The 576,716-nt window shown below is 37.2% G+C and overlaps 1 protein-coding gene and 1 pseudogene across 3 annotated transcripts; both read left to right on the top strand.

Annotated features, from left to right (window-relative positions):
• The first annotated feature begins 193,429 nt into the window (after nt 1–193,429).
• LOC149190150 (serine carboxypeptidase-like) lies at nt 193,430–480,564 on the top strand. 2 transcript variants are annotated; one of them, XM_089412047.1, is made up of 9 exons: nt 193,430–193,893; nt 197,131–197,302; nt 199,226–199,345; nt 199,828–199,971; nt 200,215–200,365; nt 201,187–201,275; nt 201,417–201,675; nt 201,840–201,973; nt 480,400–480,564. In XM_089412047.1, the coding sequence occupies exons 1-9, from the start codon at nt 193,595–193,597 to the stop codon at nt 480,547–480,549; spliced, it is 1,518 nt and encodes a 505-aa protein (XP_089268173.1). In that variant the 5' UTR covers nt 193,430–193,594; the 3' UTR covers nt 480,550–480,564. The 2 variants fall into 2 exon arrangements, with proteins under 2 accessions (XP_089268173.1, XP_089268172.1); XM_089412046.1 differs by lacking the exon at nt 480,400–480,564 and adding an exon at nt 202,060–202,413 and having other exon boundaries at nt 193,432–193,893.
• LOC149190151 (serine carboxypeptidase-like) lies at nt 472,869–480,331 on the top strand (annotated as a pseudogene). Its single transcript, XR_016256033.1, has 8 exons — nt 472,869–473,454; nt 475,681–475,852; nt 477,794–477,913; nt 478,170–478,313; nt 478,551–478,701; nt 479,506–479,594; nt 479,744–480,002; nt 480,180–480,331. The product of XR_016256033.1 is annotated as a serine carboxypeptidase-like (transcript).
• Nucleotides 480,565–576,716: the final 96,152 nt, after the last annotated feature.

Genomic DNA, 576,716 nt, shown 5'->3' with positions numbered 1-576,716 from the left:
GAACCTAGGACATCGAACCAAAGGCTTAACATCCGGGCCACGGGCCCACAAACCTAACCACGAGACCTTCAAAATACAAACAAATACCTGGAGCATCCGATCCGTCTTCGAAGATCTGACAGATGAGGCTCATATCGGAGCAAAAAAAGGCATATTCTTTGATTCTAAAAATGGATCTGATGAGGAAATAGAAACAAAACTAAATGGATTTCGGGTCCGAATGGGGGAATAAACTTTGAGCATGTAATCCGCCCGAAATCCACCGATTCCAACCTAGAAGCTAAACATGAACGGAAGATAACATTGTATTCGGACCCAAAATCAAATACCGCCATAATTTAGGTCTAGTTCAGGTCCGATATGCAAGGTAACCACCTTGCAAGTTGCCTTGTGAAATCCCTAGGATTGTCGCGAATCTGATTAACTGCAAGTATGTTAAAACAGCACCTAGCAAAGCTAAAGATTTGGTAGAGAATTCAGTTTTCATTAAGAGTTCAGGGTGCAAATTGACTTTCGCCCGATAACTCTGGGGATGACGAGTTTTGGTTGCAAGTTCCCTCCCACAGCCCCGATAACCATGCACTGCTTCACCATAAAAGATCAAACTTCCCCTGATACCTTTAGTCAACATACTATTAGTTTCCCCTGCTTTGATAGAGCTCCCTATTCGCATTCGCCTGTCTGAGACACTCTTCCCTCAATCTGCCTTGGGTATCTCTATCCAATCATAAATTTATTGCTCTTGCTCCAGCGCACACCCTCACTTGCAAGTAAGTCTGCTACTTTTTTGGCAGTACGACGCACATGAGTAAAACTTATGGTTCTCATGTTCTGCAGGTGAGAATGAATCCTTTGATATACTTGCAGAAGCCGCCAATGTTTCGAGACTTTATCTGGAGCAGAACCATAGCAAATTCTCTTAACCGAATTAATAATAAATTCGGAATCAGCTTCAATAATGGTATTCTGAAGATTTGAGTTCTTCAAGATTTCTAGACTTTGCTAAAGGGCCATAAGCTCTACCATGTTTTTAGTGGCTTAAAACAAATGGCTATGAAAGAGGGTTTTTATGTTACCATTTTCATCTCTTATTACTCCTCCATACCCCTCCATACCCAGGTTTCCTTTAGAGGCCCCATCAATATTTCATTTTAAGAACCCCTGAGGCGGAGGCTACCAAAAATCCTTATCATAAATTATATGACTTACATTCCTGTTTTTTCCCTGTGGGGTAAGCCCTTGAAGATCCAACTGCAGAAGAATCTGTACATCCTTATCTTGAGGTTTATCTTCAGGGGGGTTTTTAATGAGGGTTCCTACTATCTCCTTGAGTTGTCTTGATATCTGAGCCATGATGTTCTAGGGAGAACCTTTCCCGTTCTTGAATATTCTATTTTTGCATTCTTTCCAGACATCCCATATTAAAAAGCCTGGAACTAGTGCCCAAACTTTGTTGATTATTTCATTGTCAGAGAAATTTCTCCTCCAGTTCTTTAGAGTGCCAGTAATGCTACCCAAGTCCCTATCTGTTTTCCTGAATATTGAAGCTACTCCATCCCAGAAGGTGGAAGTGAATGGGCAGATGTTGAGTAGGTGATCCATGGTTTCTTCTTGTGATTCACATAGTTTGCATCTGGATGGACCATATACCCCTCTTTTCCTAAGATTCTCCCAGGTTAAAAAAAAAATTATGCTGCACTAACCACGTGAACAGTTTGATTTTCATCCAACTTTGGTTTTGCCATAGGCTCTTCCATACCCCATAAGGGTTTGGGAAGTCAAGTCCTAGGGCTATACGCTTGGCCTCTTTGAGGTTAAAGTTACCTTCATTGTTATTGCCCCATCTCAGCTGGTCTGAATCTGCTGAAGTCAAAATCTTTCTTTGTTCCAGGATGTCCAATAAAGCTTTTGCTTGTGCTTTTAACAGGGAGTCCTCACTGTAAACCAAGGTCTTCCATGATCTCCATTTGTCTTCCCTTCTTTCCAAATCGCAGAAGCCTTTTACCCTATGTAACCCCTTGTTGTCAGTGTCGTTCTTGAGATTGGCGAACTCTTGTTTTAACAGTTTAGGCTCCTATTGCCAGTTATCTTCTCAGAACCAAGCAAGGTTTCCATCTCTGATTTCCCAAAAACTATGTTTCTGCACAATGGCTCTATTTTCCCAAGCTTTGTTCCATATGTGGGAGCCTTTGATGAGCCCAGACATTCTAATGTGGTCCATGTCTTGCCAATTGATTGCATATTTCTGTTTCTAAATTTGTGCCCAAGGGGAAGTTGAATCTTTTAGCCATCTCCACCATAGCTTAGCCCCCAGAACTTTGTTTAGCATTTCAGGATTGTCCAGCCCCAAACCACCATGGGTCTTGGGTTTACAAATCTTTTCCCAGGCCACCAAGGCCCATTTTTTTTTCTTCCCCTTTGCCCCAAAGAAAGTCTCTTTGGATATTTCTACATTGCTGCATGACTCCTTTAGGAGCTGGAAGGTCTAAAAAGATAAAAATGGGTATATTTTGTAGGACAACTTTTGTGAGCACTAGCCTTCCTGCTAAGTTCAAACACCTATTAGTCCATTTCCTAATTTTTTCTTGTCGCTTATTAGTCACCGGTTCCCAGACTGTCTTGCTCAGAGGTTTGTCTGTTAGCGGTACTCCCAAATATTTGGATGGTAAGAAATCTCTTTGAAAGGATAAAATTATAGATATATTTCTCTGAATAGCAATGTCAGTGGTAAAAAATAAAATCTTTGATTTGGTAAGGATTACCTCGGTTCCTGCAGCCATTTCAAAGACTTTCAGGATTTGTTTGTAGGCTAGAGCTTCCTTCACCGTAGGTATGCCCTGCAGCATGGTATCATCCACAAATTGTTGATGGGTTAAAGCATCTCCATTCATGGTGAGTTTGAGACCTTGGATTTTTCCTTCTGCTTTGGCTGAATTGATAGCTTTGCCAAGCCCTTCCATCATGAGAATAAAGAGGAAGGGTGAGAGTGGATCCCCTTGTCTGAGACCTCTTGAAGGGTTAAAGGGTTTGGATGGTGAGCCATTTACCAATATCAAAAAACTCGAGGTCTTTACAAGGGCCATGACTCATCGTACCCAATTATGGTCAAAGCCATAAGCTATAAGAACTCTTCTGATGTAAGTCCAACTTAGCTTATCATAAGCCTTTTCTAGGTCAAGTTGCATGATCATACCTACCTGCCTCTTGCTTTTAAGTGAGTGAACCACCTCGTGAGATTGAATGATGTTGTCGAGAATTTGTTTGCCTTCCACATACCCAGTTTGTTCCACAGAAACAAGAGTCGGAAGAAGGGGCTTAAGCCTGTTGGCTATTATTTTGGAAATAATTTTGTACACCACATTGCATAATGCTATTGGTCTGAATCTGTCTGATGTCATTGCATTATCCTGCTTGGGGATCAAGGATATGAAATAGGTATTGAGGGCCTTCAATACAGTTCTGTTTTTCCTTGAATCCTCCACCACGTCAAGAATATCCTGCTTGACAATTCCCCAACATGCTTTGAAGAAGTCAACATTGAAACCATCTAGACCTAGCGCCTTCCCATTTTGCATCTCTTTGATAACTTCACTGACCTCTTCTTCATTCACAAACCTGTTTACATTGTAATTATCTTCCTTTGTCACAAGCTTCGGAATGTGCTTTATTATGTCCTTGATGAACTGTGATCTATCTAAGAGAGGCTCCTCAGCAATGCCTTGGAAATTTTGAACCAGTGTTGCTTCTATTTCTTTGTGGGTATTGAGTTGCTTTCCTTGAGCATCTTTGATGATTGAGATCTTGTTATGAGACCTATGATCCATGGTGGATTTGTGAAAAAACCTTGTGTTCCTTTCTCCTTCTTTTAACCATCGTACCCTTGATTTCTGTTTCCCGAAAATCTCCTCTTGCGCGCATAATTATTCCCATTCCTATTGGAGGTGTTCTACTTGTTTCTTTCTCCCCTCGTTGAAGCCATCTGTAATGAGGATCTGGTTGATCTCATGTAGCTTCCGTTCAACAACTTTTTTTGTTTCAAAAATGTTGCCAAATTCATTCTTATTCCAATCTTTAAGCTTGTGTTTGATATGTTTCAATCTTTTATGTAGGAGGAACATTTTAGTGCCCTGAACATGCATATCCTCTATCCACCATTTTTCAATATTGCTGATAAAGTCTAGATGGGTGAGCCAAATGTTTTCAAACCTGAAAGGTCTGTTTCTTGGAGTTCCTATAAAGGACGCTTCAAGTTGAACAGGCCAATGATCTGAGCCACCAAAAGGAAGTATCCTTACTGACAGGTCAAGGCCTGTAAGGATAAGGTCCTCCGAGATTATAAATCTGTCGAGTTTTGAAGCCACCTGGGACTCACCTCCCCTTTTATTATTCCAGGTAAAGATTCCATTACTTGTTTCTGTGTCTACTAGCCTCATATTGTTTATAAAATTTTGAAATTCTATGGAATCTCTGCCTAGTGATCTAGTTCCACCTTTTTTTTCTGAAAGGGATCTGATCATATTAAAGTCCCCTCCCAAAATCCAGGGAATGCCCGACTGTCTGTTTCTTAGATCCTCAAGTGAGGTAAGAAGCCTAAGTTTGTCCTCAGGCTTCTGTGGACCATAAACATTTGTGATCAAATAAACTTCCTTGTCCCCCAAAGGTTGAATAACCATTGAGAGGTAGTTTCTTGATGCTTCAGCATCAAGGACTCCTATTTTCAGAGGGTTCCAAAGTGTAAGAATTCCTCCTGCTGTTTTATCTGCTTTAACTTCTAGATATTCATATTTAATCAACCATTTTCTGTGTATTTCTCTTATTTTTCCAATTGAACATTTTGTTTCCTGGATGAAAATCATGTCTGGTTTTTCCTCTTTCATTCTATTGCTGAGATTTCTTTGTTTCTTTTTATTTCCTAGACCCCTGATATTCCATGTTGTGAGCTTCATTGAGAAAGATTTGTAAATGAGTAACTAGTTAGGTCTTTCATCTTACCTGAGTCAATCATGAGTTTTCCACACTCTAGTAGCAGCTCATTCTGTTTTTTCCTGCCTCTTTTCCTGCTTGGGTTCCTAGGAGCTAATCCTGGTGCTGCCTTCATTGTTTTCACTCCTTCATTGTTCTGACTCTCGTGGCTTCTTTTGACTCCCAAACCTTTCACCTGGGTTCTCCATAGGAATAGTTGTTACACCCTATTGAACTCCTCTTATGGTAGCAAATCTATTCCTTTGGTGGTTCCTTGCTCCAAAAACTTTTCCAGATCTAGATGCTCCCTTTCAAGAATATCTTGTATTTCATGGTCCTCTGTTCCCACCTCTCTATGGGTCTTCTCTTTGTCCCTATCCAGTTCCATAGTGTTCAACAGACCCTCTTGTTGTTGGTTTTTTTCTTGTGTGTCCTCCATGCTGTCTTCCTTATCCTTCTCTATAGGGATGTCCTCTAGAGTCTGGTTTGCTTTATCTTGCTCCTCTTCTTCTTCTAATACCTTTTACCTATTTTGATTCAGCTACTTTTCCTCATTGGGTTTTTTTTGGTACCTTCTCATTCCTTTACCTTTGTTTCCCACTTTGTTAAAGATTTCATTATCTTTCCCTGAGGTAGCTTTAGTTTTGTTTTCCATTCTGTTGAGGGGGGAATCTCTAAATAGATGCCCATGTTCATGACATTTTCGGCATCTGAAGGGGACATGCTCATAGTCCACCACTTGCACCCATTCTTCATCAAAAAATTCCAGAATTACTTCATCCGGTAGAGCTCCAAAGAGGTCCATTTCTACACATATATGGGCAAAGGAGGTATACTTCCTCCGCATAGTGGCCTCTGATATTTTAACAAAATGCCCTAGTTTATTTCCTATTGCTTTTAATGATTTTGGCTGCCAATAATCCAGTGGTAGGGAGTAGAGCCTAACCCACACCGGGACCGATGTGAATGATTCACGCTCTAGGACAAAATTCATTACCCAAGGCCGCATATAGAGGCCTGCAGCTGCATAGAAGTATGGCCCTCCTTCAAACACCCTATCTTTATCCTCAATGTTTGTAAAAACTACAGTGAAGAAACCCTTGGATCCAAGGTGCAGATCTATATCCCCCTTAGGTTTCCAATGATTCTTCATCCATGCCTGTAAAGCCTTCTCCGTAGGCCATAACCTGATGAATTTACAAATTACTGCATAGTTCGCCATGTGTTCCCGATGCGCTTATATAGTTGGATCACTTAACACCACTCGGGGTATGATGGTTTTTTTAGGCTTACAAGGTCCAGTCCACTTTTTGGTATTAGCATTCTGATTCTCTCCTTCTATTTGCTTTCCTTTACTAGCTCCTTCCTGCGTATTTTCCTGCCCCTGAGTGCCTCTGTTTTCCTGTTTCCTTTCTCTTGAAACCTCGTCTTCAGCCTCCAAAGGTTTCTTGAATCTGTTAGATACTGCTTGACTATAGGAGGGAGTGGAACTCCCTCCCTCTCACCTCTCCATGGTGCCCAACACTGCTCTTCTGCCTCAAACCCTAGCTCTTCTCTCTGCTTCCCCAGCCACATTCATCAAGTGTTAATTTCTAGTGTTTCATGCATATATGTTTACCCATTAGTCATTTCTCTGGCTAAGCCAACATTCTTTCACTTAATTCTATTATAAAATTTGTTGGCACTATCATGTTGGCAAATGGAATTAAGTATGTATGTTGTCATTCATGAGGTGTGTTTCTTGTTTAGTTAGAGTTGGAGACTAGGCTAGAGACAAAGGGAGATTTATAGCTTTGAAGCCATTTTTGCCTCAAAAAATCTACTCAGTTTCTCTTGGAAATGGAAGCGATCGATAGGGCTCAGAAGGACCTTTCCAATGGTGTGTGGTGCTCTGAAATGGACCTCCTAGATCAAAATTTATGGCTAATCAAATTCGATATGTCAAATGGTCAAATAGTGCATGGTTCTGAGCCTCAAGATTCCTTAGAAACCGTATTTTTGTCAATGATTCTTTGTTAAACAACCATGTGCCTCACACCGTAATCAACATACAGTTGGCTACATATAAGCTTAGGAAAAATGGTGCCTTTGGTTCTATCATGCCTTTAATTCCCCCTTTCGATACCTTAAGGGAATATTTATAGAGTTAATTAATCCAGCCCTTTTTTTTAAGTTAACGAAATTGGGATACGTATTAACGTGCTTGAAAATATGAGTGGTCAATTTATATCTTTGTGATATCAACAATGAAGGGCGCACATTGCAATTATTCATGATAAAGAATTAACTTTATTTGAAAGCATGATGAGTGTAAATTCTGGTCAACTTTCTCATCCTGCTATCGTTAGATGTGTAGTAGTTTTCTAGGTGCTCCTCATCACATTCCAGCATGCACAGGAGTTAAGGGCAAAATCAACACCTAATGAATCATGACCGTGGAAATGAATTTTATCAGATGGCCCTCATTTCATATTAGGTATGGACATGCGTGACAGTTAACCATCCCGCCGACCCAATATCATCTTATTCATGTGATCCTTGTTCATCAACGATTGTCAAGATCCTACTTATGTAGAGTTTAATCATCCATCCATGTCTGATCAGTGGTGCGCATGTCCTTGGGAAATGTTCCACCAATCAAAGCACGACAACTGTTGCATGCATTAATTAATTATGTAACCATGATTTAACCTTAATGCTTCCAACTTGCACAATTCATTCATTTTTTCCATATTTTCTTCTGCATGCTGCTCTGGGGACCTGTTAATGGCAAAAGCTAACCTCTAAGAGGTTATAGTACATAGAATTACCTTCTATTGACCTAGTAAGTTACTCGCACTTACTCTGCTTCGTTGCGCTAATAATTTAGTCACATTAATCAATAATGTCTGAGTCTATGAGTAAAGAAGCTCTAGTAAATGAGCTAGATGGGGTTCAAGATACTAGAGTCTGTATTACTAATATCCTTACTCTTAAAAATACTTTGACTCATTCTACTAGCGTATCAGAGGAAGATAGATGTATTTTGAACTTCAGAATCTTAGGTGCCATCCTTCCTTCTATTCATTTCGACCCCTGTTGGGGAAATTATATGAATGATATATCGCCACAATATTAAATTATCAACCAGGGATTCATAATCAGTAGAGATGATACACTATATGTGATGATAATAGATAAGTTCCTATGCCTTATGAGTATAGCCTAGATAGAAAGCATTAAAAAACAATACTAACTTCCTCACACAATTTGAAAGTAAAACTCAAAAATAAAATCTTAACAAGATTGTGAGCTAAATGCTCTTGCTCAGGTAACAAGTCTATCCATTTACAAGCTGATGAAACAGAAATATGGATCTAACTTTGTTTTCCTGTAGCAACTAATCTCAGTCACTATAATAGAATCAATTCACTACATTCAAACATTAAACAAAGCAACCAGAACTAGTCCTGAAAGAAACTCTACATTCTAGTACAGGAAATGTATGACAAGAATTTTGACTAACAACACATGTAGGTGAATGGTGAGATCTCTGATCTTAGCTTATCTATTATTCAAAATATAAATCAACAATTAAATGTGCAACCTAAGAAATAAAGTTTGCATTCATAAAACTAATGAATTGTCACTCAAAAATTACTTACATGAAACAAGACTGAAATCACATCAAATACTTAACCCTACATAAACAAAACTATATGCATAATAACTATAATAATAACTTGCCTTGATGGCTTTGGTGGGCCCTTGCCGTGCTACCAAGGAGAGCTTGAAGAAATTATAGAACTAAGAAATCTACTAACACATCGAATTCACCAATTGTTGCTCATATTTTTTATTTCAAAAGAAAATATTACAGAATCAAGTCTCCAGCATAACAATAAAGTTAAAACTCTATCTCCAACTAGTTGCAACTATTTGTCTCACTCTGTCTTACTTACTGTCTCTCTCTTACTAGATAACTCCTATCATCTACGAGCCTTCTCTTATAGATAAATGGTTGTTACATTTAATGCTAAAAGATAAGATCAAATCACTATAAAAAAATACAAATCACTTTCTTTACATGTTTGGCTTCATCCTCATGAAATGCAGTGCATGAGTGTTGAAGCATATCACCCCAATTTGCTGTAACAAGATGATGCATTTGACCAACAATTTCCTCGACCTCATCGAAGATAGTTTGCTCAACCACCAAACCTGGAAAGTAGGGTTTGGTACTGGAATAATACAGTCAATGCAGGTGGTACCAGAATAACACAGTCAATGCAGGTGGTACCGGATTAACATAGGTGTTGGATCACAGTTACGAGATGAACATAGGCGTCAGATTGCTAATGTTGGTTCCATATCACTATGGTTGGTGCCGGATGAGTGCAGGTGTTGGACCACTATTGTTGGTGCCAGATGAGCATAGGTACATGGGTGAACACGGGTAAGCAGGAACATGGGTAACTGTTGTCGGGTAGGTGATAGGAAAACGCATGGGTATCGAATGAGAACACAAGTGCTAGATTGATAACGTTGGTACCAAATAATTAGGAGCGCCAGTACTCGACCAATAATGCTGGTTCCAAATGAGTAGGAGCACAAGTACCAGATCAATACATTGGAACCAAATGAGTAGGAGCATGGTCTAACATCTATGTGAGCCAATCCAATTAATTAGAGAGTATAAATAATCAATAATTATATTTCTACTAGAAGAAAGCATAAAAATCACGCTTTGAAATATAAATTAGCTCATAGATACATAAGGACAGTAAAAGGTATATTCTAGAAGAAGATAGACAAGTAGTACACATTTTTGAGTTGAAATTGGTCAAAAATAGAGGACAATATAAGGTATTATATAAGGCATCAAAAAGGAAAATCAAAATTCCCCTATGCCCAAGTCATTGCATGTCCTCATTCAAAAAGTATTGAACCATTCCTCAAAATTTCAAAAATGGAGTCCTCTTGCATGAATATTAGTTGTATGGATCTAATATTTTCACACCTGAAACTTCTTCCTTGATTTCCCTTTTAATGACACTGGTATAGTGTATGAGGCGAAGAACCTTCTTCAGCTTAGTGGAGGCCTTATTGTACTCCTATTGTAACCTCTGGTTGTTCTCTTTTAACTGCTCATTTTCTTTCTTGACGTGTTCATCCAACAAATTATATTCTTTCATCTCTTACCTTATTTTCTCATTTTTCTTCTGAAGTTTTTCAATTTTGATGATCATATGTTTTCTAATTAAAGAAGTAGAAAGTCCAACTGTTTCCTTCTTTGCAAGTTTTCTCTTAGATTTAACCTCGCTTCTCAATCCTTTCAAAGTCTCTGTAACTAATTCCTAATTTTCATTAAGTGGTTCATCTTGTGCATGTTCCTTTTCAGATGAGGCAAAGACATCTATTGGAGGTTTTGGAAGAGAAGGAGTATGAGTGGTGATTGGTTGTTTTTCCATGCTCCTAGTAGTTTGACTTGGAGGTGTTGATGACTCACCATATTTGATAGCAGGAGTAAGGATGCTATCCTGAAACAATCTTCTCTTCTTCCCTTTTGTCTATGACATGGACTCTATGACCTCTTCTTTCTATGCTTGTTTCTCCTTTTTCTTAGAATTTTGTGCCCTGTCACCCTTTTCACTGGTTTTAGGCTTATCCACCTTTTTAACACTTATTACAGGAGTCTCTTCCTGAGGTAACTTAACAACTACCTTTGAAGTAATGCCTGTGAGCTCTCCTTTATCACTATTAGTTGGCTTTTTCTTCTTCATCTTCTCACTGGTTGATATTTTACTTGGAGTGGGTGAGTCGAGAGGGGGTCTCTTACCCTTTGATGGTCGCTTTACTATTTGTGTAGGAGTTTCCTCCTCTTCTACTGTTTTACCCTTGTCCAACTTATTAACAGACCTTGATGGAGTAGGGCTATCAATGCCTTCTTTGGACTTCGACTTCCTATGTTTCTTCTTACTACTCTCTTACCTGTTGTCTAGGTCCTTACTACTATCCCTTGCAATGCTTTCCTCTATGTGCTTGGAACCTTCTCCTTGAGAAAAATGTTGTGAGAGGAATGTCTTCAAATTTCTACCCTGCTTCTTTATCTCATGAGTAACTAACAATTTTATCAACCCATGATGGTAGATGTTGGTTTCAACCTTTTTAGAGGTTGATTTAACTCCTCTTGCCATCTTTTTTCAACTCATCCAGAGGAAGTACGCAAAATTTATTTGAGGTCCTCCTTCAAAATGTAACATAAGCCTTAGGTGGTAAATAAAGGTGTCTGCATACCTTCCTTCATAAGTTAGGAACTTTTGTAAGTTGTTGAGAATTAGCCTATATTCTACTTTGACCCAATTCATAGGGATGCCTTTAGTCCAATCGGGGTTCAAGTGTTCAGCGGTCACAAACTTTTGACAGAGCTTCTTGTTAATGCTTGTACCCTTGAAATATTTTTCCCCTGCGGTTGGTAATCGCATGGTCTCTGCTATGGTAGCCTCTGTGATTTTTAATTGCAGATCTCGTAGGTGAATATTCTCACCATCATAATTTTGTGTGAAGGCGCGATAAACACCATCATGGTACACTTTGAACTTCTTAAGGAACATAATCCAACCGGCTTGCTCGAACTTCTCCTTGCACAACCGATATTCTTCTGTCTCTTGATAAAATTGGAACACTGGTTTGTGCCATCTACTCCCATGACAGCTTTAAGAGTGGGTCTCCAACTCAAGAAGGGTTTAGTACTAGAGTTGACCGAGTACCGGAGATGATAACAGAGTACCAGAACTGATGACACAGGTTACTGGAAATGGTGTTAACATGGTACCAGAAATGGTATTATAGAGTATCGGAAGTGATATTACAGAGTATCGGAAATGGTTGATAGAGTGCCAGATGAATCAATGGGGTCTCAAGAAATGAGGGTCGAAGGTTAAGCAAAAGGGAAATGATTCTCATCTGGATGGCGAAGCCATATAGAGGAGCATTTATAATTCGAAAGGGAATGGAAATGATCACATTGTTTCCAAAATTACTAGGCGAGCTCATATGTGATGATGGCAATATGTTTTATGCGGCGCTGATTTAGAAACCATTCTCGTTGATGATATCACACTTCATCCAAATAAATTTTTAAACATGATGAATAAAATGTGGTAGAGAACAGTAGTATGGGACGTTTTGGAAATCATTCATTGTTATCATTCAAATTTATGGTTATGAAATGGTGGTAACATCATTGTTTAACCAACCCACAGAGGATTGATTTTAGAATTCATTTTCTCACATTATGTTTGGCATTCATTCAATCACACCCATAATAATCCCATTTAATCATATTAAAAAGGTATTTTTTTCTTGGAACAACTGGGGAATGAAGGTAAGTACTTTAGGATTAGGATAGGGGATTAACAAAAAGTCTTATGAGGATAATTATATATTCATCACATGATTTATATGAACCTTAACAGCATAAAATAAAATATTGATCTCATACCTGCATTACTAGATCACACATAAATATTTTCAGTACTAGATGAAAAGTATTTTGTAGTTGTGGATGCACACAGGAAACTGCTTTCCAGTACCAAATGAACATAGTTTTGCAGTACCATATGCACACAAGAAACTGATTTCTGGTACCGCATGAACACATGCGACTGCCTTCTAGTACCATATGAAATTTTAATAATATGCCCTTACGCATAGTCTTCAAATTGGAATCCTGTAGGCTGCTCCTTGTAACATGTTCTGAAGGTCAAGATGGAGTAGCTGATAGTGATTATTAATGCAGCATGTGAATTTGTTTTGCTGGAAGGATCACATTAGAAAAACTACAAACAACACACTGGTACAGGAACTTTGAAATTACAGTGGAAGTGTTAGAAAATGAGGCAAAATAATTCAATGGTCTGGCTCCAAGCTTTGTAACAAGAAGGTATTCTATTGCTAGAAAACCTCCTCTTTTTGGAACCAAACTAACCACTGCTCTTGTTTCCACTTCCATTTTATTGACAAATAAACCTAAATACTATTATTCTATGGATTTTTCTCCAACCCGGGTCAGTTAATGCTCGCCGGTATTTTCAATTTTTAGGAGTCTGAAAAACTTAAAGAAAAATCCATTTCACTTACACATGGATTTTTCTCGAGTCCGGGCTAGTTCATGCTCGCCAGTGTTTTCAAGTTTAAGGAGTCTAAAAAACTTAAATAAAACTCCATAGGTTCCTTTTCCATAAATAATTCACTAGGGTTGGTTAAAGGAATAAACTTACACTTGGTAAATGTCCTTTATTGTCTATCTACAAGGAAGAAAACACAGTTAGTAATACCAAAATCATTATCCAACAACACACCTATATAAATATATGTACAAAATCAAATTAAATTATACAGGAAACTTACAGTGGTGGATCAGCAAGAGGAGAACTCCCCTTCGTAACCAACTGTATTTCAAAATTTTGAAGAACATGTTTTGTGAATTTCTCTTTAGATAGTGGCATATGATAAACTTTCAATCGATGTCCATTCACAATAAAGGAAGTTTGATCTGCATCGATATTTTTTACCATTTTCATAGATTGAGTCTACCTCACGAGGTCCAAGCCACCGTGTTGACAACTTTCCTTTGAAATCCTTAAATCTTTTGTCATACAGCAGATCCAAGTCACCTGGTTGAAAAAAAAAAATTAATAAAATTATCATGCCATTTGGTTATTTGATCTTGAGCAAGCATCGTACTTTGAAGAGCATCTTGTCTAATCTCATCCAATGCATTCAATTCCATTAACTTTTGTTTCTGTGCCTCATATAAATCCATTCCCAACTGCATGGAAATTATGAAGATTTTAACTTGGAATTCTATAGGAAGCAAGACCTATTTTCCGTAAACCAACTCAGATGGAGAATGTCATGTTGTGTTTCTCCATGTTGTCCTATAGGCCCTCAAAGCTTCTGGTAACCTATCAGCTCAATATTTATGATGCAGTTGTAATGTATTGGTGAGAGTGGCCTCGATTACTTTATTGGTAGACTTTGCCTATCCATTTGCCTCGGGGTGGTAACGTGTAGATTTTCGATATCTGGTTTTATACTTCTCTGTAATAGCTTTGACCAATTTGGAAGTGAATTGAGTGCCTTGATAAGTTACTATTTCCCTTGGTACACCAAAACAGGTAAATATCTCTTCAAATAAAAATTTAGGAACAGATTGTTCATTAGTAGAATATAGTGATTTAGCCTCTACCCATTTGGTTACATAATATGTACATAACAGAATATATTTCTTCATTTTGGACATAGAAGAAATTGGTTCTACAAAATCTAATGCCCATTTATCAAAAGGTTTGATGACTACTTGTGCTTGAAGAGGGATTTCATCTGTTGGGATAGGTTTCCCCATCCTTTGACAATCATCACAGCTAGCCACATATTTCTTTGCATCCTTGAAAATGGTGGTCCAGTAATACCCAGATTGTAATACTTTATATGCAGTTCTTTTATCGGCGGAATGTCCACCACTTGGCTCATTATGGAAGGATTTTAGATTGTCTTGCATTTCATCTTTTCATACACATCTTCTAATCACTAGATCAGGTCTAGTATGGTATAAACAAATCCTCATGCCACATATATTTAGCAGTAAGTTGTATGATTCTTTGTTTTTCCCTTGAAGACAAATTTTGTGGCAGCTTTCATATAACTAGGTAATTAGCTACATCTGCATACCAAGGAGTATAGGTAGAAATAGAAAATAAATTTCCATCTGGAAAATCATCAGTAATTGGTGCATTGTCACTTGTATGAACAAGTCTAGATAGAAAATCAGCGACAATATTATCTTTTCTTGGTCTATCAATAATAGTAATATTAAAGTCTCGCAGTAGTAACAACCATCTAGTAACACAGTCATTGGTGATAGGTTTATTCATTAAAAATATGATATTTGAATGGTTCGTATGTAAAAAAACTCCATACCTAGCTATATAATGTCTAAATTTATTAATGGCATGAACCATGGATCCCCTTCATATCAGAGAAATCCCATGCAAAAGCACCACATTATCTTTTAATCATTTGCATCAATTTTTCTTGTTGCTCTACTTCTAGACTAGAATTAACATATAGACACTTCCTAGGGTTAATTTCAACAACATGGACAGAGGACTCTTTACCTTCACCTATTTCTATTATGGCAGACAATTTGAAGGTAGAGGGATGACATGCTTCCTGAAATTCAGAACTGAAAATGTGCTCATATTCTTGAAAGGATTGTGGAAAATCAATACATCATGGTGTGGTTAAGAACAAGTTCAAAACTTGATCTTCAGTTTGTTCTTGAAGACCTTTAGACTAATCAATTTTTAACAATGTTTCAGTACATTCCTCCTCTCCATATGGATTCTCTATCCATAAGGGGATTGTTGTAGTAGGCTAGGCAGGAGGAAATAAGGTATTTTTTTTATTTTGATGTCTATTGGAAATGGTCATCTCTCTAGTCCTACATCCAATGAAGGCATCAGTAGTGGCTAGCCAAGGTCGGACCAATACTACTAGATGTCTAGGTTTGTTGTATGGATCACAATATTCCCAGGAAGCTAGTACAGTTGTTATGTCATCCAGGCTTCCTGTAGGTTTAAGGATGGATTTTTCTGCTAACTCCACTACTGTTTTAGTTGGCCTCAAGCCTTCTAACTACAACTTTTGCATAATATCCACAGTCATTACATTTATTGTTGATCCTAGATCAACAAGAGTGTTTGGTAAAGATATACCATTAATTTGTATGGCCACTACTAGATTCCCAGGATCAGTGTATTTGGAAGGCATATCTGACATGGTTTTTGACAATTGGCAAACTACTTTTATAATGGGGGGTCTTTCCTTTTTCTTCCTAGATTTTTAATGCAAATATCCCTTACAATCTTGGCATAGATAGGAGTATATTTGATGGCTTGAAGAAAGGGTATCTTTACACATATATTTTTCATTTCAACCTTTAAATCATATCCTAGAGATACCTTAGGCTTATTGACAAGAAATCTCTCTAGATAGGGTGGTTGGGTAACCTCCTGAGATTATTTAGGTTGTATGGTAGAACTGATGGATGATGAGGGAGGATTTTCCTCTTCATCGGGAGGAGAATCTTCCTCTTGGCTATGTATGTCCTTGTCTTCAGGAGGTGATTCTATTAGCTGTTCTTCTTGAATAATCACTGCGGGTCCTATTTTATTTAATACCTTCCTAGATCTTAGTCGAATTTAACTTATTGGAACTGAAGTGATAGTGTAGGTAGGGAAGGTTTGCAGCTCCATATTCTATACAGGTTGAGTTGACCTATTATTAGGGTTTGGAATGGGTTGTGCAGGTAATTCAGTAATTCGAGGAGGATTAGGGTTTGGTGGCATTTGTTGTTGATTCGAATGCATGGACAGAGCAAGTTTATGTGGACTTGAATTCATAGGTAGTTTTTGTTGACTTGGATTTATGGGAAGATAAGGTTGTTGTGAACTTGAGTTCATAGGAAGTTGTTGTTGAGGAAATGAAGATAATAGAGGTGGGTTAAACCCTGACAATAACTGAGAAATATTTGGAGGATATTGTGTGTAGATTGGGTAATAATTTTTTTGGTATGGTTGTGGAGGAATATTCCCATAGGGAGTCCCCCTCCAACCTTGTTTCCAAGCATGTCCTTGTGCTAGTTGAGGCCCCCATTGGGAGTAAGGCATTTGAGGGGCCCACTGTGGTTGTGTAAACTACATGGAAGGATCCTAGAACATGGAGAGGTTTTGTTGCCTCCATGGTCTCCTAGGGGGATAAGGTGGATATTTTGGTTTTGTTCTCCCTTTTTAAATGGCTTGAAACCCAGGTAATGAAGGGCATTCATTAGTTGGGTGTTTATCCATGCAAAATCCATAGACCTTTATGGAATTAAAAGGCCATTCTTTTTTAGGATGCTTCTTCCTACAATGAGGGCAAAATATAGCTAAAGAAATGGTTTCCTCTTCTTGTTTCCTCTTACTATTGAGGGTATCTAGCTGGTAACTAATTATTCTAAGGATATTATTTTTAATATTTTCCAATAGATTCCCAAACTCTATTATGGTTACACCACTTGTAGTGGGTTTGCCAACTCGACTTGTAAGTTATCTTGGGCTTTTCACAACTTTAGCTTGACTATAGAAGTACTTCTTGTGGTATTCAACAATTGAAACAAATGGTTTTTGATAAACAACGCCAGAAATCATGAGATTAAGTACTTCCATGCAGTCATCCCATAGTCCTCTTAGAAAGATGGTTATAATTGTGGCTTGGTCAAGGGAAACTTGCTTCGTTTTTTGGTAGTTGTAAAGGAACCTTTCTAGGTAGCCCTATAGGATTTTTTCTTCAGTCTATTGCATTTTAAATATGTCATTCATAGCATCCCTAGGTCTATAGTAATCCTGGTATTTCTAAAGAAAGGTTACTTTCATTTCATCCCAAGATGTAATATTGTGTTCCCCTAGACTCATGAACCATCTTAATGTTGTTTTTTTAAGGTGGCTGGAAAAAGCTTTAACTTTTGAGCATTATATGTATAATTATAACTTCTACACGGTATATAAAATTCGAATAAAAATGAATCAGGATCTTCAGATGACATACCATTGAAGTGAGGTAATGTTGACAAAGGAATTTTCTTCATAGTGGCATTCCTAGTAATGTCAAGAATTGGAAATCCAAACATTTATGGCTCATTGTTTCATTGTTTTCTAGATTGTCTGCTCTTCCTTCTCCTACCATTATTTCTTCCCACAACTTAGAATTTTTGCAAGTAGGATATGCCTCTCTTTCAGGAGATAATGGTTCAGACACTGGGTTCTCTGCAATGTTCCAAGGTACTATCTCGAATGTAGTCTAAAATCCTTATGCCACTATCTTTGTTTCTACTCCAAGTTGCTTTACTGATGTCTCCTCTTCTATTTCCACCAAACTTTTCTCCTCTAGAGGTTTCCTTGCATAGAGATTAGTAGAATTAGTTTGATTAACAATTTTGGGACCATATAGGTTTTCTTGTATTGTTGATGAAGCAAACCTACCTTTCCTATCTATAATTATTCTCATGAAATGAAAACATCAAACTTTTAACTACTTACCAAAAGAGAGGACAACTTAACTTTGGACAAACCCCACTATAGTGGATGTGTGGCTCTTCACTCACGTCTTACTGTCTTCTCTCTACCCTTAGGTTGTCCTCAATTTTACTCAAAATCCATAAAAAAAAATAGATCATTACCTATTACCGTTCACAGCTCCTCGACAATGGTGCCAAAAATATTGGGGCAATTATATGAATGATATATCGCCACAATATTAAATTATCAACCAGGGATTCGTAATCAATAGAGTTTATAAACTATATGTGTTGATAACAGATAAGTTACTATGTTTGATGAGTATAGCCTAGATAGAAAGCATTCAAAAACGAATACTAATTTCCTCACACAATTTGAAAGTAAAACTCATAAAAAAAATCTTAACAAGACCGTGAGCTAAATTCTCTTGCTCAGGTAACAAGTCTATCCATTTACAAGCTCATGAAACAAAAACATGGATCTAACTGTGTTTTCTTGTAGAAAATGATCTCAATCACTATACTGGAATCAATTCACTGCATTCAAAAATTAAACAAAGTAACTAGAATTAGTCCTGAAAGAAACTCTACTTTCTAGTACAGGAAATGTATGACAAGAGTCTTCACTAATAGCACATGTAGGTGAATGGTGAGATCGTTGATCTTAGCTTCATTGTTCTTCAAAATAGAAATTAAAAATTAAATGTGCATCGTAAGAAATAAAGTTTGCATTCATAAAACTAATGAATTGTCACTCAAAAATTACTTACATGAAACAAGACTGAAATCACATCAAATACTTAACACTACATAAAAAAAAAAAAACTATATGCATAATAACTATAATAAGAACTTGCCTTGATGGCTTTGGTGGGTCCTTGCCGAGCTACCAAGGAAAGTTTGAAGAACTTACAGAACTAAGAAATCTACTAACACATTGAATTCATCAATTGATGCTCATATTATTGATTTCAAAAGAAAATATTATAGAATCAAGTCTCCAGCATAACAATAAAGTTAAAACTCTGCGTCCAACTAGTTGCAACTATTTGTCTCACTCTGTCTTACTTACTGTCTCTCTCTTACTAGCTAACTCCTATCATCTACGGGCCTTCTCTTATAGAGAAATGGTCGTTACATTCAATGTTAAAAGATAAGATCAAATCACTGTGAAAACATACAAAACACTTTCTTTTACATGTTTGGCTTCATCCTCATGACACGCAGTGCATGAGTGATGAAGCATATAATCTTGATTTTTTGTAAGAAAATGATGTATTTGACCAAAAATTTCGTCAGCCTCATTGAAGACAGTTCGCTCAACTATCGAACCTAGAACGTAGGGCCTAGTACCAGAATAATACAGTCAATGCAAGTGGTATCAGATTAAGACATGTGTTGGATCGTAGGTACCAGATGAACAAAAGTGTTGGATTGTTGTTTTTGATGACGGATCACTATGGTTGGTGTCAGATGAGCACATGTGATGGACTATTGTTGTTGGTGCTAGATGAGCACATGTGATGGACTATTGTTGTTGGTGCTAGATGAGCACAGGTACGCGGGTGAACACGGCTAAGCAGGAACATGGGTAGCTATTTTTGGGTAGTTGATAGGAAAATGCACAGGTACTCGATGATAACATGAGTACCAGACGAGAACACGAGTACCAGATTGATAATGTTGGTACCAGATAAGTAGGAGCGCTAGTACTAGACTGATAATGCTAGTACATAATGAGTAGGAGTACGAGTACCGGATCCATACACGGGTCCCAGATGAGTATGAACACGGTCTAAACATCTATGTGAGCCAATGCAATTAATTAGAGAGTATAAAGTATCAATAATTCTATTTCTACTACAAGAAAACACAAAAATCACACTTTGAAATATAAATTACCTCATATATACATAAGGAGGCTAAAATTTATATTCTAGAAGAAGATAGGAAAGTAATACATAGGTTTGAGGTGAAATTGGTTAAAAATAGAGGACAATATAAGTTATTATAGAAATCAAAAAGGAGACTCAACAAACCCGATTTTATTCAATTTCTTGCTAGGCATTACGACCTGGAACAACAAGTATTTTTCTTCCAGTCTAGTTGAAGAGTCTTCCTGAAATTAGAAGAAGAAACGATGGCCAAGATGTTAGGTATTCCTACTCAAGGAATCGACATAACTGAAAAAGGGTTAGACCAAGAATTCATTACTTGGGAAGAGGATGATAAACTAGAATTTATGAAAACATTGCTAGGGGATCCTAGTCCTGAGCTTAAATTGCAATTTCCTATAGCGACTCAATCCTTGAAACCCTTCTTTCAAACCCTTACTTCTATTTCTTCTATTATTTTCAGACTAGTGGATGATGCCAAAATGGATGTGTCTATCCCTTTAGCCATACAGTTCCTCACCCTCCACTCAGACCGTCAGAGAATATTTTTTCCAAATTATATGACTCGAGCACTTATAGTCAACCTATCTACTACCATCCCGTTTAGCTCCTGTCGACATTGTACCTATTTAATTCACTTGGTTCTCTTTAATTACCCTAACTATTTCCTTTCTACTAAGCTCCTCATGAGTATTACTGATATTGATAATAAAGAGAAGGAAATTTATAAATGGTCTGACGTAATTTATCCTCAGCGTATTCCTCACTCTCATTCTCAATATATGGATTGCTTTTCTTATCATTTGAAGATTAAAATAATAGAATCAACGATAGATAGAATCTCAAAAGAACAAAGGAAATTATTGAGAGTTACTAAAGAGAAGAGTATAGGAAGATGATTTCTATACCCTAATTTTATTGTGCTTCGTGTATACGATTTTGAAAAGCAACCCTTTCAGCTACCCAAGTATGTCTCGCCTTTATTATTTGCTTACAAATTTCATAGGAAAAAAAAATTGTAAACGAGTTGCATTTGTTTCTAAAAGGAAAGGAGCATTATTTAATTATCCATATGCAATCTCACCTCTAATTTCCAAGAATAAAAATTCTATAGATATCTTGGAAAAGGAAATTTTTTCTTTCAAATTCATGCAGGATAGTAGCTGGCATTATGATCCTTTAGGGATCATCTCAACATTCAAGAAACAGGTAGGGTTGTCAACCTATTCTCATGAGAGCAGACCTGAAGAAGAAAAGGTGGTGAATGTTTTGATATATATGGATGATATCACAGAGACGGTGCCACTTGCACCTACATAAATTGAGAAAACAACTAACGTCACTCCCGACCATATTGAAAAACAGATGCAGGTAGTCAATGTAGTCCATGTTGCTCTAGCCACTATCATGAAGAGAAAAGCAGAAGATACAACCTCGTCATATATGTCATGGCGGGTAAAGAAAAGAGAACATGACATTGACATCGAGGTATTTGAACAAGAGGCACAGTAGTTGAATAAATATATGCAACAAGTTTTCAATGATATTAGGTCGAATGATTCAGGGGCGCAAGCCCTTGATACTAAACATGTTTTTATTGAGGGGAACAAGTAATAGAGATTGGTTTGGAGTTGATTGTATTATCAAAGCAATCTCAGTTAGAAAATATTCCAACATTTAAAGGGGCATATTATACAGGTGGATCCCGATTTATTCCTACCACTAACTTCGAAGCGAATATTTTGAATCTCACAGTGTTTCAGCTAGGAATGGGGGACAACCAATAGGCGTTGGGATATTAGACTTCTTTCCTGGCTATTAACTTGGGAAGGTGTATGATATGGATGTTATCGATATTCATTAACATACGAGTGAAATCATCGCACATAGATTGTTGGATGCAAATTCAGGAAACAGAAGAATGCATGCTATGTTTGAGAAGGTTTATGATCAGCTGCATGTAGAACATGTGGCCTTGAAAAAAAAAAAAAAACCCGGATAAAGGAAATAGAAGAGATAATAATTTGACAGTCTGATCAGTCTAAACACATTGGGCCCATCAAGAAGTTGCTGGAAGGAAAGGAAAAGAAGATAAAAGCATTGCAAACTATTTTAAAAATTCTTGATCATGACCCTCATGTTTTGATTCAGGAATTTGAAAGAAAGGAATAGGTTGAAGCCCATATCCAAGAGATGGAAATGGCCTTGTGATTCAATGAGGAAGAACACCAAGATACTCCGTGACAAATGGAACTGCTAAGAAACTAACCCCGCAAAAAAGAAGAGCAACATCTTAAGTTGTTGACAGAATATAAAGCCTTAGTAGATCAAGCTCTTAATTCTTCTCAAACATCTGAAACCAAGGATGTTAGAAAATTATATATTACGGAGCAATGGAACACATATAATATTGCAGAAATATAAACACAGAAAACGCACAAAACAAGAGAGACACAGATATATGTGGTTCACCCAGTTAGGGCTACGTCCACCCCAAACAGCCAGTCCTTCCTTTCTATTATCCAGCAAAATGAAGAGATACAACCTACAGCAAAACCGCTGTAATATCCTCTGTTTTCTCTCACAGTCTCACCTCTATGTTTCTCGCTCTCCGAATACACATCTATATCACAGCCTCAAATACAATGCCCTCATATAAAGAGAGGGGTTGCCTTCTAGGGCAAAAAACCCTAAACTAAACATAAGTTCTATCGTCAGATCATCCGCCTAATGAACGGCCCAGATTGACTAGAAATTACTATACTTTTACAAGGCAATTTTACAGCTGTTTTTAGCTTCGGGGGCGCTGCCCCCGAAACCCCCCGCCAAGGGGGGGCTCCCAAAAGTCGCTGCCGCCCCCCCTGGACCCCCCACGGCAGCGATTATTTTACGGGCGGCGTTGCCGCCCCCATTTCGAACTGGGGTCCAATATGCCGGTACTATAGAAGATAATCAGGCTCCACACCCAACAATCTCCCACTTGGAGACTGATTGTAGCAACTCCACCGCTGCTCTATTTGCTGGACAATGACTCCTCTTTGGACCTGGCTGTTTCTCATCTTCATCGTCATCCTTGAAGACCAACTGAAACTGAGCATATTCTCAGTTTCTCCCTGGTTACAACTTTTGTTAGCATATCTGCAGGGTTCTGGCTAGTGTGTATCTTTTCCAGCTTCAACTCTCCATCTTCCAACATTGATCGTATGAAATGGTACTTGAGCTGTATGTGTTTTGTCCTGGAATGAAATGCTGAGTTCTTTGCAAGATGAATGGCACTTTGACTATCACTGTATAATGTGCCCATATCATGCTCCTTACCCAATTCACCCATAAACCTTTGTAACCAAATCATTTCTTTACTAGCCTCTGTAGCAGCAACATACTCTGCTTCTGTTGTTGAAAGTGCAACAACACTTTGGATTTTTGAAACCCAACTGACAGCTGTTCCTCCGACAGTAAATACATATCCTGTAGTGCTCCTCCTGTTATCTCTGTCACCTGCCATATCTGCATCAACATATCCTTGTAGGGATATGTTTGAACCACCAAAGCATAATGCCTGATTTGTGGTACCTCTCAAATATCTGAGAATCCATTTCACTGCCATCCAATGTTCCTTTCCTGGATTGTTCATGTACCTGCTTACAACTCCCACTGCATGTGCAATATCAGGCCTTGTGCAGACCATTGCATACATTAAACTTCCAACTGCTGATGCATATGGAACTTTAGACATATAATCCATGTCTTCTTGGGTCTTTGGGCACATTTCTTTGCTAAGTTTGAAATGGCTAGCAAAAGGTGTACTAACTAGTTTTGCATTTTTCATGTTAAATCTTTTCAACACCTTTTGTATGTACTCATTCTGAGACAATGTTAATTTTCTATTTTTCCTGTCTCTAGTTATTCTCATACCAAGGATTTGTTTTGCAGCACCCAAATCCTTCATTGCAAATGAATTTGCCAATTTTCTTTTGAGCACATTTATTTCCTGCATGTTAGATCCTGCAACAAGCATGTCATCTACATACAATAACAATATAATATAGCTGCCATCATTTTGCTTTTTCAGATAAACACAATGATCAGAGTGACATCTAGTATAACCTTGTTCAGACATAAACTTGTCAAATTTTAGATACCACTGCCTTGGAGCCTGTTTTAAACCATACAAGCTCTTCTTCAACCTGCACACAAGTTTCTCCTTCCCTTTCACCTCATATCCTTGTGGCTGCTGCATATATATCTCTTCCTCCAAATCCCCATGGAGAAAGGCTGTCTTTACATCTAACTGCTCAAGATGCAAATTTTCAGCTGCTACAAGACTTAAAATAGTTCTGATTGAAGTCATTTTAACAACAGCAAAAAATATTTCATCAAAATCAATACCTTTCTTCTGTGCAAACCCCTTCACCACAAGTCTAGCTTTGTACCTTTTCTTTCCTCCATCTTCTTCCTTCAGCCTGTAAACCCATTTATTCTTCAATGTAGTTTTTCCTACAGGCAACCTGACTAAATCCTAAGTCTGGTTATGCATTAAGGAGTCCATCTCTTCTTCCATGGCTACCTCCCACTTCTTCTTGCTTTCAACCTGCATTGCTTCTTCATAACATTCAGGTTCACCGGAATCAGTCAACAATAAATAATATAATGAAGGAGAGTATCGTTCAGGAGGTCTACTTGTCCTGGTAGATCTTCTAACACCACTTTCAGGTGTTTGGGGTGCCTGTTGTTGTTGTGATGGTTGCTGTTGTTGTGGTTGTTGATTATTATTATTTTCAGGCACCTTTACTTTTTCAGTAATTTCATCAAGAACTGCGTATTCCTTGTTTTCTTTTTCTTGTTTCTTTTCCTGCAACTGATTCTTATACAAGACCTTTTCATTGAATATTACATCTCTGCTCCTAATGATTTTGTGATTTTCATAATCATATAAGCGATAACCAAAATCATTAACACCATATCCAATAAAGGTACATTTCTTTGACTTTGCCTCAAGCTTTGTTCTATTTTCTTTATCAATATGGACAAAGGCCTCACAACCAAAAGGTTTTAAAATAGAGTAGTTTACCTTTTTCCCTGTCCATGCTTCCTCTGGAACACCACCATCCAAGGAACTTGAAGGTCCTCTGTTTATTAAATAAACAGCAGTATCTACAGCATCTGCCCAAAACTGTAAAGGCAATCCTGCATGCAATCTCATGCACCTTGCATGCTCCATGATTGTTCTGTTCATCCTTTCTGACACACCATTTTCTTGTGGTGTTCTTGGAACTGTCTTCTCTCTGCGAATTCCATGCTCTGAACAGTACCTATCAAACTCTTTGCTGCAATATTCACCTCCATTGTCTGATCTAAGACACTTCAATTTCTTTCCTGTCTCAATCTCAACCAAACCTTTCCATTTCTTGAAAGTATCAAATACATCAGATTTATTCTTAATACAATAAATCCAAGTTTTTCTAGTTGCATCATCAATAAAAGTAACATAATAACGAGAGCCACCGAGAGATGATACCTGAGCAGGTCCCCATACGTCTGTATGCACAAGCTCTAATTTTTCGTTCTTCTTTTCTTTCCCAACTCTGAGAAATCTAACTCTCTTCTGTTTTCCATAAATGCAGTTCTCACAGAAGTCCAAATCAACATTCTTCAAACCCGGCAACAAATTCCTTGAGTGAAGAATCTTCATCCCCTTTTCACTCATGTGTCCGAGCCTATGATGCCATAATGCTGCATCTGCTCCTCTGGAAGTTAAAGCATTAACAGAGTTAGAAATACCATTGCATAAATACAATGTACCAACCTTTTCGCCTTTTGCTATTACCAGGGCTCCTTTAGTGACCTTCCAAGCTTTATCTGTGAAAGTTGTCACACAACCTTCACCGCCTAACTGCCCTGTTGAAATCAGATTTTTCTTTAGATCTGGAACATGCCTTACCTCCTTTAACAGCCATTGGTTTCCATTCTGCTGTTTTACAAGAACCTTTCCCATTCCAACGATTTTACAGGGTTTATCATCACCTAGAAGAACTTGTCCAAAATCTCCTTGAACATAGTCATGAAAGTATTTCTTATCAGGTGTGGCATGGAATGAAGCCCCTGAATCTACCACCCAGGAATCAGTAATATTTTCGAAAGAAAGAATCAAAGCATCTTGTAACACCTCACCTGTCACATTTGCTTCATGATTGTTTTCTTGCTGTACATCTCCTTCTTTTCCCTTCCGAGATCTACAGTCTTTCTTTAGGTGTCCTTTCTTTCCACATTTCCAGCACACTATCCCCGATCTGGACTTGGATCTGCCTTTCCTTGATTTACTGCGATATCCTGAGCTCTTTCCTCTTTCCATTTTTCCTCCTCTAGACTCTGCACTCAAAGCATTTCCCGATGTCTCACCGGAGCTTTTCCGTCGCATTTCCTCGCTAAGGATAGCACCGACAACATCATCAAACTTTAAAGTACTAGATCCAGAAACGGAGTTACTAATGGCCATTACCAAACCATTCCAACTTTCTGGTAATGAGCACAAGAATAACAGAGCTCTAACTTCATCATCAAAGTTTACCCCTACAGAACTTAACTGACTTGTGACTGTATTAAAATCATTTAAATGGTTTGCAACAGATCCACCTTCCGACATATTCATATTAAATAACCGTTTCATAAGAAATACCTTGTTTGAGGCCGAGGGTTTTTCATATAGTTTCGACAACGTCTGCATCAAACCCTCTGTCGTGGTTTCCTTCGAAATGTTGAAGGCGACTGACGCAGCAAGGCACAACCGTATTGTTCCGAGTGCCTTTCTATCAAGAAGGTTCCATTCTTCGTCTTTCATACCCGTCGGCATCTTTGTTTTTCCGCCCAATGGTAGGTATAGATCTTTCTGATACAGATAATCTTCCATCTGCATCTTCCACAGCGAGAAGTTTTGGCCGTTAAATTTCTCGACCCTAAACTTACCATCTTCCGCCATTGCTCCCACTCGAACCAGGAACCCTTCTTTCCTGCGAGTTTATTAGCCAAATAGACCTTCGGCTCTGATACCAGTTGTTAGAAAATTATATATTACAGAGCAATGGAACACATATAATATTGCAGAAATATAAACACAGAAAACGCACAAAACAAGAGAGACACAGATATACGTGGTTCACCCAGTTAGGGCTACGTCCACCCCAAACAGCCAGTCCTTCCTTTCTATTATCCAGCAAAATGAAGAGATACAACCTACAGCAAAACCGCTGTAATATCCTCTGTTTTCTCTCACAGTCTCACCTCTATGTTTCTCGCTCTTCGAATACACATCTATATCACAGCCTCAAATACAATGCCCTCATATAAAGAGAGGGGTTGCCTTCTAGGGCAAAAAACCCTAAACTAAACATAAGTTCTACCGTCAGATCATCCGCCTAATGAACGGCCCAGATGGACCCCCCACGACAGCGATTATTTTACGGGCGGCGTTGCCGCCCCCATTTCGAACTGGGGTCCAATATGCCGGTACTATAGAAGATAATCAGGCTCCACACCCAACAAAGGAGTCCCAACTACTTAACTTTAAAATAACACGGTTGAAACAATAGTTGGAACTTGCCCAATTTGAAATGAAAGAAGCTGAGTATAGACCAGAAAATTTGGTAGATCGAAAAAACAAAGAAATTGAAAAAATTCAAGTTGCACTAAGGGAATCACATGGTGAAATGAATACCCTCTTGGAAGTGATTAAACTTACCCACATAGGTAAACAATTATTGATTCAGGAAAAGGGGGAAACATGGAGGGAAATTGGAAAAAATATCTCTACTGTCCGAACTTACATTAGGATCCTTTCATATTCTGAAAAAAGGTATTATGAAAAGTGCAAACTTGGAAGCAAAGAATACAGTCTGGGCTCTTGATGTGACATTAAAATACATTGACACACTCATTGATCTTATCAATACTTGGAGGATGATACCTTGAAAGAAATGGATTTTCCTACTAGAGATCAATGTATTTATTCTCTCTATATTTTAAAAAAAGGGTGTGCTTCCATGCAAGTAATGTGGGAGGAATTCGATAAGGCCACTAAAGAGATAGACACCTTTAGAGTAGATTGGAATTACCTCAGCAGGTTTTGTGTGCCCTAATTTTTAGGAAAAGATATCTGGGTAATATCTCAATAATAATTATGTAATAAACTGCAAAGTATAGAGCAAAACTTTGGTTGCTTAACTATACAAGGTGAAGAGGCGATTTCAGCGACTACAGTCATTAACAGCCTTAGCATGTATTATTCCATCTTGGTTGGAATTAACAAAATTATACAAAGCCTTCCCAAAGCCCTCTATCATATTAAATCATGGTTGGTGATGGTTATATCAAATTATAAAAATGTACCTTAGTTGGAAGCAACACAATTGGATAAAATGGTTAAATTAAGGAATCATTTGAAATGAAGTCTCGTTATGGAATAGGCCTCCTCAACGACTCAAGTTATTCAACCAATGCAATCTATAACGGAGCAGCCCAAAGACTGGAGTGAAATTCCTTTAATTACAACTCAATCACTAGCAACCAAGATGCATGAGGCCCACGCTCTTTCCTCTACATGCACAATAAAGAAAATCAAAACTCCAAAGCCACAAAGGCGACATGACGCATGCGATTTTAATTTAAGAGTTATTTTATTTTAGATTTGAATTTGTTACACTTGAGATAGTTATTTGATTAGTTATATTTTGAAACTAAGTGTTTAAGGCCTCGTTTCCCGTACAAGGGGGGTGATTGACATAAGTGATACTTTTGATTTGTGAAACTACTTGTACATGTTACACAGTCTTTTAATACATTTATGTAATTTTTCCTTGATGTTTTACATGAATTTTGTTGTATTCTTGTGAGTGTAAGTAACAATCACAGAAATCTGAATATGAGTCTTGTGTAGGTTTTAACCCGGTACAGAAATTACCTGCAGATGAATTCTAAAATACAAAAAAATAAACAATGCGAGAGCATAACACATAAAACAGATATACACAGAGATTTTCCCACTGAATCCCAAAACCAGGACTACCAGCTTTATTTTTAATTATGTTCCTTTCAATGTTACAATACATATTTATACATGCTGAAGCATCCAATGCCATGGACCGAAAACCATCGCGTCCATTACCATGGACCGAAAAAACATGTGCAAAAATCATGCACAAAACCATAGGTGGGTCTGCCCAACCTAAGTAAGGGTCCAAAACTAAAATTTTCCATGGCATTGCCCCAGACCCCATAAAGTGGGGTTACAGGTGCCCTTCAAACCCCCTGTTAACTACGTGGAAAGAATATAACACAACCCAACATTCTCCCACTTGTTGTTTTCTTTCCACAGGGGGCCACAAGAGAGCTTAGTCATTTTCCCAGCCCTGAAATGCCCATTGTCTCTCTACACCAAGAGAACTTCTCAAAGCTTACAGATTTTGTCAATGCATCTACAGTATTCTTAAAAGTGTCCACCTTTACCAGCAACACCTTTTTGTCTTCTATCATATCCCTCACAAAGTGATAGTAAACATCAATGTGCTTTGTCTTTGAATGATATGCAGGGTTCTTTGCCAAGAAAATTACACTTTGGCTATCACAGTCTATCCTTATAACTTCCTGTACTAACCCCATACTTGAACACAATCTCTACAACCAAACTGCTTCCTTGCTTGCATGAATGGCTGCCATGTATTCTGCCTCTGTAGTTGATAGTGCCACTACAGATTGTTTATTACTCATCCAACTGACTGCACCTCCAAATAGGTTAAACACATACCCACTTGTAGATCTTCTCTGATCCAGATCTCCAACCCAGTCTGCATCAACAAAGCCACGAATATCCAACACTTTGTCCAATCCTGGTCTTCCTTGGTAGCATAGACCATAATCACTAGTGCCACGCAAATACCTGAAAACCCGCTTCACTGTTGTCCAATGCTCCTTTCCTAGTTTTGACATAAACCTGCTCAATACTCCCACTGCATGTGCAATGTCTGGTCTAGTACAGACCATTGCATACATCAGGCTACTGACTGCACTTGCATATGGAACACGGGACATGTCCTCTTCCTCTTCTTGTGTCTTGGGACATTGTTCAACAGATAACCTCACACCTACAAGAATAGGAACCTTCACCGGTTTACTATCTTGCATATTAAACCTCTACAGTATTGTCTCAACATACTTCCTCTGGTTTAACCAGAGCTTCCTCTTTGCCCAATCTCTTTTAACTTCCATGCCCAAAATATAGTTTGCAGCACCAAGATCTTTCATGTCGAATTTGGAGGACAATTAGGTCTTCAAATCTCGGATAATTTCTTTGTCATTTCCAACCAGCAACATATCATCCACATACAAGACCACATAAATAACACAGTCATCAATTAATTTAAAATACATACATTGATCTGCTTTGCTTCTAGTGAAGCCAAGTCCCCGTATAAATGTATCAAATTTCTGATACCACATCCTTAGTGACTGTTTTAACCCATATAGAGACTTCTTTAACTTGCATACCAGTTCTTTCTTACCCTTCGCTGCAAAGCCTTCAGGTTGCTTCATGTAGATTTCCTCTTCCAGATCCCCGTGAAGAAATGTTGTCTTCACATCCATCTGTTCTACCTCAAAATCAAAAGCAGCAGCAACAGATAAAAGTAATCTAATAGAAGTTTCCTTGGCAATGGGAGAAAAAATATCACCAAAATCAATTCCTAGCACCTGGGAATAACCTTTTGCTACCAACCGAGCTTCATATTTCTCCACTTTTCCTTTTACATTTGTCTTCTTTTTGAACACCCATTTGCTGCCAATGGGTTTCCTTCCAGCCGACAACTCCACCAGATCCTAAGCCTCATTTTTGTGGAAAGATGCCATTTCATCAACCATGGCCTCTTTCCAGAGCTTTCCATCCTTTGAATCTACTGCTTCCTTCACAGTTCTGGGATCATCGTCAATAATAGATAAAGAAAAATTTGAACAGAAAGCAGATGGACTATACCTTTCAGGCTGCCTTCTTTCTCGAACTGATCTTCTCATAGCGGGAGTTTGTGGCTCTTCATCTTCTGGTTCCTCCTCTATTGTAGAGTCTGATTCTTCCTCCTTTAGCTCAAACTCTATCTTCTCAGGTTCCTTTCATTGGACTTCATGTTTAATAACATCTTTCACCTCTCTGAACACCACATCTAGGCTGTACACAACCCTCTCGTGTGACTAGGTTCCAAATCTTATAACACTTTAAACCATCCTTATACCCAATAAAGATGCACTTTTCAAATTTACTATCCAACTTGGTTCGTTTCTCCTTTGGAACATGCACATATGCATCACATCCAAATACCCTCAGATGTGAAACAGAGGGTTTCTTACTAGTCCATACCTCTTGTGGAGTCTTATCCTCCAACACTGATGAAGGTGACCTATTGACCAGGTTACATGCAGTATCCACCGCCTCTGCCCAAAATTCCTGTCCTAACCCAGCACCACTGAGCATGCTTCTTGCCCTTTCCATCAACGTCTTATTCATTCTTTCTGCAACTCCATTTTGCTGAGGTGTATATGGACTAGTATTCTGTCGTGCTATACCACACTTCTTACAGAATTCTTCAAATTCCTTACTGCAAAACTCTCCACCATTATCTGTCCTCAGCACCTTTATCTTCTTCTCTGTCTGGTTTTCCACCAGAGCCTTAAATTCTTTAAACTTGTCAAAGACTTTAGATTTCTTCTTAAGGAAATATATCCATGTATTCCTTGAGAAGTCATCTATAAATGATACATAGTACACAGACTTACCTATTGATGGAACCTTCACAAGTCCAAACACATCATTGTGCACAAGTTCTAATATCTGTTTCGCCCTCTTACTACCAGAGGGGAAACTCACCCGATTCTGCTTCCCATATACACAATTTTCATAGAAATCAAAATCCAGAGAGCTATTACTCATACCTTCTACCATACCTTTACCATGAAGTATCCAAAGGCCCTTTTCTCCAATATGTCCAAGCCTTTGATGCCACAGCATGGTCTTCTCTCCAGAGACCACTAGATTTTCTGCTCCACTTTCAGGAACCACAGAACTATTGCACCCATCAATAACAGTGCTACCTTGCAGCTTGTACAGAGTTCCAATCTGAACTCCTTGCATCAATACCAGTGCTCCCCAAACCATCTTGCAGGTATCCTTCTCAAACACTGTTTTTACACCTGAATCATCCAGGTTACTTACAGAAATCAGATTTCTAGCCAATGCAGGAATATGTAGAACACCCGGAAGTGTTCTAACCCTTCCACCTTGCAACTTCAACTTTAATTTTCCGCGACCAATGATTCTAGCCTTCCTGTCATCCCCTAAGAAGACATCACCACCATCATATTTCTCATACTTGTAGAACCACTCTCTATGGGGAGTGAAGTGAAAGGATGCACCTGAGTCAATCAACCATGCCTCATGATCTACATGTGTACTTGAAGAAGCCAAGTACACATCCCCACCTTCATCTGAGGTGGTTTTCACCTCTGCAGAAGGAGCCTCATTAGATCCCTTTCCTTTTTCAGGAGCTTTAGATTTACAGTCCCTTTTGTAGTGCCCTTCCTTTCCACATTTCTAGCACACCACCTTTACAGGTTTTCCTAGAGATTTAGATCTCCCTTTAGATTTAGATCTCCCACTCGATGACTTATTTTTGTTTCTGTTCTGGGTCCGCCCTCGTACAGACAAGGCATCACCATTTTGGCTCTCCATATTTTTCTGTCTCATCTCCTCCGTCAGCAAGGATGAGACTATTTCATCAAAATGCAAGGCAGTTGCATTGCTACCTATTGCAATAACCATACTATCCCACGAATCTGGTAGAGAACACAACAAATTGATGCACTTATCTTCATCTGAAATTTTAATATCAACAAATGCTAATTGACTTACCACAGTATTAAATGCATTCAAATGCTCTGTCACCGAGTCTCCATCTTTCATCCTTAGGTTATACAGCTTTTTCCGCAGGAACAGTTTATTCACCAGAGACTTAGATTGGTACAAAGTCCCTAACTTGTCCCACAAAGCCTTCGCCGTAGCTTCCCCTGATACATTCAGCAATACTGAATTTGAGACACACAATCGTATTGTGCTCTTTGCCTTCTGATCCAACTTCTTCCATTCTTCATCAGACACTCCCGTTGGTTTAGTACCCAGATCTACCGTGATCCACTGGTCTTTATCCACCAACAGATCCTCCATCTTGAGTTTCCACAACTCAAAACTCTGACCATTAAATTTCTCGATCTCTATCTTTCCACGACTCGCCATCTTCTTTCACCACCAGAATCAATCTCACAAATCTCCCACTGAACAGGGTCTACCACAGGCCCGAGCGAAACCCCTCAGCAACAAAGGCGTCCCCTTGAAGCCAAAACTACTCTAATACCAAATGTAGGTTTTAACCATGTACAGAAATTACCTGCATACGAATTCTAAAACACAGAAAAATAAAAAAATGCGAGAGCATAACACATAAAACACATATACACAGATATTTTCTCACTGGATCCCAAAACTGGGACTACCAGCTTGATTTTTCATTATGTTCCTTTCAATGTTACAATACATATTTATACATGCCGAAGCATCCAATACCATGGACCGAAAACCATCGCGTCCAATACCATGGACCGAAAACCATCACATCCAATACCATGGACCAAAAAAACATGTGCTAAAATCATGCACAAAACCATAGGTGGGTCCGCCCAACCTAACATAGGGTCCAAAACCAAAATTTTCTGCGGCGCTACCCCAGACCCCATAAATTGGGGTTACGGGTGCCCTTCAAACCCCCTTTTAACTACGTGGAAAGAATATAACACAACCCAACATCTTGTTCTTGTTTAGAGACTATTCGGTTTAGTTGTTCGTATTCGGATTTTATATTATCAATCTGGATGATTGAATGAATAACATTTTTGTCATTCATTTTAGTAGCTTGCCTCTTAACTTATGGAAATTATTGTGTCACCTTTATGATTTTTATAGTGTTACCTGATGTGTTTATCAACATATCATGGAGTTTACATTTCAAATTCTGTAAATTTCCATTTTATCACTGCAAATTGTGTTTTGATATTTAATATGAACATGGTTGTCATGGGACAGTTGGGATGGAAGGTAGGAAGATACTTGTACATTTCTCAATGATATTTTATCATTTTTGAATGATTCTGCATCTTATACCTTTGATATTTTTTCTTTTTCCAGTTTTCTTTCAACTTGTTATAATATTTTGACGTGTATTTGTTAGTTTCACATTTTTCATATGGGTTAAAGCTTTTAGAAAGTATTACTGTTATAAATTTCTCTTCTGTTGACACCATTAAAAACCACTACCAAGAAGAAAATTATCAATAACTGATCTTATTATCTTTGCCTATTGAAAATTGTATAATTAGTATCAGGGTTACCACTTGTGGTGCACTGGAGGTCAGCTTGTAGCACCTAGAGCGACAGGGCTTTTAAGTCCTCATTGAATGAGTATTCAAGCTGTTCATATGTGGGGACGATTTGAGCACCAACAGGTTCCACAAGGGCACATCACCCTAATGATATTACCCTAGGAGTTCTCAGGTAGGATCATATTTAAAGACCTGGGTGTTAGCATTATGGCTAGTGTGTTGGCCTTTATATGAACCTGCAATGTGATCTTGTCACTCTATGCCAACCTAGACCATACCACACTCTTGTTTATTGGAAGTAGAGTTGTAGGAGGATGCAGAAGAATCTAAAAATATAGGGTCTTATTGTGATATCTTGATACTTGTGGAGGAATTTTAACAGGTTCTAGAGATGCTTACAGAGGAAGCTAAATAGGTTAAACAATTGTTGAAGAAATTTGACAAAGTACTAGATAGAGGATCATGGTAACGCAACTGAAGTAGAAAAATTATGTTATAATGTGCCCTAGAGAGAAACACACTTTTGTTATCACACACTTCCCGAGACTAAAGGCTACATTACAATTTGTAGGTAAAGAAAATGTAAGATACTAAGGAAAAACCATTGAATTTCTCATGGATTTCAAATGTGCAACATATATTTTACCCCGTCATCAACAAATCCTTTGCTTTGGTCATGGTAATCTTAGGGAAGAAAATATATACATGGGAAAGGATTTTGATTATTCTATGTGCACATTCTTCATGATTTACAGTTTGGAACAAGCAATTCCACCAGAGTGCAAAGAGTAGGATGAGATCTCACTGCTTCATGAGAGATCTGAAGGAAAATTGGTCAGAGTTCTTCAACGGATTGGTTTGTTATTTTATACGTGAGATAATTTGTGTACAGTGGTGAGATAAAATTGTAACAACCCTAGTGAAAATTCCATGTAATAAAAGTTAAAAACAATAACCACAATTGATGGGACACTTATTCCAAGCTGAATGTTGGGAAAAACATCTTGGTGTGGGTGTTCATTTGGTTGTTTATGGCTAAGGAAATTGGAAAAGGTAATGGCTAATGCTTTGGAAAGGTAAAATGGAATTTCTGGCACATTTATTTATGAAAATAATGGAAATTAGGAGAAAAGGGGGGTGAAAGGGAACATGTTGCATGTGAAGAGGAAAATGAAGGAAATTAATGGAAAATGAAGAAATTAGAGGCCTCGTTCATAAAAAGGTTTATGCAGATCAGTTGGTAACATTTTATCAGTTCAGTTTTGGAGCTCTCTCATTCACTCTCTCTCTCACACTCTTGGACACTTAGAGTTTTCTTTGAGAAATTTGGCATTGGATCAAGAAAGGAAAAGAAGGCAAGAGGAAGCAAAGATCAAGCCTGGAAAGGCAGGATCAAGTAGCTACAACAGGATTCATTGTAGGTATCGACTTGCATGTGTGTTTTCCTTGCTAGATTTGGCATGCATGGTATTGCATGTGGTTCTTTTTTTGTTATGGCATGGGTTTTTCCAGGTGTAACAATGTTTTCAGCCTAGCCTATCCATTTCCAGAAAATCATGGTGTGATGGGGTTCTCATGTTTTGTTTGAGCTGGATTGTCGTATGGATTCGACGTTGAGTGTGGTGGATCTCCAAATGATAGAGCACATGGCCTAGTGGTCCCTAAACCAGACTATGGATCACAGTAAAGCCACTAGCCCAGTGACCCCTGAGCCAGACTGTGGGTTGAGGTAAATCCCAGATTGTGTTGCCTCGGTGGGCCTAGGAATCCTTGCAGGTGAATAACAGGATGTATGGTAAATCCAAGAAGTGGGTTGCTCTCTATTGGGCCTAGTAATTTTGGGTTTCGGATATACAATAAAGCTCGGAGAGTGTGATCCAAAATGGATCTCGAATAGACTCCTAAGTCTAAAGTGTTCCTCACAGAGGAAAATGAAAGTCCAAGGATTCTCTTGGAAATAGTCCCATTGCGTAGATATTTTCATTATGAATCTACTACAATTGGAATGGGCTAAAATGGACTTCGGATGAATAAGTTATCACAAAAAGAATTTTGCATTTGTCCTTTGAAAAGAAGGCAGATTCTTATATAAATGGGACTTAAGGGAAAATATGTTTTTAAACACAAAAACCCTTAGAACCCATCACATCGCATTCCTTTATTGCAAAGCAACAAACTAAGGTTGAAGGACTTAAAACAGGCGCAAAGGCCTTCAGCGGACCCAACGGATTTATAAATCAAACAAGTGAACCTTTTGAGTTCCAAAAAGAAGGGCAGTAAGCAGTATTTCGGGCGGGCTCCGAGTAGTAAGCGGTATTGGACGGGCTCTGCCCGAATCCATACATTGACTGACGCGTGGCATGGCGAAGGAGAGAGGAAACCGCTTTTTTGGGTGGTTAATCCCCGTGTAAGTTATGCGCCCGAAATGAACTGTCAGCCGTCGGATTAGAGGTCATGGATCAATGGTCAGGATCTGATCGATGGATCGGCGATCGACGTGACCAAAGGGAAGACCTCGGGGGCTGTTGCGACAGCGAAATGCGATATGCCGATGTTCTGATGGGTCGATAGCGATAGCGCCGATAGAGCGATTGGCGATATCGGCGATCAGCGATCGGTGAATCCTCGATACCATGGCCAATGCACATTGCGATTGTGACTTGCGATATGCTAATAAAGAGGTGGACCCGATAAGAATTATGGATGTGATTTCATAAATTTTTAAATCCGGATTTTCGGATTTTCTGTGTATTATCCGAGTTTTGGGTTTTTTTTCCATTACGCCATGCAATAGCGATAAGGGATATTTGGACGAACCCGATAGGTTTATAGGGCCAATTCCATAATATTTGAAGTCCGGGCTAAAGGCCCATGATGTGTTTTGTGTGTGTTTCCTGTGTATTCCATTATTTAGATATTTCGGCTAGAGGAAGGTAAAACGACCGGTTTTTCCTACTTGCCTATTCTTTTCCATTTGTAAACGGATTCTTGTGAGGAAATAGTTGGGTTCTTCAATGACGGAGCACTGTAATCGATGCATGATAAAAACACAGAGAGCACAAGTGCTGAAGGTAGCTGAAGGTTGCCGAGGGAGCTGGAGGACTGAAAAAGGTCGCTGGAAGGTTGCTGAGAGTCGCTTGGAGGTCAAGCGAACTACAGAGGCATGCAAAGGCCGAGAGAAGCTCAGAGAGAGCCAAAGCTAGAGCCAGAGAGCCAGAGCCAGAGCTAAGAGCTCGAGCGAGAGCCAAGAGCGAGAGCTAGAGAGCTCACAACAGACTTCTAAGAGCCATGGAGCCGTAGTGAAGCTACAGAACAACAAAGGGTCGAAATGATCAGTTGTTGCTGGTGTCTAGAGTGTGCTGAAGATAGAAGAAGGCATTCCAGAGACAGTTAAGAGGATTCTGAGGGAGTTGGTGCAAGCTAGAGCAAGATCGCTCAGAGCGCTGATTGAAGGAGTCAAGTCCAGAGAAGCCTAGATCTGTCTGCAGAGTGAGGACAACCAGAGGGGTAAGATGGCATTCTAAGCCCATAGGTTTAGTGTAAACCAATGGAGTTGAGCATGGAGCTTGTAAAATAATTTAAGCCATAATCCCAAAGAGCCTAGTTGAGTTGACTAGAGCTCAAGGAGATGTAGCCCAAGAGTTTTGGGTGAACTCCATATTATATTGCTGTTATGTGTGATTGCTTGTTGCTGCATTGTATTTGCTGCTTTATTTGTTGTTATATGTTTTATATCAGTTTAAGCAAATAAACTTAAAACACATAAACAGTTTAAAACCAAACACAATCATACACCTATTTCAAGCACTTTTTAATTCCGCAATTGGTTAATCATAAGGTCTTGGGAATATTTAAGCTTTGGAAGTGGGAAAGGCTCTTGTAAGCTTGACAAGGAGCCTATAGGGCCCCATTTTCAGATCAGGTGGTATCAGAGCCTGAGATTTATTAACCTCACCTTCATGAAGGTGATATCAAAGTTGATTATACTAGAGCAAGTGGTATCAGATCAGAATGCTTGATTGAGAGAGCAAAGATTTCTTGTCTAAAAGGTGTTTAAACAGTCAGAGGTTGATTGTATGCTTGTTTGCAGACTGACTATTGTTTGAGTTTGCAGAGGTGAAGGAAAATCTATTGATAGCTCAGGCCAGGAGAGGACAAAAAGGAAGAAGGGCTGAAGGCATTCTTCTTATCCCAAAGGAACTCAAGGCAATCCTTGAAGCACAAGAGGTTTGTTGCAAAAGGTTGATGAATAAGCTCTTTATTAATCTTGTTTGAAGTTCTTTTGTTCATTGGCATAATGACAACTTCTACAAGTGAGTCCTCAAATTCTTCTTTCTTCACAAGATTCTTTGATGAAGACAAGAAGAAAGACTTGTTCACCATGATGGATATGGTGAGAGAAATGTATGAGGATGGAAGGAAGAGTAGCATATTTAGAGAGCAGTTGAATTCCGTGCAGGAAGAGAAGCAGTTTCTTTCTGACAAATTGCAGGAAATGTAGAGCCAACTTAATATTGCAAATATGAACCTGAAAAGGATGCATGAGTTGGAGACCCAACTCTTTGTTTCCAAAGAAGCCTTAGTCAAGTATCAGCTTGAAGAAGAGGTAAATAGTTCCTGTTTGTCTTCAAATTCTTCTAAGAATGCTTATATTGGTTCTTTTGAAAAACATACCAGAGGCATAGGTTCCAAGCTAATGTCCAAGATGGGCTATGAAGGAAAAGGCTTGGGTAAACATGCACAAGGTATTGTTGAGCCAATAATGGTTGAGGAAAGGCCTAAGTATTTGGGTCTTGGCTATGGACAGTCTTATGGAGAGAGTTCCAAAGCTGCCATGAAGGCCATTGAAACAGTTCCAAGAAGGAGTTTCATTTCAGGTCTTCTACCTCAAGAGTGTGAAGATTGTATTCAGGAGGAATGCAATAGCTTGAAACATCATTTGTAGGATGCAAGTGTTCAGAATCACACACTTGAACCAGAAAGTTGTGGAAACTCTAGCAGCCTTGAAGAGATTGATGGTGTTCCAAAGGGAGCCACTCCTTCATTTGATTCACCTCCTCATGAAGGCAATAAAGGTGAAAGAGAAAGGTATAAATCTGGTTCTAACCATATTCCTTTTGATTATGTTCAGCATGATAAATTTCCATATAAGTATGGGAAAAGAATTACTTGTTCCTTTTGTGGTTTGGATAGCCATAATGTTTCTAGATGTTGGAAGAGAATGGCCACATACATGAAACTTTTGAAGGAAAGGAAGCAAGAAGCTAAAGGTCCATTGGACAAGGCAAATCATGTTGTCAAGAGGATGCACATGTGTTGCACTTATTGCCATAAGCAAGGGCATCTTGCTGAAAGATGTTGGACTCTGAATCCAACAATGCTTCCACAAAAGCTGAAGAAAGTGGAAAGAGAAGATGGCAGAAATGGAAAGGAAGTTTCCATGATTGATGTGTTTTAGGATGATTCACATGTTGATGCTGATGTGCAGACAAAAGTAGCACCTTTGAAATGGATTGGTAAGAAACGGTTAGAGTTCTTATTCAATTAATATTGCATGTCTTTTGGCATCTATTTGCATTTCTTTGTTAATGGAATGCAAGTTGCAAGTTTTACCAAGAAGGTGAATAGAAAAGTTGAGTAGGAGACTCACTTTATTGTTGCAACATTATATTTCATTTCAGCGTCGAAAGTACAATGTGCTTAAGCGAAAGTTGAAGGATGAAATGCATGCATAAGCTTGATGTGCATGAACACAAGGATGTTGATGGTGTCCTTGTATTTGAACATGTATGTGTAATTAACTTGCAGGGTTGATTGCTTTGGCATGCATGTAGTGCAATATTGACTTGAGAAAAGTTGATTTGGTCTCCAAGATGGAGGTAATGATGAAGTGTTTCATCTTTTGAAAAGAATCCTTGAGATCTTTTCCTACATGCTTGACTTGAAGTGTCATTTGTTTTAAAGGCATGTTTTGTGGGCTTGTTATCTAGTCCATCATTTGTATGCGGATGTAAGACATGGAGGTGTTCACAAGATGTGAAAATCTGTTTATTTTGTTGAAGCAGGAGTTTAGGCCATCCAATTGTTGTATGTATTTCTGTTGTTGTTAACAGTTGTTGTCGACAGCTTTTCAAATAGGTACAAATGAAAATATTGTGAAGCAGATGTAACTTCACATTTGTTTGAGCCACCTTGGATCAATGATCAAGGCAGAGAAGTTCAAACTACCTTCTGTGACCATCTCAGCAGGAGTTTTGCATGAAGTCAAGGAGGAAAACAGTTCCTCCCAAGAGGACCAACACATCCAGGAAGGAGAGTGGTCAGAGACCTTGGTTCAGAGGCACTATGTAGATGCAAGTGTAGGGAGGCTGAAAGAAGAGGGTGTTGTTACTCTCATTTACTGTTCAGATCAGTATGTCAGCCTTTTGGAGACCAAAAGTTCTTTTAGTGGGAAGGCGTGATCCAAATGGGATCTTGGATAGACTCCTAAGTTTAAAGTGTTCCTCACAGAGGAAAATGAAAGTCCAAGGATGCTCTTGGAAATAGTCCCATTGCGTAGATATTTTCATTCTGAATCTACTGCAATTTGAATGGGCTAAAATGGACTTCGGATGAAGAAGTTATCGAAAAAAGAAGTTTGCCTTTATCCTTTGAAAAGGAGGCAGATTCTTATATAAATGGGACTTAAGGGAAAATGTGTTTTTAAACATAAAAACCCTTAGAACCCATTGCATCACATTCCTTTATTGCATCGCAATAAACTAAGGCTGAAGGACTTAAAACAAGCGCAAAGGTCTCAGCGGACCCGACGAATTTATAAATCAAACAAGTGAACCTTTTGAGTTCCAAAAAGAAGGGCAATAAGCGGTATTTCAGGCGGCCTCCGAGCAGTAAGAGGTATTAGATGGGCTCCACCCGAATCCATACATTTACTGACGCATGGCATGAAGGAGGAAAGAGGAAACCGCTTTTTCGAGCAGTTAATCCCCGTGTAAGTTATGCGCCTGAAATGCACTATCAGTCATCGGATTAGAGGTCGCAGATCAATGGTCAGGATCTGATCAGCGATCGGCGATTGGCATGACCAAAGGGAAGACCCCCGGAGCCATTGTGAGAATGATATGCAATATGTCAATGTTCTGATGGGCCGATAGCGATAGCGAAAATAGAGCAATTAGCGATATCGGCGATCGGTGATCGGCAAACCCCCAATACCAGGGCCAATGCACATTGCGATTGTGAATTGCGATATGCCGATAAAGAGGTGGACCCGATAAGAATTATGGACATGATTTCATAAATTTTGAAATCTTACTTTTTGGATTTTCTGTGTATTATCTGCGTATTGGGTTTTTTTGGCCATTACACCATGCGATAGTAATAAACGATATTTGGACAGACCCGATAGGTTTATAGGCTCGATTCCATAATATTTGAAGTCCGGGCTAAAGGACCATGATGTGTTTTGCGTGCGTTTCCTGTGTATTCTATTATTTGGCTATTTCAGCTAGAGGAAGGCAAAATGACCGGGTTTTCCTACCCGCCTGTTCTTTTCCATTTGTAAACAAATTCCTGTGAGGAAACATTGAGGTTCTTCAATGATGGAGGACTGTAACCGATGCATGATAAAAACACAGAGAGCACAAGTGCTGAAGGTAGTTGAAGGTTGCCGAGGGAGCTAGAGGACTGAAAAAGGTCGTTGGAAGGTTGTTGATAGTCGCTTGGAGGTCAAGCGAACTACAGAGGCACGCAGAGGCTGTGAGAAGCCCAAAGAGAGCCAGAGCCAGAGCCAGAGCTAGAGAGCTCACAACAGACTTCTAAGAGCCATGGAGCCATAGTGAAGCTGCAGAACAGCAAAGGGTCGAAATAATCAGTTGTTGCTGGTGTCCAGAGTGTGCTGAAGATAGAAGAAGGCATTCTAGAGACAGTTAACAGGATTCTGAGGGAGTTGGTGCAAGCTAGAGCAAGATCGCTCAGAGCGCTAATTGAAGGAGTCAAGTCCAGAGAAGCCTAGATCTGTCTGCAGAGTGAGGACAACCAGAGGGGTAAGATGGCATTCTAAGCCCATAGGTTCAATGTAAACTAATGGAGTTGAGTGTTGATCTTTTAAAAGAATTTAAGCCATAATCCCAGAGAGCCTAGTTAAGTTGACTAGATCTCAAGGAGACGTAGCGCAAGTGTTTTGTGTGAACTCCATATTATATTGCTTTTCTATGTGATTGCTTGTTGCTGCATTGTATTTGCTTCTTTATTTGCTGTTATATGTTTTATATCATTTCAAGCAAATAAACTTAAAACACATAAACAGTTTAAAACCAAACACAAGCATACACCTATTTCAAGCACTTTTTAATTCCGCAATTGGTTAATCATAAGGTCTTGGGAATATTTAAGCTTTGGAAGTGGGAGAGGTTCTTGTAAGCTTGAAAAGAAGCCTATAGTGCCCCATTTTCAGATCAGAGTGGGTCTCGGTTTACGGCCTAGTGATCCAGGTTTGGATTACAGTAAAGCCTGAGAGACTAGGAGACATGAAAATTCCTCACAGTGTAGGTGGAGAAATCCAGTGGCATCCATGCTTGTTTGGCCTAGTGATCAGGTGGAGATCATGGTAAAGCCTGCTATAATGTGTTCATTGTGTTGACCTAATGATCGAGGATGGATTACGGTAAAACCTGATTTCTATTGATGTGGGTGAGGTGGTTTAGCCTCGGTATGCCCTAGTTGGTTCTTTGGTTTGAGTCCCACATTCATGCTTGGAATATGGCATGGGGGTGAATGGTTGAAGAGAGATTTTGCTCAGCCATTCTATTGTTGGGTGGAATGTGGTTGTCCCATCTCTCGTTGGTTTATTACATTCATTAATGAGAAATTCATGCCCTTGATTTTCATGTGTAAATGTACTAATGTATATGTGGATTTTATGGCTGATATACTTGTGATATTTATGTCCCTATTATGCTGGTTATATCTATGTTTTATGACATCAGCTATGTATGGATCTCAACATTTTTTTAAATGAATGGATAATGTATCTATGGCCTAATAGATGATAATGCAACAAATGACATGAGGGAAAATGGTTCATAGAGATTCTCATATAAGTATGAGATCCCTACACTTAATTATGTTGTTTACACCTGTAGGTTACATGTTGATGATATGTTTGATGAATGATCCAGGTGGGTATTGGTGGCCACCTGCCAAGTCCACCTGGACCCCCACCATTGTCTTTCTCAGCATTTTCAGTTTCCTTAATTGTAGCACAACTTACTATTTTTAGCAGTTTTTCGGGTCCTGAACTTCCAGAGCCGTTTTGAGGCCCTAAACGACGTTTTTTGGGAAATCTACCGCCAGCGATTTTTCTGATAAAAATCATCTTTTCCGTCGTAGTCCTCGGAGAGATCTTTCCAACGGGCTATCATGCACGTCAAACGGAGATAGTATGACCAATTCGCGACCCCGGGAAGTTGATGTACCAACTTACCCAAAAACGGGGCCCACAATTTAGCGTTTCATCTTCTAGGGTTAGGTTTTGGAATGTGAAGGGTTTTCTATTGTTTCTCAACAATAAATAGGCCTCCGAGCCTCATTGTAAGACAGTTCAGAGGCATGTAGCCATCACATCTCTTCTCAGAGATAAGCTACCATCGCCCTAGCTAGTTTATTTCCATTTCTGTTGTAAGCATATTTGAGTATTTTTCCATTAATGAAATGAAGTATTATTTCCGCTGCATCTTTGTGTATATGGTTATCTCTGTAATTTGTTGCGTTCCTGTTTAAATCCGGATCAGTGGTATCAGAGCGGTCTGCTTTTTCTCTGTTTTTCTTTGCATGTCCCCAACAAGGTCGGGATATAAGGAGTTAGGGCTTGAACTGGTTGAACCTTTGCAAGACCAGCCTCGCAAATCCCGACGGCCTCCCATGGCGGACGAGAAGAAAGACGAGGGGGCAGGATATCCCATCAAAATCTTGCTCGAAGAAGCCCTCGAGCGACAACGGAACGCGATGATGGACAGTTTTGCCCAGATCCTTCAGCGGCTACCGAGAAGCAACGCATCGGCTTCCAGCAGCTACTCTGGAAACGCCACACCCTTTAAGGTACAAGTTAATTTTGAAATCCCCATATTCGAAGGTCAGATAGACGCAGATGCCGTAGATAAATGGTTAAATCTGCTAGAGGGTTATTTTTCTGTTCATGAATTTTCGAGTCGGGAAAAGATTGTTTTTGCTCTCCTCAAAGCAGCCCCCCACGTCAAGGACTGGTGGGAAACCTACTGCGAGCAGAAGGATGAAAGTATTGGCTCACTATTTTCAGCCGCACCCACCTGGGATTCGTTCTGGGATGCTATCAAGGAGCAGTACTACCCTGTCGGGAGCTATGAGGATGAATACATAAAGTGGACCACGCTGCGGCAGGGAAGGGACCAAGACGTGTCGGAGTTCACCAATCTTTTCCATACCCTTCGCACAAAGTTGGGTATCAAGGATTCGGAGCAACATTTGATACTCAAATACCGTGGCTGCCTGCACAAGTACATCCAGGAAGAAATACAATTCCTAAACATCCCCTCGCTCGGCGCAGCATACCGGTATGCCGTCAAGGTCGAGCAGAAGTTTAAACAAAAGAAGCGAGACTTTGGATCTGCGAATCCAAAGCAGGGGAAAGGTGCCCCTAAACCACAGAACAAAGGACAAAGCCAAGGTGGGACAGCCCAAGACAACCAGCCGAAGCTGCAAGCAAAGAACAGCGCCGCGAAGCCGAGAAAGGACACTGGAAAATGGTGCGAGTTCCATAAGAGCTCCACTCACAACACAAGTGAGTGTCGGGCCAAGCAGTCACTGGTGGCTGAGCTAAAGGTTTCAGAATCAGATGCATGTTCCGACTCTGAGTCAGAACCCGATAAGGGGTATGAAAAAGGGAAGCAGATCATTGATGCGGACCCCAGCGCCACTGTTGCTACCGCAAAGATCCAGAAAAATGAACCCGAAGATCCAGAGGAGGAGGAGCGTCTCTTCCACTCCCAGATGTGGGTAAAGGGCTCCCCGATACAGTTCATTGTTGATAGCGGGAGTCAAAAGAACCTCATTTCGGCAGAGGTCGTGAAGCGGTTGGGCTTACCGACCACAGCACATCCACAACCATACACCATTGGGTGGCTTCACCAAGGACGAGATCTTCGCGTGAGCCAGCAGTGTCGCCTTCCATACAACATCAAGCCCTTCACGGATGAGGTATTGTGTGACATTGCTCCCCTTGAAGTTTGTGATGTATTACTAGGACAACCATACTTGTGGAAGCGACATGCTGTGTATGAATCAAGGCCCCGTGCTGTTATTATTACATTGGGAAATAAGTTGTTCAGGATACCAGAGGTAGCACCACCTGCCGCCATCTCTTTGATTACTGCAAAACAATGCAGTAAGATCATTTCCAAAACCAGGAAATTTGTTTTCCTGATGATACGCCCTCAAGGAAAGAAGAAGACAGTGGCCGCGGCCTCCAAACGGGGCCCCTCTGCACGACAACTACAGATGGACAAGATTGTGGAGGAGTACGAGGACATCTTCACCTCCCCGGCAGGGGTTCCTCTGCACTGTCAAGTCAAGCACTCCATCGATCTGACCCCAGGTGCGCCGCTACCCAATGGACCAATTTATCGGCGCTCCGTTCTGGAGAACGATGAAATCAAGAGGCAGATTCAGGAGCTCCTGCAGAAAGGTCACATCCGTCCGAGTTCATCGCCCTGTGGGAGCCCGATCGTGTTGGTACAGAAGAAGGATGGGACGTGGAGACTCTGTATTGACTATCGGGCGCTGAACAAGATCACTGTCCGTAATAGGTACCCGATCCCACGGATTGATGACCTCCTAGACCAACTAAAGGGGGCGAAATATTTCAGCAAGATCGATCTGAAGTCAGGATATCACCAGGTACCAATCGAACCCTCAGATGTGTGGAAGACTGCCTTCAAATCCAAGGAGGGCCTCTTCGAATGGTTGGTCATGCCTTTCGGATTGACGAATGCTCCTGCAACCTTTATGAGGCTAATGGATGACATCTTGCGGCCATTCACCAACTCCTTTGTAGTAGTATACTTGGATGACATTCTGATCTTCAGCCAGAGTTGGGAAGAGCACCTCCACCACATCCGACAGGTTCTCCAAACACTGCGGCAACACAAGCTATGTGCCAATTTGGAGAAATGCACTTTTGGCATGACCGAGGTTCAGTATCTGGGATACATCATTGATGAACAGGGGGTGCATGTCGATCCAGCCAAGGTCCAAGTCATTCGGGATTGGCCCTCTCCAACCACTCTAACAGAGCTCCGCAGCTTTCTAGGTCTTGCCAACTTCTACCGCAGGTTTGTGTTGGGGTTTCTCATATTTCTTGGCCCTTGAGTCAAGTCACCAAGGGCGGGGCGAAAGCAAAATTCTTTTGGTCTGAATCTCAACAGAAGGCATTCAGGGAGTTGAAGGATCGCCTCTGCACGGCACCAGTGCTCGCGTTACCAGATTTACAACAACCATTTGAGGTCGAGACAGATGCCTCTGACTATGCTATTGGGGCAGTCCTTACTCAACATGGACATCCAGTGGCATATCACAGTGAAACACTTTCAGACACAGTCCGAAAGTACCCCACTTATGATAAAGAGATGTATTCCATTGTACAGGCCTGCCGACAATGGAAGCATTACATTTTGGGGAAGGAAACGGTCATCCACACAGACCACCGACCTCTGCAGTTCATACAGACCCAAGGGAAATTGCAAAATGATCGCCATCAGAAGTGGTCTACATACCTGCAACAGTTTCACTTGAATATCAAGTATAAAAAGGGCAGCACCAATAATGTTGCAGATTGCCTCAGTCGACCACCGATCATGGCGCTAACCACCGTGCTCAACTCTTGCGGGCACGAGACTTCTGATTGGCCACTTCTCTACAAAAGCGACCCAGAATTCGGCCACACATACCAGACACTCTTGGAGGGTCGGCAGGTTGCAGATTTTCACCTCCAGGATGCCCTATTATGCCACCTCGGTCACCTTTGTGTTCCTTCAAGCGAGCGTGCCAAGATGATTTGGGAAGCACACTACAGTCGGGCTGCTGGGCATTTCGGGGTCGAGAAAACAGTGGCAGTACTGCAAAATTATTTCTATTGGCCGAATCTTCGACAGGATGTTGGGAAGTACATCCGATCATGTACTGCCTGTGCCATTGCCAAACCGACCATTAAGAAGCAAGGCCTCTACACCCCGTTGCCTACCCCTAGTCGACCTTGGGAATCCATCTCCATGGATTACATGTCAGGCCTTCCTTCCACTAAGCATGGAAATGACTGTGTTTTTGTGGTCGTCGACAGGTTCTCAAAGATGGCCATTATGATGGCCTGCAAGAAGAATATCACAGCAGAAGCCACTGCTAAACTCTTCTTTGAACGAGTGTGGGTGCACTTTGGGATCCCACAGTCTATCATCTCAGATCGGGACAGTCGGTTTCTCAGCACATTTTGGTCCAGTCTCTGGTCAATGATGGACACCAAACTCACGAAGTCCACAGCCTTCCATCCTCAAACTGATGGCCAGACAGAGGTTGTCAATAGGATGATTGTGCACATTCTGCGCATGTATAACTCAAAGCATCCACGCACATGGGACGAGAGCCTCCCCTATGTTCAGCATAGCTACAACCGAGCTCTTCACAGCTCCACTGGCCATAGCCCTTTTCAGGTGGGTTTGGGATTCCAGCCACTATGCCCCATTGATGTGGCCATGCCACTTGCAGCTACTCACATGAATTCAGCTCATGTCCAGTCCGAAACAGATAAGGCCACCAGCTTCATTGAGCGCATCCAACATATTCGCCAGCAGGTCCATGAAATTCTTGAGAAATCAAATGCCAAGTACAAGCAGCGACATGATCAACATCGGGTGCCACACAAGTTTCAGGTGGGCGACAAAGTCTGGTTGCATTTGCAAAAGGAACGCCTTACTGGAGCCTATCGGAAATTGAGACCACTCCGATATGGTCCTTACACCATTACTAAGGCTATGGGAGACAATGCATTTGAGCTCAGCATTCCCCCATTCCTTGGCCTGCACCCAGTGTTCAATGTGGACCGCCTTCGGCCATACTTTCCACCATTGCTAGACACATCCGACATTGCAGAACAGCTCAAACCCACAGAATTAAATCCAGATTGCATGGAACAAGCTGCAACTGATCGGATCATGGACACACAGATCAAGAACACTCGCCAACAGAATATCCAACTGTATCGAGTTGTCAAAGCAGGCCAACTCCTTCAGCAGGGCAAGTGGCTCACCAGGGAACAAGTTCAGCAGAAGTTTCCTCATCTCATGGAGGATCTCAATGCAATGGGGACCATTGCTTCCTAAGGGGGGAGGAATGATCCAGGTGGGTATTGGTGGCCACCTGCCAAGTCCACCTGGACCCCCACCATTGTCTTTCTCAGCATTTTCAGTTTCCTTAATTGTAGCACAACTTACTATTTTTAGCAGTTTTTCGGGTCCTGAACTTCCAGAGCCGTTTTGAGGCCCTAAACGACGTTTTTTTGGGAAATCTACCCCCAGCGATTTTTTTGATAAAAATCGTCTTTTCCGTCGTAGTCCTCGGAGAGATCTTTCCAACGGGCTATCATGCACGTCAAACGGAGATAGTATGACCAATTCGCGACCCCGGGAAGTTGATGTACCAACTTACCCAAAAACGGGGCCCACAATTTAGCGTTTCATCTTCTAGGGTTAGGTTTTGGAATGTGAAGGGTTTTCTATTGTTTCTCAACAATAAATAGGCCTCCGAGCCTCATTGTAAGACAGTTCAGAGGCATGTAGCCATCACATCTCTTCTCAGAGATAAGCTACCATCGCCCTAGCTAGTTTATTTCCATTTCTGTTGTAAGCATATTTGAGTATTTTTCCATTAATGAAATGAAGTATTATTTCCGCTGCATCTTTGTGTATATGGTTATCTCTGTAATTTGTTGCGTTCCTATTTAAATCCGGATCAATGAAATGCCTCACATGGCTAGTAGGGGTTTAGTTAAGGTCTTGTTCAACTTATTGATTTTGCATCATTATTTACCTATTCTTTTACTGTTCCTGAGTTATTATTCCATTCTGGGTAGTGACCTGGGCTCTGGGCCTGAAGTGGCTCAAATCTCGGATTCCCTAGCATAGCACTGACAAATTGAGTCTCTGTTTGCTGGAAGGAAAGCCTATGAGGGCGAATTTAGGTTTCTAGATTCTCTTTTTCCTATAGCATGGGAGCAACTGAGGCCTAAGATGTCCAGAACATCAATGGGACCCAGGGACAAGATGTTTGAGTGGATGACATGTTTCTTTAGGGTTCTGTTGTTTAAGTGGATAGGTTGGTTGATGTGTTTCATTGATTCCACTTCCCTAAGGTCGCATAGGAGGTCGAATCCAATCATAGTAGCCTCTCGTCTCATGTTTAACTCGATTGGTTGGTTACTTGGGTAGATGTGTGAGGAGGGTGTTACAAGAATAAAGCATTGAGAAATATGAAGATCTAATGGTTTGATTTATGTGCACTAAATACAGCTAAAATCAAATCATGAGAGAGCCTAGTGAAGGTTTGAAGGTTTTGACATATTGTTTCACTTCAGATTTGGCTATGAGATTGTAGAGATAGGATGCATTTAAACCAAGTATATGAGATCAAGTTGATGTATGGAAATAGATTTAAACAAAGAGGTAATGTGAGGTAGAGCTTCTGTTCACACTTGTTTATTGGAAAAACTATGAACACTGACCCATGAATTTTAGGATTGTCCTAAAGTGCTAAGCATCTGATTGCAAAAGGTTTAGAAGGTAATGTAGCATGATCTACCAGTGTAAATGTGTTTCTTGGTGATGTAATTGCACCCCTGACAAAGTTTTTGTGCTTGAAATCAAAGATAGAGGTTGTATTCATAGTTAACGACAGAGATAGTTTTGATGTATGAATTTAGGCTTCTATGATCCATATTATGAAAAGTAAGAAAACTTTCAGTAAAAATCACATCATAAGAGTTTTGTCAACACGTTTCGAACCATCTAGTGTGGTTCATTGTCAAGACAAGATGAAGAACAAGATCATGGCATCAAGTTAAATAGATGAAGAGAAAACAAATTAGTCGTTATAACATAATGGTTAGATTTGACTAAATAAATAATATTTTAATGTAAAGATATAAATGTTAGAATATAATTGTTAATATTGAATTAAGGAAGTGTAGACATAAATGAAGTTTTTCCTGGAATCTATATAGTGTTATGCTTTGCTATGAAATCGTGTAAGTATATGGATGTTTAGTTAAGAAACCATGTTAAAAGTAGGCATTATTATTATTATTAAATTTCTAATTTGTTAGTGATTTGTAAAATTATTAATCTTTTGGTCACCCCACGATCATACTTATAAGCTTGATTTTTTGTACCCATAAAGTTTGGAACCGACCAACTTCACACAATACCTTAACAAAAATACTATATCGTTAAACATTTTATATACCATAGTATGATCAAGTATGATAAAATGTTATAATATAATTGAACAATTTAAGTATTTCATAAATTTTATTATTTTTATCAATTTGAATGGAACCAATAAACTTTATGGTTGATGGTTCTATTTAGTGCTACCTTCGCCCTCATTTGTCTTGCTACCATCATGGGATCCCTGTTGATTTGGGGTAGCATCGGATGCGCTCTAGCCACAAAAATTGGTGGAGAGGCTAAGACAGAAGATCTCCAATACCCAGAAAGGGTTTGGGAAGATTGTAAACAGTTTGGGAGATATTAAAATAATTAATATTTTTAATGGAGTCCCTAAGTCTAAACTTAGGGAAAATAAAATATTAATGTGAATTAATATAAAAATGTGTTAGAATGGTCCAAATGTCATGGATCAAGCCAGATCTAATCTTAGCCGTTGATTAGGGACTTAATCTCGGCCGTTGATTTGTCAACGAGAAAAGTATAAGAGGAGGCTTGAGGGTCACTTGGAGAACACACCAAGAGATCAAGATTTCAACTTTATGGGGCTGGGTTTGCTGAGAAAGTTGAGAGAGTGATCAAAGTTGCAGCTAAGGGGTAGTGAATACAGAAGCAGAGAGTCAGAGATAGCACCGGGAGGATCAACATAGCACCCGGAACTGCCGGGAACTGCTGGAGCAATCGGGAAAGCTGACGCAGAGGGTAGAAGCCAGAACTACCGAAACAGTCGGGAAAGCTGACGTAGAGGGCAGAAGTTGGAACTGTCAGGAAAGTTGACGTTGAGGGTAGAAGCCGGAACTACTGGGAATAGCCAGAACTGTCGGGAACTGCTGGAACAGCCGGGAAAGCTGACTCAGAGGGTAGAAGAGGCTAATGCAGTCCCTAGAGGCTGACGGTGGGGTTTTTCGTGGGGAAAATTGGTGCTGAGGAGCTGCCTGAGTGTTTATCTGGGGTTTCAGTCGGAGCATCTGTCTCCGAAGGAGAGGTACTATTGCTGAGATTTTTCTCTATTGGGTGAGCTGGATTCGGCACCCAGATTGTATTCTGAAACTGCTTAATAAATCAAACCCTCAGATAGCTGCACGGTTTTCCCGCATTGGGTTTTTCCAAGGAAATTAGTCCAAAAATAATGGTGTCATTTGTGTGCTTGTTTCTGTTTCCTTTAGTTGATGATCTGTAATGTGTTGAGCATGTACTTGTGTTTATTTTCAGTATTTACATGGTAAATAAATTGTTAATTAATCAGAACAAGTAGGAAGGAATAAATCAGAAAGTACATGGAGGTTTTCTAACTGTTAGACTTAAAAACTTCAACATGGTATCAGAGCATGGTTATAGATCACAAGAGAACTAAGGAAATCAACCGAGCAAAGCAACAACAACATAAAACAGTTGTCCCGAGTGACAGAAGTTGTTCCTAGCAGAGAAGCAGCAAGGAAGAGGTGATGCAGTGCCTGTGTCATCAAGTTCGAGCCAAGAAGAGGCAGCGCAGAGGCTAAGGGAGGAAAAGACAGGCTCACGCAGAGGCTAGGAGGGTTGACACAGTGGGCTGAGGAAGTTGATTTTCTGGTGCCAGGATTGCGCAGAGCCTAGGAGCTCTAACCTTCAGGTTGCTGGGGTTTAAGAGGCTGTGGGTAAGTTGCATAGTGGAGCTGGTGGGGTACTGTAGTTAGAATAGTACCTAACAGGGCAAAGCCAAGGTAGAGAGAGTTGTTGCCGAGGCGAATTTCTAGCCAAGGAATCCAGATCAGTGTTGCTATTGCACAGACGATCGGAGAGGGGCAACTTGACGTTGGTAGAAGGATTTCCAGGTGGGAAATTAGGACTCAGAGGGAGTCCAAAAGAGAAATTCCATACAAGAAGTAGAGAGACTTAGCAGGAGTCGAACCGAGAAATTCCAGACGGGAAGTGGAGAGACTCAGCAGGGGTCGAATCGAGAACTTGTAGACAAGAAGTAGAGAGACTCAGCAGGAGTCAAACCGAGAACTTCCAGACGGAAAGTGGAGAGACTCAGCAAGAGTCGAACTGAGAACTTCCAGACGAGAAGTAGAGAGACTCAGCAGGATTCGAACCGAGAACTTCCAGACGGGATGTAGAGAGACTCATCAGGAATCGAACCGAGAACTTCCAGATAGGAAGTAGAGAGACTCGAAGCAGTCAACAAGAAGAGCAGAGAGATGGCCATGAATGGGCTGAAGGATCAGGACAGGTTGGATGAGGCATCCAACTTTTTCATCTGGAAGGCCAGGATCCTTTCTATTCTATGTTCCATGAGTGCACACACACCACTTGAGCAGAAGTGGGGAGACATCAAGCTGTAATTAGATGGACTGCAGGCGATGAGGGGCAGGATCCTCGGGTACCCAACGTCTTAGATTAGACCTTGCTATGGGAGCCCCAAAGGGGAGTAGTAGTACTGGTGATTTCAGTAGAGACGGATGTGGATGGAGCGATAGAGGGAGCTACAATGCAGGGTTCCTAGGACAGTGTAAAGCTAGTAGGATACAACAGTGCGAGAGGCACAGGAGTGTTGCACCAGTGCAGGATGACACAGAGAGGTGTGCAACAATGAGAGATGAATGGAGTTGTTGCATCAACGCAGAGGTCAGAGAGGGAAAACTTGCTAGTGACAAAGGGAGCTTCATCATCAGGAGTGTTTTTAGCCTGACAATGATGTCAGAGTTGGGAGATCAGTTACTTACTTCTCTATAGCTGAGTTGTTGTGCAGCAGTTAGCAGTGGTTGTGCTAGGGGCAGCATGATGAGAGGGGTTGCAGTGCAGATGAAGAGTGGGAGTGACAGGGCCATGGGCAGCAACACAGATGTAGAGGGAGTTGCAGTACGGATGCAACAGTGGCAGTAGCAGGGCCATGGGTAGCAATACATGATGCAACACTACAGAGGATGTTGGGTAGCAGGCCTAAAATCAACATAGGAGCCGATGTCGGATGATCAGAGTGATGCTTAGTGAGGAGTATTATTAGAGCATAATCCTTACTAAGATGGAGTGTTGATTTGGGGTAGCATCGGATGTGCTCTAGCCACGAAAATTGGTGGAGAGGCTAAGGCACATGAGATCTCCAATACCTAGAAAGAGTTTGGGCAGATTCTAAATAGTTTGGGAGATATTAAAATAATTAATATTTTTAATGGAGTCCCTAAGTCTAAACTTATGGAAAATAAAATATTAATGTGAATTAATATAAAATTGTGTTAGAAGGGTCCAAAAGTCATGGATCAAGCCATATCTGATCTTAGCCATTGATTAGGGACTTAATCTCAGCCGTTGATTTGTCAACGAGAAAAGTATAAGAGGAGGCTTAAGGGTCACTTGGAGAACACACCAAGAGATCAAGATTTCGACTTTCTGGGGCTGGGTTTGTTGAGAAAGTTGAGAGAGTGATCAGAGTTGCAACTAAGGGGCAGTGAATACATAAGCAGGGAGGTAGAGATAGCACTAGGAGGATCATTGCAACAGCTGGAACTGACAGAACATCCGGGAAAGATAATGCAAAGGGAAAAAGCCGGAACTACCGGGAACATCTGGAACTGCTGGAACAGTCAGGAAAGCTGACGCAGAGGGCAGAAATCGGAACTGTCGAAACTGCCGAAATTGCCAGGAAATCTGACCCAAAGGGAAGAAGCTGGAACTACCGGGAATATTCGAAACTGCCGGGAAAGCTGACACAAAGGGCAGAATTCGGAACTATCGGGAACAGCGGAAACTGTCAGGAACTGAAAGAACTACTGGGAAAGCTGATGCAGAGGGTAGAAGCCGGAACTGTCGGGAACATCCGGAACTACTAGGAACTGCCATAACTCCCGGGAAAGCTGACGTAGAGGGAAGAAGAGGGCTAACGCAGTCCCTAGAGGCTGACGCTGGAGTTTTTCATGAGGCAGATTGGAGCTGAGGAGCTACCGTAGTGTTTATCCAGTTTCAGCCAGAGCATCTGTCTCCGAAGGAGAGGTACTATTGCTGATATTTTTCTCTGTTGGGTGAGCCGGATTTGGCACCCAAATTGTATTCTGAAACTACTTAATAAATCAAACCCTTAGATAGCTGCACTGGTTTTCCTGCTGATTGTGTTTTTCCTGGGACATTAGTCCAAATATAGCAGTGTCATTTGTGTGCTCGTTTCTGTTTCCTTCAGTTGATAATCTGTAATGTGTTGAGCATGTACTTGTGTTTATTTTTAGTATTTACATGGTAAATAACTTGTTAATTAATCAGAACAAGTAGGAAAGAATAAATCAGAAAGTACATGGAGGGTTTCTAACTGTTAGACATAGAAACTTCAACAATCCCCTACTTTCGGGGTTGTGTTTTCTATGGTTTGCATTGCATCAGTCACAATTTCTTCTAGGCTCTTCACCCTGATTTTCTAATGGCCCATTTTGAGGTTTGATGTTTGAGGTACCTGGGTGGCCTCTGCCTAATTTTAAGGTATATTGTAGGTGGTCCTTTCTGAGGCTTCGTGATTTTGCATTGCCTTTGTTTCTTGGGCTTGCTTATGGGCTCACTACCTTCTTTGGGGGTTTTTGGCCCTTGTATTTTTTGCACCCATTTGGGTTATTCAGGGGGCCTGCGTGCCCTGTTTTTCGGTTTCCCTTATGGAGCCTAAGGTTTGTGTATGTGGTCCCTAGGTTTTTCATATTAGGCTAAAATGTTTAGCCTTTAACAACTTGATCAGGGTATAATATGATATTTACAATGTATCTTTGATCTGAATATGAATAGAAAAATATATTATTTTATTTTATTTTAAGTGAAAACCATTAATAAAACATGAAAAAGGTATATAACATTTTTTACACAATATTAAGTAAATGTTTTTTTTATCATTTATTATAAGGTGAAAGTCAAATACTCCATAAATAATAAGAGAAATAAATTTAGATGGTTTAATATTATTTTATTTTTATAAATATAAAAAAATAAAATACTCCATAGTTAATAAGATTAATAAATTTAAATTGTTTAATAATTTTATTTTAATAATTATAAAAAGAAAAGTGTTCATCTCAATATTTATTAAATATTTTATATTTTGTTTGTTTATTAAAAATTAAAATTATTATCATTTAAAGTGGAAAAATTAATTATAATTTGGTTGGGTTACTATTTTCACATATGGGTTTATAAACTAGTGGCTTATAAGGATACATATTTATATATTTTCTATAGTAATTTTGGTGTTTAGCTAATCAAAAGAGTTTATAAATCTTATTCATATTAAAATTAAAATTAAAACTTGATTTCAGAGTATATCATATTTATAAGAAAGCTAATATCTATGTCATAAATACAATTTCTTTGAATAAGATCATGTTGGGTTGAACCACATTTGAACCTTGAATGTCATTATTTACATAATATTTCATAAAATATATCACCAATTGAGTCACCCCCTATACTCCATAATAACATATAACCTTAATCCCATACATAGGCTAGAATATTTTATAATTTACAATAAAATTCCATTTCCCATTTTTTTCCATAATTAATATAAGAAAATAATTATATTAGGAAAATTTCTCTTTAAATATTTTAGTAGAAAACTTTATGGGTATAAATTAGTATAAATATATATTAACTAAAGAGATCAAATTCCTTAGAGTGCAAACGTTTCTTCAAGTTTTTTTCAATTAAGAAAATTGCTTAGAGAAATTGATTCATCTTCAGTTATGGTAAAGTTAGAGTTAAGGTATATAAAATATTTAATCTCAAATATTCAAATGGAAATTGCGCTTTGGTCTATAGCGGCTAGGGGTTGACCATAACTTCCTATGCACCTTCTCCCTTAGTGTCTCATCTGCTACCAAGCCCAGCCATGGTGCCCCTCCATTTAGCGATAGTCCTCTCTATTATAGTTTCTTTCAGTTCCCTTCACCTTCGCAACTTTCGATAGGCTTGAACCTCCTTATGGCACGCCTCCCTTGCTATGTTGTAAAATCATCTTGTGTCTCACAATTATTTGTTGGCTTCTGATAAAATCATTGGCTTTGATGGAATTGTCTCATTCAAGAATGTTGTGCTTCAACAATCTTCTTATAATCTTCCTCTATTTTGGTGCATGAAGTTCCCTCTATTTCCATTCCCATTGGCTCAGGGATTCATGAGGAGTAAAATTTCCTTACATTTGGTAGTTTTTCTTATCGTTTATTTGGGTTTTAGATGTGTCTTGTAGATCTTCAAACTTAGTTAGAAAAAAATTGGTTACTGGTGATCAAGCAAGAAGTTTTCATCCACCATTGTACAATGGTTTGTTTTTTTGTTGTTGTTAAGTTTGATAAGGTTAAAGACATGGATATGATCTTGAACTCAGATCCACGATTTTGGGGCAATGCTAGTCTATTCCTAAAACCTTGGTCTCCCTCCTTGGATGCATTTATAGAAGTCTTTTCCTATGCAACTATTTGAGTGCAACTTCCAAATCATCAACTGCTACAAATATGGGGTTTTCTCTCTCTTTATGCCATTAGATCCACTTTATTAAAGTTAATTATTTTCTCACATGAAACTCAATGTAGAAGAATTGCTACTTATACCACAATATGTGTGGAAATGGATCTCAGTATTGGGCTCCAAACTAAAATTAATTTGGTTTGAAAATATTCTTCTTGGAATAAAAAGATAGATTATAAGCATGTCTTTTTGTGGTGTAGGGCATGTTTTAATATAAGACATGTAGTTGTTTGTTGTTCATAAGGGTTAAAGAACCATAAAAATAAGCCGTGAAAATCAACTAGGTAGGTAGTCTCCAATGAGGATCGTTAGTTAGTTCTTTGAGATAAATCTCCTCTAGCTTCTCCTCCATCTCTAGTGACTCCAAGTTCTCAAGAAAAGAAATAAGTTTAGGTATCTCAAATTTCACTAGAAACATATTTGGTCCCACAAAACTTGGGCCATGAATCCCATGGTAAGTCAATCCCTTGGATAATAGAAGTTGGGAAGATCAAGGTAATGAAGCTAAATCTTAAGAACAAGAAGAACCTCAACACAAGATAGTCTAGGTTTGAACAAACCAGGGAGCACTCCACCTATTTTAATAATAGAATCCTAATGAATTTTCATAAGAAGTCACATCCAAAAACCAAATTAATCATGTATTGTTTTTGTTTATTATTATGTAACCACTTTGTGAGAATATATTCATATAAGAAATGTTGGAATTTAAGACTTTTAAGTATTTTTCAATGTCAAACTCTCACAAAATTAGAAAGGCAATTAGATCAATGTGAGATGCATTTCTATTCACATGATGTACATATATTTACATCATCCTAACCCTTGGTTTCATATTTTGTTATGTAAAAAAATAGTTAGTTATAGTTTATTAGGCAAAGGGCATGATCTTTGTTCACCAAGAGGCACCTAAGGCGGTATATAGCTAGGGCCTCTCACAAAAATGTAATCATCTATCAATTATTAATAAAATATTTTATCTTGGTTGTTATTAGCTAAATTGGTGTGCTCCATCTGGTATCGGAAAGGTCGATTCTCCCTGGAATTTTTGGCCTGTCCCCTTTTTATTCGGTTTCCTTCACTCATTCAACTCCATTGTTCCACACCCTATCCTTCTGTCATGCAACTGTGCAACTGCGTAAGTCTTCCCATCACCCTATTGTTCTGCCATCTCCATTAGATCACCCACAGGTCCCCGAAGTGTTGCCTGCACGTTCCGCTGTCCACCGTCCTCTGCACATGTCATTCCATTGTACGCCTCCTCTGCACACCCGTCCGCAGTCTTCTTCAGGCCACCCCAAACGCTTCGACGTTTGACCCGTCTCTTCCCACAACATATTAACTTATATAAACCACCGGAGTTTAATGCATATATTATATCATTTTATTTATAATTGTATATATATATCTATATATATATATATATATATATATATATATATATAGAGATATATATATATATATATATATATATATATATATATATATATATATATATATATATATATATATATATATATATATATATATATACATACATACATACATAGTATATAGTTTAAAAATTATATGTTATATAATTAATTTAAAAAAAAATGTTAATTAATTTAAAAGTTGGCGGACAAATATACACCCCCACAAACTCGTTCAATGTCGTCAATGTTAATGGCTAATTTCGGTAAGAAATTGATTGACTTGGAGAATAGGATTGCTAGCCACTCCGATGATTTCAACAAAAAATTATTCGATCTCAAGAGTAAGTTTATCGGGCATTCCAACGATATCAAGAAGCTTCAGGATACGACAAATCGGATAGAACTACAGCTTGGGCAGAACCAAATCCAATCCGAAATGAATCATAATCAGACATTAGCATTGTTGAACACCTTGTGTGGAAAGCCGAAGGTTACACCTGAACAACTATTCCAAGATGATGGAGGTAATCAAGAGCACAATTCATCAAATTCAACAAAGTCAGCAGATTCTCACGAAAAAGTAGAATCTCCAAAAAAATCAGCCACGCCCCATCAAGGAAATAGTAACGCGACTTTTTCAAATAAGCAACTCTGGGATACATTCACCAATCAACACCCTCTTTTCGCTCCACCGTTAGCAACATATCAGTGAAAGGCAAAAGTCGAGATGCCTAAATTTGATGGGAACGAAAAATGCAGCGTTGTGTGGTTGAATAAAGCAGAAGAATAGTTCGAGACTTATGACATCGACAATGATGATGAAAAGATTAGGCACGCTTCCATGAAAATGGAAGGAGAAGCATATAATTGGTATATGTGGTGGAAAAAGTTGACAATCGCCATCAGTTGGAGAAAATTTAAGATGCAATCTTTAAAATATTCCAAGGTGTAAGGGAAGAAGAGTTCTTTTCAACACTCATCAAATTACGACAAAAAGGAAGTGTGGATGAGTACACTCGAGAATAAGAGGCCTTACTAACACGAGTACCTGGGTTATCAAAATCTCGTCTAATTCAATCATACATCTTCGGACTTAAAACTCATCTACAAGTAGAACTTGAGCTTCATGACATTATGTCAATAGAAGTAGCAAGAGAAAAAGCAAAAACTATTGAAAATAAATTTGAACAGATACTGTGGTCAAAACCAGAAAAAGTATATTCGAGACGAAGAATGCCCCAGTCTGTGGATTCAAATAATACAATATATGTTCCACCACATCGTCGTGAAGGTGAAAAATCTAATGTGGAAATACAAAGGATAAAATAAGGCAAATGCAAACGCTGTGGCGAGAAGTGGGACCCTAAACATAGGTGTGATAAAGGAAAAGAATCAAAGAACCTATATAACTGTGAAGCAACTAATGATTCAAACAGTGAGGATTCTGACATAGAAGAAACAGAAGATGCCCCAGAATTAGATGACAGAAGTATTCCATAAGTGTCACTATCAGCTATGACAGGTATATCACAACCTCAGACTCTAAAGTTGAAAGAACATATAAATAATAACAATGCAATGGTTCTCATCGACTCTGGTGGCACCCACAATTTTTTAGATGCAACCGTGGCAAAGAGACTCAACATTTTATCATTTCCCTTACCGAACATGAAGGTGATGGTAGATGACAGCAAGAAGATTGAAAACGTAGGGAAATTCCATAAGGTCAAATTGCAAATTCAAGACTTTAATTTAGAATCTTTGTTCTTCACTGTACCATTAGGTGGAGTACATGTCGTCTTAGGTATCCAATGGCTACGAACTCTAGGCACTTATGTTGTCAACCATCAAGTACAATTCATAAGATTTAACTAGGGAGGGAAGAGGTACAAATTACATTGATTCCAAGCGCCAGAGAATCAAATTGTATCGTCATCTTAGATGATGAAGATGATTCAAAAAGGAGCACCCACTTATGTAGTACAATGTCACCAATTAGAAATGTTATCTGCAAATACGATCAGTGAAGAGTCACCAGAGGTAGAAGATCTAATTCAGAAGCATGAAAAGGTATTTCAAGACTTGCTTATGAAAATGCCTCCTAACAGGGAAATTGAGCATACAATATAAGTCAAAGCAGGGTCAGACCCCGTCAACATCAAGCCATATTGATATCCACATCACCAAAAGACGGAAATTGAGAGATTAATCCAAGAACTTTTAAAGTGTCGGATCATCTCAAAAAGTAAAATTCAGTATGCTACTCCAGTGGTATTGGTAAGGAAGAAGGATGGTTCATTCAGGCTATGCATTGACTATAGAGGATTAAACAAAATAACGATTAAAAAAAAATTCCCAATCACCTTTATCGATGAAATGTTGGATGAGCTACATGGCACAAAATACTTCTCAAAATTGGATATAAGGTCAGGCTATTACCAAATCAGAATCAGGTTGGAAGACATACCAAAAACGGCATTCCGAACACATGAAGGTCACTATGAATTTAAAGTAATGCCATTTGGGTTAACCAATGCACCAGTAATGTTCCAAGCGACTATGAACGAATTATTTCATCCATATCTTAGGAAGTTTGTATTAGTATTCCTTGATGATATTTTAATTTACAGTGAAACTTGGAAGGAGCACTTACAACATCTGGATAAAGTTCTTACACAGCTAAAAGAGCATCAGTTCTATGCAAAAAAATCCAAATGCACCTTTGGAAAGAAAGAAGTAGAATACCTCGTGTTAGAGCCTAGATTGACCTCAGGCTGAAGGGAGGCAATCCTAGGATAACCACAAACCACGCTTAACCTAGTAGCTAGCCCTACCAGGTCGGGAGAGGGCTCTCTCCTTGTCAATCTCAGTAAAGATGACTGCAATTACATCTTGAGATGACTGAATTGAATATAGATTTTAGGCTAGGTATATTAGCTCTAGGGTTTTTTTGGATTTGTTTTTGGTCAAAATAGCAAGAGAAAGGATGATTTGGACTACGGAATCGACGTTAGTTTCTGCCGGAAAACCTGGGGCAAATTAAGTGCCATGTTCAGCCAAGTGAAGATTGTAAATGTGAGAAGTATAAGGGAGAAAGCTCGCTGCCCTGTAGGCATCAAAAAAATGATGAATCTGCAATAGCAACTTTAGATGAAAGAGAATCACGAGGTTGCTCAATAGAGCATCTAGCCAAGGATGAATTCCGTTAAGACAACCATTACAACTAACAGCAAAATCATCATGAAAGGAGCATCATTATGGATGATTTCCTAACATATCACTTAGATAATGCTATAACAAGGCAGAAAAAAACATAATGTGTAAATGAATTACAGGAAAAACATACTAAACATTAGCACCGTGATGAATCCCAGATCCAAAGGGCGAAAGACTGCTTTATTAAAATGATATTCAGGAAAAAATTTACACAAAGCCAAGACAACCTCTCTGCTACCAAATTCAAACCTATACACTATGAAATTCATAAAATATATACATTTTCTCATCCCTATACTAAGGGAATTGATCTCAACCGTCTTCTTCAAAATAGAATCAGTTACATTAAACTTGGACTGAATTTCTGAAAATAGGTGTTGAAGATGAACTCGTATCTCCTAAAACATAGCACCTGTTACAAAAATGAAAGAGGTTTTTGTAGATAAGGTCATGCTGGAGAAAAACCGCTGTCAAATTTTGGAAATTCGTTTCCAGTTGCTCGTAATCTATGCCACAAAATCATCTCTAAAACAGAAAATCATTAAAAATTTAAATCTGTGAAAATGAGTTGTAAAGATCTAGTCACATATCCAAATTCACGACACCTGTGAATAAACTGAAAGAGGTTTTTTTTATATGGCTCGTGGTTAACAAAAACCTCTTTGGGTTTCTCAAAATTACTTTCCATCTGTTGTAAAATGGCACCATAATAAAATGACTAAAACAGTAAAATAACTGCAAAATTTGTTTTGTTTTAATGTAGGCTTCAAATATCACTTCATATCTCCCACATAGTAATACCTATGCATAAAATGAAGGATTTTTTTGTTATTTGGTATGTGATGGACAAAATCTTCTTCCACTTTTGTAAAATTCCTGTCCAAACTGATTTTTTTGTAAACTTGTCCCTGTGTGCAGCAACTAACCTCAAAACATGCATAACCAAGAATCAATCATTCATTTCGGTCATATCTTCTAATCCGGGAGCCGGTTATGGGAGTGTGATATACTGTTGGAAAGCTCTTTCCGAGTTGCTCTAGATTAACACACCTGTGACATGTTTTGTGTTGAATATCATGTGCAAAACATCTAACCAAAACCAAAAATAGTAAGAGCTCATGTTGATCCCTGGTGACAGGCTGTGAAGACTGGAACTAACATCGGCCTTATTGGGGATGGAAGCGCCTTGGAGGTGTCAAAAACACCGTAGACCAAGTGCCTCATCCATTGGGAAATATGGTCAAACAACTGCAAACCCAAAACAACTCATACCAATCCAAAAACATATACATACTGCAACCTGTACATAAACAAATACCAAAAACTGAAATGCTGCCTCAGGCAGCTTATTTATGTACAAATCTAACCTACTTTGCTACAAAATTGATAGATCAAGTAACGTTGTAATGCCAGATCAACCAATCAAGTAACTGTGACAAGGATGCTGCTTGGAAGTGCTCGAACCAGGACACAATTGGAAATGCTGACAGCCATCCATGCACAAACTGAATTTGGCTGTGTGAAAGACAATTTGACTTATCATTCAAACTGAAAAAAATATTCCATATATGCGACAATAGGATCAAAGAAACTAGACTCTGTTTGCTACCGTAACTCCTCAACGCATACCTCCAACTGCAAACTGTTAATGCAAACATCCACGGGCAGCTCTATTGTTTCTTGTTTTGAAGGAGGGAGAGTTTCCAAGAACTTTTTGGGATCTCGGAATTCATATGATTGGATCTGATCATTTAAATACTGAATCTCCTTCTCAAATTTTTCAACAACTAACTCAAAGAAACCAGTTTTAGCTTTAGGAGGAAACTTCAGAGATCTCAAACATTGAAGCACGGTAATGAAAAATACTTCATCAATTTCAATATCCACTAACTGATCTCTAACTTCTTTTAAAACTTCACAAAACACAGGGTTTGCCACATACCCTACCATTTTATTTTAGTGCATGAACGGATCAGTGAGTGTTGGAATCTCTGGATTGAGTTGGAGTCACCAGGTGAATGTTTCAGCCTTCATATGTGTCTGACTGCTGTCCACCATCAGCAACCAGATCTGCAACTTGAATGATCTTTCCCGGAGAAGATCTGTCACCTCTTTCCGAGTATGGTCACCACTATGTTAGAGCCTAGATTGACCTCAGGCTGAAGGGAGGCAATCCTAGGATAACCACAAACCACGCTTAACCTGGTAGCTAGCCCTACTAGGTCAGGAGAGGGCTCTCTCCTTGTCAATCTTAGTAAAGATGACTGCAATTACAGCTTGAGATGACTTAATTAAATATAGATTTTAGGCTAGGTATAGTAGCTCTAGGGTTTTTTTGGATTTGTTTTGGGTCGAAACAACAAGAGAAAGGATGATTTGGACTATGGAATCGATGTCAGTTTCTGCCAGCAAACCTGGGGCAAATTAAGTGCCATGTTCAGCCAAGTGAAGATTGTAAATGTGAGAAGTATAAGGGAGAAAGCCCGCTGCCCTGCAGGCATTAGACAAAGGATGAATCTGCAACAACAACTTTAGATGAAAGAGAATCACGAGGTTGCTCAACAGAGCATCTAGCCAAGGATGAATTCTGCTAAGACAACCATTACAACTAACAGCAAAATCATCATGAAAGGAGCATCATTATGGATGAATTCCTAACATATCACTTAGATAATGCTGTAACAAGGCAGAAAAAAACATAATGTGTAAATGAATTACAGGAAAAACATACTAAACATCAGCACCGTGATGAATCCCAGATCCAAAGGGCGAAAGACTGCTTTATTAAAATGATATTCAGGAAAAATTTTACACAAAGACAAGACAGCCTCTCTGCTACCAAATTCGAACCTCTACACTATGAAATTCATAAAATATATACATTTTCTCATCCCTGTACTAAGGGAATTGAGCTCAACCATCTTCTTCAAAATAGAATCAGTTACATTAAACTTGGACCGAATTTCTGAAAATAGGTGTTGAAGATGAACTCGTATCTCCTAAACCATAGAACCTGTTACAAAACTGAAAGAGTTTTTGTATATAACTTCATGATGGAGAAAAACCTCTTTCAAATTTGGAAAATTCGTTTCCAGTTGCTCGCAATCTGTGCCACAAAATCATCTCTAAAACAAAAAATCATTAAAAATTTAAATATGTGAAAATGAGCTATAAAGATCTAGTCACATATCAAGATTCACGACACCTGTGCATAAAATGAAAGATATTTTGGTTATATGGCTTGTGGTTAACAAAAACCTCTTTGGGTTTCTCAAAATTACTTTCCATCTGTTGTAAAATGGCACCGTACTAAAATGACTAAAACAGTAAAATAACTGCAAAATTTGTTTTGTTTTAATGTAGGCTTCAAATATCACTTCATATCTCCCACATAGTAATACCTGTGCATAAACTGAAGGAGGTTTTTTTTATTTGGTATGTGATGGACAAAAGCCTCTTCCACTTTTGTAAAATTCCTGTCCAAACTGATTTTGTTGTAAACTTGTCCCTGTGTGCAGCAACTGACCTCAAAACATGCATAACCAAGAATCAATCATTCATTTCGATCATATCTTCTAATCCGGGAGCCAGTTATGGGAGTGTGATATACCATTGGAAAGCTCTTTCCGAGCTGCTCCTGATGAACACACTTGTGACATGTTTTGTGCTGAATATCATGTGCAAAACATCTAACCAAAACCAAAAATAGTAAGAGCTCATGTTGATCCCTGGTGACAGGCTGCGAAGACTGGAACTAACACCTCGGACACATTATATCCCATGAAGGCGTAAAAGTGGACCCTAATAAAATCAAAGCTATAAAGGGATGGACCAAACCAGTTAATGTATCCAAGCTAAGAGGGTTCTTAGGATTGACTGGATATTACCGAAGGTTTATTAAAAACTATGCACATATAACTACACCTCTGAGAAACGTTTTAAAGAAAAATTCATTTCTATGGGATGAGGAAGCAGGAAGGTGTTTTGAAGAACTGAAGGAAGTTATGTCTAATGCTCTATTATTGGCAACTCTAGATTTCTCTAAACCATTTATCATTGAGTGTGATGCTTCCGGATTTGGTATAGGCACGGTGTTAATGCAAGAAGGGCATCCAATAGCTTTTGAAAGCAGCAAGCTCAATAAAAGAGAATGTCTCAAGTCCACATACAACAAGGAAATGCTCGCTATTATGCACACACTGGCTAAGTGGAGACAATATATTTTGGGAAGTAAGTTCTCCATTCGAACAGACCATAACAGTCTCCAGCACCTCCTTCAACAAAAAACACTTTCCGAAAAACAACAAAAATGGATTGAAAAATTTGTCACCTTTGACATGGAAATACTACATAAAAGGGGAAAAGACAATAGTAGCATATGCCCTATCTAAGAAAGATGAAGAACCAACACTACTTCTAGTCTCGGTTGTTGTTCCAGAATGATTTGATGAGATTCGAAGTGAGTATGCCAAGGATCCAGAAATAACTGCGATAATCAATAACCTTTCAAACAACTCAAAATTTGAATGGAAGAATGATATTCTATGGTACAAAGGAAGAATCCATCTGAATGCAAACTCCAAGTTTAAATCCAAGATACTCAAGGAGTCACATGATTCATCGTCAGCAGGACATGTAGGATTCTTTAAAACTTACTACAATGCACGTCAATCATTCTTTGTCATGGTAACTAGGACTTCCCAGGAGGTCACAAATCCCAGATTGCCTTTGGCTCAAGCGCACTTAACTATGGGGTTTTCTCCACAATAAATCCCACTTAGCCCTCCTGGGAAGTCTCAGTTACTGGGTGCAAGCCCCAAAAGTGATGATTGACGCTATGTGATTCATTTCACTAGTTTCAATCCAAATTCTTCACCCGTGTGAGCATCAACCGATGCAATGAGTGTTGAGTGGACTATTCAAAAATCATGAGAAATTAGTCAGTTACGATTACCTCTCATGGAAATGGTCATAAATGAATGACTTACTTAACACAGTGGAATCCCAAAAAATGATATCTAAATCCAAAATGTGTTGTAATACTCGATAAAGACAAACACTGTCCCCTGATGTAATGAGTGTTAAGTGGACTATTAAAAAATCATGACAAATGAGTGCTAAGTAGACTATTAAAATATCATGAGAAATTAGTCAATTACCACTACCTCTCATGGAAATGGTCATAGATGGATGACTTACTTAACATAGTTGAATCCCAAAAAATGATATTGATACTCAGCGGGCAGCGGGCTATGGGAGGTTAGCCTGCAAGGATGTCTTGTAGGCTAACCTCCCAACTCTGCACAGTTTTGGCCAGTAGCCTCCCACAACCTGCTGCCATCCTCCTCGAAGATTCTAAGTAGTTTTCACTGCCAGTCTCCCCCTGCTCCCTACACTATCTCCTTCGAAAAATTGCACAGATCTGCCCTCCGGCTGAGCCAAATCCCACAGATAGTCACCACTGATCCGGAATGCCCATCTCAGCCTCTCAATGACCTCTGTGAAATTTTCATTGGCAGTTCTCGGAGCCTACATCCCAGCTTGAAATGTGCTTTGTGAAGTTTTAGAGCCTTGTTCTCTCTCCCGATCACCTGCACCTGAAAGCGAAAGATAATGCATCATGGTAGACTAGGAGATTTCTGGATTTGATGTCGTCTCGTCATGAGTGATTGTAGATATAGGTACATGGATGAGACATGGCGCAGCCACGAACAGGATGAACATGGAGCGCATGCAAGGATACTTGTTCGCAAACGGATGAACACATGCAACATGCCAAGTACAAGTGAAGTAGAGACATGCATGTGCAACTTCAAGCGAACACCTAGACCATCGAATATTCTGCACACCTTGCAATGTGGAGGTGAAGCTATGATACACCAAGAGCACTCCATCACTCAACAGCACTATAGCTCGTCGTGGACACCAGCAGCAACATGAACATACCAGCTCTGTCATGTCAAGTCATGTCATGAGTCATCTCAGCGACATCACTACTATGGGACATACTGTTGTAATCAATGTAATGTAACGTGGAAGTCCAAGAGACCCACATGTAAAGTTGAAGAGTCATGTAAGTCAAACAGTGATGAGGGAAGTCGAAGAGTCACAAGGGTTAGTTTAATCCTTGGCTATATATACCCCTCATTTGTATATCCAAAAGACTTTTTCACCTTGGCTCCTCCCACATAGCCTTGAGAGTCTGTAGTCTTTTCTTTGAGGAGTGGGTAGTGGCTCCAATGCCCCGCTATCAGGGTTAGGGATGTAATGGTGTACCAATGTGTCTTGTAATTTTCGCTTAATTCATAAGCCTGATAACAGGCCAACACGTTTTCACACATGTATTGTATTTGCTTGTAAGACTATTCTTTGGACATTTGTAATGCATGTTGCTTTAACCTGTATTAAGACAGTTGAACTATTTTAGTTGTTCTAATACATATGCTTACAAAAATGTGTTGTATAAGTTGTTAACGCTGTGTTGCCCATGTGGGCTATCTCGTCAGACACTTGACAAAACCTCTTATAAATTTATTGTAATGACCGTCACACTCATGTGCACTATTCCGCCAAGTGTTGTACGTGTTATCCATTTAATGTGTGTTTGTGACTGCTGCATCCATGTGGACTACTTTACTGGAAGTTGTGCATGTCTTGTTGTGTTGTGTGTCTCTAACAGAGTTGGCACTATTCCCTTTCGACTTGAGACTCACTCCCACCCTATCCCTCTACGGTGAAAGAACCTTGACACAAGTAACACTAAGCACTCACTAGGCACGCAAATCTAGTTGTTCGAAGACAAAGCAAACCACTCTAATGTGCTGCCAAGCAAGAGATAATGCAAACTTTTAAGATAATGGCAACTGATCCATCATATCGGATGAGACTCCTACACCAAATGGCGTGAGGTCTAGTTGGGACTTCATACCGGGGAGATCCCTTGAATGTTGACGGGTCCAACACCGTCAACATTTATGGCGCTAAAAGGAGGGCCACTAGTTGTTTATGGCTGAATGTCCTCTCACCCCCACTAATCAATCATCTGGTCAAGGCAATAACTCATACTCCCTCTCACCTACACACAACTCTGAAGTTGGTTACTCCTAACCTCCAAGACGTGAACACATAATTTCATATCAGCACCTCCGCTCTATCCGTCCCATCACCCATCAATTTGCAAAAGCATTCAGATTGATCCCAGGAATACAAGATCTTCCATACACATCAAGAAAGCCAAAGACCACTCCCACAGGAGTTGTTGTATCATCGGTGGAAGAAGCAGTTCTTGCCACACTCGAAGGTTTGGCAGAAGCTGTTGAGAACAGAGAGGAACCTCCGGTCTTCCAATAGGGAGAACAAGACACCCTCGTGATCTTGGGCTTAGATTCTGGTACAGGAGGCGAAGGGGAAGGCAGCGGAGGAGGTGGAGGTGGAGACGAACCAACATACTCAAAGCCAAAACCATCAGATTCTGAAGAAGAGGAGGAGGACAAAGAAGAAGAAGACATGGCTGACCAAAACTTGGAATGGATGACTCAAGGACCATTGGCTCTCCCGGGTGCTTTGCACAGGATGCCAAAGTGTTCAGAGAGAATTCTCACAAAGTATGACCCTCATAGCACAGTGAAGGCAGAGGATCACTTAGACAAATTCTACCTACAACTGCAAACACTTGAGGTAAGATACAACAACTTTGCATGCAGATTGTTTCTGTGTAGTTTGGATGGTCACGCAGCAATATGGTATCACAAAATTCTTGTCAAATCCATCCATAACTGGATCATGTTCAAACAAATGTTTTTGGAAAAATTTGTTGATGACAAGACCCCGACCATGTTGCTCAAAGAGTTGGGCAGTCTGAAGATGGAGTCGAAAGAAAAGGTAAAATATTTCAATCAGAGGTTTTTGCGCATATTGAACAAGTTTGCAGTGGACACGAAACCTCATGACTCCATCACTTCGACTACTACACGTCCGCACTGCCAACTAATATTGTGCAATTCGTTAAGTGAGCTGTGAAACCAACATTATTAGAAAATTGCGAAGAGGCAATCACTGTAGAGAAGGAACTGTGTGTGATTGGAGTCATCAAGGATGATGAACCTGCAAAAGACTCTAGATATGCGAGCAGGAAGCCCCCGGCTACGGCGAGCAAGGGTAAGGACAAGGAAGCAAGTGACATTGCAACCCTTACTCGTCTTTTCAAGAACTTGACAACATAAGTGTATGCGCTGAAACAACAAACGATCAACACATCTGCAAACAACCGACCTCCCAAACAATAGAAAGGAAGCATGTCATCAGGCAACAACTGCTTCCCAGCTAAAAATGCACAGAGCTCCATCTAAGTGTTCCAGATATAATAGTGCACCAATGATGAATTTTTATTATTCCATAGAGACGATGACCCGGAAGGGTCTTGTTCAGATTGGAAATGAGTTGCAGGCTCAGTATGCGACCATATGCTAAATGTAGTGAGCAGTAAGTAGTTCCAGCTGAGAGACACGAACGATGATGAAGATGTTGCACCTAATGAGGCACCCAGCACAGGGTAGGTAATTAATATCTATTAGTTCTCGCAAGTAGCATAGAAAATGAACACCGAGAAGCAACCCCAAAATAAAAAATGGTCGATACAATCTTAGAAGTCAAGGGGCTCCCCCTACATTTGGGGAAATGCGAGAAAATCTTGAACTGTTGAGGAAGGTTGATCCACCAGCCGTCCAAAAGCAGAAAACACAAAGCAAGCCTGAGAAGATAGCAATAGACAAGAGTACGTCCATGAGCAACAAACTGCAGAACACTCTGCCGAACAATACAAACTCCTGTCTGACCCTGGACATCTCGTTGATTCTACCTGCTCTCGATTATAACATTGTGGAAGACATGAAGAAAACTCATGCAAACATCAGTTTGTTTGAGTTGGCTAAGATTCAAAGTTAGTGGTATATTCTGCTACGTGCACTGGGGCAAACATCTACAAACAATGCAACCTCTACTAGCAAGGGAGAAAGCACATCTCTCGGTTCACTCACAACTGTGCTCAACACACTCTGGATGGAAGAAGAAAACTCTGTTTGCCCTCCATTCTTGCTTTCATTTGAAATGTTCAACTGCAATGTTCACAACTGTTTAGTTGATTCTAACGCATCAGCCAACGTCATGCCACTCTCCATCACCAAGAAGATCAATGTGTTATGGAGCAAGACATCTGCGTAGATCATCCAACTTGATCGAACATGTGTACCAACCATTGGTGAACTTCGAGATGTGATCATCCGACTATCTCATGATAGTCGAGATCACCAGTGCATAAACATTGTTGTTGTGGACATACTAGAAGCATATGGCTTACGACTCAGCAGAGACTGGTCTAACAAGTTGAATGGGTACTTTGCTACAGACTGGTCACACTTGTGGCTTCCATATCAATGCAAAAGAAATGAAATCTGGGTGTTATCCAAGAGATACATGAGTCATAACATCACTCCCATCAATGGTGAGAATAAACCGTTGGCCTTCGCAGAGCTCATGTTCGGCAACTGCCTCTTGGAAACAACGTTGGGGTGTTATCTTGCACAACTAGCTCCAACCCCACCAATCATGCAGTTGGGTTTCCTTCCTTACCCAATTAATGGAAATGAAACTTGTACAGCACATTGTAACACTAGTAGCAGTAGCAGTAGTACAAGCGCGTTGAACGGTCTATGCACAGATGAGTTGTGGACCATGTACTTTGATGGATAAAGACAAAGGATGGCTCTGGAGTTGGGTGTACCTTAATTGACCCAAAACACATAAAACATTTGATCTCGAGCTGCTTGGAGTTCAATTGCATGAACAACATTGTTGAATACAAAGCACTCATATTGGGCTTGCAAAAGGCCATTAGCCTCAACGTTGCTAGACTCAAAGTGATAGGTGATGCAAAAATTGTGGTATGACAGGTAGGTAACACCATACACTGATTATCACCTCATCTCAAAAATTACTAGCAATAGGTATCGCGACTAATCTCTAAATTCCAAGCATTCAATATCGTTGTTGTGCCAAGAACGCGTAATGCAGATGTCAATGCCTCAGCAAACGTAGTTGTTAGCCGCTTAGGGATAGATTTACTATTGAAATTTTGTATAAGCCTTCTATCCCTGATAACATAACTAATCTATGTGTTTTTGACGATGATCAACAGATACTGCACTTCATGGACATCATTGATGCCTTCAAGGATGCAGCAGCTGATGAAGATGAGCATGAGCAGTCCCTGCAAGCTGCAGCTGATGACAAGAAATGAAACCTCATCCCCAAGGGCATGGTTTCTCTCAAAAAGTTCTACGACTTGCAGAATGGCTTTCAAGGGTCAAGAAACAGCAAAACCCACATTTCCACCATGATGAACAAATAGATCAATTTGGGAACACACCACAATCTGAAGTTCGTTAGTCTCGGTACATGCTGCACACCGCAGGAGTGGCAAGTTTTTGTCTGCTTGTTCAAACAGCACTGGGATGTGTCCGCATGGGCATATGATGGTCTGAGTACATATGACATGTGAATAATCCAACACGTGATTCCAATCAAAGAAGGGGTCAAGCCATTGCAGCAAAAACTGAGGAAAGTACATCCGTCACTTGAACCCCTTATACAGAAAGAACTGACTAAGTTGTTGGATGCTCGGATCACTTACAGAGTTCGTTATTTTACATGGGTTTCTAATTTAAGTTATGTATGTAATAAATCCGGGGGAATCTGCTTATGCATTGATTTCTGAAACTTGAACCGCTCCTAGAACAAAAACAACTACCCCGTTCCATCATTGGAACCTATGTTACACGCAGTATCTGGAGCAAGAATGTTGTCTTTTCTTAATGATCTTTCAGGATACAACCAAGTTCCGGTAGCGGAACTTGATAATTTAACATTGGTCCATGAGAAGCTTGGCCCACACATGTACCATCTGTGATCACTTGATGGGAGGACTGACAACCTTCCTGTCAATGACCAAGATCTCAAACGCTATTTTCAGTAAGCCAGGGCTGCATCCCGGGCCACGTACATAGTCTGTTTACTGTTGGTTGTCTTTTTTCTTTGATTACAATTTTTGTTTTGTTTCATTTTCTTAGTACCATGCTATTTTTGGTTTTGTAAATAAGTGTTGCCCTTTACTAAGTTCTAGCTTTTGAATGAGTATGTGGTTGAGATCTAAAGAGTCTTGTGACACTGTAGCACTTAGCCAGTCCTGCGTCCGTCTTCTCTGTGCTTGGTTATAACCTCTGGTCGATGAAGTCTTGACAGAAAATATGAGCCATCTACAAGGAATCTTGGGTCCAACCATGAACCTGTGTCCACACTGGGAAACCCCATGCATGTACTCAGCCTTCTGCTCTGTGTGTTCAAGCTTATCCAACTAGTAGAAACAGAGAAGGGGGAAATCTAAACGAGCAAACCTATGTCAGAGGTCTTACATGCTTCTATGAAGGAACAACCTCTTCTGCTCTCAACAAGTCGGGATCCCTCTTCCACCCCAAAAATAAATAAGTTCCTTTGCATAATCCTCTTAAAAAATACAAAGGTGAAAGAAGAGAAAGGCTTCCTGCGGAGAGAGGTGAAGCATGCAACTCCACCGGGGTACTGACCAGGCTCACTGGCAGTGGAGCAATGCATGTGTTCCTATGTGACTCCACCAGGGTACTGTCCAGGCCTGCTGGTAGCGGAGCAACACTAGAGATGAAAACTTATACTTTGAAAAAATTTAACTCGCGAGCCAAACTACCCTTCCTAATTTCAAAACACTGTGATCAAGCTGAAACTTGTTGTTGTGTTTGACTAAGTTGGCAAAAGGTGAACCATGTTTGTCCATGGGGTAAGTGGGGAAGCCGAAGTAACCCGCACAACGATTCAATACTCCCTGAAAGACCAAGGCCCTGTGTTGTCAATGGACCAAAACAAAGAAGCTAGAATTCAACCAGTGTGTCGCCAAGTGTTGTATGACTGCAACACCCTCCAAAATTTTGGCCTGCATCCAATTTCAAAGCCTTCCTTGGGTTTTTCCTTAATGTTTGCAAGCACTCGGGCTCATCCCATGAGCTCGTGTTGAGTCTTTTCACCCTCCTCGCTTGACCATTCATCGGACATCTTTTAGCATGTTGGTCACAATGTCATGCTTGCAGCCATGTTCTGGATATGCACAAAGTCCCTCTTCATGTGTACAAATTGTATTCGCTATGTAAGCATCTGTCGCACTCACACACGAAGTTGTATGCATTGTCATGCAAGTGTTGTCGCGGTCGTTCAACGATTTATCATAAGTGTCGCACTTGTCGCTCGCACCTATCGGTCGATCACATTGAGTGTCTGTTGTCTTGATGGTTCGATGTGTCTTGTCATCAAGTCGTGTTGAGTGTGTTTTCGTAAGGTCATGCATGTATGAAGTCACTCGTTCACACACTTAGTCATTTTTCCGAAACTCTGTCGACCGGACCACCCTCCAATAGCAAGACCTTCACTGAGATGCATTGTGCAATATCAAATCTCAATGATCATGTATTGCTACCCAGAATTGCGCAGATCTTGAGGCTTCCCCCTAGGCAGTCTGCATTACGCAATCCTAGAGTCGACCCGACTGACTGTCACCTAGAACAATGCAAAAGTTTCTTAGCAAGCCATCTCAAACTTCGTTGCCCGCAAGAAAAGCCATCAAGCCTCTAGCTGGTCAACCAGAGAGTTTGATCAGGCAGTGACCCCAGGCCTCCAAAAAATTGCACAGAAGCTGCCAAGCATTCTCACTTCCGCTGACTGAAGAAATTGTGCAAACATGCTAGACAGACACCTGCTGCCTATCATTGCACTACCCTAAAAAATTGTGTAGTTTTGTCAGGCAGTCACCCTATCAACTGACCTGTTGCTCCTCCTAAAAACTGCGTAGTTTTCATGGAATGTCTCGGAGCTTCCAAGCATCCCGCTTAGCACAGAAACTACGCAAGGATGTCCTACTGGCTAGCCTCCCAAATCTGTGCAGTTTTGGCCAACATCCTCTTGTAGCCACTGCTAACCTCCCCACAGAATCTGCGTAGTTTTCACTACCAGTCTCCCCCTACTGCCTGCACTGTCTCCCTGGGAAAATTGTGTAGATATTCCCTCCAACCAAGCCAGATCCCACAGATAGTCACCACTAATCCGGACTACCCAGCTCAGCCTCCCAGTGACCTTTGCGCAATTTTCATTGGCAGTGCCCAGAGCCCGTATCCCAGCTTGAAATGTGCTCTGCGTAGTTTCAGAGCCTTGTCCTCTCTCCCAGTCACCTACACCTGAAAGCGAAAGATAATGCATCATGGTAGACTAGGAGATTTCTGGATTTGATGTCGTCTCGTCATGAGTGATTGCAGATACAGGTACATGGACGGGACACGACGCAACGATGAACAGGATGAACATGGAGCGCATGTAAGGAGACTTTTTCGCGAACAAATGAACACATGGAGCATGCCAAGTACAAGCAAAGGAGAGACATGCACGTGTAACATCAAGTGAACACCAAGACCATCGAAGATTCCCCACACTTTGCCATGCGGAGGTCAAGTTATGATACATTAAGAGTGCATCCATCACTCAACAACACTACAGCTCGACATGGACACCACTAGCAGCATGAACATACCAACTGTATCGTGTCGAGACATTGCATGAGTCATCTCGGCCACATCACTGTTGTGGGCCATACTATTGTAATCAATGAAATGTAACATGGAAGTCCAAGAGACCCACATGTAAAGATGAAGAGTCATGTAAAGTGTTAGGTCCCTATACTACTAGTGTAACCCCTTATTGTTATTAGTGCAACCCCTTTATTGTATTATTGTGCCCATATAGTCCCCATGTTGTTATTATTATGCCCCATAGAAGCCCACTATTGTTATTGTTGTGCCCCTACAATATTATTGTTATGTAGGCTCTGATTGTATTGGGACCTCTTAGACTCCTATATATAGAAAGGAGGTTTTGTCATTTGTATCATCCAAGAATTGTTCATTTGTGTAATGTAAAGGAAGTTTCCCCCTCGAAGAGGCTGATTTTTAAGTCGTTGATCTATATTTTTTATCTTTTTGTGAGCTAGTTTCATAACATTTGGTATCAGAGCTTTGGATTCTAGGGTTTCACTGCTCCAAACAGGTCATCATGGAATTTTCACTATAACTTTTCGCTACAAAGTTTCAGAAGCGAAAAAAAAAACCCATTTAAGCCGAAATCGTTCTAAACTTCGAGTATGAATTTTAGATCTTGTTTCCTTATATTTTCGGAGATATGATCTGAGGAAGTTAGGGTTTTTGCAAGCTCTAGAATTCCATCTCAAACAGGTCATCGTGGAATTTTCGCTATAATTTTGTTTCTACGAAGGTTTAGACTCTGAAATTAAAACCCATTTGAGTTGAAATCTTGGTGAAACTCGGGCCCAAATTTCAGATCTTGTTTCACTATATGTTCGGAGATATGGTCCAAGACATTTAGGGTTTTTGCAGGCTCCCGAATTACATCACAACCAAGTGACCTTGGGAAAATCATCATAAATTTCTCGCTGAGCATCAGATTTAAATTTCGTAAGAAGTTACAGAAAGATGACAGACTGTAATTCTCTGTGTACCGTTTTTAGGTCCGAAGGTCGAAATAGTGACACGTGGCACTTTGTATAAGTTTGCTCTACTGAAAAAGTATATAATCAGGTCATCTTGGGAGATTGGGCATAACTCTTTCTTGGAGAATCCAAATTTGATCAACATTGTGGCATTGGAAGGAGGATGCAAAGGGCTATCACAATTCGTAATTATAGACTTGGAGATCCGAACTTTCAGAGATACAACAGATTCAAGATCGAGATCCTAAAAGCAAGAAAAAAAATGATTGGAATCAAGAAAATAGAAACACATGGTAATCAAAATTAGATGGATTATTTGAAGAATGTGATTGAAGCTAAGATAAATAGTTTTATCTATGCCATGGAAGCTGATATTGATGGTATGGAAGCATATTGGAAGAAAGGAATGGAAGATTTGAAGAAAGACATGGAAGGTTTGAAGGAAGGTGGGACAAAGCTGCTACAAGAAAGGCCTCCTAATGGTGAAAAGGTAGTAGAGGAAACTCATGATGAGAACAAAAGTAATGTTAATCATGATTTCATAGAATCTAATGTTGGATTGAAGACCCAACATATTCCAAAGATAGATATGAGGAAGTTTGATGGCAAGGATCCCGTAACATGGATACTACAGATGGAGAAATATTTTGATCTACATAATGTGCAAAACACACAAAAGGTACGTATTGCATCTTTATATTTAGAACCGAATCAGTTTGTATGGTATAGAGGGATTTGTTCTCGTAAACAACTTGTCACTTGGTCAATTTTCACAGAGGAAATGATAGCACATTATGAGGATACAAAGAGAAACACCTTCTTTAGCCAATTGATAAATCTCAAACAAAAGGGTTCAATGACATAGCACATTGAGGACTTCCAAAAATTGAATATAAGGGTAAATGATATTCTAGAGAAGCATAGGATTGAAGTCTTCATAGGGACTTTAAATGATAACATCCAACATGAGGTTCACCTTTGGGAACCTGATTCATTGGAGAAGGCATACAGGTTGGCAAGAAAAATTGAAAGCAAAATTATGGCAACAAGGAAGCCTACCACTCATAACTATAAATATGGAACTGTTGTTGCTCCTAGCCTTTCACCACCTACAAGGTTGACACCAAAACAATTGGAAGAAAAAAGAGCAAAAGGGATTTGTTACAATTGTGATATAAAATACACTAAAGGTCATAAGTGTGCTGAGAATAAATTAATTTACATAGATGGGGAAGAGGAGCAAGAAAAGGAACAAGAAACGTCAAAAGAAGAGGATATACACCAGGAACCAATCCCAAAGAAAGAAGAAATGAATCTGACCATATCTTGTAATGCATTGACAGGAATTACCACTCCTCAAACTCTCAAGATAGAAGGGCATATCAAGAAGAAAATGTAATAATGTTGATTGATTCGGGTAGTACCCATAATTTTATTCATTGTAAGATAGCCAAGGAATTGAATTTCTTCCTATATCCAGCACCAAAGTGTCAAGTAATGGTTGCAAATGGAGGAACCATAAATTTCTCTGGAAAGTGCCATAATATCAAGCTATCCATGGGATAATATGTCTTGAATAGTACAATGCTTTCCATTCCAATGGGTGGTGCAGATGTTGTACTAGGAGTCCAATGGCTACAATCTTTGGGTACGATAGCTTTTAATTTTCAAGAAATTTTATTGAATTTTTTTGGGGAAGGAAAGGAATTTGAATTAACGGGTATCGCAAGGAAACCGGGAAAGATAATCAACTCTAACAGCATGAAAAATATTCTAAAGAAAGAACAAAGGGGCATAATTTCACAATTATGTTCACTAGAGGTTCCCACATCGAAATCATATATTTCTCCAGATCTCCAAAATGTTTTGGACAATCATTCCAAGATATTTGAGACTCCCAAATGCCTCCCACCTATTCATGATCATGATCATGCTATGCATTTGATTCCAGGAAGTGTTCCCCCCAACATCAGGCCTTACAGATATCCATATGCCCAAAAGAGTGAAATTGAGCGTATGGTTGCAGAAATGCTAAAGATTGGTATAATTCAACCTAGTCAAAGTTATTTCTCTGTTGCAGTGGTATTGGTACAAAAGAAGGATGGATCATGGCGCATGTGTCCAGATTATAGGGAGCTCAACAAGATTACTAGTAAAGATAAATTTCCCATTCTTATCATTGATGAATTATTAGATGAATTAGATGGAGCAATTTACTTTACCAAGTCGGATATTCATTCAGGATATAATCAAATCAGAATGAAGTCTGAAGACATTCTAAAAACAACATTTATAACTAATGAGGGTCATTATGAATTTTTGGTCATGCCTTTTGGCCTTACCAATGCACCTTCTACATTTCAAGGTTTAATGAATTCCATTTTCAAACCCTTTCTTAGAAAATTTGTGTTTGTATTTTTTGATGATATACTAATCTACAACATGTCTTGGAAGGATCATGTTCAACATGTTGACAGGGTGCACAAACTATTGGAGGAGAAACAATTATATGCAAAAAGTTCCAAATGTTTCTTTGGAGTACAAAAGGTGGAATATTTGGGTACTCAGTTAGCTCATAGCACATCCTATCATCCTCAATCTGATGGGAAAACTGAGATAGTGAACAAATGTCTGGAATGATATCTTCATTTCTTTGTATCTAATAAACAGACATAATGGGTCAAGTGGTTACCTCTGGTTGAATGGTGGTATAACACTTCCTTCCATACTGTAGCAAAAATGACCCCATTTATGGCACTTTATGGATATCATCCACCGTCCATCACATCATCTTTAAAACAAAATTCTAAGGTTCAAGGAGTGGAAGATCACATCGAGCATCAACAACATGTTCTCAAACACTTAAAGGATAACCTCACATTGGTGCAAAATAGAATGAAACAACAGGCAGATCAACATCACAGTGAAAGAAGTTTTGATGTAGGTGACTGGGTATTTCTACGACTACAACCATACAAAAAATGTTCCTCAATAAAGCTAAGAAGGATAATAAATTATCACCAAAGTATTATGGTCCGTACAAGGTGTTACAAAAGATTGGTACTATGGCATACAAATTGGAGCTTCCTGCATCTTCCCGAGTGCACCTAGTTTTCCATGTTTCATGCTTAAAGAAGGTTATAGGTAAGAAGGTTCCAGTTCAACAATATTGCCATAACTTGACGAGCAAGGAAAAATCATATTGGAATCGAAAGTAGTCACAAAAATAAGAGATCGACAGCTATGAAATCGATCAATTTTTAGAGTATCTCATCAAGTGGAAGAACTTACCCGTTGAAGATTCCACATGGGAGTATGAGAATTTTGTACTGAAGCATCTAGAACTACTCAAGCGTTGAGGACAACACTTTTGAAGGAGAGGGGCATGTTAGGTCCCTATACTACTAGTGTAACCCCTTATTTTTATTAGTGCAATCCTTTTATTGTATTATTGTGCCCATATAGTCCCCAAGTTGTTATTATTATGCCCCATAGAAGCCCACTATTGTTATTGTTGTGCCTCTAAAAATATTATTGTTATGTAGGCTCTGATTGTATTGGGACCCCTTAGACTCCTATATATAGAAAGGTGGTCTTGTCATTTGTATCATCCAAGAATTGTTCATTTGTGTAATGTAAAGGAGGTTGCCCCCTCGAAGAGGATGATTTTTAAGTTGTTGATCTATATTTCTATCTTTTTGTGAGTTGGTTTCATAAAGTTGAAGATTCATGTAAGTCAAACAGTCACGAGGGAAGTCGAACAGTCACAAGTGTCAGTTTCACCCTTGGCTATATATACCCCTCATTTTTACATGCAAAAGACTTTCACCTTGGCTCTTCCCACATAGCCTTGAGAGTCTGTAGTCTTTTCTTTGAGGAGCGATCAGTGGCTCCAACGCCCCGCTATCAGGGTTAGTGATGTAATGGTGTATCCATGTGTCTTGGAACTTTCGCTTAATTCAGAAACCTGATAACAATCCAACATGTTTTCACACATGTATTGTATTTGTTTGTAAGACTATTCTTTTGACACTTGTAATGCATGTTGCTTTAACCTGTATTAAGACAATTGAATTATTTCAGTTGTTCTAATACATATGCTTATGAAAATGTGTTGTATAATTTGCTAACACAATCTTGCTCGTGTGGGCTATCCCACCGGACACTCGACAAAACCATTCTCATAAATTTGTTATAACGATCATTGCACTCGTGTGGACTATTACGTCGGGTGTTGTACGTGTTATCCGTTCACTGTGTTTGTGACTGTTGCATCCGTGTGGACTACTTCACTGGAAGCTACGCATGTCCTACTATGTTGTGTCTCTAACAGAGTTAGGACTATTCCCTTTCGACTTGAGACTCACTCCCACCCTCTCGCTCTGCGGTGAAAGAATCTTGACACAAGTAACGCTAAGCACTCACCAGACATGCAAACCTCGTTGTTCGAAGACAAAGCGAACCACCCTCATGTGCTGACAAGCAAGAGCTAAGGAAAACTTTTAAGATAATGGAAACCGGGCCATCATACCAGATGGGACTCCTACACCAAACGATGTGAGGTCTAGTTGGGACTTCATACCGGGGAGATCCCCTAAATGTCGGCGGGTCCAACACCGTGAAGAGAACCAAAATTATTGCTAGCATGTTCTCATTTTCTCTATGTTATTTCCTCTTATTCCATTTGAGTTACATTAAATTTGTTTCATTGTTAGAACTGATATTTTTCTTTGCGAATTGAACCAGGTATCGCTCAATGTAACCTTAGCTTGTGCTCAAATGATTTCTATGGTTTCTTGTGCTTCTGTGACATCACCAAAGAAATGCAAGAGCTTTGTAATGCTTAGTTAACTAATTTAATGTTGAACAAAACCTTGTGAGGAGCTTCCAACTTTGATGATGATAATGAAGCCGATACGATGAAGGGTACATGGATTGTCGAAGACAACATGCAACTTATTGGTATTATAAATTTAATTGGAGAAGGAGGAGATTTCTCACCATAGTAGCTGGTATGTAATATTTTTTAAGGTGTTAACAATATTACCTTCTGCAGGGGATGTTTCCAGTCAAACATTTGCAAAAATATGTCAATCTAAGTTATAGTATGGTGGGCATTTCAACTACGAGAAGCATGGTGGGTCGTGTGTTGGAGTGTGGCATAAATCTCATCGTTTCGTGTTTGCTATCTGTGAAAGGTTTCATGGGAAAACCCCTGCGCAACTTTGACAATTTTCCCTTGATATTGGGGTCTTCCTCTTTCCATCGTTTATTATTCCTGTGAATGTTTTTGTTATCTCAGAATTCTTTCCAAGATCCAGAGTGCCCCCCAATGTAGTGGTTCTCGTGACTTTAGTAGTGGCTCCCCTGGTGTTTGGTCAATTTAGTGTGTCCTAAATTGCTATATAAATTGTCAAACTGGGAGTCGTAAACTGCTGAAGTGAAGTGCACTGTATATGCAAGATAACCGATTTCCTAATTCTTTGTCGTTTGTGATTTTTTTGGTTTGTTTTGGGTTTATCTTTTGTTGATTCCCTAATGTGAGATGTCAAAGCAAAAAGTCAAATATGGATATAAGTATTCAAGGCAGTGGTGACCTCTACAATGATTTCCAAACTTCAAAGTTCTCAAAAAGGTTTCAAAACTTGAAATGATGAAATCAATCACTAAGAGAAAATAAAAATGTACCAAACAGTGAGCTAGTGACAATGAAGCCTAGTATCCTTGCTGCTGTATAAAAAGAAAAAAACTGAACTTAAAGCAATTCAAAAACTGTAAGTAAAGTAAACTAGATCATACTACTTCAACTCATATTCTGACCCCTCACCAGTAGTCTCGCTCTGGCTATAGGAGGTAATCATAGACAAATTGAGTAATCTGATATCTAAATTGCATAAAATGAAACTAAGATCAAACTACGCATTCATACTTCAATCCCTCACCAGTAGTCTCGCTCTGGCTATAGGAGGTAACTGAAAATGACATGAGTAATCTAATCACTAACTTGCAGAAAAATAAACTAAATCATATCACTTCAACTCATATTCTGACCCCTCACCAGTAGTCTCGCTCTGGCTATAGGAGGCAATCATAAACAAATTGAGTAATCTGATTTCTAACTTGCATAAAAGTAAATGAACAAAACAAAACTGAAAGAAATAACAATGCTAGAATTAAAACTCAGAAAATAAATCAGCAGAAGGACAAGATGATTTCATGTCATTAGTCATTAAAAATCTATGTAAAATTGCTCGAGCTGTCTACAAGAACCTGAAAGAAAAACACTGATCAGTTAACAATCATGAGAAAGCATAAAAGAAAGTATGGACAGCAGTTAACATGAATATCAGAAATAGTGTAATATATACAAGCAAACGATTATGAAAACAGTAACATAATAGAGAAAAGCAAGAAACTATACAGTAGTTACAGAGCCTTGGTGTACAGGGGCCCTCTGCAACCTCGGCCAATCAGCAATCAGTCACAAAATGGAACTTAAGAACACTGTCTTCTCATATATTAAAATGCAGTCATAAGATAAAGATAGAGCACAGCACAGTGGGCTTGTAAAACAGTCAAAATTACATATATCCAGCTAGCTAACAAGCGTATGATAACGCGTTATTTATAACTAAGGATGTTATAACTACTTCCTAAATTCTGCGCTACTAAACAAACACGTGAATAACCACGTCCGGAGATCTAGCAATATGGTAGCCGTGATAATTAAATCCAAGGAGTGGTGGTTGTTGGATTTAGGTTCACGGAACAGTCCACAGGTGTTAGCACACCTCTTAAGATTGAGGAATTTGCCACACAAGTCTTCACGTGGTGAAAAACAGAGTCCTGCCACCGCAAAACTCTTAGCTTGACCACCGCTTTGACTATCCTTGACCATGGCCTTTTGTGAGTGATTCAGATGAACCAAGGGGACACGTTCCATGTACACATCATTTGCAGCTTGCCCATGTGGCCGGATTCTCCAGTAGACACCTGTATCATAGACTTCAACAAAATGGTTGCGGAAAGTTGAGTTGGCTGTAGAAATTGACAAGATTTCGCAGCTGACTGAGCAAACATCTAAATCAAACAGCAGTCACAAGACATAGTTAGGAAACCATTTTATAAGCTCTTTTTAGACTAGTATGCAATGATTTGACAGCTTGATGGTTCAAGTAACTGAAAAAGAAGGCTAAAAAGGTGTATAGGGAAGATGCAGGTTTGGGACTCAACATACCCCCACTGTGAAGGTGTTGCATGTCCTCATGCAACCAAAATTTTAGTCATTCCCCTTTAGTCCATATGTTCTGAAGCCTCTGCTAGTCTTTTCTTTCTTGGTGCTACCACCATCCTGGGTTTCCTTATCAAACATCTGAATTTGAGATTGATTAATTCCCTGCTCAAATTTCTGCACCTTTTTCTTTAGTTTCTTGTTCTTCTTCTGCCATAGACCCAAATGTAGCATAGTATTATCATGAATTATTTTGTCCACTTTGCTATGCTCCTTTAGTGCTTCATTTTCTTGTTTAATATGCCTGTTTAGAACCTCTAACTCAAACACTTCTTGTTTTAAGGATTGGACTTGTGCATCTTGTGTCATGTGGGGCAGAGTGGACGATGTGCTCGGGCCTGCAGCTGTCTTTTCTAAATATTCGAGGTAATCATACACCTCCTGCTGACTTGGATCTATTTCGGTTGTTTTTCTTGGACTGACTTCAAAGTCTTGTTGAGGAGGAGGACGGCTTTCTAATTCCGGCCGAGAGGGACTTACATCAACATCTAGAGGACTAGTTTCAACATTTAGCTGAGAATGAGGTGGACTACGGCCAGCTGGAGGTTTCTTGGGTGTTCCCCACCCAAGTCGATGAAGTGGGGTCTTTTAACTTGTGTTTTTCCCCCTTTTCCTCTAAGCCTACTGCTTCTTCTTAAATACTATGGGCTAGTACTCCCTTCTTCCATGCTTTGTTTTCCTTTTTCCTTCTTCTTGGCTGTAGCAGCTTGTTTTTGAAGATGCACTAGTCTCTCAGACAATGTTTGATAGTCTTCCTCTATAGATGGCTCTGGTGATTGGTAGACTTCTTCTATGTTTCTTTTGCCTTTCAATTTTCTCTGTTTTCTGTCCTTAGTTCTTTCCTCCTTTTCTTTTTGACCAACTTCTTTAGTTTTGATAATAGGAGAGTCTTGGATTATGGCACTCTTTTCTTTTCTCCTACTCCTTCTCGGTGTCTTTGGTGTACTGCTTTCAGGTGCCTCAGATGGCTCTTGAAAGTAATTTCTTACTAAGAACCGTTCCCAGGTATCTTTGTTTTTCTTCAGTTGGTCTTCAATGAGAATCCTTACAAGTCCATGATGATATAAATGAGGTTCTATATTTCCTATGTTCTTTTGGACTATGGTACTCATCTTTTTCAAACTCAGCAGTAAGAAATAAGGCAAATTAAGAGTTTGAATCTCTAAGAAGTTCATCAATAACCTAGCATGATACATGTACATTGCTCCAAAGCATCCTTCGCAAGTGATAAACTTTTGGATGATTAACAGTAAGCTGGCCCATTCTTCTTTCAATGCATGAACAGGAATTCCTTTTGTAAATACAGTAACGTCCATACCTGGGTTCCGTAACATGATTCTCCATGCCTGCTCGTCCACATTTTTTTTTTTAAACAAACGCTCACCTTCCCGGGGCAAGTCTGTGGCAGCTGCTACTGATGCTTCAGTGACCGTGAGCTTTAAGTCTCCAATTTCCACCATCTGGCCATCGAAAGACCGTGCAAAGGCTTTCGTTACCTCCTTATTATGGCCCTTAAATTTTTGAATGAAGCGTAGCCATTTTTCTTTCTTCAACAAATCTTTTACTTGGGGGTAACCTTCTAAATACTTAGGTCCTTCCGGTTCTGCCCTTAGTAATCATCCCATCCTTTCCTCTGTTTTGAAATTCAACTGCGTGTGAGGGTTTAGCAGAGGTAAGATGGCTAGGTTGCAGGGTTTATGGCAAAAACGCAGTGGCTGCAATTGGAAGATGGATAACAGGGAACGGAAGTGTTCAGGAACTACAAGCGGAAACAAAGGATGAGCAGCCGAGGTGAGTTCACAAAATGAAGTGCAGACATATGTGAATGAGGTGGCTTTAACAGAATGGCAGAGTAGTGGAGTGAGATCGGAATTTTGAATTGAACGGCTGCGTACGAGAGGTTACACATTTATGGAATGGCTGCGGAAAATGTGGTGGAGAGGAGCCGTAATGAGATAGGTCACATCTCATGATTGCAAGTGGAGTATGAAGGTGCAGTCATCTACGAGTTAAACCCGAAATTTAATCATGTGACCATTAGGGAATAAATGCATGGTTTATGGAATAATGTCGTGGAATGGTAATGGGTAATGGAGCTATCGTGATAATCATTGCACATAGTTGAGCTTTAAGGTTTAATAACTATGTAGAATTGTGCCTTTAATTGCTATTTGAAAGAAATTTTTGCACATACCTTGGAATCCTTGTCATTTGTTGTCTATTAGCCTTTACTCAACTGTTCCTTGTTGGTGTCTGTAGATGCTCCATGTTTTCATAGCATATGCTCAGTCACACCTGCATTTTTATGATTATTGTACTGACATTTTGACTGTAAATTTGAAAAACAGAGTGGTAGCTGCGGAAACTGCTTCTGGCTGCGGAAACTGATTCCAGCTGCGGAAACTGACACAGCACCCACTTGGCTGAACAAAGATAGTTAGACAATAACTAACTGAATGGAAATGGTCATGAAAGAGACATTTATTGATGAAATGGAATGAAATGGATGAGATGGAGTGAGATGAAGTGGAGTGGAGTGAAATGAAAATGAAATGGAAATGGAGTGGAATGGCAATGAAGTGAAGTGAAGATGGAAAAAGAAGGAGAAAGATCTTTTTTTTGGAAAATATAGAGTGTCAGGTGTCCCTGATTTTCACTCTACATTTTCTGTATAAGACTGCTAATCAGTGATTGGTTTTCAGGCTTATACAAATTTTTATTTTTATTTTTTATTTTTTTTTTAACAGAAAGGAACAAAAGTTAGGCTGGTGGGGAAGAAGGATTCTTCTTCACCAGCCTTATTGCAGAATTTTCTTGAAACATTTTGACAAATTCCTCTTTTGAGAGTGGCTTATGATAAATTTTCAATCTGTAGCCATTCACAATAAGAGGAGTCTGGAATTCATCAATGGTCTTGATTCTTACCGCTCTATTGCTAAAGACTTTGTCAATCTCATATGGCCCAAGCCAATGGGTCTGAAATTTACCATTGAAGTCTTTAAACTTGGAATCAAATAGTAATGCCCAATCTCCCTCTTGAAACTTTTTCTCTTTGATGTATCTTTCATGCCACTTATCTCTTTGATGTTGAACTAGATCAGTTCTTAGGATTGCCTCTTGTCTGATCTCATCTAGCTCATTCAGCTGCTCCATTCTATGCTTTTGGGCTTCTGATAGATCCATCCCCAACTGAACTGCCATCTTGAAAGTTTTGACTTGAAACTCAATGGGGAGCAGGACTTCTTTCCCATAAACAAGTTCATAGGGAGAATGTCCTGTTGTGTTCCTCCATGTAGTTCTGTAGGCCCATAAGGCTTCAGGAAGCCTTTCTGCCCAATCTCTTCTGTGTAGATGAACAGTTTTGGTGATGATGCTCTCAATAACTTTGTTTGTAGACTCCACTTGGCCATTTTCTTGCGGATGGTAAGGAGTAGATTTTCTGTGCTTGATTTTGTATTCCTCCATCAGCTTCTCCATCATGTTGGATGTAAATTTTCTTCCCTGATCTGTCACAATTTCTCTTGAGACACCAAAGAGAGTAAAAATATACTCATAAAGAAAAGTAACAACTAAATTTTCAGTAGCAGAAAGTAATGCTTTGGCTTCTACCCATTTAGTGACATAATCAGTGCATACCAATATATACTTCTTCTGTTTAGATGGTGGATTAATGGGTCCAATGAAATCTAAAGCCCATTTTTCAAAGGGTTCGATGAGTACCTGTGGTTGTAATGGCATTTCATTTGAAAGAGTTGGTTTCCCTACTCTTTGGCAGTTGTCACACCTTCTGACATATTCTTTTGTATCTTTGAAGAGGGAAGGCCAATAATATCCTAAAGAAAGGATTTTATAGGCCGTCCTTTTGTCAGCAAAGTGTCCACCGCATGGTTCATCATGACATGCCTTAAGGATGTCAGGCATTTCATCTTCCCGAACACATCTTCTGATCACATAATCTGGCCCTGTTTTAAACAATTCGTTAGAAATCCATGAATATTTTGAACTCTCTTGAATAATTCTTCTTTTTTCGCTGGGAAATAGATGTGGAGGTAGCTTCCCTGTAACCAAATAGTTAGCAATATCTGCATACCAAGGAGTCTTAGTAGTTACTGCAAATAAATATTCATCTGGAAACTTATCCTCTACAGGAAAATCTTCGTTAGTATTTTGGATCCTAGACAATAAATCAGCTACTGTATTTTGTTTCCCTGGTCTATCCAACACAGTAATATTGAATTCTTGTAAAAGTAAGAGCCATCTTGTAACTCTGCCATTAGTAACAGGTTTGTTCATTAGATATCTAATTGCAGAATGATCAGTATGGACAAAAGTTTCATAACCTATTATATAATGTCTAAACTTATTGATTGCATGAACAACAGGTAAGAACTCTTTTTCAGTTACAGTATAGTTCAACTCAGTGGGAGTCAAATTTTTACTGGTATAGTAAATGGCATAAGGAACTAAATCCTTTTGACCCAACACAGCTCCTAGAGCTGTATCTGAAGCATCTGTAGAAATATGGAAAGGAAGTTTCCAATTTGGTCCTCTCAAAATGGGTGCTTCAGATATTCTTGCTTTCAAAGTTTCAAATGCTGATTGACAATCAGGATCCCATTTGAATTCACAGTCTTTTGTAAGTAATTTGAAGAGTGGAGATGCTATTTTGGTGAAGTTTTCTATAAATCTTCTATAGTACCCAGTAAATCCCAGAAAACTTCTAACATCTTTTTGACAATTTGGAATAGGCAACTTGGAGATGACTTCAACTTTTGATCTATCAACTTTAATCCCATCCCCTGAAATATGATGTCCCAAAACAATACCTTCAGTAAACATCATAAAGCATTTTTCATGACTCAATGAAAGGTTTGTTTCTTTACACCTTATAAGGACCTTTTCCAAATTCTCTAATGCCTCTTCAAATGAATCACCATAAACTGTAAAATCATCCATATAAACCTCTACACAATCATGGATTAGATTAGAGAAGATTCCTAGTACTGCCCTTTGAAATGTTGCGGGTGCATTACATAATCCAAAAGGAAGCACTCGGTAAGAAAAAGTTCCCCATGGACAGGTAAATGTGGTCTTATCTTGATCTTCAGGTGCTACCTAAATTTGATTATAGCCACTAAAGCCATCCAAAAAGGAAAAGTACTTTTTTCCTGCTAAAGTATCTAATACCTAATCAATAAAGGGTAAAGGAAAGTGATCCTTCAAAGTTGCTTTGTTCAATTCCCTGTAATCAATGCATACCCTCCATTTACCATTCTTTTTAGGTACTATAACCAAAGGAGAAACCCATCGACTATCTTAAATTGGATAAATGAAGTTTACATTGAGTAGTTTTTGGAGCTCTTCTTTCACTATCTCCCTAAGATTTGGATTCATCCTTCTCTGAGGTTGTCTGATTGGTCTACTATTTTCCTCGATGTAGATGTGATGAATACAAGTCTTAGGGTCAATACATTTCATATCAGTATACTCCCATGCAAATGCAGTAGAATGTTTTTGCAAGATTTTGGTTAACTCTCCCTGTTGTGATTTTTCCAAGTTTCTGTTGATATTCAATGTTTTACCTGGAAAGATCTCAATAGCGGAACTACCAAACTCTTCCATAGAGTAAAGAGACGTTTGTCTAGATGATAAATACTCAATGTCAGAATCTAACTGAAATTGTGTGTGGTCATATTCTGAAGATGTTTCAAAATTTTCTAATGTGTTCAGAATTTGACTATCTTCACTGATTTTAGAAATGGTAAAGACAGGTTGTATAGTGTCCTCATCATCGAACCATTCCTTATCTCCTACTTCTGTGATTGCTTTTGCTGGAGGATACATATTGAATTTCTTTGTCGAATTACCATCAGAAATATACATATCCCCAGATCTACAACTGATAAAAGCATCAGTTGTGGCTAGCCAAGGTCTTCCTAAAATAAGTGGGTGCCCTCCTAGATTACTCTTGGGAGTTAAAATCATGAAATCTACTCGATATTCCCAAGAATCTAAGGAGACCGAAATGTCTTCTAATACACCATCTGGTTTGATAATTGATCGATCTGCAAGTTGCAGTAAAGTGGGTGTAAAAATAAGATTAGGAAGTTTTAGTTGTTCCATAGTCTATCTACTCATAATGTTGATAGCAGCCCCTAAATCAATCAAAGTATTTGGAATTTCTACCCCATTGATATGTGTTTTGACAATTGGACTACCGGGATCTACATACTTCTACATGGTAATTTTTCCCATCATGATATCTGCAATTTTTCCTACCAGGTGGATTCTTCTTGTATCTCTTGGTTTCCTTCCTGGTCTTTTGAGACTCAACTCCTTTATTGTTTTTGCTAGAATAGGAATTTCTCTAATGGCTTGTAACAAGGGAATCTTGATACAGACATTCTTTAATTCATCTATAAAATCATAGTCAGGCAACAAGATTTGTTTTTCCACCCCTTTGTTAATTTGTAATCTTTCAGGAAAAGGAGGTGTAGATGAAGATGCAGGTTGCTCAACTATAGGAGTTGTGGGGGTTTACTCTTTTTCTTTTTCTTTTTGAGTGCTTTGGTTTTGAATAGATGCTTCAGAACCTTTATTGGCTTCAAGAGAATCTTCCTCAGAAATGCTTTGCTTTTGAGCATCTATAGAAGGCTTGTCTAAAACTCTACCAGATCTGAGTTGTACATCGTTGAGAGGAACAATCATATAAGTAGGAAATTGTTGTCCTTCTATCATGTAAGCATTTTGAGGGTTTTTATTATTGGGGTTTGGCAATGGCTAGGAAGGTAGTTGATTTGTCTTCTGTTGGAATGGAAGCAAGAGTTGGGAATTTGGATTTTGTTGAGAAGGTTGTTGTTGTTGTGGAAATGGTAATGAAAGTTGTGGATTTTGATTTGGAAGTTGTGGAGCTTGTTGATTTTGAAAAGATGGAGGATATTGATAGAATTGAGAAAATATCCCATAAGTATTTTGCATACCTTGTACCCATGATTGAAATGGATTTTGAGGTTGGGACCAAGGTTGTTGCCAAGGATTCTAATTTGGTGGGGGTTGAAAGTTCATAGGGTTGTTAAACCCTTGATTTTGTTGCCCCTGCCAAGGTCTCCTTGAAACAAAACAGAGAGACTCAATTGAATTTGGATCTTCTTGAAAGACAGCTTTGAGCCCAGGAATTGAAGGACAATCCTTGGTCTCATGGTTTTCTGAACAAATCACACATGTTTCTACAACTTTTGCATCCAAGGGACATTCCCTTAGAGCATGTTTCTTCCTACATTTCGGACAAAATATGGCCAAAGCTTCAGCTTCTACTTTCTGCTTGTTTTGTATCTTGAGGGTGTCTAGTTGCTCACTAAGACCTCCTAAAATATCAGTTTTGAACTCATCAAGCATGTTGCCAATCTCAGCCCTACTTACTGATCCAGTTGCAGATTTGTTTGCTCTAATGAGAGAAGGATCTCTAGGCCCTTTCCCAGTTTTAGATTTTCCCCTTGAGAGATGGACACATAGCTCTGCTATATCATGAAGTGGAAGTTGAGATATATCTCCTTTTCCCATCATGTTCAAAATATCTATCCATTCATCTCTAATGGCTTTTAATAGAAGGGCTTTCAAGGTTTCCTCATCTAAGTTATTCATTTTTGCTCTTTTCAGATTGTATTGAAATCTTTCAAGTAAATCCTCCAAGTTTTCATCTTCTTTTTGCACCATTTTGAATACCTCATCCTTGTGATTGGTGGGCATACAATAGTCCAGGTATCTATCCAAAAATGTTTGTTTCATATCATTCCAAGTCCTAATGGATTGAGTGACTAATCCCATGAACCATTTTAAAGCAGCTCCCTTCAATGTTGAAGGAAACAATTTGAGTTTTTGAGAGTCTTCCATATAATCATAAGTTCGACACACAACTTCAAACTCAAATAGAAATGTTTCAGGATCCTCACTTCGCAACCCATGAAAGTTTGGGAGGACAGAAGGTGAGATGTTTTTCATTGTTGTTCGAGATTCCTCATCAACTATAGGAAATCCAAATGAGTTATCTCCATCCCTATTTCCCCCATTGTTACCTCTACCTCCTCCATTGTTTCCTCCTCCTCCTCTACCTCTACCTCTACCTCCTCCAAATCCGTTTACTACTTCCTCTGTCATGATAGTTTCCTCAGAGACTTCAGAATCCTCTGGTTCTTCTACTAATGGAAAACGAGGAGGAATTTCTCCTTCTTCCTCTTCAGGTGATTCTACTTCCTCAATTACAATGTGTTTTCCTGTAGAAGTAAAGAAAGGGTCTTTTCCTAACTCAAATTCGGTGGATAGTGTGGGAGAGTCTCCTAATTCAGCTACTGCCTCTTGAATTCCAGGAATCCTAAGGCTAGGAGTGTGAGTTGGAGATGATGGAGGTGTTTCTTGTCCATTCCTTGAAGTAGATGGAGTTGTAAAAATTGAACTCTTGGCCCTAGCTAAAAATCTTCCCCTAGAATCTCTTGCTCTATGCATGTCATTTTTTTTATTTTTTCTTCAAGTCGGGCTAATAATTCTCTTTCTGATCTTCCAGGTCACTCTAGGTGCAAGAAGAGAGCATACTTAAGAAATTACTGAACCAATAACTCTCTTTTCTGGTCCTCCAGATCACACTAGGTGCAAGAGGAGAACATACTTTGAGAAGTTATCAATTTTTACCTTCCTTGAAATTTTCTTGTTTTTTTTTTTTTTTTTAATTGGCTACCTAGTTTCACTTCCCCGGAAAAGGTGCCAAAATGTTTAGTCAATTTAGTGTGTCCTAAATTGCTATATAAATTGTCAATTCGAGAGTCGTAAACTGCTGAAGTGAAGTGCACTATATATGCAAGATAACCGATTTCCTAATTCTTTGTCGTTTGTGATTTTTTGGTTTGTTTTGGGTTTATCTTTTGTTGATTCCCTAATGTGAGATGTCAAAGCAAAAAGTCAAATATGGATATAAGTATTCAAGGCAGTGGTGACCTCTACAATGATTTCCAAACTTCAAAGTTCTCAAAAAGGTTTCAAAACTTGCAATGATGAAATCAATTACTAAGAGAAAATAAAAATGTACCAAACAGTGAGCTAGTGAAAATGAAGCCCAGTATCCTTGCTGCTATATAAAAAGAAAAAAATTGAACTTAAAGCAATTCAAAAACTGTAAGTAAAGTAAACTAGATCATACTACTTCAACTCATATTCTGACCCCTCACCAGTAGTATCGCTCTGGCTATAGGAGGTAATCATAGACAAATTGAGTAATCTGATATCTAAATTGCATAAAATGAAACTAAGACCAAACTACGCATTCATATTTCAATCCCTCACCAGTAGTCTCGCTCTGGCTATAGGAGGTAACTGAAAATGACATGAGTAATCTAATCACTAACTTTCAGAAAAATAAACTAAATCATATCACTTCAACTCATATTCTGACCCCTCACCAGTAGTCTCGCTCTAGCTATAGGAGGCAATCATAAACAAATTGAGTAATCTGATTTCTAACTTGCATAAAAGTAAATGAACAAAACAAAACTGAAAGAAATAACAATGCTGGAATTAAAACTCAGAAAATAAATCAGCAGAAGGACAAGATGATTTCATGTCATTAGTCATTAAAAATCTATGTAAAATTGCCCGGGCTATCTACAAGAACCTGAAAGAAAAACACTGATCAGTTAACAGTCATTAGAAAGCATAAAAGAAAGTATGGACAGCAGTTAACATGAATATTAGAAATAGTGTAATATATACAAGCAAATGATTATGAAAACAGTAACATAATAGAGAAAAGCAAGAAACTATACAGTAGTTACAGAGCCTTGGTGTACAGGGGCCCTCTGCAACCTCGGCCAATCAACAATCAGTCACAAAATGGAACTTAAGAACACTGTCTTCTCATATATTAAAATGCAGTCATAAGATAAAGATAGAGCACGGCACAATGGGCTCGTAAAACAGTCAAAATTACATATATCCAGCTAGCTAACAAGCGTATGATAACGCGTTATTTATAACTAAGGATGCTATAACTACTTCCTAAATTTTGCGCTGCTAAACAAACACGTGAATAACCACGTTCGGAGATCTAGCAATATGGTAGTCGTGACAATTAAATCCAAGGAGTGGTGGCTGTTGGATTTGGGTTCACGAAACAGTCCACAGGTGTTAGCACACCTCCTAAGATTGAGGAATTTGCCACGGAAGTCTTCACGTGGTGAAAAACAGAGTCCTACTACTGCAAAACTCTTAGCTTGACCATCGCTTTGACTATCCTTGACCATGGCCTTTTGTGAGTGATTCGGCTGAACCAAGGGGACACATTCCATGTATACATCATTTGCATCTTGCCCATGTGGCTGGATTCTCCAGTAGACACCTGTAACATAGACTTCAACAAAATGGCTGCGGAAAGTTGAGTTGGCTGCGGAAACTGACAAGATTCCGCAGCTGACTGAGCAAAAATCTAAATCAAACAGCAGTCACAAGATATAGTTAGGAAACCATTTTATAAGCTCTTTTTAGACTAGTATGCAATGATTTGACAGCTTGATGGTTCAAGTAATTGAAAAAGAAGGCTAAAAAGGTGTATAGGGAAGATGCAGGTTTGGGACTCAACACCTGGAATATCTGGTTGCTAGTGCTTCCGCCACTATAGTAGCACAAACTCCGTATCTGATTCAGGAGCCATTAAAACCCTAACCTTGAAATTACATTGTATTTTTCATTTAAACCTGCACGGTGCTTAGTTCAAATGACATGATGATGGTAAGAACATGGGAGTTACAAAGGAGGAGGCTAGCAATTTTAGCTGCCCCGGGAGCATAGGCCTTGCTCTTCCATTCCCTTTTGCTACTACCAGGAGAAGTTGGATTGATGATCGAATTCGTATGGATAAAACTTACACAATATTTTGTTATTAAAATGGGGAAGGAAGGGTAGTTTCTATCAGCAGATGTAGCTATGCCAACTTGACTCGTGACAGTTTGATGTTAGGGAGAAAGCTTAATGTGAGCAGATTGTGAATTTTTCAATCATGAAAAACCAAAAGAAGAGGATCTTTAACGTAGAAGAGCCAAATACACAAGTCACTTTTATCTTTTTAGTATGATGAAAGACATAATCAAATTCAGAACCTATTGTTGTTTTCTGTTTTGGACATGTTTTTATTTTTCTTTTTTAAATTATATTTTGACATTTAGTTTTAGGAAAATTACTATTCAAATAAAATTGAACTCCTGGGTGTTTATCAGTAAAACTTGTTAGCATCAGCGTATCTTCACATTACAGTTATAGGTCAACCTTTCCTTCTCATGGGCACTATCCAATTTGAATAGTCTTTTGTTGAGATATACTATTTTGCAGGTCTTCTTGCTCTCCTGTAACTTAAAATTAGACGCAAGATTTGTGAATAAATACAATGGGACCCATATCTTGGATAGAGCATTGGTGTAGCTTAAGGCTATATAATTTTTTTTTCCTTGAGGTGACACCATGATAAAATAGACATTTATGGATATTTTTTTCTTGTTTGACTATTCTCATATGTTTGGTATGGGTTATGAGCATGCATTTAATAGTGGGCTCTGTTTTTGGCTAGATGATCTTCTCAAATCTTCTATTTCTTTGGTGTATCTTTGCACCTTTAAGGACAACTGCTAGTTTTAAGTTGAGTTTCCCCCTTGTCTAAGGCACTTCTTCCCTCACGAAGGATAATTTTGTCGTTAACAAAATATGATATTAAATTTAAAGTCCCCATTGATAAGAAACGAAAAGCATCAAACTTTGGAGGTCTTTTCTATTTTTTCCAAAAGTTCCTCCCAAACAGGGAAAATAGGAAGGAAAGTGATGTCAACTTTGGAATTAAATAAATTCATTGTAATGAACAACAAACTACTTTCCGTTATGTACAAGAATGGATGTGTCATATGTCTTATTTATGGTATAAGTTTTGACATTGCAAGTATGCAATCAATTCTATTTAGATTGGCAATCAATCAATTGATGACTCTTTTTTTCATGCTATGATGGTTTCTATTTTGTACAAGTTTGGCTATGTCCTACTTCTGGGTTAGGTTGCCAACTACAATATGCAACCAGTTCCATTTGCGAGTGGAATTAAGTCATTTGATGGCTGATTGTTTCAAGCTTTGATGCATGAATTTAGACATAGGAACCCTTTTAATAGATATGATTTTCAAGAAGTCACTAAATTGGGTTAATTAGCTCATTCTCTAACTACAAAATAAAAACTATATGCATCAAATAATCAAAACTATACATAGTTGGCATTGTTCGTTGACACTATTCATAGCGGTCTATTCAATTCTTAGAATGGAGCTATATGTTTACCTTTATTTAGGTGAGGTCAATTTTACTTAATATAGTATATGTCTATGTTCGTTGAAACTTTTTTAGGAAAAAATTCTTACCAATTCTTCTATGAAACAAGTTCATTTATTCTTTGAAGAGATTTACTTAATTCTGAAATAGGCTCATTTCTTCAGTGAAGAGGTTCACTTCATTCTTAGTTCCTTGTTGCACTCCACTACGCCTAGCAAAACACAAAAGCTTGGGGTTGTGAAAGGAACACCAACCCCTTAAAGAAGCGAAATCAATGAGCAGAAGAAAACATTGAAGCAGTGGTGAGCAGAAGCAAATGGTGAAGTTGTAGTGAGAAAAAGAAAATGATGTATTAGATAAGTGAAGTGGTGGTGATTATATAGGTGAAACAATGGATTAGACTTTGTTGAATCCAAAGTTTGTAAATGGAAAATAACATCATGTATTATAAACCAAAGTTTTTGAACAAGAAATAACATATGTGAATAACCTAAGTTTGCTAATGGAAAATAACTTATCATGAATTATAAACCAAAACATTTCACAAAGAAAATAACATCATACATTATAACCCAAATTTTGCAAATGGAAAGTAATATCTGGATGCATGAAGCTTCCAATAAGACCTAAAACCTTATTGACTAATAGGAATTGATATAATAGGTTTTATTTATACTATAGGAATTGATAGAATAAATTTTATTTATACTGTATAAATTCAAAATATTGTTTTCCTATGTTAAACACCAGATAATGAAAAAAAATTAGTCAAACAACATAATAATATGTTCATTAATGATCATATCTATTGCTATAATCCATTCATAACCTCGACAAGGACTAATGCAAGTGTGATGCCAAATAAAAGTGGCAATTGAAATATAAATGAATTTATTTAAGCATAGAGCACATTTGGTTAGGTTGACCATGAAATAGGGATTTCTCGAAGGGGACCACTATTCCTACACATAATTTTATATCTCATGTAAGTAGTGGGGAACCTTGATAAGGAAGAAATTTTTATTAATACAAATATCACTAAAACTTGGTAGTTTGGAGTTAAGGACATTACTTTGTACATACAAAGTTTATGGAGCATTTTTTTATGTTTATTTTTTTTGTTTTTTGTTTTTAAACAAAGTGGGAAAACCCAACATAAGATAATGGTCAATTGGTGTGGATATGCCATTTCTGAACGTTATCTACAATATTGATTGACACATCATGTTACTAGGGGAAAGTCAAGGGTTTCTTCTTCATAAAATTCCATTGGTAGCAAGCATAGGAGAATCCAAACCGAAGGGGTTGTGAAATTTTCCTTGTTAGGGCATAATATTTTTGTCTAGAATCGAAGATATAGCCTTTCCAAATTGAAAAGATATGGTCCTTCATCGAAGACCCAAGTGTAATCTTAGAATTTGGAAAAAACCACTATCAAGAATTATTTGGCCCCAACCTCCAAATCTATCTAGCCCTTTGGTTTCCATTTATTCTAGATCCAAATGATAAGAGCTTTCTTTGTTGGCAAAAATCCCAAGAAATTTATGATGAGGGTATGGTCCTGCATGTATTGAATACATTGTTCTATCTTCTTGGATTTGATCTCAAATTTGGATTCTTCAGATGCCTTTCGTAAGAATTGACCTAATTTGCGAACCTACCATGCAGCTCTACTCGACGGATCCATAGTTGAGCTTAGAATCAACCTTCCTTGAAATATTGCTCCATCATGCGTTTGTTGGATTCCTCTCGCATTGAGTCTGTCTCCAAATCAAGAATCCCTAGAGGCTATGATATATTCCTTCCTATGGGTAGACTGCTTCTAAAGGAACCTGCTCAGGTACCGATTGGTTAGATTCTTCTTTACTGCTCACAACTCTTGCACTTGACTACATACCATTCTTGCTATATACTTCATTATGTTTGTGCTTCAATATAGACCATCCTCACTCTTCTTGCAATTCAAACATTGATATGTAAATTTTCGTGGATATTTCAGTGGACAGTTCATTACAGCATAACTGATAAAACTATATTTAAAAATATGAAATTTACACTATTAGGACTTTATTTCTCCTTATATTTTTGGATTTGTAGATTATTGTTAATTTCATATGCATGCAAATTAAGATTATACATAAAATAAAGAACAATAAAATAAAAACTCAGAAACCATGGTTTGACACAAGATATGCCCTGGGAAACCCTTTCAGGAGAAAAACCCAACTGGAAGGTGAGACCACATTGCTCTCTTTCTCTGAATAGAAAATGGCAGCGAGTACAAAGAAGTATGGCCTGCGAAATGTGGGGTACTACAGTGCATAAATCGTCTCCCTGTGCTTTATCTCATACCCATCTTAGTTATTTTTCTCATCTATGGAACAAATACACTCGAAAAGAATGGAACCCCTTTTCCTCCTAGTGGTCCGGTTATAACACAACCTCACAACCTACTAGTGGTTAGGTTTGACTACCTCAACTCTTAACCAGAGCTATAATATGGAATCTTCTAGAGTATTCTTCATCATAATCACATGAGTAGCCCTTTTTCCATAAATAATGGATGCTGACATGGAATCCTCTCAAGTTATGGTGGTGAAAACAAGGTCACTTTCTAAGTCGCATAACTTTTGCATACATACTCCAATCGAGGTGATTCGTCTTTGTTGGAAAGGTCCTTGTGTGTAGAATATGAAAAAATGAGGTGGTGCTAAAGTGGAAAAGTTTTACCCCCAAAAAATGTCGTTTGATGCCTCACAATGCTTCTAGAATGTTTAAAACCCTAATTTGTCAAACTGGGTCCTATTGGTAAAAATGGTCCTGTGAGCTGATTCCTCCACTTTTTCCACTCTAAAACCATCGAGATAAATGAAAATAATATAATTATATAATCCAGATAAAACACTTTTGATAATCCTCATTATTCCACCTCTTCTGTCTCAAACTCAAACTTCAACTCATTACCTCAGTACATCACTTGCTACTCTCTACTCTCTCAATTTACAAACTTCCTCATACATCCTCAATTTAGCTAGGTTGGCATTTTTACCAATGGATCCTAGATTTGTGCGTACAAAATGATCCTTTTTATCCCTTCAATCCAACCTCGTTTAAACATTTTTACCAAGTGTTCTTGCAAACAATATTTATTATTCTTTTGGATTTATGTTGGGGCCACCAATGTTTCTTGTTCTTGTTCTTTTTCTTCATATACTTGTGAAATATGGTCTTTCTAATATGCTTGATGAATTATGAACAAGTTTTGAAGTTGTCAACGGGCCCAAGTATTTTAGTTAGGTAAATCCTTGAAAATGGCTAAATGGATCCTTTTGTAGTGGCCTGATAACCCAGTCTTTTGAAAGTTCTTGATGAGTTGTTTAAAGTAGAATTGATGACATATGTGTGTATGCATGTGTGTTTCCTTAAGAAGGGATTGATGGAAATTATTTTACCATTAGATTGATTGTTTAGAATGGCCCAATAGGTTAACAAATAAAAAAGAGTCAATGGCTCAATGTGATCCTTAGGATGAGCATGTGCATATTTTGCATGAGTTATTAGGGTTTCATTTGAATAGGGTCATATATGTTATATTTTAAAGAGGGCTAATGTCTCAATGATTACATATTTCAAACTAGACCAAGGAAGGAGAAAAGTAGGACTATCTCTTCCTCCATAATGATATAGAGGGGGATGAGTAGCACAAAACCTTGGTGTTCACTATTCAAGCAAGCTAGAAGGGCTCCTTCACAAAGAATAATAGCTTTCCTTGAGTGGAGAAGGAATAGAGACATCAACTTTTAGAGAAGAACAACATATGGATGTGGGGGCAATGAGAGAGACGAATAAGGTCATATATAATAGGAGAAAACTCCAAGATTAGAATACTAAAGCCAGGGATAAATGAGAGATAATGTTAGGATGAATTAGGGAAAGTAATATGTGACTAGTGGAGATGTTGGAGGAATGGCTAAGGATATATTGTATTTGTAGTATACAACATGCATCATTCAAGACAAATTCTCTAGATTGGTCACAAGGAAATGGTAGATGATCCCATTAAATATCAATAGGGTAACACAAAAGAAAATAGTCATATTAAACCTTAGCTCACAACCCAAAGTTCTTGTAAGGATGAACACTAATTGAATGATAGAATGATAATTGTGTAAACGACACTACAATCTCAATTTATATATGAATCTACCTCATATGACAAATTCCACTTCAAGAATCTATTTCCCCACCACTTGGATATTTGTTCCCCTTACTTGGGAAATTTAGGATAAATTATATGTGAATCATCATCTATGTTTCCCACCCATGGAGTCAATACCCCCCATCTCTCTTGTCTAACTTGGTCTTGTAGCAATAATGTGCTTTTTGATTAATATTTGTGTGATTACATATTACATTTTCTAAGCTCATTGACCTTTCATCATAGAGGTTCTCAAACCCAAAATCACAAAAACACTCTAGCCTCAAAACTTATATACATAGGCTTATTAGCGTAAAACAAATATATACATGAGTACGTAGGCCCAAAATATCTAGACTCGCTAGCCTATTCATAATATGTATAACTAAATTGGAGGTATTACTGGGGTTATTACATATAATAAACTTTTCACATGGTTCCAATCACAAATATACAAGAATTTTCACCATTAGGCTCAAATTACTTAGATTTATATACTTTATTTTGCATTGTGTTCCCTATATCCATGAGTTACTAAAGAACCTTCCATCTCTTATGCACATTCAAAACCAAGGCCATTCCATTCATTTTTTCAACCAAAAAGTTAAAGGAGACCTTCTCACAACATCGTTGTTGACATAGGATTAGAGGATTAGAAACTATTGAGTTAAAAGGTACATTTTCATAAGCACATAATCCTTTATACCTCTGTACCATCATCAAGGTACATTATCTTCTAGTCTTAATTTGTTGGAGAAAAATGGGGTTTTTATTTGTACGACCATTCCAAGGAATTTGAAATAGTGTGATGCATGTATCCTTAGTAAGCACAACAAGAAGCCATTTCATAATTATACTTTGAGAGCACATAGAAAGCTAGAGTTGGTACACTCTAAATTTTATGATCCCATGCATGTTCCCTCTACCTTTAGTAATAGATATATCAAGACTTTTATTGATGACCATGCCAAGATATTTTGGGTTTATTTGTTGAAGGAAAAATCTCAAGAATTTGAAGCATTCAATAATTTCATGTATGGATTGAAAATGAACCTCAATCTCATACTTGCACTCTTCATATTGATAACAGAGGGGAATATACTTCATACGAGTTTGAAATCTATATTCATAAACATGGGATTGAGAATCAACCCAATTTTCCACACAATGCTTAGTAAAATGTTCTAGTGGAAAGAATGAATAGGGCACTTTTGAACATGGTACACTCAATGTTATTTTTCAAGAACATGAAGCTCATATTTTTGGCTAATGAATTTCTACGTGCAGTGTATGTGAAAAAAAAATGTCCATATCATGCTTTGGGAAACAAGACTCCATATGAAACACACTAAGGCCACATTCCTTTGTTCAGACAACCTAAGGTTTTTGGTTCCACCGATTATATTAATTTCTAAGGAAAAATGAAATAAACTTGATAGAAGGTGTCTAAAGTGCATATCCATGGGATACTCAAATACTACCAAGTCATATAATCTTTACACTCATCAAGTCTATTCTAGAAGATCTGGACCTCATCAAGTCTATTCTAGAACATAAGCGACAATGGGAGACCGTGAACCTTGGGGAGCTTCTTAACATCTACACTGCCAACGTTCTATGGCAAATTATGTTGAGCAACCGTGTGTTGAATTTCCAGGGGTTGGAAGCAAGAAAGTTCAGGGCATAGATGGTTTTGCCGGAAGCTGTGGAATCCTAATAAAAAAGGTCTCGCCTTGCCACTAGGACATTTCACAGTGTCGTGCGGAGGGGAATGTAATGGGAGCTTTCGGCCATTCATTAATGTAGTATCATTACTTGAGATGGAAGGAGTAATTGAGTTGAGGGTACTTTCATGAAGGTGAAATTCGCGTAGAATATGGAGACTCGAGAGAGTGTGGCCATCAAATTTCTCGACAAAGGTATCACACTTTAGGAATATAATGGTGGACTATGTAATTCCTTCTACTCTATTTTTTCAGGACAAAATGATTGACCAAATTTTATTTACTGTACAGTTCTCAACAATTGGTTCTTTGCATTCATTTATATATTTGTGCGGTTGATAGTTTGCATATTCTTTTGGAAATGCCGCTTAAGATAACTTATAGCTGTTCTTTGGTTCTTTGAATCCATTTTGTATAGTTGTTCAGTTGATAGTTTGCACTTTTTTGAGAAATGTTGCTTATAGCAACTTACAGCTATTCTTCTGTTCTTAGAATCCATTTTGTATGTTTCTTCGGTTGATGGTTTGCATTTTTCTTTGGAAATGCTGCTTATAATAACTAATTGTTCTTCGGTTAAGCTGTTGAACGATTGGGGGGATTTTGTTGCAACCAAAATCATCCAGAATTTGCACCAAGCCTCATGCTCATCCACTTGGTTGGGGGGTTGTTTGATCCTGCTTCTCTGCATTTTTGAGTCCATGGGTGTGAGCTCCAGCTCTAAGCACCACGCCTATAGTTTGAATAACCTCAAAATTTTCCAATATTGGTTGGGTTATATTTCATATATGACTATATTTCTGGATATTTGCATTTCAGAAACACATATGCGAACAAGAAAAGTGGGCAGGATTCCAAATTAACTCTGGCATACTGCGCCATGTGAAAGCAGTGTGTTTGAAAGGAGTAAGTTCCACTCGAAAATTTGCTTTGTTAAAGCTCTGGTTGGGATTCCATCCATGGAGGATACAACTTACATTCGGTAGTGAGGGAATCTGTTGGTAAAGCTATGTACAATCGTGTTTATAGGAATCTTGCCAAGCATGTGGGCATTCAAATGAATATAAAGCTAATTCCCAGTCAACCTTTTTCTTTTTCTAATCCCACTACAGTACTTGCGCTGAAATTATACGCGAGTCCAATAATAAAGGCCATGTCTGTCAAATTCTGGACTCAATCCCGTAAAGTTTGCGCTTATTTGATCAAAATGTTCAAACCCTAGCCTCTTCATCTGCATCTGGCATTTAAATTAACGGAGTTGGAAAATAGCTCCACGGTTCGATGAATTAACGGAGATGGAAAATAGCTCCACGGTTCGATGAATTATTGTATTTTAGTGGCGTGAATTTTATAGCGTAGTACTCTCAGCAGAAAATGCGTATACTCAACGTGTTAAGGCCACTCCATGTGTTTATCTTGTTATATTGATGAGAAAAATATAATATTTCATTTTTTTCCTTTACACATCATCAAAGATTCAAATTTCATGAAATTTTTTGTGTCACCCCAATTTCGGTCAAGATTAACATGCCAGTAAAAAAGATATTTATATTTATTGAAATAAAATTGCTTCGTAATTTAGTAAGACTTATGCCTTTCTTGGATTCTAACCAAGTTTGAAGTGGGCTACCTATATTTTTTTTAAGTTCACTGGGCACTTTGTCTAATGGACTTTTTTCCGTGACGAAGTGTCAATATCTTTACACCAAAGGTGTTTCTTTTCGAAACTGTTCAATATCTTTACGCCAAAGGTGTTCCTTTTTGAAATTGTTTAAGGCCGACTTTCGTCTACTCTTTTGTTTTGCAAACAGCTGTCATTACTTGAAAATAATGGAAAAAGTGGTTACATGCTTTAGATTGTTTTATTTAGGTGCTCGATCCTATTTTCTAGGGGTTTGTTTGATCTCCCTAACGAAAATGTAATCACATAAATATGTGTAATCTTATTTGATTAATTAATGAATGTATAACAATGCTCCTTGGCAACCTCCAAGTGCAACTTGTCTCACCTGTGAGTTGTGTGGTTCATTCCTAAATTTCGTCTTCCATATTTTTTTAATTTGGTATCGGAGCGCAAGGCTCGTCTTGGGAATAGGGATTGGTGAGGCTACGAGTCATCCTTGGAGAATCTGTTTGTGAGAGTGAGAAGACCCTTGCCAACAGTGAGCAAGAGTGTGTAGGCTAGTGTTGAAGGAGGGCTAAAGTTGAAGGCAAGACATATTAGTCTGTTGCGTTGAATTGTGTGCATTCTGTGAAGGGTTCGTAGAAGAGCCAAGTTGGGGACTTGTTAGGTGAAGAGGAGACGAGATCAGACATGCGCACCCTCAATCAACGATACAGTGCACAAATTTGGAAGTTTGCGCAACCTCTATTAAGGAAAAGTGAGCAGATATGTGCAACTTCTATTAAGGAAAAGTGAGCAGATCTGTGTGACCATTATTAAGAAAAACTGAGTAGATTGCACAACTTCTAATAAGGAAAAGTGAGTAGATCTATGCAGCGTCTATTAAGGAAAAGTGCGCAGATCCCAATTTACTTAAGAAATTTTGCTCTTGTGCATTGTGTTTGTGGTAAGATTGTGCGGAATTTAAAGATTGACTAAGCTTCATTTGTTTTTGTTTGAAGCTGTTGAGCCTCCCTCTAGATTTAATTTGAGTGGAGCATGGAGCCCCAACTAAGCCGTTGATTTGTCGAGCATGACAATTTTGACAAGGGATTTGTGGAGCTACTTGTGGTGTTCGTGAAGTGTGGAACAAGAAGCAAGGCACTATTGGAAATTGGGATTTTTGTCAAGATGACTATTCCACTTACAGAGACCTACCTAAATGAAGCTAATAAATAGGACGGATCCAATTATGTTAATTGGAAATTCAAGTTGCAGACTTGGATGGAAGAATATGTTGTATGGATGGTCACAAAGGCAGAAGAAGCAAAACCTAGTGCTATTGGAGGTGTGAAAACTGCATCGATCCAAGATTGGGAGAAGCAAGAGAATAAAGCTAAGGTACTGTTACGAATGTATGTGAAAGATAATATAATTCCTCACATTCGTGACTGTAATATTTCCAATGAAACCTAAACTACACTTAAGGATCTGCATGAGACCAAAAATACAAATCGTGTCCTCTTCCTGAAAAGTAAGCTCCTTTATATTAAAATGGAAGAAAATGAATCTGTTAGTGCTTTTGTTTCAAGAATCAAAGACTTGAAAGATACGCCGGGAGACATAGGAGAGTAAATACCTAGTACTGATCTTGTGACAATCACTTTAAATGGAATGCCAGAAGAATTTCAAATGTTTATTATAGGTCTTGCAGCAAGGGAGAAAGATCCCACTTTTGAGGAATTGATAGGTATATTGATGCAAGAAGAAGAGAGGCACAGGAATTTGAAGCCTCAGAATCCATACTTAGCACTTGTGGCAAAGAAGAAATTCTTCAAAGGAAAACAGGGAGAAGGAAGTAAAGGTGGAAGTCCATTTCAAAGAAGGCCATCTCCAAAGCCAAATCAAGGTATGTCACCTACTAGAAATGATTCTCAAATTAAATGTTTTTTATTGTGGTAGAAGTGGGCATCTTTCCAGATATTGTTACAAGAATAAAGTGATGAAGCGAGGCATAAACACAAAAAACACATAGGATATTTTGCAGGAGAAGTACTAAATTATGATATTAAGAATCTTAAGTTGTTTATGTCTAATGTTGCATTGTTTTCTGAAACTAATGATGTTGATGCGTGGTTTGTGGATTTTGGAGCTTCAATCCACATGACATGCAATAAGGATTGGTATGAGAATTTCAAGGAAATAAGTAACGTTGGAAACATTTATCTTGGAGATGATCTTGTTGAAAAAACACAACAAGAAATTCTCAATTTGATTTTGTCTTAATTAAATTGGGAAAATTCATAATTCCACATCAATAGATAACTTGGATGAGTTAACTGAGGTGACATGGTTGTTGTCACTCAGTTAGCTTAGTTAATTCGAGTTAGGGGCATGAAGTTTAGTTGTATGTAGTGATTCCTAAATTTTAGGAGCCTAGGTTGAGTTAATTTCAGTTGTAATCAGTTAAACTAGTTCTAACTGTTAATAGAACTAGTTGGTGGTCAATTAAGTAGTGGGACATCAGTCTAACTCAAAGATCATCTAGTTAATTGATCAATTAGTTAATAATTAGCTCATGCATGCAAAGAATTCGAGTTTCCTAGTTGTGGTGGAGTTTCCAAGGCAGTTAACCAACAGTTGTAAACTAGTTGAGTGTACAGGTGTTGCATGAGGTCAGATGGACCATCCTTGGAAATTGCACAAGGAAATAGGGGCTCAAGTAGTGGCAAAAATTGACTAAGTCTAGGCCAGAGCCTCTGAGTGTGAAAAGTGATAGGTTATTCACTTGTAGGTTGTGCTCAGTTGATCAAAGCAATTGTAATACATCTCTATTCATCAAATTAATGCAAGCAAACATTGAGGTTTATAGTAGATTGCTTTCCTTCGGAAAAATATTGTGTGCATGTGTGTTATTTCTCATTGCATGTTTGTGATCAATGTTCTAAATTGTGAATTGAATTCTACAGAGTAGTAGAGTAGGTTTGTGTCTTGTTATTTTGATTAAAAATTCATGAGCAATTGCAAATTTACATCATAATTTCTACATGGTATCAGAGAAGGATTCACATTAGAGCAGGAATTTCGAAGTTATTCTCGGGAGGATTGATTTTGCAGTTCAATGTAGCAAGATCTCTTCAGATTTGGGAAGATGACCTTCAATGGGCTGAGACTAGAGTATGCCTTGGAAGGAAGCTCTAAGTTCATTGCATGGAAGGATCGCATGGAAGCGGTGACTGGATGACAACAAAGATTTGGGCATGGTCCATTGAGGTGTTCTCATGGATCATTACCTTGTTACAGGGGCCCACAATATTCATTAGCAAGAGGATCAGTGCCAGTTAGATATTGAGGAGTGTAGAGGAGTATTGACAACAGAGTAGGAGGCTCAATAGTAGAGTCAACAACATCACAATTTTCCCAGTAAATAGTTGTAGGCACAGTTGATTCACTGTCATTTTTGTTTTGTTTTTTTTGGGTGCTTCTCAGTTACAGTAGCAACAACAACAACGGGAGGTGTTTCATGCAGTACATTCCATAGGCGCATGATAGGGGAAGTTGATAATCCCTTTCTTGTTGAGTAGGAGTGTTGAAAAGATGCAACAATAAATTTTCAATTTTATTTTGCCTTAATTAAATTGGGAAAATTCGAAATTCCACATCAACAAACAACTTGGATGAGTTAAATGAGGTGACATGGTTTTTTTCGCTCAGTTAGCTTAGTTAATTCGAGTTCGGGGCTTGAAGTTCTGTTGTATGTAGTGATTCCTAAATTTTAGGAGCCTAGGTTGAATTAATTTTAGTTGTAATCAGTTAACCTAGTTCTAACTATTAATTAAACTAATTGGTAGTCAGTTAAGTAGTGGGACAACAATCTAACTCAGAGATCATCTAGTTAACTGATCAATCAACTAATAATTAGCTCATGCATGCAAAGAATTCGAGTTTCCCAGTTATGGTGGAGTTTCCAAGGCAGTTAACCAAGAATTGTAAACTAGTTGAGTGTATAGGTGTTGCATGAGGTCAGGTGGACCATCCTTGGGAATTGCGTAATGAATTAGAGGAATTTCCTATTTAATATGAGCTCAATTATTCAGGAATTGCGCAAGGAAATATAGGCTCAAGTAGAGGGAAAAATTGACCAAGTCTAGGTCAGAGCCTTTGAGTGTTCAGAGAGATAGGCTATTCACTTGCAGGTTGTGCTTAGTTGAGAAAAGTAATTGTAATACATTTCTATTCATCAGATTAATGCAAGCAAGCATTGGGGTTTTTAGCAAATTTCTTTCCCCTGGAAAAATATTGTGTGCATGTGTGTTATTTCTCATTGCATGTTTGTGATTGATGTTCTAAATTGTGAATTGAATTTCGCAGAGCAGTAGACTAGGTTTGTGTCTTGTGATTTTGATTAAAAATTCATGAGCAGTTGCAAATCTACATCATAATTTCTATAGATCGTGCACATCAAATCAAGGTATATGGATATATTCTAGTGACTCTACCAAATGGTAGAGTGAGACGCATCCACAAGGTTATGTATGTGCCCGAGATTAAGAAAAAATTGATCTCTATGTCTGCAATCACAGATCATAACCTTAAAGTTGAATTATTCAAAACACTAGTTCTAACTGTTAATTGAATTAATTGGTGGTTAGTTAAGTAGTGGGACATCAATATAACTTACAGATCATCTAGTTGACTAATCAATCAACTAATAGTTAGCTCACACATGCAAAGAATTTGAGTTGCCTAGTTGTAGTGGAGTTTCCAAGGCAGTTAACCAAAAATTGTAAACTAGTTGAGTGTATAGGTGTTGCATGAGGTCAGGTGGACCATCCTTGGGAATTGTGCAATGAATTAGAGGAATTTCCTATTTAATATGAGCTCAATTATTCAGGAATTGCCCAAGGAAATATAGGCTCATGCAGAGGAAAAAATTGACTAAGTCTAGGACAGAGCCTCTGAGTGTGCAGAGAGATAGGTTATTCACTTGCAGGTTGTGCTTAGATGAGTAAAGTAATTGTAATGCATCTCTATTCATCAAATTAATGCAAGCAAGCATTGGGGTTTTTAGCAAACTGGTTTCCCTTCGGAAAATACTGTGTGCATGTGTGTTATTTTTCATTGCATGTTTGTGATTGATGTTCTAAATTGTGAATTGAATTTCGCAGAGAAGTAGAGTAGGTTTGTGTATTGTGATTTTGATTAAAATTTCATGAGCAGTTGCAAATCTACATCATAATTTCTACAGATCGTGCACATCATATCAAGGGATATGGACATATTCCAGTGACTCTACCAAATGTTAGTGTCAGACACATTCACAATGTTATGTATGTGCCTCAGATTAAGAAACGATTGATCTTTGTGTCCATAATCACAAATCAGAATCTTAAAGTTGAATTATTCAAAACACATTGCATAGTAAAAGACTTGCTGGATCACTGCAAACCATTTGCTTCAGGAGTCAGAGTTGGAGGCCTATACAAACTTGATGTCACCAACAAGAGTCATTAAGCATTGACTTTTACAATTGTGTCAACTGAAATTCTTTGGCACCAGAGGTATGGTCACATCAATTTCATGATCTATTATTGCTGCAGAAACAAAGAATGGTTGAAAGACTCCCTGTGTTGAAGAATGAATATGTTGCTTGTGAGGGTTTTGCTTTAGGAAAAATGCACTGAGATAAATTCCCTCATAATCTTGATAGGAGTAGAAGAGATGTATCAGAACTTATGCATTTTTATGTTTGTGGACCCATGCAGACTAGATCTCTAGGAGGAGCTTATTATTTTTTATTGTTTATTGATGATTGCACAAAGTATACTTAGGTGTACTTCCTTAGGAAAAAGAGTGATGTTTTCGAGTATTTCAAATAATTCAAAAACATGGTAGAGAAGCAAACAAGAAAGTTCATAAAAATCCTCCATTCAGATTGAGGGGGAAAATATAGGTTAGGGAACTTTATCAATTACTGCAAGGATCATCGAATAGTGCAGCGATTTACAGTACCCTACACTCCAGAGTAGAACGATGTTGGAGAAAGGAAAAATAGAACGTTTGTGGAGTGTGCTCAGAGTATGATTAAAGGTAAGAATATCTCAAATGATTTTTTGGCAAAGGCCATTAGTACTGATGTTTATTTAAAGAACATAAGTCCAACAATGTATCTTGATCTCAAGACCCCATTCGAAGCCTTGTTTGGTTTTAAAGCAGCAGTTCATCATTTGATGGTATTTTGGTGTAAGGCCTTTGCACATATTCCGAAGGAGAATAGAAGGAAACTTGATGCTAAAGCTATCAAATGTATGTTTGTAGGATACTGTTCATAATTTAAAGCATATAAAATGTTTGATCAATCTACTCACAAAGTATTTGCGAGTAGAGATGTAATTTTTCATGAGCAGGTAGATGAAGACAACAAAGACAACATCTATGAAAGGTGGCACATACTTCCTGAATTTGAAGATATTACAAAAGAAGCTTAAAACAGAGAGCAACATAAGTTTGAAGAAGAATCCAATGATATGGACACCACCAGCAGTCAGAGTTCACACATAGGTGGAGAATGACCTTTAGAGAATAGGGATGGAGACAACAAATTGCCAATGAGATCTACTCGTTAAATTCACCTACCTAAAAGGTACAAGGACTATGCCTTGATGAGTAGTGTTTTAAATGTCATAGAACCCATGATTTTTAATGAAGCTAATGAACATGAAGAGTGGAGAAAAGCAATGAAGGAAGAATATGACTTTATAATTAAAAACAAAACTTGGGAATTTGATGAATTTCCTAAAGATAAAGAGTGCATAGGATGAAAATGGTTGCACAAACCTAAATTTGATGTAGATGGAAATATAGATAAATATAAATCTAGATTGGTGGCAAAACGGTACTCATAAAAAGACGGCATTGATCATGCAAAAAAAATTGCACCTATAGCTAAACTAAATACTATTGTTAATTGCATTAGCTACAAAGTACCATTGAAATTTGCACCAACTAGATGTAAAATCTGCTTTTTTGAATGGTGATATAAAGGAGGAGGTGTATTTGACACAACTTGAAGGGTTTGTGAAAAAGGGGCATAAACATTTAGTTTGCAGATTAAAGAAAACTTTGTATGGGTTGAAGCAGGCACGTAGGTCGTGGTACGAAAATATGGATTCCTTCTTTCTTCAACAGGGTTTTATGAGGACTCAAAGTGATCCAAATATGTATACCAAATTTGATTCAAATGGGCATGTTGTATTGATTTCTTTGTATGTTGATGATTTAATTATCACATGAAATTCAGTTAAATTAATTGATGAAATTAAACTGAAAATGTCACAAGTATTTGAGATGAAATACCTTGGTGAGCTACATTACTGTTTAGGTTTTGAAGTGTGGAAAAATGTTGCCCAGACTTTTGTTTCCTAGGTTAATTATGTCAGAGAATTGCTTAAGAAGTTTAAAATGGATGAGTGTAAAGCTGCTTTTGTTCCAATGCAACAGAATGTGAAACTTCATTTTGATGATGGCTCAAAGGAGGTTGATGGTACAATTTATAAACAACTAGTGGGAAGCTTGAATTATCTTACTACAACTAGACCTGATTTAACATACTCTGTTAGTGTGTTAAGTCAGTTTATGGCAAGACCTCGAGAAAGCCATTGGAAAGCAACAAAAGGTGTACTCAAGTATCTTAAAGGAATAATTAATTTTGGTCTTAAGTATACCAATTCTTTTGATGTTGAGCTGAGAGGCTACTTAGATTAAGATTGGGCTGGTAATCCAAATGATAGGAGATCTACTATAGGTTATGCTTTCAGTATTAGATTCATGATTGTTTCATGGAGTGGCAAGAAGCAACCTACTACATCTTTCGCATTTACTGAGGCAGAGTATAATGTTGTGCGCAACAACTTGTGAAGTTGTTTGGTTGAGGAGAGTTCTTCAAGATGTTGGAGAAGAACAAAATAAGGCTACAATAATCAAATGTGACAACCAGAGCTCAATCAAGTTAGAAAATAATCCAGTTTATCATGCAAGAACAAAGCATTTGTTGGCATTATGTTTCTGGTATGGCTCTATGTTACAGGTGTTGTACTTGATGGCAACTCACTCTAGTGGCAATGCTCTGTTCAGGATCTCAAAATGTTGGAAATTAAGCGGTTCGCAGGTGAATGGTTCAAAAGGTGCGGACCCGCAGGCACGCCGTGCAAGAAATGCGGTCATACCCGCAGGTTACCCGTTCAGAAGGTGCGGTCCCCCAGTTCACTCACTTCAAGGCAGAGAAGCGCGCTCACGTGCGGTTTCTTATGTTTGGTCCGTGGTATTTAGCCCGTCGTTCATGATCCTATGGTTTTGGCCAGTGGTATAGGATCTATTTTTGCCCTGGTTTGGATCCCTTGTTTGGTTATTTGATGGTTTTGTCCCATGGTGTGTATGAGGGCTTGACTATAAATAGGGAAGGAGATCACTTGGCCAAGGTATATTTGCAAGTTGAATATCTTAAGATCTGAAATATTGGGTTATCGGTTTAAAAGCTTGATCTATATAAAAGTGAAGTTGAAAGTGAATCTATGAAGTGGGATCTCTCGGGCGCATGATCAGATCTGGGCATCTGACTGTCAGTGGAACATTAGAGGATTGTTAATTCGGTTCAAATCAAAGGTCCGCAGGTATTTCACGGTTCAGGTGCGGAGGATCGCAGCTCGGTGAAAGGTGCAGTGCGGTGGTACGCGGTCCTCAGAAAGGCACAGTGCGGGGGCTCGCAGCGCGATCGAAGACGCAGTGCGTAGATACAGTAGAGGTACGCGGCATAACAGAAGGGCACAGTGCGGACGCACGCGGCGAGACAGAAGAAGCAGTGCGGAGCAAGATCAGAGGTACGCGGCGCGATAGAAGGAAAGCCTGCAGAGGTACATAGAAGTACGCGGCGCGATAGAAGGAACAGGTGCGTTGGCACAGTAAATGTACGCAGAAAGGCAGAAGGTGAGTTGCGGAGATACGCAGTGAAGCAGAAGGCGCTCTGCGTGGATACGCAGGAAAACAGAAGGTGGGGTGCGGAGTCACGCAGTCCAGATAAGGAAAAACTGCGGATCTGTCTTAAAACATTTGTTGGTTATCTTTTATCTATTGCTGCAGAGTTCTGGGTTTATATTTCTGGTACTATCTTTCTGTTTACAACATTCTGAGAAGTTGGGTGATTCTTGTTGATTGTGTAAGGAGTTTTGGTGATTTGCATGTACTTGATGATTATTTGATATTCTTGGATCCAGTTTGAAAATTTATGAAAAGTGGTCCTTGAAAGAAAAGAAGTAAGGGGGTTGTAGCTCCCTTCCAGGAGAGACTGGAAAACGAGAGAGAGTTGTAGCTCTCTGCAGGTTGCATCTTGCGTACTGGTAAGGGACTGCATCAATACAAAATCATTGTAAAAGGGGTTTCTAATTGAAAGAAGATAGAGACATATTGCAGTAGGTGGTTTTCACCCACATTGAGTTTCCACCTTATATCTGGTGTTCTTTGGTGTGACTATCTGTTTTTCTTGTTCATGCTCATTGTTTTATGGTACTGACATACAAAGTAACGATCAATATCTGAAGAATAATTCAAAGTATAAATAAGGAAGATATTGAAAAGAATTTGATAATACTGATTCACCCCCCCCCCCCCCCTCAGTATTATTTCCAACAATTGGTATCAGAGCAGGTCCTTCTGAAGAAGCTTGATCGCTTGAAGGAAGATCTAACATCATGAGCAACTACGAGAGGGAAGCATCAATCAGGCCACCGATTTTTGATGGGACAAACTTCGTATATTGGAAGGTAAGAGTTACTGCCTATCTTCAATATTTGGGTACAGAAGTATGGGACATTATAGAAACAGGGTATACTTTTCCATCAGCTACTCCTACAGATCCAGCTGAGAAGAAGAAATATGAAACAAATGCAAAGGCATTCAATACTCTTCTAGGATGTCTATCTCAATCTGAATTCGTGAAGGTTATGCAATATAAGTCCGCAAAAGAAATATGGGACAAGATTGTTTTGAGCTACAAAGGAGATGAACAGGTAAAACGTGCAAAACTTCAAACCCTCAGGATTCAGCATGAGAATCTCAGAATGTATAATGATGAAAGTGTGGCTAACTATTTCCTTCGGGTAGATGAGATTGTTAATTGCATGAAAAACTTGGGTGAAGAAATAAAAGAGGCTATTGTGGTTGAAAAAGTCCTAAGATCATTGTCCCCCAAGTTTGAATCTAAAGTGTCTGCAATAGAAGAAAAGGAAAATCTACGAACTCTTACTATGTCTCAACTACACGGAATTCTAACTGCTTATGAAATGAGAAAAGAAGGTCCATCAGACAGGAGAGAAGTTGCCTTTAAGGCTTCAGGCAAAGGAGACTACTATGAATCAAGTCATGTGCCAGAAGAAGAAGAAGAATCAAATTTTGTCAGAAATCTTCAACGGGGTACTGGAAGGTTCAGAGGTAAACTACCTTTTAAATGTTTTGCTTGTGGGAGAGTAGGTCATTATGCGGCCAAATGTCCTCATAAGGATAAGATTGACAAAGGAAAGGAACCTGCTAGATGGAACAAGAAACAGAATGCAAATAAGAAAAGCTACTACACTCATGAAGATAGTGATGGTCTATCAAATAGTGATGAAGATGAACGAGGTAATGACTATAAACTTTTAATGGCATTTGAAGATGATGATTACATGGATGCTATAGATGTGGATAGTTTTTATGAAGAGATTTCTAGACTCAAGACATGTATAGAAGAAAAGAATATGATCATTGATACTTACAATTTCAAATTGATGAAAAAGAAAAATATCTTGAAAAGCTAGAAGGTGAAATTGTTGGCCTTAGAAAATAAATTGAGAAAACAAAGGCTATTAATCTTAAGTTTGTCAAAGGATCTGAAACTCTGGATGAGATCATCAATGTGCAGTGTTCTCCACTAAACAAGACAGGTCTGGGGTATAATGGAGAAACATCTCAAGCATCCACCTCAAAGAGTTATCTTGATGCAGCAAGAAGGAATGAGCAAAAGCACAATGGAGATCACCAGGTAAAGCAGGGACGAATTACATCAAGAATGAACAAAGACTATCCGGTAAACCAGGGGCAATCTGTCTTAAGGGTGAACAAAAGCTACAACCAGCCACAGGTAAAATCTTCTCAATTTGCTTCAAGAATGGATGACAATAGAAATTACAATCATTTGGCCGGTAGATTTGATAATCGCAGAAGTTTCTTCAATGGGCAATGTTTCTCTTGCCATAACTTTGGTCACAAAGTAGCTCAATGTGTTGCATATAAAACAATCATGACTAGAGAAGCTCAAAAACAAAGAAGTATGACCGGGATTACAAAAAGGACCTATAACAACTTTTCGGCTCTTGAAAATGAAGTTGAATGTTCTATTTGCAATAACTTTGGTCATGAAGATTCTGAATGCAGGAGCAGGTTTCAGCAGACAAAGGAACAAACCTCAAGCACCAGAACATGGAGAATAAAGGAACCACAAACAGAAAGATGTGGGATAGCATTTTATGCAGAGGGACAAGAAAATCTATGGTACATTGACAGTGGATGTTCGAAGCATATGACAGGTGATAAAGAAAAACTTGAATCATATTCTGCTTTAGAAAAGGGAAAGAAAGTTTCTTTTGGAAATGATACTCCTGCAGCTATAAAAGGAAAAGGCACTGCTCAGTTAAAAGAAAAAGTCAAAGCTGGAAACGTTTTGTATGTTGATGGATTGAAGCATAATCTTCTGAGTGTCAGCCAGATGTGTGATCAAGGAACCGAGGTGATATTTAGATCAAATGGATGTCGTGTTCGTGATCTTGATACAGGTGAAACAGTGATCAAAGGTAGAAGAACTCCAAATAATCTATACATATTTGAAGAAGGACAACAACAATGTTATTTGAGCAAGGATGATGAACACTGGTTATGGCACCGGAGGTTGGGGCATCTAAGCTTTTCACAAATAAGGAAAGCATGCAAATATCAGGCAGTTCGTGGTCTTCCAGATATCAAAATTCCAGACAACACCATATGCAAATCATGTCAGTTTGGAAAGCAAACCAGAACTAACTTTCTGGAGAATGAAGGATCAGCTAGCATGCCTCTTGAGCTAGTTCATACAGATGTATGTGGTCCATTTAGGAAAAGGACACCTCGAGGAGAAGAATACTTGATATTATTCATTGACGATTTCTCCAGGTTTGTTTGGTTAGGACTTATGAAGCACAAAGACGAAGCATTCGAGAAATTCAAATCCTTCAAAACCTTGGTTGAAAATGAATCAGGTTACAAAATTAAGTGCCTCAGGTGCGACAGAGGTGAGGAGTTTACCTCAAATGAATTTTTTGATTTCTGTGAAGAACATGGGATAAGAAGGGAATTCTCTACAGCTAGAACTCCTCAGCAAAATGGAGTGGTGGAAAGGATGAACAGAACAGTCCAACAAATGGCTCGTGCTATGCTTGACGAATCTGGAACTACCGCAACTTTCTGGGGTGAAGCTGCATATGCTGCGGTTGTTATTCTCAACAAAACAAATGTCCGAGTGAACAACACTCAAACTCCTCATGAGCTCTGGTATGGTGAAACTCCTTCGGTAAAGCATTTCAAAATTTTTGGGAGCAAATGCTATATTAAGAATACTGATGAGCAACTTGGCAAACTTGAACCTAGAGCAGATGAAGGCATTCTTCTTGGTTATTCTCCTCATAGCAAAGCATATAAGTGCTACAATAAAAGATTTGGAAGAATTGTTGATAGCATTGATGTAGTGGTTGATGAAAAAGGATACATTCCTAGGCAAGTAAATCATGAAAATATCAAAGAAGATGAAGACTACCCTCAAAGACAGAATGATGAAGAAGAAGAACCTCAAGAAGCACCAGAGGAACAGATAAGGATATAAGAGAAGACTCCATCCAGGTACGTTCAAAAGAATCATCCAGAATCTCAGATTTTGGGGCAAAAAGAAGCAGGTGTACAAACAAGAAGAACAATTGCAGAAGCTTCAAGCTATTTGGCATTACTCTCATCCACTGAACCACAAAATGTAAAAGAGGCATGCAAAGATGAATGTTGGGTCAAAGCAATGGATGAAGAACTTGAGCAGATCAAAAAGAACAACACTTGGGAGTTGGTTCCTAGACCAAAGGATAAGAATGTTATAGGGACAAAATGGGTTTTCAAAAATAAGTTGAATGAAAATGGGGAAGTAATTAGAAACAAGGCCAGACTTGTTTGTAAAGGGTATGCGCAGCAAGAAGGAATAGATTTTGAAGAAACTTTTGCTCCTGTTGCAAGACTTGAGGCCATCTGAATGTTCCTTGCTCTCTCAAGCTTTCAAAAATTCAAAGTATTTCAAATGGACGTGAAATCAGCCTTTCTGAATGGAGACTTAGAAGAAGAAGTATACATTGAGCAGCCAGATGGTTTCATTCTTGGAAATGATCCAAATCTTGTATGCAGACTGAAAAAGGCTCTTTATGGTCTTAAACAAGCTCCAAGGGCTTGGTACTATCGTTTGGACAAATATCTTCATCAACAAGGTTTTTCAAAAGGATCAGCAGATAGCAATCTTTATATAAAAATTGAAAATGACAAATTGCTAATACTTGTTGTGTATGTAGATGACATTATCTTTGGCAGCAATGAAGAATCTATGAGTCAAAGCTTTGCCTTGGTGATGCAGAAAGAATTCGAAATGTCCTTGCTTGGAGAATTGACATATTTTCTTGGCTTGCAAATCCAACAAAAGGAAGGAGGGATCTTCTTGTCTCAAACCAAGTATCTCAAGCAGATTTTGAAGAAATATGGCATGGAAGATGCAAAACCAGTATGTACACCCATGGTCACAGGATGTAGCCCCAGTGCAAATGATGAATCAGCAGCAGTACATCAACCAACCTACAGATCTATGATTGGAAGTCTACTTTATTTGACAGGTACCCGACCAGACATCATGCATGCAGTGGGAATAGTTGGAAGATTTCAGGCAAATCCAAAGGAAACTCATCTTCAGGCAGTGAAGAGAATCTTCAAATATCTTCAAGGGACTCAAAATTATGGCTTATGGTATCCTAGAGATACAGATCTCACACTTCATGCTTATACAGATGCAGATTGGGTCGGAAGCGTGGATGACAGGAAGAGCACAAGTGGTGGTGCATTCTTTATGGGTTCCAGATTAGTATCTTGGTTCAGCAAGAAACAGAGTTCGATTGCCTTGTCTACAGCTGAAGCGGAATATGTTGCTGTTGCATCTTGCTGCACTCAACTCCTTTGGATGATGCAGACCTTGCAGGATTTTCAAATCACTTGTACACCACCTATCTCCATCTTATGTGATAATACAAGTGCAATCAGCATTTCAAAGAACCCAGTCATGCATTCAAAGACCAAGCACATACCGATCAAGTATCATTTTCTCCGGGAACAAGTGCTTGAACAAAAGGTCAAGTTAGAGTATGTTCCTTCTAAGGAACAAGTTGCTGATATACTCACCAAACCATTGCCCAGGGAGACTTTTGAATACCTCAGGCAAAAGATGGGGGTTGTTGATGCATCATCTTGTTGTTGAATCTCTTCTGATTGTTGGTTGTACACAAGGTTCATCTGGGGTATATGCGTACATATGTTGGGTTGCGGATTAGTCGAAGATCGAATGGCACAGGTTCAGGGGGAGCATATAATGCATTGTTGGCATTATGGAGGAAGTACAGAAGGAGATCATGGATGCTGGTATGAACATTGCTGCAATATGTCTCTATCTCTTTCATGGTCATTTATGGTGTTTGGTGGATTATGGTTCTTCTTTGCAGATCTGGTTATAGTCAGGGGGAGCATGTTCTTAGGGGAAGCATAACCCTTTGCCCTTGATGTCAAAGGGGGAGAATGACGTTGAGGATCTTGAGGTTGCCATCAAGTCCAAAGGGGGAGATTGTTGGCATTATGTTTCTGGTATGGCTCTATGTTACAGGTGTTGTACTTGATGGCAACTCACTCTAGTGGCAATTCTCTGTTCAGGCTCTCAAAATGTTGGTAATTAAGCGGTTCGCAGGTGAATGGTTCAAAAGGTGCGGACCCGCAGGCACGCCGTGCAGGAAATGCGGTCATACCCGCAGGTTACCCGTTCAGAAGGTGCGGTCCCCCAGTTCACTCACTTCAAGGCAGAGAAGCGCGCTCACGTGGGGTTTCTTATGTTTGGTCCGTGGTATTTAGCCCGTCGTTCATGATCCTATGGTTTTGGCCAGTGGTAGAGGATCTATTTTTGCCCTGGTTTGGATCCCTTGTTTGGTTATTTGATGGTTTTGTCCCATGGTGTGTATGAGGGCTTGACTATAAATAGGGAAGGAGATCACTTGGCCAAGGTATCTTTGCAAGTTGAATATCTTAAGATCTGAAATATTGGGTTATCGGTCTAAAAGCTTGATCTATATAAAAGTGAAGTTGAAAGTGAATCTATGAAGTGGGATCTCTCGGGCACATGATCAGATCTGGGCATCTGACTGTCAGTGGCACATTAGAGGATTGTTAATTTGGTTCAAATCAAAGGTCCGCAGGTATTTCACGGTTCTGGTGCGGAGGATCGCAACTCGGTGAAAGGTGCAGTGCGGTGGTACGCGGTCCTCAGAAAGGCACAGTGCGGGGGCTCGCAGTGCATAGATACAGTAGAGGTACGTGGCATAACAGAAGGGCACAGTGCGGACACACGCGGCGAGACAGAAGAAGCAGTGCGGAGCAAGATCAGAGGTACGCGACGCGATAGAAGGAAAGCCTGCAGAGGTACATAGAAGTACGCGGCGCGATAGAAGGAACAGGTGCGTTGGCACAGTAAATGTACGCAGAAAGGCAGAAGGTGAGTTGCGAAGATATGCAGTGAAGCAGAAGGCGCTCTGCGTGGATACGCAGGAAAACAGAAGGTGGGGTGCGGAGTCACGCAGTCCAGATAAGGAAAAACTGCGGATCTGTCTTAAAACATTTGTTGGTTATCTTTTATCTATTGCTGCAGAGTTCTGGGTTTATATTTCTGGTACTATCTTTCTGTTTACAACATTCTGAGAAGTTGGGTGATTCTTGGTTGATTATGTAAGGAGTTTTGGTGATTTGCATGTACTTGATGATTATTTGATATTCTTGGATCCAGTTTGAAAATTTATGAAAAGTGGTCCTTGAAATAAAAGAAGTAAGGGGGTTGTAGCTCCCTTCCAGGAGAGACTGGAAAACGAGAGAGAGTTGTAGCTCTCTGCAGGTTGCAGCCTGCATACTGGTAAATGACTGCATCAGTACAAAATCATTATAAAAGGAGTTTCTAATTGAAAGAAGATAGAGACATATTGCAGCAGGTGGTTTTCACCCACATTGGGTTTCCACCTTATATCTGGTGTTCTTTGGTGTGACTATCTGTTTTTCTTGTTCATGCTCATTATTTTATGGTACTGACATACAAAGTAACGATCAATATCTGAAGAATAATTCAAAGTATAAATAAGGAAGATATTGAAAAGAATTTGATAATATTGATTCACCCCCCCCCCCCCTCTCAGTATTATTTCCAACAGCATTTTGATACTCAGTTTCATTTTATTAGAGAGAAGATACAATCTAAAGAAAGTTTTCTTGAATATTGTAATACTTGTGAAAATGTTGTTGATATTTTCACTAAGCCTCTTGGAAAGATGAAATTTGTATTGTTTAGGGAGATACTAGGTGTGGAAATTAATCATTTCTCCATTAAGGGGGAGACTTGGAAATAATGGAGAAAGTGGTTGTGAGTGGTTTAGATTGTGTTTTTATTTAAGTGTTAGATCCTATTTTCTAGGAGTCTGTTTGATCTCCCTAACGAAAATGTAATCACATAAATATGTGTAATCTTGTTTGATTAATTAATGAATGTATAGTAGCACTGCTTAGCAACCTTCAAGTTCAGCTTGTCTCACTTGTGAGCAATGTGGTTCATTTCTAAATTTCTTCTTCCATATTTTTTTAATTTTTTCCACCGTTGGATCAAGCAAACAATTGTCATTGCACGAACGGAGGCACGTTTTGCACTAACCATGCTCCGTCTTAATGGATTTCCCTTCTTCCAAGCACATCGATTACTAAATTTGAGAAGTAGGATCTAGTTGAATAATCATGATTCGAGAGGAAGTTAAATGATTAACGCCAATGTTTTTTTAAAGTATGTTCGCTTGTACACAACCAATGGAAACATGAAATCCACTGTAACTTGTTCGTGCATTCATTTATTACAAGACATTTCTCGAATTTGGCAACCATTTCCATCCACCGGACTTGACAATAGAGGACGACAACAATTTGTCGTTTCTATTTCAACTTAATTGCAGAGGACGGCGACAGTTTATTGTTTTATTTCAATTTAATTCAAATTCAGAATCAAATCTGAATTCAAGATTTGCAGCCCATATTTCTATCTGTGATTCTCATTTTGAGTTTCTTTTGAGGTAGCAACAAAATCACCTGATTTTGAAAAGTGGTTATTTAGAATAACCTTTTTTTTTAACATATTTTTGGCACTTTAAATTTTCTTATGTATCAAGTATGAACATTTTTTTTAATGTTAGTGATTTTCATGCTAATTTTGAAAAGTGTTTATGCAACATCAAACCCATTTTTTTAGGGGGCTTATTTTTTACACTTTAAATTTTCTAATGTATTAAGTGTGAATATATTTTTTTTAAATGTTGATTATTTTACCATTTTTCAAGTTGTCTTATTCATCTTCTTGTTTTTCGTCCTAAGATGTTTATTTTTTAAGGGTTTTTCAAACATGTGTTTTTTGTTTTTCTTTGCAATGTTTTTTTATAATGAAAATTTTAATTTATTTTGCAAAGTTTGAAAAAAATAATAACATTAATATTTTGAGGTTATGATTTTTTATATATTTATATATCTATATTCAAGCTTCTGTTATCCATAAAGAATTAATACTTCAATACACATAAAATAATTGTCATTAAAAAATAACAGTTTTAAACGCTCGAAAGAAAATACACATTTTGCATATAAATATTAAAAAAATATGTATTTGAGGATTTTTTCGTTGAAAACGACATGTTAAATAAAAGATTTTATGAAAAAATTGAATAAAAATGTAAAAAAATAACAATTTTATGCAAAGATGATGACATTTTAAGTATTTTTTCAAAAATAATAATTCAAATCAGATTTAAACATAAAAATAAAAATAAAAACATGTAAATTAAAAAAAAAATAGAAATTAGAAATTAAAAAAAATAACAAAAACTAAAAGAAAAAATAAGAAATAAAAAACAATTTTTTTTAAATTAACTCAAAAAAACATTGAAAATAAATAAATAAATAAAACATATAATAAAACGGATGAAAAACTTAAAAAATATTAAAGATAATAATAAAAAAACATATTAATAAAAACTATTAAAAAAACAGAAAATAATAATAATTAAAAATAAATATTTTAATTAAAAAATCAAACATTTTAAAACAAATTTAATATATATAAATATAATTTTTTTAAAATAGGAAATTGACGGGCAGACAACTCTCTGGTGGGGACCTCGCCTTGGGCTTCCGATATATATATATATATATATATAAAATAAATTTAATTTTATAATTTTTTTATTAAAATGTTTTTTTTAATTATTTTTAAAATTTTATATATATTTTATTTGTTTTTTTAATATCCTTTATTTTATTTTATTTTGTAATGATTTTTTTAGTCAATATTTTAATTTTTTGTTTTGGTTTCTGTTGTTGTTTATTTATTTATTTTAAATTTATCTGTATTTTTTATTTTACTTTTAATGTTATTAATTTTCTGGTTTTTTTTTATTGGATTTTAAAATTATATGTTTTATTTTTTTAACATTTATTTTTGTTATTTTTTACCTTAATAACTTTTTTTGGAAAAAAAACCTTGAAATGTCATTATTTTTTAATATAAAATTCATGAAAAACTGTTATTTTTTCAATTTTTTTATTCAATTTTTTCAAAAATTCTTTTATTTAATTTGTTGTTTTAGCTCTCTATTAAGACCCCGGGGTTTAGATTTGTTTTATTTCTATTTTTTATTTTTTACACAAATTTCCAAAAAAAAAAATGTTTTAATACAGAGAGTATAAAAAACTCCAAAATCACATATAAATTCACTTGTTTTGTAAAGTTGTTCATTCATCATAAGTAAAGTGTTTCCTATCCACTGACTTCAATACATTAGATGAAAAAGACATTATATTTAATAAATTGTTATTAATACGATAAAATCAAAATAAATTAATATAATTAAATGGTAATAATTTTAAAAAAAAATATTAACACCATGGCTGAAAATTGTTGGGATTTTAAGGTTTTTCATAGAGGTGATATTTTATCTTTAATGTCATGCCTGAAAATCCTTGGAATTTTAAGGTTTTTAAGCGTGACTATGATGAAAGACATCATCAAATTCATAACCTATTGTTGTTTCCTGTTTTGAACATGTTTTTATTTTTCTTTTTTATATTATTTTTTGAAATTTAGTTATAGGTAAATTATTGTTCAAAACAAATTGACCTCCTAGATGTTTGTCAGTAAAACTTGTTAGCATCAACGTATCTTCACATTAAATTTATAGGTCAACCTTTCCTTCTCATGGGCACTGCCCAATTTGAATAGTCTTTTGTTGAGTTATACTATTTTGCAGGTCTTCTTTCTCTCTCAGAACTTAAAATTAGACGCAAGATTTGTGGATAAATATAATGGGATCCATAGCCTGGGTAGAGCATTGGTGTAGCTTAAGGCTATAAAAAATTTGTTTTCTCGAGGTGACACCATGATAAAATAGACATACATGGATATTTTTTTTCTTGTTTGACTATTCTCATGTGTTTCGTATGGTTATGAGCATGCATTCAACAGTGGGCTCTATTTTTTGCTAGCTGATCTTCCCAAATATTTTATTTCTTCAGTACATCTTTGCACCTTTAAGGACAATTGCTAGTTTTAAGTTGAGTTACCCCTTCATCTAAGGGATTTCTTCCCTCGTGAAGGATACATTTGTCGTTGAAAAAATATGATATTACATTTAAATTCTTGTTGATAAGAAACAAAAAGCATCAAACTATGGACGTCCTTTTCTAAATTTTCCAAAAGTTCCTCCCAAACAGGGAAAATAGTAAGGAAGGGGATGTCAACTTTGGAATTAAATAAATTCATTGTAATGAACAACAAACTACTTTCCGTTATGTATAGGTATGGATGTGTCTTATGTCTTATTTATGGTATAAGTTTTGACATTGCAAGTATGCAACTGATTCTATTTGGATTGGCAATCAATCAATTGATGGCTCTTTTTTTTTTCAGGCAATGATGGTTTCTATTTTGTAAAAGTTTGGCTATGTCCTACTTCTGGGTTAGGTTTCCAACTACAAGTATGCAACTAGTTCCATTTGGGATTGGAATAAGTCATTTGATGGCTGATTGTTTCAAGCTTTGATGCATGAATTTAGGCGTAGGAACCCTTTGAACTGATATGATTTTCAAGAAGTTGCTAAATTGGGTTAATTAGTTGATTCTCTAGCTACAAAATAAAAACTATATGCATCAAACAATCAAAATTATACACAATTGACATTGTTAATTGACACCATTCATAGCGGTCTATTCAATTCTTAGAATGGAGCTATATGTCTGCCTTTATTTAAGGTGAGGTCAATTTTACTTAAGATAGTATATGTCTATGTTCGTTGAAACTTTTTTAGGAAAACAATCTTACCAATTCTTTTATGAAACAGGTTCATTTCTTCTTTGAAGAGGTTTACTTAATTTTGAAATAGGTTCATTTATTCTGTGAAGAGTTTCACTTCATTCTTAGTTCCTTGTTGCACTCCACTACACCTAGCAAAACACAAAATCTGGGGCTTGTGAAAGGAACACCAACCCCTTAAAGAAGCGAAATCAATGAGCAGAAGAAAGCAATAAAGTAGTGGTGAGAAGAAGCAAATGGTGAAGTGGTAGTGACCAAAAGAAAATGATGGATTAGATAAGTGAAGTGGTGGTGATTAGATAGATGAAACAATGGATTACACTTTGTTGAATCCAAAGTTTGTGAACGGAAAATAACATCATGTATTATAACCCAAAGTTTTGAACAAGAAATAACATATGTATTATATCCTAAGTTTGCTAATGGAAAATAACTTATCATGAATTATAAACCAAAGCATTGCATATAGAAAATAACATCATACATTATAACCCAAAGTTTGCAAATGGAAAGTAAAATCAGGATGCATGAAACTTCCAATAAGACCTCAAACCTTATTGGCTAATAGGAATTGATATAATAGATTTTATCTATATTATAGGAATTGATACAATAAATTTTATTTATACTGTATAAACTCGAAATATTTTTTTCCTATGTTAAACACTAGATAATGAAAAAAAATTAGTCAAACAACATATTAATATGTTCATTAATGATCATATCTATTGCTATAATCCACTCATAACCTCAGAAAGAACTAATACAAATGTGATGTCAATTAAAAGTGGCAATTGAAATATAAATGAATTTATTTAAGCATAGAGCACAATTGGTTAGGTTGACAAAAGATGCAAAGTTTTTTCGCATTAAGACATTAGCCATGAAATATGGATTTCTCGAAGGCGACCACTATTCCTACACATAATTTTATATCTCATGTAAGTAGTGGGGCACCTTGATAAGAAAGAAAATTTATTAATACAAATATCACCAAAACTTGGTAGTTTGGAGTGAAGGACATTACTTAGTACATATAAAGTTTATGGAGCTTTTTTTTTATGTTGATGTTTTTCGGTTTTTGTTTTTAAACCAACTGGGAAAACCCAGCATAACATAATGGTCAAATAGTGTGGATATGCCATTTATGAACGTTATCTATAATGTTGATTAACACATAATGTTATTAGGGGGAAGTCAAGATTTTCTTCTTCATAGAATTCCATTGGCGGGGAGCATAGGAGAATCCAAATCGAAGGGGTTGTGAAATTTTCCTTGTCAGGGAAGAATATTTTTGTCTAGAATCGAAGATATAGCCTTGCCAAATTGAAAAAATATGGCCCTATATTGAAGACCTGAGTTTAATCTTCCAAGTTGGAAAAAATCACGATCAATAATTCTTTGGCCCTAGCCTCCAAGTCTATCTCTCTTGTGTTTCCATTTATTCTAGATCCAAATGATAAGAGCCTTCTTTGTTGGCCAAAATCCCAGGAACTTTCCGATGAGGGTGTGGTCTTGCATGTATTGAATATATTGTTCTATCTTCTTGGATTTGATCTCAAATTTGGGGTCATTGGTTTCCTTTCGTAAGCATTGACCTGATTTGCAAACCTACCATGCAACTCTACTCGACAGGTCCATAAGTGAGCTTAGAATCAACCTTCCTTCAGTTGTTGCTTCATTGTGCATTTGTTGGATTCCTCTTGCATTGAGTCTATCTCCTAATCAGGCATCCCTAGAGGCTATGATATATTCCTTCGTATGGGTAGACTGCTTCAGAAGGAACCTACTCAGGTACCAATTGGTTAGATTTTTATCTATTGTTCACAACTCTTGAACTTGACTACACAACATTCTTGCTATATACTTCATTATGTTTGTGCTTCAATGTAGATCATACTCACTCTTTTTGCAGTTCAAACACTGATCTGTAAATTGTCAATGATATTCCACTAGACAATTCATCACAACATAACTGATAAAACTATATTTAAAAATCTGAACCTACACTATCGGGGCTTTATTTCTCCTTATATTTTTGGATTTGTAGATTATTGTTAATTGCGTATGCATGCAAATTAAAATTATACAAAAAAGAGAAAACAATAATATAAAAATTTAGAAACCATGATTTGACACAATATATGACCTAGGAAACCCTTTTACGAGATGACTTTGCTTTCTTTCTCTGAAAAGAAAATGGAAGAAAGTACAAAGAAGTATGGCTTGTGGCATGTGGGGTACTACAATGCATAAATGTTCTCTATGTTCTTTATCTCATACCCATATTAGTTATTTTTCTCATCTATGGAACAAATACACTTGAAAAGAAGGGAACCCCTTTTCCTCCTAGTGGCCCGTTATAACACAACCTCATAGCCTACTAGTGGTTAGGTTTGACTACCTCAAATCTTAACCAGAACTACAATATAGAATCTTCTAGAATATTCTTCATCATAATCACATGACTAGCCTCTTTTCCATAAATAATGGGGGTTGACTTGACATCCTCTCAAATTATGGCGGTGAAAACAAGATCAATTTCTAAGTCACGTGACTTTTTCATACAAACTCTAATTGAAGTGATTCTTCTTTATTGGAAAGGTCCCTGTGTGTAGTATATGAAAAAATGATGTGGTGCTAAAGTGGAAAAGTTTAACCCCTAAAAAATGTTGTTTGATGCCTCAAAATGCTTCTAGAATGTTGTAGACCCTAATTTGCCAAGCTGGGTCCTATTGGTAAAAATGGTTAAGTGAGTTGATTCCTCCACTTTTTCCACTCTAAAAAATCGAGATGGATGAAAAGAATATAATTAGATAATCCAGATCACACAATTTTTAAATTCCTCATTATAGTCCACCTCTTCTGTCTCAAACTCAGACTTCAACTCATTACCTCAATACATCACTTGTTGCTCTCCACTCTCTCAATTTACAAACTTCCTCATACATCCTCAATTTAACTAGGTTGACATTTTTACCAATGGATCCTAGATATGTGCGTACGAAATGATCCTTGACATCCCTTCAATCCAAACTCATTTAATATTTTTTACCAAGTGTTCATGCAAACAATATTTATTATTCTTTTGGATTTATATTGGGGCCACCAATATTTCTTGTTCTTGTTCTTTTTCTTCAATTACTTGTGAAATATGGTCTTTCTAATATGTTTGATGAATTATCGAGAAGTTTTGAAGGAAGCATTGAGTTTTGAGTTGTCAATGGGCCCAAGTCTTTTAGTTAGGTAAATCCTTGAAAATGGCTAAATGGATCCTTTTGTAGTACCCTGATAACCCAATATTTTGAAAGTTCTTGATGAGTTGTTTAAAGGAGAATTGATGACATATGTTCTTATGCATGTGTGTTTCCTTGAGAAGGGATTGATGGAAATTATTTTACCATTAGGGTGATTGTTTAGAATGGCCCAATACGTTAACAATAAAAAAGAGTCAATGGCTCAATGTGCTCCTTAGGATGAGCATGTGCATATTCTACATGAGCTATTAGATTTTCATTTGAATAGGGTCCTATATGTTCTCTTTGAAAGAGGGCTAATGGTTCAATGATTGCATATTTAAAACTAGACCAAGGAAGGAGAAAAGAAGGACTACCTCTTCCTCCATAATGATATAGATGGGGATGAGTAGCACAAAACCTTGGTGTTCACTATTCAAGCAAGCTAGAAAGGTTCCTTCACAAAGAATAATAACTTTCCTTGAGTGGAAAAGGAATAAAGACATAAACAACAAGTGGATGTGGGGGCAAGGAGAGAGAAGAATAAGGTCATATATAATAGGAGAAAACTCCAAGATTAGACTACTAAAGCTAGAGATAACTAAGAGATAATGTTAGGATGCAGTAAGGAAAGTAATATGTGACGAGTGGAGATGTTGGAGGAATGGCTAAGGATATATTGTATTGGTAGTATACAATATGCATCAATCAAGACAAATTATCTAGATAGGTCACAAGGAAATGGTAGATGATCCCATTAAATATCAATAGGGTAACACAAAAGCAAAGGGTCATAGTAACCCTTAGCTCACAACCCAAAGTTCTTGTAAGGATGAACAATGATTGAATGATAGAATGATAATTGCGTAAACTAATCTACAATATCAATTTATATATGCATCTACCTCATATGACAAATGCCACTTCAAGAATCTATTTCCCCACCACTTGGATATTTGTTCCCCTTACTTGAGACATTTAGGATAAATTATATGTGAATCATCATCTCTATTTCCCAACCATGGAGTCAATGGCCCCCATATCTCTTGTCTAGCTTGGTCTTGTAGCAATAATGTGCTTTTTTATTAATATTTGTGAGATTACATATTACATTTTCTAAGCTCATCGACCTTTCAACATAGAGGCTCTCAAACCCAAAATCACAAAATCACTCTAGCCTCAAAACTTATATACATAGCATTGCTAGCATCAAACAAATATATACATGAGCACTTAGGCCCAATATATCTAGGCTCACTAGCCTATTCATAATATGCATAAAAAAATTGGAGGTATTACTCAGGGTATTGCATACAATACACTTTTCACATGGTTTCAATCACAAATGTATAAGAATTGTCACCATTATGCTCAAATTACTTAGATTTATATACTTTATTTTGCATTGTGTTCCTTATCTCCTTGAGTTACTAAAGAACCTTCCCTCTCTTGTGCACATTCAAAACCAAGGTCATTCCATTCCTTTTTTCAACCAAAAAGTTAAAGTAAGGAGACCTTCTCACAACATCGTTGTCGACATAGAATTGGAGGATGAGAAACTATTGATTTAAAGCACATAATCCTTTATACCTCCACACCATCATAAAGGTACATTATCTTTTAGTCTTAATTTATTGGAGAAAAATGGTGTTTTTATTTTTACTAACATTCCAAGGAATTTGAAATAGTGTGATGCATGTATCCTTAGTAAGCACAACAAGGAGCCATTTCATAATTATAATTTGAGAGAAAATAGAAAGATAGAGTTGGTACACTCTAAATTTTGTGGCCCCATGCATGTTCCCTCTACCTTTAGTAATAGATATATCAAGACTTTTACTTATGACTATTCCAAGATGTTTTGAGTTTATTTTTTTGAAGGAAAAATCTCAAGAATTGGAGCATTCAATAATTTCATGCATGGATTGACAATGAACCCCAATATGATATTTTCACTCTTCATATTAATAATGGAGGGGAATATTGATCCAGGTGGCTCTAGAAATGCTCAAAATTCAAAAATGGCTTTGAAAAAACTCAAAATTCAAAGTTGTTGGCTTGAATTGGAATTAGGGTCAGATCAAAGATCTTGACACAATATTTCCAATGACACAAATGCCAGCTCAATTTGAGTTCGTATGTGAAAGTTATGGCTGGTCAAAGTTTTGGTCAAACTAAGCCTGATGGCAACCACTAACGAGGAAAAAAATTGAAATTTATTGGCGCATGAATTCCAACCACCAGAAAGGGTGAATTTGTTGCATCTTTAATTTTTCCAGTGACTCCAAAAATCCGATAGCAAAATTTTGTCTAAATTGTTCTATAAAAGATAAAAAATTATTTAAAACCCCCACCAATGTTATATATATCATACACATATATGACCTTCAACCATGGCCAATGTTTTATCGTCATTCAAACCGGGGCCGACAGGGATCAAACTCCCCCGATGATTGGTCAACCCGCTCCACGGGCAACCCACTCACACTAACTTCCCTATACTGCCAACCATATTCACACAAATGACCAACACCAATAGAAAATGCCAATTCAACGAGTTAAGAAATGGTGCGGTGGGTATGGAACCCTGAACAATCCATATGCCAACCAAACTAGCCTAGTCACAAGCTTTGGAAACTCCACCCACATTTTTTTATACAAGCAAACCTTAATGTTTCACCAGGGGTAGGAGCAGAGGCAGAGTATGAGGGTTGAGAGGGTGGAACCTTGATACAGTGGCCGAGGTAGAACCATGCCTGGCACACCTTTTTCGAGACAAAATATTGCAAGAATATTCTTGATGCTTGATGAATCTTTATATTCCCTTGGAGGCTAATTTTTGACAGAGGCAGAATGATGCCAACTTTATAGTCATTTTTCTCAAAATTTCGCAAGGAGCGAAATGGTGTACCCAGGATTTTCATCTGAGCAGTAGGTTCTTTGCCCATCTCTAGTAAGGAATCTTTGGGGGAATCTTCGAGATTCTTGAGGGTCCATATTTTGATGGTGTCAAAAAGGGGCCAAGTTTATAGTCGTTTGACACAATTTGGTGCCACAAATTGAATGTTGATTTCTATTTCTGTAGTTGAGCTTTACATTTTCAGACCATTCTGGAAAATGGAGGTATAAGGGTCATTTATGTAATTGGCTGTAATTTATTTATGTTGCCATTTAATGAAGGAGGCCTCCCCACATTGGGCAGGGCCCGGAGACGTAGCCCACATTAGGTGAACTTTGTCATAAAATTGTCTTGTGCCTTTGATATCATGGTTGCTTTTGATTTCCGCTTCTTTCATGTGTTTATGTTACTTGGTTACATGCTATTTTAAATGCAATTCTTTGTGTATCCGTGAAATAAATGATCTGGATTAAGTTTGGTATCAGAGCAGGTCTTCTTGATGCAAGTTGCACAAGTGGATGCTAACCAGAAACAAGCTCCAAATAAGAGAAGGAAAACTCAAATCCTTTGATCTCGAAGTGGGGCGTGTAGCGCGAAGACAGAACATGGTAGATGAGGAAGCTCGAATGGAGGAAGAGTGAAATTATTGCAAGATCTTTTTCACCATGATAGAGAAATTTGACAAGTTGTTTGTAGAATATGAGAAGACAATCAACCCAGAGAAGAAAGAACCTGATGATCATGCCTCGGTAAATCATGAAGGTGGAGGAGAATACCCTCCTCCCTCTCCTTCCTCCAGTGAAAGTTCTTCTTCTTCCTCTTCTCATAATTCTAACATGCATCATAGGAATGCATCTAAAAAGCCTTTTTTTAAGTTGGATGTCAAGTTTGATTTTCCTGTGTTTAGTGGAGAATCTAATGCAGAAAAGCTAGATAACTCGATCATACAGGTTGAAGTGTATTATCACATACAACGAATAAGAGAGGATGAAGCCAAGATCTAGCTAGAATCCCTTCAATTGAGTGGCACTACTCTCATTTGGTGGGAAGGAAAAATGCAAAAAGGTGGTAAGAATAGTCGTAAACTTCTTTCATCTTGGTATGAGTTTGTCTCTACTATAAGAGGACAATCTTACCCATTATGTTATAGATAGAAAGCCATGATGGAATGGCAACATTTGAAACAAAGTAAAGGTCAAACTGTTCATAATTTTATAGAGGAGTTTAGGAAAGAAGCATTAGCATTGAATGTTCCATTAGACACTCCTAAGACGTTGATGAAATATATTGGCTCTTTGCATAGTTATTTGTGTCATTCATTGTTATTATTTGAACCTAAAACTCTTGATGAAGCTAGTGTGAAGGCTGCACACCTTGAAATCAAGGGGAAGCATGAGCAAGAAGACCACCCAAAGAGGAAAACGGCAACTAAGAGAAAGGAAGAAAAACTCTCTTGTACTCATTGTGAAAAAGAGGGGCATGATGAGGAACACTGTTGGGAATTGCATCCAGAATTGAGGCCAAAAAGGAACGACAGAAAGGGAAGCAAAAGACAGTTGCAACTCTGCAATAAGATCATGAATTTGAATCAGAGGATGATGAGCGGATCATAGCTACGAGATTTGCAGGTGTTGGACCAATTGACCTGTGATCATACTCAAGTGATGAAATGAAGATTGCAGCTCCTTGGATTACATAATATGGACCTATTTGTTACAGGGAAAAGTGTCTATTTAGAACTGCTCTATCCAACTAAGGTGTGACAGCTGCCTTAGAAACAAACAGAGAAAAACTACTTTTGTATTTCCTTTATGAACTATAGATAGAGAGGAATAGAAAGAACCAACCTGTGTCTTGCGCTGATCCTTTGATCCAATCCCTCTCTTCTTTGATAGTCTCCAGCTACCTGCTCCCTTACTTGCCCAGCTTCACAAAGTACCTGTAAGATCACAGAAGAAGAACACTATACAAAGACATGGATCTATATTCATAAACAACTTAGGATCAGATTTAAGTTAACCATACAAATGTAACAAGCATCAATGATACAAAAGCATGGAGGAAAAACTCAAATAATTTTTATTGATAAACAAGAAAAGATCCAGGAGGATTTACAACCGGTGGTTCCTGACCCAGCATCAACCTCCCAGCAAATAAGCCCCTCTTCACCTCAAACAAAGCATAGATCACCCAATATTCTGATGTTTGTCTCAAAAACCAACATCAATTCCTTACAATATGCAAAATTCCAGCCTCTGGATCTCTGGGATGAGGGATCCATATATAGATATGTGTAAGGAGGATGAGTCATCTTGTGATTTGATTAGTGTCTTCTCTCTGTCAGTTCTTGCTTCCACTTGGAGACTGAGGGCCTCTTACTCATCTTTGGTCGAATTTAGTGAGGCAAGTGTCACAGGAGAAGATTCTGGAAGCTTCCATTGCCTCTCCACCTCGTGGAATGACACTGCCATTTGTCATTTCTCGCCCATCGCACCCTACAGAAGGGAGTTTTGAAATGCAACGCACCCTCATAGTGTATTTAGGTGCAATGTAACGCACTTAGCTAGTGGAGCAGCTGAAATGATCCTGTTTTGACCAATTCTGAGCAGTTTCTGGTGGAGAACTTCTGGGAGAAGCTATAATCTGTTGACCTTGTTCCTTTAGGGGTTAGAACAACACTTTTAGGGACTTAGGAGCCCTTGGTTTATGGACATTTCATGCTTGGAGTTGTAAGGCACAAAAATGTCTATAACAGTTGCCCCCTAAAGTATGAGGCCGTTAACCTTTTGGTGTCGGGTGAAATGCTTTATTATGAGGATCCGAAGTTCTTTCAATGCTGGGAGGAGACCTGTAATAAGATACAATACAACACATTATCTTCATATTGTTTCCATGATCTAGCTGAGGCGGGCATTCCCATGCTCAGCTTTATAAATTCATTTTCATGTACATAGGACAGACAATCATCTGAGGGTAGACTAATGATTTTGATAGAGCCATCATCCTTTTGGTAGGATGATTATCTGTGCTGCAATGTTGTACATTTGATGTCTTTATTTCCCTGAATATATATCGCAGCCCGGATGGATGAAACTAGATCCGGGGTCTTCAATCTCTTCTGATCTTCACTCGAAGTACAAGTCGATCCATGTGAGAAATGTTTTGAAGTCGAACATGGAAAGACATCGCTTGATTACCAGTCAATGATGTAAACCGTTAACAAGAGCAAGAGGAATCACCGATAATGATAATGACCCTTAAGGTACTGCAGTACAATTCACGTGGTATGAATAGAGGACTTGGCGTCGAACACCACGCAAAATCTTTCGGTCGAAGGCCATTGATGTAAACCTGTCGCCGGAAGTGAGAAACTTGCCATTGAGGCATGCAAGCTTCAAAGTACTGAATGAGTTGTTCCTAGATCAACTTCTTGGATAATGAGCTGATGTCGACAAGAAGTGACCCATCATAGGAGGGCCTTAATGAATCCCACATCAATGACACGGAACGGAGCAAATGATTTTGATGGAGGTGAAAACGATCTGATGATATAATGTTTAGGGTGGCGGTCATGAAAGAATGGAGTATAATGTATGGTAGTGGGTGAGACACAGGTGACTTCTCTGGATGACTTCTCTTGAACATATCGGCGACACTGATGTGATGGATTGGTAGCACTAACCCCAAATGTGGATGGTATGGCGTGACCATGGCGATGTGATCGGTGAATAAAACAACCCAACCCGACTCAGACACGGAGTGGAAGTGTCATGTTCAAGAGCGACTTGCTACCAATAAAGTTTCTTTGAGTTTTCTTCCCAATTTTTCCCCAGTCATTGCTGACCAGTGCCTCGTTCTATTCACAGCGCAAACAAAACACTTCTCCGGCGATGTCTACCGAAATAAACAAAGGTGAGTAGCGGTGCTCGCCAACTCACATAACTTTGACAAGAGAATCTTGTTCTAGAATAACCCCCTCTTCCAATCACAGACGGAGGTACAGACTAGTAATATTCTCTCGCGGAAACCTACCCTATACCCAAAGTTTTCCTGCCGAAGCAGACTAGGGTGCATGCCCCCTGGGTTTCAGTCATATCCCTCCAAATTACTCGCGCTCATCGGGAGGACGGACTAGAGATTGAGACATTTCTTGCGTGAAAAGACCATTCAGGGATGGTATATGACTATTTGCTCTGTATGATCCGGGGAATGAAAGCTGGTCCACGAGCTTGACCACTCTTCCTTCATGCGGAAAACACATTACTCTAAAGAGTGAGGAGACAATTGCTCCCATGCAATAAATATAGTCTCATCCAAGGAGTAGATTGTAATCCAGGGGTCCTTGAAATACCATTACATTCATGTGAACTGCTTTCCCTCTCAATGTTATGGGCACATCGGGAAGGATCCCTAACAGTCGACTGGTTCCTTTATCAAAGCTTGTCAGATTTCTCATCTCAGGCAAAAGCGGTGGCGAACCAAGCGCTTTCCAAGCAGTTGAGGAAAGGATACTCACAGAAGCCCCCTCATCTATGATGGTACCAGCCATAACCATTCTATATATCTGAACAATAATTCGGAATGGTACACTAGCTGGTAAACGGGGTCTGCCTAGTTGATTCCAGTCGAAGGAGACAACTAGGTTGCTTGGAGGTGGGACCGAATAGACGGCCAGGTACGACTCTGACGAACTTCCTTCCTGCGGTAAAGGAACGGGTAAATTGCCCCCATGTTCGTTGGAGTCTGTGCTTATGAAAATAATTTGGACGGTGTCATCCTTGTTCTCTTCAGTGATTGTATCATCTGAAGATGGAACCTCTGAAGGCAAGACCGGGTCAACTGCCGCCTTGACCTTTTGACTTTCATCTGGTATGGATTCAGATGGTTCATCTTCAATGACAGATGCTTCGGCCGACCACCTGAGCGGGTCAGCCGAATTTTCAACTAGTGACGGACTCGGCAAGAGTTTTTTATATCCAGGAGGAAGTCGTAACGGTGAAACCGGGCAATCATCCAAAACTCTTTTAGCTTCGTCTAAGAAGGGACAACGGTGGACGGCATGATCGCCTTCGCACAGTTTACAAGGAAATCTATATTTTCCTTTTTGTCTTGGGGCTTCACTTTCACTAGTTGACGGTGTGTTTTCAACGTGATCATCAGAGGTTGACGACACCGGGTTGTGCAAACGAGGAGACCAGTCCCTTAGGATCCGAGGGATGCAAGGACAATCTTTGTGAAAGTGGTCTCCTTTGCAAATGACACATGGCGATTTAGGCCTGGTCGGTGCAGTGTGTGGATTTTCGTTAGACGACACTCGTTTGCCCCCATTCGCTTTCGGCTCCTTCTTCTCTTTCTTCTTCTTTTCCTTCTTCTCCTTAGGAACTTGACTTTTGGCTTTACCAGCCCCATCAAGCGAAGAGGAAGGAGGAGAGGAAGAATTAGAGGAAGTGGAAGGTTGGTGGGTAACTCTGGACTCGTCTAATTGCTGATTCGATTATTCAGGAATAGTGGTGTTCTGAACGACAAAGGTTGAGAAGAGCCATACAGGCAAACCAATTGTCAGTCCTGGAAGCGACAATGTGGCCATATGGGGTGCACCAACATCTCCCCAAGAGGAGAAGGGACTAGGATTTCCTCCAAGGGGAATTCCTTGGTTGGTGGACTCCATTTTCTCAACCCAAGATCAACGTAGGAAAGGGGTAATGAATATTCCGTTTAAAATAAATTTTTAGACACTTTGACACAACTTGTTTTTCAGTTTTTAAGAGTCGAGAAAAAACAAAAGATGACTCTAGTCGCCTTCGATTTTTAATGAGCCTGAAGTGACAAGTGCTTAGATGGACCTTTTCCGTTAAGGAGTCTGAAAAGGAAGAAAGGGACTACTCTGGAAGTCTAGGTAAAGGGAGTACCAAACCAATCGCAAAACTACAGAATACTTTTTACGGTACGGCAGTCAATCTTCTCGAATGCTGTGTTCAGTGCATTGTGATCGATAGGGCGGCAGACACGGCTTCCTATGGATAAAGGATTTAAGCCTATAGGGGTCTCCCAAAATATACTCGACGGTACGTGGGAGCACAAGTCCGTACTGGCACTTATCGTCTAAAAGTGGAGGAATCACCCAACCATCAGTGAGAACAACAGTTACCAGGTTTTACGACGCCGGAATACGTCTCTAGCCTAGACCTCTAAATGTTGTGCGTTAAGTTCCAAAGCGTTGTTAGATTCATTGAATTTATTTTAAGTTGATCTTGTTTATGAAGTTTGCCTTTCGGGTTCACCACGAGGTGTAGATGTAATTCCTAAAAAATGCAATCTAAAGATGATAAACAAACTTTTATCTCTTTTGTGCAATGAAAATCCTAGCTACTAGGGGAAAAGAAAGACACAATATTTTCACAAAGAGCAAAGAGCACACCGTAAATGCACTTTCCTAAATCAAGCCAAACAGACTGTCTATATGCAAATGCACATGCATGTATTTGTTTTCGACTTTCTTAGTATATGGATGCTAAAAAGAAAGTTGATGCACAAATCCAAATTTATTTTCAAGCGACAAACACAAACAAGCTTCTTTTCGAAATCAAAAGATAGAGACCATTACGACACCTTACGATTTTGAAATGAATACTCGTTTTTGACACTAGAAAATCACAAATTCAGACCAAAAGCAATAGTAACAGTATAATCAACCATCAACAGTGATCAAACTCTTTCCTATGATTGAAATCGACACTTACGACAGATTCAAATCAAAGGACGACAGTACGATTACGTACTTTCGCTAAGGAGAACTATAAATGACTCAACAAACACACAAAAACATCTGCAGTTCTTTTGTACAAAGGAGGCAGAATAACAGCAAGGAAAAGGGGTTTCAAACAGACATATACTGATCACAGGCAGCAAAATGCAGAGATAGAACTGGAAAGAATGGAACATAAGAACCACAGCTGCACAGGGCTAGTCTGATCAGCGCACCTGTAACACAGAGAATCTGAAATGCAGTGCAGGTTGCCCTTTCGGGAAGTGCGCTGAAATTCAGGATCTCTTAACAGTACCTGCGCTGGGCCAGAAACGAGAATCTGTACAGGTTCCGGGTCACAGTTTGCAGTTCAGTCTTTGGTTTTTGGCCAAGTAAAAGCAATCAGTAATTCAACAATCAGGGGTAGATCTAAGGAGGATCTAAGAGCTATCACAAGGGCAATCAGATTGTTTGTGAATAAGTTGTTGAAATCATAAACAGATCCAGTGAATGGATTGAAGCAGCAAATGTCTACTTTGAATTTGTTATGGCAAATGCAGTTCGAATGCCACTTATAAGTTTATGAAACAAACAAACAAAGAATGATAAACAAACAAACTAATTAGCTCCCCAGCGGAGTCGCCATTTTGTTACAGGGAAAAGTGTCTATTTAGAACTGCTCTATCCCACTAAGGTGTGACAGCTGCCTTAGAAACAAATAGAGAAAAACTACTTTTGTATTTCCTTTATGAACTATAGATAGAGAGGAATAGAAAGAACCAACCTGTGTCTTGCGCTGATCCTTTGATCCAATCCCTCTCTTCTTTGATAGTCTCCAGCTACCTGCTCCCTTACTTGCCCAGCTTCACAAAGTACCTGTAAGATCACAGAAGAAGAACACTATACAAAGACATGGATCTATATTCATAAACAACTTAGGATCAGATTTAAGTTAACCATACAAATGTGGCAAGCATCAATGATACAAAAGCATGGAGGAAAAACTCAAATAATTTTTATTGATAAACAAGAAAAGATCCAGGAGGAGTTACAACCGGTGGTTCTTGACCCAGCATCAACCTCCCAGCAAAGAAGCCCCTCTTCACCTCAAACAAAGCATAGATCACCCAATATTCTGATGTTTGTCTCAAAAACCAACAACAATTCCTTACAATATGCAAAATTCCAGCCTCTGGATCTCTAGGATGATGGATCCATATATATATATGTGTAAGGAGGATGAGTCAGCTTGTGATTTGATTAGTGTCTTCTCTCTGTCAGTTCTTGCTTCCACTTGGAGACTGAGGGCCTCTTACTCATCTTTGGTCGAATTCAGTGAGGCAAGTGCCACAGGAGAAGATTTTGGAAGCTTCCATTGCCTCTCCACCTCGCGGAATGACACTGCCATTTGTCATTTCTCGCCCATCGCACCCTACAGAAGGGAGTTTTGAAATGCAACGCACCCTCATAGTGTATTTAGGTGCAATGCAACGCACTTAGCTAGTGGAGCAGCTGAAATGATCCCGTTTTGACCAATTCTGAGCAGTTTCTGGTGGAGAACTTCTGGGAGAAGCTGTAATATGTTGACCTTGTTCCATTAGGGGTTAGAACAACACTTTTAGGGACTTAGGAGCCCTTGGTTTATGGACATTTCATGCTTGGAGTTGTAAGGCACAAAAATGTCTATAACACTATTGTGTTAGGGTCCAACCCTAACCCCCTTATTTATGTAATAGGGTCAAGTCATAGTTATAGTTAATTAAAGAGTCAATAAAGCCCATATTAATAATTGTAAGTGGTTGACCCACATTTAAAGGAAGGGACCACAGTTAGTTGCAAACAGGTCATGGTATTAGATAGATGGTATTAAGAGAACCATGGTACTGACCCATGGTATTACATGTATGAATCCTATATAAAGGATAGAGACTCCCCATTGAGGAGCGTCATGTCTTATTTTGTAATCGAGCCTTGCTCTATTGGAGGTTTCCCCCTCGAAGAGGCAAGTGAACATTGCTTTCATCTTTGAATAATAAAATACATGTTATTATTTCTCATTTTGTTCTGTGTTTTGGGTTGTGTTTCTTCATATATTTGGTATTCTGGCATCTTCTCACAGGTCAAGAGCATAACAAGTGGTATCAGAGCGCTTTCCAGGGCCGGTGGTATCTCCATTTTTAGCAGATTTTTTTTTTGGCTAGAGACGTGTTCCGACATCTTTAAACCATGAGATTTGTCGTTGAGCGCATAAACCTGCGGATTTGGGGAGGCATGCATGTCGGAAATACAAGAGTTGGTCATGCTTGTTAGACTCCCTTGTAACCCCTGTGGGTACCCTTTTGAGTAGTAGCGCATTACACAAAACCGCGCATGGACTGTTTTCCATGTACCCTCTGGGTATATCAGACGCCCCTTAGGCTCACCTGAAACCTCGTCGTAGATAAACCGTCAGCCGTCTTGCTGCTACAGTACATCGAGAACAACACTCTGGGAGCTTATTCGCGTGTATGATAGGGTAGTCGGGTAGTATGGCTAAGGGTACAGTTGATCCTCAGTTAGTGCCCTGAAATATTGGGCTGAGTACTACTGTTGGACCCTTATGTATATTGCGATTTGTAGCACCTGACACTCCTTGAGACCATAGTTCCCTCGTCTCTCTGAAGATTGCCCATCATCTTCTTTGCCAGATCAGATCTAGCAGTTGGGGTTCTGTCGCTGCCGCAACAATCAGATCCACCAGTTCAGGGTCTACCGCCACAATACCATTCAGATCTAGCAGCTGGGGTTTTGTCGTTGCCGCAGTCCAACTCACATTCAACAGTTGAGGGTTTCACAGATAGATCTGACCATTTGTGCAAGGAGGCTTGTGGCTCCTATAGCCTTGGGCGATTCTCATAGGACATTGGGTAGGATTAAATTTTCTGGAAATTTGCTACTGCAATATTGATAAGCAGGGAGTAAAACTCCTTTCGGAGTAAAAAAAAAAAAAAAGGTCTGAGGCCCTCCCGGGACGCTTATAAGAGACTTAGCCCATAAGAATCAGGACGACGAGCTGAGCGAGGTGGTACCATTCACTTGTCAGCTTCAATTTTCGGGTGGTCCCAAATTTTTTCACAGTGACGACAAGTGACCCAGATCTGTGTATGGTAGAAACCAGAGCTCAAGCCATGGCCAATGAGAAGATGGAGACCATTGAAAAATGGTTGGAGGCTTTAACGGCGCAGATCTAGACATTAACAGACACAGTCACAAAGGGCAAGTTGGTGTTACAATTGGAGGCATATGCTTTTAATGAAGACCTTGAAGGAGAATCTAGCCATCATCTTCACTTCCATGGAAATCACCAACATTCCCACCCTCGACCACCCAAACTGAACATGTACAAATTTAATGGCTCTAATTCGGAAATATGGGTATCAGAAATGGACCAATATTTCACTCTGAATCACATCGTAGATGATGATACTAAACTGCATGTGGGAGGCCTTTACTTGGACCAAGAAAGATGGTGATGGTGGCAGTGGCATCAGAAATGCTATCCAAGGACAATTACTTGACAGGTGTTCGCATAATCCATTTGTGACCGCTTCGTCGTGAATCTAATTTTTTGGGTCGTCTTACTAACCTCAGACAGGTAGGCACAGTAAACGACTATATTACAGTCTTTGAGACATTGGCATTCCGCGCAGCAGGTCTGGGATATGAATTATACTTGGAATGTTTTATAAGTGGTCGCAAAGACGCCATCCAAGCCCACGTTCGGATGCACCACCCAACCACATGGATGGAAGCTTTCACAAAGGCTATCGAAGTGGAATGTGCTTTAGCGGCCCAGTCGCCTCATCCAAATTTCATAGCCAAGGGATGCCCCACTCAGGCTCAGGGCACTACCCAAACACTTAAGATTCAAAAGGTGCCCCCCGCAGAAATGGCTAAAAGAAGAAAGCAAGGATTGTGTTACTACTATGATGACAAATACTCCCCGGGGCATAAATGCAAGGAACCCAAATTCTTTCAAATTGATGCTACTGATCACAGTTCATCTGAGGAAGCCCCACCCTTTGAGGGACCAGAGGAGGAAGATGAGGACAACCAGCAGGACAATGAGCTCCCAGCTACACTAGAAGAACCAATTATCTTGCTCCATGCTTTGGTAGGCATTTCTTCTCCCCAAACTCTCAAAATCAGAGGTTTTATTAAACATCACCCTATAGTAGTATTGATTGATAGTGGCAACATGCATAACTTTATCCATCAGAGAGTCGCAGAAGCTGTGCATTTTTTTATCAAAGCAGTCTCTAATTTCCAGGTCCAGATTGCTGATGGGGGGACAATGAAATGTGAAGGCCGCTGTGAAAATATCAAACTTCAGATGGGAGATTACCACCTAAAGACCCACATGTTTGCCATCAACATGGGTGGTTGTGACATTGTCTTGGGTGTTGAATGGCTCTGCACACTAGGCCCAATCACAATGGATTTCCAGGAGTTATATATGAGCTTTAAGCAGAAGGACCACACGCATACCCTCCGTGGACTCTAGGCAGGTACTCCTTCTATCATTAGCTTGCATCGAATGGAAAAGTTGTTAAAAAAGGGCCATCATGGAGTTATCACCCAATTTAATGCCATCCAGGCCATCGAGCCCACTACTCTTCATATTCATCCTGAGATGCAATAGGTCTTAAACAGCCACCCGCAGGTCTTTGACAAACCTCATGAGCTTCCACCCTCTAGAGGGGAACATGATCATAGCATCACTTTGGTCCCAGGGGCACAACCACCAAATGTGCGCCCATATAGATACCCTTTCGCCCAAAAGAATGAAATTGAAAAAATCATCAAGGAACTCCTGGAAGCTGGTGTCATTCATCCTAGCATCAATCCTTATTCATCACCTGTGGTCATGGTGCTCAAGAAAGATGGGGAATGGCACATGTGTCCAGACTTCAGGGCCCTCAACAAGCTTACGGTCAAAGATAAATTCCCTATCCCGGTTGTTGATGATTTTCTGGATGAACTAAATGGTGCTCAATTCTTTACTAAGCTAGATCTTCGCTCAGGCTATCACCAAATATGCATGAAAGAAGTAGACATTCCCAAGACTGCTTTCCAAACTCATGAAGGCCATTATGAATTCCTGGTCATGCCATTTGGTCTCTGTAATGCCCCATCCACTTTTCAGAGCCTCATGAATCACCTGCTCAAACCATATCTCAGAAAAATTGTCCTCATTTTCTTTGATGACATTCTCATCTATAACCTCACCTGGGAAAAACATTTTCAGCATGTAGACCTGCTCTTGCAATTGCTTCAGAAGCATAAATTATTTGTCAAATTTTCCAAGTGCTCTTTTGGCATGGAAGAAGTCGAGTATTGGGCCACATTGTGGGGCGTGAAGGTGTCAAGGTGGATCCCAAAAAGATCGAGGCAATGCAAGATTGGCCCCAACCAAAGACCTTGAAGAGTTTGAGAGGATTCTTAGGTCTCACTGGCTACTATCGCAAATTTGTCCGCAATTATGGTCGCATTGCTAAACCCCTCACTCACCTTCTCAAGGAAAATTCATTCCTCTAGACTGTGAAGCACAACAGGCGTTTATAGCTCTCAAACAAGCCATGTGTTCCACTCCCATTTTGGCACTACCCGACTTCACCAAATCTTTTGTGATTGAATGTGATGCTTCAAGTATGGGTATTGGGGTTGTCTCAATGTAGGAAGGTCGATCCTTGGCCTTCACCAACCAACAACTAAGTGGGAAACATCTGGGACAATCTACCTATGAGAAGGAGATGATGGCCATCTTACATGCAGTGGATACCTGGCGACCATACTTATTGGGGCAATGTTTCCAAATCCACACAGACCATCAAAGCCTTAAATATTTTTTGGAGCAACGGCTATCCTCGCCACAACAAAATAAATGGCTAGCCAAAATGCTAGGATATGATTATGAGATAATTTACAAGAAAGGGCGCGAAAATGTCATAGCGGATGCTTTATCATGCCAATTTGAGGAGGACAACACCCTACTAGCAATCTCTCTTCCCATTCCAGATTGGATTGAAGAAGCCCACAAGGAATGGTTTTCACATCCTTCGCTCTCCCAACTCATTAATAACTTGCAAGCAGATCCTAATTCCACAGTGGGCTACTCTTGGAAGGATGAGATTCTTCACTACAAGGATAGAGTAGTGATATCACCGACATCCACCCTCAAAACGCACATTTTGGCAGAGTTGCACTCATCTCCCATTGCAGGCCATGCAGGCTTTCAGAAGACTTATGCTCGCACTCATCGTTCCTTCTTTTGGACATGCATGAAAACTGACATTCTTAATTTTGTAGCTGAATTTGATGTGTGTCAATGCCACAAAGGAGAAACAGTCAAGTCCCCAGGAACTTTACAAGCATTGCCCATCCCTACCTCAATATGGATGAATGTTTCTATGGATTTCATTACTGGTCTTCCGAATTCGGGCAATAAGTCAGTCATCATGGTGGTTGTGGACAAACTTTCTAAGTATGCTAATTTTTGCGCCCTACCCCACCCTTTTACCCCCACTTTGGTGGCTCAATCTTTCATGGACCAAATCTTCAAATTGCATGGCATGCCCACTTCCATTGTGTCTGATTGTGACCCGATCTTCACCAGTAACTTTTGGCAGGAACTTTTCAAGCTACAAGGCACCCAACTCCAATTAAGTACTTTCTATCATCCCCAAACTGATGGTCAAATTAAAGTAGTCAACAAATGTCTGGAGACCTACCTTAGGTGCTTCACTTCAGAAAAACAACATCAATGGGTACAATGGTTACCTTTAGGTGAATGGTGGTATAATACTAACTATCATGCCGCCACCAAGATGACTCCATATGAAGCAGTTTATGATCAACTCCCCCCTTCACCTACTTCTTATATCCTTGGATGTTCTAAGGTGCAAGCAGTGGATCAACTCCCTTAGAACCGTGCAACCATGCTAGCCCATCTCAAAGATAATCTCCATCAAGCTCAGAATAACATGAAGCAACAGGAAAACCAACATCGTTCGGAGCGCACATTTCAAGAAGTGGATCAGGTATTCTTGAGGCTGCAACCATACAAGCAAACATCACTCACAAAGAAGGATTGTCAGAAATTATCTCCAAAATTCTACGGACCTTATCAAATACTTTAGCGCATTGGAGAAGTAGCCTACAAGCTAGCCTTGCCACCCACTGCAAAAATCCATCCCGTCTTCCATGTATCATGCCTCAAGAAAGTGGTGGGGAACAATTGCAGAATTCAAACCAGTCTACCTGAATTGGATGAAGAAGGTTCAATCTGGCTCCAACCTGAACAGGTCCTTGACACGCGAGAATGACATCTGTGCGACCGCACGATCAAGGAAGTCCTCGTCAAGTGGAAAGACACCTCTCCAGAAGATGCGACCTGGGAACCAACCACTATTCTTCAGTAGTTTCCGCAGCTTCAGCCTTGAGGACAAGGTTGTTTTTATGGGGGAGGGCATGTTAGGGTCCAACCCTAACCCCCTTATTTATGTAATAGGGTCAAGTCATAGTTATAGTTAGTTAAAGAGTCAATAAATCCCATATTAATAATTGTAAGTGGTTGACCCACATTTAAATAAAGGGACCACAGTTAGTTGCAAATGGGCCATGGTATTAGATAGATGGTATTAAGAGAACCATGGTACTGACCCATGGTATTGCATGTATAAATCTTATATAAAGGATAGAGACTCCCCATTGAGGAGTGTCATGTCTTATTTTGTAATCGAGCCCTGCTCTATTGGAGGTTGCCCCCTTGAAGAAGCAAGTGAACATTGCTTTCGTCTCTGAATAATAAAATACATCCTATTATTTCTCATTTTGTTTTATGTTCTGGGTTGTGTTTCTTCGTATATTTGGTATTCTGGTGTCTTTTTGCAGGTCAAGAGCATAATATATTGCCTTGGGTTCTGATTCGAGCGATGAGACAAAGATTTCAACAGATGTTGTGCCAAAAATGAACAGGGCACCAAATGCTGCATGGCTTCAAGAACTCGAAGAAATCAACCAAAGCATCCAGGCAGAAAATGCAGAACTAAGGAGACTCCTACAAGAAGCAGAGAAGGAGAAATAAATGTTGTAGTTGTTGAAAATGGCAACAAGAAATGCTAAAAATAGCATTGTTATAAATAGCAGCTCGGGTACTAGTGTTGGACATAGCAACAAGGAATGAAAAATGGAAGTGCTAAAAATAGCATTTCGGGATGGATTTCAATTTTAGTTAGTCCTGAACTAAAATTGAGAAGTAAAATTCGAATTTGATCTTAGCAGTTGTTTGTAAAATAATTAATTAATTCATATTCAGTTAATTAGTTGGAGAAAATCAAACATGAAGTCTATGTGAAGACATGCAACAGTTTCTCCATTGATTGAGGAATTTATCCCCTAGTTAAGGAGATGAGGATGAGTTGTACTTTGAGTTGTAATTAGTTAGATCAGTTATCTGAGTTAAGTCCAGTTAGATTAGTTCTAATTGTTTGTAGAATTAATTGTGAGTTCAGTTAGTTAATTCTTGCATGCATGTAACTACTGCACTTCGGATAACTGAATATTCTCTCATAAATAACTCATTCATGTCAGTTCAGTCAGAGACCCAGTTGAGATCAGAGGAAGGGACAATGTACTATCAGTTGGAGGAATTTTCCTATATAGGAAACTCATCCATGCAGAAGGAATTATCTCCTTCAAGACTACGCAGTTACTTTTGAGTTTAATGTGTTGCATGAGAGGTAAATTCACACGGGTGGCAACATTGGACCCCAGGAGAAACTGTGCAAGGAAATAGGAGGCTTGGAGGGCAGAGGAGAAGGTTTGTGAGAAGCCTTTGACTGTCTATGAGCAGCAGAGGGATTGTACTGAGAGTTGGATAGCTTCCGAGCTAAGGCTTTGTGTAATCCAGACTATATTTCCACTTGTATGATATTACAGAGATTGGGGTTTTAGGCTGAGGCTTTCCCCAGGATTATTCTTCTATGTTTCATGTGTATGCTTTCTCTTCATCTATTATATGTGTTCTTATTGATCTTGCTCATATTCGATTAAGCTTCCGCAAAGTTTGTTGTAGAAGTAGATCTTGTATTTTGCTTTAGTATATTGCATAATCTATTGATCTCTACATGGGTTAGAGCAAAGGTGATCAAGGAGAGAAAAGTATACAAGAAGGGAGAAGTTCAAAGTTTGTGATTCCTGAATATAGAAATCGAGTTCTTATCACATCTTATTTTCACCAATGGCATTCAACAGTTTAAGACTCGAATATGCTCTTGATGACAATTTGAATTATATAGCCTGGAAGGATCACATGGAAGCAGTATTAGAGGATAACGATCTAAAGGACTTCATTGATCAAGAAGTCCCCAAGCCTGGTGTAGCTAATGCTACAGAATTGGCGGAATGGAAGAAATGTGTGGCTAGAGCAAGGAGAATCCTTATGGAGGGAGTTCGAGACCACATAGTCTCGAGTCTCCACGGGAAGGAGACACCGTTTTCGATGTGGAAAACATTGAAAGATCTATATCAGAACAACAACGATTAGAGGAAGCTAGTGCTGAAAGACAAGCTTCAAAAAAATCAAGTGTGAAAAGGGCAACACGATCTCTATGTATCTGAACAAGCTCACCTCCTGCAGGGATGAGATTGGAAGTGTAGGGATCACGACCGTCGATGATGACATGGTGAGTCTTGCACTCCTTGGTCTTCCTAAGAGCTGGCATGGCTACCAAGACTTGGTAAATGGAAGAGAGAAACTGCCAAATTGGGAACAACTTTGGTCGAATCTAATGCAGGAGGAGATAAGAAGAAGCACTAGAGATGGTTCTTCATCCAAGGAGGATGAAGAAAATTGCACCTTAGCGAGTAAGGCAAAGAAAGGGAAGGAGAAGGATTCTCATCCCAAATCGAGTTCTTCCCATGGTGGGAAGAAGTTTGAAAAATTGAAAGTGCGATGCTTTCGTTGTCATGAAGTGGGCCATTTTGCTACAAATTGTCCACTGAGCGAATCCAAGAAGGGATCCGTGGAAGGATCAGAAGGTGAGGCTTGGCCTCACAGTTCGAGTTGGATTTTACACTCTTCGCATGCATGGTTTCATCCATGGTGGGAAGTGGTTGGCTTCTTGACAGTGGAGCTTCTTTCCACATGGTCGGCGACAAGGGTTTGTTCAGTACCTTGGAGGAGAAAGATCTCTAGATACTCATAGCGATGAGTAATGATGAAAAGTATAGCGTATCAGGTGTAGGCACGATTGTTTTTCAGAGGGAGCATGGAGCTCACATTACCTTGACCGATGTCAAGTATGTACCAGGACTGAAGAGAAATTTGGTGTCAATCGCAATACTGGAAGAGAAAGGCTATGATGTAGTCTTCAGTAAGGGAAACGTTTTCCTTAGACACATCACCACGAGACAGGTGAAGAAGATTGGTTCACGAATCAAGAATCTGTATGCTCTTGAGGTTCAAGATGCATGCAAAGCCTTGAGGAGCAAGGCAACTGTTGGAGACTTGGTGGTTGAGAGGGAGAGTACATTGCCTCTCAACATCAAGCGCTAGAAGAAGTCTGAGACGATTGAGGAGGAGCCACGATTGGTGAAGCAACTTCAGGAGGTTGCGGAGCAGCCACAACTGGGGAAGCGGAGAGGAGACAGAGTGGAGGCATCCACTCATGCAGAGACCTCCAGTAGGGCGAAATTTCGAGCTAGGTGGGCAGAGGGATCACATGCATCCATACCTCCAGGTAGGAGGTGGGGCGATGTGGAGTGATAGTCCCAAGATGGCTGGAATAGGGGCAGGATCCTCAAGGTACCCAACCTTTTTTATTAGACCTTGCTACGGGAGCCCCGACAAGGAGTAGCAGGACTGGCTAAGTGGGTAGAGACATATGCGGATTGAGCGGCAGAGAGAGCTATAGTGTAGGAGTCCCAAGACATCGTAGAGCTAGCAGGCTGCAACAATGCGAGAGACACAAGAGTGTTGCACTAGTGTAGGATGGCATAGAGAGGTGTGCAATGGTGCGAGATGCATGGAGTGTTGCAGCAGCTCAAAGGTCACAGAGGGAGCACTTGTCAGTGGCAGATGGAGCTTCAACATCAGAGGATGTTTCTAGCCCAACAAAGAGGTCAGTTGGGAGTTTTTTTGTTTCTAGAGTTGCTGGAGCAATAACACTTGGGAGAAGTGTTGCATGCAGAACATTCCAAAGGTTCAAGATCGGGTTCGAGTTGAATGCCTTTCTTGTTGAGAGGGAGTGTTGAAAATGGCAACAAGAAATGATAAAAATAGCATTGCTATAAATAGCAGTTCGGGTACCAGTGTTGGACATAGCAACAAGGAATGAAAAATGGAAGTGCTAAAAATAGCATTGCTATAAATAACATTTCAGGATGGATTCCAATTTTAGTTAGTCCCTGAACTAAAATTGAGAAGTAAAATTCGAATTTGATCTTAGTAGTTGTTTGTAAAATAATTAATTAATTCATCTTGAGTTAATTAGTTGGAGAAAATCAAACATGAAGTCTATGTGAAGACATGCAACAATTTCTCCATTGATTGAGGAATTTATCCCTTAGTTAAGGAGATGAGGATGAGTTGTACTTTGAGTTGTAATTAGTTAGCTCAGTTATCTGAGTTAAGTCCAGTTAGATTAGTTCTAATAGTTTGTAGAATTAATTGTGAGTTCAATTAGTTAATGCTTGCATGCATGTAACTACTGTACCTTAGATAACTGAATATTCTCTCATAAATAACTCATGCATGTCAGTTCAGTCAGAGACCCAGTTGAGATCAGAGGAAGGGACAATGTCCTATCAATTGGAGGATTTTTCCTATATAGGAAACTCATCCATGTAGAAGGAATTATCTCCTTCAGGACCGCGCAGTTACTTTTCAGTTTAATGTGTTGTGTGAGAGGTAAATTCACACAGGTGGCAGCATTGGACCCCAGGAGAAAATGTAATATCCCTCCCCTTAATAATAAATAATAAATAATAAATAATAAATACTACATAATAATAAAAATAATAAATAATACAAAATTAATAATTAATAATAGAAATAATAATAATAATAATAATAATAAATCATAAATGTTAAATAATAAATGATATTAAAAATATATACAAAGAAAATAAATAAAAATAGTAATAACCATACTAAAGCTCTAAATAAAAATAAATAGAAATAAAACAAGAAAACTATCAAAAAGAAGGAAATAAAACAGGAAAAGCTAAAAATCAAAAGAAAAGTAAAGAAATAAAACAAAAAAGCTAAAATCAAAAGAAAGTTGCATGTAGACACATGGAGTGTGTGCATGTGGTTCCCCTTCCAATGTTGTTCTATTAATAGATGGTGAGGAAGATGAGAGGCATTCTTGCATTCCATCATTCCGGGATTCTATCTTTCATTCTCTTGGGAGAATGGTGTTCTAAGACTTAGGGGTCATTGGCAATAGTACGTTGATTGAGGGCTCGGGGGTGGCCAGTTGTAGCAAACCCTTGCGCAATTGAGCCTACGGTTGGGTGGAGAGTCGTCCCAAAACCTTGTTGCGGTAAACCTACTTCTACCATAGGTAAGCACTATTCATAGTGTGAATTTAGTTAACTAATTACATGTTTATTTAGCTAGGTAAGCGCCACTCTGATTTAAATTTAATAAGTTAATTAGATATTTATTTTTAGATTTTTACAGAAACTGTGCAAGGAAATAGCAGGCTTGGAGGGCAGAGGAGAAGGTTTGTGAGAAGCCTTTGACTGTCTATGAGCAACAGAGGGATTATACTGAGAGCTGGATAGCTTCTGAGCTAAGGATTTGAGTAATGCCGACTATATTTCCACTTGTATGATATTACAGAGATTGGGGTCTTAGGCTGAGGCTTTCCCCAGGATTATTCTTCTGTGTTTCATGTGTATGCTTTCTCTTCATCTGTTATATGTGTTCTTATTGATCTTGCTCATATTCGGTTGAGCTTTCAGAAAGTTTGTTGTAGAAGTAGGTCTTGTATTTTGCTTTAGTATATTGCATAATCTGTTGATCTACAATAGGAAATTCTACAGTAGCATCAGTTACAAGCCAAGGAGGAGGCCTTGGAAAAGTTGTAGCATAACAAGCCTAGGGTAAAAAGTGATTGTTCAATTTCATGTTCTTTTTTTGATGATGATTTCGCTGCTTTTGAGAAACATACTACAGGAATTGGATCAAAATTATTGAAGAAAATCGGGTTTCAAGCAAAGGGCCTCGACATTAATGGCCAAGGCATTGTGAATCCCACCAAAGTGGAGGAATTTCCTCGCTGTGTAGGACTTGGATATGTCAAAAAGGAGGTTGGGGAATGCTCCAAGACAACCAATGACAGATAATGAGAGCACTTCATCACATTCCAGTGATAGTGAGGATTCCATGCGCACATATCAGAGGTGCACCAGGAATAAGCGTTCCAAGGCGATCCGAAAATTTTGGAGGAGAAAGAATCATTGTAGCTACTACAACAAGGATGGACATAAGGGAGCCACGTGTCAGATACTCCATGCCCAGAAAGCACCTATAAAGGAACCAACTGGTGAAGTTGTTCAACAAGCGAATTCGGCATAGGGAGATGACCCATTCACTTTGTTGAATAAGAGATGGTTTTACTAGATATAATAGCTTGGCATGGACGCATTTTGTAAATCATGTGTTGCAATATAATTGTAAAGGTGATAATATGTTTTCCATCGCTTATTAAAGCAATGATGATGTTTTGGCCTTTTATTGATAACTGGCGTATTGGTTTCTATTATGTTGTAAACTTGACCAAAGAGTGTGTGTTATAAACTCTTGCAAGTATGGGGTTGTTTGAGTAATGTGTGGCTTTGTATGTGATTGCAAAGAATGTACCAGATTTGCAAGGAATGAAGATATTGAGAGTATGGCTTGACAAGGACACATGCAAATTACAGGGTGTGTTCATGCTTTTGCAGGACCATAAGCTCCTTATTGGGGAGGAGTGATCTAGGTGGCTCCATAAACACTCATAATTCAGAAATGGCTTTGAAAAAAATCAAAATTAAAAGTTGTTGGATTGAAGTGGAACTAGAGTCATATTGAATATATCAATGCAAGCTTTCCAACGACGTGAACGACACCTCAATCCGAGTTCATATGTGAATGTTATGGGTGGTCAAAGTTTTGGTCAAACTAGGCCCAGTGGTAGCCACTAATGAGGCAACAATTTGATATTTACTGACAAATGGATTCCGGCCGTTGGAAAGGGAGAATTTTTTGCCTCATTAATTTTTGTCGGTGACTCCAAAAAACCCGCAGCAAAATTTTGTCTAAATTGTTCTATAAAATATAAAAAAATTATTTAAAAAAAGAGGCGGGCCCACCCACACCCCCAACCAACTTTATATATATCATATACATATATGGACTATGACCATGGCCAACGTTTGACCATCATTCAAATCGGGGCCATTGGGGATCGAACCCGCCTGACCATTGGCTGACCCGCTCCATGGGAGACCCCACTCACACTGACTTCCCTATACCACCAACTGTATTCACATAAATGGCTAACACCAATGGAAAACTCCAATTCAACGAGTTAAAAAATGGTGCAGTGGGTATGGAACCCAAAACCGCTCGATGCCATATTTAATATGCCGACCAAACTACCCAGTCACAAGCTTTGGAAACTCCGGCCACATTATTTTATAAAAACAAACCTTAATGTTTCACAAGGGCCGAGAGGGCGGAACCTTGACACAGTGGCCGAGGCAGAACCATGCCTGGCATGTTTTCAAAGACATAATCTTGTAGGGATATTCTTAATGCTTGATGAATCTTTATATTCCCTTGGCAGCTGATTTTTGACAGAGGCAAAATGATGTTGACTTTACAGTCATTTTTCTCAGAATTTCACAAGGAGCGTAGTTGCGTACTCATAATTTTCATCCGAGCAACAGATTCTTCACCTATCTCTAGGAAGGAATCTTTGGGGGAATCTGCAAGATTCCCGAGGGTTTAGATTTTGATGGTGTCATAAAGGTGCTCGTTTTATAGTCATTTGACGTAATTTCACACCACAAATTCAACGATGATGTTTGTTTTTGTAGTCGAGCTTTGCATTTTCAGGCCATTCTACAAAATGGAGGTATAAGGGTAATTTATGTAATCAATTGTAATTTATTTATGTTGCCCTTTAATGAAAGAGGCTTCCCCACATTGAGCAGGGCCCAAAGGCGTAGCCCACATTGGGTGAACTCCATCATCAAATTGTCTTGTTCCTTTGATCTCATGGTTGCTTTTGATTTCCACTTTGTTCATGTGTTTATGTTACTTGGTTACATGTTCTTTTAAATGAAATTATGTATGCATCCGTAAAGTAAAAGATTTGGATCAAATATACTTCAAACGATTCTGAAATCTATCTTCATACATGTGGGATCAATAATCAACCCAATTTTCCACACAATGCTTAGTAAAATGTTCTAGTGGAAAGAATGAATAGAGCACTCTTGAACATGCTACACTCATTACTACTTTTCAAGAACATGAAGCTCATGTTTTTGGATAATGAATTTCTATGTGCGATATATGTGAAAAACAAGTGTCCAGATCATGCTTTGGGGAATAAGACTCTATATGAAACATACTAAGGCCACATTCCTTTGGTGAGACAACTTAGGGTTTTTGGTTCCACCTACTATGTTAATTCCTAAGGAGAAACGAAATAAACTTAATAGAAGGTGTCTAAAGTGCATCTTCATGGGATACTCAAATACTACCAAGTCATATCATCTTTACGATTAGTTTTAAAAGATTTTCATTCTTTTCACATGTGTGATTTTCCTTGAATCCACTAAGAGTGGCATACTTGTTAAGAAATAACTTGATCATATGGATAGATTCTCTCATGTAAAGACATATCAAGAGTTTGACGATGAGATTCCATATCTTGAATGGGGATCCCCATTTCCCTGTCATGAAGAGGATTCCTCCACCTTATCAAAACATGAGTTCATTTGGAAGGTGTGATTGAGAGAATTGAAAGGTTGAACCTTGATGACGATCTGACACCATCTCAATCAACTAAAAATCTTAGACCATCCTAGAAAGGTCCACCAAAGTGGCTCATAAAGATACTTGAAGGTGTTGATTTTGAAGAGGTCGGTAAAACAAGAACTAAAATTTGAACCAAAGAACATGGAGGTGATGTAGATGATTCATATTTAGGTGATGTAAATGATATGGATATTTTAGACCATTGTTAATTGTATTTATCTACTAACTTTGAAAAAAATTCTTTGAAGAAGTTGTTTCTCATGATGAGTGGAAGAAGCCATGCACAAGGAATATGGCATTATCATCAATAAGGGTACATGGAAGTTACTGGATCTTCCACTTGAAACCAAACAAGTTGTCTACAATTTGGTCTAGAAGAACAATTATGAGATTATGAGTCAAATGGCTCACATGAAAAGTATAAAGTGAAGCTTATGGAAAAATGATTTACATAAAAAGGAAGCATGGACAATGAGGAGAGTAACTCCACAACAAAATGGGATGCCATTCATGCATTGTTTGATTTGAAAACACATAATAGGTGTAAGATTCATCACACTATGGATATGAAGAAAACCTTCTTGAATGGAGACTTGTAAGAGAATGTTGACATGTTACAACTAGAAAGATTTGTTGTGAAGGGTAAAGAACAAAGAATATGCAGTCTCATCTAGTATTTCTATAGCTTGAAGCAAGCACTTCACACATCATATGAAGATTTGGTAATAGATATATCATGACATTTATTGATGACCATTCCAAGATATGTTGGGTTTATCTGTTGAGGAGAAATATCAAGCATTTTAAACATTCAATGATTTTCATGTATGAATTGAAAATGAAACTCAATCTCATATTGGAACTCTTCATACTAATGATGGAGGGGAATTACTTCAAAAGAATTTGAAATCTATCTTCACAAACATGGGATCAAGCATCAAACTACTAAGTAAAATGTTATAGTAGAAAGAATGAATATGACACTCTTAACATGGTACACTCAATACTATTTTTAAAAAATGTGAAGTTGATCTTTTTGGTCAATGGATTACTATGTGGGGTATATGTGAAAAACTAGTGTCCATACCATGCTCTTGGGAGAATAAGTCTAAATGAAACATGGTAAAGCCATATTTCTTATGCTAAGACTCCATATGCTAGTCTCTCTAAATGTAAGATGGTTGGCAATATTTTTGTAAAAATCCAAATATTTTATATAATTACTATAAAAATATGAGTTATTTTTAAGGTAAAGTAATTTTATTCTATGGAATTTGGGTGAATCATTGAAATCATGGAAAATTAGCCAATAGGCAAAATTTAGCTCCTAAAATTTTCCCGCTTGTTATAAAATCCAGCAAAAGTGTTGTATACCATATGGTGTATGTAGATGATCTTTTGATAAGAAGAAACAATGCAGCATACATTACATCCTAATAGATGCTAAATAATGACTTAATAGAAAATCCTAGCTGAATATGTGTCAATAAAACATTAAATGATTATATTATTATATTATTATTGATTGTGTCTAAATTTACAAACTTATTCAAACCAAAAGTTTTGATAAAAATATTTGCTCTTCATTTGCATTATATTGCAGTTCTACATCACACTTTCAACCAATGTTTTTCTTTTTTAAAATGACTAAGGACTCGACAACTCAAATGGCTTTGTACTCACGTGACAAAGGGTCGATTTCAAACATTACCATTATAATTTTGAGGTGCCTATGTACATCCCTTCCACAAACACGGGTAAATTGGGGGATCTTAACCTTGAATCTCTTGGTACATAACACTTCATTATTATGATGATCACAAATTTAGCTGCCCCCTAGGGACTACACTTTCAACCATTTGTTATTTTTCATTGGCTTGACCCATGAGGATTTGAACCTTGAATGTCATGGTTTAGATAATACCTCATATAACAACAATCACCAGTTGATTTTCCCCCACGGGCTTACACTTTCAACAAATTATTGAATAACCAACCTAATTTTTTAATGAGTTGTATTTAGTGAGACTTTTTGGAAGCTTTTCTGATGGGTTTTTCTAGTCTAATTTCTCTAAAATTCGGCAGGAATTTATTGAAATCACGGGCTTGATGGGTAACCCCTACATAATCAAAGTGCCCTAGGGGTTTTTCAGGGTGCTGAATCCAAATATATAGTAAAAAAACCAGTTTAAATAACACAAATCAAGATTTCACCTCAAACTTTTCCACTAGATTCTGGTACCAAAAAGTCCAAAAATTCGCACTAAAGACAACTCCATTTTTTAATAAATTTACTTTTCCTATATCTTTTTCTAGTTAAATATAATTTTATATTAATCTATTCAACCCAATTTTTTAATAAATTTATTTTTTCTATATCTTTTTTTTGGCAAAGGTTCAAATTATATTAACATGGAAATATACATAAAGTACATACGTAAAATATTTGGGGCTCTTCACCCATCACCCATCAAGGTTCTCTACTCTTGGAAGGGGAAACCATATAACTTTTCCATAGTTTGCAGTTCAAAACATGTGTAGTGCATCAACGAAACATTGTTCAAGCTTAACACTACAAATTTCAGAACCAGTATTTTGTGTTGTGTTACACAGTATTTTTTCAGACCTCTTGTTCACTTCCTGTTCATATCCCGAAGTGCCCAAACATTGACTACTGTGCAGCATATCCATCATGATATATAGACCAAAACCTCCCTGAAGAATCAAAAGAAAACTGCCTTGAATTCATTCTGAAGAAGGTTGCCTAAAAACCCTAATTTTAGCATCAACGCGTTTTGCTCCACTGCCTTCCCATGTTGATGGCAGGTTGCTTAGTTTTATACTCATACTTCCAACGTGGGCTTTCGTAGGAAAACCCACGTTGAACCTCTTCTGGCAGGTTTTCCCAAACTAGAGGAGAAGCTTCATCCTCTAGAACCTTCAGGAACATCGAGCTGGATATTGGTTGTTGTTGATATGGCCGAGCTCTCTCATTTGGGCCTCTCGATCTTATCATCATGGGCTTTCCCCTTGAGATGTACCTTCCTCCCTCTTTTTTGGATCCCTAACTCCCTCTTCCTTCCTATAAATTCACTCCCTTCCATTCCAAAATGGTTGGTCATTGATAGCTGCATCCATATGTTGAGATTATGCTTACATGCTACCCATTCTAGCTTGGAGAAGGAGTGCTTGAAGAGTCTTTGATTGGACTTGGACACCCACCAAAAGGAGGTCTCCAAAATCAAGGCATAGGTTGTATGCTTCCCTTTTTAGTCTTTTAATGTATACATTTGATGTTCACTTTCCATAATTGCGTAGATGTTTATGCTATTAGCTTAATGTTCCTTAATCTATTAAGTAGTTTATGTTTGATGTATGATATAATCCTCTTGTATCTTGCATAGTGCTTTGATATTCCTTGCAAGTATCCGAACGTAAAGAACAACTAAGGAGAGAGACCTGGAGCGAAAAAATTCAATGCCATCTCCAAGGATCGAGCGATTAACATCAGAGCGAGGTAGGTTTCTCCTTCTATCTACATTTTTCGAACATAAGCTAGGAAAGTGTATGTTAGTTTGTTAAATTTGTTGCTAAACCCACTCACTGGGCTAGAGAGATCGCCTCTGTCCGCAAAGGAGATTTTCCTTCACAACAAAATGGAAACTCTGTTGGGGAAGCTATAACCTTTTCATCCTCCTTTCTCAACTGATCTCTTGATCAGTTTGACCGACCATTGTGTTCTTAGTTAGTTTGGATTTGTACAGGTTTGCATAATCATTGGTGGCTATCTTAGAGTTCTCAGTCTGGAAGTGTTTGTGAAATTATTTTTATTTTTTGCCTTATTCCTCGCCCAACGTGCTTTCTTCTCTAACAATCGCAGTGCTAGCGTGATTTTTATTAAAATCGTTGTGTTGATCCCCTCTTCAGCGCCAGTTTGGCCATAACAACTGCGTTGATCCCTAATATTGGAAAAAACATAGGGTTTCTCTGTTAAACTCCAGTGTGTCTGAGCCCATGAGGTATTGTTTTGTCCTGCATGACTGGATTTATTGATGTTTTGATCGATTACTTCATTTCACTAGAAAATTTTTACTTCTTTGAACTTTCAAGTGTTTGAAGTGCAATTGGATTGATTTTAGGGTTTATAGGTCGTTTGATTGCCACTTATCACTTGTGAGCTTCATTGAGTCTCTGGATTGTTGAATGATTCGGTCTGTTTATCTGGTAAAATCACTTGTAACATTATTTTACATCGGTTTATGTTTGTCTTTGCAAAGTTGCTTTTCATTTGTACTAGGTCATCTTGCATTTGAAATCCATATTTGTTATTTATCAAGCATAGATTACATTGTTTGGTTTACAAACTGAAATGAGTATATTTGCTTATCTATTCAAAAGAGAAAGTGAAAGAGATTTTCATTGAGTGCTTTTAAATTTGGTGTTACTTTGATTGATGCCTTGTTTGCATTAGGATTTTTTGAATCAAAATCTTCATTTTTGCTTTAGTTGAAGCCTAGTTGCATGTGAGTGTCTGAAATTAAAGAGAACATCATATAGGTAATGTGCATCTTAGTAAAGTAAAAGTCATTTTTGCTTTCAATAGATTGCATATTCATTAGTGAAGTGAAGTTTAGTTTTTCTCTTACATTTTTCATTTGGAAAAGTTAGTGGAGGCATATTGTTTGATGTATTCTATTGCTTGATGCACTAATTGATTGAACTTTCTTCCCTCGCTAGTGTAGAATTCATTGAAACGAAAGGTTTCCTTTTCTCATATAGTTGCATTCTAGGATTCACGTGACATCGTTTGAGCCCAAAATTGAAACATAATTCAAGAAAAACATTAAAATTTACTGAATTAACCTAAGGAGCATTTGGAACTTAACACAAACATTTAGAGGTCTAGGCTAGAGATGTGTTTCGACATCTATAAATCTAGCAGTTGTCGTTAACTACCTGAATTATATCCTGGGGGTGAAATCTAATTCCAATACAGAAGTATATCGGAGGTTCTCCATTACTCTTGGGTATATCAGAGGCACTCTAGTATGGCAGGTATATAGAAAATCTCTCACCAAACAGTTATGCATTAGACAACACTAACATGGACTTGTGCTCCTTGTACTGTCGAGTATATATCGAGAGACCCCACTAGTTTGATATCTTTTAGCCACATGTAATCGATTCATCCACCTTGTAAACGTGATATTCCGAACACAACATTCAAGGAGATCGACCATTGTATGTTAAGTCCTTAGTTTCGGCTAAGGTGTATATAACGGTTCATGGATACTTGGTAAACCCTCTTGCCTAGTACACCCTTTTTTGATTTATTTCTTGTTTTTAAGTTCTAAAATTTAATTGCCCACGATAACATGACTTACCTATGCAGTTATCCTTGGCCTCACATTGCCTGATTAATAGTAAATTTTAATTATAGGCTCAAATCAACCACCCCTTATTGTTTTTGAGAAAAGGTCATCGTGGCTGAACCACCGAGTTCACCTTACATTTCCCCTTCATCATCTGACACTAAAGGGTCATCACAAGGAGTTCATCCTGAGATTTCACAGTCACTTGAAGCCCAAGGTCTTGAACTTGGAATTATCCCGAGTATTCAACCCCTTTCTTCTCGTCCTCCACCTCGAGACTCATCATCTCAGGAATATGATCCAGAAACTCCTAAGAGTCCACAGAGGTTTGTTTTATTCCCTCCAAATCCACTTTTTGATCCATTGGTTATATCTCCTCAATAGCCTTATAGTCCATACGATAATCTTGGTGTGCCTTTTGAGTTATCTCCACGATCATCTCGGATTCCCCCTCGTCAATTGTTTCCTCCCATGGCTTCAGAAGGTGAGTTTCCAACCTCTTCTCAAGGTCCTTTAGAAGTCAATTCCACTCATACTCTCATTGTTGACAATGATTCTAAATATGACTTCCAACTCGAAGGATATCCATATTTGGAAGGTGTTGCACCTCCACCACTGCCTGAAAGAAGTGAACCTTTGTTTCCTGCTAGTTATATCTGTTTGGCTCAATTGGTTTCAGGTAGTCCAAGTGCATCTTCACTTTATCAAAATCCCATTTGGTCATCGGGTGCCATGCCTACTTCTGGTCCGTTTGTTTCAAACGTGGCCTCTCAAATTCCTGTACCGACTGCAGTTTCGTTAGTTCCTATACAATCAACAATTACAGTTGGGGAAATTAATGTCCCTATAATTTCCTCAGGTCCTCCATTAAGCGGACAATATGTGCCACAAATGGGGGGCAAAAACCAACTCTGCCTTATGTACCTCCTGTTTCGGGTGGAGCTTATGTGAGTACACCTCAAACTCACACTACCGAAGCTAGTCAAAATGTTGGCAGTGTACCTTATCCTAGTGGATCATCAATTCCATTTGGATCAAGCCAAATCCCATATCAACAGCCTCTTTCAGCCCAAATACCCTACTAACAATCGTACCCTCCATATGGCTCACAACAACCTCAAAATCTACCTTTTACTTAACAGGCAGGCCCCCAAATGTAACCTAGTTCAAATCCCTCATTTGGGGCATCTAGTCAAATTCAAGCTGGAACTTATCAGTATCAACCTAGAACTCAACAAATTCCACAAGGAACTTTCCAACAACAACAACCTTATGTACAACAAGGACCTTATGTGCAACAAGGGCTCTACCAACAACCGTTGCAGTAGCAAGGACAACCCTTGCAGTAGCAAAACCAACCCTTGTATCAACAAGGCCAACCCTTACAGCCACAAGGTCAACCCCTACAACAGCAGGGCCAACAATTTTACCACCAGGGTCAACAATTGCAACAACAACCTTATAATCCATATGCTTCGCAAGCCGTTTATCCACCTTATGGTTCTCAACAGCCCATGGCGGGTCAGTATCAACCTTACCCTGGTCAAAACCCACCTTTGTGGGGGCAGAATCCACCTTTGTATGGTCAGAATACCCCTCAGTGGGGGCAATATCAAGCTCCTTATGGTCAAAATCCGCCACTTTGGGGACAAAACCCATACCAAAAAGGATGGAATCCACAAGCTGGGCCTTATCAAAGGCCTCCCATGCCTTTCAACCCACAATTTCTATTTAAATGTTGGAACTACCAGATGTGTCAAGACTCACTAATGATCCAAGACTGCATTTGTCATATTGGGCTCCGATTCCTACTAATATTCCCAATGACTGTTAGAAATTCGAAGGAAAATCTGGAGAAGACCCCCAGGCCCATGTTATGACTTACCATTTATGGTGTTCATCTAATTCTTGGGTTAAAGACTCTGTTCGTCTATGTATTTTCAAGAGAGCCTCAAGGGTCCTGCCACGAAATGGTACATCGAGTTTCCTCGAGGTGCTTATCAAGACATTGTTTGCCATATTGGCCTCCGATTCCTATTGAGATTCCCAACGATTATTCGAAATTTGAAGGAAAATATAGAGAAGACCCCCAAGCCCACGTTATGACTTACCATTTATGGTGTTCATCTAATTCCTGGGTTAAATATTATTCATCTACATCTTTTCTAGAGAACCCTCACAGGTCCTGCTGCAAAATGGTACATCGAGTTGCCTCAAGGTGCTTATCAAGACTTCAATTATTTGGCAATGGCCTTCCTTACTCACTTCCAGTTACCGGTTCGCTATGAAACTGGTACCCATCTGCTTATGTCTTTGAAACAAAATACTACTACCCACATCTCTGATCATATCCATGAATGGAGACGTTGGCATTCCCTTATTAAGTTTGAGATACTTGATGAGTTGTTAACTAAATGGTTTACCAAATTATTCATCAATAAAATTACCATGGACATAGCTATGGGTGGTTGTGTAACCGAAGATCAAGCCATTTCCCATGCCCAATATTTAGATTTGGTGTATTCCCAATATGGCACATTATATGATCTCTTGCCTGATGCTTCGAGACCATCTACGGATCCAACATCTTCTAAACCTCCAGATGTACCACCTATCGATGGTATTATTGGATCAGTGACTCAAACTTCCAGTAAATCTTCTTTGAAGCAAAAATCTGTTTTGAATTCTGCATCCAATCCTCCTTTGAATCCCTCTTCAAATCCTGGTAAAACCTCTGAGGTTAATGTTGTTTAGTCTACCACAACAGACAAAGCCTCCAAAGGTAAAAAGAAGGGTAAAGGAAAAGCAAAATCTAATACCCCAAAACAGGATCCTCCAAAGTCATCTGCTGATGATACATCTAAACATAAGCCCAAATATCCTTGCCTCATTTGTGAGGAAGATCACTATACCAAGGATTGTCCCCATCATACGGAAGTCAGTCGCTTGTGAAAAGGAATTCAAGCGACACCGACTGTATTGAAAGAACCTTTTCCATCACAACAAACCTAATTGGTAGAACAAACACAATCTTCTACATCTTCGGGTTCTCAAGTTTATATGAGTGGAACAGTGCCTATTTTTGTCGCCACTTGGTCAAAAGACTATTCGACTCCTCCCAAATAGACTGTGGAGAAAGAAGTTATTGATACACCTCCCACTTATATTCGACCCAGTTCCGGTCCTCTTCATATAGAGAGACCTAGTAATGATTTCGTTATCTGATCACCTCATAAGGGTGTCCTTCAGAAATTATCCTATAATATGAATGCACAAGCTGCCCAACATTACAATATTGTTGAAGATTTAGCTCAAGCGCCTTTGATGATGTCTACCTTGGAAGTTCTCCAGAGTTGTCCATTGCAGCAGAAAGCATTACTATCCTCTATAGGAGGAATTGACCCTACTGATTTGAGTTTGATTACTTTTGACTTGGAAAATCATGTTCCACGTCTTCCCCATCAACTTGCATTTTTAATCCAAGTCATTATAAAAGGAAAGACGATTCATCAAACTGTGATTGATGAGGGTGCTTCCACCTGCATCATGTCTGTTTCATGTTGGAAAGCTATAGGCTCTCCCCCTCTCAACCAGTCTCCAAACACCTTAGAAGCCTTTGATGGCAGAGGATCTTGTCCTTACGGTATTCTCACGAGTTTTCCCATCATGTTGGAAGGGAAAACTGTTGAATTAGAAGTAGAAGTCGTTGATGCAAATTTGAATTATAACCTTCTACTTGGATGAAGTTGGACTCATGCTATGTTTTGCATGGTTTCTTCTCTATTCCGTGTGCTCCGTTTTCCCCATGAAGGGAAAATAATCACTATTGATTAGTTAGCCTTTTTCTCTTCTGGTTCTTCGAATGGAAACATGCCATATGTTCGGAATACTGACATTCCTTATGAGAGCATCAGGGTGAGTCTTTTTAAATACTATGCTCTTATGGGAACTTTTTCCCTCTCACCTCCAAATGCCGCTTTCGTCAACATGATCTCCAATTATTACGATCCTTGGATCGTTCCTCCTCCTGATTAGATTGATTCTTTTGGCGATGTCATGCCACTCAACGAAGACAAACAAGCATATCAAGCTATTGTTTTAGCTTCAATGACCGCTTCTGAAAGTCATACTACTCTTAGTATTCATCTAGATGCGTATTCATAGTCTCCTTGACTTGTTTCTTTGGATTCTTCGGATCCCTTGAACGAGACATTTCCCACTGACGAGAGTATCACTGAGGTTATGTCTCTTGAGGAAACTCCCTGGAATGATGCTCATCATTGTTCCTCATTTCTCCCGAGTCTCAAAGAGATTTCATCGTGTTTGGGTACATTTTTTTCCTGTACACTCACCCATCCACTTCAAATGCCCATTTTGGTACATGAAGTTTTGTCTGAGGGAAACATGGGGAACATTACTATTACCATGCCTATTGACACTTATGTTAAACCAGGAATTATCGAGAACATCCATGTCGGGGTTTCTTGTTCTCCTCATGAGATCAAGATTTACACTGCCCTTTTTAAGTATCCTGTTTGGTCAATTTAGTGATGTCTAAATTGCAACTTTTAAATGTCAACCCGGGGCTCGTAAGCTGATGAAGTGAGGTGTACTATATGAACTTAGATAACCTTTTATAGATCTTTTGTCGCTTTTATCTTTTTAGTTTGTTTTTGATTGTATTTTCCTAATGAAATGTGATGGAGATGTAATGAAGTGAGTGAATGTGTGTGTGTGTGTGTGGTGACTAAATGATTTCTTAAGACTTAAAAGTGATCTACCAGAAAGCTTTGAATAACAACTGAAATGAAATTAACTCTTGAAGGAAAATGAAAGCATCAAATAAAAGACCAATGGCATTGACCCAGTACCTCTACTGCTGATAAAAATGAGATTGAAAATGACATCTATATTAACTCAATTAAAAACAAGAACAACTACTTTAACTCTTCAATTAAATCTTAAGCAATGTACAATCTAAGTGACAAATCACACTACTTAATTTTCCCTTAACCTTTCTGCCTTCAGCTGGATTGATCATATAAGAAAGAGTTATGAGCAAGTTAGCAATGTGAGTCTTAAAACAAAGTAAACCAAGCTGCACTTAAGTGATATTCTGGCTCCATTAAAAGTTAGTTGATTATGATAAAAAGAGCCATCAAAAGATAAACAACTTGATAAGCTACGAGCAGAAAATAAAGTGCAAACTAAAGCAATGATACTAATGGAAATCAAAAATAAAGATCAGCAATCTAGATAAGACGATCACAAATGCCACTAGCTGTAAAAAGAGAAGTAAGAAAACTGTCCCGGGCACCTAAGAAATCTGCAAACACACACTGATCAGTCATGGAAAAGTGCAGAAATATAAATGAGCAGAATTCAAAGTTATATACAGCTATTGTACATGATCAAAACATAGCAATCAAAAGCATTCTGTACAACTATTATACATAAACTAATAAGAAGAAATGCAGGAAACGAAAAGCACTGTACAGGCCTTAGTAAACAGGGGCCCTCTGCCTACTCCAGCCAACTCAAAAGATTAGTTACACGCTTAGAAACAGAACGGTCTTCTCATATATTATGTAGCAAAATAAAGAGTACAGTGGGGGATCAAAATTACATAACAGCAGCTAATTAATCAGCGTTCAGATACGCTTTATTTATAGTAGAAAAACAAAACTAACTTAATCACAAACTACGCTATTCTAACAGCTGTGTGAAAAACACGTAATCTAGCACAGTCCACGGATTTAGGCAACGGTCGAGGTGGGCATTAAATCTCCTGTTGGATTCGTGTTCCCCATCATCTGCGTGGCTGAGGAAGAGGCCAGTTGTGCTTCACGTGCTCTAAAACCAAACACGCAGAGCCGTGCCACCGCCAATGACCTTTGTTGACCGTAGTTTCCCCCTCGTTGACCATGGGTGTTTATAACTGATTTGGCTGAGCTGGAAGGACACACACCATGTCCTTGGTTCCACGCACTTTCCCATGTGGCTCTTCTGACCGGAGGACACCTGGATCATGCCGTTTAAGAAAACAGCTGCGGAAACTGGGATCAGCTGCGGAAACCCTGTGTGAGTTGCGGAAAGTGCAGGTCTTGAACCAAAATTCTAATCCAACAACACAGTCATTAGCATAATTAATAAACCATGTGAAAGTCCTAAAATACAATGATTTAAGCAATTTGATGGAGGAAATGAGTGACAAATGAGGGAAATGAATGAAAAAGGAGGCTGAGAGGATGTGAAAAGAAGTGCAGGTCTGAGGCTCAACATACCCCCACTGTGAGGATGTTGCATGTCCTCATGCAACCAAAACTTTGTCAGTATTTTTCAATCCATGTGCTCATATGCTTCTGCCAAAACATCCAACCTTCTTCTCTTTCTCCTTGTTGCCAAAATTGTCCTTGGTTTTCTGACTAAACACTTGAATTTCAAATTGATCAAGGCCCTGCTCAGTTTCTTGCATTTTCTCTTCAATTTTCTGTTCTTCTTCTGCCAGAGTCCTAGGTGAAGCATGGTGTTGTCATGGACAATCTTGTCCACCTTGCCTTGTTCTTTCAATGCTTCGTTTTCCTGTGTAATATGCCGGTTCAGGACTTCTAGCTCAAACACCCCTTGTTTTAGAGATTGGACTTGTTCCTCAAGAGGCAATATAGTGCTTGGACCTGCAACTGATTGCTCCAAGGTATCCAAATAATTATATGCCTCCTGTTGGTCAGGGTCAATGTCAGGTGTTTGTCTCGGTCTAAACTCGAATTCTTGAGGACTGTTTTCTCTTTCTTGGAAGGGACTTTCCTCTCGTGGCGGACTTGGCTCAATATCTAGCTGGATTGGAGTCTTTTCAGGTGTGCCCAAATCAATGAAATGTGACTGTTTTTCTTTAGTCACACTCTTCTTTTCTATAAGTCTACTGCTTCTTCTCACTTGTACACTAGTACTCTTTTGCTGACTGCTTTGTTTTTCTTTTTGTTTCTTCTTTGAGAGGGCAGTAGCTTGGAGTTGTACTAGTCTATCAGCCAAGGTTTGATAGTCCTCTTCTATTGAAGGTTCAGGGGATGAATATGATTCTTGGACAACTGTTTTCCCTTTATCCTTTTTCTGTTTCTTGGTTTTATCTCTCTCCACTTCTTCTTCTTGAGTAGTCTCCTGAGTTTCTAAAATGGGAGGATCTTGGGCTGCAATATCCTTTTTCATTCTCCTACTTCTTTTTGGGATTCTAGGAGAGCTGCTAGCGGAAGCATCAGTTACCTCTTGAAAATGATTCCTGACTAAAAACTTTTCCCATGTATCATTGTTGTTTTTCAATTGGTCCTCTATAAGAATTTTAATGAACCCATGATGATACAAGTGAGGTTCAATATTGTCTATATTCTTTTGGACAGTAGAACTCATTTTTGTTAGGCTTCTTAACAGAAAATAGGGTAAATTGATGGCATGGCCCTCCATGAAGTTCATCATAATTCTAGCATGGTACATATACATAGTGCCAAAGCGGCCCTCACATGTGATAAACTTTTGAACTAATAACAACAATGCAGTCCATTCTTCTTTAATAACATGTACATGAATCCCTTTGGGGAATATTGAGGTGTCCATACCTGGATTCTTAAGCATATTTTTCCATTCCTGATCTTCCACCCCTCTGTTCTTGAACCATCGGTCTCCCACCATAGGTAGATTAGTTGCTGTTGCTATGGAGTTCTCTGTGACTGTGAATTTCAGATCTCCTACTTCCACAGTATGTCCATTGAATGAACGAGCAAACGTTTTCGTTACCTCCTTATCATATCCTTTGAATTTTTGAATGAACTTCAACCATTTTGCCTTCTTTAACGCTTCCTTTGTCTGTGGGTATCCTTCTAGATACTTTGAGCCTTCAGGTTCAGCTCTAAGCAGTTTCCCCATCTCAACTTCGGCTGAAGCTTTGACTGTGTATGGATACTCAAGGAGGATGCTCACGGAAAAGATGGATGGACTACGGCTGTAAATGGAATAGCCACACTGTTATGCAAGGTAATACGGGTTTGAAACAGAACTGTGGAGCTTGAAACAGAGCTGCGGGGTTTGAAACGAAGCCGTGGAGTTTAAAACAGAACCGTGGAGTTTACAGCAAAAACGAGAGTGGAAATGGTGTAAGTGTGAAGGAGTGGAGGACAAGCACGAGAATGAGTTCAAATGCGTGCGGAAATGGAGTAATAAGGGAATGAAATAACGGCCAAATCCCTTGGAGTCGGACGGCTTACATACACGTTGCGGTTTTGGCTGCGGAGATCGTGGTGGAGAAGAGACGTAGTACGATAGGTCTCTTCTTCCTCGTACGGCTAATTAATGGAAGCACAGTCTCGATTTGAGTTTAAACTAAGAGTGATTATGAGACCGTTATGTGGGTATGAGGTGGATGAAGGATTATCATGGCAGAGAAATGGGATGATCTTTGCCTAATCATTGCATTTAGTGGCTCTATCCACGATTAATAATTATGCACAAAATGACGTTTAAATGGTTGTTTGGAAAAAAAATTTGATCATACCTTTATGGGTTTACCATTAAAGTTGTTGATCCATGATTGCCTTTTGATCCTGCAGGTGCCTCCCATCCTTGTTGCCCTCTAACTGTGATTTTTGAAAATAGAGTACTGCTGCTGTAGAGACAGAGTGTGCTGGCTGCGGAATCTGGTGCGAGCTGCAGAAACTGGTGCGGGCTGCGGAAACAGTTCTCAGCTGCGGAAACTGAAACAACACCCTTCTGTCTATACAAAAAGTAGTTAGAGAAGACTTAACTGAATGAAATAGTCCTGAGAGGGACTTTTATTGATGAAATGGAGTGAGATGAATGAAATGAAATGAAAATGAAGTGGAATGAAAATGAAATGGAATGGAGATGAAGTGGAATGAAATGGCGAATGAGATGGAAAGAGAGAGAGATTTTTTTTATTTGGAAAATATAAAGTGTCAGGTGCCCCTGATTTTCACCTTATATTTTCTGCATAAGACCGCCAATCCAAGATTGGTTTTCAGGCTTATACAAGAGACCCTTTTTTTTTCTTTCTTTTTTTTTCTTTCTTTTTTTTTTTTCAACTGAAAGAAACAAAGACTAGGCTGATGGAGGAGAAGAATTCTTCTCCACCAGCCTCATTGCAGAATCTTCTTGGAACATTTTAACAAATTCCTCCTTTGAGAGTGGCTTGTGGTAGACTTTCAATCGGTGGCCATTCACAATGAGAGGAGTCTGAAGCTCATCAATGGTCTTTACTCGAACTGCTCCATTGTTAAAGACTTTATCAATCTCATATGGTCCAAGCCAATGAGTTTGAAATTTTCCTTTGAAATCCTTAAACTTGGAATCAAACAAAAGTGCCCAATCTCCCTTCTGAAACTTTTTCTCTTTGATGTGTCGATGATGCCACTTAGTTCTTTGATGCTGAACTAGATCAGTCCTTAAAATTGCATCTTGTCTTATCTCATCTAGCTCATTCAGCTGGTCCATTCTGTGCTTTTGGGCTTCTGATAAACTCATCCCCAACTGAACTGCCATCTTGAAGGTCTTGATTTGAAACTCAATGGGGAGCAAGACTTCTTTCCCATAAACAAGTTCATAGGGAGAATGTCCTGTTGTGTTCCTCCATGTAGTTCTATAGGCCCATAAGGCTTCAGGAAGCCTTTCTGCCCAATCTCTTCTATGGAGATGAACAGTCTTGGTGATGATGCTTTCAAGAACTTTATTTGTAGATTCCACTTGACCATTTGCTTGCGGATGGTATGGAGTAGATTTTCTATGCTTGATTTTGTATTCCTCCATCAACTTCTCCATCAATTTAGATGTAAATTGACTTCCCTGATCTGTCACAATTTCTCTTGGGACACCAAAACGAGTAAAAATATCCTCAAAAAGAAATTGAACAACTGAATTTTCAGTGGCAGAAGGCAATGCCTTGGCTTCTACCCACTTAGTAACATAATCAGTGCAAACCAATATATACTTATTTTGCTTAGATGGTGGATTAATAGGTCCAACGAAATCTAGAGCCCATTTCTCAAAGGGTTCGATGAGTACCTGTGGCTGTAGTGGCATTTCATTTGAAGGAGTTGGTCTCCCAACTCTTTGGCAGTTGTCACACCTTCTAACATATTGCTTTGCATCTTTGAAGAGAGAAGGCCAATAATATCCTAAAGAAAGGATTTTATAGGCCGTCCTCTTGTCAGCAAAGTGTCCGCCGCACGGTTCATCATGACATGCCTTAAGGATGTCAGCCATTTCATCTTCCCGAACACATCTTCTGATCACACAATCTAGCCCTGTTTTGAACAATTCATTAGAAATCCAAGAATACTTTGAGCTCTCCTGAATGATTTTCCTTTTCTCATTAGGAAATAAGTGTGGAGGTAGCTTCCCTGTAACCAAATAGTTAGCAATATCTGCATACCAAGGAGTTTTAGTAGTTACTGCAAACAGATATTCATCTGGAAACTTATCCTCTACTGGAGAATCTTCGTTAGTATTTTGAATTCTAGACAAGAAATCAGCTACTGTATTTTGTTTTCCTGGTCTTTCTAACACAGTAATGTTGAATTCTTGTAGAAGTAGAAGCCATCTTGTAACTTTGCCATTAGTAACAGGTTTGTTCATGAGATATCTAATTGCAGAATGATCAGTATGGACAAAAGTTTCATAGCCTGTTATATAGTGTCTAAACTTGTTGATTGCATGAAAAACAGCTAAGAATTCTTTTTCAGTCACAGTATAATTTAACTCAGTGGGAGTCAAGTTTTTACTGGTGTAATAAATGGCATAAGGAACTAAATCCTTTTGACCCAACATAGCTCCTAGAGCTATATCTGAAGCATCTGTAGAAATGTGGAAAGGGAGTTTCCAATTTGGCCCTCTCAAAATGGGTGCTTCAGATATTCTAGTTTTTAAAGTTTCAAATGCAGATTGACAGTCAGGATCCCACTTGAATTCACAATCTTTGGTAAGTAATTTGAAGAGTGGAGATGCTATCTTGGTGAAGTTTTCAGTAAATCTTCTATAATACCCAGTGAACCCAAGAAAACTTCTAACATCTTTTTGACAATTTGGAATAGGTAACTTGGAGATGACTTCAACTTTTGATCTATCAACTTTAATTCCATCTCCTGAAATATGATGTCCTAAAACAATCCCTTCAGTAAACATCATGAAACATTTTTCATGACTTAATGAAAGATTTGTTTCTTTACATCTAATAAGGACTTTTTCCAAATTTTCTAATGCTTCTTCAAATGAGTTACCATAAACTGTAAAATCATCCATATAGACCTCTACACAATCATGAATTAGATCGGAAAAGATTCCTAATACTGCCCTTTGAAATGTTGCGGGTGCATTACATAATCCAAAAGGAAGTACTCGGTAAGCAAAAGTCCCCCATGGACAGGTAAATGTGGTTTTATCCTGATCTTCAGGTGCTACCTGAATTTGATTGTAACCACTAAAACCATCCAAGAATGAGAAATACTTTTTGCCTGCTAGAGTATCTAATACTTGATCAATAAAGGGTAAAGGAAAGTGGTCCTTCAAGGTTGCTTTGTTCAATTCTCTGTAATCAATGCAAACCCTCCATTTACCATTCTTTTTAGGTACTATAACCAAAGGGGAAACCCACCGGCTATCTGAAATAGGGTAAATGAAGTTTACATTAAGTAACTTTTGGAGCTCTTCTTTCACTATCTCCCTAAGATTTGGATTCATCCTTCTTTGAGGTTGTCTGATTGGTCTACTGTTTTCCTCAATGTAGATATGATGAATGCAAGTCTTAGGATCAATACCTTTCATATCGCTATACTCCCATGCAAATGCAGTAGAATGTCTTTGCAAGATTTTGGTTAACTCTTCCTGTTGTGATTTTTCCAAGTTTCTATTGATGTTTAGTGTTTTTCCTGGAAAGATCTCAATGGCAGAACTACCAAACTCTTCCATAGAGAAAAGAGACATTTGTCTAGATGATAGATACTCTATGTCAGAATCCAATTGAAATTGTGTGGAGTCATATTCTGAAGATGGTTCAAAATTTTCTAATGTATTCAGAATTTGACTATCTTCACTAATCTCAGAAATGGTAAAGACAGGTTGTATAGTATCTTCATCATCAACCCACTCATTATCTCCTATTTCTGTGATTGCTTTTGCTGGAGGATACAGATTGAACTTCTTTGTCGAATTACCATCAGAAATGTACATATCCCCAGACCTACAACTTATGAAAGCATCAGCTGTGGCTAGCCAAGGTCTTCCTAAAATAAGAGGATGTCCTCCTAGATTACTCTTGGGAGTTAAAATCATGAAATCCACTGGATATTCCCAATAATCTAAGGAGACAGGAATGTCTTCTAATACACCATCTGGTTTAATAATGGATCGATCTGCAAGTTGCAACAAGGTGGGTGTAAAAAGAAGATTAGGAAGTTTTAGCTGTTCCATAGTCTGTCTACTCATAATGTTAATAGCAGCCCCTAAATCAATCAAAGTATTTGGTATTTCTACCCCATTGATATGTGTTTTGACAATTGGACTACCGGGGTCTACATATTTCTGCATAGTAATCTTTCCCATCATGATGTCTGCAATTTTTCCTACCAGGTGGATCCTTCTGGTATCTCTTGGTTTCCTTCCTGGTCTTTTAAGGCTCAACTCCTTTATTGTTTTTGCTAGAATAGGAATTTCCTTAATGGCTTGTAACAAGGGAATCTTGATATAGACATTTTTCAATTCATCTAGGAAATTATAGTCAGGCAACCAAATTTGTTTTTCCACTCCTTTATCAATTTGTAATCTTTCAGGAAAAGGAGGTGTGGATAGAGATGTAGGTTGCTCAACTATGGGAGTTGTGGGGGTTGATTCTTTTTCTTTTTCTTTTTGAGTGTTTGGGTTTTAAAGAGATGCTTCAGAACCCTTATTGGCATCAAGAGATTCTTTCTCAGAAATGCTTTGCTGTTGAGAATTTATAGAAGGTTTATCTAGAACTCTACCTGATCTGAGTTGTACTTCATTGAGAGGAACAATCATATAGGTAGGAAATGGTTGACCTTCCAACATGTAAGCATTTTGAGGATTCTTATTATTGGGGTTTGGCAATGGCTGAGAAGGAAGTTGATTTGATTTCTGTTGGAATGGAAGCAAGAGTTGAGAATTTTGATTCTGTTGAGAAGGTTGTTGTTGTTGTGGAAATGGTAATGATAGTTGTGGATTTTGATTTGGAAGTTGTGGAGCTTGTTGGTTTTGGAAAGATGGAGGATATTGGTAGAATTGAGCAAATCTACCATAAGGATTCTGCATACCTTGTAGCCATGCTTGAAAAGGATTTTGAGCTTGGGGCCAAGGTTGTTGCCAAGGATTCCAATTTGGTGGAGGTTGAAAATTCATAGAGTTGTTAAACCCTTGATTTTGTTGCCCCTGCCAAGGTCTCCTTGCAACAAAATAGAGAGATTCAAGTGTACTTGGATCTTCTTGAAAGACAGCTTTGAGCCCAGGGATTGAAGGACAATCCTTGGTCTCATGATTCTCTGAGCAAATTACACATGTCTCTACAACTTTTGCTTCCAAGGGACATTCCCTTAGAGCATGTTTCTTTCTGCACTTTGGGCAAAAGATGGCCAAAGCCTCAGCTTCTGCTTTCTGCTTATTGTGAATCTTAAGAGTGTCTAGTTGTTCACTAAGACTCCCTAAGATGTCAGTTTTAAATTCATCAAGCATACTGCCAATCTCAGCCCTACTTACCGATCCAGTTGCAGATTTGTTTGCTCTGAGGAGAGAAGGATCTCTAGGCCCTTTTTGAGTTTTAGATTTCCCCCTTGAGAGATGGACACATAGTTCCGCTATTTCATTGAGTGAAAGTTGAGATATATCTCCCTTCCCCATCTTGTTCAAAATGTCTATCCATTCATCTCTAATGGCTTTTAACAAAAGGGCTTTCAAGGTCTCCTCATCTAAGTTGTTCATTTTTGCTCTTTTCAAATTGTATTGAAATCTTTCAAGCAAATCCTCCAAATTTTCATCTTCTTTTTGTACCATTTTGAATACCTCATCCTTGTGATTGGTGGGCATACAATAGTCCAGGTACCTATCCAAAAATGTTTGTTTCATATCATTCCAAGACCTAATGGATTGAGTGAGTAATCCCATGAACCATTTCAAATCTTGTCCTTTCAATGTTGAAGGAAACAATTTGAGTTTTTGAGAGTCATCCAGATAATCATAAGTTCGACATACGACTTCAAACTCAAATAGAAATGTTTCAGGGTCCTCATTCCTTAACCCATGGAAGTTTGCGAGGACAGATGGTGAGATGTTTTTCATGGTGGCTCGGGAGTCCTCATCGACTATAGGAAACCCGAATGAGTTATCCCCATCCCTATTTCCTCCAATGTTACCTCTTCCTCCTCCATTGTTTCCTCCTCCTCCTCCCCTACCTCTACCTCTACCACCTCCTTCCTCTGTCATAGTAGTTTCCCTAGAGACTTCAGAGTCTTCTGGTTCTTCTACAAAGGGTGAATGAGAAGGAATTTCTCCCTCTTCTTCAGATGATTCTACTTCTTCAATTACAATTGGTCTTTTTGTAGAAGAAAGGAAAGGATCTCTTTCTGATTCAAATTCAATAGAAGGTGTGGGAGAGTCAATTCTTGCCTCTTGAATTCCAGGAATCCTAGGGCTAGGAGTGTCAGTTGGAGATGAGGGAGGTGTCTCTTGTCTATTCCTTGAAGTAGATGGACTTGTAAAAATCGAACTCTTGGTTCTAGCTAAAAACCTTCCCCTAGAATCTCTAGCTCTATGCATGTCATTTTTTTTTTATTTTTTCTTCAAGTCAGGCTAATAATTCTCTTTCTGATATTCCAGGTCACTCTAGGTGCAAGAAGAGAGCATACTCAAGAAACTATTAAACCAATAACTTTCTCTTTTCTGATCCTCCAGATCACTCTAGGTGCAAGAGGAGAGCATACTTTGAGAGGTTATTAATTTTCCTTCCTTGAAATTTCGTGTTTTTTTTTTTAAGAATTGGCTACCTAATTTTCACTTCCCCGACAACGGCGCCAAAATGTTTGGTCAATTTAGTGATGTCTAAATTGCAACTTTTAAATGTCAACCCGGGGCTTGTAAGCTGATGAAGTGAGGTGTACTATATGTACTTAGATAACCTTTTCTAGATCTTTTGTCGTTTTTATCTTTTTAGTTTGTTTTTGATTGTATTTTCCTAATGAAATGTGATGGAGATGTAATGAAGTGAGTGAATGTGTGTGTGTGTGTGTGTGGCGACTAAATGATTTCTTAAAACTTAAAAGTGATCTACCAGAAAGCTTTGAATAACAACTGAAATGAAATTAACTCTTGAAGGAAAATGAAAGCATCAAATAAAAGACTAATGGCATTGGCCCAGTACCTCTACTGCTGATAAAAATGAGATTGAAAATGACATCTATATTAACTCAATTAAAAACAAGAACAACTACTTTAACTCTTCAATTAAATCTTAAGCAATGTACAATCTAAGTGACAAATCACACTAATTAATTTTCCCTTAACCTTTCTGCCTTCAGCTGGATTGATCATATAAGAAAGAGTTATGAGCAAGTTAGCAATGTGAGTCTTAAAACAAAGTAAACCAAGCTGCACTTAAGTGATATTCTGGCTCCATTAAAAGTTAGTTGATTATGATAAAAAGAGCCATCAAAAGATAAACAACTTGATAAGCTACGAGCAGAAAATAAAGTGCAAACTAAAGCAATGATACTAATGGAAATCAAAAATAAAGATCAGCAGTCTAGATAAGACGATCACAAATGCCACTAGCTGTAAAAAGAGAAGTAAGAAAACTGTCCCGGGCACCTAAGAAATCTGCAAAAACACACTAATCAGTCATGGAAAAGTGCAGAAATATAAATGAGCAGAATTCAAAGTTATATACAGCTATTGTACATGATCAAAACATAGCAATCAAAAACATTATGTACAACTATTATACATAAAATAATAAGAAGAAATGCAAGAAACGAAAAGCACTGTACAGGCCTTAGTAAACAGGGGCCCTCTGCCTACTCCAGCCAACTCAAAAGATCAGTTACACGCTTAGAAACAGAACGGTCTTCTCATATATTATGTAGCAAAATAAAGAGTACAGTGGGGGATCAAAATTACATAACAACAGCTAACTAATCAGCGTTCAGATACGCTTTATTTATAGCAGAAAAACAAAACTAACTTAATCACAAACTACGCTATTCTAACAGCTGTGTGAAAAACACGTAATCTAGCACAGTCCACGGATTTAGGCAACGGTCGAGGTGGGCATTAAATCTCCTGTTGGATTCGTGTTCCCCATCATCTGCGTGGCTGAGGAAGAGGCCAGCTGTGCTTCACGTGCTCTAAAACCAAACACGCAGAGTTGTGTCACCGCCAATGACCTTTGTTGACCGTAGTTTCCCCCTCGTTGACCATGGGTGTTTATAACTGATTTGGCTGAGCTGGAAGGACACACACCATGTCCTTGGTTCGACGCACTTGCCCATGTGGCTCTTCTGACCGGAGGACACCTGGATCATGCCGTTTAAGAAAATAGCTGCGGAAACTGGGATCAGCTGCGGAAACCCTGTGTGAGCTGCGGAAAGTGCAGGTCTTGAACCAAAATTCTAATCCAACAACACAGTCATTAGCATAATTAATAAACCATGTGAAAGTCCTAAAATACAATGATTTAAGCAATTTGATGGAGGAAATGAGTGACAAATGAGGGAAATGAATGAAAAAGGAGGCTGAGAGGATGTGAAAAGAAGTGCAGGTCTGAGGCTCAACATATCCTGCGATGTTTTTGCCTGGTCATATGAAGAAATGGTTGGCATCGATCCAAGTATAGTTGTGCACGAAATTCCTACCTATCCAGATGTGAAGCCTGTTCGTCAGTGACTTCATCTAGTGCACCCTAGAAAGGCAGCCGCTATTAAGGGAGAGGTTGAAAAACTTCTAAAGGCTGGTTTCATTTACCCCATTCTATTGACAGATTGGGTTTCAAACATTGTCCCTATGACTAAAAAACAAGGGAATATTTGCGTTTGTGTTGATTACCATGATATCAATCGGGCGTGTCCCAAAGACAATTATCCAACTCCTTTTATCGATCAAATCATTGATGAGTGTGTCGGGAGTGAGATTTTTTCTTTTATGGGAAGTTTTTCAAGTTACAACCAGATTAACATTCTTCCCGCTGATTAACATAAAATTGTTTTTATCTGTCCATGGGGAACCTTTGCCTAAAATAAACTCCCTTTCGGCCTGAAAAATGGTGGTGCTACCTTCCAATGAGAGATGTCTTATGCTTTTCATGACAAAAAACACATCGTTCAACCATATCTCGACGACTTACCAGCTCATTCTGCTAAGCGTCATGATCATACTGATCACCTATGAGTGATTTTTCTTCGTTCTAGACAGTACAATATTCGTTTAAATCCGCATAAGTGTGTCTTCTGCGTTGAATCTGGTCATGTCCTAGGGTTTGTGGTATCTAAGGAAGGTGTCCAGATTGACCCCCTCAAAGTTGACGTCGTTGTAAATTTAACCCCTCCATCATCTTTACATCAGTTGCAGAGCTTACAAGGGAAGGCTAATTTCCTTTTTTGTTTTGTACCCAATTATGTTGAACTTTCCAAGGGATTTATTCGTTTGCTGAAAAAGGGGATCCATTTTATTTGGGATGAAATTTCTCAGAAATCTTTCGATGCATTAAAGAACACCTTCATTAGTGCTCCTTTGCTGCATTCCCCCAAATATCACCGTGATTACTTCCTATACTTGGCTACAACCGATAGTACTATTGTTATGGTATTGGTGCAAGACGATGATGATGGAAACAAATACGTGATCTACTACTTAAGTTGGAATCTTATGAATATCGAAAATCTATATGCCCATGTCAATAAACTTGCTTTAGCAATTGTTCACGTTGTTCAATGCTTTTGACACTATATTCTCTTGCGGAAAACTACTGTGATTTTCGATTGCAACCCCATGACCTACATCTTCACTCGTCAATTGTTAGGGGGCAATTATTCTAAGTGGATTTTCATCCTTCAAGAGTTTGATTTGGATTTTTCTACAGCCAAATCAAAGAAATCGTTGGTTTTCGCTGAGTTAATTTGTGACCTTCCCTCCGCAACCACATCTTTGGCTTTTGATGAGCTTATTCTTGACGAGACTCTCTTTCTCATCAACACTCTTGACCCATGGTACGGGGATATTATTATCTATCTCCAAATTCAAACTTTTAGATCAGAGTTGTCTAATTTTGAACATCGTCGCATTCGACATTAGTCCCAACCATATCGAATTATTGGTGATACTTTATACCGTGTTGGTGTCGATTCTATCCTTCGTAGATGTTTGACACTCGAAGAAGTTGAGAGAGTCCTCAATGACTGCCACTCTGGGGCTTGTGGTGGTCACATGTCAGGGTATGATACTGCTCAGAAAATCCTTTGTACCGTTTATTTATGGCATTTGATCTTTAAAGATTGCATTTTAGCAGTCCAAAAATGTCACGCCTGCCAGATTTACAACCGTAAACAGTGCGCCCCACCTACACCCCTACACACAATTGTTATCGTCAACCCCTTTGCTAAATGGGGTATTGATTTCATGACGTAACCCTTGCTTGATTGGGGGCATGGTTATATCATCATCACCATTGATTATTTCACTAAATGGGCTGAGGCGATGCCCACACGTGATGCTGATGGTAAAAATGTTGCTCAATTTCTTTTCAACCATGTCATAGCTCGATTTGGTGTCCCTCAAGCCATCGTTACTGATCATGGATCTCATTTCCGAAATTACATGATGGCAAAGCTTACTGCTTGGTTGGGTTTGCATCACGACAACTCAACTCCTTATTATCCATAAGCCAATGGCCAAGTTGAGGTAGTAAACAAAGTCTTGGTTACTATGCTTCAACGCACCATTGGGATGCATAAATCAAATTGGAATCTTATGCTATTTTTAGCTCTTTGGGCTTACCGAACCGCAACTAAGATTGCCACTGGATTTACACCCTTTCAGCTGGTGTATGGTCTGGAGGCAACTCTTCCAATTGAGTGTGAAATTCCTTCACTGAAACTAGCTATCGAATTACTCCCTGATACCTCACCTGAAGAGGAACATTTAATTTACCTCGAGAGGCTCGATGAAACTCATCGCTTTGCAGTGTTAGTAATTGAATCCTAGAAGAAACGAGTTAAGGCTCAATATGATAGAACTGTTTCTCCTCACATTTTTGCTGAGGGTGACTTGGTCATGTTGTATGATCAAGCCAATGACAAATTGGGAGCTTGGAAATTCGAACTAATATGGCATGGACCTTACATTGTCAAACGAGTTTTATAACAAGGTGCCTATGAGTTAGTAGACTATGAAGGAAATTCTTTGGCTGAGCCTCAAAACGGGATTTAACTAAAGAAGTATTATGCGTGATTATCCGTGTAAATACTTATGTACATTAGTGTGCAGTGTGGTTTTGGTGTGTTAGTTTGCTTTTGCAAACATTTTCCTCTGCTTACCTCATGCTCTACTTGGTTTGCAGATGTCATCCAACTGTTACATCGGTTTTGTTGATGGTGCTTGTCGTAGTACACAAAATCTATCTTCCGCTACATGGGCAATCTATGACCCTAATGGTGAGTTAGTGAATTTACAAGGTATATGTTTAGGTCGTACGACTAATAACATTGTCGAATATAGTGCAGTCATTGAGCTTTTGTCAAAAGCTATTGCTCTTGGCATTAGAGAGTTAATCATAAAACTTGATTCACAGCTCATTATACTACAACTTAATGGACAATATTCAGTTAGAAACCCTCAAATTTTGAGAATGTATTTGCGAGTTCGTTTATTGGAACGAGAATTTGATTTTATTACTTATCATCACATTCCAAGATGCATGAACACATTAACAGATGCATTGGCTAACTATGTGTTAGATAGACATTTACGAAACTTGTAAATTATAAAGCATCACATATCAGACATGGTAAACAAAAAAACATGTGTATATATATATATATATATATATATATATATATATATATATTTTTCAAACACTCGATATATATATATATATATATATATATTTATTTATTTATTTATATATATCGAGTGTTTGAAAAAGAGTTTGCTACATCAAAATAACAAAATTTGTGTTCTGAGACACATGGCTTTATAAGCCTACAACAATGCAGAAAGTAAACTAGAGCTGGCTATTCACCCACATGGTGCTCATGGTAGCATGAGACAACCCTAATGACTTGGCCCAACAACTGACGCAGTATGGCAAAAACTCCTACGGTGTGCCTCTGGTAGCGTAATGGCACCTCATCGATTGAGGCATACTCTAGAATCCCCCTGGTCAAAACTTCCAGGTTACACTCTACTTCGACGATAGGATTTGCTCCCTCCTCATAAGGAGGAGCCTCCTCAATCTGGCGTGCCACTCGCCTGGCTATTGGAGAAACCCCTGGAGGTCTCTCTGGTCCCACATCTGCACAACATCATAAGTCAAATCTCAGTACACATATAAAAAAAATATAATAAAAAATTCAAAAATTTCAAAAATAGTTTTTACGAGAATTGGTCCACTATGCCCCTGGAGGAAGTGGAAGATTTGGATCTCCTCTGAAATCCATGCTTGTGTACGCCTAGTCATCGACCATGATTAGCTGCTGACGCAGCCATCCAAAAAATGCTAGAGGGAATGACATCTGCTGGTTTCCACCATGTCGAGGCTTCAACTCTCCCCATCTAAGTAATCGTGGATCTCTGGGCACTAGTGGATCCACTTCCAACCATTGATAACAAAACAATGGCACATGTTCCAAGATGAACGTCACCAGAATAGATCTGAAACCAAATTATTTTAGATTCCCTGACTTGCACTTGGTTAGTTGGCGCTACATGCATACCCAAAAAACTTTTGCTCCAATTGAAGATCGTGGGATTTAAGCACTCGATCACATACTGGAAATGAGACTTCATTGCCTCATGCAACACTTGTGCCCCGACTACTCTGTGAGTCTTCTTGGCCTTCGAACAATGCCTCACAATGAGCATATCCGTGCTCTCTCCTCCAATGCGTGATCCCAACAACTACATTCATTGTCCCTTTCTGGACAACCCAGTGATGAAAAAAATGTTGGCAACCTCTATCTCGATCTCTTGATCCTCAAACATGCAAAGTTAACGATCTACATCCCACCAACTAATTAGATGCTGCAATAACTCAGGTTGTGATCTAATCTCGGGAATCATGAAGAACTTGATCAATCCACATGCTCATAGAGCATCAATACAATCTGGATCCTGCATAGCCTGATGGTCTTTGGCTTCATGACCCCTCTCTTTCCATTCAATCACCATTTTGGACTAGTTATCTTGCAAAATATCAACAAACCAACATTTTATGAGCATCCATGGAGAGAAAATCCAAGATTAACTATTTCATATGGAAGATTTCACTTTAAATTTTCTACCTCGGCGCCAACACGTCTCTTTAGGAATTTTCTTGTGCGCTGGCCTAGCTGACCGCAGGGTGAGCAGTGCGAGTTCGATGGGTGACACTCGCGCTGGTCACCCATGATATGAATTTTTTGCAAGTATTCCTTGCAGCCTACTCTATGGATGAAAATGCATAAAATGACTACCAAAATGAAGGGAAGGAACAAATATTTTATCTGCAATAAGAGGCTCAAAAAATGGTGTCCTGGATTAATTGTGCTCCTTGCCTGAAAATAAAGGTAAAATGAGGTAAAAATGCTCTCAAAATTGCAACTCAGTAAAAATTATAGTAAAAATCATTTACTTTTTTCCCTATTTATAAGTTTTAAATAATATTTTTACCAAATCAGGGCAAATTTCACTCATTTTTTAATATTTTTCCTCGAAATCGGTAATGTGCATTTCCTTGTGCTGCGACAGGTCATATATTCTTGGTGACGACGATTTATTTTGACTGATTCAAATGAGTTTTATTTTATCACTTTTTCAGACTCGTAAAAAATAAATGAAAAAGTGACCCCCTCGAGCCATCTTTAAGCTATTTTCTGACTCTAAAAAAATGAAAATATTGCCGAGTAAATGAAATGACGTCTACTCAGTATAAGTTTAACCCTTTTCTGGACTGAGATAGAATATTGTACAAAAAAGGAATATCTTAGTCAAACATGGCTAAGAGGTTCTCTTGGATATCTTTTTCTACCTTTTCAGATCGAAGAGACGATTTACGAAAAGTGATCTTTGAAGTTTTCTTTTACGCTTCTTTTTCAATCTCTCTAAACATGAAAAAGATGTCGATTTCACCTCCGTCAGACTCATATAACTTAATCGATGCAGGACTTGTCACCACGACAAGATCAAGTTTCTCGTTCCTAGGGCCCGTAAAAATTACTAGGATGGATTCATTCGAAGGGTGAACTTATATGGCAAGCAATGCTATCCCCTTCAAGCTCGTGATAAAAAATATATGGGGTACTCGCTAGAAATGGTAGGGGAAAAAGTGAAAGTGATTATCTATTGTATTCTGTAAATGCAACCTGTTGCTCTTGAACATGACACATCTATTGCTCATGTCGGGTTTAGGATATCCTTACTTAGTCACTTGCCTTCTTGGGTTTGGGGAATCCATTTTTTCCTCTCATTTGATTATACCACTTTGTCATCATGACCTATGATCGTATATTGACTCAAATTCTACCAAACTTTGGAGTCGTGTCGCCGATATGTTCAAGAGAAGTCCTATCTGTTGTTCTTTATTACCTATACACTATCTAACTTTCTTCCACAGTCCTGGATCACACTTATGTACTCTACTACATCCTTTTGTTTCATGTTGATGATGTGGGATATATTATGGACCTCTTTCGACGGATCGCTTCCTGTCGACTTCAACTCATTATCCAGGAAGATGATCTAGAAACTCCCTTCTAGTACCTTGGAGCTTGCATGCCTCAATGACAAGTTCTTCGCATTCAACGATAGGTTTACATCATTGACCTTCGATCAGATGATTCCATGGGTGTTTGACTTCAGCTTCACTCTTCACAGTCATGGATTGTGCTGATTGTACCTTGAGAACCATTGTCATTATTGGTGGTTTCTCTCGTGCCTGTTAATGGTTTACATCATTGACCGGTAATCAGGTGGTTTTCTATCATGTTCGACTTCGACACATCTATTCACATGTTAGAATTCGTACATTGATCGGGTCAAGACGGAGCGCAAGACCCTGGATTTTGTCTGATAAAATCCAAGTTGCGTGGAGTTATGAGTTATTCATGATTGTACACATGTTTCCTCTAGACGGATGGCTGCGACCATACCGTGAGTCCATATTCATGATCCTTTTCATTCGGATGGCTACGACCATACCGAGGATCTTTGCACATGATCCTTTTCATTCAGATGGTTGCGACCATATCGAGGATCTTTGCACATGATCCCTCCTATTTGGATGGCTACGTCCATACCGCATATTCATGTATTATTAGATGCCTATTCATGTATCATTAGGCATGATCATCAAAGATGTCAGATATGTATATGTATGTGTATATGCTTGATTTGCAGGTCTCCTGACGATGTTGTTCTGTCCTTGCACTGACTTGTAAATCATCTCAGCCATCACTCCCTATTCTGCCTTCATGCTTTAGGGGGCATCTGTTACACATTATTTTGTCACACCTCCTGTTCACTTCCTGTTCATATCCCAAAGTGCCCAAACATTGACTACTATGTAACATATCCATCATGATACATAGACCAAAACCTCCCTGAAGAATCAAAGGATAACTGCCCTAAATTCATTCGGAAGAAGGTTGCCTAAAAACCCTAATTTTAGCATCAACACATTTTGCTCCACTGCCTCCCCGTGTTGATGGCAGGTTGCCCAGTTTTACACTAGCGTTGCCAGCGCGGGTTTTCATAGGAAAACCTACGCTGGACCTCTTCTAGCAGGTTTTCCCAAACTGGAGGAGAAGCTTCGCCCTCTAGAACCTTCGAGAACATCGAGATGGATATTGGTTGTTGTTGATATGGTCGAGCTCTCTCATTTGGGCCTCTTGATCTTATCATCATGGGCTTTCCCCTTGAGATGTGGACCTTCCTCCCTCTTTTGTGGATCCCTAACTCCCTCTCCCTTCCTATAAATTCACTCCCTTCCATTCCCAAATGGTTGGTCATTGATTGCTGCATCCCTATGCTGAGATTATGCTTACATGCTATCCATTCTATCTTGGAGAAGAAGTGCTTGAAGAGTCTTTGCTTGGACTTGGACATCCACCAAAAGGAGGTCTCCAGCATTTCCCTTTTTAGTCTTTTAATGTAGACATATGATGTTCACTTTCCATAATTGCGTAGATGTTTATGTTATTAGCTTAATGTTCCTTGATTTGTTAAGTAGTTTATGTTTGATGTATGCCATATATGCTCTTGTATCTTGCATAGTACTTTGATCTTCCTTGTAGGTATCCAGACATAAAGAAAAACTAAGGAGTGATACCTGGAGCGAAAAATTCAAAACCATTTCCAAGGATTGAGCGATTAACATCAGAGCGAGGTAGGTTTCTCCTTCTCTCTGCATTTGTCGAACATAAGCTAGGAAAGTGTATGTTAGTTTGTTAAATTTGTTGCTAGACCCACTCATTGGGCTAGAGGGATCGCCTCTGTCCACAGAGGGGATTTGCCTTCACAACATGGTGGAACCAAGCCACTAATATACAAACATTGAAGTGAGAACAAAACATCAAAATAGTCATTGCTAGAGGAAACCTTTTTCTTTGTTGTTGTTGTGTGTGTCCATCCTTGAGAGGGCCGACCATATCCACTTCTGCAGGCTTCTCCTCAATAATGTAACACTTGCGCAGGCTTGATGGGGGGGGAGAAAGTGTTGGAGCCCTCGATTGAGTATTCTTTGGAGGTGCAACTGCAACCTATTTCCTGTGAGCTAGGGAGGGGTGACTACCAGTTTCCAGAAAGGTCGAAGGAGATGTGGGACCAATGGACACAAAGACAAAGGTGGAGGGTCCAAGGGAGGAAGAGGAGGGGATGTCGAGAGGGAATTCGATGTCAAGGTCACAAGAGATATGTCACAAGGAGTGGTGGCATGGCTATTGATGGAATAAAGCTTGAATATCTAGTAGGTAGCCCTTGATTTCTCCCATTCCTGGGCAAGGAGGCGACGAGCAAGAATATTGTGGAGCGACCAGAGAGTGTTGTAACCCTGACGAACCTCTTGTGCATCCAATTCATAAACTTGCCAACAAATGTGGGATGGAATGGTGTGATCATGCATGGTCTAGTATTCATCTACGACAGGGGAGGTGGGCAAGTTACCTCTGCCTCTGTTGTGCCTAGCATGACGACTCTTGCGTCTTTCACGATTCATGTTAAAGCAATTGGAGTTAGAGGTGTGAGTGAACGACACAAAGGTTACTATGGTTGTAGGAACAGGGCAAGTGGTTGAGAGAGGCCAAACTGTGAGCAGAGTAGCCATTGGAAAATGCCATAGCGAGGCCATGGTGCCGTGGGTTAATATGCCAGGAGGTGGAGCAGGATGCACATTGAAGTCGTGCGTGCAAGGGCTCTGTAGGATGCGGGTGATAAATGCCCATGTTAACATGATAGGACATTGTAGAGGTGATAGTCTCGAGGTGGCTGGTGCCGTTATTCTGTCCTTGGGCAGGTGGTTGGATTAGAAGGGACACCTGAATCCAGGGAATTTTTTCTATATCATTTTATGGTTACATATGATTTCATATTGTTTTATTTATTTTTCTAAATTTAATAATTTAAATTGCGATAAACTAAATTAAAATCTTTAAAAACAATTTTTTATAATTAAAATTATTATCGATTTAAAAAATTATAAATACTAATAAAAGAATTATTATGTACGGGGACAATTTTGTATTAATTAAAAAATAACTCTTAGTCTAACTAATAGACAAAATGACTTTTTTTAGGGCATTTTGGTTTTTTGATTTTCTATCAATTAAAAAATAACGCTTAGTCTAACTAATAGACAAAATGACTTTTTTTGGGCATTTTTTTGGTTAATTTTAACCAAAATCCAATAGAGATGTTTAAAAGCTTGAGTTTAAATTGTTTAAATCAACATAATCAAAGTGCCCCAAAAGTTGTTTTTCAAGGTGTTGAATCCATTTATGCATTCAAAAATGTATTTTAAACAACACAAAATTATAATGAGAAGAAAACAATTTTGGAGAAACTATATTTACAATTGCTAAAACATTTGAAGTTTGAGATGAACCCTTCACCTATCATGGGACATGAAGCAATAAAGATGACTGAAGAGAAAGAGACTAATCCTTTCTAAATTGCCATGGCCCAGGGAGAGACATTAGAATAGGTTTTATTGTTCAAAGAAATAATATTAAAGAATATCACACAATATAATTAAATGATTAAATTATGAGTGAAATTATTATAACTATTTAATAATAATATAATTATTAATTAATATAAAAATAATTATAACTAAAAAAATAAAATATTAATATTGTTAGAATAAGGTTAAAAGTAATACATATCTTGTCTTGACTATGAACCAAATGGTTTGAAATGGGTCCACAAAACTTTCTCCAATGTGATTATCTCCAAAAGATTTTTGAACACATAAAATACTAATTATTTAGTAGAATATAACTATTATAAATCCCGGAGTTAAGATGGATCTAGGCTAGTTTAATTTCCTCTTTAAATAGGCAGCATTGCACATGAATATCATGGGTCAATACTATGGGTTCTCAATACCATGAGCTATTATTATTTTATTTTTATATGGTTATTTTTATTTCATTATTTTATTTTAACTGAGTTAAAATGTTTACATTACTTTAAATTATTTTTTTCCTTTAATTTTATTTTTATTTTTATGTAATTTGACTTAGTCAAAATGTTAAACATTATATTACAACATTTCTACCATATTAAACACAATTTCTTTAGAAACGTTTTCTTTTCATTATGAATTACAATATTGCTTGAAATTCGGTGAAAAAAACTACACACCAAAAAATAATATCATCTAATTTATTAAGCAACATTGTAACTATAACATCTTATATATCAAAGGTATATTCTCAATTCAAACTTTAGATTATTATTTTTTTTCTTTTTTCTTTTTTTCTAATGATTTGTGTTTGACATAATTTTATAACAAATACACATGTGTATAATGCTTTTCACGATATGGAAGAGATGTTGTAATGTCTTATCCTATATGGAAGAGATTCTCTGATGTTCTAACCTGTTATGTAAATATTTTGACATAAAAATACCAATAAAGATACAATAAAATTAAAAAATTAAACAAAATTAATAATTGAAATAAAATTAAGGCAAAATAGTCAATTTACCTTTGGTAGTTCTTGAGCTTCAAGTTTTGACAACCCATCTTTTGTTCATATATATATATATATATCTTATCAAGCATCCAGAGGGATCAAATCTCTTAGGTGCAAACCTAAAATTCTTTTAGAGTGAAAAAAATTTAATCTCTCTAAACATATAGTTAATCTAGAATTAAAATGAATCTAGACGAACTAATAAATAATTACCAGCAAAAAAAATTACTAACAAATTAATGTAAATATTAATATGCATAATTTATTTAAAATTAATAAAATAAAGTTATACCAATACAATAAATTTGTTATTTTTTTAACATTAAAATAATTAAAAAATTATTTTTTAATTATTATTTTAAACATAATTATATTAAATTATTATTTATTAAATTGGTTAAAATTATAATAATTTAAACGTATTATCTTAATTTTTTAAATGACTTTTTAATAAATTAAATTTCTTTTAAATAAATATTAAACATCACCGTCATATTAAATCTTATTCTAAAATGTAAACCATAATAACAATCTCAACACTTCCCTTTCATACACCAAATAAACCACCGTTGAAAGTAAAAGGATACCTCTTACACGGGAACTCTCATCACATAATAATAATACATTGCTTGCAATCGAAGGATGAGGGCTAGAACGCGCATCTTGCAGTCCTTAGCAACATTAACATGCCTTTTGAAACAAATAATATTAAATTCCCAAACATCAGCTTTACTCGCAGACCGGTAGGTTGGACTTGTAGGTTGACATACCTAACGATCACACGAGAAACTTGTCAAGAAAGTGGATGAATAATATATTAAGTCAAGAAAGTGGATGAATAATATATTAATTTATTGTATGTAAATTATTTTGAAATTATTTTTAGTGTGGTTTTTTAGATTTTTTTAGCGTTCGAAAGAAAAATTTGAGATGAAATTTTGATTTGTGTTATTTAAACTGGTTTTTTTATTATAAATATAGATTCAACACTTTGGAAAATCTTTAGGGTATATTATTTATCAAACTTGTGATTTCAATAAATTTTTGACAGATTTTTAAAAGAATTAGACAAAAAATCTAATCGGAAAAGCTTCTAAAACTCAAGCTACTTTTAAAATATTATTTTAATAAAACATTAAAAACTCAATATTTTAATAATTATTGATGATGATGATGATGATGATGGTTAACGTCCGCTGAGACCAAATAATGGTCTATCGGACCTAAAGAAACAAATTATCTATTTTGATTTAAGATTTTATTCCTATGCTCAAAAAGCTTGGAGAGAAGCCTCTCGAGCTCACTATAATTTTGACATTGTAAAAGGCTAGGAAGGTCAGTGTTGTAACAAAGATTGTGACACTGAGATTTAATGTGGTTATACGCGGGGCACTCTAAGAGGAAGTGTTTTCATCCTCGATGTTCCTATTCTCACATATATGGCAGATCCTTTCTGTCCATGGCGTTTTAAGAACTGCCCAACGACCTGTTTCACTATGGAGCTCATGAGAATTTGTTCTAACTATAATATTAAAAATAAAAAATGAAAAGAGAATCAATAAATAATGTATTATTTTATTTTGTATAAGATAAAGTCTATAAATAATATATTATTTAATTTTATATAAAATACTTTTTCCAATTAATTCTTTTTTCACTATATATGTGAGTATTTTTTTTGGTGCTAGTTGGGTAATAGACACAAACACACTGTATTAGTTGAACTGCGCCAGGAGACTTTAAAGTTAATTAAAAATTTATATATTTTAGTTAATTTATAATATTAGTATAATTAAATGGTTAATAAAAGTATATAAGTATTAATTTATTAATGTAGATTTATTTTAATTTTAGATTTATTTTTTAGAGGGATAATTTTATTTTATTTTATTTATTTTTTATTTTTATTTTTTAAGGTTAGTATCTCAAAAGATTTGATTTTTTGGGTCTTGGTAGATCCCAAATTAAGATAGATCTAAATTGATTTAATTTCCCCCTTTAAATAAGCTATATTCCACACAAATACCATGGAATTATTTATATTTTAAGGTCGTTTTTAAAATAATTTTATTTTATGTTGAGAAGTAAAAATGTTTTAACATAAAGTTATTTTTATTTTATTTTCACCCAATTAAAAATGAACAATTTATTAAAAAAATAAAATATTTATGAAAGAATATTATATTATTATTTAAAATAAAAATATTATATTCTAAATCTAGAGTGCAAAATGATAAATTGATTATTTTACTTTAATCTTATTTTAATTTATAATTTTATGTTATTTAATTTTAATTATTATTTTATGTAATTTGACTATGTCAAAATTTGACAGGACATGACAAGATATTACAACATCTAGACATTACAACAACTCTACCATACTAGGTTTGAGAGAAACATTTATTACATGATACATTTCATGCTGCTAAATTTTAAAAAATCATAAAAACTAACTAACTTATAACTTTATTTTAAATTATTATTAATAATAATTATAAAAATAAAAATATATAAGTTGAACATGTATACATTTAAAAAACATGGAACAAGATTTTTAATCATGAGATTTACCTTTATTTTATGTGGAGATTCTTAATTTATAAATAGGCTTTTCCAAGACCATGGGTTATCAATACCACATGCCAAAAAAACCATAACTCACTTCATATGACAAAAATTAATATATATGTTGAACATGTATACATTTAAAAAACACGAAACAAGATTTTTAATGAGGAGATTTACCTCTACTTTATTGTGGAGATTCTTAATTTATAAATATGCTTTGCCAAGACCATGACTTATCAATACCACATGCCCAAAAACCATAACTCACTTCATACGAGACTTGTTACCAACGTGGACATTCTATTTTAATTTATTTGTCAAATAATTTTAATTCTAGAATATTCATAGTAGTATACATAAATCAAATGTTAAGATTTATTTGCAAAGTAGTTATGCCACTTTCATTAAATTGATTAATTAAAAAAAATGCAAAATGAGCAAGTGAAATGAAGTGAGTTATAATTTTTTGGGTGTGTGGTATTGATAAGCCATGGTATTGTAACATAGTCTATTTATAGGTTAAGAACCTTCATGGTTAAGAATCTTGTTCCATGTTGGGGGAGGCAGGAGTGAGAGGGGTGCTTTATAACCTTGACGAGACAATAGAAACAAAGTATACTTGGGGATTGGGAAGACAACAAAGAATCAAGCTGAAGCCTTATTGCTTTGGCAAGGTCTGAAGATTGTTATATCCAAAGGTTTACGACAACTTAGTATCGTTGGTGACTCAATGATTGTTATCCAAAGGTGCTCAAGGTCCTTAAGGAATAGGCGCCAAAAAAACTTAGAAATTAATCCTATGTTCATGAGGATTATGATCCTTCTAAGCAAATTAGAAGACCACAAATTATTCCATGTAAAATAAGAGAATAATTTTGAGGTAGATATCCAAGCCAATAAAGGCGTTGTCTTAGAGCAAGGCGTTTTGATCATCAACCAAACCAACCCTAAAATATGTCACGTCCCATGATCGATCAATTAAATAATATCTCGTTGGGTTACAAATGGAATAAATCAAGCATTACAGGAGATAGATCAATCATGCTCAAGTATTGTCTCGAGGAATGGCAGGACTCTCTTGGGAAGTGGAATCGACAACTAGGTTTTATTAGCTCTAGATGTAGGCTCAATGAACTAAGTACCATGGCAAAGGCCAAGTGGAATACAATCAGAATGAAATTAAATGTTCAGGTTGGGGAAGGCATAATCAATACATTTCTTCAGCTGAGTAAAGTGAAAGCAAATCAATTCGAATGCAAATTGGCGGTTGTAGGGATGGAAGCTCGTGCTAAGTTTGATTTGCAGCCTGAGAATATTATTTAATGCGATAGGATGTGTGTAACAATCGATAAGAAGCAGGGAATTATATTAAGGAATTGGGTGAAGTAGTTAAACCATATAATTACTTGTGTGTAGGGAAGGATTGGTCTCAAAATGGCCTCTGCCAGTCTCAATGAAAGTTACAATAGAGCAGAGGAAAAGGGAGCTCCGTCCAAGGGAGATATGGCGACCATGGTAGAGAAAATTGGGAAGTAGGCAACTAAGGAGGTGCATGATCAAATAACAATGGTGTTGACTCACCTTATGGGGATTGGGAAGGATCTGGAGCTGCTGCAAAAATCAGTGGAGCATTTGAACACAAGAATGATCAACTTAAATTTTAAGGTTGAAAATATGGAGGTTAAGGTGGAAACACCGACAGTTGGAGTAACACCAACAGTTGGAGTGCTAAAAGAGGTCTTCGAGCTGGGAGAAATGCCCACATCCAAAACACAAGCATATGGGGAGGCAAAACAAGAGCGCCACAGGTCCAGACTGAACTTAGTACCTGGACAAAATGAGGAAGTGGATCAGGAGGACAATCCTCCAGAGAAGATGGATAACATCGGGTAGACAATCAAATTATATGTCATGTTGTTTTGTCAAATTTTGTCGGGTCTTTTGGAGATACTATAATATAAATGTTGTCAGTAAAATAGTAAAAAATAATAAGGGTAGTATAAGATACTCTCATGAATTAACTTTGCAAATCTAGTAAAAAATAATAAGGATAGTATCATATACTCTCATGAATTAACTCTGCAAATCTACGCATCATGTTGTTTTGTCAAATTTTGTCGGGTCTTTTGGAGATACTATAATATAAATGTTGTCAGTAATATAGTAAAAAATAATAAGAGTAGTATAAGATACTCTCATGAATTAACTTTGCAAATCTAGTAAAAAATAATAAGGATAGTATCATATACTCTCATGAATTAACTCTGCAAATCTACGCATCAGAGCAAGTTTTGAATGTAACGGACCTGCCCATTTCTAGCTTTGATATCTAAGAACCTATTGGTTTCTAGCGTTGATATAGTTTTGAATGTAACACACCTGCTGGTTTCTAGCTTTGATATATAAGAACCTGCTGATTTTCTAGCTTTGATATATAAGAACTGATTTCTAGCTTTGATATATAAGAATGCTACCCATTTCTTTAAAAAAATGAAAAAGAATCTTGTTCCATATTTTTTTAAATGTGTATATGTTAATTCTTTTTATAAATAATAATCATAAAGTTATAATTTATTTAATTTTTATGATTTGTTAATTTTAACAACATATAAAATAAGTGTTTTGATGTTTATCATGTTTATTAAAATATTATATAAATGTTAAATTCTTACTAATCATTTAATTTATACTATTATCTTAATTATTGATAATTAAATAAAAATTTTGAAAATCTAAAATATTTTTTATTACATCAAATTTTTTAATTATTGTAATTTAACTTTAATATATATATAAAATTAGTTAATTGTTTATTTATTTTTTCAATATATATATTTTTAATTTTCATACTTTATAGAGTCTACTTTTTAGTCAATTCTATAATTATATTTTAAAGTTTAAATTGTTGATTGATGGAGAAATGAATAAATAATGTATTTTATTATAAGATTCATAAATCTATACAATGATATAAACCGTTATATAAATCTTCCTCAACACGATCTGGCATATTTGGAATTGGCGTTGCGGCCATATTTTTCAGGACTTAACTGTCCCTCCTGCTATCATTATCTCCAAGATCATTGGTAGCCTGCCTTCGGAATGATCTTCTGATGCGCGTTGATACACAGCATTCCCTTCAGGGGACTCATCCGCTGCTGCCCATTTCGTTTCTCTATGACGCTTTAAGCCCTTTTTGATGTATTGATGCACCAGCTCCTTTCTCATTCTCATGCACTGGATGTATCGGGTTTTCCTTGGTCTCCTACTAAGGATTGTGATTCATGCAGAATCATCGACAGATATAACAATTTTCATCCTTTTTTGTAATCTAACTGATTATATGATCTCAATATAACATATTCAGATTTTTTTTTCTTCTGAAAAAAATAAACCGTTATATATATCATTTTGAAAAATTATAATAATTAACCGTTATATATATCATTTTGAAAAATTATAATAATTAAAATTAATTATATAAGAATTGAAACTTATCCTAAATGGAGAGATAAATAAATAGTATATTTTATTAAATGGTTTATAAATTTATATAATAAAATATATTATTGTATATATCATTTTAAAAATTATAATAATTAAAATTATGGGTGAGTTTTTGGGAAGTCAGTATAAGTCTCGGAAGTGATAATTGACGCTATGTGATTTATTTCACTAGTTTTAATCTCGCTTTTTCATCCCTGTGAGCATCACCTTATGCAATGAGTGTTAAGTGAACTATTCAAAAATCATAAAATATTAGTTAGTTATAACTATTTCTCATGAAAATAGTCATAAATGAATCACTTAATACACTTGAATCCCAAAAAATAATATAATATTCATACTCCAAAAAAGAAAAAAAATATATAATTATCAAATTAATAGCGAAACAATTATTACTAACTTTTTATTTGTTAATGTAAGTTGATTCATTATTCTTATTTAAGAAAAATCAAATTACCTATAATTAAAAATGGGTTTTCACTCTTACCAAATATCTCTGATTCTTAAAAAATTCACCACTTATAATTATCTCATAAAAATAAATTCTCACTCTTATTAAATACCTCTAATTCTTAAATTCTTAGACTATTTCCTTACCTCCAAAAAATAATAAACTCTTAACCGCATAAAAACAACCACTTTAGGCTACTCTAACCCATTGATATTATCTCAATCATAAACATATATGTATTATACTTTGATTTAAATATAAATTTCTTTACTCGAGCTTCCCTATCATGAGCACATGCCTTTTAAAATGCCAATTCCACGTCATTTGTAACTACGCTACCAACCCCCAAAATAAGGGAAGAAGAACAAATTATTTGGGATCGCAGGTAAAGTTTTTATTTGATAGGCCCCACACTTGCCATCCCTCATTTCACTCCACGGTTGTTTGCCTTCCCATCACCACTCAGAAAACGCTGACTGACGGAAACTTCCTGTCCACACGGTGCCAACTATACCATTGATTCTTTTTCAGGTTTTCTTGTACGTCTCAAACAGCCCAGCATTCGTCGCCGTTAAGCAAAGATATACCGCAAGGGCCGAGAGTCGAACGCCGGTCTATATAAAACCCCAGCTTACACCGAAAAACTCCAAGATCCTGTTGTAGCGAACGAACTTGCAAAAGGAGATGAAGATGAGAACATTTGTTCTGTTGCTGTTGCTGTGTTTATGCATATCTCCGTCATTTGCCGATTTACGGCTCCCGACGAGTGCCAGGTTCCCTCAAGCTCAGGCCGAACGGCTGATTAAAGAGCTGAATTTGATTCCGGGAATCGCAGAACCGCAAGAGGAATACGACGTCGGCCCTCGTTTGGTTGAAAGGAGTATCAATTTGGATATTAATGGGGACTCCGAAAAGACCGCCGGCATCGAAGAACTCGGTCATCATGCCGGATATTTTCGCCTCGAACACACGCACGCTGCGAAGTAAGTGTTTAGAAGATTTTTGAGAAACTGTATAGAGGCATTTATCTGGATTGGGGTCTGTGAAGAAAGGGATTAAATAATAAATCGATATAATGCTTTGGTAGAATAAGATGCGGTTAGTGTAAACCGTATAATTTTATTTGTTTATTGGATAAAATTTAGGGAAAATTTTGAGTTTACTCGAATTCGAAAGACAAAGTTCTGGTGTTCTGTAACGGCATTGATGGAAGTTAGACAATGAACAGAGGAATTATTAGCTTCATTATGTGTCTAGTAGACCCCGTTAGGTCGTTACTTAGCAGGGAAGACTGCGAGTGTTCTTTTCTTTTGGTTTCTTTAAATGTTCTCTTCAAGTTAAATCTATTTAATTCGATTTTTCCTTTGTTAATATTTTTATTAATATTCCCAACTTGATGTTCTGAAATGGGATAAAAAAGGATTGGTCTTTCTGCCCTATCGCTGCAATTGGAGCAGCCTTGATTTTAGATTTAGGGATTTGAAAGAAAATACATTTGCGCCTTTTACGGTTGTCATCGTTTATAATAGAGGCCGAGGCCATAGACCGCCTCCTCCTCCTTCTTTCTTTTTTTTTATTAATAATTTTGAGTTGGCACTGCTGAAAGTGTTTAAGAAGCACCCACGCTCAGAGTCCTGAAATTCTTTGCTTTTTAGACACCCAATCTCTTACTGTGGATAGGAACGTCTGCATCACCTATTTATTAGTTTTTGGCTGTTAGGCCTCACACCTTCTGTTGACCAAGCACATAAATATGCAGAGAATGAAGTTAGTCAATCTTATCATTTTATTCATATGACATATTTAGTTTGGGACTACTTTCATAGAGTAAGTCAGTAATCTCCAGTAATTTATGATCAATATTGATCAAAATTAGTGGCAGCGGACCAATTTCTTATGATTTTGAATATTCTACTTGCTATTAATTGCGCTGGGTAATGCTCACAGGGTTGAAGAAGAAGTGGAATTGAAATTAGCGAAATAAATTGCTTAACATTAATTATCACCTTTGGGGCTTGCGCCCAGTAACCAGAACTTCCCAAGAGGTTACCCATTCCAAGACTCCTCTGGCTTAAGTGTTCTTAATTGTCAAGTTTTCCCCACAGTCAAGCATACTTGGCTTGCTATCCCATTTGCAAAACCTTAGTTAATGTGCCTTGTGAACTATTCAGTTAAAACTCCCTTTACCTCAACGTATTGAGGGGCTTCAGCAGTCCAATATATAGGATATCATGTTTGAGATTATCTGTATAGAGCAAGTCATTAATCTGTGACTCATATTCATGAGAATTAGTTGCAATTGATCAATTTCTTATGATTTTTAATAATCTACTTAATAGTCAGTGCATCAAGTGATGCTCACATGAGTAAAGGGGGATTGACACCAGCAAAATGAATCTCATAGCATCGATCATTGGATCCATGGATCCATGGCTAACCAGGACTCTTTAGAAGGTCAACCCATTCCAAAACTACTATGGTTTAAACATGCTTAACATTTCCAATCTGCTTGTCCTGATTGATGCCAGGTTCATGTCCATGTTGGTGTCAAATTGATGTCTACACTCCTATTTAAAGTTGTGTGTAGATGCAAACTATCCATTGAACAAGAAGGCATTTATTGAGAATTAACTTTACCTTTTTATTATAGATTTTCAGGAATAGCCTTGGCATTCCTATAGGAAAAACAAGTGTAGCACGACGAAGCAATTACTCGCCGAGTGGGCTGATTATAGCCCAGTTGGCTACCAAACGAGCCTCTGGGCATACTCAGCCTTTCATACTCAGAACTTGGCCTCACTTTTTGTCCTGACTCTGTCTGACTTGGCTATGCTCGTCCTTCCTGCCTTTTTTATTTTAAATTTGTTATTTGGCCTGTTACAGGCCCCTGCTGGCCTTCTGTGGCCTTGAGACAGGCCTGACTCGGTCAGACTTGGCGATGCTCGCCCTTCCTGCCTTTTTTATTTATTTTTAATTTGTTATTTGGCCTGTTTCAGGCCCCTGCTGGCCTTCTGTGGCCTTGACACAGCCCCGTGGGGCCTTGTAACAGCCTTAATAACAAATTAAAAAAATAAATGAGCAGCCGGAGTTTATTTAAATTTGTTATTTGGGCTGTTAAATTTGTTATAACTTATATGATCATATTTTATGAGATGATGTCATGCATTCTTGTGTGAACCACCGTTTTATAACTTGTATGTGTTGGAAATGCCATTAATTTATCTTTTATGCAAGAAAAACGAGATATTTTTTTTTAGTTTTTTTGCTATTTCTCGAGTCTTCCCGAGTCTGTGAGTGATATGCCAGCCGAGTATTTGCCGAGAACGAGTCGTGTGAGATTGGGGAAAACATTATCCACCATGCAGACTTTTAATTATTACTCCCTGGTTCAGCCCATCTCTAGGCAGCTATCATCGGGAGTCTGCATGGTGTTTAAGGATTTCCCTTCTACAGCATCTTATTTCTGATTGTGCTTTTGAGTTTCATTGATCTTAAGGTATTTTATCCAAATTTCTCATAAGAGGAGATTTTGTTTATCTTGGTGAACAAAGGATTTTGAAGGGAGTCGTCTTACCCCGTTGTGGCTGTTCATTTGATTCTCCAAATCTCTTTTAATATTGAATAGCCGACGTGAGCTTGCCCCTTAGTTTGCTTGACAGCCTCAACTTTTGTGGCATGGATATAGCTTTCCGTTATGCAACTTATCCAGGCAAGTAGATACATTATACATGTGAGGCTTCCTACCGTGAGTAAACTGACCCACTTAATTCTTACCCAGTTGTAGCTGTTTATTTCACCCTGAATACTTTCTTTTTTTATTGAATAGGCTATGTGAGCTTGCCCCTTAATTTATGGCTTTCGATGCATGAACATTTCAAGAGATCAGTGACAAGGGATGCATGTTTTTATTCCTACATCTTTCCTCACTACCTGTAATTTAGAAATAACATTGCTACACTGGACACGATCGTGTAGAGTGCATCTAAAGAATAATCCTTTATCCTGTAGTCAGCAAAGTAGAAAAATGTGAAAACGCTCCTTGCTATGACGAAATGCATTTCAATGTGTGGGTGAGAGAGAGCTAGAGGTTGGGAAGTATTTACTGTTAACTGAATTTAAGTATTTATATCCTTTTCTTTCCTAAACGCAGAAGGTATTAGTTGAGTGAATAGAAACAGTTTTGTGACCAATGGTTACACTGACACTTTTGTTATGTGTAGGATGTTCTACTTCTTCTTCGAGTCACGGGGAAGCAAAGCGGATGACCCTGTTGTTCTTTGGATGACTGGAGGCCCTGGTTGTAGCAGTGAATTGGCTGTCTTCTATGAAAATGGGCCTTTCAAGATTACAGACAATTTAACTCTGGTCTGGAATGAGTATGGATGGGACAAGGTATTCTGTCTTTTGTGTAAATGTCAGTGTTTTTTGTTATTTTTTTAATGTTTGAGATAGTATTACAAGTTTTAAACTTTTTTGTGCACAAGATCAATTCCGTTTTCAGCCCTATTCCTGAATGTAAGATTGGATCCACTTGAGTATTTTATCTGCCAATCATGGTTTCTTACAGGTTAATGAGTAGAACGTATTTTGATGTATTTGAAATTAGTTTTAAAATAATGCTTTGATTAGTGGTTAAAAAGAGTGGCATTTTTTCATTTTTAGCATGAATATTTCCACAGGTCAATAACTTGATGTAAATGCAAATTTCTGGTAAACTGTGTTTTCATCTACATTTCTGCATTGTTTGCACTATGTAATCATAATATACTTATCTTTCAATTTGAGATGCCGTGATTGGAAATCAATGTCCTGTTCAAAATTAGAACAGTATACTTGGCTGGTAATAGATTATAGCAATAGAGGAAAAATTTAGAAATTTATTATAGATTTTAAATTCGAAGCCTCAACGAATAGTCTTAGCTGAGGAAACCACAATTTAATTCATTGAGAATGCCTAGGGAAAGCATTCAAGAGACTATTTTCGATTTTATTTAAAATTTACAATACGTGGAATCTATGGTCAAAGAAATGATCGTGTTAATGGGAAATGAGAAAAATTGAAAAACACTTCTTAGCCAACTCACTGATCTTTGCTAGTATTGATGTCATGAATGTGAATGGACTTAAACGCTGGTTTGATAGTGAAACTGCCGTTTGGAACATGATAGAACTTATGGCAGTATTTACTTGCAGTTTGCCTAAGCAGTTACCAGTGATCGAATTAGTCATGGCTTCCAATTTCTCCATATAGATTCTGTAATTCATCATGTTTTAACTTTTGCATTCTTGAAAATGTACTATTATGAGTATGATTCACTATTCTATTAAACTTGAAAATTTGCACTTGAAAATGCAGTGTTTGACCTTATAGAAGTCTTGTTACTGTAGATTCTAGACATATGTGCTGCATGGTATTATTCTATTATGTGTGTAATACATTCATATTTTATTCTGAAGGCTGACAAATGTTGCTGAATAATATTCCACGATTATGCATGGGAAATTCCCATCCCTACTGATGCAGATATTGTGCATAACAACTATCTCGTGGTTCCTAATGAATGGCCTTAACATAAGACACTGGCAGAATGCTGTCATGCTGTCATGGTTTCAAATAGTGACATTTTTGATTTGGGTATTGGGTCTAATTCTCTTGCTGTTTGCTATAAGAATCTTGTAATGCATGTCATTTTGGGGGATTTTCAGTGGAAACATGCGGATTATATATGAAGATTGCAGTAAAAAAGCAATGCCACCTATGATAAATTTGTAATATATACCCGGGGAAAAATTAGGTACAGAAAACTTACCTCAAGATCAATGGCTAAATTTGTTTGAAATTTTGAATGCAGAAGTTCTGTAACTGAGCACTGTTTACTTTTTAATTATCCTGAAGGAGGGAAGAAGTCATGTTTCCCATGCTTTAACAACCCTAATACAGTGAGGTCAAGGTTGATGTGTTTGGTCCTGCAGAATGGGATTGTGCTCTGAGTGGCTCAAATAATACTCTGGCCTGGGAATGACATATTGTGCTCCATGCCTTTTAAATATATTGTTAAACTGCATCATAGAATTGTATTTTTCTGAATTGTATTATATCTGGATTTCTGTCCTATTATCATTCATTGATGTTGTATGTGGTGGTTCACCTAAAGCCTAAACTGTGTTAATGATCACTGTGTTTCTATGTTAGTTTGTGTAGATTATTTGTTATAACATTTTTGAATTTATAGACTCTTGCCTCTAACTTGAAAAGGAACATTTTGTGTGGTCAAGACTGAAGATTTTGAATATAATATGTTGGTGACTTGGCAGGCATCAAATCTCATTTTTGTGGATCAACCTACTGGAACCGGTTTTAGTTACAGCACTGATGTACGTGACCTCCGTCACGATGAGAAGGGTGTTGGTAATGATATGTATGACTTTCTACAAGTATGTTTCATTTCTTCCACATATGATGTATTTGATGCTTACTTAGTGTAGAGATGGAAATTTTTTTTTCCAATGGAGTTGTCTTTAGTGCAATTTTTTGGATTTTCCAGTACCGGAATCCGGCGAAAAAATTTGAGGTGAAATCTTAATTTGTGTTATTTAGTCTGGTTTTTTGATTGTATATATAGATTCAGCGCCCTGAAAAACCCCTAGGGCACTTCCATTGTGCAGGGGTTACCCATGAAATTTGTGATTTCAATAAATTCCAGCCGGATTTTAGAGAAATTAGACCAGAAAAGTCCACCGAAAAAGCTTCCAAAAAGTCTCCCTAAAGACAACTCGTTTTCCAATTAACTCTTTAACCATTTTGTGGGTGGCCCATGTAGTAGTTCAATTTGTCAGTTTGTAAGTAAAACAAACTTGTAGTTGCTTGTCAACGAATGCAGACTTCTACTTTAATAAGTTTTGCCGATATCTGCTAGGCATTTTTTAAAGAACACCCAGAGTATGCAAAGAATGACTTCTTTATCACTGGAGAGTCATATGCTGGACACTACATTCCTTCAGTTACAAGCAGGGTCCACCAAGGAAACAAAGACAATGAGGGTCTTCCAATAAATTTGAAGGTATAGCTTGTCACATTATTTTGCTTTGTTGCGCAACCTTTTGTTTCTGTGTTATCTGGCTTATCACATTTGTGCTTCTTGATATGGAGGTTAAAGAGACAACAATAACTGATGGGCATGTGTATCCATTCTATTTTTATTATTTACCGGAATTTTCAATTACAGTAACTTTTATGAAGAAGTTAGATGCTATCGGGATTTAAAACTCATTTTTGATCTCTGCGTATTTCAAACTTTCTGTAGGGATTTGCCATTGGTAATGGACTTACTGATCCAGCAATCCAGTATAAAGCATACACAGATTATGCATTGGAGATGGGTCTAATCGGGGAAGATGATTACAACCGGATCAACAAAATTTATCCGGCATGTGAATTGTCCATCAAACTTTGTGGTGAGTTAGTTCTTAACCATCTAATGCTCACGCTTAATGGAAAGCTAGGTTTATCGTGTAGTTGCTTTTGTTATATTCCGGAGTGGGTTTTCTGCAAGTTGTTTGCCTGATTGGGAGAACCACAGTTGGATCAATATAGCTTGTGAACTATCCATAAAATGTGTTAAGGGCTTTGAACACTTATCCGCTATGGAAGGCTTGTTTGTTTGTTGATGTGGTTTTTCAAATATTCATTGTATTTTTTAAGTTGTTTGTGCAAGCGTTTTCCATAACAGTAGTGAAGGCTTATTTGGATCTCAAAATATTGTGCATAGGTGATGCTTTTCCCTCCTCTAGTTAGTTCATTCTTGTTTATTGTGTGTTTTTACAAACATTTTGCAGTATGGTCCACTTTTTATCGTTTTTGATAATATATCTCATGTATTTGATACTTGTAGTTGTAGACCTTTAATCCATAAAAAACAGCCCAAAAATCTCAGAAATAGACACCTATAAATATAAACTAGTCATCAAATTTTAAGGAATATTTTTTCATGTGGCTGAAATCCTATTAAAATTTGGAACAAAATGCATATTTTCATATTTATGAGATGTATACTTTGTTTACTGAACTATATTTGTATGTGTTCATATTGAAATCTTGTTACTATGTTTTAAATTGCGAGAAGCTTGATGGCTAAATGTTGTTTGCTTTATTTATGATCCTTAGTTACCATTTGTGAAGTGTTTTAAGGAACTGGTTACGGCTGATCTTATGCTGGATCCTTCATCGAAGGTTCTTAATGTAGGTTCTGATTATAGCCGGTGTGATAACTTGCCAGGTACCAAAGGGACTGTCACATGCTTTGCATCATACTTGGTGTGCACCTCAATTTTCAATTCCATTATGGCATTAGCTGGGAATATCAATGTAAGACTTAAATGCTAAATACTGGACAGCCAGACATTATGTTTATTTTATCAGCATTTTGTATCTTAAAATGTAGTTTGTCATCGTTGTTTTATATATCTTAAAATATTAGTTTTCATTATTTTGTTTTATATTTTGCAGTACTATGATGTTCGGAAGGAGTGCGATGGTGGCCTGTGCTATGATTTTTCAAATATGGAGAATTACTTAAACCAGGGTTCCGTTAGGGATGCCCTGGGGGTTGGCAGCCGAAAATTTGTGTCCTGTAGCCCGTTGGTTTATGAAGCTATGCTTACTGACTGGATGCGGAATATGGAAGTTGGCATTCCAACACTCCTGGAGGATGGTGTCAAGTTGCTAGTTTATGCAGGAGAATATGATCTCATTTGCAATTGGTTAGGTAATGATACTGCATACATATAACATATTGTTTTTGTTTTGGACAATGACTTTATGATTTAGGTGTTAAGTCTGTTATTAACTTATTTGCAGTTGTGTTTTTCAGGCTTGTCAGTTTAATCTTCAAAATTGAAAAGTTAATTGTTCAAATTATGTGTCTTTCAGGCAATTCAAGATGGGTGAATTCCATGGATTGGTCTGGAAGTGAGAATTTCAAGAAGGCACCTACAAAATCCTTCCTTGTAGACGATAAGGAAGCAGGTTTAATAACCAGTTATGGACCACTCAGTTTTCTCAAGGTAAAAGGCACTCGATGATCATTTTTGATTTCGTTGTACAAGTAGATAGTTTCTTCTTTACGGAATCTTCTATTTTGCTGCACCAGGTTCATGATGCAGGTCATATGGTCCCAATGGATCAGCCAAAAGCAGCCTTGGAGATGTTAAAACGCTGGACAAAAGGAAGTATTACTGACGACAATTCTCAAATTTTAAAGACAGTGACGGAGATGCCAGAGAAGAATTTTGAGAGTTAGTTATCTGCTTTACTAGGAGAATTGCTCTCTTCACCTAGATTAATGTAAATATTTCTAGATTTGCAGTAGTGTGCATCCCCGAAGATGTGTATTTTCTGATTTGGCAAAATAATTGTGCATTGGGACCATCAGTTTTGCTAACTTGTGGCAAATCTTTTTATGGCCTCTTTTTAACTGTATAGAAATAGTGCTTCTTATTGCTTACCAAGCCTTGTGGAATTATGATTATACATTGTTAAAGTTATATTTAAGAACATGAATATTATGTCCTGTGTTCTTATTCCAGCATGTTCTGATGTCCTAATGGATGAAAGAAATTGTAAATTCAACAAAAATATTTGGTTGAGTCTCGGGGAATTCAAAGCATGATGCTCTTAGCCTACATTCAATTTTATTGACAATGACATGAAAACATTTATGTTGTTTGCAAACATATAACGGATGCCAGTATTGTCTACTTATATTTGAATTGGAGACAATGTGGTTTGGCTGTGTTTCACTTCTTGTTCGTTCTATTATTTTATTGTTGAATATGCCTGTTTCCTCTTTTTGCCTCTTATCCCTTTATAAGCCTCTTGGACATTAAGTGCTTGGCATGGCAAGATATGCGCATAAAGCGTATGGACTATCTATTTTACATTTTAGTTTGATAGTTGTAAATTGATCGACATGTACACACCATTGGCGATTGGCGATTTTACTCTTTGTAACATACCGGCAATATATATGTAAGGATTTCAAGTGGAACAGGTTAGCCTGATGTACAATAAAGTTTGGAATACGTTCCGAGGGTGTTTGGGTCTACCTTTTCCCCCTCCATTGCATTTTTTTTGTAATAGGTACATGCACATGCTTACATCGTTGCATCGAGATAAGTGTGCTGCGATTTGCAGTTTAGGTGATTGAGACGTGCCATGTTTTTTTGTTCGTGTAATGCTTAGAAATGAAAAAAAAGAAATTGAATTCTGTAAGTTGAAAAAAGTAAAAAGTAAAGTTTACTTTTTCTTTATGAAAAAAATATGGCATTAAAATAAACAAGGGCGCATAGCTAGCATTCCCAGTTATTTAGTTTAATAATTGAATTTTTAATGACAATAAAATAAAAATTCATTGCAACTGATCATAGTTATAGATTTTAGTCATTTGATATAATGCATCCTTTGTTGAATATAAATTATATATGCACTGAAATCATGTTGTTCTATTCCGATATAATTTTGCAAATATATATTATTAGTAATTTGCAATAGGTAGGAATGCAGTATATCTGCAAAAAAACAACAATTTATGTTGGATGTGTGCTTATATTATGGCGGTATGTTATTTAAAAAAAAAGTTTGATGATAAAGTTGATAGCAATATTGAAAAATGGAAAAAATAAATATGATTAAATTATCAAATTGTTTTTAACATGAACTATTTTAATAATAAAAAATAAATATATAATAAACACTACAAAGTATAGAAAGTAACTTAAAACACATGTTTGAAGATGCTGATGAAAAAGAGATATAAGAAAAATGTATGATGTTTATTTTTCTAATTGAAGAAACTGATGGAAAAGAGATACAAGAAAAATAAATTTATTGGTTATTTTTCTAATTGATGGCAGGAGTTGCATAACTTCTGGTAAAATCAACTTGCAAGGGGTTCTAATTGGATTTGCAACAAGATTTCAAATTTATGAAACTTGATAAAACACATTTACACAAAATTACTTATAGGAAATTTAATTTATTTAAAGCACATTGACATAAATTTTTTATTTGTCTTTTTGTTGGCATGAAACCACAAACGTGGCCCATGATGCGGTATATGAAATAATTTCCAAACCCTAGACAATAGAGATTTATCGAACAAACTTTACAATTTCTGGAATATCATTGAGCAGATGATCAAAGTTATAAAGTTTAATGTAGTTACAAATGCGATTTTTATTTTAATAGCCACATACCATAAATTAGCTATTTTTTGCATGCCAGGGTGCATTTTGAAAGAGTTTATAATGTTTTTCAGTATAGCTTTGATTTGACTCTAGGTTTAGCATTTCATTGAAAATATTCATATTGCATTTCAAAGTTGTGCGCTCACAGTCTAAAATGCATCTATGATTTCTTTTGGCTTTTCAAGAAAGCCCTAAATCAAAGGAAAGTGGTTGTGGGTGTTGGACTTTGTAATTGTAGAAGCTAGCCGCCATGGAATCATGATAGTTTTCAGCCTGTTAATAGTTTCGATGAATATCGTGGAAAACACTGGTATATTAAGTCGACTTGTGATGTTGAGCACAACATAGAAAATAATTTAATATGTTTTCCATGAAAATGATTTAATTTAGGGTTTTTCTATATCGGAGAAGGGAGGGTTGGAAAGGAAACTATAGCCATGGGGAGGGTGATGAACGTATAGAGGAAGGGAGTGGTGTTAGTGTTCAGATCCCACACGCACCACAAGAAGCGACCTGCTCACTTTTGCATTCTCGACTAGAGGGAGCACAATGGATACATCAAGAGCATTGTTTTCGTTGTTATCGATGACCCAGGGTTGGGTGCCCCACTTTTGAGGGCGAGTTTAAGGAACTCCTTCCGCCACAGGTACCAGAAGGAGCTTTTCATCACAATTGAGGGTATGTATACAATCCAGTTCGTTTATTGTAGTAAGAAGGCCAATCTTTGATACTTAGTCTTGGAAACGCTTCCTATTATGTATTTGTTCCCATTCCCATCCTAAGATTTAATATTCAATGATGCTATGTTATCCAAGACATGACTAGGAGACCTGTTTGTTGTTATGTCTTTGTTTGCATTCATGTTTTGAGATTTGGTACATGGCTAGGAGATCTATTTGCTAATATGTCTCTGTTGCAATTGCCATTTTGAGACTTGAAATTACATGAGCACATTCATTCAGATTGATAGCATAATGTAACAAATTACAACACCTTGACTAAACAAAATTCAATGCTTAAAGCAAGAGAGTAGAGTATAACAAAAGTTTGCATTGGAGTTTTTTCAAAATACTTCGACTAAACATAATTCAGTGCTTATAAAACTATTTATTTGACAAAAATTGAAACTAGCGCGCAAAAAGACAAAAAAAATTGCAGACAATGTTTCAAAACATTTGTCACTATGAGCAAAAAAGGGAATTCGTCTGCTTGACATGAATGTTTTACAATGTGAATGTTTTTTGTGGCTGAACATAGTGATGTTCATTGTTCCTTCAACATCGATATTTAAGATCTATAGTAACCTGGTGTATTGTTTTTGCACTTTAATCATCCTTGTATGAGGAAAAAATAATACAAAGTTCTTATTAATGTTTTCATAAATAGAAAATTGGAGCATTTTGTTATATGACTAACATGTAAAGTAGAGAGAAAGGGGATGATACATAAGGAGAGAAGAGAAAGTTGCTAGTTGGAACTTTGGATTGTTTTGTTTTGTTTGTTATTGCGGCCAACATCCAAAATCTCATTGTCGCTATTGAGAGTGAAAAAAGCATGTATCTGTAAATTCCGCAACATATAAATTGTTGTTGTTTGTTTCTACATATATTCTTGGTAAGACATATTAGATAATTCAGGGAGTAATTGTTTTAGAGACAACATTGCAAGATGTTGTTATTAGGGGTTCTTATAGTGCAATTGATAAAATGCAGAAAGGGAAAAGCAATTTTTTGTTTGCACTTAACACAAAATATTGATCGATCTTTTATCATTGCGAATGATGACATTGGGCAATTGCATGCTGCACAAACAAGTTCAAATGGTGTTGAGTATGCGTTTGAAACAACAAGTATTCCTTGCACTTGTTAGAGAAGAGGACTCGTCAACATATTTGTAACAAAAAATAAGAATCTGTCATATGAAACATAAGTTGGTTACTGAGTATGTACCTACATGGATCTGTCTGTCAATTATTTTTTTGAGGTCTTGTTGTATCTCAATATTCAAATGCGTAATGAATGTTTCTTGTGTTGTACGAAATTATTTTTCCTTGACATATTTTCTTTTTGTTATGTTTTTGAAGAGCATAGTTGGCATATCTCCATTTTGCAACCTTTGTTCCATTTCATTGTAGATAGATGCAATTTTTTCAAATAGATGTAGCTGTAGTATAAAACACGCCAAAAAAAATGTAATTATTCAAATTGCATGTAGACAATAAGATGAAATGCATAAGACTAATGTATGAGTGGTGCAAGGTTCAATGTGTCATTGATGCCTTGTCATCTTCAGAGCTTTCAACTTTAATTTGCAATGTATATTGCATTCCAACTTTTTGAACTATTGTTACAAGTGTTGCAACTGTTCCAATGGGGAATGTTTCTATGCTTTCTCCCAACTGTTTTATTATCGCATTGGGAAAAAAAATGTATTCTGCACATTTTGTGTCAATGTTTTCTACAGTGTTCATGTTGTCTAACATCATAATGCGGTCACAATCGACAGGGTGATAGTTTGTTTTTGGTGCAATCTGGAAATTTTTACTGTAATTCCTTTTCCCGGAAAGATTTTTTGATAGTGTTTTTCGATGAGGTCACTTGGAACAACCATTTCCATCATCAATCCTTCTTGATCAGTGAAATCAATAGACAATATTTGACGAATTTTTGTCGTTTTGTCGAGAAATATGGTGTAGACTACCATGACATCACCATGAAACAATTTCTGAGATTTGCGGATGTTCAGTTCTTCAATTGATATCAGAATGGTTGGAAATGCATTTAGTTTGTGCACAAATAATGAAAATTAGAGTCAATTACAATGAGCCAATGTTGATGTGTATATGGCATATGTGATAGATGCACATAACCAATGTACATAGATTGACTTTCCTCCCTGCTTCTTTTTGCAATTTTTTTTCTTGTTCTGATGTTGCGTTGCTTCATTGTTCAAAGATGCAAGTTTTTTGTTGTAATGCAAGAGATACAACACATAAAACAATGCAATTAGTAACAATGGATACATGCTAACTAGTCTATATATAAAAAATAAGGAACACAAGGTAGGTAGATATGGTATTTGTAAATAATTACCTTTTATGTTTTTGCTTGTTGCAACGTTGATCCATTTTGCTTCTATAGCAGAAAAGAAGTTGCATTATAATCTTTCTTTGCATATGGATGCTATGAATGTCTGCAAAAGGCAATTAGTAAATGGTTAAGATTCAATGACAACAAAAAGGGAAAAAATGGCGTAGTTGCAAATATGGAAAGTGTTCAAAATGGTTTATGGTTCATTTTCATATATATGGTCCATTATGAAACAAATTGTGTCATGGCCTGACCAATATGTATTTAGCTTGTAGATCTTGTAGCTATGTTTTATGTTAGACCATAGATGATCAATGAACGATGTGTGCAAATAGGAATTTGTATCTAGAAGGAAACAAATGTTGTGGCTATGCATATACTCTGTTAGTGTCTTTGTTCAATTGCTGCTTTGACACATGTTAACATTGAAATCTCTTACGATGAGCATTGGTTCGCCAATAAATATATTGGACAATGATTTTTCAATAACACTTAGTATATTTGGTAATGTAGCATAGAGCACTGCATAGACATTGGCAATTCTTATCTGCATTCCATGTAGAATGATGTTTGCTATCAATGCTTCTACATTGTCTTCTTCAAACTGCATATGTTCAAGGATTGTTATGTTTTGTTTGAAGTATATGAGCAATCCATATTTGCTATGGTTATATATGTAAGTGAAGGTTTTGAACTTTTGTTACAGTGTATTTTGTCAAATGTGTCTCTTGTAAACACAAAATGTCAACGTCCATCAAATCATAGTCATTGAGTACATCGTTGATATAAGTTTCTAGGTTGTGAGTGTTTAAAGACAAAACTAATGTGCATGGATGTGTGTGCAAAGACTTATACTTGTAATCCGGTTCCCATTTTGCATTTTGTCGTAGACAATCCATTTCAATTGCTATTTTTTGTTTAACTTTGAAGTTTTGTTTCTGTAAAGGTTTTAATAGGAACAAGGATTGCATGTTCCTAACACGAGACAAGGCTGTGTAGACTAATCCATGAGTCTGTATTCCAGTAGGATCAAATGCAAGGTTGTCTAGTGTGAGGCCTTGTGACATATGTATTGTGTGCGTTCACATGCCAATTGGACAAGGAATTGTTTTCATATTTTCATGTAGTCTGTCTTTGTTGATGGTGTTATTGGTTTTTCTACTTGCAATATGGGGATCCATTCTTCGGAAATGTCTGCACTCTATAAGCTAGTCAATTTTCTTGCTTGGAAATGTCCCATGTTTGTATCGAGAAAATTGATCCATATGACATTAATGTCATTTGTTTTTGTATAGGATTTACTGATTCCATCTTCTCCATTAACAAAGCCATCTTGTGAATTGTAATTGCCAATATAGATTTCAACTAACCTATTTAATTTCATGACTATTTCAAAAGGCATTGTTGCTGTATTTAAATGTGAAGGAAAATCACTATGGTTTTCTTCTTCTTGGTCGATTGCATTGAATGACAATTTCGTCACTAGGAACAATTGTCAACATTTTTGTGTTGTGCAAAGCAACATTTTTTTTTTTTTTATAAAAGAGATAGGGGAAAACAGTGCCAATAAGTGCAGTCCTAACACATATTTTGTTCAAATATATCAAATTGTCTTCTGTTTGAGTGTTTTTTCGTATTCTATTCAGTATTGAGATGAATTTCTTGTTTGTTTAACGCATTGTAATATGAAATTTATTGCGTTTTACATTTTATTTCCAAAAGTCATATGCGACCGGTTATTTTTTGAGAATAGGTTGTTCAAATATTAGAGAATCTTGTATAGGTTGTGCTTGATATAGGTGACCATAAATATAATGTCAACATTTCCAAAGTATTTTGTCTGGACATGTTTAATGTTTCTCATTTGATCATCAATGCAAAACAAGAAACAACTTCCTAGAAGGGAAACTTCATCAATGAAAACTAGTCTCAATTCTTGGTAAAGTTTTCCAAGTGCATCTAGTGTTTCATTGCTAAGTGGTGTAGGGGCAAAATTGTTAAAAGGCATGAGAAGTGCAAAATATATAGTTATTCCACCTGCATTATATGTAGCTTTGCTTGTGTATGCTAGTATCAATCCCTTTGGTTTCAAAGGATCAATTAAATAGTGTGCATCAAAAAGCTGTATGAACATTTGGAATATTGCTTTTGCTGTGAATGTTTTCTCAGTTTCGACTCCTCTAGTTAGAAATAGATACAATGGTTTGTCCATGTTCATACGTTTTTTCATTGCAATGTATTTGATAATTGCTTGTTGCTCCCTATTGAGCATTCTTCTTATCTTGTGATATTTTGCATTCTCAAGTAGAAATGGATGTTCAGACAAATGGAATCCAATATTCAACTTTCTTTTTCTTTCATGGTGATGGGAACATTGCAAGTCTATTTCCAAATCATATTTTTTGCTGAGATGTTCAACGATTTTATGTTTTTTAATTGTATTACTGGAATCCATGGAATTGTTTTGGATTTCGTGAATTACATTCTCTAGATTTCCCTATAGTGGGTTGATGTTATATGTGAATTTAGATTCATTTATTTTTATTGTGTTTCATGTAATATATAAGTAGTTTCCATAATACCAAGTTTTGTTTCAATGCATCCTTAGTTTTTTCAAATGCGACATATAACAAAATCTTTTCCCTACAATAGTTTTCATAGTCAATGTGCTTCTTGTATTTGATGAATCATATTACCTTTGGTTTCTTTATTTTTGTAATGGGTGTGCCATTTTTGTTGTACCTTGACGCAAATTCAACAAGACATACATGCTTTATAACATTAGGTTTGGCAATGTAATAATCAATAATAGAATTACACATGGCATTTTCGGAATTGTCATCTTCCTGTCTTAGCACAAATGATGGTTTGAGGATAAATGTGCATTCATCCATTGGTCCCATGTTTATAAATATGTTGTCCCGTGAACTATGAATCAATGGTAGAGAAAGTGCTATGTGTACTACTTGTTGTGCCGATATCTATTAGAGAATAAGCAAAGTGTTTTCCAATGAACGTATCATTTCAATAACATTTAGTTCGTTCTTTTCATGCTCTCTTCTGATGCAACTGCATATGCATTAAGTGCAAATTGGGAATCAATATTTTCATTTCATAGTTGTGGCATGTTCTTTACAAAGATATTGTTCCAAATGTGAGAGGGTTATCGTTCTTGTAAAATCATCGGTTGTTTCAATTTACTATCTATTATTACGATGTAATAATCTTCAGTTAAATGTATATCATCCAAAAAATCGTCAAAAGTACTAGTGCTATCATATTTTTTGGTTTCCATGATATCATATAATAATTTTGCTTTTTTGTTCATTGTGTCATCCACTAAGGCAATTGGTTCAAGAACTTTTGTGCTTCTCATGGGTGACATTGGAAAATTGTATCTACAATGTGAGCTCTTTCTCTTTTTACAAATTTTTGTATGATGGTGTTGATGTATTTTTGCAAGCTCTGGATCAAGGTGATCTATGTTACAAGTCAAATAATTTTCAACAAAGTTTTCAATGTTAGTGTTACTATTGACTCCATATATCGGTGCATTTTCTACCCATAGCAACCCATGCTCATGTTCACTTCCTCTATTTTGGAACTCAGTTACAAAGTAGTAATCCACTATGTTTCCAAAGAATGTTTTATCTTGAGATATCATTTGCTTTAACACATTAATTCTATGCCTATAATAACGACTACATGTTATTGCATTTTTCCTTATCAGATAGTTAGTATTGCAGTCTTCTATTGTTTCCATATGTTTTTTTTCTTTTTTTTCTTTTTCCATGTAATCTGGTCAATGTGTTGACTAATGGAGCCCACCGATGTTCAACACTTGTAAATGTGACAAAGAAAGTTGCCAGTCCTTGTTGATGTATCATGGAAAATATATATTTCTTCATTTGTTACAAGAAATTATGAGAAATTGTATTGTGTTTGAAATCCATGTAACCAATGTCACTTCTAAGAATCTTGTCCAAGTTGTGTTTGTATTTAACATTTTTGGTTCGTAATTTTTTTTCCTTTTAATTTTCCTTTTCTGATTCTTATTGAAATACATGAAAGGAATTTTTCAATTATTATTCGCAATGTTTTGAAAAACAGATTAGTTGTGTGGTAAGAGAAATTACCACTATAATTCATTAGCTCCCATTGCAATTCTTTTTGGTAGGGAAGCTTTCTACAATGTCACTATCACGTGGGTCTCCAAATAAAAGGGATGGAAAGTTCATCTCCTCTACATATTTTTCTCTAAAAATTCCAAGGGGCCATTGTCCTTCAGCTGGAGTAACCTCAATCAACTTGTCTTGCAAATCATGGATGCATTGGGACCCTATGTATCCATGTACCAACGTTTCAATTGATGTTTCATTTTTTGAATCGTTGGTTGTTTCATTTTTGTCTTCAATGTCAATGTTTTTAGTTGGAGCATTTAAAGTAGTTGATTGTAGAATGCTATTCCAATTTCTATTTATGCTTATGTTTTCAACTTTAAAAAAGTGTTGAGAACATAGTTCTCTCAATGTGTTCGTTACATTGTCCACATGAGATTTTCTTGTTTGAAATGCATTTTTATATTCTAATCGTCTTTCCAATATAACAACGACTGTTGTCGTGTCTCCCAAAGATTGTGGCAATGCATTTTGGACAATGTCTATTTGAACAGGTACATTGATAATTGAGCTTGTTAAGCCGATTTGTGATCGTTTATAGCCCCATTGTCTTATTTGTGCAAATGCAATTCTCAATGTGACAAGACGTTCTTCAAGTTCTGAGAGTGTGGTTACAATTTGCAATGGTTTGTTCCATCTAATCTTCTTAGGAACAACAAATTGTGACAATTTTCCATTTTGAAGTGCTCTTTTGAAAAATTTGCATATTACTCTTGTATGAAGATTTTGATGACTATCAAATAAATCTACATATATTTGTTCCAGGGCCTATCCAATGCTTACCATTTTCTTCTGAAACTGCAACTGTTTACATATTGAAAATTTGTTTTCAGGTGTGTCTTCTATCTTGGCTAGGTAAATTGTCAAGGGATCTTTCTTGGACAAGTAACAATGTTGAATTTGCAATTTTTCTTTGCATGATTGTTTATGGTTTTTTGTTTCTAAACACAATAGTTGTTTTAATCTATGGACATTGATCTTATTGTTTTTTTGTGCTTTCATTAGCACAAAGTGTAGAGAACATGCTATCTCCACAAATGGATATAATATTTGTCACGTTATGCGATTCATGGGATTGCATTTTGTCATTCATTGTTTTGTAATAGATTTGTATATATTTGAAAGAAGGAGAAAAGTATTCACCACATGTTACAATTCTTTGGACTATTTTCTTGTACAACAATGCATCATAGTGTATGTTAAGAGGATTCTCATAATGGAACAATATATGCAGCAAGTTTGTTGTTTTTCTTGAATTGAATAAAAAATACCTTTTTTTGTGCTTGACAATATTCCTATTAGTAAGTTCAACCATTTGGCCAACCAACATATACAAAATGTATCTCCCCATAGTCCTTGTTCATTGTCAATAGGACCATTTGAAGTACTGAGACACATCCTTTGCAAATATGTTTCAACACCATGAATTCCATGAAGCTAATATAGGAAATAAAGTGCTAGCTCATAATCAAACGATTCTATTGCTTTTATCTGGGCTTGTTCAAGGCATATCAAGAAGTGGTCAATTGTGCCATTTAGCAATTCAATCGATGTATGACGGATTTGTAAAAGTATTTCGATTGCATTGAAAAGACAATCACTTGGGGTGTATGAAAATGCTTGAAGTCTGAAAAGATTATTTGTGTTCAAGACATCATCAATAGTTGCATGATTTCTACATTTCTTTTTCGATTTCCAATTGTCAAAATTAATTTTTTCAGGCATCTTTGTATAGTTATTTGTGAATTTTTTCGTTGAAACTGATTATCTAAATGCAATTTCCCTGTGTTTGCGACAATTGCACTTACAATGTAACAAGGGGAAAAAAATAATGGTACAATGCAACATGAAACTAATTCAACATTACCACTTTCATATATTTGCAAAACACATCTGCAAAAGAGAACAATGTAGTTGGCATATGAGTTTCTATCTGTGAAACTATTTACTTATGACATATAACAAAAGCAGTACAAGTCTTTAAGGAAGTAGAATAAGCACCAGTTAATGGACTAAGCCTATCAGGATTTCTCTAGTTTCTTTTCCCTATTAGGTTAAGGATATTAGTTATTTTGTTCAATTTCTTATGACATCTAAAGGAAGATGCAATTCCTAAGAAATTCAAGTTTGTTTATGGCATAACTTTCTGATTTTTCCTTGGTTGTCTAGCAATTCTCTCTGTCATGCATGACACTTACTCTAAAGTTCTTTTAAAAGCAAGGCAGAGTAAATATTTATATTGCTTAATGTTTACAATGTTTTTAAATGGATCTATAATGCTCAAATGAAAAAAAATGTGGAAAATATTCTTGTTCATGAGCCTCAGTGCAGACAACGTACAACTACATTTGGGAAAATTTTATTGAAAACAATGTACTGGCCCTTCAAATAAAGTTAGACAAGTTTGCATACCTGTTTTTTGTATAGGCTAAAAGAAAGCACTAGTCAATCTACACAAAAGAAATTGACCCAGTATGAGATTTCATTCACAACTTTGAGGCTTTTTTCTAGCAAGGATGCATTACAAACCCAACAAATGCAATGTAGTTTTCTATCTGCAAATCAACAATTAAGATATTAGTTTCATTATGAACATCTCACACCATATGTATAAATTGAAATAATGCTTATTATAATAATTAAACATAATGCACATTCCATATATATATATATATAATTCAATAGTGCAGACTACTTTCCATGCAAACCATGGGAAATTTTTTATATGAAATTATAGAACTCTTTATCACTTTATCTGTAAGGGGATGCACCAACAAGTAACTAAAATGTTGCAAATTGGAGAATGTCAGGAAAACCAAAGAAAAATAAATTTAAAGCACAATGCTTTAAAGGGAAAACTGACCAACTTGAATAGAGCCAATTACAAAATGGAAATGACTTTCGCATAAAATAGTCAAAGCGAAAAAGCCTCTTTAAAATGCTAAATTCACACATGTTTTTTATATGGATTTTGTTAATAGTGTAAGCAAACTCATGAGATTTTACATAGACATATTCCTCACAGCGCAGAGCGAACCATAGGGACACAGGAGGGGTTAAAAATGAGGGAAAAATCATGGACTAAAAAGCCAACACCTCGTCAACTTTAAAAGCAAAGCAAACAACCAATGCATCTGTTGCACTTTGAAAAATACAAACTGAGACAGTCACATACCTTATTGACAATGTCGGTACAAATTCAATTGCCAAGTTTACCAAAGTTCCTGTTCTTTGAAAGACCTCTCTGCTAGCTCCTTCAGGTGTTATCAACTCATGAAAACTATTGGCAAAGTTGAAATGCTATCCGAAGTATTCGCCGCAAAATGAATTGTAACAGTCATAAACATTTAGAAACTTTCCATTCAATTTGTTTGGCAATGACACAAAATATTTTATCAAGTGTTAAATCTCTAAATAATTTCATTGAATGCATAAGATTGCATAAAATTTAGTGAACATTGCAGTACAATTCAGAGCTCAAAAGATTTGATATTTTGTCATTATTATTACTGTGACTATATTATTATGAAAATTTGTGTGTAGTACTAAATAATATTCATAATAATAAATTTTTAGTCATATAAAATAAATGGAAATACGAAACTCTAAAGCTATAATATATTCTTGATTACACTAAAGTTACAATGTTTCCCCTGCCCAATCTGGAGTCGGGAATGGATAGTGAAACAATTTGGCGAATATAGAAAAGTCCCAATCCCTGACATCCTTTGGAAAATTGTACCCGAGCCATTAATGTTTTCTATCGTTATAAATGTGGGAGTATCGTCAAATATTTTTCCCTTGAGCTTAAATGGAAATATTAAAGCACGAGTATAAGAGAGGTGTTGATATATTAGATTTCATTTGGAATTTGTACAAACAATTAATAATTCCTTAAAGGATAAGGTGGAATGTGTAATTAATACAAAGCAATCCAAATCAATAGAAAACCAAATCAAAGTCGCAAACCTTACAAAGGAATTTATTGATCCAGATCTTGGGGGGAGGCCTCCAACCTCTAAAAAATTGAAATGCTAGAAGAAAAGAGGAGAACACACAATAAACAAAACCACAAATAATTTTTTTTTTATTAAAATAGAGAATAATTGTAAAAGCTACATTGTGGTGGACAATTTGTCCTTTTACAAAATGCGACTTGTTACTTATAGCCTTTTTTGGTTACAATACCACAGGTAAATTCTATTGGTGGGTAAATACCATGGGTGGATGTGACTTACAATACCATGGGTAATTCCATGAGTGGATAAATACGATGGGAGGATGAATACCAAGGGTGGATGCCAATTACAATACCATGGAAAAATACCATGGGTGGATGAATAACATGGGTGGATGCCACTTCCAATACCATGGGTGGATTCCATTTTCCATTCGAATCATTCCTCCCTCCTTAAGAAGCAATGGTCCCTATTACATGAAGTTCCCTCTTGAGAAGCCTTTGTTGAATATGAAGAGACATTGAAGATAAGGGTTTTGCGTGGTTAACCCATAACCATGATGAACAAAGATCCGAGGATAGAGATACCTTGTAATTCTTGTGACCAACTGTAATACTAACAATGTGCAACCTAGCATATGAAATTCGATGACAAGGTTTTTGTGCAGTTGATCCATAACCTTGGGTTTATGGGTGACCCATAACCGTGATGATTGTCAATATTCTTGGTAAAAGAATTGTGGCTTCTTTGGTATATTCTCCTATCTAATGAGATGTTGTACAGACTTCTTTCACATTATAGACTTTTGCTATAGGTGATGAAATAAAATTCCGTCAAAGACCCATTTGAGTTATTGAAAAAATATTTCCATTGATATAAGACACTTTAAATTTGATGACATGTGGAGTGAGAAAATAATTCTAGAACTCATGGTACGCGCAGACGTGGAATGATCCAAACATGTAACTTCAATTGCTCATATCTCTCAAATTGGGAAACAAAATCAAATTTCACAAAAAAAACCCATTTGAGATAAAATAGAATAATTTCAAATGAGATATTTTGAACCTTATAGAATTCTCTATGGAGCTCGTAGAACTTGCATGAACTTTTCTAAAGATTGCTGCAAAATTTTGAAACTAAAATATGCTTCAAATCCTCATTCCCTTGGAGTCGTAACCTGAATTTGATACCACTGATATAGATCTTGGGGGGAGGCCCCCAAGATATAGAAAATTGAAATTCCAGAAGAATAGAGGAGAACACACATTAAAGAAAACTACAAAGATTTTTTTTTATTAAAATAGAGAATAATTGTAAAAGCTACATTGTGGTGGACAATCTGTCCTTTTACAAAATGCGACTTGTTACTCATAGCCTGTGTTGGTTACAGTAGCACAAGTAAATTCCATGGGTGGGTAAATATCATGGGTGAATGAATACCATGGGTGGATGTCACTTACAATACCATGGGTAAATTCCATGACTGGATAAATACCATGGGAGGATGAATACCAAGGGTGGATGCCACTTACAATACCATGGGAAAATACCATGGGTGGATGCCACTTACAACACCATGGGTAAATTCCATGGGTGGATGCCTTTCCAATACCATGGGTGGATGAGTACCATGGTTGGATGCCATTTTCCATTTGAATCATTTATACTGCTTTGATTTACTTGCTACCTCGCTTGACGCCATCTTAATTTCAATTGTTATCCAGATCATACTCAATTAATAACCATAAAATTATTATTTCCTATATTTAGACCCTTAAGTGGGGCAAAAGGGGCTAAATATAACAAATTATATTTTCTTTATTGCAGTCAATAGGTTACATTGGCGACAAACTATCAACCGAGTCTATCAGCTCATGAGGGTCACAATGCTATGTTACAAAATGTAATGGCACATTAGAAAAACTATCAAAATTGTTATCTCTTAGTCGTTAAGCTCTAACTTTACATGAAGGCTTTTGTATCTAGCTTGGTGTGGAATATACTCTCTTAACTATGATACGAGATCTTAAATTCCTGTGGCCGACAACCTTATCCTGCATACTACGTCAGCATTTACTAGACCCGTTACCGTATCACCTGAACTTAACGCTCTTCAGGAGTCACCAAGTTCTTAGCAGGAGGCCACTGAAAGATTGCCTGTGAAGACATGCCTGTAATTCCTTGTCCCCAATGCATAAATGTTTACATGTGGAAAACATATCCAAAGCACATCTGTCCATAATATTCACACTCGTATTTGAACCTTGAAAAGATATTCCCCATCCCCTTGTTGAATGCTAATCTTCTTGTGGCCTTCTCTGTTCTCTGAGAACCCTGTGGGCTAGGAAACAATTTCCTTGCCATAGGCTCTGGAGGGATAGCACCAGTGGATGCCATAGTGAGCAGTTTTTGCTTTGCTAGCACATCCGCGAAGGTCCAACCGATTTTAGAACCATTGCAGCCAATCCATAGGAAAATCTATGCTAGATGGGTACAATTCATAAGTGGAAAACAAGCCATGGTAAAAGCCACTGGAGCCAAAATCTAGCGAAGTGCTCATTGAGACCCTGTACAGAGTCACATCACAATGAAAAATCTAGGTGTGAACCAAACCCTATAGTTCTATTTAGATAATGCTTATCCAACCAACTTTACCATGACCTAGTTATGGTAACTCTGGATGGGATGACCACAGATAACCCTATCACTATGTAGCGAAAGAAGCACTGAGCTGAAAGCAGGCAAATTTCCTGAGGCGAGCACAAGAGCAAAGCATCAGGCATCGAAAGGTAGTCGGGGTTGGGATTGGCTTGTTGTCAAGCATGTTAATGTACCAAGGAATGAGACCAATGCCGACTAGGATGTACCAACGACGAGAACGAGCCTCGACTAGGTTAAAGGTTGGGGGTCAGGACCAACAATAACAAAACTAGTCGTGCTAATGGATAGGGCCAACCCTGACTATGATTTAAACTGACTATTGCCACTAGGGCCACTGAGGCATTGCTACCTAGATGATGAATGCTCTTGTCACAATGTTATACTTCCATGTGGAGGATAGACGACGTATCTTTAAAAATTAATAGAAATATAACAAATAATTAATAAAAATATACTAACAAAACTAGGCCCGCTCATGGATAGGCCCCAATCCGCCATGCCTTTCAATGGATACTGCCACCTAGGCAAATGAGCTACTGCCATGTGGAGGATTATTAATGGTTTTCAAAATTTTATTATTGATTACAAAATTAGAAATTAGCATATATAATACATATATGGAAAAGTATATAAATGAATATATATATATATATATATATATATATATATATATATATCAACGGTCAGGACTTTGCCCGAGTCAAACAAGTCGATGCACCAATGAAGAGCACTGAACGCAACTAGGTCAAAGGTCGGGCCAAGAAATAACGGAAGTGGCCCCCGATAGCGCCGACTCCAACTGGTCCTTGATCTAAATACTGTTATTGCCATGTGGGCCACTGAATCATTGCCACTTGGAATTTTTTAATATTATTTGTTGTGCAAATAAGATAATTAATATATTTATAAAATTGAATACAAATAAAATAATAATATAAATTGTGATATATATCTATATATATATAGTCATGGTCGGGACTATACCTGACTTAAGTAGGTTGATGTTGTTAGAGTCGGTTTGGTCATCCCTCCGTCAGAGATCAAAACTATTTTTTGCATTTCATTTTTAGGTGTCCCATCTTGCTGGATCAGTTTCATTCCGCTAGGAGCATGCCATAAATCTGACGGAAGGACTTTGTCATTCACTACCCCTCATGCTTTGCACTGCTGGCTCAGGTATGTCCATCAAAATCAAGTTTTAAAAGTTATTTGCAGTCCTGTTTCAGTTTCTAGATCATAACAATCATTTTAGTCATTAGGTATAGGGTTAGTGAATTTGGTATTCAACAAGGTCTAATAAATCCAGCAGCAGAGGGAGGTTCTTAATAAGTTGTTATTTCAAAGATTTTTATCATCATATGGATGGATTATGACTTTTCTTCAAATCTCTGTTTTGAAGACAAGTCGACATTTCGTTTTTTGTAATAATTTTCAAAAATTTTCAGTTCTTGAATACTTCAGGCGCAACCTTGGTCTCCTTTGCCAAATTCCATGTTAGCTATTCCTGCAAAAAATTGCAAGAATTTCATCGTTTCAACCAAAAAATCAAGAAAGAAGCAAAAAGATAGAGTTGTATTAATTGTGAAAAAGTGCCAATTTCACAACATTACCAAAATGGGTTTTGAAGAACCAAAAATCAAATCAATGTCTTTATAAAGGTTTTTCCATGAAGATCAATGTCATTCTGCATGCCAAGGTCAAAGAGAAGCATTTCAAAGTGAATTGGGTGAGCAAGTGCGTGTTTTGGGGTGAAATTGCTTGCAACTAGCCGGTGCGGCGCACATAACAGGTGGCGCGGCGCACTGGGAGAAATTTCCAGTGTTATTCTGAACGGGCGCGACGCACTGGGAGCACGCGGCGCACTGGGTTCTTGGTGCGGCGCATACAGTCCACAGCCCGAATTTGCTTGAAATTTCTCCAAGTTGCTCATTCCTTGCGTGGATTTGCCAGGTAGAGCCTTCTTCTTGATGTTGCATCAAATTTTGTGATAAGTGATGGTGGTTTATGGGTGATAACGGTTGAAACAAAAATCCAAACCCTACATCTAAAGTGCCTTCAAAGGAAGATTGCTGTGGGTTCTTAAATCTTTGATTTGTCACCAAGGACTCTCCTCCTTCCCCATTTCTCCCTTGTTTCATCATTTCCTACCCCCCCACTAAGCTCATCAATCCTACATTTTCTTTCCTACATTCAAATCCCAAAACCCCAAAACCCTAGCCCTTATAAAAATCTCCTAACCCTATACATAAAACCCCTCAAACCCCCCTCCTTTCCCTAATAAAATTTATTCTAATATTCCCTAATCCCTTACTGTTTTCCCCTTCCTAACATTCCCTTGTTGCATTTTTTTCCCCTTGGTGGCAGAATCCAACTATATTGCATTACAACACAGTAGTTTCATACATCATTAAAGAGAAGTCCAAGCACAGTTCATATACAACAGCATCTTTTCTTCAAGGTATTTTGTACAACAGTCATGGCATCTGAGCATTCATCGGACTATGAAGTGGAAACCCAAAGTGACTCACCCTTGGAAGAACAGGCACCCCGGAGGCCTCATAAAGGTGGCAGACATGTTAGAGAAGAACCAATCACCCTTACAGAATTGCAGGCCTGCCCTCTTGCCATGTTTTGTTTTCAGCATCAGTCATGCTATGAGTTTTGTCAAAAGGTGGCTAGTGTTCAATTTCATCATGAGCTGGCTCGTCTTTTTGTGCTGCACTTACATGGAGATCAAGCTACCTTAGCTGGTGTCACCTTCACGCTTACACCAGAATCTGTCTCATTAGCAACCGATATACCGAACATTGGTGAACCATGGCACAAGAAACAAAATATTGACCGGCAACATTATGAGCCATACATTAAAACCAGTTTCTTGAGGCAGCTCAAAAGAGTGTTCCCATTCCGATATCTGAAAGATGAATATGCTCCACTAATGAAGTTAATCATGAAATATTTCAGCTGTGAGGGACGGTTCTCTCGTCTCTATGCTTATCACATCAAGTTGCTCATGCATTTCACTAGGGTATGGATGATGAACATTCTGTATTTCATTTGCCGGAACATAGAGAGGATGACCACCTTTATGCAGCATAAAACCCCTCAGCAGCAACTTAATAGTGTCTATCATTTTGCTCTTATTAAGATTTTGGTGGTTCATCAACTTGGATTACAGGGCATCACTTGGGATGATTTCATCTCTCATGACTTATTTAGAGCTTCACAGGGATTATCAGAGGTTAAGCATGAAGGTGGACCTTCTCATCAGTATGAGCATCATGAGACCGCTAGTGTGCCGGTATTCATCACATATCAGAGAGGCACTAGACATTTGTTTGCAGCAGCAAAGCGAGTGTTATCTCCACCCGGGGTGGAAGGGGCCTCGCTTCCTCCATCAGCACCACAGGTACAGGACAAAGGCAAGAGGCCAATGCAGGATGAGGGGCCATCAGGTGAACGAGAGACCGACTTCATTCTCCTTCATGATGATGATACAAATACGGGTCCACAAAGCGCCAAACTTAGAGAGATCATCCAGGAGCAGCAAACAGAGATCGAAGCCTTATCCCTTGACTTAGAGAGGGCTAAGTGGACCATGAAATACTTGGAGCAGAGGAACAAACAGCTTGAAGATCAGCAGGCAATCATGGAGCTACAAAACATCTGCGAGAATCGCCAAGCTGCACAAAGGAGAAGAATTGAGCTCACGTCATTGGAGCAAGATATTAATGAGGATCAGGAGGCCAATATCGAGAGAGTTAACATGCACTTAGAGAGGCTGTTGGAAAATGCCGACAAAGACCATGCATTGTTGAGACACATGGCTTTCCACTACATGGCACAAAACATGGTCTACAAGGTCCGAATTAGGAATTTAAAGGCAAAATTGAGAAAGGCAATAAAGAAGCAAAAGAGGCAAAGGGAGATCGATCGTCTTCAGATATTGGCTGAAGCCTCTTTAGTCTAGCATAACACTTAATGAAGAAGCTCCAGCCCAAATTTCAAGAAATTTTTGGCATTTTTGGTATTTTTGCAAATTTTTGTACAAAAAATAGGGTTTTCTCCCTGTGCGCCGCGCCACGTGGTGCGCGCTTATGATTGGAGGCTCCAAATGCAATTTTTTTTTATATTTTTGGATTTTTCATGAAAAATCATGACTGTAAAAGCATGGCCAAGAATTTTGGGCAAGTTTTGAGTCCCCAGGAGGTCAAAAACACCCTAAAAATGACCTCTCTGCCCCTAATTTCACACACAATAAGCAGTCTTGGGAGATTGAGGTTTTGGAGGGGCAAATGGGCACCAAATTTAGAAATTCCACTTGGGTTGGAAAGTAGACAGGAAGGGATTTCCAACAAGCACACTTGGGCTCAATTTGGACTTCATAAAGTGCCTCAAACTCAGTCTCAAAGTGGCACGGCGCATAGAGGTTTTTTGCCCAATTTTTCACCTTCCAGCTCAGAAATTCGGCCAGTTTGACTAGTTTTTCTTTGTGATGTTATTTTTGATCTATCTTGATGTAATTGGATAAACATGATGTAATTGGATAAACATGATGTAATTTTGGCACTTATTTACTTTTTCTAGAGGATTCATTCACCAAAAAGTGAAAATTTAATGAATGAATCAGTTTCCTACCTTATAGAGGCAAGTTGTTTTGATTGCCTAGACTTGAGTGCTTTGTTTAGAATTGGTTGAAACAACTCCTAGAATGATGAGATCGACCCCTAGAGGCAAGGGAATGGGTTGGGCTAGTCTATATCATGTAATTTCTAAGTCATTTTCAAGGTTGGACTCTTGGGAAAAGTTTGGCACTCTATTGTACATTCATTTCTGCATTTTTGGCAAAGGAAAGACCAGGGTTTTGCAGCACTGTTTGGGATCCATGTGGCTTTATGTTTTGATGGTGTGATTCTTTGAGTAATTGTAAGTTCATTAGTGTTATGTGTATCATTTTCCTGCTTCTTCTTCTGAATTTGAACAAATGAGTGATTAAGGTAGAATCCATAACTGCTATGCTCTGCCTTTGAATTTGTTTAAATTTTCATGTTTTCATCTGTTTAAGGAGAATTCTTGAGACTCTCTTGCTCTCCTTAGCTCCTCACCAGTCTGATCTATCCATTCACTCACTTTAAAGCATCAAAGCAATTGCCTTCCTTGCCCCAATCAGAACTCTGCAGAAACTGTGCCTCATCCCCGAGCCCAATTTGCCTTTCCCATTTTTTCAACAAAAATTACCAAAAACCAAATCAAATCCTTGCACTTAATACCTAGCCTAAGATCAATTGAAAATTTAATCGTCTCGAGCCTCATCGATCACCTTTTGCTGAGATTGACCCAGAGAGAGCCCTCTCCTGTCCTCGTAGGGCTGGCTACGAGGCTGAGCATGGTTTGATGTGGACCTAGAACCTTGTATTTTCATCTTGAGGAAAATCTAGGCTCTAACATAGTGGCGACCATACTGGGGAAGAAAATGGTTTGCTTGTTGATGTCATTGGTTTTCTAAGCTACAGACGGAGCCTGAAGTTATGCTAGGTAGCCTTCGAAACGCTTTTGGTTTGCATTAGCGCAAGTAGATAAATGATGCTTCAGTCAATCTCCGGTCTAGCTTGTAATCGTGACACTTGACCTGTCAATCGCCCCAATACATTTGAGAATTCTAAGCTTTGGATGATAAGTTTAGAATCTGAAAGGCTGAATAAGTTGTCTATGTCCCTTTGATTTCTTGAAAATAACACGCTGGCTTCAAAGAGATATACCAAAGCTAATCCAGATCCAAATCCTCCCCCTTTCTACGAGAATCCCAATTTGATTTCAAGAATTGTTCGTCAAGAGAGTTCTGTCACTCCCGTGTTTAAATCTCGTTCATGTCCTGCAATTTTTAAGTATCTTGAAGAGCTTGATTTTGATGAAAAATTTGAATTGTCATTGTTTGAAACCAAATCCGAAAGCGCTCTTGGTTCTATAGTTCTAAATCCTGAATTTGCTGCAGCTCTTGAAGTTGTAAGAAATAATAAATCATTTGAGAATTTTATCTTAGAGCACCTCCAAAGTGAAATTCACGCTTCAAATATCGCTGATTTCCTAGAAGCTGCATCAGCATTCCTCGGATATTTCGTAATGGCATCCGCTTCGAAAATCCCTACCGAACCTCCATTCATTCCCACCCTTCCCCCGCAGCCTAATATTGCTGATCAAAAGTCTGCTGTAAATTCACCTCCATCTACTCCTTCTACATCCAAAATTGCTTCACCTCCGCATACACCTCCTCATACACCTCACACATCAGCTGCTCCCACTCCTCCAACATCCCCTAGACCAAATCCACCAAGAGCAATGGCTGCTCGGTTTGCACCTCTTGCGTTGCCTCAAGTTTTGAATGACATGCCCGCAGATTATCAGAGCAAAATTCCTTTGTTTGATGGCACACCTCAAGGTATCACAGCTCAGCAACATGTGGACAAAATGACGGATTTCTTCGATCTCCATGAGATCGATGCAGAAAATGTGACCATGAGGTTATTCGTGCAGACTTTCGATGGCGAGGTAAGAAAATGGTTCAGAGCTTTGCCGGCCAGAAGTATTCCTACATTAGAAGAGCTTAAAAGACAATTTTTGGAATGCTAGGAAGTAAAGAAAGATCCTCTGCAAATCACTTCTGAATATACCAAGATCAAGCAAAATGCTGGTGAGTCTGTTCAAGACTATTGTATTAGATTCAATGCGGTTTATAATGCAATTCCTGATGATTTAAAGCCAACTAGAAGATCATCTTTGCTTAAGTTCCCGGATGGTTTTGATCCAGACATGGTTTATCAATTAAGGGAGAGAGATCCAGCTACCTTAGAAGAAATGCAGAAAATTGCCGTTAGTGTTGAGTCTAATTTGAATGACAAGAGAGCTAGATTGAAAGCAGAGAAGAAAGTCTCAATAAAAGAAGAAGCCTCTACCCCAGGTCAAGTGCTCTACAAGGTGGAAAAGATGATTGAAAGGTTGACACTTGATAGGCCTAAACCGCAGATTCAGAATCCCAATTTCCGTGGCCAGTAGCAGCCACAATTCAGGATCAAACAACGTGAGCAGCGAGCACAAGAAACGGCATCACAACAACAGCAAGTAAAGACACCTCTTCAACAGAATTTTGTTGGTCCCGAATCTAATGATGAAGACCATGTAATAGGAGAAGAAAATCACTTCTTTACTCCTTATGATATGCCCACATTTATCACTGAAGATGATGAGTATTCAGAAAGTTCAATTGTACAGCAGGATGCAGATTTTATCTTAGCAAATGACACAACTTTTGAAGAGGATTCATATGAGTATCAAAGAGGTTATATGCATGCCTTGTCCGCCCAGCAGCGTCAGTATTCATTAAGAAATAGAAATGTCCCCATCAATCCAATCCAAAAGAGAAAGGAAGGTCCAACATCTAAGAATGAGTCACCTGTTGCACCAAATAAAGGAAAAGAAGTTGCTGATCCTATGCCTAACAAATCTCCACCAGCAAATGAAAGAGTTAATCAACCAATTGTATCAAAAGATAAAACTGAGAAGAAAGAGGTTCCAACCAAAGAGGTAGAGAAGACTTCTACTTTTAGTTTAGAAAATGAAATTTCTAAATTGAAGGTATCTATTCCCTTGACTGAACTGATGAGGAACAACAGTTATAGAGGTCAGGTTTCCAAAATTTTGAATTTTGATCCAATGTCTGATATGGTGAGTGTGGAAGATGATAAACCTGAACTAATTTTTGGACCAGCATTGAATGGTGAGTCTCCAGACAGTGATGTGCCTCCTTTTTATATCAGTTTGAGAGTGCATGAGTTTGTGTTGCATAATGCTATGTTCGATTCTGGCGCTTCCCAAAATCTTATGCCAAAAGCTATCATGGAAAAGTTGGGTTTGGACATCACAATGAAATATCATGATTTGTATTCATTTGATTCCAGTAGGGTGAGATGTATTAGGCTTAGTAAATACTTGGTGGTCAGTTTGGATCAGATTCTGGCTAAGAATATTTTGATGGATGTTGTTGTGGCAGACATTCCTCCCCGATTCGATATGCTTCTTTCAAGGTCTTGGGGAGCAAAGATCAAAGGAACTATGCAGCTTGATTTCTCCTATGCAACGATTCCAGTGTTTGGCCAAATGATAAAATTGTATCGTGAACAGAAAATGAAATACATGATTACAAGCAAGGAGAAACCAATTAATCATCCGAAAAGAAATCCATTGGTATGTCCCACTTTGAGCTAGTTTATGGAGTTGATACAATGTTCCCTACCTCTCTTGCAGATCCGATAGTCAAACTTCTTCAAGAGGCTGGTAGTGAAGAGGATCCAATGCAGAGAAGACTAAATCAAATGATCCACTTGCAGCAGACACGGGAAGATGTTTTTCAAAACTCATTCAAGTTGTAGGAGAGAATTAAAAATATTTATGACAGAAAATCAAAGGCAGACACATTTAAGTTGGATGATGTGGTTTTAAAGTGGGATGCAGGGAATGAAGAAAAGGGAAAACACGGTAAGTTTGAAAATCTCTGGAAAGGTCCTTTTAAAATTGCAGCATACCGGGGTCAGAATGCCTTTCTTCTGACAGAGATGAACGGAGAAGGTTGTCCAGGAGGGCCGGTCAATGGTCGGCTGCTCAAATGGTACCATTTCTGAGTTATTTCTGCTGTTTTCATTGTCATTGTAAATACCATTTTATTTCAGTTTCACTACAAGTGTGTGCTGTGATCTTTTCTTCAGTTTGGGGTCCGAAGTGAAGGCTATAATTCTGAAGAAAGATTTCTGTTTTGAGTTCAGTTTGTTGAGTCAGTTTTTCAGTCATTTTAGTTTTATTATCGAGTCATTTTGAGTCAAGTTTCAGTCAAATAATTTGGGTCAGAGTCTTGTTTTGTTTGTCGAAATAATGACTCCATAGCCTAATGGACGAAGGCACTGTCTAGCTCTTCCAGAGCTCTATCGTTCTTGGCACCTCCAAGGAGCTACCCTCCCCATTGGAGCCGATGTTAGAGTCGGTCTGGTCATCCCTCCGTCAGAGATCAAAACTCTTTTTTGCATTTCATTTTTAGGTGTCCCATCTTGCTGGATCAGTTGCATTCCACTAGGAGCATGCCATAAATTTGACGGAAGGACTTTGTCATTCACTACCCCTCATGCTTTGCACTGCTGGCTCAGGTCTGTCCATCAAAATCAAGTTTTAAAAGTTATTTGCAGTCCTGTTTCAGTTTCTAGATCATAACAGTCATTTTAGTCATTAGGTCTAGGGTTAGTCAATTTGGTCTTCAACAAGGTCTAATAAAGCCAGCAGCAGAGGGAGGTTCTTAATAAGTTGTTATTTCAAATATTTTTATCATCGTATGGATGGATTATGACTTTTCTTCAAAACTCTGTTTTGAAGACAAGTCGACATTTCGTTTTTTGTAATAATTTTCAAACATTTTCAGTTCTTGAATTCTTCAGGCACAACCCTAGTCTCCTTTGCCAAATTCCATGTCAGTTATTCCTGCAAAAAATTGCCAAGAATTTCATCATTTCAACCAAAAAATCAAGAAAGAAACAAAAAGACAGAGTTGTATTAATTGTGAAAAAGTGCCAATTTCAAAACATTACCAAAATGGGTTTTGAAGAACCAAAAATCAAATCAATGTCTTTATAAAGGTTTTTCATGAAGATCAATGTCATTCTGCATGCCAAGGTCAAAGAGGAGCATTTCAAAGTGAATTGGGTGAGCAAGTGAGTGTTTTGGGGTGAAATTGCTTGCAACTAGTCGGCGTGGTGCACTGGAAGCGTGCGGTGCACTGGGAGAAATTGCCCAGTGTTATTCTGAACGGGTGCGGCGCACTGGGAGCACGCGGCACACTAGGTTCTTGGCGCGACACATACAATCCACAGCCCGAATTTGCTTGAAATTTCTCCAAATTGCTCATTCCTTGCGTGGATTTGCCAGGTAGAGCCTTCTTCTTGATGTTGCATCAAATTTTATGATAAGTGATGGTGGTTTATGGGTGATAATGGTCGAAACAAAAATCCAAACCCTACATCTAAAGTGCCCTCAAAGGAAGATTGCTGTGGGTTCTTAAATCTTTGATTTGTCACTAAGGACTCTCCTCCTTCCCCATTTCTCCCTTGTTTCATCATTTCCTACCCCCCCACTAAGCTCATCAATCCTACATTTTCTTTCCTACATTCAAATCCCAAAACCCCAAAACCCTAGCCCTTATAAAAATCTCCTAACCCTATACATAAAACCCCTCAAACCCCCCTCCTTTCCCTAATTAAATTTATTCTAATATTCCCTAATCCCTTACTGTTTTACCCTTCCTAACATTCCCTAGTTGCATTTTTTTCCCCTTGGTGGCAGAATCCAACTATATTACATTACAACACAACAGTTTCATACATCATTAAAGAGCAGTCCAAGGATAGTTCATATACAGAAGCATCTTTCTTCAAGGTATTTTGTACAGCAGTCATGGCATCTGAGCATTCATCGGACTATGAAGTGGAAACCCAAAGTGACTCACCCTTGGAAGAACAGGCACCCCGGAGGCCTCATAAAGGTGGCAGACATGTTAGAGAAGAACCAATCACCCTTACAGAATTGCAGGCCTGCCCTCTTGCCATGTTTTGTTTTCAGCATCAATCATGCTATGAGTTTTGTCAAAAGGTGGCTAGTGTTCAATTTCATCATGAGCTGGCTCGTCTTTTTGTGCTGCACTTACATGGAGATCAAGCTACCTTAGCTGGTGTCACCTTCACGCTTACACCAGAATCTGTCTCATTAGCAACCGGTATACCGAACATTGGTGAACCATGGCACAAGAAACAAAATATTGACCGACAGCATTATGAGCCATACATTAAAACCAGTTTCTTGAGGCAGCTCAAAAGAGTGTTCCCATTCCGATATCTGAAAGATGAATATGCTCCACTAATGAAGTTAATCACGAAATATTTCAGCTGTGAGGGACGGTTCTCTTGTCTCTATGCTTATCACATCAGGTTGCTCATGCATTTCACCAGGGTACGGATGATGAACATTATGTATTTCATTTGCCGGAACATAGAGAGGATGACCACCTTTATGCAGCATAAAACCCCTCAGCAGCAACTTAACAGTGTCTATCATTTTTCTCTTATTAAGATTTTGGTGGTTCATCAGCGTAGATTACAGGGCATCACTTGGGATGATTTCATCTCTCGTGACTTCTTTAGAGCTTCATAGGGATTATCAGAGGTTAAGCATGAAGGTGGACCTTCTCATCAGTATGAGCGTCATGAGACCGCTAGTGTGCCGGTATTCATCACATATCAGAGAGGCACTAGACATTTGTTTGCAGCAGCAAAGCGAGTGTTATCTCCACCCGGGGTGGAAGGGGCCTCGCTTCCTCCATTAGCACCACAGGTACAGGACAAAGGCAAGAGGCCAATGCAGGATGAGGGGCCATCAGGTGAACGAGAGACCGACTTCATTCTCCTTCATGATGATGATACAGATACGGGTCCACAAAGCGCCAAACTTAGAGAGATCATCCAGGAGCAACAAACAGAGATCGAAGCCTTATCCCTTGACTTAGAGAGGGCTAAGTGTACCATGAAATACTTGGAGCAGAGGAACAAACAACTTGAAGATCAGCAGGCAATCATGGAGCTACAAAATATCCGTGAGAATCGCCAAGCTGCACAAAGGAGAAGAATTGAGCTCACGTCATTGGAGCAAGAGATTAATGAGGATCGGGAGGCCAATCTCGAGAGAGTTAACATGCACTTAGAGAGGCTGTTGGACAAGGCCGACAAAGACCATGCATTGCTGAGACACATGGCTTTCCACTACATGGCACGAAACAAGGTCTGCAAGGCCCGAATCAGGAATTTAAAGGCAAAATTGAGAAAGGCAATAAAGAAGCAAAAGAGGCAAAGGGAGCTTGATCGTCTTCAGATATTGGCCGAAGCCTCTTTAGCCCAGCATAACACTTAATGAAGAAGCTCCAGCCCAAATTTCAAGAAATTTGGGGCATTTTTGGTATTTTTGCAAATTTTTGTACAAAAAACAGGGTTTTTCTCCCTGTGCGTCGCACCACAATGCAAATTGGAGGCTCCAAATGCAAATTTTTTTATATTTTTGGATTTTTCATGAAAAATCATGACTGCAAAAGCATGGCCAAGAATTTTGGGCAAGTTTTGAGTCCTTAGGAGGTCAAAAACACCCTAAAAATGACCTCTCTGCCCCTAATTTCACACACAAGAAGCAGTCTTGGGAGATTGAGGTTTTGGAGGGGCAAATGGGCACCAAATTCAGAAATTCCACTTGGGTTGGAAATTAGACAGGTAGCGCTTTTCAACAAGCACACTTGGGCTCAATTTGGACTTCAGTATGTGCCTCAAACTCAATCTCAAAGTGGCACGCTGCATAGAGAAATTGGCGCGACGCACAGACGTTTTTTGCCCAATTTTTCACCTTCCAGCTCAGAATTTCGGCCAGTTTGACTAGTTTTTCTTTGTGATGTTATTTTTGATCTATCTTTATGTAATTGGATAAACACAATCTCTAGCATTCTTTTTCTTGGACTTTGAGGAGGAGATGTGACAGTTGGTGATGAAACCCTTGGCGGTGAAACCCTTGGTGACAAAACCCTTGGAGATGAAAACCTTGGAGGAGTTCCTGAATCTTCTTCTTCGGCTTTTGAGTTTTCTTCTTTTTCTATATTGACATGCTCTGTGCTCTTTGAGGGTAGTCCTTTTGTTGAGTTGAGTCTGGTACTCCTTCTTAACGCTATGACATGGGTATTTTGAGTTTTCTTCCTTTCTGTTATAGGCTTTTCTGCTTGTGATGAAATCTTAGTTTCTTTTCTGGCTTTCTTTCTTCTAACATTTATTTTGTTTATTTTCTCTAAAAATTACGCAAGCGGAATTCCATCTTCTGATAATTTCTATGGTTGCATTGGTTCTTGTTCCTATGTCTTATCAATTTTTCTTTTCCTTCCCCTCTTAGGTCTGCTGCTATTTGGCTGCCCATGAGTTTCTTCTTGAAAGTGTTTTCTTACTAAAAATCTCTCCCAATTATCACCTATGTTTCTGAGATTAAATTCAACAAGTATTTTGACTAGAACATGGTGATACATTGTATTATCTATAAATTGGATTCTCCTCTAAACATTTCTTGACATCTTTCTAAGACTAGTCAAAAAGAAATATGGAAGGTTTATCTCATTTTCTTCAAGAAAATTCATTAGCAGTCGAATATGAGAGAAAAACATACATCCAAACCTTCCTTTGCAGGTAACAAATTTTTGGATTATTAGAAGTAGGTTCCTCCACTTACTTTTCAATGCCGTGCTTGGGATGCCCTTTTTGAAAATGGTGGTGTCCATGCTTGGTTTCTTCAGGAAAAACTTCCAGTCCTTTGTTTCAATACCTCTCTTCTTGAACCATTTCTCTCCAATCCGCGGTAGTCCAGTGGCTTCGACTATTAATGACTTTGTCACTGTGAATTTGATGTCCCTATCTCCACTTCGACTCCATCAAAGTCCCTGGCGAAGGATTTGGTCACTTCTTTATGGAAGCCATCAAATTTCTCTACAAATTCGAGCCACTGTGATTTCTGCGTAATTCTTTTGTTTGTGGACACCCCTCCAAAAATTTCTTACCTGTCGGCTCTGTTTTGACTATCACACCCATGGCCGATAAGCTTTGTTTCACAACTGTTTTTGTTTGATAGGGTAGGATGGCTTGGTATGGTTTTTAGAGCAGAGAGGTCAAGAGTGCGAGTGATGGAATAATGAGAGTGTAGGTAGTGAGGGTATAAGGGAATGATGTAGAATCTATCCGTTAAGATCATTCATATGTATGTTTGGGCGACTGATTCAATGGATCGGGATATGAATTATGATGACTGGAAGTGAATGATATATTTATACAAGATTTGATCTGACATGACCAACTCTTTGCATTAATGATTTTGATGTTTCAGTAGTACTATGTCTTACAATTCATATATGTAAAGTTTTGATCCCTATTATTAAATTAAAGAAGTGCATACCTTTGATTTATTTGCTTGCTAACCTTTGGTTTCCTTTTATGCTATCTTTAGGTACTTTTCAGTGGAGGGAGTCAATCATTCCTTCAATTGCATGATCAGAGGTGTCTGTCACATTGGCTGCAGAAAGTCATCAGAGCTATAGAAAACCAATGTTTTTGTAGCTATTTATTCTTTTTGAAAAGAAAGGGATAAAAGAAAATAGGGTTCTAGAAAATGGAATACAAAGAAAATTTAAGATGCCAAGAATTCTTGGTTTTCATCTTGAATTTTCTGCATAAACATGCCAACAATTGTTGGTTTTCATGTTTATACATATTATTATTATTATTATTTATTTATTTATTTTTTTTTATATGAAAAATAAAATTTTAAGGTGGAGAAGAAGAAGAATTCTTCTTAACCAACTTCAAATCAGAGTTGTCCTAGAAAATCTTTACAAATTCCTCTTTTGTCATTGGCTTGTGATAGATCCTGAGTCGATGTCCATTCACTAGGAGAGGAACTTTTTCTTCATCAATAGTCCTAATTCTGGCTGCTCCATTATCAAAAACATTTTCAATCTCATAAGGCCCAAGCCAATGAGTTTGAAATTTTCCTTGGAAATTTATGACCTTTGAATCAAAGAGTAATGCCCAGTCTCCTAGTTGAAATTTTGTTTCTTTGATGTATTTATCGTGCCATCTAGATATCTATTGCTGGACTAAACTAGTCTTCTAGATAGAATCTTGCCTTATTTCATCAAGCTCATTGAGTTGTCCCATTCTTTTCTTTTGTGCTTCTGATAAGTCAAGTCCCAACTTGACTGTTGTCTTGTAGGTCTAAATCTAGAACTCAATTGGAAATAGGACCTGCTTCCCATAAACAAGTTCATAGGGAGTATGTCCTAAAGTGTTCCTCCATGTGGTACAGTAGCCCCATAAAGCTTCTGGAAGCTTTTATGCCCAGTCGCTTCTGTGCAAGTGAATTGCCTTGGTAAGGATTACTTTAATCACTTTGTTGGTAGACTCTACTTGTCCATTTTCTTGTGGATGGTATGGAGTAGACTTCCGATGCTTGATTTTATATTCTTCTACTATCTTTTTCACTACTCTAGATGTAAATTGCTTTCCTTGATCTGTTACAATTTCTCTTGGGACACCAAAACGAGTAAAACTATCCTAAAAAGGAAATGAAACTACAACATTTTCAATAGCAAAATAAAGTGCTTTAGCTTCTACCCATTTAGTAACATAATCAATGCATACAACCATATATTTTTTTTTTGTTTTGAAGATGGATTAATTGGTCCAATAAAATACAAAGCCCATTTTTTGAAAGGTTTGATGAGTACCTGAGGTTGTAGTGGAATTTCATATGAGGAAATAGGTTTCCCCATTCTTTGACAACTGTCGAACAAGAATATCCTAAGAGAAGGACTTTATAAGAAATTATTTTGTCAGAAAAATGACCCCCACATGGTTCATCATGACATGATTTAAGTATTTCAGGTATTTCATCTTCTCTTATACACCTTCAGATGATGAGATATGGTCATGTCTTATATAATTCTTTATTTATCCATGAATAAGATGCACTTGTTTGGATTATTCTTCTCTTTTCTCTAGGAAACAAATAGGAGGGTAACTTTCCTGAAACTAAATAATTGGAAATATATGCAAACCAAGGTGATTTAGTAGGCATTGTAAAAAGATATTCATCAGGAAACTTATCCTCTACATGTATATCATTGTTATCATTTTGAATTCTAGATAAAAAGTAAGCAATTATGTTTGTTTTCCAGATCGGTCCAAAATGATGATATTGGATTCTTGTAATAGTAATAGCCATCTTGTTACTCTACCATTAGTAACTAGTTTATTCATTAAATATCTAATGGAAGAATGGTCTGTATGAACGAAAGTTTCATAGCCAGTAATGTAATGTCTAAATTTATTAATGGCATGAATGACAGCTAAAAACTCCTTCTCAGTTACAGTATAATTTAGCTCTGCAGGAGTTAAATTTTTACTGGTATAATAAATGGCATAAGGAGTGAGGTATTTTTGTCCTAACACAACTCCTAGAGTTGTATCTGAAGCATCAGTTGATATATGAAAAGGCAATTTCCAATTAGGTCCTTTTAAGATGGGTGCTTCAGAGATCTTTTTTTTCAAAGTTTCAAAAGCCTTTTGACAATTAGAGTTCCAACTAAATTCACAGTATTTGGTGAGTAATTTGAAGAGTGAAGATGCAATCTTTGTGAAGTTTTCTATGAATCTCATATAATATCTAGTAAAAGCAAGAAAACTCCTAACATCTCGTTGACAACTTGGAATTGATAATTTGGAAATAACTTCTACCTCAGATGAGTCTACCTTAATTCCATTTCCTGAAATATGGTGACCTAAAACAATTCCTTCATTAAATATCATAAAACATTTTTCATGACTTAATGAAAGATTTGCTTCTTTGCATATTATGAGAACTTTTTCTAAATTTTCAAGTGCTTCTTCAAAATAATTTCCATAAACTGTAAAATCATCCATATACACTTCCACACAATCATGAATAAGATCAGAGAAAATTCCTAGTACTGCTCTTTGGAATGTTGTTGGAGCATTGCATAATCCAAAAGGAAGTACTCGGTAAGCATAAGTCCCCCATGGACAGGTGAATGTGGTTTTGTCTTGATCTTCAGGTGCTACCTGAATTTGATTATACCCACTAAAACCATCCAAAAATGAGAAATATTTCTTCCCTGCTAATGTATCTAAAACTTGATCTATGAAAGGAAGTGGAAAGTGATCTTTCAAAGTTGCTTTATTCAATTCCTTATAATCAATGCATACTCTCCATTTTCCATTTTTCTTAGGAATGATTACTAGGGGTGAAACCCATTGACTATCTGATATTGGATAGATGAAATTTACATTTAACAGTTTCTGCAATTCTTCTTTAACAATTTCTTTTAAGTTTGGATTCATTCTTCTTTGTGGTTGTCGAACTGGTCTAACATTTTCTTCAATATAGATATGATGCATGTAGGTTTTAGGATCAATTCCTTTCATATCAATGTATTCCCATGCATATGCAGAAGAGTGTTTTTGCAATATTTCTACCAGTTTCTTTTTTTGTAATTCTTCCAGGTTTTCATTGATGTTCAAGGTTTTTCCTGGAAAAATTTCTATTGAAGAATTTCCAAAATTTTCCATAGAATGTAAAGACATTTGTCTAGATGATAGATATTCAATATTACATTGTTCTTGAAAATTTTGACTATCGTCACAATATAAAGAGGGTTCATGATTTTCTATTGAATTTAAAATTTGATCCTCATTTATTTGTGCAATAGTGAAAACTAGTTGTATATCATTATCTTCATCTATCCATTCTTCATTTTCTACTTCTATCGTTGTTTTTGTAGGTGGGTACAATGTAAATTTATTTGTTGAGCTTCAATATGAGATAAACATGTCTCCTGATCTACAACTGATAAAGGCATCGACTGTAGCTAACCATGGCCTTCTTAAAATTAGTGGATGACCTCTTAAATTACTCTTGGGGATTAGAATCATGAAATCAATAGGATATTCCCAAGAATCTAAGGATACATATATATCTTCTAACACACCATCGGGTTTAATTATAGACCTGTCTACTAATTGTAACAATGTTGGTGTGTATTGAAGATTAGGAAGCTTCAATTTATCCATAGTTTGTTTGCTCATTATGTTTATGGCTGCTCCTAGATCAACCAGAGTGTTTGGCATTTCAGTTCCATTGATGTGTGTTTTTACAATGGAGCTTCCTGGATCTAATATTTATGAATTATTGTCTTCCCCATCATAATAGCTGCAATTTTCCTGACTAGTTGAATTCTTTTTATTTTTTTTCTTTTTCTTCCTGATCCTTTAGTACTCAATTCCTTAATTCTTTTTGCAAAAATTGGTATTTCTTTTATTGCTTGTAATAAAGGAATTTTTATACAGACATTTTTCAATTCATCTAACATATCATAATCAGGCAATATGATTTGTTTTTCTACTCCTTTATCGATTTTCAACCTTTCAGGAAAAGGTGGTCTTGAGATAGATACTGAAGGTTTTTCTATAATAGGAGTATTATTAGAATGTGTGGGACTTTTTTTTGTTTCAATATTTTCTTTTTGAGGAAGGGAAATTTCTTCTTCAGAGTTATTGATATCTTTTTGAGGATTCTTTTTTGTTTCTAGAATAACAATAGATGGTTTCTTCCTTTCTAATACTCTACCAGACCTTAATTGAACATTATTCAGATCTAATGGAGTTATCATATAAGTTTGAGGATTCTGTCCTTCTAAGTTGTAAATAGGTTGTGAAGTTTTATTGTTTGGATTTGGGAGTGGTTGAATGGGTAATTGATTTGGTATTTGTGCAAATGGTAGAGAAAGTTGTGGATTTGCATTTTGAGCTTGAGCTTGAGGTAACTGGTTGGTTTGAGAGAAGTATTGTGGCGGAAAATTTGGATAAGATGGAAGATATTATTGATATTGAGAATATATTCCATAAGGATTTTTCCATCCTTGATTCCAAGATTGTGGTGGTTGAGTCCAAGGTTTCCATGGCATAGGTGGCTTCCAATTATTTACTGAAGATTGTGCAAATTGTTGAGGATTGAAACCTTGATTTTGATTTTCTTGAGGATTTTGCCATGGCCTTTTGGTAATAAAGTAAAGTGGGTCTACCTGATTTGGCATTCCTTCTTCACTAAACACAACCTTAAGACCTGGTCACGACCTGATATAGAGGGAAATTCTTTTGTATCGTGATTTTTCGCACATATAACATAGGTTTATATGCTTTTTAAATCTAAAGGACATTCTCTTAGAGCATGTTTCTTTCTACACCTAGGACAAAAGATGGATAATGCAGCATTTTCGGCTTTTTTCTTGTTTTGTATTTTAAGGGTGTCAATTTTCTCACTGAGACTCCCTAAAATATCTGTTTTAAAGTTATCAAGAAAACTACCTATTTCTGCCCTACTTATTGTCCCGGTTGCAGATTTATTTACTCTTGACAAAAGAGGATCCCTTGAACCTTTTCCCGTTCTTGCTTTACCTCTTGAAATATGTACACATAGATCATAGATATCTGCAAAGGGTAACTGAGAAATATCTCCTTTTCCCATTAGATTGAGAAGATCAATCCACTCATCTTTAATGGATTTGAGTAAGAGAGATTTCAAAGTTTCCTCATCCAAATTGTTCATTTTTTCCCTTTTGATATTATAAATAAATCTCTCGACAAAGTCTTCAATATTTTCATCTTCCTTTTGTACCATTTTGAATACTACATCTTTGATGCTATGATGCATACAATAATCCTTATATTTCTCTAAGAATGCATCTTTCATTGTGCCCATGTCCTTATAGAATTTGTTTCTAAACTCATAAACCATTTTAATGCTGCATCCTTTAAGGTGGCAGGGAACAATTTTAGTTTTTGAGCATCATGCAGATAGTCATATGATCTACATAATACTTCAAATTCAAAGAGAAATGTCTTTGGGTCTTCACTTCTTATTCCATGAAAATTGGGGAGAATAGAGGGTGAGATGTTCTTCATTGTTAATGTTGTATCCTCATCAAGGATAGGGAATCCAAAAGGTTCTGGATCTCCTCTTCCTCTACCTCTACCACCCCCTCTTCCACCTCCTCTGTTTCCTCCTCCTCCTCCTCCAATCCTATGTTGTTCACCATTGACATTGTGTACTTCTCCTTCTCCTTCTTCAGCCATGATGGATTCCTTAGAAGAGATATATGGTTCTACAATAGGATTATCTAGTTTTTATTCGAGTTTTTCTAGTTCCTATATCAATGGTTTGAAGTAAGTTTCTTCCTCTTCTTCTTCAGAAGGAACTTCTAACTCTTGAGCTAGAAGTTTTTCTCCAGTTGAAGATAGAAAAATTATTCTAGTTGTTGGAGATGTAGGATCTTCTTCTATCACAGCCTCTGTTGATGAGGTTGGTGAACCTTTAGATTTGATTTCAGATCTTAAGACTTAAGGAAGTCTATATTGACCTGCTATGGATGGAATTCGAGTTTGTGTGGGGGGTGTGGCACTACGAGGTCATGGTGGAGTGAGTGATGATGTAGGAATTGAACTTCTTCCCCAACCTACAAATCTACCTCTAGAGTCTCTTTCCCTATGCATGTCATGTTTTTATTTGATTTTTTTAAAGGCTTCTATTTACACTTCCCCGACAACGATGCCAAAATGTTTGGTCAATTTAATGTTCTTAAATTGCAAGCATAATTTATCGACCGGAGTTGGTAAACTTATCAAGTGAAGGTGCACTATATATGCTATAAGCCTATTCTTTCTTTTAGTAAGATGATGGTTATGTTTGTTTTGAGATTTTCATTGTTATCTATATTTTTGTTAGAGTTAGATCTTTACAAATTAATACTTGAAAGTTAAGCTACTATTAGAATAAATGGGAGCTAAGCTTCTATTAGATTAGTCTGTTGAATCATATCTATTTGAGTATCATTCTAAAATGACTTAAATTATTCATCCTAAAATTATGAATCTATATAAACACCTTGCTGCTTATGAAATAGAGTATTGGAATTCAAACAAAAGCTTGTCTACAAAATATATATACAAATTCTGATCTTAAAGAGTATGAAAGAAATCTCTAATTACAAACTACATAGTGATATAAATTATGATTCTAAAAAGCATGGAAAGACTATCTGAAGCGAAAAACATTGAAGGACTAAACTATTAAATGACTGCAAGCATAACGAAATATGAAATGGTAAACGAGATAATTTGAGTTATATGAAATACTGAAAACAATGAAGTAATTAAACTAGAATGTAGTGATAACAGAAAGCAATTGAATGAAAACAATCATAAATCAATGAAATGAAAATAAACTAAAAACCTTGACTATCTGTAGGGGCCCTCCACATCCAGTAGGTATGATTCACAATCACATACACATCGAATCAGAAAGGTAACTTCAAATTAATACAAGAACGAAGGTCTGGTTCACAATTTCTTCAACAATTAACTAATACTTCCTCCCTGATATCGTTTACAAAGGATATATATTTATATAAAATGCGTGCTCAATCAGTTGAGACTTCTATGCCTACAGGTCTGTTGTTCAATCCTAATTCAAATATGAAACTAGATAGGAAAAGCGTTATTTTGTCGATTTGCTATTTGGAAAGCAAATCAAGAAAACATGTTGTGCCCAGACTCTTGTTGCTACGTGTTGACCTGTGTCTTTCATCGTGCCACTGTGTGATTCCTTTGGTGAATTGGCTTGAGAGAATAGGAGGAGATCCATGAGGGGATCGATCCTCAACTACCCATATGCTTAGTTTCTTCATTAGCACACCAGAACCTCATGAACCATGGAGGTAGCTGCAGATTTATAAAATGGTTGCAGAATCAGGTTAATTTCGTAGCTAACGCACTCTTTAATATAACAATAAGGAACATTAACGCATATGAAAAATAAGACATGTTAGAGTTGTTACCTTCTCAAAATATATGATTTATTGCCTTTATTGAGTTGATAGTGATGATGAAAAGAGGAAAATGGTGGAAAAAGGGTGTGAAAACAAAACAATTATGGAACTCTACAGGGTCTTCGCCCCGCTACAAATAATTAAGCTGAGTTCTTAGCATTGTGGAAAGGTATAAAGTTAGCACTATCCAAGAAAATCTACAAATTATTGGTTTTTGGCGATTCAATGATTTCCATTCGACAAGTAATCAAAGCTAAGGAAGCGACATATTAAGAGCATTCTTCCACTCTCCAAAGGATTTCCATAATTTCTTCATAATTTGAGTGCCTTGAGCTTATCCATGCATATTGTCATTTAAATTCGGTGGTCGATGTATTGGAAAAAAAAGGTAACTCCCTCGGGTAGGTAAGAATTGAAAGAAATAATGGTTTAATAAACTACGACCCCATTCCTTAAACATGCTTAGTTTCCTAAGATTTGTGAATGACATCCAATTGATGGTTGGTACTAGTATCATAACTCTCCTCAGTTGCACTCTCTCATCACCCTTCATGGTATGTTATTGGAACATTTATTAAGATCGAAGATCGTCAAGCGTTGACAAAAAATTAAATCTTCGCCATCTATTTTCAAATTATCTTCTTGGTGGTGTCTTCCTTGCAACAGGTGGCTTAAATTCACATTTATCTTCTACCAGAGAAGTATTCATATTTGTTTTGTGGTGGTTTGGAGTGGGTGGAATTTACCATGGATAAGACTTTCCATTCATTGAGCAGAGGGCTGGAGTTAATATTTCCACGTTTTTACTGTCAACAATATTCTCTTTTCCATTTTGAGGACATGGGTACATATTTGGATCTCAAATCTCACTTCGGCTCGTGTCAACGTCCCTGTGTGGTTTATTTATTGCTAATTCAAGTTCTCTTTGCAATTCATGGAGTGTTGTTTTTTCCTAATTATGAAGATTGGTCTGGCGTTTGATAGAATTCTGGACTCGACCAAGGCCTTGTTGGAGGATAGGAAAACACAAGATGATATGGTGGAGAGGAAACGTTAGTCTTTACAACTCTTTCTGGAAGTAAAATTGCTTCGACACCTCAACACCATGGAACTCTCGATGAATGGGTTATACGAGGAGCTATCTTCCCTCAATGCTTGGGTTACATTAATGGAAAATTTTATCGGAACTAGCTCAGCTTAGGAGAATAAAAAAGGTCATCGCCATCGAGGTGATGATCCGATAGGAAATGGTTGAATTTTATGTTGGTCGTTGTAGTTGTTTTTCTCTGGTTTGGTTGTTTGCTTAATTTGTCTTATATTTCCATGCAAATATCTTTTGATTCTCGGTTCCTTTTTGTTAAGTTATTAGTGGCAAATTTTTTGTATAGGCAAGAACTATAGTGTTAGGAACAGTTTTTTGGTTGTATGGGAAGATGAATATTATCGTGTTCAAATCTCAGAATACTGTTATAAGGGTCCTAGCCCATAATCCAACCTTTTGTTAATACAAAATCTATAATCGTTCCTTTTAGAAAAAGAAGAAGAAGAGTTGGGAAAATTGTTATTCAAAAAGTTGAAGAAATGAAATTATTGAATGATACGTTTTGTAGTTATATTATTTAAAATTCAAAATGTGATATTGTTTAAAAGTAATATTAATCAAGGTAAAGGGTTTTATAATTGAAAATGTTGGTGTGGTTTTTTATTTTATACAATGAATTACACATAAGGTTTTAGCAACATGTTGAGTGCTTTACTCAATATCTGGGTGTAACGCAGAAGGAATATTTTTACTCCAACATGTGTGAATGCTTGATTCAATATGTAGGTGAAAAGCAGTGGAAAATATATCCAAAGATGAAGAGGATGGTGCAACACAATGAGAAAGAGAACATTGTTGTTGAATATGGTGAAAACAATAAGAAATGTTTACTTAAAATGCATCAATAAAAAAATATTCTACACAAGAAAAACCAAATACCTTAACAATAAATCCAAGCAGTGAGAATTAAATCCAAATTGGATTTAATCAAAGAACTAAATTTAATTATAAATATATATTCATGTAATCAATATGAATCTAAACAATTAAATATCAAATAAGCAAAGTCTGGTGATTAAAGTTAAAGATACGAGACAAATATATAAATGCTAAGGTTTTAAAAGGTTTCATGAGTCCAAGATCACAATATTGTTATCAAATGCATACATAGCTCTTGTAAACTCTAGTTAATTACACCTATTTAATTGAGTCTTTGGAATTTGAGGTTCCATTTTTCTCTAGTTGAATGATTCAATTATTGTTACCATTTGATGTTAAAAGTTAGTTGGCGTAATTGGGTAGCCTATAGTTTTCATTTAGTTTGCACAATTGGGAGCTTATAGGATTCAATTGGTGGACATCATTGGGTAGCTCATATGTTTGACATCGAAGAACAACTTATTCTTCTAGGTTCAATCTTAGAATTCCACAATTTCAATTTTATATGCTAGATTGATCATTGCGTATGTATTAATATTGTACAAACTAGTTACATATAGAGCTAGGTGTGGCCTGCCAAAATAGGAAACTAAACTACACCTAAATGTCATATAGTATCGCGAAAAGCTTTGAGTATATGAAATGACATAGTTTTCTAGTTGTTAAAAAACCATGTAATGTCCACATATATAGTGAAAAGGTGTGAAACTAAACAAAAAATCAAGATGCAAAAGCTTCATAGGAAATCAAAGAACCTTGTTGTAATGCCCCTACTTTTTTTGATAATGTAAATATATATGTAACCTTTATATTAGTCTGGCGATCCAGAAATATATGATGTGGCCTGTGCACCCATGTAGTGAGTTTTGTATGGATTTTGGGGTTAGTTACCTAGATACTTTTATGCTAATTTTGGCTAAATTGTTGAGAATTCCAATATGTAAACACTATATATTTGTACATATTTTTCGTTATATTAAGAAAAACGGTAAGGTTGACTGCAAATCCCACTCCATGTAAAGAGTATGGGGGACAACAACCCCAAAGGCGAAAAGGGAAACAATTGGGTTTGGTGGAGTGCACCCTAGGGCCCACCTGGATTTAGTGAGTGCCACATGGCCAGTTAGATCCATGCATGTGAAAAGGATGATGGTTTTGTTTTGAAGCGGGATTATTCAGTAACAAATTTAGGGGATTGAATTTGGTGACTGATGGCCAGTGAGTCCTGGGGTTGGACTTTGGAATTGGCTGGGTGTGATTATTAAGTTAACCATACTGAATGGAAGAATCTAGTTTTTATACAATCTCTAGTGGCTTTGACAGTTTGTTGGCCCTAATTATAGCTTGGTGCCATGGATTTCTGGTGATGAACTTTGTTCATAGATAATCAATGAGTTCTAGTTAGTGCTCCAGTACCAACGGTGGGGATTTTTGTTCAGCTGTTGGCACTTGGACACCAGACAACAATGGAGTTATTGATGTTGCAGTTTGATATTGTTCTGTACAATCGTAAGCCCCCCTGGAAGGTGGGTACCACTGAGGCACTTGGGCTGCGCCACTTGGGTGTCGGTTATAGGAACATGAGCTTATGGCTGGAGACTGAGAATGTTAGGGTGGGTGTCATATCCAAGGTTTTGTTGTTGATGGTTAATTGTTACCTGTGGATTTGTTGTCCCAAGTTGGGGGTGACCCATGGATGAGATTATGAACCACATGGTCTATGGCTAGGAGGAACATGGAGAAATTGAAACCAATCAACGTTTTTCAACAAATAAGTATTTGAATTATTGTACCTAGCTATTATGCATGCTATATGTTCAATTAATGTTTTATGTTTCCACTGTGGTTATTTAATTACTTTTATACATAGTGTATAATGTTGCATGAAATTTAGTGTTGCATATCATATTTAATTAAAATTGTTAGGATCAGGTTAAAACTTATGGAATAATCAAGCATGTACACTCCCGCGTCAAAATAATGAGATGCATGCAATAATGTTGAGTGGTATTTCCTGACAGAGAACTAGGGACACTACATATTGGTATCAGAGCCAAGTTTCAACACTGGACAAAAGGAGTTAATCATGAGAGAAACATGGAAAATGAAGGGTGGTACACTAAAGTAAAGGTACTGGTGAGCAAGATAGGTAGTTACAGACTTGTGAAAAATAGTTACAGGTTAGTGTTGGACAGGGAGAATTGTAAAATTTATAGCATGGAGGATCTGAAGAAAATCACCTAAACTTCAAAAGGCCATTATTCTCCACCCATAGAATAGAATTTGGTATATATTGGAAAGATAATTTCAGGAACATTGTAACTATCCACCCAGAATTATGAATTGAAGCTTAAATTTCAAGAAAATTATGAAGAAATGCTACAGGAATTTTAAGGTGTAAAAATCGCCTAATTGGTTGCAAAATTTCAAAGGCCATATATTTCAGCTTAGACATCAGAGTAACACAATTGGATAGTCAATATAAAGCTATTGAAAAGGATAACAATTTGCAAAATCCATAATTTAAAATTTAGTAAGAAATTTGGGTGAAAAATTGTAGGAAAAATTACATAATGATAGACAAGAGTCCAGAAGATGCCCAAGAGCATTACAATGAAGAGGAAGTAATCAAGGCTATGAACATAAGCATGAGTAATGATAAAATCAAATCTAATGGTCATGGGTTGGACCAATTTGAGGATTGGGATTTGGAAGAAATTGTGAAGAGTTCTAATTGGAAGTACTCAGCTATAATGATAACATTGAGAAGCTAGTGAAGGAACAAAAACAAATTAATAAGCAAATTTTATGTAGTTTGAATAAAAGTCAAAGGGAATTGGATTAGAAAATTGATCCCAAGCAAGCACATGATCACACTGCCATATTTAAGGGCAAAGATGCTCGAATTTGAAGGCACTCTAGGAGTGCTTCTTATCAGCACTATCACTCAGCTAGGAGAGCAAGTTAAAGGGATTATTCTACTACAAAAATTGACCATAGCCCTAGTGTGTCACCACTTAGAAAAGATAGAAGAAGAGTTGTCAGGGAGAGCTTGCAAGGGGAGCTAAGAAAAATCAAGCCCCCCACCTTTAATGGGGAAAAAAAGAAAGGGGAAGAAGCAAAGACTTGGTTGCTAGAGATGAAGAAATATCTTTAGCTATTCAACTATTATTCGAATCTAGAGGCTAAAATTTCCATATATCACTTGAGGCAAAGACCAATCTATAATGGGAGAAAATTAAGTCAATCAATAATTTTGATGAAAGACAAATTGCCTAGAGGAAATTCAAAGAGTATTTCGAGAGGAAGTATTTATCTGAACGCTATTATGAGTAGAAAATGCAAGGATTTTTCAAGCTTCAGCTTGGAAATATGACCATAGAGGAGTATGGTTGGAAAATCAATGAGCTACTAAGGTATGTCAAAATTATTAAGGATGAAAAGGTTAAAATACAAAGGCATATCAATGTATTAACCTATTTTTATGTTAATAAATTGAAGTACAATGAAACAAAAACCCTAGAGGAAACTATGAGGAAAGTAGAACAATTGTATGAACAAAGAAAAAATAGACCAGTCTTGTAGAAAAATATACGCAACAAGAAGAAGCATTTTATGGAGTAGAGGAAAACGAGTTTTAAACCCTTACCATTTAAGAACGATCCTTGGGCAAGCTAACAAGTAGCACCAACTTCTAACCAACCACAAGCGAGGTATTTTGCTGAAAAGAAGCTTCAATTTCCACCCATTAATTGTTGGAGTTGCAAAGGGTGTAACACCCTCCTCCCACATCTACCCAAGAAACTGACCAGTTGGGGTAAACATGTGACAAGAGGCCACTATGTTATTATTTGACCTCCTAAGGCATGTTAAGGAAGTGGAACAGATGGAAACACACCTTAACAAACATTCAACATCAGCATTAGGACCCTCAAGAACCAATCCAACCTTTTAGACAACCAACCTTTGGGTCCTCCTGAACTTTTGGACAACTTGACCTCTAGAAGCTCTCATGCTATGGGCATGATAGCATCTAGAGACCTCTGGATGCTCTCAAAGGCCTTCAAGCCAGTGTCCAGGGACTCTTTTTGTCAGTTTTGTGTCATCGTCCCCTAGAATTAAGCCACATTTTCAGGCCCAGAGAACAGGTCACTGCCGAGAATTTCATGATACCTTCAAAACACTAAATTAACAAGGAAATGATAGTGAAAAAGTAATCATTTGAATGAAACCTTGATTGGAACCCTACTAGCAATGACATGAATTTCATCAAACATATAATAAATATGTAATCTACAGGTGTAAATGGTATATTTTAGCATAGGGGTCTCATACTTAGCTGAGAATCGCTAAGAAACATTGATGCCTCAACACATCAACCACCATTTAATCCATTAGATCATAGATACATTGATCAGTCATTTACAAGTAAAAACATGTTGAGAGCAATATATAGATTCCGTCATAAAACACATAAATAACCAACATAATAGCAACAAAAATAATCATGAAATCACAGCCATATAAACTGCATATAAACCAATATAATACCCATAGAAATATAAGGAGAAATAACCTCATATTCAGGATGCAAAATCCAAACCCGGGATGGGACTTCCATGTTCCACCTGACCGTAGAATGGCTGAGTCAAACATTTCTTCAGCCATTCACCCCTGTGCCATATTCCAAGCATGAATGTGGGATCTCATAGAGCACATCAATCAAAACTCATATAAGGCTTCTAGAGGCAATCCACCTCAACCCATCAAACAATGATTCCACCTCACGGTTGGACATCATAGAACCATCATCAGATTGGTCTCCATCCAAGCCTTCCAGGGCTTCTAGAGCATTTGCTCCAGCCAAGGCTTCCATAACTAGTAACTCAACCCACAACTGCAGTTGGGCTTCCAAAGCATTTGTTCAACCACGAATTATAGGACTAGTAATTCAACCCAAGCTTTTACAGGGCTTCCAGAGCATTTGTCCAACCAGAGATTCTAGTAACTAATAACTCAACCCAAGCTAAGGAACATGAGAACCAACAAAAACAAAACAAGGAAATAAAACCACAACCTCCATGGCTATCCAGGAAATGGCAACGATAGGAAACCCACTTTCAATCCAAGAAATCCTCCATGCCAGTGAGAGATCATGACAAAAAATCCACATGCATATGCCATGCATGCCAAAACTAGTGAGGAAAACATACATGCAACTCAGTACCTACAATAAAATCCTGCTATAGATGCTGATCCTGATGCCCACTTGCTCTTTCCTGCTCTTCCTTTGTCTTCTTTCACTAAGAATCCAAGTATGCCACACATTCCAAGAGTGCTCTAAGAAAACTCTAAGTACCCAAGAGGTTGAGAGAGAGAGAGAATAATGAGAGAGCTCCAAAACTGAACTGACAAAAGGTTACCAACTGATCCTCATAAGCCTTTTTATGAATGAGGCCTCTATTTTCTTCATTTTCCATTATTTTCCTTTATTTTACTCCTCACATGAAACCTGTGACCTTTCACCTTCCTTTTCTCCTAATTTCCATTATTTTCATAAATAAATGTGCCAATAATGCCAATTTTCCTTTCCAAATCCTTAGCCACTGCCTTTTCCAATTTCCTTAGCCACTAATAACCAAATGAACACCCACCCTAGGAAGCAAACCAACATGAAAACACAACAAACATAACATCATAATGACATGACACCCATACCGCTTATTGGAGATTTATAACATAGCTCGTGGCGGTATTTACATCCATATACATATGTACATATACCAAAATCACCAAACATATACCAAAACATATACCTAGACATATTGTTGGGCATGGAATTCCCCCAAGGCATGTTTTGGGGCTTAAAGCCCAAGTTTTGACTAAATCTTCTTGTAAAAGCTCCGTGAATTGTGGTCAGGGGGCGCGAAATTATAATAGAGTCATAGGGTTGTCCACCCTAGTTTTTGTAATGTAATGTTGGCTGGATAGACCTACCCATGGTCTGCGGACCATGGGATTGTATAAAAGGAGCGAGGCTCTAAGTGTATAATAGAACTAATAGAAGATAAAAGAGAAGAAGAGGAGAAGTCTAAGTGTAAATTGTGTTTGTGGGTCATAGAGTAGGAGAAGGCTATGTAGCTGAGTGCGTAGAGGCCTAGTAGTCCGCAACTGAGTGCGCGGACCCCTGTAGCTGAGTGCGCAGGGTAGGTCGAGTCTATAACTGTTGGGAGAATCAATAAAGAGAATTTTTACTATATTTATGTGTATCTTTTCTTGGTTTAATGCATGATTGGATATAATTTGCAAGTATACTGTTTATTTATTGCACGAACATGTATGAGTGTTTTATATAACTAATTATAGCTTAAGACATTCAAGTAAGTGAAGGTAATTAACTAGTACTGGAAGATAAGTAAGATCTCGAGTAATAGCGCGGAGCACGACGCAGGAGCTCCACAGCCCCTGGTTAAGGCTGCGTGAAGGCAGTGTATCAGGCTGCGAGGAACGAGAAAGTGCGCGAAGTAACCTGTGCGTAGGAACAAATAGTGGACCAGTCGAACCTCTCAGACATCTCAAGGGTGCAGAAACCTGGTTCTAACACCCTCCCATACTACTTCGGGTGAGACCTCAGTCCACGCTTCGTGGAATGTTGCTGAAAGGGCCAGTAGTACAGGGATTTGTTTGGCTAATTAACTCCGAACCTGGGTCAAGCCCCAACAAGCCAACACATATACCAAAACACCATACCAAGACACCATGCCAAAACTGATTTGCCTCAACCGGAAAACAAAGAAGTATACATAGCCCGCATATGATCCGCCATATCCCATGTAGCTTCATCGGGCCCAAAGTGCTTCCATTGCATTTTAACTTTCTCGATTGCTCGGTTGGAATTATCCATCTGGTTCTACCTGCAATACAGACCAGTCAATCACATGATCAACATATTTAACATACTTCTTAAGCAACGAAACATGTAAAACATCATGGACTTTCACTTTCGGAGGTTGTGCAAGTTGATAGGATACTGGTCCAATCCTCTCAATGATACTGAAGGGTCCACAAACCATGGTGCCAACTTGGTACATGATCCAATCCATAAGGAGATCTTCTTCAATTTGATGCGCGAGTACACCTGTTCCCCAACCTGGACCTCCTTGAACATCCTGTTCCGATTTGCATAGATCTTCTGCCTATCCTATGTTGCCTTTAGATTTTTCTTGATCACTTGCATTTCCTACTCCAAGTTTGCCAACATGTTTGGTTCAATCAACACTCTGTTAACCGGATCACTCTAACTGATAGGAGTTTTGTAACTATGTTTTCATTCTGTATTTTTGAGGTTGAGGGAGTAAACACATAGGACAACATCAAAACCACTTTGGAAGCTAGGATCTAGTCCTACCAGCTTCAGAGAGGGATCTCTCTGTTTAATTTAGCTTTGTTTTATGGGAATTTTAGGTGAGTTATGATTGTACTTGTTTGTTTTAATTTGATCGGTTTGGTTGATTTGAGTGTTATAATTCCATTGGGCTATGGAGTCTATAAATTAAATTGGATTTTTCATCAATTTTAAAGGAGTTCTCACAAGGAAAGCTAGGTTGCACTATTTGGATATTTTCAGAAATTAAAGGAATTGTGGAATAGAAGAAGTGTAAGGTTCAGTAGAAACCAAGGGGAAATTAAGAATTCCTTGATCTGAATTAAGTGGAAAACATTAAAATAACCAACAACCAAAATAGGGTGCTCTAAGTAACAAATCCTATTTGTCACAGTTTCTGTTGAATAATTCATATTTTTAAAAAAATGGAGAAATAAAAACAATGTTCTAACATATAAACAAAAGAGACACATCACCATTTGGTACACCACATGAATCCTATGAAAGGTCCTTGTATTATTGATGCTCTAGTACTTTCAAAATACAATATGCAGCAGAAATTACATTCGGAAATCAACCATTAATACTTCAAACAATGAAGTATTTATAATGAAACTTACAAAAATCCTTTACAAAATCACTGTCAAACTGACAATGTATTATTAGCTTAATTAAAAACAATATGATATAATCTTGGCAGAAGAATAGGCCATGTAGACAACTGGAAAAGAAAGGTGGCCCTGTTTTAATGGTTTCGGTTGCTGAGTCAACCCGAAACTGTGTTGCATTGCTGAACTGATTGTCGTTCTGGCTACTGCGATGGAAATTGTTTTATTTTTTCTGAATTACCCTTCAATACAATAAATCAACCAATTCTTCCCATCTCTTTTCATCTGGTATGGTCAATTTTGTTACCCTGCGTTAAATTTCATTTACCTTTGTGTATTTGGAAAAATTCGGCTTTACAGTAAAAATGTGTTTTACCTCATTCTGTATATAGAAATCATTTGACATGGTTTCCAAAAACACCCTTGATGTCATATTTCCCTTTATTCCACTAACCTTGATATTTCTTCTAGCCATTTCTTTCATCTTCAGGAAATAGTATTCCTGAGTGATTAATTTGTCATTTATTACATAAATGCTAGGTAGTCCCTTTTGGATCAATGCTTCAATTCTGTTAGTGAACCTTTTTACTTGCAGCTCCAAGGTTTCACACCTTTCTTCGAGCTGATCAATAAGATTTATCTTTGTCAAGAATTTCTTAACTTCCAAAATAGTAGCAGTCCTGTCACTGATCCCTACTTCTCGAAGCTCATACTTGGACGTAGAGTTCAAGAACCTGATTATGTTAGAGGCTTCTATGGGAATTTCTCCCAACTTCTCTCTTCCCTTCTCAATAGTTTCTATAGCCTTTTCTATCAGCTCTTTCTACTCAATTATTATTTGGACAGAAGGAAAAATATCATTCATATAGTTTAGTATATTCATCCAAATGGTTTCCTTGGCTTGGTCCAAGGCCTGACCAATTGAAGTGTATCTCTCTACCTTCTGCAACTTCTCCAACAGTCTCTGGGATTTCTGCATTTCAGTAACCTGAGCAGCTTCAGCTTTCGTCTTTTGTACTTCTAAAGCTTTAAGTTGGCCCTGCAAAGTTTCAATCTCGTTTGACTGGGGTGACATGTTCTCTAGTGTCTTTATTACTTGTTCAACACTCACAGTTTGAGTGAAAGAAGTGGTTGCAGTGGTTGTTCCTGTTGCTAGAAGATGAGAAATAGGTATCGCATCCAGGGGGACAATGGCCATCCTCTGACTCTCTTCTTTCTCCTTTATCATTTTCTCCATCTCTGCCTCCATCTTCCTAATCTGTATATTCTTCTCTATGATCAGATTCATCATGTCTGCCTTCTGTGCTTCACTTTCTTCAATGTCCTTGGTCAATGGATCCTCTGTGGTTGGCAGCTTGAGTTGTTTTATCAAGGCTGCAATGTCCAAGTTTTTCTTTTTAATAATATCCTAAGCAACATTGACATATTTAGGGTCATACCCTATCTTTAGTACCAAGTCTTCCAAAGACTTGATCCTGTTATCTTTGGCAAATGAAACCTACAATTTAGATAGTGACATAGCAGTGTTAGTCAAAGTGGAGGATATAATTTCACTAGTTTTCTTGTGCATCTCCATTTGATCAATGGGATGTATGTCTTTAGTGCTGAATTCAAAAGTAGTGCTCTTGTAGTCTGCTACTGATTTTGGCTGTGGAATTTGGGCCTCAAGAAAGGCCATCTGCATTTTTCCATGCTCTGTGTCAAAGACTGACAACAACCTACTCTGTGAGCTGGAGGTTTGCTTCCAAAATTGGTTATAGGTACTATTTTTTAAAATCTCATTTCTGAGCTTTATCTCCTTGTACCTGTCAAAAATTGTCTTCTCTTTTTCTGTTTGGACATTTTGTGACTCTAGCTCAGTTTCCTTCTGACCTTGTGATGATGAAGGTTCAATAGGAGATGTTGTAAATTTGTTGGTTGCAGGTGGTGAATCTGTGATTATGATGGCAACCTGCTCCTCAGTCTCTTTGTCCAACTCTACTCTAGGAGTCAACTTTGTCCTCTTCCTGTAACTGATTCTAAACTCTTTGGCTTCACTTCCTGTTGTCGATGATGATCCTTCCTCCCTCTGTCTTTTGCTTGATTTTTCCCAAGGAGTGGGTGTTGGCAACTGGACATGGAAAATAGTTGTTCTTCAGCTTCCTGCAAAGTGTTTTCTGTCCATTCTAGTTGATTGGCATACTTCTCTATTTCAGGTCTTGAAGTATGAATGTAAGGAGTTCTTTTATTCTCCACTCAAAGCTTTTGAAATGATGCCATAAGGGTCATAATACCATGTAAAGCTTAGATTGAAATTCATTTCTTTAAGTATTCTATTTGCTTCTTCACCTGCCATCCTTATGTTACACACAAATGGACCCACCTGTGTCTTTATTCTAAACTGTGATTTCTTCTTGGTTACTACAAAATGGATGTCATTCGAATTTAGCACCTGTCTAATATAATCTAGGGAAAAATTCCTCATTGGGAGGTATTTGGGGAGTTTATAGGGTGCTAATTCACAACCATACACCCTAATTTCTATGTAATTCTGGTATAAATACCAATCCCGAGTCTTTGCTTGATATGTTAGTGCATAATTCTCTTGATTTCTTCACTGACCCTGGGCTGTACTGCACTATTTAGAATGTTCATGGCTGGGTGAACAAAATCTTCAATGAATTGCTTATAAGAAAACTCATGTTGTTCTTTCATGACCAATGAGGTCCAAAAGATCACTGGCTGCTGATTTCCTAAATCATCAAGCTTCTACGGTGTAAAACTAAATTTGTCTGACTGATAGTAAAGGAATGTATAAATCAAAATGGAGGTGTAATTAAACACCTGTTCTATGAGAAACTTTATGACTTGTTCATGAATATTATTAGCTAAGAATTGACTGAAATTGAACATAATGGAAGGCTTGCTGTCTGTGGAAAATATTGAGAGGAATCCTAAAATGGGCTCATCTACCCCTTGATCAGAAAAATAACCTAAAATGTAGGAAATCATGGAAATAATTTGTTTGGATTGATCAAGGAAGATGGAGGAAGGATATGGAGGATTAATTTTGGGTAATTGGGCATTCTCAGGCAAGAAGATCTCAAAGATTTTGGCTCTGGTGGTGAAATCCAGCTTCTGATAAAGCTGGGTGAGGGCTTCTAGGGAGAAAGAAGCAGTATTTTCCACAATGGGAGCCAACATCATTTGGTCAATGGACTGGGCAGTAATTGTGAAGAGAATGTCACCTGAAGGGGCCATGATGGCTCTTTGGGCAGGGACATAGCATGCTTGACACCTTCTGGTAAACTCTGGGGCTTGGAATGTCAAGGGGAAAATGTAATGGGGGAGGTTGGACTTTTAGAGCCCAATTTCATCGGTCTTATTTGCATGTTTATCTTCTAACCAACAATATAATTCAAGAAAATCACAGTCACATTGGGCTTCATTAATCCTGTAATCCCTATCAGCTAAAGGTATATGATCTAAATCTATAGAAGGGGGAATCAAAGGATTAACTGGCTTATCTTGAGTCTTAGTTTTCGGAGGCATGACTGTAAGAATCTGAGAACAAGAGGAATTTACAGAAGAGCTTACTAGGGAAAGTGTTTGAGTAACAAACTGTCAGGTAAAAGAAACAGGAAACTGTCAGGTTTCTGTCATGGTTTGGTTGCGGAATAGCTCTGAGAGTGATCGCTGTGCAAAACTGTCAATAACAGAAGACAAATAGTAAAAAGAAAGAGAGCGATAGGATGAGTAGTAAAGAAAGGAGAGTGATGGGTTCAGAAGGTTTTAAACGCCGGGAAGGTGCCATTGAAAATGGAACGGTACCGTTAGTTTTCGAACAGTTACCCAGGGGAGAATCAAATTAATGTAGAACAATGATTTTCCGGGAGGGCATTCAATAGGCAAACGGTTATGAAATGTAGTGGCAGGAGAGTGGTGGAGGAGTCATGGTGGGGCGTGGTAGAGCAGGCGAGGGAAAGGTATTTTTCGGAGGGGGTAGCAGGCGATATGTGATTTCGGTAAGGGGGGTGCAAAATCGCGAGAGGGCGACAAGTAGGGGATGGGGCCCTGCGGAAGAAACATCTTTTCTGACCCTCCCGGCGGTAAAGGCAGAATGGAGAGGGGGGGCCGAAGGATGATGAGGGCCGTGGATGAGGAGTGGGAGCAGATCCCGAAGATTCAAAACTGTTGTGCTTTAACCATAATACGACAAAGAAAATTTGGCTGTATGCACTTTTTATAATTTACCTCCGAACTTAGGATAAGAGGAAGTATGAAATATATGAAAGACTTTATCCCATTGTGCCTATTTTGTCTATTTACCCTATCATTGAAACTTAGGATAAAAATAACATAGGGATATAATTTTGAAACCATCTAATCTACCTACCCATGACTAAACTAACATTTTTAATTCTTCGAAAGGGTGCACTTAGACTAGAAAACCCACTTTATTTTTCTTTATACAGAATGAAAAACTATCTAACCTATCCCTTATTTCTCCTATTGATTCAGATTAAATAGTTGAATCAATGTCAATTTCTACCTAACTACTGATTTACCCAGATTAAACTATTGGGGAAAATGTTTATTGTCTAACCTAATTTACAAAAATTTAAAGGACTTTAATCATGATTAAACTAAAAGATAGTGATTGTTTCATTTTGAACAAGTTGCACACAACTTTTTATTTTTCAATGATGAAGCAAAACTATCTATGAGTAGTGGCATTTAGACTTGCAACACTTTCAGTATTATTCCTTTTTTTTTTGCTTTTGGTGGGGTTCAATCTTTTATTCTTTTCAATATTCTTGTTTTTCTCTTTGTTTTTCTTATTTATACCCTCTTTTCATTTTTTATTCTATTTTTTCTTTTATTTGGAAATCATTGGAATATTGACAAGTATTTACAAAATAAGATTCCTGAGATACAATACTCAATTACCTTGAGATCCTATAAATTATAGGACCCTAATAGTGGCTCCAGCTAGGGATGGCACTCTCCCTGTGAGGTGCCAAGAAAATTTGATCAGTAGCCTTGAGTGTTCTATTTTAGTAATATCCACCTATGATTTCTTTGTTGCAGTACTTATGGTAACATATCAATAGAAGCTTAGGGCCTTCTCTGTGGGCTTCAACTTCTGTTAATAGGTCACCCAATCCAAATAATAAAGATAATGATATTTACAATGATAAATGCTAGAAAAACTTCTATTGCTCAGAGAAATAATGTTTGAACATCCTGCCATTGACAAGTCCACCAAGTAATTCTATCCCATCTAAATTTCCGAGAAAAAATGCATTATGCCCTCTGAAAGCATAAATGACATAAGGTCCCATCCATAAATTTTCAAATTTTCCATGCTTCCCTTTGTCTTCTCTTCTGGAATCCCACTTTAAAACTTTATCACCCAAGGTGAAATCATCTACTTTTGTCCTTTTGTCAAAAAATTTCTTGATATTCTCATGGATGACCTGAGCCTTATTATAAAATTCTTCCCTGGATTGCTACAACTGGATTGTCACAACTGGATTATCTGATCAATTCTCCTTTGAATGTCATTTGGCTCAACCTGCAATTCCTGAATTAACTTCATGACTGGAACTCCCAAAGAGGATGGAAAGACAACATCCATTCCATAAAACAATTAGTATGGTGACATGCCAATTTATTTCTTTGTGGTGAGCCTATCAACCCAAAGTGCATTTATCAACTTGTTGTGCCATGACTTTTTATTGTCTGCTAACAACTTCTTAATAATATTTACGAGACTTTTATTTGAAGATTCAGCTAACCCATTACCTTGTGGGTAATAAGCAGTTGAATGTCCTAATGTGATATGGGAATTGTTGCAGAAATCTATCATTTTCTTAGACCTAAAGGCTGCAGCATTATCTATAATAAGCTTATTTGGACAGCCAAATCTAGACAAGATATTGGTTTCTAAGAATTTGATGATGACAACATCGTGGCTAGTCTAGAAGGAGTGGCTTCAATCCATTTGGTGAAGTAGTCAGTAGCGGTAAGGATCCATTTATGTTGAGCAGAGGATGGTGGATGGATTTATCCAATGAAATCCAATCCCCATTGTTGGAAAGGGCTTTCAACAGATATGGGATTCAAAGGTAGAGGCAAAAGATTTCTTTTGCTCTCAAATATTTGACATTTGTGGCAAGAGGTTACCTTCTTATGAACATCTAGGAAAAGTGTAGGCCAATAAAAAATAGCTCTGAGGATCTTATTAGGAGTGGTTTTCTAGTACATATGGCCACCACAGTCACCTTCATGGAATTCCTTCATTTTTGTTTCTACATCATCTCTCAATAGACACTTTAGTAGAATACAGCCAACATCCTTCCAATATAAAACATTTTCTATGATGCAAAATTTAATTGCTTTTAGTTTAAGAAATATAACCTTTGACTTTGTTAGACCAGGAGGAGCATTTAAATTAAATAAAACATAAATAAGGTCAGCATACCGGGGTGAGGTCATGAAAGCTTCATCTAGTTGTGGAGTCGCATGTTCCTCTTGATCATCCAATTCAGCTACAAAGTTGATATCTAAAGCATTAAAATTAGATTCAACCATTAATTTGGCTAATCCTTGTCCTTTGATAAGCTTGGTTGGCTTGATTTACATATCACATTCAAGAATGATGGCAATCCATTTGCCTATTTTTCCATCTGGTCCATTTTGTGTCAAAATATCTTTAACTACAACATTTGGTACATAAGCAATTATGTGAGAATGAAGGATATATACTCTGAAATCTTTAATTGCTTTTATCAATGCAAAATCATGTTTTTCCATTATATTATATTTGAGTGCAGCATCCCTTAAAGCCTTGCTAAAGAAAGCAATGGGCTGTTCAAAGCCCTCGTCGTTTTTCTGTAAAAGGACAACTGCAACAGTATGTTCAAAAGCAAATGAAAAAAATATAAAATCCTTAGTAAAATCTGGACTAATAAGGACTGGTTCTTTTGTCAATGCTTGTTTAACTTGATCAAACGATTGCCTAGCCTGAATATTCCATTTGATTTCTGAATCTCTTTTTAGCATGTTTGTTATGTTTCAAAGAAGTTCTGCAAGGTTAGGGATAAATCTTCTCAGGAAGTTTATTCTACCAATAAATGATTGAAGTTCCTTAATGTTTCTTGGATGATTGATTTTCAGAATAGCTTCAATCCTTTTAGGATCAATTTTAATACCTTCCTTAGATATGATATGACCAAGAAGTTTTCCCTCTTCAAGGCCAAACACTGTTTTCTTAGGATTTAATGAAATCCCAAACCTTCTACATTTTTCAAATACTCTTCTCAGATGTAACAAATGTTCTTCATCAGTTTTAGAATATACAATGATGTCATCTAGATAGATCACAATAAATCTGCCAATTTCATCAGCAAAAGCAATATCCATTTCTCTTTGAAATGTGGCTCCAACATTCATTAACCCAAAAGGCATCTTCACATACATGAAGGTACCCCATGGAGTAGTAAAGGATGTTTTATCTTGATCCTCTAGATGAAATAAGACCTGATTATAACTTGAGAAACCGTCTAATAAAGAAATCCTAGAAGATCCAACTACCTTTTGCAAAATATGATCCGTTTTAGGTTCAAGATAGTTGTCCATTGCATCTACAAAATGTAATTTCTTCCATGGGAAAAAAAGATAGTTGTCCTTTAGGGAGACTTTGTTAAGGTTTCTAAAATCTATGCACAATCTAATTTCACCCTTTTTCTTCCTAGTTGGCACAATATTGGAAACCCATTTAGAGTACCTAAGAGGAACTGTGATTTTAGAATCATACATTCTTCAAAGTTTTTTTTTAAATGGTTTCTGAACTTCTTTAATTGGAATTTTGTGTTGTATAATTTCCGTATCATATGTTTTAAGATCTTCATATCTCCAGGTAAAAACATCACTAAATTCTTTGAATAAAGCAATGTACTTTTGTTTTTCAGTAGCTGGTATTGATTTAGAAAATTTTATGATCTTGGGGTCTTTTTCAGTACCTAAATTACATTCTTCAATTGTTGTTCCTATGGGCTCAATATTAGGCTTTTTAGCCACATCATTGAAATCAAATAATTCTTCTAATGGAACTAGATCTCTAGGCAAAACATTATCTTTTAGCTGGAGTGTTTCAAATTCTTCCTTTTTAGGGTTTATCTCAAGCAATTCTGATTTATTTACGACTCTGTCTATGGGTGTATTTGCATATGAATTATCTAATTTCCTTTCTAGATTAGAATGTACAACAATTTGACTATCTACTTCATATTCCAAATCAATACTATCATCTTGAAATTCATCTTTGGATTGCAGAAAACTTTCAATCTGTTTATCATTTCCAAACACCTGCCAATACCTCATGTTATCTGGTACAGCTGGTCGGTGTTTCACCTCCAGTACATATTCTTGATTAGGATAAGGAATTTTACAAGAGTTTTATGAAAAATCCAGATTATTTGGAATGATATTTTTTTTCTAGGAATTGCAGAAAGGTCATATTCAATAAAACTTTCTAGAAAATCAAGCACGACATTTCTGTATGCTCTCATCCTAGGATGTTTGGCTGAATACTCTCCTTTAATTTGTTTGATAATTAATTCAGCATCCCCTTGAATGGAGATTCTTTTGGCACCTAATTTTTTCAACAACTGCAATCCTAATATAAGGGCTTCATACTCTACTATGTTATTGGTACATTGGAAATTAAGCCTGTATGGATGAGCTTCAACATGATTGTTTCCTGTGTTAACCACCAAAATTCCTGCTCCAGAACCATATTTGCTATAGGAGCCATCAAAAATCATGTTATAAAGAGGTTGAGGAGGAGTTTTTAGCTATGTTATTTGTGTTTGGGTTGGGTCAATTTTAAAAATTTCAGTTTCAGCATTGATCACCTGAGTATTGATATCTCCATCATTGTAAAGAATGAAAGAATCCAAATCTGAATGAACAGAATAAAGAGGATAGTTGTGAGGTTTCTCTTGACTACTCACCATGAATTTCATCAAGGTTTCCCTATATAATCTTCTTTGCTGCCCAAAAACTGGTATGGTAGCAAAGGTCATATCCATCTGTAGGGTTCCTTGTAATTTTTCTCCCCATGAGTGTGACAACAACATGCCATACTTAGGGGGAATATCTGCAACCACTATATCCATTACAAGACTTTTGGCTGGGATTTGTCCTAAAGTAACACACAGGTCTTTGATGAGACCTAGACATCTTACTTTACTGGAATCAAAGGAGTATAAGTCTTTATAAGGTCTGGTAATGTCAAGTCCTAATTTCTCCATAACAACTTTAGGCATTAAGTTGTGGGAAGCTCCTGAATCTAACATAGCATTATGGAGGATTTTATCAAGAATATTTAGGCTAACATAGAATGGAGGAACACCCCCTTCCTGTGGTTTTCCCTCAACTTCCGGTCCAAATAAGAGTTCAGGCTGGTCATTATTCATATTTACAGAGTCAGTGTTTTCCCCTATGTTTAAAGCTTTCATTACTTAGGGGTCTTGTTGTGGTAAAAACACAACCCCCCATTATTGATGTCTTCACTTCAATATAATGGGGACCCTTTCTATAAATTTTTTTGGCTAAGCACCTTTTAAGATTTTTATTTTATTTGATTATCCTACGCTTTTGTTAATTTTTCATTTTCTTTAGATTCTCGTTTTGATTGCCTTGTTAAGATCGATTTTTTATAAGCTTCTTATTGACGCTTGTTTCGTCTCATTTGGTCAACTGGTTTAAAAATGGTACTCCTTTGAAGTCCTATCATTTATCTAGTCTGGGTTAAAAATGCTATTTCTATTCTTTTTATTTATTTTCGGAATAGCTGTAGTTTAGATAGGCAAATTAGGCTTTAGAAAATTTCAGAACTAAAACTAAACATCATTAAAATAAAATAAAATTATTATTTATATTCATATTAATTAGTTTATAAAGAGTTAATATTTTAGTTAGTTAGATATTAATTAATAAATAGATTAATATTAATTAACAATTAGTTTAGTTTATGATTAATAATTAAATTAGAGTTAATTAGAATTCTAATTTAGAATTAGATTTTTAATTAAAATTTTGATTTTTAGCCCAGCAACAGAATTTCCAGATTTATGCCAAATTTGACTCATCTACTTTGGAGGCCCATAGATTGAGTTTTACTTGGCGAAATGAGGCCCAAGACAGCTCATTGGAAAGATAAAATCAAAGAGAACATTTCTGAGGAGGTTTCACTATAGATTTGGTCATTTATTGGATCGAAAATTAGGCAGAAGATCAAGCTTTGAATTTTCAAAGAAAAATCAATTTCTGAGTTTTATTTTTTGCATTTTCATTTGTCCAAGCCTCTTCTAATTGCAGATCCATTCGTCAATAATATCCTTGGCCAATTAAACCATCCCAAGCATCAATAGAGAGCTTATATTTTATTTTCAATTATTTATTTAAATAGAATTTGATTGGATTTGTTTTAATGCCAGAAATGGTATTTTGATTTTATTGTTACATTTTAATTCATTTTGATTTCTTTTTGCAGGAAAACAGTAGAAGATATATGGAGAAAAAGATCTCAATCAATGAGAATGCTCCAACAATTAAAGATGGAATTTTGAGCAAATAAAATTGGATTGGGCAGATTTCTCTTCAACAAACTTTCATCTCAAGAATTCCTTTGCAAAAATTATAAATAGCAGATTGCAGAATGTAATAAGGGCTGCTCTCCTCTGCAATTCTGGAATTCTAAAAGCACTTTTGTAATAGGGATTTAGAGTTGTAGGTGGGAGGAGTGGAATCTCAGATCTGGATATTAATTTTACATCCTGAGTTATGTATAATGAACAGAGTTTGCACTATTGTAGCTTTGCTTTTGAAAGCAGAAGCCCAGGCATTGTAAAAGACTATTAGAGACCGGAGCTGGAGAAATGGATTTAATAAACTGGTATTTCAAATACTATTGTTTTAAATGCTGGTTTCATTTTATGATAACATGAATGGTGTCAATTTACTTACATATTTGTGCACTTTTGTCGGTATGGGTAATTTGCTTCTATTTTATGTTGTTATTTATCTCTGCTCTTATGGGCCGAACTCTGATTTCTGAGTAACTATTTACTCACAAATCTGTCTTTTAACATTGGATGAATAAATAGTGATATGTTGTGAACTTTTTCCACATATTATTGTTTAATTATTCAAGTTACTGATTAAATGATCAATACCATTTTGTGAACTACTTTCTGAGTGTTGTTGATTGATTATTTCAGTTAAAGGGTCTCAATAGGATGTGTTTTTTTTTTTAACAAGATCGGTTACTTATGTATTATAAAAACTTCAAGAGGCAAGTCCTGTTACATATGGTAGGGGAAGCAGAGAAGGGAGGATCCAAAATGGGTGCGCAGACCCTTGATCCTTGTTGGTGGACTTAAGAAAAACAGTTTGAAAAAGATAACGGCTATATTGCCGTACAAACAAGCCTGCTAAAAAACAAAATTTACAAGACATTGATCAGATTACTGCTGCTGGTTAACAGAATCATCAAGCTGAGGTTCCTTTTTTACGCTGACTTTTGTCGAGGTCTCTGCTTGCATGCTCTGGGTTATTGAATTGATATGAGCAATTGCTTCTTCCATATGGTTGCACTTTTCCTTGAGACCTTCAATCTCCGCTTTCTGTTTCTCCAGTTTTTTCCTTTTTGATTTGCTATCAGCTTGGAATTCCTCCTTGAGTTCGTTGAAGTGCTTAACAAATCTTGCTATCATGAAACAGTGAGCTTTGCATAAGGTGCAGCTACTGTTGGTGATAACGCGCTCCAGAGGATTCACAGCTGGGTCACGATCTTCTGGGATCTCGGCCATTTCTGAGTCTCGAATGGAGGGAGCTTTAAAAAAGATAAGCGAAGAGAATAAACAGGGGGAGCAAAAGGAAGAGGGGAGAAGGGGAAAGGATGAAGGGGAGGACAGGTAGGGGGCGCAGATCGGGGAAAGAACTGTAACTACGCTGAGGGAGGCTGTGAGATGAGAGATGAGCTGCGGAACAGGTGAAACCGGAGTACAGTAGGGCGCTGAAGGAAGATGGCGCTGAAGCAAGAAAACAGAGCTGTTAGCAGGAAAAATTAACAGAACGTTAAAATTGCAAAATTTACCCCTGAGATCGATTGAAAGCAGCCTTCCGACTGTGCTGAACGTAATGCGGCCTCTGATACTGTCCAGAGACTGATTAAGGTGGGGCGATCCTTTACTCTTATGCAGTTGAGAGATTGAAATTCTGAGATGAGCTGAGAGTGGGGGACTCTGATACATATAAAGCGGAGTGAGAGGCTGAACCAGCTGTTCTGCCGAGAGATACGCAGGGATTTGGCTGGTCTTAAGATCAGGCTTTGAATTTTTTTGGCAGTCGATGAGGATTATGATGCGACGGAGGCCTACCTTCTGCTCGGAGGTGTCACGAGAAAACTGAGAATTCTTGGTCCCGTACCTATTCATGTTGACAACAGAGATATCGTTTGCGTTAATCAAGGTGATGAGGGGCTCGGTGTCAGAGAGGATGCGGGCTGGAGGCGGCTTGACAAGCTTAGAATAGCGAGCAGGAGGAATATTATGATTGCTGAGATGACTGAAATTCAGAGTTTTTGGAGAATGATGGAACCAGCTACGGGATTGGCTTGTCATAGGTGGAATCATTTTCTCTGGCTTGTCCAGTAGGTCTGTTGGATGCCCTTGTGGCGAATGAGTCAGCTTCTGAGTTGTTGTCCCTTAGTACGTGCTTGAATGTAATGTCCCCCAAATGCCTGATGTTGTCCATAATTCTTGATTTTAGATTGTTGAGGGCCACTTTTTTGAATTCTCCCCCTGAAGCCATAGCTGCAATGACGATAGCTGAGTCTCCCAGGATGATTGGATTCTGAATTCTCATCTGTTTCAGAATGGTAGTGCCTAGGAGGAGGCTGTAAGCCTCGGCCATGTTGTTTGACATTTGGCCCAGACCCCATTCGTAGGTTAGAAGAACTTTGCCATGCTGATCCTTTATAATTCCCCCTGCCCCGGCTTTCCCCGGATTATTTTTAGAGGCCCCATCAAAATGGAGAGTGGTTCGATTTTGATCTAGAATCCATTGTCTTATGTCTTCCTTGGTGCCTCTGAGCTTCCAATTATTCCTTCTCTTGTCTGCTTTGGGGTGGGTTTGCTTGTGCTTAGCATAACTGAGACAGAATTTGTTGAACCAATCTTTCTCATCTTTGTGCCAACTGGATCGATCTGGGAGGAAGACAGAGTTGGCACTTATTGTATCAGATATGAGCGCCATAGTTTTTGCCAAGATGCGAGCTGGATTTGGCTTCTGGTTGTTGAAGATATAGTTGTTCCGGGTGAGCCAGATTTGCCAGCAGAGCGTTGCTGGGATGCATTTCCACAGGCGAATGATGGAGTTCTTGGTTTTCTTGGGAAAAGGATAGCATTTCTCCCAATTTTTTTGTAAAGAGGGGAGCTGGTCAAAGGTCTCTCTTATTTTCAGAGGACTGATGAGCTGGGTCCAACAGCTTTGAGCGAAGGGGCAGTCAAAGAAGAGGTGTTGACTGCTTTCCTCCTCAGCACGGCAAAGGCAGCAGATTGAGGGGCCAAGTATCCCTTTTTTTCTGAGATTCTCGGCTGTGAGTATCTTGCCTTTAAGGAGTGTCCAGTTGAAGAATTTGATCTTTGGCAAACACTCTGATTTCCACACTGCTGCATATAGATTCCATTTACCTGTTGTTGTGTTTGCCTGAAGAAGTTTATATCCCTCTTTAACAGTAAAGTTTCCTCCGCTGGGGTCCCAAATGTACCTGTCATCGGCCACTTTGTTTTGTTGGAAATAATACTGAGAGGGGGGGTGAATCAGTATTATCAGATTAATCAAACTTTTTAAATGCCCAGAAACATATACGCTACTTCAGTTAAGTGAACCAGCGTGTACACGCTACTGTGACGAAGTAAAATAGCGTATAAGCAGAAAACTCACAATTTAGTTGGCTTATTCTTCAATTAAGTGCATCAGGACATTATTCATCATATTAACAGTAAACATGTGCAGTATAACAGAACAGATAAAAAGCCACACACATGAACACCAAGATATAAGGTGGAAACCCAATGTGGGTGAAAACCACCTGCTGCAAGTTGTCTCTATCTTTCTTAATATGAAACTTCAGTTTACAATCTTTTGTACTGGTGCAGCCTTATCCCAGTACGCAGGCTACAACCTGCAGAAGGCTTCAACCTTCTCTCGTTCTCCAAACTTCCTTGGAAGGGAGCTCCAACCCCCTTTGCTTTTGTACTAGCCAAGATACTAGTACGTAGGTGCTGACCTACAACCTTCCTTCTTCCAGGTATCACTTTTCATACATTTTCAGACTTGGATATTCCTGAAGCACAACATTACAATCTGAAGACCACAATTCATTCAATTTCCACAACAGATCATTGAAGTATAAAACAACCAAACTTTGAATCACTGAACCACTGAACCCTGTCAATCACCAGTTACCAGAACACAGAGCAGACTACAGAACTCTGAAATAACAGTCAGACCCCACTGTAAACCCAAATCAAGCTTCAAAAGATATACGCTACTTTAATGAGCAGAACCCGCGTATACACGCTCTTTTACCGAAGCCAACCTGCGTACAGATCTAAAAATAAACTTTCTCAATTTGCAGCTGTACCAGATATTAGTTAGACTCAGAACGTAACATTGCGACAATATGCAGATCTAGAAATACGCATAATCAACCATATCATGATAGTGCATTTCAAACCATTAGATCCCGATCTATCCTTAGATCTAGTCTTCCATTAACCGATGTGATCTCTCCTTGGCTTAGATCAACCAACTCAGAACCTGCATATCAGATCTCTTTCTTTCTTAGATATTCATGCCTTGTCGAAAGATGATATTTGCCTAATGATCTTCTTCTCCTTATATAGCCTTAGGCCTTTCTCAATACCAAGAGCCAAAACCATAGTAACACAATACCATCAACTTTAAAACTAGGGATCGACACGCCCGTCGAGACATAATGGTCCGAAATCATAGGCACAACTTCCAAGGACTAACCACCATGAACCAAAGGAACCTTTCCACATACACGCGCTTTTTCTGAATCGAACTTGCGTGTACACGCGACTTGGGCTTAACGAAACAGCGTGTATGAGCTTCCTTGGCATGCTGTACTGAGATCTGTCTTCTGATTAAGTTGCCATCACCTGTACCAACCTCTGAGCACTTGTACCATCCACTGAGTGAGTTGCCATCAAGGACAACACTTGAATCATAATGCCAACAATCTCCCCCTTTGGACTTGATGGCAACCACCACACCAAGTCACTCTCCCCCTTTGACATCAAGGGCAAAGGGTGGACCAAGATATTCTCTTCCTTGGTATTCCTTCTGCTGTCCATACTGCTGTCCATACTCCCCCTGAGTACATGCTGAAATCTCCAAGTGTGCTCCCCCTTTGTGTATGCCAAAGTGTACCAATCTATCCATCCTGCTCACCAAGTGCTGTAGGCAAGATCTGCAAAAGATGTTCTTCAAGAAGAACAAAGACTTATACATCATAGAAGACCTTCCTATCACCAAAAGACTCAACATACATTCATCACCCAACCTAGTGGGGATATCCCAATATTGACTCATCCACCTAACCATGTGAAGATACATGATAATACATGAACATTTCATCATTCATCCCAGGCATAGTGGGGAAAGCAACAAAGGCCGTTACATGACCTTGACACCATAAAAGAGACAAGAGAGATACATGACATAGAGACAATAGATCTAGACCAAGACTTAGGAAAGACACCAGCAGCATCTGATAAACATCTTGTTAGATCAGCAACTAGAATTTCTTTCTGAGCTCCTTCTCCTTAAACCAACAACCAAAACATCTGAATGCCAACAATGCTTTATGAGACTTTTGAGCTGCTCCCCCTGAACCTGTGCCTGTTGCACTCCCTGAAACTGTGCCTGAATACTTTTGACATTCCTATTGCTGTTCAGAACTTCAGAGTTTTCCCTTGCTGTTCAGAACTTCATATACGCGTTTTATCCTGTATAAAACAACGTATGTACGCGGATATTCTTTCTGCAACAAGCGTCCAGCATACACGCGACTTACCCAGCATGAATCCGCGTGTATACGCTCATATCCCTTCCGTAACCTGCGTATACCAACTTTTCTGTAGAACAAACAAACTTCAACAACAGGATGAAGCATCAACTACTCCCAGCTTTTGTCTGAGATATTCAAAAGTTTCCCTGGGCAGTGGTTTTGTGAGAATATCAGCAACTTGCTCCTTAGAAGGAACATACTCCAATTTGACCTTCTGCTCAAGCACTTGTTCCCGAAGAAAATGGTACTTGATTGGTATGTGCTTGGTCTTTGAGTGCATGACTGGATTCTTTGAAATGCTGATTGCACTTGTATTATCACATAAGATAGAGACAGGTGGAGTGCAAGTGATTTGAAAGTCCTGCAAGGTCTGCATCATCCAAAGAAGTTGTGTGCAACAAGATGCTGCAGCCACATATTCTGCTTCAGCTGTAGATAAGGCAATCGAACTTTGTTTCTTGCTGAACCAAGACACTAATCTGGAACCCATGAAGAAAGCACCTCCACTTGTGCTTTTCCTATCATCCACACTTCCAGCCCAATCTGCATCTGTGTAAGCATGAAGAGTGAGATCTGTATTTCTAGGATACCATAAGCCATAGTTTTGGGTCCCTTGAAGATATTTGAAGATTCTTTTGACTGCCTGAAGATGGGTTTCCTTTGGGTTGGCTTGAAATCTTCCAACCATTCCTACTGCATGTGTAATATCTGGTCGAGTACCTGCCAAATAAAGCAAACTCCCAATCATGGATCTATAAGTGGGTTGGTGAACTGCTGCTGATTCATCATTTGCACTGAGGCTGCATCCTGTAACCATGGGTGTACATACTGGTTTTGACTCTTCCATGCCATACTTCTTCAAGATCTGCTTGAGGTATTTGGTTTGAGACAAGAAGATACCTCCTTCATTTTGTTGGATTTGCAATCCAAGAAAATATGTCAATTCTCCAAGAAGTGACATTTCGAATTCTTTCTGCATAACCAAGGCAAAGTTTTGACTCATAGTCTCTTCATTGCTGCCAAAAATAATATCATCTACATAAACAACAAGAATTAGCAATTTGTTATTTTCAACTTTTATATAGAGATTGCTATCTGCTGATCCTTTTGAAAAGCCTTGTTGGTGAAGATATTTGTCCAACCGATAGTACCAAGCCCTTGGGGCTTGTTTGAGCCCATAGAGAGCCTTTTTCAATCTGCATACAAGGTTTGGATCATTCCCAAGAATGAACCCATCTGGCTGCTCAATATATACTTCTTCTTCTAAGTCTCCATTCAGGAAGGCTGATTTCACGTCCATTTGAAATACCTTGAAGTTTTGAAAACTTGAGAGAGCAAGGAACATTCGGATGGCCTCTAGTCTTGCCACAGGAGCAAAGGTCTCTTCAAAATCTATTCCTTCTTGCTGTGCATACCCTTTACAAACAAGTCTGGCCTTGTTTCTAATTACTTCTCCATTTTCATTTAACTTATTCTTGAAGACCCATTTTGTTCCTATTACATTCTTATCTTTTGGTCTAGGAACTAATTCCCAAGTGTTGTTCCTTTCGATTTGCTCAAGTTCTTCATCCATTGCTTTGACCCAACATTCATCTTTGCATGCTTCTTTCACATTTTGTGGTTCAATGGAGGAGAGTAGAGCCAAGTAGCTTGAAGCTTCTGCAAGTGTCCTTCTTGTTTGTACTCCTGCTTCTTTCTGCCCCACAATCTGAGTTTCTGGATGATTCTTTTGGACATATCTGGATGGAGTCTTCTCTTCTATTCTTGTCTGCTCCTCTGGTTCTTCTTGAGATTCTTCTTCTTCTTGAGGTTCTTCTTCTTCATCATTTCGCCTTTGAGAGTAACCTTCATCTTCTTCATGATGAACTTGCCTAGGAATATATCCCTTCTCATCAACCACTATATCAATACTGTCAACAATTCTGCCAAGTCTTTTATTGTAGCACTTGTATGCTTTGCTATGTGGAGAATAACCAAGAAGAATGCCCTCATCTGCTCTAGGTTCAAGTTTGCCAAGTTGCTCATCAGTGTTCTTAATATAACATTTGCTCCCAAAGATTTTGAAATGCTTCACGGAAGGAGTTTTACCACTCCAAAGCTCATGAGGTGTTTGAGTGCTGTTTACTCGGACATTTGTTTTGTTAAGAATGATAACAGCAGCATGTGCGGCTTCTCCCCAGAAGGTTGCAGGAGTACCTGATTCATCGAGCATAGCACGAGCCATTTGTTGGATAGTTCTGTTCATTCTTTCCACAACCCCATTTTGCTGAGGAGTTCTAGCTGTAGAGAATTCTCTTCTTATCCCATGTTCATCGCAGAAATCAAAAAATTCATTTGATGTGAACTCCCCACCTCTGTCAGATCTGAGGCACTTGATTTTGTGTCCTGATTCATTTTCGGCCAATGCTTTGAAGGATTTGAATTTTTCGAATGCTTCATCTTTGTGCTTCATAAGCCCTAACCAAACAAACCTTGAGAAATCATCAATGAATAATATCAGATATTCTTCTCCTCGAGGTGTCCTTTTCCTAAATGGACCACATACATCTGTATGGACTAGCTCAAGAGGCAAGCTAGCTGATCCTTCCTTCTCTGGAAAGTTAGTTCTGGTCTGCTTTCCAAACTGACAAGATTTGCATATGGTGTTGTCTGGAATTTTGATATCTGGAAGATCGCGAACTGCCTGATATTTGCATGCTTTCCTTATTTGTGAGAAGCTTAGATGTCCCAACCTTCGATGCCATAACCAGTGCTCTTCATCCTTGCTAAGATAGCATTGTTGTTGTCCTTCTTCAAATATGTACAGATTATTTGGAGTTCTTTTGCCTTTGAGAACTGTTTTACCTGTATCAAGATCACGAACAAGACATCCATTCGATCTGAAAATAACCTCTGTTTTTTGATCACACATCTGGCTGACACTTAGAAGATTATGTTTCAATCCATCAACATACAAAACATTTCCAGCCTTGACCTTTTCTTTCAAAGGAGCAATACCTTTTCCTTTTATAGTTGCAGGAGTATCATTTCCAAAAGAGACTTTCTTTCCCTTTTCTAAAGTAGAATAAGATTCAAGTTTTTCTTTATCACCTGTCATATGTTTCGAACATCCACTGTCAATGTACCATAGATTTTCCTGTCCTTCTGCATAAAATGCTATCCCACATCTTTCTGTTTGAGGTTCCTTTATTCTCCATGTTTTGGTGCTTGTGGCTTGTTCCTTTTTCTCCTGAAACCTGCTCCTGCATTCAGAGTCTTTATGACCAAAATTATTGCAAATAGAACATTCAACTTCATTTTCAAGCACCGAAAAGTTGTTATAGGTCCTTTTTGTAATCCCTGTCATACTTCTTTGTTTTTGAGCTTCCCTAGTCATGATTGTTTTATATGCAACACATTGAGCTGCTCTGTGACCAAAGTTGTGGCAAGAAAAGCATTGTCCATTGAAGAAGCTTCTGCGGTTATTGAATCTACCAGCCAACTGATTGTAATTTCTATTTTCATCTATTCTTGAGCCAAACTGAGAAGATTTCACCTGTGGTTGGTTGTACCTTAAGGAGGATTGTCCCTGATAGTTTCTGTTTGTAACTCGTCCCTGCTTTACCTGATTATCTTCATTGTTCTTCCGCTCATTTCCTCTTGCTGCATCAAGATAACTTTTTGAGGTGGATGCTTGAGAGGTTTCTCCATTATAGCCCAAACCTGTCTTGTTTAGAGGAGACCGCTGCACACTGATAATCTCATCCAAAGTTTCAGATCCTTTGACAAATTTAAGATTAATAGCTTTTGTTTTCTCAATTTCTTTTCTGAGACCAACAATTTCACCTTCTAGTTTTTCAAGATGTTTTTCCTTTTCATCAATCTGAAATTGCAAAGTATCAATAATCACATTCTTTTCTTCTATGCCTCTCTTGAGTCTAGTGATTTCATTATAGAGATTATCCACATCTATAGCATCCTCATAATCATCATCTTCAAATGCCATTAACAGCTTATATTTATTACCTTGTTCATCTTCATCACTGTTTGATAAGCCATCACTATCTTCATGGGTGTAGTAGCTTTTCCTATTTGCACTTTGTTTCTTGTTCCATCTAGCAGGTTCTTTTCCTTTATCCTTATAAGGACATTTTGCAGCATAATGACCTACTTTCCCACAAGCAAAGCATTTGAAAGGTAGCTTACCTCTGAACCTTCCAGAACCCCTTTGAAGATTTCTGACAAAATTTGATTCTTCTTCCTCTTCTTCTGGAACATGGCTTGCTTCATAGTAATCTTCTTTTCCTGATGCCTTAAAAGCAGCTTCCCTTCTGTCAGATGGACCTCCCTTTCTCATTTCATAAGCGGTTAGAATTCCATGTAGCTGAGACATAGTGAGAACACGGAGATTTTCTTTTTCTTCTATTGCAGATACTTTAGATTCAAACTTGGGGGATAAAGATCTTAGAACCTTTTGAACTACTATAGTTTCTCTTATTTCTTCACCCAAATTTTTCATACAATTAACAATCTCATCTACCCGGAGAAAATAATTAGCCACACTTTCATCATTATACATCCTGAGAGTCTCATATTGAATCCTGAGTGTTTGAAGTTTAGCTTGCTTTACCTGTTCATCTCCTTCATAGCTAGTGATCATTTTGTCCCATATTTCTTTTGCTGATTTGAAGTGCATGACCTTCATGAATTCTGTTTGAGATATACTTCCTAATAGAGTACTGACTGCTTTTGCATTTGTTTCATATGCCCTTTTCTCAGCTGGATCTGTAGGAGTAGCTGAAGGAAAAGCATAGCCTGTTTCTACAATGTCCCAAACTTCTGTACCAAGAGATTGAAGATATGCAGTAACTCTTACCTTCCAATAATTGAAATTTGTTCCATCAAAAACCGGTGGCCTGATTGATGCTTCTTTCTCGTAGTTGCTCATGATGAATGATCTTCCTTCAAGCGATCAAGCTTCTCTGAAGAACCTGGCTCTGATACCAATTGTTGGAAATAATACTGAGAGGGGGGCTGAATCAGTATTATCAGATTAATCAAACTTTTTAAATGCCCAGAAACATATACGCTACTTCAGTTAAGTGAACCAGTGTGTACACGCTACTGTGACGAAGTAAAACAGCGTATAAGCAGAAAACTCACAATTTAGTTGGCTTATTCTTCAATTAAGTGCATCAGGACATTATTCATCATATTAACAGTAAACATGTGCAGTATAACAGAACAGATAAAAAGCCACACACATGAACACCAAGATATAAGGTGGAAACCCAATGTGGGTGAAAACCACCTGCTGCAAGTTGTCTCTATCTTTCTTAATATGAAACTTCAGTTTACAATCTTTTGTACTGGTGCAGCCTTATACCAGTACGCAGGCTACAACCTGCAGAAGGCTTCAACCTTCTCTCGTTCTCCAAACTTCCTTGGAAGGGAGCTCCAACCCCCTTTGCTTTTGTACTAGCCAAGATACTAGTACGTAGGTGCTGACCTACAACCTTCCTTCTTCCAGGTATCACTTTTCATACATTTTCAGACTTGGATATTCCTGAAGCACAACATTACAATCTGAAGACCACAATTCATTCAATTTCCACAACAGATCATTGAAGTATAAAACAACCAAACTTTGAATCACTGAACCACTGAACCCTGTCAATCACCAGTTACCAGAACACAGAGCAGACTACAGAACTCTGAAATAACAGTCAGACCCCACTGTAAACCCAAATCAAGCTTCAAAAGATATACGCTACTTTAATGAGCAGAACCCGCGTATACACGCTCTTTTACCGAAGCCAACCTGCGTACAGATCTAAAAATAAACTTTCTCAATTTGCAGCTGTACCAGATATTAGTTAGACTCAGAACGTAACATTGCGACAATATGCAGATCTAGAAATACGCATAATCAACCATATCATGATAGTGCATTTCAAACCATTAGATCCCGATCTATCCTTAGATCTAGTCTTCCATTAACCGATGTGATCTCTCCTTGGCTTAGATCAACCAACTCAGAACCTGCATATCAGATCTCTTTCTTTCTTAGATATTCATGCCTTGTCGAAAGATGATATTTGCCTAATGATCTTCTTCTCCTTATATAGCCTTAGGCCTTTCTCAATACCAAGAGCCAAAACCATAGTAACACAATACCATCAACTTTAAAACTAGGGATCGACACGCCCGTCGAGACATAATGGTCCGAAATCATAGGCACAACTTCCAAGGACTAACCACCATGAACCAAAGGAACCTTTCCACATACACGCGCTTTTTCTGAATCGAACTTGCGTGTACACGCGACTTGGGCTTAACGAAACAGCGTGTATGAGCTTCCTTGGCATGCTGTACTGAGATCTGTCTTCTGATTAAGTTGCCATCACCTGTACCAACCTCTGAGCACCTGTACCATCCACTGAGTGAGTTGCCATCAAGGACAACACTTGAATCATAATGCCAACATGTTTGTGGGGGCAGAACCTGAGAGAGAGGTTTTAAGATCGGTCCAAAGATCCCTGAGATCATTTGGGATAAGGAGGCCCTTCCAATCATGCCAACTATTGTGATCCCATATGGAAATGTCAAATAGAGAGGTCAGATTTTTTGCTTCCATCCAGGTTTGCAGGGGTCTGAAATTCTGAAGAAGGTTTCTTGGATTTACTCCCATGATTCTATCTGACCAAAGATTTATTTCCTTACCATTGCCAGGCACTTTTGAGATGTGGTTTCTGAATTGAGGGAGGACTTTTTTAATGAGCTTCCAAACAGGAGTGCACGGTCTTTCAATAATTGTTTCGGAGAGGACATTAGAGTTCGGACCATTGAGGTACTTTCTTTTCATAACTTCCACCCACCAGGAGCCTTTTCCTATAAGCATTCTCCAGATCAGTTTGAAACCCATAGCTCTATTGGAAAGGCTCGGGATTTTAATGGCTAGACCTCCTTTTTCGAAAGGGAGAATAACTTGATCCCATCTGACAAGGCTGAATTTTTTTGAATCTTGCTTCCCTCCCTGCCAGAGGAAGCTTCTCATAATTAGTTCCATATGCTTATGGGTGCTGGCAGGGGCCAAGGTTACTGCATATTGATAGATGGGAAGGGCGGAGAGAATGGCCTTGATGAGGGTAGTTCTGCCAGCCAAATTTAGCCAAGATAACCCCCAGCTTTGAAGGAGTCCTCTCATTTTTTCTATGTGCTTTACCCAAATTTCAGACTTGACTATTTCTTTTGCTAAGGGCAGACCCAGATAAGAAAAGTGGCTCCAGTTTCTTTGCACTGGAATGTCCAAAATCAAGGAAATTCTTTGCATGATTTGAAAAGAGGCATTCCAAGTGTAGATCTTACATTTTTTATTGTTTAGCTTTCCCCCTGAAGCTGCTAGGAAGGCATCCAAAATTTTCTTGAATCTTTTTGCCATCAAACTTGAGGCTCCCCCGATTAGTAAGGTGTCATCCGCAAAAAGCGAATGATTAATTTCTTTAATCCCTCTTTCTATACTAATCCCGGTGATCTCCTTTTGCTTGCGAAGTTTTTCTAAATGAATGCTCAAGGTTTCCGCCATTATGATGTATAAAAAAGGAGAGAGAGGGCAGCCTTGCCTCAGTCCCCTAGAGCTTCTGAAGTAGCTGCTCGGACGACCATTGATCAGGGGAGCAGTCCAGGGGTTAGAGATGCACTCCATAATGATGCTTATGAATTTGTTGGAGATCCCGAATTTTCTGAGGACTTCTGTCAGGAAGTGATGATCAACCCTGTCAAATGCATTTGCCATGTCTAATTTGATGATCATACCTCTTTCTTTCCTGTTGATGCTGCTGTGGATTGCCTCCTGAATCAAAATGACGTTGTCCGTGATTTGTCTATGAGGGACAAATCCCCCTTGGTTCTCAGAAATGAGGTGAGGGAGGAGCTTTTTAAGCCTGTTGGCTAGAATTTTAGTGACTATCTTGTAAGATACATTGCATAGGGAAATGGGCCTAAACCGATCAAAGGAGAGGGGATTAAGGTCCTTGGGAATGAGGGCGAGGTGTGAGGATTTAGTATTTTCCCCCATCTTGCAGTTTTTGAAAACATTTTTTACCATCCTTACATAATCTTTTTTTATTGTGTCCCAGTGATTTCTGAAGAAGGCGACAGTGAAACCGTCTGGACCCGGGGCCTTGTCCGGTTGCATGCTGAAGGTTGCCAACCTGATTTCCTCCTCTGAAACATCCTTGTCTAATTCGCTGTTTTGCAAATCTGAAATTTTGCTCTCAATTGGTCTGAGGAAGTCCGTGTTGTCCGAAGACTGGGGGCCTGCTGATAATAAAGATTGGAAATGTCTGAGTGCTGCCTCTTTGATTTCTTCTTGCTCACTGATCTCTTTCCCCTCTGCCACGATTTTGTCGATTTGATTTCCGGCGCGTCTGAGCTTTACATTGTTGTGGAAGAAGGAGGTGTTTTTATCTCCAGCCTTTAGCCATAAACACCTCGATTTCTGCCTTTGTTCTTCTTCCTCCACTCTGTTTTGTCTATAAAGGTCCCTGTACATTTCATTTTCTTGTATTTGGTCCTCCTTTGTGTATTGAGTATTCTCTTTTTCCTGGTTCCACTGCTCCAACTGCTTATGAAGATCTGCTTTTTTATTTTTATTTTCCATAGCTGCGTTTTCTCTTGCCCACTGCTTTATGGCTGTTCTTAGAGACTTTAGTTTAGTTTCCCAAATGTAATGGGGCGAGCCAATGACTTCCTTAGCCCACTGATCTTGAATAAGGTTGCGGAAGTCTTCTTTAGCGTCCCAGGTTTTATTGTATTTAAAGGGGAGAGGCCCCAGATTTCTTCCCTTATCCAGAGTCATGACCACTGGTTTATGGTCTGAGGCCGAGGCTTGAATAATTTTATTTTTGATAGAGGAAAAGCCTGCAACTATTCTTTCATGAACAAGAATTCTGTCTAATCTCTCTTTGATGTTGTGGATGCCAATTCTTTTGTTGCTCCACGTAAATTTCCCGTTATAAGGAGGAATGTCAATAAGATTGTGGTTCTGGATTATTGATTCCAGCGAATCTCTTGAAGGGTCCGCGTGGAAGTTCCCGCCTAGTTTTTCCTCAGCATTTCTTATTAGATTCAGATCTCCTCCCAGAAAAATGTTCCTGTCTTGAGCGGACTGTAAATCTGAGGTTAATGAATCCCAGCAGAGAGCTTTATCCCTGTAGTGATTCGGAGCATAGATGTTATATATAGTGTAAACTTCTTTTGAAATTTTGTTTTTAAGGTCTGTTCTTACCCACCAATTGCAAGAATTTAGATTGATGGGGTCCCATTTGTTCTTATTCCATAGAGTTCCTATACCTCCTGATGCACCTGCTGCACCAATTGCTGTACCTGTAAAATTTTTGTATCTTTTGATATGCTTTTGGAAATCGTGCTCAGAAATTTTGGTCTCCTGGATGAGGAGAAGGTCTGGTTGCTCCTGATTAATTATATCCCGGACTGCATTTGCTTTTAAGGAGGAGCCCAACCCCCTGCAATTCCAAGAGACCACTATCATCATTTACCAATTTTTAAGTGGTTCCCGCTCCTCTCCTTTAATTTTTCTCCACTTCCTTTTTGTCTGTCTAGATATGTGTCCATTGGTTGCTGGGTTCCGGTGGCCATTTCTTTCGCTGCTGTTTCATCTCTGATTTCTTTGTTTGACTTCCTGCCTGCTTTTCTCGGAGGGTCAGAGGGGAGGCTAGCTTCTTTCGATTTGTTTCGAGTGAGGATTCGCTCAATGGTTGGGGGGGGAGAGGGCGGGGGTTTCGAGGGGGAGGAGATGACTGCGAGGGCAGTGTCTCGGGGAGAGGGGGGGGGGATATGGGATCTTCAACTGACAGGGATTCAAAAGGGTTAGAGGAAGAGGGGAAGGGAGGGGCTGAACTGGAGGGGGGAGGAGGAGGAGGGGAGGGGATTTCCGGAAGAGGCTTGGAGCTTGGTCCTTGAGAGGGGGTGGATTTTTTCTTTTTAACTTGTTCCCAGGAACCTTCAGAGATTTCGGCATTACCATTAGACTCATTTAATTTTGACTTGCTACATCTATTTGCGAAATGTCCATATTCGTGACATACCTTGCATTTGAAGGGCAGCTGCTCGTAGTCTAGCTGTTGGATGTGTGTCCATTGGTCTACCTTGATCTTGATGGCTTCCGGCAGGCCTTTCCCGAGATCGACTTCAACGCATATCCTTGCACACACATGCATATTCTCCTTTGGCTCAGATCTGTCAATGTATTTGCCGACTGCGTTCCCAATAGCCTTTACTGATTCATCTCCCCAGCAGTGGAGCGGCAGATGAGGCAGGCGAACCCAAACCGGGACTGCGTTTGGGATGTCCATTTCCGGGTCGAAGTCTGGAGACCATCTGTTCAGATAGAGGCCTCTTGAGTCCATGAAATAAGGGCCATTTCTAAAGATGAGGTTCCTATCCTCTTTTGATTCAAACAGAAAGGTGTAGAAGCCCCTTCCACAGAATCTGATAGCTATTTTTCCTTGTATCATCGCGTTCCAGTTGCGTTCTACCCATTTTTGGACTGATCTGGGTGAGGGCCAGAGGCCAGTGAACTGGCCAACAAGGCCTCTTTCAGCTAAGGCGATTGCTGCCTTCCTCGGGAGGGAAGGAGGAAGAGAAACTTCAGGGATTTCATCCAGTTTCTTGACGAACTTTGTCGCAGATGGACGGATTCTTGTTGATGCATTCTCAGGGATAAGAGATGCAAACAACTTTTCATAGTCTTCCAGATCTGGTGGAGGGGGATCAGACCCAGCCATTGAGGCGATGAGGAGCCAGAGTGCAGGCGTTTCAGTAAAAGAATCGTGGCAGAAGGGGAGGGCCCCAGCGCTGGGGCCGGGCAGGAGGCCCGAGGGAAGGAGGAAGCCTGTTAGGAGCCCAGAGGGGCGCAGAGATCTAGCAGCAGGCCTGCCAGGCAGGGGCCTGGAGCAGGGCCAAACGGCGGGCGCGGGAACTTCAAATTCGAATCACCATCGCCAGCGCAGTCCTCGGAGCTCTCTTCCCTTGTTAAACTAATTTAATATGAGAAATTTCAAGGAAAAAAATTTAACTGACCTTTCAATTGCGAGAATTCTTCGTTGAATATGTTGTTGATCCCAATGTAGCTGCTCCACAAATTCACTCCAAGTCTTTCAACGAACCTCAAAAAACCTTCTCAATAGGATGTGTTTGGTATCCATAATGTCAGTTAATTGAACTACTTCATTAACTTGATACTATTTATAAACGACACATTTCAATCCCAATATTATAAATACCTACTCTTGGTTAGGTTAGATCTATATCTGCCTAATTAAGATAGAATTAAGATAGTTCATTTTGCTTGCATCTTAGCATAAGTTTGCATTTAGATTAATTCCTGCATTCTTTTAAGTCCTCTTCCCAAAGAGGCAAACTTTAGTAGTGGATTGGCTGAGCCCTAAATCAGCTTAAGGATCACTTTTTTGCCTGATAAACAAGAAGGACGATCTGATATCTCTTTTCCATTGGTGAATGAAATTCATATTTTAAAGCCATTGGAGATTGAGAGAAGGTAACTGGACCTAGTTGAACCAGTCGGAACCACCATTCCAAACAGAAAAGGAGCTGCTAACCAAGGTCCGGACCGGGTGGTCTCCCCCATGTTTTTGTAGCGATTTTCGAGGCTTCAATAGGTCTGTACATGCTTTTGTTCATTAACTTAGTGAGAGGAATATGGATTTTCAATTTTGCTAATTCATTCTCAATGTTGAACGATGTTTGAATCTTAATCAAGTTGGGAAGTTCATATTGATCTATGATTTGTTTTGTTATAGACTCTTTTTGTTTATTGGTGGTTGGGATATCTATTTGAGTAGTTTTAGAAACACTATCACCTATCTTCTTGACAGGGGTTTCTACTTTTTTCTTACCATAATTATCCACAATTTTCTTAGGAAGTCTGTCTATGGTTTTCCTAGGTTCAAGTTCAGAGGATTTTTTAGCAGGATTATTTGAGTTTTTGATGTTGAGAGTGTTTGGATTCTTTTTTCTCCTAAGGTTATATTGCATATGGACTTCCATTATGGCATTTTCAAACCCTTGTTTATATTCATCTGATTCTTCAGAGTCTAGTTCAGTTTGAGCTAGGAGAAAAAGTTCCTGCTCCTCTTGAGTGAGGAAAATTGTTTCATCATCGTTTATCCCCATCAGATTTATTTGATTATCATCCAAATCTTCAACAATATTCCCCTCATCATCAGTGTAATTTTCCTAAAAAGGAGGTCGAACCTGCTGGTCTGGACCCTTTTGTTCTCTTTGTTTAATTTGGGGAACATTCCTTCTAAAGTTTTGGTTTCTATTTTGAGGAGCATTTTGGTTCTCTTTCACTTGAGTTTGGTCATTGATGTTTATTCTTTGCATCGTCTGATTTATTGCCCTCACTAAGTTATCAATTTTATTATCAACAAAAGAAGTAGAAGGTTCTTCTTTTATGGTAACCCTACGTTCAGATTTTAATTTGGCCTTCTTGGCTAAGATGTTAGCTTCAACTTTAATAGCATTAGCTTGCATTTCTTCCAAAGTTTCCGGGTCTCTCTCTCTAAGTTGATATTCCATGTCTACATAAAAACCATCAAGAAAATCAATTAAATCTAGGCCAGGGGAGGGCTTGATGTCTTGTGGAATGGCATTGTAAGCAGTATTAAACCGTTCACATTATTCTTCCACACTTTCATTTGGTTTTATTTTCATTATTTTATATTCATTTGGGAGTTGAAGTGGATTTTTCTTGATCTCCCATATAGCTAAGAAAGTTTGATGGAATGCATCAAGGTTGGATATACTTCATGTAGGTAAACTCCTAAACCATTTTTTGACATCACCTCCTAAACTTTGAGCAAACAATCTCATTTTAACATCAACTTCATCTACTTCTTGAAGGTCAAACACATCATTCATTCTATCCACATGTTGTTGAGCAGTATGAGAACCAGTGTTATCAAAGGTCACAATTTTAGATTGGTAATCTCCAGGCATAGCATTTAGTTGGCCTGGTAACACCAAAGGTGCATACCTACCTACCATAACTGGTCTGGAAGATTGACTGGAAGATGGGATTGATGTAGGTGTAGTTGTGATAACTATAGGGATAGTAGGAATAATAGTTTGAGATATCACAGGTGAGGAAGTTGAGACTATGGAATGAGTAGGACTGGGAGGCTGTAGATGAACAGACTGGGAAGATTGGGTAGACAAAGAGGCTGCTGCAAATGTTAAAGCAGAAAATTCAACAGATTGTTGAATATAAGTTTCTTCAATAACTTGGTCCAAAACTGAAACTAGACCTTGTAATTTATCAAATTGTTGTAGGGATTCTAGATCAGGATCTGTTTCAAGAAGCTGGGTTTGGGGTATGTATGGTTGTAGTAGGGCTTTATCAATGACATTCTGATCTACAAAAGCCTCATATTTTGATCTAAACAAACTATGCTGGAAAGGAAAATCAAATTCTATATCTTGAATAGTTTCAAATTTCTCTGGAAGAGAGTTAGACCTTGACAAAGTACTATTCTCAGGAAGAGAATTGAATCTAGACAAACAACTATTACTACCTTGACTCTCTGCAAGACTTCTCTTTCTCACCAATTTTTTTGGATTATCTACAAATTCAGCAGGGTTGGGATCAGGGTGAGCTCTAGTCAATTTTTTTTTGGGAGCCAGGTCTATTAAAAATCATCACACAAATAAAAATCAAATCAATGACACACTAAAATATATACAAAATAACAACCTCAGATCATGTATTTCATAATGATATATAGGCTTCAATTTATAGAAACACTGATTGAATACTAAGGAATAGTGATTTTTCAATCTAAAGAGTTTTCTTTCCCAGTATGGTCGCCATTGTTAGGGTCCTATAATTTATAGGATCTCAAGGTAATTGAGTATTGTATCTAAGGAATATTATTTTGTAAATACTTGTCAATATTCCAATGATTTCCAAATAAAAGAAAAAATAGCATAAAAAATGAAAAGAGGGTATAAATAAGAAAAACAAAGAGAAAAACAAGAATATTGAAAAGAAGAAAAGATTGAACCCCACCAAAAGCAAGAAAAAAGAAGGAATAATACTGAAAGTGTTGCAAGTCTAAATGCCACTACTCAGATAATTTTCTTCATCACTGAAAAAAAAAGTTGTGCGCAACTTGTTCAAAATGCCACAATCGCTAGCTTTTAGTTTAAATCATATAGTGTAATCATGATTAAAACTCCTTTCAATTTCTATAAATTAGATTAAAGAATAAACATTTTCCCCAACAGTTTAATTCGGGTAAGTCAGTGGTTAGGTAGAAAATGAAATTGATTCAACTATTTAATCTGAATCAATAGGAGAAATAAGGGATAGGTTAGATAGATTTTCATTATGTATAAACAAAATAAAGTCGGTTTTCTAGTCTAAGTGCACCCTTCGAAGAATAAAAAATGCTAGCTTAGTCATGGGCAGGTAGATTAGATGGTTTCAAAATTATATCCTTATTTTATTTTTATCCTAAGTTTCAATCATAGGGTAAATAGACAAAAGAGGCACGATGTGATAAATTCTTTCATATATTTCATACTTCCTCTTATCCTAAGTTCAGAGGTAAATTATAAAAAGTGCATATAGACAATTTTTTTTTGTCGTATTATGGTTAAAGCACAATAGTTTTGAAGCTTCGGGATCTGCTCCTGCTCCTCATCCAATACCCTCATAATCCTTCGGCTTCCCCTCTCCATTCTACCTTTACTGCTGGGCCCCATCCCCTATGTGTCGCCCTCTCACGATTTCGCACACCCCCCACCGAAACCACATACCGCCTGCTAGCCCCTCCGAAAACTACCTTTCCCTCACTCGCTCTATCATGCCCCATCATGACTCCTCCACCACTCTCCTCCCACCACGTTTCATAACTGTTGGCCTATTGAATGCCCTCCTGGAAAATAACTGTTCGACATTAATTTGATTCTCTCAGGTAACCATTCAAAAACTAACGGTCCCGCGCCATTTTCAACGGTACCTTCCCGACATTTAAAACCTTATGAACACATCACTCTCCTTTCTTTACTGCTCATCCTATCGCTCTATTTCTTTTTACAGTTTGTCTTCAATTATTGACAGTTTTGCACATTGATCACTCTTAGAACTATTCCACGACCAGACCACAACAGAAACCTGACTGTTTCCTATTTCTTTTTACTTGACAGTTTGTTACTCAAACACTTTCCCCAGTAAGCTCTTCTGTAAATTCCTCTTGTTCTCAGATTATTACAGTCATGCCTCCGAAAACTAAGACTCAAGATAAGCCAGTTAATCCTTTGATTCCCCCTTCTGTAGATTTAGATCATATACCTTTAGCTGATAGGGATTATAGGATTAATGAAGCCCAATGTGACTGTGATTTTCTTGAATTATATTGTTGGTTAGAAGATAAACATGCAGATAAGACCGATGAAATTGGGCTTTGGGAGTCCAACCTCCCCCATTACATTTTCCCCTTGACATTCCAAGCCCCAGAGTTTACCAGAAGGTGTCAAGCATGCTATGTCCCTGCCCAAAGAGCTATCATGGCCCCTTCAGGTGACATTCTCTTCACAATTACTGCCCAGTCCATTGACCAAATGATGTTGGCTCCCATTGTGGAAAATACTGCTTCTTTCTCCCTAGAAGCCCTCACCCAACTTTATCAGAAGCTGGATTTCGCAATAGAGCCAAAATCTTTGAGATCTTCTTGCCTGAGAATGCCCAATTACCCAAAAATAATCCTCCATATCCTTCCTCCATCTTCCCTGATCAGGCCAAACAAATTATATCCATGATTTCCTACATTTTAGGTTATTTTTCTGATCAGTGGGTAGATGAGCCCATTTTAGGATTCCTCTCCATATTTTCCACAGACAACAAGCCTTCCATTTTGTTCAATTTCAGTCAATTCTTGGCTGACATTATTCATGAGAAATTCATAAATTTTCCCACAGAACATGTGATTAATTACACCTCCATTTTGATTTATATGTTCCTTTACTATCAGTAAGACAAATTCAGTTTTGCATCGCAGAAGCTTGATGATTCAGAAAATCAGTAGCCAGTGATCTTTTGGACTTGATTGGTAATGAAAGAACAACAAGAGTTTTCTTATAAGTAGTTCATTGAAGATTTTTTTCACCCAGTGATTAACATTCTAAAAAATGCAATACAACCCAAGATCAGTGAAGAAATCAAGAGAATTCTGCACCTAACAGATCAAGCAAAGACTGGGGATTGGTATTTATACCAAAATTACATAGAAATCAAGGTGTATGGTTGTGAATTGGCACCCTATAAACTCCCCAAATACCTCCCAATGAGGAATTTTTTCCTACATTATATTAGATAGATATTGAATTCGGATGACATCCATTTTGTAGTAGCCAAGAAGAAATCACAGTTCAAAATAAAGACAGGTGGGCCCATTTGTGTGTAACATAAGGACAACAGGTGAAGAAGAAGATAGAATACTTAAAGAAATGAATTTCAGTCTGAGCTTCACATGGTATTATGATGCCTGTGGTATCATTTCAAAGCTCAAAAGTGGAGAATAAAAGAACTCCTTACATTCATACTTCAAGACCTGAAATAGAGAAGTATGCCAATCAACTAGAATGGACAGGAAACACTTTGCAGGAAGTTGAAGAACAGATCTTTTCCACTTCCAGTTTGCAGACACCCACTGCTCGGGAAAAATAAAGCAAAAGACAGAGGGAGGAAGGATCATCATTGACAACAGGAAGTGAAGCCAAAGAGTTTCGAATCAGTTATAGGAAGAGGACAAAGTTGACTCCTAGAGTAGAGTTGGGCAAAGAGATTGTTATGAAACCAGCTCAAAAAAAAGATAGAATGGATAGATCAACGCCTTAGAATTCAGCCTCTTCAAGGGGGCAACCTCCTTTACATTACATAAATGAACAATTCTTCGATGATTCAAATGAAAAAACCTCCTTTCTATATATAGGAGTCTAAGGAGTCACAATATAACCCAGCTGACCTAACAATAATAATATAAAGCCACAAAAATAACAATAGAGGGATTCTATGGGGCACAGTAATAACAATATGGGGACAATAGGGGCACAAAAATATTAATAAGGGATACAACTACAATAGTAATGGGGTAATCACTAGTATTATAGGGACCTAACATGCCCCTTTCCTTCAAAAAAGTGTTGTCCTCAATGCTTGAGTAGTTCTGGATGCTTCTGTATAAAATTTTCATGCTCCCATGTGGAATCTTCAGCGGATAAGTTCTTCCACTTGATAAGATACTCCGAAATTGATTGATTTCGTAGCTGTCAATTTCTTGTTTCTGTGACTGCTTCTGGTTCCAATATAATTTTTCCTTCCTCGTCAAGTTCTGGAAATATTGTTGAACTTGGAGCTTGTCGCTTATAACCTTCTTTAAACATGAAACATGGAAAACTGGGTGCAATCGAGAAGTTGCAGGAAGCTCCAATTTGCAAGCCATAGTACCAATCTTTTGCAACACCTTGTACAGACCGTAATACTTTGGTGATAATTTATTATCCTTCTTAGCTTGCTTGAGGGACATTTGCTTATATGGTTGTAGCCGTAGGAATACCCAATCACCTACATCAAAACTTCTTTCGCTGCAATTTTGATCTGCCTGTTGTTTCATTTTATTCCGTGCCAACATGAGGTTATCCTTTAAGAGTTGGAGGACTTGTTGTTGATGTTCGATGTGATGTTCCACTGCTTGAACCTTAGAATTTTCTCTTAAATATGATGTGATGGATGGTGGCTGATATCCATAAGTGCCATAAATGGGGTCATTTTTCTTGCTTTATGGAAGGAAGTGTTATACCACCATTCAGCCAGAGGCAACCATTTGACCCATTGTGTTTATTTATCAGATACAAAGAAACGAAGATATCCTTCCAAACATTTGTTTACTATCTCAGTTTGCCCATCAGATTGAGGATGATAAGATGAGTTATGAGCTAACTGAGTACCAAGACAAGAAAATAATTCTGTCCAAAAATTTCCAGCGAAAATGGGATCTCTGTCACTTACAATAATCTTTGGGTTTCCATGTAGCTTTTGAATTGTTTCCATAAATGTAGTAGAAACTGTACTGGCTTTAAATGGATGTGATAATGCACAAAAGTGTGCATACTTGGTAAGTCTGTCAACTACCACCATGATGACACTCTTTCCCTCATACTTGGGTAAACCTGTGATAAAATCCATTAAAACCTCCTCCCAACGTTGGCTTGGAATGGATAGAGGTTGTAATAGACCCGGTGTCTTAATTGTTTCAACTTTATTTTGTTGGCAAACCAAACATTCTGCCACAAACTTTTGAATATCTGATTTAAGGCCATCCCAAAAAAAATCCTTCTTAACCCTGTGGTAAGTTTTTAAAAATCCTGAGTGTGCTCCTAAGGGAGAAGTGTACAATTCCATAAGAATCTTTTGTTTTAGTTGGGAATTCTTACAGAGGTATAAGCGATCTTTGTACCATAACGAATCATTTTGCCAGCTAAATGTATTAGATGTACTGGAATCTTATTGTAACTTTCGAATAAGTGCCCACACTTCTTCATCGTTCTTCCATTCCTCCCTTGCTTCGTTTATCCAATCTGGTTGGATAATAGAAATGGCGCACAACAATGCTTCCACATCCTCATCCTTTCTTGAGAGTGCACCGGCCACCACATTTTGCTTCCCTTTTTTGTAGATGATTTCAAAGTCATAACCCAACATCTTTGTGACCCAATTTTTTTGCTCTTCAAAGGATAATCTTTGTTCTAAAAAGTGTTTAAGGCTATCATGATCTGTTTTTACCTTGAAGTGTCTTCCCATTAGGTAGGGTCGCCATTTCTTAAGTGCATGGAGTATTGCCAACATTTCCTTCTTATAAATAACTTTGTGTAAAAACTTTCCCTTGATTGGACGAATTTCAAAAGCAATGGGTCTTTCATCTTGCATTAAAACAACACCAATTCCATTTCTTGAAGCATCACATTCCACAATAAAGGTTTTTGTGAAGTCCGGTGTAGCTAAGACCGGTGCTTGGCACATTGCCTCTTTAAGATGTTCGAAGGCCTTTGTTGCTTCTAGAGTCCATGAAAATGCATCTTTCTTCAATAATGTTGTTAGAGGTGGTTCTATTCTCCCATAATTCTTAACAAACTTCTGATAATACCTTGTCAACCCGAGAAATCCTCGCAGATGCTTTATGGATGTGGGGATTTTCCATTCCTTAATGGCTTTAATTTTGCTAGGGTCTACCTTAACTCCTTCATGAGATACAATATGACCTAGATATTCCACCTCTTGTACTCCAAAGAAGCATTTGGATCTTTTTGCATATAATTGTTTCTCCTCCAATAGTTGTAGCACCCTGTCAACATGTTCAACATGATCCTTCCGAGATTTGCTGTAGATTAGTATATCATCAAAAAATACTAATACAAATTTTCTAAGGAAGGGTTTAAAAATGGAATTCATCAAACCTTGAAATGTAGAAGGTGCATTGGTAAGACCAAAAGGCATGAACAAAAATTCATAATGACCCTCATGAGTTCTAAATGATGTTTTCGAAATGTCTTCAATCTTCATTTTGATTTGATGATATCCTGAATGAAGATCCAACTTGGTGAAGTAAATTGATCCATGCAATTCATCCAGTGATTCATCAATGACAGGAATGGGAAACTTATCTTTAATAGTGAGCTTGTTGAGCTCCCTATAATCCGGACACATGCGCCATGATCCATCCTTCTTGTGCACCAATACTACTGGAGTAGAGAAAGAAATTTGACTAGGTTGAATTATACCCGCCTCTAGCATTTTTGTAACCATACGTTCAATTTCACTCTTTTGGGCATAGGGATATCTGTACGGCCTAATGTTTGGAGGAACACTTCCTGGAATTAGATGAATAGCATGATCATGATCACGAATAGGTGGGAGACCTTTGGGAGTCTCAAATACCTTGGAATGATTGTCTAAGACTTTTTGGATATCTGGAGAAATAGATGATTCCAATGTGAAAACATCTAGTGAACATAATTGTGCAATTACACCTCTTTGTTCATTTTTTAGAAGCTTTGTCATACTGTTAGAGCTGATTATCTTTCCCGGTTTCCCTACAATACCCCTTAATTCAACTTCCTTTCCTTCCACAGAAAATTTCATGAAAAGTTCTTGAAAATTAAAAGCTATTGTACCCAAGGATTGTAGCCATTGGACTCCTAGTACAACATCAACACCTCCCATTGGAATGGAAAGCATTGGGCTATTCAATACATATTCTCCCATGGATAACTTGATATTATGGCACTTTCTAGAGCAATTTATCATTCCTCCATTTGCAACCATCACTTGACACTCTGGTGCTGGATATAGGAAGCAATTCAATTCTTTTGCTATCTTACAATGAATAAAATTGTGGGTACTTCCTGAATCAATCAACACTATTACCTTTTTCTTCTTGATTTGTCCTTCTATCTTGATGGTTTGAGGAGTAGTAATTCCAGCCAATGCATTACAAGATATGGTCGGATTCATTTCTTCTTTATCTAGGTTTTGTTCCTGGAGTATATCCTCTTCTTTTGACCTTTCTTTCTCCTTTTCTTCTTCCTCTTCACAATCGATGTAGAATAATTTCTTCTCAGCACACTTATGACCTTTAGTGTATTTTCTATCACAACTGTAACAAAGCCCTTTTTCTCTTTTTTCTTCCAATTGTTGTGGTGTCAACCTTATAGGTTGTGGAAGACTAGGGGCAACAACACTTCCATCTTTATAGTTGTGAGTGGTATGCTTCCTGGTTGCCATAATTTTGCTTTCCATTTGTCTTGCTAACGTGAATGCCTTCTCTAATGAATCAGGTTCCCAAAGGCGAACATCATGTTGGATATTATTATTTAAAGTCCCTATGAACACATCAATCCTATGCTCCTCTGGAATATTTTTTACCCTTATGTTCAATTTTTGGAACTCCTCAATGTGCTCCATTATTGAACCCTTTTGTTTGAGACTTATCAATTGGATAAAAAAAGTGTTGCTTTTTGTATCCTCATAATGTGTTGTCAATTCTTCCGTAAAAATTGCCCAAGTGATAATTTGTTTACGAGAGAAAAGCCATTGATACCATACAAACTGATTTGGTTCCAAATATAAAGTTGCAATACATACCTTTTGTGTGTTTTGCACATTATTGAGATCGAAAAATTGCTCCATTTGTAATATCCATGTTGTGGGATCCTTGCCATCAAACTTCCTCATATCGATTTTTGGAATATGGTGGGTCTTCGGTCCAACATTAGAGTCTATGAAATCATGATTAACATTTCTTTTGTTCTCATCATGAGTTTCCTTTACTACCCTTTCACCATTAGTAAGCATTTCTTGTAGAAACTTTGTCAAATCTGTCTTCAAATCTTCCATGCCTATCTTCAAATCTATCTTCAAATCATCCATCTTAGATTCCATGCCATTCATCTTAGCTTCCATGCCCTTTATCTTATCTTCCACGCCATTTATCTTAGATTCTGTTAGCTTTTGTGAGAGTGACATTTGTTGCACTTGGTCTTGTAATTTTGATATATCATGTAGCATTTCTTCCTCTTCTTCATGAGTCATGCTAGGGCTTTCAGGTTGCTTACTAGGTGTTTGAATTTTCTTTCCTCGGGGCATTAGTTACCGATAATAATGCTCTACTATGCCCTTTGGATTCTTCAAAATAATTTTTCAAACCAAGCTTAAGAAAAAATTTAAAAAAATCTACACACCTTTTTTCACTTTGTAGGAGCTCGATATTGCCTCTGATGTATCTCTGTAATTTCAGATCATCCAGTTCTGAAATTGTGACCTGCAGTAGTCCTCTGTGTCTTCTTTCCAATTCCACCAGTCTGATCCAAATTGGATTCTCCAAGGAATAGTTATGCCAAATCTCCCACAATGACCTGATTATAGACTAGTTCAGTAGTGCGAACTTGTACGACGTCCCACGAGTCACTGTTTCGAACTTTTTATCTGAAAAATATATACAAGAAACTAAAATCCGTCCTCTTTCTGTACCTTCTTATTAAATTTCAATCTGATGCTCAAAGAGAAAGTTATGATGATTTTCCCCAGGTCACCTGTTTGGAATGTAATTCAGGAGTCTGCAAAAAGACCAACTTCCTCAGATCATATCTCTGCAAATATAGCGCAAAAAGCTCTGAAATTCGGATCCAAGGTTCAGTGCGATTTCTTCTCAAATGGTTTTAGCTTCTGAATTGTCGCAGAAAAAATTTATAGTGAAAATTACACGATCACCTATTTGGAGCAGCGAAACCCTAGAATCCAAAGCTCTGATACCAAATGTTATGAAACCAGCGCAAAAAAAAGATAGAATGGATAGATCAACGCCTTAGAATTCAGCCTCTTCGAGGGGGAAACCTCCTTTGCATTACATAAATGAACAATTCTTTGATGATTCAAATGACGAAACCTCCTTTCTATATATAGGAGTCTAAGGAGTCACAATATAACCCAGCCGACCTAACAATAATAATATAAAGCCATAAAAAAAACAATAGAGGGATTTTATGGGGCATAGTAATAACAATATGGGGACAATAGGGGCACAACAATATTAATAATGGATACAATTACAATAGTAATGGGGTAATCACTAGTATTATAGGGACCTAACAGAGATTGAGGAGTAGGCTGCCATCATAATCACAGATTCACCACTTGCAACCAACAAATTCACAACATATCCTACTGAACCTTCACCATCACAAGGTCAGAATGAAACTAAGCTGGAGTCACAGAATGTCCAAACAGAAAAAGAGAAGAAAATTTTTGACATTTCAGGCAGATAAAGCTCAAAAATGAGATTTAAAAAAATAGTACCTATAACCAATTCTAGAAGCAGACCTCCAACTCACAGAGTAGGTTGTTGTCATTATTTGACACAGAGCATGGAAAAATGCAAATGGCCTTCCTTGAGGCCCAAATTCCACAACCAAAATCAGTAGCAGACTACAAGAGCACTACTTTTGAATTCAGCACTAAAGACATACATCCCATTGATCAAATGGAGATGCACAAGAAAACTGGTGAAATGATATCCTCCACTTTGACTAACACTACTATGTCACTATCTAAATTGCAGGTTTCATTTGCCAATGTTTAGTCACAGTTGAAAATGGAGAAGGTGTCCTCCTTAGCCAAAGATAACAGGATCAAGTCTTTGGAAGACTTGGTACTAAAGATAGGGTATGACCCTAAAGATGTCAATGTTGCTGAGGAGATTATTAAAAAGAAGAACTTGGACATTGCAGCCTTGAGAAAACAACTCAAGCTGCGAGCCATAGAGGATGCATTGACCAAGTACATTGAAGAAAGTGAAGCACAGAAGGTAGACATGATGAAGCTGATCATAGAGAAGAATATACAGATTAGGCAGATGGAGGCAGAGATGGAGAAAATGATAAAGGAGAAAGAAGAGAGTCAGAAGATGGCCATTGTCCCCCTGGATGCCATACCTATTTGTTAGCTTCCAGAAACAAGGAAAACCATTGCAGCCATTGCTTCCACTCAGACTGTGAGTACTAAACAAGTAACAAAGACACTGGAGAAAATGTCACTCCAGTCAAAGGAGATTGAAACTTTTTAGGGCCAACTTAAAGCTTTAGAAGTACAAAATGCCAAAGTTGAAGTTGCTTGGGTTACTGAATTGCAGAAATCCCAGAGACTGTTGGAGAAGTTGCAGAAGGTAGAGATAGACACTTCAATTGGTCAGACCTTGGCCCAAGCCAAGGAAACCATTTGGATGAATATACTAGACTCTATGAATGAGATTTGGCCTTCTATCAAAATCATATTTGAGCAAAAAGAGCTGATAAAAAATGCTATAGAAACTATTGTGCAGGGAAGAGAGAAGCTGGGAGAAATTCCCACAGAAGTCTCTAACATAATCAGGTTCTTAAACTCTAAGTCCAAGTATGAGCTACAAGAAGTAGGGATTAGTGACATGACTGCTACTATTTTGTAAGTCAAGAAAGTCTAGACAAAGAGAAATCTTATTGATCAGTTGAAAGAAAGGTGTGAAACCTTGGAGATACAAGTAAACATGTTCACTAATATAATTGAAGCATTGATCCAAAAGGGATTGCCCAACATTTATGTAATAAATGACAAATTAATCACTTAAGAAGACTATGTCCTGAAGATGAAAGAAATGGCTAGAAGGAGTATCAAGGTTAGTGGAATAAAGGGCAATATGACATCAAGGGCGTTTTGGGAAACCATGTCAAATGATTTCTATATACAGAATGAGGTAAAACACATTTTTACTGTGAAGCTGAGTTTTTCCAAATACACAGAGGTAGATGAAATTTATTGCAGGAAAATTGACCATACTAGATGAAAAGATATTGGAAGAATTGGTCAATTTACTAGATTGAAGGGTAATTCAGAAATAGTAAAACAATTTCCAACGCAGAAGCCAGCACGACAATCAGTTCAGCAACGTAGGACGGTTTCGGGTTGACTCAGCAACTGAAACCATCAAAACAGGGCCACCTTTCTTTTTCAGCTGTCTACGTGGCCTATTCTTCTACCAAGATTAGATCATATTGTTTGTAATTAGGCTAATAATACACTGTCGGTTTGACAACGATTTTGTAAAGGATTTTTGTAATTTTCATTATAAATACTTCACTGTTTGAAGTATTAATGGTTGATTTCCGAATCTAATTTCTACTGCATATTGTATTTTGAAAGTAGTGGAGCATCAATAATACAAGGACCTTTCACAGGATTCATGTGGTGTACCAAATGGTGATGTGTCTCTTCTGTTTATCTGTTTGAACGTTGTTTTACTTTCTTTGTTTTTCTAAAAAATATGAATTGTTCAATAGAAACTGTGATAAATAGGATTTGTTACTTAGAACACCCTATTTTGGATTTTGGTAATTTTAATGTTTTCCACTAAAGTCAGATCAAGAAATTCTTAATTTCTCCTTGGTTTCTACTAAACCTTACATTTCTTCTATTCCACAATTCATTTAATTTCTGAAAAGATCCAAATAGTGCAACCTAGCTTTCCCTGTGAGAAATTCTCTAAAAATTGATGCAAAATCTAGTTTAATTTATAGACTCCATATACCAATGGAATTATAACACTCAAATCAACAAAACCAATCAAATTAAAACAAACAAGTACAATCATAACTAGCGTAAAATTCACATAAAACAAAGCTAAATTAAACAGAGAGATCCCTCTCTGAAGCTGGTAGGGCTAGATCCCAGCTTCCAAAGTGGTTTTGATGTTGTCCTATGTGTTTACTCCATCAACCTCAAAAATACAGAACGAAAATAGAGTTTCAATACTCCTGTAGGTTGGAGTGATCCAGTTAACAGAGTGTTGATTGAACTAGACATGTTGGCAGACATGGAATAGGAAATGCAGGTGATCAAGAAAAATCTAAAGGAAGCATAGGATAGGAAGAAGAGCTATGCAGATCAGAATAGGATGTTCAAGGAGTTCCAGGTTGGGGAACAAGTGTACTCATGCATCAAACTAAAGAAGAGCTCCTTATGGATTGGATCATGTGCCAAGTTGGCACCGCGGTTTTGTGGACCCTTCAATATCATTGAGAGGATTGGGCTAGTAGCCTATCGACTTGCACAACCTATGACAATGAAAGTCCATGATGTTTTACATGTGTCATTGCTTAAGAAGTATGTTAAATATGTTGATAATGTGATTGAATGGTCTATGTTGCAGGTAGAACCAGATGGAAAATTCTAGTCGGAGCCTCAGTGTATAGTGCAGAAAAAGGTGCTAATGCTTAAGAACCAAGCAATCGAGAAAGTTAAAGTGCAATGGAATAAATTTGGGCCCGATGAAGCTACATGGGATATGGCGGATCATATGCGGGCTATGTATCCTTCCTTGTTTTCTAATTGAGGCAAATCAATTTTTGCATGGTGTTTTGGGATATGTCTAGGTATATGTTTTGGTATATGTTTGGTGATTTTGGTATATGTACATATGTATATGGATGTAAATACCTCCATGAGCTATGTTATAAATATCCAATAGGCGGTATGGGTGTCATGTCATTATGATGCTATGTTTGTTATGTTTTCATGTTGGTTTGCTTCTTAGGGTGGGTGTTCATTTGGTTATTAATGGCTAAGGAAATTGGCAAAGGTGGTGGCTAAGGTTTGGAAAGGAAAATTAGAATTATTGGCACATTTATTTATGAAAATAATGGAAATTAGGAGAAAAGGAAGATGAAAGGTCACATGTTGCATGTGAGGAGGAAAATGAAGGAAAATAATGGAAAATGAAGAAAATAGAGGCCTCATTCATAAAAAGGCTTATGAGGATCCGTTGGTAACCTTTTGTCAGTTCAGTTTTGGAGCTCTCTCTCTCATACTCTTGGATACTTAGAGTTTTCTTGGAGCACTCTTGGAAGGTGTCGCATACTTGGATTCTTAGAGAAAGAAGGCAAAGGGAGAGCAAGAAAGAGCAAGTGGGCATCAGGATCAACAACTATAGCAGGATTTTCTTGCAGGTACCAAGTTGCATGCATGTTTTCCTCACTAGTTTTGGCATGCATGGCATACACATGTGAATTTTTGGTCATGATCTGTCACTGGCATGGAGGATTGCCTGGATTGATAGTGTATTTCCTAGCCTTGCCATTTCCTAGATAGCCATGGAGGTTGTGGTTTTATTTCCTTGTTTTGTTTTGGTTGGTTCTCATGTTTCCTTAGCTTGGGTTGAGTTATTAGTTAGTAGAAGCTCTGGTTGGACAAACGCTCTGGAATCCCTGTAAAATATTGGGTTGCATTACTAGTCCTAGAATTTGTGGTTGGACAAATTCTTTGGAAGCCCGAAGGTAACTGTGGGTTGAGTTACTAGTCCTGAAAGCCTTAGTTGGAACAAACGCTCTAGAAGCCCTGGAAGGCTTGGATGGAGACCAATCTGATGATGGTTTCATAATGTCTGATGGTGAGGTGGAATCACTATTTGATGGGTTGAGGTGGATGGCCTCTAGAAGCCCTAGATGAGTTTTGATTGATGTGCCCTATGAGATCCCATATTTATGCTTGGAATATGGTACTAGGGTGAATGGCTGAAGAAATGTTTGATTCAGCCATTCTACGGTAGGGTGGAACATGGAAGTCCCATCCCGGGTTTGGATTTTGCATCATCAATATGAGGTTATTTCTCCTTATATGTCTATGGGTATTATACTGGTTTATATGCGGTTTATATGGCTATGATTTCATGAGTATTTTTGTTGCTATTATGCTGGTTATTTATGTGTTTTATGACAGAATCTATATATGGCTCTCAGCATGTTTTAAATTGTAAATGATTGATCAATGTATCTATGACCTAATGGATGAAATGGTGGTTGATGTGTTGAGGCATCAATGTTTCTACCATTTATTCCTATAGATTGAGCTAAGTATGATACCCCTATTCTCAAATCTACCATTTACACCTATAGATTACATATTCGCTATATGTTTGACAAAATTCCTGCCATTGCTAGTAGGGTTCCAATTAAGGTTTCATTCAAATGATTGCTTTTGCACTGTCATTTCCTTGTTAATTTACTGTTTTGAAGGTATCATGTAATTTTGGGCAATGACCTGGCCTCTGGGTTTGAAAATGTGGCTTAATTCCAGTGGACTATTGAGTGTCAAAATTATCATCCATATTTCCATCATTTCATAACTATTTATCCCTCATTTCATAACTATCTAGCCTAAAACCCTACATCATGTGACCATCTTCATGATTATATGGGTTAGGATCCTTGTTTTCCAAAGTTATTTATTTTATGTATTTAAAGTGAATTTATGATTAAAAACTAGGAAATTAACACGGTTTCATATATCTATATATGTGTTATGAGTTTTGTGACATGTGTAGGCTTATTTGGAGGTTCTAGAAGGGTTTTACTTGGCCTCCCAAGATCAAATTCGAATTTAAACTCAAGAGGTGGATCATATTCCAAGGAGAATGATCTTGAAGATATTGATGTGTCATAGGATTTGTATCTAGCATTTAGGGATAAGTTGAGACAAGTATGGATCTAGTATATATTTAAGGGATATATGTTTGTTGAGTATATATCCCTAATTCATGTATAAATAGGAGGAGAATTCTTCAAAGGAGCTAACAGTTGTCATATAATCATTAGCATCAGGTTTATGATTTTTCATTCAGCATGAATAATATCATTTTCTCCAAATCATGAGTTATGAGTGTTGTTTGAGTCTTAAGATGTCATAGTTGTCCATGTGTGCTCATTGAGGAATGAAGGCCCCCCATACCAAGCAAAGTACACTTTGTTGTATGATGTTTATATTTGTCCATATTCTAGTTTAGTTCTTCATGTTTATTATATTCATTTGTTGTAAATATTTGTAAATATCTTTAATGTGAATTCATTTTATGGCCATGTGTTAAGTTAGATGTGTGAAGATTTCTTATGCTTGCTGGATGATTCTTGGTTTAATTCTAATCTGCATATGAAGGGAAAAACAAGGGTTTAAGTTAAATTCTCCTTCTATCTGATCACGAACAATAACTGAAATTCATCCTCTTTTCCTTGTTTGAGTTATTTCTAAATCTCTAGTTTTAATGCAATGGTAACAATGATGGAATATAATTGTAAGGAAGGATAACCTTGATCTCTTAAGTTAGGAGCCTCTTCTCTTGCTATCTACACATCATCAACTGTTGCACTTTAGTTTCTTTTCTTGGGGATAATACTGTGAGGAAGGACAACCAAGACCTCGTAAGTTAGGAGCCTCTTCTCTTGCTTGCTGAATCTTGAACTAGAAACTTTTTAGTTCTAGAAGTTATTTGTAATATGCATTTCCTTTCTTTCTTTCCATCCTAAACAAACCTTCTACAATAGTTACATGTCAGGTCCCACATATTTTGGTTTTCTTCTAAGTTTACGAAACCCCCGGGTTGACATATTAAAATAACAAGGGATTTAACATACCATTAAATCACCCAACATTTTTGGCGCCGTTTCCGGGGAAGCAAACTTAGATGTAACTAAGTTAGGAGGATTGTTTAGGAATCATTTCCATGTTAAGGATAACTGCATTTAGGCATTAGGAATTTAATTTAGTACAAATATTTTTCTTTGGCTTGATTCATAGAAAGCTAACTCATGTTGAAAGGATAACTTGGTGACAACAAGATCTTAGTAACATGGGGAAGTGTATATAGGAGTTAGCTTTAAATCCCATTTTTAGCTGCATATGTAAAGCATGATAAATAGGGTGCATAAATTTCAATCAATATTTCCACTATAAGAGTTTCGAACTAATCCATTTATGGACATAAGATCTAGAATGATGTTCAAGCATTTGGAGGAGAGCCAAGATAATGAGGACTACATTGAATATTGGTTTCAAAAGGTGACGAAGCCACAACATTCTTCCATTCTTCAACAAATCCTAGCATTTAATTGAAATGTGCAATTGATCTCTCATATCCTTGCAAACATTCAGGTATATTTTTCAAATTTGGATGTGAGCATACTAGAGATTTTGATCCGTAAATGGCTTCATTGGAAATATTCCTTCACTTAAAAAAAATAAGAATCTCTTTCTCAAAATAGAGTAGGATAGAATAGGAAAATAAAACAAGCTTGGAGAGTTTTTGATTTTCAAGTTTGATTTCATTTATTTTCTTGGAAATTTTGTGGTGCAGTAAGAACCACCCATTTACTAACCCTTGGCAGGAAAAATTTGCAATAAAACAAACGATTGTGAACGAGGAGCACAAGCGAAGGTGGAAGAATGATAGTTTCAGGTAAGAGATTGATTCTTTTCATTTTATGTTTTGCATCCAAATTTTTAAAAGAGAGGAATCAACTAATAAAAACTTGAGTATGCTCTCCTCCTGCGCTTTGTGTGACCTGGAGGATCAGAAAAATAATTTTCATATTAGTATATCTTTTGTTAAAAAAAAAAAATCTTCTCTTTCATTATTTGTTTCTTATATATATATATATATATATATATATATATATTAAAATTTAAAATGGAACATAATTTTTTTTTAATGTTTCATTAAATTTTAAATGGAACATAATTTTTTTTTTAATGTTTATATATATATATATATATATTTTTTTTTTTTTTTTTTTAAAGTGAATGGAACACATGTAAATTAAAAAACAAAATAGATTTGTTTGTTTAAACAAATTTGAAAAAAAACAAATATATTGTAAAAAAAAGTCATTTTTTTAGGAGATTAAAAAAAAAAAATCTGGATAGACTATTTTAATAATTAAAAAAATAAAAATAAAAATACAAATAAAAATAAAAATAATTAATTAATTAAAAAAATTAATTTTAATAAATAATAAAAAAATTAGAAAAATTATTATTAAAAACAAATAATCATAATAATAATAATAATAATAATAATAATAATAATAATAATAATAATAATAAAACAAAACAACAATGGCCCATGGCCTGCCCACGCATACAACCAAAGGCCATAACGACCAAAGGAGGCCCATGCATATGTGTGAGGTTAGCCTTTGGCTTGGCCTTGCACATATGCGCAAGCCTCCAAACGGCCCAGCGAAACTTCCAAAAGGGCGCAACCAACCTTCCAAAAGGGTGCAACCAGCTCCAATAGCCAGCAGCGAGGTCATGACCCGGGCGCAACCAACCTTCCAAAAGGGTGCAACCAACTCCAACGGCCAGTAGCTGTAATGTCTCTACCACATTAAATTCACAAAAAAACAGTCATATAAAAAAAAATTACTATTCATCACATAGCTCGTTTACTGCACTTATTTCTAGGTATTAAGCGCTGCTCCGGACTTTAATGTTATTTGGTACTACTGTACCCATGGCAATGTTAACCGATTTCTAAGGTCGATTGTCCTCGTTAATTAGTTGGCTGGGTAATTACCGTGACGATTTTATTTATTGTCATGAGAGCCACGTGGCTTGCAGCTCAATTCTAAATTTTTTTTTCGCGCTTCTGCCATCACATGGCATACTGCGCTTGCTACTGTTGACATTAACTCCATCTACTCCGTCCTGTACGTGGCCCGGGCAGGTCGTCCGGTCTTAGTTGCTCCTCTTGGAACTCCCGTCCTCATTGACGGTGTAGCACTCCGCTCGCGATCCTACGGTGGAGCTACCCCTGGGGCTTTTCTCTTCTCCAGATTGCATTGGAAGTGACTTCATTTGCTAGGCAGCTTTCCTGCGGAGCCTTCCCTGATGCAGCCCTTCATTTAGCAGCTCCGTTTGGCGGGACACCCAGAACCATGTTAATGAAGTCTTTGCAGTCTAAGTGTCACGGCCTGGCAGCGGACAAGCCTTCATCAGGTAATTTTTGAGGTTTCAAACTAAGTCTTTATTTTCATCCTTATCTATCTCAGTTAATACATTATTGGTTTTACCATATGCACTAATCATTTCCTTGTTGTCTGATATACCTTGCAAGATGCTTGGTTACAGCCTTGAGACTCTTAGATATTCCTAATGGGGAGGTGCTCCTTCAACGTCGGACTTCGACGGCTTCTGGGTAAGATTCATCCCGGTTTGGTGCTTTCTGGTTGGAGGATGACGGCCTAGACTGTTATCGGGTCTCGGCTCACTGCAATTTGATGGCTTTTCGTTTCGATTATTAGCATTATAGTCACCGAATGGTTAGGGTTTTAAGGGAGTTTTCCCTAAGTTTGTCAGTGAACTCCCCCTTTGGGGTTTTGGGGTTTCTTTCAGTATATGCCTAGAACATAGTGGGCTTTGTTCCCACTACGAATTCTGAGCTTTTTGCCGCACTGGACTGTCTAGATTTTTTGCTGGTTTGTTTGAAGTATGTAAGGGTTTTCAGGCTACAAACTATATAATAATTCCTCAGTTACATTATGGATATCCTGGTGCAAAGCTGGAATAGTGTCTACATGTATTGAACTCTTTTATCCGTTAAATAATTATAGTTCTTTGTTTGGTCATCCAATATTCTCGCATGAATATTATGTAGTGACTATTCAGTTTTAGTGAGGTATTTGAATTGGAGTTATGGTTTTCTGGCTTGAAATGTGGCCTCAGACCAGCATGATATTCTGTTTATTATAAATAAATTTTTTTGAATGTCTGAAACATAATTTCTTTGATAATCGCATTTGGGTTTTTTCGTCATTTCACATATCGCTGTACAATTTGCGCAATAATTATCAGAGTCATACCCATGCAAGGTTTAGTGTTTTTATTTTTCTCCGGATACCAAATTCTCTGTGAAATTTGCTCTCAGTTGCCGGTTCCAAGAAGTTATGCCTAGAGGGTTTCACACCTTGGGAAGTTCTAAAACGACTGTAGGGTTTTGTTGATGAAAGTCGTGCTCAGGAATTGTTTGAGTCCATCTAGGGTTCGTACCCATGGATCCTGAGTGACCCCAAATATGTGCTGACGAATGATTTCGAGTTAATTCTACAATTGTTTATGAATTACATGTATTCAGATGTTTACTATCATCTCTTTATATGGTTATGCACGTCGAACTTCTTCGCTTTCTTCGGGTATAAATTCTGTACAGAGTCCTGTTTTTTCCTATATTACTTTTAACTGTCAGTATTTCCTTTGAGAACTTGTACAGTTTAGCCCAGTGGCCTATTTTGTGTTCTCCCAATGTGGTTCTGTTTATTCCTGCATTTAATAGAACTGCAATAATATTTTCTTATTTATTCCTGCATTTAATAGAATTGTAATAATAATTCTTTACAAAAGAATAACTGTCATTCTACCAACTTCCAAAGATTGTCAGTGCTGAGTTTTCAACAAATAAAATAAACTAAATTCACAGTGAGAAAGTGTTGAAAACATATAATATAACCAATTTCCACAGTGAGAAAGTCTCATTTCGACAGTTCCTCTAAAACTCTTAAGAAATATCAAACTCTGTAAATAAAATGCATCTGAGTCTTTCTATAAATATATATATTAGTCATAAATACTTAAAAATCTTTTGCTTGCAGAGCACTTCTAACTCGGTTCAAAGTATCAACAAATTTCTAGAAGGTACCTCATACCTGAGTTGCTTTTAAGTAAGTAACTCCATAGGAAGAGGTCACCTCTAATTTGGTAGCTAGTCAAACCTCCTGACCATGAGATTGTCTTTCGGGACCAAATCTCCCCCCTAGCTTGCTCACAAGACCTTCAGTCTTCTGCAAGTTGCTTGCGCACCGCGCTCTTGCTATCTGGTCATCACCAGACTTAGCAAGTTTTTCCCTTTTTTCTCTGCCTATCTCTACAACACAGTTTTTCCCTCCCCCTACTTCCTTTTCCTAGAAGCCTTGCACAGTTAGGGGAGGTAGTTAGGGTTTTTTTCCAGCAACTGTTTCTTTTAACTTCCTTCCTCAGAAGTTACATGATCTCCTGCCACTAGGAATCATTTCTCATTTTTCAATAAATAATAATAATATTGTTTAGTTCAAACAGATAATAACACCAAATATTCAGTTGTTCTTACTATAGTAAATAAAATATTTATAGCTTTCTAGGAATATTACATCTCCCCCCCCTGAAATCAAACATCGTCCTGATGTTTTCCAATTGCAAACAGTCCGGGATAAACTTCTCTCATGAGTTGTTCATCCTCCTAGGTGGCCTCATTTGGCCCAAAGTGCTGCCATTGCACTTTAACCTGGGTGATGACTCGTTTCCACAGTGTTACTTCTCTCCGATCTAGTATATTCAGTGGCTCGACCAAGATTTCTCCTTCCGGTTCGACCTGAAACATGCAATAATTTAAGTCAGTTTTTCCTTAGTCAACAAATCCAATTGGCCTACCTAGGATACTTTCTTACCTGAATATCCTGCCAACTGATTACATGCTTAGGATCATAGACGTATTTTTTAAGCACTGACACATGGAAGACATTGTGGACCCAGATATGACTTGGCAGAGCAAGCTGGTATGCCACCGGGCCAACTCTTGCCAAGATCTAAAATGGTCCGCAAAACTGGGGTGCCAATTTGGCACTCCCACTCCATTGTAGTGTGCTCTTTTTAGCTTGAATTCTCACATACACATGATCTCCTACTTGGTATTCCTTAAAATTCCTCTTTCGGTCGGCAAAATTATTTTGCCTATCTTGAGCGGCCTTTAAGTTTGTCCGAACTTTCCTGACCATTTCCTCCATTTCCTTAAGCATTTCGGGGCCCAACATCAGCTTGTCCTCTAGTCCTCCCCAGCTTGAGGGTGTGCGGAATTTCCGTCCATACAACACTTCAAATAGGCTCATCTGCAGGGATGTATGATAGCCATTGTTGTATGCGAACTCGACCAAATGCAGGTAATCTTCCCACTTAGATGGTTGCTGCATTACATATGCCCTTAGCATGTCCTCTACCACCTGATTCACTCGTTCCGTTTGTCCATTGGTTTGAGGATGGTACGTGGTACTGAAGTTCAGCTGCGTCCCCAATTCCCCAAACAGAGTTCTCCAAAAGACTGACGTAAATTTTACATCACGGTCAGAGATTATAGTCTTTGGTAACCCATGCAGTCTAAAAATATTTTGCATAAATATATGAGCAATCTGCACCGCTCTGTAGGTAGACTGTACCGGTATAAAATGAGCTGATTTGCTTAGCTTGTCCACCACTACCATGATGGAATCATTGTTTCTTTTTGACTTGGGTAATCCTGTTATGAAGTCCATAGAAATGGTTTCCCATTTCCATTCTGGAATTGGTAGCGGATGTAATAACCCAGCAGGGTGCTGGTGTTCCACTTTAACTTGTTGGCATTCCAGGCAACGAGTTAAATATTCTGCTACATCTTTTTTCATTCTCGGCCAAAAGTATTCCTTCTGAAGTGCAGTAATCATTTTCTGATACCCCGGGTGCCCAGCGTAATGACTTTTGTGAAATTCATCCAGAATCAAGCTTTTAATGCTGTTTTGGTTGGGCACATACAATCTTTTTTTATATTTTAGCAAGCGAGCAACATCCATTGTATATCCTTGTTGAATTTCTTTGTTGGTTGAATTCTAAGCTTGCTATCCTATTTGCTAATATCTTACATCTTGTTCTGCTGCGTTTTTAATCACTTCATCGAAGGTACTTTGCCCTTCACTGCAAGAAATCTCGTAGAGGCATTGTACTTTTCGACTTAAAGCATCTGCCACCTTTAAGGCATGGATCACAACTTTCAATTCCAAATCATAAGCAGAATATTTCTGCTCATGTTCTTTTAGATTTCCTAGACTCATAGGCGATTACCTTTCAGTCGTTGGTCAAACTGTTATGGTCTTTCAGTAGTAAAAACTTTTTACCCATTAAATAATGGTGCCACATCTTTAAGGCATGGATCACAACTTTCAATTCCAAATCATAAGCAGAATATTTCTGCTCATGTTCTTTTAATTTCCTAAACTCATAGGCGATTACCTTTCCTTCTTGCATAAGTACTCCCCCTACCCCTTCCTTACTCGCATCTGTGCACACCACATAGTCCTTACCCAGATCAGCTATGCTTAGTATAGGCGCAGTGGTGAGCAGATGCTTGAGTTGTTCAAAACTCTTTTGGCATTCTGCTGTCCATTTAAAAGCTTTTCCCTTTTTCTGCAAGGAAGTGATGGGGTACGCCACTCTTGAAAATCCTTCCACAAACCGCCTGTAGTACCTTGCTAGTCCCATGAAGGATCTGATGTCCGCCACATCTTTGGGCACTGGCCACTCCATTATGGTTATTATCTTCTCGGGATCCACAACGATCCCTTCTTTAGTAATTATATGCCCCAAGTATTGAATCTGTTCCTTAAAGAAATCACACTTGCTGTATTTAGCGTATAATTTATGTTCTCGGAGGGTTTGTAATACTATCCTGAGGTGCTCCTTGTGTTCCTCCATATTCTGAGAATATATCAATATATCATCAATAAAAATTAACACAAACTTGTCTAGATATTGATGGAATATGTTGTTCATCAAGCACATAAAGGTTGCGGGGGCGTTGGTTAACCCAAATGGTAAAACCACAAACTCGTAGTGTCCATATCGTGTTCTAAAGGTAGTCTTGGCTATGTCTTCCTCTTTAATTCTGATTTGATGGTACCCTGATCGTAAGTCAATCTTTGAAAATACCGTTGCCCCTTTTACCTGATCAAAAAGCTCATCAATACGGGGTAAAGGGTATTTATTCTTGACTGTCAATTTGTTCAATTGGCGATAGTCCATACACATTCGAAGGGTCCCATCCTTCTTTTTAACGAACAACACCGGGGCTCCCCATGGTGACATGCTGGGGCAGATGTAATTTTTCTCCAACAGCTCCTGCAACTACATCTTCAATTCAGTTAATTCTGGCGTGCTAATTCGATAAGGAGCTCGGGATACCGGGGATGCCCCTAGCACCAATTTGATAGTGAATTCTATGTCTCTTTTGGGTGGCAGTCCTGGTATGTCCTCTGGAAACACATCTGCAAATTCTCGTATTACTGGGATACTCTCCAATGTGGCAGTCTTGTCTTTTGTGTTGGCATAACCCACTTGGATGGCATAAATCTGACATCCTTTTCTGATACATTTTGCCAACTGAGAGGCAGTTATTGGCCGAATCTGCACTGGCCTCTGAATACCTTGCATTTCCTGCTCTTTCCCGAGCTCATCCTTGTAACAGATAGTTTTTGTTTTACAGTTTATAATGGACCAGCGCCTTTCCAACCAGTCCATGCCTATCAACACGTCATACGAACCAAGGGGAAGCACGTTTAGATCTGCCATCACTGGCTGACCTGCTATCTTCAAGGGGCAGTTATTTACCTTAGCTATCACACGTCTTTTTTCCCCTGTTGCCAGCTGTACTAGCCAAGGGTCTTTAAACTTAACAGTTGGAAGTTTACATTGTTCCACAACTTTAGGACTAACATAGCTTAATGTAGCTCCAGGATCAATTAAAACAGTTACAGTATAATCAAAGATCTTACCTTCAAACTCCACCATAGTCGGCTGGTAGTCTGCCTGTCGATCTTCTAGAGCAGCATTAATTCTTGGTAGACTCCGGCCCACATCACCAACTGTAGATGCTTCATGGATCTGCGAAACCTGTTCAGTTCCTTTCTGATGAGGACAATTTTTAACATAATGAGGCCCTCCACAACCCCAACATTGTACTGGAGGTCTTGTTGTCCCTTCATTGTTGATTTTTCCAGATTGTTCGCTGATTCTAGACTCAATGGGTGGCTTTAATCTGAGCGGGTTCTTTTGCAGATTTCTGTTATTCTGCCCTTTGGAAAATCCTTTATTAACATTGCCACGATTTCCTTTAGAGTTCCCAGTCACCTTATTACCACGCTTGTCAACCCACCTCTTTCCTAAAATTTCTCCCTTCTGCTTACTTTGCTGATAACAAATCCTGGCTTTTCGTATCACCTCATCCATCGTTTTTGGGTTATCAAACTCAATTCTCTCCCTCATCGCCAAGGGTAAACTACTAACGAACCGCTGTACCTTAGCCTTCTCCTCTCGTATATAAGGCACATAGCGGAGCAACGAGGTGAATCGGGTGATAAACTCATCCATAGTTTGCTGTCTGAGTCGTAGATCATGGAATTCCCTTGCTTTCTCGTCGTAAAACCACTCAGTCAAGTATCTTTCCTTGAAGTATTTTTGAAATTTTTCCCAAGTTATATTCTGTTCACTTACCCCCCGTACAATCTTGACTTCTTCCCACCACAGGGTGGCCTTTCCTTGCAATTGGAAAATGGCCAGCCGTGCCTTGAGATTGTGATCGTATTCGTATAATTGAAAATATTTGTTCATGTTAATCAACCAAGCTTCGGCTGCCTCCTCCAGCTCTCCATCGAAGTGTGGCGGTTTTATTTTCTTGAACTCCCCTTGTAATTCTATTCGTTGTCTTTTCGATGTCTGGTGCTTGGAGGCATTGTCTGACTTCTCCTCTCGATTCTCTTCCCTTCCTTCTGACTCTTCTTGATCTATGTGATAGCCTTGTTCTTCTGACACTCATGGCCATTCAGGACTGGGATTTGTGGGCGCTGATTCTGCTTATCAGACAGACTTTTCATGATATTTTCCTGTTCCATAGTTAATCTCGCATTATCTTCCCGTAAGCGGGCCATCTCATTTTTTAGTTCCTGGACTGTCTCTAATATCACTAGATTCGTGTTGCGCGTCTCTTCTCCTAGCTGTACCCATATCTCAGGGTTAGTTTCAGGGCCTGTTATAGGTCCCTGTCTGGTCACATTTCTGTGTGGGATGCTGTCCATTCTCCTCATAATCTATTGTTGACTGTTCCCTGAGCTATACACAGGTAAAACAAAATTAGCACAATAACTGTTTTTTTATTTTTTATTATTGGTTGAGGAAAACAAAAGAATGACACATGATCTGTTTATCTCCATTGGATATACTTGCCAGAGGCCACAGTTTTGTAATCTGGCTCTGATACCACTTTTAATGTCTCTACCACATTAAATTTACTAAAAACAGTCATATAAATTTTTTTTTACTATTCATCACATAGCTCGTTTATTGCACTTATTTCTAAGTATTAAGCGCTGCTCCAGACTTTAATGTTATTTGGTACTATAGTACCCATGGCAATGTTAACTGATTTATAAGGTTAATTGTCCTCGTTAATTAGTTGGCTAGGTAATTACCGTGATTATTTTGTTTATTATCATGAGAGCTACGCAGCTTGCAGCTCAATTCTAAATGTTTTTTCGCGCTTTTGCCATCACATGGCATACCACGCTTGCTGATGTTGACATTAAATCCATCTACTCCATCCTGTACGTGGCCCAGGCAGGCCGCCCGGCCTTAGCTGCTCCTCTTGGAACTCCCGTCCTCATTGACGGTGTAGCACTCCCCTCACGATCCTATGGTGGAGCTACCCTTGGGGCTTTTCTCTTCTCCGAATTGCATTGGAAGTGACTTCATTTGCTAGGCAGCTTTCTTGCGGAGCCTGCTCTGATGCAACCCTTCCTTTAGCAGCACCGTTTGGCGGGACACCCAGAACCACGTTAATGAAGTCTTTGCAGTCTCAGTCTCACAGCCTGGCACGGACAAGCCTTCATTAGGTAATTTTTGAGGTTTCAAACTAAGTCTTGCTTTTCATACTTATCTATCTCAGTTAATGCATTATTGGTTTTACCAGACACACTAATCATTTCCTTGTTGTCTGATATACCTTGCAGGATGCCTGGTTACAGCCTTGAGACTCTCAGCTATTCCTGATGGGGAGGCGCTCCTTCAGCGTCGGACTTCGACAGCTTCTGGGTAAGATTCATCCTGGTTTGGTGCTTTCTGGTTGGAGGATGACGGCCTAGACTGTTATCGGGTCTCGGCTCACTGCAATTTGATGGCTTTTCGTTTTGATTATTAGCATTATAGTCATCGAATAGTTAGGGTTTAAGGGGGTTTTCCCTAAGTTTTTAGTGAAATCCCCCTCTGGGGTTTTGGGGTTTCTTTCAGTATATGCCTAGAACATAGTGGGCTTCGTTCCTGCTACAAATTCTGAGCTTTCTGCTGCACTGGACTGTCTAGATTTTTTGCTGGTTTGTTTGAAGTATGTAAGGGTTTTCAGGCTACAAACTGTATAATAATTCCTCAGTTACATTATGGATATCCTGGTGCAAAGCTAGAACAGTGTCTACATGTATTGAAATCTTTTATCCGATAAATAATTATAGTTCTTTGTTTGGTCATCCAATATTCTCGCATGAATATTATGTAGTGATTGTTCAATTTTAGTGAGGCATTTGCATTGGATTTATGGTTCTCGGGCTTGAAATGTGGCCTCAGACCAACATGATATTCTGTTCATTATAAATAATTTTTTTCGAATGTCAGAAACAGAATTTCTTTGATAATCGCATTTGGGGTTTTTCGTCGTTTCACATATTGCTATACAGTGCAATAATTATTAGAGTCATACGCATGCAGGGTTTGGGGTTTTTATTTTTCTCCGGATACCAAATTCTCTGTGAAATTTTCTCTCAGTTGTCGGTTCCAAGAAGTTATGCCTAGAGGGTTTCACCCCTCGGGAAGTTCTAAAACGATTGTAGGGTTTTGTTGATGAAAGTCGTGCTCAGGAATTGTTTGAGTCCATCTAGGGTTCGTACCCTTAAATCCTGAGCAACCCAACCTATGCGCTGACGAATCCTTCCAAGTTTAATTCTACAATTGTTTATGAATTACATGTATTCAGATGTTTATTATCAGCTCTTTATATGGTTATGCAAGTAGAACTTCTTCTCTTTCTTCGGGTATAAATTCTGTACAGAGTCCTGATTTTTCCTATATTACTTTTAACTGTCTATATTTCCTTTGAAAACTTGTACAGTTTAGCCCAAGTGGCCTATTTCGTGTTCTCCCAATGTGGTTCTGTTTATTCCTGCATTTAATAGAACTGTAATAATATTTTCTTATTTATTCCTACATTTAATAGAACTGTAATAATAATTCTTTACAAAAGAATAACTGTCATTCTACCAACTTCCAAAGATTGTCAGTGCTGAGTTTTCAACAAATAAAATAAACTAATTTCATAGTGAGAAAGTGTCGAAAACATATAATATAACCAATTTCCACAGTGAGAAATTCTCATTTCGACAGTTCCTCTAAAACTCTTAAGAAATATCAAACTCTGTAAATAAAATGCATCTGAGTCTTTCTATAAATATATTAGTCATAAATACTTAAAAACCTTTTGCTTGCAGAGCACTTCTAACTCAGTTCAAAGTATCAACAAATTCCAGAAGGTACCTCATACCTGAGTTGCTTTTAAGTAAGTAACTCCACAGGAAGAGGTCACCTCTGGTTTGGTAGCTAGTCAAACCTCCCGACCATGAGATTGTCTTTCGGGACCAAATCTCCCCCCTAGCTTGCTCACAAGACCTTCAGTCTTCTGCAAGTTTCTTGCGCACCGCGCTCTTGCTATCTGGTCATCACTAGACTTAGCAAGTTTCTCCCTTTTCTCTGTCTGTCTCTACAACGCAGTTTTTCCCTCCCCCTACTTCCTTTTCCTGGAAGCCTTGCACAGTTAGGGGAGGTAGTTAGGGTTTTTTCCAGAAACTATTTCTTTTAACTTCATTCCTCAGAAGTTACATGATCCCCTGCCACTAGGAATCATTTCTCATTTTTCAATAAATAATAATAATATTGTTTAGTTCAAACAGATAACTACACCAAACATTCAGTTGTTCTTACTATAGTAAATAAAATATTTACAACTTTCTGGGAATATTATAGCAGCTAGGTCATGACCCAGCCACCCAGCAGTGTTGCTAAGCTGCAGAAAAAAATCAATCAATAAATTAAAATAATAATAATCATAATAATAATAATAATAATAATAATAATTAAATAACAAAAAAAATTATTAAAAAAAATAAAAATCTTACTGCAGAACTTTTTAGAAATGATATTTTCTCCATGCTTACAAATTGCAACAAAAAAAATATAAAAAAAACTATAGACATTTCCAAGCTTTTATAGAATAAAAATTGGTTTAAAAAATCTACTTTTTGGGCAAAAAGAAAAAAGAAAAAAAATCATAAACATTTCCCAAGCTTTTATAGAATAAAAATTGGTTAAAAAAATCCACTTTCTGGGCAAAAAGGATGAGTTCAAAAGATATGAAAAATGATTTGGCAAATATTTTGGAATCTCATTTTCCTAAAAATATTGGAAAGGATGAATTCAAATGATATGAAAAATGATTTGACAAATATTTTGGAATCATATTTTCCTAAAAAACTTGGATTTAGATTGGCCACTTGTCAAGTTGTTGTTTCAATTTTCATTTTTAGAATAATTAAAATTTCCAAAATTCCATTAAATTCATAAATGTGACTTATGATCTATTGGTAAGTTATTCAAATTGCATAATGGAGGTCATGAGTTCAAATATTGTGGGGATTGGAATTTGTTATTTATTCTACAATTTTGACACAACATTAATTAAACAACAATTTTTCCACCACATGGCAACACAACATTGACCAATATTGCACATTCATCGCCGCGTTATCAGTAAAATAGTCAACATGTCACATCATCCATTTTCCATGTCACCCTCTACCACATCACTATTACACAATCACCCTTGATCTGCCAGCTCATTTTTCAACACTGAAAATGGATCAAGAAGAAGAACGATAAGGGTGCTTCATCGACAAGATTATTGTTTTGCAAAATGCCTTGAAGAGAATCACGTAGATGGAAGATTGAATCCTGTAGACATGTGTTTCGTTTCATAAAGTATTTTTATATAATCATGTTTCTTTGAGTCTTGCAGGTACAGAAGCCAACGACATCACAAACTGGAAAATTTTATATCATGACTCAGCCGAAGAAGATTGATAGGATTTTTAGATGCAAGAAGGGCACAATCCTACAGCTGAGAAACTTCATGACAATCTTTATTGTTTCACCCAAATTTCAAATCAGCCTAAATTTCTCATACGACATCGAATTTCGATGATTTAAGCATCATTGGAAATATCTCGATGAGATATACATAATGAGAAAGATGTTATCAAAGTTTGAAACAAAAAATAATGAATAAATTGCTGACAAGACACAACAGGTAACCTGAGGCACTAGTTTCGATACAGGTAAAAATTCATTTGGTTTTCTTTCGTGAATTTGTTTTATTAGTATCGATTCTCAGTTTTTTGTGTAAATGTCATTAATAGAGAGATTGATCACCTCTCTCTTTTGATAATCTTACATTCCATTGCAGAAGAAGTACTAGTTTTTTTGCAGGTTCCATGAGGAAGAAAAGATGACCATAACCGGACAATGTCTCTCTCAAAGACCACATTTATTTCACAAGCACATGATCAAAGAAAAATCAAATATGAAACATCAAAGCATGAGCATATTATTTTAAATCAGATCCAACACTTGAGAGATTTCAGATGCCACTCTCACCATTTCATTCCTCCTTCTTCAGTCAATAAAACCTTCAATTCATTTTCCTTCACATTTCTACTTATTTAGTCAATAAAATCCTCATCTCATTTTCCTTCACTGCTCATTTTCTTTCACAATCATTTTCATGCCTTGCTTTCACTAACTTGTAACCCACCAATAAAAATATTCAGCTCCTCTACAACGCTGATTCATTCCATTTCCTTTCCATTTTTCCAAATGAACCTTGATCCACTGCAAAATTTCTCATCCACAATCCTTCAAAATTATTGTTTCATTCTCGCGTTAGATGATGAAGGATTCCTGAAGGCCTCCCTTCTAACAAGTCTTGGCCTATCAACATCAGCACATTATCTAGGTTCAAGGCTAGTGTCCTTATTAGTACCTTGAGGCTTGTATGCATTAATGACAAATTATCTCACTGAAAATCATGGGAATACATCAATGTTCCTTGATCATTAGATCTTGCAAGTGGCTCGACATCAGCTCACATATTCGCACTTCGCAAGATGTACTTGTTAGCTCTGCTATAAGACTAAGCTTTTGATGGGTAACAAACAGGTTTGGTAGTGCCGGTTGTGCCTTCAAGGGGGTTGCAGCAATTGGTTTTCCTTCCCTCCTTCATTTTCTTTATAACTCTATAGTTCCTGCTACCTCCGTTTTCTCCTTCCTCTTCTTTCTCCTTATTCTCCCTTAACCCTTTTATTTCTGTTTTCCTCTATAATCCTTTATAAACCCCGTATAAACCCTTTTTCCCTCAGGTCCCGGGCGCAAAGCTAAACCTATAAAACCATGGTCATATAACCGTGCACATACAAAAGGCGTTACCGCCGAGGCCCTCCCCTGTCACATCAATCAAATCACGTGCTTTAAACCTTGGCCGTCTGATCATTTCTTGTGAGATCTGATGGTAGTTGCTCTTCCTGACGCCACAACCTACGCGTTCGTTAATCTGCGGGGAAAGTGGTTTTCCTCCGCCGCGTGTTGCATGAAGATTGGATCGCGCGGTCACGTACGAATACCACCCGCCTCCGATAAGCGGTGCGGGGAAACCGCTTATCGCCGTCCGCCTGTCCTCCCGCCCATTATTTTCCGTGCACCTTTTGCACCCAATCGCTGTCGGATCTGCCCGACCGCGATTCGACGGCTCACAATTGTTTCCTCCCTCTTCCTCCCGATGGCTCCCTCCGATTCGATCCCCGCCGTCCATCTGCATGATCCGACGGTTGTTGTTTATTCCCGTCCTGCCCATGCATCCTCCATGTCATTTTCGTGCCTCTAACCTGTATCATTCACCCGAAGGATAACAACGATCAGCTACGAAGTACTCTGCACAGTTAATATTTCAACAACCGCATTCAACAAGCAGCATGGCCAAGGAAGGAAAGTATAGCCTCGAGCAGTTAAACACCTTCAACAGTTATGGAAATTTATCCATACAACAGTCCACCTGCTCGAGGAGTACACCTAAGTACCAAAGAATGTCAAAGTTTGTTCATTAAAGCAGCAGATTGTATCAAAGACCCATATCAAACAGTTAATGTGGTTGGTGGTCCATTATGGCCCCTCCACACATTGGATAGCAGATATTTTTGTAATCAACCTCTATATATACCTAGAAACAAGATGTAATTAGGGTTGATGGATATTGTTTTGATGTAAGGTTCAACTTCTGGAGACTGTAACTACTGTGATACCTGCAACATCTGGTCTTCATTTTCAGCTAATACAAGCTTCTTTTGCTGTTAATTGCTCACTTTCCACTTCTTCTTTGTTCTAGGTTGTGCCTGTTATGCGTTTTTCATGTGCTATTGATGTTTAGCATTAGAGGGGCTTTCATCCCACCTCTGTGTTAGAATCTAGTATGTATCATTGAATGTGTATGCAGGTTTCTGTTATTTTAATGCCAGAGAGCTGTCATCCTGTCTGTGCATTAGGAAATTACAGTCCTTTTAACTGGTCGCAGCCAGCCATCACAAGGTCCTGTGCATCTGCTGGTGTGGTCAGTATTCTCCATCTTCACTTGTTCCTCAAACTGTGAGTAATTGGTGGTCTAAAACCTTATAGTTTGGGGGTGTTCACCCATGTCTGGGGTTAAACAGAGTAGAAGTGGTTATCTGGCCTGAATATGCATCATTCCTTCCATTCATCCACCTAATTCCAACATTTTTGTTGAGCTTGTAATGTTCCCAAGCATCTCTAAGATACAACCTAGGAGAGCTTCTTGGGGTGATAACTTTAATTGGCGCCGTTGCCGGGGAGAGGAGATTGAAGCTCAGCTTCCGAGGGAGAACGACACAGTTCCAAGATTTAATGATAGAAATGTTTTGGACACATATTCTGGTTGTAATCATCTATTTTGTGACTCCACTAGAGGAAGACGAACTTTTGTCGACTCCACATTGAAGTTCTGGCTCAGTTTGTGAGACATACTCGAAGAAATCCTCAGAAATCACCAGCTGAACCAATGCCTGACCCTGAGAGGATTGTCAAGTTGAAGAAAACATCACAGAAAGGGGCATCAGGATCAGGTAAGCCTAAGAAAACTCAAGCATCTCTGAAAGATAAAGTTATAGCTGAAGATATACAGTTTGAAGATTTAGAACCCAGTGCTGTTAATAAGGAAATTCCTTCAGAGATTAATACAACCCCTTGTTCAGTTAGTTCCCCTTTAAATCTCAGTCCAAAGAAAGTTTCCCATATAGTCCAGAACATCCCTTTGTATCTATCATCCATTTCATTGTTTCATACTGCTCAATCTGCCAGTATTCTTCCACATACCATAGTCATGGCAGGCCAGCAAGCACCTACGAGGATAGAAAGAATTGTAGCTGCCAGGTATGGGCCTTTAATTTTTCCCGTTCCTTTGAATCCTGTGCCTGTGAGAGAATATCAAAAATATATGCCCAAATTCACTGGTACAGAGGGAGTAACAGTAGAAGAACACCTTGAGGCTTTTTATAGTTATGCTGATAACTTAGACATAAGTGAAAATGATGTGTGTATGAGAGTTGTTGTCCAGAGCCTTGATGGAGAGGCCAGAAAGTGGTTCAGAGAACTAGCCCATAGATCTATTGTTGATATTGAAGCCTTAGATGAAGCATTTTTGAAGCAATGGGGAGATAAGAAGGACTTGCTATATTACCACACTGAGTTTGGTAACCTGAAGAGGGAAAATGGGGAGTCTTTGCCTGATTTTAATAAAAGATTTAACCGTATGTATAGTAAGATACCAGCTGAAGTAAAGCCTACCCCCACCTCTGCCAAACTAACTTATGCCAATGCTTTTGACTTTGATTTCTGCCTATTATTGAGAGAAAGGAGATGTGCCACCCTAGCAGACATGTAGGATGCAACCCTAGAAGTGGAATCTAATATTATGGCTGCAGAAAAGCTCAAAAGTCAAGCTGACAGAAGGAGGCAGAGAGGTCAGGTTTCTACTTCCTCTGCATCTTCTTCAGAACCTAAATTAGATAAAATGACTAAGATGATAGAGTCATTGGCTATTGAAATATCTAAGTTGAAGGTTGAGCAGAATTCAGGAAAAATAAGGCAGCAGAACACATTTACTCCAAGAAATCCCAATTTGTTCAGAAGAACAAATGAACAGTTACAAATTATTCAGAGGGGTGAAGAATCAAAGGAAGAACAGAAAGTTAAAGCCCCCTTCCAAAATGTAGTCATGGAGGAGGAACAATTTGAAGATGAGGACGAAAGTCACTGCATGGAAGATAAAGGCAGTGCTGCCTTTTTGACATTGGCTGCATACGAAGATTCTTTGCTGCAGGAACAAGATAGTCAAAGGTGGGACAAAGAGGCTGTTCTACAAACTGGTGAACAGCAAAGATACAATCTGAGGTCAAATGCAAAAAATTTCAAAGAGAATCCTGCTCAAAGAGCTGCTGTCCAAACAGAGTCACATAATATCAGGCAAAGAAGACCAACAGTTGATCCAATCATCCTCAAAGCTCCAGTTCAAGAGGTAAGAGGAACTGATAAGTTACCTTCCTCTTTCAGCTTAGAGTCAGAAGATCAGAAATTGAAAATATCTGTGCCTCTGGTAGAGTTGGTAAAGAGTGAAATATTTAGAAAGCCTATCCTTGAAGCTCTTGAGCTGGAAACCACACAAACCTCCAATGACTCTGTCAATTTGCAAGATTATAAGCCTGCTATTGTGCTTAGCCCTATGATTGAGCCTGTTGATAATAATTCTCCATCTTTTTATGTCTCCTAGACCATTCATGACAAAATCCTCCACAATTTCCAGCTAGACACAGGGGCTAGCCAGAATTTGATGCCTAAAGCTGTTATGGAGGAGTTAGGCCTTGATATTACTAGACCATATCATGATTTATTCTCTTTTGATTCAAGGAAAGTGAAATGCCTAGGATTAATCAAAGACCTGGCCATTACCCTAACTCAGCTGCCCATGAAAAGTATGATGATGGATATTGTGGTAGTAGATGTCCCTCCTAAGTTTGGCATGCTGCTGTCCAGAGGATGGAATAAGAGACTAGGTGGGACATTACAAAATGATCTACCTTATGCCACTGTCCCAATTTTTGGTGGAGAAAGCAGGAGATTATACAGAGAAGCACAACTGGCATACATCATCAGTGATGAGAAGAATCCTACTAATCATCCCATATATGCAGTGGACACTGATTTTGGAGCATGTATCCTCCAAATAGAAGAATCTCAGAAGGCCGCAATGCAGATCAGGAAACCGATAGTTCAGGCGGAGAAAGAGCAAGGAAGTCAAGTGTGGGAGATGTTCTTTGATGGAGCATGTTCCAGGGAGACTACAGGAGCAGGGGTGGTGCTAGTATCTCCAGATCAGGAAAGCATACAATTGTCTTTTAAGTTGGCTTTTCAAGTCACAAGCAATATAGTAGAATACGAGGCTTTGCTATTGGGCCTTAACGCAACAATGGACAGAGGAATCAGGAACATAAAGGTGTTTGGAGATGCTGATTTGATCATTCAGCAAGTAAATAAAACATTTCAGGCAAAGCACCCAAGGTTGAAAGCATACAGAGATGAGGTATGGAGAATCAGGGATTCTTTTGATTATTTCTGTATTTCATATATCCCTAGAGCCAAAAATCAGCTTGCTGATTCCCTTGCTGTGTCTTCTAGTCTATTTATCCCTCCCATGCCTTCCAGACTAGTTTATGAAGTCCAAATGAAGTATAGGCCATCCTTGCCTGATAATGTCCACCATTGGAAAGTTTTTGAAGATGATGATGAGATAAATAGGTTTCTACAAATCATTTATGAGTTTTCCGAAATGCAAATTGACCAAGAGAATGAAGCCTTACATGAAAACCCCCAATCCCAGCTTAGAAGCAAAATTGGTAAAAGTAGCATTGTCCAGCTTCCCAGCAATCATATTCCTAAGGGTTTAATTCCTCTAGAAAGACTGTTTGACCAGAATGATGTGCCTTACAAGGCTGCCCAAAAAGAAGACCAATTTGCAGTCTGTAAGCATGATATAGGGAGTCCAGGTCAGCCAAGATATGTAAATCTGTCCACCCATCTGTCTGCTGCCCAAAATGCTGAATACTGCAATTTAATGAAGCAATTTGCTGATGTGTTTGCCTAGGAGTATAGTGACTTGAAAACCTATGATAAAAAGATTATTCAGCATAAAATCCCTTTAGAGAAAGACACCATACCTTTCAAACAGAAGCTGAGACCAATAAATCCTATGCTTCTTCCTCTGATTGAAAAAGAAATTAAAAAGTTGCTAGCTGCCAAAATCATAGTCCCTCTCAGATATTCAAAATGGGTAGCCAACTTGGTGGTAGTGAGGAAGAAAAGTGGAGAAATCAGACTGTGTGTCGATTTCAGAAACTTAAACAAATGTTCCAAGAAAGACAAATATCCTCTACCAAAGATGGAGCATTGCTGCAAAAAGTCTCAGGAGCCAAAGTAATGTCTTTCTTGGACGGTTTTTCAGGGTTTAATTAGATTGTTGTGCATCCAGATGACCAAGAGAAGACTGCATTCACCACTCCTTGGGGCACTTTTATGTATGCCAAGATGCCTTTTGAGTTGATGAATGCTGGAGCAACCTTTCAGAGAGCTATGGATATAGCATTTGTGGGAGAGAAGGATAAATTTGTCCTTATTTACCTTGATGATATAACAATATACTCCACCAGCCATCAAAGTCATTTGTAGCATTTGAAAAAAGTGTTTTTGAAGTGTAGAAGGTTTGGGATTTCAGTCAATCCGAAAAAATCACAATTTGCTTTAGAAGAGGGCAAGCTGTTAGGACATGTTGTTTCTGCTGCAGGTGTCCAAATTGACCCAGAAAGAGTAAAGGCAATATAGACTTTGTCTGTCCCAAGATCAAAGAAAGTTATTTAGTCCTTTCTGGGCAAGATTAACTTTGTAAGGAGGTTTATCCCGAATTTTGCTGAATATGTGAAGCATATTACCTCCATGTTGAAGAAAGGGACAGAAATCAAATGGACTGATATAGCAAGAAAATCATTTCAGTCCATTAAGAAAGCCATTTTGGAAGCTCCCACTTTAATAAGTCCAGATTACAGCAAGGAGTTCCATATATTTTCATTTGCCTTTGAAGACACTATTGCAGCAGTTTTATTGCAAGCAGATGAAGAAGGTTCAGAGCATCCAGTGGAATTTTTCAGCAAAAACTTAAGGGATGCTGAACTGAGGTATGACATTATTGAAAAACAAGCATATGCCCTTATCAAATCCTTGAAAGCTTTCAGAGTTTATATCTTGCATTCCAAGATAATTGCATATGTACTCTCTGCTACAATAAACGATGTCTTAACACAACCTGATGCTGATGGAAGAAGGGCTAAATGGATTGTAAAATTGATTGAATTTAATATAGAACAGAAGCCCACCAAGCTGGTCAGAGGTCAGGGTCTTGCCAAGTTATTGGATGAAGAAAATTGCAGATCATTGGATATTGATTTCCTGTGCACAATTGCAGAAAATGGTCAAACAGAAAAAAGGGAAGCAGCTGAACCAAAGAAAGAGCAGTCAGTGGCCGAGAATCTAGCTTCATGTGATTGGTATTCTGCAATAGTTAATTTCCTGCTGAAGCTAGAAACCCCTTTAGAACTTACTCAAAGTCAAGCCAGAACTATAAATCTTAGGGCAGCTAAATATTGCGTTAATGAAAATATGCTCTACTGGAGGGATCCATCTAGAGTGCTTTTGAGGTGTCTGGGCAAAGAACAGTCAATAGAAGTCATGCAGTAGTTTCACTCCAGCATGTGTGGAGGACACCATTATTGGAAGACCACTGCTCATAAAATACTCAGAGCGGGGTACTATTGGCCCACCTTATTTTCTGATGTGTTTTCATTTGTTAAATCTTGTGATAGGTGCCAAAGATTTGAAGGAAAGCAGAAGTTGAAGTCCCTGCCCCTAAAACCAATATAGGCAAAAGGACCTTTTCAGCAGTGGGGCTTGGATTTTATTGGAGAAATCAATCCACATTCCAGTGGCCAGCACAGATGGATATTAGTAGCCACTGATTATTTTACTAAGTGGATTGAAGCAATTCCTACCAGGAAGGCTGATCATAATGTGGTCATGAAGTTTTTAATTGAAAATATCTTTACCAGATTTGGTTGTCCACATAAATTAGTCACAGACAACGCAGCAACCTTCAGAGCAAAAGAATTGGTGGATATGTGCAATTCAATAGGCATTAAACTGGTTCATTCCACCTCATACTATCCGCAAGGTAATGGTCTAGCAGAATCCTCTAATAAAAGTTTGATAAGGATAATTAAGAAGCTGTTAGAGGACAATAAAAAGAATTGGGATTCAAAGCTCAAGTATGCACTGTGGGCTGACAGAGTGACCATTAAAAGATCCACAGAGAATTCTCCTTTCAAGCTGGTATATGGCACTGATGCTGTATTCCCAATTCAGTTAACTCTCCCTGTGGCAAAATTCCTTCAAGAAGAGTAGAATGAGGAAGAAGAAATGGCAAAAATAATCACTGATTTAGCAAAGGTACATCAGATTAGAGAATAGCTGGTTGAAAAGGCTGCAGTGCATTAGAAGAAGATCAAGCAAGCCTTTGACAAAGGAACAAAAACAGATAATTTTCAGGTTGGGGACTTGGTTCTGAAATGGGATGCATTGAAGGAAAAGAAAGGAAACCATGGGAAATTTGATGCTTTCTGGACAGGGCCTTTCATCATTTCTCAGATTCAAGGGAACAACACCTTCATACTGAAAAGTATGGGAGGGGAGGCAGTTTTTGATGGCCCAGTTAATGGGCGTTTTCTCAAAATTTATGTGATCTAAGGTCTTTTGGTCTTAAGGGTTGTAAATATTTGGTTTTATCAGTTTTAGTCAGACTCCATGCCCAATGGAAAACTAGGAATTTTGTTTATTTGTTTTTATCAGGAAGGCATTAATCTGCAGGTTCTTGAGACCTAACAGGGAGGATCTCATCCCCAAAAGGAGCCAGTGTTAGCTCTGCTATAAGACTAAGCTTTTGATGGGTAACAAACAGGTTTGGCAGTGCCGGTTGTGCCTTCAAGGGGGTCGCAGCAGTTGGTTTTCCTTCCCTCCTTCGTTTTCTTTATAACTCTATAGTTCCCGCTACCTCCATTTTCTCCTTCCCCTTCTTTCTCCTTATCCTCCCTTAACCCTGTTATTTCTGTTTTCCTCTATAATCCTTTATAAACCCCGTATAAACCCTTTTTCCCTCAGGTCCTGGGTGCAAAGCTAAACCTATAAAACCATGGTCATATAACCGTGCACATACAAAAAGCGTTACTGCTGAGGCCCTCCCCTATCACATCAATCAAATCACGTGCTTTAAACCTTGGTTGTCCGATCATTTCCTGTGAGATTTGACGGTAGTCGCTCTTCTCGACGCCGCAACCTGCACGTTCGTTCATCAGCGGGGAAAGTGGTTTTCCTCCACCGCGTGTCGCATGAAGATTGGATCACGCGGTCGCGTACGAATACCGCCCGCCTCTGATAAGCGGTGCAGGGAAACTGCTTACTGTCATCCGCCTGTCCTCCCGCCTGTTATTTTTCGTGCACCTTTGGCACCCGATTGCCGTCGGATCTGCCCGACTACAATCCGACGGCTCACAATTGTCTTCGCCCGCTTCCTCCCGATGGCTCTGCATGATCTGACGGTTGTTGTTTATTCCTGTCCCGCCCATGCATCCTCCATGTTGTTTTCGTGCCTCTAACCTGTATCATTCACCCGAAGGATAACAACGATCAGCTACCAAGTACTCTGCACAGTTAATATTTCAACAACTGCATTCAACAAGCAGCATGGCCAAGGAAGGAAAGTACAGCATCAAGCAGTTAAATGCTTTCAGCAGTTATGGAAATTTATCCATACAACAATCCACCTGCTCGAGGAGTACACCCAAGTACCAGAGAATGTCAAAGTTTGTTCATTAAAGTAGCAGATTGTATCAAAGACCCATATCAAATAGTTAATGTGGTTGGTGGTCCATTATGACCCCTCCATGCATTAGATAGCAGATATTTTTGTAATCAACCTCTATATATACCCAGAAACAAGATGTAATCAGGGTTGATGGATATTGTTTTGATGTAAGGTTCAACTTCTGGAGACTGTAACTACTATGATACCTGCAGCGTCTGGTCTTCATTTTCAGCTAATACAAGCTTCTTTTGCTGTTAATTGCTCACTTTCCACTTCTTCTTTGTTCTAGGTTGTGCCTGTTATGCATTTTTCATGTGCTCTTGATGTTTAGCATTAGAGGGGTTGTCATCCCACCTCTGTGTTAGAATCTAGTATGTATCATTGAATGTGTATGCAGGTTTCTGTTATTTTAATGCCAGAGAGCTGTCATCCTATCTATGCATTAGGAAATAGATTTACAGACCTTTTAACTGGTTGCAGCCGGCCATCACAGGGTCCTGTGCATCTGCTGGTGTGGTCAGTATTCTCCATCTTCACCTGTTCCTCAAACTGTGAGTAATTGGTGGTCTAAAGCCTTGTAGTCTGGGGGTGTTCACCCATGTCTGGGGTTAAGCATAGTAGAAGTGGTTATCTGGATTGAATATGCATCATTCCTTCCATTCATCCACCTATTTCCAACATTTTTGTTGAGTTTGTAATGTTCCCGAGCATCTCTGAGATACAACCTAGGAGAGTTTCTTGGGGTGATAACATTACTTTGGTACCTTGGAAATCATTAACATTAATGGTGAGTTTGTCTCGCATTGGTTAACGACATTCATCAATGGTTGGTAATCCAATGACTTCTCTTCATGCTTGACATCGACACATTTATTCGCATGACTAGGATTGTACCATCGGGTTTTATAACGATTGAAGACTACATCATTTCAGCAGTTCGTAGCAGGAATTAATTTGTAGCAACAACAATAAGGATCCCAATCTTGTCATCAGCAGAAAGAAAACAAAGAACCAGATCAAATTCCTTTCTTTATATACTCCATGATCCAACACCATCAGCAACGACACTCTTCAGTTTTCAGAAATCATCCACATTGAAGGTACATGAAGGTATGTGGTTTTCTAATTTTTAGTCATACAATTCCTTAGAATGCTAAAATTGTAACTTTGGAAATTCCTCCCTCTCTTTTTCATATTGTCATATCTTTAGTTGGGGGAAGGGACATCATTTCATATTCACATGTCATACACTATCACACATTTTCATTTCATTCCAACTTGCATATACTTCCCAACTGACTATTCTTGCAGTATGATTCCAAAAAGATTACATGCTTTGAAAATGATCAATTCATTGATAAGATATTATAGGACTTGAAAAAAATTCTAAATGTTTTCATAAACTTTGATGCAACAAATAAAATAAATCATTGTTACACAAGAACCATTGCTCAAAAAATTTCGGTTGTCACACAAGAACCAACCATCAAAAATATATGTTGCAATCAAATCTATTACACTTTGAAAAAAAGAAAAAATATAATCAAGCAAAGTTTGGAAAGAATCTGTATGATTCAAAGCTCATAAAGAAGCAAAGCAGTTCAAAAACAAAAAAGATCAACTCATGGACAAGTGAATCAATGCAATAGTTGCATGAGGACATGCAACAACTTCAGTTGGGGGGTATGTTGAGTCTCAAAGTTATCATCCATATTTCCATCATTTCATAACTATTTAGCCCTCATTTCATAACTATCTAGCTTAAAACCCTACATCAAGTGACCATCTTCATGATTATATGGGTTAGGATCCTTGTTTTCCAATGTTATTTATTTTATATATTTAAAGTGAATTTATGATTAAAAACTAGGAAATTAACATGGTTTCATATATCAATATATGTGTTATGATGGCAATTTGGAGGTTCTAGAAGGGTCTTACTTGGCCTCCCAAGACCAAATTCGAATTTAAACTCAAGAGGTGGACCATATTCCAAGGAGAAGGATCTTGAAGATATTGATGTGTCATAGGATTTGTATCTAGCATTTAGGGATAAGTTGAGACAAGTATGGATCTAGTAGATATTTAAGGGATCTACATTTATTGAGTAGATATCCCTAATTCATGTATAAATAGGAGGATAATCCTTCAAATGAAGCTAATATTTGTCAGGTAATGATTAGCATCAGATTTATGATTGTTCATTCAACATGAATAATATTATTTTCTCCAAATCATGAGTTATGAGTGTTGTTTGATTCTTGAGATGTGATAGTTGTTCAGGTGTGCTCGTTGAGGAATGGAGGGCCCCCATACCAAGCCAATTACACTTTTTTGTATGATGTTGATATTTGTGCATATGCTATTTTAGTTCTTCATGTTTATTATATTCATTTGTTGTAAATATCTTTAATGTGAATTCATTTTATGGCCATGTGTTAAGTTAGATGTGTGAATATTTCTTATGCTTGCTGGATGATTCTTGGTTTAATTCTAATTTGCATATGAAGGGACAAACAAGGGTTTAAGTTAAATTCTCCTTCTATATGATCACAAACAATAATTGAAATTCATCCTATTTTCCTTGTTTGAGTTATTTCTGAACCTCTAGTTTTAATGCAAAGGTAATAATGATGGAATAGAATTGTAAGGAAGGATAACCTGGATCTCCTAAGTTAGGAGCCTCTTCTCTTGCTATCTACACATCATCAACCATTGCACTTTAGTTTCTTTTCTTGGGGGCAGTACTGTGAAGAAGGACAACCAAGACCTCGTAAGTTAGGAGCCTCTTCTCTTGCTTGCTGCATCTTGAACTAGAAACTTTTTAGTTTTAGAAGTTATTTGTAATATGCATTTCCTTTCTTTATTTCCATCCTAAACAAACCTTCTACAACAGTTGCATCTAAGGTCCCATATATTTTGGTTTTCTTCTAAGTTTACGAAGCCCCCGAGTTGACATATTAAAATAAAAAGAGATTTAACATACCATTAAATCACCCAACAGGGACGCTGGCATAGAACTGACAAAAAGAGTCCTCGGACACTGGCTTACAGGCTTGTGAGAGCATCTAAGGTCTCTAGATGTTTTCATTCCCATAGCATGAGAGCTTCTAGAGGTCAAGTTGTCCAAAAGTTCAGGGGGACCTAGAGGTTGGCTGCTTGGACCCATAGGTTGGCTTCTTGAAAGGTTGGATTGGTTCATGAGGGTCCTAATGCTGATGTTGAATGTTTGTAAGGTGTGTTTCCATCTGTTCCACTTCCTTAATTAGGAGGTCGAATCATATCATCATGGCCTCTCGTCGCATGTTTACCCCAGCTGGTCGGTTTCTTGGGTAGATGTGGGATGAGGGTGTTACACCCTTTGCAACTCCAACAATTAACGGGTGGAAATTGAAGCTTCTTTTTAGCAAAATCCTTCTCTTGTGGTTTGTTAGAAGTTGGTGCTACTTGTTATCCTCCCCAAGGATCATTCTTAAATGGTAAGGGTTTAAAACTCGTTTTCCTCTACTCCATAAAATGTTTCTTCTTATTGCGTATATTTTTCTACAAGACTGGTCTATTTTTGCTTTGTTCATACAATTGTTCTACTTTCCTTATAGTTTCCTCTAGGGTTTTTGTCTCATTTTACTTCAATTTATTAACATAAAAATAGGGTAATACATTGATATACCTTTGTATTTTAACCTTTTCATCCTTAATAAATTTGACATACCTTAATAGCTCAATGAATTTCCAACCATACTCTATGGTCATATTTCCAAACTGAAGCTTGAAAAATCCTTGCATTTTCTACTCATAATAGTGCTAAGATAAATACTTCCTCTCAAAATACTCTTCGAATTTCCTCTAGGTAATTTGTTTTTCATCAAAATGCTTGATTGACTTAATTTGCTCCCATTATAGATTAGTCTTTCCCTCAAGTGATATATGGAAATTTTAGCCTCTAGATTCGAATAATAGTTGAATAGCTAAATATATCTCTTCATCTCTAGCAACCAAGTCTCTGCTTCTTCCCCTTTCTTTTTTTCCCCATTAAAGGTGGGGGGCTTGATTTTTCTTGTAGAAATTCCCACTGTAGATCAACAGATTATGCAATATACTAAAGAAAAATACAAGATCTACTTCTACAACAAACTTGCGGAAGCTTAATCGAATATGAGCAAGATCAATTAGAACACATATAACAGATGAAGAGAAACCAATCACACATGAACACAGAAGAATAACCCGGGGAAAGCCTCAGCCTAAAACCCCAATCTCTATATTATCATACAAGTGGAAATATGTTCATATCACAAAAAGACACAAGATATGCCTTCCCTCAGCCCTCCAAGCCTCCTATTTCCTTGCGCAGTTTTTCTTGGGGTCCAATGATTCCACCTATGTGATTGGCCTCATCACACACTTACTAAACTGAAGAAGTAACTGCACAATCCTCAAGGAATGAATTCCTTCTGAATGCAAGAGATATCCTCCATGGAATATTCCTGCAATTGATAGTACAATGTCCCATCATCTGATCTCAACTGGGTCTCTATCTGAACTGACATGCATGAGTTATTTATGAGAGAATATTCAGTTATCTGAAGTGTAACAGTTACATGCATGCATGCATTAACTAACTGAACTCACAATTAGTTCAACAAACCATTTGAACTAATCTAATTGGACTTAACTCAGTTAACTGAGCTAACTAATTACAACTCAATATTACAACTCATCATTATCTCTTTAACTAAGGGATAAATTCCTCAATCAATGGGATAACTGTTACATGTCCCCACATAGACTTCATGTTTGATTTTCTACAACTAATTAACTCAAGATGAATTAATTATTTTACAAACAACTGCTAAGATCAAATTCGAATTTTACATCTCTATTTTAGTTCAGAGACTAACTAAAATAGGAAGGTATCCTGAAATGCTATTTATGGCAGTGCAATTTTTAGCAGTTATATATTTAGCATTTCTTGTTGCTATGTTCAACACTCCCTCTCAACAAGAAAGGGATTATCAGTAACCCCAATCCTGTCTCTGTGGAACTCGAACTTGCATTTTGACAATTCCTTAGTTAAAATATCTGCATCCTGTTCCTCGGTCGAAACATACAACAACAACATGATCCTCTTGACCACACAGTCTTGAAGATGGTGATACTAGATATCAATGTGCTTGGACCTGTCATGAAAAACTGGATTCTCAGAGAGTTTGATACAACTCTGATTATCGCAGTAGATCACAGTTGGAACCATCCTTTGACCAAACAATCCCACTAGAATCTTCCGCATCCAAATGGCCTCACATGCAGCCTGACTAGCAGCCATGTATTCAACCTCTGTTGAGCTAAGTGCAACTAACATCTGTTTCCTGTTGTACCAAGAAACTACAGCTGAACCAAGGTTGATGATTCCTCCAGAAGTGCTCTTCCGGTTTGATGGACTCCCTGCCCAATCCGCATCTATGAAGCCCTAAAGCTTCACTCCCTCTGTCTGTCTGTACCACAATTCAAACTGGGATGTGCCTCTAAGGTATCCAAGCACATGCTTCACTGCCTTCCAAAACAGCTTGGTAGGCTGAACCATAGCTTGAATCAGCTGGTTCACCGCAAAACATAACTCTGGTCGTGTGTTCACCAGATACATAAGTGAACCCACAAGCTGTCGATAAACAGTAGCAGCTACTACCTCACCTGAAGTAGCACTCTCCTTCCTCCAGTTCCCAGCTAGAGGAGTCTACATGGGCTTGCACTTCTCCATGTGAAAGCGCCTAAGTATCTCATTGGCATACTTGCCTTGAGACACAAATACTTCCCCATATTTCTGCCACACCTCCTTGCCTAGAAAGTAGTGCATAAGACCCATCTATTTCATCTCAAACTCTCTTGCAAGGTCCTCCTTGCAAGACTTGATTAGCTGATCATCACCTGTCAAAATCAGATCATCGACATAAAGAACAATGATCAATGGCTTACCTTCTACCATGATGTGGTAAAGTTTCGCATCTGCTTCACTCTTGGTGAAGCCCAACCTGGCGAAATAGCTGTCGATCCTGGTGTACCAAGCATGGGGTGCTTGCTTTAGCCCATACAAAGCCCTCTTGAGTCGGCACACATGAGACTCACGATCAAAGGTCTCGAAACCCTCTGGCTGCTCAATGTACACCTCCTCCTCAATCTTCCCATTGAGGAATGTTGTCTTCACGTCCATCTGATGGATCTTCCAACCCATCTAAGCTGATAGTGCCAACATCGATTTGATAGATGAGTACCTTGCTACAGGAGCAAAGGTCTCATTGTAGTTGATCCCCTCGACTTGTGAGAAACCTCGGGCAACAAAACTTGCCTTATGTTTCTCAACACTACCATCAGCTGCCTTCTTTACCTTGTAAAGCCATCTGGAACTCACCACTAACTTGCCCTGAGGTCTTGGGACAACATCCCACACATTGTTCCGAATGATAGAGTCGTACTCCTCTACCATTACATCAACCCAGACTGGTTGTTGCACTACCTCCTCGAATGAAGAAGGTTCGGACTCTACACACTCCCCAACCAGGGCCATGTACCCAGTGTACCGCTTGGGTGACCTCCTTTGTCTGCGTTGAGAAGATGGTTGTACCACATTATCTTGCGCATCCAACATCAACCTATCAGCTTCCCTTGAGTGTTTCTGCCCATCTATGGAAGTCTCAGCATGAGTGGATGTCTCCACTCTCGGATCCTCTGCATGCATCTTCTCCACATCAATCCGAGGCTCCTCCTCCTTAGGAACTAAAAGTTCCTCTGCATGCAACTTGAGCTCCCTCTCAAGTGATACTCGTGTGGCTTTCTTCTCGTTGAACTTCAGATGCTTGCGTACCACTATCCTCTGACTGGTAGGCAGGTACACCCAATAGTTGTGGGGTGTATCAGTGTACCCCACAAGTATTCCCAACTCAGCTATTGGATCTAGCTTCTTCCAGGCATCTTTGGTTACATGACAGTAAAATGATGATCCAAAGATTCGAAAGTGACTCACATCTGGTTGCTTCCTGGAAAATCCCTCCATAGGTGTCTTCATTCCCAGTATACGGTGCAGGCTTCTGTTCTGTAAGTATACTGTTGTGTTGCATGCCTCAGCCCACAAATGCAGTTGTAGGCTTTGGTCATGCAACATCGCTCGAGCTACTCCCACAATCGATTTGTTCTTCCTTTCGGCCACCCCATTCTGCTGTGAGTTATGGGGTGCCGTCTAACTCCCGTTTAATTCCATATGCAGTGCAAAAGTCCTTAAATTGTTGGGAGACATACTCTCCACCATTGTCATTACGCAAGGCTTTTATTTTCTTTCCAGATTCTTTCTCTGCCAAGGCTTTATACTCACAAAACCTTAAGAAGGTCTGATCCTTCTTTTGCATAAAGTAAATCCAACATCTACGAAAAAAATCATCAATAAAAATAACATAGTACCTTTGTTTAGCGGTGGAGACTGTAGAGAATGGTCCACAAACATTTGAGTGAACTTGCTCTAGGATTGCTCCAACTCCACTGTCTCGATCTGGAAAGGAAGATTTCACATACTTAACCAAGGTACAACCTTTGCATATATTCTTCTGCTCAAGTTCTCCCTTGGGAAGTCCGATCGAAATCTACTGCATGATCTTCAGGGCTCCATGGTGCAAGTGGCCCAATATTCTATGCCATAGCTCACCAACATCTTGGCTTTACACCATCTCATCTTTGGAACTCAATGCAGCATAGTTTTCTACCTCCAATTTGTAGAGATTCTTTACTCGAATCCCAATTCGCTTGGTCTATCCAATGTCGATATGCCTAAGGAATACCTTTCCTTTACTAAAGACTACATCATAGCCTTTATCTTCTAGCATAGCAACGGACACAAGATTCTTCTTCAGACCTGGTACATACTTTACATCAGTCAGGGTGAGAGGAGCTCCATGCTCCCTTTGAAACACAACCGTACCTTCACCTAAAACACGCTACTTTCCATCATCGCCCATCTTGATCCGCATCTCGAGATCCTTCTCCTCCAAGGTACTGGAAAGATTCTTGTCACCTGACATGTGGAATGAAGCTCCACTCTCTAGGTACCACACACATCCCACCATGGATGAAACCATGCATGCGATAAGAGAGAAATCCAAATCAAACTGTGAGGCCAGTGCCTCACCATTAGATCCCTTTGAGGATCCCTTCTTGGATTTCTTCTGTGGACAATTCGTAACATAATGGACCACTTCATGACAGTGAAAGCATCGCACTTTCGATTTGTCAAACTTCTTCCCACCATGGGAAGAACTGGATTTGGGATGGGACGCCTTCCCTTTCCCTTTCCTTGCCTTACTCGCTAAGGCTAGATTTTCCTCATCATCTTTCTTTGATGAGGATCCATCTTTGGTGCTTATTCTTATCTCCTCCTACATCAAATCCGACCAAAGTCGTTCCTAATCTGGCAGTTTTTCTCTTCCATTAACCAAGTCTTGGTAGCTATGCCAACTCTTAGGAAGACCGAGGAGTGCAAGACTCACCATGTCATCATCGGCTGTCGTGATCCCTACACTTCCAAGCTCATCCCTGCAGGTGGTGAGCTTGTTCAAATATGTAGAGATCGTGTCACCCTTTTCACACTTGATTTTCCGAAGCTTGTCTTTCAGCGCCAACTTCCTCTGATCACTGTTGTTCTGATATAGATCTTTCAATGTTTTCCACATCGAAAATGGTGTCTCCTTCCCATGGAGGCTCGAGACAATGTGGTCTCAAACTCCCTCCAAGAGGATTCTCCTTGCTCTAGCCACACATTTCTTCCATTCCGCCAATTCTGTAGCATTAGCTGCTGCTGGCTTGGGGACTTCTTGATCAATGAAGTCCTTTAGACCGTTGTCCTCTAATACTGCTTCCATGTGATCCTTCCAGGCTATATAATTCGAGCTGCCATCAAGGGCATACTCGAGTCTTAAATCGCTGAATGCCATTGGTGAAATTGAGATGTGATAAGAACTTGATTTCTATATTTAGGAACCTCAAACTTCAAACTTCTCCCTTCTTGTATGTTATTCTTCGCTTTGATCACCTTGGCTCTGATACCATGTAGAAATTCCCACTGTAGATCAACAGATTATGCAATATACTAAAGCAAAATACAAGATCTATTTCTACAACAAACTTGCGGAAGCTTAATCGAATATGAGCAAGATAAATTAGAACACATATAACAGATGAAGAGAAATCAATCACACATGAACACAAAAGAATAACCCGGGGAAAGCCTCAGCGTAAAACCCCAATCTCTGTATTATCATACAAGTGGAAATATGTTCAGATTACAAAAGAATCAGCTCACAAGCTATCCTGCTCTCTTTGCAATAAAACAATACAGCTCACAAACTGAATAGACACAAGATATGCCTTCCCTCAGCCCTCCAAGCTTCCTATTTCCTTGTGCAGTTTTTCTTGGGGTCCAATGATGCCACCTGTGTGATTGGCCTCATCACACACTCACTAAATTGAAGAAGTAACTGCGCAATCCTCAAGGAATGAGTTCCTTCTGCATGCAAGAGATATCCTCCATGGAATATTCCTGCAACTGATAGTACACTATCCCATCATCTGATATCAACTGGGTCTCTGTCTGAACTGACATGCATGAGTTATTTATGAGAGAATATTTAGTTATCTAAAGTGCAACAGTTACATGCATGCATGCATTAACTAATTGAGCTTACAATTAGTTAAACAAACTATTTGAACTAATCTAACTAGACTTAACTCAGTTAACTGAGCTAACTAATTACAACTCATCCTTATCTCTTTAACTAAGGGATAAATTCCTCAATCAATGGGATAACTGTTTCATGTCCCCACATAGACTGCATGCTTGATTTTCTAGAACTAATTAACTCAAGATGAATTAATTAATTATTTTACAAACAACTGCTAAGATCAAATTTGAATTTTACTTCTCTATTTTAGTTCAGGGACTAACTAAAATAGGAAGGTATCCCGAAATGCTATTTATGGCAGTGTTATTTTTAGCACTTCTATATTTATAATTTCTTGTTGCTATTTTCAACATTTCTTAGCTCCCCTTACAAGCTCTCCTTGACAACTCTTCTTCTAGATTTTCTAAGTGGTGACACACTAGGGCTATGGTCAATTTTTGTAGTAGAATGAGCCCTTTCACTTGCTCTCCTAGCTGAGTGATAGTGCTGATAAGAGGCACTCCTAGAGTGCCTTCAAATTCCAACATCTTTGTCCTTAAATATGGCAGTGTGATCATGTGATTGCTTGGGATCAATTTTCTAATCCAATTCCCTTTGACTTGTATTCAAACTACGTAAAATTTGCTTATTAATTTGTTGTTTTGCATTCATTAGCTTCTTAATGTTATCATTATAGTTGAGTACTTCCAATTAGAACTCTTCACAATTTCTTCCAAATCCCAACCCTCAGATTGGTCCAACCCATGACCATTAGATTTGATTTTAGCATTACTCATGCTTATGTTCACAACCTTGATTGCTTCATCTTCATTGTAATGCTCTTGGGCATGTTCTGGGCTCCTGTCTATCATTATGTATTTTTTCCTGTTAATTACTTGTAGTTTTTCCTACAATTTTTCACCCAAATTTCTTACTAAATTTTAAATTATGGGTTTTCCAAATTGTTCTCCTCTTCAATAATTTTATATTGACTATCCAATTGTGTTATTCTGATGTCTAAGCTGAAATATATGGCCTTTGAAATTTTGTAGCCTATTAGGCGATTTTTACACCTTAAAACTCCTTTAGCGTTTCTTTGAAATTTTCTTGAAATTTAAGCTTCAATTCATAATTCTGGGTGGACAATTACAATGTTGCTACAATTATCTTTCTAATAATTGGTCATATACCAAATTCTAATCTATTGGTGGAGAATAATGGCCTTCTGAAGTTCAGGTGATTTTCTTCAGTTCCTCCGTGCTAGAAATTTTACAATTCTCCCTGTCCAACACTAACTTGTAACTATTTTTCACAAGTCCGTAACTATCTATCTTGCTCACCTGTACCTTTAATTTAGTGTGCCACCCTTCATTTTCCCTGTTTCTCTCATGATTATCTCCTTCTGTCCAGTGTTGAAACCTGGCTTTGATAACAATCTGTAGTGTCCCTGGTTCTCTGTCGGGAAATACCACTCAACAGTATTGCATACATCTCATTATTTTAACCGCAAAAGTGTACATGCTTGATTATTCCATAGGTTTTAACCTGATCCTGACAATTTTAATTAAATATGATATGCAACACTAAATTTCATGCAACATTATACACTACGTATAAAATTAATTAAATAACCACGGTGGAAACATAAAACATTAATTGAACATATCGTACACATAATAGCTATCAACCTGTCCACAACAACCATGATGGAATAATTTCTGTCTCACTATCCTCGGCAACCCTGTGATGAAGTCCATGGAAATGACCTCCCATTTCCACTCTGGAATCACAATTGGCACCAATCCACCTTGATGATTACACTCAGCCTTCACACGTTGGCAATCGAAACACCTAATCACAAAATCTGCTACATCCCTCTTCAAGTTTGGAAAATAATAAAATATCTTCATTGTTGTTAGTGTCTTATGATAACGTGGGTGACCCGAATATGGCTTCGCATGAAACTCTCTCAAGATCACCTTCTTGATCTCATTACTGTCCGACACATATATCATGTCTATGAATCTAACCAATCCATATGCTGTAAGGCAATAATCCACATCCTGCGCACCTACACCTATACATGTACATGAACCTATACTTGTACTGTCACATGTACCTATACTTGTTCCTGTACTCTGCTGCAACCTATGCATAATCTCCATATATATGACATCCTCTTGGCTTGCTTGTATGATCCTATGCTGTAAGTTTGTCCCATAGGAGCTCATAGTTGCTAAGTGATTTACCTATATATGCCTGCTAAGAGCATTTGCCACCATGTTCTCTTTAACCTTGATATATCTGATCTCGAAATCGAAATCACTGATCGTAGCCAACCACCGAGCCTGCTTACCATTTAGATTTAGTTGGTCAAATAGATACCGCAAACCATTGTGATCACTGATCAATGTAAACCTCCTACCAAGAAGATAGTGCCTCCACATCTTCAACACATGTATAATCGATGCCAACTCAATATCATGTGTGGGGTAGTTCAGCTCATTCTTGTTTAATTTCCACAACTCATATCATACCACATGTCCATCCTGCATAAGGAATCCACCAAGCCAATTCCTTCAAGCATCTGTGCATACCACAAACTCTTTGTTCGGATCTGCAATCTTTAACACTGGTGCATGTGTCAACAACTACTTAAGCTACTCAAAACTAGCCTCACACTCCTCTGTCCATTCAAAATTCTTACCTTTCCTCTGCAATGATGTTATAGGATAACCAATCTGTGAGAATTTACTGATGAACCTCCTATAATAGCGTGCCAACCCCATGAAATATCTCACCTGATCCACATTCTTAGGAGCTACCCACTTCATGATGGCCCTTATCTTTTCTGGATCTACTGCAATTCCCTCCTTGGGGAAAACACGCACCAGGTAATGTACCTCAGTCTGAAAGAAAATACACTTGATGGTATTAACATACAACTGATGCTCTCTCAACAACCTCAACATTGTTTTTAAATGCTCGACATACTCTTCCTTGTTTTTAGAATATACCAATATATCATCAATGAACACAATAACAAGCTTATCCAAATACGGATGCAACACACTATTCATCAAGAACATAAAAGTAGTTGGAGCATTAGTTAAGCCAAATGGAACTATAACAAACTCATAATGCCCATACCTGGTTCGGAAAGATGTCTTGTAAATGTCCTCCTCTTTGATGTGTACCTGATGATATCCGAATCTCAGATCAATCTTTGAGAACACTGCTTCTCCATTCAACTAATCGAACAAGTCATCAATCCTTGGTAACATATACCTTTTCTTGATGGTCACTTTGTTCAACTGCCTGTAGTCAATGCACAATCTGAGAGTACCATCTTTCTTCTTCATAAACAATACTGGTGCGCCCCATGGTGATACACTTGGCCTAATGTATCCCTTGTCCAAAATTTCCTTCAACTATAGCTTCAGTTCTACCAACTCAAGCGTGCTCATCCTGTAAGGTGATTTTAATGTTGGAGCTTCCCCTGGCACCAACTCCATAGAAATTTATACCTCTTTGTGAGGTAGAAACTCTGTAATATCCTCAGGGAATACATCCTTGAATTGCTGTAAAACTGGGCACCTGCTCAAAACATCTACATCCTCAACTTCCTTAACCTTTTCACTAGAGGTGTGCACTGCAAATAAAACACACCCTTTTTTGCAACTGTGCTTTGCTTGCATAGTTGTCACCATCCTAACTGATGTGGCTTTCTTCTTTCCCTATAAGAATCTTGGTTCTCCATTGTCATCAACACACTCAATAGCTTTGTCATAACAATCCACCTTGGTTCTACGAAGATACAACCAATCCATGCCCAACAACATACTGTATGATCTCAACGGTAATACATTCAAATGTGATGCGGTAGGCATACTGTTATACAACAAAATGACCCCCTCATCAACTCAGAGGTGAAAGACATGATGACTGAAGCAAAGACCACAATTGCAGGCCTGGATTCCACACTAACACTGGTTGCACATTGAAAACCTGCTTTATAAAGCTTGTTACCAAGCCTAAGGGTGCGTTAGTGACCCTACTAACTCAAGTTGTTAGACCAGGGGCAGCATTAGTGAAACTAAGGGAAGTTCAGTGGGTCAAACCAACGAATTGACTCACAAATATCTAGATATTTATCCCTAAATTTGCTCAAGAAAAGCAAGGAAATTTCCAAAAATCAAACTATTTGGGGAAATTCCAATCTGAAAAAGAAGGCAAATGGGAAAGAGCTGGAAAGCAGGGCAAGTTCATTTCTTTTGCCCTAGTGAACTCTATGAGGAACTTGGCAACCCTAAACTGATTTCTATATAAGCAGTGAGAGGGTCATTGTGAAAGGGGTCAGAGCATTTGAAAGGATAGCCTACTAAGCTGTTGTGAACTGTCACATACTTGAAGAAGTGAGCTAGAGGAGAGAGAGAGAGAGAAGCGGAAGGGGAAAAGGAAGACTGATACAACAGATGGTTGTAATCACTCTTCCGTTATTAATACAGAACTGCAGTTGTGTTCCCTACTCCATGGTGTCGGTAACCTTGTTCATTAAGTTGTTCATTCGATACTTGTTTAGATGAGTGGTTTAGTTGTATGCAAATAGATGTTCATTGTGCATTCATATATTAGTTTTCAAGATTGTATGTTGTGATTGTGTTTGCCTTTCCTTTGTGTAGGAATTGATTTGGAGTCGGCTTTGAAGGAGTTCTTCTTGGCTGCATTGAGATCTCCAAACAAATCTAGAAGGAGACTTGAGGTAATCCTCTTTCCATACTTTGTTAATTGATATTTGATAGATGAACATGTGTATAACTTGGTAGCTTCTGCAGATAATCTTACAGTCTGTCGAAGGTCCCGGGAAGGCCTTTGAGGGTAGTTTTCATTCTCCATACACCGTGCATTTTACCCCATAGCAGAATTGGTGACTCCGCTGGGGACTATACATCTAGTTCCTGGTTTACCCAGACTCTTCTTTGTTCTCTCTTCCTTCCAAGAGCTCCCTATTCTTCAGTAATCCTTTTTCTGATCCACCAAATATCTTGCTGCATCCTACTAGTATACATTCACCTCAGAAACTGATCTTGGAAACCCTTTTTGTGATAGATTTCCCACACTAATGTAGGTTACCAGGTTACACAGAGCTTTATAAATCACTGTGCCTGTGTATAGGGAGCGTTAGTGGGCCTACTAACTCTCTATAGCCACTGTTACAGAGCGTTAGTCTCTCTTTGCCTTGATTTCTAGTAGTATCTGTGGACCAAAAGGGATGGAAAATCTTCTCATGGGCTGAAATAAGATCTGTAACTGTATTATGTCAGCAAAATTGGTGTCCTAGAAATTTATTTTTAGGAAAAAAGTTTTGGTTTTTCTCTCTTAAAAACATTTTTTTCTGAAAGAAAGACTGACAATTTGTATTCATCCTTCTGTTTAAATAGTTGTGAGTTGCTTCATTTTGGTTTCAAGTAGTTGTTAGGAAATATTGGAAAAGAATATTTTGGTTATGCATGTGTTGAAAGACTATAGATGCACAGACGAAACTATGAATATGTGAAAATATGAATATGTAGAATACAGCTTGTATGCATCAAATTAAAAAAAAAAATTCAAAGCATTGTTTCTGCATGATTTATTGAGTCAAGAGTCTCACCATATTTCATATGTCAACAACCCTACCAAAGACAATAATCAAGTACACATAAAATTTACATTAAAATCAATCAGTTACTCTTTTGAGCAAACCAACATTAGCTAGGCTAGGATCTTGGGATAAGCATGTGAGTGAACTGCCCAAGGTCGAAAACCAAACTAGTGTCGTTAACGAGTGAAAAATTCCTTTTGCACTCATACTACCAGGACCACTCTAGTAAAATCGGAGTGAAATATGAGACAACATCAGACTGTAATTGAAGGTAGCCCACCTTCTCTTACAAATCCTTTGGGCATTCTGTGTATTGGGGGTCCCTTCGGGGATTTCGGAACTGAGTCGGGGACTCAGGTATCCTACCCACACAGCATGCTGTCTACGACTATGTCCCCCCCGGTGGTGTCTGTGATCTGAGGTATCTCTAGTGGCCAAACTTATAGGGACTTACACAAGGTGACTGGGATGGGCTATCTTGGTACCTAACATGGATGGATCTACTTTGTCTTCAGTTTTTGGGAGGGTGCTCGTCTTCACAAGAGTACTTGGCCCCTCAATCTGAGGTTCGGGCGAAGCTCTAGAGTAACCGTAACCGTACATTTGGCCATCCTTCTCTGTTATTCATTGAGATACTAGGTTTCATCTCCGGTGATCGGTGCTTATCAGACGAGGTAATTTCCCTCTGTTTGTTGATTGATCCATTTAGTGTATTTTTTATATATTTTTTAGGTACCTGAGTGCTATCATTTGAGACTTTAAAGAATATCACGATAAAAATTTATTGATAAAATTAACGGTCACCGTGGCTACATCTGGCCCTCGTCATCACTCCAGATGATTGTTAGGACTTCCTCCACTCATTTTGGAAGATTCGCCGAGTTCCACTGAACCAGATTCCCCATCTTCGGTGGATCAGCCTCCTAGATCTCACACGGGATATGTTTGGACAACCGACGATTCAAGTTTGCCAGAGGATTTCTTTACCGAGGGATTCCTTCCCCCCTTCAACCCTCCGCTCACAAATCCATTGGAACCTATCTTGGCTCCCATGGTACTTGTACTTCCTACTTCCGTAGTTGGAACATTTCCATCTATCCAGTCGACGACTAACGGGTTGTGGAACTTTAGGACACTTTTCGTCCTTCACCACTCCCCTAGTCGACAATCATCACAACACCGGTAATGTGGAATCCCGCTATCCCGTTTGTCTCAAGTACAACCACTCACACAACACCCTCTAAGAGTGGAACCCAGCAGATGCCAGGTTCCACCCCTATGGTGCCAAACTGCATACCTTCGACAAGTGCCACATATAGTGCTCCCTATAACACTCAATGCGGCACTATGGGCATGGTTCCCGTTTACCAACAACATGGTCGGCCGCTAATGTACAGTTCAAACCCCCAGATTCATATACCTGGGGGGTTCCCAATATGCACATGCCAGTAGGGAACGTAACAGTTCCCCCTCCGTTCTCAGGCATGCATGGTCAGTCGCTAATTGACATGAGCATTCCCTCTGTCAATCAAGGCCAAATGGTCAGTTCTATGTCGGGCGAGAATCCACAAGGGGTTCCCAACCAGTCCATGGGGGCACCCTACTCACATACTCAAATGAGTCAAGGGGGCACCGCTTATACTGGGGGAAATTTCATACCCCAGTATCAAAATCCTCATGGAAATCCACTCTACAACACCATACCTCAAAGAAATTGCTACACCACGCAACCCATGTATAATATGGGGAACCAAACGATGGGAGGAGTGCAAAGCTCCTCAAGTCATCCGTCATCACCATGGTTCGAGTCAGGGGCACCTAACTCTCTGCCTTTCTTGGCAACGTTGGATATACCTGACTTATACAAGTTGACAAATGACCCCATCTATCACAACTTACAATGGCCACTAATACCGCATAAAATACCAACGAACATCCCAAAGTTCAATGGAAAACAAGGCGATCCGGGCACCCATATCACCACCTACCATCTCTGGTGTGTTTCAAACTCTATGGTGGATGATAGTGTCTGGTTACGTCTTTTTCCCTGCACCCTCACTAGCAACACAGTGAAATGGTATATTGAGTTACCACACATGTCAGTAAACACCTTTGACACTTTAGCAATGGAATTCCTAAAGCACTTCCAGTTACCTATTCGCTATGAGACTGGGACAGAGCTCCTCACTTCATTTTGTCAGGATACCGCCACCCACATCTCCGATCATATTCATGAATGGAGACGTAGGCAGAGGTTAGTAAAAGCTCCCATCCCAGAGTTTTTCTTAACGGATTGGTTCTGCAAGTCCTTACTCCCACAAATTGCTAGAGATGTCGCTCTAGGTGGTGCAGTCACAAAAGACCAATCCATACGTCGTGCCCAGTAGTTAGATCTGATATATTCATAGTCTAGCACTCTTTACAACATAATCCCCAATGCTCCTGGTAACTCTAATGCTTCTGCCACTCAGCACCCTGGAGTGCATGCCGACGGGATTGTCGACGCAACCTCTGGGGTTGCTGTAAAACAACTCAGTGGTTCCATTGCCAAGCTGGCAATGGACCTCTCTACCAATACAACTGCTCTTCCTGCCACAACGAATGGACCTCTCTACCAATACGACTGCTCTTCCTGCCACAACGATAAACTTTGTGCAGTCTACACAAAAATCCGGTGGCAAGAACAAGAAGAATAAGAAAAAGACTGCTCCTTCTGAAGAGCAGTCACCAAAGCAGCCCAACCTAAAACAGAAGGCCGCTGCGCCTACTGACGAGGAAAAGGACAAAACCACCAGATATCCATGCAAACTCTGTGCTGAAGACCACATGACTTGGCGTTGTCTGCAGCTTCAGGAATGCATAGAATACCTTGCCAAAAGGGATTCTAGTAAGGCCCCTATTGTCCTTAGAAATTCTTTTCCCACTCAACAATAGCAAAATCTTATTTCCAACCAATCGCAACCCCCACATGGGGGCAACGATGGTTCGCAACATCCTTCGGCTAGTGAAGGATCTTCTACCGTTTACACATTTGAAATGGTAGAACTCGCCACAAGAGCCAAATCATATGGAGCTCCTGTTGCTCCTGCAGCAGAACCATCCTCAGGTCAAAACCCACCACCGCCTAATGATTTGCATATCGAAAGGCCAGTTGAGGACCTTGTAATTCGACCCCCAAAAGGGGCACTTCGACGCACAATGCATAATACATCTGCACGTGCCGCCCAACACTACAACATTGTAGAGGATTTGGCGCAAGCATCATCAGCTATGTCGGCGCTCGAAGTATTACAAACATGCCCAATGCAACAGAAAGCTTTGCTTTCAGCTATTGGAGGTATTGACCCAATGGATTCCATGCTTGCTATTTTCGACATGGACAAGTGTAAACCTCCCCTTTCTCACCAGCTTGCATTCCAGGTGCATATCACTTTGAAAGGTAAAGGTATACATAGAACTGTCATCGACAAAGGTGCTTCTACCTGCGTCATGTCGGCTTCATGTTGGCTTGCCCTGGGTTCTCCAACCCTATCCCCACCGTTGAACTCCCTGAAAGCTTTCGATGGCCACACCTTTATCCCAAAAGGATACCTAGCCAGTTTTCCCATCACTTTGTATGGGAAAATCGTAACGGTGGACATAGAAGTCGTGGACAAGAAACTCGACTATAATCTCTTGCTGGGTTGCAGTTGGACATATGCCATGACAACCATCGTATCTACTATCTTTCACATCATCCTATTTCCATTGGATGGAAAGGTTATTGCAGTAGATCAGTTGTCTCTCTGCACCCCTAATTATTCACCATTACCAAGTGGCTCTGTACCCCTAGTAGGAGGTGGAACTAACTGCTATGTCAGTTTAGGTACCGGTCTACTAAAGGCTTCTTCCCTCATGGGATGTTTTCCTCTTCAGCCGCCCAAGGTTTCACAAACGGTCAACATGCTTTCATCTATTCCTCATGAACTGACCGATCCATGGATCCCACTGGCTCCTTCCGACCTTGACACATTCCGAGACCAGATGCCATTGCCACCAATTGAATTGGCCTACCAAGACATTCAATCCACATTCGCATCTCCGGTCATGTTGGTTACTGCCAATGGCACCACCTCCCTTCCCATAATCACTCCTCCTTTAGATCCATTCAATCAACTCCTTCCTACGGATGAAGCTGTTCAGAAAATCATGAGTTTTGGAGAGAAACATTGGGAGGATTGGCACCATCATGTTCTGATATCTGATTCAGACATGATACCTCTTCAATCCTGTCCCCTGACATACCAGAAATTGTTTCCTCTCCATATACGATCATCCAAACTTTGGATGCAGATGTAAACATGGGCGACACTTCCAGGTCATTGCCCATCAATATTTCTGTCAAGACAGGCATCATGGAAAACATTCAGATGAGAACGAATTGCAATCCTGAGGAAATTGTGAGCTCCACCTGCCTATTTCAGGAATTCCACAATGTATTCAATGGGTCTCACAAGGAAATGCCCGACATTAATCCATCGAATGTCGCGCATGAGATCCAGTTTTACGACGATGACAAACCCATTGAGTATCAGATCCCTTCCATAGAAATAGCCGTTGAACCCATGCTCGGCATTACGGCCGAAGAAGAACGCTTACTATACCTTAAATAGATGGATAAAACTCATCGAGATGCTGACTTGGCACTTGAGGCTCACAAGCGCCAGGTACAATCTCTATTTGCAAAAGAGCTTAAGTTTCCTCCTTACCAAGAGGGCGACCTTGTGTTGCTCTATAATCTAAAAGATGACCTCTTGGAGGCATGCACACTTCAACCCAAAAGGTTAGGTCCCTATGTCGTAACGAAAGTCCTCCCCACTGGGGCATATGAACTACAGGACCGGGAAGGAGTCCCGCTCAAGGAGCCCACATATGGGATCTATCTGAAAAAGTATTATGCCTAGCATTGCATTGGGCATGTGCTTTATAATTTTATGTATTCATAAGTTTTGCTTCCCTTTTTGGTGTGATTGGATTGTTTTGTTATTTTGTGGAGTACTTGTCTCATGCATTCTTCTCGCAATGCATATGTCGTCATTACCTTTAGCATACGTAGGATACGCGGATGGTGACAGTCGTCACACACGGCACATTGCATCAGCTGCTTGGGTCATTTACACACCCGAGTCGGAACTATTTTGCTCCGGGAGGGTCTTTCTTGGTACTGCCACCAACAATATTGCCAAGTACATGTCCATCGTCTCACTTCTCATGGAAGTGTTATCAAGGGACAACTCTAATCTGGTGGTCAGGTTAGACTCCCATCTAGTTTTTATGCAATTGACTAACCGTTATCATATTCGTAATCCAACCTTGTTACATTATTATCTAAGGGTGTGACTCCTGGAACGTCGATTTGAAATAATCACATATGAACATGTTCCTCGAGAATTAAATACAGTTGCTGATTCATTAGCTAACTATGTATTAGATTGGCATTTGTCTCATTCTTTATAGAAGCATGCATGAAAATTAAAAATATTTACTGAGTTAAAAATTTGTTACAAAAAACATTTAAAACACATTTACACCACCAAAATACCAAAAAAGTCTGTATATATATATAGATCGTTATCCAATATTTTACATAAAAATATTCCAAAACTTGGATGTTTTAAGTACAAAATGGCTATAAAAGCCCAGCTACAAACACTCATATGGCTATGCCAAAACACCTGCTAAAAAGAGCCTATTGCTCCAGAAATGCTAAAACCACTCTAGCTACCCTCCGAAGAGGAACAAGAAAACGCTTAGGTACACCAACTGTGTGCCACTACATATGAGCAGGAATCTCCCTCATAGGAAGGGGGGGGAACCCATGGTCAAACCCTCCAGGTTCCTCAGAACCTCGCGGAGACTGTCGGCATCGCTCCCTCCAGCAAGTACTTGGCCTCCTCATCACACATGGCGAGGTTCACATGCAGGTTGTAATGGCGCCACATCTGTGTTAAGCATAAAAGTTTCATGTCAGTACTTATTTCACCTATAAAAACATTACATAAACATTCAAAAGCTAAAAAATACTTAATGTACTGTCAAAAATTATTCTCACCTTGAGGACCCCAGTTGGTCCTGAGTGGTAGCATCAAGTCTGGGTTGCCGGTAAAGTCCATGCCTTCATAAGCATAGTCATCAATAATCACAATTTGGCTACGAAGCCACTGGAAGAAATCTTCACTAAACAAATGCTGGATCGATCCTCCTCCTATGCGAGGATCGAGTGATGACTAGCGACCCTGTGTTGGCTCCCTCGGATTAAGGGGACCTAAGCTCATCCTTGGGTGCATGACAGGTACCCTCTCAAGGAAAAATGAGACTATGATAGTACCGTACCCAAAACTGTGTTGGGTACGAGTCTTGCATGCTGTTAATTCTGCCTTCAACTGGCGAAGCACTGCTTCACACCAGTTGAACATCTGTGGCTAGACACAGTCAACTGTAAGCAACAATTGGGCCTTTGTCGCAACGTGGGGACTCTTTGACCCCGCCAATCGCACAATCAACCATAAAACTACCCTCATAGACTGGGATCTTATCCTCTCTATAGGGACTCTGTTGCTGACTAGTCCACTCTTAGGGATTCAATAGGATTGCACTAGCTCTAAGGTAGATTTTGGATCTGGCCTGCCACCAGTGAGGTTTGCCTGTGCCCCACGGCACGACAAACCAGTCAAAAAATAGATGTCATCACGGTCAATCGCCAGCACCTGATCTCCAATCCTGAACACTTGCTCGTGTTCATCCCAACGCTGGATAATCCATCTCAGTAAATCCTCTTGCCCTTTCATCAGCTCCAGCTTTGCATACTTCAGTAAACCGCAGCGGCGCAATGCAAGTATGCATGCTGGATCATTTCACATCAGCAATTCCTCATTATCATGGGCCCGTTCTCTCCATAGGTGAGTCATTTTGACTTGAAACCTGCACAAAATAACCCTAAAAACAGTTAAAATGGGGCAAAAACACTTAAGGAATCCATGCATGAGGGTTTTCACTACGCCCTTTAGCTCTAACGCTACCCCTAGTGCTGCACAGGGAGGATTAACGCCCTCCAGTGGCTCGTACAGAGCGTTTAACGCTCCCTACTGGCCATCTGGAGGGCGTTAGTGCGCAAATAAGGCTTTAGGGCACCTCAGATCTGCAAAATTCCACCCATAAAATTGTCAAGAAAGGTTAAGTAATGCATAGAGCAAGGTTTTAGCTTTCACCTGGGACTGACGGCATGTCGAATGGTCGCCCGGATCTCCTGCAATGGTCCGTGGAAAATCTGCTCCTCTTTAGCTCCAGAATGCTCTCACAAAATTCAAAATAGTGAAAATGATGCATGTGAAAGCTCAAAGCATCTCCTTATATTATGTTTGGAGACATGATTTTCTGAAATCATTAAAGTGGAAGTAGTCCATTCTCCATGATTTTTTATCATGCATGAACCCATATGATAGGAGTTGCTGCCTTTTTTATACTTTTTCCGTTTTTTTATGAAAGTACCTTCAGGAATGAAAAGCAGTAAAAGCTGCATGTAATTCTAAATAGAGCACTTTTTGAGATATTTTATTACTCTTTAAAAAATATAAACATCTCCGAGTTTTCATTGTTGAGCTCGTTAAGTCTACACGATGATGGTTAGAGCACTTTTTGTGATATTTTATTTCTCTTTAAAAAATAAGAAACATCTTCGAGTTTTCATCGTTGTGCTCGTTAAAACTATACAACAATGCTCTGAGCAACTCTTTTTTGATCTTTTTCTAGCTCATTAAAACTGAAAAAGACCAAGGGAGCATTCTTTTTAGGTGCTTTTTTCTCGCTCTTTAAATCGAAAAAATCCCGAGCTTTGGCTTTAGGCTCGTTAAACTTTATAAAATGACCCGAGCATTCTTTTAGGTACTTTTCTCGCTAGTTAACTGAAAATTCCTGAGTTTTTGTTACCGGGCTCGTTAAAAATATACAACAGCAGCAAGAGCACTTTCTTTCTTGGGACCGTTTCTCACTCTTAAATCAAAAAATCCTCGAGTTTTTCCCCTCCTTCGAGCTCATAAAAATATGAAGAAGGGATGAGCCGTTCTTTTCCCTCTTTTTCTCGCTCACTAAATTGAAAAAGATACCCTGAGTTTTCTTCATCTGACTCATTAAAAATTTTGATGAAGGTATTGAGTTTGTCGTCGCGTGACTCATTAAAAATTCACAACGAAAAACGAGTTTAGTCCATCGCCTCGTACTTGTAACAAAATGAGGTCGACATCTATTGAAAGTAGGTTTCTCTTTATCCGGGTTCAATAGATTAACTTACGGAAAACTAACCGATCTGGGTATACTATTAACCTTTTGTCGCACCCGGTTAACAACTATGACAAAGGGACCACCATGGAGTCTCTCTTTACGATCTTTTCAGACTCTCTAAATATGAAAAGACCACTGAGTTGTCTAGTCTGGACTCTTTAAATTACACAGACAAGATATAGAGTCGTTCTTTTTACAATACTTTTTAGACTCTTAAAACATGAAAAAATCGACGAGTTTGCCTATCTAGACTCATTAAACTAATCAGATAGGGAAAAGAGTCACTCTTTTTGCGGTCCTTTTCAGACTCTTTAAAAATGAAAAGATCGATGAGTTTACCCATCTAGACTCATAAAATTAATCAGACGGGGAAAGTGGACAATACAACTATATTCTGTATTAGAAAGCGTGGTTTGTCAGCAGTCGTTCCCTTGAACATGGCACTCCCTTAGAAAAACCTTACTTTTGATGGCCTCTCAATATGAACCCTATCATCCTATGAGTTTTAGCCTATATACCTTGGTGTAATTGCGTCTCTGTATCCTAACACTCTATAGTGTTCATGAGTCTAGTGCTGTCTGGTTAAAACTATTGTCGTGCCTTCTATTGTTTAAGGGTTACCCATTTGTTTCCTCCATCAACCGATCAAAAATATCCTTCCATCATGCCCTCCGTTGTTTAGACCCAAATGCTCAAAAGATTCCTCAAAAAAAAAATCATTCTTTTCTCGTTTCGTGTCGATTGATGTAGGACACATTATTGCCTACCTTTTGACAGGTTTCTTCCTATCAACTTCAACACTCTATCTAGGAAGATAACCCAGAAAAACATTCAGTGCCTTGGTACTTGTAGACATTAGTGGCAGGTTGCCTTGTGCTTGGTCAGGGGTTCTCATTATTAACTCCTGATTAAGCGATTCTACGGGTGTTCGATGACAAAGACATCTTTCACACTCGCTAGTTTGTACTGTGCATCTTGGAGACCATCACCATTATCGGTGGCCTTCCTCGCGTTTGTTAACGGTCTCCATTATTGGCCGGTAATCAGATGATTTCATGCATGTTCGACGTCAACGCATATATTTGCATGTATTGATCTATGTTGTTCGGTGAAGCGGAAATCAAGACCTTGGGTAGAGGCTTGCATCATTCAGCCTTGTTTCCTCTCCCAAGCTGCGGATATTATTTTTTGGAGACAACTATTTCAGGATGATTCTATTATGACACTGGACCCGCATTGTGCTTATTGGCGGTCGGTATCATCATATCTCTTTTTGAGAAGATTACTCTAACATAGCTACTGAGCATGGGAATGCCCGACTCAGGACATGATTTTAGCAGTTTTATATATATGTGTTGTATCAGGTTTCCCTTGCCGCCCGAAGCTTCTCTCTCTCTACATTTTGACAGGAAAAATTACAGTTTCAGTAAAGTATTTCGGCCATCGTCTCTGCCTCTGATCTCATACTTTAGGGGGCATCTGTTATACAACAAAATGACCTCCTCATCAACTCAGAGGTGAAAGACATGATGACTGAAGCAAAGACCACAATTGTAGGCCTGGATTCCACACTAATGCTATTTGCACACTGAAAACCTGCTTTATAAAGCTTGTTACCAAGCCTAAGGGTGCGTTAGTGACCCTACTAACTCAAGTTGTTAGACCAGGGGCAGCGTTAGTGAAACTAAGGGAAGTTCAGTGGGTTAAACCAACGAATTGACTCACAAATATCTAGATATTTATCCCTAAATTTGCTCAAGAAAAGCAAGGAAATTTCCAAAAATCAAACTATTTGGGGAAATTCCAATCTGAAAAAGAAGGCAAATGGGAAAGAGCTGGAAACGAGGGCAAGTTCATTTCTTTTGCCCTAGTGAACTCTATGAGGAACTTGGCAACCTTAAACTGATTGCTATATAAGCAATGAGAGGGTCATTGTGAAAGGGGTCAAAGCATTTGAAAGGATAGCATACTAAGCTGTTGTGAACTGTCACATACTTGAAGAAGTGAGCCAGAGAAGAGAGAGAGAGAGAAGTGGAAGGGGCAAAGGAAGACTGATACAACAGATGGTTGTAATCACTCTTCCGTTATTAATACAGAACTGCAGTTGTGTTCACTACTTCATGGTGTCGGTAACCTTGTTCATTCGATACTTGTTTAGATGAGTGGTTTAGTTGTATGCAAATAGATGTTCATTGTGCATTCATATATTAGTTTTCAAGATTGTATGTTGTGATTGTGTTTTCCTTTCCTTTGTGCAGAAATTGATTTGGAACCGGCTTTGAAGGAGTTCTTCTTGGCTGCATTGAGATCTCCAAACAAATCTAGAAGGAGACTTGAGGTAATCCTCTTTCCATATTTTGTTAATTGATATTTGATAGATGAACATGTGTATAACTTGGTAGCTTCTGCAGATAATCTTACAGTCTGTCGAAGGTCCCGGGAAGGCCTTTGAGGGTAGTTTTCATTCTCCATACACTGTGCATTTTACCCCATAGCACATACCATTCAAATCAAATGCACAAGCTCTTACTCAATGGTAAACTCACTTCTTGGTACTTGTAGCCAACTGCACTAACCAATATTCTGCATGCAATTCCTTACTCAAACCACACTTATGCACCAAGTCAGGACTAACATAACTATAATTAGATCCAGGGTCAATCAAAATAGAAATAACTTGATCACAAAGCTTACCATCCATCTCAATGATATATTCTTGATGGTCTGCCTGTTTTTATCCAATGTTGCATAAATGCGAGGAACACTCTGACCAACATCCCCAACAATCTATGCCTCTTGGGAACTATATATTTGAGGCCTACCACCCTGATTCTATAGATAATCTCTCCTATGATGATGTTTGCCACAAGTCCAACACTTTATAGGCTTCCAGCCTGCACCCTTATTCTACTCCTCGGATCGATGTCCCTGTCCTCTATCTGATGCATTGAAATTCCTAGATGGTGCAACATTCTCTTTATTATTTGTACCCTAAGGTCTTCTCACTTTCTGGTCCATTTTCCTTTGTTCTTTGAATTACCTTTCCAGTCTAGCTTTGTCTAATATCTGCGCTTCGATTGTTCATAGAAATCTCTTACCTTCCGAATGGTATCCTCCAATGATTTAGGCTCATCAAACTAAATCTTGTCTTTGAATGCAAATAGAAATCCACTAATGTACCTCTAAATCTTGGCTTTCTCCTCCGTGAGATAAACCACATACCTCAGTAACTCCAAGAACCTGCTAGTGTACTCATCATCTGTCATCGATCCCATCTTTAGCTCATAAAATTCTTTTTCCTTGTCATCAAAGTATGACATAAACTTCTTCTTGAATAGCTGCTCAAACTCACTCCAATTCAAATATTCCTCATGTATACCTCTGACATTCTTCACATCTTCCCACCAAATACCCACTTTACCTTTGAGAATGAATGTAGCTACTCTAGATTTCATGTTCTCTGAATAGTCATGCAACCTAAAGAACTTCCTCATGCCAAGCAATCATGCCTCTACATGTTGTGGTTTTCATCTCTCCATCAAAATTAGGTGGCTTTGCTTTCTTAAAATCATCTGGTAAGTACCCCCTATCACTCCTCCTATAAGGATGATAATAGTGACGATCATAGTGCCTATATGAATTAGAACTAGAGTAATACCTCTGTCTATCCCCTCTCCTATCTGGAGTGTCCAACAACCTTCCCTCTCTAACCGTGTCATCTTTATCTGACCTGTGACCACCATGCAACCTACTATCATATGCCCCATTAGTTCTATCCTCCTGCTCATGGTTGATCTGATGTGGTCCTTTTCTTTGCAAATATGACAAACTCTAAAGTATCACCGCATTTACCTCTAATTGTTTATCTTGAGCCTACATGATTCTATCATTATCTACCTTACAACTCCTTATTTCTTCCTTTAAGCTTCTCAGTGTAACTACCAAATCGGAAGAGTTCCCAACACCATACTACTCTTCTGATTCATAGGGAGAGTCTTTGTAGTCAACCATCTTGCTAGCCATTTGATATTTCTTCCTACAAGGTATATCATGTCAGCTAAACCAAATCAAAATAAACCAACATACCTTAGTATAAGTCGGGGAGGATACCTTATCTGCAAGATAAAAAAATCAACGTGATACATGTATAACATAATCATGACAACATATAGAAACATAACACATAAGCATGTGACCATGAAACCATCATTCTAGCTAGGGTCCATTCATCAATGCATGACCTTCACAACAACTCATACCATTACCTCATGCATGAAAACAACCACTACATTACTATACACTTGATTACATGTAAAAATTAACATGCATAAGCAATGCGTAACCAACCACACACATGCATAAACACATGTAATCAAGAATAAATGAATGATGATCGAAACCACATCTACAAGAATGATACATGTAACCCAACATACAATAATGAAACTAAACATACAATAATGTAACCAAGAGACATATAACAACATGTAACCAGTCATACACTCATGACAGTGAATCCACAAAAACAACGTCAACTCCCACATGGTGACATCACTACAACCATGATCAACATTATGCAAATGCAACAGTCATATGGAATGCAAGTGTAAGAGACACACATGCAACTAACATGCATGCATGACCAACACACATCCCATCCAGTCCGAGGGGTGAACCATGCTCTGATACCACTGTGTAATACCCTCCTCCCACATACACCCAAGAAATCGGCCAACTAGGGTAAACATGCGACAAGAGGCCACTATGATATGATTTGACATCCTAAGTCACATTAAGGAAGTGGAACCGATGAAAACACACATACAAACATTCAACATCAGCATTAGGACCCTTAGGAACCAATCCAACCTTTCAGGTAACCAACCCCTGGGTCCCACTGAACTTTTGGACAACTTGACCTCTGGACGCTCTCATGCTATGGGCATGCCAACATCCAGGGACCTCTGGAATATCTCACAGGTCTGCAAGCCAACATCCAGGGACTCTTTTTGCGAGTTCTATGCCAGCGTCCCTAGGAATTAGGCCACATTTTCAGGCCCAGAGCCTAGGTCACTGCCCAGAATTGCATGATACCTTTAGAATAGTAAATTAACAAGGAAATGGCAGTGGAAAAACAATCATTTGAATGAAACCTTGAACGGGCCCCTATTATCCATGACAGGCATTTCGTCAAACATATCATGAATGTGTAATCTATCGGTGTAAATGATAGATCTGAGCATAGGGGTCTCATACTTAGCTAAGAATCGCTAAGAAACATTGATGCTTCAACACATCAACTTCCATTTCATCCATTAGGTCATAGATACATTAATCATTCATTTACAACTAAAAACATGTTGAGAGCCATAAGTAGCTTCTATCATAAAACACATAAATAACCAACATAATAGCAACATAAATACTCATGAAATCACAACCATATAAACCGCATATAAACCAGTATCATACTCATAGAAATATAAGGAGAAATAATCTCATATTGATGATGCAAAATACAAACCCGGGATGGGACTTCCACATTCCACCCAACCGTCGAATGGCTAAATCAAACCTCTCTTCAACCATTCACCCCCATGCCATATTCCAAGCAGGAATGTGAGATCTCATAGAGAAAATCAATCAAAAATCATCCAGGGCTTCCAGAGGTCATCCACCTCAACCCATCAAATAGTGGTTCCACCTCACAGTCGGACATCAAAAAACCATCATCAAATTGGTCTCCATCCAAGCCTTCTAGGGCTTCTAGAGCATTTGTTCTAACCAAGGCTTACAGGACTAGTAACTCAACCCAAAGCCATTGTCGGGATTCCAGAGCGTTTTTCCAACTAAGGCTTCCAGGACTAGTAACTCAATCCACCAATGGCTTCCAGAATGTTTTTCCAACCAAGGATTCCAAGACTAGGAACTCAACCCATGCTATTACAGGGCTTCTAGAGCATTTGTCCAACCAGGGCTTCCAAGAACTAATAACTCAACCCAAGCTAAGGAAACATGAGAACCAACCAAAACCAAACAAGGAAATAAACCCACAAACTCCACGGTAATTCAGGAAATGGAAAGGCTAGGCAATCCACTGTCAATCCAAGCAATCCTCCATGCCAGTGATAGACCATGACCAAAAATCCACATGCATATGCCATGCATGCCAAAACTAGTGAGGAAAACATACATGCAACTTGGTACCTGCAAGAAAATACCATTGTAGATGCTTATCTCGATGCCCACTTGCGCTTTCCTGCTCTTCCTTTGCCTTCTTGCTCCAAGAATCCAAGTATGCCACACCCTCCAAGATTGCTCCAAGAAAACTCTACGTATCCAAGAGTATGAGAGAGAGAGAATAATGAGAGAGCTCTAAAACTGAACTGAAAAAAGGTTACCAGCTAATCCTCAAAAGCCTTTTTATGAATGGGGCCTTTATTTTATTAATTTTACATTATTTTCCTTCATTTTCCTCCTCACATGCAACTTGTGACCTTTCAGTTTCCTTTTCTCGTAATTTCCATTATTTTCATAAATAAATGTGCCAAAAATTCCATTTTGCCTTTCCAAAGCCTTAGTCATTTCCTTTTCCAATTTCCTTAGCCATTACAAAACCAAATGAACACCCACCCTAGTATGTCTTGCCCAACATTAAGCTTGGAATAAATGTCCCATCAACAGTGGTTATTATTTTTCCTTTATTAACTTTTATTACATGGAATTTTCACCAGGGCTGCTACAAAGGGGATCACATGTATAAATATTGTTCTCATAGGGTAGAGAAGATAAGGACCATGAATAACATACAAGAAACAATTAATGTGGAAGATGTGGGCAGGTACATGCCCATAATTTATGTAGCTTTGGATAATCAACAAGCGGAACATCAGGTACATATGATAGAGGTTGAAGGTAAGCTTAACAATCAATCCATTATTATTTTAATTGATTATGGGTCCAATCACAATTATGTTAATGCAATTCTCGTTGAAAAATTTAATTAGAAGAAATTTAAACATTCTAGACCTTGGTTAGTACAACTAGCAACAAGTATGAAGAGAAAAGTCATAAAGTTGGTTAGAGAATGCCCAATTGAGATGAATGGGTTGAGGACAATAATTGACTTGAATAATTTCACTTGGTACAAATGGTTGTTTGATTGGCTAGAGAAGCACCATTCAATTCTTTATTGTTATAACAAATATTTATTTGTATAGATGATTAGGGACAACAAAGACAGGTCCAAGGGATCCCCATACCAATATCTATCAGAGAGATATCAGTTATGCAGTTGAAAAATACTTGTACGAAAGGATGCCAAATCCTTGCAACTAATATGGAGGAAATAAATATGGATTAGCAATATAGTTTGGAAGACCACCCAATATTAAAATAATTTTCCAATGTATTTGCAAAGATAATTAGATTTCCTCCAAGGAGGATATTGACTTTTCTATTGATCTGGTGCAAGGAGCAGTCCCAATGTCTAAGATACCATATAGAGTGAGTACTCTTGAAATTAAAGAATTACAAACGCAGTTGGAGGAATTTCTATAGAAAGGTTATATACGCCCCAATGTGTCACCATGGGGTGCACCAATCCTTTTTTGTTAACTTTTGTTAGGGCTATATTGTTCTTTGCTTTAGATAATTGCATTTACAAACTTTTCAACATTTACATGTTGCATTCACCCCATTGTATCATATCATCATAACAAAAATAACAATTATGTAGAAAGAACAATACCATTAAAAGTGTGACAAAACATAAAGGAACAACTAAAGAAAAGGACACACAAATAGAGACACCATGATTTGGTTGGGGACCAAGGGAAAACCCCATAAATGGGAAAACCCAAAATTCAATTCTCCTTCTTCTAGTAGATTTCATTAGTTGTTCAGCTGAGATAAAAAAGTATGATATCATGAGGCATCATTAACCATATTGGGCCACCCAGGGCCAACATATGTCAGCTCACAGCTTCATTTGTGAATAGATCAAAACAAATCCAAGAGAATTGTCGTCATATATACATACTGACGTTAAGACACTAATGTCACAGTCATACCAACATTGTTATCTTTGTCATGCCAACTCTGTCAATCCTGTCATCTCTTTCACGCTCACTATGTCAACCTGATAAAAGCATAGTTATAACTATCTATTTCACTTCGTTGACGATCATTGTAGTTTATCAAGAACATTTCCAACTGCCATCATGAATATCACTGATATAGGGTTCCTTAGGGTCATTTTCCATATATCCTTCAGATCTCATTAGGGTTTCACTTAAGGGTTATTGTAAATAGAGTCTCAGTATATATCTCAGAGATAAAATGATGGCTTTTCATGAATCCCACTGGAAAATCATAGATGCCACTACTGCAATTATGGTGATATATAATTCTGAACCAAGACCATACCAATCATATTGCTGGAGTGAGATAATTCTTATCGCAGACCTCTGAGACCATTCTTATCACAAACCTCTAAGACCAAAAATACTAATATACAATGCGAAACCTCTGCTACTCTTCAATTCCAAACATATACAACTTTATGATGTTAAACATATATGCGATGCCAACCATACATAATGTGTATTGATTGAGACCAATGCGAGACCATATTAATTACAAAGGCCCTACAACATGCAAGATTATGTGTCATTACAATGAGATCATTCTAGAGTAATATCATTGTTAATACTGTAAACCAAAATCAGAGCAAGCTCATATTATAGTCATATCAGAGTGCAAGATCACATGCTATTATAGTCATACTATACAGAGTGTGAGATTAATCCATTATAGTGATACCCAAGAGAGAGATTGTAGCTATTATAATAATAAATGTGAGTGATTCAAATTCATGGGAATATGCCAATACATAGATGCCATAGGTATGCGAGAGTATGATATTACATTGAAGCCATAAGAAAGAAATTATATATGCAAATATATTGTTATTGTAGAGATTCTATGCTGAAGATCATTTCCATTATTGTTATATTGATACCATACCAAGAGTGAGATTCTTGTGATATGCGAGAGTCTTGTAAGAGCGAGAGTCCTGTGGTATGTGAGATTCCAATATGTAACGCCACTAGAATACTAAAACAAGGTTTCTTGTCCACCAAATATATCAGATCAATAGAGTATGAGGGCATGTGTCCAATGAGACATAAGGATGTTTATTTTATAGGAAATCAGATGGGTGCAAGGGTGCCTCTATTAGAGAAGCCAACCTGATCATTGCGGTTTGTCAAGAACATTGCTAGCTGCCATCATGAATATCACTGATATAGGGTTCCTCAGGGTCACTGTCCATATATCCTTTAGAGCTTATTAGGGTTTCACTTTAGGGTTACGGTAAACAAAGTCTCTGTACATATCTCAAAGATAGAATGATACCGTTTCATGAATCCCACATGACAATCATAGATGCCACTTTTGCAATACATAATGTTCATGTCATTGATACAATTGTGGTGACATATAGTTCTAAACCAAGACCATACGAATCATGTTGCTGGAGAGAGATAATTCTTATCGCAGACCTCTGAGACCATTCCTATTGCAAACCTCTAAGACCAAACATACTATTCTACGATGCCAAACATATGCTACTCTTCAATGCCAAAAATATATAATTGTATGATGTTAAAACTATATGTGATTCCAACTATACATACTATGTATTGATTGAAACCAATGCAATCCCATATTCATTACAAAGACCATATAACATGCAAGATTGCGTGTCATTATAGTGAGATAATTCCAGAGTAAGATCATTTCTATTACTGTAAACCCAAATTAAAGTGAACTCATATTATAGCCATACTAGAATGCAAGATCACATGCTATTATAGTCATACTATACAGAGTGTGAGATTAATCCATTATAGTGATACCTGAGAATGAGATTCTATGCTATTATAATAATAGATGTGAGAGATTCAAATTCATGGGAATATGCCAATACATAGATGACATAGGTATTTTAGAGTATGATATTATAGAAGCCATAAGAGCGAAACCATATATGCAAATATATTGTTAGTGCAAATATTCTATGTTGAAGATCATTTCCATTATCATGATAGTGAGACCATACCAAGAGTGGGAGCCTTGTGATATGCGACAGTCCAAGATGTAACACCACCGAAATACTAAAACAAGGATTCTTGTCCATTGAAAATTTTAGATTAAGAGAATATGAGGGCTTGTGTCCAATGAGACACAAGGAGGCCTATTTTATAGGCAATCACATGGGTGCAAGGGTGCCTCTATTAGAGGAGCTGACCTGATCTTATGCTTCCATGATATTTTAATTTAAGGAAGTCCGACCTTGAATATAGGAGGTAAATTTACAAATTCAAAAATATATTTTTCAAATAAATTGGATTTCTTTCCAAAATAAGTATTGATAATAATTTAACTCTTTCCATTTTAGGGTAAGATGGCCTTGATTTAGGGAAAAGGGGAAATTTTTCCCTGGATGCCCAAAATTCAACCTTTTTTTTTAAAGAGAAAGTTGAAACTCTACAATTTCATATTGATTTTAGACAATTAAACAAATTTACCATTAAATATAAATATATGTTGCCAGGAATTGATGACATGTTTGATCATCTCCACGGGGAAAAATATTTTCTAAAATTGATTTAAGATCGGGATATCACCAACTATGAATAAATGAAAATGATATCAACAAAACAAAATTATGAACTCGTTATGGCCACTATGAGTTCATAGTGATGACTTTTGGTTTATCCAATGCATCGGGAGATTTTATGTGTTTAATCAGTGAAGTCTTCAAGGATTATCAAGACAAATTTGTTATTGTTTTTCTTTATGATATTCTTGTATACTCTAAATCTGAAAAAGAGCATCACCAACATTTGAGACTAGTGCTACAAGTACACATGGATCATAAGCTATATTCCAAGTTGAACAAATGTTATTTTTATTAGAGATAGATACATTATTTGGGTTACAACATTTCAGAACAGGGAATATTTGTGGAGCCAGAGAAAATTAAGGCTATCAGTGAATGGCCAGAACTGAAGAATGTCACAAAAGTTTGGTCTTTCATGGGCTTGGCTAGGTATTATAGGATATTAATTGAAGGCTTCTCTAAAATAGCACACCCCCATTACATCTTTGTAGACAAAGGGTGTGAAATTTTAGTGGTCTCCTGAGTATGAAGTAACTTTTCAGTTACAATTAAAATCTTTATTATCCAAATCTACAGTATGAAAAATTGCTGATCTGAATGTGGATTTTCTAGTGTGCATTAATGCATGAAAAGAGGGCATGGTGGAGTGCTCATACACAATGGGCAAGTAATCTTATATGTGTCTAGAAAATTAAAGGGGCATGAGAAGAATTGTGCTGCCAATGACTTGGAATTGACATCTGTCATTCATGCTCTTAAAATATGGAGGCATTATCTTATGGGTCGGAAATTCAAATTACAAACAAACCATTATGGGTTTTTATTTATTTATTTTAGCAAAAAATTTACACTACTACATTTGGGTGGAAACCCCAATGGCAGAATTCGATGGAACGGATAAAATCTGAAAAAATTATCGGATGTTAAATGTATTTTTTGTTCTAAAATCTTGATGCCCATCGAATATCCAATGGGAGTTCCTTAAATTTCGAATATTCATATAACTTGACATAGTTTCTATATATATTAGTTGAGATTATTTTGAAAGGTTGTGGGCTTATTTTGAGGTTAATTTTTTAACAAAATCATCATTGGAAGTTTGGTGACAAAAAATTTCACGTAAAATTCCTCAAGGAGACCAGGGATACGTGGGATCGACATCGAGGGCTTCTGAGGATTGAAAATGTTATTGTCCTTTTAGAAATTGCAAGGGCTTGAGGCCAATGGGAATTCTAATAAAATTAGCTAAAAATCATTGTAGAGGCTATGGACACACCGAAGGCGAACATGAATATTCATCTATTTGTAAGTTATTATTATATGTCTTTGTATTGTAGATTGTTTTTGTAAATGTTTATATGTATATTATATTTTAGATTGTATGTCTTTGTATTGTAAATTGTATTCTCTTTCTATTGTAAATGTATTTTATAATATTCTATTGGGAGGTGTTTGACATATGTTGTCATCTTGATGTGGAATAGAAATATTATCTAGTTATTTTAGTTAGTGTTGATTAATGGGTTAGGTCGAGTTAGGGGTTAATTACTTTATGTGCTTAGGGATAAGGGGTTATCATTTAAGGGTTTAGGGGTTGTGGGATAAGGGCTTAGGGGTTAGGGGTTCAAGGGCTTAGGGGGTTAATTTATCTTTAGGGGGTTAATTTGGACCTAGAGGATTTAGAGGTTAATCATGGGTTTTTATGGAGCATTATTAACAAGTTTTGAAAGAATATGACATTATAATGATGAATGCAAAATAAGACCAATATTTTTTTGTTACGGTCGTGACTATATATCTCAGAAAATGTCTCACTTCCTACTTGTCAAGAAAAGTAACATCTTTCTTAGATTTTTTCAACATATTCTTAAATATCTTGATAAATTGCACAAGAATCATCATTGATTTGTTGTCTTTGTTTCTTGGTCTCACCTAAGTTGTCTTTATATTTGTCAATGTTGTCTTTGTTTTCCTTATATATTATATTTGTAAAGTATTGTTATATCTCCATTTAAATATTTTCTATATGTACTAATATTACTTTATCGATTTTAATTGTATAGTATGGGCCCCCTAGGGCATTTCTTGACGAGGAAGAGGTGGTTGTAGTACAAGAGTCTATTTAAGAAGATGGAGCGATTAATATTTATGATCAAGCTAATGATCCTATGGAAGAATATAATAATGTTGATAACATAGTTGAAGAATATGGGACAAATAGATTAATCCAGGAGACATTTATTAATGTTGGAATGGATTATGATGACAACCAGTATGATGATCATACTTTTGATTTACCTGTGCTCGAGAGGGAAACTAAACGTCTTTATGAAGGCTTAAAAACATCTCTTCTCTCTATTGTATTGTTGTTGGTCAACTTAAAGGTGGTGAATGGTTTGTCAAACACATGTATGATACAACTCCTAAGGTATGCAATATATTTTGTGACATTTAGTACTATATATATGATAAAGCAATTATTTTTTCCATTGTTTTTAATGTTAGTACATTGATCTGCATCATTTCATTAATTTGTAACATTTGGATGCAATATTCATGATTAATATTGTTTAGTACATTAACTAGTACTATTTTTTATTTTGAATATTATTAGGTGAATTTATGTTACCACCGTCAAATGTTTTACCTCGTACATACCGATATTTACATGCCGTTATGAAACATATTGGAAGGAGTATATAGCTATTCATGCATGCCCTAATGATGATATTCTCTATTATAAAGAACATGCGTTGAAGATAAATGACCAAAAGGTGATGAGAGTAGATATCAAACTGATAAAGTAACAAAAAAGGTGCCTCTCAAGGTTCTTTATTATATTCCCACAATTCCACATCTGTGACAATCATTCAGGTGCAAAAGCATAGTAGAACTTATGGATTACTATGCAATGAATAGAAGTGAAGATGGTGTTCTTCGAATGCCTACAGATGGATTTGCATTTAGGAATATAGAGGAAAAATGGCCAGAATTTAAAAGAGAACCTCATAATCTTAGGCTTTCATTAGCAGCTGACAATGTCAATCCATTTGGAGAGCACAAATCTACATACTCGATGTGGCCCATTTTTGTTATCAACAATAATGTTCCTCCATGGAAGTCAATAAAGAGGGAGCACATAATGTTGAAAATGATTGTTCTAGGTATTAATTTGTTTAGAATAATTTTTTTAGCACAATAACATCTCATTTCTCTTGTTTGTTTCATAATTATGTCCTATATTTTTTTGTTTACTCATATATGTTAAGTTATGCCTTATAATTATGTCTTACAATTTTTTTAATTTACTCATATATGTAGTAATTATGTATTGTATGTTCAATCAATTAGGTAAGTACCAGGTCAAAGATATGAATGTATATATCAAGCCTCTTATCAGTGAGTTAGTGGAGTTATGGAACATTGTTAGTATGTATGATATATCTAGACCAGTAGTTGCACAAAGAGAATTTGAATTCCATGTAATTCATGATGCCCCAGGGCTAACACATTTTTGTGGTATGTTATAATGTTACCCCGCACTTTAATAGTGTTTAATTTTATGAAGTTCATTTCATGTATGTTTTTTAAACAGTTCAAAATTCATTGTACATACTTAAAATAATTGATATACAAGTTATTCCATTTCTTGCAAGTCTTCAAACAAAGGGTAAATTTTCTTGTCCAGTTTGTGGTCCTAAGATGAAATCTCCTCGTTCAATAAGCTTAGGAAATGAGGTGTTTGATGAATATAGACACTTCCTTTCTAAGAACCATAGGTACTGAAGTACCGAAAAACATATTTTTGATGGGAAAGAAGAAACTGGATAAAGACCATGGAGAATGACACCTCATGCATGGAAGTTGAAATATAATAGAGTCTCTCAAGGTATGGATCGAATTGTCTATGTATCAATATACATGATATGTTTGGATTATTTTATATTTTTATGGCATTTTCTTCACTATACTAATTGACAGGTTATATTGTTGTTATAATATCTTTAACTATGATTCACATTGTAGGTCATCAAGGCATTAATAACAGGGAACTTCCATGAGGAATGAAAAGTTATCTCGAGCAATTCAATAGACTCCCCTACTATGAGCACCTAGAAATTGTTCATTTGTTTGATACAATGCACATCGGGAAGAATGTAATAGAGACCTTATGGCAAATATTAGATGGAAGGAGAGATAAAGAAAAAATTGTCAAGATTTGTAATGACATTAAGGAGGCCAACCATGCATTGCAAAGTGCGATTCATTCAAATAGTGATGGAGACGACCAAAATATAAGTGCCCTTCCATGGTTATTGATAGAGAAGAAAAGCAAGCATGTTAAAGAGGTTATTGAAAAAATTAAATTTCCAATTGGATTTTCTTCAAACATAAAGAATATCCTAACAAAGAAAGGTGAATTAGGTGGGTTAAAAACTCATGATTGACATACATTCATTAAGGTAATTATTTTGGTGTATATATATTTTATACATTGGTGAAACATCTTGTTAATTAGTGTTTTTTTACTAATTTGGGAAGAAATAATGATCGATCATTATTTTTGTTACAACATTGATCCAGGTGGATCCAAAAATAGAAGTGGCCTTTCAAATAGATAAAAAATTAAAGCCATCATATGGAAGCGAAACCAGGACCAGATCGTAGTTTTCGTCGCCCTGATTCCAACGGTGTGAACGAAACTCAAATTTGAGTTTGTATGCTCAAGTTATAGCTAGTCAAAGTTATGGTCAAACTTGGCCAAGCAGTAGTCTCTAATGAGGCAACAAATTGGTAGAGTTTTGGTGCATGAAAAACAATGGTTGGAAAGAGCGAATTTTTCGCCTCCTTAATTCTTCTAGTAACCCTTAAAAATACGAGCAAAATTTTTTGAACCATATTGTTTAAAAAAAGCAATATATATATATATATATATATATATATATCTATATGAGGTGGCGGGCCACCACCCCTCAACGATATGATATATTATATGTATTCAAATTGGGTGAGAGGGCCACCTCCAGTGGACCCACCCAACCCTCGTTGGAGCCACGTACCATTACAACCAACACAAATCCCATTTAAAACAAACCATTACTATATTATATTAACCGTCCATTAAAAAATATATATAGCCGTGTTTGTTAAAACCAATTCACACCAAGTATGGGGTGGGCGGTGTTTGAACCTTGTCCGCCCCCAACAAATCCGCAGAAACTCACCATTGGGTCAATGGCCCATACCTTGTCCAATCCACCCATCACATATATTTAAACCTTCAGCAAATTCAATTCGACAATGGCAAAGGGGTGGGCGGGTTTCGGGTGCATAACCATGAGCTTTTAGAGGTAGTGGAACCATGAGCAAGGGAATCTCCAAGATAATGAAAAGATTCCTTTAGAGGCCGGCCATAGGTGCCAATGTCAGAATTTGACAAGTTTATAGTCGATTTTGCACGTTTTCGCGCTAGGAATCCAACTGTGCATTCTGTTTCTCCAGTTGAGGTCTCCATTTTCAGGCCATCATAATAATTTGGAGGTATAATGGTCATTTTTGTAAATTTGCTTGTAACTAATTTCTTTGCTACCACTTAATGAAACGAGGCCTCCCCACTTTGAGCAGGGCCCAAAGATGTAGCCCACATTGGGTGAACTCTGTAATCAAATTTTTTATGTGCCTTTTATCTCATGGTTTCTTTATGATTTCCACTTCTTTTTCATGTGTTAAGTTAGTTGGTTAATATGCAATTATGTATGCATCGTTGAAGTTCAAATATATGGATCAAGTTTGGTATGAGAGTAGGTCTTCTTGGTGCGAGTTGCATGAGTGAATGCTAACCAGGAACAATCTCTAAAGAGGAGAAGGAAAACGTAAATCGTTTGATCCCAAAGTGGGGCGTGCACCACGAAGAAGGAACATGGTAGATGAGGAAGCTTGAATCGAGGAAGAGAAAAATTATTACAAGATCTTTTTCACCATGGTAGTGAAAGTTAACAAGTTGTTTGCAAAGTATGAGAAGACAATCAAGCTTGAGAAGAAATACATAGATGACCATGCATTTGTAAATAATGAAGGTGGAAGAGGAGAGCCTCCTGAACTGCCCTCTCCATCCTCTAGTGACATTTCTTCTTCTTCTTCTTCTCATCACTCTAACAGGCATCATAGGAATACATATAAGAAGTCATTTTTAAAGCTAGATGTAAAGTTTGATTTGCCCACATATAATGGAGAACGTAATGCAGAGAAATTAAACAATTGGATTAAACATATTAAATTTTATTGTCAGATCCAGAAGATCAAGGATGATGAAGCAAAGATCCAATTAGAATCTCTTTGGCTGAGTGGCACCGCTCTTGTTTGGTGGGAGAGCAAGTTGCAGAAAGGCAAAAAAACTTGGGTAATCTCCTTTCTTCTTGGTCCAATTTTGTTTCTGCATTAAAAGATCAGTTTTATCCTTTGGGTTATCGACAAAAGGATTTAATGGAATGACAATATTTAAGGCAAGGAAAGGGTCAAAATGTACAAATCTTCACATAAGAGTTTAGAAAACAAGCATTGAATTTGGGCATTTCACTTGATTCACCTGAAACTGTAACAAAGTATATTGGTGCTTTACATAGTTACATCAAGCATTATTTGTTATTATTTGAGCCTACTACTATTGATGCAGCCAATGTGAAGTCCACTCACCTTGAAATCAGGGGAAAACATGATAAAGAAGAGTAACCAAAGAAATCATCCTTTAAACCTCATAATGACAAGTTCAAAGGAAAAGGCAAGGGAAAGGACAAGAAGGCAGCTACAAACAAGAAGGAGGAAGGAGCATAGCCATCTTGCACACATTGCAAGAAGGAATACCATGATGATAAACATTGTTGGAAGTTTCATATAGAGTTGAAACCAAAGATATTTGGTGGGAAGAATAAGCAAAATATGGTGGCAACCACACAACAGGACCTTGGATCCGATTCTAGTGATGAAAAACTAATCACAACAATGGGCACACAAGGTACTCTTTCTCTTCATGTTAATGAAAATTATAAATCGCATGCAAGTACAAGTTCTTCAAAAGAGCCTCTTGTTAATGAATGAAAGAGAATTGAATTGTTCCACATTAGAGTCATAATGAAACATACTAAAGTAGAAACCTTGTTTGACCCGGGCTCACAAGAAAATTTGATTTTAGAATCCTAGGTTAAAAATTTAAGATTAGAGACCAAGCCTCATCCGAAACCATACCCACTTGGATGGGTGTGTGATAAAGAAAAATTACATGTAACCAAGTAGTGTAGAGCTAGATTTGTGATTGCATCCAAACTAGTTGATGAGGTTGATCTTGATGTTGTACACTTGGATATTTGTGGTATTGTATTGGGGAGTCTGTTTTTGTATAACATGAAAGAAGTTTTATTTCGCCATGAAAACAAGTATCGTCTCATGAAATATGAGGTGGAATACATTATTAAAGCTCATCGCGCGAAAATCAGTTCTAGTCTTGTAAGTGCAGGTCAGATGAAGAGATTGATTAATTCCAGCAAAGGGTGCATGCTCATGGTTGTGAGAGAAAAATATGCTGAGACATTTGAAGCTTTCCAAGGTTGTGATCCCACTCATAAAAAGGAATTGTATGAAATTGTTTCTAACTATGATGGGATTTTTCAAGAACCAAGTGGGTTGCCTCCAAAGCGTGAGATCCAACATGAGATTCACTTGCAGCAAGATGCTCCTTTACCCAATATTGGTATGTATAGGTTGTCAACCATTGAGATGGAGGAGATAAATAAGCATGTATAATAATTGATGACCCAAGGGATTATAAGGCCAAGTTCTTCTCCATGCAGCTCACCTATCATGTTGGTGCCAAAGAACGATTGCACATGGAGGATGTGTGTGGATTATAGAGCACTCAACAAAATAATGGTGAAGAATTGGTACCCTCTCCCTCACATTGATGATTTGTTAGATCAATTGAAAAATGTTGTCTATTTCACAAAACTAAACTTGCGCAGTGGTTATCATTAAGTAAGGATTGTAGAACAGGATGTATGGAAGACTTCATTCAAGAAGAAACAGGGGTTGTTTGAATGGCTAGTGATTCCATTCGGGCTATGCAATGATCTGACCACATTCATGAGGGCGATGAATGATATTTTCAGGCCTTTTATTAATGATTTTGTACTTGTATATCTTGATGTTATTCTTGTTTATAGTAGGACATGGGATGATCATGTGATTCATTTAAAAAAAGTGCTTGATATCTTGCAAAAAGAAAAATTGTATGTCAAAATGTCGAAATGTGAATTTGGTAAGACCTCTTTGGTTTACTTGGGTCACATGTTTGGTGGTGGACAATTGAAAATAGATCCTTCTAAAATTGATGTGATCATAAAGTGGCCTAAACTCAACAATGTTACAGAGGTTCGTAGATTTTTGGGTGCAGTACAATTCTAGAGAAGGTTCATTTCCAACTTCTCCGTCATTGTATCCCCCTTACATGCATTGACGTGTGCGAAGAACAAATTTTAGTGGGGAGGAAAGCATCAGAAAGCCTTAGGTACAATGAAAGAGAAGATCAATACCACCCTAGTTTTGGCCTTACCTGACCTCCAACAGCCTTTCGCTATCAAGACCAATGCTAGTGGATATGCCATGGGAGAAGTATTGATGTAGCAAAGGAAACATGTATGTTACCATTCAAAGACATTCTCCCAAGTTGTTGTGAACTATCCCACATACGAAAAGGAGTTGTATGCCTTGGTTCAAAGCATGAAGAAGTGGAAACATTATTTGATCGGAAAGGAAACCATCATTCATGTATATCACTAGCCTTTGCAGTAACTCCAGTCACAAAACAAGATTCAACAAGCACGTCATTTCATATGGATGAGATTCCTACAAAAATTTCACTTGGTAATAAAATACAAGAAGGGCACTAGCAATAAAGTGGCAGATGTGATTTCTCGCCCTCCTATTTCTGCATCTATAGTTTTTCAAAATACCTCTTTGTATTTTGAAAGTTATGCTAAACAATATTTTGATGATGATGATTTTAAGGAGATTTATGCAAAGCTGACTCATGGATCGCAGGTGGATAATTACCATTTGCAGGGAAAGTTGTTGTACCACCTTGGAAAACTTTGTATCCCCACCAATGAACGAATACATGTAATCAGAGAGGCACATACCTCTCTTGTGTCAGATCATTTTGGTGTAGGGAAAACTTTGTGTCATTTGCAGAGGTTGTGTTATTGGCCTGACATGAAAAAGTTGTGACTCAATATGTAAAGGGATGTGTGTTGTGTTTAGTGAGCAAGCCCACTAGTATAAAATTGGGGCTCTACACACCACTCCTTTTTCCGAGTCATCCATGGGAAAGTGTGTCGACGGATTTTGTAGGCATTTTGCCTTTGTCTAGGAGAGGTCATGACTATTTTTATGTCATTATGGATCGATTTAGAAAAATGTGTGTCTTAATGCCTTGTAAAAAGTAGGCCACTGCAGAGCAGACTACTCATCTCTTCTTCCAATTTGTATTGGTCCACTTTGAGCTTCCCACATCCATTGTGTCTGATTGAGACTCTCGCTTTCTTAGAGATTTTTGGAGGAGTTTGTGGCGAATGATGGAAATCAAGTTGAAGAAAAGCACGGCGTTTAATCCATAGACGGATGGAGGAACAAAGGTTATTAACTGCAAAATGATACAATTACTCCAAGGCTATTGTGGCAAGCATCCCAAGTTGTGGGATGAGCAACTTCCTTATGTACAACATGCATACAACTAGGCAATGCATTCATCCACTCAAAGCTCACCATTCAAGACATGCTTTGGATATTTTCCAAAGGATCCCTTAGACATGGTCTTTGGGAGAGACGAAGATTCCAGTGGGCAAGATGACAGGGACAAAACGCGAAAGTTCATTCAACGAATTCAGTTGATTCACTAGGAAGTGCAGGAGCAGTTGGAGAAAAATCAAGCTCAATACAAATCCTGACATGACAAGCACCAAGCCGATCACCAATTCTAGGTTGGAGACAAAGTGTGGATCCACATAAGAAAATATAGAATGAAAGGGGAAGGAAAGAAGTTACGACCAATCCGATATGGCCCATTCACCATATTAAAGAAGAATTGGGACAATTATTTTCATCTCCATTTTCCAGCATACATGCAGATGTACTCAATGGTGAATGTTGAGAACTTGAAGCTCTATGAGCCTCCATTGATCATGGACACCGAAGAGGTTGTACATGTTCTTACAATGGATGATTTTTCACTCGAATACTTGGAAAAGTGACTAGAGGACATCATTCTCGACAGGAAGACCAGGACTTCACGACAAGAGTACCTTCGCATTGGTTTCAAAGGAATGCATATAGGTAAGGCTCGATGGATGGAAAAGGAGAAAGTGAGGGAGAATTTTTCTCACTTGCCAATTTAATGGTAAATATTTTGGTGGTCCAAAATCTCATTAGTGGGGGGGAATGATCTAGGTGGATCCAGAAATAGAAGTGGCCTTAGCTAAAAAATTAAAGTCATTAGATGGAAGTGAACTTAGGACCAGATTGTAGTGATCGTCGCCCTGATTGAAATAGTGTGAACGACACTCAAATTCAAGTTCGTATTCTCTAGTTATAGCTAGTCAAACTTGGACAAGTGGCAGTCACTAATGAGGCAAAAACTTGGTAGAGTCTTGACACACAGAAAATGACAATCAGAAAGGGAGAATTTGTCACCTTCTTAATTTGTCCAGTATACCCTTAAAAATGGGTGGAAATTTTTGAACTATATTGTTTAAAAAAATATATATATATATGGGGTGGTGTGTTGTCACCCTTTCCACCCTTCACTGGTATGATATATTATATGTATTCAAATTGGGTGGGCAGGCCACCCTTGGAAAACACACCCAACCCTTGTTGGAGCCACGTACCATTACCACTGACACGAATCCCATTTGAAACAAACCATTGCCATATTATATTAACTGCCTGTTAAAAAACATATATAGCCACATTTGTTAAAACCAATTCACACCAAGTATGGGGTGGGTGTTACACAAAAATATCGTCACCATGATTATTTGCAGTCAATATGGGTCTATCATCACTTGTACTGTCCTCCTAAGCAAGTCTAAGACCTCAGCTCTTCAAATCAAGCTTTGGAAGTAGGAGAAAGACATTAAAAATCAATGTAACTCTGGTTCCGCACTTTCATGGTCACCTGCGGTCCCGCACCTTCTGTATACAAAAGCTGCGTACCTACCTGCTCTGTCCCTAACGGTGTAGGTGCGGACCCCTGTGAAAGTCAAAAGGCGCAAGTTTTATCTTAAAAAACTCACTTTGGGTTAATTCTAGAGTTTTCTAGAAGGAATTTTGACATGGATTGTTCGCTCTGAGGTGGTTCATGCATCCCAAAAGAGAAGGAGCTAATCCCTTGACTAAAGGAGCTATCCCTTTGAAGGAGGGCTTTATCCCTTTGAAGGAGGACCTAGTAACTTCCCTCCATTGCACTATAAATACAGGCATTGGGGTGAGGACTAGGGAGGTTAGAAGCTGAACATTTTGAGGGTAAATGCTGGTGAAATTAAGACTCTTTGGTTGAGCTTGAGAGGAGAGATCACATACCTCTTGGTTCCATTGGAGAGTGAGTGAAACTTGTCAAAGTAGAGGAGAGATCTTGTTGGACCCTGGGAGGAGCTTGTACAGCGTCAAGGCAAAGGTTGTAAAGTTCTTCTTCTTTTGAATTAATACAATCAAACTCATTTTTCTCAACAAGTATCTTATGTTATTTGTTTCATGGACTCCTTGACTTTCATGTTAAATATGTTTTATGCAATTGGCTTTTCAGGTGCTATTTAATTTGTTTGCCTTGTTTGTGTTTGCAGATTCGCGAAAAGGAGCTCATTTGGATCAAAGGAGCGAGGGCATCCACAAGCTTGCGTTGGACCAAAGGTAGGCCCTAAAAACACTTGTCTGCTATTGTTTATTGAAGCATATTTAGAGAAAGATAGTGTCTGGTTGGTTTTCTTGTCATTAGGTCTTCTTTAGATTCTAGGAAGGTCTATCTTGTCCGCAAGATCGACTCATTCCGCATGACAAAATGGCGACTCCGCTGGGGACTTGATTGTCTTATTTGTCTATACTTTGACCTGAGAAACTGTATTTTCTGTTTCTGTTTTTGACTTGATGATTGTGGGATTGGGTGAATTTAGTTAATTTTGAGTTAGTTTTCATTTTTCATAGTTTTGGGAGAGGTACGCACCCTCTGAGTTAAGCACAGTGCGTACCTGTATGCACTTTTGCTTTGTGCACAGAGCGTGGACGCACCTGTGTAAACAGGTTGCCTGCGTACCCTGTCAAAAATTTGAAAAATTTTAAATTTTTCTCTTTTTTATCAGTTTAGAATTTGTTTATAGGTTTTAGCCATTGCCCAGACCTGCTTGTTCCCTGTCAAAAACTTTCCTTGGTTTGATTTCATTAGCATTAGGGTTTTAGGTGGAATTCCTAGGAATTTTGCTTGTTGGGTTTGTTTTTCGTTTTTGGTTGTGTAGTGGCTCTGAGCTTAGAAGCCGTAGGGACCTCAGATTACCTTGGTGTTTACCAGTCTTCTTATGAGTCTGACCATTTATGAAATCTCCCCTTGTTGAGGAATCCGCTTTGAGTTTTCTCATTTCAAAATTTCGAAAAGCTTGTAGTTGAAGGTTTGGAATTTTCATTTTTAAAAAAGAAAACGAAAGATTGGTTGTTTTTTGACTAATTGTGATTCTGCATAAATTAGTCCTTAGCTCACATTTAGCTAAGTAAAACATCCTCAAAAAGACTTTTAGTAGGCTTTGACTTCAATTAGCTTTTTATATAGTTTGTAGCTCTCAAAGTTAGTCATTTTCATTAGTTTTGAGTGTTTTATTTACAAAATATAAAAAAAAATCTCTCTTTTGGAAAAGTTTGTTTTTGTAGTGATTGAGTGCTTTGAAAAGAAAAGGGAAATTTGTGTGAAATAGCTAGTTGTCTCGTTTTTGAGTGCTTTGAAAAGGAAAAGCTCTTCTTTTAATTTGTTTAATTGAGAAAGATTTATGTTTACAAAGTATTTGCATTCTCAAACTCTTTCTTAGTTTAGAAGTTCATCGAAGAGAAAAGATTGTTTAAATCATCTTAGGTGCATCTTTTTAGTGATTTCGAGTCGAGTCTTTACACCATGAGTTTCATCTCCGCCACCTCTTGACTTAAACAACAACCACTAAAATTGACACTTAAAGTAAAATTCACCTAGTAACATTTTATTTCTAGGGCTCTGATACACCAACTTAGCTTAAGCTAGTGTCTTGGAGTAGGAGAGTAATTAACTCTCCAAGACAGTAAAAACAAACAAGTAGCTGTATCTTGTGGTAGGAAGAAATCCAATTGTTCCATTTATGCTCTGGGAAAGCTCCTCTTAAAGGAGAAGCACGATATCGTGTCCGAACCAGTGTGGGAATCAATCCTTCCTCATTGGGAACGACGCCAGATATTCACGTATTAAAAACGGTAAACCTCGGATTAACCATTGTCGAGGAGCCTGGGGTCACTTGTTGGTAAACCTTGGATTATGTCAAGGAGCCTTCAAGGGGATTGAGCTTGCTACTCTGCCCTTGCGTGCGTATCGGATCGTAGACTGTTCCCCCAGGTGTATTTGTCTCAGTTGGTAACCTTAGTGGCCATATTCTTTAGGATTCTTCCTAAGGTGACAGTGGTGGGAAGATCCCTCTGTACCTGGAGCAGATGTCGGCTAGACTCACTTGGATTTTCTGGGGGGTTCACTTCACTCGAGATGGTTAAGTGGAGGAACTTGGTCCAGTCTATTCATTAAGCAGGTTGCCGGGGTAACTGTTCCAACTGCCATTTCTGTACTGAATTCAGCGACGTTGGATTTCATCACCAACTAGTGTTTTCGGTCCGGAAAGTTATTGTTTGTGTGTGTTTGATCTCTAGATTCTTTAGGCGTGTGATTCAAATTTGTTTGGTTCTTTAGAGGCTTTAGGTGTTTTTCATTGAGATTTTACTTTGTTTGCGTGTGAAGTAGTTAAAAGTTTTTAACTGTGGCTGAATTACCAAGACAGTCCCGTAGACTTCGGGGCCAGTCTCCTGAGTTTGTAACCGTGGATGATTTACTGAGGAAGTCCCGTAGACTTTGGGGCCAACCTCCTGAAGAAGTCCCAAGCCAGCTTGAAGGCTTGAAAGTCCTTGTAACTCCTAGTGGTAGTAAAGTTGGGTCACCTGAAGAAGGAGAGTCTTCATTGGTTGTACATCCTGATTACCAAACTCTAGTAACAGGTTATAATCCTGAATCTATTTCGGTTTCCGAACTTGCTGGTAGCTTTTCATCTACTAGTGATATAGGCGAAGAACCTGAGATATCTGAACCTGTTACTCCAACATCGGGGTTGGTCTCTCCAACTTCTAGTGGTCCTAATTCACCTAGGGTAGAAAGAGTAATCACCGAAAATCTTCCTTCTGGTTTGATAGCTATTGAAGAACTTGCTCCAGAAGAAGAAGTAGGCATCCCTATCCCTGAAAATCAACCTGTTATTGATCTAAGGGAGCGTGAATCAATTTTTTACAGTCCACCTAGAAGTACTACTTGGTATCTTTCTTTGACTAATTATTTGGAAAACCCAGCGTTAAGTTTTTCACCACCTCGTGCTCCTTATCATCCTAGAGGTTTTTATACTCCTGTAAATATGTCAGGTCAGTCGTCCATGTTTACTCAATCACCTGAATCTTTTTTGTACGGCGGTCCTTCTGTTCCCTCTGGGTATCAGTCACTTTCTGGTACTTTTTCGGGAGCATCTCCTCAACCCATTGAACAAGGGTTATTCATTGGAAGCAATGGTGCAAAGCCGTTGAGCGTAGAAGACATTCTTATGATGTCAGGTTCTATTCCCAATTCTCAACCTCAAGGTTGCCAGTTACCGCCTGGGGGGCAGCCTCAATTAATGCCTGGGGGGCAACCTCAAGGTACACAATTTGCATCTGGGGGGCAACCTCAAGGACAGTACGTACCTACGGTACAATACGTTCCTCAAGGTCAACTCGAGACTCAATATGTACCCCAAGGTCAACCCCAGTATCAATTTATACCTCAAGGTCAACCCCAGTATCAGTACGTGCCTCAGGGGTATCTACCCCAAGGTCAGTACTCGAACCAAGGTTTCCAACCACCCCAAGGTCAATCTTATGTTCAAGGAACGGAAAATGTACCTTTCAATTATCAATCCTACCCTCAACCCGGTTATGGTCCTCAATATTCTCAACCTGTTATGGGTCAGTACCCAGGAATGAACATAGTGTGGGATCCATCGCAAACTCAACAGGTGTTGCAGCCAAGTGTACAGTTGTCATCTCAAACTGGACAACCCTTAGTTTCTGGTTCACTCCAGCAACCAGTCCAGTCTAACATTCAAACTTCTGTACCTTCGGTAGTTTCTCAGTCTGGGCCTACTGCGCCTCGTACTCCATCTCAAACGACTGCTGCAACTGCCGTAACATCTGTTCAATCTACCCCACCTACTTCTGGAGTATCGACAGCTCCGGTTTCTATTGTTCCTGTATCTACTCCTCAGACATCTTTACCACCGTCTGGATCCACGATTCAAACTACAGTTCAGATGCCTGTAGGACAACCTGGTTTAAGTACGGTTGTCACAAGTCAACCTCAATTCACCTATCAACCGTACCAGGGACAGTACCAATTCGGTCCTGCTGTTCAGCAACCAGTCTATCAGTATCAACCGTACCCTGGGTACACTTATCAACAACCTCAACAACCCCAGTACGGTCCGGTTAATCCTGGTTTTCCGGGAGGATACAATATCCCGAACGCGATTCCTATTCCTAGTTATCCTGGATATCCTCCTCCTGGGGCTGGTCTCATGACCCAGAGTTTTAGGGATCCTAATCGGCAGTTACCGTTTATCGCAAATTTGGACTTACCTGACTTGTTGCGCCTAACGAACGATCCGATTAATTATCTTCCGTTTTGGCCGCCAATGCCGAATAAGTTGCCCAGTGACATTCCCAAGTTCGAAGGTAAATCTGGAGAGGACCCGTCGAACCATGTGATGACTTACCACCTCTGGTGTGCATCTAACTCCATCACAGATGATTCGATCCGTCTTAGACTTTTCCAGCGCACTCTAATTGGTCTCGCGGCCAAGTGGTACATTGAGTTACCGCGAGGCACTTTTTATAATTTTAGTCAGTTAGCTACCTCGTTTTTAACTCATTTCCAGTTGCCAGTCTGATATGACAATGGCACGGAATTGTTAACTTCGCTAAAACAGTCGACATCCACGTACATTTCAGATCATATTCATGAGTGGAGACGTCAATGATGTTTAGTGAAGGTATTTATTCCGGATCAAATCTTGGCTGAGTGGTTTGTAAAATCTTTGTTGCCAAGGATCACTGAAGATGTTGCTAAAGCCGGAGTTGTTACTGAGGAGAAAGTGATTGCTCAAGTACAGTACCTTGACTTGGTCTATACTCAGTCAGGTACGTTACATGAAAAGATCCCCGATCTTCCCAAGTCAAATCAAATCACTGCAGCTCCTTCGGGATCTCATGCCGCTAACGGTATGATTGGTACGGTTAACACTAAAAGTAAGAAGAAGTCTTCCAAGAATTCTTCTCCTATCATAACCTTGCCTGATTCCCCAACAGGAGATTCTTCTGCAGAGGTTTCCGCCGATATTCACGTTGTAGAGTCATCTACAGCCAAATCAAAATCCGATGGGAAGAAGAAAGGAAAGAAGAAGAATAAAACAGACAAAAATTCAAAGGAGAAACCTGAAAAGGCGGAATCCAATGATGAAAAGCGCAAACCTCGTTATCCATGTCTCATTTGTGACGAAGAACATTTCACAAGAGACTGCCCTCATCGTGCAGAGGTTGCGAAGATTGTCAAAGGTTCCCAAACTCCTGCTGTCTTGAAGGATCCATTTCCAAGTCAAGACAGTAAGATGATAGGTTCTTCCTCGAGTGCCAATGAAGAACCCATATTGATGATGTCCCATGTAAGGATTGCGACTCGGTCGCAAGATTATGGTAGTAAGAGTCCTGTTGATGGTAAAGAAGCAGAATCTTCTCATTCTAACCCATCAACCTCAGCTCCCGGTTCTAATCCACTACAGATCGAGAAACCTAACCCGAACTTAGTAATCAAACCGCCCGCCAAGGGTATACTTCGAAAGTCTGCTTTCAATCCACATGCGAGAGCGGCCCAAAATTATAACATTGTTGAGGATTTAGCTGTTTCACCCTCGACAATGTTGGCTTTGGAAGTGCTGCAATCATGCCCAGCACAGCGTAAATTACTTTTGTCGGCTATAGGAGCTGTTGATGTTCAGGACCCGAACCTAATAATTTTCGATCTAGAAAATAGTACACCACGGTTGCCTCATCAAATGGCTTTCCAGATTCCAGTGATAGTCAAAAACAGGCCTATTCATCAGACTATAATTGATGAGGGAGCCTCAACATGTATTATGTCGATACAGTGTTGGAGATCGCTTGGTTCTCCTTCACTAAATCAATACCCGACAATTCTTAAGGCCTTTGATGGCCGTGGGTTTCATCCTTTTGGCATTCTACAGGATTTGCCTATAGGGGTTGAAGGAAAAATCGTTAATCTAGATGTGGAGGTGGTTGATGCCCCTCTAGATTACAACCTTCTATTGGGTCGAAGTTGGGCTTACGCTATGACAGCGGTCGTTTCATCGGTCTTCCGAGTAATAAAGTTTCCACATAATTGAAAGATCGTAACAATAGACCAGCTGGCTTACTTCTCATCCGACCCAGCCTCTTCGGAGAGTATTCAGCATGTCGGTAAAACGACTATCCCATATAAGGATGTTGGAGTAGGATTAGTTAAAGATGCCGGTTTACTGGGAACTTTTCCTTTTCCTCCAATCAACGCCTCATCTTCATTTGCAACCATTCATATGATTACATCAGACACCATTTTTTATGACGATCCTTGGATCGTTCCTTCTGAATCTGAAATAGACTCATTTGGTAATTCCATGCCTTTGAGTCCATATGAAATTGCCTATGAAGCTGTGCAGTCTTTTGCCGACCCGTGTTCAACCGAAAATGACTTAATGAATGTGGTCCGTGAGGAATCACTTTTCACATCAACCTCGGATTTAACTACGTTTTCTGAACTTGTTCACTCTGATGAGCAAATTCGTGAAATCCTATGTGTAGATGATTTACCATGGGAAGATCTCCATCACAGATCTTCGTTTTTACCTAAGGATGATCATTTTGAAAATGATTTCTCATCAATATTTACGACTGAATATGTCAAGGAACCTCAAAATCCAATGAAACATCTCGATTCAGAGTTAAATTTGGGAAACATCTCTCGAACTATTCCCATTGACATTTCGATTAAGCCCAGAATTGTTGAGAACATTCATATAGGTGCCTCGTGTACAGATGACGAAATTCAATTATATAAGGCCCTATTTCAAGAATTCCGCGACGTGTTTGCCTGGTCCTATGAGGAAATGCCAGGAATTGATCCCGCGATTGTTGTTCATGAGATCAAGACTTACCCGGACGCTAAACCCGTCCGGCAACATTTGCGTCAGATTCACCCACGAAAAGCTGCTGCAATTAAAGCAGAAGTTGAAAAACTGTTGAAAGCAGGTTTCATTTATCCGATCCCGCTAACGGATTGGGTATCGAATATTGTTCCGGTTAACAAAAAACAGGGAACAATAAGAATATGCATCGACTATAGGGATATTAATCGAGCCTGTCTAAAGGACAACTACCCAACTCCCTATATTGATCAAATCATTGATGATTGTGTCGGCAGCGAAATATTTTCCTTTATGGACGGTTTTTCCGGATACAATCAAATCAATATTCTACCTGCCGATCAACCAAAAATGGCTTTCATTTGTCCATGGGGGACATTTTCTTATTGCAAATTACCTTTTGGGCTTAAGAATGCCGGAGCAACTTTTAAGAGGGCGATGTCTTATGCGTTTCATGACATCAAGCACATTGTGCAACCCTATCTCGATGACTTGCCTGCTCATTCATTACATCGAGCTGATCACATCGTCCATTTACGAGCAATCTTTATGAGGTGTAGGCATTATCGTATTCGGTTGAACCCACACAAATGTGTCTTCTGTATAGAAACGGGTCGATTGCTGGGATTTGTAGTTTCAAAAGCCAGCATTCGTGTTGATCCCTCGAAGGTCGAAGCTATCATCAATTTGCCTCCTCCTTCGAGTCTTCGCCAACTCCAAAGTTTGCAGGGGAAAGCAAACTTTTTACGACGATTCATTCCTAACTACGCCGAGGTTACAAAGGGTTTTACACGGTTGTTGAAACAGAACACTCCATTCTATTGGGATGAGATAGCTCAGAAATCTTTTGATGCACTCAAACACGCGTTGACCCATGCACCGTTGTTGCATCCTCCCAACTACAACCAGGATTACTTCTTGTATCTCGCCGCCTCCCATTCCACCATTGGAATGGTCTTAGTTCAGGAAGATGAATTCGGAACGGAACATGTGATATATTACCTTAGTCGAACGTTAAATCCAACTGAGCTAAAATACTCACATGTGGAGAAATTGGCATTGGCAGCCGTTCAAGCTGTCCAACGTTTTCGTCACTACATTTTACTACGTAAAACTACGGTAATTTCGGATTGCAACCCTATGATCTACATTTTGACCAAACAATTGCTAGGGGGCAAGTACTCTAAATGGATCGTTATCCTGCAGGAGTTCGACTTGGAGTTTGAAAAATCTAAGTCTAAGAAATCTTTAGTTTTTGCAGAGTTAATGTGTGACTTCCCGTGTGCTGACACGGAAACTGTGGCAGAGGAGCCCATTGCGGACGAATCTTTGTTTCTAATTAGCACTTTAGATCCGTGGTATGGGGATATCATCGTATATCTCCAGACCCAATCCTTTCGGCCAGAAATTTCAAAGTCAGAACGTTGGAAAATTCGCTTCCAGTCCCAACAATTCAAAATTATTGGAGATACTCTTTATCGCCGTGGGGCGGACCCTATTTTTCGACGTTGCTTAACTCACAAAGAAGCTGAAAGGGTTCTAAATGACTGTCACTCTGGAGCATGTGGCGGTCATATGTCTGGGTATGCCACAACCCAAAAGATATTGCGCGCTAGCTACTTCTGGCCGTCTTTATTTAAAGATTGTATTACGGTGGTCCGAAAATGCCACAACTGCCAGATTTTTGATCGTAAGATGCGCGCTCCACCCGCTCCTCTCCACCCTATAATTGCCGTTGGTCCTTTTGCCAAATGGGGTATCAATTTTTTTACATGTAACCCTCACTCGGCCGGGGGGTATGCGTATATCATCCTTGCGGTAGATTATTTTACTAAGTGGGCCGAGGCGATGCCTACATTCGAGGCAGACGGCAAGATAGCTGCAATTTTCGTGTTCAACCATATAATTGCTAGGTTTGGTGTCCCACAAGCGATAATCACTGATCATGGGCATCATTTTCGAAACGTTATGATGACCGAACTTACAGGCCAGCTTGGTTTATGTCACGATAGTTCAACTCCTTATTATCTACAAGCAAATGGTCTGGTTGAGTCCATCAACAAAGTTTTAGTTATCATGATCCGACAAATCATTGGGATTCATCGGTCGAATTGGCACAACATGCTATTTTCAGCGCTTTGGGCGTACCGAACTTCAGTAAAAACATCAACAGGGTTCACTCCTTTCCAACTAGTCTATGGTCTGGAAGCTGTGTTACCCATTGAATGCGAAATCCCGTCACTACAAATGGCCATCGAGTTACTTCCAGCCACTTCTGAAGAGGAAAAGCGTTTGTTATACTTAGCTCAATTAGATGAGAATCGACGTGATGCTGCATTGGCGATCGAGACTCACGCAAAACGTATGAAAGATCAGTATGATCGGAATGTGACCCCTCGAAATTTTTCGGAAGGAGACCTAGTGTTATTGTATGATCAAGCTAATGATAAATTAGGCGCTGGGAAATTCGTTCCTATGTGGCATGGTCCCTATATTGTTAAGCGAAAGCTAGCAAAAGGGGCCTATGAATTGGTAGACTTTGATGGGGACTCTTTGGGTAAACCCAGAAATGGCCTTTACTTGAAGAGGTACTATGCTTAAAAGAATGGGTATGGAGATTTTTAGTTAGGATAGTTTTTTCTTTCTAGCTGGTGTGTTTTAGTTTACAAAGTGTGCTTAGCTTAGAGAGTGTTTTTTCGTCATTATTCCTGCTTATCTTGGTTTTACTCTTGATATTGTAGATGTCGATGTCTCTCCAAACGTACATTGGATTTGCTGATGGTGCTTGTCGTAATACATGGAACATCTCTTCCGCAGCTTGGGTTATCTATTCGCCCTCTGACGAGTTAGTTTCTATGCATGGGGTAAGCCTCGGTCAAACAACAAACAACATTGCAAAGTATAGTGCAGTGATTGAGTTACTATCTGAATCTATTTCATTTGGGATTCGGAGTTTGATAGTGAGGTTAGATTCTGAACTCATTGTATTACAGCTTAATAGAGTGTATGCCATTAGAAATCCAGTGTTATTAAGATTATTTTTGAGAGTGCGTCTCTTGGAACGTGAGTTTGATTACATTGAATATCAGCATATTCCAAGGTCCTTAAATACATTAGCAGATGCGATTGCTTCTCGAATGTTAAATAGACATTTGCAATAATCATACATGTAAATTTAAAACCATTCCATAACATGATTTACAAAGATAAGCCGGTAATAGTGATATATATATATAGGAGTGTGTCAAAAATACATCGTCTTCGATCATAGGTTGAAAAACACCTTATGATCGGAAAAAATGATAAGTACAAAAAACAAAAATGTCACATGTGCCCACACAAGGCGATCATCCTATCACTGGTGATGATCTCTATAAGAAACCACTGCCCGGGCCACCTTGCAAAGGAACCTCCTAAAAGGTCCCGGGACTCCAATCACATAGCGCTGAAGCCGACGAGGAATGTCATCTATAGTGGTCTAGGAATATCTCTTGTCAAACGCTCGAGATGACCCTCCAACTAGGCCAAAACCCCTGCTGATTCGTCCTGCGGGGCAGGCACGGGTACAACTGGTTGCCTCCTCTCGAAAGGCCGGAGAGCGGCTGGTCGCTGTGGACCCACATCTGCATATGAAATTTTTACTATCAGTTTTGAGACGATGGAAAAAATAAAAAAAAAATTTAAATAGGAAAAGTTGAAAATGATTTTACCTGACTCATCCCACTGCTCTCCTGGTGGAAGAGCCATGTCTGGGTCACCACGAAAATCTATCCCAGCGTAAGGGAAATCCTGAATGGAAAAGACCTGTTTTTCCAACCATTGGAAATACTCAGGTTTGAACAGAGCAACTTCTGTCCTCTCGTCCGAGTGACGGGCCATGACTGCGACCCATCGCATCAGTTTGGGCTCTCGAGGAAGCCCAGCTCCAATAGTAAGGTGTTGTGGGATCAGCATAGGAACCCTCTCTAGGCCAAAACTCACGACCAAAGCCCCATAACCAAAGGTCTTTAGTCATCCGCTCTTGGCCCTGGTCAGTTGGCCTTTCACATTGGCCAGCACAACATTGCACCAGTTGAAGATGGTGCCTCGAAAGCAATCAACTGCCATACGCATCTGGGATCCAGTGGCAACATGTAATGCGGCAGCTCCGCAAAGTCTGGTGACAGTAAACGCAATCACCATGAGCTCAGGACGGGATATGGTCTTTATGTTTATCCCTTTGTCTTTAGCCTGGCTGTTGCAGTACTCTAGCCGGAGGCTATCGACAGACTGGCCACCTGGCCTAGTCCCGTATAGAGTCAAGTCTTCGCCTCTCTTAGGCAAACCAGTCAAGAAATAAATGTCCTCTGGCTCGATTTCGAGCCGGTGCCCGCCAATGAAAAAACACTGGTCCTGTATGCTCCATCTGTCAACCAGCCACTGTAAGAAATCCACCTGAGCCCTCATGCCAGGAATGGTCCAGAATTTGTACAATCCGCACGCCCTCAAAGCATCAAGTGAAGGCTGATGATTCCATGCGGCAGTATCCACGTCCTCATGCTCTCGTTCACGCCAATCTAGCATGATATACTCTCTGCATCAAGTATAAAGATTAATTAAATTGCTAGAAAACATTTTGATTGGTCCATTTTTGAGAAATTTTGGGTTCAAAACCCTTGCGGCGGGGTATGCACCCTCCGAGTTAGACACAGTGCGTGGGTACGCACTTTGTCTACACGGAAGGTGCGAACCCCGAGCTTTTTCCCAATGGAGAAAAAGTCAGGGTCCGCAGGTCCGCAATGGTAAACCTGCGGACCCCCGCGCGCGGGTTTTGTGCCTAAAAACCCTCCCAAAAAATGAAATGAAGGACTAAATAAAAAAACTAAACGGTTGAAAATGAAGAGTAGGATGATGTGGATTACCTGAAGAAGACGACGCTCGATTCCGACGGTTGTATTTTCCACAATCTTCATGGGAAGTTTTCTAAGCAAAAGCGCTATTTTCTCACCCAAACTCGAACAGTAAAAATGAATTGACAAAGGCCCTTTTTATAAGTTTTTTGAGTAAATAAATCACAAATTTGTTTATGTTTCACTTTGAAAAGGTATTTTGCAACACTTTTATCCATTTCAAACAGGTATGAGTAATGTTTGTGTTTTTGTGCAGAATGAAGGATTATTCAGGCGAAATCTATCATTTTCAACGAAAAAACAAGTAGAGTCATCTTTAAGCCCTTTTCTGACTCCTAAAATATGAAAAGATTGCCGAGCGTTTCTTTTACACTCGTTAAAACGGAATTAAAAGACGGTCCACTTACAGCTCTTTTCCGACCGTAAAAACATGAAAAGATTGCCGGATTTTTGTCGTTTCGAATTCGATATTGGTTATAAAACGACGTGTCGTTGATCGCTTTTTTACTTTTTCGGATCAGTGACACTAATAACGAAAAGTACTCCTTGGTCGTAAAAGATCAAGTGGTTCTCTCAAGTATTATTTTATACTTTTTCGAGCTTGGGAGACACAAATTTACGAAAAAGGTCAACCCTGGAGTCTTCTTAAGTTTTTCAGACTCTCTAAAATTGAAAAACGCCAAGTTTCTCCTATACTGGACTCATTAAAATTTCACAGTAAAGGACCTGTTCAATTACAAACAGGAACGAACCACTCCTTCTTAGGGTTCGAATCTAAACTAAGTTGGACTCATCCGAAGGATGAGCTTATAATCAAGCAAATGTTATCCTCCTCAAGCTTGTCAAAAATAAATAGGTACTTGCCAGAAATGGTGGGGGAAAAGAGAGGAAAATGAGTCTGTTTGTCATACTTTGTAACCACTCTTGAACACGACACTTTTATTCACCTGGGTTGGGAAATCCTTTGCCTAAAAGTTGGTCAAACCACATTGAAAGTCTTCAGCCAGTTTCTGGGTATTAACTTTGGGTCAATTGTTACCAAGCCATCTGTCGTGTCGTTATGTGTTCAAGAGGTCACTGCCAATAAGCCATTCATCTGCAAAATATTTGTCATCCATCTTGACCATCCCTGAGTCAGTCCTTGCAACTAAATTTCTTCAACTTGATCTATGATTTTGTGTTGTGGGCTTGCCTACGACGGATTGCTTTCTATCGACATCAGCACATTATCTAGAAAGATGATCTAGGAATCGTCAGTACCTTGAGATCTGCATGCCTTAATGGCAAGTTTCTCGCCTTTGACGACAGTTTACATCATTGACTTTCGATCGAAGGATTCCGTGACATGTTCGACATCAACACATTTATTCACATCTCATGGATTGTACTGGGTACTTTGAGAGCCATTGACATTACTGGTGGTTTCTCTCACACTTGTTAACAGTTTACATCATTGACTGGTAATCAAGTGGTTTCTACCATGTTCGACTTCAACACATTTATTCGCATGGATAGAATCGTACTATTTCGGGATATAGAAATGAAGACCCTGGATCTAGTTTCCACCATCCAGGCTGCGAGGAATTTTGTATTCATTATGTTGTGGACTATTCATAAACAGATGGCTGCGTCCATACTGTGTTCACACGAGTCTATACTTATGATGTTTTACAAGATCATTCCTATATCAGAGCAGTAGATAGTTTTCTAGTTAGTTTTGATCTGAGTATGGGAATGCCTACCTCAGCGATGATATGATCTCATATATATATCTTGCATTGAATGTTTTTACAGGTTTCGACCGGGCTCTCCACAAGATGATCCTCGAAATGATAAAGTACTTCACTCTTCCTATATGATAAATGAAATCCTCATCTACTACAGACTTCGCACTTTAGGGGGCAATCTGTTACACAAAAATATCGTCACCATGATTATTTGCAGTCAGTATGGGTCTATCATCACTTGTACTGTCCTCCTAAGCAAGTCTAAGACCTCAGCTCTTCAAATAAAGCTTTGGAAGTGGGAGAAAGACATTATAAATCAATGTAACTCTGGTTCCACACTTTCTCTCATGGTCACCTGCGGTCCCACACCTTCTGTATACAAAAGCTGCGTACCTACCCGCTCTGTCCCTAACAGTGTAGGTGCGGACCCCTGTGAAAGTCAAAAGGCACAAGTTTTATCTTAAAAAACTCACTTTGGGTTAATTCTAGAGTTTTCTAGAAGGAATTTTGACGTGGATTGTTCACTCTGAGGTGGTTCATGCATCCCAAAAGAGAAGGAGCTAATCCCTTGACTAAAGGAGCTATCCCTTTGAAGGAGGACCTAGTAACTTCCCTCCATTGCACTATAAATACAGGCATTGGGGTGAGGACTAGGGAGGTTAGAAGCTGAACATTTTGAGGGTAAATGCTGGTGAAATTAAGAATCTTTGGTTGAGCTTGAGAGGAGAGATCACATACCTCTTGGTTCCATTGGAGAGTGAGTGAAACTTGTCAAAGTAGAGGAGAAATCTTGTTGGACCCTGGGAGGAGCTTGTACAACGTCAAGGCAAAGGTTGTAAAGTTCTTCTTCTTTTGAATTAATACAATCAAACTCATTTTTCTCAACAAGTATCTTATGTTATTTGTTTCATGGACTCCTTGACTTTCATGTTAAATATGTTTTATGCAATTGGCTTTTCAGGTGCTATTTAATTTGTTTGCCTTGTTTGTGTTTGCAGATTCGCGAAAAGGAGCTCATTTGGATCAAAGGAGAGAGGGCATCCACAAGCTTGCGTTGGACCAAAGGTAGGCCCTAAAAACACTTGTTTGCTATTGTTTATTGAAGCATATTTAGAGAAAGATAGTGTCTGGTTGGTTTGCTTGTCATTAGGTCTTCTTTAGATTCTAGGAAGGTCTATCTTGTCCGCAAGATCGACTCATTCCACATGACAGTGGGCGAGCTTTGAACCCTGTCTGCCCCCAACAAATCCGCCAAAACTCACCATTGGGCCAACATCCCATACCTTGGCCAATCTGCCCATTGCATATATTTAAACCTTCAGCAAATGCCATTTGACAGTGACAGAGGAGCGGGTGACGTTAGGGCACGGAACCTTGAGCAGCCAGAGGTAGTGGAACCATGAGCGAGGGAATCTCCAATATGCTTAAAAGACTCCTTTAGAAGACCAGAGGTTCCAGTGGCAGAATTTGACAAGTTTATAGTCGATTTTGCATGTTTTCGAGCCAAGAATCCAACCGTGCAGTCTATTTCTCTGTGGTCATCATCAAATTTGGATGTATAAGGGTCATTTTTGTAAAGTTACTTGTAACTGATTTCTTTGTTGCCACTTAATGAAAGAAGGCCTCCCCACTTTGAGCAGGCCCCAAAGACATAGCCCACATTGGGTGAACTCTGTAATCAAATCATTTATGTTCCTTTGATCTCATGGTTTCTTTATGATTTCCACTTCCTTTTCATGTGTTAAGTTACTTGGTTAATATTCTCTTTTATATAAAATTCTGTATGCATCGTTAAAGAAAGATCTGGATCAAATATGTTCCACCTTGATGTTTCCAAGAAAAATTTGACAAAAATTTCAAACAAGTTATATATGATGTTGGAAAATACATGAGGTGAGTGGATATTTATGTGTAAAGTGTAATTTGTTCAAAAAGTTGTTGTGTCGAATATTTTTTATTACATGTGTTTTTCTTGTCATCATGTACTATATACTTTTTGTTGAAACATGTTATTTTCTTGCTTAATTTGTAGATAGTTTTCATCTAAATAAATCGATAAAGAAGATATAAAGTATTGGAGAAAACAAATTCCACGTCTAATGTATGAAATGAAAAAGTATCTACCTATGTCATTTTTCAATGCACAAGAACACTACCTTATACACCAAGTCGAGGAGATTGAAAAGTGTGGACCTGTACACACAAGATCAATGTGGATGGTTGAGAGGCACTTGAAATCACTGAAGGCTTTGGTCAGACAAAAAGCACGTCCTGAGGGTTCTATGGTAGAAGGATATATGGTATATTAAACCATGGTTTATATTAGTCATTATAGTGGTGAAATAGGAAAAAGTATTAATGTATTGGATCACATTTGGGATGTCAACTCCATGGACGATTTTGAAGGGGAGCACCTATTGGGGAAAGGTAGAATGAGAAAAGTGAGATGTAAGTAGATATTGGAGATTTATAGCACATTTAATTATTATTATTTTAATGTATATCGTACTTATTTAATTTTTAGTCTTCCTACATAATCCATTAATATGAAGGTATAACCTGGTAACACTATATATATATATATATATCTGTGTGTGTGTGAATTGTTTTATTTTGGTACATCTGGTCAAGAGTGGGATGAAATACATTTATACATTGCGAACAATCAAGATTGAATGAAGGTATGGATTGAATGATGCAAACAAGCTAATAATGGTAGGTTATCATGGTATGGTGTGTCTACATTGGTCAAATAAGCTCAACGTAGTGGAGATACCAATATTACACAGAGGGAAATTGATTTAGCATATGGTTTAAAAGATTATCAGTCAAGCATATTCACCCATACTACTTAGTTTTTTACAATTATATTGATGCATATGACATGCTTTTTTCTTAATTTTCAACATTTGAAAGTATAAATATGCATGCTTATCAAATGACAATGCATTTTTTTATGTGTTTGAAATATTTTAGTTGAAACACTACAACAAAATGTGGTGAAATGACCACAAATTTGCATCAAAAGGTTGGATGCAAAGATGAAAACTTATGATAGTGGGATAACTGTAGTATTTCAAGTTATCAATGTTTCCTATATAGGTGACAGACATCTAGAACTATCTGACAACCGATACTATGGGTATCTGCATGATATACTTGAGTGTGACTTCGAATCCTTCAAAATAGTTATGTTCGATGTCAAATGATTTAGGCTACGAATCTGTTATCACTGTAAAAGTTTCTTAAAAAAATTGGACAACCTACATGGTTTCTAAATTGTTGTGTCAGTCATGGTCAAGTCATTTTTATGTTTTTAGAGTCTAAGTCATAGGGTTAGAGTCTCATTTCCATCATCAAATCAAGTTCAACAACCTTGTTTTTCCCCTTATGAATTCCATATCATGTTTTAAGTTTCATGTGTCTGGTCATTTCAAAATTTGAACGTGCTACGAAATTGTCTAGGTGTTTTCGTAGCGCAAAGTCCTGAAATTACACTACATGTGCTACGAAATCGGGGATTCATAGTTAGGTGTTTTCGTAGCACAAAACCTCGAAATTACACTAGATGCACTACGAAATAGGGGATTCGTGAACAATAATGTCTAGCTATCAAATCCACCATAATCTGTTGAAATTTCATCATTAGGTGCCAGTCCATGAACCTTACCTCTTACATGCAACCATGCATCTCCATCATTAGATTCGTTAGGGGTCATTTGTCCGTAGTCATTTCAAATTTCAAAAAAGGAAAGGGTTAGTTGATCCTGGTCATATCCATGTTGATCTTGGTCATATTCATGCAAGAGATACTTGCTGCTATTCTTAAGTTCGAAGTAAACAAGCCCAGGGTGAGCAGAGACCCGAATTCTTCCACATAATTCAAGCGAGGCAACTCTTCATCAAATTCAAGCGAGGCATTTTCTTCCAAGGTTTTCTATCTACAGGGTTTTCAAAGGAGAAATGTCGAAAGAAAGAAAGAATCACAGGTTAGGCCGATGTCTGAGAACTGAACCTGAAGGCTTAGATGCTCTCACAAAGGATAAAACAGTTGAAGAAGCCTTCAAAAAAGTAGGTTGCTGGAGGTTCTGTGAGAAACTACAGGGAGGACATAACCAAGTGACCAAGGAATTTGCTCTAAATTTCACAGGTTTACATACAAAGATTGGAGTGTTAGAATTTCCAATTTCTCCTGAAGTTATATCTTTAGTCATAGAAATTCCTAGAGGTCAGGAAAAGTGGTTTAAGAATTTCAAGTTTGAAATGGCACCTTGCAAGATATTCTTGAAACCAGAGTTTGTAGACATAGATTTAACTAAAGCAGTGCCAAGGGGTTATGTCAAAGATTCATATGCCAACCTATTCTCATGCATACAAAGGTACTTCACCTGTGAAGGAAGATACCACAAGGTGTATTCTTATCATTTCAAACTCCTATTGCATTTCACTGGAATAATATCTCTAGATCTACCTTTCTTTCTATTTCGGAGCTTAGGCAAGATGTCTGATAAAGTATAGTTGAAGAAAGAAGCATGTGAAACATCATTGTTTCATAATGGATTAGTTAAATTAATTTTCTTGCATGAACTTTATAAGGTAGATAGAGAATGGTCTTCATTTCTCTTTATGTCTGGTTTTAGAGCTGAAACAGGACTTAGCCCTAGGGCTAAGGAAATATCATCGCCAATGATTAGTCACCATGCAGAAGAAAGGTCAAGCAGGTTTGTTAAACTGAAGGCCAGAAAGCAAGTTAAGGAGCCAGTGACTAGAACACCATTGGCTGTTCAAGATACTCCTCAACATTCACAGAAGAAGAAAGTTCAAATTAAGGAAGCAGCACAAGAGCAGTCCATTGGTGAAACAGTCCAGAGAAGGGTAACTAGAAGTCAAATAGCCAAAGAAAAGGGTAAAACAGTGGTCATTGATGAAAGCCCAGTCTCAAAGGGAAATTTGAATGATCTTCTTCAAGCTATTGACATTGAAGAGTCCCCTCTGGTCCAAGCAGACTTCATTGAATTAGGTGAGGGCAAGTCAAAAAAGATGAAATCCTCTAAAAAGCTACAGTTTGATGATCAGGTTTCAGAATTTGTTTTTAAGCCCAGAAGGCTTGTGACTAGGTAGTCCAAAAGGTTACAGGAGGCAGAGCCGGAGGTAAGTGAGATAGGGGAGATATCAGGATTCCGTGAAGAGCTCATAGTTCTAGTAGTGCAACCATCACTCATGCACGAAGATGACAGAAACAGAGTAGTCGATACTCAAGAAGAAGAAAATAACTATGAGGAAGTCAAGAAGAAATTGAAGCTTGCCAATCTTGAGATTGCCCAACTTAAGAAAAGGGCAAGGAAACATGCAATTGAAAAAGCCAATTTCAAAAGAATTAAGGCCCTGTGGGAAGATGGAAAAGCTTCAAAACCTGAAGTAGTTAGCAGAGACGCTCAATACTTCACCTGGACTGTCCCTGCAATCAAGGAAGCAAGGTATATCAGAATGATCAATGACAGATTAAGAACTAATATCAGGGTGATGAAAAGACAAATTGAAGACCTTGAAATTCAGTTGAGCAAGTCTGGAGGTTAGCCTCAACACAAATGAACAAGAAAGTAAGTGATGAAACCCTAATAACAATTTTGGTTGAAACAAAGACATTATTTTTTGAAGAGGTTTCAAGGACGGGTGATGTTAGGTATATGTGGCATATGTACATGATGAAACAACTGTGAAGAATCCTTAGAAGGAATTTTTTTGGAAAAAACTGTGTAAATTGATTCACACAGCAGTTTCGTAGCGCGCTACGAAACTGCTGTAGGTGCAGTTTTGTTCTTTTTGGTCAATCTTCAAAGGAAAGAAGGGGTTATTTTTGGAGAAGGATGCTACTGGAGAATGTGAGGAGGTCATTTGAGAAGGTTTAAAGCCCAAGTAAAGGAAAAACTCAAGGAATGAAAGATATATGCAAGAAAAAGTTTTGCGCTACAAAAACAACAGTTTATTTCGTAGCACATCCAGATTGGCTTTCTTCATGCAACTTCAAGGAGTTTAATTTTGCACAAGTGTAAGAGCAGGGTTCTATGGCTAAATCAACATGTGTTATATGATTAAAGGGGCTAGTTTGGTCAGTAGGAGATTCGAGGAACACCATTGAAGACCAAGGCTACACTGCAGGGGACATTTTCCTAGTTTTCAGGACAGATGAAGGAGAAGTTATTGAAGGCCAGCAGGAGGGTTATGGACATCACCAAGGTCGAAGTTAAGGAGGAGCAACTGTCAAGTATCGAATTTAATTCCTAGTTTAAGTTGTTACTATCATAATAAGGAGTTGTACTCCTAATTGTATTAGGACTCTAAGACTGTTAGATAACTGCTACTTGTAATTAATAGTTTGTTTTAGGTTTGAATAGGTGTCAAGCTAGGAAATTCGAATTCCCCTCATGTTGGATCAGGGAATCCAAGATTGTAATGATAATTCTATAAAGGACAAGAGGTGGAATGCCTCAGGGTTGGCAATTTTCAAAAGAAACAAGCATATTGTGTTATTGTAAGAGACTGTGTGTTTTTATGTTAATACAGAGATTTTGGCTTCACTACTCAAGATTCAGAGAGGGTTTTAATGTTTGATTTCCTCATGGATTTCTTCATTTACTTGCAGTGGTATGAACACATGTTACGTAGAATTCATTGATAATGCTCTAACTTCCTTCATGTGTTTATAAACTGTGTTCCTTGCATTATATCTCTGTTTTGCTGATATATTAAGACTCTTTATGCCCTGACTTCCATGTTAAGCTGATCTTGCTGTTGTACTGAAACATGCTCAGACTCCATAGCCCAATAGATGTTTGTTGATTGGTATTTCAACCATTTATACGTTTTCATTTGATTTTTTCCATAGAGTTAGCCATCTAATCCTTAAATTGAAATCTTTAACCTAGTGAGAGAGCCCTCTCAGGTTGAGGAGGCTAAGCCTCAGCCAAAAGTTTGGTTTGAAATAGTTACTCAAAGTCTTCCTGATTAGCAACCTATCAGGGTTGGGTTTTGTGATAACATTTTGGTGCGTCTGCCGAGAGTCTGAAGATTACTCATTCCCGAAATCAAGAAGCTGAACTTCTGAAGGTAGCAGGAGCTCAGGAAGCTATTTGAGGCTGCATCTACCTTGGTGACTCCACACATCAAATAAAAAATTGGAAGGTGATTCCACTGCTAGAAGATCAGTAGCTTGATGAAATTTCAAGATGAGTGCCATTGCAAGAATGAATGCCAGGTATGCCCCTATGAATTGGTCTCATATCCCTGGTTTTCCAAATCCTATGCCAAAGGTCGAACGGTTAGAAGATATTCCAATATTCAAAGATGAAAAGAAATACAATGCTGCTCTTCATTTCGTTAGGTTCCATATGCATGTACGCAGTCTTAAGGTTCAGTTCCCTGAAGATTGTCTCATGAAGATGTTTATGACCACTTTAGAAGGAAACGCATGGTCTTGGTATAAAAGCTTGGAAAATGGTTCATTATATTCTCTTGCTGATTTCCATGATGTATTCTATGACATGTATAAAGAGTGTCATCCCTCCTTATTGCTGGTCAAAGATTGCTGTAAACATTCTGCAAGTTTTATTCAATATTTGGAGGATTGTTATGATGATGATGAATTTATGGATGAAGAAATTTTAGAGGCTCTTCATAACAATAAATTTCAACAACTAGAAGAAAGGATAACATCCCATGACATGCAACATAGAAATTATCAAGAGTATACATATGAAAATCATATTACATTCTCCGAGATTGATGTAGAGATGCAGCAAACTTGTCAGTCTTAGGATCATAATGAAGATGAAAATAATTTCAAACACCAAGAAGAAATACTGGAAGAAATTTTTTATAACCCTCAGGCAGAGGAAAAGGTCGATCATTTTTGTAATTCTGTGTAGCAGATTACTTCAAAGAATGATCATAATAGTGAGGAAAATTACATTGTCTATGGGAATCATGCAGGAAAGAAGTTGGATAACTTATCAAATAAATGTTGTGTGACTAAAGATCAGTTGTTAGAAGTAACAGGATGTTATGAGGATCATCAAGCTGATCATGTATTCTGGGATCCTATAGCTAAATACATGGAAGAGTTTTACTTTCCAGTGTTTCAATTTTTCTATGAAGATCAGAGGCAATTTCGGTGGCAGTGGTCATCACAATATCATAGTTGCTTTGAACTTCGATACAGTAAAAAAACTCAAATATCAGATAAAACAAATGATTGGATACATTAGAAATTTCACATTGATTGAGCTGAAAGAAGTTTTTCTATGAAGATCAGAGGCAATTTCGGTGGCAGTGGTCATCACAATATCATAGCTGCTTTGAACTTCGATGCAGTAAAAAAACTCAAATATCAGATAAAACAAATGATTGGCTACATTGGAAATTTCACATTGATTGAGCTGAAAGAAGTTTACAATTGATAGGGTAGGTAGGTAGGAAAATGCAAATAAGCTCAAGGTTGACTGAGCAATTTTTACTAGGTACAGTTTGAAGCAGATTGGGCAGAATTTCAGAGTTTTTATTCTTAAAGGAATGGATTGTAGCACTGGAGCTACTAGTTCTTAGCATACCACAGGGGGCATACTATCCCTAGTGGAGCCACTGTTATCACCCTAATTTTTTTTTATTTTTTTATTTTTTATTTTTTTATTATTTTATTATTTTATTATTTTTTATTTATTTTTTAACTTTGGAAAGTTTGCCTTGTTTCTAGTCATGGTCTTATAATAAGTTTTGAGTCATCGCATGCTTAAAGGGATAAGTGATAGGATTAGAGTCTCAATAGTGTCATTCTCATTTCCAAACCCTTCTTCTAGTCATGGTGTTAAAGGGTCTCTAGGTCATTTCATGCTTAAAGGGTTAGGTCATAGGGTTAAAAGTCTTTAAGGTCATATTTCATTTCCAAAGAAAGTTTGACAACCTTATTCCATGTCTTAGAAGTCTCACCTTGTGTTTAGAAGTCATATCTCAAGTCATTTTGAAAAAACTATGTTGAAAAAAGAACATACACAGGAATCCACCATTTCATAGCGCAAAGCCCTGAAATTACACTACGTGCGCTACGAAATCGGGGATTCGTAGCCACGCGCTACGAAACTGTTGTAGGTGCAGTTTTGGTGTTTTGATCACTCTTCAAAGGAAAGAAGCGGCTATTTTTGGAGAATGATGCTGCTGGAGAATGTGAGGAGGTCACTTGTGAATGTTTAAAGCTCAAGTAAGGGAAAAACTCAAAGAATAAAGGAGATATGTAAAAAACAAAGTTTTGCGCTACAAAAACAACAGTTTATTTCGTAGCACATCCAGATTGACCTTCTTCATGCACCTTCAAGGAGTTTAATTTTTGCACAAGTGTAAGAGAAAGGTTCCAGGGATGATAGAATACATGTCACATGTCTTAAAGGGTCACTTTGTTAGTAGAAGGATTCGAAGACAAGCATAAGGATGAAACCCTAAAAAGGAGGAACTTTGTCTCCTTGTTTTTAGCAGTCAACTTCCAAGGGGATTCCTGAGCAATTGAAAACTCATTTCTGAAAAATGAAAGAGGTTTTTATTCCTAACATAATGAAATACAAAAACCTCTTTCAGTTTCTTAAAATTCAGTATGAGGTGGGAGAAATTGATGGTTTAACTTGTGCTGCGAAATTGTTGAGAGGAACTCTGTTTTCTGGTTTTAGCAGTCTTTTTAAAGATCAGTTTTTGGCCACATGCAAAAGTGTTTTGGAATTATGAAGGAGGTTTCTCTTCATAAAATCTCCAGCTACAATAAATTATCTCACTTTTTTCATAAGTGTCACCAGTTGGGAGATACAAGGATTTCTTTAAAGTCATAATTGCAGGAAATAGTTTCCTGGTTTTCAGGGTAGTTAGGTCATGGAACAACAAGGTTCATAACAAGGCTGAAGACATCACCAAATTCGACCTCATGAGGTTGCAGGTGGCAAAGGATTAATTGAAGACTAGATAAGGTTGTTAGAAGTATGTTTACGAGTTTTAGTCCTACTTGAATTAGGACTCTTCAAAGACAGTCAAGCTGTCATTTTGTAATTAATAAGCCTGTTTTATGGTTAGAATAGGTGTCAAGATAGGAAATTCAAATTCCCCTCAAGTTGGATCATGGAATCCAAGATTGTAATGATAAATCTATAAAAGAAAAGAGGTGGAATGGCCTCAGGGTTGGAAATTTTCAAAAGAAACAAGCATACTGTGTCATTGTAAGAGACTGTGTGTTTTTATGTTAATACAGAGATTTTGGCTTGACTACTAAGGATTCAGAGAGAGTTTTAATGTTTTATTTTCTCATGGCACTTTTCATCTACTTACTTGTAGTGGTATGAACACATGTTACTTATAATTCATTGATAATGCTCTAACTTCCTTCATGTGTTTGTGTTCCTTGCATTATGACTCTGTTTTGCTAATACATTAAGACTCTTTATGCCTTGACTTCCATGTTAAGCTAATCTTGTTGTTGTACTGAAACATATTTTGACTCCATAGCCCAATGGATGTTTGTTGATTGACATTTCAACCATTTATACCTTTTTGTTTTATTTTTCCATAGAGTTAGCCATCTAATCCTTAAATTAAAATCTTTAACCTAGTGAGAGAGCCCTCTCAGGTTGAGGAGGCTAAGCCTCATCCAAAAGATTGGTTTGAAATAGTTACTCAAAGTCTTCCTGATCAACAGCCTATTAGGGTCTGGTTTTGTGATAATATAATCCATGAACGTGACACTGATAGAACTATTATTAAGCATGCTAACAGATTTATCATTGTTGATACAAGGAACCTTGAGCCAGGATCAGAGCAATATGTTCTTCCAAGCCAATGTGAACATCTATTTTACATAGATGTTATAGGTAAAGCGGGTTGGTCATATGTTGTTATATATGATCCCAGAGGAAGGCCCGTAAAGTATAAGGTAGTGGAAGAAGATGAAATTGAAGAACAAGATGATGTAGAGGAGCAGGGGTTCATGCAGTGTCAGAGGAAGACTTTGAAGAAGGCAAAGGAATATTTGTTAATTGAGACAATGTTAATTTGGATGAACTAGATGATATTAACGTTGTGCTAGATGAATAACATGAAGAATTTGAACCAAATGTAAGAAGATCATGTTCCAGATGATGATATAGATGATGATGTTGATGATGCTGATATGGCGAATTATTTGTACATGAATTATGAGCTGGATGATATAGATGTTGAGTTGGATGAGGAAGAACATTAATGATACCAAAATGTTGAAAATTACAAGGTATGTGTTTATATGTTTTAAATTGGTTTGTTCTCTTTTGTTCACCTTAAATTTTTAATTTCCTACTTTTTATGTTTGAATGTTACTGTGTTTCTTTCAAATATATTATAGTAGATAGACTAGGTATCAGGGAATTGAGAGTGATGTGAGAGTGGGGGAGGAGGGTGGGGGGGGGGGGGGGGGGGGGGGCGGGGTGGGCGCGGGTTCCATACGAGCTTCCACCTTCATGTGGTTGGCCTTGTTAAGTAGATAATATATTACTCTTGAAACAAAGAGAAGCTCATTTATGTTTATACCACCATTTCCAATTTTGACTTTGGTTCGTTAAGCATACGTACCAGGCAAGTTGGGTGATGGGTGAACCAGCTGATACAAAGGTCGGGAAGACGTGTGAAGTAAGTTTGACCCATGAGTTCCCATAAATTGAGTTCCCGCCAGGGTGTCTCATAATGATTTTTAGAAATTTGACTAAATTAATGTTTAGGTGTTAAAACCTAGTTTATAATTAATTTATTATGCAACTCGGATGTACTAACAAATGATAATATTTTTTTGTCATTGATTAGCTAACGATTTGTGTTAACTGATTTTAACAATAGGGTGATCTCTTGCACCCTTGGCACACTCGCATGAAGGCGGAGTGCCTGAGTGCCCTTGGGGGGTCACGTGCCAGGCATGCCTGCCTAATAGGGGTGCTCGTGCAACAAGCTGGTGGGTTGACCTGAATTAGCAAGGGGAGCCCACATAAAATAAGTAAGATCAGGCCATGATTACCAATGAACAAAATTACAACAAAGGGGTCTCATAATTATTTTAATAAATAGACGAAATTCATGTTTAGGTTTTAAAAGCCAATTTATAATTGATTGATTATGTAGAATAGTACTAACAAATGACAATATTTTGTTGTCATTGATGAGCTAATGATTTGTGTTTGGTAATTTTCACTGCAAGGAAAATTCCCATGCATGACCAGATGAAGGCAAGGTGCCTGGTTGCCCATGGGGGCATTGCGTGTTGGGCACACTAGGGCACCTTTACGATGAATTGGTGGGTCCACCTGACTTGGAAAGGGGTGTCTGTACAAAAGAAGTAATGTCGACCCATGACTACCCACAAACATAGTTCCCACAAGGGTGTCTCATAATGATTTTTACAAGATTGATTAAATTCATGTTTAGGTGTTAAAAGTTGATTTATAATTGATTGATTATGAACCATGGTACTAACAAATGATAATATTTTTTTGTCATTGATGAGCTAATGATTTGTGTTCATTGATTTTCATAGAAGGGTGAACACCCGTACCCTGGGTGCGCTCTCACGAAGGCAGGGAGAACACCCGTACCCTGGGTGCGCTCGCACGAAGACAGGTGAACACCCATACCCTGGGTGTGCTCGCACAAAGGCAAGGCGAACACCTGTACCTTGGGTGCGCTCACATGAAGGCAGGGCATCCTGGCGCCCATGGGGCGTCGCATGCTTGGCATGTCAAGGCACTAATGCGATGAGTTGGTGGGTCGACTTGACTTGGAAATGGACGCCTGTAGAAAAGAAGTAAGTTTGGTTCATGACTACCCATGAACATAGTTCCCACAAGGGGGTTTCATAATGGGTTTTAGAAAATTAACTAAATTAATGATTGGATGTTAAAATTTGTTTTTTAATTGATTGATTATGAAACATGGTACTGACAAATGATATTTTGTTGTCATTGATGAGCTAATGATTTGTGTTCATTGATTTTCATAGTAGGGAAAATTCCCACGCCTTGGGCATGCTCGCATGAAGGGAGGGCACCCATGGGGTGTCGTGTGTTGGGCACGCCAAGGTGTTCGCTCGACAGGGGCACCCGTGCAAGGAGTTAGTGGGTCAGCCTGACTTGGAAAGGGACACCTGCAGAAAATAAGTAAGGTCGGTCCATGACTTCTAATGAACATAGTTTCCACCAAGGGGTCTCATAATGGTTTTTAGAAAATTGACTAAATTAATGTTTGGGTGTTAAAATTTGGTTTATAATTGATTAATTATGAAACATGGTACTAATAGATGGTAATGTTTTGTTTTCATTGATGAGATAATTATTTGTGTCCATTGATTTTCATAGCGGGGCGAATTCTTGTGCCTTGGGCGCGTCGACATGAAGGCGGGGCACCTGAGTGCCCATGGGGGCTTCGCGTGCTGGGCATGCTAGGGTGCCCATATGACGATTTGGTGGGTCAACCCGAATTGGAAAGGGGTGCTCACAAAAAAGAAGTAATTTCGTCCCATGATTGCCATGAACAAAATTCCCACAAGGGGGTCTCATAATGATTTTTAGAAAATTGACTAAATTCATGTTTAGGTGTTAAAATCCAATTTATAATTGATTGCTTGTGCAACTTGGTATAATAATGATAATAATTGTTTTTCATTGATGAGTTAATGATTTGTGTTCATTGCTTTTCACAGTAGGGATAACATCCATACCCTGGAAGTGCTCACACGAAAGCCACCTGGGTACCCATGGGGCGTTGCGTGCTGGGCATGCTAGGGCGCCCACTCAGTAGGGGCGCTTGTACGACGAGTTGGTGGGTCAACTTGAATTGGAAAGGGGTGCTCATAGAAAATAAATAAGTACACCCATGACTTCCCATGGACAAATTTCCCACCAAGGGGTCTCATAATGATTTTTAGAAAATTGAATAAATTAATGTTTACGTGTTAAAAGTCGGTTTATAATTGATTGATTAGGTAGTTTGGTACTAACAAATGATAATATTTTGTTTTCATTTATTAGCTAATGATTTTTGTTAACTAATTTGAACAACAGGGCGAATTCCTATGCCCTGGGCGTACCCTCACGAAGGTGGAGCACCCGAGTACCCTTGGGTGTGTCGCGTGCTGTGCACACCAGGAAGCTTGCTCATTAGGAGCACCCATGGGATGAGTTGGTGGGTCGACCCAACTTGGAAACAGGTGCCCACAGAAAATAAGTAAGTTCGGCACATGAATGCCCGTGAATAGAGTTCCCACCAAGGGGTCTCATAATGAATTTTAGAAATTGGCTAACTTAATGTTTAGGTGTTAAAGTCGATTTATAATTGATTGATTATGAAACATGGTACTAAAAAATGATAATATTTGATTTTCATTGTTGATTAATGATTTGTGTTGACTGATTTTCACAGAAGGGCAAACGCTCATGCCTTGGATGCACTCACACAAAGGCAGAGCACTCAGGCGTCCCTAGGAGCGTCGCGTGTTGGGTACGCCATGACACCCACCCATTAGGGACACCTGTACGATGAGTTGGTGGGTTGAACCAACTTGGAAAGGGGAACCAACATAAAAGAAGTAAGGTTAGCCCATGACTTCCAATGAACAAAATTACTACAAGGGGGTCTCATAATTATTTTTTGAAAATTGACTAAATTCATGTTTAGGTGTTAAAATTCAGTTTATAATTGATTGCTTATGGAGCATGGTACTAAAAAATAATAATATTTTGATGTCATTGATGATCTAATGATTTGTGTTCACTTATTTTCACAACAGGGCGAACGTTTGTACCCTTGGTGCGCTTGCACGAAGGCGGGGCGCCCATGGGAACATCATGTGATGGGAACGCTAGGGTGCCATGCGACGAGTTGGTGGGTCAGATTGACTTGGAAAGGGGCGCCAACACAAAATAAATAATGTTGGCCCATGACTGCCCATGACTTGAGAATGGGGCGAACATTGAAATTTTTTCAGTTTGTGCTCGTATGCACTGAAATTTGACATGGTTATGGTAGATGCATGTGTTAACGAATGGGATGGTTTTTAGATTCAAAATACGACTCACAGAAAGAATTCGAAAATCAAATGACAAAATTATAACATATATAAATGCCAAGGAGATGAAATTATTTATTATTGTTTACTAGTTGTGGGCTTATAATATACTTCATATTCCACAGGTTGAGAAAACTCCTTACCCTTCCATTTGAAAAAAATTCTTACCCTTCATTGTCATCTTTTTCATCATCATCATCATCATCACCATCATCTTTGTACCAGGTGAGTTGGGTGATGGGTGAACTAGGCAACACGGTGGTTAGGCAGGCATGGTTTAATAAGGATTTAAAAACTAAGACTTGATAAATAATGTCCCTTAAAAATTTTCATGGTATGAAACCCTGTATAAATATTTATTAGTATTATCCTATTATATCTAATTCTTGTGTTCACTTTATTTATCACGTATAATATTTATTCAAGGTTTCATTAAAAGTATTTAAAGGTGACTTCTTCTCATTATTACTTGTAGTAATCAAATTCCTTGAACAAACTTACCCTCTAAAACTTGTTTGGAGTTCTCCAAATACACACATAGTTGATATGATTCACTTAGTTTCCATAGGATTTAGGAGTTCAAGTGGAATTCCCCCCAAATGTTGATCTTAAATTATACCCATCCTCAATAAACTCCTAAACTTGACATGTTATAAGCTAAATCTGGCATATTCCAAGCCTAATATAACCGATTTAACAACTCATATCCATTCACAAACATAAATTATTAATATACCCTTATAATTCATAAACAAATGTAAGCATAAATATAATCAATTAAATAGCCATAAATAATGAACACATCGATTTCTGAGGAAAAATCACCATAGAAACACTATAAGACTTATCTTATTAATCACAAAAGCTTTCATAATCCATGGTGCTTCGTCAACATTCTGGAATAGAATGAGTTTCCTCTAAAAAAATAGTACACAACTTTGGATTTGCATTGTTTAAATTACGTGGACAATCTTTTGTTATGTGACTTGTAATATTTGGGCATATCTCGTAGAAATATACAACTTTTACTCAGGCTAACATTTGGGCCTCTATTAGTCAATTATATATTTGTAAAAGTCTTTAAGGTGACCTTCATTTGTACATATTGTACACCATATTCCACTTCATTAAAGGTTCAAGTCTGCAAGTCATTTTTGAAGCATCTCAAGCTTTTATTCAACTTTTCTATCAAATTATTATGGGATAGACCAACATTCATATGATTCAATATGTTATTCTTTCTTTAGAGAATCTTGGAAAGTTTTTATTTAATGTATACAAAGTGTACCGCTTATATTTTATAGAAGGCCTGCTATGAACCATTCTATGAGCAAGTCTTTATTCATTATATATGGGATATGGCTAAGAAGATATATAAACCTCTCATTGTATTCCAACACAAGTTCACAAGGAATCTAATTAGTGCCTTTTATTTTTTGTGCTATTAGATGTTTGACATATTGAGTTTTAAGGAATGATAAAAAATGTCCTTCACTTCCATTTTTGTTTTTGTTTAATTCTCCTTAAAATTCATAAATCATGTTAACATTCTTTTCTTTAATGCTCCAACACACTTTGCAATTTTCTTTGCTTTGTGTGTGGTATCCATCACAACCCAATTTTTCTCACATATGAACCAATGATTTTTAATATCTTCATCACCCTCATAGAGGGGTAGATGGTGGTGCAACATTTGTTTTAAGGAGGAGGGTTTTTTTACTATATTGTAGTAGGTGGAGCTAGTCATAGGATAGTCAATGGTTTCTTAGTGTTTAATTGATCAACTTTGGTTGATTTTACTAGAAGGTTTATTTCATCGATCTAATAATTTTGATCTTTATAGTATGTAAAATGTCTTGTTTGTGGTTGCATCACTTCCTTGAAATGTTTGAAAAAAATTGAGGTATCCTCCTCAAATAGTAAATCATATAAGGGGTACAATTCTAATATCTTTTATGTGGAGTAGTATGTTATTATCTCCTTCAATACTTAACCAATTTCACTTTTTCTGGGGTATTCCAGGGAACAACACATATCTCACATTTACGTGGTTGTCTAGTTGATACCACTATGAAGATCGTCAAGAACATACTTGTAAATTTTCCCAAAAGAATTCTTGAACACGAAGAATTATTGAACATAGAAGACTTGTTACATAATGATTTGGATGATTATTTATCCTATGTCCTAAATCTCAACCTCTATGCTTTCAACATTCTCTACCAATTAAAGGTTGAAAATTCCTACCTCTACCAGCTTTATATCTACTTTCAACTTAGGAACTGTCAAGGATTCTTCCCGTGTGACATCTATATAATCATCAAACCGATTTAACACTCCAATGAATTGCTAATGTTGAGAAGTTTTTCTTTGGGATTGATGATTGTTTGCAACATCATGCATCACTATTCTTTTATTTTGGCTTTTGTCCCTTCCAAATTTTTGAATATTAATCATTGTCTTGTATGATTGCATTCTTTTGAGCATCCTTTTCCTTTTTTCTTCATCTAGTGCATACTCTCACTCTCTTGTAGTTGACTTCCTCATTTTCATCAACATAATGAATCTTCAATGTGTATCAACTAAGGTTACTCCATTTTAGGCATTCTCACAAATTTTCACCCCCAACCACAAAGCCAAAATTACTTTTAGTTGAGAAAGGTACCATGATTAGCCATTCATTTCTATAAGTATTCCTAAGCTTCTTGAGCAATTTTTCAACTAGCATTCAAAACATATTCCCACCTAGATTGTACTTTTTTCTATTAGGTACTAGTTAGTATTGTTAGTGGAGATTGGGGTTCAAAAATGTTCCAAATGCCTTGAACAATCAAGAATTTGTGAATTAAAGTGGGTACTATGTAGAGGAACTAGTCATACAATTTTTCATAAAATCTTATTTTAACATCATCGAGGGATGTCTTTCTTCTATTTCTTGCTCCTCACAAAAGTCATCTATGAATTTTTTGACCCACTCATCTAAGTTTGTTTGACCACTATTAATCAATTTAGAGATAATTAATTAATCTTAATTAATATTAATCATGTGCACCACATTCTATAAATTTCTTAATTTCTTTAAGAATGGATATGAGGAATTTTTCATGTGTTTTTGTGAAAATTTGTGCTCTCACCTATGCAAGTGTGACATAGTTTCATCTAGGATCATTTTTGAAATAATTTTAGAATTTTATTTATCACCACTCTCAAATATATAATAATATATACTATTATTATATATTGAAACAATTTTATGGAAAAAATAGTGTTAATAATATTTGAAACGTTCGACGTTTTGGGTGAACCCTTAACCCATCATCAAGGAACAAGAAGCAAGAGAAAAAGATTCACTTGAACCCTAATGATGGGTGAAGGGTTCACCCGAAATGTCGGACCTTTCAAAGATTATTAACAAATTTTTTTCCAGAAACATGTTTCGTTATGCATTATAACTGTGGAAATCTACATTCAACAATATTATTATAATAATATATACAATCTATAATATAGATTATATATATAGATTATATCTATATATATATATATATAGATATATATAGATATAGATATATAATATACATTATATATTATATAATAGGTTATATAATGCAATGGTGGAGTAAATTAATAATCAAAGAGGCCACAGAGTTCACAGAGCCAACAAGGCCTAAGGGCATTCGAAAAGGGGGCACGAGGGAATTCGAGCATGTGTGAGCAGGTGGTGCAACATTGAGTCCATAGGTGTTGGCACAGAGGCACCTATATTCAATATGGAGGTAAGGGTGAAACCCTCATGTAATCCCAAAGCTGCTCTGTGTGGTTATTCTTGTGGCTTGGTTATTCTTGTTTTGTAATGGAACAACAAAAACTTCTTTCAAGGTTTGTATTCATGGCTATAGGATAAAATTTCAAATACGTGAATAAAATTGTTTTCACAAAGCACAAGCAAGAGTTAATTTTTTTTGCATGTGATTCATGATTTTGCAAGGGCGAGCAATAATTGTATGTTGGTGTAAGGGTTTTGTGCCTTGTCTGAATATTTGACAAGATTTCACGGTATCATTCCCTCTACTTAGGGCTTCCCATTTTCACTGTGTATCATTATAGAACAGACCTATAAGGTATTTTTTTCAAGTTGGCCTAGATCCTCTCCTAGGAATTTTCTTCTAACTGGTACACAAAACTATATCTATGATCCATTCACCCGGAACCATGGCCTTCAACCTCCAACCTTGCATAATCCATCAGCGTGGGAATAAAATTAATGGTTCCTTTATGAATTTTTTCCATTTCAGGGGCCATAAGGTCAACATGTTTCCATTGCACTAGTAGATGCTTCCTTTCGATTTGATATAATTCTAGGGTTGGTCTAGTGAATAAGTACATGAATTGATAGGTAGGTCCCCTAATGAATAAGTTTCATAACTAATCTGCCCCACCCATAGGAAAAGAGATATATTTTACCCTGCCTAGCCTCCCTGTTACCCAACCCACCTCTCAGTACATGCTCATTTCCACACAAAAAGTAGGGTTGGCCCATATACTTCCTTTCCCACTTAATGCACTACTAGTTGTATGGAGAGAGAGGCTTGATTTTTTAGTGATTTTTGGTTCCGACCCTAACCATAGGTCATTTTCTGTATTAATTAGACATTGTGTTACTGTTACCTTCAATTTGTAATATAAGAACTTTATAGTTGTTTGATTATTCTTATGCACATTGCAATTTAGTTTAACTCGAGTCATTTACTTAGAGAATTTATTCCTTCACTAGCATGTTCTCAATGATTAATATTATTCAAAATATTTATCTCTTGTCTTTACCATGATTGCTTACTGAAATTCATTTTAGGGTCATTTCCTTATTCCACACATTTTTTCACTAGTTTACAGCAATTTACAAAGGAATAGAATTATCCTCAAGTGTTCATTTTCATCCATCTTTAATTTTGCTTACAGTTCTTTTTTATGTCGCTTTCCTGTTAGTTGTATATATTGTGTGATATTGAATGTACAATAGAATAATTTTTTTACTAGTATAACCACCCACAATCTCGTTCTCAACAATTATGCTTCTGTTAATTTACCCTAATTAATTCCTTAACTTGGGGAGTTTAAAGGACTGAGTTCTAGGGTGTTGGGTTATGACATGACCAATAATTCTAACCCAACCATTTCGCCAAGTTTTATATAAAAAAAGAAAAAATATATCCCAACATTTGACTGTTAAAAGGAAAGGACAAACCTTCAACTTCTTTCTTTTCTTGATCACGCTTTCTTTAATTTCATCGCTGCCTAACCTAGACTCTGAGGAAGAGGGATTGTCCCATGATTGTTGAATATGTCAATTGACTCAAGAACTAACCCAATTGTAGTTAGAGGGTGCTAGTTTTCCTTTCTATTGTTCATTATCAATTACGATAATATATTTCTGGTTATATTTTCCTTACTGAAGGTACCATACATGAATTTGTCCAATTCATATTATAACATATACAACCCTTTATGTTATATTCATATTCTTCCAAATCTAGTTACAAACTCTAACCAATAGAGCCACCTATTCATTGAGCAACATTAGCTTCAATTTTGTTCACTAAAATTGAATGGATATAGTTGAATACAATGCCCTATATAAAGGTGAAGTGCAAGTAAGATTACCAAGGCATACTGAGAAGTTTCATCTTTTAGAAAAGAGATAAATCTGACATCGTAGCTCTCCTTGCTTATGTAGGAATGGGAAAATATTTATCATTGATAATGTATGATTGATCTTCCAAAAAAATGAAAAGAAACCATTTCTAGAAGATGCAAACATATTAAAAAGGAAACCCAATGGCATAGTTAAATTTGAGAAATGATTTTTGTGAGCCGGGCACAAATTGTAGGCTTATATATGAGTGATTTTGCAGGGCCCCAACTTGCAAATTTTGTTGCTAAAATTGTTGTAATGGTTTTTGTTGTAATTGAGATATTTGTTGTGGAAGCGTGTGTAAATGCACATATTGCAGGCTCATATGTGAGTGATTTTACCGGGGCCCCAACTTGCAAATTCTGCTATGGAAATTGTTATAATGGTTGTTGGTGTAATTGAGATCTTTGTTATAGAAGCGTGTGTAGACGTTATTGATGATACCACAAAATACATTGTTTCTATTGTTGTATGATATTCATTTGTGCTGCTTGAAGTTGTATTTGTTGAGATGGTTTCTTTAATAGATGAAAAAGTTGCTATTGTTGTTGATGTTGGAGAAGCAATGAGAAGTAGAGTCTCCAATGAACGAATCCAGCATAATGTATCCCATATCCTTTGAGATAATGGCCCATGTATCCAGTGTAACGTTCAAGATTTAGTAGAAGATTCACATATGTCATTTCCGCTACATAAAAAGAACAAAAATTGAGGCAACATCTTGAGCCAACTATTACAACTGAAAATTGAGTGGGATATGATAAAAATTGAAAAACTGTAATTAACAACCCAACAAGTTGTTACAACAAAAAATTGAGTAGGATATAATAAAAAATAAGAATCTATAATACTAATTATAAAGTAAATAAAGGTTGCAGTTAAGTAACCTAAGATAACCAACAAGCTAGAGGAAGGGCTTCTAGGCAAGAGACTTGAGAGGAAGGATGCATAACATGCTCTAGGCCATTAAACTCATAGATAACATGACATCGTATCATACCAAAGTTAAATTCCTGACCCATCACTCATTGTGCATAGATACACCGGTTATTCAGAATACTATTCATGATGTTAATCTCTAATAACCATGAATATTATTCATGTTAATATCTCGTAACCATGATTAGTTTAATTGAGCCCTAATTTTGGATGTTACGACATTAAGAATTCATTCTAAGATTTAAGGATATTTCACGATGGTTATGATGGTCCTTCTGAAAAAAATGCAATTTCCATATTCTCTAGTGTGATTTGCTAGTGAATAATAGATTTTGAATCTTAATTGCTTGCATAATAGACCTGGTGTTTTGGTTCAGATTACACATACAATGAAACATTCCTAATAGTCTACACATGTTATGGTTCATATTACACATATAGTGAAACATTCCTAATGGTTATACATGTTATGAGATGGTTATAATAATTGATGGGTTACACTTGAATATCATCTTATGCTTTGTCAGGTTGCACATAAACAACAAGTTAATTTTACAATGCATGAATGTTTGTAAAAGGAACATTTAATTCCAGAAAAACAAAATTTCATTCCAACAAAACAAAATTTAATAATGCTTGAATTTCTATACCAAGTAGTCATAAAAATAATGTCAGATTATATAAAGAAAAAAACATAGAGTTCTAATTTTGCACATTTACAAGAGGAAATGGATTAATCAATGGCACAGAAAAAATTTGACTTCCTAAGCTAGTACTCATGCTAGAGATACTTCTTCCATGGAAAGACCCACTCTCTGAATAGCTCCCTAAATCAATTCGCACGACGAGCATGCTTTGCAGAGAGAGAGAGAGAGTTGCTAAATGATACAGACCGAGTGCACCTTGCATACCTAGAACAACATAATACATTCATCAAAATTACACAAAAACCAAAGTAAAGTGTGCTCTATACACACTCCACTACCAACAATTAGGTCTTCTTGTACAAATAGAATAAAATGCAAAACATAGATGTGAATAAAAACATCATAGATTGCTTTTAATTGTTGTATTTTTTTCAATAAATAAATTGGAATAATTCCCTCTCCCAAGTAAATCTACTTCAAGTAACCAACCCTTTACAAAAAAATTTAAAAAAGAAGGGAAATTAAAATAATTTTATGTGACAGAGAAAGAAACCCAATATGGGTTTGTAGTTGTTACAAACTTCAAATACAGAAAGCCAGAAATTTTCAATTATAAACTTCTATCAGTCATCTCTTAACTAACCAAATCAGAATGAAAAAATAATACCCACAATCAAATCGTATAGGGCAAGAATCTTTGTGAAAATGAGTATGAGGATCATGCCCACAAAAACCTTAGTTTGCTAGGCATTTTCTCTATAACCTAAAGGAAAAGTAGCCATAAGTAAGAGAATATATAATAGATTTAATTTTAATATGATTGTCAATTCTCCTCACCTATTCTACCTCAGTATTAGGTATACATGCACAAGTCAAATGATAATTTCTTTCTAGCATCACATAGACATTCAAATTAAGGCAATCAAAAACAATAATTCTAATGAAATTTTGGATAAAATTTGATCATGTTTTATGTGCTATTAACTTTAAAGATAGCAAATTTTAAACATGCTCAATAAAGTACTCTCCTTATTAGGAGATAAATAATTAAGAGTTTGAATCATCATGAGGCCTTCCCAAGACCAAGCTAGCCACCAAACAATCCAAATAAAGACTCCCAAGACCAAGCCACCCACCAAACAATTTAGACAAAGACTTTCTAAGACCAAGCCAGCTACCAAATAATTTTCCTTGAAATTCTCCAACGAATCAACAAGGTTGACCTTACCAAGAATGTAACTTCTCTAAATTTTAGCTTCATCAATCAGGTCTACAACTTCGGCTTCCAAAAACTCGAACTTGTAGTAACCCAAGAATCACAGAAACTCGCACGAGTGGGCCAATAATAGTAGGAGATCAGACTTCTTTCTTTTGTTGAGATTCTTCTTTTCTTCGCTAGGGTGATTTATTTTCTTCTAGCCTCCTCACACTAATTTTCTATTGTAGATAAAATGCCAAGATGTGTGTCACTAGAGGAGGTCAAAGTCCTCTTATTTATAGTCTTCACAAGGGCTAGAGTGGGCCTCTCTAGGCTGACTTTATCATGGATGGCTGACTTGGTCATGGGGTATTTCTATACCTTTCTAAACATGAAAATAATATTTTATTTCCTGATACAAGAGCCTAATCAAGTATATTACATCATGACATAAACTTTGACTCAAGACAAAAACCCTAGAGCACTCAATGGGTGCTTAGACCTAGGAACCAAAAACTTTGAGCATGAAACCCATGCTTTAATAAATAAATTTTATTTTACAATAATTTTATTTTTCTTTTGATAAGTACATAAGAGATACATCATGTCATGAGCCAAATACAATTATGAAGACCAATACTAGTTACAACTTTCAATAGGAACTTCGCATGTTACAAACCTTCAATGTCTTCTAGGGTAGATTGCTCCTCAACTAAACTCATCTCTCCTTCTTTTGTACTTAACTTTTAATCGTATCCATAGAATTTATCTGAAATGAAGTGTATGTGTGATGTCTCTCAAAGGAGGTTGAATGTCTACTTTATATAGCCTTCCAAGGGCTCTTTAATCCCAATGTGAGGCCAACTTCAGCTAGCTAGTTGACCTATTCTTGGAGCACTATAAATATTTTTCCAAATTACAAAATGATTTTCTTTGTTTGATACAAGTGGTCAAATGGGTCTTTACATAAAGACAATGACCATTTGACTCAAGTAAATCCTATAGGCATGCAATGGATGCATGACCTATTGACCAAATACTCAAGCATGAAACCCATGCTTTATAAAATTTTCTTTTTACAATTTTATTTCTTCTTTTGATCAATATATAATAATTACATCATGACATGAGATAAATTAAAATTATGAATACCAAAACTAGTTACATTTCCTAACATACAAGAGCTTGTTGATTCAACTAATCCATAGGAGCAACACCAATTATGTTGCCATTTTGAGTTTCTCGCTCAATTTGGGACAACGTTTCATTTGATACACGATCACAACAAGAGAACTATGGTTCATGATATATTTTTCATGATGACATTGTCTAGTCCTCCAAGTGCAATGAAACAAGATATCCAAGGGAAGTGAAACAAGATATCTTCAAGATGAGCGCTCTTCTATCCTTTCGTGCTAACCAAGGCAACCTGCAATAGCTCCTACAAGTTTGGACCTGAGGAAACCCTAGAAACCCTAGGGTATTCACACGTGTGAACATTAGAAGACAAATTAAAAAACTAAAAATCTTGATGTGTCTCTCAATAGGTTGAAGATTCATCTTTATATAGCCTTTCCAAGAGGCTCCATTAGCCCTCTCTAGGCTGAATTTTCCTTGGCTAGCCGACTTGGTCTTGGGAGCCTTCTAGACATTTCTAATTTCAAAATAATTTTCTTTCCTTGATACAAATTCCCAAAAGGGTCTTTTACAATATGACAAGGATTCTTGACTCATGACAAACCCTAGGAGAATTCAATGGATGCTTGACCTAATGACAAACTGACTTGAGCATGAAACACATGCTTTACAAAAATCATTTTCTTTATTCTTTTGATAGATACATAAGAATTACATCATGACATGAGTCAAATGACAATTATGAAGACCAAAACTAGTTACATTCTTCAACATATTGAAGTATATGGGTAATTTTTTGTAATGGAATATTAAATTCTATCAGATTATGTTGAGTTCTCAAGTTACTAAGCGAGTTCATTGATTAGGATGAATAGGTTCTCAAGTTATCAAGTTTTTAAATATTACTTGAATATTTTAAACACAAAGAACTTCCTTGTAACTCACTTGTACTATTATAATGTTCTTGTGGTTTCGTCAAGATGTTTCTCAACATCCCTTATGACACTCGCTAATAGTTTCTCTCATTTGATGGAGTGTTATAGGACGTTCAACCAAATAGGTATTTTTCAGATCTATCTTCGTCGAGTAACAAAAGTTCAGGTAGGATAGAAGAAATTAACCAAACATCTGCTATGTCATCTAGCAGGCGAAGATCAACTAGAGGTGAAAAGATTAGAAGAAAATTCCATAGACGCATGGAAATTTTTCTCGCTAAAAGGGGATCATGTTCTTATGATAATGAGAGCATAGATGACATCGAGGAGCCCTTGAGGTAAAAACATCTAGTGAAACAATGGGCACCCAAGGATCTTCCTAAAATAAACACTGATTTTTTTGTCAATGAAAGGATATACCACATTTCCCAATCATCATTACATGGTTTGGTGATATTTTCCATGGATGGCATAAATGTATGTTACAGAGGATTAATTGAATTGATGGAGTATTTCAGAACTTGTTACAACTACAATCACTGGGTATGGCTAGTCCAATATACCAAAAGTATGCAAAGGTATGGAGTGGCCACAAATTATATACAACTAAAATACAATGATGAAAATAAAGGCACAACTATGTATATTGATCGAAGGACAAAAGCAGTAGGGAATATTGCATGGTTTATAAATAGTACATGGACCGTCACCACAAATAAGAAACCCAATTTCATATTCGAGGGACATGAAGGAAACCGTGTATTCATGTGTCATTAAATCAATAGTTGTATGGGAAGAGTTTCTCATTGATTACAATTTGAATAGAATAAATATAAATACTGTTATTATGGGGGCAGTATGTATTCAATTTTAACCAACTTGTAAGCAATGTCTATTGTATGTTATGATTGTCATTTACTACAATATATTGTTAGACATCTTGTAAGTTGAGGAAACATTTTAATACGCGATGGTTAAAATATTTGTCAGGTTGTTCAAGGTAAAAGGGCAACAACCTCACAGTAGGTAAACATCAATGTAGTTATACATAAAATAATATAACCATGAGATATATATCCAAGTAGCATTTTATCCACTATAGAGTAAGTCAAATTCATATTTTTAAACATCATATAACTCAATGAAAGATTCACTATGAATATGACCAACTTGAGCAAATGCATTCCTTCATTCTTTTCAAAGTATTGTTTCTATACAATATTGAATATATACTGATCCTATCATAGTGCCTCTTGCAAGAGGCTTCCAAGATGATGATTTTTTTATAAATTTAGAACATTCTATATTGGCCATGATATAATGTGAAGTTTCGATATAAATTTAGACATATGCCAATAGTGGTTTTCTTATTAATATAATGATGAATAAATGTGGATGAATTACAAATTCCACTTATTTGATAAACAAGGTGATAAGGGGAAGGCACCAACCTTAGAGCTGTCCACAAATACTCATGAGGAAGAGGTTATTGAAGAAGCAATTTTTTTGTCCGTTGATCCAATTGAAAAAATAAGGAAGCTTCAAATGAAAGAAAACAAGAAACTTAATTCTTTAGTTCTAATTGAGCCTCAAACATATGAGATAAAAGTAGAAATCAAAACTTTGATGCAAAAGGTTTGGTGGTATGGGGTGAGAAACTCATTTAATTATCCCATTTATTTTTTATGATTAAGTTATTTCATCCTTTATAAAAAAACTCTTTATTTTACTGGAGTTTTTGGCGGAGTATGATCCTCATGCTCTGACTATGGGGGTCGGTGTTGGTAGCAACACCGATGCTCCACCTGTGAGTGAGTCACTCTTCATTGAGACCGTTACACCCACTCAACCACCCACAGCAGGATCTACACCCCTTGAACAATGTATGTTAGGATCTACACATGATTCTATGGATGCAGAGCATGATCCAATTGCATAATTTGAAGTGAGATTTCATGGATCTTCCAGTGTTACTAGCACAAGATCATTATCGATCAGATTTTTGGTAGATGATAAAAATGTCCCCATGAAATTAGAGAAACTTCTAGATATTTAAGAATTCTTTTAAATATTAATTATAACCTAAATGAAATTAATGTATAGCCTGTGATTATTTTAAACTAATGATAATATCATTTTGCAGGAAATGATGTATTTTATAGGTGTTTGTATGGCATAACCTTGGAAATATTTGGGCTGACCATTTGCACAAACTAGAAATCCCAAAGTTCCAAGTTAAAATATGAACTTATTAACAAAATGGTTTGCCTGTTCAGTGAGGGTACCTTCAACAAATCTAGAGTTACCTCAAAGAAAGGCCTACATTTAAAATATTTGTGGGACCAGTATAGGTCTCAATTGGAAAGGGCTAGTCGTATGAGCGCCCTCCATCAATTCCAGAGATGGAGTGGAGAGTGCTCATGGAAAATTCACACGAGAAGGCACTTCGAAAATCAGGGAAGACTCCACCTGAACCATGAAGGTTTGAGGCACTTTTAATAATGTAATTATGATGCTTTATGATCATTGTGACATCTAATTAAGTTTTTCAATGTTTTAATTATAGCTCCCAGATACTTCCAAAGCAAAAATGGTTAGAATAGCCAAACATGGGCAACATCATCTTGGCCTGGGTGGTTACTCAAAACAAGGCACAAAAATTGTAAGTATAAAAAAATAATTTGCATCCAAATTATAAATTCTTAACAAATTTAATTTGATATCACAGAAGAAGAAAAATTCATGTTCTAATAATGGAAAATTGCAGGGGTCACAATTCAAAGAGGCTCCCATGGAGGAAGAAAAAAAGCTTGCTTTTAAGTACAACTATCAAGCTTTGGTTGAACGTAGGACAAGCTTGGCATCTTCACAATCTTCCACCACCCAACCTAACACTCCGGAAAATAAAAACAATGATTTTTTTTATAAACCATTACTTGTATAATATATTGATTATTATTTTTGGCCATAAAGTAATGTGCTTGATTGTCAAAATCAAGAAATAAATGTAGATACAACACATGAGCCTACTGATAGTGGAGTGCCTGATCTTGACACTGATGTTCAACTTGGTACTGGCAGTATTTCATGTGTTATAAAAAAATTGTAGTATGGAAACAATAAAAAATATTTAATGTAAATTGTGCATTAATTATAACCATTCTTGTTTCTACACCAGAGCATGTACACGATGAGGCCAAAGAAGAGGAGGAACATATGGCCACGTTCAACAACATTCCGCTTCCCTCCACTATCGAAGTAGGTAAAGAACACTCATTGCTGTTTTTATTAATAAAAAATTGTAATAATAATAACTCTAAATATGAATTTAACATTTATTTCTTATTGCAGTTGATGCTCGGTGTTGAGCAGTAAAAAGGGTCTTTTTAACCTCTATTTACCCTTTATTAATTATCAATCTTGGTACGTTTTGTTATCTCAAGAGTGTACTCAGTCTGAGGCGGTCACTTGTTCGAGAGTAATGCTAGTAGTATAGCGTTTTTACAAAAGTAAATAAATGCTGGAAACAAACGCTAAAGGTAATGGCAAGAAACTTAAATGCTTTGCAACCAAATCAAGAACTATAGCAATCATCAGTCAAGGATGCAATAATGATAACTCTTTCCTTTGTAAATTGATGCAAATGGAAATCAATCAAAGATAAGATCTCCAATCTAGGAATTAGACAACAATAGTCAATGTTCGCTACAGTTGTAGATCTTCCTGTTCACACCAAAACAAATGCTGGAAGTAACGATTCAAATAAACAAAAAAGGAATAGCAACTAATCTATTGAAAAGATCGAACAACAAAGCTTAATATACAAGAATGAACTAAGGAGAAATCTTAACCAAAAGGAATTGAACAACAATCTTTAACTAGTAAATGAATTGAACAACAATCTAAGAAAGGAATGGCAAAACTAAGTAAGTCTACGAAATATTGAACAACAAACTTAAATGTAAACACACAACGAATCTAGAATGATGGAACCAGTAATCTTAGTTCAACATAACAAGTAATAACCACAATTATAAGGGAACAACAATTGCAGTTTGTAGTGGAACAGTAATCCGAATGAATAGCAATCACAATTATAGGTAAACCGTAGCTAAATGAACAACAATACCAATCTGTAAATGAACAACAATGTTACTCTGTAAACGAACAGTAATGTTAATCTGTACATGAATAGCAATGTCTGAATCAGGCAACGTGATATGATTTCAGAATGAACAACATAACATTTTCGGTTGCAGATAATAATCTTACTATTCAAATACGAATTCAATATAACAGAGCAAGTAAATCAAATGTCAAGGAACAACAGATTACTGAATAAAGCGAGTAAAGGAAATCAAACCACACATAACTTGTAATCGGAAAATAATAATACAGAAAGCAAGTGATCCACTAGGGCCGGGCCCTTAGCCACCAGGGACGCATTGCTGTGGTTATTCCAGAATCAAATAGCGGAACAACAATGAAGTTTATGTATTGATCATGAAAACAGAGTTACAGTAATCGCTCTTTAAAGAGAGTCGATGATCAAAGTTCAGATTGCAACAACAAATTCTATGAATCAACAATAATCCACCCCTGGGCTAGTAGCGCTGTCCCTTTTTATAGTGGCCAGGCGGAAATATCAAAAATACAGATAGCCTTGAGGTAGCGATCCCTCAGGATCAAAGGATCCTGAGGGATTCACCATATCTTTAATCTTCAATTATCTTTTTGTCCTCTTGCGCTGATATTGCGTTTCTTCTTCCTTTTCCTGGCCCATGCGCTCCAATCTCGATTTCCTCGTCTGGATGTGGTTTCCTGTCAAAGGGACAACAGTTGGTTTTGCCTTGTCTTTTCCTCCGAAATGGCAATCTTCCATTTTCTTCATTTTCTGCATAGAAAAAGGCAATAATTAGTCATTTTACATTAATCACAAATCTCTTTATCTCTATCATAATCCTTTATCATATGCCCATCTTAGAATGTAAAGAAGTTATGAATTAAAGGAAAAGATAAAGAAATAAGTGGCAATTACATACCTTTTCTAATGCTCAACACACCCCCCTGCTTACCCTTTTTCATGCCCTCATGAAAACATTGTAATTGACATACAAGGTAGTTAGGGAATAGGCTAGAGAAGGCTTTTCATGCAGCGGTCTAAAACCATGATTTCTAGCTAAGACTTCAAAAATATGCCCTGTTTGACCTTCAGGCAATTCATATAGGGCTCTATACCCTGGTGCAAGATACCAGATGATTGGACTTCGAAACCTACAACCTAACCAAGATGGGCCTTCTCTCAGGATGAGGTCACCATAGGTAACCAAGCGATCAATGGCTAGCTTAAAATTTTCATAATTGAATGGTTCTCTGTTTTGGATATTCCAATTGGAAGTCTGGTATCGGAATTTGGCTGCTACTATGGCAAGGTCTTTGATGGCTAGGAAGTATTCTACCCCTTGTCGGACAACTGCTGTGTGAATGGGTCCAAGTGTCTGGATCACACCCTGCTGTCTCATTAAGCTTCTATGCTTATTCCACAGTTGCAATGGGTTTCTAGGTTCACTCCTTACCCATAGATCTAACCCGTTCTCCTATCTCTGGAAGGTATTGTAGGCTTTAAGCCACTTTAATTGATTGACAACAAAAGAGATGAATGCCTGAAGCTGGATATCACCCACAAAAGGGCTAGGGTTCTCTTCCGTTTCTCCATCCAACACAAGATTATGTAAATAAAACTCACATAACAATCGCTGGACTTTCACTCCGTAATGCTTACAACAGTTTATGAAATCATCAATGGTTTTTATCTCTATAGGCACCCCTGCCTTGACAGCCTTAATTTTCAATTGTAAATACCTTTCCATAAAAAACAAAGCATAGTTTTTGGCGGGTGCCCTACACGCTAGAACATCAGTATACAGAGAACATAAGGTATCCATTTGATTCATAATTGTGTCTAGTCTATGGGTTAACTTTTTAACTTTTTCCTCTGCCCTTCGCCATCCATCGAAGGCCTCGCTCTCTGATGCATTGATGTTCTTTAGTTGCTGTTGTAACTTCTAATATTTCTCTTGAGGAATAGTTTCCTCTGTGAGATTTTCTATCGTTTGTTGGGCTTGTGCCAAATCTTTTTGCAGTTTTACTATCCTCGGGTCATTATCCATCATGACATTTTTGGGCTGGAGATCTACTTGGATCTCCTTATTGTGACATCTGGTTTTTATATTCTGTGTTCCCTTCTCATGAATTGTTCGGTTGGTCATGATGCTAGAGGGCAATGCTTATGTATGGGCTTCCTTATCACAGACTGGTGTGTTTTCTATTTGTGCTTCTGCATTTGTAACAACCACATGCTATTCTTAACGATCCTGAATAACAGGTTTGACTTGAGTCCTCTTGGTCTTTTTCTTATGGGGTTTTGCCTGGGTGGCTGCATGCTTTGCTCTAGGGGTTATTTTTTAGCTTTTCCCCATTTTTAGGACCCTTATTTGTTGTCAAAGTTGTTTAATTACATTGAGCAATCTCTGTTGTTCCTTTCACAACTTTTTAATTTCATTAGTTTTCTTCGAAGGAACAGCTGTTACTTTTCTTGGGCCTGGGCTTTGTTTTTCAGGGATTGCATCTTTGCCTTGGCCAATTTCCATGTTTCCTGCTTGGAACACTTCTTCAGTGTTCTCATCCTGCTGATTAGGTTTTTCAGGGGAAGAAACCCTGGTTTGTTCTACTGTTTCCTGGGCAACTTCTTCTTCTACTTCTTCTTCATCGTGCATTTCTTCGGGTGTACTCTGACTGGGAGCAGAGTGTTCCTGAGATTGTCCTTCTTCTTCCTCCTCATCACCCATCTCCCCAGATACACTCTTATCATGAGCAGAGTGTCCCTGGGATTGTTCTTCTTCTTCCTCCTCGTCACACATCTCCTCCGATGCACTCTTATCATGAGCAGAGTGTTCCTGCAGCCTTTCTTCAGTATTGGGGTTGAGTGGGCTTTGGGGTTGGAAAATTTGGGCCAATTCATCTTCTTGCAGAGGGTTTTGTAGTGGACTTTCGCTGCATTTCTCTGCTTCCTCCCCTTCTTCCTGATCGGATTGCTCAGTTTCCTCTTTCGGTTCTTCTTCTTCGTTTTCTTCTAATTCTTCTTCATTTTCCCCTCCTTCAAGTTGTGGGGGTTGCTCGTCCTCCGAGTCATGTATTTCTATAGGCTGGCTACTGTTTCCTTGGGAATTTCCCAACATTCCTCTAATTCTTCCCAATCTGACAGATTGTCTTCGCTTCGGTGGTCTAATTGATGTGCTAGCAATGTGTTTTCGTTTTAGGGTTGGTAAAGCCAGTCCCCCATCTATCGAGAAAATCAATTCTTCCCAACTACTCTGCTATTGGGCAAGACTATAACTGACTATCAACCGAATCAAACCGTGATGGCTTACTATTGATTCTACATGGCGAGATTTTCTTATACTTTGGGCAACATCATGCAATAAAAATTTAAGAACGCATGCAAATTCACAACACATTTTTTTAATACAGCTAACAGTTTGAGATGGCGTGGTCTTACCATGTCCTTTCTGCCATCGCAAGTGATGTAGCTTTGGATAATTCTGGCCAATTCTGCCTAAGGCTCTCCCAGGGTTGCCGACAGGACTCCTTTTCCTTTGACAGTAAGGTTCTGCCCTTCGTCCTAGAAGATGGTTATAATGTCTTGCAGTCTCACCTTTTTTAGGGTCCATACTGGTCCAACGGCTGGCAGTCCCGAAACTTCAACAATTATCTCATCTGTTACTGCTATTTGTCTCCCTCTCACCATGGAATGATCTTCCTGCAAATTTTGCAGAAATTCAATTGCCACCGTCTCGTTAGATTGTTGTAGATGGTTAAGGTAGGCTATCCATCCTGCCCTTACTAAGATTTCGCGTGCAGTGTTAGAGACCATTAACACCTGTGGCTCGCTGCGAATTGATCTTCCTCCCATTTTGTTCAAGCTTAGCACACTGTAAAAACACAGAGATGACGATGGAACAACAAGCTGTTCAAATTTTAGCTCACTGTTAAAAAAAACAGAGAAGATGATGGAACAACAAGCTGTTCAAATTTTAACTCACTGTTAATTTTTACAGAGCAAAACACAGAAATGGCGTTGGAACAGCAAGCCATGCATATTGGGAAATACAATACCGTTAGACTTGCTATTCCTGAGTTTTGATGAGGTCATAATACCTCCGAATAATGAGCTGACACATATGCCGATGAATTATGGAGATCAGCCGCGCCCCGCTGAAATGTGATAGGCCGTCCTTGGTCGTCAAATAAAGGAGCAGCATGCTGAACTGCAATTGTATAGTGGAATAAAGGAACATCGTATAGATCGATGACATGTTTACAAAAATGAGCGGATTACTAAAATCGAGGCTTATGATGGAAATCGCTAATAAATATGGAAATGCCGTGATATGATGCGAAGAATAGAGGATAGGACAGTTGATGTGAGTAAAAGTTCTTATGCGGTCATTATCCACTTTAACCATTATGATTGATTTATAAATGATTTTCATGTATCAAAGGTTCGAAAGGGTTATATGACATAATCTCATTTGAAATCACTATAAAGATATAAGAAGAAGGGTTTATAATGACTATTAGTGTATGAAAAATATGACTTCAATACCATCAGCAAAGCTCTGTTGCCCACAGGTGTCCATAACCTTGACAGAGTTGCTTATTTCACCCTTGGAACCATAATCCTTTGTGTATGCCTAGGAAAGTGTTGTGCGATGTCAGAATGGAGGCCATTGTGCTGGCTTGGTAACCAGATGAATCACAATTCCATTCACCAGGAAGGAGTGAAAGGTGGACAGGTCGGCTCGTGATGAGACCTCCTGTTCCAAGGACTTTTTATTTTTCTGATGTGCCTCTTGGATCATATCCCTGGTGTGGTAGCCATAGTGGGAATGCCACTTCACTTTATTCCTTATGATCATGGTAGGCTGGCTCTTGATGAGACCCCCTATCCTTCATCTGATAAATCATGTTAGTAATCATATAGATATGTATCTTTTCTTTTTCTTCTTTTCTTTTATATAACACTTTCCTATTTATATACAGAGGGTGGCTCAACACTCCTTAAGAGTAGGGATGGTGGAAGAAGTCTGAACATCTCAATAGAGGAAAATATGTCCTTATTCTTATTCAATAATAATGATCAAAGAGAATTATGGGGATTTAGAAAGAACCATCATGATAAAAATAATCAATCAAATTTGTGTTAGTGAAAATAAGGACATCAAAGTGATGTAAATAGTTGTGTCCTGTCCTCTTTTTTCTTATCAATTCAAAGCAATTTCTTTAAAGATAACGATTTTTATTTGGTTTGTTGATTTCAATATCCTCTAGTTTTTGTATTCTTGCATAAATGTATAGCTGTGCCTTAAATGACCGTCACTCACAAAAATCCTCACACATACACACGAAAAGAAAAAATGCACTCAAAAAGTGTTGTTCTTTAGATGGAATAGCAAATAAAGCAAGCACAAACAAAAATGCGGAAATGTTGTTCCTTCAGAAAGGAACGGAAAAAAAAAATGAAAGTGTTGTTCCTTCGGAAAGGAACAAAAAAAAACGAAAGTGTTGTTCCTTCAGAAATGAACAGAAAAAAGGCGGAAATGCTGTTCCTTCAGAAAGGAATAGCAAAATCGAAAGTGTTGTTCCTTTGGAAAGGAAGAACAAAATGGCAAAAATGTTGTTCCTTCGAAAAGGAACAACAAAATGCAAAAGTGTTGTTCCTTCGGAAAGGAACAACAAAGCGGCGAAAATGTTGTTCCTTCGAAAAGGAACAGTAAAATGCAAAAGTGTTGTTCCTTCGGAATGGAATAGCAAAACAATGAAAATGTTATTCCTTCGAAAAGGAATAGCAAAATGCAAAAGTGTTGTTCCTTCAGAAAGGAACAGCAAAATAGCGAAACTTTTGTTCCTTCAGAAAGGAACAACAAAATGTAAAGGTGTTGTTCCTTCGAAAAGGAACAGCAAAACAACGAAAATGTTGTTACTTCGGAAAGGAACAAAAAAATGCAAAAGTGTCGTTCCTTCGAAAAGGAACAACAAAACGACGAAAGTGTTGTTCCTTCAGAAAGGAACAACAAAATGACTAAAGTGTTGTTCCTTCAGAAAGGAACAACAAAATGTAAAAAAAAATCAAAAATTGCGGAAATATGAACAGAAAATAATTTATACAAGCAGAACAGAAAAAGTTATGTACAAAATTTAAAAGCAATAAAATTACTTAGTGAACCAAAGGCAAGGAAGAATTCTATTCCTCAACCAGAATCTGCATGTCGGAATCTTCCCGGAGTTGCTGGTAGAAGGATTCCTGAGTTGTTGGAAATAATACTGAGAGGGGGGGGGGGTGAATCAGTATTATTAATTTCTTTTCAATAAACCATCCAGATTTATGCTTTAAATTATTCTTCCGAAATTGATAATTAACTTGTATGTCAGTACCATAAAATGATGAACAAGAACAGTTAAAAACAGATTGTCACACAATGGAACACCAGATATAAGGTGGAAACCCAATGTGGGTGAAAACCACCTGCTACAATATGTCTCTATCTTCTTTCAAATAGAATTTCTTTTACAATGAATTTGTACTGGTGCAGTCCTTTACCAGTACGCAGGCTGCAACCTGCAGAGAGCTACAACCCTCTCTCATTTTCCAGTCTCTCTTGGAAGGGAGCTACAACCCCCTACTTCGTTCAAGGACCACGTTTCATTAATTTTCAGACTGGATCCAAGAAGATCAAATGGTCATCAAGTATAAACAAATCTTTAGAATTACCCAAGCATCAGATCAATATATATTTTCTTTATACAACAGATCTTTCAAAATCACCCAAGTGCCAACCCAAGCACTAGATCAAAATATAAATAAATTCTCAATCTGGTCACCCATTAAAAACAGAGGTTGTTTATGCCGAAATCAGAATACAATGCAGAGGATATACATATAACAGTGCACCCGGAGGCTAGGCACAAGACAAACCCAATATGCGCACCCAGAACCCCGAGGAGGCTATATCAGAGTTAAAGAATGACTGCTGCTTAAAAGAAACCCTGCGGTTGGTTGCTCTTATGCTACTTACTGAACTACAATACACCCGAAGCAATGCGATTTCTCTCGAAGAAATGTCTGAACTTCAAGCCTGCGATCCTTTGCTCTGTTCTGCGCGCATTCTCCTTGATTTAGATTCAGTAAATGCTCCTTAACCAATCACAAGAATGCCAATCAACTCTCCCTTAAGATCTTCAATTCATAATCGATGCTTTGCCAAAGGATCTCTTTTCTTCTTATATAGTCATGCTTTTGATAAAACCATGAGTCGAAACCAGAGGATCCGAAATCCTGAGGCTCGCTTGCTTTGACCGATGATTTAAGTGATAAGAATAGCGGGAAAACAAGTCCAAACAACAAAAGGCGGACTTTAAACTTAATGCACCCATAACAATAATATATCGGGTCCGCTCCTTATCGCTGTATAACATCGTCTATTTGCCGATGGCCGATCCGATGGATCGGATGCGACATGCCCATTAACCATGTTATATATCTATCTATCTATATATATATATATATATATATATATATATATATATATATATATATATATATATATATATATATATCGGGTCCGCTCCTTTTATCGCTATCGGCGATTAGATGTGGGATGCCTTTATAAAATGGGCGATTACTGCGGATGCGATGTTAATATATGCTGCCTTTAATGCTTCCATCGGGTCCGCCACCTCTTATCGCAATCGGAGGATTGGGGTGGGAAACCCTTTATGCATTGCGATACACTGCGGATGCGATATACCGTCGGGTCCAATGCAATCAGAGGTTTCAACGGTGTTACATACTCAAACCACCGATGCGCATATATGCCGAAATACATGTATTAACACATGTAAGGGTTTTAAGCACCCAAACACCTCTCGATAGTATTAATGAATGCATATATGGGATTTGATCGCCCGAACAACTCCCGATAATGATTAAGCATGCATCCAAGGGTTATATAGGCCTGATTCCTCCCGATAAGCTCTTTATATATGGAAATGCGACTCTATTGCTTCGATAAGCCCCCAATGGTTCAATGGCTCCCGATAACTGCTTCTTTGGCATATATAAGTGAGATGTTCGTTTATGAGAGGGTTTCCATCAAGTACAACGCATGCATCACAATGCCAACACGAGTAAGCGGTTTATGGTACAGTCGCACTCGGTGGCCATTTGCTTTAAAGGTATGTCTAGAACCGTCAATAGTAGTCAAAGTAATGGTGCCATTGTTATGTACTTTCTGGATTTCATACGGTCCAAGCCAGCAAGTCTAAAGTTTTCCCAGAAAATCCTCAAACTTGGAATCGTACAGGAGTGCCCAGTCTCCTTCGTGGAAGATTTTCTTTTTGATCAGGGCGTCGTGCCATTTTGCTCTCTGCTGTTGGATTAATGCAGTGTGTTGAAGAGCCGAGAGCCTAATTTCATCTAGCTCGTTAATTTGTTGTAATCTATTAGTCTGGGCCTCATTTAAATCCAGACCGACCTCCTGTGCTATTCTTAACGTTTGTATTTCGAACTCTATTGGAAAGATGGGTTCCTTTCCAAATACTAGCTGATATGGTGAATAATTGGTGGTGTTTCTCCATGTTGTTTGGTATGCCCACAAGGCTTCCGACAATCTTGTAGCCCAATCACGTCTGTGTGATGCAATGGTTTTTGTTAATATTTCCTCTATCACTTTATTCGTGCTTTCTACTTGGCCATTTGCCTGTGGGTGATACGGAGTGGTAATCTTGTGCTGAATGTGATAGTTTTTTAATGTTGCAGCAATTTTATTACCTGCGAACTGTGGTCCTTCGTCCGTAATTATTTCTCTTGAGAGGCCATATCGCACAAATATTTGGAACAGGAAATGAATGACAGAGTCCTTTGTAGCTCTTGGAAGTGCCTCTGCTTCAACCCATTTGGTAACATACTACGTTGCTACCAAAATATATGTTTTTTGATTTGATGATGGGTTGATCGGACCAACAAAATCGAGTGCCCAACACTCAAATGGTTCGATTACTAGCTATGGGTTTAAAGGCATTTCGTCGGACTATCCAGGGCGTCCTGCTCTTTGGCAACTATCACAGGCTTGAACAAATTTCTTCGCGTCTTTGAAGATTGTGGGCCAGTAATACCCTGTTTGCAGAACTTTGTGACCAGTTCTTCGATCTGTGAAATGTCCGCCACATGGTCCGTCATGATAGGCTTTCAGAATGTCAAATATTTCATCTTCACGGATGCATCTTCTAATGTGCATATCTGCCCCTGTATGAAATAGGTAGCCCCCAATCTAAGAAAATCAGGTACTACGTTGCACAATCTATTTTCGTTCATTGGGGGTCAGATGCTTTGGTAATTTGCCTACTGCTAAATAATTTGCAACATCAGCATACCAGGGTGTCTTGATAGTAACAGAAAATAAATGTTCATCTGGAAATTGATCTTCGACTGCTGTTGCGTCCACTGGCTTTGGCATTCGTGAGAGAAAATCAGCTACAATATTCTCTTTCCTCGGTCAATCTTTTATTGTGATGTCAAATTCCTACAACAAAATCAACCATCTTGTCACTCTACCGTTTGTAATAGGTTTATTTTCTAAATATTTTATGGCAGAGTGATCTATATATAAAACAACAGGATATCCAGTGATATAATGCCTAAATTTATTTACAGCATGTATTACAACTAAAAACTCTTTTTCAATAACAGTATAGTTTAGCTCAGCAGGAGACAAATTCTTGCTGATATAATAGATTACATATTGTTTTTTGTCTTCTTCCTACCCAAGGACTGCTCCAATAGCTGTGTCTGAAGCATCTGATGAAATTTGAAATGGTAGGTCCCAATTTGGGCCTCTGAGCACTGGGGCTGTTGGCACAAGATTTTTCAGATCCTCAAAAGAACGGCACATATATCTGTCCAAACAAAGTCAACATTCCCTATCAGTGCGTATAGAGGTGCAGCTATTTGAGAAAATTGTTCTATAAATCTCCTATAATAACCAGAAAATCCAAGAAAACTGCATACCTCTGTCTGTGTGGTAGGAGTAGGTATTAGCAAAATTATTTGAATTTTGGCCGGATCTACCTGTATTCCAGCCGCTGAGATATAATGACCTAGGATGAGTCCTTCAGTCATCATCATATAACACTTTTCATGGCTCAAGCAGAGCCTGGTGGCGATACATCGTTGCAGCACCTTTTCCAATGTGTCTAGTGTTGGGTCAAAATCATCTCCGTATGGTGTGAAATCATCCATGTATACTTCGAGCCCTTCATTTATTAAATCTGAAAAGATGCTGAGGATGGCCCTTTGAAATGTGGTAGGGGCATTGCATAGGCCAAAGGGTAGGACTCTGTAGGCAAATGTTCCCCACAGACAGGTAAAAGTAGTTTTGTCCTGGTCTTCAGGGGCAATCTGAATCTGATTGTATCCATTGAAACCATCCAAGAAAGAAAAGAATTTATTTCCTATTAATGTGTCTAATACCTAATCAATGAATGGAAGGGGAAAGTGGTCTTTCTGGGTTGCTTTGTTTAATTCTCTATAATCTACACAAATCCTCCACTTTCCATTCTTCTTTGGCACCACTACTAGCGGAGAGACCCACTTGCTATCGGAGATTGGATAAATAAAGTTTACATCTAAAGTTTTTTTAAATTCAGCTTTCACAATATCTTTCAGGTGGGGGTTGAGTCTCCGTTGGGGTTGGCGAACGGGTCTCACGTCTTTTTCTATGTAAATGTGGTGCGTACACAGTTGGGGATCAATTCCCTTCATGTTCAGATAATCCCATGCAAAAGCTTCCTTATATTTTCTCAGTAGTTGGACAAACATTTCTTCTTGTTCAGGAGTCAGGTTATTATTGATGTTCAAGGTTTTTCCTTGCTCTATCTCTATATTTTTGTTGTTTGAAACAGAGGTAGTGGGTATTGTTTGATCATGAGTGTCTTTGAGAGGATCTTCTTTTAGTTCATTGTCAAATGCTGCCTCTATCATGTGACATTGTACATGGGACCTAGATTTAGATTGGTTAATGAAGTTGTTAATAACATCATCCTCTGTCTGATCTTTAAAATCGAGGGCATCTTCTATGGTTAATGGGGATCTAATGTTTTCTTTGAGGTATGATACAGGATGTTTGTTAGTTTTTATTATTGTTACACTTGGCTAGGCTGGAGGGTATAGAGCTAGATTCTTGATATTACTCCCTCTAGTTATGGTCATGCTGCCTTGTTGGCAGCCGATGTAAGCATCAGTAGTCACAAGCCAAGGTTTGCATAAAATTAACGGGTGTCCATCGAGTCGGTTTTTGGGGTTTATTATTAGAAAGTCGGCAGGATATTCCTAGGAATCAACGAATACCATCATATCGTGTAGTGTACCTTCTGGCCTAACTACTGATTGGTCAGCAAATTCTAATAAGGTGGAGGTTGGTTCTACTGATGTAATGCCCAGTTTTTGACAAGTAGTGGTTATTAAAATATTAATTGCAGCCCCTAAATCAACTAAGGCATTTGAAAAGGTTCGTCCATTGATTTTCACTGTCACTATTGGATTTCGTAGGTCTTCATATTTGACAGGTGCTTCTCTTCTTGATAACAGATCAAATAGGGTGCCAACTACTTGGACTGCTGGGTTATTTGTTATTCTCCTCCTTAGCTTTTTTAGACATAGCTCTTTGATGGTCTTTGCATATATTGGGATATCTTGGATAGCTTGGAGGAATGGGATTTTTATGTACAAATTCTTTAGTTCTCCCAGAATATCAAAGTCAGGATGTTCTATAGGGTGTGGTATGATTAATCATTCTGGGAATGGGGGAGAAGATGTGGTTGCTTGGTCATGAGTCTGTTGTCTGACCACATCTTCTTCTTGTAATGGTTTTTCTGCGAGTAACTAATTTTCAACTTGAACATTTTTATCTCCCTCGGTTTCTATGATGCGCCCAGACCTTAATTGAACGTCGTTGCACTCTATTAGATCGGTTTCTAGTTTTGGTGTTTCGATTATTTGAACGAATTGAACTAGTTTGTTATTTGGATTCAGGTTGGGTTGGGCTGGGAGTTGCGGTCTTAAGTTGGACTGGGGATTTTGTTGTAGTGCTGGCAGTGTAGGTTGAGGGAGTGGAATGGTTCCTGCTGGCAGATTCATCGGTCTTTTCCAGTTTGTCTGCTAGGCTTGACTCTGTGAAGTGGGAAGGGACCATTGTGTTGGAGTGGTCTTTTGTGTAGATAGCACAAATTTGAATTGCATCTAGTGGGCACTCTTTGTGGCTATGTTTCTTTCTGCATCTGGGACAGAATATTGCTAGATATTGTTATGCTTCTGCTTGTTTCTGTTTCACTTGCATAATATCAAGCTGTGTTGTTAGAGTCCCCAATATATCAGTTTTGAAATTCTCCAATAAATTTCTGATTTCTGTGCGAGTTACTCCTTCTCCAGAGATCTTGTTGTCCCTTGTGAACCTGTCATGTTCTGCTGGTTTTAGCCTTGTGCTGCCTCGCGAACTCCTAATACATAAATCAATAATGTCAACAAAATTTTCTTGATAAATGTCTCCTTTTCCCATAATATTTAATGTTTCAACCCATTGTTCCTTCATGCCTTTAATTAATGTTGTTTTCAATACATTTTCAGGTAAGGGTAATGATGCATAAGGAGATCTTTGAAGATTATACTGAAAACGTTCAACATATTCTTCTAGTGTCTCACTAGGTCTAGCTACCATCTGAAATATTTCATCCTTTAACTCTCTAGACCTACAATAATCCTAATATTTCTTCAGGAAAGCCCCTTTCATCTGATCCCAGTTGTTTATGACACCTCCACCTAACCCCATAAACCATTGTAAAGCAGCCCCTTTTAATGTAGAGGGAAACATTTTAGCTTTTAGGGATCGGTGGTATAGTCATACCCTCTGCACATCACATCGAATTCAAATAAAAATGCGTCTGGATCTTCCAATGTTAGGCCATGGAATGTAGGGATATGTTGGAGAGGAATGACCTTCATAGGTGCATTAGCTACAATGGGATATTGCAGTGTGGAGGTTTGGGGGGTTTGTTGGTTCTGGGCCATTTGGTCAAATATGTGCCAATAACCTTCTGGGATTTCTAGGAGGGTATTCCTAGGCTGGCTAGAAGGAGCAGGAATGGCCTTAACAGGAATGGCCTTAACAACACTTCCTTTGTTTGGGATGATGAGAGTTCCTTGCTGAACTAATGTCTGGGGGGATTTTAGCTCTTCAGGTTCTTTAGCTTTATTCTGGGTGATTTTTACAACACTTCCCTTATCTGGGCTACTTAATGGCTAAACTATTCCAAGAGGAGATCTTGGTTCTTCAGTTTCCCTTGTTTCTCCTCCTCCTTCGCAGAGATTACTAAGGTTCCCTTCTTGTAATGATTTTGGGCTAGAATTCTCAATTTCTTGAAAATCTTTCTCCTCTGTTTGGCTGTGCACCTCAGCAAAGGCTACAGATGGTGATTCTGTGGCCCGAAGGGAACTAGTAGGTTGTCTAGAAGCAGCTTTTCTAGGTCCTACTGAAGGCTGAGATTCTGCTTTTTTAAGGATTTCATCTATAAAGGTCGATCAGCCAAGGGTCACCGACCCCTTAACTTTATCAGGCTTGGGTAGTGGTTTATGATTCTTTTCAGGATTTTTCTACTTAGTCATGCACACAAATCAAATGCTTATTTCTACCCAAAATAACAACAAATCTGTAGGAAAGCGGGTGGGGGAGTAGGGCTGTTACATGCACCATACGCAGGTTCTTACCTTTCGTTTTTAAAACCCAACTCTCTCCTAGTAGGTACTTACACTAATCTCAAAAGAAACAAATGGCTACACTCTTCCCCGACAACGACGCCAAAATGTTGAGCAGTAAAAAGGGTCTTTTTAACCTCTATTTACCCTACATTAATTATCAATCCAGGTACAATTTGTTATCTCAAGAGTGTACTAAGTTTGAGGCGGTCTCTTGTTTGAGAGTAATGCTAGTAGTATAGCGTTTTTACAAAAGTAAATAAATGCTGGAAACAAACTCTAAATGTAATGGCAAGAAACTTAAATGCTTTGCAACCAAATCAAGAACTATAGCAATCATCAGTCAAGGATGCAGTAATGATAACTCTTTCCTTTGTAAACTGATGCAAATGGAAATCAATCAAAGATAAGATCTCCAATCTGGGAACTAGACAGCAATAGTCAATGTTCGCTACAGTTGTAGATCTTCCTGTTCACACCAAAACAAATGCTAGAAGTAACGATTCAAATAAAAAAAAGGAACAACAACTAATCTATTAAAAAGATCGAACAACAAAGCTTAATCTACAAGAATGAACTAAGGAGCAATCTTAACCAAAAGGAATTGAACATCAATCTTTAACTAGTAAATGAATTGAACAACAATCTAAGAAAGGAACAACAAACCTAAGTAAGTCTATGAAATATTGAACAACAAACTTAAATGTAAACACACAGCGAATCTAGAATGATGGAATCAGTAATCTTAGTTTAGCATAACAAGTATTAACCATAGTTATAAGGGAACAACAATTGCAGTTTGTAATGGAACAATAATCCGAATGAACAACAATCACAATTATAGGTAAACCGTAGCTAAATGAACAACAATACCAATCTGTAAATGAACAACAATGTTACTCTGTAAACGAACAGTAATGTCAATCTGTAAATGAACAACAATGTTACTCTGTAAACAAACAGTAATGTCAATCTATAAATGAACAACAATGTTCGAATCAGGCAACGCGATATGATTTCAGAATGAACAACATAACATTTTCAGTTGCAGATAATAATCTTACTATTCAAATACGAATTCAATATAACAGAGCAAGTAAATGAAATGTCAAGGAACAACAGATTACTAAATAAAGCAAGTAAAGGAAATCAAACCACACACGACTTGTAATCAGAAAATAATGATACAGAAAGCAAGTGATCCACTAGGGCCGGGCCCTTAGCCACCAGGGACGCACTGCTGCAGTTACTCCAGAATCAGATAACGGAACAACAACGAAGTTTATGTATTAATCATGAAAACAGAGTTACAGTAATCGCTCTTTAAAGAGAGTCGATGATCAAAGTTTAGATTGCAACAGCAAATTATATGAATCAACAATAATCTGCCCCTAGGCTAGCAGCACTGTCCCTTTTTATAGTGACCAGGTGGAAATATAAAAAATACAGATAGCCTTGAGGTAGCGATCCCTCAGGATCAAAGGATCCTGAGGGATTCATCATATCTTTTAATCTCCAGTTATCTTTTCATCCTCTTGTGCTGATATCGCGTTTCTTCTTCCTTTCCCTGGCCCATACGCTCTGATCTCGATTTCCTCGTCTGGATGCGGTTTCCTGTCAAAGGGACAACAGTTGGTTTTGCCTTGTCTTTTCCTCTGAAATGGCGATCTTCCATTTTCTTCATTTTCTGCATAGAAAAAGGCAATAATTAGTCATTTTACATTAATCACAAATCTCTTTATCTCTATCATAATCCTTTATCATATGCCCATCTTAGAATGTAAAGAAGTTATGAATTAAAGGAAAAGATAAAGAAATAAGTGGCAATTACATACCTTTTCTAATGCTCAACACTCGGTCCCACTTTCAGGAACATAGTCGTAGGACTAGGTCAGCAGCAAAGACCACAACAATTGAAGGGGACCAAGATCAAGACATCCTTTCTAACTACATATTAAAAAAGAGAAAGAAACTTGATAAAAAATGATTGCACTTGTTTATTTAGAGCCTGATTTTTTGAGTACCACATTTTTTACTAAGAGGTTGAATGCCTCATGGCATGTGCATATGTAAATTTAGACTATATTAATAAAAATTTGTGAATTTTCCATTGCAAAAAATTAGAACGATTTTGTTTCATATTATGTAAACATATTTTTTGTGATAAAATTTATTCAGATACAATCTTTGTGGGAGTATAGCACACGAATGGCGAAAATGAATTTTACGGCCAACATTCTTTCAAATTTACATTAATCATGTGATATCGAGTAGTATAAGCATTGGTGATCCAAAGTAACTGAGCGCACTGTTATTTTTTATTTAAAAAAAAAATAACCCTCGAGCGATGCACCATTGTCTATTAAGCACCGAAACATACAATTCTTTTTATCGCACCAATGCTTATTATATGAATAGTGCACCGTTGTTTTTTGAAATAAAAACCTTGCCCAAGTGCACCATGTTTTTACACATCGGGGCTTTCATATAATGGGAAAGCAATGGTGCTTTATGTGAGTATAGCACCAAAATGGTGAAAAGGACAACTGACATTTTTTTAAATTTCACCCTTGTCCAGTGCTATTGAATAGTATATCAAATATTATCTAGATTTGTGTATTTGACCAATTTAGCTATTTGATTTTTATTTTTTTATTTTGAAAATATAATTTACAATAAAGTTATGTATTTTAATATAAATTTAATATATAAAAAATTATTTAGCACCTTCAAAAACACACAAATTATACCCAATTACAATTTAGACAATTTCCTCACAAATTTAAAACAAAATTCATTGAAAAAAATCGTCAAATAGTTAGAGTACGTGATTCAACATATTTTTCAAATTTGCAAGACATTGTCGATGGCGTCACAATAAGATTCCACTGCAAGTTGAATACGATCATGGTGAAATACAACAACCTTTTCAAATTTCGAACACATTGTTGCCAATCTCACAATAATATTCCAAGATTCCAAATTAATTAACCATTTGCATGCCATACCATAAAATCTCAAGTGATTTAAAAATTTAGAAAAGAGTGCAATCGAAATTTTTGAGGTTTTGAGTTTTTTATATAAATAGTTTTCAATCAATATTTAGCGTAATGCCGACAATAATATATCATACAAAAGTTTGGTAATAATAAGTGATAAGGCTACATGATAAGGAATTATTTTAACAATGCATACATATAACATCCACAAGGTATAAATTATGATTTTTTAAACCCATATAAATTGTAAGTTAAGAATAACCCTGCCACGATGCACTATTGTCTGTTATCGAGCATACAGTTCTATTAACTACATCAGTGTTTATTTTATACAAAGCGCACCACCATTTGTAAATTCAAAACTCTTCCATGTGCACCATGTTGTTTACACATTGGGGCTTTCATAAATAGTGATAGCATTAGTGCTTCATGACAGTATAGTGTATGCACTAGTACACATTATAAGCATAGCACATTGTTGTTTTTATTTGTACAAAACATAACCTTGCAATGGTGCACCATTTTCTATTAATCACTCAGGCCTTCAGTTCAATTAATGACACTAGTGCATATAAAATAATATGTGCACCGCTATTTTTAAATTAAAAAAAACACAACGATGCACCATATTGTTTATGCATCAGGGCGTCGTGAGAGTATAGCACCGGACTGGGAAAAATGAATTTTATGACTGACATTTTTTTAAATTTAACCCTTTTTTGGTGAAATCGAGTATTATATGCATCGGTGTGCATTATTTACTTAGCGAACCTATATTTTTTTATTTCTATAAAAAAATAACCCTGCCACGGTGCACCATATGCTATTAAGCACCGATGTGTCTATTAATGCACCGATGCATCAGTATATTATACACGCATCGTTAAAAAACATTCACTAAAACATCTTGCCGCCCAATTCTACTAGTGACCTTCGCTATAAACAATTTTTTGGGCTATTTTTATAGGGGCTTTCGTGAAAACCTCCACTAGAGGGTATTTTCCTTGTAGTGTTTAGTTAACTAAGCGCTTCTTTGACACCAATGCCAAATGTGGGAAGCTCCAAAAAGGAATGTTGCAAGCCTGAAACCCTAATGCAACAAGCGTGAAGTTGAAACAACGAGGAAACAAATAGATGGAAATGTTAGTTGAGCATATTTTTGAGGTATGTGTTAATTATATTAAATTCTTGGAGAAGTGTTATCACTTATCTCCATGATTTGTTTGTGTACTAGATTAATTTAACTTGACAAGGGGTTTAACCAATATAACATCTAAATGTCATACTTGGGTTGGTTAAAATAAACTTTAGAACGATTTCAAATTTGTAGAATGCCTATCCTAAATTACTTTTGTGTTACGATACATGATTCATGGGTTGGGGAGGATTAATGGTCTAGAGTCACTAGTCAGAGTCTCATCAATCCGAACTGGTACAAGTGATACTTTATGAACTTCCACAATGCCATTCTTTGCTTCATACTTACCTTTATGAGGATTGGATTTACCGGTAGCTAGTGTTTAGTTACTCCATGGATTATTTTTGTATATGTATACTTTTATGTGGATATAGAGTTTGAGTAATGGACATCAAGTCTTTCCATGGCTATTGAATGACAACGTACTAATTATTACTCTCAATTTTTTTCCTGATTATAGTTTGTTATCTAGTTGTGTCCCCTAGAGCACAAATTAATTGGAAGGAATGATATTGATGATTAGATTGATCTAAGGTCGAGTATGCATGCAATGTAAATCCCAACTAGAGCAACACATATAGCCATTCAAATGTGAAGGGACAAATAACTCTTGTTTTTATCAATCCTCTCAATTGTCTAGTTTCTAGGATTCCATTCTATCGTTGGAATCTTGTAAAGTTCAAGGTTGTGGTTACTAATTGTGGTTTTAATTTACATAAGTAAACAAGGTTTACTTTGTTGAAAAGTTTTCATGAATTCTTGTGTGCAAAGACTAATTAATTGTATTAAATTCTTGGAAAAACTTTAATGAAATCTTATGCGTAGAGACATAGGTTAACTATGTTTATTTCCTTAAAAAGATTGCATGGTAATGTGGGTAGAAAGATAAATTTACTGTGTTGATCTCTTTGAAAAATATTGTTTGGTTCTTGTGCATTAATCTCTTTGAAAATATTGCATGGTTCTAGTGCATAGAAAGATAAGTTAACCATGATATTTTCGTTGAAAAGATTTCAAAGATAAGTTAACCATGTCCTTGTGCATAAAAAGATAAGTTAACTATGGTGATTTCCTTGAAATAGCCATGGATTTGTGATTGCATGCATGCTCTTTATTTACATTCAAGTTAATATAGATGTGGTTTTCATTGGAGATACAGATAGAAAGTCATAGAGTTATAATTTCAAATATTTTCTTCATTCACATGCAGATTTCAAGTTACTACTATATAGTTAAAGATGGTTTTGCATTTTCAATATTAAGGATGAATAGGGGAGTTTTTATAATTGTATGCATTTAATTAATACATGTGAAATATGGATAAATAGGCATGGTTTTCTAACTGTATGTATTTAGTTAATGTAATTAAAATATGGGAAAAATATGGCATGCACCTACAATTGTGTGCATTTGTATTATACTTTGGGAATAAAGATAAAAATTCTAACAATATTTTATATTGTTAACTTGTGTTATTATAATGATAATACAAAGATTGATTTTGTATTAGAAGAAACAAGTGGAATATTACATATGATTTTGCAACAAGAAGAATAAGTGGAAAAAAATACCATGGTTGTGCAAATATATTCCCATAGTTTTGCATTGGGATTAAATGCATTATAAATATGGTTTTTCATATAATATTTAAGGTATTGTAAGTGTTAAATAGTTAGGGTTATGCTTAGAAAATTAAGAGATTAGTTGTAGAGATGACTTTTACTTTTATATGTGCAAGAAAATGTTTTCTTGAAAAGAGGTACAATGCATAGAGGAATCTAGTAGAATAACAAGTAGAAAATGAATATTGGAGATAGGGAAATTTCGATTCTATCACATTATATATTTGATGAAGAGGGTCATAACCTTTTGGGTTTTGATAATCATTATGTTAGAGTTTACTGATGATAGTGTTTGGTAGGAAAGAATCATGACTTTCACAAAGAATGGAGTGATGGTTTTTTTAAACTAACCTCGTTTACAGTGATCAAAAGATGGATTATAACAAATACTATTGCAAGCGACGAAGTCATTATGTCTAATTATTGTTATATATAGAGTGAAGATTATCTGACACATTTTACAATGTGTATCTTACTGCCGAAAACAACAATGCCACAAAGACATTGTGCTTGATAAATTGTTGGGTATTATGGCAACATATTTAATGTAATGACTTCTAGTTAATTATGCATGAATTAAAATTTTGTTTATTTTGTAAATTTCAACAATGGACAAGGGATGGAATCTCTTGCTACCATTGAGTGGGGTGAACTCTCTCATGAGACGTTTGACAAAATAAACATTTGATGATTTTTCCCTTTGGGGTTTCCAAGATATATCGGTGTCAATTTATGTGCTTACCTATTATGTAATCTTGATGATATGGCTACCTTGCATGACATTGGAAACTACATCATTCAAAGTGTTATTAACAGACATGGTTAAATAAATAATGGCAATGATGCAATGTTACAATAGAAAGCATTATGTTAACAAGTTGCATTAATGATTATTACATTGTGAGACTTGTTATTCATTTTCTAAGATTACTTTATTTAGTGTGTTATCACCAAAACAAGGGTTTACATTTTTCTTAGTCATGGTCTTAGATAAGTGTCAAGTCACCCTATGTTTTAATGGGTAGGTGATAGGTTAGGAGTCTCAAAGGTTTAATTTTTCATGTCCAAATAAAGTCTAACATCCTTTTTCCATGTTTCATGAGTCCTACATTCTTTTTAGAAACTCATAGCTTAAGCCATTTTGAAAATTTTTGGAATTAGCCCCGAAACCACGTTTTCATAGCGCAGACAATGTAAAATGTCTGTTTTGCGCTATGAAAACGCTACTCTTTTCGTAGCGCTTTTCCCTGCGCGCTACGAAAGCGCGGATTCGGAGAACAATCTTGTCAAACATCAATCCGTTAATATTCCATTATAATTTTCATTATTAGGTGTCAGCTAGGAGTCAGTCCTTAAGCATGCCGCCATCCAAACTCATCATTTCGAATTTAGGGTTCATTATGAAAGATAATTTCAAATTCGAAAGGGCTGGCTAGTCTCATCATTTTAGTTTGCATGCAAACCCTCGAACAGAAGTTTTTCGAATAGTAAGCTTTGGTAATTTTCCACCAAGGTTTTCCTCATCCACAATTCAGGTGAGGCTGACCACCATTGGAAAGCGAGGCTGATCAATAGAATTTCAAAAGAGGCCAGTTTTGTCACAGGAATTCAGAAGGAAAGATGACAGAGGAGAAGAAACGTCACAGGTCTGGTCATTGCTTGAGAACAAAGCCTGAAAGCACTGAGGTCTTAATTAGAGACAAAGCAGTTGTAGAAGCCTTCAAGAAAGCAGGATGCTAGAAGTTTTGTAAGAAATTGCAGGGAGGACATACTCAGGTGACAAAGGAGTTTGCACTACATTTCACTGGCTCCAGCACAAAGGTCAAAATGCTGAACTTGCAAATTTCTCTAGAGGTCATAGCGTTGGTGACAGAAATTCCTAGGGGGCAAGAGACATGGTTCAAAAACTTCAGATTTGACATGGAACCATGTAAGGTGTTCCTAAAGCCAGAGTTTTCAGAAACCAACTTAACCAAGGCAGTTCCCAAAGACTACATCAAGGACAACTATACCAACTTGCTCTTCAACATTCAACGTTATTTCACCTATGAAGGTAGATATCAAAAGGTTTATTCATATCATTTTAAACTCCTGTTACATTTTACTGGTATGATTTCTATAGATTTGCCTTATTTCTTATTTCAAAGTGTAGCTAAGATGGAAAATAAAGTACAGTTGAAATCTCAAGGATGTGAAACTTCCCTGTTTCATCATGGTCTAATTAAACTGATAGTTCTACATGAACTCAAGAGGATCAACAAAGAATGGTCTTTGTTTTTTTTTTTATGTGACTTTGGAGCAGAAAAACAAGTTGTAGACATTAGCCCTAGGGTTAAAGGAACTCCATCAGCAGAAACCAGCAAGTTTGTAATGTCTAGGGCAAAAAGGTATGTTAAGTTGAAACCTAGGAAGCAAGTGAAAGAACAAGTAAGCAAAGCACCGATAGTCATCCTTGAAACTCCTAAATCTACAGAGGAAAAGATGCCTGAGGTTAAGGGAATGACACAAGAACAGTCAACCAGCAAACCAATCAAAAGAGATTGACTAGAATTCAAATTGCAAAGGAGAAAGGTAAAATAGTGATCTTGGGAGAAGTTTCCAGCGTGAAGGGTGATTTAAATGATATTTTAAAAGCCATTAATATTGCAAAATCCCCTTTGGTGTAGGCAGATGTGATAAAATCTGATCAAGGAAAGTCAAAGAAAATGAAACCCTCCAAGAAATTGGAATTTGAGGATGATGTCACAACATTTGTTTTCAAACCCAGAAAACCCTTAACCAGGCAATCCAAGAAGATGCAAGAGTCCAATATTGAGCTAGGGAGAACAGAAGAAACATCTGTTGTTCAAGAAGAGTTGATTGACATTCTGTCTCCAAGACCTGAAGGTGACAAAAGCACAGTTCCTGCCACTCAAACAGAAAAAGCCAGTTATGAGGTTATGGAAGAAAGGTTAAAAGCTGCCAACAATGAAATTGCTAGACTAAGAGTGAGAGCAAGAGAGCATGTTGCTGAAAGGACAAATTTCAAAAGGATGAAGGCTCTCTGGGAAGCTGAAAAGGTGTCCAAACTAGAAATAGTAAACAGTGAAACTCAATACTTTACCTGGACTGTTCCTGCAATCAAAGAAGCCAGATTTGTAAGGAAGATTAATGCTCAGCTGAGAGCTACAAACAGGAGATTGAAGAGGAAAATTGAAGACCTAGAAATACAACTAACCAAATCTGGAAAAGGGTCTACAACAATAATGAAACAGGGTGTTGAAAAGGGGCAGTGAAGGAGATATATTAAAACAGTTTTGGCACATAAAAAGAGTTTTGGCATATAAAAGGAAGAACAACTGTGAAGAAGAAAATATATAAGGGTAAGTGATTTTGATTTTTGGTTGATCATATCAGTCTTCATGGAATTTTGAAAAACTCCCAAACTACAAATTTTTGAAGGCCGTTTTGAAAAAGAGCATACACAACAGTTTCGTAGTGCGTTACGAAACTGCTGAAGATGATCATTTAGCACTTATGGATGCTTTCTGGAGGAAAGGTTTGATTAGTTCCAAATTTTGAAGTTGTTGGTAGACATGGGATCATGTATGAAGTCTCAGATGGCAGTGGTGTAGAAAACAAAGTCCTAGGAAGTATTTCATAAATGATATAAAAGTTGTGCTACCAAAACAGAGTATTTTCGTAACACAGTCATGTTTTGTCTTTCCTCCATATTTTCGAGTTTCCTTTTCTTTGCACAGGTGGAAAATGAAAAGTTAATGGGTTATTAGTGCATGTCACATGTATACCAGCAAAACTACTCGACGATAAGCAGAAGGGATTAAGGGCCTTAAAAGGAGGAACTTTGTCTCCTAGTTATCCAGACAGTTAGGTCATGACTTAGCAGGTTTTGTAACAACATTGAGGACATCATCAAGCTCGAAGACATGGGTGGGTAGCTGATTAAGAATGTATTGAAGTCATAGATAAGGTTGTTGAAAGCATGTTTTAGGACTCTTAAAGACAGCTAGCTATCAAGGTTGTAATTAAGTAGTTTGTTTTGTGAATAGATAGGTGTCTAAGTTAGGAATTCGAATTCCTCTAAAGGTGGATCATAGTATCCAAGGATGTAAAACTCTATATAAAGCTTGAGAATCGAATTCCTCAGGGTTGGTAATTTCATTAGCAAAAGAAAGTTGTGTTATTGTAAGAAATTGTGGTTTTCATACTTAATACAGAGATCAGTTTGACTACTCAAGATTCACAAGGAGTTTATGTGTTTGATGTTCTTATGGCCTTGTTCAATTACTTATTTGCAGTGGTATGAGCTTGTGATACTTAGAATTCATTGGAAAATGCTCTAACTTCCTTCACATGCTTGTAAACTATGTTGTTTCATTGTGTTACTGTTTTATTTATAAACCTAAACTCTAAGTGCCTTGACTTCCATGTTTTGCTGATCATGTTATTTTGTTGAAGATCATCTTGACTCCATAGCCCAATAGATGTTTGCTAATCTTTGATTCAACCAGTCAACCAGTTATTCATTTGTCCATTTTGTTCCTAGAGTTAGCCATCTAATCATTAATCAAAATTCTTAAACCCATTGAGAGAGCCCTCTCAAGTTGAGGAGGCTAAGCCTCAACCAAAAGATTGGTTTGAAAGAGTTACTCAGAGTCTGTTTGATCAATAGCCTATCAAGGTCAGATTTTGTGATAACATAGTGATATTAATTTTATCTAATGATCAGTTAAATATGTGATAAGACATTAGTGGGATGTTACATGTTGGTAAAATTTGATAAAAAATAATTAACCCTGTGTAATTTAGACCTCGTGGATGTTAGAGACTGGTACAATCTGCTATGGCTATGAATATGTAAGGCAATACAATATATATATATATATATATATATATATATATATATATATATATATATATATATATATATATATATGGGCTTCCCCTTCACCCCTAGGATATATGGGCTTCCCAAAGTCCACAAAAATGGGGTTCCCCTCTGACCTATTGTCAACACAATAGGAGGACCTACGTATTTTCTTGCTAAGTTCTTAGCTTCAAAGCTGAAGCCCCTTGTTGGCCATACTGAGTCCTTCGTTAAAGACTCAACCTCTTTTGTTAAAGAGCTTAAGGATAGTAATATTGACCCTGCTGATTTTCTAGTGAGCTTTGATGTTGTCTCTCTCTATACTAATATTCCCATTAATAAGGCTATGGAAGTTATTAATCGCATCACCGATCCTGATACTGCTAAGTTGGTCGGTCTCTGCCTTACCTCTACTTTCTTTAGTTTCCAAGGAGAATTCTATGAGAAAACGTGTGGAGTAGCTATGGGTTCTCCACTCTCTCCCGTGGTCGCGAACTTGTTCATGGAAGACTTTGAAACTAAAGCCCTTGCCTCTACCCCCCTTCGCCCTAAAATTTGGAAGAGATTTGTCGATGATACCTTCGTTGATTGGCAGCATGGACGTGACTCCCTGGATTCTTTTCTTTCTCATCTTAATAGTCAATCTGAGTCTATTAAGTTTACTATGGAGACTGAGGTCAATGGTAGTCTTCCCTTCCTTGATGTACTTATCTCTAAAAAAGGGGATGGTACCTTTTCTCACCAAGTTTATCGTAAAAAAACTCATACTGAGCAGTACCTTCATGCAAGCTCCCATCACTATCCTCCTCAAAAATTTGGTGTTCTCAACACCCTAGCCACTAGAGCTCTTAGGATTTCTGATGAAAGTCACTTTGAAAGTGAGAAGTCCCATCTTCTTGAATTTTTTGATGATAATGGCTATAATAGACTCCTTGGTCTCAAAGCTTTTCGAAAAGCTAGCCTCAGACCTAAGCCAAAAAAGGATCCTCTTGGTTTTGCTAACTGCGTGCATCTTCCATTCATTCTTGGAACCACTGACAAGATCACCCGCATTTTGAGTAAGAATAAGGTGCATACTTCCTTCAAGCCCCTCAACACTATCCGGAGCTCCCTTAGGTCAGTTAAGGATCATGTTGACCCCAAAGATATGAAAGGTGTTTACTTAGTCCCTTGCTCATGCAGAACACCCTATATTGGAGAAACGGGTCGTTCCATCAAGCAAAGGATCCAAGAGCATGCAACAGATATTAGGCATAACAGGTCCCACTCATCTGCCTTAGCTGAGCATGCATCTAATACTAATCACCACATATGTATTGAAGATTCTCGGGTTTTAGCCAAAATTGATCACTTCCATCATAGGAAGTTCAAGGAGGCTTTAGAAATTGAGAAGCATGGTAACAATCTGAATAGGGATGAAGGTTGGAAAATTAGCAGCAACTGGATCCCTGCTCTCCATTCCTAGTTTTTTTGTTTTTTGTTTTTTCTTTAATTTATTTATTTTAATTTTTTTTTTTTAGGATTCCCTTGAAAAAAAATCTCCTTTGATTTTCTATCAGTTTTTTAGATCCAATTTTTTATATTTTTTTATGACATTGAAAATTGTATAATTCTTAATTCTTAAATTTTTATGTTTATTTTTTATTTATTTATTTTAGATTTTTTATATATTTTTTATTATTTTTTTTGAAAATTTGTATAATTCTTAATTCTTCATTATTTTATGGTTATTTTTAGTTTTTATTTATTTAGTTTTATTACTTATTTATTGTATTTTATTTATTTATTATTAATTTATTATTTATTTATTTTTTAATTTTGTCTCACCTTTATATATATATATATATATATATATATATATATATATATATATATATATATATATATATATTTTAATTTCAATTTATGGGATGTTTTTGAACGTTTGTAATTATTATTTTCATTTTCATTTTACTTTGACTTTATAACATTTCAATAAAAAACTATTTTTAATTTTATTTACCTTTGCCCTGATGATGAACCACAGTGGAGGATTCGAAACGTTGGCTCCAAGAAATTATTCGATGTGATTTCTCCGGAAAAATTTCTCTCTAAACATTATGGATCACAAAAATCTAAGCTAAATTTATTAAACTATAAATGAGAGTTATATAAATATAAAATTATAATGTTTTTATTGCCATGAAATTATAACTTTTGTTAAATTATTAAATTATTACTATAATATTAAATGAGAGTTATATTTGAAAGCATATATGTAATATTATAGTAATGTATAATTTAATTATATTTAATTAGGTAGTATTTTTAATTATGTAAATAGGTGTATATTTTGGAATGTGATTTAAAATAAGATAATATTATATTATAAATTGTATTATATAAATGAAAGTTATATTTTAATTCATAAAAATATAAAATTATGTTATTTAAAAAAGAAGTTTGTACTGTGATATTTTTTTGTTCTTGCAATTAATAGATAAACACTTAAAATGAATCTAGGTTGGTTACCTACATAGTTATTTGTTTTGGAATATATTATATAATACAATATAATATTATTATATTATACCATAAACCATATTATATAAATGAGAATTATATTTTTATTTATGAAAAGATAAATGAATTATATTTGAATTTTTTTTATAATATTAAAATAAAAATATATAAAATATTATAATAATTTAATTATATTTAGGTAAGTAGTAGTTCTAAGTACATTTGAAATATGGTTTATAATATACTTTTATAATATTATAAATATATGTGTTTTATATTTGTAAAAAATAAAAAATATTATAATAAAACAATGTGATGGGTTTGAAAGTCTCAAAAACCACTCATATCACAAGATTCAACTCCAAAATATTATAATAATTAATTGTATTTAAATTATATTTAGGTAGATAGTATTTTTTTTGTTTGCTAGGTAATGTGAGTTCTTAGATGATTAGCATACCTAATATGTGGCTTGAGTAGCTTAGACTAGGGGTATCTAAGCTATCAAAATTACCTAGCTTAGACCACACCAACCTTGGCTGAATTTTTTCCCAAAAAGTTTCAAACCAATGACCCTTATACCATGGAGTACCTTAACTGAATACCACATAGTGCCTTAGCTCAATACCTTGTCACTGTATGCTCTATGCTCATGAGCTAAATAAATAGTATTTTTAATTACATAGATAGATGTTTATTTTGAAATGTGATTTTATTATATTATATTATAATATAAAACAAGAGTTATCTATATATATATATATATATATATATATATATATATAACTAACATAGATATATATTTGAAAATTATTTATAATATTTTTATGATATATATATGTGTGTGTGAGAGATAAAATAAAATAATAATATATATATGTGAAAGAATTATATTTGACTAAAATTATAATATTAAAATAAAAATAAAAATAATTCAATTATATTTATTTATATATATATATAGCTAAAATATATAAAATTAAAAAATAAGACTAAAATATAAATGAGAGTTATATTTGGAGAAAAATTATAATATTAAAATAAATAAACATATATATACTACTAATAAAATATTATAGTAATTAAATATAATTTAATTATATTTAAGTTGGTAATAGTTTTAATTATGTAAATAGGTATATATTTTGAAATGCCATTTAAAATATAAAATAATATTATAATATTATATTATAAATAATATTACATAATGAAAGTTATATCTTGATTTATAAAAATATAAATGATAGGTATATTTTAAATATAAAATTACATTATTTAATATAGATGCATAGTCTAATTTATTAATGAAATGACTTCCTTCATGACATTTTTTTCTGGTTAATTTTAACTAAAATCAGACAATTTTTTTTTAAAACTTGTCTTTAGATTGTTTAATCTATAGAATTCTGGTGTCCAAAGGGTTTTTCAGGGTGTTGAATCCATTTATGCATTAGAAAATGCATTTTAAATAACAAAAAATCACATTCTTTGTTGAAATTTTTTTGTCGGATTCGTTGAAAAAACATATTTCCTCTCTAAGTTAGACTACGCATTTAATATAGATATTGAAATTTTTAACTTATGGTTTATTAATATATTTTTATGTTATTAATATATTTTTGTCTTAAATATTATATGTCAATTAAACATAGAATGAATTAAATATCTTATTTTTACATGCTAGGTCAAAATCCATTTTTTTGTTTTGTTGTGTTTTTTTTTAACTTTCAACTACTTTATCTGTCTATAAAGTTCAATTAAAATGAAGCTCAAAATTAAACATTTTATTTATGGTTGACATTGATTTTTTTGTTATTACTATTTTTTAATTTGTTAATGTAAATATTATTTTATTATTTTAAAATGTAAAGTTATGTGACAACATCTCCCTCATATTAGGTTGTATAACACGCCTTTGTGCAAAGATATTAATATAGGAATGGTGTCTTATGGAATGTTGACATATATAGTTATGTTGATAAGCATGCCTATTTTGAAATAAGACTTTCAAAATTTTAATTTAATTATTAATAATTATTAGGTGGATGATAGCAATTTAACCTGATAATATTGTAGAATATTCTTAATAATATACACAAATTAATGGTTGAAATTTATCACCAAAATAGTTATGCTCTTTTTTCCCTTTTAATTAAATTGATTAATTAAAAAAATGTCATATAAACAAGTGTCAAGTTATAATTTTTTGGGCATGTGATATTGATAAGCCTTGATATTGGCCCATAGTATTGTAACAAAAACTATTTGCAAATTAAAAATCTCCATGATAAAGCTAGGGTAATTCTTCATTGTTAAAAATCTTGTTCCATGTTTCTAAATGTATTTATGTTTAACTTAATTCTTTTTATAAATAATAATAACAATGATAATTTAAAATAAACTTTATAATTTAGTTAATTTTTATAAAGTTTTATAATTTTAATAGTAAGAGATATGGTATGAAGTAAGTGTTTTTACATTTATTATGGATCGATGTTTATCAATATTTACTAGTCATTTAATAGATACCGTTGCACTAATTTATTTAAAATGGATAAAGTGGGATACAATAAATTTGTTATAAAAAAAATATTTTTAAAAATTTTTAAATATATTTATATTAAATTGTAATTCAAAAATATATTATATTATTATTTTTTAAGTTATTAAAATTATAACGATTTAAAAACATTATCTTAATTTTTTAATATAAAAATAAAATAATTTTTGAATAAACTAAATTGCATCCAAATAAATATTAAATATTCTTATCATTAACAATAAATTCAATTTTGCTCACAGGGCTTTGGATTGATGGTGAATGGGTGTGTTGTTAACGCACTCCTTGCGATAGGTCACCGGTTCAAATCCTTCGTGGGTACGTAGGTTAGTCTTAACTAGAAGCAAAAAAAAAAAAAAAAAAAATTATTATAAAACATAAACTCTATTAAAAGAATCTCAACACTTCGTGTGAGACACCAAATAAACCATTGTTGACAACAAAAAGATACCTCTTACATTGGAACTCCAATGAGCGAAGGTGTTTTCTCTGTGGGGTTGGGCCAGACAGACACTATTCATCCCAGCCAATCCCAATGACTCATCTCTTTCCTCGAGTGAAAATATGACACGTAGAAAGGGTTATGCACGAGCCATTTTCCTCGTTACTTCGTCGCCCACTGCCATCCCTTTCACCTGGTACACGGTTCGAGTCTCCCACGAGTCTCGATCAACCTTATCTTCAGACCGCTTCTAATCCATGGCCTCTTGGCTTATTCTCAGCTCCATAAGCATAACTCTAAAGTTGTAAACATCTAATCTTGTAGTTACACGTGCGATGGTTGCAATATTCAAGAGGTATATGAAATAGAAATGAATATCTTATCATGGACATTATCAAAAAATCATCCACAGTTTGCATAATAAAACAGACAGTTAAAGGGGCTACAATCAAAACTTGTCTACATACTTTGGAGCAAGATATCTAAATGTTCCAGCCAATCTTGTTTCCGCATATGTTTAAACCTTAGGAGAAAGCTTTGAATGACCAAAATCAGAGACTTTTGCTTACAGACTGTGATCCAAAAGAATATGTGAAGTCTTCAAGTCCCTTTGAATGATGATTTTGTAAGCCCGGTTATGTAAGTATTGCATCCCATGAAAATATCATTGCATCGTTACTATTTATATAATCAATCACAATTACCTTGCAGATGATTTATTAATTTAAAAATAATATTCCCTACAAAATAGGAATACTTCGAAATGTTCCCCTCTCATGTCAATTATAATAGTTTTTTTTTGGTATAGGGTGCTTGTAATGTGTATCGTGTATTTGCTTCCTGGATAGACCACTGGGAGAGATATGTTAGGGATGGTTAATGGTTAAGTTAAGAAAATTATGATTAGATAAATGGATGAATTATTTGTTCTTACACAAATATGATATAAGGAGTGTTTTCGACATATGAAAAATATTATAAGTAATAAAGTATTTTTCTCAACATATAAAAGTATCACCCTTAATGCAAAAATCAAACTATAAAAGAAATATGTCACAATTATGGATTTTATAATAATCGAGTTCATAATGCATATCAGAGGAGGGAAAGTGAAAACCAAAACAAATTAAAAATTGTGTTGAGAATAAATTCTTACAGGTGCATACCTTTCAGAGACCATAAACCAGCCTTCACCTAATATGGCTAACCCCCTTTCCAACTCAAAACTTATAAAATAAAACATTGGCCTCAAGCTATGGTCAAAAGGATATTTGTTGTTACATTTCTTCCTGTACAAATTGTTACTACCGATTTCCATATATTTCCTCTGAATTGCAGAAACTCTTCTATTACTGGGTCTTAAGCTATGAGGTTAGTGTAGGCATTGTTCATTATGAGGTTGAATTTATGGGAGCAAACCATTGAACCATCCTCGATTTTTGGTTTATTAACCAAAATTGTGAGCTCGAGTCAAGGGAGGCACAAATTCGTATTCACAATCGTACTCACTCTCAGTGTCACAATAATTGTCATTACATTATTCAATTATCTGTTTACCCTGCCTTTTTCCTTCTTTTCTCTTGTGCTAAAATAAAAAGCTTAGTTACTTACATGCAAGTAAAGAAGCTATCTATATATACACTGAGACATAGCGCATACATCTACATGAACTTGTTTTTCTTGCGACTCGAAAAAAACATCTGCCAAAACTTTGTAGCTTTTGGCCTCTATGAGATGTCACTCACAGTCATATACATGTATTAGAACGCCCAAAATCAAAATGCAATAAACAATGTACATGGATCTATACATCTAAAATGCAAGTGTGCCTTCATTAAATGCTTCAAGATTAGAGAGACATCATTAATCGTAAGGACTGGAGGCTTCATGGCCTTGAGAGATCTCATGAATTTCTCATTCCCAATTTTTTTCAGCTCAAATATGTCAAACTTTCTTAAGCTCTATGCAGAGACGGGTAAAATTCGAAGTGAGAAAAAGAAAAACATGTGTCGCTCTCTCTCGTTGGATCTCCTTGAATGAAGAACACAACACAAAAGAGCAACAAGTGATGAGTATTTACAATGTTACATGGCAGCCTTGTGTACGAATCATAATATTAATAATCATTTTACCACGTGTCTCTCTCACACCACCTTTTACTATTATGTCCCATGCCAACTTACAACTTATTAATACACCCATCTTTGTGCTGCAAATTCAATGACCGTATCTACAAATATGGAATTAATATTTTTTGCACTACCTTGAGTCTATATACATAAAGAGTTTGTAAATGTTAGATTTTCTCTTTCAAATTGGGCTACAAACAAACAAGCATATTGAGATCATTGTGATGTTAAGTAATTACATGGTCATTGAGTGTTGTGATTTATCATATATAACTTATTTTGTTCTTTTTCTTCCAAAGTCGTTAGTCATCTTATGTTATTGTGTCTTACCCAACCACCAAGCCACATGTAGGTTGCCCATTGAAGCACTAATTGCATTTAACCTAGAGCCCTTAGTTTGGGGCCAAATAATAGAGCTAAGCACTTGTATTTCCATATCATTCTACATAGAAAGTCAACACCATGGTGAGTAGTCTCCCTCCACCCTGTTTGATATGAAAATTATCTCATCTACTTTTTGATCTAATTTAGGGTTTTATCCAAGGATAAAGGAATAGAGCCCCACAAAACTCCATGAAAGGAGGGGGTATACATCTTCCTTGTAAGGTAGGTTAGCAAGGGAAGAGATTTCATTATAGTAAGGGTCCTCTTGTGCCCTACGAATGGTTGGTAGGAAAGCATAGAAATCTCCTTTCGTATGGTTGAATCCACTAAAATTTATTTGCATGGGATGGTGGAGTCATTACAAAAAATAATTTTTCCAAAAGGAATAAAAGGCTCACAATTGTATGCATAAGGTATACATTATGCCTCCCTTTCCTCATCTAAATTGTCCAATTGATGCAGGTCCTCTAAACCCCTAAAGGGATTCAATAGCATTAAGTTGTATCCTTCTCCCCATAGATACCATGGGGGAGGGGTGTGGAACCAGAATATGCTCCTTTGTTTTCAACTAGGCCATCTTCTCTATCAATGTTGTTTACAATTTGGTTCAAATAATTTTTTATTTATTAATTTCCACCCTCTAGGATTTCTCTTAATACTATTAGATGGAGAAGAGACATAAGAAGATGATTGGACTTCCTAAAGGTGTTTGGTTTGTTGGAATGATCTACATTTGAAATTTATGCTTTCATAATCTAACAACTAGGTAAAAGTGAGATCATCCCATTCTATGAGTATCTTGTTGGGTAAACAATGATTGAGGTCCACATCAATATGAGCAAAGGTGACAAGACCTTGTGAAATACAATCTTTGTCTATTCTAACAAAGTAACCTAGGGAGTTTCCAATAACTTCAAGTAAATGTCAAATACCACAAGTGAAGAGGAAGATTTGGAAGTCTTACACATACTAGAGTTGTTGTGATAATGATGGAGGTTGGTCAAATTTTAGGAGCCATGGTTGAAAGGAGAGGCTTGCTCTGCCCCAAAACTAAGGTCCTTCAACGAACACTTTTAGAATATCCTTCATAGTTTTAGCATTTGTTAATTAAAAAACCCTTGCAGTAGAGGAGGAGCTCATAGTTAGGATTCTAGGTTGATTCAACCACCTAGAAAGTGGTAACAATTTTTTTTCAAATCCTAATGAAATGATGACGACCCAGTATTCATTGCATCCTTGAAGGAATAAGGTTGGGAAGTGGAGGGTGCATTGGCACCTAGGGCTCATCCAAAAGGCTTAAGAGAAAATGCATTATAACATCCTTGTTGATGACATAATATGCTATAAGGAAACCTTCGATGAATTTACTTCCCACATGTAGAAACTTCTAATGGTTTGGTGAGATACACTCCTTCGTTTGCATTGGAGAGTTTGAGAGACCTTATGCGCATGCATTTAGTAATGAGATCCATTTGTGGCGAGATGAACTTCCTAAATATTCTATTCATTCACTGTACCTTTACACTTTTAAGAGCAATTACTAATAATATATTGCTTACCATAAATAAGTGTGTAAATATACATATCTTGTGATGCTTACCAACTTTAACATATATATTTTTTTAAATTATATTAAATTCCCCAACATAAACACTCGAAGCTTTTACAACGAGGCACTTTGATAAGAGTAGAGTAAATTTGCAGACCTACCTAACGATGGCAAGCGAAACGATCTTCAAGTCAAAAGATTAAAAACATAAACAATTTAAAGATGAAAGGAAAATGATAATGAAAAGTATAGAAGAAAGTAGATGAATAATGTATTATTTTATTTCATATAAATTAAGTTTGGAATAGTTTTTAATAAAACATAAAATATTAGAAAACGTAATTACAGTATATTAAAGTATGAAAAATATTTTATAAAAAAATATTAATTTTTTAATGAAAATATAAAAAATATTAATAAATAATGTATTATTTGATTTTATATCAAATTATTTTTTATGTGGGTATTTTTTAGTTATATATATTAATGAAAAGATTAATTTATATATATATATTTATATTATATAATATTAGTGCAATTATATAAATTAAATGGCCAATCGATCCATCGTAAACACTAAAGCACTTATATATATATATATATATATATATATATATATATATATATATATATATATATATATATATATATATATATATATAATTTGTAAATTATAACTTTGTTTTAAATTACTATAATTATTATTAAAAGAATTACTATATAAGTTGACCATATATACATTTAAAAATCCTGGAACAAGATTTTTAATCATGGAAATTTACTTTTATTTTACCATGAAGATTTACCTCTGCTTTACTATGGAAATTCGTAATATATAAATGGGCTTTGGTACAATACCATGGTTTATCAATACCACATGCCCAAAAAAGCCACAACTCAATTCATATGACTCATGGAAATTTACTTTTATTTTACCATGAAAATTTACCTATGATTTACTATGGAAATTCTTAATATATAAATGGGCTTTGTTACAATACTTATCAATATCACATGCCCAAAAAAACCACAACTCGCTTCATATGACACTTGTGCAGGTCTATTTTGGAATATGTTTTCTATAATTTTAATTTAATTATCAATAATTATTAAGTAGATGGTAGGGATTTAACCTTGTCAAAATATTCTAGAATATTGGTAATAATTTACACAAATTAAATGTTGAGATCTATTTACAAAGTAGTTATGTTTTTTAATAAAATGATTAATTAAAAAAAAACATACTAACAAAGTGTCATACCCTACCCTATTCTCCTTATATAAGTAGGTCTTTCCCCTATCGAAAGCCTAGCTATGACTAGGCTTCTGTTGTACAAGCACAAACTCAATAACATAGGAGATCATAGACTTCCCAAGCTAGCTTTAAATTCCAGCCAAAACCATCTAAGGCTCAAACGGGGTGGTATAAAGACACGAGGGCCTGGATGAACCATTGGGAGATCAATGAGAACGATGCATTGAAAAACATTAATAACATTAAAAATATTGTTATTTCTAAGTTCAAAGAAAAAATGTGGTGTGAGAAAGCTTTAGTGGCTAAAAGAAAAGTGAGTTATTATAAGAAGGTCATCAACCCCACCCTAGAAGATCAAAAGTATCTCTCTGTTTTAGCTAGCTCAAAGAAGAAAATTAATTTAGCAAAGTTTAGAATGAACTCTCATGAGCTCCATAGTGAAACAGGTCGTTGGACAGTTCCTAAAACACCATGGACGGAAAGAATCTGCCATCTCTGTGATAATGGGAACATTGAGGATGAAAACCACTTCCTCTTAGAGTGCCCCGCGTACAACCACATTAGATCTCAGTTTCATAATCTTTGTCGCAATACTAACCTTCCTAGCCTCTTACATTGTCAAAATTACAGTGAGCTTGGGAGGCTTCTCTCCAAGCATTTTGAGCATAGAAATAAAACCTTAAATCAAACTAAATAATTTGTTTCTCTAGGTCACCAAAGTTTGGTCTCAGTGGACGTTAACCATCATCATCATCATCATCATCATATGAAGTGAATTTTGGTTTTTTTTTTTTTTTTTTTTTTTAAATATATGGTATTGGCCCATGATATTTTAACGGAGTTTATTTACAAGTTAGGAATCTCCGTGATAAATTGGGGGTTAAGGATCTTGTTCCATATTTTTATACATGTTAATTCTTATAATAATAATAATAATGAATTTAGGCTTATGTGATCCATATTATGAAAAGTAAGAAACCTTTTGTAAAAAACACATTAGAGTTCTGTCCACCTGTTTCGAACCATCTAGTGTGGTTCATCGTTTGGAATTTTTTTTTAATAAAACTATAATTTAATTAATTTATAAGATTTGTTTCATTTCAAACTTACATATTATGAAGTAAGAGTTATGATGTTTATTATGCAATCCATCTAGTGTGGTTCATAGTCAGGACACGATTTGTTAATGAAATAATAATTTTATTTTTTAATAAAATTATAATTTAGTTAATTTTTAAGATTTGTTTAATTTTAACCATTTAATTTATGCAATTGAGCTAGTTCATATGACATTTTTTTTTAAATTAATCAATATAATTAAAAGGGCAAAATGGACATAGCTATTTGGAGATAAATCTCAATCTTTAATTTGTATATATTATTATGAATATTCTAGAATATTATGTGGAGGTTATATCCCTACCATCCACCTAATAACTATACCCATACACATGCCTATTTTGAAATATTAATAATAACTAGTGCAACCATATAAATTAAATGGTTGGTAACACAAATAGGTATCAATTCATGATACACATCAAATCGTTGACCCCATTATACATTTCACATTGTTAATAAAAAAATAAATCATAGAAGTCAAAGATCCGGCAAGAGAATCAGTGGAAGATCTCATGCAAGATTGGGATCTGATAGACATTAAGCCGACTATTGGCAAGTACACGTGGTCAAACAAGAGGGTTGGCCCGGGTCACATAGCTGCAAGACTGGACAGATTTTTGGTGCAAAGTTCCTTCCTGCTTCTTGGATTAGAAGCTAGATCGCGCATCCTTCACAGCAGCATATCAGATCACAAGCCTATTAGCTTGGAACTGATGACCCCCAAGGACCTGGGGCCTATTCCATTCAAGTTCAGCTCTCTCTAGATCAAAGAGGTAGACTTTATGGACAAGGTCAGAGACTACTGGAAAGACCCAGTCAAGGGATCCGCCTTCTTTGTGTGGGAGGAAAAACTCAGAAGAGTTAAAGTCATGCTAAAAAATTGGGCTAAGACCCTGCCCAACCCTGCTGCGGAAAGGAAAAAAATTCAAATTGGACTAGAAAGCTAGCATCTCCATCTTGAAATGGCTAAAATCACTAAAGAAGAATTGGAAAAGGAGGCCAAGCTTCAGCAAAATTTCCATAAGGCATGCCTGGCAGAAGAGGAGTACTGGAGGCTCAAGTCTAGAAGTCTTTGGCTCAAATCTGGCGACAGAAACTCCTCTTTCTTTCATAAACAAGCTCAAGCTAGGAAAGGACGTAACTCCATCACCGAAATAAAAGAAGAAAACTGCGTTCTGAAGGACTTTGCAAGCATAAAAAAGGCAGCTTCAGATCATTTTGAGAAGCTGTACAGGGAAGAAATAGGAGCTGAGCAAAACGACAGCCTGCTGGACACTGTCCCTAGCCTCATCACCTCCAAGATGAACCAGGCTCTTGAATGAAAAATCACGCATAAGGAAGCCAAGGAGGCCCTTTTTGCAATGGATCTCGATAAAGCTCCGGAACCAGACGAATTCACGTCTAGATTTTTACAAACCTGTTGGCAGATAGTTGAGAAGGAGTTCCTCAAAATGATTCAGAAATCCCAGCACTGTCAAAAGATTGGGGGCTACACAAATTCAACATTTCTCGCCCTCATCCCCAAGGAAAAAGGTGAAAATTCTTTCAACATATTTCGCCCAATTTCCTTATGTAATATTGGGTACAAAGTGATCACCAAAGTGATAGCAAACAGGTTGAAAAGAATCCTCCCTAAAATCATTCCGGACAATCAAGGTGGGTTCATTCAGGGCAGGCAGCTGGTGGACAACTTCGTGCTGGTGCAAGAGGCGATCCATTCCAACCAACACCGAAAGGAAAAAGGTATGGTTATTAAATTAGATCTAGAAAATGCCTTTGATTGTGTTAGACATAGGTTTTTGCTTGATGTAATGCATAAATTGGGATTCGGGCAAAACCTCATAAAGTGGATAAAAGCTTGCATTTCGGAGCCTTGGATTGCCCCTATGGTAAATGGAAGGGCCGCTGATTTCTTCAAAGCCTCTAGAGGACTGAGGCAGGGGTGTCCCCTTTCACCCCTATTATTTGTTATTTAGGCTTCTGTCCTCAGTTTCTATCTGAATAAAAAGCAGCAAGAACAAGACATTGTTGGCCTGTGCATTGCAAGAGGGGTTAAATGCATCAACCATGCCCTCTTTGCCGATGATACATTACTGTTGGGAGCTGCTTCCCCACACTCTACTACGAAATTCAAAGCAGTTCTAGATGACTATTGTAAGGTCTCAGGTAGCGTGTTAAACAAGGGAAAATGTCAGATATACTGTTGGAACATCCCTACTTCAACTGCAAACTCCATAGCCAGATGCCTCGGATTTGCAGCCTCCACTACTTGGTCCTCATTCAAATATCTTGGTCTGCCAATCTTCAACAAGAGGGCATTAAGCAAAGACTGGTCATCTCAGCTAGACAAATTCAAAGCAAAAATGCAAGCCTGGGGATCCTCCTGGCTCAACATTGCCGGCAAAGCAGTGCTCATCAAGGCAGTTCTCAGCAGTCTTCTGATTTTCAAATTCTCTGTCCTCCTGGCACCTGTGGGAATCATAAAAAAGATGGAGGAATTAATCAGGAAATTCTTTTGGAAAGGAGGCAAACAAAACGATAAGAGATTCTCCCTAGTCAATTGGGAAATAGTCACCAAACCAATTTTTGAGGGGGGATTGAACTTCAAAGATCTCAGAGCTCAAAATCTAGCCATGGGAGCCAAATTAATTTGGAAAATCATTGCTCCTAATCCAATTTGGGCTCAGGTTTTATTGTGGAGGAAATACTTCAGAGGATCAAGACTCAGATGTTTGGATCAACCCAAAAACCAACTCAGAACTCCTTTCAGCATGTTCATTAACAAAATTGGTCTGATGATAAAAAATTACTCTTATTGGATTCCTAGAAATGGAAAACGAATTCAGCTGTGGAGTGACAGAATTCTGGATCGACCTCCGCTGGCAGAATTGAGAGACTTTACTGAGTTAAAGAACTGGTTGTCTGAAGCAAATGTCCACACCCTATGGGACCTCTCGACGTGGATGGAGGATGCTTGGGTGGGTTGGAAACACCTCCCTTTGCCCACCGCCTTGTAGCTTGAGTTGGCATCGCTAAGAAATTTCTTGAACGGGCTGGCCCCTATCCACACGCGCAGGCAGGACATGAGAGGCTGGGGAAAAAACCGGGTAGGATACACAATCTCTCAGGGATACTCTAAGTGCCTTGAACGTCCCCATGTGCCTCCCAATCCTGCCCCTTGGGTAGGCATATGGAAATTCCCCTCAATTCCTAAAGTAGACCATTTCTGTTGGCTTCTCTGTCATCAAAAAATCCTCACTAATGACAAACTTCAGAAAAGAGGAATCAATGGGCTGTCCAAATGCATGCTTTGCAAGGAGAACTCAGAAACTGCCCTCCACCTCATGATTGAGTGAAAATTCACAATCTCTATTTGGCAGGAGTTGTTGGATTCTTGGAATTATAAGTTCATCTTTCCTACTTCTGTTCAGGATTTGTTCGTGGGCTGGATGGCCAGATATCCAGGCACACAACCAAAAAACAAAACAATCAGGACAACGTGGACTGCACTGCCAAAATTCATCAGTTGGCAATTTTGGCTAGAAAGGAACAGGAGGATATTCCGGAGCAAGAATCAAGACTATAGAATAGTTGCTAACTCAGTGAAAAGCCAACTAACCGAGTGGCTAGAAGACAAAGGAGACGACTCAAATCTAAGCTAGCAAGACAGAGATTTTGGATCTGTACTCAAGTTTAATTTTAAAAAACCAAGAAGTTCTCCTCCAATTCTCGAAGACTAGCAAATTAGGAAAAATGAAGAAGATTTTCAGGAATGGTTGTCCAAACAACCACTTCCCTCTCTCTTCTTTGATGGGGCAGCAAAAGGGAATCCCATAAAGGCCAGAGCTAGAGGACACATCATCAATCCAGACAACACATCTCCGCACAATTTCGCTTGGGGATTAGGCCATTCCTCTAGCATACAAGCCAAGGCATTGGCCCTCTTTCAAGGGGTAAACTTCCTCAAAGAGCTGGGAATTCGGGAGGCAAATGTCTTTGGAGACTCCCAAGTAATCATAAGAGCAGTGGCGACCAACTCCAACCCAGCGGATCTACAACTAGCAAGGTTAATTACAAGGATCAAAAGCATGTGAAAGTCCCTACATCTGAATTATTTTCATGTATTGAGAACAAATAATAAAGCAGCAGACATTGAGGCAAACAAGGCAGTACATTTAGAGGCTGGAACTATTCTCAAAGATAAGAAAATTCTGTGGGCACCAATCCCTTAAAGAGTCATGCTTTACTGCTTTCTTCTACATCAGTTCATTTGTATCTTTTAGCTTGGACAATTAGCAGCAAAATTGCACTTTAACAATTGTAAAAAGAGGAAGCTGATAAGAGCAGACGCCATTTCTCTCTTGGTAGAAAGGCATGCTGAAACTTTCTCCTCCTTTTGTAACCGAATGTGTGGCCTTTAGCCAAGCAGTTAATGAAATCCTATAACCGTTCTTGTAAAAAAAAAATTAAAAAAAAAAATCATAGAAGTTAACTAAATTATAGTTTTATTTTAAATTGTTATTTATTGGGTGTATAGATGTAGTAATGTTTAACATTTGAACTGAGTAATATATATATATATATATATATATATATATATATATATATATATATATAGATAGATAGATAGATAGATAATTATGGGTAAAATATTTTAACTTGATAAATTATATAAACTTACAACTAAAAATAAAATAAAAAACATAAAATGTATAATTATAATTATGATTAATTATAATTAATATAATAAACCATCCTATATTCATGTTAACTATGAATCTATCAAGCACCAAGAGGGATCAAATTTCTTGAAATGCAAGCCTCGTTTAGGGATCAAATATCATGAAATGCAAACATCTTTTAGAGTGAAAAAAGATTTGATTCATCTGGCTCAATAGATCTGAGTTAAGATGGATCTAGGCTTGTTATAAATATATATATATATATATATATATGAGTTAAATATGTATCCATTTAAAAAAATATGTAACAATATTCATAAGCATGGAGATTCACTTCAACTTTATCATGGAAATTATTAACTTGTCAAGCCGAGAGGCTCATTCTATAGCCCAGTATGATGTGTAATGTTGTTCGTCCATCATCAAAATTGAATTGAAATTTTGTTCATGTTCACCAAAATAAAAATTATGAAAACTTTAAAAATAAAAAATAAAAAAATTTAAATAACTATACGAAACATTTAAATAATGTCGGCTTATAAAAAAATTTACACGTGAAGAAATTAGATCCCTCTCGACTCATGTTAGATATGTATTTAAGATGGATCTATGCTGGTAAATAGCTCTTCTTATGATATTGTTGTAGTTGCTGCAACACCCTCCAAAATTTTGGCTTTTCCTCAAATTTCGGAGCCTTCCTTGGTCTTTCCCTTGATTATTGCAGACACTTAAGGTCATTTCATGAGCTTTCCCCAAGTTCTTTGAACCCTTTTTGTTGTTAGATTAATTATCATATTTTGCATGTTTCACTGATATGTCATGTTTGCGAACCTTTTCTGGTGGTTTTGAAGGTTGGTCTTTATGTATACGAGTTGTCCTAGTCATGTAAACACCTGTCGCACTCATACACAAAGTCTTGAGCACTGTCGCACAAGTGTCGTCACGGTCGTCCAAAGGTCTATCTCAAGTGTCGCACTTGTCACTTCTTGTCATGAGACAGTCACATAGAGGGTAATGCTTTGTCTTGTTGTTCTAGTGGTTTATGTTGTCATGTCATCGAAGTATGCTAAGTGTGTGATCACAGTTCAAGTTTATCACGAGTCTATCTCCCTCCCGCACTTAGCCATTTTCGGAAAATCTTCCCGACCAGGAAACTCAGCTTCACTAGGCCCCGACTGAGATGTGCACTGAGCAATCTCAACCCTCATTAATGTGACCTTACTGCTTGGAAATACGTTGTGCATAGTCACTGTCCTCCAGGGTTGTTGTACTGCGCAATCCCAGAGCCCAGCAGCCTTCCTTGACCCCCATAATTGTGAAGGTGTGCCTCCCAGTCTGCCTTGAACTGCAAACTTCACACTTTTAGTCCTCAAGATTTTCCCTTGCTTGTTATAACACTGTGATGTGCAAAGAGCCCAGCCTCCCTTGGCCTCCAGAACTATGTAGATGTATCCTCCAGTTTCCTTCCCTCAGCCAGAGCTCATTGTCCTCAAGAACTGCGTAGATTTGTCCTCTAGGTCTCTCTGCTGCACAATCCCTCTTGCCTCTGAAAACAGTGCAGAACTCACATCTCAAGGCCTCATCCCATAGTAGTCACTACTTGTTTGAAGTGCGCAATCCTGACTCTGAGTAGCCTCTAGGTAATTTTTCTCCCTAGTGGGGACTGTGCTGAAAAGTTCCTTAGTTAAGCCTGAGATGCTCTCTGCGCAGTCTTAGTGATCAAGCTCTCTCCTTGTCACCTAGAACTACGCAATGTGAATTTACTGGGCCCTCTCTCCCCTCTTGTCACTTGTCCTGGGCTTAGTTCATGGATAATAATGCATCATCTTATGATAGGGAATTTTCGAATTGATGTCGTCTGATCATGAGTGAATTGCAGGAACATGTACACTATCAAGTCATGGTGATATGATGAAGAAGGAGAAGAAGGAGGGAAGCATGCCTAAAGACTTACTTGTAATTGAACAGAAGAGTGGACCTACTAAGAACTAGCAAAAGGAACACAATTGTGCAACCACCTTTCAAGACCGAAGATCATTGAAGACCCCACATCATTAAGCTATGTGGAGGAGAAGAGAAATAATATCCAAAAACACATCTATCACTCAATAGCAATAGCAGCTTGACATTGCCATATCATTAATCCATTCCATGTCAGCAGTGTCATGTCAAGTCGTGTCATGATTTTTCATATTCCACATCACTATTGTGGGCCATGTATATTGTAAATCAAATGTATTGTAAAGTGGAAGTCCAATGGACACACATGAATATGAAGAGTCATGTAAGTTGAAAATTCATAGGAAGTTGAACAGTCATGAGGGTAGTCAAAGAGTCACAAGGGGTAAGCATCACCCCTTGGTTATATATACCCCCTCATTGTATGAGCAAAGGACTTTTCACCTTGGCTCCTCTCGCAAGGAATTAGAGAGATCAGCTAGTTCTTTGAGGAGCAAGGAGTGGCTCCAATGTCCCACTACTGGGGCTAGTGATGTACAATGTAAATATGTCTCTTGGAACTTTTTCGCCAGCATGTTCTTCATGCATGAATTATGGATGTTTGTAAGACTATTCTGTGAACGTTTGTATTTCATGTTTTCTTTCACATGTACTAAGATAGTTGAACTATTTTGGTTATTTTAGTTCTTACCTTGTTGTGAATGTGTTGTAATGGTTGTTATCATTGTCTCATCCTTGTGGACTATTCCGTGGGATACTAGACAAATATTTCTTTGCTTATTGGTTATAATGACCATCACATTCATTGTGGACTATTCCGCTGGATGTTAGACATACATCCCCTTGTTTGTTGGTTGTAATGATTGTTGCATCCACTGTGGAATATTCTGCTAGATGTTGGACAGGACCTTTTGGTTCATGTGATTCTCTTCTTGGGTGGTTCTATTACCTCTCACTTAGAGGCCCAATTTTCTCTCTCCCTTTGCAGTAGAAGAACTTAGACACAATTATACTGTACACTCACTAGGCACACTTCCCTTGCTTTTTGAAGACACCGTTGCATCAATCCCTTGTGTTGATATTTAGAGTTAAGGTAAATATCTAAGGATTTGGAAACCGAGCCTTTATACCGGATGGGACTCCTACACCAAACGTTGTGAGGTCTGATTGGGAATTTATATTGGGAAGATCCCCTGAATGTTGGCAGGTTCAACACCGTCAGCATTTCTGGTGCTAGAAGGAGGGAAGCTAGTATTTTATGGTTGATTGTACCACCGACCCCACTAATCCATCTTACGGTCAAGATAAAAGCATTCACTCTGTCTCCCCTACTCGTAATTCTAAAGTTGGTAACTCTTCGTCGCCCAAGACTAAAAGTGAAATCCTCTATCATCAACTTCAAGTCGTCCGCCCCATCACCCATTAGTTTTCAAAAGCTATTGGTTGATTCCAGGAGTAATTAACCTTCCATATTCTGGAAATAAGAACAAGACCACCCCCACAGGAGTAGTGGTCTTGTCTATTGAAGAAGCAGTTCTCACCACTCTTTAAGAACTAGCAGACATTGTGGAAAGGGAATAAGAACCTCCACTCTTTCAAGGAGGAGAAGGAGGTCACCCCTTACTCTTGGGTTCAAATTCCAGAGAGACATGTAGAGAGGAAGAAGAAGAAGAAGAGGAAGAGGAACGATCAGATTTAGAAGAGGAAGAGGAGGATAATGAAGAAGAAGACATGGAAGAGAAAAGTATGGATTGGATGACTCAAAGACTACTGGAACTTCCTGGTGTCCTTCACAAGATGCCAAGGCACGTGGAAAATCTTTTGATGAAATATGACCCTGACAAGATAGTGAAGGTTGAAGATCACTTGGAAAACTTCTACCTACATCTGCAAACACTTGAGGTACATTACGACGATGTTGCACACATATTTTTTCCATGTACCTTGGATGGTAGAGAAGTTTTATTGTATCACAACCTTCCTCCAAAGCCCATCGAGAATTGGAGGACCTTCAAAAGGATCTTTCTTGAAAAATTTGTTGAAGACAAGACCCCTACCATGTTATTGAAGGAGCAGGTAGTCTTAAGATGGAGCAGAAGGAAAAAGTTAAAGATTTCAATCAGAGGTTCAATCTCATATTGAACAAGTTTTCGGATGACACAAAAACTCATGACTCCATCACCATAAACTACTACACTTTTGCCTTCCCAACAAGTATTGTGCATTTTGTAAAGCAAATTGTGAAACAGACATTGACAAAAAACTACGAAGAGGATATTGTCATTGAGAAGGACCTACATGCTATTCGAGTCATCACATATGATGAGTCAACAAAAGACTCCAAGGGCATGGCTAAGAGGCCCCAGGTCTCCATGACCAAGGATATGGAAAAGGAACCGAATGATCTTGAAATCCTAACTCGTCTTGTGAAATCCCTAACCACTTAAATGGTTGAACTCAAACAAAGGACAAGCAAGACTACCATGAGCAGCAGGCCTCCCAAGTTCATGCTTAGAGGGAATTCAGCTTCCGGAAAAATCTGCGCAGAGTTCCAATGTGGTTCTAAACATTGAGAAGATTGGCACGAATTCATATTGCATATTTCATAATGAGAATAATTTGGAAAAGATGTGCCCATAGTGGAACCAGCTCATGAGAAAAATGGTTGTGCAGTTTGTTGAATCGGTCATGGTTGAGGAACAGGCTGAGCCTGATGAAAAGAAAGAAAAAGTTTTTGCAACTAATGAAGCTCCAATCATTGGGCATGCAGTCAACATGTATCATTGTGTTCTCGCAACCCAAAAGAGCACTTCCAATAAGTAGCCTTCAAGTGATGGTCTGGCCCAGAAGTAGAGAAACGGATACAACTTAAGAAGCCAAGGGCCGATCACTGTGATTAAGCTGTCGAAACAAAAAATCAAAGAAAAATTGTTAAGAAAACTCAATCCTCTAACTAACCCAACACAAAACACTCATAAAAAGTTCGGGAAACTAGTTTCAATGAAAAGTTTTTTCGACAGTAGAAAGGATAGAACCATCCCTCTGGAAACCACAAACCAAGTTCCATCCCTGGACACCTCGATCAATCTTCCTGTTGTAGATTATAACTTTGTAGATGATATGAAGAAGGCTCGTGCAAATATCTCCCTCTTTGAACTTACAAAGATCACGAGCTAGTGGTACATCCTTCTATGGGCACTTGGAAAAACCTCTATGTGAAATGCGACCTCTTCAGAAAAGGGATCTAGTAAGTCTCGTAATGCTCTCACATCTATACTCAATGCACTCACGATGGAAGCAAACACACTCTACCCACCGTTCTTATTAACATTTGAAATCTTCAACTTCAATGTACACAATTTCTTGGTCGATTTCGGTGCATCGGTGAATGTCATGCCATTATATGTGGCCAAGAAGATTAAATGGGACAAGACCGATGCATAGATCATTCAGCTAGATAGAACTCATGTCCAGGAAATTGGTGAACTCAGGGATGTCATCATCAAGTTATCATCTAACAGGTGAGTTCACCAGTATATCAATATAGTGATTATGGACATTCCGTAAGCATACGGAGTGTTGTTGAGCAGACATTGGTCAAGAAAGCTTCAAGGATAATTTACCACGGACTGGTCACACTTATGGCTTCCGTATAGGGGAAGGAACAATCAAATCCGGGTAGAGTCATAGAGATACATGAAGTGTTAGAAAATTATATATTACAAAACAATGGAACACATAAAATATTGTGGAAACATAAACCCAAAAAAGGCATAAAACAAGGGAGACATAGATATACATGGCTCACCCAATTTGGGCTATGTCCTTGGAGAAAGAGCCAGTCCTTCCTTTATATTATCTAGCAAAATGAAGAGATACAACCTACAACAAATCTGTGGTAATTTCACACAATCTCCTCTCTCTTTCTCGCTCAGAATACACATCTACATATTCACAATACAATTCCCTCATATATAGTGAGGGGTTTCATTCTAGGGAAAAAAACCCTAAATTAAACATAACTTCTACCTTCAGATCATTCGTCTAATGAATGACTCAAATTGACTACGAAATTACAATATTTTACAAGGCAATTTTACAACTATTTTTAGCTTCGGGGGGGCTCATACAAATCATCATTGCACCCCTTGGTGGTGATCAAACGGGTGGCATTTCTACCCCATTATGAACAGGGGTCCAATGCGGTGATGCCTCTAAATAAAGAAGATAATCAGGCTCCACACCGAACATGAAGCACACGACGACTCCCTTGAATGGGCATAACGAGCCAATGACTTTCTTAGAGTTATTATTTGGAAATTATTTTCTAAAAACACAATTGGGGTGTTATCTTGTAAATCCATTCCCAGTTCCACCAGTCACAGTTGGATCTCCTCCCATGTCCAACTGGCGATAATGAACTTTGTATTGTTAGTACTAATAGTAGTAGTACTACTACTAGTGCAGTAAGCAATCCCTGTACATATGATATGTGGACTATTTACTATGATGGATCAAAGAGATAGGAGGGCTCTGGAGCTGGTTGTGTTTTAATAGACCCACTGTAGAGAAAACATTTGATCTCTAGTCACTTGGAATTCGAGTGCATGAATAACATTGCAGAGTATGAAGCACTCGTCTTGGGCTTACAGAAGGCCATTGACCTCAACGTTGTTGTTATAAAAGTGGTAGGTGACTCTGAGATAGTGGTGCGTCAGGTATGTAACACTATACATTATGTGTCACCTCGTCTTAAGAGTTATCAACAAGAGGTATGGTGACTCATCTCTCACTTCCAAGCTTTCAATATTATTTCAGTACCAAAAATGCATAATGCAGTAACAGATGCCTTGGAAAACGTTGATGCTAGGATGTTACCATTACGAGAATTTTTTTATATTGAAATCTTGCATAAATTGTCCATCCCAGACAATATAACTAAGTTCCATGTTTTTTATGACAACCAACATATACTGTACTTTATGGACAACACTGATGTATTCAAAGACACAACAATTGACGAGGACAAGCACAAACAGACACTGCAAAACGCAACCAACGCAAGTAAAGGCAACCTCACCCCTAAGGGTGTGATATCACTAGAAAAGTTGTATGATTTGCAGAACCGCTTCTGAGGGCCCATTAATGCCAAGACCGACTGTTCCACTCTGTTGCATGAGAAAATCAACTTAGGAACTGAAAAATACATGGAGTATGTTAATCTCGATACTTGTTGCACCATAAGAGCGACAAGTCTTCATTTTCTTATTCAAGCAGTATCATGATGTCTTCGCCTAGACGTACGATGATCTCAAGACATATGACACGCGAATAATCCATCATGTGATACCAATCAAGGAAGGAGCCAAGCCGTTTCAACAGAAACTGAGGAAAATTCACCCAACGCTTGAGCCCCTCATATAGAAGAGTTGATAAAACTATTGGATGCTCGGATAATCTACAAGGTGCGACATTCAACATGGGTATCAAACTTGGTTCCTGTAAGAAAGAAGGTTGGGGAAATCCACTTGTGTGTAGATTTCTGCAATCTCAATCGTGCCTTGGACAAGAATAATCACCCCATGTCGTCCACGGAGCAAATACTGCAAACAGTATTGGGGACTGAAATGTTTTCTTTTCTTGACGGATTCTCAGGTTACAACCAAGTTCTGGAAGCAGATCCTAATAGATTAAAAACTATGTTCTGGACAAAGTGGGGCACATTCGCATTTCGACGAATGTCATTTGGGCTGTTCAGTGTTGGTGTGACATTCCAACGTGTAATGGATATCGCCTTTCATGGGATTATTGGACAGAGCATAGTGGTCTACCTTGATGACATGACAGTATTTTCCAAACAGTGGTCAGACCACCTGCGCCATCTAAAGAATATTTTTTAGCGATGTCGTAAATATAGGATATCCTTGAATCCCAAGAAGAGTATCTTTGTAGTGTCCTAAAGTAATCTCCTGGGACACATCATTGCTAAATGTGGGATCAAGGTAGATCTGAACAGGTTTTGGACCATCATGTAGATTCCCCACCCAGTGAACAAGAAATCCATGCAGTCTTTCTTGGGGAAGATCAAATTCCTCTAAAATTTCATCTCTGACTATGCTCAGATTGTTAAACTGATACAGGAGATGATCAAGAAGGACGCAGTCTATAAATGGTATAAGAGGAAAAAGGACACGTTTTCTCGTATCAAGCAAGCTATAACAGAAGCACCCACGTTGTACACCCCTGAATTCGGTAAAGACTTCTTTCTCTACACTTTTGCTTTCGACACTTCTCTTGTTGTTGTGTTAACTTAGAAGGATGAGTTAAACAATGAAAAACCTATCTCATTCATGAGTGCAAGTCTACAAGGACCAGAGCTCAGCTACCCCATCATGGACAAACATGCTTATGCAGTGTACAAGGTGGTAAAGCACTTCGGATCCTATCTATTAAAAAACCATTGTGTTATCTTTGTTCCACACCCACCAGTAAGATCACTGCTCGTTTCATAAGAGATGGGTGAAAGGAGGGAAAGCTGGATGACTGGATTACAGGAATATTGGTGACAATCCCTAAGACGCTGAGGTGGCAAGCCTACGTGGTGGTTGGCCTGCGTTCAACTTTTCCCACGCTCATATTTTCTTGGGGTTTTAGGTAGGGTTTTAATGGGAAATTAATTCTCCTCTGTCCCAAGGTGGTCTCGGTTTGTGTGACACGACTTTATGGCGTGGTCTGTTGTGGTTCAGTTGGTTATGTTTCCGTTGGTTTTGGTTTTGCTCCCCTGCATACTTACCTGGTTCGTTCTGCAAGGAAAGGATGGTGCTCTGCCTCCCGTTGTCTTCTAGATCCTTCTTCGGCTCTGGTCCTTTGTCATTTTGTTAACTATGTGATGGTGTTTCATTGGAACTGGTGGTTGCTTCTTGCATGGTTTTTCGAGGAGGTTTTGGGCTCTGTGGTTGCCCTGGGTACACCTTGGCTTCTCTGTATTTGTTCATGGATATTTGATTTTACCAGGTTGACGACATTGTTTTTAACTGTTTCAGTAGTTTCATTGTTTTACCAGGCCCTCTGCCCAACTCTCTCGGCAATGGCTTGACGGCTTCTACTCGAGGTAATTCCTTTGCTTCGGTTTCAATTCTCCATTTCCTTTTACTTTCGCTGACAGCTTTGCTCCTGGTGAGCAGACGGTGGTCTTGTGGCTCTGTGGCCGTGGTTTATGCTCTGTTGGGTCTCGGTATTTGCTGGCCCTCTGGCCGTTGGTTGTGCTCTATTGTGTCTCAGCTTTCCTTGGCTCTGGTGCCGTTGGCTATGCTCTGTTGGTCTCAGTTTTGTGGCTCGGCTATGGAGCCCAACCTCCTCTTCAGGTATCCACTATGGGTATTCATCCTACCCTCTCTCTATTCTTTATCATGGGTTTATGGTTATGTTACCTCACTAATTCTTTGTTTGTCTGTGCAGGTACTCGGTCCTCGTCATGGTGGTTGCAAGGGTTTGGCCTTTGGGGAAAATGCTGGGATCTTCGTTCTTTTGGTCCGGCTTTACGCCAACCCGGTAGGGTCTTTCCTGTTTACGCTATGCGGTCATATATATTTTTTTGGTGGCAATTAGGCTATGCCTCTGTCTGTTCTTGGTCTTAGTTGGTCTATTGATAGGTGGCCTCCTGTGCACCGTGTCCTCTGCTGTAACTTTTGTTTATGAATTTGGGAAAAATTTTATGTATCCCGTCTTTAGCTGTTGGTAATGCTTCGGTCTCTTCTCAATTTGGTTTGTTCTGGGTTGTGTGGAACCCTCCTTGGCCTATGTCGATTGTATGAGGACTGTTATGGATGGCTTTTGAAGGCTCTGTGCCTCAGACCTACGTGGGGTTACAGAATGCTATCTTTTTGTGCTACCATGGACTTTGACAAATGTTTACACACATACACACACACATATATATTGTAAATTTTCATTGTTAAATCAATAGCATGCTTTTGTGAAATACCTGGATGGTTTCTTCTGCTGTGTTTGGCTCCTTCAGTTTGATGTGTAATTTGATTAACAGTCATTCAATTCTGTCATTAATTTCTATGCACAGTACATAATTCTTGTCATTTATGGAAAAAAATAATGGATACCTATAAGCTTCAATTTACTTTTTAAAAATATATTTCAGAGCTACGCTCTCTGGTCTCTTTTCTTCTGGATGGCAGCAACCCCACCTTTGTCTTTGGGTTGCCTATTTAAGTTGCTGGTAGCCTCATTCTGTTGAGGAACTACCTACAGTTACAATGTAGTTACATTCTAGTTTCTGGCAGTTTGTTTCCTAACTTATTTAAAACTAATTTCTAATCTAACTATTGTTCAAATTAAAGGAAAACATTGGCTGTGACAGCCTTCTTTTAAACATAAAATAAAATTAAACTAAAAGTGAATTTAATTTTAACAGCTTGTCCAACTGTCGCCTCCCTAATTGGATGCTCCTGCATCAAATATGATATTTATATTAAGCCAGTTCACACCATCAAGGGTCATGAAGAAGAGCTCACAGGGTGGGAGAAAGAAATTGAAATGTACAACGTTGAGCAAGTCACCCCCACTACGAAAAAAAAAATCTTGGTAAAAAGATGTGCACCAATACCTCGACCATGGCACCATGCCCTCCCACTTCTCTATATGGAAAAAGAGGGCACTTAGACTCAAAGCATTGTAATATTAGTTGGTGCATGGGGTGTTGTTAAGAAAGCACCACAATGGAGTACTGCTCAGGTGTTTGGAGGCACACGATTCAGAAAAGGTTTTACATGATCTCCACGATAGACCAGCCAGAGGAAACTTCATAGGAAACACTACAACACATAAGGTCATGCAGGCCGGATTTTACTGGCCTACATTATTAAAATATGGTCATGCTTATGCCCATAAGTGTCTGTTCTGTTAAAGGTGTGCTGGCAAAATTAGAAGTCAACAGCCCCATTACAGTGGAAGAATTGTTTCAACAGTGGGGCTTGGATATCATTGGGGAAATTTTACCACACTCATTGAAGCAACATCGCTATATCCTAACTGCTACAGATTCTTTCATGCGGTAGATAAAGGTAATTCCACTAAAACAGGTGAACGATCAGGAAGTCATTAACTTTATGTAGAGAATATCATCTCCACGTTCGACATTCCTACATCACTTGTTTTTGAAAATCCAAAATACTTTTCCTTGTTAAAACTTTATGATTTTGCATTGGAAAATGGTATTATCTTGAAACATTCTACTAATTATTATCCGTGGGGAAATGGTCTTGCTGAATCCACAAACAAAAACCTCATTCTTATCATAAAAAAGACCATATTCTATGAACATCTAAACTAGCACTCTACTTTGGTGAATGCCTTGTGGGCTAACCAAGTCACCCTTAAACCTTCTATGAACACCTCCCCTTACTTCCTAGTATATGGAAAAGAAGCCATTCTCCTGCCGAACATCTACTTTCCTGCTCTCCAACTATCCCAAGAATCCCAAGGCAAGCCATGTCTTCTAGTTCAACGTAGGATGGACACTTTGCACAAGCTACAGGAAGAAAGGCTGAAAGCTAAAGAAAAATTCTTACTTCACCAAAGTCATATCAAGAGATGGTTTGATATAAAATATGTAGGGAAAAATAGCTTTAGTGTGGGCGACTTAGTCTTAAAGTGGGATAAAGCCCACGAGGATAAAGGCAAACACACTAAGTTTCAGTCCCTGTGGATTGGTCCATACATAGTTCACGAGAAGCTTGGCCAACACACGTATCGTCTTCAACCACTTGATGAGAAGATTGAATCTCTCCCTGTCAATGGCCAAGACTTAAAACAACATTTTCAATGAAGATCTGGGGTTGTACCCTACACTATGTACATAGTCTTTTGTTGTTTGTGGTTTATGTATTTGCTTCCATTTTGTGTTGTTTTGTCATGTAAATAAGTGTTGTGACTTACTTTGTTGTGGCTTCTAAGAGTATGTGTGGATGATGTCTAAAGACTCTTTTGACACTCCAACATTTGGCTAGTGTCCTATCTGGCTTCCTTATGTTGTTTACATCTTTTGGCCAATGAAGTTCCGACAGAAAATATGATTCGTCCGTAAGGAGAGTTTTGGTCCAACCATGAACCTGTGTATAGTTTGGAAACTTCATGCCTACACTCAGTTTTCTGCTTCGGTGTTTTCAAGCCTATCCAACTAGTAGAAATGGAGAAGGGGAAAAATCTAAACGAGAAAACCTAAAACATAGGTATTTATATGCTTCTTTGAAGGAACAACCTTTCTTGCTCTCAATAAGTCATGATCCCTCTTCCGCCCCAAAATAAATAAGTTTCGAGGCACCATTCTCTTTAAATAAATAAATAAAGGTGACATAAGAGAAAGGCTTCCTGCGCAGAGAGGCTCACTGGAAGTAGAGAAATGTTTGTATTCTTGTGTGACTCCACCAGGGTACTATCCAGGACTACTAACAGTAGAGCAACACTAGAGATGAAAAACTATAATAAAAAAATCTTAAGCTCGTGAGCTAAACTACCCTTCCGAACTCGAAACATTGTGATTATGCTGAATCTTATGTTGTGTTCAACTAGGAACGTATAGAGGGGACCATGTCTGCCCATGGGGTAAGTGGGGAAGCCAAAGTAATATGCATGATGAATCAATACTCCCTGAAGAACCAAGGTCCTGCATAGAGGAAACTAACAAAGACAGAGAAGTTGTAATTAAACCAATGTGTCGCCAAGTGTTGTAGTTGCTGCAACACCCTCCAAAATTTTGGCTTGTACTCAAATTTTAGAGCCTTCCTTAGTCTTTCCCTTGATTTTTGTAAACACTTAAGCTCATTTCACGAACTTTCCCCAAGTTCTTTGAACCCTTTTGCTTGTTGGATTAGTTGTCGTCTTTTGGCATGTTTGACTGATATGTCATGTTTGTGAACCTTTTCTGGTGGTTTTGAAGGTTGGTATTTGTGTATAAAAGTTGACCTACTCATGTAAACACATGTCACACTCATACAGTCTTGAGAACTGTCGCACAAGTGTCGTCACGGTCGTCCAAAGGTCTATCTCAAGTGTCGCACTTGTCACTTCTTATCCTAAGACAGTCACACAAAGGGTAATGCGTTGCCTTGTTGTTCTAGCGGTCTATGTTTTCGTGTCATCAAAGTATGCTAAGTGTGTGATCATATTTCAAGTTTATCACGAGTCTATCTCCCTCCCGCACTTAGCCATTTTTGAAAAATATTCCCGACTAGGCAGCTCAACTTCACTAGGCCCCGACTAGGCTACACATTGTGTAGTCTCAACCCTCATTGATGTGAACTTGCTACCTAGAATTGTGAAGTGCACAATCACTATCCTCCATAGTTGTTGTACTGTGCAAACCCAGAGCCCAAAAACCTTCCTTGACCCCCATAATTATGTAGTTGTGCCTCCCAGTCTGCCTTGAACTGCGCACTTCTCACTTTTAGTCCTCAAGATTTCCCCTTGCCTGCTAGAACCTTGCAATGCATAGAGAGCCTAGCCTCCCTTGGCCTCGAGAACTGCGCAGATGTGTCCTCTAGTGTCCTTCCCTCAGTCATAACTCATTGTCCTCAAGAACTACGCAGATTTGTCCTCCAGTGTCCTTCCCTCAGCCATAACTCATTGTCCTCAAGAACTAAGCAGATTTTTCCTCCATGTCTCTCTGCTGCATAGTCCCCTTTGCCTCTGAAAACTGTATAGAACTAACCTCTCAAGGCCTCATCTCGCACCAACCACTGCTTTCTTGAATTGTGCAATCCTAACTCTCAGTGGCCTCTGCGCAATTTTTCTCCCTAGTGGGGAATGTGCTAAAAAGTTCCTCAGTCAAGCCTGAGTTGTGTTATACGTAGTCTCAGTGAGAAAGCTCTCTCCTTGTCACTCGGAACTACGTAATATGAAGTTACTGGGTCCTCTCTCCCATCTTGTCACTTGTCCTGGGCTTAGTTCATGGATAATAATGCATCATCTTAGGATAGGGAGTTTTCGGATTGATGTCGTCCCACCATGAGTGAATTGCAAGAACATGTACACTATCTAGTCATGGTAAGATGATGAAGAAGGAGATTAAGGAGGAAAGCATGCCTAAAGAATCACTTGTGGCTGAACGAAAGTAAATATGTACAATGTAAATATATAAATATGTGTCTTGGAACTTTTTCTTAATAAGAGAAGCCTTTCAGGCCAGCACGTTCTTCATGCATGAACTATGGATGTTTGTAAGACTATTTTGTGAACATTTGTATTTCATGTTTCCTTTAACATGTACTAAGATAGTTGAACTATTTCGGTTATTTTAGTGTTTATCTTGTTGAGAATGTGATGTAATGGTTGTTATAATTGTCTCATCCTTGTGGACTATTCCGCAGGATACTAGACATATATTTCTTTGCTTATTGGTTATAACGACCATCACATCTGATATGGACTATTCTGATGGATGTTAGATGAAAATCCCCTTGTTTTTTGGTTGTAACCACTATCACATCCACTGTGAAATATTCTGTTGGATGTTGGACAGGCCCTTCTGGTTTGTGTGTGTCTCTTCTTAGGTGGTACTATTACCTCTCACTTAGAGGCTCACTTTTCTCTCCCTTTGCAGTAGAAGAACCTAGACATAGTTTCATTGTACACTCACCAGGCACACTTCCCTTGCTTTTTGAAGACACCGTTGCATCACTCTCTTGTGCTGACGTTAGAGTCAAGGAAAATCTCTAAGGATTTGGCAACTAGACCTTTATACCAGATGGGACTCCTACACCAAACAGTGTGAGGTCTAATTGAGACTTCATATCGGGGAGATCCCCTGAATGTTGGCGGGTCCAACATTGTCAACAGATGCCATGGTCCAATACCATGGTTTATCAATACCACATGCTCAATATGACATGTCTTGATATGACATTTTTTAAATTAATTAATTTGAGATAAATTAATTAAAAGAATATAATTAACTTGGGAGATAAAACTTAAGCCTCAATCTTTGAATACTACTAATTATGGAGGTAAAATCTCTATCATCCACCTAATAATCATTGATAATTAAATTAAAATTGTGGAAGACCTATTATGAAATAGACATGTTTATTGTCCTAATTATTTTAAATAAATTTATAATTTAGGTAATTCTTATGATTTTTTTAAATTTTAGAAATGAAACAAGTGTTTTTAATTTTAGCAATGAAGTGTTTTGATACTTATTATGATTGATACCAATGGAATTTTACTAACCATTTAACTTATATGGCTGCTTTAACACCAGATCTATCAAACGCCAAGAGGGATCAAATATTTCGAGGTGAAAACCTAATTTTTGAGTGCAAAACTTGAGGAAAGGTTTGCACCTCGAGAGATTTGATCCCTCTCGGCGCTTGATAGATCCGGTGTTAAGATGGATCTAGGCTGGTTTCAGTCGTGTGCAGTCATACAAAATTTGTTGAACATCTAATTATTTTGATCATTTTAAATATGCTAAATATGTCTAAGATTAATTTGCTCAATTTAATTTAAAATTTGCTTAGTTACCTCAGTTTGTTGAGAGGAGAGAGACTGTTAGTAACTTGAATGATGAAAAATGATGAAATAATTTTTTTAGTGCAAAGTGTCAATGTAACAATTTTGATAGATAGAAAATATGAATACTAAGAATATAGTCAATTACAAACAATCTTCATTGCAATCAATTTGAAACTATTTTCTTCTACTATTCCCATTGTCACACCTATTAGTTTTTCCATTTTCTCATATCAATCATATGGAAAGGGTAGTTGGAATCATAGACCATTCAAATATTTAACTCAAGCTACTGTAGTAAACAACGTACCTTATCTCTATTTCTCTCCAATATTAATAATAGTTTTCTCCAAATTCAATAATTGTGACTTATGGAGTGTTAAACCCCAAATAATTTTCAATGGTAGTTATTTTCTAACAATGTTGAATGATGGAAAATGGAAATAATAAGAATGTACCAAATTATAAATAGTTTATAGTTTCAAGAAGAAAACATTTGATTGAGTGATCTGCTTCCGGGGTCCCATTAATTCCAAGACCCATTGTTCCACTCTGTCGCATGAGAAAATCAAATTAGGAATTGAGAAAGATACAAAGTATGTTAATATCATTACTTACTGCACCACAAGAGCAACAAGCCTTCATCTGCTTATTCAAGTAGTACCGTGATGTCTTTGCTTAGAGGTACGATGATCTCAATACATATGACATGTGAATAATCCAACATGTGATACCAATCAAGGAAGGGGCCAAGCCATTTCAACAGAAACTGAGGAAATTTCACCCAACACTTGAGCCCCTCATACAGAAGGAGTTGAGAAAATGGTTGGATGCTTTGATCATCTACAAGGTGCGACATTCAACCTAGGTATCAAACTTGGTTCTCATAAGAAATAAGTCTGGGGAGATCTGTTTGTGCATAGATTTCTGCAATCTCAACCACGCCTTGGACAAGGATAATTACCCTGTGCCATTCATGGAGAAAATACTGCAAATAGTATAGGGGACCGAAATTTTTTCTTTGCTCGATGGATTCTCAAGTTACAACTAGGTTTTGGTAGCAGAGCCTGACAGATTAAAAACTATGTTTCAAACAAAGTGGGGCACATTCATATTTCGACGAATGTTGTTTGGGCTAGTCAATGTTGGTGCGACATTCCAACATGCAATGGACATTGCCTTTTATGGGCTTATTGGATAAAGCATAGTGGTCTACCTTGATGATGTGATAGTATTTTCCAAACAACATCCAAACCACCTGCACCATCTAAAGAAGTTTTTTTAGCGATGTCGTAAATACATGATATCCTTGAATCCCAAGAAGAGTATCTTTGAAATGCCCGAAGGTAATCTCCTGGGACACATCATTTCTAAAAGTGGGATCAAGGTAGATCCAGACAATGTTTGGACCATCACACAAATTCCCCACCCAGTGAACAAGAAATCCATGCAGTCTTTCTTGGGGAAGATCAAATTCCTCTAAAAGTTCATCTCTGAGTATGCTCAAATTGTTAAACCGATATAAGAGATGATCAAGAAGGACACAATCTATAAATGGGATAAGAGGAAAAAGGACATGTTTTCCCATATCAAGAAAGCTATAGCAGAAGCACCCACGTTGTACATCCCCGACTATGGTAAAGACTTCTTGCTCTACACGTTTTCTTCTGACACTTCTCTTGTTGTTGCGTTAACTCAGAAGGATGAGTTTAACAATGAACGACTTATCTCCTTCATGAGTGCGAGTCTACAAGGACCAGAGCTCAACTACCCCGCCGTGGGAAAACATGCTTATGCAGTGTACAAGGTGGTAAAGCCCTTCAGACCCTATCTGTTAAAAAATAGTTGTGCTATCTTTGTTCCACACCCAACAGTAAGATCGTTGCTCATTCCACAAGAGATGGGTGAAAGGAGGGCAAACTGGATGACCGGATTACAGGAATATGACCTTGATATTAAGCCAATTCACACCATCAAGGGTCATGGTCTTTTCCAGTTAGCAATAGAGGTAGTAAACGCTAAAGATAAAGAAGAAGGGCTTGCATTATAGGAGTAATAAATTGAAATGTACAACGTTGAGTGAGTCACCCCCACTATGGACAAAAAAATCTTGGTACACAAATGTGTGCCAATACCTTGAGCATGGCATTGTGCCCTCCCACTTCTCTACATGGAAAAAGAGGGCACTTAGATTCAAATCATTTTCATATCAGTTGGTGCATGGGGTGTTGTTTAGAAAGCACCACAATAGAGTACTGCTTAGGTGTTTGGAGGCACACGATTCAAAAAAGGTTTTACGTGATCTCCACGATGGACCAGTCAGAGGACACTTCGTAGGAAATAATACAACACTTTATTTCATGTGGGCTGGATTTTACTGGCCTAAATTATTCAAATATGCTCATGCTTATGCCTGCAAGTGTCCAATTTGTCAGAGGCGTGCTGGAAAAAATCAAAAGGCAGCAGCCCCATTGTATCCCTTTGCAGTGGAAGAATCGTTTCAATAGTGGGGCTTGGATATCATTGGGGAAATTTTCCCACACTCATTGAAGCAACACCGCTATATCCTAACTGCTACAGATTATTTCACATGGTAAACAAAGGCAGTTCCGCTAAAATAGGTGAATGATTAGAAAGTCATCAACTTTCTGCAGCAAAATATCATCTCCAGGTTTAGCATTCCTATGTCACTTGTTTTTGACAATGCAACATACTTTTCCTCGTTAAAACTTTATGATTTTGCATTGGAAAATGGTATTATCTTGAAACATTATGCTAATTATTATTTGCAGGGAAATGGTCTTGTTGAATCCATGAATAAAATCCTCATTCATATCATCAAAAAGACCATATTCTCTGAACATCGAAACTGGAACTCTGCTTTGGCGAATTCCTTGTGGGCTGATCGAATCACACCTAAACCTTCTATGAACACCTCCCCTTACTTCCTGGTGTATGGAAAAGAAGCCATCCTCCCACTGAACATCTACTTACTTGCTATCCAATTGTCCCAAGAATCCCAAGGCAAGCCATTTCTTATGGTCCAGCATAGGATGGACACTTTGCACAAGCTACAGGAAGAAAGGATGAAAGCCAAAGAAAATTATTACTTCACCAAAGTCGTATCAAGAGATGGTTTGATAGAAAATCTGTAGGGAAAAATATCTTTAGTGTGGGCGACTTAGTCTTAAATTAGGATAAAGCCCATGAGGACAAAGGAAAACACACTAAGTTTTAGTCCCTGTGGATTGGTCCATACACAGTTCACGAGAAGCTTGGCCAACACATGTATCATCTTCAACCACTTAATGGGAAGATTGACTCTCTCCCTATCAATGGCCAAGACTTAAAACAATATTTTCAATGAAGATCTGGGGTTGTGCCCTGCACTATGTACATAGTCTTTTTTTATTTGCAATTTATGTCTTTAGTTTAGTTTAGTTTTGTTTTGTCATTTAAATAAGTGTTGTGCCTTACTGCGTGGCTTCTAAGAGTGTGTCTGGCTGAAGTCTAAAGAGTTTTGTGACACTCCAGCATTTGGCTAGCGTCTTGTCTGTCCTCCTTGTGATGGTTACATCTTTTGGCCAATGAAGGTCTGACGGAAAATACGATCTGTCCGTAAGGAGAGTTTGGTCCAACCATGAACCCGTGTATAGTCTAGAAACTTCATGCCTACACTCAGTTTTCTTCTTTGGTATTTTCAAGCCTATCCAACTAGTATAAATGGAGAAGGGGAAAATCTAAATGAGAAAACCTAAATTAGAGGTATTTATATGCTTCTTTGAAGGAACAACCTCTCCTACTCTCAATAAGTCGGGATCTCTCTTCCGCCCCAAAATAAATAAGTGTTGATGCACAATTCTCTTTAAATAAATAACTAAAGGCGAAAGAAGAGAAAGGATTCCTGCACAGAGAGCCGAAGCAAGCAACTCCGTTAGGGTACTGTCTAGGCTTACTGGCAGCGGAGCAATGTTTTTGTTACTACGTGACTCCACCGGGGTATTGTTCAGGCCTGCTGGCAGTGGAGCTACACCAGAGATGAAAAACTATACTCTGAAAATCTTAAGCTCACAAGCTAAACTACCCTTCCAAACTCAAAACATTGTGATTATGTTGAATCTTATGTTGTGTTCAATTGGGAAGGTATATAGGGGACCATGTATGCCCATGGGGTAAGTGGGGAAGCCAAAGTAATCTGCACGACGAGTCAATACTCCCTAAAGAACCAAGGCCATGTACAGAGGAAACTAATCAAGACAGAGAAGCTGGAATTCAACGAGTGTGTCACCAAGTGTTGTAGTTGCTGCAACACCCTCCAAAATTTTGGCTTTTAGTCAAATTTCAGAGCCTTCCTTGGTCTTTCCCTTGATTGTTCCAAACACTTAAGCTCATTTCATGAGCTTTCCCCAAGTTCTTTGAACCCTTTTGCTTATTGGATTAATTGTCATCTTTTGGCATGTTTGACTGATATGTCATGTTTGTGAACCTTTTTTAGTGGTTTTGAAGGTTGGCCTTTGTGTATACGAGTTGTCCTAGTCATGCAAACACTTGTCGCACTCATACAAAAAGTTTTGAGCATTGTGGCACAAGTGTTGTCACGGTCGTTCAAAGGTCTATCTCAAGTGTCGCACTTGCCACATCTTGTCATGCGACAATCACACAGAGGGTAATGATTTGTCTTGTTGTTCCGGTGGTCTATGTTGTCTTGTCATCAAAGTATGTTAAGTGTGTGATCATAGTTCAAGTTTATCATGAGTCTATCTCCCTCCCACACTTAGCCATTTTCGGAAAATCTTTCCGACCAAGAAACTTAGCTTCACCAGGCCCCAATTCAGCTATGCATTGCGCAGTCTCAACCCTCATTGATGTGACCTTATTGCTTGGAATTGTGCAGTGCACAGTCACTCTCCTCCAGAGTTTTTGTATTGCGCAATCCTAGAGCCCAACAACGTTCCTTGACCCCCAGAATTGCGCAGTTTCACCTCCCACTATGTCTTGAATTGCGCACTTCTCACTTTCAACCCTCAATCTTTTCCCTTACCTACTGGAACCCCGTAATGCATAGAGAGCCTAGACTCCATTGGCCTCCAAAACTATGCAGATATGTACTCCAGTGTCCTTCCCTCAACCATAGCTCACTGTCCTAAAAAACTGCATAGATTTGTCCTCTAGGTCTCTCTGCTACCTAGTCCCCCTTGCCTCTGAAAACTATGCAGAACTAACCTGTCAGGGCCTCATCCTACACCAACCATTGCTTTCTTGAAATGTGCAATCCTGACACTTAGTGGTCTCTGTGCAATTTTTCTCCCTAGTGGGGACTATGCTAAAAAGTTCCTCAGTTAAGCCTCAGCTGTGCTCTGTGCAGTCTCAATGATCAAGCTCTCTCGTCACCTGTAACTGCGTTATGCATAGTTGCTAGGCCCTCTCTCCCATCCTATCACTTGTCCCGGGCTTAGTTCATGGATAATAATGCATCATCTTAGGATATGGAGTTTTCAGATTGATGTCGTCCTGTCATAAGTGAATTACAAGAACATGTACACTATCAAGTCATGGCAAGATGATGAAGGAGGAAAAGGAGGGAAGCATTCCTAAAGACTCACTTATAGCTGAACGGACTAGTGGACCTACTAAGAACAAGCAAAAGGAACACAAGTGTGCAACCACCTTCGAAGACCAAAGATCATTGAAGACCCCACATCATCAAGTTATGCGGAGGAGAAGAGAGCATATCCAAGAACACATCATCACTCAAAAGAAATAGTGGCTTGACATTGCCACATCATTAAGCCAGTCCATGTCAGTAGTGTCATGTCAATTCTTGTCATGATTTTTCATATGCCACATCACTTTTGTGGGCCATGAATATTTTAAATCAAATGTATTGTAAAGTGGAAGTCCAATGGACACACATGAATATGAAGAGTCATGTAAGTTGAAAAGTCATAGGAAGTTGAACAATCATGAGGGTAGTCAAATAGTCACAAGGGGTAAGCATCACCCCTTGGTTATATGTACTCCCTCATTGTATGAGCAAAGGACTTTTCACCTTGGCTCCTCCCATAAGGCATTAGAGAGACCACCTAGTTCTTTGAGGAGCAAGGAGTGGCTCCAATGTTCCACTACTGGGCTAGTGATGTACAATGTAATTATGTGTCTTGGATCTTTGTCTTAATAACAGAAGCCTTTCAAGCCAGCATGTTCTTCATGCATGAACTATGGATGTTTGTAAGACTATTATGTGAAAATTTGTATTTCATGTTTGCTTTCACATTTACTAAGATAGCTAAACTATTTCGGTTATTTTAGTGCTTATGTTGTTGAGAATATGATGTAATGGTTGTTATTGTTGTCTCATCCTTGTGCACTATTCTGCAGGATACTAGACATATCTTTCTTTGCTTATTGGTTATAACTATTGTCGCATCTGTTGTGGACTATTCCGTTGGATGTTAGATGAACATCCCCTTGTTTGTTGGTTGGAATGACAGTTGCATCTGCTGCGGACTATTCTGCTGGATGTTGGGCAAGTCCTCTTGGTTCGTGTGTGTCTCTTCCTGGGTGGTACTATTACCTCTCACTTAGAGGTTCACTTTTCTCTCTCCCTTTGTAGTAGAAGAACCTAGACACAGTGGCACTGTACACTCACCATACACACTTCCCTTGCTTTTTGAAGACACTATTTCATCACTCACTTGTGCTGACGTTAGAGTCAAGGAAAATCTCTAAGGATTTGGCAACTAGACCTTTATACCAGATGGGACTCCTACACCAAACAGTGTGAGGTCTAATTGAGACTTCATATCTGGGAGATCCCCTGAATGTTGGCGGGTCCAACATTGTCAACAGATACCATGGTCCAATACCATGGTTTATCAATACCACATGCTCAATATGACATGTCTTGATATGACATTTTTTTAATTAATTAATTTGAGATAAATTAATTAAAAGAACATAATTAACTTGGGAGATAAAACTTAAGCCTCAATCTTTGAATACTACTATCTATGGAGGTAAAATCTCTATCATCCACCTAATAATCATTGATAATTAAATTAAATTTGTGGAAGACCTATTATGAAATAGACATGTTTATTGTCCTAATTATTTTAAATAAAATTATAATTTAGGTAGTTCTTATGATTTTTTTAATTCTAGCAATGAAACAATTGTTTTGAATTATAGCAATGAAGTGTTTTAATACTTATTATGATTGATACCTAAGGACCTTTACCAACCATTTAACTTATATGGTTGCTTTAGTTATTGATAATTAAATTATAATTTTGGAAACCTTATTCCAAAATATTAAAAAAAATGATTTTTTTATTTTGTCCATTTTTTTAATCGCTATAACTTCACTTTTCTAGTTTTTTTTTTTTTTTTGTTCTTTTGAATATATATATATATATATATATTTGTTGTAGTTTATTTTTAGTTTTACATTCATTCTTGTAGTATTTTTTAAAAAATATTTTTTATAATGGTTAAAGTTTAAAGTTTCTACATTTGATAATTTGAATAATTTTTAATCAATTCTACATGAAATTGAATAATAATTAATTGAAATCATAAATTTAAAATCATAATATCATTAAAATTTGTATTGCTAAAATCCAAAATAAACCCAAAACTTAAAACAGTTACAATACATTATTTTAATTCATCTAATTAAAAAACTTTTTATACACTTGTTTTTAAACATATTTTTTATATAATAATATTTTTTTAAATAAAAAATTATTTTCCAAATGTCAACTTAATTAAAAAAAACTTTTTATACACTTATTTTTAAACATATTTTTTATATAATAATATTTTTTAATAAAAAATTATTTTCCAAATGTCAACTAAATAAAAAACTTTTTATACACTTATTTTTAAACATATTTTTTATATAATAATATTTTTTAATAAAAAATTATTTTCCAAATGTCAACTAAATACTTTTTCAGAATTAAAAATAATTTTTATAAAATAATAATTTTTAAATAAAAAATTATTTAAGTGATAAAACCATATATTGTGTCTCTCGCTCTGATATAAAACCTATAGTAGTCTAAACAAAAGATAATTTCGCTGGATTTCGGCGAAAAATCTACCGGAAATTTTTTTTCACAAAAAATTATAATAATTAAAATTAATCATATATATCTCAATCGTAAATATAGTTTACTCGACCTATGTATAATTTTCTTTACAGAAAGAACGAACTTCCCTATCATCACTTTATTCACAGCGCCAATGCCAAATCCCTTAATGCGCCAATTCCGTGGCTTTCTCATTAGTAACTACGCTACCAACCTACGAGGCTGGTTTGCCTCGCCAACACAAATCGCAGGAAACTTCGTGGCCACACGGTGCCAACTATACCATTGAATTTTCCATATTTCCTTGTACGTCTCAAACCGTCCAGCATTCACCGCCGATAGAGTAAATATATACCGCAAGCGCGGAGAGCAGGGTAGGAAACACCCGTCAGTTTCTGCTAACTCCAGCGATGGTAAGAATTTCAAATTTAAAATGGAGTTGTCTATAATGTGATTTTTTGGAGATTCCGGTGACGGAATCCGGTGGAAGAAATTGAGGTTAAATCTTGATTTGTTGCAGTTAAAATGGTTTTTTAACTACATATTTGGATTCAGCGCCCTGAAAAACCCCTGAGACGCTTTCATTGTGCAGAAACTAGCTATCAAACTTGAGATTCCAATAAATTCTTGCGGGATTTCGACAGAAAAAACTGGCCGGAAAGACTTTCAAAAAATCACGTAACTGCATTTAAAACACGTTAAAACACCTGTCACTTTTCGCAACTCCAGCGATAGTAGGAATTTCAAATTTGAAAGACCCTTCGCTTTCTGCAACTTTGGTGCATTTTAATAATAGAAAATGCTGAGGGGCCGAGAAAACTTTTGGATGTATTTGATGAGCAAATTATCGGGGAAATTTTGGTTTCTATTTTGATCCTTTTAACTCAAAAATAAATAAATGATGCAAATCATGCGGATGAAGTACAATTTGAGTTTCAAATTCAATCCCTGGGCAAAAGTCGAATGCCGGTCTATATGAAGTCCGGAGCTTTCACTGAAAATTTCAAAATCTTGTTGTACAGAAAAAACTTGCAAAAGGAAATGAAGATGAAAACCTTTGTTCTGTTGCTGTTGCTGTGCTTCTGCATATCTCCGTCATTTGCCTACTTACGGCTCCCGTCGACCGCCAGGTTCCCTCAAGCTCAGGCCGAACCGCTGATTGAAGAGCTGAACTTGACTCCGGGAATCGCAGAACCGGAAGAGGAATACGACGTCGGCTCTCGTTTGGTTGAAAGGAGTCTCAATTTGGATATTAATGGGGACTCGGAAAAGAACGCCAGTCTAGAAGAACTCGGTCATCATGTCGGATATTTTCGCCTCGAACACTCGCACGCTGCGAAGTAAGTGTTAGGAAGATTTTTGAGAAACTATATAGAGGCATTTATTTAGATTGGGTCTGTGAAGAAAACGATTAAATAATTAATCGATATAATGGTTTCGTAGTTTTTTTTTTAATCGAAGAAATTTGTTTGGAGCAGCTCTGCTCTGAAGTCTATAAAGTCGTCTTCTGGATATAAGACAAAACTCGTAGGGACCAAACCTGGTCACCTAACTATCCATCTTTAGACCCAGAACACATCCATCTTTAGAACTATAATGTTTTGGTAGTTTAGAATACCATTAATGTAAACTTTGTTTATTGGATAAAATTTGGGGAAAATCTTGGGTTTAATCGAATTCGAAAGGCGCAAAGGTCTGGTGTTCTGTAACGGCGTTGATGGACGTTAGATAATGAACAAAATAATTATTAGCTTCATTATGTGTCTGACAGATCCCTTTAGGTCGTTGCTTAGCTGGGATTACTGCGAGTGTTCATTTCTTTTTGTTTCTTTAAATATTCTCTTCAATTTAAATCTATTCAATTCGACTCTACCTTTTATAATATGTTTATCAAATATTCCCAACTTGATGTGCCGAAATGGGATAAAAAAAGGGGTGCATTGAGTGATGTTCACGGGATTGATTGCTGGTGGAAACCAGAGTATGAGTCGCATAGCATATCATTAGATCCATGGTTTCACTGGGTAATCAGGATTTTCTGTAAGGCCATTCATTCCAAGATTGCTCTGGCTCAAACACAATTAACATTTCCAAGATTTCCAATCTGCTTATCCTAAGACTGCTCTGGCTCAAAACACAATTAACATTTCCATTCTACTTATCCTAATTAATGCCAAGTTCATGTCCACGTTGGTGTCAAATATACGCTCTTCTGTAAGTTGTGTGTAGAAGCAAACTATCCACTGAACAAGAATGCATTTATTGGGAATTAACTTTTACCCATTTTATTATAGCTTTTCAGGAGTAGCCTTGGCACTCTTACAGGAAAACATCATACACCATACAGACTTTTAATTATTACTCCTTGGTTCTGCCTTATTTCCGGGCACCAATCTGGCAATCATCGGGAGTCTGCATGGTGTTTAAGGATTTCTCTTCTGCAGCATATTATTTTTCTGATTGTGCTTTGAGTTTCATTGATATAGTTTTCTGATTCTGCTTCTGAGTTTTATTGATATTTTGTTTTGATAATTCCTCAATATTAATATAATCATGGGTATCCTATTCATGAGACTGAAACTTAAACCAAAGAAGTTCTGTAGTAAAACTGTCTGCCGACATGCATGCTTTATGAAGTACAAAAATGAAGGTAAACGTCTTCACAAGCAACCTTTTCTCTCACAAAGTGATGCGAAATGTCTTTGTGCTTTTGCATCAACACGGCCTAAGTATTTATATATATCAGCTGCTTGCAACCTAAACCTCAATGGAGATAGGGATAATGTCTAAAGCTAATTGCTTTTAAGATGATTCTCTCCACGAAGAAGCCATTGTAGAGGTATGTTATCCCTATTTCCAAAATTTCTCATGAGAGGAGAATTTTTATCTTTCTGATTTTTTATTGTGCTTACCCAGTTGTGGTTGTTCATTTGATTCTGTGCAAATCTATTTTAATATTGAATAGCTGACGTGAGCTTGCCCCTTATAGCTTTGCGTTATGCAAGTTATGCAACTTATCTAGGCAAGTAGATACATTATACATGTGAGGCTTCATACCGTGAGTAAACTGACCCGCTTAATTCTTACCCAGTTGTGGCTGTTTATTTCATCCTGGATACCATCCTTTTTTATTGAATAAGCTATGTGAGCTTGCCCCTTAATTTATGGTTTTCGGTGCATGAACTTTTCAAATATCAGTGACAACTTTTCAAGATATCAGTGACAAGGGATGCATGTTTTTATTCCTACATCTTTCCTCACTACCTATAGTTTAGAAATAACATTGCTACAATGGAAACGATCATGTAGAGTGCATCTAAAGAATAATCCTCTATCCTGTAGTCAGCAAAGTAGAAAAATGTGAAAAACGCTCTTTGCAATGAGAAAATGCATTTCAATGCGTGGGTGAGAGAGAGCTCGAGGTAGAGAAGTAATTACTGTTAATTGAATTTGAGTATTTATATCCTTTTCTTTCCTAAACGCAGAAGGCATTAGAAGGTATTAATTGAGTGAACTAGCAACAGGTTTGTGACAAATGGTTACACTGACACATTTGTTATGTCTAGGATGTTCTACTTCTTCTTCGAGTCACGGGGAAGCAAAGCGGATGACCCTGTTGTTCTTTGGATGACTGGAGGCCCTGGTTGTAGCAGTGAATTGGCTGTCTTCTATGAAAATGGGCCTTTCAAGATTACAGACAATTTAACTCTGGTCTGGAATGAGTATGGATGGGACAAGGTATTCTGTCTTTTGTGTTAGTTTCAAGTGTCTTTTGTTATTTTTTTTAATGTTTGAGATAGTATTACAAGTTTTAAACGTTTTTGTGCACAAGATCGATTCCGTTTTCAGCCCTATTCCTGAATATAAGATTGGATCCACTTGAGTATTTTATCTGCCAATCATGGTTTCTTACAGGTTAATGAGTAGAACGTATTTTGATGTATTTGAAATTTGTCTTAAAATAATGCTTTGATTAGTGGTTAAAAAGAGTATGGCATTTCTGCATTGTTTGATTTTTTGCTTATGGGGTACTGTGTTATATTTGCAGTAGGTAATCATGATAGAGGAAAACTTTAGAAATTTGTCATATATTTGAAATTTGAAGTCTCAACGGATAGTCTTAGCAGAGGAAACCACAATTTAATTCGTTGAGAATGCCTAGGGCAAGCATTCAAGAGACTGTTTTAGATTTTATTTAATTTACAATCCGTGAAATCTATGGTCAAAGAAATAATCATGTTAATGGGAAAAGAGAAAAATTGAAAAACACTTCTAAGCCAACCCACTGATTTTTGCTACTATTAATGTCATGAATGTGAATGGACTCAAAGGCTGGTTTGATAGAGAAACTGCCATTTAGAACACGATAGAACTTATGACAGTATTTACTTGCAATTTGCCCAAGCAGTTACCAGTGATCGAATTAGTCATGGCTTTCAATCTCTCCATATTGATTCTGTGATTCATCATGTTTTAGTTTTTGCCTTCTTGAAAATGGACTATTATGAGTATGGTTCACTATTCTATTAAATTTGAAAATTTGCATTTGAAAATGCGGTGTTTGACGTTTTAGAAATCTGGTTACTATAGATTCTAGACATGTGTGTTTCAAGGTATTATGCTATTATGTTTGTAACTTTGTAGGATATATTCATATTTTATTATGAAGGCTGACAAATGTTGCTGAATAATATATACCGCGATTATGCATGGGAAATTCTCCTGCATACTGATGCAGATATTGTGCGTCTAATAACTATCTCGGGGTTCCTAATGAATGACCTTAATATAAGACACTGACAAAATGTGTCACGGTACCAAACAGAGACACTTTTGAGTAGGGTATTGGGCCTAAGTCTCTTGATGCTTGCTATTATAAGATTCTTGTAATGCATTTCATTGTTGAGAGTTTCAATGGAAACATGTGGATTATATATGAAGATTGAAGGATAAGACATTGGCAGAATGTGTCATGGTTTCAAAGAGAGACACTTTTGACTTCGGTATTGGGTCTAAGTCTCTTGATTGCTTGATATAAGATTCTTGTAATGCATGTTATTGTGGGGAGTTTCAATGGAAACATGCGGATTATAAATGAAGATTGCAGCCAAAAAGCAATGCTACCTATGATAAATTTATAATATATAAGCAGGGAAAAATTAGGTACATAAAACTTACTTCAAAATCAATGGCTAAATTTGCTTGAAATTTTGAATGCAGAAGTTTTGTAACTAAGCACGGTTGGCTTTTTAATTATCCCGAAGGAGGGAAGAAGTCACGTTTCTCATGCTTTAAAAACCTAATATAGTGAGGTCAAGGTTGATGTATCTGGTCCTGCGGAATGGGATTGTGCTGTGAATGGCTCAAATGATACTGGCCTGGGAATGACATATTGTGCACCATGCTTTTTAAATATTTTGTTAAACCGCATCATAGAATTACTTTTCTGAATTGTATAATATCTTGATTTCTGTCCTATTATCACTCATTGATGATGAATGTAGTGGTTCACCTAAAGTCTGAACTGTTTTGTATGCTCACCGTGTTTCTATGTTATTTTGTATAAATTATTTGTTATAACTATTTTCAATTTATGTACCCTTTCCTATTACTTGAAAAGGAGCATTTTGTGTTGTGAAGACTCAAGATCTTGAATATAATATGTTGGTGACTTGGCAGGCATCAAATATCATTTTTGTGGATCAACCTACTGGAACCGGATTTAGTTACAGCACTGATGTACGTGACCTCCGTTACGATGAGAAGGGTGTTAGTAATGATATGTATGACTTTTTACACGTATGTTTCATTTCTTCCATGATGTATTTGATAAGTACTTAGTGTAGAGTTGGAAAATGGTTTTTTCCCAATTAGCTGTTTAACCATTTTGTGGATGGCCCATGTACAAGTTCAAAAATTTCAGTTTGTAAGTAAAAAAAACTTGTAGTTGTTTGTCAACGAATGCAGATACTTTAATGAGTTTTGTACAAACTTGTATTTGCTTGTCAACGAATGCAGACTTCTGACTTTAATAAGTTTTTCCGATATCTGCTAGGCATTTTTTTAAAAACACCCAGAGTATGCAAAGAATGACTTCTTTATCACCGGAGAGTCATATGCTGGACACTACATTCCGGCAGTTACAAGCAGGGTCCACCAAGGAAACAAAGACAATGAGGGTCTTCCAATAAATTTGAAGGTATAGCGTGTCACATTATTTTGCTTTGTTGCGATTTATTTTTTGTGTTATCTGGCTTATCACATTTGTGCTCGTCTATATGGAGGTCAAAGAGACAACTATAATTGATGGGCATGCGTATCCATTCTATTTTTATTATTCAATTACAGTAACTTTACTTTTATAAAGAAGCTAGATGCGATCGGGAAGCGTTTTAAAGCTCAATTTTCATCTCTGCGTATTTCAAACTTCCTGTAGGGATTTGCCATTGGTAATGGACTTACTGATCCAGCAATCCAGTATAAAGCACACGCAGATTATGCATTGGAGATGGGTTTAATCGGGGGAGATGATTACAAACGGATCAACAAAATCTATCCGGCATGTGAACTGTCCATAAAACTTTGTGGTGAGTTAATACTTAACCATCTAATGCTCACCCACAATGGAAAGCTAGGTTCATCATGTAGTTGCTTTGGTAATATTCCGGAGTGGGTTTTTGCAAGTTGATTGTCTGATTGGGAGAACAGTCACAGTTGGATCAATACAGCTGGTGAAACTAACCATAAAACTTGTGTTGAGGGCTTTGAGCACTTATCCTCAGTTGACGACTTGTTTGTTGATGTGATTTTTGAAATATTCAATGTATTTTTTAAGTTGTTTCTGCAAGTGTTTGCCATAACAGTAGTAAAGGCTTATCTGGATCTCAAAATATTGGGCAGAGGTGATGCTTTTCCCTCTTATGGTTAGTTCATTCTTGTTTATTGTGTGCTTTTACAAACATTTAGCAGTATGATCAACTTACTTTTTATGGTCTTTGATAATATATCTCATGTATTTGATACTTGTAGACCTATAAACCAGAAAAAACAGCCCAAAAATATAAAAAATAGACACCTATAAATATAAACTAGTCATCAAATTTTAAGGAATAATTTTTTTCCCTGGTTTATTGGGCATTCCTGAGGCTGAAATCCTATTAAAATTTGGAACAAAATGCATATTTTCATAATTATGAGATGTATACTTTCTGTACTGAACTATATTTATATTTGTCTTCGTATTCAAATCTTGTTACTATGTTGTTTGCTTTATGATTCTTAGTTACCATTTGTGAAGTGTTTTAAGGAACTAGCCACGGGTGATATTATGCTGGATCCTTCACCGAAGGTTCATGTGGGTCCTGATTATAGCCGGTGTGATAACTTGGCAGGTACCAAAGGGACTGTCACTTGCTTTGCATCATACCTGGTGTGCACCTCAATTTTGGGTTCCATTGTATCATTAGCTGGGAATATCAATGTAAGATATTATCTCTTAACTTCTAAATACTGGAAAGTCAAACATGCTGTTTATTTTATCAGCATTTTGTATCTTAAAATGTAGTTTGTCATCTTTGTTTTATATATCTTAAAATATAGTTTTCATCATTTTTGTTTTATATTTTGCAGTATTATGATATTCGGAAGGAGTGCAATGGTGACCTGTGCTATGATTTCTCAAATATGGTGAATTACTTAAACCAGGCTTCCGTTAGGGATGCCCTGGGGGTTGGTAGCCGAAAATTTGTCACCTGTAGCCACCTGGTTTATAAAGCTATGCTTACTGACTGGATGCGGAATATGGAAGCTGGCATTCCAACACTCTTGGAGGATGGTGTCAAGCTGCTAGTTTATGCAGGAGAATATGATCTCCTTAGCAATTGGTTAGGTAATGATGCTGTATACATAGAACACATTGTTTTTGTTTTGGACAATGATTTTATGATTTAGGTGTTAAGTCTGTTATTAACTTCTTTGCAGTCGTGTTTTAGGCTGACGGATCCGGTACTTGTCAGCCTAATCTTCAAAATTGAAAAGTTAATTATTGAAATTATGTGTCTTTCAGGCAGTTCAAGATGGGTGAATTCCATGGATTGGTCTGGAAGTGAGAATTTCAAGAAGGCACCTACAAAATCTTTCCTTGTAGATGACAAGGAAGCAGGTCTAATAACCAGTTATGGACCACTCAGTTTCCTCAAGGTAAAAGGCACTGGATGATCGTCTTTGATTTCTTTGTACAAGTACATAGCTTCTTCCTTATGGAATCTTCTATTTTGCTGCACCAGGTTCGTGATGCAGGTCATATGGTCCCAATGGATCAGCCAAAAGCAGCCTTGGAGATGTTAAAACGCTGGACACAAGGAAGTATTACTGAAGACAACTCCCAAATTCTAAAGACTCTGACAAAGATGCCAGAAAAGAGTTCTGAAAGTTAGCTATCTGTTTAACTAGGAGAATTGCTCTCTTCACCTAGATCAATGTAAATATTTCTAGATTTGCAGTAATGTGCATCCCCGAAGTTCTGTATTTTCTGATTTGGCAAAATAATTGTGCATTCGGACCATCAGTCTCGCTAACTTGTGTCAAATTTTTTTATAGCCTCTTTTTATCTGTATAGAAAAAGTGTTTCTTATTGCTTACCCAACCTTGTGGAATTATGATTATACATGAAGTTAAAGTCATATTATGCACTTGTTCTTATTCCAGCATGTTCTGATGTCCGAATGGCTGCAAGAAATTGTAAAATTCAACAAAAATATTTGGTTGAGTCAGGGAATTCAAAACATGATACTCTTAGCCTACATTCAAAATTTTATTGACAAAGACATGAGGACATTTATTATTGTTTGCAAAGATACAACGGATACCACTGTTGTCTGCGTATATTTGAATTGGAGGCTCTGTGGTTTGGCTGTGTTTCACTTCTCGTTCGTTTTATTATTTTATTTTTGAATATGCCTGTTTCCTCTTTTTGCCTCTTATCCCTTTATAAAGCCTCTTAGACAGAAGTGCTTGTCATATAGCAAGATATGTCCATAAAGCGTATGGACTATCTATTTTACATTTTAATTTGATGGTTGTAAATTGATGTTCAGATCGCCTTGGAGTTTGATTGACATGTACACACCATTGGCAATTTTACTCTTTGTAACATACCGGCAATACATATGTAAGGATTTCAAGGGGAACAGGTTAGCCTGATATACAATAAAGTTGGGAATACGTTCTGAGTTTGTTTGGGTCTCACTTTTCCCCCTCCATTGCATCTTTTAATAGGTATATTCACAAGTTTTATTGTTGCATCGAGATAAGTTGTTGCGGTTTGCAGTTTAGGTGATTGAGATGTGCCATGTTTATTTATGTGTACAATGCTTATACATGAAAATAAAGAAATTTAATTTTGTAAGGTGAAAAAAGTTTTTTTTTCCTTAGTATCATATGAAAAATTATTTGATATTAAATAAATAAGCATGGATACATTTTTTTTAATCTTTCAAGTATAGAAAAGTTTTGCGCCTTGCTGTTGTATTAATCTTTGTTGAGATTCTTTATGTTAATTTTCTTTATAAAATGTAGGAGTGCATTACAATCCTATGTAAGCATTTGATTATTTTCTGAGAACTGAGTGAGTCATTTATCATAAGTGAATCAAAGGAAAGTTGCTTTCCTTGAGACTTTCCACCTCTCAAGGTAACTTTTTTAATTTTATTGTTTGAAAAGTTGGTGGGAAAATATGAAATCCTTTAATTGTTTTTTCAACTTTATAAGGCCCTTTAATAATCCTGGCTTGTTTTGAATATCAAATTTATGACCAATTTGGTAGCAAAATATAAATCCTTTACTCACTTCTTTTTCAACTTTATAAATATTTTCACACTTTCAGAGAGCTCATGGCTTGTTTTGAATATCAAATTTATGACCAATTTGGTAGCAAAATATAAATCCTTTACTTACTTCTTTTTCAACTTTATAAATATTTTCACACTTTCAGAGAGCTTGCCGAGGCAAGACATGAGTTGAAGTTGTTTTGAATGTCAAATTTGCATCATAATTTTGTGATCATAAAAGTTTCAAATATTTTTATACAAAGTTATTTGTAATGGAGTATGCAACTTGAATTAATTAGTTTAAATCATGAACCTATGTGATCGGAGCCTTATCCAAGGCACTCTGCTATGACATTTTTAAGTGACAGTGCCCCCATTTATCTTGTTGAGCTATGACATTTTTAAGTGACAGTGCCCCCATTTATCTTGTTGAACATGACTGAAGATGACCTTGAATTATCAATCAAGTGCATATAAATCAAATGGGGATTTTCAATTTAAATAATTTCGTATCAGTTTGTAAATGGGGATTTTCAATTTAAATGATTTCGTATCAGTTTGTTGGAAGAGCCCTTCTAATAATAGGAGGCTAGTGGGTTACCCATTATGAAGGGGACAGAGACTTTTTTTAATAACCTCGGGTAATCATTTTCCTTTAAAAAATTAATACGGGGCTTATTTTTACCTATTTTATATTGACAGGGCTTGGGTTTGCTTCTACCTTGGGAAAAGTTTCAAAGATTATATATATATATAGACGCTTTAGATGGGAAAAGCTATTCTAATTAATTCAAAATTAGAGAGGTTGTGGAAAATAAATATTATTTAAAAACAAAAAATATTATATTTTTTTGGAAAAATGGTTATTCAAAAAGTAAAAAAAATGAAATTATTGAATGATTTTTTTTTTTGTAGTTGTATTAATTAAAATTTAAAATGTGATATTGTTTCAAAGTGGAGGGTTTTATGATTGAACGTATTTGGTGTAGTTTTTTATTTTATACCATGAACTTCACATAAGATTTTAGCAACATGTTGAGTGTTTTACTCAATATCTAGGTGTAAAGTAGGTGTAAAGTAGAAGGAAGATTTTTAGTCTAACATGTGTGAGTGCTTGATTCAATATGCGTAAAGCAATAGAAAAGAGCATAGTGTCTTTAAAGGTGAAGAGGATTGTGCAATATAGTAAAAAAGAGAATATTACTGTTGAATATGACGAAAACAATAAGAAATGCTCACTTAAAATGTATCAATAAAAATGTTCTACATAATTAAAACCAAATAATTTAATAATAAATCCAAGTAGTGAATTATATCCAAATTGGAATTAGTCAAAGAACTAAAAAAATAAAGTATATATATTTAATTACAGATATATATATTCATGTAATCAATATGAATCTAAGCAATTAAATATCAAATAAGCAGTGTGTTGATTAAGTATATAAATGTCAAGTTTTTAAATGGTTTGATGAGTCCAAGATCACAAGGTCAAATTCATATCTAGCTCTTGTAAACTCTAGTTCATTAGATTTATTTAATTCAGTCTTTAGAATTTGAGGTTCCATTTTTCTCTAGTTGAATGATCCAATTATTGTAACCATTGATTTTTAAATTAGTTGGCATAATTGATTTTTAAATTAGTTGGCATAATTGGGTAACCTATAGTTTTTATTTTATTTTTTAATCCAGGTGGATGTTGGTGTACACCACCTATTCCACTTGGACTCCCACCACTATTTCTTTCAGTTTCCTTAATTGTAGCACAATTTACTATTTTTTGTAGTTTTTTGAGTCCTAAAATTTTGAAGTTGTTTTGAGGCCCTAAACGATGTTTTTCTTAGGAAAATGGGAAAACCCAAAACTTGCGACAGGGGTTTGCGGTCGAAAGTTATAATCCTTGGATAGATCTTTCTAATGAGGTATCAATACATTAAACGAAGATTGTATGCCAAAGTTACAACCCCGAGAAATTGATGTATCAATTTGCTCTAACGAGGCCCGCAGGCTTTTGGCGCTTCATCTCCTAGGGTTAGGTTTTTGGATGTTTAGGTTTTCCCATTGTTTCTCAATAATAAATAGGTATCTGAGCCTTATTGTAATATAGTCAAGAGGCATGTAGCTGCCACATCTCTTCTCAGAGATAAGCTACCATTGCCCAAACTAGTTTATTTCCATTCTGCATGTAATCGTTTTCACTACTCCGTTATTAATGAATTAAATTTATATTGACGTTCTAGCTATGTATTTTTGTTTATTTTTATATTTCATTTCGTTCCTGCATAAATCCAGATCAATGGTATCAAAGTGGTCTGCTCTTTCTCTGTTTTTTTGTGCATGTACCTAACAAGGTTAAGGTATAAGGAGTTGGGACTGTAGTTGGTTGAACCCTTACAAGTCCATCATCGCTGATACTAACTGTCGTCTATGGGTGAAGAAAATAAAGACAAGGGAGTGGGAGATCTTATCAAATTTCTTCTTTAAGAAGCCCCTGAGTGGCAAAGGAATAAGATGATGAACAACTTTACCCAGATCCTTCAACGGATGCCAACAAACGATGCATCTTCATCTAGCAGTCACTTCGGAGGCGCCGCGCCTTTCAAGGTACAAGTTAACTTTGACATCCCTATATTTGAAGGTCAAATAGGTGCTGATGTCATAGATAAATGGTTAAATCTACTGGAAGGATATTTTTGGGTTCATGATTTTTCTGATAGGGAAAGATTACTTTTGCACTCCTCAAAGTCTCCCCCTATGTCAAGGACTAGTGGGAAACCTATTGCGAGAAGAAGGACGATAGGGAACCCTCACTGTTTTCAACCGCACCCACTTGGAATTCCTTCCGAGACATTGTCAAAGAAGAGTATTACCCTGTTGGGAGATATGAAGATAAATACATAAAATGGACCACGCTATAGTAGGGAAGGGACCAAGACGTGCTAGAGTTCACAAATATTTTTCATACCCTTCGCACGAAGTTAGATATCAAGGATTTTGAGCGGCATCTAGTACTCAGGTACCATGACTGTTTACACAAATACATCCATGAAGATATGGAGTTCATGGACATTTCTTCACTCGGTGTTGCATATCGATACACTATCAAGATCGAGTAAAAATTTAAATAGAAGAAGCAAGACTTTGGACCTGTGAATCCGAAGCAAGGAAAAGCCGCCCCCAAACCACAGAACAAGGGACAAATTCAAGGTGGGGTGACCCAGGACAACCCATCAAAGTCGCAAGCAAAGAATACCACCACGAAGATGAAGGACATAAGGAAGTGGTGTGAGTTCCATAAGAGCCCCACTCACAACACAAGTGAGTGTCGTGTCAAGCAGCCACTAGTGGTCGAGCTGAAGGCTTTAGAGTCAGATGCATGTTTAGACATTGAGTCAGACCCTAACAAGGGGAATGACAAAGGTAAGAAGATTATTGATGTAGATCCCAGTGCCACCGTTACCACCACTAAGGTTCAAAAGATTGATATTGAACCAAAGGAAGGGGAGTGTCTATTCCACTCATAGATGTGGGTGAAGGGGTCGTCGTTGTAGTTCATTGTCGACAGCGAGAGCCAAAAGAACCTCATCTTAGCAGAAGTTGTTAAGCAGTTGGTCTTGCCGACCACATCACACCCACATCCATACATTATCGGGTGGCTCCACCAAGTACGAGATCTCTGTGTCAGCCAATAGTTCTAGCTTCGCTACAACATCAAACCCTTCACGGATAACATACTATGTGACATTGTTCCTCTTGAAGTTTGTTATGTATTATTAGGCCAACCATACTTATGGAAGCGTCATGTTGTAATGAGTCTAGGCCTTACATTGTTATTAATACTTTGGGCAATGAATTATATAAGATATCGAAGGTAGCCCCACCTACCGCCATCTCTTCAATTTCTACTAAGCAATGCAGTAAGATCATCTCCCAGATTGAGAAACTTGTTTTCTTTTTTATTCACTTTCAAAGTAAGGGGAAGATCATGGTCACATCCATGGCCCCCAGGAAGGGTTCTTTCATGCAGCAGAATTAGGTGGATAAGGTCATGGAAGAATATAGGAACATATTCTCCTCACCCACAAGGGTACCCTTGCACTGTCAGGTCAAGCATTTGATTTATTTGACTCCCAGAGAACCTCTACCCAATGGGTCGATATAATGTTGTTCCATTCTAGAAATGAAGAGATCAAGTGACATATCCTGGAGTTACTGCAAAAAGGGCACATCTGACTAGGTTCCTCACCTTGCGGGAGCTCGATTTTACTTGTACATAAGAAGGATGGGACTTGGAAGCTCTGCATTGATTATTGGGCATTAAAGAAAATCATTATTAGGAACACGTATCTAATCACACATAATTATGACCCTCTGGACTAGTGTCAATAAGGCCAAGTATTTCAGTAAGATCAATTTTAAATCTAGCTATCACCAGGTTCCGATAGAGACCACAAGTGTATGGAAGATTGCCTTCAAATCCAACTAAGGCTTTTTGAATGGTTGGTCATGCCTTTTGGGTTGACAAATGGCCCTAAAAATTTTATGAAGCTAATGGATGACATCTTGTGGCCCTTCACCAACTTATTTGTGGTTGTTTATCTGGATGACATCCTCATCTTCAGTAAGAGTTGGGAAGAGCACTTGCAACAAATTCGGCAGGGCATTCAAACCTTGTGGCAACACAAACGATGTGCTAACTTGGATAAATGCATCTTTGGCATGAGTCAGGTCCAAAATTTAGGTTACATCATAGATGAGCACGTGCATGTGGATTCGGCTAAGATCCAATTCATCTGGGATTGGCCAACCCCGACCACTCTAATAGAGTTTCGCAGCTTTTTAGGCCTTGCCAATTTTTATCGGAGGTTCATGTTGAGATTCTCCCATATCACTTGGCCTTTGAGTCAGGTTACTAAGGGCAGAGAAAAAGCAAAATTTTCCTAGTCCAAATCCAAAAAAAGGCGTTCATTGAGTTGAAGTGCTACCTATGCTCTAGACCTATACTCACATTTCCATACCTGCAAAAACCACTTGAAATTGAGACAAACACCTCTAATTATGCTATTGGCGCAGTTCTCACCGAGGAAGGGCATCCGATGGCCTATCATAGTGAGACACTTACTGATACAATTCAGAAGTACCCCACCTATGATAAAGAGATGTATTCTATCATGCAAGCTTATTAGCAATGGAAACATTACATTCTAGGGAAGGAGACAGTCATCCACATAGATCAATGACCTCTTCAGTTTATACGGACACAAGGAAAGTTGCAGAACAATCACCATTAGAAGTGGTCAACATAACTGGAACAATTCCACTTGAACATTAAATAAAAAAAGGGTAGCACCATTCATATTGCAGATTGCCTCAGATGGCCCCCAGTTGTAGCACTCACTATTGTTTTCAATTCTTTTGGCCAAGAGACCTCTAGATGGTTGTAATTGTAAAAAAATGATCCAGAGTTCGTCACCACATACCAGATGTTAGTGGATGGAAAGCAAGTTCCATATTTCCACCTCCAAGACACATTATTATGCTACTTAGGCCACCTTTGTGTTCTTGTGAGCAAGTGTGCTAAGTTGATTTGGGAGGCACAATATAGTCAAGTTGCAAGACACTTTGGTATGGAGAAAATTGTGGTTGTACTACATAAGTATTTTTATTAGCTAAAAATATGACATGATGTTGGAAAATATATAAGATCTTGTACTACCTGTGCCATCGCCGAGCCAACCATCAAGAAGCAAGGTTTGTCCACTCTTCTGTCTACTCCCAGCCAACTCTGGGAATCCATCTCTGTGGACTATTTATCTGGCTTCCCTTCTACCAAGCATGGTAATGACTGTGTATTTGTGGCCATGGACATATTTTCTAAGATGGGTATATTGGCGATTTGCAAGAAGGGTATCACAATAGACGACACTGCCAAACTCTTCTTTGAATGAGTGTGGGTACGTTTTGGGATCTTGCAGACCATTATATCATATCGGGATAGTAGGTTCCTAACCACATTTTGGTTTAGCCTTTGGACATTATTCAACACCAAGCCTACCAAGTCAATTGCATTCCATCATCAGACTGATGGCCAGATAGAGGTCGTCAACAGGATGATAGTGCACATACTTCGCATGTACAACTCCAAGCATCCACAAATCTAGGATGAGAGCCTTCCTTATGTGCAACATAGTTATAAGAGAGCTCTTCATAGCTCGATTGGCCACAGTCCGTTTCAAGTGGATCTCAGATTTCAACTATTGTGTCTGATTGATGTTGCCATGCCTCATGTGACTACATAGGCATAATACACACATGTACAGAATAAGGCTAATGAAGTAGCCAGGTTTATTGAGCACATCCAACACATCCACCAGCAGGTTCACAACATGTTGGATAAATCCAATGCCAAGTACAAGCAATGACATGATCAGCATCAGGTGCCACATAAGTTTCAGTTGGGTGACAAAGTTTGGTTGCATTTGTAGAAAGAAAGCCTTGTTAGAGCCCATCAGAATATCTGACCACTCTAATATGAGCCTTAAACCATCACCAAGGTTTTGGGAGATAATGATTTTGAGCTCAACATTCCCCCATTCCTTGGTCTACACCCAGTGTTCAATGTGGACTGCCTTCAACCATACTTTCCACCATTGTTGGACACATCAGACATTGCAGAAAAACTAATACTAACAAAGCTAAACTCAAACTTCATGGAACACCCCACAACTAATGGGATCATGGACACACAGATCAAGAACAATTGACATTAGAAGATCTGAATGTATCAAGTTGCCAAAGCTGACCAATTCCTGCACCAAGGCAAGTGGCTCACTAGGGACCAAGTTCAACAAAAGTTTCCTCGTCTAATTTAGGCACTCAACGCAATGGAGAACATTTCTTCCTAAGGGGGGAGGACTGATTCGGGTGGATATTGGTGGCCACCCTCCTATTCCACTTGGACCCCCACCACTATTTCTTTCAGTTTCCTTAATTGTAGCACAATTTACTATTTTTGGAATTTTTTTGGGTCCTGAACATCTAGAGCCGTTTTGAGGCACTAAACGATGTTTTTTTGGAAAATAGATAAGCCAATTGTTTACAATAAGGGTTTCTAGTCGAAATTTATAGTCCTTGGAGAGATATTTCTAACGAGGTATCGTATGCATCAAACGAAGATCATATGCTAAAGTTACGACCTCGAAAAGTTGATATAGCAATTTACCCCAAAGGGGCCCACAAACTTTTGGCATTTCATCTCTTAGGGTTAGGTTTTTGGATGTTTAGGGTTTTCCATTGTTTCTCAATAATAAATAGGCCATTGAACCTCATTGTAACACATTTCAAAAGACATGTAGCCGTGACATCTCTTCTTAGAGATAAGATACCATTGCCTAGTTTTTATTTCCATTATGCATGTAACAATTTTCAGTACTTTGTTATTAATGAATTAAATTTTTGTTGATGTTGTAGCGCTATGTTTCTATTTATGTCTATATTTGATTTTGTTCCTGCATAAATTTGGATCAATTTTGCACAATTGGGAGCTTTTAAGATTCAATTGGTGGACATGATTGGGTAGCTCATAGCTTTGGCAAAATGAACTTATTTTTCTAGGTTCATTCTTAGAATTCTACAATTTCAGTTTTATATGCTAGACTATGTATGTATTAATATTGTACAAAATAGTTACATATAGAGCTAGGTGTGTCTTGCCAAAATAGGAAACTAAACAACACCTTAATGTCATCTAGTATAGTGAAAATGTTTGAGTATATGAAGTGACATAGTTGTCCAATTGTCAAAAAACCATATAATGTCCACATATATAGTAAAAAGGTACAAACCTAAACAAAAAATTAAGAGATGTAAAAACTTCATTGTAAATCAAAGAACCTCACCTTCAAAGGCAAGTTGGGAGGATGGGAACGTTTGTTCCTCGGTCATCTTTTCTTTCCCCTTTTTGGAGGAGTTTGCTTTGGCTTCATGTTGATTAGGACTGGATTGGAGTTAGTACCTAAATGGCTTGAGCTAACATTCATCACCACCATGTATTCATCCTTATCATCATTGTTAGTGACTTGAAAAGTCAATCCAAAGACTAGACTTATCATTAGTGACCATAAAAGTCAATCCAAAGACTAGCTTACACATTATAGTAAACTTGGTTTCTGGCCTTCTTAATATATCTACTTATTCATCTTAGCTTTTTGGGGCTTTCCCCATGGATGATGCCACTATGGTTTTGGTCATATAATAGAATTCTATAACCTAAAATGGTTTATTGTCCTTAGTTTTGGGTGCATAGGAATTTAGAATCTAATCCCTGAATTCTTCTTGGAATTTTGCATTATAGACCGTGTGTAAATTTGTTGGGTTTATTTGACCAACTTTTTGACCTGATGGCGACATTCTATTGGTGAGATGATCATACTTGAGTTCGAAAATGGTTGCATTGTGTTCATCTTGTTTATTCTCCAAGGCCCAATAGGGAAGATTGGAAACAATATAGAAAATAGAAAAAAAAATTCAAAATTTTAAAGTATATATATATATATGATTTAAGCCCCAAGGGTTAGCTCAACGGGTCGAGTCCCCATTGTTAAGTACCTCACCGATTGGGAGGTCACAGGGTCAATTCTTCTCGACGCCCTTAGGGTTAGGTCCTGCTAGTCTATCCGACAGGCTTTAAAAGATTCCCTTCAGTGTTGATCTATATGATTATGAAGGTTTAAATATTTTTAAATTGTTTTTTTAATTATAAACTAATCTACACATCCATTAAAAACAATAATTTTAACTTTTTGACCCAACCCCAAGGTTTAGCTTTATTAGCCTCCGCCTCATCAATGACTATAGAATTTACTTTGTGGTCAAATAGCATTGATTGTCCAATATTTTGTTGTTTTTAGTCATTTTAGCCAAAGTTTCGGGAAAATGTAGATTTTTTCTATTTTGCATGAATTCAAAAATAATTTTATAATTTCCTAGAAATATTATTTCTAATTTATGATTGGCCTAGCACCTTCCAACGGGATATAATTCCCCTGGTGGAGAGAATTTTATCTTTTGTATTTGATAGCAGCTGAGAATTGATTCAAAAATAAACAAAAATCTAATTTTATGAGTGGCCATTTTGTCGGTGAGTGCTTTGACATTAACATTGACACTGACATTGTTATGATATTCCTCTTGCCAACGATTATAGAAATGACGCAGTTGCAAGTCCTTTGTGTAGGCGGGAGGGGGGGTGACGGTGGCAGGGTACACAAGTCATTGTGCGGAGATACTTTTACAAATTTCCAAATCGTATATCATATGAATGTTTACAGAGGATGGGGTATGTGTAGGAGAACGAGGAATATTATCATGTTTCGTTGTGCGGAGATTTTACTGTGCAAATTACAAAGTTTGTGCGGGAGAGAAGTTGCATAGAGATTTTGATTTTAGAGCTATGTATCTTTTCGGAATGATTAATATTGTTAATTTCAATGTTCTGATTTTTCTAGGCTATCCAATCTTGATCTGGATGAACATCAGGCAGTGCTTGTTGATCCCTTTTTAATTCGGTATGACTAAAAGTTAATAGGTCAAGCTTGTACAATGGTGGTTGTGCAGAGGAAGCATGTGGTTGTTTGAAGGTGGTTGTGTGAAGGAAGCATGTACAGAAGAAGCGTGTGTAGAGGACGTTGTGCAGAGACCGTAATTAATCAATTAATTCATTATTTTTCTGAGCATTAGTGCTAGAATTGAATCTTTATGGAGGACAGGGTATGTGTAGGAGATTTCGTTGTGTGGATTTTTTACTGTATTGAGATTTTATGGCAAAGACAAAATTAGGATGGGGTATTTTTGGGAGAACTATGATTATGTATCGTATCAAGGTATGTGGAGGAGAACAAGGAATATTATTATGTTATGTTATGCAGAGCTTTCACTGTGTGGAGATAGTTTATTCTTGTCAATTTCTTGAAAAAATATAAAACTTTAACAAATTTTCAGATCATATATCATATGAATGTTTACAAAAGAAAAAGTATGTCCGAGATAACGGGGAATATTATTATGTTTCATTATGCAGAGTTTTTACTGTGCGGCGTATGAAGTCTGTGCGATAGAGAAATTGTGTAGAGATTTGATTAGTACAGGGTACGAAGTTTTGTGAGAGATTTCATTGTGTAGAACTTTTATCAGGACTGGATATTTCCAGTAAAACTGGGGGTGCATGTGGAGATTAATGTAGATGGGGGTTGTTTCTTGATTTGTCGAACAAATCTACTACTTCTACACATTTCTTGATGGTATATCATATAAATGTTTACAGAGGACGAGTTATGTGCAAGAGAGCGAGGAATATTATTATGCTTCATTGTACGAAGATTTTGTTGTGCAAAGTACGAAGTGTGTGCGGGGGAGTAATTGCGCAAAGATTTTCTTTTATAACTATGAATATTTATAGAGGACAAGGTGTTTGTTGGAGAACATAATGATTAAAGTTGTTAATTTTCATTGTGCGGTGTCTTTATTGTGGCTTTTTGCATGAAAACAAGTGATGCATAATGCAATTTTGTAATTTTGCTTCTTTTCCATATGTAGTAACACACAATTACTTGCATTTAGCTAGTTCTGTACTCAGTAATTCCTTACAAATACTCATTTACAATTGACCACTGTAACTTTTATGACTTACAATATAAGAACAAATATAATTCTATTACACATTTCCTAATCGTATATCGTATGAATGTTTACGGAGGACAAGGTATGTGTAGGAGAGCAGGGAATATTATTATGTTTTGTTGTACAAAGATTTTACTATGTGGATACGAAGTATGTGTCTTTGTAGAAGACAGGGTATTTGCGTGAGAACATGATGATCAAAATTGTTAATTTTCCTTGTGCGGGGTATTTACTTTGTCTTTGTGCAAGTGAATGGGTGGTGCATAACAAAATTTTGTAATTTTGTCTCTTTTCAATAGTTTACAAATACTCATTTACAATTGACTACTGTAACTTCTATGACTTACAATATAAGCTTTAATATGGATTTCACACAAGGAAAAGCTTCATATAATAAAACAAGTTTCTATCTTCAGTAGGACTTATTTAAATACTTATTTGATTTAAGTAAACAAAATGTATATGTCTATAAACAGATTAGTTACGAAAACTGGTTTACAATTGAGCATTTCAAAATGAAATATAGAGTTTTTTCATAGTGTTTCGAATTATGCGAGTGCTTTGATAGTGCGTTATTGTTGCGAACGTTAGTTAATGGCCATGATATCATCATCTTTGTCATTGGCATCCTATTCATTGATCAAATTTTTCATTTTCTCATTTATAATGTTATGTGTTTAGAATATGGGATATGATACTAGCATTAATGACAGGTGCATCATTTTTGGTTCATTGGCACTACATCATATGCCCATATTCCCAGCACAAAATCTTATACAATGAATCAACTTCACAACTACTCCCCACTATTTTGTAAAACCAAATTTGATTTATGAATAACTTAACACACTCATTTCTCGCAATATCGTAAAGTAAACCAAAGTTTACAAAATATTGCAAAGTATTATAGAGAAAATCTTAATGAACCAAAAACTCCCACCATCACCAAAAGCAAACATGAAAATTGGTACAGAAGTTTGCAGTGTTATACAACTTCTGTATCCCTACATTGTTGCTATTGTCCAAGCTCAGATTTATTGATAAAAATTTATACAAGGCAAAAGAAGGTTAGACAATACTCCAAGCTCTTAAATGCAACTTGCAAAGAGAAAACACTACACACCCCACTGTTTTGACTATCACTACAAATAGTGTTTTTCCCTTTACTATACTAGCTATTTTAAATATTTGTAGTCTCGTTTCCTTAGAAATCATCACCTACCACTATTTTGCATTTGAAACATGCTACAAAGATAAAGCTGCCATATAGATTTTTCATTGTCTCAATGTCTATCCTTTGATTAATAGGATAATTACAATTCATCTCAACATTCAATTCACTGAGTACACATGTGCTCATGCATTTAGAAAATCAAATAAGAATGAAAACATAAAATCTAGAAACATGCTTTCCGGACACTTTGAACATATGACAAATGCATATATGCGAAAATGGATCATTTCTTGTGTGAATAGAAAATGTGTGCAACCTATGACAGGGATGGATGAATGGAAGTAGAAAAGTAAACATATGTACTTGCCTACTAAGCAATCAATAAAGGCAAGAGTTACCTAGCCTGTTGCGCGATAGTTAATACACAGGGTTTGTATATTCCCATTGTTGGATACTATACTTGCTTAAATCCAGCGGTCGACATATACATCCCATATGCATTAACTGCCACGTAGTAGGCTAGATAAGTCTTGACATCAATCAAGCAAGTGTGTAGTTAGGACAAGTTGTGAAATACGTCCCAAATAAGAATAAAAGAGAAAATTGTATATTTATTATCTTAGTAAACTTTGCACAAAACTTTCGCATAATATCTGCACATGCACAACAACCTCCATACAACTTCGTTTGCATAGCTACTTATGCACTCAATAACACCCTTAATTGTCTTGGTAAAATTTGAAAAAAACTTTAGCATAACATCCACACACTTAGAACAACCTCCACATAACTTCGTGTGCACATGATGTCTTTCACGTATCATCTATTCTCCTTTTTTGTTTTTACATTTATCATACAATTTAATTGAAAAATCAAATGTGTGCAAAATAATAATTTGATGTTCGTAACACAATAAGGCTTATGGATATTTAGTCAAGAAAAAAAAGTTTGTGCATAAATAAATTCAATGTACCTATTACTCAATTAAAACTATAAGCTTCGTTCCCAAAATATGATGTATTCATTTTCTTCTTAACCCCAAATGCCTAATGTGTCAAGTGATGCAAATAGAGGAGAGGAGATTCGAACTTGGAAGTGATGACCGTTTATCACTTATGGTACCTACGTAGTGAACTCCCTAAAATATCTTATTTACGATGCTATAGAATTTGGATGGGGAAAGTCGCTAAACGCGTAGACGAAAAATATGATTTTGTGACCTTAGTGACATTCATAGGGCTCAAGTTCTAGACAACAGCCATAACGCATCAATAAACAATATAAGCTCTTATTTGTTGTATATATTCCTTTAACTCTTCTCCGGATTAATAGCATGGCATTATCTATCGCTGGTGTGATTGTTGCACTACTCGGTTCTTTTGTTGGGTTCGTTCTATTTGTTGTATTTTTATAGCTATAGCAAATTCATAGGACTTGTTATTTTTGGTAGACGATTATTACATTGTGCTGAGGATAATGTAATGTGTTGATATGTGTTGAGCATCTTTTGTCGATTATAATGTTATGTGCTGAGGATATGGGGATATGATATTACAATTAATGACAAGTGCATCATTCCTGGTTTGTTTGCACTACATCATATGCCCATATTCTCAACACATAACATTGTGATCGAGTAGGGGCTCTTGATAATCGTAGGGCTTCTCTTCAAAGCGTTTTGGTGCATTTGGACCATAGCAGACCGACAAATAATATAAGCTTTCGTTTGTTCTAGATATTTCTTTAGCTCTCATCTGAATTATTAACATGGCATTATCTATTGCTAGTGCGATTGCAAGAATTTCCATTTTTGGTAGATGATTATTGCACTTGCTTTATCATTAGTACTTGCAAATTGAGATCGATACACTTATGTGTGAAAAGTACGTGAAATATTTTTAGTTTAGTTTGAAAAGGATAACTTACATGTGGCATTTATCAAATTTATAGCAATCGATTCAGGAATAGTGACAATTGTTTTATTTCAATTCAAATGTGATTATTATAGAAATTATGGTACTTGTTTCATATTTCATGATATTGTTTATCATTAGTTTCATTGACTTTCCATCATCAATATTGCATTGAAGGTGTTGCAACAGTTAAAAATATAGACTAGATAAAATTGTATCTCGATAACAATGAGGAAGATTAAATTGTGATTAGGAAATAATGTTGACTTCTTTACTTCAATTCAATTTTCGTTATTATTATTGTAACAATTATTGTAATTTATTCGTATTCAGATACAAATTGTGTTAATTACTTACTATCACTTCGCCTAGTTGTACACTGTCAATATTGCATTGATAACAATGTATCTAGATAATGATGAAGATGATTAAACTGTGATTAAGAAATAATGTCGTCTTCTTTCTTTCAATTCAATTGTCATATCTCTACGAGGAGTAGAAAGACAAGTTTCTCTTATCAAGGAGCAAAAGTCATGGTCAATTGAACGTTGGTGGTGACATGCTACACAAGTCGTTGTGCAGAGATACTTTTACAAATTTCCAAATCGTATATCGTATAAATTTTTATGGAGGATGGTGTATGTACGAGAGAACAGGGAATATTATAATGTTTCATTGTGCAGATCTTTTACTGTGTAGATTACGAAGTTTTTGCAGGAGAGGAGCTACGTAGAGATTTTGATTTTAGAACTATGTATCTTTGCATAATGATTAATATGGTTAATTTCAATGTTGTGATTTTTCTAGGCTATGCAACCTTGATCTGCATTATCACATGAGCATCAGCTAACGCTTGTTGATCTATTTCTAGTTCGGTCTGTCTAAAAGTTAATAGGTCAAGATTTTACAATGGTGGTTGTGCGGAGGAAGCATGTGATTGTTCAAAGGTAGTTGTGCGAAGGAAGCATGTACAAAAGAGGCATGTGTGGAGACTAGCGTTAATCAATTAATTAAGTATTTTACTGAGAATTAGTGCTAGAATTGAATCTTTATGGAGGACAAGCTATGTGTAGGAGATTTCATTGTGCGGAGTTTTTACTGTGTTGATCTTTTATGGAAAAGATGAAATTAAGACAGGGTGTTTTCAGAAGAACTATGATTATGTATCGTATGAAGGTATGTGTAGAAGAATAGGGAATATTATTAAGTTCTGATGTGCAGATATTTTACTGTGTGAAGATGGCGTATGCTTATTGATTTCTTGAACATATCTAATACTTTTACAAATTTTTAGATTGTATATCATATGAATGTTTGAGAAAAATGGAGTATGTACGAGAGAACGAGGAATATTATTATGTTTCATTATGCGGACCTTTTACTGTGTAGAGTAAGAAGTATGTGCATGAGAGAAATTGCATAGAGCTTTGCTTTTAGAACTAATAACGAATCTTTGCAGAGGATGGGGTGTTTCTAGGAGAACATAATTATTAAAGTTGTTAATTTTCATTGTGTTGTTTTTACTGTGGGTTTGTGCAGTAGAACATGTGGTGCATAATGCAATTTTGTAATTCTATTTCTATTCCATATGTAGTAACATACAATCACTTGCACTTAGCTAGTTTTGTACTCAGTAATGCTTTACAAATACTTATTTACAATTGACTACTGTAACTTTTATGACTTATAATATAAGCTATCGATTTTCCGAACAAATCTAATACTTTTACACATTTCCTGATCATATATCGTATGAATGGGTATGTGCAGGAGAGAAAGGAATATTATTATGTTTCGTTGTATGAATATTTTACTGTGTGGAGTATGAAGTATGTGCGGGGGGGAAATTTTGTAGAGCTTTTATTTTGGAACTATGATTTTTTTTAGAACATAAGGTATTTTTGGGAGAACATAATGATTAAAATTGTTAATTTTCATTATGCGGGGTTTTTACTGTGTGTTTGTGCAGGTGAATGGGTGTTGCATAACTCAATTTTGTAGTTCTATCTCTTTTCAACGATTTACAAATACTCATTTACAGTTGACTTCTGTAACTTATTTGACTTACAATATAAGCTTTAATATCGGTTTTGCACAAGGAAAATATTTCTATAATAAAACGTGTTTCTATCTTCAGTAGAACTTATTTAAATACTTATTTTCTTGAAGTTAACAAATTGTGTATGTCTATAAGTAGACTACTTACGAAAACAAGTTTACACTTGAGCATTGCAAACAAAATATGGAGTTTTTTTCATAGTGTTTCGAATTATGTGAGTGCTTTGATAGTGTGTTATTGTTGCGAACGTTGGTCAATTGCAATGATATCATCATATTTGTCATTGGAATCCTCTTCGTTGATTAAATTTTTCATTTTATCGATTATAATGTTATGTGCTGAGAAGATGGGGATATGATACTAGCATTAATGACATGTGCATCATTTCTGATTTGTTGGCACTGCATCATATGCCCATATTATCAACATAGAACATTTTGATCAAGTAGGGTCTCCTTCTAATCATAGGGCTTATCTTCGAAGTGTTTTGGTGCATTTGGCTTGTAACACATCGACAAACAATATAAGGTCTTGATTCGTTGTAGATATTCATTTAACTCTTCTTTGAATTAACAACATGGCATTTTCTATTTTTGATGTGATTGTTGCCATTTTTGGTAGACGATTATTGCACTCGCTTTATCATTAACACTTGTAGATCGAGATCAATACACTTATGTGTGAAAAGTACATGAAATATTTTTAGTTCAATTCGAAAAGGATAACTTACATGTGGCATTTCTCAAATATATAGCAATCGATTCGGGAATAACTACAACTGTTTTATTTCAATTCAATTATGATTATTAAATAAATTATGGTAATTGTTTCGTATTCTGTGAGATTTCTTATCGTTAGTTTTGTTGACTTTTCGTCGTCAATGTTGCATTGAAGGCATTGCGATGGCTGAAAATCTAGACTAGATAACAATGTATCTAGATAATGATGAGGGTGATTAAATTGTAATTAGGAAATAACATCGACTGCTTTATTTTAATTCAATTGTCATTATTATTATTATAGAAATTATGGTAATTTATTTGTATTCAGATATAGATTGTGTTAAATTACTTACTGTCACTTCTCCTGGTTGTACGTTGTCAATATTGCATTGATAATTATGTATCTAGATAATGATGAGGATGATTAAACCCACTGAATTTTTTTCAATTAAATTGTCATCTCTCTGTGAGGAGTAGAAACACAAGTTTCTCTTCTAGAGGAGAAAAATTCATGGTCAATTGAACATTGTTCGTTTTCCAGATTAATAATATAAGCAAATGCATGTGGGTACAAGTTTCTCTCTATAGGGAGCAAAAAAAAAGTGGTTGATTTAACATTGGTTGTTTTCTGGAGTAATGATGTATTGCAAAAGACATTTTCGATTTTCAATTGAACCTAGATGGCATCTCCAATCTATGTTTGTTTTTTATGTGATATTTAGAGATTCCATTAAGGCACAATGGAAATCTGAAGGCATGTTCATCTATGCTTTTCTGTTCTATGCAAATCCTCTATTTTGCATAGATCCAGAGCTCTATGCAATTTATTTTCTAGGTATGTACTGTAAGGTTTCTTTGTTGTAGTGGCGTCCGATCATAATGTCGTTTAACCATATAGTTCTCATTTTCTTGTATAGTGACCACATGTAACTATTTTGTGCATGAGTTAGAAACATATGAAGTTAAATAAATATGAAATCGTGTGATACATTATACCGAATGAGTGATGTTAAGTGGGTTATGTTGTTTAAAATTTAGTATTATGTAATAGAAAAGTGTGCGGGAGAACTATGCGAAGGGGAAAATGAATGCGGATGTCTACTTTCATGATATTCAATTCCATGTATTTGAATTTTTCATTTTATCATTTATAAGGTAATGTGTTGAGAAGATGGGGATATGATACTAGCAGTAAAGATAGGTGCATCATTTTTGGTTCGTTGGCACTATATCATATGCCCATATTCTCAACACAGAACATTGTGATCGAGTAGGGGCTCCTGATAATTTTAGGGCTTATCTTCAGAGCATTTTTGTGCATTTGGACCATAGCAGATTGATAAAAAAATATAAGCTTTCGTTTGTTTTAGATATTGCTTTAGCTCTCCTTCGAATTATTAATATGGCATTAGCTATTATAAGTGCGATTGAAATTTCCGGTAGACGATTATTACACTCACTTCATCATTAGGACTTATAGATTGATATCACTTATGTGTGAAAATTATGTGAAATATTTTTATGTCATATAAAAATTGTGTTTTTTATTCCGCATACCGGTTATTTGGCATAAATCATAAATCAAAGGGTCTAAGTTCTATATATATTTTGTGACATAATTTTAATAGTACTACTACTAATAATAATAATAGCAAGTAATGTGTTAGTGCATTTTTCTTGTTATCTTAAGAATCATAAATCAAATTTTCTAAGTTTTATAATGCTTATGTGGTGTAATTTTAACACATAACGTGTCGGTAGTTGCATTGGTCGGCTATTGATCATTGGTTTTTTCTCTTTTTTTAGGGGGGGGGTGGGGGGATGCATGTTTCTATATTTCATAGTTCTTTGTGAGAGAAGGTTCATTACCAATGGTTTTAGTCTAGTTGTCGGAATCGAAACTTTGTTCTAAGAATTGTGCATTTTACTTTTCGAACAGAGATACAGATTTTGTGATATGCATAATAGGTACGTTGTGGTTCATTTGTTTTGTGACTCTATATCTCATTCATAGACTATTGGGCACCTAATCTACTAAGGGTTGGTGTGGTGGAATGTCAACAATTACTAGTGTCCAAGGGACCACTTGGAATGTGAAAACCAAGGGTAATAAGAAATTGTATTTATATGTAAATCTTGTTAATAGAATGCAACTCACAATTATTTTTCATATATTGTCTATTTGTGTGTGTTTGACATGGTATCAAATCATGCAAATTATGGCCCTATTCCAATTTGAGCCATTGGTTTTGTGGCATCTCTCTTTGCATGTCAATTCTGCCTTCCTACTTGTCAGAACTGCCATTACTATTTCTTGTTGCACGTTATCCCATTGACCTCTCAGCAAGATTCATGCTAGATTAGTTGCCCTAATGTGTAATAACTCTTATTTTTGCAGCCCATTAGATATGTTAACCTAAGCACCCTCATTGGTCATAACTCTGAAGTTTGACCTGCATTTTTGTCAATTTGTGCTCTACTCCTAATCTGTCCTTTCCATGTCCAGAGCCCATCAATGTTTCAATTTTTTGTTAGATCTTATTTTATGTAGGTGGGTTAGGCCTTATCTGTAACGCCTCTCCCCTTATTTTTAGAGTCATCAACCTTGATAATGATTCCACTTTGAAGGCCTAACTAATGAATGACTTGACTATTTTGAATGTCGTGGTTTCTTTTCTCTATGGTACTTGTAGAAAACGTCTATATGCAACTGTCTTCTCTGACATGATATTAGAGGTCCATTCCTTGAATTACGATACCATTTGGTGTACTGGTTTCCTCACACAAGATTTTCCCTTTGTATCTACACAACCCTGAAACTTTGTTGAATGATCTCAAATTTCCATCAGAATTTTTGGATTTTGGAGTCTTGTTTGACTGTATCGATGGTGGAACTGGAGGTACAAGATTGTGTGTTGTCAATCCAACATTTGATTATTCCCCCCATCCACACCCCCCCACCCCCCCCCCCCCCCCCCCAACACATGATCCTTTTCATACATGTATCGATTAATATAAAATTATTACACCCGTGATGACTATATGCTTCAACAACATGTAGAACCTGGGATTTGAGAAAGCCCCTGTATCTTATACAACTTATTAATAGTACAAATTTCTTGAAAGTCTCTGCCAATCTTCCTTTTAAGTAGTGAATTGATTATTTAACAGGATATCATTAAATCATCTATCTATTTGATCCATCATAGTTGTTCAATCTAGGTTGTGATATGGTCTGAGTCGACCTAAATTTTTTTCATATTGTAGCTAAGCCTAGAGGCTTCCCTTTGTTGAAGACGCAACTGGCACAAAAATATAAAATATATGATCTGGATTTTGTTGTTGTGGTCGTCGCTCGATTCTTAGGAAATGGAATCAGTAGGTAGATTCAACTTGGATCAATAGGTAGATTGAGGAGGTTTCTTTGTTTAAAAAGGAGGAGGATTGTCAGGGATCCTCATAAACCCCATAATCACTCACACATGAGGCATAACCAGTGGATCTTCCTCCATCTAGTAGTATCATATGGTGCATTCATATTTGTGCATTGATACTTGTGTTGAATATGTGTAATGATCCTTTAACTGGTGTAGAGCTCCAGTAGGTGGGTCATTGTTGTGTTGAATCGGTCGTTGTTGTTGTGCATATGTGAAAATTATGTGCTTTGGTCAATCTTATTAAATACTAGAGATATCGTTGGCTCTTTATATATTTCGTTCTAATATGCATTGTTAGCCCTCCATAAAGTGTGTTATATAAAATGTGTTTTGATGCGTTGCGAACCTGAAGTTGTCATTCCATAAGAGAGCAGTGTCATTTTTTTCTGGTGTCTGCTACAAGTTATGCATTAAGAAAATTATTTTAGCGTTGGTATGCCCTATGAGTTGAAATTATATATATGCTCTAGCCATTCCTTTTATTAAGAACTAACCATTGTTGCTCATATTTGGTGTGTCCTCTAGTTGGCGCATTGAGTCTATGTCTTATATGCCACCTTAAAAGCATTTACATGGTATTTATGTTTAGTATGCCTTGGTTATTGTAAGTCGGTCTGACCTGTATGTTGGTCCTTGATGTATGATGAAATGAGTTGAATTATGTGCATTGAAGTCCGATTATGTACATGAATAAAGCTCTTACCTATATTGATTGTGCTAGTTGATATATAATGTTGAACTTTATTAGTTCACATTGTTGTTAAATTTGTTGTTCACTGTAAACAAGCTTCTTATCAATTGTTGAGTTTGTAGCCTGGTGGGGCACCCTTTTATTTGATTTTGGGAGTGCATTCAACAATTTAAATTGTTGGAAAATGGTTGATGGAGTATTTGAATTACTAAACAATATAATACATTCCACTATCGAGAATACAATCATGTTTGACAAAGACATTCTTAGAGACATTCAAACATGTTTGCAAACAAGACAAGATTTATTTTTTGTAGCTTGAGTCACAATTACAATGAGATGAGTTACATAAGTGTAAGCATCATTCTGAACTTGTTTTTTTAGACCAATCCTCTCTTTGAGATTGAGGCAGAATCCCATCAACTACTAAAAACTCATCAAATCAGTGGAAGAACAAATTTGCATGTAGATGCAGAAGTTCAGTCTTCCCTTCCCAAGCCCATTATCATACCTTGGGAAGATCTTGTCAGCAACAAGAAAATAACAGGTCCTGGATATGACAAGGAGGTGTCCTTTCACATTCCAGAATATTCCAAGCCCATTCAATTTAAAAGTGTTGGGGGTCTTCAAGACAACTTTTTTTCACCTGATCCTCGTCCACATCCACAATATATTTTCAGATGCCAATACTATAATTGAGTTGGCCATGTGAAATATAATTGTTTTGATCTTCATCCATGTGAGCATTGTGGTCGGCACACTCATCATTCAAACAGATGCTTCAAAAACAAGCCTCCTGCAAGAAAAATATTCACTTTGGATGGATTGATTCTTGGAAATGGGCTTCAACAAACAAGAAGATATTTCGATCATATCATAGAATTTTTTCTCAAGTATTAAAAAGTATTGTAATTGAGTTTACTTCATCTTCTCACCTTATATCTGATGGGGGGAATTTATGGTCATCTACAAGTTTCAAAGATAAATCAAGAGAGCCTAAGCCACAAACTAAACTTGCTACCTGAGCCTACAACTAGAGACATCCATACCCAGATTCAGAGTTGTAGTCAAAGACAGAGAAGCCCATGAGCATGCATTGCCTACAACCAAAGACAACCTAGATTCAAAGTTGTATCTAGAGAGATAGAATCTCATGAGCACGCACTTTGGTTGGTGGCCTTTCTTAAACCACCATAGGTCGAGACCTCCCTTTTCAGGTTGAGGTTCTCCCTTTTTATGCAGGTTGAGACCTCCCTTTTCAAGGTTGATGGTCTCCATTTTCAATGAATTAGTGATACTTCCTCTAGCAGAATAATTCAACTTCTTAGCAGATACAAAAGATTTCAAGGAACTGGACAAAGTGTTCCAAGTTGATACCCAAAGGTTTCCCTTTTCACAAAAATAATTAATAGCACTTCCTCTAGCAGAAGACTTCAACTTCTTGTTATATTTGGAAGAGTTCTAGGAACTGCACTAAGAATTCTAGTGTTGGTGGTCATCCCTAAACCACCATCGCTTAAGACCTCGAGTTTTCCCACCTTATACCTTCATTTCATATAGCTCATTCAGCCTAGTGATGCCATGCATGTTTGCACATTTTTTATTACAACCCTCTTCTTGGACTCGTATATACCCCTTCAAATTAAGGGGGGGAATTTTGGATCCCTGATCCGCTAAGGGTTGGTGTGGTGGAATGGTAATAGTCACTAGAGTCCAAGGGACCATTTGGAATGTGAAAACCAATGGTCATAAGTAATTGTATTTATATGTAAATATTTTTAATAGAATGCAACTCACAATTATCTTTCATATCTTGTCTATTTGTGTGCGTTTGACATAGATAAGAGTTTCAAATAAAATTGGTTGTATCTATATCATTTTACTTGTTTTCCTATAAATTGTATATGTTGCGCTTTCCATTGAGTAAAGGTTCATAGTGAAATTATTATTATTTCTTTTTTTAATGGAGACGTAATTGCTAAAGAATTAATGAATAATTATATTTTAAACATGATTACTAAATCATAAATGGAGAAGCATTTGTTTACCATAAAAAGCAATGGTTCGGATGCAATACTGAGGCATTATAATATTTTTTATTTGAACAATTTTGCATTTAATGTGGGAGATTGTGTATTCTATAATATGTGAATTCTATTGCTTAGTAGAATATTAGCAATAAAATCTTTTAATTTCAACATATTTATCAATTAATCATATGGCTCACAAGAGCATAAAAAATAGATATTCAAAAAAATATTTACAATTTAAATATCATAAATAATATAAACATAAACAATCTTATTATCTGCATAATGAAAACTTGAAAGATTCTTCAGCACAATGAATAACTTCCGCACTTATGCATGTCTTATAAACAAATATTTTGCTCAATGCTATTTCTATTTATTGAAAAATGTTATGTGTAACAAATTTCACACTTGCAATAGTTAGACTTGGTTTCGCATTTGCAAAAGTCAGATCTAGTTAATATATACAAAATCGAAAGTAAAAAAATTGTGCAATTTAGTGGTGTTGAGAACCTTATTGATTTAGAAGGTGTTTTTAACTACGGAATGTATATGGTTAGCAGAGAAAGCGAAGAAGTTATTTGCCCTGATACCTTTAATTTACTTGGTGTTGTCGATGATTTGATAACTTCCACTAGTTGATTACATATGATCGTTATGTTAATATGCCAGTGGAAGAGGAAAATGGTAACAAGATTTGGACTACTAGATTAGCGAATGTTGCATGTGTGCCATCATTTTTTTATTTCAGGGGAATTGTTTATTTGTGCGTGAAAAAAATTGATTCAGAAACAAGAATAATTATGTTGTGAATGAAGAGAATAACTTTGAATGTGAAGACATTTAGACAAATATTCAAGTTACTGGAGGCTAATGTTCACTTACGATTTCGTAAAACAAATAGTTTCACGATCTTAGAAGTAGGTGAATCAAATGTTATTGCAGATTTCTTTTTGCTAAGTCACCAAGTTCCTTGTAATCTGTTTATTCTAGAAATTTATTCATTTAAAAATCCTTTTTGGTTTTTTTACAAAGAATGTTGATGGGTATGGAAAAAAAATTGGTTGTATTTGACGGGAAAATCAAACCATGATAGGAAATTTTCCCATCAAATTCAATCTCTAAACCTAGCCTCAGTTAATAAGTACAAGAAAGTAAAAGAAAAGAGTTTCTCCAAGAAGGGTGAGGGTGAGAGGTTAAGATCATAGTGGCACAAGAAGAAAGACTTGAGAAAAATAAAGTGCTTCATTTTCCACAAGAATGTGTTTTATGTATCACAATATCCAAAGAAGAAGGGGGAATAGAAGTCACATCATACAATGGCATCAACAAAAGTACAACTTGATGAGTTCGTAGTGAAATTCGATGACTTCTTATTGGTCTTTTGTCTATCTACCAACACCACTATGAAGAGTGTTCGGTACTTGGACAATGGTGTATTATGTCGCATGACAACAACACAAGATATATTTAACAATTTGATAGAGAGACTTAGATTTCCATGTGGAGCTTGGAAATGATGCCAGGGATGCAATGAGGGGTGTTAGAACTAGCATGTTCCAACTCAAGTCTGAATGGTTACAGGAGGATAAGGAGGTGCTATATGTACCATGGTTAAGGAGAAACTTTCTCTTAGTGTCAGTGATGGAGGATAATGGATTTGTAGTGATTTTTGGGAAGGTACAAGTACTCATATGTCCAAAGCAAGCCATTCTTGATGTAGTAGGGGTCATTGGGATTAGAGTGGGAAATATTTATAGGTTATAGAAGAAGCCAATGTAGGCCTTGGTACACAATAATGACAACTTTTTGTGAGTTGTGCATATGAGGATTGGACACTTGCATTATAGGACATTGTTGATTCCAAGGAAGATTGTTATTGGTCTCTTAGAGTTCAACATTGAGTAGTGGGGTGTATGCAGAGGTTGTGCACTTGGAAAGAGTGTTAAGACTATTTTTCTAAGCAATGAGATTAGGTCCAAGGAAATCTTGGATCCTGTTCATTCAAATGTGTGTGGGCCGATGTCAATGGCATCAACACGGGGGTCACTATATTGTGTGGGCCGATGATAATGACATCAACACGGGGGTCACTATCTTATCTCACATTCATAGATGAATAGTCCAAGAAAACTTAGATATTCTTCATGAAGATGAAGGATGAGGTATTCAGTTTATTCCAAGAGTTAAAAGCCCAGATGGAGAACTAGATAGAGAGGAGGATCAAGGTCTTGCGGTTAGATAATGAGGAATATTACACCTCCAAGGACTTGAAGGATTTCTATAAGGAGGTAGGGATCAAGAGGGAGATGATAGTATTTACAACCCTTAGCAAAATATGGTTGCAGAGAGAGAGAATTGATCCATCATAGGAGTTTCATGGCAATGATTCATGACTATGATTTTACCATGTTTCTTTGGGAAAAGGCATGCAACATGAAAATTTATGTTCAAGAAGGGAGTCTTCACAGGATCTTGGAGGACAAGACTTCTGAAAAAGAATTCATAGGTGTGAAGCAAGAGATCAAGAAATTTCACATTTTGGTTGTTTGATGTACATCTGAGAGGACGAAGTTGCAACCTTTAGGAGAGAAGGGAATATTTGTGTGGTATATTGAGATTTTGAAGGAATATAATATTTTCATTCCAAAGAGAGGAATACATTGGTTAGTAGGTATTTGAATATTAAGGAGGATCTAAAATCAAGAAAGTCTTACAAGGAACTTCCAGTGACAGACGAGAAGGAATACATGGCATCTAGGATTGACCACTTCCAGTGACAGATGATGAAAAGCATAAGGCTCTGAAGGATGAAAAATGATCATCAACTATTTCTAATTCAGGGAATCTGACATTGGCTGGAGAGGAGGAGTTGGCAACACCTCTTCCATTTCTTTCATAAGACCTCGATGTCTTGAGCAGACATTGAGGGATGCTCAATAGCATGTGGAGGATCTTAGGAGGACATTCAAAGTGATTAGACCTCCAAGGAATTTCCAAAACCATGTGGCACTTATGAGAATTATTGATTTTGAGTTTGGTAGTTTTGGAGGGATGCCATGATGGAAGAGTATAATTTTAGTTAATCAAATATAGTCAATTTTTAATTTCCTTATCTTAAGGTTGCATGATTCCCAAGGATATCGATTTTGATTATTTTCTTTTATTTAATGGAAAGGCTAATACTAATTTGCAAGAGGCAAAGGTTTGGATGTTGATCAATTCTATTCTAGAACATAAGCGACGACTAAAGAACATGAACCTTGGGGAGCTTCTTAACGTCTGCATTACCAACACTCTCTAGTAGGTTATGTTGAGAAGTTGTGTGTTCAATTTCTAGGGGTTGGAAACAAGAAGTTCATAACATGGATGGTGTTGCTAGAAGTAAGTTCATAATGTAGGTATAAAATCCTACTAAAAAAATGTGTCTCCTTATAGCCATAATAGTTCATAGTGTTGTGTGGAGGGGAATGGAATGGGAGTTTTTGACCATTCATTAATGTAGTACCATTACTTGTGATGGAAGGAATAATTGAGTTGAGGGGAATTTCATGAAGGTTAAATTTTCGTAGAATATGGAGACTGGAGAGAGTGTGGCCATGAAAGTGTTCGACAAAGGTACCACACTTACAAATAGAATGGTGGGCCAGGTTATTATTTCCACTTAATGTTTTTTCACAACAAAATGAATGACTAAATTTTATTTGCTATCGCAGTTCTCAACAATGGGTTCTTAGCATTCATTTATATATTTTTACTATGGTTGATAGTTTGCATATTTTTTTGGAAATATTGCTTAATATAACTTATAAATGTCCTTTGGTTCTTTGAATCCATTTTTTTATAGTTGTCCAGTTGATAGTTTTCATTTTTTTTGGGAAATGTTTCTTTTAGAAACTTACAGTTATTCTTGAGTTCATAGAGTCCATTTTGTATATTTGTTAAATTGATAGTTTGAAAATTTCTATAGAAGTGTTTCTTATAGTAACTGATTGTTCTTTGGTTAAGTTTTTGATGATGGAGGTGATTTTTTTCAATCAAATCATCTAGGACTTGCACCTAGCCTCATCTTTATTTGCTTAGTGGGGGGAGGGGGTGTGGGAGATGGGGCATGGTATTTGATCTTGGATCTCTGCATATTTTTGTCCATTAGTGGGGGGCGGGTGGGGGTGTGTTTGACCCCAAATCTCTTAATTTTTTAGTGCATGGGTGTGAGCTCTAGCTCTAAGCACTGCACCTAAAGTTTGCATCATTTATGAATAACCTCGAAAATTTTCCAATATTGGTTGTTTTATATTTCATTTATGATTGTATTTCTGGATATTTGCATTTCAGAAACACACATAGAAGCATTTCATAAACACATATATGAACAAGAAAGGTGGGTAGGATTCCAAATTAAATCTATCTTATTGGGGACCATGGATGGAATTTAGTAGGAAAATTACCCATCACAGGGTGATTTTTCCATCAAATACAACCATTTTGTTCTTTCTCATCAATATTTTGTGTTAAACTGATTGAAATAGGAATGAGAGTTGTAGAAACCATCAAATTTGACAGGTTCTTTAGATTTGAAATCCATAAACTATTGGGTCCATGTGAAAGAAGTGTGTTTTGAAAGGAGTAAGTTTTACTCCAAATTTTGGTTTGTTAAAGCTATGTCTGGGATTCCATCCATGGAGGATATAACTAACATTTTATACAAGTATACTTCTCTTTTAGGTATGCTTTCAAAATTGATAATAAGATTAAAAAGTGAGAGATTATGTTGGTACGGTTGTGTACAATATTATTTATAGGAATCTTGCCAAGCATGTTGGCATTTAAATGAGTATAAATCTAACTCCCACTCAACCCTTTTATTTTTCTGATCCCACCATAGTACTTGCATTGAAATTAGATGCAACTCCAATAATTAAGGTCATTTATCTTCCAAAGCCCTCACTTTCTTAATTAGCAAAGCTTTGATTCTTTTGACATACACTAAAAAGGCTTCTTCCCACTACAATTATACCTCTTGCATTGCATTTCTATGTCATCTTGCAATCATTTGGATAAAGATTCCAAAACTTGTTAATATACCTTTGAATACATGTTCTCAAAGGGATGTTGCAAGAGGTATTGCATCCTTCGAGGATGTCTCTGATGGCATTTATTATGGTCTAAGAAAGTCAATTTCTACAAAAATAGCTATGTGAAGAAAGTTGTGTGGGAGTAGTTGTGTGGAACCGGCTTTCTAGAAAAAGCATGAGCGGAAAAGAACAAATGCATGTGCATAAACATAAATAGCTTTGCATGCCTCAATTACAATGTTAATAATTGCTTTGCATGCAATTCGATTTTGATACTCATGTTTTTTTATTCAAGAGCTTCTTCTTGCAAAGTTTTCATTGTAACCTTTACAAAATGTAATTAGTATTATTTAGGACTAATAGTTGTAGCTCTTATTCTCATTGCATTTATATTCAAGGACATTAGGAAATTTGCAAAGAAGAGAATATGATAAGTTGTAATTCTACAATCAGAAGTGCCTTTTTACTTTGTTGAAAGAAACCTTACAAAATGAAATTTTTATTATTTATCTGATGAACTAAGTTCCTTTAATATTGAATAATACAAGTACAATCACCAAATGTACAATTATCTAATCCAGAATTGGCAAATAGCAAAACAATTTTACAAAGTGAATGTCCTGAATTATCCTGATATCGATTTCTAAAGTGTATGAAACGTATCTACCATAAATACTAGAAAAATTGAAACAATGATGACGATCACTACTTAATGAATATCATTAAAATCAATAATAGAAAAATGTCATTTTATATCATTAACAATGATAGTATTTAAATTTCATTTCGTATATGATCTATTCAATTATGACATAATTAAAGTGGTTGCAAGTTATTTGCAAAAACCATGGCGGGACCATGTGGGGGGGGGGGGGGGGGGGGAGGGTTTGAAGCAGGGATTCATTATGCAGAATACAGAATGATTTCAAAGATTAGATATCAATTCTTGTTATTTTTGTTAATTTTCATTTTCTACAGTCTATAGAAAAGAGAATAGAACAAATTGCAATGATTGGTCAAAGCTAGATGACGATATGCTAAGTAAGAAAAATGGTCTTTGTTATTGGTATTATAAGAAACTAAAATACATCTTTCATGTAACAACAATTGTAGTAAAGTTAAAATTGTAATCACGTTAAAATTTTAATTACCATAACTATGATCAAAATAAACATCAAAGGTGAAACAAATTTTCGACAATAAAAAATAGTTACTGAAAATCCATTTCCATTTCTATTAACAAAAGAATAATTATGTTCAAATTGTTCACAAAACTGATAAACAGTGTCAGAATTTGCACAAAGAAATGAGTTTTTAACAATAAGGTATACAATTTGAATAACAATAATACTATACGGCTACTCATAATAGTTATTTTATCAATAACAACACTTTTTCTGATATTGCAGTTCACTAGCATATTCATAGTTTCCATTCTAGTTCTTTTGTCTCTTTAACTTTGCGCTCTTCCATTTCGGCAAAACAACAACAATTTCTCTGCAATTAATTAAATGCATATAATAAATCATAACGCGACTCTGAAACAAATATATGGGGAAAAAGGAGGAAAACCATGTGCACATGTAAACTACCTCTGAAATTTTGCATACAGAAAACAACATTCAATTTGTAAAGAGTTTATCACCTTTATGCAACCAATTGCAATGAAGAGCAAAAAATTGCATCTAGAGATTGACTCAATTCATAATAAAATATATAAAAATATGAACATTTGATCACTAGTAAACAAAAAAGTGAACATTCCAAGATTTAAGAGAAATTACACTATGTAAAAGCATATGTCCTTATTGCTTAACTGTTAACTATTTTCAAAGTTGTTGGTTTCTTGAAACAATTTATTTAAATTTTCCTATATGCAATGTTTCATAGGAGAAGTTGTAATTTGCAATTTGACACTTTGACTAAATATATCTTTCTCAATTTTTGTGACCTCGTGTTGCAATTCTGCATCCAAAACATAGTTTTGTTCATTAACATTAACAAATCCAATTAGTCATTCCCTGCCTTCATGTGTATTAAAATCAACTATATTGTCAAATTCTAATGCCTTTGACTATTTTAGTTTATCCAATTCAATTATTAATGTTTGTCTTGAAATTAAACTAGAGTCACATGTAATACATGGGTCATTCAGATTCTTCACAATCTGTACAACTTTGACATATGCATTTGCCCTTCAATTCTCTATGTTTTGATATTCAGAAATAATGTTTTGATTCCAATGACACGACATTAGGCATCTCTTATGCAAATCCCAGTCTCGGCAACGAAACCATTTGTTGGCTTGTTGGGGCCTGACCCAGGTTCGGAGGTGATTTAGCCCAAAAAAATCCTGGTACTACTGGCCCTTTCGGCAACATTCTGCGGAGCGCGAACTAAGGTCTCACTCGAAGTAGTATGGGAGGGTGCTAGAACCAAGTTTCCACACCCTGGAGATGTCTGATGAGGTCAAGTGGTCCGCAATTCGACTTTGCGCGCACGTCGCTACACACAATTTCCCGTACCTCGCAGCCTGTGATGCTGCCTTCACGTAGCCCTACTCGGGGGCTGAACGTTGTTATTACCCAAGTATTTACTAGTATTTCATCGTTAGTTGATTAACTTAGCTTACTTTCATGTGTAAAGTATACTTAGTAACATAAATCATTCATACAAGTGTGCATAGTAAATGAATAGTGTAACTATAATTCATAACAACAGATAATAACCCAAGAATAGATACATGGAATTAAGATAAAACATCTCTTTATTATTCTCTTCTTCGGTTATAGACTCGACTCTGCCCTGCACACTCAGTTGTAGGGGTCCGCACACTCAGCTGTGGACAACTAGGCCTCTGCGCACTCAACTGCAGAGCCTTCTCCTACTCTACGACCCAAGACACACTTTACACTTGCTCCATGCTTCTACTTCTCTATCTCATTCTTCATTCTCCTTTCCAGTTGGTTTATTTTTTTACACTTAGAGCCTCACTCTATTTATACAATCCCATGGTCCGCGTACCATGGGTAGGCCGACATTACATTGCAAACTAGGGCAGACAACCCTATGACTCTAACATACTTTTGCGCCGGCAATTTGCGGGGCTTTACAACATTATTCAGTCAAAACATTGGCTTTGAGCCCCAAAACATGCCTCAGGGGGATTCCATGCCCAACAAAGAATCAACTCAAGGACATCAAGATGAAAAAGGGGGAGACCATTCAAGCATACTTCATGAGGATATCTCAACTCAAGGATCAACTTTTGACTACTGGAGAGATTGTATCTAATAAAGAGTTGGTGTTGATCACCCTTGGAGGTCTTCCTATGATGTGGGAGACATTTATTACGACCATTAGAAATAATGACAAGTTTCCCTCATTTGATGAGCTACTAGGCAAGTTCACTCAAGAGGAGACCATGATGATCTCTATAGGAAGAATTCCAAAGCATGAAGAAGGAGAACCTATTGCATTTTCTACTTAAGCCAAGCTGAAGAAAGAGAAAGGAAGTCCCTCAAATTAGAATTCAAGGAAGCAAGGTCAAGAATTCAAGAACAACAATCAAGGATTCAAGAACAATAATAGAGGATTCAATAATGACGTGTCTAACATCCAATGCTACAATTTTCACAAGCATGGTCACTATGCTCGAGAGTACTTGGAAGAAAGAAGTGCTCCAAGGAACAATTTAGGCATGAAGAGAGGAGGACCCCCTACTTGAGAAGAGATTCTTCATCCTCCCAAGATATCAAGGAATTCAAGGTATGGTAATAATGCAACTAAAACTCGATCTGAACTCTTTATCATTTCTACTATATCTAGTTCCTCTCCTCTGGATTATTTTGATAGTTGGTTCGTAGACAGTAGGGCTTCTAGACACTTTGATTGTTATCATGAAGTCCTATCTAACCTTTTTGAGAGGGAGTCCAATTTGAAGATCATTCTTGGAGATAATTCTACATATCCTGTAAAGGCGACAGGGTTTGTTTCGTTTCATTTGGAATATGGACAAGCTATACATCTACAAGATGTTTCATATGTGCCTGGATTGAAAAAGAATATTGTATTTATATTTGCCTTGGAGGAAAAAGGAATGAAAGTTTCTTTCATAGATGGAAAGGTATGTGCCATGCCAAGAGGATCTAACTTGAGGGATGCCTTCTCAATGGGGTCAAGAATTAAATTCCTTTACAAAGTCAATGGAAGACCAATTTGAGCTTTGGTCCATGATAGTAATCATCAATGTGAGTTGTGGCATTGAAGATTCACCCACCTTCACTACACAACTTTCCCCATGTAAGAAAGATGCTTTCTGGAATGCCTGAAGTTTGAATATATCATGATGGAGTTTGTCAAGGATGTTCCAGTGGAAAACATGTGAAGAGACCATTCCCTTCAAGTAGGATCAAGATCAATGGAATACTTCAACTTATACATTCTGATCTATGTGGGCCTATGACAGTGACTTATCTTGGTGGCTAATTATACTATATAATATTTATGGATGACTTCTCCCACAAGGCATGGATTTTATTCCTGAAAAACAAGGATCAACCATTTGATATGTTATTGGACTTCAAGGCACTAGTGGAAAATCAAATCAGAAAGAAGATCAAAATTTTTAGGTCTAACAATGGAGGAGAATTCACTTCAAATGAATTCATTGACTTTTGCAAGAAAGCTGGAATCAAGAAGGATTCCATCGTACCTTATAGCCTCACGAAAAATATTGTAGATGAAAGGAAGAACAAGATTATCATGGAAGCAACCCAAGCTATGTTGCACGATCAAAAGTTGCCAAAGTTTCTATGGGGAGAAGTTGCTAACATTGTTGTGTATGTTCAAAATAGGACTCCTCATCAAGCCCTAGGTAACAAGACTCCCGAAGCATTAGAGAAATGTTGAGGTCTAAAATGGGCCTCCTAAGGAATATTATAAAATAATAGTGAAAATAATAAAATAATATTATATTACATCATTAAATTTTAGAGGGAAAAAATAAAAAACTACTTTTTCAACTCGTATTTTCAACTTATCTCCCTACATTTTTACTCAAATTTTGAGTAGGAGCACTCGTTGGATGTGGAATTTAATTCCTCATCCAAGGAGTACCTATGTTGCATATTTTCGATGGACCCTGCTACATGAAAAAACATGATTGCAATCATGTTTTTCATGTATTTCTCATTTTTCGTGTAGCAGGATCCATCGAAAGTGTGCAACATTGGTACTCAGATGAGGAATTAAATTTTGCATCCAACAAGTAATCCTAATCGAAATTTGAGTAAAACCATAGGGAGATAAGTTGAAAATACAAATTGAAAAAGTAGTTTTTTTTTTACTCCAAAAATGGTGAATCATCCCCCATGGTTGGCATCATCATATTGAATCTTATTGGTACTTATAAAGTTGATTTTGGTTGTACATTTTTATTTTGAGGCCCATTTTTTACCTCAAAATTTCTCTAACGAAGTTTTCACAGGTGTAAATCCCAAAGTTGGACATTTGAGGATCATTGGCTGCCCCATCTACTTTACTGTGCCGAAGGAGAAGAGGACCAAACTGGAATCTTTAGGAAAGAAAGATACTTTTTTTGTTATTGTGAAAATTCTAAATCTTATAGAATATATGTACGTGGTCAGAGGAATATAAGTAATAAGAAGCCAACACTCATTCACAAGTAATTTTCAAGTTAAGAGAAATCAATCATTATAAATTTGTACTTGGTTTCTTAACACTACCCATATGTAATATCTAAAGGTGAAGGTGGCAAATATCCAAAACAAGTTTCAAACTAGGAATTACCAATAGAGGTGTGGCCTACTATATTATTATAGTCTTGTATATATACCAGATTTTCATCCTAGGTCTTCAGATGGTTCAGATTAAAACCCATCAAAAGCTACACCAAAGTCATGTTTACTACTTCTATATGCCCATATGTCTATGGATGGAATACTGTAGACCTCTTTAATTTCATTTCCATCTTCTCCCACAATGTATTCCAAAATGCATTGAGAAATATTTTGTCCCTATCTAAAATTATGCTCTTTAGTATTCCAAAGTGCACCCATACTTGTCCAAGGAACAAGTTCATTGTTTCTTGCTCACTAATGGTCTATTTATAGGGAGTTAGAACACAAATCTTACTAAACCTATCGACTACCATGGAAATGTAGTCATGTCCCTTCCTGGTTGTTGGTAAAACTCCCACAAATTCCATGGAAATTATTTCCCAAGGATGAGTGGGTGCAAATAAGGTATGATAGAGACCATGTTTCCTATTACCAGTGTTTTTGGTACAACAAAGCATGCATCCTCTTGTGAACCTAGCTACACGTTCTTGCATCTTGGGCCAATACACATACCTATGCAAGTTGGCTACTGTATTCCTTACACCAAAATTCCCTGCATCATTAGAGGTGTAAGCCTCTCTAATCAACTATAATCTCTCACATTTACTAACACATAACTTATACAACTTGTAGAATAACTCATCCCGGAGATGGTAGGAAATGGTTCTATCACCATCGTGCACATGAATTTGTCTTTGCAACTACTAAAACACTCCATTGAATCCCTCATCCTCTGAATATGCCTCTCTATATGCATCATGAGTGAATGGATCCATGCATATTAGAGTTCCCAAGGATGTGATATTTGATGTGGGTGGCCCTGAAAGCATGTCGAAAAACTTGTTTGTGTTGCCCTTATTATATTGATCACTAAATGAAACTACTATAGAAACCCCATCCACTTGTAATGCCTGGTATACTATACCTTACTCTGGTTCTACAGGTACTGCAATGGCTTATGATCTATGTGGATTAACGCCTCCTTTTCCATTAGATAATGTTTCCACTTCTTCACAACTTGCACCAATGTATAAAGGTCCTTGTCATAGGTATGGTAGCTAAGAACTACCGCATGAAATACATTAGAATGGTAGCTTTTAAAACTTCCTCCTTGCATCAACACCACTCCCATAGTGCACCCACTTGCATTTGCCTCCATTTCAAAGGGTTTTCATACGTTTGGTAATAGTAGAATCAATGCTTGTCTTATTCTTTAGTACCTCAAAGGACCTCTACCGACCCTTCCCCCAATTGAAACTCTTCCCACTTTTTATTATGGCATGGAGTGGTGTTGTTACCACTTAAAATGAGGCTATGAATTTCCTTAGTTATTGTGCCACCCAAAAGAAAATTCTAACCTCATAAACATTAGTAGTAATTTTCTATTTCATGATGGCCTTCATCTTGGTAGTCATCTTGGTAGGATCTATTTTCATTTCTCCACCTATAACATACCATATATACACCAAAGACTATTATGCAAATTCACAATTCATGATATTTGCTAGTAGTTGGTGCTTCTTTAATATCTCTAGCACTTGCGTCAAATGTGAGATGTGCTCCTCCAGAAAAAAATTGTATACTTGTATATCATCCAAATTGACAATAACAAATGACTACATAAAAGGATGTATTATATCATTTATTAATCTTATAAATGTAGATGGTGCATTACATAAGCAAAGTTCGGAGGATGGACCAATGTATTCCTCAATCATCTTTGCTTTTCCATTTCTTAGAGGAGTTTTATTTGGTTGCTTGTTGATTAAGATTGGATTGGAGTTGGTAACAAAAAGACTTGAGTTAACATTCATCTCCACCATGTTTTCATCCTTGTCATCATCAAGGTTAGTGACTTCAAAAGTCAATCCAAAGACTAGACACATCTTTATTGACCTTAAAAATAAATCAAACAATGATATGCAAGGTTGTTTGGTGTTGTTTATTTTAATATTTCCATATCTATAGTTATATTTATAGTGTCCTCACATTTGGTTGTTTAAAGAACTATTCATATTTTCAAGAGTTGAGTTGTCTTGTACCTTGGTACATATGTCTACTTAATGTAATACACAAACACTATGTAAGAAATGTAAAATAAATTGGTGTATAATTTTTTAAAATGAGATTTTAACGTTTTTTTGAAATGAATATAGAAAAATTTTATCATTTTGAAAATTTAGATGCTTTTAGATTGATCTTTTAAATTATAAAATATTTTGCACATCATCTAATTTTTTTTTTCTAACTTTAACTTATTTGACCTGATCTAAGGTTTAGCTTTATCCTTTATAAATATTTATATATAAAAAATTTCTTTTAGCTATACATGATATTTTTGAACACATTTCTTCGCAGGACTCAATTTTCCTATTGACCAAACCAATTCAAGTTATAATGTTTAACTTTTAAAAACAAATATTTATTTTTCAATATTATTGAAAAAATTATTTTTCAAACATTTGATTGGACCATAACTTTGAACGTATTATTGCAGCCTTTGTGCCAATTTTTGGATGGAGTTGCAATATGTATGCCACGATTTAAAAGTATTTGTGCAATGTTTTTTCATTGTTAATCTTCATTGGAAAACTAACTAAAATTAAAATCCATAAAAAATAGCTCATACTAACGTAAACAACCTATTTATCACCACCATAATTTAAGCAAACATTTGCATAAAAAATGAATCCAAACAAGTTGCAAATAAATATAACTACCAAGATGTTTTCTTCAATGCTATAACATGTTGGAATAAAGTGTAACTGTGAAAACTTAGTATTGGTTACTATAATTAAATATATATATATATATATATATATATATATATATATATATATATATATATATATATATATATATATAGATATATATTTATTTTAGATTCATTCTCCAGTGGATTTAAATAAATTAATTATTTTATAACGTTTAAATTTTATGGAATTTTAGTTATGTGATATTTTTTTTCAAAAAATCCAATATATTAAGAAAATAACCTACTTTTTATTAGGATAAATAAAATGATTAAATAATGTTTGTGAAAAAACATTATAATTGATAAATAAGGAATACATTTTTTTTTTATAAAGATAATGAAATAAAGAGGAGAAATTGAAATACAAAAGTTAGAAACTCATTGTTTAGTTTTTGTTACATATTCTTCCACAACCGGATGGATCTCTTCCCCACAATACAAAATATCACACAACAAAAAAACAAAAAAAATCAAGTTAAAATCAAAATATCATTTCTAATGAATAATTATGAATGGGAAGTAAGATCTCTGTGCTTATAGAGAGAAATCCAGAAGACTAACTTTGGTGGAGGGTAGTGGCGCTCATGTGAGGACAATGAAGCTAAATGAGAATGATAAAAAAATAGGTAAGAAATGCATATTGTTGTCGCAGACATTGCCATTAACCAAAGCATATATTTGTTGAATGAGAATTTTTTGTCCAAAATTTTACAATTTTAATTGGATTTTAGTAATTATATCATAACATACTTGCAAGTTTGTAAAACAATGCCATGTATAGATTCAATTATATATAAGTAGTATGAGACGTGAAAATAAGTAGCACTATGAAAATGAGTAGTATTATAAAAATAAGTAGGGATTCTGTTAGGCCCCTATACTACTAGTGTAACCCCTTATTGTTATTAGTATAACCTACTTATTATATTGATGTATCCATGTAGTGCCCATATTGTTACTATTGTGCCCCATAGAAGCCCACTATTGTTATTATTGTGCCCTTACATTATTATTGTTATGTCGGCTCTGATTATGTTATGATCCCTTAGACTCCTATATATAGAAAGGAGGTCTTTTCATTTGTATCATCCAAGAATTGTTCATTTATGTAATGTAAAGGAGGTTTCCCCCTCGAAGAGGCTGAATTCTAAGGCGTTGATCTATCTTTTCTATCTTTTCTTGGGCTGGTTTCATAACATTTGGTATCAGAGCTTTGGATTCTAGGGTTTCGCTGCTCCAAACAGGTCATCATGGAATTTTCGATATAACTTTTTTTCTATGATGTTTCAGAAGTTTCAAAAAAAACCCATTTGAGAAGAAATCGCTTTGAACCTTGGGTCCGAATTTTAGATCTTTTTGCACTATATTTGTAGAGATATGATATGAGTAAGTTGGTTTTTTTGTAGACTCTTGAATTACATTCCAAACAGGTGACCTGGGGAAAATCGTCATAATTTTCTCTCTGGGGATCGAATTGAAATTTCGTAAGAAAGTACAGAAAGAGGATGGACTTTAGTTTCTTTTATGCAATTTTCAGATCCAAAGGTCGGAAAATTGACACGTGGCACTTCATACAATTTCGCTCTTCTGGAAAGGTCTATAATCAGGTCATCTTGGGAGATTGTGCATAACTCTTTCTTGGAGAATCCAATTTGGATCAGACTGGTGGCATTGGAAAGAGGACACAGAGGGATACTACAGGTAGCAATTTCAAAACTTAAATATCTGAAAGTACATAGTTACATTCGTTTCAAGATTGAGGTCCTAAAATCAAGAAAAAGCAAGATGAGGAAGTTTGATGGCAAGGATCCGGTAAATTGGATACTTCAGATGGAGCAATATTTTGATCTACATGGTGTACCACTGTTACAAAAGGTATGTATTACATCTTCATATTTAGAACTGGATAAATTTTTATGGTATAAAGGGCTTTGTTCTCATAAACAACTTGTTACGTGGTCAATTCTCACGGAGGAAATGATAGCACATTATGAGGATACAAAGAGCAACACCTTCTTTAGAGCAACACCACAATAATTGGAAAGAGTAAAAGGGCTTTGTGACATATTGGAAAGTAAAATTATGGCAACAAGGAAGTCTACCCCTCACAAATATAAAGATGGAAGTGTTGTTTCTCCTAGCCTTCCACAACCTACAAGGGTTACACCACAACAATTGGAAGAAAAAAGAGAAAAAGGGTTTTGTTACAATTTTGATAGCAAATGCACTAAAGGTCATAAGTGTGCTGAGAAGAAATTATCTTACATAGAGTATGAAGAGGAGGAAGAAAAGGATCAAGAAACATCAAAAGAAGAGGATATATGCCAGGACCCAACCCCAGAGAAAGAAGAAATGAATCAGACCATATCTTGTAAACTATTGGCAAGAATGACCACTCAAACTCTCAAGATAGAAGGACATATCAAGAAGAAAAAGGTGCAAGAAGTGAAAGATTACATCAAGAAAGAGGAAATGAATCCAACCATATCTTGTAATTCATTGGTCGGAATCACCATTTCTCAAACTATCAAGATAGAAGGACATATCAAGAAGAGAAATGTTCAAGAGGTGAAATATCACATTGAGCGTCAAGAAATGAATCTGACCATATCTTGTAAAGGATTGGAAGAAATTACCACTCCTCAAACTATAAAGATAGAAGGACATATCAAGAAGAAAAAGGTGCAAGAAGTGAAAGATCACATCGAGAAAGAAGAAATGAATCCAACCATATCTTGTAATTCATTGTTCGAAATTACCACTCCTCAAACTATCAAGATAGAAGGACATATCAAGAAGAAAAATGTTCAAGAAGTGAAAGATCACATCAAGCATCAAGAAATGAATCCGACCATATCTTGTAAAGGATTGGAAGAAATTACCACTCCTCAAACTCTAGAGATAGAAGGACATATCAAGAAGAAAAAGGTTCAAGCAGTGAAAGATCACATCGAGCATCAACAACAAGTTCTCCAACTTTTAAAGGATAATGCCACTTCGGTGCAAAATCAAACGAAACAACAGGTAGATCAACATTGTAGTGAAAAATGTTTTGATGTAGGTGATTGGGTATTTTTACTGCTGCATCTCAAGCAAGCTATTTATGAGAAGGAAATGTTGGAAATACTACATGCACTTAAAAAATGGCGACCTTATCAAATGGGAAGACTCTTCAAGGATGAGGATGTGGAAGCATTGTTTTGTGCTATTTATATTATCCAAACAGATTGGATAAACGAAGCAAGGGATGAATGGAAGAAGGATGAAGAAGTATGGCCACTTATCCAAAAGTTGCAAAAGATCCCAATTCAAACAATATTGCCAGAAATTGAAGAGGAAGGAAAAATCATATTGGAACCTGGAGCAGTCACAGAAACAAGAACCTGATAGCTACGAAATCGATCAATTTCAGAGTATCTCATCAAGTGGAAGAACTTACCCGTTGAATATTCCACATGGGAGGATAAGAATTTTATACAGAAGCATCAAGAACTACTCAAGCGTTGAGGACAACGCTTTTTGAAGGAGAGGGTCATGTTAGGCCCCTGTACTACTAGTGTAACCCCTTATTGTTATTAGTATAACCCACTTATTATATTGATGTACCCATGTAGTGCCCATATTGTTACTATTGTGCCCCATAGAAGCCCACTATTATTATTATTGTGCCCTTACATTATTATTGTTATGTTGGCTCTGATTATGTTATGATCCCTTAGACTCCTATATATAGAAAGGAGGTCTTTTCATTTGTATCATCCAAGAATTGTTCATTTATGTAATGTAAAGGAGGTTGCCCCCTCGAAGAGGCTGAATTCTAAGGCGTTGATCTATCTTTTCTATCTTTTCTTGAGCTGGTTTCATAACAGATTCAATTGATAAAAGTAGTATGAGACATGAAAACAAATTTCAGCAAAAAACAAATGATTATGCAAAGACAAAATGTCATATTATTTAATCAATATTTTAAAATTTTAATTAGGTTATCCTAGAACTTAATATCATTTTAACTAATATTTTAACTTCTACTTATTTTGGAAAATTTGATAATATAGGAAAAAATATATTAAAAAAGAATTGGCATTCATACAAGCTTCTGTGTACCTTCCTTTTAATATGAATATTTCATAGTAATAAATATTTATTTGGTTGTTTCTTAGCATTTTTTATGTTTCACTTGAATTGCCTTGAATTTGTTTTTAAACATTGTAGTTAGGGAATGAAGAGGAGTGTTTGAATTGGAGTACTTTAGATCCAATATTACATCTACACACAAAAACACAACAGGCTCATATAAATTTTAATCTATCTCTACTTTGCGTACAAAATGAATTATCAATATCCAATCAGTTTATGTTCAAAAACAAGATTATGGAGTGGGACATGTTGTATCTCTGAGATAATAATGGTCAACTATCATGCCAAAGCATCTAAGATAATTGTTTTGGGGTTTTGTTTTAATTTGGAGGACCAACGAATGAAACAGATGTAACATTGTAATGCTTAACCTTGTGAATAATATTAATATCAAAGCAGACAACTGCTATAAAATTTCACACAGTGATATAGCTTGTATGGTGGCGAGCAGAAACAAAGAAATAATATGATTATCACAGTTTTCAAACTAAAAATTAAATAATCATAAGTATGAAAACCTTTAAACTATGTTCAGAAGGTTTAAGAGAATATGCTTAAGCTTACAAAATATGCTGATGATTTATTGATTCAGAGGAAACTAATTAAACAAACAGTGCATTAATTCATTCTCTTTATAGATTATCACTTCAGAAGCTTATAGGAATAGATTAAAACCCAATTATTCCTACCTATTTATCTTTGTAAGACATAAGAATATGAAGAAAAACATAATGAGTAATGTTGGAAAAACTTACAGGAAACACAAACTGTGTAAAATAGAATTCAAAATCCTTTGCTTTGTATTAATGATCCAGAAAAGTCAAGTACATCAAATGTTTAGAAATGCTTCTTTAAGGGTGCAACCAATAACAACTCGTGAAGAGAGTTATTTATAAAACAATAGAGCTAAGAAAATATCCTAAACTGTTTTCACAAAAATAGATTATTATAAAATCAAAATAAGACTGCTATTTGATCTGGCACTATTTTGATGCTGAGTTGTTGGTGACTATTGCTTAAAAAAACTGAAAATTGTTGAAGCTGGCTGACTGTTCCTCCAAAAGCTGAATGTTGTTTGATTTTCATGCTAGATGTCATATTTACTTATGACCTTTCATCTGATACATTTCATCTGTTTGTCTCTATCTGCCTCCTCTGTTTTGACATTTACTGTGTAAATCGTTTCCTTCTGTGTAAATGACTTCTTTCTGATCTGTCTTTGGTTTAAGCTCGATTTTCTGTTTATACAAAAAACTCCTACTAAATGAACCCTTTTGAATACATTTCTTGAGAATTTGGAACAAACATGTTTTTAACTAGTATAAAAACTGTGTGTCCAAGACTTATGTGATCTCCTGCAAAAATAAACCAATACTTAATAAAAACACAAGTTAGCAGGGAGGTGATAATGGCTTCAGGGAACATGAAAGTGTGTGGACGGAGTCCTAGCAGTGTTTGGAAGGTAATCGGTGGTCAAATTGAGTTGCAGATGTTCAGGGTGGCGCAGGAAGGGTTAGGTAGGTTTCACTGTGTAAACAGGCGAAAAGAGCGAAAATGAGGGTCTTTGGCGTTTTAACGGGTAAAGTTTAAAATTTGGCGTGGAATTCAATAGGTGAATAGTGGATGGTTTCAGCCTATGTAGGGAGGCAGTTTTAGAGGCCATCGCACCGCTTTTGAGTGAAGGGTGATATTTTTTGGAGAGCAAATGAGTTAACGTAAAGCTGCCACGTAACCGCAAGGGGCCTAAGCAAAACCACGAATCTCATGTGCTCTCGGGCCGGTAAAGGTTGGAGATCGGGAGCACACGATATGGATGTGGGTTGTTAGATTTGGGGGTGAAAGATCTAACGACTATCACGCGGTGAAGCTGCACGAAAGGTAATCAAGCGGAGATTAGCAGGGCCCAGGGATAATTACACTTAACTGTAATTAATTAACGGAAAAGACGGGGTTAAAAATATAACGAGCGGGTTTTAATACAGTGGGACTAGGGTTAAAAAGTAGTTGGGTTTGTTAACAACACCAAGGGTGGTGGTTAAAAGGTTTTTATATTGGGAAAATGGTGGATTTCAGAGTTAATTAAGATAAAGCAGGGGGGGACAAAACTTAGGCTAAAGGGTCTTTATGGGTTTTTTAGGCGTATGACAGAGTTAATAAAGTAATGCGGGTGGGGGTGGGGGGGGAATTTAAACTTAGGACAAGGGGGGTTTTATAGGTTTTTAGGGAATTACAAGGGAAAAGTGATTTTTTCAATGGGGAAACAGTTTCACACTAGGGAAAAGGGGTTTTGAGTAGGGAAATGACCTTTAGAGGGTAATTTGCTAGGAAAATGTGTGAAACCAAAGGGCAATGGTGAAAATAAAGGGAAAATGATATTTTAACAAGAAATGATGGGATAATAGGGAAATTAGTAAGTATGTAGTGGGGTATGAAATGAAATGAGGGGAAGTTAATTAAATTAGCTAGTGAACATCTTTTCACTTTCATAATTGCTCCTGCAAACTGAAACATTGGATCAAGCATGATAAATGTTCTTATGCTTCACCAACCATGTACTTCTACAACCTTTCTTCTACCTACCCTTTACTTACCCTAACATTTTTTCTTCACTTAGTTGGGTGCATTTAAGCTAGAAACCCAATATTTCTTTTCATGAATAGTCTACCTCTATACCGTATTCTCTCCATTGGCTCAGATTAAACTGTTGAGCCAATTTCATTTTCTACCTATGAAAACCAATTTAAAACAAATCCAATTATGATTAAACTGTATAATTATATTAAATAAACTAGTGTGGCATCTAAACAAACTACACACAACTATTATTTTCAAAAGTGAATTAGAGTAAAAGTAGTGGCATTTAGATTTGCAACACTTTCAGAGTTTATTGCTTTTTTCTTTTCTCTCTAACCTAACATTTTATTTTTGCCTTCATTTTTTAGGGCATCTATTCTAACATTTTCTTTGATATGGACATATTTATCAAAATATTTCCTAACATTTTTATTCAATATTCTTTTTGTCCATATCCTAGCTTAACATTTTTTTGAAAAATATTTTCATTTTTTGGACTAATTTATTCTAACTTACCAAAACCAAAAAATGCTACAACAGGACACACATTATATGTTCTATGGATATATCAAATAAATTTGAGTATTTTCATTTTATTTTTTGGTAAATAATATCATGTTACATGAAATTTGTTTCAATTTTTTTGGTTTGTAAAGTATATGTTTTTATGCATATAAATTTTTCTTTAGATGTGTTATTAGTTGAGATTTATTTATATGTTTTCTAACTCGACGTGAGAATGATAACCTTTGTTTAATTTTAATTTGAGTTGATAATTTCTATTTCTATTTATTTATATTTTATGATTAAATTCGATAATATATATCTATATCTATATATATCTATATATATATATATAATAATAATAATAATAATAATAATAATAATAATAATAATAATAATAAATTAATGTTTGTCTTTTTAAACATAGAGTAATCAGATTGTGTTTTAATACACAATCATTTTACTAAACACAATTTGTTAATGTTTTAAACATTCTTCTATGATTATATACTTAATGGCCAAACTTAATGGTCCCATACATTTAAGATCAATTTTATATGCTTGTCTGAGCTGTTCATATTATTGGATGCACAGTTTATTGTAAAATATTGTGTTTACCCTGGTTGTAGCATCTTGTATGGAGCTACAAGAATATTGGTTATGACAGAGTCTTGTTTATATGACAAAGTTTCCTTATAAACCTAATGGTGTTGATGTCTTACGAGCATTATAACTCTTGTTTGGTTGAAAAAAATTGATGAAAACTCTTGCAGTCTTGTTCACTAGTTTTTCAATGCATTGGGTATGCAAAATTCTCATTGGAAGTCATTGAATTAATAGCAGAGGTTGAATGCTCAAGGAAAAAAAGCTTTATGGCTTGGATTGAATGAATTTGATGCTTTTTGTGGAGACCCTAATTGTGAGGCTCCATCCTAGGGTCCTCTAACAAAAACTAAATTTCTCTAATCTTAAATACAATAAAACGGGAAATAACTTATTTCTAACTAAACATTTAATCGATGATAATTTACCATTAAAATTTATTTCCCACAATTAAATAATAAGCATTTCATTTCAATTACTTATATGAGAAATCTATAAACATAGGAATACCTGTTCCGATAGACTGGTTGAGATGCCCTTGAGCTCTTGATCCTGCTGGGATGCTCCTCTTAACTATCAACTAGATTTACCTCCCAGCCAACTAGGAAGTATTTCCTAGCCCAGGAAACCTCCACAGGTTCCCTAGCCCTCTGAGACCAAGTCCAACCAGATGTAGTGTGTCCGAGATAAACACTACTCTCCTTCTCTCCCTTCTCTCTTCTGCACCTTCCTCTCAAAACAAATCCTCCAAAACCACAACCAAACCAAAACCAAAAGGAAGACCTAGGATCCCCTCTCCTCCCCTCATCCTTCCCCTTTTATGCCCCCTTTTCTTCACCACCTCAACCACCTCTCATTAATGTCATAACTACCCCCTCATCGTTACATCTGACTTATCTTCTCCCAAGTAAATTTGAGAGCACATTTTGGGGATGAGATATGAATATATAATTTGGTAATTAATTGGAGAGGACTGTCTTCTCCCAAGTAAATTTGAGAGGACATTTTGGGGATGAGATATGAATATATAATTTGGTAATTAATTGGAGAGGACCATGTCTTATCCCAAGTAAATTTGCGAGGACATTTTGGGGATGAGATATGAATATTTAAATTGGAATAAATGGAGGAGACCATATCCAATAAAAAATTTAAATTTGAGGGGGAAAGTTTGGAATTGAATAATAACAAAATTTATATCAGTAATAAATTTACAGTTTTACCAATGTAGGTATGTACCAATATTTCTTGATAATCATAAGTCAATATTTTAAGGTAATTTAAATACTAGTAAAATTTGCATGATAAGATTAAGTAGGGCATTACATACACTCCTTCAGAAAACTTCATCCCGAAGTTAGAGTGTAAAAGATACAAGGAGTTTGAAGTAGTTTGCAAATAAGGCATAACAAAATAGAGAGAGAGTTATAGTAGTAAAATTTGATAAGTCAAACAATGACATCGCGTTCCATCAAGAGTCTCCAACTGATCTATATCCTCTTATCCTTCCTGACCTACTTTCGTTCCCACCCTATCCATCCTCTGCTGCTATATACTGTGACATCGGCTATAGCAATCTAACCACTGATAAGACCAATATGGTGGAAGCGTCGACTATATCGACCTAACTTCCCCAGCAGGCAACTGGAAATCGTCATCACGCATCTAGGGGAGTGTGCCCATCAGTGCCCTCCCACGATTCCTAGTTTGGAGATTACACGGTGGGAAATACCTCCACCCCTCCTCACAACTAGGGTCAACACCCTAATATGGACCACACTATAATGCTGGTTGGATACTTGTCATCGAATAATCTAGTCAGGTAGTCTTGTCACCTACGATTTACATTTTACCCATGTCATAAGAGTGCATATCTAGTAGATACAAAATGTAATAGAACAATGTACATCATATCTTTCCTCATTAGATGCCTTGACCTTCCTCAATGGAAGAGTAGATCTTGGCTATCATATAGTTCTTTCCAATCTGCGGGTCAGTTCTCATTCATGCATTTATATAACAACAAGATATATATAGATAAGTGATCTTAGACATCATGTTATTAAGTCTAGCATCCACGTGTCAATTTTGTAGTTCATACAGGAAATAAATCATAATTTCACTAAGTCATTCATTAAATAAATCATATCCACTTAAGCCATACATGAAACAACAATAAATCTGATAAGTCATGCACTAGATAAATCAGCACCAAGTAAGTCATACATTAGGTCATACATCAAACATTTCCATCATCAATACCTAATCCATCAAATGATTTATATAAGTAGTTTCACGTGTCCAACCAAATGCATCAATATTACATATCATTCATAAATAAATAAAATGGAACTACAAAATAGAACCTTAGCATAGGTAGCTATCTAAGTCAAAAAAATGGGCATCACAGATGCTCAAAAAGTGAGGGGTAGTCATGACATATAGTCTCTTCATCCTCCTAAGTAGCAGATCCTGGGCTATACTTGTCCCACTGGACCTTAACTTGGTCCACCATGCAACGTCTGTGCTGTCAAACCCTATGGTCCAATATGCGTAATGGTTCAACCACTACGGTTCCCATGTCCGAGAACTGCAATTCCCTCCAATCCAGTTTGTGAGATTCATTAGAAACATAATGTCATAAAATAGATACAAGAAAAACATCATGAGTTTTATGCAAATGGGGTGGTAGTACAAGACGATAGCCAACTGGTCCAATATTCCACTTGATCCTAAAAGGTCCTACGAACCGAGGTGACAACTTCTTCCCTTTCCAAAATCGAATGGTGTTTTTGTTGGGTCGGATATGAATAAAAACCTGGTCCCCTACTTCATAACTGTGATCAATCCTATGTGAATCAGCATAACTCTTCTGTCTATCTTGTGCTTCCTTTAACCTTTGTCGAATCTATCTTACCTGTTCCTCCATTTCTTGAACTAATTCCAGCCCAACTATTACTCGGTCCTCCAACTTTTGCCAACTCAATGGTGTCCTACACGACCTTCCATATAGAGCTTGAAAAGGGGGCATCCCAATTGGAATGTGGTAATTGTTATTATAAGAAAACTCTACCAATGGTAAGTGCCTTTCCCATTGAGTCTGATTATCCATGAAGTACATCCTAAGCATGTCTTCCATAACCTAATTTACTCTTTCAGTCTGCCCATATGTTTCTGGATGATATGTAGTGGTTAGGTTCAACTGAGTCCCTAGTGCTGATTGCAAGCTTGTCCAAGACCTAGATTTAAATCGAGAGTCTCTATTAGAAATGATCTTTGTGGGTAACCCATGTAGTCGAATAACTTCACTTATAAAAACTCGTGCCACATCAGTAACATCGTAAGTGTCTCTTACTGGAATGAAATGGGCACTTTTGGTCAATTTATCAACTATAACCAATATAGCATTGCACCCCTATGATATGAGTGGAAAACCCACAACACAATCCATGGAAATTACCTCCCATTTAGACATAGGGATGTCATGTGGTTGTAGGAGTCCTGTTGGATGGCGATGATCAACCTTCACTTGTTGACATTCAAGACATTTGGCGACAAACTAGACTATGTTGTGCTTCATGCCTGCCCAAAAGAAGAGTTTCTTCGTGTCTGCGTACATCTTCTTCACTCCAAGATGTGCACAATAGAGTGCTCCATGTGACTCTTCGATGATGGTCCTTCTTATACCCCCTTCCTTAGGTATGTACATTCTCCCTTGAAATATCAATAGTCCATCTAGTTCAAGGACATATCCCTAAAACTTTGGTTCTATCTCCTTCCCACTCTGGAGTGCTGAGATGACCTTTAGATACAAATTATCTTCAAGGAATTTCTCCAACACATGTTCCCTCAAATTTACCTTTAAGGCTACTAGGGAGAAGGTTTGTGGTCTCCTGCTTGGTGCATCAACCACCACATTCTCCTTTCCCTTGATGTATGAGATCTCAAATTCATACTCACTCATGATTTCACTCCACCGCCTTTGTCTAGCATTCAAATCCCTTTGAGTGAAGAGATGCTTCAGGCTTTGATGATCCATTCTTAACTCAAATCTTCTCCCAATGAGGTAGTAACTCCACAGTTTCAAAGCTAACATCACTGCTGCTAATTCTAAGTCATGGGTAGCATACAACTCTTCATGTTTCTTCAAATTTCTAGATGCGTAAGCTATTACTCCACCTTCTTGCATCAATACTGCACCCAATCCTTGCTTCAAAGCATCGGTGCAGACAATGAAGTCTTTTTCCATGTTCGGTACTCGAAGGATCGGTGCACTAGTTAGTAACCTCTTTAGTTATGTGAATGCAGTGTCACATTCATATGCCCATTCATACCTGACCCCCTTTCGCTGTAATGTGGTGATGGGTTTTTCAATCCTCGAAAACCCTTCCACAAACCTACGATAATACCCTATTAGCCCCATAAAAATACGTACCTCATGAGCATTTTTCGGTACTGGCCAATCCATTATGGCCTTCACCTTTTCCGAGTCAATTGAAATCCCTTCTCCTGAAATGATGTGCCCAAGGTAATGAAATTTCTTCTGAAAGAAGGAACATTTTGACAATTTTCCATACAATTGATTTTCCCTTAAGCAAGTCAATACAACCCTTTGGTGCTTTTGATGCTCCTTTTCATTCTTGGAGTACACAAGAATGTCACCGAGAAAGAATTTCACAAATTGGTCCAAATACTTCTTTAACACACCATTCATGAGGCTCATGAATACCGTTGGTGCATTAGTCAAGACAAACGGAACAACTACGAACTCATAGTTCCCAAACCGAGTTTGAAATGCAGTTTTTGAGATGTCCTCTTCCTTAATCCTCAATTGGTGGTATCCATATCATAGATCGATCTTTGAGAAAATCGCTGCTCCCTTCATTTGATCAAATAGGTCATCTATTCGAGGTATCGGGTACCTATTCTTTATTGTGGATCTATTCAAGTCCCTATAATCTATGCATAGTCGTAAGGAACCATCCTTCTTCTTGACAAAAATCACTAGTGCACCCCAAGGTGAAATACTAGGTCTAATAAATCCCAAGTCTAAGAGCACTTTTAACTGTATCTACAACTCACAAAGTTCTAGAGTTTTCATCCTATAGGGTGTCTTAGATATTGGTTCTGCACCAAGTTTCAGGTCGATTGTAAAATCAATTTCCCTTACAAGAGGTAATCCAGGAAATTCCTTAGGAAAAACATCCTTGAATTCTAACAAAATTGGGTGTTGATCTGGGGAGGGTCCTGTCTGGTCACTTACAGCCTCGACCACATATAGCTTGCAACCTTGTCGGAGACAAAATTTTACCTTCATCATGGATATGAATCGTAGTGACACTTCTCTCTTAATTCCAAAAATCTCAATTGGCCTACCTTCATCATTTAAACAAATCACCTTCTTCTTGAAACAGTCTACCAAAGCTTGATGAGCTTCTAGCCAGTCCATTCCAATAATTACATCATACGTCCCCAATGCTATAACGTATGCCTTCAACTTAGTCATACAAACCCCGAGGTTTACCTGACATTGGTCAACACTAGGTCCTACCACTTGTTTTATCCCAGAAGCCATCTCAACTTGCTTAAAGTCATCATACTCATAGGCTACCAACCCACATTTTTCTAATGCAATTGGTGAAATGAAATTACGTGTAGCACCTGAATCAAACAAAATTTTAATTTATACTTTGTTTATCATACTTGAGGTTTCTACCACGTAGACTTGTGTTCAACTTGCTGGTTATCAACTGTTGCATAAATTCGATGGTGGCTACTTGCCCCCCCCATTGGTGCTTTTCCTTCTCTACGGTTGTTACGAGTTTGTAACTCAAGCCAGTCACACTGGTAATGAGGTCCCTCGCATCCCCAACAAGTGATGCACGGTAGACTTTGAACCAAATGTTGTGGAGTTCTTTGGAAAGAGTTCCTTCCCTTGGGACCCCTACCCCTACTTGTTGCTCCTCATGTATGACCTTGATTTGCACGCGCCCTTGAAGCTGCGGGTGAAGCTACACTAGTAACCATTGAAATCCCCACTGTCGGTGCTTTGGTTACAACCCCATTTCCATATGGCAGTGGCCTCAAACTTCCTCCCCTGGACAAGGTGTGAGGGGTCTTCCCCATAAACCTTGGTTGTTGTGGAAAAATGGTTTTGTTTCCACCCTTTAAGTCTAAGTTTTCTTCAACATAACGAGCATGTTCCACAACTTCTGCAAGTGAGGATGGTTTCCACATCCACACCATTGCCCTAATCTTAGGGTTCAATCCATAAATTAAACAATCCGCTTGGCGCTCGTCAGTATCCATGTAGGAGACATACTTTATCAATTCCATGAATCTAATTTCATATTCTTCTACCGTATGATTTCCCTGTACCAAGACATGGAAGGCTCCTACCTGTTGTTCTTCATAATATGCTGTAGGTACTTTTTCTTGAATCTCTCCTCAAATAACTCCCAAGTAACTGTGTATGGAGTGAGGTGTAGTTGACACTCTACGTTACCCCACCAATTTAGAGCACTATCTCTGAGTTGGAATATTTCTATTTTAGATTATAATCCCTTAGTGCAAAGCACCTTCTCATTCCTTCTAACCAGGCTTCTGCATGTTTGCTGGCACGACCTCCTGCAAACTCCGGGAGCTTAATCTTTTGGAGCTCCCTAGTAATGTCCTCGATTGGAGGTCCTCTATCAGAGTCTCTTGATCCCTTGAGATTTCCTAACCCTGATGGAGGGTGCTCAACTTCCACTTCAATTGTTTGGCGCCCTTTTAAGGTCTCATTAATTGCTTCTAGGGAACGCAAGATGAGAGTCAACTCCGGTGAAGGTAATGGGTTATTTGTAGGAGGTCCTTGTGATGACTCTCCTTGACCTTGATTTCTTTGCGTCCTCACCATTTTGAATTATTCAATATCTGTATGATACGTAAGACTTATTAGCACAACTTAGGGCCTTGTCAATTCTTACTCGGCTCACACATGTTTTGCATAATGATAGATGCAAGTTTTCCTTTTGTTATGCTTGTAAATGACTATTTCTAATATTGAGATGATAACCGTGGGTCTACTAAATCCTCTCCTGTTGCTATCTAAGCAAGTGATACCACACACTACTAGTCACCCTCAAATATATTTAGATATCCCTAAACAACCATCCTAAATCCATCTTATATATTTTGAGTGTTCACATAAACATTAGCTACCATTTTAATCACATTATTATACTAGGTGTCCTCTAGAAATTGCATCAACAATGTTAGATTATTGACCGGAGAATCCACAGTTTTATCATTTTTGGATCGACGTTTCGAATCCCAAGTGGGATCCATCTTCAGGATGAGAGAATGATGATGATAGAAGAGCAGCGGAGAGGTAATAAATAGTGATGAGGATGAAACGATTATGAAAACAAACAAGTCGGCTGAATTAATAACTTTATTATTTTTATTTTTATTTAATTTTTATTTTTAATTTTTATAATATGTTAAAAATTTTTAAAAATATTTATTTTGATATGATAATTAATATTAATCTTAATAAGAAAATAATAACCAAATAATTTAATTAAATTATTAATAATATTAATAATACTAATTAATTATATTATTAATATTAATTAAATTGATTATAATAATATTAATATTATTATATTAATTAATTAATTAATAATAATTATATTAATAATATTAATTATTGTTATTAATTAATTATATTAATTATTTATTGTTTTTGAATATATTATTAATCCTAAATATATTAATTAAAATATTATTAAAATATTATTAATACTAATTATTATTAATTATATTAATTATATATTATTATTATTAATTTATTAATTAATTAATATTTAATTATATTAACCATATTATTAATTATAAAACTAATCATATTACTTATATTATTAATATTAAATAAATTTGTTAAAGAATTAATTTTGTTATGAAATTAATTTAATTTTATACCTAGGAAGGAATAATTCTAATGAGAATAAACCTGGGGTAATAATATTATTAATTATATTAATAATAATATTAATATTAATATATTATTATTATTAATGTTAATTATTTTAATTATGTAATAAATTATTATTATTAATATTAATTAATTATATTAAATTATATTATTGTTAATATATTAGTTAATATTAATTATAATGATTATATTAATTATTATTCTTAATTATTTAATTATATATTATTATTTATAATTATAAAATAATTCCTCAATATATTAATTAAATTATTATTAATTATAATATGATTATTAATATATTAATTAATATCAATTAATTATTTATTTATTTATTTATATCAATTATATTATTTATTAATTATAAAATTATTAATAATAGTTCTTATTAATAATGTTATTATTAATATTAATTTGTTTTTATATATAATAATGATTCTAAAGGAGATTAATGTTATACCCAGGGGACATTTTATAAGAAATAGATTTTAACCTAGGGACCAAAAGGGAATAATATCTAGGGTTAGAATATTCTAGAATTTTACCAAAATCCTATACCTCGATTTAAATGAAAACAAAGACTAAAGACACAAGAAAGGAGAGGGATAACTTACCTGCTTGAGGCCTTTACCTATTACGGGCGGAAGTGCTTACGCTTTTCATTTCCTTGATCAAGGGAAGCCAGCTCCCGCTAATCTCCACGCCATTATCTCTGTTCAGATTATGAGGATGTTTGATGATTTCAAGCGCTTCTCTGATCTTTCGTTTCTGATGTTGCTCTTCCCTAGCAATAATTGATGCGCTTTCGAGACATATATGGTGCACCATATATGTCTCGAAAGCGCATCAATTATTGCTAGGGAAGAGCAACATCAGAAACGAAAGATCAGAGAAGCGCTTGAAATCATCAAACATCCTCATAATCTGAACAGAGATAATGGCGTGGAGATTAGCGGGAGCTGGCTTCCCTTGATCAAGGAAATGAAAAGCGTAAGCACTTCCGCCCGTAATAGGTAAAGGCCTCAAGCAGGTAAGTTATCCCTCTCCTTTCTTGTGTCTTTAGTCTTTGTTTTCATTTAAATCGAGGTATAGGATTTTGGTAAAATTCTAGAATATTCTAACCCTAGATATTATTCCCTTTTGGTCCCTAGGTTAAAATCTATTTCTTATAAAATGTCCCCTGGGTATAACATTAATCTCCTTTAGAATCATTATTATATATAAAAACAAATTAATATTAATAATAACATTATTAATAAGAACTATTATTAATAATTTTATAATTAATAAATAATATAATTGATATAAATAAATAAATAAATAATTAATTGATATTAATTAATATATTAATAATCATATTATAATTAATAATATATTAATAATAATTTAATTAATATATTGAGGAATTATTTTATAATTATAAATAATAATATATAATTAAATAATTAAGAATAATAATTAATATAATCATTATAATTAATATTAACTAATATATTAACAATAATATAATTAATTAATATTAATAATAATAATTTATTACATAATTAAGATAATTAACATTAATAATAATAATATATTAATATTAATATTATTATTAATATAATTAATAATATTATTACCCCAGGTTTATTCTCATTAGAATTATTCCTTCCTAGGTATAAAATTAAATTAACTTCATAACAAAATTAATTCTTTAACAAATTTATTTAATATTAATAATATAAGTAATATGATTAGTTTTATAATTAATAATATGGTTAATATAATTAAATATTAATTAATTAATAAATTAATAATAATAATATATAATTAATATAATTAATAATAATTAGTATTAATAATATTTTAATAATATTTTAATTAATATATTTAGGATTAATAATATATTCAAAAACAATAAATAATTAATATAATTAATTAATAACAATAATTAATATTATTAATATAATTATTATTAATTAATTAATTAATATAATAATATTAATATTATTATAATCAATTTAATTAATATTAATAATATAATTAATTAGTATTATTAATATTATTAATAATTTAATTAAATTATTTGGTTATTATTTTCTTATTAAGATTAATATTAATTATCATATCAAAATAAATATTTTTAAAAATTTTTAACATATTATAAAAATTAAAAATAAAAATTAAATAAAAATAAAAATAATAAAGTTATTAATTCAGCCGACTTGTTTGTTTTCATAATCGTTTCATCCTCATCACTATTTATTACCTCTCCGCTGCTCTTCTATCATCATCATTCTCTCATCCTGAAGATGGATCCCACTTGGGATTCGAAACGTCGATCCAAAAATGATAAAACTGTGGATTCTCCGGTCAATTATTTAAAAGATTCATCCCACAGATCTCTAAAATCCATAATGTTAGATTAGTTTTCAAAGTGGATGCCTCACTGTCTCAATTGACTCCATATTGATACTATTGTTAGATGTATACTATCCAATTGATGTATATAGAATGGCTAGTGCTACATGCTTTAAGATAACAGTATTGTATATTGTATGTGATTCTAACATACAAATCTATTGTTGTTGAAATTTGACAACTTTAACGTATTAAAATCTACTAAGAGAAAAGATAAATATGTTTTGTGCAATGCAATGGACTCCATATTATATGAGTATATTTTAGAGTATGAATGAGACCAATTACAAAATTCCTCTAGATACAAAGAGGAAAACATTAACATCCCCAAAATCAAACTCCATTACCATGTCAATGCCATTGCATTCTGTACTGTTTATCCTCAACTCTGACTAATTGAAACTCAGAAAATGTATAATCTATAATGAACCTAATGCTTGGAGGAAGCCATGGGTGTCTTTTATGAACGAGGACTCCTATTGGATCCAAATGCGTATGACAAGGTTCTAAAGAGATGCACTTTATTGAATAATTTGTCAAGCAATGATGTGTACATACTCTAATATCTTCTGTATTCAAATCTATAACCGAAAACACATATTCTTAACTATTATGCCTAGAAAAATCAAAATAATTTTGAGTTTAAATATTATAAATTATTAATTATTAAAACTTACACATATATATAATTTTATGAATTATATATTAAAATAATTATATAAATGAAATCCCTTATCCCAAAAAAATAAAATATTTTTTTTTTTTTTTAAAAACCAATTTAACACATCCCTCACATTGTAATGGTTATATGGATGATATCCCTTGCCCCAAATTTAAGGGGTCTCACATGGATTTAGCATATCTCTCACTTTGTATAATAATTATGCCTTTCCTCTATTAAAAATTGACAATTTCTATTTATTTTTTTAAAAAACTGACACTTTTAAATGTTATTTTTTTTTTACAAAAATTACAAAAATACTAATATGTGCAAAATTGGGATTTTCTTTTTTCCTAACAAGCAATTGACAAGACTGCAAGTCCAATAAAAAGTACAAGAAAAATGAAAAAAAGCAGTCCATTTTGAAAAAAAAAAGCCCTACACGGCAACATAAAGAACCCTAATTGTAATGTGTAATAATTGACAACAACATAAAACTTTAATGGCAAAAAAAAAATGATGCAATCGCTTAGATTCTAGGCCCAATATTTTTTGTAGCTGAGAAATTGTACAAGGAACTGTGAAAAACCTTTTTGTAGGATTGATGGAATGTCGAGTGAATCTATTAAAGCCTTTCTGCTGTTGAAGTGCAAGAACCTGCTTCCTTTACCCTAACTAAACATAAAAAACTATAGGTGTGTACTTGTGAATTCATCTTGTTTTCAGTTGAGGAGAGCTAAGTAGAAATCAAGAAAAATTCAAAAAGCAGAGCATAAAATGAGCCAAAAGAACTAATTTTCTGGGTTATGCATAGAGGGGAGAGTGCAGATGGGTCATTGAGTGCAGATGGGTCAAAGTTAAAATGTGTTCTTTATGAGAATATCTATTGCTATTGTGGCTTTGGCCAATTTGTCCAGGTCAAACCTGGCGGGTCTTCTAATAACGAGAAAATTGAAAGAATTGAGAACCTTGTACAAAAGATCTTACGTATCATTTTCAAGTACATAAGGACATGATGACATACAGTAATGGAAAAAGCAGGACAATTCAATCTGAAAACAACAATGTTAATGTTAGGATCCAAGCTAAAAGGATATTGAAATTTGAGACCTTTGTAGAAGAAGATAATATATCCAGGATTCTAAAAGTTTTCACAGTGTTACAAAACCTGAGTTGACCTGGAATATTTAGTGAAATCTTTGCACAAGAAGATCAGATTTCCAGGAATCCAAAAGTTGGTAGATGAAAGTGCAAGCGATGATTGAAAAGATCAAGGTTGTTGCAGAAAAGTTTCATAAGTTGAGTAGAAATGAGTTTAATTTATCAAATAGAAGAATTTGGGGATTCTTTACAGAATACAATAACCTCAACCATTTGAAGAACTATAGAAAATCAGATTATAGGGTAGTGTAAGGTATTATTAAATCGTAATGCATGTTTTTACAAGGGACTAAACTTTGATAAACACATCAAATATCAATGCTTGATTCATTTTTTGTATAAATATAAAAAGAAAAAAAGAAAAAAAAAGAGGACGTTAGAGGACATGATCAGGTCTGTCTTTGATTTGGGTACTGGATTCCTGTTTGAACTTTGAGGTTTTATTTAGAATTTAAACCTTGTAGTGTGCATTATGGATTTGTATGATATCCAATAGATCTGGTTGGTTTTTCTCCCGTGTTTTTTGTGTGTGTGCCTCTGCTTCCAGATTGCTTTGTGCAGGAGATTGATGCTAAAGAATGGAGAAAATAGTGCAAGAAATTATTCATTTTGCAAAATTAGATATTGCATTTTAGAGGAAGTGTTGTCGATTTTGAGCAATCTCTTGTTGGGCCTCCAACTATCTCTCGGCATCTGGCAGATCTGCAAGCTCACGCCAGTCAGAGCCATGATGCAAGGGATAATTGGCTGGATACTGCGGCCCCTCGGCCTTTCCCCAATATACACCTATCTCCATAGCTCACCAGGCCACATTTTTTTTAAAAGGGCGTTGCATCAAGATGCTGCCACCAGATGAGACACGCAGGTGTGGGTGGAGGAGTGATAGCACTGAGATCCGATCAACCTACTTGGGGGTTCCTTTCCACCTGGAGAGAAAGGGAAACATGTTGTTCGTGAATGGGAAAATGGCGTATTACATCACTGATGTAAACTGGCACGTTCTGGGGCGCATGAATTCCTGGCTCACCGACAACAACGTTAATGTCGTGTTTCTCAAAAATTACAAACAATTTTGGGAACAAGTGGCCACAGGCCGTGTGTTGAGCTTCTCAGAAGTGTTAGATTGCTACATAGTTGAGAAATATTATCTCATGCCTTCAGATTACAATGAATGGATTTTGCCCGTGGACTTGTCAGTGTCAGAGGAAAAACTTCTGAAACTTATCAACTTGGCAGGCTTGTTTGTGCAAGCCAAGAAAGCCAACGGGGTGGCTGCTACAGTGTTAAGTCTAACATCAGCAGCGTTGGAATTCAACGCAGCACTGAGAGAGTGGATTTATGGTAAGATCAATCTCGTATTTTGTTGGGCAATGCATATTATATGTGACAAACTGCGTTACTCAGTAAGCAAGTAGGTATACTCCTTCAAACGACCTGGAATTAAGGGTTGAGAAGCGTGATAGGATCTGTGCTGTGATTGGTGGAGGTGCTAAAGCTCACAAAGAGGGTGCGACTTTAGTGCCTTGGTTATCATGCCCCAAATCGCAAACGACTTTTAATTTCAATTGTGGCCACCTTAACATCCTGTGTGAATTTAATCCTAAGGCTAATGATGTAGACCTGTTTATTAATATGGGAGACCGTATCAGTATGGAGAAGGAGACCATATCAGGGTGCTTTCTTGTCATCATGAATTTCACAGAATTTGTATTGATAAATGGTTGAAAGAGATACACAAGGTATGATAAAAGAAGTTCTAAATTGCCGGTAAAATGAAAAAATAATCATTAAATTAGTCTTAAATGAAATCAGTTCCACATAATTTTATACTAAAAATGCTTACAGTAATGATGAGTGTTATAAACTCTTTTAGTGGAGATTTGGGTCTAGTGGGTCTTGGGTCCAGATTTTGAACCTCGCTTTGATACCACGTGTGAGGCTCCATCCTAGGGTCCTCTAACAAAAACTAAATTTCTCTAATTTTAAATACAATAAAACGGGAAATAACTTATTTCTAACTAAACATTTAATCGATGATAATTTACCATTAAAATTTATTTCCCACAATTAAATAGTAAGCATTTCATTTCAATCACTTACATGAGTAATCTATAAACAGAGGAATACATGTTCCGATAGCCTGGTTGAGATGCCCCTGAGCTCTTGATCCTGTTGGGATGCTCCTCTTGACTACCGACTAGATTTACCTCCTAGCCAACTAAGAAGTATTTCCTAGCCCAGGAAACCTCCACAGGTTCCTTAGCCCTTCGAGCCCAAGTCCAAACAGATTTAGTGTGTCTAAGATAAAAAATACTCTCCTTCTCTCCCTTCTCTCTTCTCCACCTTCCTCTTAAAACAAATCCTCCAAAACCACAACCAAACCAAAACCAAAAGCAAGAACCATGATCCCCTCTCCTCCCCTCATCCTTCCCCTTTTATGCCCCCTTCTCTTCTCCACATCAACCACTTCTCATTAATGTCATAACTACCCCCTCATCCTTACATTTGACTTATCTTTTCTAAAGTAAATTTGAGAGGACATTTTGGGGATGAGACATGAATACATAATTTGGTAATTAATTGGAGAGGACCATGTCTTCTTCCAAGTAAATTTGGGAGGACATTTTGGGGATGAGATATGAATATATAATTTTCTAATTAATTGGAGAGGACCATGTCTTCTCCCAAGTAAATTTAAGAGGAAATTTTGGGGATGAGATATGAATATATAATATGGTAATTAATTGGAGAGGATCATGTCTTCTCCCAAGTAAATTTGAGAGGACATTTTGGGGATGATATATGAATATTTAAATTGGAATAAATGGAAGGAGACCATATCCTATCAAAATTTAAATTTGAGGGGGTAAGTTGGGAATTGAATAATAACAAAATTTATATCAGTAATAAATTTACAGTTTTACCAATGTAGGTATGTACCAATATTTCTTGATAATTATAAGTCAATATTTAAGGTAATTTAAACACTAGTAAAATTTGCATGATAATATTAAGTAGGGCATTAGGGCATTACATTAATTTTGTTTACAGATGCATTAGCAAGGACTAGTTGCTAGATCTAGTGAAGAGGCCTATATGATATAGAAAGATAGACCCTTTATGAAGTTGCTACTTGTTCATACCTCAATGCAGTGATGATTTCAATGTTGTTGTGTCTCTTGTTTAAATTTTCAGTAGTGCTTTTCTATGATGATAGTTGAAGATCATTGATTCTATGGTGTTCTGGTTATGAATGGATTGATAGTCTGTAGAAATATGTTTGAGGCAAAGTGTTGAGAACATTATTGTTACACCAATGTTATTCCTATGGCTAAAGTATTATTTTTGTCATAACAATTTTATTCTTGTGACAAAGTTGTGTGTTTGAGACAATAGGATGAATATGAGCTTAGTATTGATGTATCTGAGTTTGGTTGAACGATGACTATTGGGTCAAGAAGATTATAGAATGGTTGCTGCGACTTATTCTTTGTAGATCTTGGTTTCATTATTTATTGTTAGATATTAACTTGACTTATTGTTATTTGTAGATGTAATGAATAGAGGTTTTGTGGTAGAGATCACCATATACTATAGTGACATAACTTGATGCAGATATCCATGATTAGTGAACATAACTCATGCTACCTTAAGTTTGTTGGGTAGATGTGTTTGACTTAGCATTGATTGAATAAGAGGATTTATAGTGGTAGCTTGTTGTTGATGATTCTCATGAGATCTGTATGACTACTAATGTTATGAATCTATGTTGCTATTGTTGAGATCATGATTATGATGCTACTCGGAGGAGTTTGATGTGTTGAGTTTGTTGCTATTAGTATCACACATGTCAGTTGAGATGTGTTGAAATATGGTCACATTGAGTTGATATTTGGATCTTGTTGCACGTTCAAAGATAGTATTTAGTGCATAAAAACTTGGCATTATTGAGGGTTTATGACATGTCCCCTTCATACAGTGAAGTGATGGATAATTAATGATGATGTATTTGTTGCTACTTGTTTTGATGAATATTGACTTACTATATAACAATATTGTTGAGAGAAGGATTTGGATTGGTATCTGACGGTGTTCTGGCTTGACAGTGATGCTAAGTTTTGGCTTGGTTAATCAGTGAGGTTTTGATGGTTGATTGAGACAGGTGGATCCAATATGAAAATTTGAAACATGGTCCATAGAGGTACTGAGGGTTGTATCTTTCAGTGTGGGAGTACGAGCTTCCTTCCAGTAGGAGTGGGTAAACTTGATTAGGGAGTAGTAGCTTCCTTCTAGTAGGAGTTGGAGAAAAGAGGAGTTGGTAGCCTCCAGCAGGTAGGAGCCTACATATCGGTAAGAGTTTGCACTGGTACAAAATGTAAGAAGATTTTCTTTATAATAATAAGAATAAGACAGAACAACAACAACAATGGTTTTCTCCCAAATTGGGTTTCCACCTAAAATCTAGTGTCCCTATGTGTTGATGCATTGATGATATGTTGCATTCTATTGTTTACATGTTCTTATGTTTAATGATGCTGAATATTTTTAGATCTATAGCATGTTGTGCTAGTAATGAAATAATGGATCGGATGAATTTGAAAATGAAAAGTATAATTAAGTAAAAATTGATTGGGCATGAAATATTGATTCACCCCCTTCCCCCCTCTTAGTGTTTCTAACAATACAAAATGAAATGTGTCTTCTACATCGGATAAGGATGATAAAGAACGAGATAATGGAATCCATCTGGGTGACAAGGTCCATTTGTTTATTCTCTTTATCATTCATCTCTGATTTGACATCGTTAGTATAGGGCACACTATGCCAGAAAAATAATCATGATGAGAAATGATGTAATTTTATTTATGTTTCATCAATAGAATTTTTAGACTTATAAAAAATGTTATAATATTATAATTCATATTATATAAATGAGAGTTATATATATATATATATATATATATATATATATATGTGGAAAAAATAATATTAAAATAAAAATATATAAAATATTAGAATAATTAGTTTTAATCTCATTATATTTAGCTAGATAGATTTTGTTTTGCTTGCTATGTAATTTGAGTTCTGAGATAACTAACAGACCTAATCTATGGAGCATATGAGCCATCAAAATCACTCGGGGATCACACCAAACTTGGGCCACACCAACCCTTACCATGATTGGGTTTTTGCTTATGGAGTTAGGCATCAACAACCTTTACACCACAAAATGCCATCGTTTACTGTAAGCCTCATAAGCTAGATAGTAGTTTTTTTAATTACATGGATAGATGTTTATTTTGGATTATGATTTATAATATAATGTTATAGTATAAATCAAGAATTATATTTTCATTTAAGAAAAAATAAATGATATATATATGAGTGTGTGTGTGTGTGTGCACACTAGAATTATATTTGAAAAATATTTATAATATTTTTGTTGTCATGAAAATACAAGAGTTATATTTGAAAAAATATATATAATATTAAATAAAAGAATGTATATAATAATATTATAATAACTAATTATAATTTTTAAAGAAAAATATAAACAAAGATTATATATATATAATCCAATTTTAAGGTCACGACCAATCCAGACACTAAATTGGTGTATGAGACCCCCTTGTTTGTGGGAGAAGGGACCCACCTCCATGCAATGATTTGACTGCTAAGTCTACGAAGGCATACATATTGTAAGGACCTACTGTCCTTAGCACGCCCACCGGCACAAGTGTGAAGAGTTGGTTTAACCATCGAGCGCGCGAGTTGACAAAGTACGAGCTAAGACTTAATGTGCGGAGGAGTCATGTTATAATGCGCATAGGAGGATAGAGTGAGTCATGTTTATAGCGTGGGGAGCATGAGCGCTCAACCCACGGCCGACTTACACTTAGCAAAGGCCGACCTCATACATTGTGATGGAAAGGCGTGGTAGTGTTGGCCGACCAACACTTGGACGAGCGTTTGAACAATGCGTGAGGGTGTGGGCAAGTCGGCTGGGTAGCCAAGACCTCACCCAACGCACGGTATAAATGAACATAGCGAGGAGCTCATTTGGATGACAGTTCGATCATTTGATCAAGCGAAGTCTTCAAGGAAGAAGTGCGTAGATAAAGGGCCACAGAAAGGAGGAATGCGTAGGTCGCTATGCACCCAAGTCTTGGGTAGGTCGCTTAGAGGCACAAATATGAATGAAGGCGTAGGGCGAGGAGCGCCTGCCGGTCGAACAAAGGCGTGCACGAGTGAAGGCATGGGCGCCTGGTTGTGTGGTTGTGCACGGGTTCTTGGGTAGCTTGGGTGAGTGCCCGCCCGTCGTGTGAAGGCAAACATGTGGGTGTCTTGGTGACTCGAGTGAGGATGCCCACCCACCGTGCGAAGGTGAACGAAGGGTGACTCGAGTGAGGTCGCCCGCCCATCGACAAGGTTTGGTTGTGAAGTTTGGTTGGCAGCTTGTGTGAGGGTGCGCCCGCATGACTTGGGTAAGGAAATCTTCGCTATCACACGGAGGTGTGATGATGATATAAAATTGGATAAATTTGAAACTTGGAGTTTCCAAGTATACTTGTAAAGCATTGTAAACTTGTAAAGTTGCATAGTATATTATTCGGGCAGACTCATTGTTCAAGGAGTTGCCCCTCCCTTTATACTGTGCAATTGTGTTCTTCATTTATAATTACTGATGATAATGAATGTGTATGGGTGTTCATTGGTATAAAGGAAACATTAATAATACTTGGTTGCGAAATACAAACTAAGTAGGATAAGTGGTTAGGCATAGTCCACGAACACAAGTATTGGTGAAAAGAAAGTGTTCGGTGGTGCCGCACCTCGCCAAGAGCGGTTGAAAGACTACCGCTGGCCTGGGGGCGTGACAGTTGGTATTAGAGATAGTCTAAAGACTCAGAGGAGTCTTGTAGGAAGCTGGGTGAAGCAGCTATGTAAACACTTGACAGTTGATGATAGTGGAAGCAGGTACTTGCAGGTGAAGGAAGCTATTTCACATACAAGTGGAACAAGAGCTGGTTCACGATTACAGGCAACTTGGTGAAGTTGTTGAATGGTGGAAACTAGATCGCAAAGAAGAAGGAAACTATTAGCAATGGTAGTTGAATCTCAGGTTGGGTCTAGTCATGATGCGAAGGATGCTACTATGGCATTCATTGAAAAAGTGTTGGAAAAGATGGAGGACTTAGAGGCTTACTAGACTAAGAAGATGGACTTGGTCAAGAAATATCAAGAGGCCAATTCGAAGATGAGGGAAGAGCTCGAGGAACTCCGAACTCAACACGAGTACACTGATCTTTTGTGTACACAACTTGAAGTAAGGGTCAAGGAGATTGAAGAGGCAAGAGAGCGAGGCTTGGCAGAGATCGTGGACTTGTAGAAATCCCTTGATGAAGCCAGAGATGAGATCGCAGTGTTGAAGAAGGCTGTGAGGCATAACGGTGGAGGAGTGTGTCATGTGAAAGTCAAAGAACCATAATCTTATGATGGTGCAAGGAGTGAAAAGACTCTTGGCAACTTTCTATGGGACATGGAGCAATACTTGGAGTGCTTGGGTCTATCTGATGATGAGATGAAGGTGAAGGTAATTGCTTAGTTCTTGACAAAGGATGCTAAGATGTGGTGGTGAAGGAGGATGGATCAGATTGCCAATGGCAGTGCTGGTGACACTACCTCGTGGGACTAGATGAAGAAGGCTTTTCAGACCCATTTCAGTCCTCAGGATGAAATGTGGGAAGCAAGGATGAAGATAAAGTTCATAAAGTAGACAGGGAACCTACAGACATATCAACGAGAGTTTGCAAGTGCGGTTCTGGAACTTCATGACATGGCGGAGAGGGACAAGGTGTTCAACTTCATTATTGGATTGAAGCCTTGGGCACGCAATGAAGTGAAGAGGCAGAAGATCAAAACACTTGAGGAAGCTTTTGCTGTTGTGGACAGGTTGGTGGAGCATTATGATGAGACTTCTGATGATAGGAAGAAGAAGTCCGATAAGCCAAAAGAGAAGAAGAAGGATGATGCTTCGAAATCGGATGATAAGTCAAAGACGAAGAAAGCCTTGAAGTGTTGGATATGTGTTGAACCACATACGGTGAAGAATTGTCCTTCAAGACCGAAAGTGGCCGCTATTGCACAATCTAATGCGAAGAATGAAGAAGCTTCTGTGGGGATGATGCAGATACTTGGTGGTGCTGCTACTACAGAGGTGGTCTCTCGGAGGGATCTTGAGAGGAATAGTTTGGAGTATGTTCGGATGAAGATTGAGGGTGCTGATATACTCACTATGGTGGATAGTGGGGCTACTCACAACTTCATGAGTGAAGATACTGCGAGAAGGATTGGGCTGAAATTTGTATCAGTGAAGGCACAAATGAAGACAGTGAATTCTCCTCCTGATTGTGTTCTTGGTGTAGCTGAAAAAGTGGACACAACACTAGGTGAGTGGATAGGGAAAGTCGACTTCACTATAGTGCAGATTGATGACTATGAAGCTGTGCTGGGGATGGAATTCTTGAAAGAATTCGATGCTATGATTGTTCCACATTTGAAGAAGCTGTACATTTACGATGGAAGGGAAGATATACCCATTGGTGTTCCAACCTGATTGTAAGTTGGTAGTGATGAAAATGGAGGATGAGAAGCGCATGGAAGACATGAGTAAGCGGTTTTCTATGGTTGAGACAAAGCTTACCGAGCAGTCATGGGTTATCAGGACACTTTCTGATCGTATCTTGGATTTGTCAAGAAGGCTAGAAGTGGTTGAGGATGATGTTGATGATGAGGCTTATGTGAGGCCGAATGTCTGAGAGGAGGATCGGGTCACTTAGCTACAGAGGATGGAGATAGAGAATCCTGATAGATGGATTGACTTGATTAGTGAGGGAGAGCCTTCAGGTTCTACTCCCTCCACATCTTCTTAGATGGGAAAGAAGATGGGGCTCATTGTTAGCTGCTCATGGCAGTGAGTCCTTAAAACAGGTTGAACAGATATGGCAGATGGTGCAGGGATGGTTCGGCATCAAGTATCATGACATGTTGCAGATGTGATGGAGTTTCCATGGACCTGAGAATGGGTGAGATTCTTGGTGAGTCCAGGATGTGGCAGAATCTGAGATAGACTGGAGAAGGCATAAGGATGTTCACTCTCATGGCTTGAGCGTGACAGTTGGATTAGATATCCAACTAGTTCAAACATGGGGTCCGCAAGTGCACGGAAAGATGTTGGCATCAGGGAGAAAGGAGGACAGTTCATAGGATAGGACGACACATGATGGAGATGGGAGTTCTACATATGTTGTAGGGATGTTTGTAGTATGTGGAGGAGTTGATATCACAGACCAAGGATGAGACAGATGATCTTGGTGGATGGCTACCAGGATGGTATGTTGTCAAGGACAAAAACGATTTTAGGTGTAGAAGGATGTAAGGACCTGTGGTCCTTGGCACGCTCACTGGAACAAGTGTGACGAGTTGGTTCAACCACCGGGTGCACGAGTTGACAAAGTACGAGCTCAGACTTAATGTACGGAGGAGTCATGTTATAATGTACGTAGGAGGATGGAGTGAGTCATGTTTATAGCGTGGGGAGCATGAGCTCTCAACCCATGGCTGACTTACACTTAACAAAGGCCGACCTCATACAATGTGTGAGGGCATGGGCAGGTCGGCTGGGTAGCCAAGACCTCGCCCAACGCACGGTATAAATAAACATAGCGAGGAGCTCATTTGGATGACAGTTCGATTATTTGATCAAGCGAAGTCTTCAAGGAAGAAGTGTGTAGATAAAGGGCCGTAGCAAGGAGGAAGGTGTAGGTCGTTATGTGCCCAAGTCTTTGGCAGGTTGCTTAGAGGCACAAGTCTGAACCAAGGCGTAGGGCGAGGAGCACCTGCCAGTCGAACAAAGGTGTGCATGGGTGAAGGAGTGGGCAACCAGTTGTGCAGTTGTGCACGAGTTCTTGGGCAGCTCGGGTGAGCGCCCACCCGTCGTGTGAAGGCAAATGCGTGGGTGTCTTGGTGACTCGGGTGAGGATGCCTGCCCAACGTGTGAAGGTGAACGAAGGGTGACTCGGGTGAGGTCGCCCACCTGTCGACAAGGTTCGGTTTTGAAGTTTGGTTGGCTAGCTCGTGTGAAGGTGCGCCCGCCTAACTTGGGCAAGGAAATCTTGGCTATCACACAGAGGTGTGATGATGATGTAAAATTGGCTAAGTATGAAACTTGGAGTTTCCAAGTATACTTGTAAAGCATTGTAAACTTGTAAAGTTGCATAATATATTATTCGGGTAGACTCATTGTTCAGGGAGTTGCCCCTCCCTTTATACTGTGCAATTGTGTTCTTCGTTTATAATTGTTGATGATAATGAATGTGTATGGGTGTTCATTGGTATAAATGAAACATTAATAATACTTGGTTGTGAAACACAAACTAAGTAGGATAAGTGGTTAGGCATAGTCCACGAACATAAATATTGGTGAAAAGAAAGTGTTTGGTGGTGCCGCACCTCGCCAAGAGCGGTTGAAAGACTACTGCTGGCCTGGGGGCGTGACACATATTCTACCCCTTTTGGTTTTGAACATGTAACCTCTTAGGAAGAAACACACGAGAGAGAATTATATTTGAACAAAATTTGTAATATTAAAATAAAAATGATACAATTATATATATATCTAGTCATTACGATTAAAATATGAATGGGAGTTATACTATCATTTATTAAAATGTGAATAAGAGTTATATATATATATATATATATATATATATATATATATATATATATATATATATATATATATATATAAGTTATAATATTAAAATAAATAAACAAATGTATATAATATTATAACAATTAATTATAATTTAATTATATTTAAGTTGGCAGTGTCTTTAATTATGTAAATAGGTGCATATTTGGAATATGATTTAAAATATAATATAATATTATAATATTGTATTATATTGTAAATCATATTATACCAGCCCCGATCCATCTTAACACCAGATCTATCAAGCCCTGAGAGGGATCAAATGTCTCGAGGTGCAAACCTATTTTTTGAGTTCAAAACTTGAGAAAAGGTTTGCAGCTCGAGAGATTTGATCCCTCTCGGCACTTGATAGATCCAATTTTAAGATGGATCTAGGCTAGTTTCAATCGCGTGCGGTCATACAAAATTTGCTAAACATATAATTATTTTGATCATTTTAAATATGCTAAATATGTCTAAGATTAATTTGGTCAATTTAATTTAAATTTTTTTTAGTTACCTCAGTTCGTTGAGATGAGTGAGACTATTAGTAAATTGAATGATGAAAAATGATGAAAGGAAAATTTTGAGTGCAAAGTGTCAATGTAACAATTTTGATAGATAGAAAATGTGAATACTAAGAATATAGTCAATTACTAACAATCTTCATTGCAATAAATCTGAAACTATTTTCTTCTATTGTTCCTATTGTAACACCTATTAGTTTTTCCATTTTCTCATATCGATCATATGAGAAGAGTAGTTGGAATCATAGAACATTCAAATATTTAACTCGAGCTACTGTAGTAAACAACATACCTTGTCTCTATTTCTCTCCAATATTAATAGTAGTTTTCTTGAAATTTAATCATTGTGACTTATGGAGTGTTAAACCCCAAATAATTTTCAATGGTGGTTATTTTCTATTACCACATTTGAATGCAAAGTAATTAACAATGTTGAATGATGGAAAATGGGAATAATAATAATGTACCAAATTATAAATAGTTTATAGTTTCAAGAAGCAAACATTTTATTTAGGATGACAATTCAAGTATTGTATTTATGGTTGAATAATTTTTATGTGCTTACACTGAGAGAGAGTGTGTATGTTTTTGGGGTGAGAAGGAGAGACAAGGGAGATAGAGATATAGATGGGGAGGTGGGAAGGAATAATAGAGAGGCAAAGACAAGGAGGGAGGAAAAGAGATAGATATGGAGAGAGAAATATTAAAGAGAGAGAGAAGGGGAAGAGAGAGAGAATGAAGGCAAAGGGAGAGAGGGAGAGAGAGATAGATAGATATGGAGAGAGAGTGTGTATGTTTAGGGGTTGAGATAGAGAGATAAATAAGGAGAGAAAATGCGAGATAGAGATATAGATGGAGGAGGTAGAGATGTGCTTACACTGAAATCAATGCACACTATTAATCTAATTACTTTGAAATTAATGTACATCATACATCTTGTTGCATCAAATCAGAAACCAACATCAACACTAAAATCAATCAAATAGGATTAGAAATCAAAATCTATACTGAAATCAATGCATCTAGTGCAAAAAATCAAATAGGATTAGAAATCAATATCTACACTGAAACCAATGCATCTAATGCAAGCAATAAAAAATGAGTAGAAATCAACATCTACGCTGAAATCAATGCATCTAGTGAAAGGTATTAAATATCATTAGAAATCAACATCTAAACTGAAATCAATGCATCTAATGCAAGCGATCAAATAGGAATAGAAATAAATATCTACACTAAAACCAATGCATCTAGTGTAAGGTATTAAATAGAATTATAAATCGACATCTACACTGAAATCAATGCATATAGTGCATGTGATCAAATAGGATTAGAAATAAACAACCAAATTGAAAATCTAAAATATTCATGACTTTCTAGATCTAACTTCTATATCTGTATTTGTTTGTGTGAGACTCTTTTTTCTTCCCTCTCTCTGAACCTTCCATTATGTGTCTATCTACCTCCCTCCCTCCTTCTCTCTCTTCCCCTCCCTCTCTCCCCGGTCTCACTCTATCCGCCTCTCCCTAACTTTCTCTATCTTTCTCTTCTTTCCTCTCTCCCCCTGCTACCTATATTTATACCTCCCTCCATCTCTCCTTATTTGTCTCTCTATCTCAACCCCCTAAACATCTCTCTCTCTCTCTCTCTCTCTCTCTCTCTCTCTCTCTATATATATATATATATATATACATATATATATATATCCCTCTTCCTACCTCCTTCTCTTTGCCTCTCTCTTCTACCACCTCCCCCACCCCATCTATATCTCTAAGTCCCCTTGTCTCTCCTTCTCACCCCCAAAACATACACACTCTCTCTCCCTCCCTCTTCCTATCCCTCTCTCTCTCCGCCTTCTTTCTCTCTCCCTCTCTCTCTCTCTCTCTCTCTCTCTCTCTCACTGACTCTCCATCTCTCCCTTATCACTCCCTCTCCAACTTTCTCTATCTATGTCTTTCTTCCCCTTCCAACTCCATCTCTCTCTCCTCTCTCTCAAGTCCTCTATGTTTTTCCTTCCTCTCTCTCCCCTTATCTCCCACCTCCCTCCGTCTCTCGATCCATCATACACACACTCTCTCTCCACCCTCCAACTTTGTCACTATCTCCCGCCCTCTCTCTTTCTCTCTCTCCTCCTCTCTTCCCCCTCCATATCTATGTCTCCATGTCTCTCCATTCCCCTTCTTTCCTTATCTTTATCCTCTCCTTTTCTCTCTCTTCCCTTGTCTCCTCCCTCCCTCATTCCATCTTCATCTCTCCCTTATCACTCCCTACCTTTCCTCCCTTTCCTCCTCCAAATCCATCTCTCTCCCTCCCTCTCTCTCGCTCTCTCTTCCTTTCTCTCTCTCATTGTGTCTCTCACATCTATGTCACTCTCCCACACTCTATTCCCCCTTCCATCTCACTCCCTTTCTTAAATATGATCCCATTGTATTGTATTTAAGAAAGTATATAAATTAATAAAAAACATAATTGGTTGTAAAATATTAAACCTATATTTTGGATCACTCATGTTAAATAAAATACTAATAAAAAAATTAAAAGAATCACGCACTATCTTTACTTTCTTTCTCATCATTTGGATCCTTGGTTAAGATGCATCTATTTTAGTTATTTATAATATTATTTATATTATATAAATTTCACATATGTATATATAAAAGTATTCTCATTTTTTAATTTATTAAAACCTCCATTTAATCTCTATGAAAATATTGTTAGTAATCGTGAGGATGAAGGGTTTAGATATACCTCAAAAGTAATTATAACTTTTTTCTCTTAGATTTAATCAAAAAATGTTATAAAATAAAATTAAAATAAAATATTTTATTGTTTTTGGGCATGTGGTATTGATAAGCCATGGTATTGTAACAATTAAAAGCCTAGATCCATAACATAATAATCCAAAGTCTAGATGGCCCATGGTATTGATAAACCATGGTAGTAGCCCATGGTATTATAATTTTATTCCCTCCTCTTCCTCTCTATCTTTCTCTTGTAAAAAAAACCTACTTAGAAGTTAATAATATCCATGGTAAATATTCATGATTAATTGTCATATTGTAAATATTAAGTTTTAATCCGCTTATTAATTAAATTTATAGATGGAACACACATATATTAATTGTTACAAATATATTGATTACATAAAATATAATATTGAAATATTATATGTTACCCAATATATATAACCATCCCCTCCTAATAAAAAGTGGCTAGGGCTGGGGAGAAATGCTAATTAAAATGTAATATTATTAAATTTTACCTAATATTTTAGGGCACACCACACCCTAAATATTACATTCTACTCAATATTTCCCCTCACTCCTACTAATTCTATTGAGCACCTTCCATTATATTGAGTTTACCTTCCTACAATTGAAAACCTGAATGCAACGGAATATAAATTTACCTCATTATTATTCTTACAGAAACACCACAAAATTTACTTGGTTATTACTGGATATGCCCAAATGAACTCTCCCCTTCCTTTACCTAATTTTCTTTGTATATATATAGTTTTCAAATATATAATTAATTTTTTTAAAGTAACGTTACACATATCTTGAGCATATACAATATATATTAGCCAGCACACGCGCGCGCACACACACACATATATTTTTAATAATTTGTAATGTAGTGTTACATATTTTTTAATGTAGCGTTACGCGGCAACATTTCCCTCATATATTGGGTTGTAGAGTGCCTCTGGGTGCAATAAATGAATGTTATATTTTTATTTATGAAAATATATGTGATAGTTATATTTGAAATATAAAATTATGTTTTTAATATGGATATTGAAATATATGAAATTAGCTGAGAGTGTAAACTTTTGTGATTTATAATGTTTATGATGAGCTATTTCAAATAAATTGCATTGATGATTTTCACATTGACCTTTTCGAACCACATAATGTCGTTCATCATCAGGACCCATATGGTTGATATATATTACTTATGGTTCTTTAAAATATTTTTATATGGAGTAGTCTTTTAAGTGTGACTTTTTGGAGTGTTCCAAAGATTTCTGGCGGGAATTCAATGAAAAAAATTGTGGTCAAGCCTTGATTTGTATTGTTTAAACTAGTTTTTTAACTTCATATATGGATTGAGCACCCTCAAAAGCTACTCGACACTTCCATCTTGAAGAGTTCACTAGTCAAACTTGTGATTTCAATGAATCCCTTTCGGATTCTAGACAAATTAGATCAAAAATAAACATAAAACTTTTCAAAAAATCACACTTAAAAGAATATTCGTTTTTATATTATTATTAATATTTTTTTTGTCTTATATATTATATGTCAATCAAATATAAAATTATATATATAAATTACATATTTCCTTATACTTAAAAGTAAATTAATTTTTTTTATTTTATCTCTTTATATAAAGTTGATTTAGAACTAAGTTCGAAATTGAAAAAGTGTAGATTTCTATAGTTGTTCATATCAAGAAAGAGAATTTTCTAAATAAAACTGAGTGGAAGATTTTTTATTCTGTGCAATTTTTTGGGTAGACATTCCACCCATCATCAGCGAACAAAGAATTGAGTGATACAAGTGCATTGAAGCCTTTAAATAAAGAGAGGTTTGGCAACTAGCTGTTAAGAAATATTATTAAATGAAATTGATAAAATATTCTTTAAAAAAAGGTCAAAGAAAATAATAAATATAAATCAAAATAATCATTAAAAGAAAAAGACTAAAGTAAAAAATTAATAAAAATAAAAATAAATAATTCAACTAAAAAAATTAAATTATTAAAAATATAAGGAAAAAATTAAGATGCCAAAAAAATATTTAAAAGGAACATGATAGTTAGAGTCGAATAAATGAAATTTAGAAATGAATTTAATTGGTTAAAATAAATATTATTTTATTATAAAAATAAAATTTAACTTAAATAATTTGGTATTTTTTATTAAATTAATTTTTATCTAAATAAATATCTAAATTTATCATTATTATCAATAAATTTCAATTTTGTCATAAAATAATAAATACCATTATAAAACAATTTCAAACACTTTTCTTTCAGAGATTAAACAAGAGCCACCTAGTGGCTAGTTTTGTGCATAAAAAAACTATAAAATGCCATTATGAATGTGATTCTGGTTTGGCTGGTAAAGAGAGGAGCTTGTATCTTTTTCTTTATGAACTCTATATATGCCTTGGCCATCCAAGATTGAGATCACTGCCCTCCCCCTATAATTCCTTCTTTCTGGCCGGAGGTCAAAGTTAAGATGAATATAAGCTAATATATTGAAAAACTAGGATAAACAATTCCAAAACACTGACATAAAAAATATCATAGAATAAATAAATTGGGACAAACAAGTATCATAGTTTTTGGCTTTAAGGAATAAAAAGGATGCAAGTCTATGAAGAAACTAGGGATAAATATATTGTCATTCAAAGTCCATGAAAAAACTGTGATAAAAAAACATGATGGAGTATTTGGTTTTGAGGAATAAAATGGGTGCAATTCCATAAAGAAATTGGGATAAATAAATATGATAGAAACTCAGATAATTTAGGATAAAAATTTGCTTTTGCATGTTAATGAGTTAGGAAAATTATAAGAAAAAAAATCTTATTTTTGATATATTTATTTTAAGAAGAAAAGTAAAACTAGAAAATGTTGAACATGATATAGAACGGATTTGCTTCAATAAAAATGAATTAACTTCTTGTCATCACATGAGTTTATAATTTCATTTCATAATTAAAAAACCAACCCATTTTGGGGACTTTTTTCAATGAAAAACACACCCGGCTCCACAAGCTGACAACCAAAAGAAGTGATGCAATTTGCGTCCTCCGGAATTTGGAGAATATTTAAAAAAAATCAAGCTACAAATGAAAGGTTTCAATCAAAAGGGCCAATATAATTGATGTGAATGAAGTCACATTGCTGTTGGGTTCAATAATTTGAAACTTTGTTAAAGGCCATCAAAATATTTAATGTTCTTGTCATCGCTACCTTCTACAACATATTGAATTCCAACCCTACAATCACGAGGTTTTCCAGTCCAGAAGGTTCGTGGAGAATTCTTGACAAGGAAACCAACCCATATAATCACATTATTAAATTATATTCATTTATGAAAGCTTTAAGTAGAGGAATTGCGAAAATGTATAACTCCATTAGGCCATAACCTGAACATTAATTTACAGGCACCAATCAATGGAAATAAAAGTTAAATTTTTTCTTGGAGAGAGTTGGGAGGCTTCTCTCCAAGCTTTTTGAGCATAGGAATAAAATCTTAAATCAAAATAAATAATTTGTTTCTTTAGGTCCGATAGACCATTGTTTGGTCTCAGCGGACGTTAATCATCATCATCATCATTTTCTAAAATGAACACACCTGTAATATTGTTCTTGATGAAACAAAATGGTCGAAACCAGTTTATTACATAGGAACCAACGGTTGGTAGGTATAATCAATAATAATAAAAAAAAATCTAATCTTGCTTGCAATGCTTTACGTCTGATGCCAATATTTCATAGTGTGCAGTGCAACAACTTCGTGAGTTCGAGGGCATTTTTAAGAAATAAAAGTTCGTTTTGCACAAGTAAAAACTGAAAATACGACAAGAACTATATTTTTAGTGAAATGTTTTAGTTAACATTGATATACAAGTTTCCTATAATTCTACTAAGAAACCACTCTAAGAGGTAATTGCGTGAAATGAAAAATGAAGAAAAGGCATTTATAACTATAGGCCATTAGTGAGTAAAAAAAATTGCAAAGAATACGTGAAAATCAAAATGAAGGGACGATGGAGTTAGTGAAACCTATATTAAATCCACAAATTGAAACCTGTATTTTAAATAGAGGTGTCATGATGGCCCACTGACCACTTTTACCTTGACTAGCATTCCATTATTTTTTTCCTCAAACGCAATGCTTTCAGAAGTTAGATTGGAAGAACCATGTCCAACAAATTTTCCCATGTGAGACAAATCGCACTGGGAAATCCAAGCCGACCCACAAAGGGAAACGATTAATAAGACATGCCATCAAGGGGGTTGGAACCCTGGTGGATGCCTGAGAACACACCGCCCTTACAATTGAACCACAACCCCACTGGAAGTATCCCAAATTTCAATCGCAGCAAAAATATTTATACATGTCATACATCCACATGAAACTCTTTCCAAGTATCCACCAAACAAGGAAAATTGAATCAAATTCCATATACTTAGAAACTAATTGACAATTAAGGGATTAGATGCAACCTATAACATTAATCACTTAGAACATAAATGTTTTACTGATTTCATCATTTCAATTTGTTTTTCAAGTACAAAATAATATTCTATTAATACCTGTGGGTGCCCTTGATGGGTTTTTTCCCATACTTCCTCCCAGAGTAATGATATGGAGGAATGGATTTTGCCTATACCTCCTCCAAGTGTAATCATGTGGAGGAATATCAACCAACTTGCTACTAATGGTTGGTACTCTAATAGATCTTTTCACTCTTAATTTCCTGAATTTTTTTGAATATTTCATTCAAACCAATAAGAAACCAAAAAATTTGAGTTTTTGCCAATATGGTGAAACCAACTTTTTCTATAACTTGCAATTTTGAGCCAAAACAAGAACAAAACGAGATATGAGTCAAAATTGACCTTCATTTTGAGTAATGACACATCTTAACGCTCATACATTTACCACCCGCTTTGTCACCATCGGTCTCATATGCACTTCAGAGTATGTGAAGTTCAGTGATGAATATTTCCAATTCAAAGAAACAATATATTGGTATTGAATTATGCAACCTGCAGTTGTATATAAATAATCAGAACCAAGTTTAGTGGATTTGAGCTAAGATCCATATTCAATACACCTAATGACGGTGTACATTCAATGCATTGATAAATGGATACATGGATGCATGAATAAAGCCAATGGATCAGCCTACCCTTAAAGGATCAAACAAAATCTACCCAAGCTATAGTCACATATCTCTCTTTTGATGCAGGAGCATCTAGGGGTATATTCAAAAAAGAAATTTCTGAAAGTCACATAGAAAATTCTAGAACTTATAAAAGATGGAAAAATCTCTAGGATTTCTAAATTATGTAAAATCTCTAGAAAAGCATGGTAGTTAGGATAACATTTGTTTTGAAAATATGGAAGTGTCATAAAAATACAACTTTGTCAAATTTTCCCTTATACAATTCCAATATATCTTAACTTAGTGGATTTGAACCCACGAGGTTTGTTGAATGTAATCTTTGTATATATTAATCATGAAATGTATAATGAAACAAATTGTGTGAGAGTATGGGGGGGGGGGGGAGAAGGGGGGCGGTGTGGAGTATGAGCAAATGGTCTACGATAATCAAGCCAATATTATATTGTAAATATTTTGGTCTTAATGAAATATATCTAAGTTTTTGAGTGTAATTGTTGTGTGGGTTTTTAAATTTGTGGATTAGAATTTACAAGAAGTTGTAGCTCGCATCATTTCTTGGTATCAGAGTTGGTTATTTCTTCAAAGAAGAGAGTCAATTTTACTATTCTCTTTGAGATTGAAAGAAAGGATAGTTTATTATACAAACATTAGCGTTGCGCAACATAATAAGGTTGGAGAATTGCAACATTGCAATAGGTAAACTAGTATTTATATTTCTAAATTGATTTGTGTAGAGGAATTGATGTTTAAAGGTAGAAATTGAAGGGGAGTGATAGTGGATCACAGCTTGAAAGTTGTGACAGAGAGAACAAGTGAAAACAAATTGTGGCAGAAGAACCTTGTAGTAGATAAAGTTCTCAAAACAAGTAAACCGAGTAAGTGCAACAGCCAAAGGATTAGAGGAGTGCTCAAGAAGGTTCTAAGGAGAGAACAAAAAAAAATACCAAAAGGTCAATCTGGTGAAGAAAGATTGATGAGGTATTGGGTAGAAATAATAGGTGACTTTCTTAAAAGGAAATGATTGGTTGTAGTTCACTGTTGAGCATGGAGAAGCTCACAAAGTTAGAGAAAATGATGACCACAAAGGTTTATTACAAATGTTTAGGTGAAAGGCACAGGAAAAGGAAAGAAGATGTCAAGGAAAATGACATAAAAATGAATTTGAATGATGAGGAGTTTGATAGGGAACTCATTGATATTAAAGTACAAATGAATGTACTCATGGAGCGGCTACAAAAACATAAGGAAGACCAGAAATGCAGATGGATTTTTAAAAAGAAAGTTAAATGGAAAGTTAAAGAATTTTTTGTAAGAAGGTTGCAGAAGAATATGAGGCACGCGATAAGAACCTGGTTGAAAGAAGGGGAACTCAAGGTAGTTGAGTACGAGGAAGAAAAAGTGCACTATTGTAACCTAAAGAAATGGCCATTTTTTGGAGAGAATGAGGACGAAGCAGGAAATGAGATTCAAGATTCTCATATTTTTTAACTCATGAATTTTCTGTGGATGCTGGTATGGAAGATGGTGAATAATTACCTACAACTGTCACAAAATTAGAGGAAGAGAGCAATGCAAATTTTGTTACAAGTAATGAAGGTGAAGGAGGACAAAAATCTTACTCTCTTCTAATCCAAGATGAAGAGAAATACTTAAATGCAATGCTTGTGAAAGGATGTACAAGAGGAATGATGAACATGAAGCTATGATTAGGGAGATAGAATCTATGTTATTTCGTGAAGATGAAATCCAGTCTTGTGTACAACAATCAAAGCAAGTTTTTAGAGATTTTGAGGAAGAGATGAAGTTTTTGGAAAGTTGGTTGGCAAGATATGGAGCTTGCATAGAGGTGGAAAAGTTACTTGGTTTGGAGACAAAGATTAGTGTTTCATACAACAGTATCATGCCTAAAAAGAAGATGCAACCAACAAAAGTTGACAACAAGCTTTAGTCAAGAAACAAATTCGACAAAGAGATTAATGAGTTGTGGAAAGTTATGGAGCAACACTCCAAGAGAATGTATGAAAAGGAGAAGAAAATATTAAGTCAGAGAATGCAATCAGCTAAGAAAATTCATGTTAGAAAATTAAATGGAGAACAACAAAATAAAGTATGGGACAAAGGAAGAATGAGTAAAGGAATTTTTTTCCTCAGAAATGATCAGTTATAATTTAAAGTTTGGGATACTGGAGGATTTGTTACATTGTTATAGAAAAGTGAGAGACCTCATAAACAAGAGCCTATGAATAAATTTTAACTTGGGTGTTTGATGAAGGAGCATCTAGGGGTATATTCAAAAAGAAAATTTCTGAAAGTCCCACAGAAAAGTCTAAAACTTATAAAAGATGGAAAATACCTAAGATTTCTAAATTATGTAAAAGCTCTAGAAAAGTGTGGTGGTTAGGATAGGATTAGTTTTTGAAATATGGAAGGTTTCATAAAAATCCATCTTTGTCAATTTTTCCCTTATACAAGTCCAATATATCTTAACTTAGTGGATCTTAACCCATGAGGTTTGTTGGTGGCTATATTTGCATACTTTTACTCACCCTTTTTACCTTGTTCTTTTATCCATTTCACACCAATAGTGGTTAATCAATATCTTAAATTGCACAAGTATACCTCTCGTCATGTCTTTATGGATTATTTGTCAATGAAGCATAGTCATAGGGGAATATTACCTAAGTGACTTGCTAATTCAGTTATTTCTGCAGATTTACAGGGAGAATGACCAAGATCGTGATTCACTAAACAATGTTATCAAACTAGTAGCACTATTCTTGAATATTGGCTACAATGCTGAATCAACCCTTCGATTGACACACTGTTATCTTTTAACATTCTATTTATTTCTTAGAACCACCATGCAATTAAGGGAAAAACGTGTCATAATTCTAGGAGAGCCTGTATCATTGAAAAATTGTATAAAGTAGAGTTGCGAGTTGTGAAAGACAACATTGTTAAGAGTCATTAAGGTTGTAGGAGAATACTCTAACTTTGAGTTTGTAACAACAAAATTGTAATATTTCTTTTATCAGTGACAAGTTGATCTTTTGAGCATATCTTGATTCTTTGATCTCGCCACAACCCTGATAAGGGAGTTTGACCCACTATTCTAACCAGGTGTTGCTGGATTAGATGTGTGTTAGGTTTATTTCTGTGAGTTTATTATTGTTGTGAATTTTTATCAGTGCATTGTTGTGAGTTCTTATTGCTGCTACTCTTATTGTTGTTACAATTATTACTTGTTGTTACTCTTATTGTTGTAACAATATTTCTTGTGGTTACACATTGATGAATTTATAGTTAATGTTCACCACTGGTTAGAGAAATTGTGGCCTGCACATATAGTGCACGATAAGCTTGAAACAACTAGTATAACCTCGCATTGATAATTAAATGTGGATTGGGTGAATTGCATGATTCATACTTGGACACCAACATTTTTGCATCGTTTCTAGGGAGGCTATCAAAGGTGCGAAAGTACAACCAACATTGACCATATGACTAATCTCTCGTCCTAGGGAAGGAAGCTTACACCTTGCTACAAGTCTTTGGTATTAGATCGTTTGGTTGTTTGATTCCTTGCTTTTATTGTTTTTGTAGGATTATTCTCTCGTCCTGGGGAAGGAAGTTTTTATCACCTTGCTCCAGGTTTGGAGCTTCAGATTGTTTTGTTTTTCTTTCATAACTATTGTTCTCTTGTCGTGGGAAGGGAAGCTTTATTTTTCACCTTGTTTCACATCCTGAGCTTGATTTCTATGATTTTCTTACTTTCTTTCCTTTGTTTTCTTTAGGGTTCACTCTCTCATCCTCAGGGAAGGAAGTTATTATCCTGTTGCAGGGCTTGAGCTTTTAATTTGTTTGAATGTTTCCCTTTTATTTCCTGATTGTATGAACATAGACACTAATAAAAGGGGCAGAGGGAGGCCCCTGAAAAGAAATGGGGCTGATTTGGGTAGAAAAACTTACATCGAGGAGATCATATCAAGGGTTGAGTCTAGAGCATCGTCATGAGTTGTTGCTAGGATAAGATCTCATACGAGATCTGAAGGGCAATCATTTTCAAAAACATAACCTCCTCCAATAGTAGAAGTGCAATTCAGGGAAGAAGAAGTAGCAAGCAGAGGATATGAGGAATTTCATATTGCAAGTTCAAAGGAAGAAGATTTGAAGGAATTCTTGGCACCATTGGATTAAGGGAGTGTTGTTAAACAACTTCCATCGCCTATTATAGAATAGTCAGAGCCAGAACCTATTGAAATTCCAAGTGAGTATTGACAAATATTCATGGCTCCTGTAACTTCTTCAATTGAATTCCCAATTGGAGATATCATAGGTGATGCACCTATGAAGCCTATTCCTTTGACAACACTACCCAACTTCCATGGTCTTACTTCCAAGGATTCAAACACATTCCTTTTCGAATTTGATGTTGTTTGTCGAGGGTATGATTACATTTTTGATGCTCATAAATTGAAGATATTTCCTGCTACTTTGAGGGAGACAACTCTGAGATGGTTTATGGGTTTGGGAGGAAAATATATTGCTACATGGGATGATATGAAGATAATTTTCCTCCAGAAATATCAGGACTACTACAAATCTAGGGATGTAAAGGAAGAAAATTTTAAGATCATGCAGAAAGAGGATGAGAATATGGAAGATTTTGTGGAACATTTTCAAAATAGTTTGTAGAAATCCAACCACAATGACTTGGATAAGAATATCTTGAAGATCATTTTTCTCAAGGCATTGGGGGGGAATCTCTGGAGCTATTGAACGTAATAGGGAAAGGATATATATCAAAGGAGGAATTTGATACCATCTGTGAATTATCCATCAAGTGCTCAAGAGGGGCTGTGAGACAGAGACAGGGAATCCAAAATCTCAAAACATCCAGTGGTGGAGTTACAAAGGATGAAATTGGGAATCTGCTAAACAACCTAAGAACCGATATTCTGATCACATTATCATCACAACTAGATGTGTTTCCAACGAAGCAAAATTAGATGGAAGTAGAGAAGGCCATGTCTATTGTCTCCCCTCAATGCAAGAAGAAGAATCTGTTGAAGGAATGTCCATTAAATTCTGTGGAGGCTTGCATTATATGTGAACAGAGTCATTCCACGAGAACTTGCCTGTCTCTTCCTGGATTGAAGGCAATATTTCAGGGGATGAATGAAGAAGCATAACAACTTTATTTTATGGGATCAAGGAAACCATGGCAACCACGGTCACCGAGTATGAATCAAGGTATGCCTTAAGACCCTTCTCAATATTTTAACAATATGAATTTTGGTCAGTAGTTTGTACCTTTTTCACCCTCTTAGTTGCAGTCTTACTAGTATTCAATGCCCTGGAAACCCTAGTATCCTAAATCTGGTCTAAATTTTTCATGGTCCCAGAATTGGCGTGGACCTCATCCTCCTCCTTCGAGATAATTCTCCCAACCTATGCCGCAACAACAACTACAACTGCCAACTAATATGCCCACCAGTAATCCTCTTCTTTGTCCTCAATTTCCTATCCAACCCAATCCGAATCCAAATAACAAAGGGGCTCAACAGGTTGAGACACTTAACCTCCTTGCATATAGTATTGCCACTATGGAATGTAATGAATCAAATCTTAGAACCGATCGAGTGGTCAATAATTAGACTTCACCTATAATTGTTGAGCATACTAATGATGAAGTCTTAGAACTAGAACAAAGAATGATAAGGGAATATCCAACACAAATTCCTATAAAGAAACAAACCCCTTCATAGACTATTGCTGCTAGAGGGTGTCAGACTAGTCCACCCTATCCTGAAAGACTATCTTTGAGCAAACAAAGTCCTCATCCTGAATTTGAATTTTTGGGAGAATTGAAGAATTTATTCGTTAAAATTCTATTACTTTAGGCTATGAAGGACATACCAATTTATGCTAAGACAATTAAAGAATATTGTTCTAAGAAACCTGGTAGAAAACCAAAGGACCCACTTACTATTCATGTCATGGGAAAATTATCATATATAATGTTGGGAAAATCTATACTTGTTAAATACGGATCCTGGGAATTCGATTCTCACAGTGCAGATTAATGGGGTGGATATCCAAAATGTACTGGTAGATTTGGGGGCAGTGATTAATGTTATAACATCTGCAACTGTGATTACCTTGGGTCTGCAGAACCTTAAACCAACTCCCATCATCTTAGAATTGGCAGATCGGTCTACTATTAGACCGATAGGAAAGCTGGAAGATATCACTATTTTGGTATACTCATGGCAATACCCCATTGACCTTTTGGTTTTGCATACCCAATCCCCAGCCGGTGGGCACCGTTTGATTTTAGGAAGACCTTCGCTTACAACTGTAGATGCTTATATTGGGTGTTGGTATGGAAACATGGTAATATCCAATGGGGAAGTTACAAAGAACCTTATCCTTTACCCCCAGCAGAACCAAGTTCATCAAATAAACTTGGATTTACCTTGATTCAAAAGTCTCTACCTGCCAAAGAGCCTGGATCCAAAGACGAAGAAATTAGACCCATCTTTACCATCAACGCTCTATGTTTTGAAGATGAAATGGAGGACGATGCCATTAACACCATTCTCAGCAATCCCGACTCCGTTTCTGATTCAACCCGTCAATTGTAAGAAATTGTCATGAGTTGCAATTTTCATGAAGATATTGAACCAAAAACATAAATAGAAAACATTCCTGAAATTGTACCTCATAATAGTGTTCCTGTAGAAATTGAACCAAGGAAAACATTGAATATTAATCCTGACCTTTCACACTCCCAATCCGAACAACTGCTAAAAGTTCTTCGGGAGCATAAAGAAGATTTTTCTTGGGAGTATACCTATATGAAAGGCATCCCTACTGATTTATGTACTCATCATATATATGTTAAAGAGGAATATCGACCTATTAGGAAACCACAAAGAAGAATGAATCCTGCCTTAAAAAACATTGTCAAAGATGAATTGCATAAGCTATTAGATGTGGATTTTATTTATCTGATATCAGAGAGGCAATGGGTTTCCCCGCTAGTCATTGTTGCTAAGAAGAATGACAAGTGGCGGATCTGTGTTTATTACAGGGAACTAAACAAAACTTAGAAAGCCCATTTTCCCTTACCCTTTATTGACCAAGTCCTTGATACACTAGCCAGGAAGGAGTTTTTCTCCTTTCCGGATGGATTTAGCGATTACAACTAGATATAAATAGATCCCGAGGATCAGGTCAAAACTACCTTCACGTGTCCTTGGGGAACCTTTTCCTACTGATTCCTTCCATTTGGGTTCCGTAATGCACCTGCTACCTTTCAAAGGGAAATATTAGGAATTTTCTCTGATCTAGTTAATGACAGTGTTGATATCTACATGGACGACTTTACCCCATATGGGGATTCCTTTACAGAAGCTTTGAGAAACTTAGAGAAAGTACTTGAAAGATGCAAGAAGACACATGTTTCTCTAAGTACATTCAAATGCCATATGATGATGAAGGGATAGTGTAGGGACACTTTCTTTTAGCTGCAAGAATTCGAGTTGATCCTGCAAACATAGAGGTGATTTTTAAATTTCCTATGCCTAAGACACCGACACAGATATGTAGCTTTATTAGTTATGCTATCTTTTATAGGCGTTTCATAATTTTTTTTTCTAAAATGGCATTCCCACTTTTTCAATTGTTGCCTAAAGATGCAGAATTTGTGTGGATAGATGAATTTGAAGCAACTTTTGTAGAAATAAAAAAAATAGTCTGCAAGGCTCCGATATTACGTGGTCCTAACTAGAAGCTCTCGTTCCACATCTCTACTGATGCTTCTCAAACATCATTAGGGGCGGTTTTGGGGCAGCAAGAGGGAAAGGAGATGTATGCAGTTTACTATGTCAACAAGAATTTAACCCTTGATGAATTAAATTACATGGTAAAAGGAGTTCTTGGCTGTCATTTATGCTGTTAATAAATTTTGGCATTACATCATAGGGTATCCTACTTTCATGCACACTGATCATATAACTATTAGGTATCTGATGAACAAACAAATAACCCTTGGTCGTGTTACAAGATGGTTGCTGTTAATTCAGGAATTTGATATTACCATTGTAGAAAAACCAGGGAAAGATAACATAGTCAAAAATTTCCAGTCTAGGATGGATACTAGTGATGAGTGTACACCTGTAGAGGATAGTTTTCCAGATGAACATATTTTTGCAATTTCTACTTACACTACATGGTATGCAGATATTGTTAAATATCTTGCTACAAGAAGGGTGCCTCAACACTTGTCTTACATAGAACAACAAACAGGGAAAATTTTAGGGGCTAATATTCGCAAGTGGGCTAATTTTCCATGCTTTTTCCAAAACAATTATTCACCAATTTCTATTCTTTCTAAAAGTTATTTGCCCAAATTTTATAGTATAAAATTGTTTTTCCTTTAAAATTGCCAAAATTTTATATTGAGAATACATAAAATTATTATAAATTTGACAATTTTTACAAAAATATTGATAAACATTTTACAGATTGCATATTATGGACTAGTTAGATTTTCCAAGGTTTCTAAACTTTAAAAAAAAAATCCATCCTTAAAATTTTCCCTGACAATGAAGGATTATCCATCATAGTGCTTGTTATTCATGGATAGAAGGATATCTCTTCTACATAGGATCTGGTCAACAAATTCGGTGTTGCATAAGTGGAGATGACATCTATGATGTCCTGAGAGCTTCTCATAGTGGCCCTTGTGGGGGACATTTTGCAGATAAGCGGACATATCATAAGGTGTTACTAATGGGGTACTATTGGCCTTCTATTTTTTGGGATGCAAGGAAATATGTTAGAGGGTAGGATAGTTTCTAGTGGATGGGTCGGCTTGGTCGGGTAGATGAAATGCCATTACAACCTCAACTAGATCTTAAGCCCTTTGAAAAATGGGCTATTGATTTTGTCGGGCCATTTAATCTGCCTTCACAACAGAAAGTTCACATTTTGGTTTGCATGGATTACGTAACAAAGTGGGTAGAGGTCAAGGTTGTTGTGAAAGCAACGAAATGGGTTGTCTCATACTTTTTATTTGAAGAAATTCTTGCACGGTACGAAGCTTCTAGAGAGATAGTTTCGGATGGAGGGGCACAGTTTACATCACATCTGATAGCAGGACTCATGAAGAAATGTGGAATCAACCATAGTGTAACATCTCCATATCACCCTTAGGTGGATGATTAAGTCGAAAGCACAAACAAGGTACTAGAGAATATTCTTATGAAGACTGTAGAAAACCATCGCTGGAATTGGGTTGAAAAGCTTCCTGAGGCACTGTGGGCGTATAGAAAAACATGGCGGAACACAACATGGTTTTCACCATATGATCTTGTCTATAGGAAATCCCCTTTGTTTCCAGTGGAATTCAAAATTAAGACGCTCAAGACAATCCTTGAAGTAGGTTTAGATATTTCAGAAGCCCAGAAACACTGAATGGAACATCTGAATGAGTTGGATGAAATTTGTTTGGTAGTTGTCCAGAATACTCTTTCAATCCAGCAACAACAAACTAAATGGTATGATAAATTCATTAAGAAAAAGGTGTTTCAAAGAGGGGATTGGGAATCACTTTATGATTCTCGTTTCAAGGATTTTAAGGGAAAATTATGCTCAAGGTGGATGGGACCATATGAATTTGATACGGTATTTGATAATGGGACTGTTATACTTATCACAATTGATGAGGCAAATACTCCTTTGATCATGAATGGGCATCGCCTTAGATTATATCACCGTCGAGATTCAAGAGACTCCTTTATCAAATATCTCTCTGATAACTTTGGTTTTGAAGTTATTAGTGCAGGGAATTCCTCCTCTGCACCCCTGATTTAACATATAATAATAATAATAATAATAATAATAATAATAATAATATAAATTAATAAATAATGTTGTTACTACTCTATCAATCTTTTTCTTGTAGGTACCTCACTGGTGTTGTTACTATGATGATGGCAATTTCGTCTAAGTACTTCATTGGTGTTGCTACTCCTCTAGTGTTGTTACTTTGATTGTGGTAATTTTGACTAAGTACTTCACTAGTGTTGTTACTCCTCTAGTGTTGTTACTCCATGGCGATGACAATTTTGTCTAAGTATTCCAGTGATGTTACTCCTCTGGTGTTGTTACTCTGTCAATGTTTTTACTCCATCATGATTTCGTCTAACTATTCCGATGTTTTTACTCCTTCGATGTTGTTACTCCTTTGGTGCTATTACTCTGTTGTGATTTCGACTAAGTGTTCAAGCAATGTTGTTACTTCTCAGGTGTTGTTACTCCCCCCATGTTGTTAATCCATCGCTGTTGTTACTCCGTTAAGGTAAGTTGCCCAGGTACTTCCCCGATCTACTTTGTGGATTTGATTAATAATTCATGTGACATGACTTAATATTTCTGCGGATGGTCATCCCTTAGTTGGGGGGAGGTACTATAATGATGACTTATTATTATTTTTTTCAAACCTTGTGGTAAGCACATTCACTCACGATTCTCCACCATACTTCACATGATGCCCATATGCATCGGGACTTGAAGTTAGTACTGTTGTACTAATGAACTGTCCTTTCCAATGCTGCAAAATAATTACCATTATTACCTTTGATTAATTATCTGCCGTGATTTTTCCCATATTTCGTTGTTATCCTTTCGGTTTTCACTCTCACTACACCCCATCCCTATCACAACTTTCACTACAAATCTACCTATCAGCACTCCTTCCCAACGGTCCATTATTACTCTGAAGTGTTGTTACAGGCCATTGAAGAATGGGTGGACAGGCTGTGAGACATGAACCAGAGAATACATAGTAGGTTCGATGCAATGCAGATGTTTGGCAAGTTTTCTTGGATGCAGGGTGGCATGTGTATTTTGATAGACTACAAGGATTTGATGAAGCCATCATAGTAGAATTTGCGTTAAACTTGGAAGGAAATCATTCTAGAGTTCGTGGATTGGATATTTATGTCACAGAGGAAGTTATTTAAATTGCTAGTGGATTACAACGAAGAGGTTAGAAATGGTTCTCTCGGAAGTCTCCTCTACCGGAGTTTCCGAAATTGTTTTTACAAGCTGGGGAGACAGCGGTCCAGAAAGGAAGAGGGTATGATCGTAAATCACTGCCATATCCATGGGGTGAGGTGGTGTATTTTGTAATGAGGTATGTTACCTGTGAAGGTCGTTTCTCTACATTGTTTAAGTATCATTTCAAACTCCTTGCATACCTTTGGTTTCAGCATGCACAGGTTCATGCTTTGGACATGCCATACTTCCTATGGAGTAGCCTCCACTTAATGGCACAATCTTCCCAATGGTCTTGACAACCATTAGCGGTTCTTACAAATCATGGGTTGGTGAGATTATTGGTGGTGCATTCTCTATCTCAAACCTCTATGGCTTGGCCACAATTCATCGAGTTGGCGGAGGAAGAACTTTCAGGTATGCTACCTACAAGGGAAGACGAATAAGATTTAACAATGGAAGAAGAAGCCACATACAACATTGTTCCAGCATTTCCTGTTGGCCCAATAGAGATTGATACAATGGAGATATAAGAGAGTGCAGTTGATGTTGCATCACAAGAACTAGCGGTGATTGGCAGTCTAGGAGAAAAATCACCACCCTTGGGTGTGGTTACAGGTGGTGTTGACACACAAGAACCATCATCACTTGTTCGAAAAACTAAATAACTCTTGGTTGATGTCAGGCGGATAAGTCGTTCTTACAGACAAGACCGACCTCCCTAGTATCCAATGATATCTAGCGACAAACAAACCAAACAAATCCTATCTTTCTCTAAATATGCAATTTATAAATAAAGGCAAACAAGTGTTTTAGGCCTACCTTGGGTCAGTGCAAGTTTGTAGAAGCCACGCTCCGTTGATCCAAATGAGCTCCCTTAAATAGCACCTAAAAAGCAAATATAATAAAGCATACTTATCATGATGATCAAGGAATTCATGAAACAAATCACATAAGACAATTTATTGAGAAAAATGAATCTGATTGTATTAACTTTAATCAAAGAAGAAATTTACGATCTGTGCCTTGATGCTGTACAAGCTCCTCCCAGGGTCCGACAAGAAGTCTCCTCTACTTTGACAAGTTTCACTCTCTTCCCAATGAAGCCAAAAGGTATGTAATCTCTCCTCTAAAGCTTAACTAGGAAGTCTCAATTCCACCGAAATTTACCCTAAAAAATGTTCAGCTTCCAACCAGCTCAATGCCTTAATTTATAGTGCAATGGAGGGAAGTTACTAAGTCCACCTTCAAAGGGATAAAGCCCTCCTTCAAAGGGATAATCTCCTCTCATCAAGGGATTAGCTCCTTCAGTTTTGGGATGCATGAACCACCTAGGAGCGAACCATCCACGTCAAAATTCCTTCTAGAAGCATCTAGAATTAACCCAAAGTGAGTTTTTAAGAATAAACTTATGCCTTTTTGACTTTCACAGGGGTCCACACCCACTCCTTTAGAGATAGAGCGGGCAGGTCCGCAGGTAACATGAACCAGGGGTGCGGGACTGCAGGTAATAGTGAGAGAAAGTGTGGAACCAGAGCTTTATTGATTTTCAAAGTTTTTCTCTCATTTTTAAAGCTTGACATGAAGAGCTGAGGTTTGAGACTTGCTAAGGAGGACAGTATGAGTGATGATAGACCCATACTAACTGCAAATAGTCATGGTGACAATATTTTGTGTAACAGATTGCCCCCTAAAGTGTGAAGTCTGTAGTAGATGAGGGTTTCATTTATCATCTAGGAAGAGTGAAGAACTTTATCATTTCGAGGATCATCTTGTGGAGAGCCCGGTTGGAACCTGTAAAAACATTCAATACAAAATATATATATGAGATCATATCATCGCTAAGGTAGGCATTCCCATACTCAGATCAAAACTGACTAGAAAACTAACCACTGCTATGATATAGGAATGATCTTGTAATACATCACAAGTATAGACACATGTAGACACAGTATGGACGCAGCCATCTGTTTATGAATAGTCCATTGTATAATGAATACAAAATTCCTCGCAGCCTGGATGGTGGAAACTAGATCCAGGGTCTTGATTTCTACTTCCCGAAATAATACGATTCTATCCATGTGAATGAATGTGTTGAAGTCGAACATGGTAGAAACCACTTGATTACCAGTCAATGATGTAAACTGTTAACAAGTGTGAGAGAAACCACCAGTAATGTCAATGGCTCTCAAAGTACTCAGTACAATCCATGAAATGTGAATAGATGTGTTGATGTCGAACATATCACGGAATCCTTTGATCGAAGGTTAATGATGCAACTTATCGTCGAAGGCGAGAAACTTGCCATTGAGGCATGTAGATCCCAAGGTACTAATGATTTCTAGATCATCTTTCTAGATAATGAGTTGAAGTCGATAGAAAGCGATCTGTCGTAGGCAAGCCCACGACACGAAATCATAGATCAAGTTTGAAGAAATTTAGTTGCAAGGACTGACTCAGGGATGGTCAAGATGGACGACAGATATTTTGCAGATGAATGGTTTATTTGCACTGACCTTTTGAACACATAACGACACAACATATGGTTTGGTGACAATTGACCCAAAGTTAATACCCAGAAACCGGTTGAAGACTTTCAATATGGTTTGACCAACTGTTAGGCAAAGGATTTCCCAACCCAGGTGAATAAAAGTGTCGTGTTCAAGAGTGGTTACAAAGTATGACAAACAGGCTCATTTTTCTCTCTTTTCCCCCACCATTTCTGGCAAGTACCTCTTTATTTTTGACAAGCTTGAGGAGGATAACATTTGCTTGATTATAAGCTCATCCTTCGGATGAGTCTAGCTTAGTTTAAATTCGAACCCTAAGAAGGAGTGGTCCGTTCCTGTTTGTAATTGAACAGGTCCTTTACTGTTAAATTTTAACGAGTCCAGTATAGGAGAAACTTGGTGTTTTTCAATTTTAGAGAGTCTGAAAAAACTTAAGAAAACTCCATGGTTGTCCTTTTTCGTAAATTTGTGTCTCCCAAGCCCGAAAAAGTATAAAATAATACTTGAGAGAACCGCTTGATCATTACGACCAAGGATTACTTTTCATAATTAGTGTCTTTGATCCGAAAAAGTAAAAAAGCGAACAATGACACGTCGTTTTATAACCAATATCGAATTTGAAACGACAAAAATCCGGCAACCTTTTCATGTTTTTACGGTCAGCAAAGGGCTGTAAGTGGACTGTCTTTTTAGTTCTGTTTTAACGAGCTTAAAAAGAAAAACTCAGCAATCTTTTCATGTTTTAGGAGTCAGAAAAGAGCTTAAAGGTGACTCTAATGTTTTTTTGTCGAAAATGACCGATTTTGCCTGAAAAATCTGTTATCCTGCACAAAAACTCAAACATTACTCATACCTATTTAAAAATAGATAAAAATGCTTCAAAAGTTACCTCTTTAAAGTAAAAATAAACAAATTAACAATTCATTTATTCAAAAAAGATTATAAAAAGGGCTTTCGTAAATTCATTTTTACCATTTGACTTCAGAGTGAGAAAAGAGAGCTTTTTGTCAGAAACTTCCCGTGAAGATTGCGGAAAATCCGTCCGTTGGAATCGAACGCTGTCTCCTCTAGGTAATCTACATCATCATACTCTTTCATTTCATCCGTTTCAAATTTTTTTTTAGGCTTTGATTTCGTTTTTCAAGGAATTTTTAGGTTAAAAACCTGCACGCGGGGGTCCGCAGGCATAGCATAGGTAACCTGCGAACCCCAACTTTTTCGTAAAAAGAAAAAAGTCAGGGATCCGCACCTGCCGTGAAGGCAGAGTGCGGACCCACGCACTGTCTCTAACAGGGAGGGTGCGTTCCCCGCAGCAAAGGTTTTTAAACCTAAATTTCTCAAATTTAACCCAAAAATTTTGATTTTAGATATTCTAATCCACCTTTTTATTGAATGTAGGATATACATCATGCTTGATTGGCGGGAACAGGAGCACGAGGATGTAGATCTCGCCGCAATTAATCATCAACCTTCGATTGATGCATTGAAGGCATGCGCTTATACAAATTCTGGGCCATACCTGGCATGAGGGCCCAAGTGGACTTTTTGTAGTGGTTGGTAGATAGGTGGAGCATACAGGACCAATGCTTCTTTATTGGTGGTCACCAGCTCGAAATGGAGCCGGAAGACATTTACTAGTTTGCCTAAGAGAGGTGAAAATTTGACTCTATTCAGGACTAGGCCAGGTGGCCAGTCCCTCTGGCTAGAGTTCTGTAACGACCAGACTAGAGACAAAGGGATAGATATCAAAACCATATCCAGTCCTGAACTCAAGGTGATTGCGTTTACTATTACTAGGCTCTGTGGGAGCGCAGCACTACATGTGGCCACTAGATCCGAGATGCGGATGGCAGTAGATTGCTTTCGAGGCACCATCTTCAACTGGTGCGAGGCTGTGTTGGCTAATATAAAAGGCCAACTGACTAGAGCAAAGAACGGAAAACTGAAGACCTTTGGATATGGTGCTTTAGTTGTGAGCTTTGGTCTGGAGAGGGTCCCAATGTTGGTCCTGCGGCATCTTACCATTGAAGTTGGGCTTCCTCGAGAGCCCAAACTGATGCGATGGGTTGTAGTTATGGCCCGTCATCCTGAGGAGGGGACAAAAGTCGTTCGATTTACTCCTGAGTATTTTCATTGGTTGGAGAACCAAGTTTTCGCTATTCAGGATTTCCCTTATGCTGGGGTAGATTATCGTGGTGACCTAGACATGGCTCTTCCACTAGGAGAGCAATGGGATGACTCAGGTAAAATCATTTTCAACATTTTTTAATTTTTTCTTTTTGTTTTTATTTCATCCCAAAATTGATAGTAAAAGTTTCAAATGCAGATGTAGGTCCACAGCAACTAGCCACTCTACGGCCCTATGAGAGGAAACAACCAGCTGCAGCAGCACCAGCCCCACAGGACGAATACACATAGACTTTGGCCGAATTGGAGAGTCATCTAGAGCGATTGACAACAGACATTTCGGAGACCAGCATAGATGACATTCCTCTTAGGCTACAACGCTATGTGATTGGGGTCCCAGGACCTTTCAGGAGGTTCCTTTGTAGGGTGGACCGTATAGTGGTTTCTTATCATGATCATCACCAGTGATAGGATGATTGCTTGTTGTAGACTCATATGACATTTTTTGCTTTTTGTACTATCATTTTTTCCGATCATAAGGTGTTTTTCAACCTATGATCGAAGATGATGTATATTTGACACATTTCTATGCTATTCTATATCACTATTACCGGCTTATCTTGTAAAACATGTTATGGAATGTTTTTTAAATTTACTTGTATGATTATTGCAAATGTCTACTTAACATTCGAGAAGCAATTGCATCTGCTAATGTATTTAAATATCTTGGAATATGCTGATATTCAATATAGTGAAATTCACGTTCCAAGAGATGAACTCTAAAAAATAATCTCAATAACACTAGATTTCTAATGGCATATACTCTATTAAGCTGTAATACAACGAGTTCAGAATCTAACCTCACTATCAAACTCCGAATCCCAAATGAGATAGATTCAGATAATAACTCAATCACTGCACTATACTCTGCAATGTTGTTCGTTGTTTGACCGAGGCTTACCCCATGCATAGATACCAACTCATCAGAGGGCGAATAGATAACCCAAGCTGTGGAAGAAATGTTCTGTGTATTACGACAAGCACCATCAACAAAACCAATGTATGTTTGGAGAGACGTCGACATTTGCAATATCAAGAGTAAAATCAAGATAAGCAGGAATAATGACAAAAAACACTCTCTAAGCTAAGCACACTTTTTAATCTAAAACACACCAGCTAGAAAGAAAACTAACCTAACTAAAAATCTCCACACCCAGATTTAAGCATAATATCTCTTCAGGTAAAGACCATTTCTGGGTTTACCTAAAGAGACCCTGTCAAAGTCTACCAATTCATAGGCCCCTTTTGCCAGCTTTCGCTTAACAACATAAGGGCCATGCCACATGGGTACGAATTTTCTAGCGCCTAATTTATCATTTTCTTGATCGTACAATAAGACTAGGTCTCCTTCCGAAAAATTATGAGGGGTCACATTTCGATCATAATGAGCTTTAATTCGTTTGGCCCGAGTTTCAATTGCTAATGCAGCATCACGTCGATTCTCATCTAGCTGAGCCAAGTACAACAAACATTTTTCCTCTTCGGAAGTGGCTGGAAGTAATTCTATGGCCATTTGCAATGACGGGATTTCGCATTCAATGGGTAACACAGCTTCCAAACCGTAAACTAGTTGGAAAGGAGTGAAACCGGTTGACATTTTTACTGAGGTTCGATACGCCCAAAGCGCTGAAAATAACATGTTATGCCAATTCGACCTATGAATCCCAATGATTCGTCAGATCATGATGACTAGAACTTTGTTGATGGCTTCAACTAGACCATTAGCCTGTGGATAATATGGAGTTGAACTATCGTGACGCAAGCCAAGTTGGTCTATAAGTTCAGTCATCATAATATTTCGAAAATGATGCCCATGATCAGTGATAATCGCTTGTGGAACACCAAACCTAGCAATTATATGATTGAACACGAAAATCGCAGCAGTTTTGCCGTCTGCCTCAAAAGTAGGCATCACTTCGGCCCACTTGGTAAAATAATCTACCGCAAGGATGATATACACATGCCCCCTGGCCGAGTGAGGGTTACATGTAATAAAATCGATACCCCATTTCACAAAAGGACCAACGACAATTATAGGGTGGAGAGGAGCAGGTGGAGCGCGCATCTTTCGATCAAAAATTTGGCAGTTGTGGCATTTTCGGACCGCGTTAATACAATCTTTAAACAAAGACGGCCAGAAATAGCCAGCACGCAATATCTTTTGGGTTATGGCAAACCCAAACATATGACTGCCACATGCTCTAGAGTGACAGTCATTTAGAACCCTTTCAGCTTCCTCATGAGTTAAACAACGTCAGAAAACAGAGTCCGCCCCACGACGATAAAGTGTATCTCCAATAATTTTGAATTGTTGGGATTGGAATCGTATTTTTCGACGCTCTGATCTTGAAATTTCTGGCCGAAAGGATTGGGTTTGGAGATAAACTATAATATCCCCATACCATGGATCTAAAGTGCTGATTAGAAACAAGGATTCGTCTGCAATGGGCTCTTCCGCCACAGTCTCAGAGTCAGCACGCGGGAAGTCACACATTAACTCCGCAAAAACTAAAGATTTATTTGACTTAGACTTTTAAAACTCCAAGTCAAACTCCTGCAGGATCACAATCCATTTGGAGTACTTGCCCCTGAGAAATTGTTTGGTCAAAATGTAGATCATAGGGTTGCAATCGTAAATTACTGTAGTTTTTCGTAGTAAAATGTAATGACGAAAATGCTGGATAGTTTGAACAGCTGCCAGAGCCAATTTCTCCACGTGTGAATATTTTATCTCAGTTGGATTTAAGGTTCGACTAAGGTAATATATCACATATTCACTACCAAATTTATCTTCCTGAACTAATACCATTCTGATGGTGGAATGCGAGGCGGCGAGATATAAGAAGTAGTCCTGGTTGTAGTTGGGAGGATGCAATAACAGTGCATGGTTCAACGCGTGTTTTAGTGCATCAAAAGATTTGTCAGCTATCTCATCCCAAAAGAATGGAGTATTCTGTTTCAACAACCGGGTAAAACCCTTTGTGATCTCGGCGTAGTTAGGAATGAATCGACGTAAAAATTTTGCTTTCCCTTGCAAACTTTGGAGTTGGCGAAGACTCAAAGGAGGAGGCAATTTGACAATAGCTTCAAACTTCGAGGGATCGACGTGAATGCCGGCTTTCGAAACAACAAACCCTAGTAACCGACCCGTTTCTATACAGAAAACACACTTATGTGGATTCAACCTAATTCGATAATGCCTACACCTCATAAATATTGCTCGTAAATGGATGAGATGATCGGCTCAATGTAATGAATGAGTAGGTAAATCATCGAGATAGGGTTGCACAATGTGCTTGATGTCATGAAAGGCGTAAGACATGGCCCTTTGAAAAGTTGCCTCGGCGTTCTTGAGCCCAAAAGGTAATTTGCAATAAGCAAATGTCCC

Source organism: Pinus tabuliformis, chromosome 3_1, assembly GCF_031772625.1.
Source record: "Pinus tabuliformis cultivar Carrire ecotype Pingquan chromosome 3_1, CPIR1, whole genome shotgun sequence".
Taxonomy (NCBI): Eukaryota; Viridiplantae; Streptophyta; class Pinopsida; order Pinales; family Pinaceae; genus Pinus; species Pinus tabuliformis.
The sequence above is the reverse complement of the archived record's forward strand: the minus strand, read 5'-3'. Positions and strand labels throughout refer to the sequence as shown.

Bases quoted from the DNA above. Each gene is read 5' to 3' on its own strand.
- LOC149190150 (XM_089412047.1), top strand. From the start codon at position 193,595: ATGAAGATGAGAACATTTGTTCTGTTGCTGTTGCTGTGTTTATGCATA. The intron at 193,894-197,130 runs GTAAGTGTTTAG...TGTTATGTGTAG, and splicing joins GAACACACGCACGCTGCGAA to GATGTTCTACTTCTTCTTCG. The intron at 197,303-199,225 runs GTATTCTGTCTT...GTGACTTGGCAG, and splicing joins ATGAGTATGGATGGGACAAG to GCATCAAATCTCATTTTTGT.